At 38.4% G+C, this 576716-nt stretch overlaps 1 protein-coding gene and 1 pseudogene across 2 annotated transcripts; both read left to right on the top strand.

Moving 5' to 3' along the window:
- Positions 1-115799: 115799 nt before the first annotated feature.
- On the top strand, positions 115800-365423 carry Angpt1 (angiopoietin 1). Of its 2 annotated transcripts, none has more exons than XM_052747736.1 (9): positions 115800-116761; positions 262316-262471; positions 273386-273507; positions 289920-290149; positions 308259-308386; positions 317599-317700; positions 326034-326200; positions 351461-351591; positions 362880-365423. In XM_052747736.1, the coding sequence occupies exons 1-9, from the start codon at positions 116465-116467 to the stop codon at positions 363038-363040; spliced, it is 1494 nt and encodes a 497-aa protein (XP_052603696.1). In that variant the 5' UTR covers positions 115800-116464; the 3' UTR covers positions 363041-365423. The 2 variants fall into 2 exon arrangements, with proteins under 2 accessions (XP_052603696.1, XP_052603695.1); XM_052747735.1 differs by having other exon boundaries at positions 115802-116761; positions 289920-290152.
- Positions 365424-456787: 91364 nt separating this feature from the next.
- On the top strand, positions 456788-465803 carry LOC128117203 (60S ribosomal protein L5-like; annotated as a pseudogene).
- Positions 465804-576716: the final 110913 nt, after the last annotated feature.

The following is a 576716-nucleotide window of genomic DNA, read 5'->3' as shown; positions in this document are numbered from 1 at the left end:
CGCGTGCGCACACACACACACACACACACACACACACACACACACACACACACACGCTGTTCTTTGACTTCGCCACTTCTCCCCTCAGGATAATAAATAAGTATAATACAAAGTTAACATCTCCTTATTAAGCTTAGAATACTTATTCTTAACTTTTTAATGTATAGCTTCTTGCTTCTTTTTGGGAACCTCAAAATGTCCCCTTTCATCACCCATGAGTTAACATACTGTTCTGAGTAAAAAATGTTAAAAACAAAGCATGCATTTTTGTAAATATTTCAGTCAGTGTGTCTCTGTGTCTTTGTGTACATTTGTATGTGTATGTGTTTAAAAATTTAAACTTTATTCTCAATGAGACTTCTAGTAGTGGAAAAATGAACCTTTTTATGGTAATCTCAATACCTGCTATTTCAGGAAATACAGTGGACCTTTCTCTTGCAACTTTTCCCTATTGATCATGTGTTAATCAGGGCAAGGATGGTTCCCATCAGTCACAGACTACCCTGGGCTTGACTCTCAACTTGACTTTACCTTCCAGGCCGTTTTCTTATCTTTTAAGTCAAAGACTTAATCTCAACATGGCTGTTTACAAGATTGAATTTGTGATACACAAAGCACATACTAGACATTCAGCCATGTCATTTCTGTCTTTCTATGGTTCCCCTTGTCTAAAAAGGAAAAATAAGGATTTGATTGTCTTTCTCCTAGATCAATGTAAATATGATATAAAGGTAAACATGGTTTACTGGTTGTTGAAATACTTATACTATGTAACTTCAGAGGTCCAGGCAATTTGTTGATGTTGGAAATGGCTCTATTTTCCTTCCTAGTTTTACTTCTTTCCATGAAATCTGTTAGTCTTGGTCTTTTAAACTATCTTTCAAAATTCTGCCCAGAATAACACTATATGTTAATCTTGTTAATCCAAGCCTATTTTACAGTTGTTTACTCAAAGTGGGGTTTGTTTATGAACTCTCAAGATGTCAAAGAAACAAGGAAACTGATAATATTCTGGATTCATGTCAGTTCAACTCTCCTTCAAACTACGAGTCCGCCAGTTTCATTTGTCCTGGCTGCACCTGTAAATGAGAGCCTGTGATGATCGACTATTTATCATTTCAGTTTGGGTTGTGGATTGTTTGGGTAATTAAAAGCAGATGGCAGAAGCTGGGAAAAAATGTGTAGCAGCTGATTAGGGAAATAAATGGATTTGGAGATATTTGGCGTCCAGATAATAGATGGGTCAAATGTAGTTTACACTGCAGTGTGTGTACTTAGAGGATAACTCCAAACAATTTGAGAATCTGTGGAGAAGTAGGTGTTTGTTCTTCATCTTCATTGACTCTCTGTCCCCTGACAGGACACCGCCTTTCTGTGCACAGTTTGAGTCACTGATGTGGGTGACCAGTGCTTTTGACAAAGATTTGCATTGTCAGTGGGATATCTGGAGGCTAAGCATTATGCGTTGCTTGGGTTTTTCTTTATAGGGGCTTGCCACTGGTTCTCAAAATTAGCATCCAACCAAGCACGACCTTAAAGTTCATCTGTCAGCCTGGCTAGTTCGTTGTACTGCTGGAAAACTAACGTCTTCATCAGGAAACCCCGCTGTTTAGCCCATTAGACATGTTTTAAACATGTACGGGCCTATTTCTATTAGCTCTCTCATCCCCGGAATTGGGGTGCTAATCCCTACTCTCTTGAGATTTTAAAACCAGCCTGAAGGATAACGGTCTCTTTCTAATATCAGTAAATCTGCACGGAAGGTGAAAAAAAACCTGGAATGCAAACCCCCGAAAATATTGAAATTCATATCCAGAAATGAAAGTCACAATGCCAATAAATCTTTTGTGGAGTTTTTATTTATCTTCTGAGAAGTATATGCCAGGGTATAAAATCTGAGAGGAAACAACAAACAGACTTCCCTTCTTAGGGTAATCAGATTCTTATTCAGGAATTTTATTTACATTCTGGGAATAACTCTTTTATTTAAGAATAAGAACGTTAGTCTTGAGACCTAAGCACTAGAAAGTCTAGTGGGCATAGAGCAGAGAAGCATTAATGGGTGTTCAGACTCCCCATAGCACTGGGTCAAGTTTTTCTAGCTGAGAATAAGACTTATATGTGACATGCGAGTTGATAAGATAGAGGATGAGTTACAGAAAGACTAAGTTATCACAAAGACTGAGGGTTTAGAAAAGGGTCAGCTTTTACAATTTTCTAAACATGTCATTGAGAACCCGAGGTCCAAACATCAGTGCCTAAGAATCTGCCTTGAGTTCAGTGGCTTAGCAAAGCTGCAATTGGTTATTTTATTTTTTTTCTTAGATGCACAGCCTGGCTTTGTCTTGGTTGGAATGTTGGTCTCTGCTCCATGTGGAATCACACAGGGTCTTAAGGATTCATTTTGAAGATGGTTCTCTCACCTGGCTGTGAGGCTAGTACTGGCTTGTCCCTTTGAAGTTTAGTGAGATTTAAAGATTTGAGTTTTCATCATTCCATCTACAACCTTCCTGACCATAGGTTAGCTGGACTCCTGTACACTGCAGTGGCTTAGTTCCAGCATCACACACCCCAAAAGGTGACAAGAAGAATGAGTTGCATCTGTGTAACTTACCTTCAGAAATTCCATAGCAACTGTTTGTATGCAGACTGAGGTCACTCTTAGGCGAACTGCGGTTCAGAAGAAGGATCATTGTCCAGGTTTTAATAGAAGGAGTCGTGCTTTTCAGGAAAGCTGCAGGACAGGAGTTGTCATAGTGACCATCTGAAGAAATGTCAATATGGACAATGTTGATAACTTATGAAAAAGTAGGAAGAGAAAAAATAATTAAGCAAACTCAGTCTCAAATTGTATGTGTGTTAGAATTATGGCCCCAGATGAAAGCAATACCATGTAGGAATTAGCTAGGGCAGCATGGCAGCAGTTTATGTGTTCCTAACACCTCAGGCTGTAACGGCTCAGCACCCACCCTGGATCTAAGCATTGGGTAATGCTTTCAGAGAGTGGTGACAGTTTCCTAAAAGCATTTGGAGATCTTTGGTGTTTATTACACTTTTTTTTTTATATAAATTCATGTCTTTGGATTATTTGACTCACTGTAGACATCAACTCAAAACCTTGGTAAGATTAGTAAAGTCACACACACACACACAAAAACCAAAATAAATTTAAAACCAGTCATTAAAACTTAGATGTCATTGTCTTTAAAGGGAAAAGACCATGGTTTGCTTTTTAAAGGAATTAGGAAGCTATTCCTTTCACGTCACATTTATTATTTTAATGGCTTAAAACAGAATTTTCTGACTTAGTGTAATCCATGTTCAATCGTATGCCTCCATGTTTGATAATACAAACTAGCCCCAGTGGACACATATCTTTGTCTTAGGTAAATTCATTAAATGTTAAAAAGAGAAATGACTGCTGGAGTCATTTTGAAAAGTGACCCTCCTGTGGCATTCCTGGCCCAGATTCAGTGAGTATTATGTGATGATGGGGACTGATGGATAGATGCTAAGAGGATGGAGACAGAACAGAATTATAGTGTCCCTTTTTCTTGCTTCTCCCCCTTGGCAGACATTCCAAGGGTGTGTGTGTGGGGGTGTGGGGGGGGTGTCTAATACCTGCTCTGGTGTCTGCACGTGAGTTCTTCCTTCCTAGATTTTCAGGGAGCAGAAGGAAGGAAAGGGAAATTCTATCAGCCCTTTTTGGGGGTTTCTTACAACACACTCTGGCTGCATTTTTTTCTTCTTTAGAATGAATTATGCACATAGCTATCCAGATCCATTGTTTTTTGTCACAGAATAAACCATGGAAATCATGTGAAAAATAGAATTAAATGTATTTAAAATTGTAGTATTAGAAAATAGATGACCATTGTTTTCTTTTTAGAGAAAAACAGAGTTTTATTCCTTCTGATTCACTATTATTATTTACACAGACTTAAAAAAATGGACACTTTCATGTATTTAACAGAAATTGGTTTACTACTTACCATCTGTGAGTCACAGAACCATAGGAAGTGAGACGCTTGCCTAATTGAGGTCAAATTAAATGGCTGTGTTGATTTTTAAACATCCTTTTTGTAGTCTAGAGCTCACTTTCCGTTGGCCAAGCTGACAAAGCTGCACATTGCTTCATGTTTGACTCATCCATGGCAGACTTTTATTGCTGCTTTCTCTTTTCTTAGCCCTTTCATTGACTGTCTGGATGCACATCATAAAATCAGTGCTCTTGGCTTTGAAGACATTTATTAAAACAATGCCTTTGTGAGAAGACACTTTATGAGACCTCAGGCTTATAACACCCTTGATCTATTTACTCCAGATAATTAGATCCTAATTCCTGGAGGGAAGACACGTCCTAGTGCTCACAGGGTAGGGCCAGAGAAGGTACATGCCTAATAATTGATATGAAGATGAACTTTTTCCTCTCAGTGACTATGAGCCTCACATTGTGTTCTTTTCACATTGTGTTATTATTGTGTTCTTTTATCTATGTCCACCCAGCAAAAACATTCATATGCTAAGAAGCACTGTAGTTTGAAACATCTACAACCTCATTTGTATGTTTAGTATATAGCTATACTTGAGTGTGTGAGTATCTGATCAAGATCTGCATATGTGCGTGTTTGTGTGTGTGTGTGTGTGTGTGTGTTGTCAAAATCTACACATATGTGTTGTGTGTATGGGTGTGTATGAGTGAATATGTGCAAGTGTAAATGCTCCAGGTTGACATCCAGTGTTGTCGTCTGTCATTCTCTGCCTCAGATTTTTTTCCCACTGTACCTGAAGCCTATCATTTTGATTAGACTGTCCGGCTATAGAGTCCCTAAGGTCTACTTGTTTCTGTGTGCCTTGCGTTTGGTTTATAGACATGGGCAGCCACATTTGCCTTTTTATGTGGATGCTGGTTGTCTGAACTCAGGTCCTCATGCTTGTTCAGGGAAACAACAAGTACTTTACCCACTGAGCCAATGCCACAATGCCAAAATCTACCCATTTATTCAGAAAGACTTAAAAAGAAATCAGTAGTTATCCAAGACAGAGCTGAAGGAAGCATCTTCTAACTAGGATGGGAAGTCAGGAAGAATATTCTGAAGTGACTGGAGAGATGAGTCTGGTTAAGAGAATTACGGACCTTGCTGAGGACCTGTGTTTGGATCCCATCACCCACATCAGGTGACTCACAATGGTCTGTAAGTTCAGCTCTCGGACACCCTCTTCTGGACGTGGCAGACACCTGTTTTTATGTACACATTTCATTCCACACACAGGTATCCACAAATACATGTGATTTAAAGATAAAATAAATCTTTAAAAATGTATATTCGTAAGTAGTGAATTTATGATTCAAAGAAGTCTCAACCTTGTAAAACAGTTTTGTCAAGGATTAAATATATGCTGTGTAGTCATTGAAAAACCAAATCATTAACTTAACTTAGGGAGGAGCTGTGGGTTATGGGGGTACCACAAAACCTTGATGGAGAAATAAGAGGAAATAATGCCCTAGTATAGAAGCATGGCAGTTGGCTCCGGGAAAGGCCACTTGAAATGACCCTCAAGGATGACTATAGTTTTCCAGACAAGAATGACAGGACATTGTGTTCTGGTCAATGAACAAGAACAAGACACTTTGTAACCAAAGTGCCCAACCCCAGGAACCCACATTGAAAGCAACCCAGGCCCAGGTCAGACGACAGAGCGGAGAACGTGACTAGTGAGAAGCATCGGTTGGAGACTGGAAAGATTTGAGGCTTAAGAGCTCTTGAAACAGAAAGAGAGTGAAGGGGTGAGGGGCTATTCATCAACAGTGACACCATCATTTCCCAGTCAGCCTAGTGAGGGAACAGTACCTGAGGGCAAGTCATAAGCAGAGCATGTGGAACCACACGGCCAGGCTTGCATCACATCACAGATGAGCCACTTACTATGGGGCCTTGGAAACTACCTAACTCTTTGGTTTGCTAAAATAAAAAAAAGCCTTAGACAAATTAAAGTTAGTCAAGGTTTTATATAAAGATGAATTGATAGATTAGGCAGCATTCTAAGCCCAAGGAGGTTCAGAGTGCTCCATCCAGCAACCCAAGAAGGCAGTATTCACAGACAGAACAAGAAAGTCCTGTTCAAAAGAAACATCCTGATTGGTTATAGCATGCCATATGTCTGCTATGGAGGTTTTCCTGATTAGTTTGTAGTGTGAGGTTGGCTGAAGCTCAAATGCTGTGAATGACTGAGACTCGGGGGACTTGTTATGAGAATATACACTCAGCTAGCTGGCAGTTCATTTTCAATAATAAGTTACGCTATCATTTTCTATGCTTTTATTTAATGGTAGGATAAGGGAGGGAGAGAGACAGAGACAGAGAGACAGAGACACACACACACACACAGAGAGAGAGAGAGAGAGAGGAGAGAACAGGACTGGAACCAGGGGTTTGGCCATAACCTTCAGAGGACTGCTCCTAGTGACATTGCTCCATCAACTAAGTCTCACCTCTTAAATGTTCCACAAGTTTTCAAAATACCAGTCATAGTTGATGAGCACAGGGTTCAAAATATGAGCCTGTGGAAAACATTTCATATTCAAGCCAAGCAAAAAATAAAAGCAACAGCCACACAATGGGGAAAGAGAAGGACTTTCAGTGGAGAGAAAAAGAAAGGCCTCAACTTCCAGTCTTTTGTGCCTTCAAGTTTCATCCTCCTGATATAGATGACCTATAAGGTGATCTAAAATCCTGATCTGGAAAACAGTGCTTTCTCCTAGCCTGGCATGTAGAGGAGATGACAGAGGAGTCATCTTGCAGAAAGGGCAGCAGCCAGTGGTTCAGTGATGAGGCACAGCAAGGTATGTGAATTGTCCAAACCACAGAGAACAAACATACCTGCTATCCTTTTTCTGTCTCCCAAATCATCTGCAGATTCCCTCCATGGCTGACTGAAGCCTAGAACCATTGAGTGGAAGGAAATCTGGGATGGTGGTTCTGGTTTTGAGAAGCTGCCACTAACCAGCTTTTAGACCTACACAGTAACATGAAATTGGACCATGAAGGTCACCAGAGGAGCTCAGCTTTGACACAATCAATTTCAAAAGTCAAAGCGAGAACACATGCTTCCTCTCATCATGGAGAAACAACACCAGCCATTGCGGCAATGTATTGCGTATGCCCCTTGCTGGGTCCTAAGTGGTGTGAGTACTCAGTAAATGTTTTACACACTCCATTTGTAAAGGATGAAACAAAGGCTTAGGAAGCTGAATTGTAAACCAACTCTGAATGAAGACCCTGTGAGCAGTGCCAAGAGGAGAAGCAGGCGTCTTTTAAGGGGGTGAAAGGACAGAGGCCGGAACAGCTGGCACATCTGGCTTTGTCCTGCTGCCTTCAACACTCCTTTCTGTCATTGTTGTTGTTTGTTTTTGTTTTTCTGTCGTTATTGGTGACGGATTTTTTGTTTGACAGATTTTCCATTCCAGTAAATATCACCACCGTCTCTCCAGGTCTTTTGGGCCATAATCTAAGATTTCATCCTGAGGTCTCTTTCCCTCTTATCCTCTACATTTAACTTCTCAGCAAATCCTGTCAGCTCTTCCCCAAATGTATTCAGAAGTTGTCGCTCCCCCTCTGCTCTACCCCTGCCCTTTCTTTCTTCAATCACTGTCATAGCTCCATACAGGATCCGATCTGATCCTTTCTGCTTTAAGATCCCTGTTAGAATCAGTCCCCACAGAAGTCCTGTCCCCCAGGCATGGCAGAGTGTCATCATCTTGAAATCAGGGCAGCTGTGGTGATCCCCACCACAGGATTAGGCCAGTAACAGTCCCCTGTGGAAGGTAGAAGACTCACATGGCTCTCAAAGCAGTTTAAGAGGCAGCTTGGCTCACTAAACAGTGCATGAGGCATAGATGAGGGCTTCATAAGAGGCAAATCATCACAAGGTCCCTCTCCTCCCCAGGGATATCTAAGCAGTTAACGGTTTTGGCAGGTGGGGTACTCTTCTTTGGTGGTATCATGCCCAACAAGTTTTCTACGATCCTGTAGGTCACCATCACTCATGTTCCTACAAGTCGCTCTAGTTAAACTCACTGAGCTGGACTTGGATGGAGTTCAGTGTTTGGTCTGTCACTGATGCACACTCAAGGATGAATGGACATTTTCCCCTTGGTTTTTCCAGGAAAAGTAACAGTCAGATAATCTCTTAAAGTTGTGAAGGACATCCTGTCACACTGATGGTAGGTCTCCTGAATTCACAGAGTTTTCTCAGCAGCCTTTCCCTGACCTGAAAGTCCTTGCTCAATGCAGTCTTCATCTGTCATTGTGGCTTAATCTCCTGTCCTCTTCTCCATACTCACCAAGAATGACTTTTGCTTTTTCTATACAGTCAGGCTGATCACACGGGAAGAATTTGCTTCAGAGATTATCTTCCACGTTGTGGTGGTTTAAATGAGAAGTGTCCTCCATAGACTCATAATGGACTTGGTCTCTGATTGGTGCCTCTGTTTGGGAAGGCTACGTAACTTTTGGAGGTGGAGCTTTTCTGGAGAAAGCACATAAATGTTGGTGGGTTTTAAGGCTTTATAGCCTGTCTCCATTTCCTGTTCTCTCTCTGCTTCCTGTGTGTGGATGAAATGTGATCTATCTGCTTCCTGACTGCCAGGCTGGCCTCACACTTCTGCTTGCCTGTCTTTCACACCATTATGGGCTCTACCTCTCTGGAATTATAAGCCAAAAAGCAAAAACAAAACAAAAAACAAAGAAGGAAACCTTTTTATCATAAACTGCTTTTTGTGAAGATATTTTATCACAGTAACCCAAAAGGAACCAATTCAAATTCCTTCCCCATTTAGGAACATTTACAAATATTTAGAACTGTCTTCAGTCATGTTGAATTGTTATGATACAAGAGCTCTTCTGGATCCTTTACCCAGAGGTGCTAAAACAGTGTGTGATGCTCAGGACAATCCTCCACATCAAAGACATGTCTGTCTATGAGCATTAATGAAGTCAAAATTGGGAGGCTTCTAGAAACCCCTTAGCCTTCTTCTTCTCTGGTAGATCTAGTCACTGTCACCGTTTTATCATCATAAATTGTCACTCACCAGTAGCTCTTGATATTTACTTATTGTGTAGATCCTCCAGCAACGTATAAGTTCTATGGTGGCATGTATCCCTAGGCCCCAGAGCAGTGGTTAGCACACAGTGGGAAATAAATAAAAATTCATTAAACAAATGAGTAAGTGACTTGTAATCTCCATTTCAATCCCAACCAGTTCTCTGATTTTTTACAAGTTACTTGAATTTTCTAATCTATTTCTCTTACTCAAAAATGAGTTTTTGAAATACTAACTATCCAAGTTATACATGGTGCATCACACCCATAATTGTAAGATGAATTGCTTAACAGTCTTATTAATTAAAAAACTGGAGCCAGATATTCAGGTAAAAACTGAGAAATCAGAATAGCAGAAAGAAGCCAGCCATGTTCTTACCACTTGGAAATCCTCAGCCAAAGAGATCTACTTCCTGTATACCTATGCCTACATGCCTTTCTGTTCCACATCTCACTCCCTCTCTCCCTAACTACATCACTTCCTGTCTGTCTGTACAGACCTCCAGACCTCTATGGTTAGTGCTAGGATTAAAGGCGTGTGTCACTATGTCTGGCTCTGTTCCCAGTGTGGCCTTGAACTCACAGAGATCTGGAATGAATCTCTGCATTCTGAATGGTAGGATAAAAGGTGTGTGCTACCATTGCCTGACTTCTATGTTTAATAAAGTGGCTGGCTTTTTCTTTTGATCCTCAAATAAGCTTTATTAGGGTGCCCAATATACTGGGAGACACAATACATCACCACACATAATCCCAGGAGTTAGGACACAGAAGCTATGAGCTCAAGTTCAGACCCAGCTAAGTACAGGAACAGTGAGAACTGTCTCACAAAACAACAAAAGCGAAACAAAACTAAACCAAAATTATTAGTTATAAGATAACATAGTAAAGTACCAGGTACAGAATATAAACCCAAGGGAGATTCTCCGTAGTATTAAGATTGTACCAATTATATGACACATGATGATGTAGCAAATTGTGGTTAGTTATACAAAATATTGTTTTTATTTTAAGATTATTTATAACTTGAATTTCACTTCCTGTGAACAGAGAAAGGTAATATGATCACAATTATGAACTCTGGCATCACATTTTGTGAGTTCAAATCCCATCTATGTCACTTACTTGCTTGTGATACACTAGGCATATGACTTAGTTTCTTGTTTTAGTGTTTTTCATCTAAGTCTAGAACCCTAGGTAGTGCAAGTATGTCACAGTGATTTCATCTTTAATTCTCCAAACATGCTAAATCTGTCAAGAAGTCTCATGTGTGGGTGGTTAATCTTGGAAAGGAAGAATAACAGACATGACTGAGCCAGAACCTAGTGTGGTAAGTGAGTGTGTATGCTACCAGGCCCTCCCCTAGAAACTGCAGAGATCAACTTAGTCTCATTTGCCTGAGGAAGAGAGGGGATATTTATCTACCAGCCTCATTAATCATGTGTTACCCAAGCATGTATAACCTGCTTGTCCTGGAAGTTCACAAGTGTGATTGTGTGGGACATCCAGGAATCCCACTTGGCACACAGGCTGTATAAAAGTGGGAGAAAGAGTAGGTGGCGAAAGAGAGGTCAAAAGAGCTCTTCTATCACACTATGGCTAGAGGGAGCAGGAGGTGTGAGAACCAGGTGCAGAAAGAATATCCCCAACATTCAGAGGTTGTGAGCACTAAGGATAAGCACAACACTGAACAGTTTCTGAAACATTGGTTCTACTCTATAAATGATATACATTCTGTCTTACAATTATTGTTTTCTATTATATCTTATGATTACTTCATGTTCCATTTTTTGTATAGTAAAGATTGGTGATATTTTTACTTGGTAGAAAGAAGGCCAGGCTTGGATTCTGGGCAATTTCCATTTTTAGGTCTACTTGACAAAGTGTTCCATCATATTTTCAAATAGGCCTTGAGTTCAGGCAAAGCATACAGTGCTGAATAAAATGACTAGAACCAGTCTGTCCTTGACTTGAAACCTATTGTGGGAAATAAAACAAGTAGTTACATAGCTCAAATAAGCCAAAAAGTCATGCCACATTTTGTACATTATAAAATACAGAACCCAGTTACACCTTATCTTTGTCCCTGATTTTCATACTTTTGAAATGGGGACTGTTTTAATAAACAACACCTCGGTTTTGAGAGGATGATAATTTTACCATCAAGGCACAAACATAGTTCTATGGGAATCAAAAGGGAGAGTGATATTTCTAGCTAGTGATCTAAGAGTGAGGAAATATGTAGAAAGTGACAGAAATAGCAGACATATTAGTCAACATTAGAAAGTGTCCTTGGTTTTCTTTGTCTCTGGAATGGATGAATCATCTGAGATGATAAACCCTCTGTTTGTAGCTTGAAGTCTTTGGAGATCTTGAAGCTTGCTTCAGCGGCTCAGACCATGTCTATCTGCCCCTATGCAGAGGAAATCTCTGTTTGGACTGCCTTGCAGGAGAGTCATTCAGCTGTTGGAGTCTAATGGGACATCTAGGTGATGTCAAGCCTGACAAATACCCATTGCATATCCTAGGCTACCTCAGACTTCTTCTAATCTGTATCATCACAATGAAATTGTAGACACCACGGTTTAGAGACTGTGTCTATTGAATATGAAATTATGCCTAATTAATAAGGATAGTACTGGGACAGGCCTACACCTGCTCAGTATGCATAAGGCAGTGGGTTTGATCCCATTGCAGTATGGCCCCATAAAAACAAACAAAAATAGAAAAACAGTGATTGATGTATCAGTAGCACTGAATCAATGTTTAGACAATAGAGTATTTATCAGAATCTGCTAATATCTCCCTTGGATGTTCAGATAAATTTAAGCATTATGAAAAGGAGAGTTGTTAGATTAATAACATTGCATTAGAACACTTGACACAAGCAATCTAAAGGAGGAGAGGTTTATTTTGGCCATGGTTTAAAGGGGTGCATTTCATCATGGAGGTTTGGACTCATTCCGAGGGAGTTGAAACTTGTGGCAACTGCATGTTACAATTTGGTATATCTGGAGGCAGAGAATCCAGTCTAGAATGAAACCGAGCTTCATCCTAAAGCCAAAACTCACAATTCTTTGGCTTCCCATCTGCCAGGTAAGACCCACATCCAAAAGGCTCTACAACTTCCCCAAACAGTGCCAGGAGCTAAGGCATCAAGTGTTCAAACACATAGGCGTGTAGGGAGACATTTCACATTCAAGGAACTACTATTGGTTAAGTATTTTAACAGAAGTAGTTTTGTCCTCCAAAACTGAGTTATATAATGAAAGATGTTTTAAAATAAACTCTGATTTTTGTTGTTGGTTGTTTACTTGTGGCTAAAAATTCAACGAGACTTTTGTTGTTTTACTATAGCAAACAAGAACCCAGTTAAGCATTTAAGAGTAGCTTTTTAGGGCAATGCAGGCCATTCTTGAATGTTCAGTAAGGATGGAAATAGCATGAAGGTGATATAACTGCACAGGACCAGCCATCTTGCTGACATAGTCAAGAAAAATAACTCATGACTGATTTTGAAATAATTAGTTCCACAGCTTTTATTTTTGGAAAAAGTATTAGGGCTATCAGTGGTTCAGAAATGCAACGATGAGGCAGCATAAGAGGAGAAAGAAAATGTCACATTTAACTTGTGCAAAATGTTCAGAGATAAACCAGCAGGCTCTCGCACTGGTAAAACAAACAAGCCCAAAGTGGTGGACTAGACTCGGGGAACAGTGCCAAAGGCCGATCGCCCTGGACACTTGCAGCCTCTCGCCCTATTTCATTTGGTTTTTCCCTGCCTTTCCAATACCTCCATCATCTTTAATCAAGCATAAAGATACACTGAAAGGCAGCATTTTCTGGTTTCAATTCTATTTTTTCATCTTCACTAGAACCTAAAATTAAATGCTAAAAATTATATAATGTGAGGCAAGTTCTCATATGGAGATAAGAATGTTCTGAACTTTTCTAACCATGAATTAATGTTGTACTTTTTTTTTTTTTAGGGAAAACACTGAAAATAAACCAAACGTTATAATTACTCTTATAAAATATTATACATCGAATAAAACAAATAGTTTGAAAATCTTTGAAGCATTTAGGAAAGTTCCTGGGTAACTGCCATATAAAGGCGAAAAAAAATGAGTTGTCCATGATAGAAATCTCTCATGGAAGTATTTTGTTTATCCAGAAAGGATTGAAATATATTTTTGTCCAAAAATGTAAAATTTGTAGATCTTGCATAGAAGTTTAAAGTTATTATTTCTCTAAAAAAAAAAGTCGCAGCCTCAGATTTTGAACTCAGTGCTCTTCAAGGCCAGGCATCATGGAGAAGCAGTCACTGGGAACTGGGAGCAGCTGCAACACTTGTGAGGCCCAGGAGGACACAAAGTGTGCTCCTCAGAGGAGAAGGGTCCAGGCACCTTCACTGAGGCTGCTTTTGCTACTGTCATTCATCGCCCAGCTGAGTTTCTTAGAGTGGAGAAGACAGAAAAAAAAAATCTGGATGAACATGGAGCAGGGACAGGTAGCTTCTAATTATGACTCAGCTATTTCTTTCTTTGATTAGAATTATCATCAGAAAGTGACTTCCCAAGTAGGTACTACATACAGTTCTCATCCCCTTTCTTTCTTCAGTGTTGGTACAAATTCTCTTGCATGGAATGTAAATAGGAGCAATAGGTTTGTTCTTAGTGGGTTTTTGTTGTTGTTTGCTTGCCTTTTTAGAAAAGAGTCTATTTCTTTTTTTCTTTTGATGTTTGCTGTGGAACCCCTATGCTCCATTTTGTATTTACCCCTGGCCATCATCATCAGACTGTTGAAAGATACTTAACTTGTTCTCAGCCACATGCCTTAGATCTTTCCGGTAAGAACAGCCCAAAATTTGTTAGCAGTTGTTTCAACTTTATGTATCAGTTCTTCATCACCAGCTTGAATTATTCTTGAGCTTTGCTGTTGTTTCTCAGTCTTGAACAACTTACTGTTCATAGTTTTGACTCAATAGAAAATTCAGTTCATCTGGTGTTCATGGAAACCAAAGAGTTGATTTTTTAACAATATACTAGAATTTATTCTTAAGAGACTTATGACAATTTAAAGCTTGAGAAGTTTTTACTGTCATTTTAAAGCCGAGCATTATTTTCTTGTTTCCTTTTTATTTTTTGATTGCCTCTATATTTTTTTTCATTTTTAAGTGTGTGATTTTGTGTGTGTGTGTTCTGAAGCTTTTGCTATTATAGAGAGCACATTTATTTATATATTTCTATGTACTTGATAAAGTCTTTTATGGCAACAGAAATTTATAAAAGTCATTGAAGCACAGTGAATAGACAAGTTAAATTCTCATTTTGTGACTAACAACTTTCCAGAAAGAAAAAATGTCCTTATTATCTATAGCTTGGAAAATTTACTCTAGATCAGTTTCGACTGATACTGAAGTTTCTTTACATAAACAACATTGTTATAGATCAACTGAAAACTTTGTATACTAAGTTATTTTCCTCCAACTGTTTCTTGTTAGTTCGTGTTATTCTCCGTTCCTCAAATATTAGAAATTCTAAAAAGTACAGTCAAAGGAGAAGGAGGAGGTCTAGGTGTGATTGCTCACTTGTTAGTACTGAAAAGTAACCCAACTTGTCCTTCAAGGCTTTTATGTTCGCTTCCAGTGTTGGTGGTCTTGTGACTAGTTCCTGCTGCCTCATAGCAGCAGGGATTGCATTTTTGGTACAATAGTATCACGTGGGTGGATGTGTGCCATCTAGGACTCTATGAAGTTTCATGGTATGAGTGGTCCTTGAATTTCATCCAGGCAGCCGTCCACATATGCTGTGCCCTGAGGGCAGACAGATTAAATAAGTGCCCAGTTAATACTTCTATGGTGTCTTGTAAGCACACAGAAAAAGTTAGGATCATCTCGTACAGGATTTAATTTTAAAGGAGAATGTGGAGAGTGTGTGCTATTTTCAGCCTTTCATGTATGATCTACCCCAGATGTATCTACTGGTTTTGATGCAGCTCTAGTCAAGGACTACACATCCTCTAGATTCTGTACTATCTCTTAACCTCCTACAGACTGCATTTTGTGGTACCATCTCGTTCCCCTGTAGTCACCCAGGAAAATAGTGAAAACCGCTGTGCCAATCCTCTGAACTTTCTCTGTTCATCTCCTTTTACAGATGGAGAAAGATAGCAGTTTCGGGCTTGAGTATTTCCCCCACCTAATGAGCTGTCTTCACATCAAGCAGTCAAATCCTCATTTACTGGTGTTTCACGGTGGGGGCTGAAGGAAGCCTACAAAGATGTGATGATATACAGCAAGATGGAAGCTACAGCTGTGCTTCAACTACAGGCAGTCATCAGAGACAGGTCTGGCTTTGTGACTTTATTAGTCAGTATTTGAAGATTATTGAAACTGTGTGCAGAGTAAATGGAGACCCGCATTTGATGAATCACTTCTCTGACAAAAATGTAGGATTGAGGAACCAACTCACGTAATTGTGGACATTTTGAAGACAATTTTGGAAACTGTGTTCATTTTTTTCATCTTTTCCAAAGTTGCCCTTGAATTTGACAGTTTCATAACTCAGCTAAGTAGAAAATTAAGCCCATCTCTCAGCCCATCTGTCTATATTTAGTAAACCACTAACTAGGTGGGGCTATAAAAATAAGATCTGGTCCTTGCCTTGAGCCAAGACTTTTTTTTTTAATTTAAAAAAGAAAAAAAAATGTTACAGAGAGAGAGCCAGAGTGAGAAAGAGAAACCGTGACAAAGACTGTACATGTCTCACAAAGTCTGAAATGGTTACAATCATCTCCTTTTTCAACAGTTTGCTGCATTTGACTTAATAGAGCTCATTATCACCTCACCAATGGTGATAGCTTCATTCATATTTGTTATTTTGTCTTTGTATTCCTTACTTTGTAATTCTTAGTTATTTTTCTCATGGCATGTTTTAATCTTACTGTTTTGAGACAGTTTTATATAATTGTCAATATTTTTTCTGTCATTATTATAATTGTTCATTAACTTTTGACCTCTCTACCCTACTATGCAAATCTAGGCAGCTCATCATAATTTACATAATTCTGATTTGGCGAGGTGTCTTAGCTACTTTTCTATTACTTTGACAAGACACTATGATCAAGGAAACTTCTAGAAGAGTCTTTTGGGAGGGGGTTTACATTTTCAAAAGGTTAGAGTCCATGACTTTCATGGTGGACAACATGACTTCAGGCAGGCAAGGTGTTGGAGCAGTAGCTGAGAGCTTCCATATTGATCGAGTACATGGCAGCATAGAGTGCTAACTGGGAATGGTGTAGGCTTTTGAAACCTCAAAACTCTTACCCAGTGACGTGCCTCTGCCAACAAGACCCTATCTCCCAACCTTTCCAAAGCAACTCCACCAACGGGGAGCCAAGTGTTTCAATATATGAGTCTATGAGGGTTAATATCATTAAAACCACCACACAAAACAAAAATGTTTATAAAGAAGACAATGCTAACTTATCAAGCTAATTTCCCCATTTATTTGGTAAGTAATTGTGCAATATTTTAAATTTCTTTATACATGGTGCAACTGTAAGCCAGCCCCAATTAAATGTTTTCCTTTATTAAGAGTCACCATGGTCATGGTGTCCTTTCACAGCAATAGAAACCCTAACTAAGATACATGGATAGATAGATTATCATGCTCTTAAGCTTAGCTAATTTTTAATTTCAGTCAAACTTATTAATATTTATATAGTCATATATGTATGCATTTATATATAAAATAAATCTTCATTCTTCTATTAAAGATATAACATTTAAAAGTATTTATTATCCTCAGGTTTACTAACAGATACATTTAAATGCCATCTCTCTCTCTCTCTCTCTCTCTCTCTCTCACACACACACACACACACACACACACACACACACACACACACATACATATAAATATGATAAAAATAACATCTTTAATTTTTAAAAGCTCAGCACATATTCTTTCAGAAGATGAGTCCATGTGTCCAGTGGGAATAGAGAGGACTGATAGAAGGATGTTCTTGCACATAGTCATTGCCAGAGAAAGCTCCTCCAAATCACCAGGCCTATACTCACACTGTATGTATTATAGGTCAGGCAGCAGAGCCCTTCTGCAAGCCTAAGGAATAGGGAAATGGTGCAGTAATACTTATAAACATTGACATAGAATTTGACACAGAGTGTTTAAATCATATCTATAACAAATATCTGTTAGATATACCCAGAGTCTGAACATGAGCTGAAAATATACTACAATTAAGTGGTGCTTACAAACTTTACTGTGTAACCTAATAACTCATAAATAAATTATGAATTTTATCTTGGAATTGGTTCTCTAGATCACATACTGAATTGCTAATTCTCAACAAAAGGCAGTTTTTTTCATATAGCATTGAACATATGCTAATCTCTTGATCTTCATAGGCTTGGATAAGTCTCCTTATATCTTTTAAGCAATAACATTTTAACTCTTGGTGTTTTTATGCCGATTGTCAGGCATTCACTATTTAAAATGCCAATGTAGTTATCTGGAGGTGTCAGATATATCAACAATAGGAAAATGCAACCTTAACCAATCATCTGTGATCTGCACATTAACTTTCTTTATTGAATTATGTATCTATCTACAGGCTCTTCCAAAAAAAATGCTAATAATTAGACATGAGGAAACCAATATTCATTTTTCTGTTTCTCTACCATATTGTGGGGTTCTTCACAGAATACTTCATATAGCTATATCTTCCTATACTTTCATAATTAAAAAGTTAGAGTTGTTACCTGCCATTTCTTCAAAGGAGAATGATTTCTGATGTGAGGTAATAACAAAAAAAGAGCATTGAATTTGAGATGAAATATCTGGGTCTCAGTTCAGGATCAATTACTTATTACCAGAGCTTTCATTTAATTACCTGTGGAAGTGAGGCCAATGATAGTACTTAATGCATTTTTAAGAGGCCAAGTGTGATGGTGCACATGAAAATATATAAATATATAGCAAGATTCAGCCCATAAATTTGTATCTAATTATCTATTTCTTCTCAGTTGCCCATTAAGAAGGTTTATACTATGTGGTCTCAACATGGGGGATGCAACTTACAAGGAAGAAAAATAAGTTCAAAGGGGAGACAATGAACAGACTTTACTCTGCATTAATATAGATAACAAATATAACACATATATAATATATCTGTTATATAAAAAGCATAGGCAAACTCAACCAACCAGAGTCCACATTCCTGAAGAAAACTGACTCTCTCTTTCCCAGCAAGTATCAGTTGGCAATAACTCCTCAGCCAAGGGTAGGCCTTTGTGAGCTCCTCCCCATCTGCCTTAGTTAGGGTTTCTATTGCTGTGAAGAGACACTGTGACCCCAGTAACTCTTATAAAGGAAAATGCTGTGGATATCACTTTGTATAAATAAAATGCTGATTGGCCAGTAGCCAGGCAGGAAGTATACGTGGGACAAGCAGAGAAGAGAATTCTGGGAAGTGGAAGGCTGAGGCAGAGAGATGCTGCCAGCCGCCGCCATGAGAAGATGTTAAGATACCAGTAAGCCACGAGCCATGTGGCAACTTATAGATTAATAGAAATGGATTAATTTAAGATATAAGAACTAGATAACAAGAAGCCTGTTGCGGCCATAGAGTTTGTAAGTAATATAAGTCTCTGTGTGTTTTCTTGGTTGGGTCTAAGTGACTGCAGGACTGGTTGGTGAGAGAGATTTGTCCTGACCATGGGCCAGGCAGGACTGGAGAAAACTCCAGCTACAGGAAAATATTTAATTGTGGTGGCTTGCTTACAGTTTCAGAGGTTTAGTCCATTAACATCATGGTGGGACATGGCAGTGTGCAGGTAGACATGGAGCTAGAGAAGGAGCTGAGAGTTCTTACATCTTTATTCACAGGCAACAGGAAGTAGTCTAAGATACTGTGTGTGGCTTGTGTATATAGGAGACTCTAAATCCCACCTCCACAGAGACACACTTCCTTCAACAAGACCATATATACTCTAACAAGGCCATACCTCCTAATAATGCCACTCCCCTTGGGGGCCATTTTCTTTCAAATCCCCACACCATCTATGCTGGAGTTTTGATTGACTTGATCTTGTAAAGATCTTGTGCAGGAAATCACAGCCACTATGAATTTGTGTCTGTAGTAGCCCTGTTATATTTAGAAAACAATTTCTCAGCAGTATTCCTAAACTATGGCTCTTACAATCCTTTCTTTCTTATCTTTCAGAGTAATTTCTGAGCCTTGAAATGGTTGTGGATGTTATATAGTTGTTCCACTTAGGGCTATACATCTCACCATCACTTAGGTTCTGCATTTTGACTAGTTTTGAGTCTCTTTATTAACTGCCATCCACCTTAAATAGAAATTTCTTGAGGAGAGTAAGAGTTGCACTCATATTTGGGTATAAATATATTTAGGCAGTTTGATACTATGTCCATCTAGAAAATGATAGAAATGGGTTCTCACATAAGTCCTATGCTAATGTATGATATGTCTTGATCCATGAGCAAATTACTCTAATTAGACATAATGACTTACAAACAAAAGAAGGCATGAGACAGGGAGGGTAACATGATGAAGGCATCTGAGGGAGTCGCAGGGGGTGGAAGATAGAGATGATCACAATACATTGTACACAGTTATGACGTTCTCAAAGTATGTTTGTCACTTGAGAAGACAATAATAAAAATGTTTTTAAAAAGAAGAGGGAAGAAAGGCGGAAGGAAGAGAGGAAGGATGAGTAAGAAAAAAATGGCTGAGAAACATTATTTGCTATAGTGTGACTCTCCAAAGGTATACATGCTAAAGTCTCAGTCTCCATTCTACTTGCCTGTGGGTCTAGTTGAAAGATGGAAGGTCAATGGGGTGTTTTTCGAGACAGGGTTTCTCTGTGTAACTTTGTGCCTTTCCTGGAACTCACTCTATAGCCCAGGCTGGCCTCAAACTCACAGAGACCTACCTGCCTCTGCCTCCCGAGTGTTGGGATTAAAGGCGTGCACCACCACCGCCCGGCACTGGGGTACATTCTTGATGGAGATTTGGTGACTAGCTATTTCTTCCTCTCTCTCTGTTTCTATACTGTCATGATATGTCCAGCTTTCTCACACCACAGAGTCCTTGTCCCCTTGTGTCCAGCTTCACCACAGGCTCAAAAGCCACAGAGCTGAGTGACTCTGTACTGAAATTCTGAATTGGTGAGCCTAAATCATCCTTTCTTCCCTGTGATTTGATGGCCTCAGGTGGTTTTCCAAAGTCACGGTAAGCTAGTTAACACACTGCCTTAAGTATTGCGGGATGGGTATTTAATCTTATCTACTAATTAATTCACTGTGGATGAAAATCAACATGTTTTTCTATAATCAAATTTATTTTGTTTTTTTAGATTTTCGTTCTGCCAAGAAAAAACAATCCATGTATCTGAGCCAGCTGACACTCTTCCCCCCCTCACCTGCCTCTTTCCCAAACTGATGGATTAGAGAGACGCAGTAAGGCTTGGGGGAGCTGCCTGTGTCCATAATCACTATGGGGGTGAGCAGCACTGTGGGCACCGGCCTCATCATTTTCTGTACGCAGGTTGAAACTGGCAACTCCCCCACTGCTCTGGAGCTGAAGGGGTTGTGTGGTACAGTTTTCTGAAACCTGCTTAGAGTCTCCCTCTACACAGTTCTGTTCCGTTTACTTTTTAAAGCATGAATATACCCAAGTTTGAGCCTTTATCAAATATAGGGTCTAAGTGTTCTTATACCTTTAATTAAAAACAAACCCTATCACTTCCCTTTTCTGTATGTTACCTCTTACTCCCTCTCCTGACTCCATCTGTAGCAGGTAGACGAGTCTCATTTGGGAGAACATCCTCAAAGTCCCCACTACTGCTAGATGTGTTGCAAGTGTGTTTCAAAGTTTAAAGAACAGAAACACACTTCTGTAAGTACGCAAATCATGACAAAGACTTATTAATTATGAGGTCGGCCTTAGTTTAAGCTTGTCCCACTAGCTTTTATAACTTATCTTAACCTGTTTCTCTTCATCTATGTTTTGCCTCAGGGCCTTTTACCTGTCTGTCTGACTGGCCACTGCCCAGCTGGCTAGCCCCTCAAGTCTCCCTCTCATTCTCTCTTGAGCCTACATTCCTCCTCCTACTTATTCTCTCTGCCCACCAGCCCTGCCTATCCCTCTACTGCCGAGCTATTGGCCATTCAGCTTTTCATTAGACCAATCAGGTGCCTTAGGCAAGCAAGGTGAAACAGCAGCACATCTTTACATAGTTAAACAAATGCAGCATAAACAGATGCAACACATCTTTACATAGTTAACAATTATTCTGCAACACAAAAAAATGTAACACATCTTTATATAGTTAAACAAGTATTTTATTCCACAACATATTTCTGTGTCACAGTTCTTTGGTATTGTACTAACACTAACTTGTAAATAAGCCTTCCTGCAAGACTGTTTTGTGATATACTTCAACCAACAAGAGCCATAAGACAAAGAGGAAACACAGGTGTATGTGTGATGGGTCTCAACAGGTGGTCATGCTCCTTTTCATTAAAAAAAAAAATTAAGATCGTTTTTTGCTGTTGGTTCATCATCATTGTTGGTTTTTTCTTTTTCGTCCAGAAACTGTTGAGATATAAAATTCACTCCTTATAACACAATTAAATTAAGTTTAATTACAAATTACTTTGAGAAAATTTATAAAGCCATGCAACCATAGCCACAGTCAAGTTTTAGAACATTTACATCATTCTCCAGAAATTCTCAAATGCCTGTTTTTAGTCAATTCTGGCTCCTTTTCTAGCCTAAAGCAATGATTTCTGTCTCTATAAACAGGCCCTTTCCAGATATCTCATATGAATGAAATCACATAGAACATAGCGTTTTGTACTCAATGTCTTTTACTTAGGCTGACAGTTTTAAGGTTCATTAATGTTGCATATGTCCATGTTTTATTCCATTTTATTACTGAGTAGAATTTCATTCTCTAGATCTACAATTTCATTTATCCATTGGCCAGGTGACATATATTTAAATGAGTTACTTCTTTTGACTATAATGAATAAAATTTTATGAGCCTTCATGTTCAGATCTTCTTATGGATGTTATCTTTCTCTCCCTTTATTGGATTCTTAGGAGGGAATCTCTTTGTTCATGAAGAGGATTATTATTAATATTTTTAAAGGTACCCAAATATTTTGCAGAGAAGCCATCCTGTTAAACATTCCTACATGTGCATCATGGGCACAGCTCCTCTCCATGCTTGTCACCATTTGGCACTACATGTTCCTTAGTTATAGTGACTGTTATATGTCATGCAGGTTTTAATGTGCATTTTCCCAAATAACTAATGTTGTTGAGTTTCTTCAGTGTGATTGTGAACAACATGTACATCTTTTTTAGTGAAATATCTTGTCCATTTCTTTGCTCATTTTAAAACTTGACTTGTCTTTGGATTACTTAGTGGTATGATTTCTTTATATATCTTGAGTAAAATTTCATCAATACATAGTCCTCAAATACTTCCTTCTGGTGTATGGCTCGTCTTTTCAAAATTGTAATGCTGTTCTTGGAAGAACAGGGATTTAAGTCTATAAAGTTGTATTTACCAGGTTTGTTTTCAATATTAATATATTTTGTCACATTTATGAACCTTGACACTTTGCCTCATCTGAAGTTATTAATTTTTTTTCTTAATTTTTTCCTTTGAAACTTACATGTTTTAAAAGTCCTATATTTCAGTTTATGATCTTTTTTTCTTTATTGTGCATTATTCTCATAATGATCTGGCAATAAAAATTTAGTACATTCATACTGAAAATGAGTATTGGACTCAAGCTGCCTCTTGAATATTGGGCTCAATCAATTGGAATATGACCCAGATATCAGACACAGTGAATGGTGTCCTACTTGATCATGCTTTATCATGGTTCCTTCCTATTTCTTACTCAAACAGGTCCTTGGTAACAAAGCATTAGAAAGACCTCAACATTAGAAGTACCCCAAACTATCTCAGACAGGAAAAACTAGTACAGGACTGAGGGTATGCCAGAGGAGTTACTTAAACTAGATTGTGTGAAAGGTGTGGATGTAGGAAAGGAAATGGTTAAAATGGACCTCCATACCACTGGTCCGTGTCTGCTTTCAGATGATGTCAGTGTGGAATGTGTATAAGAAAGGTGGAAACAATAGATAGGTGGGAAAGGGAATTCCTGAGAGTGTTGGTGGGTCTCCTCACCTTTCATTTCTTTACTTTGCCCCTAGCAGACACAGTTCCATGACTTTACACATGGTTTTTTCATCCCCCCCCAAATGGCAATGGTGTGGCTTCTTCAAGTTTTTATTCAATATATAGACAATGGGAAGTATAAATTGCAGGTTCAGTTCCATGATAGTGTCCTAAGAGAGGCATCCAGGTGCTTGATGTCCCCAGATGATGTCACCATCAGTACAGACTTACTTGATCTGAGCAACTATTTATTTGCTCTAATTATTTAGTGCGTTAGCCTAAGTATCCTCCAGACTTTGTGTGTGAGATCTGAGTTCCTGTGATTCTTTCTGGTGCTGCGATAGAAGGGATGTTCATGATCCTTTCTCAGAGGGTTCATCATTGGAACATCTCTAGATTATAGGTGGACCTCATCGTGGTTGGAAGCAATCTTATTGGTGTCAATCAGTCCTCCCTAGTGTCACTAAGGTGCAGAGTCCTCACTACCAGCCCCTACTGTGGTGAGCAGCATCCAGCACCATGCAAAGGATGTGAATTACTTTTCCACACAGTAAGGCAAAGCTAGCATCACTCTCAGCCAGCTTCTTCTTGGAGCATCAACCTCTTTACCTGCCTTCTTTATTCCCACCCACAACCGTCTAGATCTATGGCCTTCTGGCTGCTAGAAACTGCTGTCTCTGAACCTTGCCGCCAGCACCAGCATATAGGAGCACAGTGCAGGTTACTGATGCGATGGCTGGGGCTTGCTGAGATTTCTGAGTCTCATCTCAGAATTCCTGCCCCACCCTACCTTTCCTGTGCTCTTCCCCCTCACTGGCACTAAGACCATTTCGATTTTGAGTTTGCATAATATAATATATATTATGCATATATATGTATATATGTATATGATCTGGTTTCAATTGGGTCACAAAACACTTATTCTTTGGCTGTTTGAAGGAAAAGGTACCTCAGTGGCAAATTAAATGATCATAAGTACAAGGGGCAATTCCTTGAGCTATCTGCGTATGATTACACTAGTTTTACATTGTCTTCATTACTAGACCTTCACAAGGAGGTCTATGATGATCATGTCAGCACTCCAACTTCATGACTTCTCAAAATTATCTTGACCATTTGTTACCCTTTACATTTTAAGGCTGTCTGTTTCCTTATCCCTCTCCCTCATCTTCTCTCTGACTAAATCCTAGGGCCTCATATGAGCTTGTAAAGTGCTCTATCACTGAGCTATGTCCCCATAGCAACTCAAACTTTCTATTTTCTCTCAATAATGTCTAATTGTTTTAAAATATTGATTTTTAAAAAATATTTGAGTTAATTTGTTTCTAGGTTTTTTTTTCTGATGATATGTGTGCAAGTGTTTTTTTTTAACTTTCATTTTCAGGTTGTTCATTGATGCCATTAATTTTGATTATTTGGGTCTTCTGACTAACTTTCTGGAACTTTCCAACAAATCTCTAGCTAATTTTCCAGTTTTCTACTTGCCTCAAATATGATATAATCTCAGACAAGCAAAAGAGCTGACCCCCTTTCTCTCTCTGAGCACTATCAAGACCATTTTAACTTCTTGTATTTCATATCAAGAAAGACATTTGGTGGCATCAGCAACATTAGTTGCTTGTTTTTTGACATTTTGGGGTCAGTAGTTGTTGGTTTCAATTTCAAACAGAAAACGGAAAATGATTTTTCTTATATTATACATGTGCATTATTTTATCCTTACATTACGTTTAATCTGTACTAAATTCGGTATCCAAAAGGCTGCCTATTTCCTACTTGCTTAGCAACTCTTTTTTTATTCTTCTTGGTTGCGTGTTGGGAGGTTTGCATTTGAGCTAGTTTGTCATACATTTTATTGTTTTATTAAATAAAACCACCACAAAATGTACTTATTTATTCATAAATATATTTGTAAAATTTGAAGGGCAGAAGTGGTGTATGACCAAAAGGACCATATGCTGAAAACATTGACTTTAAACTAGTGAGGTCATTATTAATATAGCGGGGGTAATGTTGGCCTTTTAAAATGGCTTATTTCACCTTCTAAAGTTTCAAACTTGCTCTCCCTCTTAAATGTTTAAAAAACTGTCATAAGTTCACTATTTATTCTGGAATGAGGATTTCCAGGCTCATAGTTGCATCATGGATGCATAAATGCACAGACATAGGCAGATATTAAACCAGAATATTTAAATAAATGTTATTTCACTTCATCTTCAGACTTATTCATCAAGATACATTAATATTGTGAAGTCATTGGATCAACATCTCAGTATTAAATATCATAATAAATAGCAGCATGTTTTATTCTTGACCTAATTGTAAGTCTCAAATGTAGAATTCACATTGTTGAATAGTAATACTCTACAGTATTACTACAGTAATACAAAACAGTACCATACAAAAAAGTATGATAATCATTTAGTCAATTAAATGTACATTTTCTCTCCTTCACTCAACCTCACCATGAAAAGTTCTTCATGCTCCGTTATGAAAACCTAGAGGCAAAAGATAAACACTTCCTTGATATTAAGACAAATATATAAAAATCAATACTTTCCTTGTCATCTATCCAGCACATATTTATTCAGTGTCTATATTATACCAGATGCTAAGATAGATGCTAGGAGAGGGTTTAATATTACCATGATGACTTCTGTGCTCAGGGATTGTTTCCTAGGGAGCTAATTAGGAAGTGATGAAAGAGTAATGAACAATTGGAAGCAGCTGAAAACAGTACCTATGTGAAGAGCATGGCCTGGAGGTAACATGGTTTATTTCCTCCTTACATTATTTAACATCTATTTTTTTATTATTGAAAAGATTTATTTGAAGTTTTCTATAATTTACCAAAAAACAGCAAAAATAATATTAGTAAAAGGACGCCTGCATGCACTTTCTCAGATTTACATGGTGCCAATGTTCTACGTAATTCCCTTTTCTGTTTTATAAATGTATTTATCTGTATCTATTGATCATCTATCTACATATCTTCTGTCATCTATTCATCTATCTCTATCTGTCTGTCTTGTGTACAATTCTTCTGTGTCTATTGAGAGAGCATTCACTGTGAGTTTTTAACCTTAGGTTAGCCTGTGTTTCTCAAGTGAAAAGGTTACTTTACGGAAGTCCAGCACTGTTGTCAATGAGTGAAATAAATATCGGTGAAACAGTATCACATAAATTACAATTCATCTTCCTTTTTGGACTATCTTAACTAAGAACCTCCTGGAAAGCAGTCTTCTCATTTTTTAGCACTCAGGATTTCAAGATTCATCGTACACTTGGGTGTGGCATGTAATCCTGTCACTTCCGTTTGCTTTAAAGTGGGATATTTCCATAGAATACAGTCCCATCTAGTCTTTTTTTCTTTTTATATAACATCCCCAATTTTGAGTTTGTTTGATGTTTAGGTTCAAGTTACAGATTCTCTTTCAGGAGCAACACAGGTGACATTACACTATCTATGTATGTTTTATCTTTCACAGACTTGTCTGTCTCTCACAACTGCCCCTCCCACATTGGTGATTGATGGGGGAATGTCTTTCTGTATGCTGTGAATATGTGTTGCTCTAATTGATTGATAAAAAAAGCCATTTGGCCTATGGCAAGGCAGCTTAGAGGCAGGCAGGAAATCCAAACAGAGAGCCAGGAAGAGAAAGGAGAGGCAGAGAGATGCCAACCTACTGCCCAAGGAACAACATGTCAGCAGACCAGTAAGCCATGGAGCATGTGGCAAAACATAGATTATTAGAAATGGGTTAATTTAAGATATAAGAGCTAGCTAGCAAAAGGCTTGAGCCATGGCCATGTAGTTAAAATTAATATAAACCTCTGAGCTTATATTACAATATAATATAATTATATTATAATATATAATAATTATATATAATATAATATAATATAATATAATATAATATAATATAATATAATATAAGCAGTCTGAGCGGCTGCAGACTGGGTGGGACACAGAAAAACTTCAGTTACAGGTGATGTTCATTTGAATCACTTGGTGGCAATAGTGAACATTTTTCTCTAATTGGTTATTAGTGGTTTTCCTATTATTTCTAATAAACAGCTCAGGGAAGTAGCCTGAGATCATGTTAGAGTGCCCAGCAGTGGAATGCCTCCATTGGAGTTAGTATCCAAGATATTTCTTTCCTGGTCCAGCCTTTACTACGATAGTCTCAAATTAACAATTTTTCCATCCATCTATCTCTAGTTAGTGTCATTACCTTGAATAATGTGGAAGCCATTTGTTCTTCCTGAAATTCCAGTAAGTAGACTTTTTATATATTCAAAACAACTGGTTACAAAGAAACACATGCAGTTGGACTTTAAGATTAGCATTGAAAATAGAAATTACATATAATAAGAATTACCTGCTGAGAATGTCTTAGGAAGACCAGTGTATCTTCCATTTGAAAACAAAATACAGAAAAATATTCTCACCTTACCAGTTATAGTTTATTTTTAAATAGAAACCATTCAAGTACTTGCAATGTTTCTATGGAAAGGTACTAGACTCTGTGAGCACAATACAATGAGAGAAAAAGTTATAACAACAAGAATTCTAAACAAATGATTAACAATTACATTAATTTATAAATTATTCTTGATTGGTGCCATATTGGACTCCTCTTCATTAAATAGAATTAATTATATAGATTTAAAAAATTAATAGAAGGTTAAATGTTTTAAAAGTTTACAGATGTATATTTAATAGGTCAATATTATCAGGGATTTTAAAGTATAATAAAAAGGAAATGCTTCACTAGTACTTACTTATTTCTGTCCATGTGACACATTTCTGCTAAAGTCATTTTCTGAAAGCATTTCAAAGTCCTTGGGATGAAGGAATATAGTTTGTGGCGGAAAGAATTCACACACACACAAAGATCTCCACGGAGTCAGTACTTTGGCCTGTTTTCATGCTTACTCCCTCTCCCTTAGCTTATCCCACACAGCTGCCTAGAAAAGTGCCAGGCTCTTGGTAAGTCCTGCATAAATGCTTTTTTGAGTGAATTAGTTACAAAAAAAAAAAACCTTAGGGAAATGGAATAAATGATTTGTGCGTGGCCTTCCAGCTACGGATTAAAACTGAGCAAGCCTCTCTGACTTCACACCAGCAGCTTTCCACTATCTCAAGCCTGATGTGAAGGCTGTTCACTCACATCCATGCCCTGGCACTGGCTGGACTGATCCTGTGTAAATTCATCCCATGCAGATGAGCCTTACTTTGCTTATGAAGTGTTCATGCTCATCCTCTAATGGATTGATGCTGGTGGCCAAGGGACCATTTTAATACATCAAAGAAACAATTTTTAAGTTCCTTCAGAATTCTGAGTATCATGTGTCCTCACATCCTTGGAGTGACTATAATTTGGAACAAGGAAAAAGGATTGGAAATAGCTTTGGATCCCTGGTAGCATCAATGCTATTAGCTTCTGTTCTTCAGCATCCATAAGTCACAATAGTAAAGAAAAGGCTTAGGTTTGTCAGCCTGGACCCAAGCACACACTGGAAAGTTCCACAGTGGTAATGGCTCCCAAGAGAAGTGAATTCCAAGAAACTTGACAAAGTAGTTATGATTGTAGCAGTGCTAAAAAAAAAAATCTCTTTTTGTGTTTAAAATAGGTGAATTATTATGGAGCTTGTATTATTAGCCATTATTTTCAGGGTAGATTAAATGTGAGAAATTTATTTATTTATTTTTCTTTTTTAAAGATGGGTCTTTCTCCATTGTCTCAGCTGTCCTCAAACCTGAGATTCTGCCTCAACATCTCAAATACAGTTTCCAGGCACGCAGTATCCTGCCTCACTTCATTATAATGTTTCATACTTTATTTGCTTTTCCCTATCACAAAATCTGAACTTTATTATTCATGTCCTTGGGGATGTGAAGTATTATGGAATATGTCCATATAGAATGTTCTCCATAATATAAGCTGACTGTCACAAACATCAGTTATTTTTCCATTGCTGTGATAGAATACCATGACTAAAGGCAGCTAAAGGAAGAAAAGGTTTATTTGGGCTTATGATTCAGAGGGAAAAGAGCCCATGATGGTGGAGCAAAGACATGGCCCGAAGCCCCAAGCAGGACAGCCGGAAAAGGAGGCAGGAAGCTCATATCTTTTCTTTCTTTCTTTTTTTTTTTTTTTTTTTTTAGGAATGTAGCATTTTAATTGACTACTTTAAGTAGAACAAACTAAATATGTATTTAACAGTTTTGGTTCATTTATACAGTACATTGAATAAGCCATGCACAGAGTTAAGTAACAAAAGTTCCCATCTTGAATCAAGAGCAAGATGCAGAGAGCAAGAAAACATCACCCCATCTGCAGTGAGACACTTTCTCCAGCATGGCCACACCTCGTAAACCTCTCCACACAGCACCATCAACGGGAGACCCAGTACTCAAATGCCTGAGACTAACGGGAACATTTCTCGTTTATACCACTACAATCTGAATTTCAAACTGTTATCGCCATGAGTATATATATTCTTTCATTCTCACAACAAAATTACCAGAAAGGCATTTTGCTCCTTTATAATATGAGCAACAACGCCACAAAATATTCAGCAACTTGTCCAAGATCATGTAACTTTAATGGTCAGATTTCACATTTGTGTCTGGTTTTGACTTCTCATGACCTAAAAATGTTCTATGTGGTTATGAATTTAGGTTCTGTCAGAATGTTATAGAAGTCCATATTCATACATATTGGCCATGTTCTACACACACACACACACACACACACACACACACACACACACACACACACGCGCACGCACACCACACATATACACACTAAACTGGAGAAAACAGAAGAAAGGAGATATATACTGCAATTTAAAATATTAGATGCCTAAACCGGGCGGTGGTGGCGCACGCCTTTAATCCCAGCACTCGGGAGGCAGAGCCAGGTGGATCTCTGTGAGTTTGAGGCCAGCCTGGGCTACCAAGTGAGTTCCAGGAAAAGGTGCAAAGCTACACAGAGAAACCCTGTCTCAAAAAAACAAACAAACAAAAATCAGATGCCTAAAAGATGTTTTATAAAGTATTTACATGATACTCCTAAAACTCAGAAACTTGTGGATTAGAAAGAGGTCTTGATTGTCAGATAATTACATGCTTGGATCTTACTGGTCCCTGCTAAAACCCTGCAATGACTTCTATGGTTACTGATCATCTACCCATACATCCACAGTCTAATCCCACAACCTTGTAAATTTATTATCTGTCCTGGCAGCAGGGGATAAACAGGTGTGGCTACATTAAACACTTTAAGATGGATTTTCTTCTGGATTGTCTCACAAACCCAGTATCTTCATGGTGGTCCTGATATGTGGAAGAGGGAGATAGAAGCGTCAAAGTAAGATGAAGTTGTATGACAACGGAGTGGTGGGTTTTTTCAAGAGACTATTTGCTAAGCAATGGTAACAACCAGAAGCTGAGGCAGGCAGGAGAATGGGCTCTTGGACTACCAGAAGAAATGGAGTCCTCATAACTCATGTTACACCTTGGTCCTTGAAAGCTGTAAAACTGCATTTATGATATTCTAAGCTACCATTTGTGGTAATGTGTTAAAGGAGCAGTGGGCGATGAATGCAGCTTCCCAGCATACTGAGAAATAAATCTAGCGTCCTCAGCCTTCTCCTCCAAGACACTACCTTCCCCAGTTCCTCTTCTCAAGTGTGAAAACCTAAGTCAAATTTTGGGTAAAATGTCCCACGCTTAGAAATACCAAAGTGCTGACAACTGTCCTGCTTGTCTTGCTTTAGGACGCTCTGATTTGGCCTTTCTCAGCCTCAGGCCCCTTTCATCTTCTCTATGCCACAGTAGCTCTTCCCTTCTCCTCTTCTTCCACACTTGCCACAGGCTGGGGATTTTCTTAGTTGTGTTTCATTCTTTCAGAAGCCTTCTCAGTAACATCCTGTTTCCAAACTCGGCACCTGCCTTCTTTCCTCGGCTTTAATTCATCATACAAAGTGATGGGTTTCATTATCTCATTTTTATACAAACTTTGTTTCCATCTATGCTCTTTCCTCCTCTTTTTCTCTCCTGCGAGGTTCCTCTGGTCATAGCCCCCCTTCAGCTTTCAAGTGGCACGCATTCCATTACTCCTAAGATCTCATCTTCCTTTCTGATGACCTTCTTCCTAGTTTCATGATACACACAAACACACACACATACACACACACACTTAAAATCGAGGTTCTGTATAGGAGAGAAAACATGGCATTGTTTGAGTCTGGTTTATTTTGTTTAACAACATTATTTCATTTTATTATTATGATTGAATAAAATTCCATCATGTTTATAAACCACATTTTCTGTTGATGGACATCTAAGTTGATTAAAGTTCTTAGTTATGATGAACAGTGTAGCAACAAACATGGCTGCCTATCTCTGTGGAAGGGTTTAGAGTCCCTTGGATATATACCTAGGAGTGTTATAGCAGGTTCATATGATAGCACAGTTTTTAGTTTTTTAAATAACCTCTATACTGACACCCACAGTGACTGCATCAACTTTTCGCTGTAACTCAGTAGTCAATAGAGTTTCTTTTCTCTTCATCTTGGCCAGCGTTTCTTTGATTTCATGAACTGGGGTGAAATGAAATCTCAAAATAGTTTTAATTTACATTGCTCTGACAGCTAAGAACACTGAACATTTTTTCAAATATTATTACCCATCTGTGTTTCTTCTTTCAAGGGCTGCCTATTTGGTTCCCTAGCTCACTGGTTGGAAGAATGAGGTATTTGAGAGTATTGAATTTTTGCAATGCTTTATATAGTCTAGATCTTGGTACTGGGTCTGATATACAGCTGGCTTAGATTGTCTCCTACTGCATGAGTTGTTTCTCGTGATTGTTTGCTTTGCTATGCAGAAGGTTTTTAATTTACATAATCCTATATGTTAATTTTTGTGATGATTTGCTATTGGAGTAATTTTCAGAAAGTTCTTGCATATTCTTATATCTTGTCCAGGTCTTTGATCTACTTTTAATTTATGTTTTTGTAGGGTGAGAAATAGTCTCCTTTATGTATTATGTAGCTATTAAATTTTGTCAGCCCCGTTTGTTGAAGAGGTTGTCTTTTCTCTAATGTATGTTGACATTTTTTAATTTTGTAAAAAATTAGGCAGGTGTCACTGTGCATTATTTCTGAGTCTTCTGCTCTACTCCATTGACCTTTGTGCTTGCTTTGTACCAGCAACATCAGCATTTTCGATGCCCATTTAATTCACCTTGACCTCAATTTATCTCCACGGTGGCATCTGCCGTGCGCCATGGAGCTATTTATACTTTCCTCATCTTGGCTGGAGAGTGAGCTCTCCAAGAGCAGGGGCTGTGGGAATCTTGTTTCATCCTAAGGCCTGCAAGGTTCTGCCCGGGAATAGTCAATGTTGACAAAATTTTGATAAATCCATGTGCTCAAGAATTTTGGATTTTAAAAGTAAGTATGATATTTATAAAAGAGTAAAAGTCTTTGTGAATCCACTTCTGAGGAAAATAACCAAAGGTAGACAAATGGTTTAATTGATGGTCTAGACAGATCAATCTTTCATGGCACAGCCTTTATGCTCTTGATAATTACAACTACAACACTGAGTTTTCCTAAAGAAGATGGAGCATGCTAATTTATAAAATGTTATAAAATGATCCACACCCTGTAGTTTCTTGTGTCTGAGATATATGTCCTTAACTGCTGTACCCATGTACTTATATTACATTCAAGAAACTACAGAGAGCTTCTCACAAGGGAGGCTCAGATTATTTCAGATTTCTTTTCATTTTAACAGTGTAGATAAAGCATTGGCCATGTGAGAGAGAGAGAGAGAGAGAGAGAGAGAGAGAGAGAGAGAGAGAGAGAGAGAGAGAGAGCTTTTGTCCCATTATAATCTGAGAAATGACTTCCTAAGATGTTAAGTAAGTCCTAAGCCAGCTAAAATCAATGAAAGAGGAGATTGGACTTGAGAGGGCTGGGATTCACTGGGTAAGATTCTTGAGCCTTATACTTGCTATTTGCTAAAAGCCAGGAGTCAAATCAGACAGAAACAAAATTTTAAAGTAGTTCTCCAATTACATGATTTCAATCAAATTATATTCTGCCTGTACGGCAGCTGGTAAGAACAATTATATTAAACCAATGTCCCCTGGAATCAGGGACAACTTACTTATCAGCTTTGCTTATCTTAGTCTAAGTTAGGTCCTCCAGCGTTTGAAAAGCTTTGATGCCTTAACATGATGTTTGCCAAAGTGGGGTTTATAAGGAGCAGCCAAATTCTCTGTATTTCAGGCACTTTCTTTAAACTGCCTTTGAAGGGGACTGTCAAGTGTCACATGCTGTTTGTCAGTTAACACTCGGGGAGTGAAATTCACAAAGGGCACTTTATGTACCTTCACAACAAGGATATCTTTGCCAACACTTCAGAGCTATTTTGAGTTTGGAAGTTGTAAGTATCTGTCTTTTTTGAGGTGATAGTAGCTGACCCAGGACGCCTGGGTTTTAAGTGAGTTTGTACTTTCAAGACCTTTTGACACTGGCTTTCAATTATACGCCCAATGACTTGTGCCTTTTATTTTTGTGGCTATCTTTATCTGATGAGCCATAATAATGTCTTTATTTCTAATTGTCAATGTCAATAATATAATTGTCATAATAATGATGATTAAAAACACCAAAAAACCCCACCACATGTTGATTGTTTTCTAATTATACAGCATTAGGAGCTCATTGAATATACACTGGAACCTGGAAGTAGGGACTGCTATTCATTGTGTGTATGATGAAAACATCAAGGCTCAGAAAGTTAAGTAAAATACCTAAGGAAACAGAACACAAGTGGATTTGCACTGGGAATTGCATGAGTTCCTGGCTCTCGGTTTGTTTTTCAAGACTTTTAGAAGACCAGAGGTGTCAGAGGAGGTGGGGGTGGGGAATACGTGTGGAGGGCCGGGTGGAAGTATAAGTGGAAGAGATCTTGCATAAAGCATTTAGGTGTGAAATACATTTTTTCTTATCATTATTTCCAGGACACATCTTGTGTGTGTGAATGAGTGTGCACATGTGTGCATTGTTGCACGGGCAACTGTACATGTCTGGGTGGTGTATGTATGCTTGTTTTTCCATTTTCCAGTTTTCTTGTATGTTCGAACAATGTTTCAGTAATTGCTGATCTTCTGTGCTTTATCCTGGGATCTTTGGAGGCTTGCATTTCTGCATGTCTCTTGTAACTCATGTAGCTGATAATATTTGGGACTCTCAGTATCTACAGTTCAGAGTCGGGGAATCAGAGACCATCCTTTTGCAGCACTCATTACAAGCTCACTGCAGACTCTCTTTGTACATTGGTGCTACGGAGAATAATGGAAAAAATAAAGGAAAACCCAGAATAAAGGCACTATTCTGGAGACAGGGAAATAAGCATCAAGCTCATTTTGGAGACAATAGTGGATTGGTTCACCTTGACAATGCCTACACATTTCACTCTGGTTCTCATTCATCATTGTAGTTAATTTCTCTCTTCATTGGCTAAAAAGATGAGTAGCAAGGAAGACAATAGAGTTAAACCCGAACAAAGAGATCTTTTTGATCCACATCCTCTCTGTTCCTTTCTGAATAGGGGCCTTTAGCCGTGGGAGGTCCATTCTGAGGAGCCCAGGCATTTCTACCTCAGTAGCTGTGTCTTTCAGAAAAACAGGGAAATGCCTGTAAAGGGGTAAAGACCCAGTGAACTGGCTGTTTGAAAGAGAATTAACCTTCCAAAGGAAAAGGTGGACACTGCAAACTCCATCTTTGCTCAGTAGCACCACAGTGTGAAATACTGGCCAGGAGCTTGCTTATTTGCTTTGGAAGGCAATTTGTGTGTGTGTGTGTATGTGTGTGTGCAGTTTTAGAGTTCAACTTCGCTTCTAGAGACCCACATTTCTAGCATCACAAGTTGGTCCTGGGAGAAGTGAGAAGTGAGGTGAGCTTGTGTTGACTGAATGAACTTCCCCTCTTTCGTGACTGTAACTTTGCTTATTAATTTCTTTTTTAATCCACACTCTATTAACAAACCAACAAACCCATTAAACAATATTAAGCAAATTGGAATAAATCTCTTCTGATTTCAACAATCTTTATATCCCAACAACTGTCAAATCACAACTTCTTCTGAACTTTTTTATACTTTTTTATTTAAACATATGTTTAAATTATTTTCCTCACCTTCCTATTCATTCATATTAATGTACTTTGCAGATAAAATACAAAAAGCATTTGACTAAGAATTTCCCATTATACTGTCACATGAAATCCTTGCAGAGTTATGCCTTAATGTGTTCTTTCTTTTACCTTTTGTCAACTACTAATTAATGGTGTTGACTAACTAGTAATTCAGGGATTATTAAGTATGTTGAAAATAGGCATTATTCAGATTTTTGGAAACAAAAATTTATTTATAAATAATCCTATAGATCACACAGCCCTGTGTGAACTCTAATGTGAACAATGACCTTGGATAATTTGTGTCAATGTAGGCTCCATGATTATAGGCAATGTTTCACTTTGATTGAGGAGCCCAATGAGGAGCTATGCATGTATCAGGGTAAGGGTGTGGGAAGTCTTGGTATCTGGAGCCCAATCTTGCCAAGAACCTAAAAGACTGTGAAAAATGTAGTATAAGCTGGGCACGATGGCACACACTTGCTGACCTAACATTTGGGAAGCAAAGGCAGGAGAATCGCTACAAATTTTAGTCTAGCTTCATCTCCACATCTGGTTTCAAGACAATGATTGCTACAGGGTGAGCTTATCTCAAACAACAAAAACAAAACATACAGTGTTTTTAAAGTAGAGACAGTATTTATATGCTTCTTATTTTCACACGCAAACACACAGAAAATTTTAATTATCACTATCGTGAATGCCTGTTAACATTGTTGTTGCTTAAGTCCATGTCTACCATTATCAGAACAATTTATGTGATGAATGGGCTCCATTTTAAATGTAAAGCTCTGAGAAGTTTGATAATTTTATCATGTGTGTATTCAGTTATCAGTGTATCTAGACCCAAGCTTTGGCAGTCTGAGAAGAATGTCAATACCATGCTGCTTTTAACTAGCCTTGTAAGAAACTGTCTGGGATCTTATACCTTCTCTGCAGTTGCTAGTAACAAAATGTGTCCTCTAAAATCAAGCCAAGAGGATTTAGGGGTGAGATAGTGATAAAAATTTGTCTTTCTTCTACTCTAAAGTTCCCGTCTTCACTGAAGCAATTCAACAACCCAACAGTAAAGTTTATAAGGCTAAGATTAATCTCCTATCCCTGTGTTTCCAAATGATTTATAAATTGATAAAGCAGTCTATCAATCTCCAGTGCAGTCATTTCCTTTTTTCTGTGTTGCTTCTTCTCTGTTTTGTGTTTTTCTGTCTTTTTACTGTTTATGGGTAGGATCTCTTCTCTCAGAGTGGAAAAATAAAGAGCAAAACCAAGAATAAATTAATTGAAGGTCAGTTTCCAGCATTGACTAAAAGAAGGCCCACTTATCTAATGAAACTGATACCTCTTGAGTTATAGCTCTAACTCCTGTCTTGGTAACTGGCCTCTGGAGACTGCTGTTTGGGATAAGAACACATTTTCTTCTCCTTTTGTTCCAGCCACACAAGGCAATGATCTATGCAGAAGAGTCTTAGCATTTGCCAAAGGTTCCTTTAAACATGTATTGATAGTAACCGATTGAGGTTTCTTTTTTTTTAAATAAAACCCACATGCAGCCTTTAGTGAACTGAAGTCTAGCTTTGTGATCTTGAGAGTAAAGTATCCTGAGAACTTCAGCACGATATTAGCAAAAGAAAACTCTAGGGAACGTGTATAGGATTCTATCCCTTTTTCAGTTTTCCTCATAACTGTTACATATAGGGGTACGGTTATGTTTATTCATAGCATTGGTATTGGTATCCAATTACTCCTGGATTTAAAACTAAAGTTCTCCCACATAATTCTCCCTTTTGCAATAGGAATCATATGGATGTCTATCAAGAAAAGAAAGACTCAGTATATCCCTGCAAGCTCAGACACACTTGTATTTTTACACCTATTTTTCCTGAGATGGTATTAGGATCATTGGTGAATAAGAAGCATGCTTCTTCCTAAAACACCAAAAGAGAGAGGGTGTGGGTGGGATTTTGCTTAGATTCTTTCTCAATATTTTAGAAATGAGACACGTTGGGGTTATTCTGGCTCCAGAGGTTAAAAAGGAATCTACAGAGCTGGGAAGTTGACTAAGTCATTACATTCCTGTTGTACAAGCATGAGGACCTAAGTCTAGTTCTCCAGAACTTATGTAAGAATCTGGTGGCAGTATGTGCCTGGAACCACAGAACTGGGGACTGGACATCCAGATTTAAAGAACCTTAGCCATCACTCTTCCTCTCTTCTAACTGAGTCTGTGAGACTCAGTTTCAGCAAAAGACCCCTTATCAACCTAAAGGTGATGTGAAGAAAGATAGTAACATCAATGCTGGGCCTCCACAGGCATGCTCACACACATGTACCTATACTAAAAAGTACATACAATACACTGCACACACAAACAGTACATCATACACACAACTAATATGTGTGTGTGTATGTATGTATATTTATCACCTTTCCCAAACTATGACTGGATATAATTCATCATACTATCCAAGCGTTATCTAGTTTTACAATCTAAATATAAGTGGTAAGGATGTTAAACCTATTTAAACAGAAGAGAGTCTGAACCTATTGTTTAATTTTAAAATTAATCTAAATTCTTCATCTTTTAAATATTTGGTACTGCTTGTAGTTTCCACACATTCCAGAAAGGAAAAAAAATAAAAAATATATAGAAAACAAAAACATAGCTGTGGTTCTATTTATAGTTCATTTCACTCATCCATGGCCAGGAAAGATTGAAAGCACCACTAAGTCTTATTTCTTTAAGATAATTTCTTGGAGAATTATAAATATTTAGCTAAATACAGAAATGTTCATTTGAATGTTTTAAATATGCTCACATAGAAACCAAGTCTGGATTTAGTTGATCATATTTTTAAAACCTTGCCACACTAATAATCCTTCATGTAAATTTTGTCATTCCTGCACTAAATTACTTATTCAGCAGTTCATTATATAAATATATAGTCAATGTTTGCTGCATGGCAGGCATTGAACTTGATGTTAAGGAAATAAGGAGTGGAGAGAACAGATCTGAATATTCCTGGAGTTTATAGCTCATTGAAGAAAACAAATATTAAACAAAGAAAAGTGAAATAGAGCCATGAAATATTAGGTAAATAATAGAGTAAGGGATTGGAGAGTTGTCTCATCAGTTAAGAATAGTGGCTGCTCTTCTACTAGACCCTGGTTCAATTCTTAGCACCCACATTGTACCTTAGAACCATCTTTAACTCTAATTCCGGGGTATCTGATGCCTTTTTATGGCCTCCATGTGTACCAGACACACATGTGGAATGTAGATATACATGCAGGCAAAACACCTAGACACACAAAATAACAAAATAGCAATCAAAAGAATTAAAAATAAAAGAGTAAGATGCACAAATACCTCTTATCACTTATAGTCACTACAGGCATTTTCTCCTCTAGTCCTTGTGTACCAAACCACAGAAATTCATTGCCTAGAGTGAACCCATTTTTATCCAGCCTCACATTAGTACAAATGAGAAACCATTTGTTCGGCAGCACTCAATTCTCTCATAGGCTTCAAAAAGTGTTTTGGGTATTGAGTTTTCCATTTATTTCCCACATAGTCAAGATAATTCTCACCCGAAAACAAGATGAAAAACATCAAATCAAAATATGCTTTTGACCAGGTAAGGCTAATGGCTGTTTTGGTAAGCTGTCCAATTTTCTTTTTGAATTTGAATGTTGTCTATATCTCAGTAATTTTGCGCCTTTATTCTCCTCTCTGTGGTCCACTTTGACACCTGCCACCATCTGTTTCCTTCCCGGTGATTTCACTCTCATTAGCTTCTCTGGCTGTTTAGACCCGCCTCCCTGTTTCTAAACATGTACCTCGATGTGTGGCATGATCTTCACTCTTCTCCCAGTTGCCCTCCCCAGCTAAACCCGTCTAGCTGGCAGACAAGCCCTTTGAAACTTCATATCTAGTTTCTCATGCTACTGACATATTCTTTTTTTGGCATACAAATGTCAACAGGTAGGCTCAAGTGGAAAGAAGCATGAAAGGTTAATTCCCCAATATCAGTATCAACTATAGGAAATGCACTTGTAGAGTATCAGCTAAGTGGAGCCCCTCGAATCAATTGTTGTCTGTGACATCTACTAAATTAGAAGGTTTCTATCACAAGGAATACAAAATTAGGCTGTTCCAATGGCATGGTTCACCGGGTAGAGAGCAGAGAACATCCATACATAAGAGCTTTTCAAACATAGGAAGCCAGTGTTAACATTGTAAAGGTTTAATCAAAGAATAAAAAGTTGGTGCCAAAATTTAATGGAACATTATCAAACAATTATTTATTCTACATGCCTTTTAAGACTTGGTCAGCTGAGGACACACCTCAGTTGTAGAGTACTCGACTAGCATGCACAGGGCCCTGCCTTTGATCTCTAGCCCTACAAATATATAATAAAGACATAGCCAAGATTTTTCTGTCAGCATTATAGTAAAATACATTTTAAATTATAACTGTGTCTAACAGGAAAAGGAATTTCTAATTGTTCTATCATCATCTATCTATCTTCTCTTTAACTATCTATCATCTATCTATCTATATCTATATATCATCTATCTATTTACCTATCTGTCTATCTATCATCTATCTAATTAGTCAGCAACTTTGCCTATGGAAGAGAAGCTAAGCTGTATGATAGATTTTGTAAAACATGTATCCTTTTAAGGAGATTGTAAAGTAATTTATGAGATGTGTATTTTTTTACTCATTGATATTTTATGGCTGATATTCCTATGATAACATAATTAGATTGAAAGACAGAAACATAGAAATATGTGCAGTTTTATTTGACATTGGAGCCTTGAGAAATCAAGGTCCAAAGAAAGAGATAAATGTGCATTTTATAGAGAGCCATGCAGAAGTGTGATTGGAGGAAAAGACAAAAGGATTAAGGGAGAGCTGTCTGTTGGCTTCTCCCCCATGTCCCTGTTCACTCCTTTGCTCTTGGAATGGGAAAGACCTTCTAATAAGAGAATCTGATGATGTGATGTAGAAGGCTCAAGTACACTTTTCTGGCTGACTTCAGGGGTAATGGCAGGTCAGAGCAACACCTTCCTGCTTCTGCTACTTTCTCATATGGCAAGTTACCATATTTTGGGGTAGTATTTCCTTACTCTTATCAAAATAGTAATGTGTTTATTATTGGAAATAAATGAAATAGTGAACTATTTTTCTTTCTTCCAAGTTTTTTCTTTCCAAAATTTTTCTCTGGGTGCTATAATTCCTAAAAGACTTTTTTGAATTGGGAAGGTACAAATAAACACAATGAAAGCTTTCCTTCCTTCCTTCCTTCCTTCCTTCCTTCCTTCCTTCCTTCCTTCCTTTCTTCCTTACTTTTGTCACATGATCTTATTGCATGTGATGGTTTAATGGGAAGGGCCCCCATAGGCTCATATATGTGAATTCTTGGTCCACAGTTGGTGGAACTTTTTGGAAAGGATTAGGAGGTATGACCATGTTGGAGAAGGTATGCCACTGGGGATGAGCTTTGTAGTTTCAAAAGCCCATGTCATTCCAGTTGGCACTCCCTCTGCCTAGTGCTTACAGGTGAGATGTAAGCTCTCAGCTCCTTCTCTTATCCATGCTTGCCTTCCTGCTGCCATGCTCACTGCCATAATGGTTGTGGATTTACCGTCTGAAAACTAAGCCCCAATAAAGTTTTTCTTCGATAGTTTGCTTTGATCATGAAGTGACTTCACATTAATAGAAAACTAAGGAACTGTATAATTAAGACTGGTCTTGAACTCTCAATTCCTGTTCTCCGAGAACTGGATGCCAGGTATGTGTCACCACATCTGGCTAAAAATACATTTCTTAGTAAAAGATTGATAAGAATTTGCATGTATGAACATTAATTGATTTAAACTCATATTTAGAAGAATGGCCATTTGAAGCCACCTGTAATAATCTGTATGTGTCCAGAAGACAGAGGTACATACAGGAATGTGATGATGAACCATGCATGGGTTCAGTGTTTGGAAATGAACTAATTAGACCTATGATTCCTAGTAGTGAAGACCTTGTCAGAAGGATTAATGAAGATCTCAATCCACAGATTTTAATAGCTTAGGTGAACACAGTTATCTATGAATAAGACACAAAGAATATTTATCATGTGCCTCTCTAAAAAGGAAACATGATATGATAAAACGGACAAACTACTGAACAGCATTATTTCAACTAAGAACATTTTTGTTTACAAAAGACAACCAAAAAACTACAGAACATCTTACATCTCTTACCTTGCTTTATTAATTTGTTGTTATAACGCCATTGCTATTGGCACAAGTTACCATACATATAGTTTAAAGCCACACACTTATTATCTGAAGATTCTAGAGATCAGAAGTTCACAGTGTGTCTTATGGTGCTAAAATCCAGGTGGCAATGGAGTTGCTGTCCTGGAGGCTCCAGAAACAACCTCTTTCCTATGTTCTCCAGCTTCTAGAGTCAGCCTGTAGTTCTTGGGTTCTGGCCCATCACTCTGACTTCTGCTCCTGTCATTAGTTCTCCTTTGAATCTCTTGTTAGGACCACTGTAATTCGATGCAGCCCAGTTACCATGGTAACATGATAACTTCTGCACTTGGAGAACTTTACATCTCTTATGTTACTACACATTTTAGGAATTATGAAATGGCCATATTTAGGGATAATAAAATGTCTATAGATATATCTCTCTGATTCCATTGTCTAGTCTAAAAGAGATTAACTGCATGGACTCAAGGCAACTTCTTAGATTAATATGACCTATCTCAATAGATATTTTGATTAATGTCGGCAAGCAAACAGTTTTAAGCTTTGCTTATTATTGGTAGCTGAAATATAGTCTATTCTGTTTCACTATAAGCAGATCTAATAATTGTGCCTTGCAAAGAAACAGATGGTACCTGTGGTGGAAATTGATGATTTTAAATATGCACTTGGAGAAGGTCACCATCCTTTGATCAGAGATGTCCAGTCAGAGCTACTAATTCAGTTCTGCTTTTTAGAACAAGAAAAGTCGGCAGTAAAGACCAGATTTTTCTTATCATACAATAAAACATGCAAAATTTTAATTTTTCTTGTTTTTTTCAAGACAGGTTTTCTCTGTATAGTTTTGGTGCCTGTCCTGGATCTGTAGAACAGGCTAGCCTCAAATTCACAGGGATCCACCTGGCTCTGCCTCCCGAGTACTGGGATTAAAGGTGTACACCACTGTCACCCAGCTGCAACATTTTAATTTATAGATTAAAAAATATACATAGTATACCTATATGCATTAAAATTCTCAGCAAATCAATTTAACTCATGCAAAAATTTAATTAAAGATCTTCCATGAAAAAAATGCTTGCAAAATATGCCCCTGTATGGAAATAAACTTATTCAAAGATTTAGGAATGGTTGCCCAAAATGATGATGAGGGTCATTTTGCCTGGGCACACAATATTCATATGAACAATGCCCAGGTTATGTGGAAACATCCAAGTAGCATTTGTACTGTTTATAAGAGTAAAATGGACTTTGCCATCAGCACATGGGAAAAACTTAACATCTCTTCTTTTACATTTTATGTAAAACATAAAATGATGAGGCCAAGTAAAATAATCTCAAATCTCCAGTACATAAAAAAAATCAGGGTGCATTCACATTTTATTACTAAAACAGAAAAGGCTGTTTTGATGACTCAGGTTACATAGCTTACAGGCTTACATAGCTTCCCTAAGACCTTTCTCTGCTTTTAGAGCCAAAGTCAAACAAACAAACAAACAAACAAACAAACATGAAGCATGCTGATAATATTCTATAACTAAGTCTGCATGGAGATAAAAGGTGCAGGAATGGTCAAAAGCAGCAACTCTGTGTGAACATCAGCAGCCTCTCCCTAAGAAGCTGATCAAGACAGAAAGGAGAGTCATATTTTTTTTAGTTTCACTGTATTCCTGGCTGTCTTTAAACTCACAGAGATCTATTTGCTTCTGCTTCCCAAGTGCTTTGGTTAAATAAATGCAACACCAAGCCTGAGTTGTCTTTAGATTTTATAAGGAGCCAGAGGACAGTTTTAGAGAAGATGCCTAATGATCTAAATGTTTACCTTTTCCCACCAGGTATAGTCCACTTTCCTTCTGTAGAACCAAACCTTAATATCCCCTATCTCCGAAAGTAATGGTATATAACCTTGATAAGCAAAGGTAACATTTGTGTAAGATGCAGAGTGGGAACAACCACTCTGCTGACCACTGATTTCCTGTCAAAGTTGTCTTTCTCCTTTCTAGAGGCTGGCTTAGAGCTCGAAGTGGAAAGGGCTAACTTTTAGCCAACTGGGTTCTCTCAGGAGGCTGTGCAGGGAGTGCATGGGTCCCAATGACCAGATTAATAGGCAGAAAATGTATGGTTCCCAGCATATTTAGTCTTATTTGGGTCCTTATACAAATTCTTGGACAACTGATAAATTTCCACTGACCATCTTTTATTATTTCAGACACTTTAGTTTTTGTATTTCATTAAAGGGATTATTAGTTTGATATGATGACCATAATATAACACCATCAACTATGCCTTAAACAGTAGAGATACTTTTCTCAGTAGTTCTTGAAAACTTGTGGGACTCTTGTTCCTTTTAAACGTCTATTATTTACTTTTTAGATTTTCTTTAATGGAGTACTTTCTCGATAATAGATTTTATACTTTTATAATATAGATTAGAGTAAAAGTATGTTCTCTTATATCAGGTTCAGCTTGGAAGATTCTGGAATCTTGATTAATCTATTCCTTAGATAAACAAGGTGACTATCATGTGGTTGCCAAAGATTAGTGGTAGGGTCACCATGCTGCTTTATGAGGAAAGCATAACTTCAGCTACCATCTCCTTCTCTCTCATGATCATCTATGGTCATTTACTTGACTTACTATAGTTATTAACTATTTATGTTCCTTCTCCCCACTTTGAAATATGGAATTCTAATCCCCAGTGGAGCTAAATGTAGCTTTGTTTGGACACAAGGTTGTTAAAGAAATAATTAGAATTTATTGAGGTTGCCGAGGAAGGAGTATCCAAATTTTCTAATTCAAAGATAATATTATCTTTGAAGAAGATAATATTAGGATTTAGACAGGCACAGAGAACTGTGTGAAGACTAATGGAGAGGATAGCCATGAGCCATGCTCAAATTGAGAAAAGGATTGGCAGTTGGCAGCAACCAGGCTGGCCCCTTGATCTTATGTGTCAGTTCTACACAAATCTGTAAACTTCTGTTGAATTTCTTAATGAAATCCTCTGTTTGTAAGCTTCTTATTTAACCTCACTTCTGCTATGCACAACCTAATCGTCCTGATCACTGTGACAACTGAGATGTGAACACATTCTTCCTTTCCCCTCACCTGAATACGCGTTTAACATTCAGATTTGTCTGAATGGGAATGTGCCCATGCACTGTAGTTTCTACTCCCCACTTACTATCTGGGCTGCAGGAGCACACCTGGTGTCTGTCAGGTGCCAGGCTCTGGTCTCTTGTTGTACTGGGATTAATGACATCCGGGCTTCCACCACCCTTAAATTCGAGGTTTATCTGGGATGTGACCATGCAGAATGAAAACCTCAGATGGTATGTCTCTGCTGCCACAAACTGTGACGCTGACAGTTTAAGTACAAACACAAATACATTTAAAGCAGCTCAGGTCCCAGAGTGTTTTTACAATTATTTCTTGAGCAGAAAAAAACAAAACAAAAACAAAATGTAATTTGCTTTTAACAAGGGCCATAACAATGATAATACCCCAGTTCTTTATAGTAAAAAGTCACCACTTTCCTTGCTCTCTCTGTCTCCTACTATTATTTAAATGCTTATCAATTCTAATAACATTTATGTAGCAAAATTATATATAGGGGGTCTCAGGCACAGATGCCAAAGTACCAGTATGATATATGTATTTACATTTGTGATTACTACCATTATTTATGCAGTTGGTCCTGGAGGTCGGGGATCAGCATGCTATTTCTGCCAAAGAATTCAGGCTTTCTAGCTGGGTGATTTCTGCAACAACTATTCTCTTCTACAAAACTTAATCATCGCAGCTGCACTGCTACATCCTGCTGCTGAGCACTCCTCCATTGCAACAGGAAAGCAACCGTGAGAGAGTTCCAAGGAAACTCCATCTCCAAGCCAGCAGCATTCAGGGGGATGCAGAGGCTCACACAGGCATCCTAGCATCCAAGAGGCTGGGGCTGAGATGGGAAGGTTGTGAGTTCTAGACCAGTCTGGATTATTTATCAAGATTCATTCCCCCTTTCTATTTAAAAAAAAAAGAAAAAGAAAAAAAAACTCTCACACAAATATTTTATGGAGGGGCTGGAGTGATAGTTCAGTTTGTAAAGCGCTTGTAAGCATGAGGATGTGAATTCAGTCCTCTAGAATCCACACACACAACGTTGACCGTGATAAGCACGCACTTTTAATCTCAGGCCTGGGGAGGCAGAAGCAGGCAGATTGCTTTTTCTCACTGATCAAATAAATCAGTCCACTTGCCACCAAGAGAATCTATCACAAAAAGCAAGGTGGACCGCACCTGAGGCATGACAGCCAAAGCTATTCTTTGACCTCCATATACATACATATATATGTACTTGTGCATAGGGGATTTTACTCGCTCATTAGTATATAAGTCATTATCCACCAGCCAGCATACACTAAATATTATAAAATGTGTTAGAGACCATGATGGAAAGTGCAAACTTGAGCATTATGAAGCTTATTAATTAGTAAGAAAAATGTGTAAGGGATGTTAGGATGGGAAATACAGAGGATGCGTGCTAATTTAGCAGAACACTCTCCTGTGGTTTAGAGTTGAGATGAATCTTCTTTTACATATAGTGTTTAAGCTGAATAGCAAAAGGTGAATAGGTGTTTAGATTTGGTCTGATTTAGTAGACAAACATAGGAAAATTTGTCTGAAACACCTGGGAACAAAGCAAAAAGCAGGGTGTAGGCAGCTAAAGAACCTGTTTATGTTACAGTGGGAGCATTGCAAGGGGAAAAAAAAAGGATCTGAGCAGATGTTAGAAGGTCTTACATTCCAAAAGGAATAATCATGGATTTGATCTCTTCTGATATATATATATATATGAATGATTATATGAAAAGAGGATTAGATGAATGTAGCATTAGGGACTGGCTGGTTCAATGATTCACACAAAAGAAGATATTTTGGATTAGAGTCATAGTGTATATGGAGATAAGTAGAAACAGATGGTGTAGCATTGCCAGCACTTTGTGAGGGACTAGGCTGAAAGGTGAGAGGAAGAAAGGAGGAGTTGGTAAACATACATCCATCAGGAATCAAATAGTACTTCTCCCTTTTTAGAAATTTTCCTGTGGGAGGTCTGACTGCACATCCTTACCCAAATTCAAATTCTGTTTCTTTAAAAGCAAACTCATATGTTTATCCAAGGTATCTTTTTCTACTGCTCAAGTTCTTTGGACTCCAAGAACATCTATTATCTGTTTTCTTTTGGCATTCCCATAAATACTGTATCATTTACTTTATATATATGCTAAATTTTAAGATGTCTCTCTTTGATTTCTATATAAGATGGATAAGCAGTGTATGAATCACATTTAACCTTAACAATAAACAGTTAACCTCAAAAGCAGATAATGTCCTTCTACAATTCAGTGTTATCATTTTGTCAACTTTATCAAGTCATAGCAATGGCCAAGTAACTAACATTCTGATCTCTGATTGCTTCATTAACATTTACTTTTCATTGTACTATCTACATTTTGTTCTTTCAATTTTTTTCCACTTATCATAGTTTCTCAGCCATGTCACTCATGTTTCATTGTAATAATTTCATATTCCTTTTATTTTTACACATTTTTCTTGATTATTTGAGAATTTCTCTCCATACATCCCAATCATGCTCAGTTCCCAGTCCTTCCAAGTCCATCCCCTGACCCTTATGACCTCTCCCCCAAAATGAAAAAGAACAGAAAAAAAAACCAAGTCCAATTTGTGATTCCCGTATACTCACTGGAGCATGATCAAACTCCCATTGTCTAGCCCCTTAAAGAAAACTGAGTTCTTCCCCACCCACAAGCCCCACCCCCAGCCGGAAGCCATCAATTATGGAGAGCTACACTTCAGCATCCTTATCACAGTTTTAAAGAATTCTGTTTGATGACTTTCTCTCTACGTTGTTACTTTTTTGAGGTGGGGTAGGTGTAGAGGCTGTCACAGAAGCCTTCTATATCCCTCTTTCTCAACTGTGAGTCTGCAGTCATTTATACCACTGCAAAAGTAACTTTCTTGCCTTAACAGTCAGCAGGAGCACAGACCACTTCCACATGGTCTCCAGCATCAGCACATGGCACAGACCTCGGTTTGGTAGCTGATAGCAGTAGAGACCGTGGACAATAACACAGCCCTCTGCCACAAGACAGGCCATGGACACCATCACAGCCATTAGTGACAGTACAGGCCAAGGACATGGCTATCTTAGGGTTTTTATTGCTGTGAAGAGACACCATGACCACAGAAACTCTTGTAAAGGAAACATTTAATTGTGGTGGCTTGCTTATAGTTCAGAGGTTCAGTCCATCATGGCGAGGAGCATGGTGGCATGCAGGCAGACATGGTGCTAGAGCTGAGAGTCCTACATCTTGACTCAGAGGAAACAGGAAGTCCACTGACTGTCACACTGAGTGAAGCTTGAGAAAGCTTTGAGACCTCAAAGACCGCACCCACAGTGACACACTTCAACAGAAGATGTGGCTCAGATTAAAGGTGTACTCTCCAGCCTCAAGTCTAGATTAAAGGCATGTGTCATCCAGCCTCCTCCACAAGACCACACTTCCTTCAACAAGGCCACATCTCCTAATAGTGCCACTCCCTATGAGTTTAGGGGAGCCAAATACATTCAAACTACCACAATGCCCTTCAAGGCAACACTGGCCACAGACACCCATATGGTCTCTGGCAGTAGCCCAGCCCATGATATCAACATAGCTCCAGGAAGCAGTACAGACTATGGACATCTGCATGGCCTTTGGTGGTAACTCTGGACATGGGACACCAAGACAACTCCTGGACCCAGACATAGGCCTAGGCATCAGCACGGACCACGGACATCAACATGGCCTTTAGTGGTAACACTGTCCATGGACATCAACATGTCCCTGAATGCTGTAGGACCATGGACATCCACATGAACACCAGGCTTTAACATGGCCTGGGGCAGCAGACTACAGATACCAGTGTGGCCTCCAGGGGTATCAGGGCCATAGAGATCTTTCAAGGAGGTCCAATACAGACAATGAACTATTCTTCATCTTCGACATTCTGTCATTGCTCAGAACCAGAATGATCATGAAGCTGGGCAGCATGTTCAGGACACTAAGGCTGCCGCACATCACCCTATCAGCCCTACTCAGCAAGGACATGTTCCCTTATCCCCCACAGCCTTCTCTCACACCTGTCACCACCTCTCTCCACCTCACACTCACTACTCTGTTCCTCCATCTTTCCCGCCTCTCCATTGCATATTCCTTCATTGTAGTGGCATTGGGAACTGCAGTGTGTCACATGGTGTAATTATTTTCCCCAAACAGTTTTCCATGAAAATATTCATTGCAAAGGGTCATTGGTCTGGTTCAAGGTTTCTGTTTTCTGAATCATCATTAACACTGGACCATTGTAGAAAATCATTGCCCATAACCAGAGTGATGTTGTGACTCAACAGGGCATCTACGGACAGGTTCCAGGCAAGCTGCTGGCTGTCACAAACCTCCCTGCCCTGGGTGACTGTCACCCTGAGGCTCCTTGGCTTGACCTTTGTGCTTGTAGCCTGATGGCAGCACCTCTACCCTGCACTCTCCATCTCCCAGCAGGTCAAGCAGCACTGGTTGCAGCCACAGCAGCTCCACGTTGGGGACCAGCAGACCTAGGACTGGCCCTATTCACTCATGACATGTTTCCAAGGGAGCTCCAGACTGCTGCATACCACCCTGTCCTTGGTGCCAGCTACCTGTCGATCTCTAGCAGCACAGGCGGCAGCCACAGGCTGGTAGGCCTAGGGCTGGCCCTACTCAATAGTGACATGTTTCTGTGGGAGCTCCAGGACTCTGCACACCACACTGTCCTCGGCTCTGGGCACAACTGTTATGCTTGTAGGCTGCAGGTAGCACTGCTACCCTGCACTCTCCAGTTCCTAGCAGGGCAAGCAGCATAGGCTGCAGCTGCATCAGCCCGCTGGCGGGCCTAGGGCCATATTCATTTTCAATCCCTATTACTTAGCATATGTGTTATCTCTTTGAGCTTCTATTTGACCAATTTTTTTAAAAAGCCTTGCTGAATATCTACTCTGAATTGATGACATTTCCCAATTAGATTTGAGGTCTGCAAATATATGTCTGTAGACAACATTTGGTTCTGAAACAGTCACTGGATCTGGGAAGGCCAGGTCTGTTCCCATCACCTCACTCAGCAATATCAGAGTTGAGAGTTGTGGGCAGGTGGTAATGAGGTAATGCTTCAGGGTGCAGGGAGCGCTTTGAATTAGAGCACCTGCCAGAGCAGAGATGACTTTTCTTTCCAGTTCTTTTTCAGATTTGTGGTGAGGAGCTTAAACTTTCCAGCCCATTTCCTAACATAATTGGAGGGTGACATGGACACATGTATGCATGCACATTTGTGTGTGTTCATATGTGTGAGAGTGTGCATGCATGTGTGTGCCCATGCGTGAGTGTGTGTGTGTGTGCTTTCCATATTTTTCTATTATCCTTGCTTCTTGACAGTCATTTAAGAAATTCCTAAGTAAACAATATGGCTGAAATTTAATTATCAGATTATAATCACTGTGCTATCACATTAGTGGTTTGACATACAGCCAAAATTTTATCAGCTAATACAACTCTGAAAATAAGGGTGTGAACAATTTATATATTTTACACATATAGTATTTATTGTACATAATATATTAAAATCAAATGACACTGATGTAGGTATTTTAAAAACATTTAGCATCTAGCTTAATATTGCCTATCATAATTTTTCTCAGATGTAATTAAACTGAAAAAAATGTAAATAAAATATCTTAATTTATAAGGTACAAAATTTATAGACTCATAGAAGAGAGGAATTCAACACTACCTTTACCGATCTGTTTCTATTACCGCAACCTGGATTTATTTACGGCTCCTTTTTCATCCTACATTGACTCTAAGTCTCGTCTTTTAATGAAGAGAGAGAAGAAATGATAGACAAAGGAGGGAAAGACACAACGATAATTTTTTTAAAACGTTTCTTTTTTTTTTTTTTTTTTACCCCCTTCTCCTTTTGAGATAGAGTTTTATTGAGTAACTCTGTCTGGCCTAGAATTTGCCAAGTAGACCAGGCTATCATGCACACTGTATCCAAGTATGTGTGTATGTGTGTGTGTATATGAGGAAGGAATTCCTTCAGAGTCTATCTGGGAGTAGATAAAAGGGTGTGAATTAAAAAAAAAAGTTCTCTTAATGAAGTACAGAGCCCAAGACACTACTGTTTTTCATGCCGCAATCATTGCAGTGATTCCTTATCACATGCAATTTATTTATTGATGCTTTTATGAAATGTTTTCTTAAATACTATGCATTCAGTATACTGTGAGCATCCATGCATCTTACAAGGACATTCAGATCAATGACATATGCATTAGTGGGTCCATGAAGCTGAATCTATTGACATGCTAGTTATCTTGGTCCCTGCAACTAGTGTGCTTTCAGAATTGAGAAGCCACAGAAAGACACATTCCTCAGAATAGATTTCTGTCAGTGAGTGATACATGCTTGTATTTTGAAGAGCACATAGGTAACCTCCGATTTTCCCCCAAGATACACATTTCTCTTTCTAGCAATTGTTGGCATTTTCATGCTATTTTCTTGTGAATAGTATAAATAGAATTTTTATAATCATGATTATTTTCTTTGACTCAGAGAAGGGTGTTTTGGCAACAGTTTGGGAATTTTTAACATCTTAAAACTATTTTAGTTTGCTCTACTTTTGATAAAATAAGTAGCCTGGGGGGATTTTCCTTTAACTTATAAGCTGTGTGCTTTTTGAAGGAAATTCAATCCATATATTGCTGATTGGCTTACACTTAAATCATTAGCATGTTGTAATGTAAGCCTACTTTGTCTTAAAAAAATCACTTTTCTCTTAAATCAGAAAGCTTTGTTTTTCTAAGAGTAAAAAAATTTGGAGACTCAAAATTGAAATCCTCTTTGAACGCTGAAATCTATGAAAGTGGGGTAGGTTCTTTATTCATATTGCTAAATTCAGAGATGTCTATCTATGATGTATTTTTTTAAATCTAATTTGTTTCATTTCTTTGATGAAGATTCTCATTTCAGTTTGTTCAGTATTATTGCATTATCATCTTGCTAGCATCCCTTTTTTCAGAAGTGGGTCTTAAAACCTATCAAAATACACATTTAGTTATATGTGTTTTCTAATTCCAGAATTTCTAGTCATTGCAGAAAGGGTATTTTAAATTTGTTTCAAATTCAAATTACACTTTAAAATATTAAATATATATTTAAAATATTAAATATCAAGTAAATTAATTATAATATGTCAATAATACTATATGAATTTCTAAACAAAGTTTATGTAGTTTTTATTGATACTATTTTTTTAGAAATTGTTTTCCATAGCATCATATTTCAATGAAAAATAAAAAGGATAAACTTTTATTCTTCCTGATGTTTTTTCATTCAAAAATCCTGAGCTCAAAATTATATTATTTTAATACACTGTTTTCTTTCTGTAACCCAGGCTGGCCTTGAACTTGCCCTGCAGCCCCACAGGAAACTGAATCTTTGATCCTCTTGACTCTAGATCTACAGTGATGGAATTACAGGAGTTTTATGCAGTGCTGAGTACAGAAGCCATTACCTCATGCCTACTAGGCAAGCAGTCTACCATCTAAGCCAAATCTCCAGCCCTAATGTACTATTTTCTCAAAGCATAAGAAACAAAATCTCCTAAATCCATAAAATTAAGACTAGAAGCACATCACCCTAAGTCAATGTGTCCTATATATATTAGTATTTATTCTTAATTTTTGACACACATCTATACATACTTGTATAACTTACATTTTCACATCTATATGTATACATATTTACATATATAAAACTGTACAATGTGTAGATGCACATTTTATTGTACAATTGCTATATAGACATGAACATATCTATACACATATATTCTTGTTTTCATATAATTTTACACCAATATTACATGCTTTATTATATATGTACATTTGTGTCATGGATTTATATTTGATTTCTAATAACTATATGTACATGCTACTCTCCAAAATTAATATACACTGTCAGCCCAATAATTGAAGAAATCAGAAAATAACAAAAAAATTCAATTTGCCTCTCATTGAAGTGACATTGGAATTTTAAGGAAACCTTTCTATATGCATATAAACATATTCCTGGATTCGGATCTGTTTTCATGTATTCCAAGTACCACCCTATTTAAAATGTGAAATATTCATAAATATCATCTCTCAGAATTTCTCCACCTCTGTTATCTTCAAAATTTCTCACCTAGACTTTGGTATTATTGAATTTTTTTCAGTATGAATCAGGAATAAATTTACTATGTTTGGACAAAGCTATAGTTGTCAATTTTATTGACATTAAATTGCTTGTAGAGATTTAGGGGAAAATGATTATGAGTTTGCATGTTGAGTCTCCTTCCAATATTTTTAAATTATTGAAATAAAGCAATTGAATATTTCAGTTGATTTTTTTTGTTTCCCACTGAAGATATATTTTTTCTTCTATTTTTCTAAGATTTTGGAAATATGAATAATATTTTTCAATGTACGATTGATAATGAGTATTTTATATGCATAGTCATTACCAAAGAAGTAAATGAAATAAAAAGCTGACTTGGTAATCTTCACATGTATCTCATTACCATACACTTAAATATATGTGTGTTGCAAGCTTTCTGAGGGCATAATGTCAAATGTATGAACTGCAAAAGGCAATCAACATACAAAATTCTGTTTACATTGTTCATTTGAGCCCTAATGTTGAAATTTTTGATGTACTAGTTTCAGTTGTACCAATCTGATTTTTTTAAACCTAGGAATATTTTCTTAATTCATGACTTTACATTTTTATTTCAAATATTACTTTTAATGTAAAAATACATAAATAAAAAAAGAAAAAGGATCAGTGAAATGGCTCAGCAGATAAAAGTCATGCAACTGTAGCTAGAGTTTTCCTGCCTGGCCCACAGTCAGGACAAATCTCTCTCACCCGACAGTCCCAAGCCGCTCAAACCCGATCAAGTAAACACAGACACTTATATTGCTTACAAACTGTATGGCCGTGGCAGGCTTCTTGCTAACTGTTCTTACAGCTTAAATTAATCCATTTCTATTAATCTATACCTTGCCACGTGGCTTGTGGCTTACCGGTACTTTACATCTTCCTTGTCCTGATGGTGGCTGGCAGTGTCTCCCTGCCTCAGCCTTCCACTTCCCAGCTCTATTCTCCTCCTTGTCCCGCCTATACTTCCTGCCTGGCCAAGGGCCAATCAGTGATTTATTTATTGGCCAATCAGCCACACATTTGACATACAGACCATCCCACAGCATGCAACTATGCCTGGCCTCCTGGGTTTAGTCTTCTGGACCAACATAGTGGAAGGAGAGAATCAATTCCTTTAGCTGTCCTCTAACTATCCCCACATACATATGAACCATGATCCATGCATGTATACACACATAAAGAGATAAATTACACACAAATAAAAGTTAAAAGTACATTTAACACATTCATAAAATTTATAATAGAACCAATATTTATTTGTAGTTAAGCACATCAATATTTATATTACCAAAAATAAGGTTGGAATTTCTTCAAAATAGGTGCCATTAGTTTAAACATCTTTTAAAAATATACTTAGTTACGCATCAAAATGAAAAAAAGAGCATACAAGCCCTCAAAACCAGAAATTAGATGTGAAAGCCGGTTAAAACTTGAAAATAGAAACACTGAAACATTGTAAGATAGACATAAAGTATTCATTCATAAAGTATTTCTCTGGAATTCCAGCTCCCAAATAACAACACTAAGGTTTATTATTAATTATGAAAGCTTGGTCCTAGCTTAGGCTTGTCCCACTAGCTCTCATAACTTAAATTAACCCATTTATGTTAATCTACATTTTGCCTTGTGGCTTTACTCCTTTCTTTCATTCTGTATGTGTGACTCCCTCCATATCTCATTGATGTCTGACACATGCCCTAGATTCATCTCCTACTTCTACTCTTTCTCTGCCAGGACGTCCCACCTACACCTTCTGCCTAACTATTGGCCATCCAGCTTTTTATTACATCAATCACAACAATACATTTTCCTACAATGTACAAATATCCCACAACATTCCTCTCTTTTTATCTAAATAAAAAGGAAAGTTTTTAATTCTAACATAATAAAACTATATACAATAAGAATAATTATCAGGTAAGAATTGCATTTATAATGTTCAGTCTATCTGTATTTGGTAAATTCAGAGAAAATATTCCATTATCTATCCTATCTTGGTGAGTCAAATGTTCTGTACCTTGCAAACAGAGGAGAGTTTCTGTCTTGCCAGCAACTCCCAAATACCCAGCAGAAGTTTCCCAAATTATCACTCAGAGGCTTGTATTATTATCAATATGTTTGGCTGATGACTAAGGCTTATAACTAACTAGCTCTTATATTTACATTAACCCCTTTCTATTACTTTATGCCTCACTACATGGTCTGTGGCCTACCAGTTTTTTAGCATCTTTTTCCTTGGGCAGCTGGGTTGCATCTCCCCTGACTCTGCCCTTCTTCTTCCTGTATCTCCATTTGACTTTCCCACCCAGGCTTATTCAGACTGGCTATAAACCAAATCAGCTTTTTTTTTTTTTAATCAACCAAATGAGAGCAACATACATTCACAGCATACAGAAGGGCCCTCCTATAATAGTACCTAATTTACTTTCTATCCTAACTTGTATTACCAAACCAAAATTATCTTTTTAGACCTCAGAACATTTTGTTAGATTAACAATTTAAGTTTTTATGTTTCTCAACCTGATAAACTCTACATTGTTTATGTAAGTTTCTTTTCTGAATTTGGTAACAAGAAAAACTGTAACTATAACTATCTCATCTTCAAATCCATCAGAGACTTGGGAAGGATATATTATCCCAGTAAACAGAAATTACAGAGCAAGTAACTTCTAAAACTATAGGAATGACAGAGGCAGCTGGCTTTCTGGACTGTCACCCAAGATTCCTCTGCAATGATATGGCATCTATCATTCAGCCTACAGGCCTAGAATATCTGAAAGACTTTTCTGTGAAGCAGGAAATTTGAAGGACTGTTGTATCTCGAATAGGCAAAGTTCAGCAATCTCCTTCTTTTATGTCCTGCTCATCCAATGTGGACAGCATACTGTCAGCAGTCGAGGCAAGGTTTACCTATTGTCTTACCTAACTTTTGCCACAAAGAAAGCAAACTCCATATGGAGGTTCTTCAATGCCCATCATCCTTTTTTGAAGTAAATTAATGCTGCCAGCTGCAGATGTGTCTCGTTGTCATGAAGAGTCTTAGGTTTCTGAAACATTTTAAATGCCATATTCTGTAGGTCTTTGAAGTGTTTGAAGACCATCTATCTATTTAAAATATGTCTCTGTTTGACTTTGAAAATATTCCTAACATGACTATATGTTTGACTGTTACAGATGACTAGCTACTAACTTATATTTCTTTATTATACATTACATTTTTAAATGAGCTGCATCAGTACAATACCTTAAAAAGGAGTAGAAACATATATACAGTATAACAAAAATAACCTTGAATTTGTATCGATATAAAAGATCCATATCAATGCAAAATATTTGAGACTAGTGGTTGTTTAAAAGTAGACTCAACAATCCACCCTTTCATCCCATCATTTCTATACTATGTGGGTATATGATAAAAGTTCCACTAATGCTGATTTTAAATTTTCAGTCTATTTTGAAGTGCTTTTAGAGTCAGTGGAAGGAAGCAAACTCAGTGCATTAAAGATAACGATGTTCAAATTTAGCAACAAAAAAAACCTCAGGTCATTTTGTCTGTTATATTTACATTTAAGTTCCATTTCACTAGTAAGACTTACTTTAAAAAAAACTTACTCATCCAATATCAAATTTTTTCTTTTCTTCCAAAACAATAATTATTAGGAATATAAAAGAAATAGACATTTATTTATGTAGCCATAGAAAAAAATGAGAAAACTACCAATAAATGAATTATTCAGATTATGCCTGAGAAATTAATGGGCATCTACAGCAACTATAATTTTTTATAAAAGCAAAATTAGATAAAGCTCTCTAACTCAAAGTACTTTGCAATAAGAAAATCAGTAGTAAAGTCTCAGTCACATTAAGCTTCAAGATTTACATGTTAAAAAAATAGCACAAAAGTAAGTACAAAGCCTAAATTAATCATAATTAAGAATTAAGGTCTAGAGGTATAGCTCCATTGGTAGAGTGCTTATGCAGCATGTAAAGTCCCTTGGTTTGATCCCCAGGACTTCAGAAATTGGGATGGTGGTGCCTCTCTGTAATCCTAGCACTAGAAAAAGTAGTGGAAGCAGGAGGATCAGCTTAAAGTTGAGGTAGGACTATGCTCTTTCCCCTGCATTAAGGCTGGGCAAGGCCACCTGATGTGCCATGCTTTGTTGAGGCCCATGGGAGGCCTGCCTCTTTCTGAATGGAGATGGAGGAGGAGTGGGCAGGGAAGGTGGGTAGAAAAGAAGTGGGGGAAGGGAACTGGAGGAGAGGAGGGAGGGGAAACTGTAGTCCATATGTCAAACAAATGAAAAATTTTAATTAATAAAAAAAATGTTGACATGAAGAGAAAAAAAAAAAAGAAGAAGAAAATGATTAAAGTCACCTTCTCCTAAGCTAGACAGGGACTTTGAGTGCCATCAAAGCTACAGACTTTGTTGGAAACAAAAATCAAAACATCTACCACAAATCAATACAACTTTATGTTTTAAAAAAATATCTTGTCAATTCAAAACTTACAAATTTAGCAATTAACATTTTAAGTACTAGTTGCTTTGCTTTTTTCTGGTTTTTTATTATTAACTTCACATTTGTTTCTTTTTAAGATTATTGGGTTTGCTGTTTAAGTTCTCTGCTCTAGAGGAAGCTGTGTAACTCAGTGGTAGGAGGCTTGCCTAGCTTGTACAGGCCCTGGGTTCGATTCAATAGTGTAGAAGATAAAAATGCAAAAAAATCAAGCTGCTCTCTTCTGTGCTGGCTTGGAGTTGTCTCTCAGAGTACAGTGGGTTAGCTGAGTCTCACATGCTACCTTTTTAAACTTCAGAAATTTTATACTATAATTGAAGGTGGGATCTGCTTTTTGTCTCATTTTCCCCGATCTAGCAGTTATAAATAGAGAATTTCCAAAACCCATTAAAAAAATTAAACACCAAAATTCTTTAAATATGAAATTGAGATAAGTTGTCTTCATAGTACAAATAATTAAGACTATCTTTAAAGACAATCTTAGCATTGGGTATATGCTTCCAAGAACTAGAAGGGGAGAGAGATGTGATAATAATTTGGGACCAGTGGCACACCTGGAATCCCAGAGCTAGGGAGGCTAAAGGGGGAAGACTGTGAACACCAGGTCATCCTGTAGACTGGTAGCAAGAGCATTCCTTAAAAAAGAAAGGAAGGAAGGAAAGAAGGAAGGAAGAAGAAAGGAAGGAAGGAAGGAAGGAAGGAAAGGTAGATGTAATTCTGAACAGTTTTATTAAATAAGAAACACAGAGCCAAATGCAGAGTTAAAAGCCCCAGAGGTTGGACAGCAGTAGCCAAAAGCTGAGACCACGTTATTACCACCTGCTGCCATCCTTCTCCTGAGAAAGAGACCTACTTCCTGTGTGTCTGTCTCTTTATTGACTTTGTGCTCTGCCTTCTCATTGGTTGTAAACCCAACCACATGACCTCCTCATCACTGCCTGTCTATACAGACCTCCAGGTCTTCTATGGTTGGTATTGAGATTAAAGGCATATGTCTCCATGCTGGTGGTGTCCTTGAACACACAGAGATCTGCCTATCATGTGATTGAGATTAAGGGTGTGTGTTATCACTGCCAGACTTCTGCTATGGCTTGCTATTGGCTCTGACCCCCAGGCACTTTTATTTATTAACATACAAGTAAAAATTACATTTCAGCACAAATAAAATATCATCATAAGGAAGGAAGGGAAAGAGGGAAAGAAAGAAAGAAAGAAAGAGAGAGAGAGAGAGAGAGAGAGAGAGAGAGAGAGAGAGAGAGAGAGAGAGAGAGAAAGGAAGGAAGGAAGGGAGAGAGAGAGAGAGAGAGAGAGAGAGAGAGAGAGAGAGAGAGAGAAATAAAAAAATACCACTAGGAAAAAAAAATGCCAATAATGTGAATTCCTAAAACATGGGTACAGACTACTACAGGAGAATGGAATCCTTCCATCAAACCTGGCTTGAATGTTTACCACTTATATCAAATCTGCTTCAATTCACAATGCATGCTAAATATAGTGGTATTTAATTCTATGCTGCAATGTCTTGCAATTGCAGCTTATGTGTTACAAAAAGCTTTCAAAATTGGTTTAGATGGAAGACAAAATGTGAAGACAGAAAGAATTAGACATAAATTTATGGACACAGCAAAATGATTTTATTTACAATTTTGCCACAATCAGACATAAACAAAATCTATGGTGCAAAAACCAACTACGAATCTGTCTTATGATTTCCATTTGTTCTTCATATGCTCTTATGATAAAGAAGATTAGGCTTGAAATAACACCATAAAACACAAATGAGATCAGAGAACTTTTAATAACGTGGTTTGTGAGATAGTGTGACAGTCAAGGTAATGAAAAGATGAGGAAAGAAAAATCATCAAGAATCTTGTAATATGCTCGGGAGAGTGGCCACTGCATCTTGCCTGGGCAACCCAGTAGAGCTGGCTTTGATGGTCCAGGTGTGGAAGAGATGACCCCGAGGGTGTGGAAGCAGGAGAACTGACCTCATCCCTTGCTCATTGCTTCAAGGAGGTGAACTAGCCAAGGCAATGCTGGAGAGCCCTGGTGGTGAAGACAGGGAGAGCTGGCAGAGTACTACACTGTACAAGTCTGAGAATGTTTGTAAACTTCCTACTTTATAAAGAAGCCTTGAGTGGGACCAGTCACACCATGAACAAGAACTGCAAAGATGTGTAGGAATCAATACTGGAATTCAAGTGTTAAAAGAGAATCAGGTAGTAATTGAAGTCCAGGACACTTGCTTCCTCCCTGCATCTAATCCTGAAGATACAAAGGGGTGAGGTAACAGAAGTCTGAGCAATGCAGGGAATGAAATAAAAATCTGGGTCCAAAGAGGAAAGTTATCACATTATAGGTAGAACTGATAATATCAAGTAGAGTAAGGTGTTAATTGTCCTCATTCTTAGATATTTCTGTTCACTTTCTCTTCCACAAAACTTTAAAATCAGTCCCCGTGTTGCTTCCCACACAGTTTTGGAAGCTAATGAAAATTGCCTTTGATACATAGATTCTTAGAGAACTGATCCATGCACTCTCTATATCTTATACTTAATTAAGCATTATTTCTTGAACTTTAATACAATTGGCTGTTTCTTTCATTTAATTTTTTTCTTTGATTGTTTGTTAATTTTATATAATAATGGTTTTCATTATATATTCGTCTATGTATATATATATTTTAATCATATCCTTTCCTCTCCTAATTCCTTCACTTACTATTTACATTTCTGATTCTACTTTTTGTTATTGCAAACAACATCTATATCATATTTGTCATTTATTATAGACATAAAGGAGTATCAATTATACTTACTTATTGATCTTGTATAATCAGTTATTGTTATTTATATGATCTTGTATAATTGCTTTTTAAACTTTTCAATTCTTGTGATATTATTGGATTTTAAAGACTTTCGCCGGGCGGTGGTGGCGCACGCCTTTAATCCCAGCACTCGGGAGGCAGAGCCAGGCGGATCTCTGTAAGTTCGAGGCCAGCCTGGGCTACCAAGTGAGTTCCAGGAGAGGCGCAAAGCTACACAGAGAAACCCTGTCTCGAAAAACCAAAAAAAAAAAAAAATAAAAAAAAAAATAAAGACTTTCAACGTGAATATCCATGTCTTGATGAATAAAGTTATTATATCCCTAATAATTAGTATCTGCATTTAGCTTACATATATCTGATATTTTAGTTTCTATTTTTCATATTTAAATTTATTTTCCACTCTTTTATGTTGTTATATTAAGTATGTTTTCCCTACTTTCTCTCTTTTGAAATTTATTGCTCTTAACATTGTAACTGAAAGTTTTCCTGTGCCCACCCAGCTCCCGTGTCCTCGTGGTCCCGCAGTCAAATCAGACCCAAATGAACACACAGAGGCTTTTATTAATTATGAACTGAATGGCTTATTGGCTCAGGCTTCTTGTTAGCTAGATCTTACATCTTAACCCATTTCTATAAATCTATACTTTGCTACATGGCTCATGGCTTACCGGTATCTTTACATCTTGCTTCTCCTGGTGGCAGCTAGCAGCATCTCCTCTGTTCTGCCTTTCTTCTTCCTCCTCTCTAGTTAGAATGTTCCGCCTAACCCTATTCTGACTCACCATTGGCCAAACAGCTTCATTTATCAACCAATCAAAGCAACATATTTTCACAGCATACAAAGAGACATTTATCACTCTTAACATTGTTTATGAGGCTTTGTTTCCTGATTTGCTTGGGTTATGAAGTCTATATGTACTACCAAAGAGAATGCATTCCATCCTACAATTTAAACTTCTGGTTGTTTCTACCTTGAGCATACAGCAAACCAAAATCTTCCTCCCATATTCATGGCATTTTTATGACATCATAGCATAACTTTCGCAAGAATACAAATTTTTAAAGATTTTTACTTAAAGGAAGATGAGCTAAATTCTGTTCTCATTTTATTTCCCCAGTATCTTCCTTTTGCGTGGGAATTCCCTTTTGTATTTGCAGTCAGTTGGTCATCAGTCCACAAGGACAAAGGGACAGAAGTGAAGACAGAGATCTTTGCATGGCCCATGAACATTATGGAGACAGCCCTCCAGGAGACAGACTTCGGTGAATCAGCTCAACTTTATCCCAGAGTATAGGGTATATATAGGATTGGGAAGCTTAAGGACAAACCCTAATTTGTATTAGGTGGCACATTCCTATCATAAGGCTCCTAATATAAGTCTTACTTGCCTTGTGTGTAGTAGGGGAGGCTTCTAGCAGGGATCTGTGCCAAGGGTCATGCTAAAGATAAATCAGGCATCTGGCTTAGAGACAACATTCAGATAAGGTCAGTTCTCTAGTCCAGGGACATTCTCCAGATAAGGGCAGGTAGAAAATCAGGAAATTTTGCTGAGGAGGGAGGGAGTCCCACGTCACTGAGCTTTGGTAAAAGCTTCCAGGATGTGATAGACTGCAACCTCTGACCAGCCAGCAAGGCCTCCCGACATCTTTATATTTACCCTTCTTATAGATGTAATAAATATCCTAAAAAAATGATTTCAAGTAGTGTCTATCGACTTCCCAGGCAGTGCTTTTATTTCACCTTGCATAGGAAACTATAGATTCCATGCTTGATCCTGATGAGTAGCAGGTGAGAAGTAACTATTTGCTGTCAATTGAGTGAATAAGCAAGTAACTATGTTTTCACATGAAACCACAGTCTTTAGGTCAACTTGAATCACAGACAGAATCAAGATACCTAATGTCTTTTCTTAATTACATTAAAATCTTTAAACAGAAAGACAGTATAATTTATTGTTCTTTATTTATTAGAAGTTTCAGAGTGATTGCAATGGTATATTTAGATAGTCATATTGTCAATAATTTTTAATATTTTTATTTTAATTTCAATAGCTGTGGTATTGTCAATGTACTTTTTAATCTTAAAATAGCTGGGTGGAAATAAATTGAAGGAGAAAGAAAATGTAACTGCTTTTCCCTAAGAACTAATTAGGAGCAGAGAACATTTTAGGATAATAAATTCCTTTTACAAAAAACCAGAAACAAACAATTTTATGCTACATTTTACTGCAACTAGATAACCTAGCATATAAGCAACCTTCCAAACTCCTCTATAAGCCTTTTCACATTACTTTATAATCACTTGTTTGTTTTTCTCTCTCATTAGATCACAAATCCTTTGTGGAGTACATCTTTCATTTCCTCATTGAACAAGTGTCTATTAAATTTTTTTCAAGTTCCAAACACTGTCTCATGAATGTTTGGAGACCCAAGTCACCTATGGCATAGATACTCAATGAAAACGTTAAATGAGCAGGTAAGCTGTGTCTGTATGTTGGAATATTTAACTCTTGCAGCATTGCACTGGCTGGTTTTGTGGTCAACTTGACACAAGCTACAGTCATCGGAGAGGAAGGAGTCTCAAGTTGAGGAAATGCCTCCATGAGTTCCAGCTGTAAGGCATTTTCTCAATTAGTGATCAGTGGGGGAGGGCCCAGTCCATTGTGGGTGGTGTCATCGCTGGACTGGTGGTCCTGGGTTCTATAAGAATGCAGGTTGAGCAAGCCAAGGGAAGCCAGTCAGTAAACAGTATCTCTCTACAGCCTCTGCTTCAGCTCCTGCCTCAAGGATCCTGCCATGTTTAAGTTCCTGTACTGGCCTCCTTCAATACTGAACAGCAATATGGAAGTGCAAGAAAAATAAACCCTTTTCTCTTCAACTTGCTTTTGTCATGGCGTTTCATCAGTTTCATCATAACAAAAGAAATCCTGACTAAGATAGTCATAGATCTTCAATATATTCACACACCTTTTCTAGACAAAATATTTGGAAAACTTACACCAAAAATTCAAATGCCTATTTGTTATATTTATTCAAATGACACAATAATAACTTCCATTAACATGCCATGCTTTATATAATTTAATGAACAGTTTTAATTATGTCACAGTGAAATGTCTGACTGAGATTTTTTTTAAAAAAAGAATTTAAAAATTTTATGGAATGCAAAAGATCCAGAATATTTGAAGTAATGTAAAACAAGAAGGAAAATAAGACAACAAATGAGCTATCATTTCACTTGACTTCAAGATTATAAAGTTATAGTAATTCTAATAGTATGATGATAAATAAATAGATTAATAATATAGAAATAGACATAGTCATACTTTCAACTTACATCTATTTGGTACAGAAATCACATAAAAATAAACACTTAACATAAGTCTGAAAAGATGATCTGGGAAAAGTACTAAATGGATTTAAGAAACCAAACAAAAATAACATTATTTGGGTTTTGCTCATTAAGACAAATATTTTGAAATGAAAATTATGAAATTCTTAGCTTGCTAAAATAAAAATACTCATGGAATACTGTGTTTCTCATAGGTTGATAATTCCCTTGATAGTAATTTGATTATATGGTGGTGATGTTTCAATTAACAGAACAGTCAAGAGGGGCTGAGTTGTGAAATCATGACCAGTGAAGTTCTGTTGCTGAGGCATTGGTTTCAACTACCCTTTATTAGTCACACAGTGTATAAATGATCTCTGGGATCAGAACCTCCTGCCTGGGCATTGGGGACATTGTTCTAAATTAGCTGGCTGATCATTGCAGAAAGAAAAAGTATGGTTACTTCACAAAACTTTGTGTGTGTGTGTGTGTGTGTGTGTGTGTGTGTGTGTGTGTGTGTATAAAAGTATAGTTTTTACACAAAATTATTTTTGTGAAGAAAAATACACCAGAAAATTAACACTTTTTCCATGAGGGTTAAAAAGTACATCTGTTGCAAAAGAAAAACAGGTGAATGACAAATATGGTTCCCCTTGACTACTGGAGAATAGTTCCTAATATTTGATTTCATCTTTCTTTCTCCTATGCCACATGGCACAAGTATTTATCCTTGTAAATATTCTGAAATCAATAGCAGTATTGACACTTCCTCCTAATTAAACAAGAAGACATACACGACTTCCAAACAAAAGTATGGCTATGATGAGAAAAATAATAAAAGGTGAATTCTAAAGTTTCTTCTTTGAAATCACCTGGGATATTATTTAAACTGTTTGGTTTAATGGTTCAGGCTTCTTGCTATCCAGTTCTTATATCTTAAATTAACCCATTTCTATTAATCTATAAGTTGTCACATGGCTTGTGGCTTTCCGGTACTTTACATCTTTCTTCTCATGGTGGCTGCGGCTAGCAGTATCTCCTGACTCAGCCTTCCACTTCCCAGCACTCTCCTCTCTGCTTATCCCACCTATACTATACTAGGATCTAAAGTTCATGGAACCTACTAAATGTCCATGATAGATGGATATAGCCATTCCTAAACTTCGTTCAGGTTTCAATTTAGAAGTACATAGTGAAGCTTGAAAACCACCTAAGTATATTTTAAAAAATGTTTAAAATAGTCTCATCCCATCTGTGATGGTTTGAAAGAAAATGGCCTCCAAAGGGAGTGGCACTATTCGGAGGTGTGGCCTCGTTGGAGGAAGTGTGGCACTGTGGGGGCTGGCTTTGAGGTCTCTTTTCTCAAGCTTACCTCAATATGACTGTCAGTTGACTTCCTGTTGCCTGCAAGCTGTAGGACATTCAGCTATTCTCCATCACCATGCCTGTGTGCATGCCACCATGCTTCCTGTCATGATGGACTGAACCTCTGAACTGTAAGCTGCCACCACAATTAAATGTTTTCCTTTATAAGAGTTGCCATGGTCATGTGTCTCTTCACAACAATAGTAACCCTAACTAAGACACCATCCTCAGCCAGATTCTTGCATCATTTCATAGTATTTTGAAAAGTAAGTATTTTATGGAAGTTAATAATATTTTTATGCTATATGAGGTGAAATTATTCCTTTGGTGACATTATAATTTATATTATAGAAAGTAATTAGCAAGAAGTCAGTCTTCATTCATATTTATTGTTTACATTTCCTGTTTCTCCATAAAAGCAATTAGCTGTTTTTTTTTTGTTTTTTTTTTTTTTTTTTTTTTTTGCTTTCTCTACTACAAAGCTAGTAAACCTATACACAAAACCTGATAGGAAACTGTTGGTTCCACAATAGAGATAGAGCGAATTCTGTAACTGTATCCTTTCTTCTTTCTTAGCAAGGTTTACATTTTCTCCAAGGACTAATATAAGTTGAAATGACAAAAGAACAATATAAGTACCAACAATAAAGTTTCCTTTGTTTATTCAACAAGCATCATATGAAGCAGTAGTGAAGACAGGTTCCTGCTCTTTGGGGGAGCCTGATGACACGGAGGTACATTAATAAGTCTATTTTACAGGTCAAGTTAGTAAAGTTAGTAATAAATGTCATGAGAAGAGAAAGCATAGTATGATCAGGTGGGAGGAAATGGCTGCCTTGTCTAGGATACCTAAGGATGGAATTTTTTGGACTGAAAAGTTAATTAACATGAATGATGTTATTAACCAGAGAAAAATGTCTAGGAGATAGAATGGAAATGGATTCCTAGAAAGAAATGAGTTTTAATTGTTAGAAAAAGAAGGGTAGAAGAAGGAAGGAAAGGGTTGAAGTTTGAGTGACATGGGAACATACTTTAAGAAAATCGAGAAAAAGCAAAATTCAAGCAAATTTAAATTCTTCCACTGTTTGACCTATTGATGATTTTATTAACTTTCACTGTCCCAGCTTATACTACACTCCTTTTTATCTTCATCCTGACAATCTACTTATTTTAAAGTGACCTGTAATAGTAAAAACCGATAAACTTATCTAAATAGTTTTCTGTATTAAGAGTGGCATGTGGATTATACATTAATCACCAAATAGGCTTCCATTTAAACAATTGCTTTTAAACTTTTCATTTGCTGGGCCAGTTCTCCTAGACAAAAATATATTCCCAAATGTAAAGAGTAAAATACCTTGCAATTGTGGGATATTTTAGCTTGATTATGACTTGTCTACACACAAGGCTCCAATGGGTAATTAAGATAATTATCTGAATCACTGCAGGCAAATAATAATTTTATCTTAAATATACAAATAATTATCCAGTTAGAGAATCTCAACATTAAATAGCTAAGTGGGATTCTTATAGGGGTATTTTGATGATTTAAATGTAGATGCTTCATAAATATTAGGATTAAATTTCCCCTGAAAGAACCTTATGTTTAAAATCTATGGAGAAATGTCCTTGGCAGAATTATATTAAAACCAAAGACTCATAAAAATGGTTTGAGATTTTTTTTTTTAACAAAAATGTTGCTGCCACAGAGAACAAGCTTGAAACTAAAGTGATTAGCTGGAAGTCACGAATGTATTTTTCAGAAATCCCATGATCCCCAGTTAACCACTTATTCTTGCTTTCAACAAAGTCATACTCCTGCTCTGTATTAGTTCTTGTGATGGTTTTTAGTTTCTAGAAAGAGAACAGATAGTTTTTCCCTGTACCTGTTAGGTTTTACAGACTCCTGTGGAAATCAATGAGCACTAATTGATGGCTCTCCTTCACCCTCCATAGAGAAGATTGGCTTCTGCTCCACTTCAAGTGTATAAAAGTAAAACATCACGAAACAAAGAGAGATGTGAAGGAAATCTGAATGAAACAAACTCAAGATTGTTATGTGCGAGGTCAGATGAATCACTGAATTGATATTATTCAAAGTAATTGTAAATGGATGATTTGAAGAGGTGTCAAAAGTTCTATTGAATCAGGGACACCACAAACGTAAAATAGGTAAAGGCTTCTAGAGCTAACTATCAAGAACTTCAAATCCAGGTTATTTCTGTCTTTATTTAAAGATCTGAGGAGGGACAGTTATAAGTTGAATGTGGTTTAAAAAGCCTGAAATACATGTGGTGTGGTGTAAAGAACACCTATACCTAAGATAACTAAAAAAATTAAGGAGAGAGATAGAATCTAGGTAAGCTAGTCTTAAAGAAATGGTCAGTACAGGGGCATTTGATAAAGAGGAATTTGTTGGCTGTGGTCATGGAAGCCTGTAGGGGGGGAAGGTGGGGAAAAGTAAAATCTTTGTGGTTTGGTTCTTAAAATGGGCCATGTTTTTAGCTTACTTTTGCTTAATTGTCAGGAGACTGAAGGCAACAGAACATATTAGCCTTAAATACTCAATAAATTGCCTTAATTTACTTCATTCCAAAGGTATAGATCTTGTGCACATGTCTTGTTCTCAGCATATCATCTGATTTTCAAATGTCTTGGGCTTAATAAAATATGAAGTACATTTTGCCAAGAAAATATCATCTGTGATTTTAGGCTTGTTTATTTTAGAAGAAATATAATCCTGATGTTTATGATTCATTTACACTTGAATCCAAATACCACTGAGAGGAACCCAAAGCTCATCCAAGATAGTTCTTGTCATTTATGCATTATTTTTATGGAAGTTTTCCTTATGTTATGTAACTATGAAGATTAAACCATATCTAATTTGGAAACTTAAGTGATATGGGTTCTCAGTTTAGAGAATAACATAACCACATGGAATAATGGATATACAGATTGGAAGGGTTTCCAAGACTCATCCGAGTCCTTCATTATAAAGGAAGAAACTGCAGAGAGGTCACCTGGCATATTTGCAATTATAGTCAACCAAGGAATTAACCAGAGTACATAAATCATGTGGTATTTAATTGGTTCTTCTCGTTACGCATATGAGCACTTAAGACAGAATCTTAAACATAATAGGTGCTGGATAATGTCTCTTTAATGAATAGATCAATGTCATGGGTACACCCTCATCAGATAAGTGTGCTGTAGTTGGCTATTCAGTATAGTCATTAGTCATCTACAAATAGAGAATGGGTTCTTGATGAGCTTTGTCTTATCAGACACAATGGTTGGTCTCAAGAGGTTTTAATGAAAAAAAAGCGAATAAAATATTCAGTTATTAAAGAGGTATATTAGATTAACATATGAGGTCATAACTGCCATTTTGCACAGCTATGTGCATGAGAGTACCTGTGAATATAAATGTGTATTTTGTGGGTCATGGTGGTGAACACCTTCTATTCCAGCACTCAGTGGTAGAGGCAGGTGCATTGCTGATTTCAAGGGCAGCCTGATCTGAATATCAGGCCAGCCAGAGCTACATAGCAAGACCTTGTCTCAAAACCAACAACAACAAAAGTAATTTTTTTATTTATTAAAGAAGTTTAATACATCCTTTTGTTTTGTGTGCATGGATTGTCTTTTTGGAGCCTAAGATTTAAGGAGTTCTCTAATTACACTGCCCTGTTAGAGGAAACTTCCTGTGGAATTCTAAGAGCAGGAGGTAGACCTTAGGTAAATGGGGTGGGGAGAAGGTTTATAGTCATGAAGAAGAGGGAGCTTGGAGGGATGAAAGTAAGAAAAGGAGCTGATGAAAAGAAAAATAGAAATTCCTTTGGAGCTGCAAACAGGAGTGTAATATATGGACATGATATAATGTTATGATTCACTGTAGAGGTTTAGCTGTACCACCTACTAAAGCATTTCTTAAGCCTTTGTTTTCAGAGGTAATCATACAAATGCTTATAATTATAGCACCTATCTAATATGTTCTCTATAAAGAGATTCCAGTCTATAGAGAGATCAAGCTGAGTCTGGAAATGAGATGTTTGGAGACACACTGGATCCTTCTGAGTTCAGTCCTTAGATAAGTAGTCCCACAGCACTTCCTTTGAAGTTAAAGATCTTTCTCACAGAATTCCGTAATGATCATTTTCATGTGCCTTCTATTTTCTTGGAGCAATTTTTCTATTTGAGCTTCATGTAGTCATCTCACCTAGAATGGTCTCATGAGAGAAGAGCAATATTTAACGGCCCTATTAGAGGGGGATGAATCTACCACTTCCATAACTGTCAGTGCTAGATTAGCAGAGGGCAGGTTAGAATGAAGCCACTTTTTATTACTTGCTCGTGCATGTGATGCCATGGGTAAACAGGTGACGTGGAGCTGAAGAGGGAGGGTGAAAAGAGGGAGGGTGAATGGAATCAGCTTCTGTTACTTGTAAGCTGCAAGAGTTCAACAAACGACCTAGTGTTTCTGAGGCTTGATTTCTCCCTCTATAAAATAGCAATAATAAGACAAATTCCACAAATCATAGAAGTAAGATGCTACTGTATTGCAAAATACCTAACAGTGATATTCAATAAAAGATTATATGAACTATGCCCCTCTTTATCCTATCATGTAAATCTCAATGTATATCGAAATAATCTTCAAGTTCTTTAGAAAAGCAAAACTAAGTTAAAAATGAGGAGCAGAAGATCTGGGAAGGGGAGATCTTTGCTCATAGAGACTTGGGACAGGAAAAGGAACCTCACATGACTCACAAAGGACTGCCAATTGTATGTACTTCATAGGCATGAGTGAAATTCACTGTATATCATGTTAATGTCAGCTGTCTGGAGCCATCAGGTGGAGGATGGAATATCACTTCAGATTAGTTTTTAAAAGTCACGTTATAATTGGGAATGCTGGCAGAATGAAGATAGAGGGTGGAAAATCAACTCTTTCAGCCCTGTCATTTGTGACATGATCAAGACTGAGAAATGGAGAGGAATTAAATTAAAATATAACATTTGGTAACACAACACTCTGAATAATCAAGTTTTGTAATGCCATAGACCACTGGAGAGCTAGTGCCGGGTATCAGTGTGGCTGATGTGGGCAGTGCCTCTTCCACAGGGCTGAAGGTGTCTGTGTTGTAGTCCTCATGGCATCCTTCAGATCTGCGGTTATTTGATACCCTCGTTTGCTTGCGCGGTCCCTTCAGTTGACTTTTGCATCATTACCTTCTTCAAAGATCTTGATTGCGTAGTGTTTCACCTCTGTGAATAAGCCTGCACATGTCATCCTGAGCTCCTCATTGATTAATTAAATATCGGCAGCAGGAGGAGCTTTTTCAATTAATACTATTTCTTAAACATATATATGACAAGATCCCAAGCCTCAGTTTCAACTTTTGGCAAGATGTTAAGTAGATAGAGTCTGGATAATTTAAGAGTAACTACTTATGAAAAATCAGATCTTGAGCTGGGCGGTGGTGGCACAGGTCTTTAATCCTAGCACTTGGGAGGCAGAAGCAGGAGGATCTCTGTGAGTTCAAGGCCAGCTTAGTCTACAGAGTGAGTTCCGGGACAGGCTCCAAAGCTGCACAGAGAAACCCTGTCTTGAAAAACCAAAAAAAAAAAAGAAAAATCAGATCTTTCGATCAGGCTTTGAGACTCAGGCCTGTGATCCCACATACTCAGATATTTGGGAAGCTGAGGCAAGTGGATCACAAGTTCAGGTCCTGTCTGAGAGGGGAGGGGTGTGTGTGTGTGTGTGTGTATGTGTGTGTGTGTGTGTGTGTGTGTGTGTGTGTGTGTGTGTGTGTGTGTGTTTGATGTTCACATAAAGAATACTTCTAAACAGAAACCATTACATTCTTAACAAAAAAAGAACCTCTGTAACATAATTCCAAAACACACCTGAAACTACCCAATCATTCAATTCGCATTCCTCATAGACTATAGTCTGCCAGATACTCTCTCATTCTTTGCACACATCATATAGAGTAAACTATTTACTATTATAGTCCAGAGAAACTCAGAGCTGTTTCTGGTTTCACTTTGTTCTTTCTCTTCTTCTTTTTCCTTCTTTCTTCCTTTTTCTTTCTTCCTTTTTCTTTCTTTCTTTCTCTTTCTTTCTTTCTTTCTTTCTTTCTTTCTTTCTTTCTTTCTTTCTTTCTTCTTCTTCTTCCTCTTCTTCTTCTTCTTCTTCTTCTTCTTCTTCTTCTTCTTCTTCTTCTTCCTCTTCCTCTTCTCTCTCTCTCTCTCTCTCTCTCTCTCTCTCTCTCTCTCTCTCTCTCTCTCTCCATTACCTCCCTCCCTCCCTTCCTTCCTTCTTTCACAGGGTCTTGTTACACAAGACAAGGCTGTGTCAAGATCTCCCACCTCAGCTTCATGACTTGCCAGGGTTACACACATGTGCCACCATGTCTGGTACAAACTGCTTTCAGTAATACTTGTAGTTGAATATTGAATGCAATTTTCCTCACTTAATCCCCTTGGATCTAACATCAAGCTGAAGGTAATATTTAGATGTGGTAGATAAAATTCTCTCTCATTACCACTTATAGTCTGGGCTTTTTCAGATTTGTAGGGGGTCAGCTTAGTTCTCTGAATTTGTTTCTTATGTGTGTGTATTTCTTGGACAAGTGTGTGCTCCTTTGTCTTATTCATGACTTTTTCTTTTTTAATTTTAACTGAAGATCTACTGTGGGTTTTTACTATTGGGAAGATACAAGAGAAAGAGGCAAAACATTGTTAGTTCCTAAATGTTTTAAAAATTATTTGCGGGGCTGGAGAGATGGCTCAGAGGTTAAGAGCACTGACTGCTCTTCCAGAGGTCCTGAGTTCAATTCCCAGCAACCACATGGTGGCTCACAACCATCTGTAATGAGATCTGGTGCCCTCTTCTGACCTGCAGTCATACATGCTGTGAACATAATAAATAAATAAATCTTTAAAAAAAATTATTTGCAAGGTGAAGACAGACACTGCGAACCAGACATGGTTACTCATGCACACATGGAATCCAAGAACTCCAGAGGCTGAGGCATGAGGAACACCTGAGCCTAGGAGTTTAAGATCCAGCCTAGGCAGCATAGTGAGACTCTGGGCTCTCTCAAGTCCCTAAAGAAATTGCAAAATACCACACAAACTGAATATAGATTCAACTAAGAGGCAGCTAAGAAACATGGCCTTCCATGATCTCTAGGGCATATGTGACAGGATTTCTGGGCTTAACTGAAAGTCCTTTGTTGTGGGTCTTTGAAACACCGAGAGGTTAGCACAAAGTTACTAGCAAAGAGGGTAATCAGTGTTTTCAAAGAATGTAGGTGTTCACTCTACACAGATACTGATGGGCTTTGATGAGTGCTCTGCCGAATTCCAACAGCAAAATGGTCACATGCTAGTTTGAAAGGCCCTTAGTTCATTTCCCACCACTCCCATGCAGAAATGATGACCTAGTTCAACTACCCTTGGTTACACACCACTTCCAGCTGACATGGCAGCTCATGCCTGCAAGACTTGCTCTTTGGGGTTGCTGAGGCAGGATGATTGCTGTGAGTTAGAGGCCAGTCTGGGCTATCAATGAGATTCTATTTTACAACACAAAATAAATACAATCTCTCTGGCTTTGGGGGGATAAGGAATCCTGACACCAGGAAGAGCAGTGGTAGTATCCAGGTCTTGTTCCTTAGAAAAAACTCAGAAAATAATGCTGTTCAAAGGCACAAGTTCAGGTCCTGCTGACCCTGGGCTTGTGTGGTTGTCTCTGGCCACTCAGTTTTAAAGATGTAGATTATGTTCGATTTTTTCTGCTGGAAATCAGCAGTTCCTTGGTGGCTTACATGTGATCTCTGGCCTTATTAAACTTGTAAGCCAAGGGCTATCAGAGAACATAGCAGACTCCAAGTTGTCCTGTAGAAGGAAAAGGACTAAGTGGGGCTTACTGAGTGCTTAGTAAACACTGGCCACTGTTTTAAGTCTTTAACAATTAACAGTTTTAACCTTAGCCATGACCTTAACTCGGTGCAATTATTAACCTCATTTTACCTAGAAAGAAACTGGGGCCCAGAGAAATTTCTACAGCCAGGGCTATCTTGTAGCTGCTAAGTGATGTCTGTGGGATCTGTATGTAGGCAGCCGGCCTGGCTCCAGAGGGTGTCGTTGTTACCAGCCTCAGCAAGAGCAAATGATTTCAGTCAGCTTATTTTTTCTTGTAGCCAAGGAAAAAGAGAAACAGTCAGATACATGGTTTTGTATATTTAACAAGAGAAATAATAAAGTAGGACATTTTTTTTCCCTTGGCGCTAATCTCAAGTATGAGTTAATAGCATGATGAGATTTGCATAAAAACATATCATAAAAGCAGTGGGCTCTTGCTTTAATTGGACAACTGCCTTTTACACCACAGTCAGTATAGAAATGCTGCTTAACCTAGCATTTCTTCATGTGAATGCTTGAGGCAAGCAGGGGTCATCCTGTCCTCATGCTCGAGCCTTCGTAAGAGATGCAGGGTACAGGGACTGTCTGGAAGATGAGATTGTAACTATGCCCATTAGACTGGCTTAAATAGTAGTTGTGTGAAGATTGCACAGGTGCCAGATTTTATGTAATTTTTAAGCAAATCCTCCCTTAAATACCTTAATTATAGTTATTCTATATTGCTGACTACTGTGAGAACTACTTAAGAGGAAACAGAGGAGGTTTTCCACAGAGAGTTGAAAAGCCAGACCATCACCTACAGCACAGACCATCAGCTGCAGCATCTTTTCTGATGCCAATAGGGTATCCAAGCTGAGACAAACAAAATGTCTCCAGGAATCACTGCAGCTGAGAACTACTACTACTTCACCTACAAACATTGTAGAGAAAGTACTAATATTTCGTTCAGAGTGAGGAAAACAATATCAAAGTTTCTCAGGATGGTTTGAGCCAAGACTCATATTTTGTGGGTTACCGGAAAGTTACAATCTGCCTGCCTAGAGAGCTCACACATACTATTTGCTATTTGGTGTGATTTCACATTGACCATTTGACATGTTAGTGAAGGTCCAAGTCAGTGGCCAGAGCCTTTCCTCCGAGTGATCTTTTTCTACTAGGAATTCCATTGCCTTTGCTTCTGCCTCTGCTACCAGGCCTGCCTCTAAAATCTCTGAATTGTAATTCTTAAATTCAGAACTCTTTTCTCAGAATCTCAATTCATTTATATCTAAAAATTGAACATTTCTAAACAGAGTCAATATCTGGTTGTGTTCTGTTGAAACAATCCATTAAATTCATTTTCTGTTTTTCATAGTTTTAAAACATGCACCAAAGGGCCTAGAAAGACATCACCCAGTAATTTATACCACACAGTGATCCCTTTTTGGGCAATTAAAATACGTTTTTATATAAAATGTATTGCTTTTTCCAAAATGAATTTTAAGTTTTCAAAATAAAACACACTAAGGGCTCAGTAGCTAAGTGTGCTTGCTTGGCTGTTGTGAAGGCCTAGGTTCAAGTTCCCAGAACCCACACACTGGCACCTGTAACCACAGCCCTGGCGAAGGCGGAGGCAGAAGCATTGCTAGGGCTTGCTGGCTGCCAGCCTAGCTCTAGGTTCAGTGAGAGAGAGACTCTGTTCAAATGAATGATGTGGAAACTGACAGAACAGGAAGCCAAATGTCTTCCGCTGCCCTCCACATGCAGGCACACAGGTACACACACATGAACATGCTCCATCCACACATACCCACTACACTAACACACACACATACTCACAAACAGAAAATTGAGAAAAAGGACACTATACGCTGGTAAAGAAAAAAAGAGTTATTTTAAAAGGAAGGTTATAAAAACGAACATGAGAGTAGAATTCAAGTTCATATTCTCTTGGTTGCCAAGATTAGGCAACAAAGGTAACTTTTGGCAGACGTGGCAACTGGGAAACCATAACCTGTGCCATGATTCACAGTCTCAAAAACAAGGTGTTCGAGAAAAATCCAGATATTTCTCATACCTAATCAAAGATTTCACTTGCAGATTCCCCTGAAAGAGACAAAAGTGGTATCATGAAACCCACTTTAACAGTGTTTTCTAGTCAGGAGTAGAGGAATGTGCTTTGGAATAAGATTATTGTTGATGTGAAGTGATGGTGTAGTGTTCAATCTGGTAAGAGATTACCAGCAGGGCGTTGAAACAAGCGGGACAATCTGCTGCCTGGGACAAACACAACGTAAATAAAAATTAGAGGAATGCGTGGCATCATCCTGGAGATTCAGCATTTCTCGTACTAGTCCCAAGTGATTTTCTTCAGGCATAAGTGGCTGTGAAGTGGTATTTATTTTTCTAAGAAGTTCTAGGAATGTGGCAACTTTGTCCCAATGACTTTCACAGATATGCTCCACGAAGGAAGGGCTAATAACCTTCAAGAGTTTAAAGGCCTACAACAGAAACATGCCTGAATGGGTGAAATCTCATGTAGTGTGGTCTTTGCCTAAAGTAAACCCTTTAGAAAGAAAATAAAGAAAGCCCTTTACAAGAATAAATACTACTTCTCCCAACACACACACACACACACACACACACACACACACACACACACACACACACACCTAATTGTTTATCTACAAGTCAAGTACATTTTAAAAGATGATAGTATCTACTAAAATTGATAATTTGGGTTTTGAATATAGATGCCCCTCCCTCGCATTGTTTAATTGGAGAGAATAGACTGATGTTCCTTTTGGATGGTTATTTTTAACTCACATTTAGACTTGGATAGACATTCTCCAAAGAATGTCTTCCCTCCATTCCCTCCCTCTTCTTCTTTTTCCCTCTTTCTTTTTCAAGGTTGGCCTTTTCTATTCAGTCTTGTTTGGAAAATGTGCATTACTGAATGCATGACTGGCACATCTTGTAACATTTTTAGCAAACACTATACAGATGTATGATGATCGCTTTTATACAAGTGTGAGGGTAGTTTGATTATAGACATTTTAAAAAATTAAAAATTACTTATTTTTTCATACTTTTTAAAATTTATAAGAAGGTTATTTTAATTTCACATGGCAAGCCGAGCATGTAGTTTGGTGATAAATTCTATTTCAAAGTGTTGGTAAGGATTAGGGACAGGATTCTTCATGTTATTCTTTCCTGCATCTTAGCTTGTTATGTTCAGTGTTCCAGCTTGTTTGGGAAAAAAAATTCTAAAAAATAATAGAATTTCAAAGTGTCTTCATGTAATCATCTTGAACAAGAATAGCTAAGCAAAGCTGGACAGCAGTGGTGGTGACTCATGCCTTTAACCCCAGCGCTTAGGAGGCAGAAGCAGGCGTACCTCTATGAGTTTGAGTCCAGGCTGGTCTACAGGTTCCAGGTCAATTAGGGCTACACAGAGAAACCCTGTCAAGAACAGCTAAGCAGGATTCTCCTGCTTTGTCTGTTAGGTTGATTGTATTTAAAATTAAATTTAGTTTTGATGGCTCTTACATCAGGCTATAGTTCTGCTGTTAATGTTTTCTTGAGTTTGCATGTGAAGATGGAATGCCAGTGTTGGCTGCCTTTTAAATAGTTCACATCTTTCAATTTCTCAGAAACATTTCGTATTTGGAAACTTAGACTCAGCATCTATTGCTCTTTTCTCAGTTAGCCAGAATTGTGAACCCTTAAGTACACATACACTTACATTGTACAAGGTAGCCAGTTCAAATTTATTATAAACCTATTATAGTTTTGATGTGTGTCACATTATAGCTTTATGACTGCCATTATGTTACCAGTCTATTGCAAAGACTTCAGAAATACAGCATTCTTGCCGGGCGGTGGTGGCGCACGCCTTTAATCCCAGCACTCGGGAGGCAGAGCCAGGCGGATCTCTGTGAGTTTGAGGCCAGCCTGGTCTACCAAGTGAGTCCCAGGAAAGGCGCAAAGCTACACAGAGAAACCCTGTCTCGAAAAACCAAAAAAAAAAAAAAAAAAAAAAAAAAAGAAATACAACATTCTTTATCTTAGCTCATAAAATTGAGTTGCATCTTATTTGGAATTAGTTGATGTGATTTTAGTAAATGACACTTTAAATACTTCTTTACATATCAAGAATTCCTTTTGAAAGGGGAAATTCAGGAAGGCTTGAAGATTACAATACTTAAAACAATAAATACAATTGATTTTTGAGGTGCAATATGGCAACTACCTTAGTTACTTATAAATACCCTGCATTTGTGCAAATGCATTTACATGGTTATTCCCAAATGTTGGCCTGATACAATCACACAGAGGTTTTCCTTAACTTCCCTTAGAATAATTCAATTGTCTTTAAAGAGCACGCTTTTCAAGAATGACCGTAAATGGTTTACTATGATTAAATAGAATCTGTTAAAAAAGAGAGAGAGGGAGAGAAAGGAAAGAAACCTCTCATTTCATCAGAGCTTTAAGAAAACAGCTGTTTCTGTTGCTGACTTTTTCCTAATGAAGAGCAGCTTCCCAAAGTCATGTGTGTTGACATTCACATTTCTAAACACTTCAAATTTTAAGTTTTCACTCTGATGAGACTGTGTTCTCCTTTTCAAATGTTTAAGCTTATAGAAAAATACGTTTAATTTTGGCACAGGCTAAGGACCACTGGCTGGTATGAGCATTCTGTTGCTCAGCATGTATTTAAAAATATTGTTAAGATGAATAAAAACAGAGCACAAAAACTTTCAAAGTTGTCTCATCTGAAATGACATGTCCATAGATAGGACCATGTGTGAATGGAATAGACTGTTTTTCTTAACTTAATTCACAGTATCAGGCTTATTTATTCATAATGTAAGTTGCAATGTTTATGAGTCTAAGATTCATTGTTTTGGAGTCTGATATCCAGTGTGCATCTAAGCGAGGTAAATGCTTTAGTAAATGCGTTCTTTCCACAAATATTTTGTGAGTGTCTGCGACAGTGTGTGAGGAACTTTACAAAGCATACAGGGAGAGTTGTAGCAATGACATCCAGGTTTTAAAAAATACCATTGTTGCTTCTGCCATGTCTGTGTCTTTGTCAGGTGTCACAGGCTACCATGGCATACACACGGGATAAAGGGACATTGATTCTGAGGCTATCTGTCATACGGAGCGTTTGCGCTAGTTTCTTACAGCAGCCAGACCTGTCCGATCACTAACGTGACAATGATCATATTAACCACCATTTACAGAAGTTTCTGGAATCTTACAGTTTTGATGATTATCCTGACCCAAACCAGATTTTCATCTCAGTAGCTGAGAAATTATTTTTTGACTTTTGACTCAGCCAAGGTGATACTTGGACCAAATCAATTTTTAAATTCCATTTTAATATTGGTTTTAGTAAAGGTCATATTTAATATCTAATGAGATAAGTTACAAACCACTTGCTGTCTTTGTCTCTGCCCAACCCCCTCCCATGACCTATTTGTGGTGAGTGCTTAAAGTAAGAAACTTTCCACTATCAATAGTTATGGAAACTATGTTGTTGAAATGTCACATTTTTATGAGGGGAGTTGCATTGCCAAGCAAGATACCTTAATCCAGCAGGATGTGAGAACATAGAAAATGAGCCAAAAGTTCAGAGAATCTTGGAGCCTTGAACTCAAAACCCATTTCACTCCTACAATCTGGTGATGTCAGTCTATAATTATATTTCATGAAAATGTCAAAACAAAACATATGTACATTTTAAAAAATTTTTATGTGACCTAATTAAAGTGCCATGTTGGGAAGCATCTTCTCCCCAGTTAAAAAGTTCTTAATTACAATGAGGACTAATTTTACAAGTAAGACAACTTTAAGCCTAACTTAGCTAAGACTTCTTTTGATAGGACTCCCACAATAAGTTTCTGTCGTTCCCAGTTTGAGGAACTGTGAGGATTAGTGTGTGTGGTTTTCAAATCCAGCATGTCTAACTAAGAATACAGTCGTTGCTTTCCTTGCTAGTCACTGGGTAAGACAGTAACCTTCCAGGGGTTTACCCTGTCGCCACTAAATCTTTTCCAGTAACCAGATACCATGATTTGGACTGAGAAGGAGACTTATTCTAACATGTGGGAATTTGTGTTCACATCTGTCATCAGTTCCTTTATTGGTGCTGTGTTTGCCTCTGTGTCCTCTTGTGAACTGAAGTTAACTCAGCTTTTCATGTGAAGGACCATCCAGGCATCTCTCCTAAACATGTTTGTTTTGTAAGAAAACAGATACAGGAGCAGAAAAGGATAAACAAGCCTCTACCCTGACCATGAAATCCCGCTTGCCCTCTCCCACAAGCTTGCTCTGTTTCCGTTGTCTTTCCCTATCTTCCCAACGAGCTTCTACTTTCCCAGCTGGGAACTTGTTGGACTGTAAAGGCTCTGTCCAGGACTGTGCCACGTTTGTCTGTCTGCCATGGTTTCCACCCTTCACCCATCTGATTGCCTTGTGCCTGTGGCATGTGCATCATATTCCTATCATAACTCTGATCACAGGTTCACTCTATGATCTTACTTTTCAGGAAATTTAGTGTTTTTGCTGTCACAACAAGGTCAATACGTTTATTAACATTATTGGAATATATATTTTCTTTTGTAAAGTACTGTTTAGATTTCTTTTATGTGTATGAGTGTTTTGCCTGCATGTATGTATGTGTACTATTCATGTACCTGGTGCCCTAGGAGTTCAGGAGAGTATGTCAGATTTCTTAGAAATGGAGTTGGAGTGGTTGTGAGCCATTGAGTCAGTATTGGGAACCGAACCCAACCCATCTGCTGGAGCAGCAAGTGCTCATAAACACTGAGCCATCTCTTCATTCCCAAGCACACATTTTCTGTTAAATGTTAAAATATCTATTATTTTTCTCTCTCAAAAGTGTTCTAAAATTCTGTCTCTTTTTCATACAAAGTGTGACTCATTTCTTTCTGTACACTTTTGCTCACTACCACTCTTGGCCCTTTAATAGTCTTGTAACCTTACAAACAACCTAATTTGCTCCCTCTACTCTGTTCTTTTGTCTCACAGAAATACATTCCCCTTGAAAATATGACATTGACATGTTTATTCTGTCACTCTCTGTCCCCAGTGTCTCGGTGACTTCCAATAGCCAAATCCATCTCCCTGGAGACATGGGGAAGGCAAGCTGTCATCATTCCTGGTGACTCTCCCAGCACAGATAAACGTCAGGACTAACTTGGGAACTGACCTTAGGCACAGTGGACTTCATTAAAAGTTGGCATCCTTTTATTTTAAAAAAGTCAACAAGGTTGTTGGGTTAAAGTCAGGACATTACAGGGAGGTGGAGAAAAAAGAGAGAAAAGGAAAGGTGTTTGGTGCAAATTCATTGCAGATCAGCTGCAATACAACACCAGTTGGACCAAATTTTAGGAAGAAATGAATTTTTAGAATGCAATGTAAAATTCTATCAGATACATCAAAAAATAACTTCCATGACTCACTTTGATTGGCTTCCTGAGCCAGCCTATGGTTTAATGAGGATAATTTATTAATCTTATGACTGGAATACTTTCTAGAATGAAAGTCCTACTGTGAAATATTAGGAAATATCATCTATATTATCATACTTTCTAGATGAAAAGAATGTCTGGGCTAGTGTGAAAGACTGGGTAATCATAATATGGTGGGGGCTGGGAAGATTACTCTGCTGAACAATGCTCTCAGGGAAAGGAGGATCTCATGTGAAATCAGACATGGAGGTACACTTGTAATCCCACCACTGGGAAAGCGGAGCCAGGACAGCCCCTGGGGCTTGATGATTAGCCAGTCTACCTAAATTGGAGAGTTCTAGGTTTAGTGACTCTGTCTCAAAAGGTAAGGTAGAGAGTGATTGAGGAAGATGTTGACCTCTGACCTTCACATTCATGCACACTCACCCCTTTCTCACTATGCACACTCATATACATAAAATACCATACATATACGTCAGAAGGTATTACACTTTCACCTGAGATATGGTACTCCATGATGTTCATAGGAATTTATTCATTTAATGAACTGTCCTTAGGGCTGAAGATATGGCTCAGTGGTTAAGACTGCTCTCTACTCTTGCAGGGAGCCAGAGATCAGTTTCCAGCAGCTACAGCAGGTGTCCCACAACTATCTGTCTGTGGTATGTCTGTAGAAGATTGCTTTAATGAAGTTATTGGTGTGGGAAGACCCACCCCACTGCAGGCAACCCTATTCCTTAGGCAAGGGATCCTGAACTGTAGGAAAGTGGAAAAACCTAGATAAGCACAAACAATAAAGCAAGTTTGCATGCATCTATCTCAATCGTCCTCTCCTCTTGACTGTGGGTGTGATGTGACTAGATGTCTCAAGCTTCTGCAACTGTGGTTTCCCCACAGTCAGGTTAGAACCTGAAATTATAAGCTAAAAGCAAACCCTTTCTCTCTAGGTAGCTTGTTGTCAAGATATTGTCACAGCAGTGGAAATGGAGGTAGGAGAGCACGTGAGGCAGCGAGCTGATTGTTAGCAATGGACAGTGAGTAAGTGATGCTGGACATGGATAACAGCTTAAAAACTTGAGCCCCCCCCCATTTTCTCCTAAATGTAGTCCACATGTCAGCTGACCCTTTTACTTGTTCATACATATCTTGGGGCCCAAAGGAGCGATTAGTTTTCTCATTGTCCTCTAATGCACCTTTAGACAATAAAGCACAATCTCCAATCAGTATTGCCTTGAAATCCAAGCTAGGTAGAATGATGGCGACTGTCCTGGATCCTCTCTTGAAAACATGTGGACAGCTTTTATTGCACTTGTCTCTTTAAATGTAAACTTGTCAAGATCCATTTCTCATATGACATAGGTGTACGACACTAAGAATGAATACACACGTGAATGAATAAATGTAATCTCTGTGTCTCGATGTCCAAGGTTGACCTCCTTTTCTTTAGGAGTTTAGTTCTGTATCAGTCAGTGTTCAACCAGAGAAGTCAAAGGGGCAGGAAATCTATAATACAGTATACATGTTAAAGTATATGTGTTCAAGGATTAAGTACAGAGAAAATGTTCACACAATGGTGGGTAATGGATTTAGAGTCCTGGTAAAGCTATTTCATGAATGATACAAGCTTGAAAAACACAGGACCACCAGTTGGTAAGAGTAGGCCATGGTAGGCAGGTACCACCATGGGAGAAAAATGCCTCCAACTTGGACCTGTTGATGACCAGGAGTATTCTGTAGAAGTCCAGCCCCAAACTCATAGAGACCAGAAGTCAGCAAGTCCGCTGCATTATAATAGATATCCACTCCTGCCACCATTCAGATCTCTAGTCTCCTAGCTTTGAATGTATTTATATTTTTTTGAAATCTAGTCTAAGCCTCATAGGGTAGTAAATCTGCCAGTCCAGCATGCACAGTATTTGAGGCAGGTGGATAACAAGTTAAGAGACCAGCCTGGGATTGTGATTTTCTTCTCTTCATCAGTTCAGGGTGACATTTCAATACATCACAGACTGTAATTTACCAACAGGGTCTTCCTTTCTCACTGTTTGGAAACTGGAAGTCTATGGTCAAGTCTCAAGGCCTCTTCTCAGAGTTAGAGGAGAGAGTGTAGAAGGGTGGAGGGAGGGAAGAGGAGGGCTTGATGTTTCTTTCTCTGAAGATAATCCTGCTCTATTATGGAATTTAGATTACTGCCTTAGGTCCTATCTCCAAATATAACTGCATTTGGAGGTTAAAACTTCTACATCTTAACTCTGGGAAGACTAAACATGACCAATACATAAGAATGTTCTACAATTTTATTTATAGTCACACAACAACCAAAAGTCTCCCTTGTCTCCATTTCCTTTGTGAGTGAATGTTCTTGGGTAAGTCTCAGAAAGCTTAGCTGCCCTAGAGGCAGCATCATGTCAGAGTACCTCAAATCCACTCCCTTCTTTACGTGTCATTTCCCAGACCTTTGTTGTTTCCCAAAGTGATGATGGCCTCTCCAGTGGCTCTCCCAAGCCCTTTTCGTATGCTTAAAGCTCCCACATTCAGCCGCCTGCTGGCAGCCCTCAGACTGTACTATCTCAGAGAATGCAGATCACACATCATGGAATCTTAGAGAATGATAGGTAGAATCATCGGTAATACAGTCTTGGGAGCTCTTTTCTTTCTTTCTTTTTTTTTTAATTTATTTTGCAATACAATTCAGTTCTACATATCAGCCACAGATTCCCTTGTTCTCCCCCCTCCCGTCCCCCTCACCTTCCCCCCAACCCCCCCCCCCATTCCCATCTCCTCCAGGGCAAAGCCTTCCCCACAGACTGAGGTCAACCTGGTAGACTCAGTCCAGGTAGGTCTAGTCCCCTCCTCCCAGGCCGAGCCAAACAATCCTGCATAGGCCCCAGGTTTCAAACAGCCAACTCATGCAATGAGCACAAGATCTGGTCCCACTGCCTGGATGCCTCCCAAACAGATCAAGCCAATCAACTGTCTCACCCATTCAGAGGGCCTGATCCAGTGGGGACCCCTCAGCCATTGGTTCATAGTTCATGTGTTTCCATTCATTTGGCTATTTGTCCCTGTGCTTTATCCAACCTTGGTCTCAACAATTCTCGCTCATATAAACCCTCCTCATTCTCGCTAATTGGACTCCCAGAGATCCACCCGGGGCCTAGTCAATGCAGATCACACATCATGGAATCTTAGAGAATGATAGGTAGAATCATAGGTAATACAGTCTTGGGAGCTCTTTTCTTTATTTGTAGTCACAGGTACAGGGCACCCCAAATCCTTCCTGAGTGAATTACTTTGGAAAACTCATGTTAGGGACCTTAATGATCTTTAGTCTTTGCCCCCCACTAGTTTCTTCCCCCAATCTTACTAACATTCACATTTTTTACTTTTTTGAAAGAATACTTTTGAGCCTTGTACCTAGGTGGTTTTCCAGCTGGCTCCCATTACAAGCACTCTGTCCCAAGTTAAATGACCAATAGCCTCCCATCCAACCACCCTTTGGTCCTTGGCTTTCTGCAACACGTGACTGACCAGATTCCTCTACATAAATAATTCCTCTCAGATAACTCCCTTATTTCTTTTCTGTGGCCCGTTTTTATGTACATACTAATTATGGATGCTACTCAACACTTTGAACAGCCTTCTAGCACTAATCTTTGTCTTCTATGATTCCTCTAAAAGAGCTCCTCTATGAGAACAATTAAAATCATCCTGCTAATTCTACAATACAATTGTGTACACACACACACACACACACACACACACACACACACACACACACACACAGGGGTGGACTACCATAGGATTTTACTCTTCTTGTTTTAAATTTTAATTCTCTAAACTAAAATCATGGCAAGATGCCTCTCTTATAGCTAAAACACCTTGGGAAAGTCGTATTTTCTTACACCTCCTGGCTTCTATATTTCATTCCTTCAATAATTATTTATTTTGGATCTAAAAAAAGGAATGATCTTGTCCAACACTGACACTACACAAACCACCTAAGTGGCTTTAAGGCTGTGAATTAAACAAACTAACAAACTGGTGACATTAATTTTAGCATACTATACTTAACTCAGTATAGCCTTAGTATTATCATTCTAACATGTAATTAATCTGAACACCATAAACCATTTTATATCTACTTTTGGTACTGTGTCTTTAAAATTCCATGTGTCTATACACTTACATCTTGTCTTGAGCTAGTTTCCTTTCCTAGTACTCAGTAGTCTCATGAGGCTCCTACCTCCTGTCTCGGATAACATAGCTCTGGTGTTTCTGTCACTGACATTAGTGCCTGGTTCCAGATCTGGAAACCAGCCCCCATACCTGCAACTATCAACCTCTTGCTTGTTCAATGTGTCCGTCAAAGTGGCACCAATTGTCATTGAGACTTTTCACTTGGAGGAATTCTTTCAGTTATCTTTGTGAAGATATTCTGAAAGATTCATTTTAGGTACATTGTTATATTGTGGTCATGTTTTGTACAAGGGCTCTATTGTTGTCTAGGAAGTAGAATTTACCTTTTTAAATGGGTTTGGAAACTTTGTGATAAAAGGTTAATAAATAAACTAGGATGGTGTCACATGCCTCTAGTTACAGCACTTGGAAGGCTGAAACAGGGATAACTAGTTCAAGCAGCCTGGGGGATATAGCCAGCCCCTGTCTCAACAATAAAAAATCAATAATAATAACAATAGCAACAAAGTATAATATTTGTGAAACCTTACCAATTAAATTGTGCTTTGCATGAATAGATTTTTAAAAAAGCATTAATTTCAGCCATCTCACTATAAGAAACTGCATTAGAAGGACCAAGTCAGATTCCAATCTACTGTAAAACATTATAATTATATTCTTCTTAAAGGCAAACCTAACTGATATTTTTCTGATCTTAAAGCAAGTGGTACACTAATTGCAGCCTTCCTTTGACAATTGTTAGGGTGCGACACCTGCATTCAGGATCACTGGGTGATATTTTTGAAGAGAAAACATCATTAAGCATTCTTTGTATGTTGGAAAGGTGACACTTTAACAGTGTTTTGGGTTAATAGCTAGGGACACTAGGAGGAGAAAAGTGCTAACTTTATGAATGAACATTTTGTTCTCCCATCTTTTTCCAAGCTCAGTAAATAAAGCAGCCTCCACTGCAAAGGAGTGAAGTGGCTGAGCACTCACCAGAGAGGACTTACTCAAGGAAAACAGTGACAATATTAACATTAAAGAAATTTATTATGCACACGAAGATGCCTCTGAGTTGACTGCTGATAATCACACCTTTCTGAAGAAATGCCAACATCATAATTTGCATTTTTTCTGTCCCCTTCCATCTGATAGTCTGATTGTCTCCAAAGAAGCAACTGGCCTTGACATGTACAGACGGAGGACATGGTAACCCTGGCAACCAGCACCATGGACCACATGTGACCCCTCTACAAAGAGCATCTATATCTTTTCAAAAGATAAACTAAAGCAGTTAAAACACTTGCAATCTGACCTAAAACAAAATAAAAGTCCCGTTTTTCAATGCTGATGGAAAATACAAGTTATTTTAACTTCATTATTTGACAAAATATTGAACCACAGATTTGCAATTACTTATGACCATTTTATATTGATTTCAACACCATGAGTAAAGTGTTTGGTTAGGTAACTTAACTGTATGGTACTAAACCTCTCTCCTGTATTCAGAGTTTGGAGATCCAGCAGAGGGAGCCCACACATTATTGATGATTATATGTCGGTCTAAAATGATTTAATTGTATTTAGAGATTTTAGGAATAAAATCTTTGTTAGCTTTATATCCTATAGATTACTCAGGGAAGCATACATTTTAAATGTTGATTTGTTCTTTTTATTCTTTTAATGCCTTACATATATTTAAAAACTTACATTTATGTATGACATAAACATTTTTTAAGTCTTTTTTTGTATAACTAGTTCAAGAATGCTCAATGGGGGTTAATATGGCTTCATTTCAGATTTCATAAAGCTTTTAACCACATCTTCTCTATCTCAATTCCCCCTTCCATTTGATTGCACACCCAAGAAAAGTCTCATGAAACAGTTTTATAACTGAGCACAAACAAAAAAACTCCCCAAAACATGCAATCCCTAGCTGCTTCCATCTAGAGAGCACAAGAGGTTTACAGGGCATTGTTTACTTGTCAAGAAAGACGTCTTTGAAAATGACATGCCTTCCATAGGAAGCTGTGGGATCCCAGGACCTACCTCACTCCCAGAAGATATTGAGACTCTGGGTGCAGTTCATCAACCAAGGAATTTTCTCATTCATTTCTCCAGAAATATTGATTGACATGTCTTTTTATTCCACGGGCCACTCCAAGCTTGAAGAATCTGAGTGCGATAAAATGGCTACCGGTTATTGGGTTCCCACGTACTCAATGGTGTACTTTCCTTTCTTACCTCACCACGACCAGTTAGTTGGAGAAAGACTTCATTTCTCAGAACCTAAATAAGCAGCACATGACAGACCTTGAATTTACATGCAAATGTGAGACCCTGAAGTGCAAGTTGATAATCACTGGGAGATACCTACTTCCAAGATGCATCCCTGTCTGCTGGCTTCACTCTTGCTTCTGATGAAGCCAGAATTTCTTATCCTCAGTGGAAACACTTGAGAGAGGATCAACGGAAGTTACTATTTGAAGGTGTTCAATAAATCAGTCCCCATGCTAGATGCTCTTTGAATCACTGATCTTTTCAGCAGTATAGCATATATATGCTATGCTTTGGCAAATAAAGACAGGCCTAGGAGATTTCATAATAATCTACTCCTGGCGATGCCATGAGCCTAGGATTTAAATACAGATTGTTCTGATTTTAAAATCTAATCTGCATCTATTTTCTACAATTATTCCTCCTAGGCAGTTTTCTTGAAATAAAAATCTCATGTGTGGCCGGGCGGTGGTGGCGCACGCCTTTAATCCCAGCTCTCGGGAGGCAGAGGCAGGCGGATCTCTGTGAGTTCGAGGCCAGCCTGGTCTCCAAAGCGAGTTCCAGGAAAGGCGCAAAGCTACACGGAGAAACCCTGTCTCGAAAAACCAAAAAAAAAAAAAAAAAAAAAAAAAAAAAATCTCATGTGTGTTTATTTGCACTTAGTTTAATAATGTGGCAGTTTGTAAACGATTCACAGTACACTTTTTGGTGTACATAGTCAGACTAAAAGGTAATTATTGGTTGATTTTTAAAAAGACACATATTGTCTATGAACTGGGAGGCATTGGTACCCATTTTGGTTTAACTACTATATTTTATGAATGAGAAAACTGAGCTTAGGACAGATTGTAACTTGCTTGTTCTCTTCTTGTTCATTAATGAGAACATAGAAGAACCACTCTAACCCTGGGAGACAGATTTCCCTGTTCTACTTCAAAACTGACTTAAATAAACAGTGTTAAAAACATATGTGACCCTCCAGTCTCTTTATTTAATTTGATGCTGAGTTTAGTAAGCTTAAGGCATTTTGGGAGGCTAGTGATGAGTTTTATCCATGGCATGAAAATGAAAGATGAGTTTATTCTAAGTCAAAAAAGAAAAAGGATTCACAACTCAATGCAATAAAATGTGTTTCAGAAATCCTTTGTGATCAAATTCATGATCCAAACACAAAGTTTGCAGAGGTTTTATTTTAGTTTGGTAAATCAGCAAGTTGAACCATATCATGGATGTTCAAGATGAGGTTCTGTTCATAGCATCAGGTACTACTGAAAATCCCAAAGTCCTTTCTGACAGAGGCAGACGAACTGCATCTAAATATAAGGTTCAAAATACATACCTCAAGGAGCCTCGCTGGCAAGGGAGGTAGCAGCTCCGTTTCAGAATTTGCATTTATTGGAGCTAGAGAGATGGCTAAGCCTTTAAGAGTACTGTTTGCTCATGCAGAAGATCCAGGTTTGGTTCCCAGCACCCACAGGAAGGTCATGACCATCAATAATACCAGTTCAAGGAATCCAGCATGCCCTTCTGACCTCTGCGGTTCGCCATGCATACATGTGGTACCAATACATCGATACAGGCAAAACACCCATACACATAAAATTTTATATATAATTAACTTTATAATTAATTTTATGTATTTAAAATTTTGTATGTTTAAAATTTTATTAACATTTAATACACATTTAAAGTTATGGATATGTATGTATGTATCCATGACGGAACACATTCTGTGTCCCATACATGCACATACAGAGTTGTTTTTTTTAAGTGACTCAGAAGCCTTTGCATGTGCTGTCCCCTGAAGTTCTAAGTGACAAGAGGCCAGCAGCAGAGTACCAAGGAGATCGATCATGTCCCTTGACTTCCACAGAAACTCTGGAAACTAAGGTGTGTGCTTGAGTGGAGGTTTCTCACTGCAGAGACTGATCAGTGTCTTGAGGCACTGCCCTCAGAACTGCCTCTAATCCTCTGTTCCTTTCAAATGTCCTTGATATGTTCTTTCTCAGTAGTGACAAGGCTCATAGGCAACAAAGTGTGACTCTGGTAGCCTTAATGTTACTACTGGTCCAGTATGTGCCTCATATATTTTCAGAACTGACTTGTGGCAGAAGAAAATAGTCCAGTACAAAGTAACTGTTATAGCTAGATGTTAGTTAAAGAAATTATCAATGGACTGCTCGTTTTGACAGGATGTACACAAGCTATCCAAGAAAGCAAGGTCTAAGGAAAAAAAAATCTAAACACAGAACTTAAAAACTTTTTTTCCCCCAAAAGAAACAAAGTCATTTCTCACCAGGTTATCATTTTCCTGGATTGTTGCTTTACGAAGTTCCATCCCAGACAATTGTAGACTTTCAATAATTGTTTGAATGAATAAAAGCTAGCAGCCGGTGCGGAGTGGTCCTGGTGTGCCAAGCAGGGGAACGAGAACTTCTAAGTCTAGTAGCACACTGAAACCACATTGTAGTTCTGTGAGGTAGACTTGTGGAAAAGGAGAGGGCTGTAACTTAGCCAAGGTCACTCGGTGAGTGACAGAGGTAGAATCTGCAGTGAGATTTGTGTTTCTCAAGGTCGGCGCTTTAATCACCAGGCAGATTTAAATTGGAATGCTTCCATCTGAAGCCTAAACAGTTGGTCGACTCTCTGGTTCTGTTCATACAAACTCTATTTTTCTTAAATGGCAGTAATTATAGCATGATCATATTGTTGCTGCAACTTTTCCTGGCTTATGTAAGCATTTTGTTTGGTTTGCTGTGAATACTTCTTTAAAAAGGCATAGGGACCCTGGATTTAAACATAATTTTAGATCACTGGTTGACCCAGCTCCAAAATTCCTGTGAAAATATTGTTTCCCACAGGGGGAAAAGATTCATTAAAGATATGAATTGGCACACAATATGTCAGTCCTTGCTGCGAAGCCCAGAATGAAATGGTTTTGTGCATAAATGGAGTTTGGATCATAGCATGTTATAGTAATTTTTTCACCTGGGTAGCAGGTTATTACCTTACTCCCATTCAGGTTGGGGGACAGCTAGATTGACTCCTTTCCAGTGATTAGCAGGCTATGTACTTTACCTCTGAGAGCATGAAAAATGAAAATAAGGTCTAAGACCAGGTCAGTATGGTCAAAGAGCTTGGAATACTGGCTGGTTTTGTTTTGTTGTTAATTACCAAAGAGATTGCCTGTAGGTTGGGAATATTGTATAACTCAAGAAACCATCCTAATAAATTAGCTAGGAAGAACACTATTCAAGCGTTCTTGATGGTGGTATGTGGGGGTGGGGGGTGATATACCTAAGTAAGTGAGGTGTGAGAGTGGAGGTCACAGGACATCAAGAAATTTACATGAAGACGTTTAAGAGTTGCCTTTTTAGTATATTCAAAATCAACCAAAATTACTGATTGCTGCACCAAACAAATTCCTACAAACTCATTAAACTGACCAGTCTTATGAAGCAACCTCTGATACATTGAGTCTATAAAAATATAGGCTAGCATTTTAGGAGCTCTTGTACAACTAGACAAATTACTACTTCTCCTTTTTGTGGTCCTTCCATCATGCCAAGTGACATATCAACTGTGTTTTCTATTGTTAGTTCCTTATTGACATGGGATCCAAGTAGCGACAAAGTATGGCCCTCCCGAGACACTCTATTTATATAAATACATACCTTGTTTAGTCCAGTTTATGACTATGAAAATAGCCTGAACAAAGTGTGATTTTTCAAGAGACAGTTTAGAGGTAGAATCTAGGACCAACTAGATTCAACCACTTCTTTAATCACAGAATCTCTTGTTTGTGAGGTACCTCAAAGGTCATGCAGTCCACAGTTTGTCATTAACTACCAACAGTTAATATTCATTGAATACTAACATCACCATATGCTCAAAACTTGTATAATTGAAAAAATTAACATTTTAATTTGATTTTGCCTTTGTCACATGAAAAACCTTGAAATAATTCCTGCTTAATGCTGTTCATTTTGCAGCAGGACAGGACTGGTTCAGGGGAAGAGCAGGACTGGGGAAAGTGCTGGTTCAGTGGCACTGATAACAGTGATGCTTGGCAACAGAGGCCAGGAGTGCTAGGCACTGTATGTAATCACACTGTGGTTGTGCTGTTTGCCAGCTCTGACCTTGCATGAGACATCAGTGTCTCTAAGCTTTGGCATCTTAATATAGAACAGCAGCATACCCACCTTACAAGTTTGTTATAAAGAGGAGATGATCTAAGACGCATATATGGCTTAGCATGGCACTTCAAACAGTGTGCACACAAGTAGCTATTGTTTATAGCATTGCTGTGTTTATTATTATACTATGGTAGCCTTTGTCCTCAGCATGCCTTTGTTGGGTGAATGAATGAATAAATCAATATTCAGCTTAAGCTTTTACTACACATTACATCTATATAGACATAACATATACCCATAAATAAGTTGATTATTTAGCACGTAGTTAATGATTGCTGCTGGCTTTTGGAAACCTGGATTCTGAATATAAGTGAGTTGACATTTAGCAGAAACATGTGGCCTAAGGTAATTTTACCCAGAATACAAGCTGTCATCCTTTATAAGCAGCTAAACAGTAGGCTTGGCTCAGATCCGCTTCATAGCCCAAACAGGTTTGATAGATTGAAAGCAAATAAAATGAAGAGCAGCTGTGGATTAAGTCAAATCTGGCAAAGATGGGTGCAGTGTCCTTATATTGATTAAAAGGGCTGTTCAGATTCCAAGACCTGACATGGTGTGCTAATTTTTATAGTAGAAAGTTGCTGTACTGAATATTTTGTTTCCTTATCTTCCTCATTCTTAAGAAAGAATAAATTTTTGAATATCTGATATGATATGATATTTGAAATATGCAATTGCAAATCAGAAAGGAAAAGTGCATGAAAACCCGCTAGTGACACTAACAAGCAAGCCAGCTTTATTTAGATATGATGGAAAATATATGCTGTTTCTTACAACAGAAAAGTTCCCAAATGTATTTCTGAAATATTGAGGAATTATGACGTTTTACACATTTAGAAAGACTTGGCTCTCATTTCATTTTACTGTTAGCCTGGACCCATTTACTTGAATTCAACCATTATTATCTTCTGAGCCCTTCCTCAGTACTTGTTATTTAGAGTTCGAGGAGTGTGCTTGCATGAGAAACCTAAGTTGGCTTTAGTCAAAAGGCAATACCTGCTATGAGGACATTGTGAGAAAAGACATAACCAGATTAGACAGGTCAGAGTTTCCTAGAGGAGATGAAACTTGAGCTGTATTTTGACAAATGAGTAGTTGAACAGAGACGGATGTAGGGGTGGGGTGAGAATAGGGCACTTCAGGTAAAAGGAGCAGCAGTGTGCTGATGATAAATGGGAGGGGCCACGCTGCCTGTGAGGAAATGCAAGTCAAACAGGATTCCCAGAATTCAAAAGGAGGGCAGGAGGAAGGAAAATACTGAAGGAGCAGTAGACTGGATCAGCCTGCACTTTACTTCCCTAATATGAGCGCATTGCCAGATACCCACATGTTCAAATTTTGTTCCGCTAGCTGTTAATGGCTGTCACTTGAGAAATAAGAATCATTAGTTAGATGCATATATGACATGCTAGATTATTCTAATGTCTCAGTCAGTTTGAGCTTCCTTAACTAAGTAATGAAGACAGGGGGGCTCATAAACAATAGGAATTTGCTTCTCATCATCATGGATGCTGGAAATTTGAAGTCAAGGGCTCAGCTTGATTGGGCTCTGTGGGGCTCTTTTCAGGGCTGTAGACTGGAGACTTCTTGATGTATACTCACATAGTAGAAGGAGCCTTTCTTTTGTTTTTTTTCTCTCTCTTCCTTTCTTTTTTGTTTCTTTCCCTCTCTCTTCTTCTGCAGATTAAATTTAAGCCATTAAATATACCAAGTAAACACTTCATTCCTGCAATATATTCCCAGCCCTAATTTTACTATTTGTGTTGAATTGCCCATATTGGTCTTAAATTTAATCTGTAGCCCAGGCAGGCATTGACATGTTGCCTTTTACCCATTCACCCTTCTAAATAGCTGCAATTACAATCCCAAACTTCCAGGCTGTTTAGTCAGCTCTCTTATAATGGCATTAATCTCATTTATGTGGATGCCATCCTTATAATCTAATGACTTCCCGAAGTCCCTATCTTCAATACCATACAACTGGAATTAAACTTTAAATATATGAAATTTACAATGGAAGAAGCATTCAGTCTAATGCAAAAACATTTAACAGCTTTCCTTCAAGTCCTTTGGAGACCTTTATTATGTGTCAGATCCTTATGATTCTGTATGTGGGGAACGCAGAATGCATACCTTTCTAAATGGATTTCCATTCCAATGATGACACAGACCATCTTGAGGATACATTTTATGGACTATACCTTGAGAACCACATATGTTGACATAGGAGGATCTTTCAGTAAGACTACGTTTGGAATAGTTCATCCCACATCTAGCATAGAGGAACAATGTGAGAAAGAAACCATTAGATGGACACAGATGGATTAATATCGCATTGTAATAGCCCTGAGGTGGACTGAAGGGAGATGGGGTAGATCTGACCTTCATCAGTAGATGGCAGTGATGAAGAGGAGGCAAGTGATTGAGAAATACTCCAGAACCATAAGAAACACAAATCCGATGGATTTCATTCTCCTGTTTAATTAGGGGGTGAAAAATCTGCAAGAGTGAATGATGGATTGGATGTGGAGGCTGAGGAGGTAAATGACTCTGATGACTTGGGTTTTTTTTGACTTGGGAAAGTGAGTCATAAGTGGTGCTCCTTGTTGAGATCCAGTGAACATTTGTAACAAAGATGCCATGAAGAGTTTGAGACTTTACAGTGTGTATGGGGCATAAAGTGGAATGCTTCAGTAACACAGGTGTGAGAGACATGAGTTTCCTGTAGTACAATCTCTCTGAGTGGGTAAGGTCACTCATCTGGGAACAATACACATTATTTACCAAAAGGCAGTTTGCTGGGGTGATGGTGGGGGACCTTTCTAAGAAATGGCTTTTAGAGAATTAGCCATTTACAAAATTGCCTTCTGGCTAATTGTTCATTGGGAAGTCCTTCTGTTCTCAGTCCTAGAACTTTCAGGAATACCACACAATGTGAGAAGATCTCAGGGTAAAGACAAACCTTTAAGAGATGACAGGAAAAAGAGAAACTCAAAAAAAGAAATGAAAGGTTTGGAGATGACACCATATTTTTATCCAGTACTATAATTTATGCAATCTAACAAATATTTTCTATATAAAAATGACTGGCTCAATAAAAAAATTAATATGAACACATTTGAGCTGCCAGATGGCTAGAAAAGTGGATTCATTCTGTTCTCAAATGGTTCAGGTTTAGGATTAACTGGACCTTTTGATTTCTATCAATAGTTTGCTGTGACCCTCATTACTTATTGCTATTACCGACTTTTAAGACAGGTCAAGCTAAACCTAGACCATTACTGTCTATAATACAGCTAGGTGTGCATAGCTAGACACATTGCACATGTAGAACTCATAGCAGCCAGAGTGTTTTAAGATGAAAATGATATGAGTCCTTTATTTGGGAGATTCTTTAAATAAGAAATGACTGTGATTCTTAGAGTCTAACTTTGGCTCTTTAATAACCATGTGGATTTCTTCAGCAATGATCAGCTATCTTCAGAATTAACTCTCATTGCTTCTGCTGTGTCCAAACGTCCATGCCTCAGATCTCTAGTTTCAAGCCAGAGTGAATATATAATCCCTTGAGTAGGCCAATAGAACAAGAGGAAGAGTGTCCAGCTCAGTTTCTTTCTCTGTCTCTGTCTCTCTGTCTCTCTGTTTCTCTGTCCCTCTCTCTGTCTCTCTGTCTCTCTCTCTGTGTCTCTGTATCTCTCTCTGTCTCTGTCTCTCTCTCTGTGTGTGTCTGTCTGTCTCTGTCTCTGTCTCTCTCTGTCTCTCTCTGTCTCTGTCTCTGTCTCTCTGTAATATGTGGTTTATATGTGATGCATTCATAGGAGTACACATCTGTGAGTGTCTGTGTCTATGTACACACACGCAGAAACCATAACAAGATGTCACGTGTCTTCATTTATTGTTCTTGGCCTTGCCCTCAAGACATTGTCTCTAACTAACTGAAAACTCATCATTCAGGCTAATCTGGAAGGTCAGCAAGATCTCAGGATCTTGTCCCATGGTGCTAGGGTTACAGGCATTGGCAGCCACACCTAGATTTTTACATAGGTATTGGGGATTCCAACTCAGGTCCTTATGATTGCAGAATCATCTAACCATCCCATGTCCATTTCTCTTTAATTGATAAATGTGAGATTGGTTTTTGTGGAAAGGAAGGAAAGTTATGGATATTGAGCATCATTGCTGCTCTTAAAGCAAACAGGACAAGAGAGGTAAGAGACAAATCTAGAAATCAGTGGCAAAGTGGGAAACTGAAGGATCCACTCTTCTCCTTAACTCCTGGAAGTCTAAGTTGCAATTATTCCTTGATTATGGAAGTTGGGTTCCATGATGACTCAGTCAGTAAAGTGTTTACCTCATAAGTATGAGATGCTGTGTTCCCATCTTGCATATGCATGTCAAAAGCTGAGCATGGTGGCACATATCTGAGGGTGAGACAGAGACAGGGCGGATCTTGAGAGCTCGCTGGCCAGCCAATCTAGCCAAAATAGTGAGCTAGCAGTTCAAGTGAGAGACCTTGCCTCAAGAAATAAGGGGGAGATAAACCAAAAAATCATCATTTGTTCTCACTCCCACATCTCCACAGGCACATATGCCCAGGTAAACAAGCATACAGCTACACATACACACACACACACACACACACACACACACACACACACACACACACACACACACGCACGCACACACGCACAAAAGCACATACACAGGGTTTGTTCCTTACATGAAGGTCCTTGTAAAAAAACATAGGAGAACTATTTGAAAGCCATGTTTGTTGACTTTAACATCTATGAATTGAGGAAATAACTGCCTAAAAAAGCACCTAGACACTGATATCCTTCTTATTTTTTCAGATACATTTGGAATATTCTGCCATGGTACCTTGCAGCAACTTACAACCATGTCAGGAAACCTTTATTCATCATTTCCATTCAAATTCTACCTATTCTTCATGATTTAACTAATGTTATCTTTATTTGACATGATTTTCCTGGCTTTTTTGTGTCTTGTGAATTGTCATGCTCTCATTATTTGATTGGAAAAAAATAATCCGCTGAGTATTAGCTATATGCCCAACTTGATTCTTGGATCAAGGAGACAGCAATGAATGAACCCAAACCCTCATTTCTCATTAAGTTCACATTCTTGAGGAAGAAAAATTACTAAGAAAATAAGCCATCCGTTTTTCCACAGATAGATAAAGATAGACATAAAAATCAGGTATAGAGATGTAGGGGTGCAGATGTATATAGAGATGCAAGGATAGGCGAGTTCTAGGTGGGCTGAGTGGATGAACGGAAGGAGAGAGCTAGTGATAGAGAAGTCAGAATGGATCAATAGAAAAATCATGGGAGCATGGTCAGCTTGCACATACTGGTAGGCTGATATTTCAGTTGGGGTAATTTTGTCAATCTCTTCATCCACATTGAAGAGAAAGACCTCCCTGTTCTTCTCTCATTAGCACCAGGTCATGGGGTGGACTTGGGTAATAAGCTTCACATATTTGTTTATTGACACGGCTTTTCACTTTTTATCCAGATATTTTGGCATCTCACAGAAGCACAGATTCAGTTTCCATTGCAAAGTCAAGCTGGCCTACACAGGCTGGCCTAGGAGTTTATTTGGTTTCGTAGTTATATGCAAAGCAAGATGCTCTAAATAATTCCAAAGGGTTTCAATAACAATGTTTTGGCAGGGGCTTCCCTTCTGTGCATCTTTTTTTTTTTCTTTTGGTTTTCCCCAGTGTTGATGTACTACTGGGAGACTTCTTACTGCAGTGGGCAAGGCTCCACCCAGAGACCTTTCACCCTTCCCCTGAACAGATGGGCAAATGGAGCCAGAAAGGAAAGTAGGGTCAAGACAAAGGTTAGTGGAGAGGCTATTTGGGTCAGAGAGGGTGAGAGTGTGTGTGGATTACGACTGCTCTTCCATGTAGGCTCCTCTTGCTCCAGTTCTCTCTATTCCTGTTACAGGAGGACATGCTTGGTGTTAAGCAGAAAAACTGGAGTTTTGCCCGGGAAATCATCAGGACACTGCCAAAAAGGAAAAAAAGAAAGAAAAAGAAAGAAAGAAAGAAAGAAAGAAAGAAAGAAAGAAAGAAAGAAAGAAAGAAAGAAAGAAAAAGAAAGAAAGAGTGGGAGAATGAAGAGGGGCAAGAAGAAAAATAGAAAACTTAAATCTCAAGAAGGTTAAAAGTGAACCAGACTGAAAATTGTTTTGCCAGGCTCTGGTATCAAGCATGGTGACCCCAGATACAGTTTCTTAAACCCAGTGAACTTTCAAATGACATTACAAGGAATTCCACTGTGTTTGCAGTTAGGAGAATTTATAGTATTCTTGGAAAGGGTTTTTAAACATTGCTGGGCTTCAGAGAAACAAAAAGGAAAAACTCATTTGCTCTATGCTGTTTGCATTTCCCTTCCTATTTATTATTGCAATCTTAATGTATGAAAACATGACTTACTGGGTTTCTTCAAACCAGGCATTCTCATTATGCTATTTCATTTAAACTTCACAAAAGACCCAGGAAGAAGGCGTAGTTACTCCCCTACAGAGAGAAGGTACAGAGGCAAATATGGAGCGATGGAGAATCTTCGCCCAAAGCTCATGGAAGCTAGGCATCAAAGCAGATCTTTATGGCTACACGCTGAGTTCAACAGCTCTTTACTGCCCTTACTAAGTCTCAGGTTATTCAGGTGAGAAAGTTCAGGCATAAAGCTGATGTCTGAAAATAGAGCCAGTATCTATGAGGTCAGTGTGTCCAAGGTAGCGTGCTGTACTGGGGATTGAATCCGTGTCCTCATTTTCCCACAAAGTTAGCAGACTATGCAGCGATGCCATGCATCCTCAGCACACACCACAAATATAGCAGGATATGAATAGAATAACAGGTCATACTGCCTTTCTCTGCCTAATACCATCCATATCTTCTAATATCTTTTTATTGGTCTGATTCCTCTTGGTCCCTGGACAAGCAGTCTGGATTTCACATCCATGTTTATTTATAGTTGTGGCTTATTTGGTTTGCCATGTAGGACTTTATCCCGAGGGCTTCCAACTTTCTACAGGTGTCAGATAACTTGATCATCATTTTAGAAAGGTATTTTTCCTAAGGTAAATACAGAAAGACTATAGAGAACGGAAATAGAAAAAATTCTAGTGAAAAGATTTTAGTGGTAAAAATTTAAAATGAAAAAATCAAATTTGCTGCTGGCAGTTGGATCTTAAAGTTCTAATTTAAATAATTTCTTTCAAGATACAAATTATGTGAGTCACTCAGCTTCTAGTTAAATGTCACCATAACCTGTAGAAAATCTTTAAGGCAGACTTCTTAATATATACACACTGAGAGGTTATTTATATCATATAACTGCAAGATTGTATGATCTTTTAAATTTTACACACACACACACACACACACACACACACACACACACACACACACATATATATATGTATGAGAAAGAGAGAGAGAACAACCTAACTAATCCAATCTATCAGTCATCTAATATATAACCTACATTTTGGTGTGGATTTAATTAACCTCACTGATTCTTGGCTCATTGTGGGTAATAGACACATGTGTAGGTTGTGCATATGAAGTGTAGCAGTCAGGGGAGTGATATTTGTTCTCTTGTGGTAGAGATGTCATTAGCATCATGCTGAGCTTCTCTCAGGACCTTTTACCTAATAAACTTGATAGAGCAACCTGTCAGGGGGCCAGCAGTCAGGAGCAGTAGTCGTACAGTAAGTGAGAGGAGCCAAAAACCTGCTCCTTTTGATGGTTAAACACAACGGCTTCAGCCAAAACCATGGGAACAGCTGTCATGGGGCAAAACAGAGCACAAGGTTACAGGATGTGACATCCAGGAGGTCGTAAAGCTAGGACTTCAGTCATAACTAAAGATCAGAAAGAGAAGAGATCTTTTTCGGTGGGTGGAAGACAGAAGCCTGAAGAAGTGTTTTTAATAAATACTTTGCAGTGTAATCTAGAAAGTCTATAAAGTTTCTTAAGCTTTGTAGTGAAATCAATGGCATTCTATAGCCTTAGTTCTTCCTGGAAGCTTTGGGTAAACCTGGTGGAGATGTAATATTGCTAGCAATTGAGTTGAAAGTGAACAAAAATATTTCAGTGAAGGGAAGGAGGCTTGTGCATTCTCTAAGACCACTGAACATGGAGCCCTTAATAGACTGACATCACACTCCAATGGGACTGGCATAAATACTTTCTCTTTCCAGCACAAGGACTGTATAGCAGAATATATGCCTATACTTTTCTTCTTTGTGATACCAGATCACCAAAGTACTGCACATACTTCTTTTATATGATCTTTAAAAATATTTACCTCCCGTCAGTGAGATGGCTCACTGGATAAAGGCATTTGCCACCAAGACAGAAACCTGAGTATGATCTCTGGAACCCACATGGTGGAAAGAAAAAAGCAAATACTATAAGTTCTCCTCAAACTTCTATATGAACACCATAGCATGCAAGCACACAACACACACACACACACACACACACACACACACACACACACACACACCACAAACTCAAAAAAAAAATTAAAGTCTTAATTGTATTATGGTTCTTCCTTTTGTAGACTACCCTGAATAATTTTGATGTTAAAAATGTGTGTGTGTTTGGGAGAGGGGAAGGTGGGGGGAGCCAGTCAGTGGTGGTCTAATGCCTTTAATCCCAGTGCTTGGAAGGCAGAGGCAGGCAGCTATCTGAGTTCTAAGCCAGCTTGTTCTAGAGAGTGAGTCCCAGAACAGCCAGAGCTACACGGAGAAATCATGTCTAGAAAAACCACCACCACCACCACCACCACCACCACCAATAGTAATAACGTGTATATTAAAGAGTGTAAGTTAGAGAGAAAGAAGGTAAGGCATTGGATGGGAGGGGAGGATTTGGGAGGAGAAACCATGATTAGTGTATATTGTATGAAAATTGTTATTATCAATAAAACAGTGGAAAAAATTAGTGTTAAAAAGTGTGAGTTTAGCTGTTTTGAAATAAACATTATTCTTGTATATATGTACTTAATGAGTATTGGTGTCTGTGTTTGTGTGTGATGGTGACAGGGTGGGTATATGTGCATGTGAGTACAAGTGCCCTCAGAGCCAAGGCTGAGATCCCCTAGAGAGGAGTTACGGGCAGTTGTGACCTGCCCAGCATGGGTGCTGGGAGCTGAACAAGAGCAGCAAGCAGTCTTACCCACTGGGCCATCTCCCCAGGCCTTCTTTTTAAGTTGCCATTTTGGTCTTTTCTAACTGATCCCCTAACTGAGTAAGTACTGGCGTTAGAGGGGCAATATCAGCCTATCCATCTCCCGATGATTAAATAATAGTCACACTTTAAAAGATTCATGCTGTCAGCAAGCCACCCTAAGAAACACGGAAACAAACTGTCCTCTTTTGCTGAAACTTCATTAGTCAAAACATGAGGCAAGAGAATCTCGCTTAGCAATTTTCAAGGCTGAGAAATCAAGCTCAGGGTAGCAGTGGTGCTATTGATACGGATTTTATCTTGTACAGCATGAAGCAGGTATCCTCTCTTCTTAGGCGTTCTAGCACAATCCAGCTGTTCTACGGCCATGTATTTTAAAGATCTTTTGAGCGCTGTTTGAGATATCATCTTGCTCATGGGCTACATTTCTCAAGTATCTGGGGATTTGTGTTTTGAAATCAGATGTCTGCAATACATGTGAAAAACTGTTATCCAGACATCATTTCTATAAAAACAAACAACAAACAAAAAACAAATGCAAAACAAGCAAGCAAGCAAACAAGCAGAAAACAGTGCTATTCTTCCAAGGGGTATTTCCAAGCCATTACAGCACAGGCAGCCTGCACTTTCCCACAACTTGTCAAATGGTAGGGACATGCGTTAATGAAGGGGTGGGGGTGGGGAGAACGACACTGAGAACATATAAACCTCCACAAGGATAAATGTCTTGCTGGTAATCACTGCTTCTTTTAATAGAAAACTACAAATCTTCCATCATGAAGGAGAAAAAAAAATTCACATTTCAAAAGACTTTATACCAAGTCAGGTAAAGGGTTCTCCTGCATTCACTTGTCTACAGTTAACACTGACTCTCTGGCAACCTGACAGCATGGAATAAAGGTTGCTTATGTGTGCAAGATAGTTTGGGACTATATATTAGCAAGTTCAAAGTTATTGTCTTAGTAACTCTAGTGGCATAACAAGGTATAAAAATAAGAACAAAGCCAACATCCCTGAGGTGGGCATACCCAGCTTAGCACCTTTCTCACCAGGAGTATTGCCCATATCCTGTGTCCACATGTTCCCAGAACATTAGCAGAACATGTGGAACTTTTCCGATGTTTCATTTGCTAGCATTTGTGTCCCTACTTAAAGCAAATCTCCTCAAGAAGGTGATGAATAATATATTTGCTGATGCCAATGAGTTATTTCCCTTCTGGTTGTGTTGTTTCTTTGTTTGTGGTGGTGGGAATTGACCATTAAGCCAGCACCCCAACTATGTTCAACCAAGTGCATTCCAGATCAACAGTCCCCACCCCACTGCCTTCAAACTGCTCTTCTCTGAGGCACGAACCCAGATCCTTGGTCAATTGTCAGCCTGACCTTCTCTTATCTGGGAGGTGAGTGTCTGTAAAACACATGCTTCCCTTGTTCCCCAGGACATACACCTTCCTGCTTTTTCTGTTTGTTTTTGCTCCCCTCCCCCACAACTTAGGTGACTCCTCCTCAGGCTCATTGGCGAATTTCTCTCCATTTTCTTCATCTTTTAACATTAGAGTCACTCAGAACCTGGAGGTCAATACACTCTCTTTCCACTTCCCACTTTGGTAACTGCCTCTGTCGTCTAGGATCATGTAGAGACTCCTAACAGTGACCCCGATTTAATCTCCAATGTAGAGAATGTTGTCCCCATCTCTCCAGCCATGCACTCCACTGCTTAGTATTACTCTTCAATGTGAATCTCAAACTCAACATGTCTGAAAATTAAATTCTGGTATCTCTATTCCATATCTGTTTGTCTCATAGTCTTCTCCTTCTCTATTAACAAAACTCAACTTCCTATTTACTTAGACTACATATATTCTGTAAGTATTCCTCACTCCTGTTAATTGCCCCATTATCTCCATGACCATTTCCCTTATTCTGTTGAACACTGTCTTTCCTGCAGGCATTTAAAGATCCTCTTCATTCACTTCTCTTGTCCTTTTTCCTCTACAAAGGAGGGGATGGTATCACTTTAGATGTAAGATAGACACTAGCATTCATCTTCTCAGAATCCAAAGCGACATTCTATCTCAGAGTGGAAACCAGTGTTGTTATTGTGGCTGAGAAGCCCTCCACTGTCCTTCTCCCATACTCTAACTCCATCTTCTCTATTCTTCTCCAGACTTCGTGACTGCCCCCGCTGCTCTTTGAACAAGTTAGAAGCTCTCTTTTGTGTTAGTTTTCAGTTGCTATTGTAACAAATTACCATGAACTTAGTGGTTAAGGAAACATAGATTTATTATCTTACAGTTTGGTAGGTCAGAAGTCAATATCTGATCTCACAGGGCTAAAGTCAAGGTGTTAGGAAGGCTGTGTTTTTTCTTTTTCTATTTTTTCTTTTTTATCCTGGAGGATCTAGGGAAGAATCTGTTTCCTTGTTTTTCCAACTTCTGAAGGCCACCCACATCCATTGGCCTGTGGGAACTTTCCCCTCCCTTCAAAGCACAAAACTGCGTCGGTCTGACCCCTCCTCTATATTTCTCCCTCTGGTCCTAGCTACACAAGATGTATTGATTCTAAGGAATCACAAGGTTACATGCTCTCAAACGAATAACCTCTACATTTTAACACTGGAAAATTTAAGCACATCCAAACTGTTAGTTTGCCATCTAAGGTAACATTCACAGCATTTTAAGAATTATGATGTGTACTTTTTGAAGGAGTTGGAGGCAAAATACTTTTCTGACTAACAAACCCAGTCCTTTACATACTTTCTTAGCACCTTGCCACGAAGGCCCTTCCTGACAACTTTAGTCCACCTCCACCATCAGCACAACGTACATTGTATTGCTTACCTGCTTCATTTTTTAATATCACTAATACTTTCTTATTTTCTCCTTTTGCATAAAAGCTGTATGCTGTCAATAACGTTTGGGCATTATTCTGCTAAAGCCCAGTATCTAGAGCAATGTGTGTTGTAGAAGCTAGCTTAGGAAACACAAGGAACCAGTGTTGTTTCTAAGAATTTTCAAATCAAAGGCTAAAATACGTTTTGATTGCAGATCCCCATGGATTCCGTGTAGAATTGGGGGGGAGATCTGCTTTATTTTGGTGAATCTTACTTTCCACAAATGGTACACATTTCTATGGAATTGATTGGATATCAGTGCATATCAGGTGACATTGTGGATGCGTAGAACACCTAACAGTGCCCAACTCATACATTTATCTAACTTAATTAAAACTCTATTCTACTACTCTCATTAATTTCTCCAACAATACATTATATTTTATCTATACTACAACCTGTAAATAAGCAGGATGTGGGAGTTTTACTTACTATGAATGTAGTATAAAAGAACTTACACTAATGTATATAAACCTAGAATGAGGTCCCTCAGAGTGGGAGTGGCTAAACTACAAGTGTGTTGTGGTTACATTAATCTATCTGCCATAAAGTTACATAAACAGTGCCCACTCCTTGCATTTATATTCTCAGTGCAGGGGATTGAACCCAGCGTACTGTGTGTTCTAGGCAGGTGCCCTTTCACTGAGCAATCTCCTTGGCCCTCAAAATAAATCATTTTAATGGGCATTTTATTTCAATGCATTCCATAATAATCCAAAGATAACACAGGTGTCAATGTGTTCTGTAGAAATACAGTGTCAATTATAGTCAGTTATAGAATATTTTTATGGAAGTGAAATATATAAAATTGATCATTTTAAAGCACAAAATTCATTAGCATTTAGTACATTCATAATGTTGTATAACCATCCCCTCTTTTTTACTCTTAAGACACTTTCATCAGAGGAAAAAGAGGCTCTGTAGTCAGTCTCCCTGTAAGTCTCCCTATGTAGAGGGAGGCCCCAGCAACCACCAATCTTTCTGTCTGTATAAATCTACCTTTCCTGGGTAGTTCATATACATGGAATCATACAATACATGAACTTGGCATCTGGCTTCTTTATCTCAGCATACTATTCAGAACAAGAGATAGAAACTGGTAAGGCAGTGTTGTGGCAGAGACCCTGAGGATAACAGTCCAGGAAACATCATTAATCTTGTCACCCATTCTGTCCTTGCTGGAAGCCAAGAATGCCAGAGGGAGTTCTGATTTCTGGTCCATTCTTGTTTATTCTCCTAAATGAGCATCCTTGCCTGGAACCTGTATGTGAGAATATGACCCAAACAGAGAATTACCTTGGGTGGTCCAATGGGATTCAGCATCTCCCTGTGCCTCACTGAAGTCTCTTCTTTAAGTTCTATAAAAACCCACAGACCAGTAGTTCAGTAGTACCCTGTTTCCTGGAAGTCACTCTTGTGATGCAGGACTTTCTTTCTCTTTCTTTCTTTCTTTCTTTCTTTCTTTCTTTCTTTCTTTCTTTCTTTCTTCCTTCCTTCCTTCCTTCCTTCCTTCCTTCCTTCCTTCCTTTCTTTCTTTCTTTTTAGCTCCCTCTAATAAAATTTCTATCTAAAACTCACTCTTATGTAGTCTGTGAATTTCATTCTTGGAATTTGCGTGACAAGAATATAGAGCTACTGTCTCAGTGGATGCTTGGTAGGATCATGGGCTCTCAACATCCTTACTCCCGAGTTAAAGCCCAACTGAGAGGAGAGACAAACACTCCATCACTCTTAAAGACACCCCACTTCTTCCCCTGTCAATATTTTCTAAGTTCCTCCATGGCATAGCTTGTATCAATATTTTATTCCTCTGTGTGACCAAATAATATTCCTCTGTACGGATCTACCACATTTTCCTTCTTCATTCATGTCATAGTAGACATTGGTGTTACTTCCATTTTGCAGACAGCATGAATGCTTTTGCTTTGAATTATGTGGTGCCACCTGGATATAAAGAAACACTTGCTCCAAATCTCCTGGTATCATAATAGAAAATAAGAGACCCGGATAGGTCTTATTACTGAAATGAAGATGATTAGCAATGCCAAACTATCTGTAATTTAACTAGAAGAAGAGCAACCTGTTAATTCTGGGTTTCCAATCACTTCATTCATTCCAAGTGTAAAATTGGGTATTGGAACAGTTGATAATGAAAACACAGACACTCGTTTCTTATTTGAGAGAAACTAAATTGCTTCATGAGAAAAAGAATATGTAATCATAACAGAAGTTGTTAATTATTAATTGAGATAAACACTGTGTCCTTGTGTGTAAAGGCTTGAAAATATAAATTTAAGAGATAAATTATTTCAACAAAATAATATGAGCTCTTGAAAGTTCTTTGTGCTAATCTTTGTGTCCTTAAATGCTCCAGAAAAAAACATTAATTTTTAAACAGAAAATAAATAGCAATTTTTACAGGCATTAAGGTCATTGTTTATTTTCCTAAAATTAAAAAGATACTCCAGAAATATAGCACACATACATATCCAAGGAAGATCATTCTTCCCTTTATAATAGACAGATTCAATTGTCTTTACAGCACTTATTTCTTAGCCATTTCCTTTATAACCACTAGTTCTCAACTATGGTTATACATTAAAAACTAATGCCTTTTTAATATATACAATATTAAGGCTAAATCCAGAACTACTGAGCCAAAATCAGAAGAGTAAACTCAGCCTTCTCTATTTATGTGAAAATCATAAAGGATACTAAGATGTCACTAGTTTTAAGGGGTGAAGAACCAATCCAGTGGTTAACATATAATTATCTGCAAGTCTTCTTCATAGAAGGAGTGCACCATGCTCAGTGTTCAGATTCAGGACTTCTGAGGTAGCCTGGGAGTTTGAATCACACATAGGTTTTCAGGTGGTCCTGATGCTGACCAGTCAGGATCACAATTTGTGAATAATTGAATTATCTTTTCCCTTGCATTCAGTAAAGACAAGGAGATAGCTGATTGTAGATATCCATACAAATAGCTTTAAGATAATTATTTCATGTGTTTGAGAAAATTTGCCTTAGCATATTAGTTTTGATGACTGGACCGTTAAGTCAGATGGTCAGGCAAAAATATTACTCCTGTGGAGCCTGTATCAAGTTCCTTATCTCTTGAGTCTCAGTTTCTTCATCTGACAACTGGAAGCAGGTAAATAATTTTATCAATGATTAAATGTGAGGGGCCAGAGAAATGGCTCAGCCGTTTTGAGTGCTGACTGTTGTTCCAGAGGATTAGAGTTCAGTTCATTGAACCCACGTGCGGGGTGTGGGGAGAGGGCTCACACCTACGTGCAACTCCAGCTCCAGGGGGATCTGACACCTTTCTTTTGATCTCCCCCAGTACCAAAGCTCTCTCTCTCTCTCTCTCTCTCTCTCTCTCTCTCTCTCTCTCTCTCTTTCTCTCTCTCTCTCTTTCACACACACACACACACATAAATTTTTTAAATTAAATTTGATAATACATATAAACCAATTGACATACAATAATTATAATTATTAACTTTTGGGGGTAGCAATCATGTTTTAATTTTCAACTCTTAGAACTTTGAATTTGTTGAATTCTCTGTCAAGCGTTCTGTTTCTGACTGGATTAACAAATAAGGGAATGTGTACTAAAAGCAGGAAGAATTAATTTGGGAATCTAAAAGAGCAGATGCTGTGATAGGATTGACTGAAGTTTTGTATACGTACGGTGATCAAAAGATTGTGGTCTGAAATCAGCAAAGAGTTTCTACAGTGCCTGCAATTCTTTAATGTTCTTTCTTCTGCAAAAAGACAGCAAAAACATTTCCTACATATTGGGTTGTTGTGATGATCAGAACAGATGAGGTTATGCTAGTACAGTGATTAGCACAGTCCTTAATGTACTTTAGGTACTCAGTAAATGATAGCTCTTGTTAAGCCAAGGCTAATTGGTTCACGACTGGTTCTTTAAATATTAACTTTCCTCCCCCTGTTTTGAACTGATGTGTTTTTATGGCTTTCTGAAGGGGTTGAGTTAGGAATGACAGTTCTCCCAAGGGAATAAACTCTTGAGAAGAAATTTAGTTACTATTCCCCTAACACTTCCAAAGGCAAGACCACTGACGAGTGAAGGCATATCATAGATGCTAAGAGAAGATTGACTAACTTCTGCTTGTCAGTAGTTTTCCTTCCAGACTTTTGGTTGGGCATCTCTGTTGGCACACAACCCTGAAGACAGAGCTGTTGCCAATCTCTGCAGTGGCTTCCCTGAATGAGGCCTAGAGGAGTTCCTCTTGTGCTCTCGGCCAGGATAAAAGGATAAACCTGTTTCCAAAGAATTGGTTGTTTTGCTGAAGTTACTACTGAATGAAAATGATCCTTAAACATTTTGGACCTAATGCAAATTCATCTTAAGAAACTGCTGGACAATATTATTTTCCATAGACACATTGACAGGAGACTTTGGCCATTTATTTTCTAAGACAAGAACTAAATGGTATTTCCCAGCTTGTAGCCCACATTCCAGTGGGAGTTCCAGTGTTGGATAGGTTATTTCTGCACAGATATTCGTTTTAATATTCTATGTTTATTTTAACATGTAATAGGGAAAATAAAAGTGTTTTGTTTTCCAACTGCTGTGGCTCAGGATAAATCTAAGAAAAGTAAAGGTTTAAAATTCTAGGTAGCTAGGAATGCAGTAAGGCAGTGAGAATGGCAATTTTGAAGGCAGTGGGAGTATAGTAAAAAGTTAGAAATATTTTACAAAATACATAGGCTTGGTATCCCTGAAGCTCAAAATGATTCCTCTGTGTATATCACAAGGTGATGGAAGATAATGTGGAGAAAAACAAGGCCACAATGATCTGCCTTAATCTTTCCCTCATTTCAGGTGACGTTTAGCCTATCCTTTTTCAACTGCTTAAATTCTTCTTTTTAAGACTTTTACTAATTAAAAAAAAATGTCAAGGGGAATGAACCACATCAGGCACTTGGTAGAAAAGGAAGCAGTAACTTTTCAGAATTAAAGGTATTATGACTAAGATTATTATGAAAAGGCCTAGTGTTTGCCAGGCAGTGTGTGAACTAAGAATCTGATGAAGGCAATCATAGTTTTAAATACCACTGGAATTTATTTCCTAATTTAATTGCCAAATTCCTAATCTGATTAGAGCCTGGGATAGTGGTGGGGCACAAAACTGACTTTTTTGGTGTGGGGAGTTGATAAAATAAGGTTTCCTTTGCTGTATATAAGTCAAGCCGCAGTGCATATTTTTTCTAAGATTAATATTAGAATGTTTCCTTTCATTTTCATTGTGTCAGAGGCAAACATTATCTCCCAGGAAACAGAACGAAATAATATATGCCCCCAAGTCCAGACATAAAAGACGTTCTTAAAAATAAAGTCATCTGGTTGAATTGGCTGGAAATGAGTTGGCTAGCAAGTCATGGTGGTGAAGCTCTGGATGACATCCTCGGTGCTCCCAAGGGCTCTCAGAGCATCCAGTTCTGACTTCCAAGTGTGACTGGTTCCTTGGGTTCCTCGTCTGTTTGCCTTACCAGTTGCTTTTCTGGCCTGACTACTTAGGGCAGAACATTCTTGCTAAATTGTTCCCAAGTTGTTTCATCCACTCAACAAATATTTATTCAGCACCTATTGTGTGCCAGGCCCTTACTGTTCCAGGTGAAGGGGATGCAGCAGCGAGGGAGAACATGAAAGCCCCTGCCCTCAAAGAAAGCAGAGTTGTTTATATGAGTTATTAGTGTGGACGTGACCACACTCTCATTTCAAAATGTGCTTCTTAAATTTGTGATTTTTACGGGGCGCAGAAATGATCTTAAATGTTTAAGAGGATGAAATGATAGGGAACAGAATTAGATAAACATTGTCATAAAATTCAATTAAACAAGGTCAAAAGTAGGACGAATTTTTGAAGACAAGAAAGAACACACATGGAGAAAAATAAGAATTATCATTTACCTTTTAGATCCTTTCAGCACTGAGTTCAATACTTTATACTCCTTGTATGACTGATTCTTCACATTGCCTTCACATAGTTTATACTATTCATTCCACAGATGAGGAGGCTAAGTTCAAAAGAACTGGTTTGTCTAATGTTATCCAACTTGTAATAGCTCAGACAGCAAATAAAAAGAAAACAAAACGAGAATGGATAATTTTATGTCCTACCTTGTCCACAAAGGAGGAGTCCATCCAGGCAGGCAAGAGGGAGACAATTGAAACAATGCTACATTGTAAGTAAGTCTAGGTTATTAAAACATAAAAATGAGGTTCAATGAGAGAGAGAGAGAGAGAGAGAGAGAGAGAGAGAGAGAGAGAGAGAGAGAGAGAGAGAGAGAGAAGAATATTAGCAAAAGCAAGGAATCAATTCCCATACTGTTTTAAAATCTGAGTTTGTGGGTGTTAGAGAGTACTGTCCTCTGGCTCTGGCTATTTGCAAGAGACCCTCTAGATGGGCATGTTGACATTCTCTCAAAGAAAAAGGGAGTGGGTTACTAGACTCTCTTCTGAGAGCCCAGAGATTCCTTATAACTCCTTCCCAACAGTATGGAATTCTGCGCAAGTTGTTCATGGTCTCATGGTCTTAGGAGGTGATGGAGTCTATAGAAAGTTAAATGACAGGGCACTATCTACACAGAAAGAGGAAGTTGTTAACCATGGTGGTGTGAGAATTTTTTTTGGGTAGTACAGATGCATTGGAGGCCACTCACCCTCCTAAGTAACCTCTAAGCCATACTCTGTCAGGAGATGCAACAAGTAAATTCATATGAGAAGATAGACTTGGTGGAATCATTATTTGTTCTGGTTTTGGTGCCTTATCAGGGTTGAGTAGACATTGCTCCTATTTCTCCACAGAAATTTCACACAACAACAAGAATATTATCTCCATAATAATTTTAAATTTGAGTGTGTAGTACTTGTGAATGATAAGACTTTCCACTGAAGTCTATCATTGTAGACGTCACTTGCATTTGAAGATCAAAAACTTTTCTGGACAGAGTCCAAACTCATTGAGTTTCAGATAAGTGGTAATGGTTGGGGGGCAATATTAGTTACTGGTTTGTTTCTGTGATAAAACATATGACCTGGGGAAATTTAATGAAGAATGAGTTTATTTTGGCGTGTGTTTCCAGAAAAAAGTTCGTATTAGCAGGGGAGGCTTCAGGAAGCGTTTGCATCCTCACCTGCAAGCACCAAACTGAGTGAAAACTAGTGTGAACCAGACTGTTAACTCTCCACATCTGACACCTGTGATCTTCAGCAAGGTCACCCTACCTCCCCCAAACAACACTACCAACTGGTGACCAGGGATTTAAATATCCAAGCCTATGGGGATGTTCTCAAACCACCACAGCCGGTATTTATCAGCTTTGTCTTGTAAAGACCAGCTACCACTGGTGCTCATGACCATGTAATGGAAATTTCAGACTTTCCTAAGAAACAGTTTTGTTTTGGAAAACATGTAAAATGTTCTTTTTAAGGATGGAAAAGTTTGAGAGAGAGAGAGAGAGAGAGAGAGAGAGAGAGAGAGAGAGAGAGAGAGAGAGAGATATTTTTATATATTTTTCTGTCATCTAGCAATGATACCTCCCACAGAGAAGAAGAGAAAGAGAAGGGCATTTTGTAAATGCAAAGTGAACTATATAATTTTTGCCCTAATAAAATATCTTCTTAATGGGTATTCCAAATGTAGTCTGTCTCTATTCTGGTGCATATGAAATGCTGGCATCTGAATTTCTGCTATATCCAAACCTCATCTCTGTTTTTCCCTGCTAGCTGTACGAAGAATACTTACCTCCACCGTATGAATGACAAGTCGTGACATGACAAAGGTAATTCTGAGATGTTTATTGAATGCTTTTTCAATCTTTGGCCATGTCTCTACAACATGGTTGGAACTTTTAGGTATTAATTTGCTATCATGCCTGGAATTCCTTTTGGACTCTGAATACCCAAGTGGTGCTTCTGTGCCTTCCACTGTGATCACTGAAATGAAGTGACTGTGTCATTAATCAGTGTGCTGTAGGGTGGTTACCCAAGGTCTACTCTATGTCAGGAAAATGAGGATCTAGTCATTAACAAGAAAGACATATTCCCTGCATCCAGAATCCCGATCCCATGTAAAAACCAACATGGAAAAGGGACGTTGTGTGCACAGTAATAGTTTATATAATCCACATGTTGTTTCCTATGTACAAAACAAGGACCAATGGCTCTTCTTATCCACAGGAAATACCATCTCACCACAATCCGCCTACTTAATACATCATCCCCTTCTCTTGTTCTCCTGTGGCCACATAGCCACAAGGCCCTCTCTCTTTGACCCTATTCCCACAGACCCTCCAAACTTCTCTTGCTCTAGACCTCAGTTTTCCAGATCTTTCCTTGAGTCTGTTAGTCCTTCCATCCTTAGAGCAAATTCTGCCTTAGCTCTAACTTGATTTGCTATGGTTAAAAATTAACTTTGCAAGCAAGTCATTCACTAATTGCTAGGAATTTCTTCCAGCAGAAGGCAAGTCTATATTTAAGTAATAGTTTCCTCATCTGCCTTTGTCACTAGCCCTCAGCTCATCTACTGCTGCATCTACAGATTTGTCGGTGTTTTCTCAATTAGCCTTAGCAAGGGACAGTTCTCATGTACCCATGATGCGCTGCTAGCTGCCAGCCAAGACCCTGCATCTTCTTCTGGATTAGCTTCCTGTAGTATCTCCATCTGCTGTGGATGCTGTTGCCACTTACAGATGATAGAAGGGTTGGGAGTGATCTGACATGGGATTAATCATTCGGAATGGACTGAAAGAATAGCCTGCTCAAGCAACCAGCTTCCCTGTTGATGAGCAGATGGGACAACAATGATCTGTTTAGTATTAGCCCTGTTTGGGGTGATCATAACCTGAATCTATGAGGTTGTGGTTGGGAATAGATGCCTGCTATTCCTGAATCCTAAATTTTAAGACATGACTTCTACTTGAGTTCTAACACTGAAGCATTCTTGCAGAAAACCTAGTTCAGGAAGATATGTGTGACTAAGAGATGGGTTAAAGATCAAGTTCTTGCTCTGCCATATAAATAATCATAGGTCTTGGGTAATTAGTTTTTATGTGACCTAATTTTCTCATCTGCAAGATGGGTGCAATAACATAATTGTGGGAATTCAATAAACATTAAATGAAAATAATTTGTTAAAGGGTAAAAATATGTATTCATGCCGGGTGGTGGTGGCGCACACCTTTAATCCCAGCACTCGGGAGGCAGAGCCAGGCGGATCTCTGTGAGTTCGAGGTCAGCTTGGGCTACCAAGTGAGTTCCAGGAAAAGGCGCAAAGCTACACAGAGAAACCCTGTCTCGAAAAAAAAAATATGTATTCATATTGCACTCTGTTTTTATGTCTGCCTCATTCTTTAGGGTAAGTTTGGATTTACCATATTCCATTATGTTTAGAGGTTTCGGAAAACTTACCCAACAAATACAGTGGATGTGAGCAGTCTTGTAACTACAAGACTACTCATGTAACTACCAAATAACAAAAAAATGCATCAGTTAAGTGATTAATTATTCCATTCACTCATTCACTTAATGCTTCATTCCTTCAAATAAAGTGCATAATACATGCTGGGGAGTCGATGAAAGAGGGGAGATCATTTTAACTGCTCAATGCTACAAAGAAAGGGAAACAAAAACAAATAAATAAAAGGAACAATTAGAAAGAAACATGAGACTGTGAGAAATATGAAGAGGAGGTTGTTAAAATTTAACAGATGTAGCCACTTATTGGGCTTTATTGAAATCAGGAAATCTTTATATAGAAAGAAGCAAAACCTGGTTTTTGGGGGGGGACATATTTAGGGCCATTAAGTACCCATTTTAATAGGGTCTCTGGTCTCAATGGAAATTGCAGCATTTACAGGACTGTGTAGATATGACTTATAGCCCACACACCATTATTCCAGGTTTCAAAACTAGTCTATTCCAGACTTTAACTTCATGTAATTGTTTATCACTTTAGAATTATAAAAAGGTTGGAGGTGAGGTAGAAAACGATTTTAATGGCTTGTGCTTCCTATCACTTCCTGAATTTGCAGAATGTTTCTGAAGAGCTGGCTAGTGACAATTAACTGTCACCCTTGGTCAGATCCATGGTCCCCAAAGCCTGCACTGTCCCTTAGCTGGAATTTCAGAACACAGGGTCTTACAGACATTTCTGTGTCTACTAACCGCTATGCCTGACCTGTGAATGTTTTCTTTAAATAGATACTAGCTCTTCCAGTATTGTGGACTTTTGATTTTCTGGCAAAAATCCTGAATCATCTTTTTCTCTCGGTCACCTTCAACCCTTTTAGACTTGCTTCAGTTTCCCTCTCCCTAGTTGTCTCTGCTTTCCTGTGGAAACTGTACATTTTCCTTCCATCCCTTCGGATTGGAAAGTTCACATGTACAGACACACCACGCAGAACAGTTTGTCACGGCCCTTTAGGAACACAGCAGCGCTGTAATAGAGACCTCATCACGCCTCCATTAACTCCCTTCCAGTTTTCAGCTGCATTTGGTTCTTAACAAAGCACTTATAGGTGTTGGTTTTGGACACTCTTCTTTCTGTGGATGATTTTCAATGTAAGCATTGCTGGCAAGTACTCTTAGGCAATCTGCTTTTCTAGTCTGCTTCATACTGTGGCTGTGTGGGGGATACCCAGCACTTTGTGGGGCTGCAGAGAAAGAATTAAATCATATTTGTACTGGGAAAGTAGCTCAGTTGGTAGAGCATATGCCTGGTTCACAGGAAGCCTTGGGTTCAATCCCCAGCACTGCATAAACTAGGTGTGTTGGTCAAGAAGTATCACGTAGAGGCAGGAATATCAGAAGTTCAAGGTCATCCTGGCTACATGAGACACCATTTTAAAACAGAGAGAGGTAAACTAGATAGTCCTGTTCTTTCTTTACTGGGTACCAGCAAGTTCTCTGCTTTGAGTGTGTAGAGCAATTTAGCTGGAGCCCTTTTGGGATTGCTTTAATTCCTCTTAGAGGTTTTCAAAGACAAGGCTGACCTAATGGTTAGAAAGTTAGTCTCAGAGCCCATTTGCATAATCCTCCACCAGCTCTGTGAGCTCTATCTGATCAGCCAGCCGCTCTGTGACTCAGTTTCCTGTTGATTAAAAAGAGAGAGAGAGTTAAACAAGATACCTATATCTTAGATTTGTTGCCGTGGTTAAGTGAGATAGTTTATAAGGAATGTTTAATGTGAGCTGACAAATAGCAAACTCTTAAGTGACAGTACAGCTGCCTAGGAATAATATTCCCCACAACTCTTGTGGTGGTCAGAGATTTTTACTCCTATGTCTGGCATAATATCTCTGTCTGATCAGAAGTGTGTTACTGGGTGTGGAAAGGACTGATGAACCTCATCACTGTTCTTTTCCCCAAACAAACCACAGCCTTTCTGGAGTCCATTTTTGACCTCTCCTCTTCTTCCTAAAGATGCATCTCTAACCACTTCTGACCTTCACCCACTGCCCTACTCCCTTTCCAGGACACAGGAGTCACATGGTGGCTTCTGTTTGTACACAGGACTGAAAGGAGAGGCTCCTTGGCTTCAAAGCCCACCCAGTCCCCGATGAAAACCCCGCATGTAACAGAACATGACTTATACACACATCCAGTAAATATCCTGGTGCCATACTAAATTCTGTATTCATCCCCTGGTCTTTGTATTTGACTGTCCCTTTGTTCAAATATTTATATTCTGTACTTGGGAAAACACCTTCTGACCATGTCCTTCTTTCTTAATAAAACCACAGAAGTTTCTCTCATATAAGCCATTGGCACACCTGATACATGCTTGTTCTCAGATAGCTGGCCTCTGTAGCCACAAAGGATTTGTGTGGAATTTCCATTCCAGTGTTAAAGACAGCCATCGCAATGCCAGAGGTTCTTGTGAAATATATGATTAGCATGTACCACAGGAATTAATAATTCTCAGGCCACTGTCTTAAACTGTAACCACATTGTTTTTGTAGGGAAGTTGCTCAATTTATACTCACAGAATGTAAACAGCTGCATTCTGACTGAGAAACTAGCTTCATTTAAAATCCATATCCCGAAAGGTACTCAGAAAATGCTACTTAGTATGCACATGCTATGTTGCTTTGAGTGACAAATTATGGTAATTTCCTTGATAAGTTGATCTTTTGATTCTTTTTTCCACCTCCCCAAAACCCAAGTAAACACAAAGGGAGAATGCCCTCTCTAAAAATAGCTTTTTAAATGTTTTTCCCAGAGTAAATAAAAATGAAATTTTAATTTAATAATTTTATAGAATTATAAAAAATAATCCGCTGGAGATTGTGCCAATTTGGAGTTTCTCAATTAAACAGTAACTTTGGAAACATATTTCCAGCGTGATAGATTTTAGTAGGTCAGCATGCACACCCAATTGTATTAAGGTGGACTGCGCTGTTTATTGATTTTTCCGTGCATCTGCTAAGGGCTCAAGGCAATTGTCTGCGGAAGGGGCGGGAGGCCCATACATGATCGAGGTCATGCGCATCCAGCCAATTTGTAAGCTGATCCGCCGCCCAAAGCCATCAGCAATCCTTAGCATAGGGGCACACTCATGCATTCCTGTCAAGCCGTCTTGTGAAAGGCTGCCTGCTTCCAGCTTGGCTTGGATGTGCAACCTTAATAAAACTCACTGAGGTCTGGGAGAAAATAGCAGATCTGCTGCAGATAGGGTAGAGGAAAGGGGCTAGAATATGTACTCGCAGCTGACTCAGGCAGCCTCCAAGCTGAACGGTTACACAGAGAGGAAACAATAAATCTCAGCTACTATGCAATAAATATCTCAAGTTTTAACGAAGGAAACTATCATTACAGTAAAATAAAAAAAAGTAACATTTTTAGAACAAAGCTAACAAATGGCTAGTTTTCTGTGGATCTTCTTCAAACGTTTTCTTTAAAGGGGAAAGAGTCAAACAAGCAGTTTTACCTGAAATAAAGAACTAGTTTAAAGGTCAGAAGAGAAGAGCCAGCTTTGCAGGAGGCACGGAAGGCGAGCGCTGGCAGTACAATGACAGTTTTTCTTTCCTTTGCATTCTTCGCTGCCATTCTGACTCACATAGGGTGCAGCAACCAGCGCCGAAATCCAGAAAACGGAGGGAGAAGATATAACCGGATTCAACATGGGCAATGTGCCTACACTTTCATTCTTCCAGAACAGGACGGGAACTGCCGTGAGAGTGCGACAGAGCAGTACAACACGAACGCTCTGCAGAGGGATGCTCCACACGTGGAGCCGGATTTCTCTTCCCAGAAACTTCAGCATCTGGAGCATGTGATGGAAAATTATACTCAGTGGCTGCAAAAAGTAAGTGATCGCTTTCAGTTTCTAATTGCACGGAGCCTTTTCCATTCCCTCTCTGCAGCGAGCTCAGTGTTCCATAGGGGGGCATTTGTGTTTACCTTTTGCTCCGGGGGGCAGTGTTTGCAAAAGAAAAGGGGATCTCTTCTCTGGGCTCGACTTCCCGGGTAAGCCAAGGGTCCCGGGCTTGTGCGAACCTCCCATCTTGTGAGGGCTCCCCATTTGTTCGTCTGACACTGACACACTGTATCAATGCTGGTTTTCTCTGTTCTAAAGTTTATTGTGAGCATTTTGACTGTCAAAGCCCAACTGTAGAAAAGAAAGCGCGCACTTCTTAGGCAAGTTGGTGTAAAAAGAAATCGAAATCGTAATGGTAATACTAACTGGGATTTAAATTGATTGTACAGCAAGGAGTTTTGTGAGCTACCATGGGAAATCGTCATAAAATGTTTAGTTCCCCACCCCCAACTTTTAATAAAACTGTCATTAAGTGAGAATAAGTATAAAGTACCCATATTACATTTGTTTAGAAAGATTGTATTTATAAGTAAAGAGAACTTAATTTCAAAGCAGAAGATGAGCTTGGGTGACATTTGTTATATATTTCATCTGTGCATGAAGGAAAAAAAAATTAGAAAACAGCTTCTGATGTGAAGCCATAAGAAAGGGGTTTTGCCCACGATGAGGGTAGAAACTGAGTCCATGGCTCTCCTGAGTGCACCTGCAGATTGGGCTGAACACAAGAAGATTGCTAATTCCTGACCAGCCTCCTTTCCCTGGGTTAGTTACAGAGAAAATGCCATCAGGGAACCCCAATCTCTTGAAAAACGCTAATATTGAATACATATTTGATCCAAATTTATAAAATGTTGATTGATGGGCACGTGGCTCTCTTTTCATAAGCCACAAAACATTTTGTAGTTGGTGTTATTAAAGATGCCTTCTCAATGGCGAGGAGTTTCTCCATCTCCCCTGTTGAGCTATGTAACAGGTAAGTGCATGTTTCTGTAGCCATGACGGCATTCCCATTTGTGAACTCTTCTCCCCCAGGACCTGTACTAAACACTTGCCTCGGTGTGGGTAGGAGGATCGGGAGTAGGCTAGCACAGCTCACCCTCTAAGAGGATATGAGATGGAGAAATGACAAACTTGTGCTGTGTGCTGTCCCAGTCACTTACTCTGGTTTGTGCCTGCTGAATCACTCCTCACACAGCTCTTCTCCTTTCGTCCACTAGGGACTGAGCTAAGATCAGTTATGTCTTTCGGCGTGTGAACTGGAACTTGGTAGATCTGGAGTTCCCAAACTTGGAGTTGCAGCTTCCTGCTACAGATCGCAGGTGAAAAGTTAAGACTGCTGCATGGCAAGTAGGAGGCAAGCAGTCTTTAAGGATCATAGGTACATTTTCTGGCACTATCCCTAGAATTAGTTTATAATAGAGCAACTGGTTTTTCTTTGGCACAATTTCATCCTACAGTGAATAAATCACTTTGGTTTAATAGTTTGTTATTATGGTCAATATCCCATCCACAGTGTTTTCAATGAGAATTGAATCATGATAAATTAGTCTGGGTTCTTTGAGGGGGCCACCAGTGGGAAATACAGTTCTAAATTGTGAATGAGCTATTCCACCAAAAATGTAATGTCTTGTTTGCTTTAAACATACAATCAAAATGGTGACTCACACAGCAAATGCATATTTTTTTGTTGCTATGCAATTATTCAGCAGTGACAGGGCAAATGCTCAGTTCTGCTGGGGTTACATCATGCAGACATTTCATATGTTAATTTGTTTTGTGAAATAAATTTGATTCTCATTTGCTTTGTTCTTGGTCAGAGATTATGGCATAGTTTTCAAATTATAGCCAAGCATAAGTATTAAACTGTTCCTTGGTTATATCAATCCTCACAAGAATGAATCAAGCTGAATAGATGTTGAAATGTCCCTGTTGGTATGAGTCAGAGCAGTTGGCTTGACTATTGTCTGCTTGGATTTGCATATCTTTTGTCATTGTTAATGTGATTGGTTGGAGGATCAAGTAACCAAATAAATGCATTCATCAAAGAACTTGCTAAAGACTCTCATAAATTTCCCTTAATTAGTGTTTTCTTCACCCCAGACTCTAAACTTCATGTAATATATTTGTTTTGAACACTCATGTGCACACTTTTTTACTATAATTATTTGAAATATAATATTTATAACTTATGCCATTTCTATTTTGATTGTAAGTAGTTGCTATAGGTTAAGAAGTAATGTACTACAGAAACTGATGAAAACTGTGTATACATCAAATCAGTTCAGCTGTTTATTCAACAAAATCATTAATCAAAGTATGATGAACATTTTGTACCTCATGGCATCACTGTCAGGGGTTCTGATGGGGAATAAATAGGTGTTATCAAGGCTAGATAAAGCCAGCTGATTGTGGTAATCTGTTCTTACCCTTAAACACTGGTAAAGTGGATCTTTCTAAATACCTATTGTAAGATATTGGCCATCACAAGAGTCACTTTATAAGACTCTCAACTTTTAATTACCCAACTTTTTCTGTCTTACAACTGACAAGTTATACAAGAGAGCAAATGATTCATTAGTCTCTGTAAATATCAGAACTTTATGGTATGGCTCTCTTGACATGATGGACTTAATTCAAGTAGTTCTATAACCATTCCTTGTTAATGTGATGTAGGATGATAGCTCTTGCAGAGAACTGAGTAATTATATGTTCAACATCACAGTATATGTTTGGGTTTGAGGCTCCTTTATTATCTGAATCTCCTATATTATAAAATTCTTTTGGGAACTATTCCCAATGGTACCAGATGAATGAGAAGGACCACATCTTGGGTACCATTAAATACAAATGGCCATTTTCTATTGTTGAGGAGTTTTAAAATCTTTCTTTTTTTCCCCCTTCCTTCCTTCCTTCCTTCCTCCTTCCCTCCCTCCCTCCCTCCTTCCCTCCCTGCTTCCCTTCCTTCCTTCCTTCCTTCCTTCCTTCCTTCCTTCCTTCCTTCCTTCCTTTCTTTCCTTCTTTCTTTTCTGTGGAGGTCAGAGGAATACTTGTAAGAGTCAATGTTCTACTGTGTTGGTTTCAGAAATCAAACTCGAGTCTTCAGACTTGATGACAAACACGTTCACCTCATGAGCCATCTCACTGGCCCCTCTTGATACTTGTTGTTGTTGTTGTTGCTGCTGCTGTTTTGTTGTTGTTGTTGCTGTGTATTTTTACATTTGGTTGGTTTTTAAGCCAAGGCCTCACTCTGTACCCTAAGCCAGCACTTGGAACTCACTACATAGTGTATGGCAGGGTGGCCTCAAACCTGTGGCTGATCAATCAGTTCTCTTGCCTCAGCCTCCTAAATGCTAGGGTTATAGATGGTTCGGTTGTTCCTATTGCTATTATGATTTTTAATGTGCATCTGTTGCATGCATGTAAGTATAGGTGTATATGCACGTGTGTGGAGTCCACACAGCAACCACAAGTACCATCCTCAGGATCTCTATTTAGAACTTTTAAGAAAGGTTCTCTAGCTGTCCTGGAGCTCACCAGTTAGGCTAGACTGGCTGGCCATCTGTCCCCAGATCCTTCATGTACCCCCTCCCCAGTGCCAGGAATACAAATGAACACTACCATGCTTAGCTTTTCATGTGGATGCTGGAGATTCCGATTCACATCCTCAGCTTGACAAGCCCTTCTTGGATCAAGCTATCTCCCCAGTGCCTCTTTGCTGCTGTTGGTTTTGCATATTTTTGTGTGCTCCTGTGACTTCTTGTGACAGAAAGCTGGGTGATTGACCTGTATGTTCTGTGCTTTCTGTGAGGATTCTTTTTCTTCTTTTTCAATAGTCCATAGGATTACTGCTGCTGTAACTCCGTGGTACAGTGCATGCCTAGCATGAACCCTTAGGTTCAATCCCCAGTACTGGAATACACAAACAAACAAACAAGAAACAAACAAGTTAGTTTGCAAAGATGCACATTTAAAACGTAGCACTGTAGAATTTGGGGCAAATACTTGGAGAGTCTGCCTTCCTTTTGCCAAATATTTTGCTGTTGATGGCCTCAATGCTAACAAGAGGTCCAGGGGGCCCTTGTGTTTTCAAATCATGAGGAACTCCCTAAGTATATGAAGTGAGTAGCAGATGATTAGTAAAATACAAACTATTTCTTTCTAATGTTGAAGGAAGCATAAATATATGATACATATAGAAACTGGGAAATAGAATTGCCAAGAAATGTTGATAACAATTTGCTTTGAGTCAGGTTGTGACAATGCCCCCGCCAATTTCATTTGAAGACTAGACACATGATTTTCAAGCAAAAACAAAGAAAGTCCTTCTTAATCTACATTAACTTTTCAACCAATATATACGTTTTATTATTTACTTGTTTCACTTTTGCAATATGAAGGAATAAAATCCTTTCTGGCCACAGAACCTGAGCAATTGTCGCTATCATAGAATCAATGCAAGCTTCTGCCCAACATTAATTCTTTTGGTAGGTATCAGAGTTCAGGACCAAGACAAGTCCTTTGCCAGGAGACTACAGCTCACCTTTCTCCTTTATTCTACCATTTCACATTGAACCTCCTTTTAATAGTGCTTACCCCATAGGTAATTATTGCATTGTGTAATTTAAAATAAATAAAAATACATTAATTTCTTCCTTAAAATCCTCCTATAAACTCTCTATTCTGAAAGAGCAAATTCCCAGTTCCTTACCACAAAGCCCTCTATCACCCTCCCTATCCCCCTCTCTGGCCTCATCATTATTACCTTCAAAGGACATTCCAGACACTCAAATGGCATGGCTTTTCTTGTGATTTCTCCAAGAGACAAGCTCATTCCCGCCTCAGGCACTTACAAGCTATTTATTCAGGGCAGAAAATTGGTCCTCAGCTATTAGCACGGATGCATCAGTCTCCCTTAGGTTTTCACTCCTTCAGACGTTGTCCCTGAACCACCTTCTCAGTTGGCTGAGTGACCTGCTAACATGTTACACTGCCTTATTTTTATGGGTCTTAAAAAATTAAAATATAATTCATCACCTCCCCCTTCCATTTTCCCTCTCCACCCCCTTCCGTATATCCCCTTGAATTCCCTCTTGAATCCATTACTTCCTTGTTTTTAATTCTTTAATTTGTAAATATATAATTACAACAAGCTGAGTCTGTTTATAATTTTACTTGTATGTATATGCTTTCTGGAGTGAGCACTTCGTATTGGAAAGTCAATTCTCAGGCTCTTCCCCGAGGAAGACTATTTCTTCCACTCTCAGCATCCCTTAGTTGCTTGTGACTGTCTCTCTAGTGTCAGGGCCTCATGAGGTTGCCCCCTTCCATGTTAGCATGTCTGTTGGTATCACCCTTGTTCATGTGTTCAGATCTTGTTAATTGGCAGCTGTAATGAGACTCTAATGTGTAGCCTCTCTGACATTTCTAGGAGGCACATTCTCATACCAAATTTCCTGCTTCACTGGTTCTCCTAATCTTTCTGCCCTCTTTTCACACAGGAACAGATGTTTCTTTGGGGGCCCGACATCACATGGTCACTTTTTCTCTGCACTTTGATCAGTTGTGGTTTCAAAGAGACATTTCTTTAATAAGGGGTAAGACATATACTTATCTGTGAATATAAGGGACCTATGTTTAGAATGTAGTTAGGTATTATGCTTGTTTAGTAGAGTGGAGGGTGTAGGTTCTCTCCCAAGATCTTATACTTCACTAGCCCTGGGTAACTGGCTAGCTTTCCAGTATCAGACATGGTTTCCCTCTTGTTGAGCTCGTCTTAAGCCCAATCAGAGAGCTGTTGGTTACTGCCAAGGTATGGGTACCACTGATACCACCTTTGGGTTACTGTGCTATGCTGGTTGTTGTGGTTCATTGATGTCATAGCTGGGTAGAGCTGTGGGTCGCTTCCCTCTCTTGGGAGCTTGCATGGTATTTCTGGTACCATGAAAGCTGGTCCTTAGGGAAGAGGATTTCAGGTCAGATCCAGCTCAGACCCACAGGGTCCTGTGTCTGAGGTGCATGATTCCTGCAGCAAAAAGGACTTAACGTTCAACTCTGGAGGCAACCAAAACTACCTCATGTTTTATGGCATTTACTGCTATGTTATATAATATTAAGTATTGTTTTTCAGAAAATTTATTCTGTCTTAGACATTCGTGGGCATATAAACTCCCCTAGAACAGAATTTTTCACTCTTATTGATACAATTTGCCTTATACCTAAAAGAGTGCATGACACATAGTAGGACCTCAATAAATATTTGCAGAAGGGATAACTTGATATTCTCACAGGTATGATGTACTATGAAGTAAACACTTTATCTGCATTGTTGATTATTTTTGTTGATTGCATTTATTCTTTTGGTTGCATAATGACCATTTGATAACAATTTCTGAAACAGTAGGCAGAGGATACACTTTCATACCCAGCAAATTCAACCAACCTCAGATCAAAAAGTATTTTTAAAACATGGGACTAAAACACACATATGAATTCTTTTAATTTTTTCCTGGTAATGGTAAAAGCAATCATTTACACAGCATTTAGGTTATATTAGTTTTGATAAGAATTCCAGAGTTGTTTTAAAGTGCATGATGTGCATATGTAATATGAAAATCGTATAATATTTTTGTATAAGAGATTTGATCTATTGATTTTGTCTTTCTCTGATGGGAGATCTTGGAACCAATCCCTCTCATGGATACTAATAGAGGAAAATAGTTTCTTCATTTAGTAATGAAATGAAAAATTCCATGGAGATATTCACAGTATAAATAACATTTATGATAATAATGCTGAACTATATTCCACATATTACCTTTTAAATACGCAACATGAGAATCTTTTAAATAACCCATATCAAGAGCCATCAAACCATTGCCCTTGGGCCAAATCCAGTCTGTCACCATGTTTATAAATAAAGTTTGATTGCAATAGAACCACAACCACACTCATTCCTGTATGCGTTGCTCAAGGCTGTTTTTGTCCTACAAAGGCAGAAGGGAGAAATTTTAGTTGAAATGACATGGCGCATAGAGCCATTTTAGTATTTTAGTATCTGTCCCTTTAAAAAAAGTTTCCTGATACCTGTTCCATATTATACTAAGAAACAGCATTGATATTGGGACTATTGCAAGATAAGCTGGTTGTGTGGGAAAAAACATTGACCTCCAGGAGGCACAGGGAGGTCTCTGGCAGCTGGCAGAAAGCCTGACTAAGCCAGTTCTTGGCGTGGTGTTTGGCATGCTGTGAGGTGACATTTCAGAGTGCAAACAAGGGAATTTTGTGTCTTTTCTTTCCCCCACTCTTCATCAAGTGAACAGAGAACTAGTCTTGAAGCTGATACATGCCGAAGAGAAAAAGCACCTGGAGAACAATACTGATTTGCCACCTCTGCATAAACAAGTCTGGGGGCTCCTGTTTCCTGTGCCTGTTCCATCCTGTCACCTGAGGCATTAGCATGGGATGTTGACAAGACACTGGAACCATTTTGTGGTCTTAGATAAGGACCTCAGTCAGCCTCTCCACTCACATTCAGTGCACTTTGAAAATGGTCTCCCTCCCATTTGTTTCAGATCGAACATTAGAAAGTGAGCTCACGTGTACAGATGTCAGAAGGGAGGAGCGAGGAGTGAGATGTTTGGTTGCCAAATGTAGGACATTGTCAGCCCCATCCCAGACCATGCTGCATTAGGAAGTTTGGATTTCCTTGTGCCTTGCCCTGGGATAGACTCATGAGTGGCCTTTTCCTGGACCCTGTTTTTTTTCTTCTCACTTTTCTTTCTTTCTTTTTTTAATTCCACAAGCTATGCTGTCCCGTTTGTGCAGATGCACAACACTAATTCCATTCTGAGTCATCCTCAAACTTTGTTCCTATACAAGATTATCCTCTGCAGTGAAGTTGGGAAATTCCAAACCCCCTTTGGTTTTGGCCCCATGGTCTGAGGGAAGAAGGGCCTCTTAGTGTTTAAATCTTTTTGCAATGTGTATAAAAGATGTGCCCTTCTGTTATCAAAGAGTTTCTAAAGAGTGAAGCCCCTCTGGATTATTTTCCCTGTATTTGGAGGTTATTTTCATGCAGGTTCTGAATACAGTTCTCTAATTCTTACATAGAAATATTAGGTGGGAGAGGTTGAGCTTGATTGGTACTAGCTGTCACTCTGTGATTAGACTCTCTTCCCCCAAACAAAGGAAAGAACAATTTCGAAGATATAAATGCTGCACAGAGCGAGCTAAAGCTTCCTATAGTTCATCATTCCATTGACAATACGTTCAGGTCTCTTTTCTTTTACCTTTATTAGAAAAATATGGTGTAAGATAAATCCTGTTCGATTTTACAGTTCACTTACTACAAGTCTCCAATGAAATGCATTTCTTGTTTGCTTTAAACTATTGAAGGAATAAAAAAACACCACAGATGCCAATGTGTATAAGGAGAATCAACAGGTGGAATGTGAATATGATGCTAATATAAGATGCTAATGTGAGTATCTTAGCTTTTCATAACATGTTTATATCATCAAATTCACACACATCAAATTTTATGGAATGGTTGAGGCTGCCTGCAGGATAAGAAATACTTTAAGTTTTAGTGATTGGGAAGCAGGTACGCTTTGTTGGTAGTCTCAGGTTTTATTTGTGAAAATCAAATGAGGTAAACTATAATCTTAGTCCTTAAAAATTACTGTAGCTAAAACCAACAAATATTTTTAAATACTAAGATATATTTTCCTCTAAACTGTTAAGAGTCCCAGGGTGTCATACACATGTCAACACTATTATCACTATTAACTTACAGATAGCTAGCTGGAAGCCCAGTGGGTACTTATTTTTGCTCAGTAATTGCTCTAGCCATCATCTCTTGTATCCTGTCTCATTGCAAAGATATAAGACATAGAAATTGTAAGTTATTACCAATATCTCCAGTCTTTTCATCTTTCTTGTCTTTCATTTGATTTTTAAATAATAAGAATGGAAATATTAGATGACAATCATTTTAATAGTTATTGAACAGTAGTTCAATAGTTATTTAATAAATTGAATATTTAATCATCAAAAATACCAATAATTCAAGTTTATAAATCATATATGTATGATCATGTATGTGAAGGTGCACATGTACAAGTATGCATTCGATGGTCAGAGGAGAACCTCAGATGTCATTCATCAGGCACTGTCCACCTTTATTCTATTTATTTGTTTGTTTTGAGATTGGTTATCTCAGTGACCTGTAGCATATCAAGTAGGCTATGCTGCTCAGTGAACCTCCTCCCCTAGGCAGTAATCACATCAGCATTCTTAGCTTTTCTCCATCCCTAGCCCCTGGCATACATTTTTTTTTCTATTTTTCTTTTATTGAAAATAGATTTTTTTCACAATGTATTCTGATTACAGTTTTCTTTCCCCCAACTCCTCTGAGATCCTCCCTACCTCTATATTTGAACAACTGATGCATTTGAATGGATTGCACTGATGCATTTAAAATAATTTGTAGTAACAGCACTTGATTTTCAAATAAAGAATTGGAGAAAAATTCCTGTGTCATCTAGAAGCAGGTGGACGGTCTAGAGGAGATGTGCAATGGAGCTTGACCAGAGAGGCTCCTCTCCCAGAGCGCCCTCAGGGGCACCATAGATCCCAAGAAGTTTATTTCAAAATACCTTCAGTAAAGCACCAGATAAGCAATTAAGAGGCAGGTAAAGCAACTCCAATCAATCTACTGTTGGACAAAAAGCCCAGGGCTTGTTAGACTGAATATCTATTGCTAAGCTAGTGTAAAATCTGTCAAATACAAAGCACTTTAAAGTTATTAAATGTTGAAGTTACCAAAAAGGAAAAACACAAACTCTCATTGCTCTAGACATTTAAAATGTCTCAGTCCACCCTTACTTAGGATGGCTCAAGTGTGTTAAAATAGTGGATACCTCAGGATTAGTCAGTGGCAAAGTGCATAATTTACTTAATTTAGATATTACCTGTTTGTACATCATTTGTGATTGTCTGCACTTTAGGAATATGTGATGTTTGTTGATTTCCTAACAGTAAAAGGTATGATATTTATTTCATACAGAATTTTGATGAGAGTAAAAAAAAGTCAATTTTATATAGGCATGCTGGTATTTTCCAATTTTTCATGCTTTTTTTTTAACCTTAGCTGACTTTTGTGTTTATCTCTACATTTATTTATTTATTTAAAGAAACTGTTCTGTGTCTATCTTGTAAAGATTCTCACCTAAGCCAAGACACAGCCTACTGTTCTGAATGAGGACAACTGAATGAACATAGTAATTAGTGGCATCTTCTTCTTCTTCAGTAAAAGAATGAAGGGTATCTGATGGGACTTGTCATTCAGGGTGAGATGACTGAGTCTGTAGTCACTGATACGCAGAGGTAGAAAAGTTCCTAATGTCAGTTCTAACACGACTAGACCAATAACTTTCTTTTCTTCTCTTCCTTTTTCTTCTTTTTCCGAGAAAGGGTGTAGCTTTCTTATTATTCTAAAAATAAATTCTCCCTTTCTCAATCTCTCTCTCCCTGCCTCCCTCCCTTCACACACACACACACATACACACACACACACACACACACACACACACACACACACACACACACACACACGTCTTTCTCATCTTTCCAAACTTTGAGTGCCTAACATTTTCCAAACCCAGGTTCCCTTACTCTGCAGCTCCAAGAATTCAGCTTAACTAAAGCCCTGAAAGCAGAGGAGGAGGGGCCATGGGCAGAGCTGGAGAGACAGACAGGACTGCTGAGTCCTCACAGGGTTGGTCTCTCTTTCCATCTCTCTTCTCTTTTACTGTTTTTGAAGTGCCGGAAGAACCTCCACCCACTAGCCATGGCGTGGGATGCTGGATAGATGACGTGCACAGGCGGGTGGGATAAACGGAGCCACCAGTGACTGTTCCTTCCTGGGGGCTGGGGGTGGGGGATGGGCCAGGTCAAGATTTTTCTGGCAGGGCAGCCCTGTGTTTGGGTGTAAAATTGAGGACGCAGCAGGAATTGCAGGATCTCAGCCTGAAGGAAAGGCAAGCAGCTCGTGAACAAGTTACCCAACTATTTGGAGGTGCCCCCAAGGCAGTCTTCAAGGTCCAGGGAAGCCAAAAGTTTAGAAGCATAACCCACTGACGTGGACAGACATGATAGCAAATACGTTGTCCTCTGCTCCTATGTCAAGTTTAAAGATGGTCCAACCCAGTGACAAAACTTGTGTGCCAGAGCCAGACCACCCAAATCTGAATCCTAACAGTGCTACTTACTTGCCTGAGCAAGTTCCTTCACGTCTCTGTTTCTCTATTTCACTACGGATAAAGTTGAGGTAATAATACTAACCATAGGGCTATTTTAGATGTAAGCGTAATTCACACAAATTCTTTTGCATAAGCTGTTTGCACAGTAATTATTAGTTAAATATTAGATATTACTAGAGATGATTCTGGATATAGTGTTGGGCATTTTTAGCCATTATCAGAAACTGTGGGAAAATTTTACACATGTCAGCTTACTGAATTCTTTTGAAAAGGAATGTAGGAGAGAATTTAATTGATTGACTTGTCTAGGACGTGAAGAAACTGAGATACAGGGAAAGGAAGCCATTTTCACAGGGTTACACAGTGGCACACTTCAGGACCAGCAGGCAATCTCAGGCAGCCCGACTCTGAACTCCACTCTTAAGCCACGACGGAATCAGCTGCACGATTTTCCCCACATCCCCTCCGGTTAATGGTAAATTACAAGTCTGTCTTTAAAAGTGTCCGCAGTTGTCTTTGCAGACAAAGCTTTTGTTCTTTCGTACCAAGTGAGCTGCCCCTTTCTCAAGTTCTGCCTTAGCCATTTGTCCTCACCGAGGCTCTAAAGGCCCGTGGTTAAATTGGCTGTGGCAACAGGTTACGTTGCTGAGTACAACACAATAACCATGCTCTGTCCCTCCGGCAGGTCTGGTGACAGACTACACAGACCCCTGTCTGGAGGCCCTCCTGTCTTGCTCCGTAGACACACCATCTTCTTCAAGTCACAGTGCTTAATTGAGTCTGACGGTTTATCTAAAAACTTCGAAACTCCAAAGAAAGGCTTACAATTGCTTTACAAAGGGGGGCAGGGGGTTGTCCATTTTAAATAGCTTCCATTCAATTTCATGACCTCCCTCTTGGATTTATCAGTAGGCAGTCTTGCTTGGCAAAGCAAAAGCATGTTCTGGAACTTAAAATATTATTTGCATGCACTTTTCTTTTGTAGGTCACACAGAGGGTTGTAAAAATGAGAAGAAAAAGCCTTGTTTTCTCAGGCAAGGACCTCTTATCTCATTTCCTATTTTATTTATCATTGTTGCTATTAATTAAAATATTTCTGGTATTTTTGTCCAAGGCCAAGAACATTGCTACTTACAGGCACTGGTGACAGATATCTCCCTGTCTTCTCTCCTCTTCTTGGAGGCCTGTCCATTCAGAGGTCTGTGCTGCAAGAGTTACCTTCCCATGGATGAGAAATATCAACTGTGTGAGATCAGAAGACTATAAGTCACCCTAACTCTTTACTATACATCTTCTTCCATGGAGTCCCACAGAGGAGAGAGGACAAACCAGATTGGCAACAAATTTGTATTTAGCTTTTTACCAATTTCTGTGGGACAGGATAGGCTAAACACCTCCTTAGAAACCAAACAACTCATGCAGTGAGTTCTTGCCTCACCTGGCCTCTCCCCTTACGGCTGAGTGCTCTTAGTGTGTGGCATAATCACATTGCAGTGGGTGCCCAGTGGGTGCTGCTAAATGTGCCCATGTATGAACGCATATTGTAGCATCTACGTTATTTGGGGGTAGCTCTATTCAGTGAAATGCTGCAGGATTCTAATGATAATGCTGGATACTAAGGACCTTTGCTCAGTCAGTAGAAAACTATTGAATCAGGGAGTACAATACAATGTTCTCAGTTTTATGGGTTCATTTCTACACACACACCCACACACCGCTCTGCCATTTCTTTCACCTACTACTCATCTGTCAATTTTTTCCTCTCCAGATATGGCTGACGATATAGTAAATGCACGTGAATAGAGACTGGGAAGCCCCCCCCCCTTCATGTTTAATTGTATCATTCATACTTTATTAGACACACAGTTATGATGTCACTTATCCTGATAAAAGAATTGCAGTTTTTAACGATGATTTTATTTTCTGTGTTTGGAGAATTGATTTGTCTGCAAAGAGGGGAAAAGACGGTTGAATGTTTTGTCACCAAGGGTAATGTGAAGCCAAATGTTCCAGGAAACTAACTTAGTCTTCCGGACCTGCCCTAGTGAGCAGTGTCATCATCTTCTAAATACAAAAATACATGCAGTTGTGTGCACAGGGAAACTAATGATTATTGAATATAGATAAATCTTAAAAGGTTGAACACTCACTTTGAGAAGATGTAGAATTTAAATTCAGACTCTGTGAGTGGTTAAATCTGGCACTCTTAACTATCCTTGCCCTTTTGACTATTTCCTTCACAAATTAAAATAAATTCTTAATGTTGAGATAGGAGGTGGGGGTGGGTGAAGGTCCTGAACATGAGTAATGTTTTCCTAGACACTTTGGTGGACTCCATCCTTGACAGACAGTCTTTATGGTGATTGGGATAATTTAGCTTACATGTGTATACACTTCCGTAGGAAGTTGTCACTCTACAAGAATCCTTCTCTATTACCCTTCCTGTCCCAGTATTTCATTTTAATTTCACAAATATGTCAAGGAAAAAATAATTCATTGCTACTTTTACTTTTTGTAAACAAGTTACTTAGATACAGTGCCACAAGTTGGGGTTATTTTGATAGGGATATACAAATAGAGATAATGTTTTAAGCTATTTTTTCTACATTTTTTTCGCTTAGAAAAATTACAGTGTAGTGCCAGTTTATATTTCTTTTATCTAAGTACCAAATAGGAATAAAATATAGCCAATAGACTAGGTCATTTAATTTTTCAACATTAATGAAATAGTATCCTGCTTAAAGTATTTTTCAGGGCAACCATTTATTACCTTTATTTTTTTTAAGAATTATTTTATTTGTAATTGTTTGTGTCTATGTGAGTGTATGTGTGTAATGTGTGAGTGAATGTACCCTTGAAGTCCTGAAGAGGGTGTTAGATTCCCTAGAGCTGAAGATACAGATGGTTGTGAGCTGAATGATGTAGGTTCTGGGACTCCAATTTTAGTCTTCTATAGGAGTGGTACCAGCTCTTAACTACTAGGCTGTCTGTTCAACCACCCCTGACTTATTACCTTTAAAAAAATTGCACTCTGTATGTGCTCAGAATATTTATGCTTTTAAGTATATAAAGCTAATATTTGCTCTCGATTTTATACTCAGTAAAAAAAGAACATTGTAAGACTTCTAAAAATGAAACAGTAAGTATCTCTTACTGACAATGAAGATTAATTAATTTAGGAGACCTTGGTTCAAATAAATGATTAGAGTTGACAGCAGAAGGAGAAACCTCACACTCAGTCTCCAATAAAGAAAGCTCTTAACTGAGATCTGGAAGAGCTAAAGGGTCTCCACTTGAGAATTTTTATTTCATCATTATTATGTTTCATCTGAAACAAAAGCTTATGTATTTTGAGCTCCAAGTCAAACCTGGGCAATTTGTAGAACAAAGGTCACTACATAAATGAACTATTTTGAACAGTAGTTTTCTTTATCAGTTTCATATTTTGGAATAAATTCCATTTTATCTAATTTTAAAAACTGTAACTGAAAAGACCTCATAGACAACTTAAAATATTCAAATAAACTCTAAAAGCCTATTTAAAGGATTTTATGTCTCAAATAATTAATCAAACACTCTCTCCTGTTACATACAAAATATCTGTCCCCTGTGAAAAATGAAGCAAGTGTGTGCTCAGTGTGTCTCAGACTGTGGACATTTGAGAGTCAATAGTAAGAAAGTGACCTCTGTCAAGGAGATCTACCGTCACATTTGTCCCTCATGTATTACAGTCTTGTGGGTAGATGTAGTTTAAAAGTTATATAAAGCTTTTATGTTTTGAGACCCCAAATTTTCTGCCACATTTGAATATGATAATTATAAGAAAATTCTCTTTCCTTTTAATTTTGTAAGGTATAAAAAGTGAAAGTAAAATATTCAGAAGATAGAGGATATTTGTGGTGTACACTTTCCAACGAACATTTGCTTAGCACCTCCATACTTGTATGCCACCCTCACTTGGAATGAAGCTGAATCATAAAATCCATTTCATTTCATCTTGTTCATGACAACATTCATCCTGAGGACCCTAAGCTACCAGGCTGGAAGTCTATCACCTATCCATCTAGAGTGCATCATGTAATAAAGAGGTCAAGCTTTAGAGTCAAACTCACCTGTAGGTGGTTGACGAGCAGGCTGTCTACTGTAGTCCATACAGAGCCAACTGGACACATGTAAATGAGCTTCCCAAGGATTCTAGTCTTTACCCACTGGGTTACTTTTAGCTTTAGCATTAAGTCTGGACATAGTAGAGTGGCAATAACCCATCCTTAATGTAGCTTGTCTGAGATTTACCCACAGAATGAGTGCGAGCCTTCTGAGCATTAGGAAGTAATTGTTACATGTCACTCAATTAGAGAGTTAATGTATTGGTTCAGTAGTAGTCAAGATTTACTTAGATTCACATGGGGCTTACCAAGGTTCTTGCCATAATGCTAGCTATTGAACAACAGTAGGCTAGATATTAACTGCGTTGTTCAGAAACTCACATTCCAATAAGGTTTAGACAAAGAATGTTTAAAGTGATAGTCCTAAGTGCTTTGAACTATCTTTAGAAGTTAACTATTTCAGTTTTATATAAACTTGGTAAGATTTAATAAATATAAAATTTGAGGACAGTAATTTTCATTTACTCATTTAAGTAAAATTGTTATTAATAAGAATAGTTTTAATGGTTCAAAAGAGTATTTGTCAAAATCCTCAGAGACTATCAAACTTCAAATACAGCAGATTGCCAGAACACTGCTGTACACAGCATATATAGGCTGTATAAATCCTCACATTTATATTACTTACTTTTTCTGATAAGTTAAAAGTAAGAGTCTCAGAAAAATTTAACTCTTGAGGGTATAGGCATGAAGGTGTTTTATAATTCTATACTACTTAACCCGTCCCGTTTATACTGTAAGTTTAAACCCAGATGTTTCTGAAAGCTGTGATAAAGCATGGATGGCCAGTGGTCCCCCTGGTGTAAAATCAGTTAGAGGCATCTGTTTAAATCCCACTGGTTTGGAATTTTTGCAGTAAAATTTATACCAGATTCTTCCCTTCTCAACTGATGAGCCTGGCATCTGGACTCAAATAAAGCAGGTATAGGAACATTCTTTGAATGTATGAGGTGCTTTGTCTAATACAATACATATTGATTGAATGTTACTAGGAAAGTAGCATAACAGTAAATATAAAAAACCTAAACATTTATATATTCTTTGACTCAGCAATCTAACTTTTAGGAATCATACGTAAGGAAAAGAATTCAACAGAGAAAAACAGAAATGCACATGAGCATTCCAGTGACCATAGCAGAAACACTATAAATGATAGGTCCTATTATTATCCACTCAGTACTTACCATGATTACTGGTACACATGATCTCTACCTTTTAAAATATTTTGATACATAAGCAACATTAACTATAAGCTCTAAATGAAGTTCCCACAAGTGACAGATGGCGAGACCAATGGGTTCTCCAACCCAAGCTCTTCCACAGAAAGGCCATGACATCAGTGACTCCATAACAATAAATGTTAAAAATGAAATGTCCTACCTAATAAAAGCAATATGCAGCAAGTCAATTGCCAACATCAAATTAAATGGAGAGAAACTCAAAGTGATTCCACTAAAATCAGGAACAAGACATGGTTGTCCACTGTCTCCTACCTATTCAATATAGTCTTGAAATTCTAGCTAAAGCAATAAGACAACTAAAAGAAATCAAGGGTATATAAATTGGGGAGGAAGAAGTCAAAGTATTATTATTCAGAGATGATATGATAGTATGCATAAGCAATCCCAAAAACTCTATCAGGGAACTCTTACATCTGATAAACACCTTTAGTCAAGTAGCTGGTTACAAGTTTTACTCAAAAAAATCAGTAACCCTCCCACCCAAAATGACAAATGTACTGAGAAAGAAATCAGAGAATCAACACCCTTTACAATAGCCTCAAGTAATATAACATATCTTGGTATAATTCTAGCCAAGCAAGTGCAAGACCTATATGATAAGAACTTCAAATCTTTAAAGAAAGAAATTGAAGAAGATTCATAAGACGAAGATCCCCTGCTCATGGATCAGTAGGCTTAACGTAGTAAAAATGGCTATCTTACCAAAAACAATCTACAGATTCAATGCAATCCCCATTAAAATCCCAACACAATTCTTTACAGATTTTGAACGCACAATACTCAACTTCATATGAAAAAAAAAAACAGGATAGTTAAAACAATCCTGTATAATCAAAGAACCTCCAGATTTATCACCATGCCCTACTTCAAGCTCTACTATAGAAATATAGTAATAAAAGCTGCATGGTATTGGAATAATCAAAGACCCAGATGTAATTCCACACACCCATAGAGACCTGATTTTTGACAAAGAAGCCAAATTACACAATGGAAAAAAAGAAAGCTTCTTCAACAAATAGTGCTGGTCCAACTAGATGTCATGACACATGTAGAAGAAAGTAAATAGATCCACATCTATCACCCTGCACAAAACTCAACAAAAGACCAAATACTTTAACATAAATGCAGTTACAATGGACCTGATAGAAGAGAAAGTGAGAAATAATCTGGAAATAACCCCAAACAGAACAGCAGTAGCACAGGTACCAAGACTGACAATTAATAAATGAGACCTCATGAAACTGAAAAGTTCCTGTAAGGCAAAGGACTCTGTCAAAAGGACAAAATGGCAGCCTACAGAATGGGAAAGAGCTTTACCAATCCCACTTCCAACAGATGACTGATTTCCAAAATATATAAAGGACCCAAGGAACTAGATGTCAGCTGCAAGGGATCCAGCATTCTGCAGGTCACAAAGGCTTGGAGTGAGATGCAGAGTCAGAGAGAAAAACACAGACTTCTTTTCTAAGGGATAAAAGCTTCACTTTCATTTTATTCTTTTTGTTGCTTGTTCTGCTCTTTTCTTTTTTTGTTCTGTTCTTCTATTCTGATGTTTCTCTTCTTTTTTCTCCTGATGACTTCCTTCTTTTATTTTCTTCTTACAGTTTATACATCCCAGCAAAATATTTTAAGCAATATAAAAATTACAATGTGGTTATATTCCATTTTTTTGAGTAAAGGATTGCAATGAATACAAGTAAAATACAGCATGCTTTCCACATCCCTTACATGAGTAAACATTTTATGTGTTACAGGTGAAAAACAAATTATCCCCAAGAACCCACATACATTCATGTACAAGCAACTTGTTAAAGGTTAATGAAGTGTAAGCAAGCAAGATATTTTTCTCAGCCAGTTGTTTTTTACTGGCAGGCTGCATTTTATGGTTACAAAGAAAGGATCTATCATTTTATTATTTATCTCAAAAGGTAATCTTATAAAACAATCTTAAAAGAATCACAAATCTAAACTTCCATATATGAAAAACAATCTCTACTTCAAATTCTCAGGGTACATATCCATGCATCAACAGTTATTTATTAAATCATATCAGGAAGCTGAGGGCAGAAATAGGTACAAGGAATTAATCATCACCTTTGATCGCCATCCTTTCCTAGCAAGACGGGTACCTCAGTCAGCAATAGCCAGGCTGCCATTGGTTTTTGTTCTCTCACCTCAATGAGTTCCTCACTCAACTATTAAAAACGTGCCTTTCTAAACTTCAAATTGTTCCTCAAGATTTTCTACCTCAAAGCTACAAACAAAAACATCTTAACCTAACTTGACTAAAAAATCTACATGTTGCTGGGTGGTCGTGGTGCATGCCTTTAGTCCCAGCACTTGGGAGGCAGAGTCAGGCAGATCTCTGTGAGTTCGAGGCCAACCTGGTCTACAGAGCGAGATCCAGGACAGGACCAAGGCTACAAAGAGAAACCCTGTCTCAAAAAAAAAAAAAAAGCCAAAACAACAACAAAAAAACTACATGCCTAAATCATGTGGTAGTTGAATCATTAATCTATTCCAGCAGCAATGACTAGAAAAAGTAAGCCACCATTATTGTAAGTACCAGCAACACTGCCCAGTGAGGGAACAGAAACCCCCTGAGAGTTTTCATACAACTCATAATCTACAAGCATAGCAATGCTGAATAACAGTGTGAGGTCCTCTGGACATACAGTTCTTGGGGTTCTGCCTCTCCAAGGCTTGCTCAGGTGTGGTTTGCTGACTACCCAGTCATGTTCCATGAGCTCCAAAGCTACTTGTTGTTCCCCTTGCAGGCCTCCAACAATCAACAAACCAAATAATCCAATTAAAAATGGGGTACAGTTCTATCCAGAATCTCAAATGACTGAGGGACACTTAAGGAGATGTTGAACATCCTTAGTCATCATGGAAATACAAATCAAAATGACTCTGAGTTTCTATCTTACACTTGTCAGAGTGACTAAGAACAAAAAAGTGACAGCTCATATTGGTGAGGATGGGGACCAAGAGGAACACTCCTCCATTGCTGGTAGGAGTGCAAACTGGTGCAGCCACGTTAGAAGTCAGTGTGGTGGTTTTTCAGAAAACGGAATCCATCTATCACAAGACCCAGCTATATTATTCTTGGGCATATATCCAAAGGATGCTCAATCATATCGTAAGGACACTTGCTCAACTATGTTCATAGCAGCTTTATTTGTAATAGCCAAAACCTGCAAACAACCCAGGTGTCCCTCAACTGAGGAATTGTTAAAGAGAATGTGGTACGTTTACACAATGGAGTATTACTCAGCTCATAAAAGTAAGAATGTCAGAAAATTTGAAGGCAAATGCAATTAGAAAAAAATCATCCTGAGTGAGGTAACTCAGACTGAGAAAGACAAACATGGTATATACTCACTCATAAGTGGCTATTAGCTGTAAAATAAAGGATAACTATGCTACAATCCATAGACCCAGAGAGACTAGGTAACAAGGATGGTTCATGGGGGGATGTATGGATCTCCTTGGGAAGGGGAAATAGAAGGGATGTCATAAGTGGACTGGGGCCTGGTGATGATGAGAACATGGGCAATCAGGTTGGGGGTGGCAAAGGAGGAGAGTATTGAAAGAGACTACTGGAAAGGTGGGGAGGGGCATTTCTGGGTCAGGTAAAAACCTGGTGCAAGGAAATCTCTCGGGAATCTACAAGGATGACCCCAGCCAAGACTCTCAGCAATGGAAGATACATAGCCTGAACTAGCTATCTCCTTTTACCAGATTGGTGCCTAGCCCAATTGTAATCAGAGAGGCTTCACCAGCAACTGAAACAGATGCAGAGACCCACAGCCAAATGTGAGGCTGAGCTCTGGCAATCCTGCAGAAGAGGGAAGAAGGATTGTAGGAGTCAGAGAGGTCAAGGACACCACAGGAAAACCCATAGAATCAACTGACCTGAGTTCATAGGGGTTCACAGAGACCGAACTAACAACCAGGGAGCCTACATGGGAATGACCTAGGTACTCTGCATATATATTAGAATTGTATAGCTTGATCCTCTCGTGAGACTCCTACCAGTGGAGACAGGGACTGTCTCTGACTCTTTACTAGCTTTTGGGACCCTACTCCTCATACTAGGATACCTTGTCCAACCTTAATACACGGAGAGGTGCTTAGTCTTATTGCAACGTTATATACCATGTTTTGTTGTTACTCATGGGAGACCTGCCCTTTCCTAAACAGAAATGGAGAAGTGGATTGGGAGTTGGGAGCAGAGCAAAGTTAGGGGAGGGACTGGGAGGAGAGGAAGGAGGGGAAACTGCGGTCAGGATATAAAAAAAATGAATTTATTTTAAAAAAGGAAATGTCCATGAGATGTTGAATGACCAAAGAGGTGATTTCATTCTGTAAATTATAGTAATAATAAAATTACCAATATTTTGAATTTTTAATATGTACCAAGTTCTCAGACAGATAATTTAAATATATTTCACTTGTTTCTCAAAACTTATGCATAGAAACAATTATTCTCATCCTTTCAAGGCCAGATGTTTTCATGGCCTTAACACTGTATGTGTTTTGATGGTAGAGTGTGAGTGTGACTTTGTAAGTATTTTAACACAAATATTGACACAGAATATACCACAATGCTGTCAGTGTCAGGCAGGGATCAGCATGCACAGTAATTAGTGTCAATGATGGCTTTGAAAAAATTTTCATTTTGTCTTGTATGCCCCATGAATATATTAGAAAATATGAATGTTATGACTTTAATAATCAAAGTTTTGATAGGTAATTTAAAAATAGGTCTACCTCTAGCTGTCATGGCAGAGTATGTCTTTATTGCCATCGTCTAAGAAAATGAAACAGGAAGATCAAAAGTTCTAGGCTAGCCTATACTGCATAGCAAGGCAATGTAAAGCAGGTCCATCTAAGCTGAGGTCAAATAAAAGTAAGTTGGAATAAAATGAAGCTAGGATCATAGAGACTTGACCATGTTACTTTCCCCCTTATTTTTCATTATGACTATACTTGTGGGACAAGAAAATATAAAGGAGCCTTTAGCTATAGTAGCAGGTTCTCTAGTAAAGAAAATGTAGGAGAACTATTTTAGAGTAGGAGACTTACCCCTACTTTCCTCTCGAGCCTCATACTTCATAAGTTTCTCCATCTTTGTGTGGTGATATTTTGTTAGTGCTCTAACAAATAAAGCTTCCTTGGAGATCAGAGTATGGAGCTAGCCATTAGAGGCCAGGCAGTGGTTAATTCCAGCACTTGGGATCTAATGCCTTTAAGCCCAACACTTGGGAGGAGGAAATAGGAAGTAATATGACTGGGCGGAGAGAGGAAGTGATAAGGCAGGGTGGAGACAGGAGCTCAGCCCCTTTCACTCTGAGGATTCCTAGAAGTAAGAAGTCTTTCTAGTGGGTGGCTGCTGCTTCTCTGACCTTTCAGCTTTCACTCCGATATCTGACTCCGGGTTTTTATTACTAAGACCAATTAGAATTTGAGCTCCATCTCTGTTTGATTTTGAGCCATATGTAAATCCTAGCAGTTCTGCTATGATATCACTGTGTATTCCCCTTCCTTAATTTTGTGAATCTGCTTGCCATCCCAAAGAACATTTCTTGCAACGCTCCTGCTCTGTCTTCTCTACAGTATCCAGGAAACAGATGAGTGAAGAGATGTTAGGGCTGTATTTGATTTTTTGATAAATGAAAGGACAGGCAAAGATGGAAGTTTCTCTGTCCTGCCGAGCCCTGCGGTCCAGATGAATCTCTCTCACCTGAGCTCTCATAGCCACTTATAAAACAATCACTCAGAGGCTTATATTAATTACAAACTCTATGGCCTATGGCTCAGGCTCATTATTAACTAGCTCTTATAGCTTAATTCAACCCATTTCTATTAATCTATGTTTTGCTACATGACTTCATGGCATTACCTGTTCTCTCACATCTTGATTCCCCTGGCGGTGGCTGGCAGCTTCTCCTGTGACTCTACTTACTCTTCTTCAGTTTACCTAGCCTTATTCTGCCCTGCCATTGGCCAAAGAGCTTTATTGATTAATCAATGAAAGCAGCACATATTCACAGAGTACAGAAAGATGTCCCATAGCAGACAGGTGTGATATAAATCCTAAACTTTCTCAGGCAATGGAACTTCATAGATAAGGGGACAAACAAGGTGATAGAATCTTACTGTTGACTTTCATTGGACACAGGTATAAACAGTAATAATAGTGAAGAACGAGCTTAGATTCTGCAGTTCCATTAAGAAGTGGCAAATGACCAGAAACTGGGCTAATCTGTATGCTGACCTACACACTTGGATCCTTTCAAAAGTAAGAAGATAGTAAGATAAAGAAATGAACACATAGGAAATAAATTAGGTCATGTAAAAAAATCCTAAATTCTGAATATAAAACCAGACAATGTAGATTAATAAAATAATTCACATCTTGATCCCTGACAACAGAGGCTTTTAAAAACCAGTGACATCACTAGAGTGGTTGGGTGTTACAAGGGGAATTCACTGTGGAAACTGCAAATAATTTTGTTTCATGTCTTAGTGAGCTATTAATATCAGGCAGCTTTAGGAAGTGAACTGTGGTTGATGCCATCCATCCTGCTAAGTGAGAGGAGGGAAGGATGACCCCACAGTACTGGAAGTTTTATCAACTCACATATAGAGATGCCTACTTTGTTTTCCATTGCTTTTAATGCTTTCATGTTTTCAGGTTGTGTAGACAAAATGTATTGAAGAACTGGATCAAATTACTTACTAAAACTCAGGTTAAGAAGCACAACATTCAATTTCCATTCATTGTACCATCAAGATATGTACTGTACTAGTCTATTTGTGTCATAAACATAAACAGAAATTTGTTGTGGTTATAAAACACAAATGAATGATTCTATACTTTTAAGTTTTTATATCCTTGAAATTCAAATGAATTCATTAGAAAAAAAAACAAAGCTTGTTTCTTCTTAGAACATAAAGTTGAGAAGCATTTTGGTGAATAATCACTTAATTTCCAAAAGTTTGGGGAGAAGACCATCAGGGCGCACAAGTGATGCTAACTCACCTATTGGAGCATCAGGGAGCACAAGTGATGCTAACTCACCTATAGGAGCATCAGGGCACACAAGTGATGCTAACTCACCTATAGGAGCATCAGGGCACACAAGTGATGCTAACTCACCTATTGGAGCATCAGGGCACACAAGTGATGCTAACTCACCTATAGGAGCATCAGGGCACACAAGTGATGCTAACTCACCTATAGGAGCATCAGGGCACACAAGTGATGCTAACTCACCTATAGGAGCATCAGGGCACACAAGTGATGCTAACTCACCTATAGGAGCATCAGGGCACACAAGTGATGCTAACTCACCTATAGGAGCATCAGGGCACACAAGTGATGCTAACTCACCTATAGGAGCATCGGGGCACACAAGTGATGCTAACTCACCTATAGGAGCATCGGGGCACACAAGTGATGCTAACTCACCTATAGGAGCATCAGGGCACACAAGTGATGCTAACTCACCTATAGGAGCATCGGGGCACACAAGTGATACTAACTCACCTATAGGAGCATCAGGGCACACAAGTGATGCTAACTCACCTATAGGAGCATCAGGGCACACAAGTGATGCTAACTCACCTATAGGAGCATCAGGGCACACAAGTGATGCTAACTCACCTATAGGAGCATCAGGGCACACAAGTGATGTTAACTCACCTATAGGAGCATCAGGGCACACAAGTGATGCTAACTCACCTTGGGTCTTCCTTCTTTTAAGCAGTTCAACTTGGTAACAACCAAATTACACATTTGTTAGTATGCACATTCTGTAAACAATGTGAAAGTGAAATACTCTCAACATTTACCAAGTGGATAATGCCACATAATGAATTTTGTGACTTGGTTTAGCACAAAGAGATTGCTGGTTATTATGAGGCATCAACATGCCCTGGCAATCCTGCAAGGTTCTGAAAAAAAAATGTGCAAGTAAAAATCTGGTTCTGTGAAAACATCAAAATTCCATGTTTGCTGGGCAAGAATAATGGGCCTATAATATGGACCATGTGGATATTTAAGCAAACACATATTTATCTGTAGAAATAAAATACACTCACTGGGAAACTCACAGTCCTCTAGCAGTCTCATCATTTTATGTCATGGAGTTTATTCATGTAAATGATGACAACCCTTGGAGAACTGCAGACCTTAAATGAGGTGAGGGCCAGTGTTTCATGGGGATGATGAAGCCATTGACCTTCATGATGGAAAGTGAATGGAGCAAAAATAGAAATCTTTAGTTAGTCATGCCTAATAACCAATTTAGCTAAAACACAAGTCAGAATATCTGTCCTGCTACCTGATTTGGTTATAAGGAAAGGTGTGATGCTCATGTTTATAGATGTCTTTTAGCATGTGATGGGTTATTGATGTTACCTAGACAGGACTGGATTTTAAATTTCTTCATCTATGAAATTTGAAACAGTTTTGTATTTGCTCTGCTCTCAAAGTTGTGGAACAAAACTCTCTACACATAAGTGTAGACTGCAAGTGTGAATTTTTTCTGGAGAGTACTGCCATAAAAGAACAACCAGCTTTCTGATAGAGATGGAGAAGTTCACCAAACATGACCTCGGGCCAGGCGACTGTTGTTCAAGTCAACAATGACTAAGTCCTGCTGGATAGGTTCATTTATCAATGTTATGAGAACAGCACAGAACGCCTCTTTCCTCCTGTGGTTATTTTCGTTGTGCCCACAACCACAGTATAGCTGTGACAAGAGCATCAGAAAACCTCAAGTTAATGACATCTTCCAAAATACTTGTCAAGGACTCCTCCAAAATGTCCAGGTAATCAGAAAAGGAAGTAGAGCTTGAGGAGACATTGTGAGTCATGTGTCATCCTTGGTGAGAACCTTGGCCAAAAGAGGACATTGGGTTAAATTGTGGAAATCTGAATAGTACAGTTTCTAGACAATAAAATACAGAAATGAGCAAACAAATCAAACAAGTCTCAGAAAAAGGGTTTTCTTCAACAAGTTTTATAGAGATACCTGTTCTTATTATCTGATAGATTTCTTTTTTTAATTTAATTTTATAATTTAATTTAATTTTACAGATCAGCCATGGATTCCCTTGTTCTCCCCCCCTCACCTTCGCCCAGCCCACTCCCCATTCCCATCTCCTCCAGGGTAAAGACTCCCCTGAGGATTAAGTTCAACCTGGTAGATTCAGTCCAAGCAGGTCCATTCCCCTCCTCCCAGGCTGAACCAAGTGTCCCTGTATAAGCCCATTATCTGATAGATTTCTTAGGAACATATGTTCATCTGCTAATTCTGAGCAACATGAATAATTTCTGTAATGAGACTTTCAGAACAGCCTCACTGAGCAGTGCTTGATCCTTATAGTGAGTCATTAGGAACATAAGGTAATTGCAAAAAAAAAGTAGATTCTTCTCTCTCATATCTGAAGCATCCATTGGAATCTCAGGTAAAAAGTTTTGCTCACCTGCTGTTAAATCTTGGGCACATCCTTGTTCATGTAGAGTCATGATTGTTACAATAAGGAAAGTTTGTACATTTGAAAAGCAAGGAGCATTGCTGCCATGTAAAAACGAGTTTGCAGGTCACTGAGGATGTTTTCGATGTAACCTGATATATTTTATTACCCCTCTGAAATGACACAAGTAAAAAAATTAGTAAATTTGCTAATAGCACATACTTAATCTACCATATACCCTTATAAAATGTTTTTTTTTTCCCAAGCACTTGAGGAGTCAGGCTAGTAAATTGAACAAGAAAGCTCAAGATAAGTGCTATTTCTTTTTAAAGCATATTAATTTTCCTTATATCCTTGAAATGAATGCATCTGCGTCAGAACAAAAAATAAAAACTACAGCAACATTTTATTGAAATATTTACTGTAAAACAAAACGTGCCCCAAACATTTTTTTTATTACATTACAATTACATTACATCAGATCTGTAAAGTATTTTGCTTGGTGACTGTGGATAAAGTTTCGATGCCTCTTTTCTCTAAGAACTGTAATGAACATTATACAGATCATGCACAGATCAATTGCGGAATAGTCTCCGCTCATTTTAGCCTATGGAGAGTGGTTAAAAGCAACATTCAAGCAAAATTTGCAACGTGTTATCCTTGTGTATGCCTCACTGAAAGGTATTTTTAGGAAGTGGTATGGCATTGTTTTCCACATTGCCTCATGTCAAATTGTATTGCTTTGGAACTCATGACAGACCTGTTGTGTGTTAGCTAGGAGCTCGTGAAGTAAAATCTGAAATGCCAGCAATCTGGCTTAGCTTTGACCAAAAAAGTAGATTGTAATGCTGAAATTGCATAAGTCAGAAATGGAAAACAATTCTAAACTTTGGCCAATTTGAGGCTGTGTTGTTGGCCCTGTTGACTGCCTTCCTTAGTCTTCAGAAATGACATAATTATTGGTATTATTCCCCAGCAGTTTCAGAATGGTTTTGCTTAAACTTATTTTTTGCAAAGATAGGTTGGATTTTGTTGTTGCTGTTGTTGTTCAGGAAAAGCTCTCTATATCACATATGGATGGCTACAAAGCCTTGATTAATAAAATTGTTCTGTAAGGTTCCAGGCATCATTTTTTTATTCACTGAATATAGACAAGCACCATGTGTGTCCTCAAGCATGTGTGAACAAGTTGGAGGTAAGAATGAGCAACACAAGCATTCTGCTGTCCTCGTAGGGTTTACAGTCGGGCAGAGAGCAGCCATTCATCACTTGCCCACCGGAGTTGATTTCAGGTCAGCACAACAAAGAGATCAATAAGATAGTGAATATATGAAATAAAGGATCTGACTCGGTCAATATTATAAATGCTCAGTTACAACAGTGAGCTCACATTCTTTCTAAAAGGTGAGTTCTGACAGTGGGCACTGTCACTTTGATGACTAACACCACAAAAAGTTATTGAAAAAAAGGAAGAAAAGAATGATATGAATGAGCTCAATTCATATTATTAGATGTTGTGACTGTCTCTGTGTTTCTATAAAGGAAACCCTGGGTTTTGTGGTTCCACGCCTTGAAGGAACAAGCACCCACTCGGAGTACTGTGGATTCTGTGACTGTCATTCTGCATATAGCAAGTGGTCATTATTTTCCTTTTCAACATTAGGATTTGACTCTCAAACAAATGACAAGAACTGAAGTGAATAGTTGCTTGTGCCCATTGCCAAAATTTACCAATTGGTAGAGAACATTGTGTTGTGAGTGCTGAAGGGCTCCTTTTGGTGCGTGCATGCATGCGTGCGTGCATGTGTGTGGGCTGTGTGTTTGGGGAAGCCTGTGGAAGGCCATTAGAGCATGTTGCATGCCCTGGAGCTGGAGTTAACAGGACGTTGTGAGGTACCTGACTTGGGTGCTGGGAACCAAATATGGGTCCTCTGAAAGAGTTGCAAGCACTTTTACCTACTGAGCCATCTCTCCAGTCCAACTCCTGTCACTTGAAGTGATCTGTCATCACAGAAAACACAGGAGTTTCCACCACAAGAAGCTAGAGGGTTTAAGGAGTGGTAATGGGTTCTTCCACTCCTTTGCTACAGTTGGCTCAAATTCTTGTTCATTTGCAGCATAAATATATTTCAGAGATAAAGGTTTAGAGGCTCACTACATTAATCAGCAGAACATTGTGAATGTATCTAGTATGAGCAATAAGATATTTGAGATGATGTTTCTATCTGTCCTTGTACTTAATTTAATCTGGTTTTACTAACCTAATGTTTTTACTTATCTTGAAACCATATGCTGGCACCATATCTATCACACTCTGCTTGCTTTTGTAATTTATGCTCTGTTCTTTTGGAAGAGGTAGTATTTACTGAGTATGTGTTATGCTCCAAGTTCTAGCTATGGGTTTTCCTTTACTCTCAGTAAATTCTCACAGTAAATTTATCAGATATTATTTCATTTGAAAGAAGAAATTGGGAGGTGTCCCAAGTCATAAAATCGTAAGATCCATATTCTGAGTCCATTGCTTAGGCTCATCCCCACTACCATAAATTGCTACTCTATGTCAGTTCTTACATGTATTTTGTAATTGAGAAAGCCATGACATAGAAGTAAGTCATAATCATATGACCACCATTATGATATAGCCTTTTTAACCTTCTATAGCATACCAGGACTAGTACCATATGCTACATATGGGTCATCTCATATAGTCCTCATCTGAGGTAGATATTGACCTCATCTCCACTTTAGAAGATGGGTAAATTGAAGACATGAGGAGAATATCAATACATCAGTTGCTGGTTGGCAGAAAAGGAAAGACCTGGTGTTAATAGCCTCAGAACTCACACTCTTACTACACAATTGTTTTTACATTCTGTCTTTACATAGTCTAAGTTTTATAGCGTGATTTGTCTATGTGTCTTATTTAACTTTAAGTTTAGAATTTCTTGACCTTTATAATGTTCGGATCTACAGAAGTTACTGGGAAAGAAATCCTTGTCCAGCCTTTAAAGCAATCCTCTAGTTTATCACTGAGATTTGTCATTATAAAAAGGTCATGTATAGTACCTTAAAATTGTCAGGAGTTAAGATAAACATATAATGTATGTGACATTATTATGTTCTTTAAGTTATTCAAAAATAAATATGGAAGATTTTCTCTGCACTCCTGAAGTTCTTTGAAAGATAAAAGACAATGTCATAGAGACTGTTGTTGCCTTCTGCTTGTTTTAGACAGTTGTGTGATGATTGCAAAGATACTTATAGGATTCTTATTGTTCTAGACAAACTGGAGTATGTTCTAACTCTCAAGAGGGTATCTTTTAAAAAATATATTTATTAAGAATTTTTTAATTTATTTTACATACCAACACAGATTCCCCCTCTCCAGCCTTCTCCCCCAAACCATCCCCCATTCCCTCTTACAAGAAGGTAAGGCTTCCCATGGGGAGTCAGCAGAGCCTGGTACATTGGTACATTCAGTAGAGGCAGGTCCAAGCCCCACCTCCTGCCTCTAGCTATACCCAAGGACACATACCACAAGGACACATACTCAACTATGTTCACAGCAGCATTATTTGTAATAGCCAGAACCTGGAAACAACCTAGATGCCCCTCAACCTAAGTATGGGTTAAGAAAATGTGGTACATATACACAATGGAGTACTACTCAGCAGTAAAAAACAATGACATCATGAAATTTGCAGGCAAATGGATGGAACTAGAAAATATCATCCTGAGTGAGGTAACCCAGACTTAGAAAAACAAACATGGTATGTACTCACTCAGAAGTGGATACTAGATGTAAAACAAAGGATAACCAGACTACAACTCACAGCTCCAGAGAAGCTAGCTAACAGGGAGGACCTTAAGAAGGATGCATGGATCACCCTGGGAAAGGGAAATAGATGAGATATCCATGAGTAAACTGGGGATGAGGTTGGGGGCAATGGAGGGTAGGGAATGGGGGATGAGAACATAAGGGAACGGGATAGTCGAGCTGGATCAGGAAGGTATCTTGTGACTGCATTAACTTCTGTTATATAATAAGTTACTGAGAATTTAGTGGCTTGTTGAAACACTCATTTTTTTTAACTGAAAGTTTCTATGGGTTCACAAATCTGGGCTATTTATGTCTCCTGCTTCATACTCCCTGAGAAGACCATGATCAAGATGTTGCTCTGTTTACACATGCTCCAGCAGATGGTACTAATCCTTTTGCACAGAAAGGCAGCACTAAATGGACTCCATGCATTTTTAAAAGAGGAGCAGATGAAGTTGAGAAAAAAAAAAACTATGGGAGAAAAGGGTAGGAATTGGAAATGGGAGTGGGGGGTAGATTTGATCAAAATGCATTTTATATAGGTATGAATTCTCAAACAATTAAGAAAAACAAAAGATGCTGGTCTGGCCCCAGTCCTCTGACTGTTCAACATAATAGATTAGCATCTAAGCTCACATAGATGCAGCTCCCGTATGCAGGTGGACTCATGACCACAATTTCATATCACCTGGACCTACCCAATACTTACCTTCATCAAAGTGCACATTCAGAAAGCCAGTGGGATCTATTAGAAAGTCAGCTGTCATGACCTTTTGTATTGTTGTCATGGAAGTGGCAATGTTGCTGTAGTTTATTGATCATAGAATGTTTCTCGATCCGGGCCACACACTAGAGGAGAAGATACATAAGAGTGCAAATTTTATGATTCAAGAAAGAGTGGGGGTGTGGTAGAAACCTGCCTACCACAAAGATGCAAATAGAAGCTTTCTGTTGTGGGTGCAAGTGGCTGAGACTGAACAAGAGCTTAACTTTCCAGCATTCAAATTATAAGTTCCTCTCACATCAGAAGTATTGTGTGAGTTTGGGTACGGGGGAGGATAAGGGACATTATTGGTTGATTTGTCATTTTATGCTTGTTATTACTTTATAGACTATAAAAATAAAAGCCCTTCCAAAGGTTTTTTACTGTCTGTTTGTGTGGAATGCCTAGCTGCACAGCATCAAGGCATCTGTGTGTGTGCTCTGGCTGTGATCATGAACATCTTATTAATAAACGAGTCTCCAACCCAGCAGTCACATTTGATTCTGCTTTCCATGGCACCCCAGCCATGGTCGCCTGGTGGTCACCTTGGAAGGAGCACGTGTGCCTGCAGCTTCACCTGGAATACCTAACACATCCTGCTTCTCGCTCTCTAGTGTCAGCTCATCTTTCCTGCTTTAGAACCTGTGTCTGAAAGCATGATTTTCACATCTACCCTAACATTCTAACAATGATCAGAACCAAGCTCTCAGCTCTGTGCTCTTTCTCTCCTTGGAGGCTTAGGTTATGGTCCTCCTACATGAGGCAGGACATGCTGCTTAAGAGACAGTTGCAAAAAGTCAAAACAGAACCAATGTCTGCTCAGAATTTCAGCTTTTGTCTGTGTTCTCTCTTTGTGGCCTCCCTGTCAGTGCCATGGTCATTGAGATTGCCATCTAAAACCACAAACTGTTTTTCAATTCAACAAAGTGCTAACGGTTTACTTAATCCCCGAGAAAATGAAAGTAGACAGCTTGTATCAACTGTCCTCCCTAAGGCTTATTATAGTCCAGTTTGAGGACCGTGTGTGGTCACTGTACACTTAGTGAAAAGCACTGATCACTATCAGTGTTCTCAGTGAGCAGTTTGCTTATTAAGCTAATACTTACTGCACTCATTTGTCCTATTTTCCAATAAAAATGCTAATAAATACTTCATTCCCTCCTTTGTTTTAAAAATCACAAAGCTACCTACCATGCTCTGTATGCTTTGGTGCATAGAAAAAGCCCTGTACGCTACCAACATAACCCCCCTCCCCCTTTTTTTTTTTTGAGACAGTGTTTCTCTGTGTAGCTGTGGTTGTCCCAGAACTCACTTTTGTAGACCAGGCTGGCCTCGAACTCAGAGATTCACCTGCCTCTGCCTCCTGAGTGCTGGGGTTAAAGGTGTGCGCCACCACCACCACCTGGCTTCAACATACACTTACTTGGATATGTATTGTTTTATGTGCAAAGAGAGCCTTTCACACTGAGACTATGGAACCTACATACTTTATAGTACACTTTGGCCACAGCGCATATATCCCATTTCAATACTGAAGTGGCTGGGTTTTAAATGACAGGCTGGGCACATCAAGATGGAACTGTGCAATTGCATTTTAAATGCACTTTGTTGACTGTGAGATGTCAATGGTGGTGGGAAGCTTCATTATTTGTTTTAGGTGAAAAAGGGAACACAGAGCCAAATATTGTCACATCATTTCTTATTGCTTGATTATAGGATGTGCCATGATTTAGAGACAGTAGATGCAATAGGATCGAGTGTCTAGCTGATTGATATTAGTAACCCAGGCACATGGAACTCATGGTGACTGTAGCCAAGGCCTGCCTAGGGGTTGAAAAGTGTGAATCCTTTTTATGAACATTTGATTTCTGTTGGCTCTAGACTAATTAGCAGAATTTCCCAATGAAATGTGCCAAGATGGAGAGAGAATGTGATGCCAAGTCTTCAGATACAGTCTGAAGTCATCTGGCTCACTTAAAATACATAAATATCAAAAGTATGAATACACGGGTAAGTGATTCCTAATTATAATGCTTTTAGATAGAAGATAAAATTGTGTTTGTAAATAAATGTAACTTTCCCTAAATAAGAGTCACTGTTTTCTCCTTTGGTTTTGTATATGCTGGTCACATTGCAACATTCCTTTGAGGTCCAAGTTCCCTTGTGACACTCAGGCGGTTAAAGACAATATATAGATTTAGCAAACGCAGTCATGATTGTTTATTTACTTTTTAAATCTGACCAAGGGCCAAAACTAAGTGGTTTTGTCTCATTACACAGCATTAACTCAAGTTTTCTACACTGTGGTCTATTTATTCGCTGCCTTCTTATGAAGAATATGCCAGTGAAGACTTACATAAAAATCATATCTTAAAGAAAGATAAGTACGTTTGCCTTGTTTGATGATAGCAACGGCCTCTAATGGAGTTGAATTGTGGTTTTTCTTCTCACACCCATGTGCATTAATCAGGCAGCAAACTGACTAGTACGTAGTGTTCTCTGCGTAACTGTGGGTGTATATTGTGGAAATATTTCTCTGGAATGTCTTTCACTTCTGTAGCAAATAAAGAAACTGACCAGAATTAAAAACAGTGGCAGAGCCACACTACGACCTGGAGATGTTCGCTGGCCAACTGCGGAGCAGTGCTCATCCGCGCATACACAAATGTGCTCGCTCACCTTGCTTCATGAGAGGTTAATCTCACTTCACTTTGAGTTTTATTCACACCAGCAGCCTTTAATCCCTTTATGGGCATCCCAAATATAGCTGCTGCTTAAAGATTCCCCTCCTTATCCCATCTCCCTGCTCATTAGTCTCCACTCTCCAATGAGAAATGTCTACGTGTTACAGAATACACTTCTAAATACAGAGTAAGAATAACCACTTCACACTCCACCCCATTTGGGAATTGTTCAACGGTTTTAGTTTGAGGAACCTTGGAGACTCTGACCAGATTCTGTCTGTGAAACTGCAACACAGCCTCACAACAGAAGCATAACATGACATGAATGCCTACAAACAAGTAGGGGCATTGGTGACATTTGTTTTATGGGGCAGGTCAATTCCGCTGAAAATCACTGGAGTCCATGAAGTTTATGACAGCAGTTCTTAGCACTCAGTCACCACACAACCCTTAGTTCTCTTATTATTCATTTCTTCGGCAAAGGGCAGAAAACTGTGTTTCAGAATAAATTTACGTTACCCTTGACTTTCATGGGCTGTTTATTTCATGCGTCTCTGGAGCCAGCAATCTTTTGTTTTCTCTATTAAAGTGTCATTCTAGGAGGTTAGTCAAGCATGTTTGAAAAGATTTAACACTATAAAGAAGAAGTGTTAGTTATTTAAAATCTTAAACTTGTGCTGGTTGGTATAAAGTGGAAATGGTCCTCTTCGAGAGCTGAGCACCTGAAACTGTGTGCACGCATTGGCAATGAGCCACAGAGGATGTTCATGTGCATGCCCAGTTCTCATTTGCTATGAGTCGAATTGTAATCTATGTCTTGTTCGATTGACTGACATCGCTGACTTCATTAAAGGAGTTTATGCCACACCTCCATGTAGTTACTGAGAACTTAGTAAAATGAGTTACTTCAGCATGAAACAAAACAAAATTCCAGTGGTGAAGGGGGAGACAATTGTAGGCACACATGTCTGGAGCTCATAGACCAGACATAGTTGACTGAAATTCTCTTAATACGGCATCACATGCACTGGCTTTGAAGTTTGACAATCAAAGGTTTGAGCTTGGGTTCAGACACAAGTTCTACAGTGTACTTAATCTTTTGAGGCCTTTGATATGAAATTTGAGAAAATAGAATTTATTTGATATTGTATAGGAAAATTAAATAAAGTAGTATATAAAATAAATTACTATGATAAGTTATGAGAATGGATTGGTTCAATACAAGATTATGTCCAGTGAGGTTAATATTTATTTAGGAGGAGGGCAAAGAAACTGATCTTCAAGTAAAGAATTTACCTTTCTCACATTTATAAGGAACATGTCCTGCTTCAAGCATAACATTCTTTGTGTATTTAAAAATTTTTAATATGTTTTTACTCTTTAGGGAAGTTGAACATTGGCTTTCATCAGAATAGATGATATACTAGATACAATTGCTAACCTGTGTTCAGAACACTTTACATTAGCTTTTTGCTTCAATTTTGGAAAAATTTTTTTTTCTTTTATAAATTTATCTCTGTGTATATTTATGTGATGCATGTGCATATGGACGTGAGGACATGATGCATGTGTGTGCACATATGCGTTTGTGTGAGTGCAGGCATGAATGTGCTTATGAGAAAGTAAAGGCCAATGCCAGGTGTCAGTCACTGCCTTCCACCTTGCTTAAAGCAGTCTCTATATTGTTCACTGCTGTGTACTAGGCTTGTTGGCAGCAGGGATTCTACCTCCTAACTCACTGTAGAAGCACTCAGTTACAGATAAGCATTTCCCTATACATGAGCTTGGGGATTCAAACTAAGGTCTACTGGTTGTGGAGCAAATTCTTTGCACACTGAGCCTTCTCCCCAGCACATAGTATATGTTTTGTACTGCGTGATACTTATACTTTTTGATAAGCTGTCATTCAAAGAATTTAGATTCTCCTTTAACATGGACATCCCTAAAACTTTTCCCTGCATTTAGTTATTAAATGTCACAAGCCAGATTCACAAATCAGATTTCCATTAGAATTTTTTTCTATAATGTATTGCAATAGAAAAACATTAGTTATGGGAATCAAAATTATACTCATTGCTCTGTTGATTCCTACATGCATCCTGCATATTGGAGAATCATGTAAAACCCAACTAAATTCCAAATGCTAGTGAGTAATTGTTATTTTTAATGTCAGTCAGGTCTTAAAAATTCACCTCTCTCTCTCTCTCTCTCTCTCTCTCTCTCTCTCTCTCTCTCTCTCTCTCTCTCTCTCTCTCTCTCTCTCAGTGTGTGTGTGTGTTTGTATCTGTGTGCCTGTGTGTATAGACATCTGTGTGCATTTGGACACAGAGATTGATATCAGAATATCTTTGTCAATCACCCTTCATCTTGTTTTCTGAGACAGTGTCTCTTCCCTGAACTTGAAGCTCATTGATTGGGCCTCTCTGGCAGGCCAATGAGATCTCAAGATCTGCCTGTCACCATTCCTCAGCCCTGGACTACACATGCCGCTATGCTGAATTTTTACATGGATGCTGGGGATCTGAACTCAGGTCCTTATGCTTGCACAACAAATATTTTTCCCACTGAGCCCTCACCAGCCTCATCAGTCACACCCCATCTGTGAGTACATTCTGGAGCATCCATCACACCTGGGCACAAACCATCAGCATGGAAACTTGCCTTTTGTGTGAGAAATTTGAAAGTTGTTATCAAAGCAAAAATCATGTGCTTCTCTGTTTTTTCCCAGCTTCACTCTCACAAGGAACATAATTTTCTAGAAAAAAAAGCAGCTCACAGAAAGAGCTGGAATGACTCAATTTACTAATTCACTTCTACCTATGGGTTCACTGTATAAAGAAAATTCCCTTGTGGCTATTTTTTCTTCGTTTTGTATATGCATATATGAGTATGTGTGGTGTGTGAGTGGTTCCTCAATCAGAAAATTCTATGGGATATGATGAGTAGTTTAAATTTCTGATGGTAAAGTAAATACTTCTTTCAGGTAAAGAAATGTATACCCATATCCATAATCTATACTTATAATTCCTATCAGCTGAGACTGTGACAGATATAAAACTCAGCCCCCCTGCTATAGGCTTAAGGGTAGAAGCACTGGGTTTAGTTTGTAGCTTGACTTTCAAAAAAAGAGGTGGGATTGGAAAAGCCCTATTGTTTTAATTTTCTGCTTAATGGCACTAAATCAAAGTAGTCAACATCAATTTTGACCTTAGCAACCACAAATAAGGCCATGTGGAAATTTGGGTTAGCCCCACATCTGATTAGAATGTATTCTAGTGATAATTAATTTTCTTTAAAAATGGCACCTTAGTTTTTTAGCTAACTATCTTGTCTTTCTGTGTAACTGTTGGCTATGGCTCTCAGAGCACATCATGTTGAAGATGATTATCATTTGTAAATAAAGGTAATATGTGGCCTATGCTAACTATTTTTCTCCAGTAAGTCTACCTAAGACTATTTGGATTTTCCTGTAGGTGTGCCTCCATGCAGCAGCAGTACATTGTTGTGGAAAGTACATTGTTGTGGGATATTTGTACACTATGTGAAGATATATTGCTGTGATTGGTGTAATAAAAGGCTGTATGGCCAATAGTTAGACAGGCGGGACTATACCTATACAGAGAGAAACTGGGGGAAGGAATCCAGGCCTGGGATTTCACCAGTACACTCGGAACAAGTTGGGTGTGCAGTACTAAGAAGAGGTAACCAAGCTACATGCAAGAACATAGATTAACAAAATATGGGTTAATTAAGTTATAAGAGCTAGTTGGGAAAAACTTAAACTAAGACCTAGTTAATAATAAGTCTCCAGGTCATTATTTGCAGGGTGGCAGTCCAATGATAGTCCAACCAAAAATCTTGCTACAGTATGTGTGATATATTTTGTTATGCAAAATTATTATTATTCCTCATATAAGTACAGTCATCATACCAGACACATTTGAATCTATAATGTATAAGGGGCATATGTGCAGCTCCACTGTATTGAGGAACAATTATGATTTGTGACCCATTCTCCACTGTCTTAAACAGAGTAATTTTCATTATAAAAGTATTGCTTTATTAAATTCCATCTTAAATAACTTATTGTTAGAGTATGTATAATCCAGAGTTTTGTATTTTTTAGATTTGTCTATCTATGTTTTCTATTTCTGTTGTTTAAACGAATGTACTATGCACTTTGAGACTTGAAGACAAAAATCAGGGAATATGAGGCCATGGTCAAGAGTTTTGTTTCTAGACCTTGAGAAAGATTCTTCAAGTGATGGAACATTCACTTCACCTTCTCTTTTACCTTTTAGAATGCAGAGAGATGTATCTCTTTTGTAGAAACCTCAAACATTTGAGTAGATACGGGAGATGAAATTGAGCTGGATATTTGCATGTATCGATTAAAAAATTTAAGTAAAATTATACTTTGCGTCAATATGACCTTAAGTCACTTACAGATGTTTTAATGGAGGAGTCAAACTTTTATATGCATGTCAATTTTTAGAACAGGGTTTGACCTGAGATGCTTTTTATGTAGGCATTGAATCCAGAATACCACTAAGTTGGAGTTTCTTTTTAAAGAGAAATATGTGTGTGGAATGTTGTTGCCACAGAAAAGATTATGCAAACATCCTAGCTTTGCTCAAGACATCCAAGTTCACAGAAAAATATTTGTGACTTCAACTGCTACCCAGCTTTTTGTTTTGTTTTTATGTTGATCAACTCACGTTTGGTTGATTTAAGTAGAATACCACAGAATAATTTTGAACCTATAACACATTTTTAAACATTTTTTAAGTGAAGCATAATGACCCCTGACTCTCAAGGATGCTTCCCTGTGATCAGCTGAGAGGCATGAGCCTGGTCTCCAGAGCATTCTATGTGGTAGACAGAATGCTAATGAGTATCAGCTTTGAATTTCTTTTCCTTGCACAAACACACTTTTTGTGGCTTCATTCCAATTTCAAAGTCATATATTTTGGATCTTTCTGAGGCTGTTCCCATGCTTGAAAAGGGTTGCAAAGGAAACCAAGGATGACCTGATTGTTTCTTAGAGATAAAAGTTGTGATTATTAGTTCAGTCAGCTCTCACTGCTTCTCACATGAGAAGTATTCTCATTTCCTGATTTATCACAGGTACAGAATCTTGAACAATCACAAGTCATAGAAATTGTTCAAAATGGGTCATGAGAGGCCAGGAATTGCCAAAAATATTTATTTTCTTTTTAATCAACTCTCCTTTTTCAAATTGCCCTATATACATGTATGAAATTCTCAGAGAATAAAAAATAAATAAACAAACCAACCTCTTCTTTCAAAACACTGAGTCCAACTTCACATGAGAAACCAAGTGAAGTTGTTTCAGAGAGACACACATTGCAGAGGCTCTTGTGTTCACTCGACTTCCAGTCCTAGAATGGAAGGCCAAGGTTAAACCACTTACCCACCATTTCCAGAAAATCCAATGATAGCTATTAATCATAGGATATGAGGAACAGAAGGAATTTGCTGGAAATGAAGCAGAGAAGTTAATTAAGACATTGATATGCACGTGTAAGATACTTATGGGATGAATATGTAAAGCAGCTCTCATCTAAAATTTGATAAACATTGACATCTGACTTTAAACCAAAGGGGTTGTTTCAATTATCAAGCATGATTCAGAAATAAAATTACTATAAGTAGTTCTCTATATTTCCTAACTATTCACATTAGAGACAAAAAAGGGAAAAGCTGTGAACTCATTTTGAACTCAAGCTTTTTTCTTTAAAGTCTTCTCGTTGTCTTGGCTAATGGTATGGTCTCTGTGAGGGGGGAATGGATTGCATAATAAAGTAGCAAGACATCTGGGGTCTATTTTTAGATTGAGACATCTGAAGGAATGTGTCCAGAAGGTGTCCGAGAAGAAGACACATAGGAGCCAAAGGTCAGTAGACAAGGGTAAGACCTATTTCCAAATGACTCCATTTTACAAGCACGGCCAAGGTCTTGGAGGAAGTCCACTCTGGACCACTGCACCTCTTGGACAGCTATCCTCCTGTCCTCTTTGCCTTCTCGATAAGAACATGCAGATGTACTAACAGATCAGTTTGACACGAGAGTAGCAGTATATATGTAAAAGACAAGAGACATACTAAGATGAATTAAAGAGCCAGAAATCAAGATGGGTAAGTAAAATTTGTCTGTAAGACCTGGCATTGTCATTTTAAGTTCTAGCCAATATTGAGATGATACTGAGAATTTGTATTATACCTCAGTCCATTAACATATTATAGTTTAGGCCGGCTGACAAAGTGATACTACTCTTGAAAAGAAAATGTAAAGCTCCCTACATGCATGACTATGTTTATTTAAACAAAAACATTTGGAGGTTTGTATGAGCTTATTTATAACATTACCAGACAGTTAAAAGTAAGGTAAACTGGCTGAAAACTTGTTGTAAGGGGTTTTCTTGGGAACTGATTTCTGTTGGAACAAGTGAACATAAAGGAGAGTCTAGTCCAATAGTAGCATGTCCTGAGAAACTGAAATGAGATAGAATCTAGACAGCTCCCTCCCTATAAAACTCCTTCTCAGCTGCTGAACATTTTTGCTTTTCAGGTCACCAAATGTGTCCGTGATTTTTATAAGAGAAGACTGTGGAGCACTGCAGACTACATTCAGTTCTTTTCTAAACCAGTTGTTTGGAGATGTACAAGTGGCTGGAAGTGGAGAGGAACTGGACTTTAGTTAGAAGTTCTTTGTTTTTTAGTTAATGATTCTTAGTTCGTAAGTGTCATGTGCTCATTAGCAAAAAATCAGAAAATGTTCATAGATGTATAAATTTATTTTTCTTGAATGGTAGGACCATTGCATATACTGTTCATCAAGGTCTACTTTTATTTATGTACATTTTATTTCATGTCAAAAAATGTGCTCTTCAATTCATTTAACAGCCATTTTTGGATTCAGTAATTCACATGTATTCTACCTAATTACCTATTGTTGAATATCTCAATTCATAACCATTTTTCAAAAGTAGTATTACAATGTACATTTTAGTTAGTGTTTTCTTTAAGCTTATAATTGATTATTTTTAACTACCTAAAGTCCAAATTCTTCTACATTTCCTTTCGCCAACGCATCACAAAGCAAATGGTTTAGAAAAGAACTGACTGTAACTTGCTGTGCTCTATAATCTTGTCTCATAAAAACAACAACAGAAACAGACATATTTAGTTGACCTTCAAAGCACAAATATTCAGTGGTTGAGAAAGATTTTTGTAATGGGGTTACTGCTTAGACTCCATCTCATTTTAATTTCTGGATCAAAAATAGCATTTAGAAATCTAAAGGCCACTTCAGATAGTTGGTGTCAAATTAATATATAATCCCATTAGTACTATGTAAGAAAGATCACCCTTTAACACATAGAAACACACATATAAATGTATATACACACATGCACAAACACATCTTTCCAAGCATTGGGCTTTATCATTATTTTTAAATTTTTAAAAATCATTATTTTTAAAACATATTAACATTTAACATCATAAAACACTCTTTTAGCATCATTGAAAATTTCACTTTACATCTACTTGAATATAAAATTAGAATGGATTTATTCATATGCAATAAAAGAAAATAAGCAAATGTATATTCTTCAAAAGAATTTATTTTTCAAGCAGGCTTGGTAGCACATACCTAATATCCAAGCACTCAGGTAGGGGAAGTACAAGGATCCTGAGTTCAAGTCCAGCCTGTGCTACATAAGACCCTATCTCAAAAGCCTGACTAAATACTTCCCATTATTAAACTTTACAGAATGTGTGTGCTGAATCTAAATCAAGAGAATAGAGACTTTTATAAGGAGCCTAAGGATAGAGCAAGTATTTATTTAGCTTGTGCAATGTGTCCAGTTAATTTAATTTCATTTAATCCTTATTGACATAAGATAAATAAGAATTATCTCAATTTGGAGATAAGGAAGCTTTTGGAGGTTGTATGATTAATGCAAGTTGACTCAGTATCCTAAGCAACTTTTTACCTCATAGTCCATGGCTGGCCCATACAATCTTAATTATAAAGGAAGATTTTATTGGTTATACTATTTTTTGTAGATGTAATTCTAAACCGTCTTATTAAATAAGAAACACAGAGCCAAATAAAGAGTTAAAAGCCCAGAGAACAGAGCAATAGCCAAGACCACCTTATCTTACCACTCGCTGCTGTCCTTCCCCTGAGAGAGAGACCTTCTTCCTGTGTCCTTTCTTTTTATTGCCTTTCTGTTCTGCCTTCTTATTGGTTCTAAACCCAACCACATGACTTCCTCGTCACTGCCTGTTTTAACAGACCTCCAGGTCTCTATGATTGATACTGGGATTAAAGGCGTGTGTCACCATGGTGGCTGTGTCCTTGAACACACAGAGACTTTGCCTGCCATGTGATCAGATTAAGGGCATGTGCTATCACTACCAGACTTCTGCTTAATGGCTTGCCCTTAGCTCTGATCCCCAGGCAACTTTATTTGTTAACATACAAATAAAATCACATTTCAGCACAAATGAAATATCACCATAATTTGTTTTCATGTGTCTGTGTGTGTTGTGCATGTGGGCTTGGGAAGGGTTACACACTTGTGTATGTGGGTGAGCATGTGTGCATGTGTGTGTATGTGGAGTCCTAAGATTGATGTCACAAGTTTTCTGGGATGGTTCTATTCCTTGTTTATTGACACATTGTCCCAATTGAACCCTCAGCTCTGCCTTCAGAGTGCTGTGTTTTACAAGAGGTTGATACAAAGATACATTGCTAGTTCAAAGAGTTAAACATAAGGAATTGTGAGTGCTCAGCCTTAGATGTCTATATCAACTCCTCCTCATCCAAGGCTCAGGGAACATTGAGCGAGTGGAGCCATAAAGACCATAAGAAGATAGGGATGGAGACTATGCAAAGATGTCCTCTGAACATGGAACAGTTGTTGCACACAGGAACTCAGCTGTGGTTACCTACCCAAGGTAAAGCCATTTAATGGTTTTGGAATACCATCAAGGGTTGGGGAGGGACTTCTAAGTCCCCAACCCTAGATGAAGAGCGATTCACAGCTGATGACCACTTGGGGAAGAAAAGTCACTTCTTGTTAGGGGTGTGAACACTTAGAGGTCCTCAATGCCTCTGTGCATGACCCCATACCCATGTATATATGGGCAGCACTAACTGGACTTAGGAAGCAGGAAGAAAGAAAGGAACAGAGAGAGAGAGAGAGAGAGAGAGAGAGAGAGAGAGAGAGAGAGAGAGAGAGAGAGAGAGGGAGGGAGGGAGGGAGGGAGGAAAGAAATCTATGAATATAGATAAATAAATAGATAAGTAAATAAATATTCTAAAAGGAGGACATGAAGTTGGAAGGAAGATGTGAAAGGAAGTCTCAGGTTCAGGAGAGATTGGGGAAGGAATTGAGTGATGGCTATGATAAAAATACATCTCACATATGTGTAAAATTTTCAAATGACAAAAACATAATATATGCTATGTAAAATATGGTGAATTATTTCTGGAATTGTTTCATAATACTTATTGATTTGTCTTTGTAAATGTTAATGCCTTGTCTTTTACATTTATTCTATGAGATAATATAACTAACACATATATACAATAACTATGTACACATAGTTTATACATAAATACATTATACAATCACATGCAAAGTATTGAAATTGGTAACTAGATAAATAAGAAAAATATTGGCATAGTGAGATACACATTAATACCCTTAAAATTTTCTAGCAGTCAGTCAATATTAGACTCCAAGTTTTCTTGTAATTTAGTGACAAGTAAATGCTCCATATCTGAGATCTCAGTAATTTAGAAGAAACATAGTTTCCCCATATTGAGGTCACAAAAACATCTTTCATTCCTTAATAAGGAATTTCTAGAGACCTGTGATGATGTGCTGACATCCACAGCATCATCCCTGTGGCTGTAACTTTCCTCTGTTTCTTCATCAAATGTCCTCTTACAAACCACTGCCCAGATGATTCATCAAAGAAATTCCACCTTCACAAGAATCACTCTTCAGTCATTTTGAGAAAGGAAGTCACCATTTCAAATGCTGCTCTGTGCCTCTCATAACACAGTGTTTATCCTGTTGTTAGCATGAGATAAAGTCTTCTGTCCACACAGTTCTCCACTCCTTAAAAACAGAAAGCAATGTCTGGAAAAAATACAACTCTCTTGGCACTGTAATATTTGAACCCATAGGGTTTTAAATCATGATTTAAACTATGATTGTTTATTCCATAGGTTAAAAGGTATGGTGTGTGTGTGTGTGTGTGTGTGTGTGTGTGTGTGTGTGTGTGTGTGTGTGTGATGTATTTGTGTACAAAAGTAAGATTGAGGCAAGCAGCCCTCCTTTAAACAGCCTTTCTTTCCTAAACTTGTACTGTATAAATAGTGCCAATTGATATCTACTTTTGAAATTACCACTCGAGAAACAGATGATAGGAAATAGTTAATGCCAATCTTAAAAGAAATAGTCTCATATGAAGCCACTTTCTCTAGCTCTGGCTATAAGTTCGGTCACTGTGTGTGTGTGTGTGTGTGTGTGTGTGTGTGTTGGGGGTTGTGGTTATTTATCATAAAACAACTACTTATGTGAGACTTGAAATAAAAATACTATGTTGTACTTACAGAATGCTCTAGTAAATACACAGAAGACAATCATAAATGTCCACATCTATAACTTGATACTATGTGGGATGAATGTAATGATTAAATAAGGTAAATAAGAGAGAACAAATAGAATGCCAAATGCAGAATAGATGTTCAATAAATATGCATTAGTTGACTACTGACTATATCACTATAATTTTAATACCTTCTTGTTCTTTCCTGCTTTAAGACTGGAAAGTATATATGCACATGATCGTGGTGTGTGTGTGTGTGTGTGTGTGTGTGTGTGTGTGTGTGTGTGTGTGTGCCTATTCTCATTTTCATATTCTTGGCGATACCCTTGGAAATATTTCATTTGGGTCAAACAATATTTCAGGATATTTTTCTTAAAATAATATTAGACTTTATTTTGTTTGTTTTGGTTGGGGTTGCTTTCTTTTTTAATGCTTTTGGCAATTTCATATGTAGATGTTATTCTGTTCCAAACCTGGGAAGAAAATATTCCATAAGACTGCACAATTTACAGGACCACACAGTGATTTATAAGGGTCCCCTCCCCCTCAGCTGAGCTTTTAATGGGGAAAACCCATCTATATTGCTGTGTCAAGAAATCACCACCTTTATCGCATACCACAGACAGAAATGAACCATACAAAAGCAAATAACCCTCAGCTCCACTGCAGGAAGCTAGAGCAGAATTTGAGCTTTAGCAGATGCTTCAAATGTGCAGCAAGCTGTAGAGATCATGAAATATGGATGCTAATGAGAAGTAACAGTGAGTTTGTTGAGGGCAATGGCTTTAAACTCACTTTTTCAAAAATATTAAACATTTTCCAACCATATGCTGAAATCCACATGGCTCCACTAGGAATCCAGGGCATCTTCAGTTCTGTGCCAACCTCACTTGGGTTCAGATGTAACAAACTGCCCTATCATCTTGTTGAATTTTGTATATTTAATTAAAATACTAACTGATCTAATGTGTTTTTACATTTTAAAGATTAAAACAATTATGAGTTCTTCTATTTACTCTTGAAGTCAGAATCTTAACCACAGATAGGTTGATACTACTAAACTTTTGAGGTATAGTCACATCCTATGAAAGTGAGAATAAACAAAAGACAACCAATGAAATCTATTTGACATATAGCTTGAATATAGTTTCTTGCCTCACTATGTACATTACATGATGCATGGTCTATCATTAACCTGCTGTGTATTAGTTAATACACGTAAAAATTGAGAAGGAAAAGTGCATTTCACAATCCACAAAGTCAATAAATGTTACAGCACTGCTTAAATGCAAAATGCTTCTTAAATACTTCATGGAAGTCACATGACTGGAAAACAATGAATCCAAGCTAAGATGAATTTGGCCCCAATGGTTTGATGCAAAAAGGAGAGAAATAGACCCCATTTCTATTATGTAACCATCAAAATGCGTATTTATATGAATGCGTTTTCTTTAGGTAGCAGTCTCCGAACACTGACACTTGCCTGCCCATTGTTTTTTGGGCCCAAGCATCGGAAGTGAAATCTTTGAACTATGCACATACTTCTCCAGGACACTTTTCCTTAAGAACATCAAAATTTGTTTGATTTCACTTGACTAGTTAGGAATTCATAAAGGCCCCAAGAAATTGTCTGTGCTCCAGACTGAAACATACAGCATATTACACAGGTCACTAAATTGCATCATATATAAATAATGGACTCAAACCAAAACTGAGGAGGGAATCCATGACTGATGTTTTGTTTCACTGTTCTCCTCTTAGGAGGTTAAGAATGATGTGGGATTTTACTAACTGATGAAGTGAGGAGAATTTGGAAGTAGTACTAAAGTAATGGAAGGTTCCTTGCTAGAAAATGTCCTTTCTAGACTGGGCAGTGGTGGCACATGCCTTTAATCCCAGCACTTGGGAGGCAGATGCAGACTGATCTCTGTGAGTTCAAGTCCAGCCTGTTTTACACAGGGAGTAAATGGACAGCAAGAGCTACACAAAAAAACCCTGTTTCCCCACTCCCACCCTCCGCAAAAAAGAAAATGCCCTTAGTAATAACTGTGCTTCTTTATTACTAAGAGAAATAACTTCCTTACTTTTCTCCTATGATTCTTATCATGTGCCTGTCTACCTCCAGAACCTTAGCCTGTCCTCCTCAGACCATGTGCATAGTATCTGTATGCATGCAAGCACACACACACACACACACACACACACACACACACACACCCCAGGACAGCATTAGGAAAATAAACTGTTGAGGGCAATGAAATTAAGCCATCCTCTGAAATTAAGCTGTTGTGCTGGATGTTAAGTGTGACCATGTCCTACCTTTCTGTACTCCAAGGTCGGGAAGACAGCAGAACAGACAGGGCAGGGAGGTCAAAGAGGGTAAAATCAAGGAATCTCCTCAAATTTTTTTCCTCCACTTAGGGAACAATGCTACAGAAAATTCCTTCTAGACAGAAAAATACATTCCTAGTTGTAAGGAATGTTAAGAAATCAATGCATATACACTTTAAGCAATTTGTCTATCCCCCGGGTATGATTATTGAAGTTTGACGTTGATGCCGGTCATGGACAACAAACCACAGTTTACTCATCTGGAACTCATGAGTGTTGCCGTTCGTAGAACTATCATGCAAGTGTCAGAGTTTGAGCATTCACACAAACACCAAGCTTTACCACTAACTTTGAACCAAGAATAAGTCATATAATTTAATAAGATAATTCCTATTACTGTCCAGGAGCCCAAAGAAGAAAGAAAAACTCAGACTTAAGACTTTCAGAATTTTTATAAACCTCAAACTCTGTTTTGAAACCTATGTAGACATTTGTAAAGCAGGTCATTATTGATCTGCTCGTGTGTGTGTGTGTGTGTGTGTGTGTGTGTGTGTGTGTGTGTGTGTCTAACTCCTTTGTAACCTGATGGCACACTCCTACCAAACAAAGAAAGTGCTGAAGAATCTTTACTTGCCGAACAGTTTGAAAGCCACTGAACTGATAAGTGAGTTCTTTTCAAATTAAAAATTTTCTTGATTATACATGTTTATGTATGTCATGAGCTGCCTATATATGCACATTTTCCATGAGCTTCTGAATCAGTTGGATATGTCATGGTATTTCAGTGTTCAGTTGCTAGTAATAAAGCCCTTTAAAAACACAATTGAGCCGGGCGGTGGTGGCGCACGCCTTTAATCCCAGCACTCGGGAGGCAGAGCCAGGCGGATCTCTGTGAGTTCGAGGCCAGCCTGGTCTCCAAAGCGAGTTCCAGGAAAGGCGCAAAGCTACACAGAGAAACCCTGTCTCGAAAAAACCAAAAAAAAAAAACACAATTGAATTTTAATTTTCAGTTAGGAGAGTTAAAGCTGATGTAATATTACTACTCAGTCAGAGCCCTATTCAAAATTCATTAAATTACCCAGTCATGTTCTTCATAAATTTTTTTCCTCCCCCCAGCACTCAAAGCAGGATTACAAAGCTGTTCTAGATCAGAGACAGGTAAAACTTGGCTTCATTTAGTTGCAAAGTTTTACCAGTCTCTGATCTAGAACATCTTTGGCCTTTTTGTGTGTTTCTTGGTCAAGGCATTTTGAAGCATTTACAATCACATTAGATTTTGAGTTAGTTTGTTTCTTCTCAAACTGAGTCAGACTATAAACCTTTTTATATAGGGAAAACATTAAAATGATATCCAATCTTCCATAGGCTTTATAATGTATCAAAATATGTTGCATATTCCAATGTTGATGGCATTGACTTTGATCTATTAGGTAAGGTGGTGTTTGTTGGGTTCTCATTGAGACGAGAATATTGATTTGTGTAAAAAAAAAAGTTATCTGAAGGAGTCACTCTTCTATCTAGGAAGAAGGAAGCCCTGAGTGAATGTGTATTGACTGACAATGGCACGGCCCAGTGGGAGGGGCAAAACTTTCTTTGGGTAAAGGTCAGAGGGGTGACTATCTTCCTTTGGTCTGAGTGTGAATGTTGACGGTGTTTCCTGCAAGGTGGTTGGGGTCTAAAGACTCCTCCCCTGCAGAAACTGCTCCTACTAACATTAGCTGAAACTGCCTCTTTGTTCAATAAATGAGAACCCTGCCTCCTCATTCAGCTGCATGTAATAACTCCACCTCCCTGTTCAACTGTTTATCATAAACATGCTGAGCTGCTAGGCTGCTGTGGCTTTTCCACTGATTCCAGGTTTCTGCGTGTCTGTGAGTTTGTCCTTTCATCATTTCATCACAGCCCCAGATAGTTCAACTCTTAGAACCATGCAGAGTGTGGCAAACAGCTAGAGAAATGGAGGGAGTATATGCAGATGGGGCAGCCTATGTTAAGGCCCTAAGGCAAGAATCATTGTTCTGATTCCATTGGCTGAAGAAAGATATTTGCTCAGTATTGAAGGAATGCATACTTGCTTACCTGATTGAAATAGTGGAAACTCACGTGGAAAGAAGCCTGAAAACATGAGTCCATCTTGTAAAGGACTAACGAACCAAGAATGCTCTAGTTAGCACACAGGCACATTGTCTATGGATTGAAGGGGGAACACTTAGAAGCTTTCGGGTGGTACTCCAACTTCAATTTCAAAAGTCCTGGTCTAGTTTCTGTGCTGCAATACACTGTCTAGGAAGGAAGGGGCATGAGCAAGTAGACCAAGTAAGAAGCTATTACAGTAAAGCAGTGACGGAGAGTGATGGATCAGATCAAGGTAGTAACAGTGGACGTGGTCATATTTTGACTGTGCACTGGAGGTATAATTAGTGGGATTTCATTAGAAGTTAGCTACTAGAGATGAAGAGAAGGTTTCCAGTCTCAGTACTTAGATAAGAAGGAAGACTGACCATAAAGAGACATGGAGGACACTATGTACAGAGCATGATTATTTCAATTAATCCATTTCATTAGTGCATGCTAATTATCAAAGCAAGCAGTTTCATGATGAATTTTCACATCATACATATGTATTTCTCATACATTTGTATATGTAGATATGTATAATGTATATTGATCATAAATATCTCTTGTGTTATTCTTTCTTTAAAATGAAAGGAATTTTAGTATGTTGCCTACAAAAATAAATAAATAGATCATATCTGGGTAGAAAGTTAGGAACTGGGTTCCTGTTGTCCTCTCTTAGAATTGCCAGTGGATTCCACTTTAATGGAAAGGTCCACCATGGAATTGGCATGTCTGGAATTCAGGAGCTGGGTTGAAGAGATAAATCTGGAAGTCTTGCAAATGTGACTGATATCCAGAGAGTAGGACTTTAGCTCAGTGGTAGAGCTGTTGTTCAGGAAGTGCAAGACCCTGGGTTTGGTCCTCAGTATAGAGGAGGAAAAAAGAGTTTAGATGGTGTTTATATTCATCTCCCACACTCTTTGTAATAGTCATGTGATTGGTCTATTTGGTTACACTTCTCCCTTTTCTCAACGCATCTTTCATCTTGACAATATTTGTTTTTTTATAAAGTAAAACACTTGCCCTGTCATTCTATCTTTAAAGCTTAGCCATAGCTTAAAAGACACATGCAAATTTAATATAGAGATTCATAATCAGGCCGAGATCTATTCTTATTTTACTAATAAAATCTTTAAATGCCAAACTCAAAGGTCAGATCTTCTGCTCAGTGTCCATGATGGTCCTGTGGGAAATCTGTTTCCTCTTCCACGACTCCTCAGAACTTCCTGTGTGTTTTGCCATGCTGCCCAGCATGGAAGCTGTCAGCTGCATTTTGACTGTTGTATATTTGACGTGTGGAAGGTCCCAGTTAAACTGTAATGCAAATGTCGAAATCTTATCGTTCAAAGGCTTCATGTAAGATATAATAAGTAAAACAAATCCATGTATATTTGTGAAATGATATGTAAATAAAATATAGTATTAATTCAACTGATGTATTTTTGAATTTGGCATACTATAAGCTTCACAGGGGTATATGTGGCTTTTGATCCATGCCTTGCCCTTATTTCTACAGAACAGTGCTAGTTTAGAGCTGCGACTTGTAATTAGATGCATGTTACTCATAGCTCATCTATTGATGATAGATTCTGAGTTTCTAAAAATGGAAATTTTATTTGAGTTCTCTTTCCAGAATGTATAAAATGACTAGCTAGTCAACAACAAGCAACTGAAAGTTTATTTACTTCTGTTGATATCACTATAGGTGATACAAAAAAAAAATCACCTATAATGTATCCAGATACAGGATTTGAACAATAATCAACTGTAGACCTACGATATGCAATTCAGAAACCACTGTACTTTCCCATAATCAGCCATAATTTTAGCTGACCATATGTAATTTTTGAACTAAAAGTTATAATTTTTGAAGGAATTTCAGGTTTCCTGAAAAACCTTCAAAGGTTAAAAATAAGGTTGAGCTTCATAGTTTATTCTCTCCATTCTCATACATCCAATATCCTCTACAAAGTTAGAAATAAATTTAAAATATTCACTGGGCAATGAGATGAGGTCAATGTCCATCAAAACAAGTAACCCAGTGCATCACAATGCAATGGGCAAACCAGCAAAATGGTCCCAGAATCTCTGTGCCTGTGAGAAGCAAGATGCTAATGTGATAGATACCACATAATTCACCACAGGGAGCACGTGCAGAGAGCCACCTCTGAAGTAAAGCAAAAAAGAGTGTGCAAAATTGGAATGTATTGTCAGTCTACTTCAACCAAGTGCACTGTTCTAACAACCAGATTGTGTGTCTAGACAGAAATCCCCCTGCAGGGAAGAAGAATGATACCCCAAGATATGTTAATTTGATGTAAATCTCCTCTTGACCTGCAGAAACCTGCCTTTATGGTTCTCTCAACAGGGTTCTTGCTTGTTATTTGATCTCTTGAGTGTTCTGCCCTTCAGAAAAAGAGTAGAATGGTACAACTTCTCTCCCATGATAAATGAACGGCCACCATCTGATCTATAAACCATTGTCATATATGAATAATAAGGCTAAGTATCTTTCATTCTCATATTTTAAAACATAAAATTGATTCCTGAATATGTGGTTAAGGAAATTCATACAAATAAATAATTAGAACATTCTACATTAGTATAGTCCATTGGCTTGCCTGTCTTTTTTATATTCCATATCAGCTTGTATCAACTAATTATGAAGATTTCTTTTTATATGACTAATGACAAGGTCAAAATTATTTAACTCTTTATGCAAAGCATTATGTATACTCACAGTGTATTTTAATTTCAATGAGAATAAGTGTAGGACCTCATGAACCAATAATACTGAACTCATTCATGTGCACAGCCATATTATTCACCTCCCATTTTGGCTGGCTAATGCGAACAGAAGGACAGGAGGATAAGGTTGTCCTATTACCTTGACATAAAAACATGTGCTTGAAGGGGAGTGCTTTGTGTTTTCCTCATTAAATACATCTGGCCTCTGTAGGAAGGATAATGATACTCAAAGTTCACTTTAATCCTAAAAACCTGTCCTTTCCCCTAGGTAGCTGAGCCAAAATGAAATGTACTTTCAGAACTTCCTGTGTTGCTAAATAGCTTGCTCAACAGTTAATAGCTTGGGGTTTAAGAGTTTTGTTTGGTATTAGGCACTGGTGCCAATGATTCAGACATGGAACATCCACATATAACCCATGGTTATTTGAGCCAGATTCTTCCCGCACAGAAGATATTCTGAGAGCAATTTAGACAATTTTGGAAGGACATTGACTCTTCTTGGACACTCTTAATGTCACTGCTATCAAGCGTAGTAAACCATTACCAAGTGGTCTGCCTCTGAACTTAAAGTCTGAAAGTAGATTTTAACCAGGACTCTTGTGTGTTCATCTGCTCACTAAGTTCAGGTTCAATGGCGTTGATGACCCAGACCCATTTATCCTTTTGATTTGAACAGTATATGTCTGAAAGTCTTTTATTGATCCAACGACATTGTCATGTATATTGTGAATGCCTGAATTGGAAACCAAACGTTTAGATTCAAGAAAATGCTGAAAGTGGCATAATGCCATCTATTACTTCAGATATATGCATAATACCATCTATTACTTCAGATATATGCATAATACCATCTATTACTTCAGATATATGCATAATACCGTATGATTACTTCGGATGTCCCCAGAAGTTAATTAGCGTTTCCAAATGCATTGTTTAATGACAAAGCTAGAACCAAACTGAGAACTAGAGTTCCTAAATTCCAGTCACAATCTTTCCACTGTATAATTCTGCCTTCATAATTAAATCAAAGAGCTTTTATGGAGGGAATGATCTGTTAAGCTAAATGCCTTCAGGAAATGAGTTTCCTTGTCCTCGAAAAGTCTATGTTAAGAGTAAAGGCAGCTAAGAAAGCAAAGCCCTTAAATACATAGTCTTAAAGTAGTTGGTTATAGTTCAGTGATAGTGTGCTTGCCCATCACGTGTAAGACCCAAGGTTTGAGTTCCAAAATTGCAGGAAGAAAAGAACACATTAACTATTAAATGAGAACACATACCAAAAAAATGACCAAAAACACTTGTAGGTAATTGAAACATGCTTAAATGTTCCAGTGAAATGAAGATGGATCTTGAGACTTTTAAAGAAAGACAGCTGGACACCCTATATTAGAGGAAACACATTTAATTCTGGTCTCTGATAGGAAGACATTGAGCAGATGTGAGCACAAATATAAATGCCGCTGGAAGGAGGGTTTCTATCTGCCCTATGCAGAGGGAACCTTGGCATCTTCTAGCCAGATGCATTACTGAGACTTAATGGGGCACAGTGATGTTTAGGGAGGAGTTGACCAGTACTTCTCTGCTACAGCACTTTGCTTTTGTATGTGCTTTTGAGATGCAAACACATGATAGAATGAATCTACTGTGTCTGCGAGATACAAAATTAGTAAACATAGAGGAGAGAGGGCAATTATGTGACAAATTTAAAGTTAACCCAAAGTTTCCCTTGTCTTAAAGAAAGAAATTCTTGTTGCAGAATGTATCTCACACTTTGGAACAATATTTTAAAGGGTTTGTTTTACTTTTAGCTTATTTTTTTCTGTCATTTATTTTTATTTTAGTCTCTCTCTTTCTCTCTCTCTTTCTCTCTCTCTCTCTCTCTCTCTCTCTGTATCACACACACACACACACACACACACACACACACACACACACAGAGGTATTTGGACATGCTCACACATGTGCACAAGAACTGACATTGGCTATATTTGTCTATCACTCTCCACCTTATTTTTTGAGACAGAGTTTCTCACTGAACCCAAAGCTCACATATTCATCTAGCTGGCTAGTCAGCAAGCCCCTGGCATCCCTGTGTTTCTACCTTCAACACTAGGGTTACAGATACTCACTGCCATACTCATCTTTAGATTGTACAGGAGACCTGAAGTCAGGTCTTCATGTTTACACAGAAAATACTTTAACCACTGAGTCATCTCTCTAGATCCTTTTTTCTCTGTTATTGTTTTTAAAAATAAACTTGTTATCTAATAATTACACATACAAGGGCTTATATGCATTTGTAAAACCTTTAAAATAAAAATAAACTCAAAAACAGAGTAAAATCCAATTTGAAGCTAGGCAAGATAATAATATAACAAAATAAGAGTGCAATATGACCTGTACACATTGGTATTTATTGACCTAAACTAACTTTGCCAAAACGAATTATTTTATTTTTGAGTTTTGTCTCATTTATATTGTTAGATGTTCAAAGGAAATGCATTTGGTGAACTCATGCTCATGACCTTTATTTTGAGAAGGTCTCTGTGAGCTCATGTAAAACATTAAAAAAAATTAAATAAACTTCAGTTTTTCTTGGTTTCCAGCTGGTACACAATATCTGAATCTAAGAGGTGGCAGGACAGTCTCTCTCTCTCTCTCTCTCTCTCTCTCTCTCTCTCTCTCTCTCTCTCTCTCTCTCTCTCTTTGTTTTTTTTTTAAATCTGAGGATCTGACTCCTACTAGGGGTGTGGTTTGGATGAGAGCTGGGCCAGAAGCTAGACTATGCATGATCTCATTGAGTCTACACAACAGACCACTGAGGTTATTATTCTTATTTCCAACTTGACAGATAAGAAAACCAAGGCCCAGGGAGGTTAAATAAATTGTGAGATCTAACCAGACTGTTAATGACAAAGCAGAGATTCAAATAAAGATTGTCCAACTCCTGAGCCGAGTTTCTCTCTACAGTTCCCTAACACATTAACAAGAATCCCAAGAGTGAGGAGAAAGCTATATGTTAAAGGACTTAGGACAATTCACAGGAGAAATACTCAGGGTACAAGAAGGCTCAGAAGATGCCTGGTTGCTTCTTCAAACACTGAAAAGTTTACCAGGCCAGAGGATCCATGGCGTTTGCTCTGCATGACCCCTAGGTGTACCCAGAAAAGCAGTATCTATGTGGAACTTTCAGGGGAATGCTGGTCCATGAAAGAACTTTCCAAAAGAGCAGTAATTCAAGATAGACAGAATTTACTTGGAAGGCGGTCAGTTTTCTGTCACTGGTCTTAGTTTTAGGCTGTGTAATCATTTGATAATCTGTTACTAGAGAACAATCACATGGAAAACTCACAGCTTAATAAATTTTTCCTTTCTTTATTCTGGCAACTGTCAGATGAATAAAGTGCAATTAGACTAAATATCAGGAGAGCGATTGATTGTCTAAATCAGAACTGAAAGCTAGCGACGGTTTTGCCACGGTTTGCTGCTACACTCATTTCTTTTACATTACTTTTATCTAAGTGTATAAAGGGGACTGGAATTGTGCGGGGGTTTTTTTGTTTCTGGTTTGGCATATCTACATTATACATCCAATTCAAGTATATGGAGCAGCTGGGATCAACCTTAAGACAGTACAAATCTCATTCTTCAAGTGTTTAAAAGAATCCTATATGACCTACAAAGTATTCCCACTTCCTCCAACTTTATTAGCTACTGCTCTTGTTGATGTGACACAACCCACGACAGAAAGAGCTTAATGAGGGGGAGCAGGGTTTTATTTTGGCTCACAGTTCGGAGGGAACTGGTCATCATGAGGAGAAGGCAGGACTGTGGTAGTGGGGCGGTCCACAGTGGGGACGGGTACAGTGTGGTTCTTACATAGCACCAACAAGGATCAACGAGTTTTGGCCAAGATAAGATCATGATATCCTTTGAGGCCAGTCCCTCCCAGCCTACATCCACCAAATAGATCCCAAGTCCAAAAGGTACCAGTGTCTTCCCAAACAGCACAACTAACTAGGAACCAAGTGTTTGGAAACAGGACTCTGTAGGTGATATTTCACATTCAAACCTCAACAATTACTAAAGGAAGGAAGTGTTTCTAAATGTGACCATGTTTGCACATCATCAGCCTGGTACTTCAAAAGGACATTTTGTTTGAGGGAACACTTTGGTTTTCCAATTATGGCATTATTTATGGGTTTGAATCAATCATTTACAGCACGAGTACTTTAAATTAGCATAAGACTGATTTTAAATAACCATTGTGACAAGGTTGATGGATTCTAACTGGAAATGCATACCTATGCAGAATTTAAGTCATCAGATGTTTGCATGCTTTTCTATCTGGCCATTTGTATTTATTGGATTCAAAAACAAGGAAACTTACTTACTCAGTCAGCTTACCCCTTTGACTTTTGTCTGTCTATAAACTGAAGGAATTGGCCAGAAATCGCTTGTTTCTTTGACTTCTAAACAGGTATGTAAAACGTGCTGCTATATTAACCCCACAGAGAGAATTCAGAAATATTTTCAAATAAATACATTTAAGACAGTGTTCTAACAATAATCTTCTGTGGTTTGTAAATCATGTCCCACAAGCAAGTCTGATGCTTGAGGCCCGGGTTCTATTTACCACTCAGCACTGTGCAGACACTTTCCAGATCTTTCTCTCTTGCCCTGACCTTTTATGCTCCCCCTTGTTACAGATTTCTTTGTGTTTATGGAACATCTTTACTTAGATGTTCTTCCATCACCTAAATCTAAACACGGTGGGGAAAGGAATTCATTAGCTCTTCTTGGCCCAAGTATCCTGTTGCACTTGCTCCCTGGGTTGCTAGATAGGAGCCTGGACTTCCCCTCCTGTTTCCAGTTACCACCTTCTCCAGGCCAGTAGTGCTTCTGCAGACTCCTATTCAGAGACACCCTCTTCTATGTCTGAGTTCTTGCCTTCTCAGCCTGGCAGAAGCAGCACCCTGCCTGTCTCTGCAGACCCCCTTCTGTCCTAGCCTGTGTTTGTATTAGTTCGTGGGCACGATAAAGACTCGTACACTATTTTTATTCAAGTGCAATTTGAGTAGCAAGACAAATTTATTTCTTAAGTCTACTTTAATAGTTTGTATGTGCCATTGGGATTGTTTTTATTATTATTAGATTCAATATTTAAGTATAAATACTTATAAATTTTTTCTCAAATTAGATTTGAAGTTAACATTGAAAGTAGGCTCTTTTAGTTATTTTTACTCCACATGTGTGTATGAGAGAGAGAGAAAGAGAGAGAGAGAGAGAGAGAGAGAGAGAGAGAGTTATTTTTAATAGACAGAAGCTACTTGGCTACACTATTCTGCCATGTTGTCTAAGCTATAAATACATGTTGATATGTTTCTTATCCTTCTGAAAATCATTTCTACTTCTAAAAGTAAAGGAAACTAAAAGAAGTTGAGTACATCAAAGTACCAAGCTCTGGGCGTGGCCTAGATCACCTCACGTAAACTTCTTCAATGCTGTACGATGAAATCATCATCCTCATTTAAAAGATGAGAATAAGGCTGTGAGAAATGAAGCCCAGCTCTGTGAGTTCTGGCTCTGAAACTTCAGTTTCCCCTTGCTTGCCCTGTAATCTGTATTAATGGTCTCTAAACAAATGGCATTTCCAGACAAGGGCAGCACTAACAACTTAGCAACATTTTAAATATTCTACGTAGAAAGTCAAAATCCAAACTCCTTTTTATTCCCCATAAATAACTAATGCTATGGTCACTAGCATACACTGCTTCTTTTTTACATCTCAAGCACTGCCATGTGCCATGTTCCATATCCCACAGCACACAAGGGTCCAGATGGAAGAACAATGTTAGAAAATAATGATGTTGTGTTTGGATCTCAAAAGCCAACTCCCTAGAAATGTGCGTATTTGCTTGTTAATTAATAGTATGTGTTACTTTAAAGAGCATGTGGCTGATAAGCATTCTCTCATATTTATTATTTTATTTATCAGACCTGTTCTATGAAGCCTTGTTAGAGATACTTAGAGTGTTTTTTTTTTCCCAACTAAATAAAGCTAATAGATTTTGCTCCAAGACCACACACCACATAAAACGGACTTGTGTCTAGGGTGTTTTTTGTCAACGAACTTCAAAAGAACATATCAGATAATTTGTGATACCACAGACTAAGATCTCTTTGGGGTTTAGATTTATGTAAATGGCAAAGAAAAACATATGTGTTAATTTTTAGTCATTTCTGTCTGCCAATTATCTGTCTTCTAGGATGGCTTTAATAAATAATTACAGTGCATGGAAAATATCTTCAACTGTTCATTTTAGAATAACACTGCTTTTTTGTTAGGAACTTACTTTGTGGGAAATTAAAAATGCAATTGTTCAAAATACTTTAATTCTAACATGAATTGATTTGTATGTGGCTATATATTTATATAACCTTTATAGGGATGTAAAAAAAACCTGTTTAAATTAAGAGTCCTCAAAAGATGAATATTTGGCATGAGGTGAAACTGATTGAGGAAGAAGAAGGAGAGGTTAGGGGAAAAAGAAAGGAAAGAAGAAGGTGGAGGAGGTAGAAAGGAGGAATAAAGGAAAGGGAGAGGATAGGAAGGGAGAAGGAGGAAAGGAAGAAGATGAAGAGAAGGAAGAAGGAGGAGGCAGGGAAGGAAAGGAGGAAAGGAAGGGAGGCAGAGGGGGAAGAGGGAAGGAGGAAGAGGGAGGAAAGGAAGGGGCATTGAGAGGAAGGGATGGAGGGAGGGAGGAAAGAAGGAAGGAAGGGAGGGAGGGGGAGGGAGGAAAGAAGGAAGGGGCATTGAGAGGAAGAAAGGAAGGAAGGGAGGAAGGAAGGAAAAAAGGAAGAAAGGAAAGAAGGAAGGAAGAAAAGAAGAAAAGAAGAAAGGAAGGGCCATTAAGAGGAAGGAAGGAGGAAAGGGAAGGAGAAAAAGGAAAAGAAATAAAAATGCCCAAAGTAACTTGGATCACACATGACAATCACTGATAGCAAGTCTTGTGTTTTTCAGTTCCTTATCCTGAAACACTGCTAAGGACTCTACTCCTTCCTGGACTTAGGCAGTTTTATCAAGAGTTAAGATGCTCGCCCTTATCAAGCCCTTGGAGTAAGTAATTAGTTAGTCGCGGCCTGGCAGCTGCATCTGAATGACAGGTCTAGGCATAGGACAGTCTTGACACCAGAGTGTGCTGTCATCTGGGGCCAACAGGTCAGAGGTGGTTAAGAGCAATGCCCACTGGCAGTTCTCTGCTCTGTGTCTGGTGTCTCTGGTCAATACACTCCTGTCTCCAAGGTTATCATGACTTTGGTTTTCAGAAACACAAATTCAACTGAAAATGTTTCTAGCTCGTGATAAAATGATACCTGCCTGCATCTCCTCTAGCCTATCTGCCATGGTCTATGATTCCAATGATGTATTCCTCTTTCAGCTTGTCAATGAAAGGCGCTCACGGAGACCAAGTCCACAATAATGTGTTTAGCATGTTTAATAGAGTCTGGTTAAGTAAACATCCTCCACAAAACCAGTGCAAGAGCCTAAAATAAACAGAGCTACTGTGCCAAGTTCATAATGACTTACACATTTAGCACTTTGCCCCTCTTCTAAGCATGGCCATTAAAACCAGATTTGTGTACTTAATGTAATTGTTCTAAAACCGTAGCTGTCCAGTTACTATAGGCCCCGTACATGCTTGAGCCTTCCCCTTTTTTCTTCTCTTTTCCTCTGATCTTTGTGAAAATTGGATTTTGCTCCAAACAGTTATCTCCAGGTAGCTAGTGATAATTCTGTGTCGACGAGGTAGAGCTGTAGATTTTCGTTAGAAATTACTGGTTCTTACCGAGTCAGCTATTGCTTGGAAAGACATGTTTGGCTAAATTTTCTAAGTCGAGTACTCTTTGGGAGAATATGAAGATTTTTATATTCCAAGTTAGAAGGGAAGCATGGCTAGTATCTGAAAAGGTCAGTAAAATGGCCAACAAAATATATTTATTAATGTAAAAAAGTAACACTAGAAAAATATGTGAGTTTTAGAGAGAGATAACTCGGGTTGGCCTTCCCTCACAATCTCTCCTTTCTCATCACAGTATCAGCATAGTTGTGGTGAGAAATGCAGCTCCATTGAGAGATTACTTTTAAAATTGGAGATGTTGATAATATAATTGACTGACGGTTATCTGTGCGGTAGTTCATTTCTTACTTTGTTTCAGTCTGCCAGCATATTTCCCTTTCCTATTTCCTATCGTTGTTCATATTCGTACAAATGCCTTGTTGACTTGAAATATTTCTCCCACATGTATCTAGAATTTTTAATCGTGAGTAAGCCCCAGCAGTCTGTCCTTGTCCCAGTAGAAGCATGTTAAGATACTCGTGGGTGATTGATGTGGAAAATGCACAAAGATTGGGGGACTGTCCTCCTGGGTCAGTGTTGAGTTTTATTTTGTTTAAAAGCATCACTAGCGAAGTGAAACAAAGGAGGAAGTAGCATGGGAAGTATCTCTTTAGATGAGAAATGAAGACCGAAGATTAGCTTTGCATCCCTAGGCGAGGACTTTAACATAGATCTGCAGAAGTCACTAAAACTGGTAGCAAAGAAGAAGAATGCTGTTCAAGATAACACCTTCTTGCTCTAGCACCAGAGGTGCCTTCACAGTGCAGGACCAGGAGGAGGATAGTACTCAGCCAACAAAAACACTATACAGCTAGCCAAGCCCATCGTGGTCCCGAAGAACACTGTGCACTCTGATAATAAATTCTATACAATGTTTTCATTTCTTACATCTGACAACGACCTTAAAGACAGTGCAGCCTCGCAGAGTGTGAAAATGAAATCCTAAGTTTGAAACCCAGCCCTGGCATTGTGTGGTCTTGGAGGAAGCATTTGATATTCCGATTCTTTTGCTCTGCTACAGAAAAGAAAGAGAACTGCATCTCATACTTCAGAGGATTGTCTTGACAGACAGTGAAATCATGTATTTGGTGGCACTGGAAATCATGACTTGCACATCATTTTATTCCTGGTACCAGTTGTGATGCATGGCACATGGTAGTAGATATTGAGTAAAGATGCTTTTAAACATTATTTAGTCAATTAGTTTACATGTATGTATGCTCATGTGCTCACACATGTGTGTACCTAACCAAGCAAATGGATGCCAGGGAACAATTTGAGGTAGACTTCTACATGGGTCCTGGGACTTGAACTCAGGTCACTCAAGCTCTTATTCTTGGTGGTAGGCACCTTTACCTGCTGACCTGTTCTACCAGGCCATTAAAGGGTTTCAAGGGAAAGTTGAGTTATAAGGTTGCTTCAAAGGCTATTTAGTATACATGAGAGCCCTTCCTTTCTAGGTTGTCCAATTTAAGGGATCAAGAAAATAACCCTGTTCTCTTGCTGTAATGTATCTCCAGTGGCCAAGAACACATCTATCTCCAGTAGTTTCTCTATAAAATATTGCCAGATGAATGACTGCAGGTTTCATTACAGCATTAAGCATATTTAAAGTAGCTAATAGGTGTACATTAATCATGTCCTTAACAGTTTTATGGGAGTTGATTCATAACTAAAAAGTTTACCCTTAGGAAAAAAAAAAAAAGAAAAGAAAGTTTACCCATTTTAGGTGCAAAAGCCAAGCACCTGTAAGCAAATTTGGTGCTGCAATACGGACAGCAATCTAATTTCAGCACCCGTCTTTCTCTCCAGAAAACATCTCTTGTGTTCCTTTGAAGTCATTTCTCACTGCCAAGCCCAACTTGAATCACTGTAATAATGTTATGGAAACATCCCTTGCTGCTAGACCCCAGTTCATAAATGGCAAACAAATCTGTTTTGTTTATATGTCACTAAATTAAAGTGACTGCTGAATGAGACTGATTGTATATAACTATTTCTAAACCAACTTGGTAAACAGCTGAACATTTGAATATGTTTTAAGTGGATATTCACCACTTTCGGGAAACACAATCCTTCCAAAGAGTTTGGTTTTTAAACGCACTGGGCATACATTTGCAAACAAAATGTATCATTATAACAGTAATGGGAACACTAGCAGTTTAGGATTTGGTTTTTTTTTTCTCTCCCCTTTAATCCACTAATCTTTGCTATCTAATGAGGCCCAGGTCTCAGCAAGCATACATCTTTTTAATTTGGTTAAGTTCTGTTTGAAGTTTTAAAAGCATTTCTTCTAATGTTTGTCTTAGCTGAGATCAACTTAGTTAGTTTGCTCTATGAATTTCATTCCTGAAGGTCTCTCCCTTGGATTTTCAGAGCAGGCCAATAAATAATTTCATTGATCCTGAGCACTATAGCCTCACTCTGGCACTCCCAGTTCCCAACCATACAACTGCTCTATTTAAAAATCTGTCATGACTTCTAGTAGCCCTACACAATGGAGTCCAAAATCCCCAGCATGTATTCAGCAGAACTATTTTTCTTGTCTTGTCACTTGCCATACCACATTCCTGCCCAGCCTGTTAGATATGCTACACTTCTCCCTTGTCTCGGAGCTTGCCAAGTACATTACGCAATCTTTATGTCTTTTCCTAGACTGTCTCTCCTGGTGGAATGGCATTCCCTTTCCTCCTCCCTTAGATATGAAACTGTTATTTGAACAATAGCTCAAATGCTTCTGTGGTTCCCTCTTTATCACAGTTACCTCTTTTCCAGTTTGCAATTACTTAATGTGCTATTTCCAAACTGAAAGAGTACATGGGAGGATGGATAAGAATATATAATTCTGTAGTCAATTATATATATAATATATAATTCTGTAGTTAATTACATACATATATAATACATATAATTCTGCAGTTAATTATATATAATATATGTATAATTCTGCAGTTAATTATGTATTCTTACTACTTTCCATAGCATCTGGAGCATTGTTGGAGATTAATAAAGACTATATAGGTTTGTGAATGGTTGAGGGAGTCTATGGAATTCTGCTTTTGAAGATCACTGAACCTGGAATGACTCAAACATCTGGATGAGACATAAGATTCCATCCCTCCAGCAGAAGTGAGTTTATCTTGTATCTTTGTGATCCATCGTTTTAAAAGGAGGGGCATATTGATGAAAACATTGAAACTTTCTATTAAGATTAAGAATCAGCTTGAATGGAGCAAGATATTTGCAGATCTTGTCCTGATGGCAATTAGCCATCCTTTTTCATCCTTTTATAGGCATTGACTCTACACAGCTTCAAAGAATTCAAAGATAAGCTTTTGCAATGCGTCAGTTTTTCAGAGGAAGAACATTTAAGACCAAACCTTCATTTGTAGATTTTTGCTTCTGTCTTGCACGGTAAGAGATCAGGGCAACCTTACTCAATACCCCCTCACTAACATTCTGAGGAAGGTCGTTCAGGAAATGTCCCTCCACTGCACAGATCTGGGAAGACACAGACTGTCCCTTAGGCAGATTGGTTTCCTGGGGAAGAACTGGCCCCTGGGACACACTTTCAGTAGGATGTTTCTGCTGAGCTATATTTTGCCGCTTCGTGTCTATGAATGTTGGTTTTAATGGAAAGCCTCATCTGTCACCAAGTGAAAGGTCTGGAATTCACATCTGCTGGTGCTCCGCTCCCCTCCCCCACACCAGCAGCATATGTATCAATTGTGTAATTTTGAAAGCTTTAATAAAAGGTGAGGGGACTTGACACGGCTTTACAGTATAGAGCAGGGTTTACCTCAGCCCGAGGACGTCACAGAAAAGGCTAAAATACATCCTCCCAAATCAGTTTCCCCCTGGAAATTAGTAATCTTAACTTCAGTCAAGAATTATGTTCATGACTACTTTGATGCTCCTAAAGCGTCAAATATTACACTAGGAATCAAAATGCTTTCAAAACTTTTTCTGTGCATTGAAATTAAGAATTTAATTCCAAGCAAAATCACAACAGCAATAAATACAACAAAACTTGGCCACAAATCACTTCAGGCCAATCCAGAGGTAAGATCCTTCCCATCAAGGGTTTATGCATCTGTCACTGCCCACTTTGTTACTTTAAGTAAAAATAGCCAACATGACAAATGAACTTCGTCTCTTAGACATGAAACATGACCAGCTGTGAGTATCTTAGTGAACTTTTATTGCTCTGACTTTCATGTTAATCATAACAAGTCACCCTGTTGTCAGTGTCCCCAAACAAAAGCCTCACGAAAGCCTCACTTAAAAATAATATTAGTCTATGGAAACCCCTCTACTTGTATGAAAAGAATGACAATCCTTTGACGGATCTATGAATTTCTTCCTCAAGACAAAGGCAATCCAGAAATCCACTAGCTGATGGATTCCTGCAGAGTTGAGTGTTTTTGGCCTCCTGGAATTCAGCAATTGGCTTTCATACTTCAAGCTCCCATTGGCTCTAAGGAGAAAATGCAAATAATTAACCCTGAAGTAAGAAGCATTTCACCTCAGACTCCTCCTGCTGGGTTAACAGACATCTCACAGAAAGAGAGCTCTTTGGGAGTGTCTCACTAGGTGTCAATATTGATTAGTGACACCTATTCTCTTAGGAAAGCTTTGGGAAATGTACAGCTTCAAGGGGGTTTGATAATTAGGGATGAAGTTTTCAGTTGCTTTTTGTCTAAATTTGTTAACTGAGCTGTTAAGCGATGAGATGCCCATTAGAAGGCTTCCCTGGGAAGCCTCCGTGTTACTCACCCTCAGTAGCCAGCCATTCTCCTTCCATGACTCACTATACCCTTCATGTTTTAAATGACTCCTCAATTTCCATCACAACACTGCCAGGGGCACAGTGATATCTCACGACTTGACTTGTAACAAGAATCAGCACCAGTTAATTAGAATGATGGATAGCTAGTTATCCTTAAGTAACCTGATTATCCAATTCCTCCATGTTGATTATACCTGCTTTGATTTTAAATAGCCCACTGGTTGTGTAGCATAGCATGACACAAATGATTCAGAATACCCCAAAATATCTTATATCAGATTAAAAAAACCTCGTGTCATATTTATAAATGAGGTAGCTGTAAGTTTTAGTCTTTTAAGATAAGATATGACATTCAGCAAAGTCTATTGTGTTAAAAATTGGGAAGTCAACCCTGTTTCCTCCAGGCAGGCTTCAGATGTCCTACATCTTTGTAATTGTTCAAGGTATATGACATATGCTAAGCACACACAAGAGATTCTGCACACACCAGTGAATTTTGTGGAAATCAGGTACTAGATGGCATAAAATGTGGGTGTCATAGATGAGAACCAAATAACATATTTTATTCTTTGTAGCTTGTAACAATAGATTCTTGGTCCCTAAATATCAAGTCCAGGCCATTCCTAGTAGCAATAAGACCATAGAAAAGGACAGATGGAAATGAAAATCTTATTATGGTCCCTGAAATTTTTCCCACAGAAGAAACTGGCTTTCAAATTATAGCTTCTTTAGACTTCAGTGTGGGGATCTTTTTGTCTTCTTCTACTCATTCTAGAAATCTAGCCTCCCTAATGTCTTCTAACACACACTGATTCTAATGACTGCCTTCCTACTTTCAATGGACATGTTCTAGGTTTTGTGTCTTCTCTATAAATGATACAAAAAGATAGAACTGCTGTTTCTCTTCCCCCTATGATTGAGAAAAACACTTACCACAGAAACATGGTCTTAGCACATGAGCACACCTGGGATTCATAGAGGAAGAGCATCTGAGACATGTAGCATTCACTTTCAAACCTACAGTAGCAAAGACCTCTCTTCCCCAGTGATTAAAATTATTCTGCAATATCACTCCTAAGCTACACAAAAATCAGAGACAAATGTTAAAAATGAAGAAGATCAAAATATGGAAAAGATACTCAACTTGACCTGAGGGTAGATGCAAACATGTCACATTTTCTCCTGAAGAAATAGCATCTTCAGGACAATGTCTGTAAATTGATTAGGCACCGCAATAGCCAGCCAACAGGAAGGAGAACAGAGGAGAGTCAATAAATGTTAAGTGATCTCTAGCCAGACCTCTTGCTTACCTGAAGCCGGCATCACAGCCTTACTGGGAAGGTGTCTGTTAGCAGCTTATAGCTCAATATGGGATACTGCAAGTCTCCAGCAGATCTGAAGTCCTCCTACTGAGGAATTCCCAAAACAAAGTTCATCCTTGGGTCCTAGAGAGTCCCCAAACATTCATTCATCTAGATGAATCGAAAAAAATTCACTTCACAGTTTTGGAAACAGGGACTCTTTGGTTGTAATTATATTACTAACAAAAGCAGGTCAGTCCTGCCTGAAGTGACCTGAGTTTCCCACACTCAGTCTGGCCTTTGTGAATGGATAGTTGTCGACCTGTGTCAAGAAGAACAAGAATAGGCAAACAGGGTTTGGTCTCTTGCTGTATTTCTGTGTTAGAATTCCTGTGTGGATTCTGAGAGAAGTTGAATTTATTTAAGTATTTGGTTCAAAATTTAAATCTTTATCTGTGCACACATGGAGTGCCATTTTCTTCCATCCTTCTCCACTTGGCTCACCGGGGAACTCTGGGTGACATGGATCCTACATTGGAAAGAATAGAGTTTGTTATTCCTGCTAAGCTCCTTGATGTCTTAAGGATCTTGGCATCCGGGGGAAATACCCTGTCATTTGTTATTGTTGTACTCCTTTATTCTTCTAGTTTTCTTGAGTGCTGTGTTTATTTTAAGGACAAGGACAAAATATTGGGATTTGGTAGAATATTCTGCCAATAGAAAGCACATGCAGAACATAAAAATCCTGGATGCAGGACCCTGTAGCCTCCTCCTCCTCCTCCTCCTCAAAACTCAAAGCCAGGGAATGATGAAGGAGGACAAAGAACAGCTGAGCCGTGGGGAGAGGAAGAAGAGAAGCATAATGTGTTCTAGAACATAGAACGCACTTCATAGCACCTTCGTATTTTGTCTTCATTTTAAGTTGGAGAAACTAAGCCAATTGTACAATCCCATCAGTGAGACTGAGAGTTCCAGGTCATTTGGAACTACATAGCAAGTAAGAAGAGACCCTCCCTGCCATAAAAAAAAATAATTCATATAAACTTTCTGAAGCATGGTGTTCTTCCATAGAAACAAAATAGTAAAAAAAAAAAAAAAATTAACCCAGTCTTGGATTCCCACCCACAGCCTCCGTTTAAGGACTTTAATCATCTCTGAATACTCACTCCTCTGAGAAGTTTACCTGGTAGAGAGCTGCTTTTTCTCCCTTTGTTAATTCACTTGCCTTAGGACATATGTGTTGATGGTGGCTCATTCAGCCTGACCTTCCAAGTTACCCCAGGAACAGGACTGTTTATGTCTTAGTTGGCCATACGTCCTCCTGGCCTGTTGTTGTAGAGAGTTCTGGGTGTGTGTGGGGGTGGGAGGTGGGGCTAGTTTTCAGGTGGACGGTGACTCTGTGTCTCTCTTGGCAAATTATCAAAGATGCCCCCTTCCTAAGTCTGATAACTTGCACTTTTCATTGCCTTCCAAAATCAATGGCACTTGTAATTTATTATGTGTACATAATTTGGTTTTCATTTTCTAAGAGAACTTTCAAATGGCATAAGGTTCAACACCATCATGGCTGACCATGTTTATATGATATAAATGTGAAGACCGTTGAGAAACAAATGTGGCCAAGGCAACCTGGTTCTGCTGCTCGTGCCTACAATGCTATTTACTTTCTGCTAAATCATAGTTGTTTCTGTTAAAACAACTCCAGTTTGTTGGGACAGTTCCCAGAAGCCTCTACATCCATCATGGGAGTAGCTCTTGGGGTTTATGCTTGGAAACACTTCTTATCTTTTCCCTTGGCTCTATTATTGCAGAAGTGGAAAAATACTACCTGTAACCTGTTGGCTCAAAGGCCAACAGTCTTGGTTGACATATGCCATGTTTAGCCCAGAAGATTCTCAACTTGAAACTAATGTATAAAGGATTTCTGTAACTCTTTGTCACCAACAGAGCCACGTGGATGGGTAATAAGGATAATCAATAATAAAAAGTGGTATGTTTTAGCTACAATTCATTGTTGGTATAGATTTTCAAATAGATTTTCAAAATGACAGCATCTAGAATCGCCTAGTAGGCAAATCTCTGAGGCTGACTCTGAGGGGCTGTCTAGGTTAGCCTCTAAGTGTGCCGATGAGAGATTTTCTAGGTTAGATTAACTGAGATGGAATGACCCACCCTAAATGTAAGCACACCATTACATGGGCTATAATCCTAGAATTGAATAAAGGGAGAAATCAAGTGTAGTACTAGCATTCATCGTTTTTGGCTTCCTGACTGTGGATGCAATGTGACCAGCCACTTCACTCTTCCGTTGCCACGATTTCCTTTCCACAATGGCTCGCATCCCCAAACTGTAAACTGAAAGAAATCCTTCTTTTCTAAGTTGGTTTTGCCAGGAATTTTATCATAGCAACAAGAAAACGACTGATATACATGCCAAACATGTTCCCAAGAAATCCATCAGATTGGTTCTATTTTGAATTGGCTGACGACTTTGCCTGTGTGTCTCATCTAGGAATCTACAGGTTCTGTCACAGGCACAACCTTTGCTTATTTCTCTCATCACCCTGGTGCCTTTGTCTTGCTCAGAGTTTTCTGAAACTTAATTAGTAAACCAAGAAATGGGAAAGTCAAGGTAGATTCTCTCTGCTGTAGCACATGACTAATACATTGCTAACACCCTAAATCCAACCTAAAAGTCAGAAACAAGAATAGATTCCTTTAATGTGATTTTCTAAAGCGTGGAAAGCAAATGGTTAAAAATCATCCACCTAATATATTTGAGATATTTTAATATGTGACCAAAATTTGAATTATTATGGCTTAATTTTGAAAAGGTCCTCACAGTGTTCTAAGAAATGTTATGATTCCAAATAAAATAATTAATCCCTTAGAAGTCATCATGACATTCATGCATAACCAAGAATGTGCCCAGAATATTGCATCACTGAATAACTGCAAATGCCTGCCCAGTGTTTTTCAGCTGTGATTTGTATTGGGTCCTCTCTAGGGATGCATTCTGTTTAAGTCCTGTGCAGTTTCAAGAGGAGATTAACATGGTCCTCATACTCGACTTTTTTTTTAGTTGACCAAGGAAGGTTTTTATTGAACTGATCAGTAAAGAAGCACTTTCATAGTCATCCTTAGAACTGTGGTGTGAAGGTTATTGTATTTATATTATCATTAAAGACTCATTAAAGACTACTGATTTCATGTATTGTTAGCAAGAAGTCAGCTATGTTTAAAAGTTTCCAACCTAAATTGAATGGACTACTTTTATTACCTAAATCAATTCTTTTATTACCTAAATTAATACAACTTGAATATTTGTGGTTGTCTGTTGGTTTCAAATTGAGCATTGTAAGAGATAACTATGATTATAGATGATAACAATTGCTCTTTCTTGTCCATACCAGAATCCTTTTTCAGGTTAAAAAGAGAAGTTACCTAAACCATTCCCTTCTATCTCAGACACTACAGAGGAAATGCCTACGGTTATCGGCAAATGACATTTATTGAGTACTCATTATGTTTTGGGTAGGAGTACAGCCCAGGGCTAACCCCCAAAGGAGCTGTGGCTCTGTCGTCACTGTTTGGAGATTCATATCTTCATGACCCCCCTGCTTCCAAGACGCTGTCCAACATCAGAGGGGCAAAATCCTAAGGAAAAACACTGCTCTTCCACTAAGGACAACTCACAGACTGAATAGCCCTGAGTGCTCAGCCGTCAACAATCCCTGTACCTGGAGTGATGAGCACTGACTGAATCAGCATCCATTACAGTCCATCATCTCATTTTGTCAGTATTGTGCTCGAATCTGCTTCCTCTTTGTCAGTCCATTTCCGGTGGTGTAAATGCTTCCAGCAGGCAATTACAGGTTACCAATTTGACGTAAGTGAACCTGAAGTGGAGAAGAAATTCAATCATGAAGTTTTCTCACTGAAGTAGGAGCAGGCTCTAGTCTAGCACTATTTTGGTCTTTGGAAAGCCTTCATTAAAAACAGTATTAAGCATTTGTGAAATTCTTGTTCAATTTTTCTATCTACACAACCTTAAGTCACAGGGTCACTACAAACTTGGCTGTGTGAAAATTAGCCAAGCTAAAACAAAACAAAATCAAAATTCACAGTGTCGTTAAGACCCACCTGTCTGCATTCCATCTTCACTTCTGGATGTAAATCTGGGTAAAACTATACTTTTAAATTTTTATTCCAGTACAGATTTTGGCAGCGGATAAAGTGATTGACGTTAATTGAAACATTTAGACTGAACGATAAGAAAATTTATGAATCAAATTAGCTCAGGCCTTTTGTGCTCTGGACCTGCCATTTAGGGGTTTCTGAATATTTGAGACTAAAGGAACTTTCACAAATGCAGGTGCTTATGCTAAAAATTTCTATAAAAATCTATTTAAAGATCCTCCCAAACTGCAAATACAGACTTGCCAGCAGGCCAAGAAAACAAAACCAGTATCAGCTGTGATTGGAATTTCACGTGCTATGGTTCATTGGTCCCAGGACCACTCTTAGGCTTTTGTAAACTGTCACTCTCCCATAAACACACATTTTCTGAATATTACTGTGCAACTAAAATGTGGCATAATGAGAACATCGAAGGTTTATGAAAAGATTCATCGGAATTGTGAGTGCATGTCCTTAGGCAAAGGTCCAACTCTCTGACCCCTGGGTTCTCTGTGAGAAGGCAAGGCCTCTTTTGCAGGTTGTTGACAAGTTCAAATGGGGTACCAGATGGCTTACTGAACAAGCCTATAGCCGATTCCAGTGCTTGTTGTTATAGGGGAAGCTAAGCATTTGGATCTACACGTAGTACTTCCAGTGGACCAAAGTAATCATCTCATATTTGTGGAAAGGAAATTTCTCAGTTTAGTTAAATTCATGACGGTTTAATCACTTAAGGAATTATTGACACGTTTGTTACCTCTCAGATCCAGGGACGTGTTTAAGGATTCTGGCCCCATGAGGTGGTCAGACAACACTGATGGCCAGAGAAGGGAAATGAGGTACAGAGGTGGTTAATTGGTTGCAGCGCTCTGTTTTGCCTTATTTAGTCAGTGGCCACAGGCGATTGCCTGACTCTTCATCTGCTGTAATTGACTGGGGCTCAGCTACCTTCTATGAGTGTAGGGTCCTGAATTAGGCTTTCAGTTCCTGCCCACACCAAATGGCAGTTTGGTGGGTTTGAAGGTATTCTCAGTCCACATCAGTTTTATTTAATGTATTCTCTAAAATTGTCCTCAAATGTGGGTGAACTATTTTCACTTATAGTAGCGGGACAAGTTGAATTTAGAAAGATGTAGGGGCTTGTTCTCTACAGGTTGACTGAAAAAATGAATTCTAATAGATGTCTAATATGGAACTCATTAAAATTCTATAGCAGCAAGCCACAAATGGAGCACAGACAATGAATAGCAGCCAATACAAAAGAGAAAATCCCAGAAAAATCAGATTGCTGGGGCAAACTATATGAATGACCATGATGGCACTTACGGACGATGTTTAGCAAGTCTACCTTGTTTTCAGAACAAACACTAGAACTATATTAAAATGACAAGCTGACCATATCCACTTGTTTTATTGGAACTAACCTCTTTCCTATGTAAAAGAACACAGTATTGTGTTCCCAGTAAACCCCAGGCCGCAGATACAGGCCATTCACCGGGAGATCTTATTAAGCAAACAATTCAAAGAGCGGCTTTGCTTTTGTCCCGGGCCTGATACTGACAGATGCTAACCTTGCCAGCAAGACTCCTCTTTTGTGTACTTGTGATGGGGAAGGCGGTTTTCTTTCTCTTTTGTAGGTAGCTTGGGAGAAGATTGACAGAGACACCAAAGTGGACTTTGCCACATTAGGGCGCTTGTAAGTGCCCCTAAAGCAGCAGGACTTTTCCATCCCTTCTTTTCTCCAGTTTTACTCTGTTTTGGCTAGTATGGGAATCATACTTTATATCCTTAGAAAAGGCCTCTGGACGTTTTTATGAGGCTTGAAGAGAAATGTTATTTAACTTTATTTTATTGGCAGATTTCCACGTGTACTGTGACTAATACTGCTTCCATTGTTAACTGATGAGAGAGAGAGAGAGAAAAAAAAAAGACTAATTTTTCACTCACCATGAGAAACACTAGCTGGTTGACAAATAATGCACAGACTCTTCACCTTTCCATACAGTATCAATATGTTTAATGTATGATAGAAGAAATTTCATGATATTTAGTCATGTTTATATTGTATTTTGTCTATCAAAATAAAGAGGAATATTGTCTTGCTATTTCTAAAATAACTACTACAACTGAATCACCAGAATTTACTAATCTCTAGAATAATTCCAAATAGAAGAATATTCTGCTAAAATTCAGCAGTCAAGAGTATTTTGGCCTGTTGATACTTTATTTAATGATGTGTTATCTTTATTAATGAATACATATAATTTGTATGTAAAATTTGTTTAACAATTCCTAGCATAAGGAATTGCTATACTATTTATATATTTTTAAGTAGATGGGCATATTTTTTTTAGAGTTCAAATTTACTAGGAAAGGCAAAACTCTAATTTTTAATTTTTTGAGCTATGTGTGTGTTCTCGTTTAATGAAAGCATACTTCAAAAATCTCATGATTCATTCTCCATAGACTATATATGAGCGATGATCTAAGTGACAGATTGAAAACAAAAGTTTTGGCAAAGTCCCAATTCCTCTCAGGTTGACAAGTGGAGTATTGTATGGAGAAGGGGATTGGAAACCTGAGACTGTTCTCCACCTGCTTGGGAATGGTGAGTTAGCAACTTACCCTTCCAAGTTACCACAGAGAAAAGTCAAGTAAATAGAGAAGGTCCCCATGACTGCCCATGAGTCCCCAATGCTTGCCATGGAGACACACAAGCACTGTATTAAAAACCTACTTGTTCCTTCATTAGTAAAACAACAATTTAGGGTTTAGATTTTATTTTATATTGTTTTTCTGTTTAAGAATCTATGGACTTTTATTTTGTTTGTTTATTTATTTATTTTTGGTGGAAAAGCGAGAGATTAAAAACATTATTTTACTTTTGGACTAGGAATGAGCAAAGCTAGACATTTCATTTTAGCTGCTTATAGGAGAAATTATTTCTGATGTTCACCATGAGTAGTAATGCTAGTGAGTCCTTTTTCTTTACACCTCTAAGGAATTCAATTAACTATCAACACAAATCATTTTGGATGTCAGTCAAATGAATAATTAATTTCTCATTAAATTAAACTGATAGGGCCCATGAGCACGTGTCAACGTATTAAACTGCTTACAGCACTTGCACTGTGAATGCTCCATAGTTAATGGCAATAGGACTGTAAACGCAAACCCAAACTGATACCCTGGCTCCTGCTCTAAAATCGCTCTTCATTTACAAACAGGCACAAGTGCACTGGTGAGGTTATTGAGGACATGAAATGAAATCAGGGATTTAAAAAACTTACCATAGTGGTTGGCACAGAATGGGAGTATGCTGTGAGACGTATGTACAGATCAAGCATGCAGAATTAGAAAATCTGAAGTCTCAGTGCTCTGGAAGTTGTTCCATTTGCTTGTTTGTCCGATAGCCAGAAATTCCAACCATGATCTTATGTGACAGGTTGAAGTTAAAACATGCCCATATCAAAAAGTTGTATAAAATTATATCATCAGGCTACATGCTTAAAGTACATGTAAAATAAATGAAGTTCCTGTTAGTCCTGTATTCCAACTCAAATATATTGTATTATGTGTATGCAAATATTCCAACATTGCAAAATACTGAAATTTGAAGTATTTCTGGTCCCAAGACTTTCTAGTAAGGTTTATTTATCCTGTAACGGAAAGTTGAAAGCATGATGCTGTGGAATCCTAGGAAATGAATCAAACCTAAATATCTGGTCATCTCAATTCATAAGAAAACCTTTAAAATAACCTACCACTTTGGCTGGTTAAAGACATCCTGCTGGATCAGCTTCCCTATTTTTCCCCTGGCTTTTTCTTTGTCTCTGTAAAAGTGGACAGTCTTCTGCAATCTGCTAGAACAGCGTAAGGGAAACAATCATGCAACTTTAATACACTGCTGTGAGAAACGGGCAGGCACAAGGATCCAAAGAAACAGGTAAATGCGTGCTTGCTAAGCTGGGTTGATGAAGAGTAGAAATCCTAGAGAACATGGTTGGAAGACTGAAGGGTCTGGAGTGGCGAAACAAACTCGGGGGAGTCCACTGGGGTCTGGTGCTTCAAATTCCTGACATCTCCGTGGCTTCCAAGATAAGGGTATTCCTTTCCTCTGGGTTTAGGAATGAAGGTTTTATGATCGACATCAGAAGAAGAACTGATAATGCCTTTACAGGCTTGCTTCAGAGCAGGAGGGCTAGGAAAGGGCAAAAGACATTCTTATTTCTGCTGTTCTCTCATGTAATACAATCCAAGCCATGTTTTGAATGTCATCATAACATGGAGTTCACTACATCCTGACGTCCTACATCCTCCTCTCTCTCTCTCTCTCTCTCTCTCTCTCTCTCTCTCTCTCTCTCTCTTTCTCTCTCTCTCTCTCATATGCGTACATGGCAGAATAGAGAAGGCCGTGGGTGATTTACATTTAGAATGCATATTATCAATGGCTTTGTGGATTAGTCCTTGACTTTAGGATACTAGTTTAAGTCTGTATAAGAGAAAAGTAAAGAGTATGTGTTTGCCTTTTCTGTAAAGAATTGGATGAATAAAGCGCAGGGTGGGAGGGTTGCCTTTCTTTCATTTTGAGAGAACTGTTATCAGGCAGTCTCCTGGTTTTGAATAGAATCAAATCTCCGTCAGGGCAGGAAGCTACAGGGCAGGCTGGTGACAGAGCCCACTGTTCTGTCTTTGCCTGGTCCCTGCTGAATTTTATTATGTGAGTGAAATGTAGACTCTGGGTAGGATCCAAATTTCCCATTTTTGTGAGGAAAAATGTTTTATTACCCCTTTTCTCCCCTGTAATTTTCATGTGAATTATTGCTTTATTTGAACACGCAAAGACATTAGCCTTTGAATTTTCACTCTTTTTGCCTATTGTCAAGTTTACTTCCTATGTCATATTTTGATGCTATTGTACATGACATTCTGTCAAATTATGTGCTGATGTTAGTATATACAAATAAAATTTTTCCTAGTTTTTTTAGTTAACATGCAAAATAAATGGTTTCACCAAGACACTTTGTTACATATATGTCACTGCATTATTTTTTCATATTTAGTTCCCTCTCCTATCCTCACCCATTCTTCCCCACCCCTTGTTTATCTCTTTCTTCTCTCTAAATTGTTTCTCTTCTGCTTTCCTGTGTGTGGGGGTGCGCATGTGTGCATGTGTGTGCGTGTACATGTTTAAATCTTGATTCTGCATATGAAATAAATCATGCAATATATGTTCTTTTGAATCTGGGTTATTTTGCTAAACATGAGGTTCAACATGGGTGTAAACAGAGAACCTTGTGTTTGGCAAAATAACCCAGATTCAAAAGAACAATTATTGTATGCTTTATTTCATATGTAGAATCTAGATTTAAGTCTGGTTACATCCATGTTCCTGTAAATGATGTAATTTTCTTTCAGGGTTTTACAAGTATTTTAGAATCTATCCGCAAATGATGTATTCCATCCTTTTGATTTCCCACACATGACTCTAGAAGCAGAGGAACTATCAATCTAGACTCACTAGAGGGCTTGCTAAATCTGTTGGATTTTCAAGGGTAGTGCCAAATTCAGTTGAATGTCAACCAATTTGATGTCATCCCAAACAGCGAGACAGAAATACATGTGCTCATTTTTGTTGTTGTTTTTCTAAAGTTCTCCTTCAGATTTTATCATGAAGCTATAATGATTTTGGCTTGAAAACCTCCCATTTGGTCCACTAAATGAAATTATCACAACAATAATAAAATTGCGGAAGGGGATTAATTGAGAAAGATAAAGTCAATCACTAGTTTCCATATCTCCCAATTCAATTATCTTTTCTGCATGTTTTGTCTTTTGTTCTCTGGCTTTAGCAGAGAAGTCTCAATCCTCTTACTCCAAGTATTCATATGTATCTCAGATTGAAAGAAAAAACACAGGATGACTCATCATTCTCTTGACAATGTTGCAAAGTTTTACTTTCTTTCTTTTTTTTTCATTTTTTTTTATGTGTATGTGTGTTTTGACTACACGCATGTCTAAGCACACATTCAAGCCCGGTGCCTGTGGATGTCAGAAAAAGGTGTTTGATCCATTGGAACTGGAGCTACAGATGATGTTGAGCCACCATTTGGGTGCTGAAAACTGAACCTGAGTCCTCTGCAAGAGCAATCAGTGCTCTTAACTGCTAAGTCATCTCTCCAGAACCACAGTGTTAATTTGTAATGAATGCTATGATATGATGTGGACCTGTAGACAGATATAGAAGGTGCAATTTTCAGAGAGAGAACAATTCTATCCACTTTGTGTGAGGTATTTGTCATTTTTTTGGTAATATTAAATGAAACCATGACTCAAAAAATACTCCTTTCACACTGTAAAATTGCATGATTTCTAAAAAGCTGGTGATATTTAAATAGTTGTGTTGAGGTGGATTGAGATTGAAGGGAGATGACCAAATCCACAGCTGCAGGGCATTTCTGTCCCATACTCTAACTTCTTACTTTATGTTGGAGCCTTCAGATTTTTATTTCAGATATTTTCTGGTCAGATTGTGTGTGTGTGTGTGTGTGTGTGTGTGTGTGTGTGTGTGTGTGTGTGTGTGTTATAAGACAATATGTGGGGGCATCAGGCCATGTACATGCATGCAGAGGCCAAAAGAGTATAGCTAATGTCTTCCTCTATTGCTCTCCATCTTTAACAGTATCTCTCAGTGAACATAAAGCTTTCCTTTTACCTGGAGATTGGCTTTCCAGTGAGCTCCCAGGCTCACTCATCTCTACCCCTAATGCTTGGGTTATAGCATACACATCCATATTTGGCTTTTTACATGGATGATTGTGATTCAAATTCAGGTCAAGCTTGTCAAGCAAATTTTTACCAAACAAGCCATCTCTCCGACCGCCCCCCGGTCAGATATCAGTCCACAAGATGAGTTTGTAGCTTTCTTTAATGACATAATGTGTAGTGTTTTGTTAACAGTCCCCTGTTGATGCTCTTTGGAGGACCACAATCTATTTGGAGAAAACATAATATGAAAGTGTAGACAGATGCAAAATTCTGTTCTAGGAAGTGAAAATAATGAGAGATAGCAAATACTGATCTGGAGAGATTTTTGACTGAAGATGAATCACAGTGTTGAAGCTTGGCAGTCTTCCTTCTCAAGAGGAGGGATTTGGCAAAGACAGATACAGATGTTCCTCACTTAGAATGAAGTTATGTCCTGGTAAATTCATTGAGAATATCTGAATATATTTCATGCTTGTAACTTACTGAGATCAGAGCTTAATCTGGCCTGCCTTAATCCTACTCAGAACACTTACGTAGTTAGCAAAATCACCTAGCTGATCAATCACAATCTGTTTTATAATAAAGAGTTGACTATCTCATGCAATTTGTTGACTGGCTGTACACACACTTCACTGGCAATACAGTGAGTGCATTGTAGAGTATCAGTCATTTACCCCAGCCAGTTCCTTGGAGCTGAAGCTCACTCATTGCCAGTGCTCAGCACGGGGGCAACGCAACAACATATGGACTTTGACCCCTGGGAAAGGTCAAAATTTGCAATGGCTTCCACAGAAAGGATATGGCTTCGGCAGTATTATAAAGTGAGTTGAACTGTCACAGGCAAGGAATCATCTGCCTTTTCTCACTTATTCTAGATCTCTAAGTAGTTAGGGTAGTCTTGGAATTGTAATTTGAGATAACAATGGCAGTAGTCTCTAGCTGGCCTTCACAATGATTTCACCTGATAGACTGTCTTAGTCACAATTCTATTGTCCACTATCATCATGGTAGGGAGGAGGGCAGCAAGCATGGCAGGCGTGCTGTTGGTAAAGTAGTTGAGAGCTACATCCTGATCCATTGGCGAGAGAGAGAGAGAGAGAGAGAGAGAGAGAGAGAGAGAGAGAGAGAGAGAGAGAGAGAGACTGGGCCTGGGCCTAACATGGGCTTTTGAAACCTTAAGGCCTATCCTTAGTGACCCACTTCTTCCAACAAGGCCACACCTCTTAATTCTTCTCAAATAAAGCCACTCTCTGATGACCAAACATTCAAATAAATGAGCCTACAAGGACCATTCTTATTAAAACCACCAAACCTACTGATATGAGACCTATCACAATCACGACTTCCTAGCAGGAATGTTGAATGGATACTGTTCCAGTTTCATTTCTGTGATAAAATACCCCCCAAAAACAGCTTAGAGAGGAAAGGCTTTTAGGTTAGCTCAGAATTCTAGGTTATCATCTATCATAGTAGAAAGTCAATTACAAAAGCTGAGAGTACTTTTCACAATATGTCTACAACCAAAAGAGCCTAATAGATACATGTAGCTCAAATCTACCTCAATTAACCCGATTAAGAAAATTCCTTATAGGCATGAACACAGGCCAATCTAATTTAGACAGTTCCTCATTGGACTTCATTCCCCACATGTCAATTGTCAAATTGATACTCAAAATTAATCATTACAGTTACCATGTTTATATATTTAGTCAAATTCCTTTCCCCCATGGCTGTCCTTTACAATGTGGCTACCCTGCTGTGGTCCGTCCTTCACTGTGATCCTACTCCTGCTTTCTGTACCAATCACACTGATAGCTAACTATATCTTAACTGTAATCCTGACTTTCTGTCTCATAGCTCTTCCCAATGCCCCCTTCTACCTTAAGAGTTCTCTTACTGCTTCAGAGCACAATGTCCTTTTCTTCACTAAGCTCTGCATTACTGTAGTAGTAAGACATGGGTTGTAAGAATATTGGGTGGGAGCTCCTGTGTGTTCTGGTCATATTCCTTCTCTGAGTTATTAGCTGGGTAAAAAGTCAGAATTATATGTTATGTATTTCTTTTTCTCTCCTAGCTGCTAATACAAGGTTGCAAAAAAAAAAAAAAAAACAATTATTCAATGGCTATAGCATGATTGTATTACTAAAGGGAGCCCACCATGGCCAGGAAGTGCTGTGTGTAAGAAGGGCTGGCTTCAATTATTGAAGGGATTTGATGGGTTAAAATAAACTGACTTTTTGGTGCCACAAAATGTGGGAGCAGATGAGTTTCATTCACTGTTGTCCAGAATGGGCCAAATAGTGACCTGGTGGATCACCTTCTCCTTATCAGTGACACACTCTATTGCCTCCATTGAGAAAGGTTTTAACTTCCTGGTTAAAGCAAAGCACAGACAATTTCAGACTTAGATTACATCACCTAACAGGACAGGAGACATTTGATATCCATTCGAGTGAGGTTTTAATGGGTAAAGTAAACCCTTTTTGCCAATGGGGAATACTTTAATAAATTTGCATTCAGTCTGACACACAAAGCTGGATGACGGGAAATTTGAGTACGGGTTTTGAAAGGTTTCAAGTTCATTTTATAAAATTATCAATGGTTTTCACTTAGGGTAGAATGTTACTAAAAGAAATTGTAGTTGACTCTAAATGCAAACCTAGATAATGTTAGACGTTACTGAGTTTTTTCATTCCATTCAAAATTATTTTTTGCCCAAATACTTTCCCTATAAGAAAACCCTTTTGCATAGACAGCCTTTTCCGTGTGACAAGTCCATGGGTAGTTTACCATATAATCATGGCAAACAGAAACCCTGCAAGCAGCTAATTTTAGCTCTAACCCCTTTATATAAAACATATTTAAATCAGTCTGGTTTTGAGTGATGCATCTACATTTTTAATCAGGGCAGAGAGAACTGGATCTGACCACCTCCAAGTTCAGCAGCCACTCAGAATTAAAGATCCCCCAAAATCTCCTTTAGCCTACATGCTATCATCATCTGCTTTCCTATGACCCAAACAGTTGATAATATGAGTATTTTAACCAGTTTACCAACATTCAGAAAGCGCGATCCCTGCCAAAGAAGGCATCATCATTTTCCACTTCTTGGGTCTCCTCTCAGATCAGCTGGCGGTTCATAGATCTCTCTCCTTCCAGCAGACAAGTGCACAGCCGACTGTTCAGAGACTTAGGTTCACGTTTACAGTGGAATTATACCCTTCATTTGGAAGGCAGTGCTTACGTGGGGCCTTGGAAGAGGCTCATGCTGTGCTCAAGACTGGTGCTAATGCAGATGACTTTCTCACACTGCCTGGTTTGAGGGAGGCTGCTAGCTTCCTGTTCCCACTCCTCTCCTGCCTGCTTTCTTCAGATTGCAATGCTTTTGTTTTCTGGGCCTCAAGTTACCTTTAAATAAAAATAGATGACAAAAGAAACAGCAACAGGTTCGAGAGACAGGATTCTAGTGGGTGAGATGTTCAGAACTGTGCTTGAGACACTGCAGATGCAGCTTTCTGCTTAGTCTCCCCCTCCCCCTCCCCCTCCCCCTCCTTCTCCTCCTCCTCCTCCTCCTCCTCCTTCTCCATTTTGTTGAATGACTGGATATAGATGTCCTATCTAAGAGTTCTAGTTGATAGCACAGAAAGGTTTTCTCCAGGGTAATCAGTCAGACACCTGGAAGGAAACTACTCATCGGAAGCTTCTTTGAGAAAGCTACAAAAGAAACATTCTTTGTTTTGTATACCCTTGTTATTGTTGGTGTCTGGTATTGTTCTTCATGTTGATGTCTTACGTAACAGTATCAGTTAGTAGAAAATAAACAACAAACCATACATAGAGCAATGGAGCATGTGAAGTGCCTGAGAAGACATGTATACTTGGTTTTCTCATTGTAGTCCCTGCATGTAGAATATTGCTCTGAGAAAGCATTACAAAGGCATGGAGTAAATGAATGAATGAATGAATGAATGAATGAATGAATGAATGAATGAATGAATGAATAGGTCAATCATCTATAAGGCATAACTTGTCTCTTCTTGTCAAATACTCCACTTCTTATTTCTGTTGCACTTTTTCACCGGCTGGCATGTCTAATGAAACATTTTACTTCTTGCTTTCAAGGTGTGGTTTCTTAAAATGTTCCCTTTGAGAGGAGCATAGGTGCTCTTCTTAAATATATGCACATTAGATTCCCCAGTATTAAGACTTCTTCTTAAGCATGTTCTCTTCTTAGTTAGATACTTTCCATTTTTAGCCCCTCTTTTTTCTTATCTTTCTAGAAGCAAATTGATTGTAAGTCATTAAGAATCAATGCTGATTAGTTATGTCTTGAAAACCTCTATAATTTAATCTAAATAGAGGACATGATAGAGACCTGTGGGTGAGCTTAATGAGAAAGTCCATGCTAGCTTCGCACAAGGTACTAGGTTTCAATCTTAACACTGAAAAAAAATTAAGAAAAGAAAAAGACAATCCAGACGTTATTACACAACAATAATATAAAAATTTGCTTAGAGGTTAATGATGCTCTGGAGGAACTGTGTTTAAGGAGGATGTAAGAAAATCAACTTCTTAACTGAGCCTTGGTTTTCTTTAGAAGTCCATCCTTCCCCATGGAATCCATAACATTTGAGGGAAGCTGACCCTTTTCTTATGGCCAGGGCTCTGTGTGTGTGTGTGTGTGTGTGTGTGTGTGTGTGTGTGTACACGCACACTCACACCTGTGCACGAATCACCACACTACATAAATGTTTTGAACATTCCTAGCAGGGATAACTTTGAGACTGTGTAAGGTACATGTCAGATGGGAAGTTATTTTCCTAGGGCTTCTGAAAATTTTTACAATATTTTTCTAGAAAGCTTTTCTTCTACAACTATGAGCTATTTTGCCCTCTAGAAAACATTTGACATTTATTGGAGCCATTGTTGTCATTGTTGTTTATTAACATCTATCTGTCTGTCTGTCTGTCTGTCTGTCTGTCTATATCATCTATCTATCTGTTACATTTTTATTGCTGTGATAAGACACAATGACCAAGTAGAAGAGTTTATTGGAAGCTTACAGGTTCAGAGAGTTAGTCTATGATCACCGTGACGGGGAGCATGGCAGCAGGCAGGCAGACATGGCAGTGGAGCAGTAAATGAGTGCTTATTTATGCTCTAACAAGCTTTAGGGAAACAAAAAGAGCTAACTGGGAATGGCATGGGATTTTGAAACTTCAAAGTCAGCCCCAAGTGATACCTCTCTTCCAACAAGGCCATAATCCTTCCCAAACAGTTCTACCAATTGTTCATCAAGCATTCAATACATGAGGCTATGGACACCATTCTCATTCAAATGACTGCAGTGTGTGAGGCTATGTGTATGGCAGGGATTGAGTGTGGATGTCAGAAAATGTGTGGGAAGTAGTCAGTCCTTTCTTCCCACCATGTGAGTCTGAGGAATTGAATTCAGACTTGGTGGCAAACACATTTACCTACTGAGCCACCTTGACTTCCTGGAGTCATTCTTGATTGTCACAGTTTGTGGGATGCTAAGTGGAAACTGTAGATGATGATAAGCTTTCTACAATACTGGCCCTTCCACATAAACAAATTCTCAGCTCAATTTCAAAGGTATCAAGGTTTAGAATCTCTGATTATGCTTATGAAATTGGGATGCATTTAGTATTCTGCTGTGGTCCCTCTATCAAACAGGTGCAGAAAAAAAATAGCTTTAGAATAGAACCCAACACTGTAGATCTCCAAAAGATGAAAGGCAGTGATTGTGTGCTCTTGATATGACTATTAGGTGAAGCAACTGATGCTGAAGCTGACCTTGGCTTTGGACTTTATGTCATCAAGTCAAAGCACATCTTAATTGCCAAGATTCTTCATGCTGAAATAGGTTCAATATCTGTAAAACATGTCCTAAGTTACCAACTGATGTGCATTTCTTTATGATATATGAGGAGTCTAGCTCCCAACTTGCTTGACTTTTGTTTTCAAATCCCAAACAAGTTTTTCACTCAATCTCAGTAACCACACATACATATCTGAATTCAAATTTCCTACAATAGTCCCATTTTAAGTAATATTTATGTATAGTTTCTTGAATTTGTTTATTACGTATTTTAAAAGCATCTTTGTTAATTTTGTTGGGCTCTACAGGAGAGATAAAGTGACATCTAGATATCAGAAAAGTGAAGGAATATTTTAAAATTAAGAATAAATGAATTCCAAATAATGCATTAGTAAGTAATAACATGATTAAGTTGATTCTTCAAAGATTATTTGTGAAAATTGTGTATTTTCTGAATCAGTATAGAGATCAGAATGCTGTTATGTTAAAAGAGTAGATCTTATGAATTTAACGCTTATTTCATGGTTTTCATGTCTAGAGATTCATTTTTTTGAGGAAAAAATGAGGAGAGGATAAGCTTTCTTATTTGTATTTTATATGACAAATCTTTTTTCTTGAATAGTTCGACCAAGATATAAGGATTTTGCATCCTTAGCCTATTGCTTATCAGTTTCATTAGTGCACTGTTATGTGAGTCCATGGAGAAAGCTTTATTTCATGGTATGGCTGTAGTAAGAATAGCTGTGAATGCTTTCAAAATCTTAAACTGATAATTAACTGGCACAAACTGCTGCCTAACTTTCTGGGCAGCAAGAAACTTAATAATAAAAAGACATCAGTAATAAACTGCAAAGTTTCCAAGAAAAAAAAATCACAAGCTACCGAAGTCCCATTTAAAAAAGTTCACTACTTTGCTTTCATCCGTATGTACTAATTGAACATTTTATGCTGACTGCATAATTGTCTATCCAGAGAAACTACCAGGCTTTCTGTTTATTCCCTATGTCAGCTCACACATTTTGGCACTTTAGCAATAATATAAAATCCACTCTCATATAAAATTACTAAGTAGCTAAGGCTTTCATTAATTCATTCACTGAAATAATCTCCTTTGTGTGAGGTTCAAATTAAGCACCTTGCTATTTAGACACACAATTTCAGCCATCAAAAAAAAAATTAGCTTCCATTTTAGAAAGCGGTAAAGGCAGGCTGAGAAACCAGCAGTGACTCTGACAGTCATGTGTCCTGTGTGGACTGTAAAGCTGAAAGGCAGGCTTCCACATGCTCTCTGAGTTGAAGAAAGCCGAAAGTCAGAAATGGAGTTTCAGCACTCGAGGATCCTGTCCGAAAGACTTTCTCCGCAGTTCCTAGAGGTTCAATCCTACTAGCTGCCAATCGCCATGAGCAGATCACAGAGTGAAGATATTACACGGTTAAACTGTTAAAAGCCTTAGTCGGGTGAGTATTAGGAGCCTTGAAGTTGAAGGTAACAGTTTGAAATGCTTTCAGAATTGCTGCAAGTGTAGGATCCAGCAAATTGTGAGCTCTGGTCTTGCTTCACCCTCTAACCTTTGTCTAGGGCTGATTATACAAGTGGAGCAGGCAGCCAACAATGGAATGAGATCTGAAGGGCAGCAAGGGCCTGCCTATCCCTGTTCATTTTCCCTTGAGTCTGTCATAACCTTCCTGCCACCTAGCACATCACCTGGCTCAACAAATCTGGATGGATGGATGGATGGATGGTTGGATGGATGGATGGATGGATGGATGGATGGATGGATGGATGGATTCAGCATTTATATAGGACTGATAGGCATTACATTCCAGGCACTATGCAAAATACAGAGGATCCAAAACATAGATATAATCAAATGTTCCTAATTTTCAGGAGGCCCGTGGTATAGAAAAAAGGAAGATAAACCATGCAATTTTAAGTGTTGTACTGAAAGTTTAGAAGTCATTAAGAAGAATCCTAAGGGTCCTGGTTTTAGAAAGGTCTTTAGAAGGAAGTATTTCTCACCCTCACTGAAGTGTAACACTATGAGCAAGAGGAACTACCATAATCTTATTGGTCTCCTTGGGTGTTTGGAAAGGATAAATGTAGCTTGCTGAGACCTGAGAGCTTCTGATGTAAGGGATGTATTTCAAGGAAGGAACAATGGAGAGGGTGTTTGGACTGCTGTCCATGTAGAGACGGAGGGGAGGACCTGAACCTACCAAAGCAACCAAAGAACATGGGCTGAGGGACCAGGAGTCTCTCCAGAACAATCAGGCTGGAGTTCCACTGAGGAACAGGAAGGGAAATCTCCCTCTGGGCCTCTGATCAGCAGACTGGGGGCTGCCCTTACAAAATCTCACTGTGAAGATGGTCAGGATCTTTGTGTGAAGAGGTTTTTGTTGTCCCCCTGCTTTTCCTTGTTCTCTTTAAGGATGGAGAAGGAAGAATATTGTATCAACTAGAGATGACAGAAATGGCTTTGGGGATACTGGTCTCGTGACAGTTACGATGGGAGGTAGTAAACGATTCCCTTGCTCCAGACTAAAATATCCCTTGCCAAATTCTGAAGCCCTTTCACGTTGTAATCATCAGCGCCCTTTGCATTAGCCAGAGAGAGAAGTCACATGAATAAGAATACAAACGAGCTTCCTATCTGATCATAGTTACTTTATCTTTTCAGATTTGAGGAACTACGACTGACTATAGGAAAATCTCTGACTGCATGAATGGGTCACTGGAATGAAGGAGTGGAGGATAAAGTGGGGGTCTCTTATGCCGATGTCCCTGACAAAAACATGTCATAGTGCCACACATTCCCTCATTCTCCTAACACTGCTTGTGGGAACATTATTTTTTAAATTTTTCTTCAAATTACTGATTTTTACATGAATGCTATAGCTTTATTTTCTATGTGATTTTGTCTGAACTCCAAAGGTCCGATATGGATTTTTGAAGCACACAAGCAGAGAATGACCTATAAAAGATAAAAGTTCAGCTTCGGGGGTAAGCCTTAAACAAAATAGGCCCTGCTTCCTCTTGTCTACTTTCAAATTCCCAAGATAAGAGTCCCTTATTTGCAATCCGTTATCACTATTTAAACATCATTCACTGGCATCAGTGTGCTTTCTAAGGAGGGGGATAGAGTGACTCTGAACAGTAGCAGTTCATAAAGACAGCAGAGGCCTCCCCTGCCAGCTTTATCTCTGTCTTTATTTTTCTACTTTCAGTATGAGCACTTTAGTAGTGGATGGAAGTACACTTTTCTTTTTTTTTCCCTGTGTGAAAAATATCAAGTCAGATAAAGGAAAACAAAACCTTCTCTAAAGCAATCTTTTCCAACTTGTAAAATTTCCCTCTAACAAATCACCATTTCTGCTTTCTAAGAGTAACCGAACCACCTCTGGAACACCAAACAGCTCTTGCAAGATAACATTTTATTTTGCTATTCAGTATACACAACAAGAAACATATGGGTAAGAAAGCAGACGTTTAGAAGTACTGAATTAAATGGAAAACACCACTGAAGGCACATTTTACATTATTATTGTAAAACCGCGAAGTCACTGACAACAGTGAGCTCTGGAAACAGCTGAGTTTGGCTTTTTTTCTGATGGTGTCTGACCTAACGGCTGTTTTTTAAAGAGAATGGCATTTCTGTACATTACTCTCACTTTGAAAGTTGAGTTCTGGGCTCTCTGGGGATGCTTTCTGAATTCACTTTCTACTATGGGTGTGAATAAGGAAGTGAGCTTACAGCCCACCGCTGGTTTTCATAATAAAAAAAGAACAATGGCTTTTGAAAGTCACAGATAATCCCCAGTCCTCATTGTGGTCATCCATTTCAACCCAACTTTCTCTTTAACAGCTAGCAAGCTGCAAAATTGACTGATGATCTTCTCCCTTCCTCTGCTTGACCCTGCATACACACCCTTTAATAGAGGTACCAAGAGCAGTGAGGTGACCCAAAGTAGGAGGGAGAAGAAAGAAAAACAAACCAAGCAAACAGCCTTAACTGCTCTTTGTGTTCCATTACCAGTTCTTTTAAGCTGCTGTCTTGGGTGATTATTATTGTTATTGTTTCTTTTGTTTGGGGGTTATAATACAATTATATCATTTTTCTCCTCCGCTCCTCCTCCAAACCCACTCATATGCACCTCCTTGCTCTCTTTCAAACTCATTGCCTCTTTTGGGATGTAATTTTTAGGGAAGACGTATGTGTTGACTTTTCCTCTTTAGAGCTGACCATCATTTTCCATGCAAGCTGCAGGGGATGCGAAGCACTTGAGTGATATCCGGGTAGGGAGGCTACATCTCAGAATAATAAACCCAATATTCTCATCTTCCTTCAGAAAGAAAAGCACAGCCTTCTAAGTTGGGCACGAAGACACGCAAGCTAAGAATAAAAATTAAAGTCACAAAGCAGAGAGCTAAGTTCAGAGGCTGTCCCTCAGTGTTGGATGCATACTGTCTATATATGTTGATATTTTTCACAGTGTGTCTTTTGATATTTGGTATATCCACTTCAAAAAGGGCAGCCTGCCGTTTACAGAAATATGATCTGCAATGAGTTATGTTTTGACCTTCCCTCTCTATCACAGTGCTTTTAAGTTCCTGCATCATGAATTAAACATAGAACAATCTTATTAATTTAAATAAAATCCACCTACTGGGGGCCATATGTATGGCCTGGGTCAGCTCTATGGAATCACCATTGTGGAACAGAACGCCCCCCGGCCCTGTCTTTTCTGTTTCAATTGTACGAGAGCTAAGAATGAGCACCAAAGAGGAAGGAACACATCAATCTGAGTCACCAGCACTTCAAAGATGTTGCACTTTCTCAAAAGGCCAATGCACTAGCAGGCTTTCAACAGACACAAATTCACTTAGAGGAGTTTCCTAAAAGAGTGAACTTTATGTAAAACGGCTTTTTGTTTGCTGAAGGATTTAATGGTAGAAAGAATTTCTTTGTAAAGTATAAAAATACTTCTAAAACAGTCATTCTTATGATGATTTATGGAGTAACAATTTTGTTCCAAGCATTATACCAAGTGCTTTACATAAATTACACGATTTAATTATTTTCAAAACCTTGTAAGATAGCTATTATCATTACTCCCCATCTGTCTTGGTATAAATAACAGAAGGGAAGCACAGGCGTATTGCTGAAGCCTAGAAAGCAAGAGAATTTGAGTTTCCTTTATGTTACTCCACAATATAAATAACTTGAAAGGAGATACATAAGAATATTTATTTATTTTTCTTCATGAGTTTCTTGATGGTGATACAATTTCATTCTTGAGTCCTCATAAAAGACAATTCTTATAATTTTAACTAATGGTCATTTGTACTAGAAAATGTCACTGAAAGACTCTCTTGCTCTTGTGCATGGCAGCATTTCTAACCTGATGACATTTTCTCCATGTTTGGTTTCATTCTATATTATCAAATATAAAATTTTCTTAAGTTAAATCTATATTTACAACATGTATATTTGTAATGTGATGTATTCAATATAAAAAAGAATCTAAAACAAATGCTAATGTCATTATACACAAAGAGTTTTCATGAATAAATATGAATATATAGGGAAATGGATAGAATATTGACTAAAGAATATGATATGAGATTCCACAGAAAATAAACATAATTTTCCAGACTTGAATAGATACAATAAAATGTTTAAAACAATGTTATTATAAACAATAAAAATTGTGGTTTCATCATCTAAACTCTTTAAGGATTTAATATATAGGCACTCTATTTTTATCATTTTAATTTTTATTCAAAATAGACATTTTCATACAATCTGTTTTAAACACAATTTCCCCTCCCTGGACTCCTTCTTAATCCTTCCCACTTCCTTACTCACCCAAATCCATACCCTGTCTTTCTCTCTCTTACCAGAAAACAAACAGGCACTTAAGACACACACACACACACACACACACACCCCACATGTAAACTCTTAAAATATACATAAGCATATACGTAGTCTGAAACAGTTTAAAAAATAAGAGGATATTTATAAACATTCAATATATTTATAATCTTGGGGCCAATAGTCTTACTTGTAGTAATTTATACAAAGAAAACATGAGAAGCTCATCAATTTTTGCCTGCATAAATAATTTCCATGATTACATTTTAAACAAAATATTAAATAGCATAAATTCAAAAAAAGGAAAGCCTAAACCATTCATAGTTATAACTATATGCTAGATGTAGTTTGAAACTATTTAAAATGATGATTTACTTATTTATAGTATACCACTAAGTAGAAAAATAGACAAGAAACAATGTATACGCATGTGATTTCAATTTTGAAAATAAATGCTTTCTAAATGTAATTAGAAGTATAACAAACTACACAATATAGTTAATATATGTTATATATATATATATATATATATATATATATATATATATATATATATATATAAAATGAAACTCTAGATAATAAGACAGGAAAAATAGCCCTAAACTAATGGTTGTAGAATTATAAGGGAATCTCTCCCTTTTAAAAATGTTTTTTTTACTTAAAATTACTACAATTAGTATTCATTTCTATGATAATTATAAATGTCATTTAAGCGCCTAATAGGATATTTCCTATTAAAATATGCATGGCTTATATAATATGGTATAGAACCATATTTTTCAAGCAATTAGAACCCAGTGAAAATCCAATATGCTTCTATAGCAGAAGCATTAGTTTGGAGCAGGTCAGCTTTACCCCTACTCTCAAAGTTGTGAGCTAAAGGACGTGCAGTGATTATTCCTACACTGTTCATGTTCAGTTCAACTTAAGTCAGAAGCAGGTCATTTCCAAACTTTGATTGGCACTGTTCATGGGGAGGGCAGTATGGCACTATGACATTTTAAATGTGTCATCTACACTTATTGGAGTATAATCTTCAAGAATACTGATTTCAGTGTCTTTTTATGAAAGCAAAATATGGGGCCCATCCAAAGAAGAATGTGCAAATCAAGTCAGCAACTGCCATGCAATGATGTGGACAGCTACGCAAGATATATTTTACTGGAATTCCAAAGGCACATGGCAGGCACAACAGTGTGTTATGATTCAAGTGAAGCTTAAAATATCTGAATTTAAGGGAAATAGGTGAAGAGGTAAATGCTAAGTTTCACAGTATTATATTTTTGGCAGAAAATGAATCAAGTTTTATTTGAGACAACGGATTATGGTTTTTTGGTTTTGTTTTATGTTTTGTAGACAGTGTCTCATGTAACCTAGAATGGCCTCCAACTCACTCTGAAGCCAAGGCTGGACTTGAACTCCTTATCCTTTGGGGTCCACCTCCCAAGTGCTGGGATTACAAAGATGCGCCTCCATGCCCAGCAGGAATGTTATTTTTAACTTTTATTCTTCAGTACTGTCTGAAGTTTATGCAGCAAGAAGTATTTAGTGTAATGCACACAATTAAAATGATTTAAAGTTATCAATGACCCAAGAAAAGTGTTATCCCTGTGCTTAAAACAAGCACTGACACATTGGCAGGTATCAACACGTAGTTAGAACTGTGAATTACTTTGAATCACAAAATAGGAGTCTTTCCCTTCTCCCTTCAAACTGTTTTAATTTCTGTGGCAAGCACAAAGCTGATTTTGGCAAGAGGGGAAGGTGTTCTCACAGGGGGAGGAATCCACGGAGGAAAGCATCTAATATATTAAGTTGCAACAGCCCTTTCTTTACGGCTGTGGGTCGGATCGTCATCTCTTAACAAAACATTTTTATTTTTCCTATTAAAAAACTCTCTAGTGACCATTCCTCCTTTGCCTTTCTCATTTCTTCATGACAGTAATGCAAAATAAATTTTGATAAAAATGTCTTGTTCATTTTTTGACCTCTCAATTATCAGCTTCCCAGCACACCCAAATAACACCAATATTTTGTTAGAAAAGAATTTTTCTTTGAATTAGATTGCTTTTCAAAAACTGAAAATATGCCTGTTTTATTACAGATGTAAAGTTAAGCTAATATAAAACTAGCAGACATTATATAAAATACAAAGTAAAAAACTTTAATCCATTTGCAAACACAAAGACACACACAGAGGCACTAACATTATGGTGTCTGTGCTTTGTGTTTATCACCTTTCCTATATCATTTGATTTTTCCCATGTCATGAATTCTTTGTCCTTGTCATTTGTAATAGTAGTGAAGGACTCTACTGGATGAATATTCCCTTTTCAGAGATTAAAGCTTTGCATGTAACATAGCCCCTCTTTACCCCTTGGCAAAATCTCCCTACTGTAGCAGAGGCTGTAGGAGAGCTCTGCATGCTGTTTTCTTAGCAGTCAAAGTGTGGGCCGAAAGCCCAAATCTCAGCAGTAGGTTAATAATACATTCTTAGAACAGGTTTCATGTTTGCTAAACACCAACCAAACAAGCAAACATGGTTGGAGAAAATACCTTTTACCCTCCCTGTTTTGGCTATAATTGCAAGGATCTGACGCATGGAACTGCAAAAATATTTTTGTGACCATGAGAAATGAGGCCTCAGACCCACATGATCTCAAAGATGGCAGAGTTTGATTGTGAAAAGATTTGGGGGACTCTCTGATAACATCCATGTACCACTGAACTAAAAGTAGGATTTCCTTGACAGGTGTTTGTGCGTGTTTGTGTGTGCATGCCCACATGTAGATGTGCACACACCTGTGTGGGTATCCATAGACCTGTGTGTGTGTATGTGTGTGTGTGTGTGTGTGTGTGTGTGTGTGTGTGTGTGTGCACGCGTGTACCTGCATGCATGTGCACCTGTGTGTGAACTGAGTCAGTATCAGGGGATACTTCTCAGGCACTGTCTACTTTGCTTCTTTAGGACAGAGTCTCTCATTGGCCTGGGACTTTCCCATTAGGACAGGCTGGTTGACCAGCAAGCCCCTTAACATCCACTTGTCTCCACTTCCCTCAGCACAGGGATTACAAATACGAGCCACCACGTTTCCCCTTCTGGGTTCAGAAAACTGAACTTGAGTCCCTGGGCTTGTGCTTTTCCAGTTGAATCATCTCCCTGGCTCAAGAATGTTATGGTCAAATAAACTAAAACTGTTTTAACTAACTTAATCACATTACTTTGTTCCCTGCATCCAAACATCATCTAAGTGAATTTTCAATCTCTCCAACAAAACTGAAATAGTCAGTGTTCAATATATAATTTATAAGCTTGTCTGGAAATTTTCTTGCAAAAACTTCTTAGAAATGGAATTCAGTTCCCAAAGCTTAGTTAGCCTTAAATATAATTTTAAAGTTCTTTGAAGTGTATTTTAGCCAGATTGTCTTTCTCTATTCCCCATTCTTATATTTCTCAATTGTGACAGTGGCTTGAATTAGGAATTAAGAGTGTGGCCTAAGAGCATACACGCTACTGCCTGGGTTCTTAACCACATTGCTTTCTGCTTGGTTGACTTTGAGAATGTCACTTAACCAGTCATTGCCCGAGTTTACTGTCTCCCTAAGAGACAGAGTGAAAAATGGAGCCCTCCCCTTGGCTTTCTGTGAGATTACAAAGTTAATATCTGCAGACCGACTAGACTCATCTAGTCCCAGTAATAGAACAAGTGTTTGTGCTCTTCGTTGCTCCCTCTCATCTTGTTTAGTAACAGACACATGTCAGTCTGAGGCTTAATTTTGGGCAATTGTTTTCCTCTGTATAAGTTCACTGAGGTCCCCTCTCCTTGCTCTTGGCTCTGTGATTTGTCTTTCTGCCAAGACCATAAGTTGGCCTGGAATATAATGTTACAGTTATGAGTCAGCATGGATTTTTGACACAGGATAAACTCAACTATGAAATATTAAGCCTTTTGTTTTACATTTTGAATAAACTCTATTATTTAAAAAAACATAGTAAATAAATAAGAATATCAAACATCCAAATTAACCAGACCTAAATTCTATGCAACTTAATGAACTGTTAGAGTTGGCATTGAAAACAGTGGCTGTGAAACTTCACATTAAATTTTACACATTCAGTATCAAATATATTATATGAAATATCCACCATTAAAATTTAAAAAATCCAGGGCAGAATTAGAAGTATAAAAACAATTAGCTTTTTATCTTCTTTCATAACTTGCGTCCATTGTCTGCATTCAATTCTTCCTCATATTTAGCTTTTCCTGTTCTGACAAACTAGGTAACATGAAGGAGTTATTTACACATGCTCTTTGAAAATCATGGAGTCATTATATTAGATCTCCAAGGAGAACCATTCCTATGACCCTTCAGCTACTTAGGGAATAACCACCCCACACTGAGGTTTTTTTTTTTTCTTTATTATTCTAAAATTCTTAGAGGTGGAAGAAATGGAGAAGAAGCAAAATCAAGATGTCATTGTTTTAATTAACTATAAAAACAAAATAATAGACTTGTATTTTCAAGGTAATGGAAGTTTTGACTACTGATGGTATAGTTTTCTTGGATGTTTTGTTTATTTTCCCTTAGTCTGTTTCAGTGAAGAAAAGTCATAAAACAAAAATGTATATGGTGACACCTTTTTAAATAAGGAGTTTAATGTTAGCCTTGCTTGGCTAGATAGTGATTGTAAAGCCAGCCTGGGCTACATAAGACCCCATCTCAAAAATATCTATAAAATGAACAACTAGTAATACAACAAAATATAATCCATTTTCTATATGTATAGTGTGTATATATACATAATATGTGTGTGTGTATTACAGTGAACACACAAATCTGAATTCTATAGTAAGTTTCACTATATTTTTAAGTTCAAATGTTATAAACCTACATCAAAGGGCTGCTGAACTTCATGGAAGTTTTACATAAAATCCATCTGTAATACCCTTTGGCTATGATCACCCATCAACCCACTCATTGCCCTCTCTGATGAATAACCCTTTGTGGATTTGAAAGCAGGTCACTTCAGATTGGTAGTTCATTTTCTCTTCTTTCTAGTCTTCTCAGCATCATAGAAGGCTGACAGAATAAAATAACTGTCCAAACCCAGAATCAGCCAAGAGTCCCGACGGGTCTCTGAATAATTCTGGTACTTTAGTGCTCCTTTGGGACTATTATCTATATGAATATTATCTTGTTATGTACTTGATTTGTTATTATTTGACTGTCAGTGGTATTTTAAAATTATAATTATTATATTTTTATAATTATGATATGATTACAAGATTACAGTATTATGTCCATAAATATTATTTTTTAGTATAATAAGCATGAAAGGAAGGGAAATGCATAATCTACATTTCATTTAGTGACATATGGTCAGTTGGTATTTATAGTTTACTGAAAATATGTTGTTAAAAGGGAACAAAATTGCATGTAAACCATGGGGCCTGAAAATTGAAGTAGATTTTGAACATTTTATCTAGGTCTTGGTCACAGAATGGCAGAAATCTATATACTCAAAAGACTGCCTAGTCAGCAAGCCACAAAGCAGACTACAAGGGCCCCAGAAACACACTTCAAAGGTAACACTTTTACAGCAGGATTAAGAGTTAGAAGGAGTGTTTTATGGTAAAGTCAGTCATGGGGGTGGGGAGAGAAGGATGTTCTTGCATTTTTGAAGAGTAGCCATTTCCTCGCTGTCACTGCTATAAATCTGTATGTGTCCAGTTATTTTTAAAGAACTTTGAACTACCAGAGCATCCAAGCGCTGTTCTCTGCTTAACAAACCTGATTACTTCCTGCCAGTATCTTCCTGTATTTTCTAGCTGATAATTGGAGTTTTTCCATGGGCTATGTTTGATGTTTATTAGTGTAAACGCTTTCATTCACAAATTCATTGACCCTTCACTGAGAATAATACTATACTGTTATGTGCTGGCTACTGTTCTAGGCAGTCAAAATAATACCACAAAGAATCGAATTGGCCAAGTACTCTGAGAGTGTCATCGTGTGTCAGGTTGGCCTATGATCTGCATATTTTATAGACAGGTGTGTGATGTTGGGGATGAGCAAATGCTTCTAGGTAAATGCTTTAAAATCAGCTAATTCCTCTCTTTCTTCACCTACTTTCTCACAAGTGAGAATGGGAAAATTGTATTCTTGCCTCAGTGAGTTGCTATGCATCCAGTAAATATATATTTCACGAAAAGTCCCATTCTTTTGGGGGATGCCCGGGGGCCTCCACTGTGTTCTAGCAAAGGTTGAGTCTACAAGGAGCGGGAACTCCCAATTTCACTTGTACTTTTTATGCTGAACATGGCTGTGATGAGGCCCAAGCTTAGTATGAAAATAAACTGGTTCCCCTGAAATTTCTTCTGCCTCTGTTACCTAAACAAACGTGTCATGTGGCTACCTATCTTTGAAACTGGCATCTCACAACAATGGTAGCACTTGAGGTATGACTGGTCAGTGTTGTGGACCATTTTGAATACACATCATCTTGTCACGTGGATTATCAGAGTGCATGTTCTCATGGTATGAGAAAACATTTGGAATCAGAACCCCTACATGTCCCTAGAAGATTTTGTAGCCATGAACTGTGGCAAGCTTGTGAACCAGCTATCTCTTTGTCCATGACAGATCTTGAACAACTGGTACTGTTTTATGTCTTTGAGTCCACGTATCTCCATTATTTAGCATGGTACATTTTGTAATTTAACAAAATGAAGGGCTGGACACAAACATTTGGGGAGAAACGGGCACATTTCTTCATACGGATTATTATCTAAAGGAGCAAAAAGTTCCACTCATACAGTAACTGGAAATTATTACCGGTTCTGTTGACGGCATCTTTTTGTAACATTCTGCAACATGTGAGTCCAGCTCCTGCTTTCGTGAAACAGGTCTTCAAATGCCAGCTAACATGCTCTCCTTCCTTTGGAAGACTATCGTTAGTGATTGAGAAGGTTAGAAAGAAGGTCTAGAAACATGAAGCAAAACTTTTGGGTTGGAGGTGGGATGGAGATCTTGCTCAGGAAGCTGTCCCCTCTTTGAATAAATGTTGAACATCCATTCTACTCACTGGATGTAACAGCATACTGTATATTTTCAAAGCCTTGAAATTGATTTGATTCAAGCCAGGAAGAACCTGAATATTATGAAATCCCAAATTCCCAATGGAAGTTTAGAACTTTGTTTGCTTGTTTTAAATACATATTCTAACTTCTGTTACATTTCAAGTGATCTTATGACTTCCAAATTTGGTTGTTCCAGCTACTGAAATAACTCTGGAAGAATATTTCTCATGATTTTCCCAGAACAGCGAGAACTACGAAACACAGAAAATGTCCCAGTATCGTCTCAGGTCCTGTTTGCTAGTGACATGAGGGCAGTTCTTGCCTCTCCAGCTCATCAATCTTCTCCTCTCTTCCCACCCTACCCCTGCAGGAAAAGATCTGAAAAACAAAATAAAAAATAATCAATCCAATAACAACAATAAATGAATGTATATTTAGATTTCCCTGGAGATTAAAACAAACGATGTTGGGTAGCTCTCTGTCCACAGAAGTTTTAACGTTAAGTCTGTGCCGAGAGCAGAAGTAGATTCTGTGACCTATCCAGAGACCTCTCATGTTTGTGAGTCCTGCAAAAACACAAGATCTCTGACGCTTTGACTCAAAAGGCATATTCACACTTGGCAGAAAGTTTGAAGTTTATAAGAAATTTTAAGCTTAAAAAAGAGGATCTGCCTTTACAACCAGGGAAATCCTTGATTAAAGCTTCTCATGCTTCCCTTGATCAAGGATACCTTAAAAGAAACTAAAGACAATTAATTGTGTTAATTCTGATATACTTGATGGAGATTTTTCAGCATAAAGTGAACATAAACTAGTTTACTTGGCATCATGCACCTGACATCAAATATGTGTGTGCTCACGTGTGTGCACATATGTGAGTATGCCATGTGGAGGTCAGAGATTGACATCAGGTGTCATTCGTTAATGGCCTTCCTATCTTATCATTTAATACATCATCTGTCGCTGGATTTGGAGTTTAATGATTTGACTAGGCCACAGATTAGCAAGCACTAGTCTGCCTCTGAAGTGCTGGGATTCCAGGCACACCATTTACAGGGGTGCTGAGATTGAACACAGGTGCTTATGCTTTCACAGGAAGCACTTCACTTTGGATGGAGCCATCCCCCTAGCCTACTGTGTTCAGAATTATCAATAAAAGTGATGCTTCATGGTATTGCAGCTAAGCCACCTAAAGTTTTTTTGCTTGTATAAACCAAGCCTTTTGTGATGGTATTTCAAGCAGAAGCAGTGTCTTAGTTACTGTTACCAAGGCAGCTGTTATAAAATATTTAACTGGAGGCTTGCTTACAGTTTCAGAAGGTTAGTCCATCATCATCGTGACAAGAAGCAGATAGGGATAACATCGGAGCAGTAGCTGAAACACTTTTACAACCTGATCTGCAGGTAGCAGATAGAGAGAGATAACAAGAGAGGCAGAGAGAGACAGAGACACATAGAGAGACAGAGAGAGAGACAGAGACAGAAAGACAGAGAGACGGACAGATACACAGACTAGACCTGGCACATGTTTTTGAAACCTCAAAACCCCATTGGCACATCTCCTCCAACAAGGCCACATTTCCTAATTCTTTCCAACAGTTCCATTAACTGGAGACCAAACATTCAATCATATGAGCCTATGGAGGGCCATTCTCTTTCAAACCACCACAACAGTTTAGACGGAAATGTGAAAATGTTCACAACTCGTTAGCTAGCTCAGCCCTCACTTGCTTTACAAGGAAGGCAGCATCAGACAAACCTAGATAATAAATAATTCAATTTACTTTTATTTCAACTTTGGAATTTAAATCATTGAATGCTGAACTCTTCTATGAACTGAGAGGTTGGTCTTCTGGATATTTGTTAAGTAGAATAAAATTTTTTTGTGTGAGGAAGTGTGACTTTGCTAGGTGACTTTCCTTTTGGCTATTAATGACTTTTAACATGATCTCAGCAAAACCCAAAGCAAGATTGTGGCCTTGCAACAGGCCAGGAAATATAGATGCAAATGAGAAAATATTGTTGATACCTTGTTTGCTGTTTCTAAGTTCTCTTTTTTCAATACTTTCCTTAGTTAACTTATTTTAAGAGAAAAGAGTTATATAGGGTCTCTGTAGCCCTGACTGACCTGAAACTCCCTATGTAACCCAGGCTGGCCTCAAAGGTATGACAATCTCTATGTCTTCTTCATAAGTTCTAGGTATACAGTCACCATATTTGGCTTACAGCCAGAAACTTAAACTTACTTAAAAGTCTGGTTATAAAGACTCTCTCCCGCCGGGCGGTGGTGGCGCACGCCTTTAATCCCAGCACTCGGGAGGCAGAGCCAGGCGGATCTCTGTGAGTTCGAGGCCAGCCTGGGCTACCAAGTGAGTTCCAGGACAGGCGCAAAGCTACACAGAGAAACCCTGTCTCGAAAAACCAAAAAAAAAAAAAAAAAAAGACTCTCTCCCATCCATTTTTAAGAAGAAGAGGAGGCGGATTTAGAGGAAGAGAAAGAAGGAAGATAAGTGGGAGGAGGAGGAAACAATGAGAAGGACAAAAAACTTTTATATCACTTAAGAAAGAGAGTGCCTGGCTTCATATCACTTAAGACTGAAGTTGTTCAGCTGACATCATTTCGATGCTGATAGCCATAGGCTGTTCAGGTATCCTTGGTCTGATGTCATTTCCAGAAGGGAGACCAGATGAAAAACAATAAACATGAATTTCATCCAAGGAAGAAGGCTTAAAATGTTATCACAATGAATTTATAAATAAAACAGTCACATGTTTATTCTGCTGGTAATAGATGTCATTATTGAAGAAGCTGAAAGCAAGTAATTTATTGAGTGGCTCTTTAAGGTACCAGGCACTCTGGAGTTGCAGGGGATGAGGCTACAGTCCTTCGACATCCCTTGATTCTTTCTGTTAACAGTATCTGACTACTCTCTTGTTGACAGTTTTCACTATGGAATGAAAAGGAGAGTTGCTGAACTGCCAGTCAGTCAGTTCTGCTCAGTTTTACTTGAGTCATGAAATGTTGAGTAGTATATGAAATGGCAAGCCGTGACTACTGTAGTCAGGGTTTGAAACAACTTAGCTGAGAAGTGTTGTTGTCAGTTATATTTGAATCAAATATCCTTACGTATCTCCATTAACTCTTATTTTTAAAGGCCATCGTGGTTACCTATGTAGCAATTACTTTTAAAAAATATTTAAAAAACCCATCTTTCATTGTAATAAATTCTATCACATGTGTACCATTTTAAGTTTTATTTGTGAGAAACTTTAAAAAATTTAATTATATGTGTGTGTGCATGCATGCCTGTGTGTGTGTGTGTGTGTGTGTGTGTGTGTGTGTGTGTGTGTGTGTGTGTGCATACATAGTTGTGAGGTTCAAATCCCTCTGGAACTGGAGTTATAGGCAGTTGTGAGCCAGCAGACCTCAGTGCTGAGAAGAGAACTTTGGTCCTCTGGAAGAGCAGTGCCTTCTCTTAACCTTCAACCATTTCTCTAGCCAGGAGACTTTTTTGGTTGTTTGTGATTGGCTCAGACCTTCCTCACTGTGCCTGAGCTTTTTGTTTTGACCTCACATTTTAAAAATTCCTTTGTAAAGCAATCTTACACCTTAGATAAAACTTACAAAGTTGTCTCATCTGTAAACATTTATTAACTTTTTAAAAATTTTATGCGTCTGGTCTGGGTGTTTCGCTTGCATGTATGTCTGTGCACCATGTGTATGCTTGGTGCTCACAGAGGCCAAAAGAGGGTGTTGGATCCTCTCCAACTGGAGTTACAGATAGTTATGAGCTGGCATGTGAGTGCTGGGAATTAAACCAGGGTCCTCTGGTCCTCTGCAAGAGCAGCAAGGGCTCTTAATCACTGAGCCATCTCTCCAGATGCTGTAACATTTCCAAATTCTCTATTCTTCATCATCTCTTAATAACGCACTTTAACACGTCCCCTCTCGTTATTCCCTCATATTCCTGCTCGCACTGGGTCCCCTCTTCCCACTCCAACTTTCATGTCTTCTTGTTGCATTTCATTAATGTACCTGAGTGAGCACTTGCGTAATGGCGACTTCTCAGTGGCACCATCACTGGGTATTATAATGTCCCCCTCTCCTAACAATCACTATCTACCTATAGTTCTTCAGGGAGGGGTGGGGCCTTATGGGCTCCCTCTCCATATCCAAGAAGGGTTGTTGATGGGCCCATTATTGTGCATGTTTTAAGCAGGAAGCTATTGCTGCTCTGAGTTCATGGATTTTTATTGCTATTTCTTGGTTGAGATTCTCTACTTAAATGCCTATTGCTGTTTACAACAATATCTAAAGGAGATAAAAAGCAGAGATGAATAAAAAATAATTTGTCCATGTGATAGGACAGTAATACTAAAGACAGACAAATGTCTCCCGAGTTCCCCAGCATGGTATTTAGTCTATCTCTGAACCTCTTACAATATCTCCAGAGTAGACAAGAGCTACTTTCTCCTGGCTCACTAGTTGATGAGTATACATTTACCACAGAGCTACCTTGGGTGTAAATAGATGACAGTCTGTCAGAAAGGAACATTAGCTTTGGAGTATGTAGTCTCCGAAGTGTATCATATCAGAACACATTTTCTGAAAGTGTAACTTATAATGCTGTTTCCTATACAAGTATTATAGAATGAGAGTGTTCCTTAAAGAATAAGGAAGAAAATTTCCTTGATGACACCCTGAGATCAATTCTTTAATCTTGCTCCCAGGTCTGGGCACTCAAAAGTGGGAAATACAGCCTGTTTTTTTTTAAACCTAACTATTATTGTTTTCTTCCCAACGAGAATTATCAGTTTTATATATGTTTTATAAAAGATTTGTCATTTTTGTGTATGGCTGTTTTCCCTGTATGAGTGTATGTGCACAAGAGGATGCTAGTTCCCTTGAGATTGAAGCTATTTATGGTTGAAAGCTACTAAATGGGTGCTAGCAACTGAACTCAGGCCCTCTACAAAGGCAGCAAATGATCATAACTGGTGTTTAATCTCTTCATATATTTTTAAAAGCTGTAACTGGAGAAGTAATTTAAATAAATATGGCATGTTTCAAAGAAATCTAAGTATTATTATCCATGTTTTTAGTTTTTTCCTCACTTACAGAAGTAGTGACATATTTTTGGTTGTAGATATCATGAAATGCCCCTATTGATATCTTGAATCAAAGTTAAACATTAACAAAAGAAATACTTGAATCTTCCATTTTTGTTATGACTTTCATATCAATTGATGTACAAATGCTTACTGTCATTTTCATTGGCAAAATGATATTACGAGAAATTACTCAGTAGAACTTAATATTATAAAGTATTGAATTATTATGAATGTTCTAGTACCCTCTATAAGAGATTCTCTTTCTCTTTTTCCCTCCCCCCACTGTGTGTGTGTGTGTGTGTGTGTGTGTGTGTGTGTGTGTGTGTGTGTGAATAGAGACCAGAGGAAGTCTTCCTGTATCACTTTCTGCCTTTTCCCTGAACCTGACACTGTTTCATTTGGCTAGACTAGTATCCAACGAGCCCTGCTGATCCTCCTGTCTCCTCCTTCCACAGTGCTGGGGTTACAGATGTACACAAGGCCATGACTGGCTTGTGACACATGTGCTGAGATCTGAATTCAGGACATAGCAAGCACTCTTTAATCACTGAGCTATCTCTCCAGCCCTTCCAACCTCCTGGAGATCTTAAATAAAAAATGTGGAAAGTGGAATTTAAAAAAACAACATAAAAACGGGAGAAATCTTCGAGGTCGCTGTCCAGTTCTCCAGCCCCACATGAGGTCCCTCCCTGCATCCCAGGTAGCAGTCTGCAGATTCTGAGAGGTCATGAGTACTTGGATGAACATCAGAAGGAAGCACGCAGGCTCAGCTTAAGACATTCTTCAGATGCCCTTCAGAAAAGAGCTCACTCTGCTCTCAACAGTTTCAGCTTTTAGAGTTGTCCTCTCTCTTTCCTTATGATATTTATTTCTTCAGTGTTTATCATTAATATCATCTAGATGGTCCCACTTGTAAGAAATAGCCAGACAAATTTGTCAAGTGTAATATTTCTTGGGCTTTTTGGGAGGATCCAACAGGGAGCTCTAAGAAGAGATATTACTTTGTTAATGGGTCATTAATATTCCATATTGCTATAAAATGATGTTATCCTTTCCACATGATGAATTTAAAAATTTGTACAAGTATTAAACACGGCAGAACCAGCTTAGCAAAACCATCCTGAAGACAGGAATAGTTTGGGGAATAAAAAAAATACATATGTATTCTGCACTTTGGATAAGAGGCTGAAGGCATTACTGTTAATCTGTTAGCTCAAGATGGGTCCTATCATTTTATCTACAAAATAGGCTACATTTTCACAAGTGAGATAAAACAGGCACTTCGTCACGATAGCCCTAAACTTCTCCTGTAGTACCCCTCCTTCCCCCCCGACTCTGAAAGCAAACTCCTCCTGGATAAACCCAGATAACACTAGATCTGGAGCCCAGAAGAGCTATTTGAATAGGTCACCATGCCAAACTTGCCTGCTGCCTATCAGGGACAGAGCCTGGGCCTCTCTTGAAGAAATATGCATTTATCTTCCCTTGCCTCTGGACTCTGGTCGATGAAAGACAACCCCAGTTCCTGCACAGATTCTCTAGAAAGAGTCAACTAAGAGAAGTGTTTCCTTACAATGAGCCAATCAAAGCAGAGAAAGAATAAGATTGCTTCTTCTGTGGCTCCGTCAGGCCCATCTTCACTCTGTTTTCTCAAGTGGGAAATTACTGCTGGTGATGCTCCTGAGTATCAGTGGTCTGCTCTGAGATCTAACTTCAGGGAAATAGTGATAACTTGCACAGGTCAAAGAGTGTTTGCTGGACACTGTAATAAACTCTGCAAACTTGTATAAGAGTGAGTGATTTTCCTCCTCAGATGAATGCTTTCCACAGCCATAGCAGACTTAAACCAGGTCAAATGTGAATCACTTAACAGTGGTAGGAGTCAAATGACCTTTTATTTAGGATTTTGCTCTCGATTTTCAAGAAACAGGTTGTGTTAAATCTGTTCCAAAGGCTCACATTTTAAACTTAAAAGACTTTAAAGAGTCAGATTTACTGAGCTAGCATTAGCATATACTGTATATTGTACAGTCCATATAGTCTTCCTTCTTAAACAACCTTGGTGATGACAAACAAATATGGCGGTTTAACCTGTAGTGTAGTTAAGCCACAGAATATCTCCAAGTACTGAAAAAGTTCCTCATGATGCCATGCTGTCAATCTCTAGCCTAAGATCTTGGTAACACTGATCTATATTAAGTCCCTATAGTTTTATTGTTTGTAGAAGGGTCACACTCAGATTTGATTAAGAATGTAATAATATTACAAGTTAAAATGTTAAGAGATCAACAAGTAATGGTGGGAAGAAAAAATGTGGCTGGTGTGAAAATATCATTTTGCATTTCCTGACTTGGAAAATAGCCTCTTCTCTACCTGGGTATAGCTTATTCAAATAGAGACTATCCCTACAAAGAGGCTCTACCTATCTCATGAAGAGTAGAGCTGAAAGTATCCCCTAAACAACTGTTTTGAGTTAAACAATGAAGTCTGGCTTAGTTTTAGATAGAATAATCAATGCAATTAGATCAAATGATCAGAAATATGTACATATAAGAAATTGTTATATGGCAGAAGCAACATTTAATTAAATGAAGAATATTATACAAGTAGACAGCCTAGGGGAATCAATTCCATTTCCATGGGCATTTACAACTATCTCCCACCAATCACATTAAGTGCAGAGAGTCTGAAATTTAAAATGTTCATAATTATATAAGTGTTTTGGAGAAAAATAAGAGTATAGAAATTGTTCCTGGAAAACTCACAAAGTACGCATGCTAAACATATATACCCTTTGCATAGAAAGACAATACAAAGTAAAGAAAGTGACTAGGTGGCGGTGGTGCACGCCTTTAGTCCCAGCACTTGGAAGGCAGAGCCAGGTAGATCTCTATGAGTTCGAGGCCAGCCTGGTCTACAGAGCAAGATCCAGGACAGATACCAAAACTACACAGAGAAACCCTGTCTTGAAACCGCCCCCTCCCCCCAAAAAAGAAAGTGTAACTGGAATATTCCTGTGTCCACCCGGCTCCTGTAGCTGCTTAGGCCCAATTAAACACACAGAGACATATATTACTTATAAACTGTATGGCCATGGCAGGCTTCTTGCTATCTGTTCTTATATCTTAAATTAACCCATTTCTATTAATCTATACCTTGCCATGTGGCTCGTGGCTTACCGGTACTTTACATCATGCTTCTCATTGCAGCGTCTGGCAGCGTCTCCCTGCCCTCAGCCTTCCACCTCCCAGAATTCTCCTCCTCATCCCACCTACATTATCCTTCCTGCCTGGCTACTGGCCAATCAGCATTTTATTTATCAATCAACCATAGCAACATATATTTACAGCATATAGGACATCCCACAGCACGAAAGAAAGAAAGAAAGAAAGAAAGAAAGAAAGAAAGAAAGAAAGAAAGAAAGAAAGAAAGAAAGAAAGAAAGACAAGGAAGATAAGCAAGTACAGAGTCATGATAATGGCTTATATCTTTCCTATACAAAAATGCACAAAAATATATGAGAAAAGTAATCATGGTAATAACGTGATAGTAATAGCATTATCTCAGTAAATTTGTTACCTTAATAGGTGATAAGCAGTTCATCCTCATTATTAGTCAAAATAGAAATTGAAATAAGAATAAAATATGTATTTTTTCTTTCATCAGATTGGCCACTTCTTAAAGAGAAGTAATAGCATGTGGTGTTTCAAATATGAGTGGAAAGATACATATTAACACATCATGATGGGTACAAATGGTTTCTATTAGTTTTAAAATAAAGTTGGCAAATTTGAACTTTTAAACACCATTTGAGGACTATCTCCTATGAGAATTAGACTACTAGTACTCACATGATTTTATGCAAGAATACTTTCAAGCATATTTACAGTGTTGGGATGGCTCATGTTAACTGTGGGATTACGGTGATCTGGAGTCATTTGGAAGAGAGGTCTCTGGGCATGTCTGTGGACATGTCCTGATTACATTGACTCATGCAAGAAGACCTATTTTAATTGCACATGGAAGCATTTCCCAGGAAAGAGATCCAGGACAGTCTAAGGTGAAAAGGAGAGCTGAGAAATAGTATGTGTATGTTGCTCTTGATTTTGAATGCCATGGGATCAGCTGCGTTCATGATCTTGCTGCTGTGGCTTCCATGCCGTGATGGACTGGTGGTACTTTGAACTATAAGCTAAAATAAACCTTTCTCTCTTAAGTTACACTTGTCAGAATATAATGACAGCAATGGGAACAGAAACTCAGACAGAAGAAAAGATTGTTTAAGGCAAGTGACAAGCCAAAGTTTTCTAGAGTAAAGCAGAGCAAATTGAGATACATCTACATTTTGAAACATCATCTAGCCATGAAAAGGAATAGATTGTTGTTTAATATTTTATTTGGATAATATTGCCTATGTTCTTTTAATTAAATTTTGCTGTATAGTAATTTTCATAGTGTAATTTCACCTTCATAAAATAGAAAGCAGATATAAAATAACATGTAAATGTTTGTGTTTTATGCAAACAGAGAAAGTTGTGGAGTTATGCACACCAGGATGTCAAGTAGGTAACTCAAGGGTGTTAAGTGAAGAAAATTATTATTGCTTAAAAGTATCTATGAGACAATGTAAATTTTATCCTGAGAAAATATACATTTTGAACTTAGTAAAGGATTAATGGGGAAATAAAAAACTTTGGCTAGGCTTCTAAGCTATTTGGGACAATTGACAATGAATTAACTGTCACAAATACTATCAAGCTTGTTCCACCATGCCCAGCAGAACTAGTCCACAGTATCATGGGAGAATTGAGTGTTGAATATGCATAACATTTTGGACCACAGCCACAGACCCAAATCTGGATTTTCACAACTACGTTTGCAAGTAAAACTATTCTTTAATAACATTTTACTCTTTAATTAAGGGAAATTCATTGCAATGATCCCAGGTGATAAGTCAATTCAAAATGTATTCTATTTTTTAAAGTAGTGGTGAATATTACACATTTGAACTCTGAGCAAGAGACCTTTTGTTCTTGTCATCTATTCTAATAGTGTGAGCAATAAAGAACAGATGTAGTAGAGAATAGATTCTGGAGTCAGACTTGCTGGGTTCAGATTCTACCTAATCTGGCTCCTAGATCTGTGAGTAAGTTTCTGAATCTCTCTATGACCTCATTTCTTCTATATGTTAATATAGAAGACTACCTACCTCATTTTATCTATATGTCAATATAGAAGAGTATCTATCTCATTTCTTCTATATGTTAATATAGAAGAGGAGTACCTACCTCATTTCCTCTATATGTTAATATAGAAGATCACCTACCTCATTTCATCTATATGTCAATATAGAAGAGTATCTATCTCATTTCTTCTGTATGTCAATATGAAAGATACCTACCTCAGGGGTTCATCCTGATAATCATATGAGTTGTTATTTATAAAATATTTGCAATATTAGTGAACAGAATTGCTTTTCCTGTTTGTAAAATGAACAATAGGATTCTCTCCTGGCCTTTCTACATATACTATGTCTGAGGAATCCTTTGATGCTTAATCTTCTATCACACATACATCAAATGCCACATTCAATCTTGATTGCCACCTAGGATAACAACAACATGATAAACCATCTTGTGCAATTCAGGACAGCAGCTGTACCACTCATCTGAATAGCTGCACTTACTACAAGAGAAGTTTCAGAGCATTTAGGCTACAAGTTTGAACTCCAGTGAACGGGGGGTGGGGTGGGGGTGGGGTCCAAGTTCTTTCTGATCATAGACAAATGCATATCCTATTATAAGTGAAAGTCCAGCATACTCTCTTCCAAACATCTCAGACCTATGTCTAATACATACTTTAAAAGTGGTTTCAAGTAAAAATACATTTTCTGAGCATAACATAAAAACATGGAGCTCTAAAAATTATTGAATAGTGTGACAATGTGTTCAAAATTATTTTGGGAAGTTTGCTTTATGGCACATTTGACTGGTTAGCCTTAAAGGGAATGTTGGTACCGAGTTATGATTTTAAAGGCTTTGAGATTTGTAAATGGTTACACATTTGGAAAGCTAGTTGGAAATATAAGATGTTATACTTCTCAAAATACTTGCTACATCCTTAAGTTTTGAAAAATATAAAACAAAGTACAAAGTCATATGCCAAGAGATATTATAATACCCTGGTAATATTGCCTGGTTAGAGTTATTTTTTAGATGAAAGAAATAGCCACAATCATTCTCTCTCTCTCTGTCTCTCTGTCTCTCTGTCTGTCTGTCTCTCTCTGTGTGTATGTGTGTGTGTGCGCATGTGTGCGTGTATGGCACACACGCACACATGCACACACACACACACACACGTTTTGAAGAGCTACAAATTCCTGTTCTTGCACAGGCATTTACTTTGGCACTATGTAAAAATTTTTTGTATGTTATCTTCTTCTGTTTGGCTTTGTTGTAAGCTAAACAGACAAAAGATGTTCTGGAAAATTAAGTGGGCTATCCAGTCTGGAGAGGATGTGAAAAGTCCCCAGTGAGGGATTTGCAAAGGATCTACTAGACACTAAGAATTCTCTTTAATTGCTGTCCTGTTGAGGTTCTGTTACATCCATTATTATGAAGTATAATTGCTTTGCATATCAAATTCATGCTCCTAGTCTCCTGCAGAAGGATTCTTTCCTTCATTGTCAGGGCCAACCTGACTTTGTATAACTGAGCTGAAACATGATTTTCATGTAGATCTCACTTTCTAAAAACTCAAGGACTGATTCTGAATAAAGAGAGCATGTAGACTTTGCTGTGATCAGAACCAGCTCATGAAATAGACAAAGAGGAAAGGAAAGCCCTCCTAGAAATGATGCTCAAAAGTAACAATGTGATTATGACTTAGTTTTTGTCACAGATAGATTTCTATTGCTGCAATAAAGACCAAAAGCTACAAAGGGAGGAAATGGTTTATTTGGCTTACATATCCTGGGTTACAGGCCATTGGGAGAATCCAAGGTATAAACTCAAGGCAGGAGTCTGGAGGCAAGGACTGAAGCAGAAGCCATGGAGGAGTGGTGCTTACTGACTTGTTTCTCATAATATGCTCAGCATGCTCTCCTCTATAACCCAGGACTAATCTGCCCAGGGTTGTACCTCTCACAGTGTGCTGGGCATTCCCACACCAATCATTACTCAGGAAAATACAGACTTGCTGCAGGAAATCTGGTGGAAGCAGTCTCTCAATTTAGCTTTTTCTTCTCAGATGTGTCTAGGCTTGTGTCAAGTTGACAACCAACAAACAAGCAACAGCGCAATTTTCCAGGAAGAAGTTCTCCATTTTTGAGAGCACATTGTTTTTCTAGACTAGAGTCATGTGAAGGCTGGGTTGTTATGACTGACAGGGAGTGGGTTCATTTAGCACATCTGAATTCCTAGAGTCTACTGTAACCTCTGAACTGATTCATTGCCATTGTGCAGGCATCTACTCTGACTCAAGTCAGCAAACCAAATGAAGAAATTATGCAGAACTTCTGTTGACCACAGTGCAGAATGATTTTAAATGCACTGCACAGGACAATTTCATTATTTCACGTAATAGTTAATCTTCACTCTTACGTTTTATATAGGTGTGTGATTTCTAATGTGTGTGCTTATATATGTGCATGCATGCATGTGCTCATTCATGTTTGTGTACATGCATGCCATGACAAATGTGGAGGCCAGGGGTCAGCCTGAAGTATTAGTCCCTACCTTCCACCTTGTTTGAGACAATGTCATTTTGTTGTTCTCCACTACCTACTCCAATGTTGGTGGTCCTTTAGCTTTCAGAGGAATATCCTGCCTCCCTCTACCTCTTATATGGATGTAGAAACATTGAAAATATAGATGCATGGTATTGGGCCTGACTGAAAGTGGGTTCTAAGAGTTCAGCCTCAGGTCTTCGTGGTTTTATGGTAAGGCTTGAGCCACTGAGCCCTCCCCCTCGTCCCGTTGTCATCTCGATGGATTCAGATTCACCTACAAAACACACCTTCAGGTGTGTCTCTGAGAGATTTCCAGAGAGGTCTCACTGGGGAGGGGAGACCCGCTCTAAATTCTGTGGCAGTCTCCCATGTGCTGGGGTCTCAAAGTAAATAAAGAAGAAAACAAGCAAAGCCCCAACATTCATCTCTCTCTGCTTCTAAAGGGTGAACTCAGCATGGGCAACTGCTTCGTTATCCTGTCAGAAAAGCCTTTCCTGCCATGCCAGACTGTGCCCCCAAAACATGAGCCAAAGTCAACCGTTCTCCCTTTAGTTGTTCTGTCCCTGAGATATGTTGTCACAACCACGATGAAAGGAACTAATATGTACATCAAAGAGACGACAGGAGCCTGCCTGTAGTCATTTGATCCATAAAATACAGAAAGCTTTCCGCAGTAGGAACTAGAAGGAATGGCCACAGTCCCTCAGCCCATCACTCCAGGTGCACCACCAATCCCTGCCCTACTACAGAGGGTTGCTGCCTCCAGCTCTGTACAGGTTCCAGGCTGTACACTGAGAAAAAGTCCTCAATGTTGTATCCTGTTCTGTCTGCTGTACAGAGTCCACGAGACCGCTGTGAAGGAAATGCAGACATGGAGTGTGTGTGTTCAAGTGACAATTGAATTAATATGATTTTTGGAGAGAGATACAGAAAATATTTCTGTTTCAAAATAGAACTCACCACTTCCTTAATGCGTTGGTCATTGGCCAGTGTATAGTGCTTTCTTTCCAGAATTTTACCAAAGTTGGTGTTTCTATTTTTCTGAACAATTATGATTTCCATGCAGTTTCTAGAAACCAGGCCATAAAATACAAAAAGATTTCTATTGAAAAAACTTTCACTTTGTAGCCAGATATGATGGTTATACCTACAATCTCAGCACTAGGAAGGCTGAAGCAGGGGCATCTCTGCAGTGAGTTTGGGGCCAGCCTGTCCACACAGTGAACTCATTGACAGCCTGAACTACAGTGGGAAACTATGTCCTCAAAAGTTAAAAGAGAATCTCCCACTTGTATAAGCTGAATAAAGCTTTAAAGAAATAAATCACTAACAATTATATCAATCCATCTTGTTACATAGAACAAAAATAACATTTGACATTCTATGGATACTCTTTAAGGCAGCAAAGTTTAAAAAGGAATTGAGATTATAGGTTTTTCTTACTGTTATGTGAAAGATAAAAATTTAGGTTTTGTTTTTCAATGAGGAAAAAGTAAAGGAGAATTTCAATTATAATTGTACTTGGAACCATCTTTGAAGAGTAGCTGTAGACAACCAATAACCTTGAGCTTTTTTCTACAGTTATTCTGTTCAGTGCTTTTATCCAAAATTTACCCTTCCTCGAGATTGTGGAAAAATGACTAATGGTAAAATGATAATACCTTCAAGGAATTAACAACTATCACATACCATGTTGGCTTAAGAATAATGTATTTGAGAGTTTTGGAAACTCAAGGCTTTGCAGTGTACACATGAAGGTAGATGGCAATGTCTGGTGAAGCTCATTGATAGAAGGATGAGCTCAACAGAAGAATTTATTCTAGTACTTTAGAAACTCCCTTGCCACATCACTGTACTGTGGTTGTTATATTGTGCACCCTAATAAACTTATCTGGGGTCAGAGAATAGAACAGCCACAATATTAAACATAGAGGTTAGGCAGTGGTAGCACACGCCTTTAATCCTAGCATTCCAGAGGCAGAGATCTATCTGGATCTCTGTGAGTTCAAGGCCACACTGGAAACAGCCAGGCTTGGTGACTCACACCTTTAATTCCAGGAAGTGATGGCAGGAAGCAGAAAAGTATTTAAGGTGTGAGGACCAGGAACTAGAGCCTGGATAAGCTTTTAGGCTTTGTGCAGCACAGTTCAGCTGAGAAGCATCCAGTCTGAGGAAACAGGATCAGCTGAGGAATTGGCGAGGTGAGGTAGCTGTGGCTTGTTCTGCTTCTCTGATCTTCCAGCTTTAACCCAATACCTGGCCTCAGGTTTGATTTTATTAATACGACCTTTTTAAGATTCCTGCTACACTGTACTAAGGGTCAGGGCAAAGGACAGCGAGCATGAGGGTATCTTCATGTCATTATATCAATGATGGATGCTCAGTACCTGCAATCAGTATCATGCCCCTTTCCCGTCCTCTAGTTACCTTATTCACGGTTTTCTTTAAAACTCACCCTTTCTCTGAACATTTTCCTAATCCCTCAGGTTCCCTTACTTCTGTTTCTGTAGTACTGTTCAGATATTGCAACTCTGGATTTTTCTCTTCTTTGTGTTAATTTATCCCAGTAAACTATGAATTCTTAAAAGAGACCTCATTCATTTTTAAAACCTCGCATCTAGCACAATATCTGGCACATATCTGGAGTCTGTTTTGTTGTTATTTTGCCATAGTTATAAATATCTGAGGGAAAGCATTTTAAGAAGGAAAGATTTATTTTGGATCAAGGTTTCAATTTGTGGCAGATCCGATGGCTCTACTGTTTCTGAGCATGTAGTGAAAGAGAACGTGGTATAAGGGTGTTGTAGAGTAAAACTGCTTAGTTTATGGGAGCTGGGAATCAGGACCACAGGAAGGGACTCAGAATGAGACACAAGCCTTAAATTACTTACTTCCTCCAACTGGACCCCACCTCCAAAAGTCCCCATCATTCTCAATGATGTCATCGAATTATGAATCCTCAACGGATTAATTCATTGGTTAAGTCAGATCCACCATGTTCTAAACACCTCTCAGTGATTAGATCCATGATTAGATCTACCATTTAGTGACCAATCTTTCAACACATGAGCTGTTTTGGGAGATACCTCATACAAATCATAACAACATCTGATAAATGGTTTTTAAGGTAAACAAATACCCATTGAAGAGTAACATAGTAAAGGCCAGTAAGATGGCCCAGTGAACAAAAGTACTTACCACCTAGCCTGATTAGTTTGATCCCTAGGACTAGCATGGTTGAAGGAGAGAACTGACTGCTTCAACTTGTCCTCTGGAGAATGTGGAGAATGACACCTAAAGCTGACCTCTAGCATCCACATGTTTGTATATGTGTCCTTGTACACAAGTGGGTACCTGAATACACACAAATATACAATATAGTACTTTAAAAGGCCAAATATAAAGCTGAACCCTGAATTCCAGACTTCTGACTCTCCTGCTGTGGTATGCCATGCACAGCTCATCAAACAGAAACCATTTTGGATGTCCTTTTCTAGAGATCACGGACACCCTTAATTATGAGACCACATGTGCGATGGGAATGCTCTTTGTTCATTCTTAACAGCAACTATGGGTGAACAGTATCAATTACTGATGGCTTAAATTACCCCCTTCTGAAAATGTCATTTAAATTATAGAAAGATGAGGTGCCATGTGAGGCCTGTGGCAAACACCCACTCCCACCCACATCCTCTTTAGCTCCTACAACACTTTCCAACTAAACACCCTAATATGAAACGCCATGCTTGATAGGCAAATGCCACTTCAAGAGAAAGCTTCAGCCTCCTTTCCCAAACACATCTTAGTCTTTCAACTCTTTACAAATAAATAAATCTCTGGGTTCCTCTGATAGTCCAATACTGTCTTTGGAAAGTTGATTGATTGGTTTGTCCTCCTTAGATGTCTCCTCAGGCTGAGAAGCTTTCAAAATGTCTGGGAGTCTTACTTAGAGGAGGTGTAAGTTTACAAGAACTCCCCGCTGAGGAGATTCAAATTATTCTGGCTGAGGTAGGAAGCTTAGTAGTGCCTCCTCACTTCCCCCACAGCACTTGCTGTGTGACTTGGTGCTGCCAGGGTTACTGCTCAGTAAATGTGGGATCAGGTCCAACAGTGCATGTGTGCTGGTTGTCCAAAAGCTCAGTTGAACTGTTTTTGTGATTCAGCTATGGCTACTTAACTTGCCAAGCTTGCCTTCTGCTCTGGTTATGGCAAGTATATGGTGCTCCTCAACTCTTACAGTCTCAACTCCCTACCTACTCAGTTCTCAGAATTCTTCTTTGAATCATGTTTCCTGGCTCAGACACTCATGAGTCTGCTCATTGGACACCTCCTCTGTCGGCTTCTTTACTCTCTGACTATGTCTCAGGCCATGATTAGTATATTAACCCAAATGGCATTCTTAAAACAAAACAGATTCTTTTTAACTTTTTTTTTCAAGTTCAGTTTTGTGGTGGTGGAGAATGCTAGGTGACACCAAGGGGTGACAATGCTTTGATTTGATGTAAGATAACAGTTTAACCCACTTCAGGTTTTGCACTATCAGAGCAGGTGTTAACACAAGAGAAAGGGCAAATAACATTTTAATTTAATAAGTAATTTTGAGTTTGTAGATGCACCTAAGGTGACTTGGAATGTCTTTGGATCCTACAAATTATACTTTACTACCATTGCTGTAGAGAAATTGGGAAGTTTGTGTTAGACTTTTACCTCTGAAAGTCATAAGACTATGAGATATTCTGTACTGACCCAGTCAGCAATATCAAAAATCCCTGATGGTACACTGTGGTTCAACATGGAGGAATATGGAATTTATTTCTCCTGGATAGTAACTAGTTTCTGGATAGTACTTATTTCAACTCAGAATTTTCATGACAAAGAAGATGTGAAGAGGTAAGGGAAATAATGTCTTTAGTTAATTTTTCTATTGCTGTGATAAGACACCACGACCAACATAACATATAGAAGAAAGTTATTTCGGGTTTGCAGTTTCAAGGGTGTGGTGGTTTAAATGTGAATGGCTCCCACAGCCACATATATTTGGATGCTTAGTAAAGAGAGAGTGACACTATTTAAAAGAATTAGGAAGTGTGCGTTGTTGGAGAAAATGTGTAAGCAGGGGTAGGCTTTGGGCTTTGAGGGTTCAAAAAAATCCAAGCCAGGTTCCAGTCTCTCTCTCTTCCTGCTGCCTGTGGATTTAGGTGTAGAACTCTCAGCTACTTCATTAGTACCATGTCTACCAATGTACCACCATGCTTCCTGCCATGACGATACAAACCTCTGAAACTGTAAGCCAGCTGCAATTAAATGCTTTCTTTTATAAGAGTTGCTGTGGTCATGGTATCTCTTCACAGCAATATAAAACTGACCAAACAGAGGGTTAGAGTCCATGACAGGGAACATGGCAGCAGGTAGGAAGGCATGGTGCTAGAGTAGCTGAGAGCTTACCTCTTGACTCACAAGCACAAGGCAGAGAGGGCCGTTTGAGAATGGTGTGGGATTTTGAAACCTCACAGCTGGCCTCCAGTGACATATCTCCTCCAACAAGGATACATATTCTAATCATTCTTAAACAGTTCCACCAACTGGGGGCCAAGTATTCAGACATATGATCCTATAGTGGCTATTCTAATTCAAATCACCTAAGTTAGGAAGAAATAAAAATAGTTTTCAGTATATACTGCTTTCTGTCTGAATATATTAGCTTGCATTTCTGTTCTTAAAATATAGCCAATGATAGTTTATTGTTGTCGTTAGGATTGAAATATACTCTTCTATATTAAAATCTATTGATTCATTTTATACTTTGTGGTTTTAACCAGTATAAGCAAATTCCCAGCTTGACCATCCTTACTTGGCTTTAAATAAATGCTCCCACCTCTAAGACTCATGTCATCCTTCCAAAAATGAGATGTTTAGGGTATATTATGTCTAAGATGCCTCTCAAGTCCAAGTATCCATACAATTGGGTGGCCTGGGACCACAGGAACCGACTATGTATATCTTTTCCTCACTCTATGTTAAGTGACATCAATTGGTATCTAGAAATCTGTCGCGGTGGGAGTGTTTTTACCACAGAGAATGGGGAATTCTGTAAATAGGGTCATATTTTCCAAATAACCAACATCTTAGCACAGAATTGTCAGATCTGTGTTAATGTTTGGCCGTGGAGCTCATCCATAACAACTGGGAACATGGCACCCGCTCCAACCCATGGACAATCACAACAGATCTGTCTCATGATACCTATCACAGTCAAATGTGCTTCACCTTGACTTGGATGCTCATAATTAACACATGGAGTTCACATATACTGTGTTATTTTATCTACTTTGTTGAAAGAAAGGGCTAAAATATAGGGAAGCAAAAGTTTAATAAACTCTGCCAAGTAAGTTCCTTTAGTTTTCATGTAATTTGAAAAATTAAGTTCTCTCTCTATTTTTCCTGTCTGAACTAACAAGTCAGTATCTCTCTTGTCTACTTGAAAATGTAGGGGGAAGTAAGTAAAGAAATCAAATAATGTACACTAAAACTTGCCATCATTATCAAGCCTCAAGGCTTTTTAAGATTGCTAAACACCTATCTTTGAGGTCACTATGCTGAGTCAGTCAGACATGATGTTCTGTGTTCTGTGGCTGTGCCACACTTGGTAGAAAGACATATATGTGAGACAAGTATAAGATAAAGATTTCTTCATAATATCATCATATTTATACATACAAATACACACCCGTGTAATATTTATAAGGAAGAATAGGCAAAGAGCAGGAAAAATGTTGGGATGTCTAATATAATATCATGAACTTTAGTTAAGTTTAAAAAGCTTATTGCACCTTACATGACACACTTTGCTTTGGAAAAGTACTGTCCCATCTCCCATTCTTGTCATGTGGCCACCTCAATACCCAGTTGTCATAACGTCCTAGTCTGACATGGAAAAATGTTGCAGTTGGCTTTTGGAAATGTGATTTAATCTTGCCAGCAGGGATTCCTTTGCAAGACCCTTGACCCATTCTCAGGATGTTCTCAGTTTGCCAGAAGCAAGGAACAAAGGAGATGGGGTTTCACAAAGAGAGAATTCAGAAGTCTTCGCCAGTGTAATTCCTCTTTGGGGCTGCCCTCATGCTTCTGCCAAGACCCAGCAAGGCGCTCCCACGAGGGCATCTACATCTCTTCAGAGATATCCAATTACTCAAGCTCTTGGCTATAACCAAGGGCTCAGTAAGCAGGAGTAGTTCCTGGGAACCTCTGGAGAAGCAAACATTGACAGGTAATGTCACAGCTGCCTATCAGAGACTCATAGAGCCAGTCTGGGAAAGTTCCCGGCACTCAGTGTTGCTTTTAGGTCCTGCTGATTTGAATTCAAGGTTTTTCTCTCTTAGCATTTTGCCTGAAATTTTTGTTTGACTTGGAACTCTCCAAATACCAAATTAAGTGAAGGGAGCATGATAAAAAAAAAGTTCATTGAAATAATCTGCAGCCATTTGAAGAAACTTCCAAGAAAAACCAGAAAAAGAGCCAATGGCCATCTGCCCAACGACATAAAACAAAAAGCTGCCCAATAGGAGATGAAATTAAAACACCAAGGAAACCAGGATCAGGAGGAGTCCAACTTTGCTGCACTGTTTCGGGACTTCCCAAGCATCAGGAAAATCTATCTTGACCAAGAAGTGTTCTCAGCAGAGAGATGTTTGCTTTGATTCTGCTAATGACAAAGCATTAAGTACACACAGACACAACTTCTATAAACAACGGGAATGAGTAAGTGTTGGGCACTTGAATGTACCTGGCCCACACAAGGTCACTTGTGTGCACAAAAGAACGTGTGTTTTGTGTTCTGTAACTCTCTCTCACTTACCTAGTAGAGATACATGTAGGTGAGAGAAGTATAACACGGGAAAGAAAGATTTTCATCTCAGAAGAGTGATATGTCCACTTCTAGAGACATATTTTCTGTTTGATAGAATAAGAAAGGATTGGCCTTCCACCAGATTATAGTTAAGTAGTCTTCGGTAAAGGGAGCTATTGATCATAGAAGGTGAATTCACATGCTGGCTGTGTCCATGTCTTAAAAACACCTGCCACTCACTATACATTATCAAAACTGAAATGTAATTTGAATAAATAAGTTTTCAGCACAAGTGAAAACAAGTATGTAGCTTCTAATATTTAGGCATGAATGTACTTCTCACATGATATATACGTATCTGTATGAGTGAATATAAACATATATGTGTTTCAATACATATGTGCGCACATGCACACACACATATATTTAAAGAGAAAGGAAGGTAGACAAAGAGAGAGAGAGACAGAAAGAGTGAGCAAGCTTGAACCTAACTAATACCCATCAGATACCTATTAACAAATAACTGCCTGACAAATAGAACATGTAACGTTTACTTAGTTTTATATTTGTATGCTTCTACAGGTGTGTGCAGGTGCACATGCATGTGTGTATACCAGAGGGCAGCATCAGGTGTTCTCTCTGGCATCTATGTCTATACGTCTCAGTTACTTTACCAGTCTCTGTGATAAAATACTGTAACAAAAGCAACTGAAGGGAGCAAAGACCCGTTTGGGGTCACAGTTCAAGGTTACAGACCATCATGGCCGGAGCTCGAGGCAACTGGTCACACCACACCTCACAGCCAAGGAGCAAAGAGTACTGAGTGCTTGTGTTCAACCCACTTTCTCCTTTTTATACAGTCGTGGATCCTTACCCAGGAGATGGTACCACCCACTGTGTGTGTGTGTGTGTATCTGCATGTGCATGTACATGTCCGTGTGTGTGCATGTGTGTGTGTATGTCTCGTGTGTGTGTGTGTGCATATACACATGTCTGTGTGTCTGCATGTGTGTGTATGTCTGTGTGTGTGTATGTGTGTGTGCATGTTTGTATGTCTGTGTGTGTGTGTGTGTGTGTGTGTGTGTGTGTGTAATACTTCCTCTTCCACTTCAAATAACATAAGATAATCCCTTCATGAATGTCCAGAGGCCTGTTTCCCTCCTGCTGGAGGATTCTAGTTCTCATCAAATTGACAGTTGATATTGACCATCACACCATTCTTGGTTTTTTTTCCCTGTTTGTCTTGGTTATTTGTTTGTTTATTTATTTGCTTATTTGTTTGTTTGTTTTGGAGAGTTTTTCTTTTTCTGTGACAGGGTCTCTCAGATCTGGAACTCTTGGATTTAGCAAGGTTCTTCCTTTCCTTCCCTCCCAGACCTGAAGTCATAAGCCTGGACTAACACATGTGGTTTTTTTATTTGAATGCTTGGGATTGAACTCTTGTCCTCATGATTGTACAATAAATAATTTACCAATGAAGCCATTTCCCAGCCCTCATGTTTCCTGTATGTATTCACTACTTTTTATTTTATTAAAAATGCATTTAGTGTATACACCATTAGGCTTCATTATGGAATTTACTGACAAAATTAGAATTTGTTAATTCTCCTCTCCCTTTGTCCCTCATCGTCTTGACCCCACGTCTTACTCCCCCACCCCTCCCCCACCCTCTATAGCTTCTTTCTGCTTTATTTATCAACCGATTAGTTTATTTTCTGGCATGATGTTTAACTTCGTGGTATAATTATTGCAGTAACATTTTCCTAGTAAGTTTTCTTTCTTTAACTATTTGTGATCTTCTCTCTCTCAAACCACAGTTTGAAAACAAGGGTATTCCAGGGCTCTGGTATCTGATGATAAAGCACATTTGCAATTTTTTTATAAAAAATATTCATATTTGTGACATGTGTACAGAGTTTCTTAGATTTTTGTGTGTAAGATATTTCATCATATTTTACCACTAACCCTTTGGGATATCTCAAGACCCCATCTGGCTAGTGGTTTCTTAGAAAGGCACACTTTTTCCTTATAAAATGTTCTTTTACTTAAAATAACAACAAGCTAATTCAATTTGAATGCTTTTGGGGGTTCAAAAGGTTGAATTAAACTGACTTTTTCTTAATATCAGCAGCTTCTTTGTCATATGTCAATGTACCTGCTATAAAGTAACATGAAGTTAAAAATACATATACAAATAAGCACATTGGAGAGTTGGTATGGCAAGAATAGGGATTGTTGGATTACTTGATAAAAGCTAAAGAAATAGTCTCGTCATAGGAACATAAAACACCTGCTATGTGTGTGAAAGGTTTAACCCGTCTTTGAGGTTCAATGAGTCTATTTAAAAATCCTTTCTTAGACTCAGTTTCTTTATCTATAAGATTGACAGCCTTCTATCTTGGGCTTATCATATATATCATGTGTCACAATGAACAGTGCTACACTGCTTACTCAATGCCTGACACTGAGTTTACTAAGTAATTTCTAAATAGTGATTTATTTATGTTCAAGGCATCCTATGAAGTAAGTGCATATAGTTCTACTTAAAAGATATGAGAACATGACATGTAAACCAGCTGACATTTTTGTCTGTGATATAACAACAGGGCCAGCCCTGGGATGTTCCACTCCAGGTGTGCATTGTACACATCATGCACATCTGTCTTCTTAGGAAATTACCAAACAATCTAAAACCTGGTCTTCATTTTATTCTCACCAGCCATTAATAATTCTAAAGAATTATAGTGATACTATATCCCTCCTGTGAAGGCATATATTCACAATCCTCATCTCCAAATACCATTGCCTTCAATATCTTAAGCATTATATTTTTCATAAGATACCCTAAAAAAGTCAGATGATTTTAAAACTGTTGAAAATATAGTAAATATATGAGTATATTTAGGATTACAGAGATCTTGAATGAATTTGTACATGTACAATACTATATGTATACAATATACATTGTACAAACAGGCATATATGGTGTCTATATATCATATATAATATTATCTATACATGTTTAGATACATAAATATGCATACTTTCCCTCTAGAATAGTTGAGATAGTGACTTTTGAATTTTACCTTTAATTCATATACAAGATGGTCACTGGAGATTGGAATTTGCATTTCTTCCCTTCGCAAGTATGTCTTTTAAAAACTGTGAGTAAACATGATTAGAGGGAGTTTATAGTTCTAAAATAATTGATATGTCAATAATCATAATAACAATAACAACAGACAGAAACAGACTTTTCATACTTTTTAAACTAAAAAAAAGCATATCTCAGTGTTCTAAAACCTGTTTTGAGTTGCAAATCAGTCTTCAGCATTCATATAGAAAAAAAACTCACATTGTAACATGAATTATCAAGATTGACTCATTACAGCAAGAAATTCAGTAGATATTTTTCACTTTGTCTCCTTGGCCAGGCTGCCAGCTCTCTTGGGACATCCTAAGACCATTGCACAGCAATGTAATGGCATCAATTTGGGCAACTGATGTGATTTCTTCAAAAGAAAGCATTAAAGCTCGTTCAACCTAACCAAAACATTATTGAAATTTACAAATATTAATAATTGGATCATCTTTTATTTTATCCTGTCCACTGGCCTTTTTTGATACTATCGCACCAAGGTTATATAAGTACACTTTGGACTCTGAGTTTTTAGGGCTAAACATGATTCTGCCACTGACTTGCAACATGACATTGGTTTCCTATAGTTGTAGGAACCATGGCTGAGGGAATGCTCTGAGGATTAGAAGAACTGAATATGAGGTCTAGTTTGTGTTTCTCTCTTTTCACTTCCCTAAAAGTCAAAATACTTTAACATGCTTCGCTGAGTAGTCATCTTTGATTTTCTCCTCCAATGCTTTCTTTAAGAAGTCCCCAGGGAATCTGTGGGGTTGGATGATCTATTCCTATATATAAGTAAGCTTTGCATCACTCACACAAGGGACTCATCCCAGGAAGATCATGACTGGAAGTCACTTGGCTCCCTGCTTTACTTATGCCAATGTCAGGGAAGGCTCAGCCTGTTCATCTTCAATAAGCACTCAAAAATACCCAATATGTCTCATGTATAGTTATTTTGGAATAAAAGACAAGTGAAGGCTATATTTCAACATTAAAAAAATGTTGATATAGACTTAGAATTTTTTTAGGGCTGCCAAAAGAAATAGAACATTCCCTTGCATAAGTGTGTATTGAAGTGAAATGAAACAAATGGTCTTTATTTATTTATGTAAGGGTAGACACAGGGCATATTGCATCATTTCAGCTTCATCCTTACACTTCATTACCTGCTAAAAATGGACTCCGCTTGTAAGTATTTGTACAATCAGTGATGAGCTGTACTTTGAAATACAGTTGGGCTGATGAGACAGTAGTAGAAGAAAAAGGAACATTGTGACTGACCTTTAGAAACACTGAGAGAATATGTGCTTTAAAATTAGAAATTTTCTTAATTCCATTTCAACAACTCTAGAAATGCTCTATTTCCCAGACCCATGGAACTACAAATATCATGTTGACAGCCTAGAGGCAATATTTCCAGGAGCTTTGTAACATTTTAAATATTTGGGGAGTTTAGTTAGAATCCAGAGTCCGAATCAAGGACCTATATCCTTGGATTTCATACTTTTCTTCCATTAAATAAAATCCAAATTCTGTTTCGCTAACACTAAACACCTGCCACAGTTTGGCCAGGCCTGACCATATTTCTTACTGGTGTCAGAAGGCTGTGGATAGAATGAGCAGAGGATGGGCAGTCCTTCCTCTCAGGCTTCTAAGATGTGTTCCTTCTATGAGCAAGTCTTTTCTGTTCTTCTGTAGACATTCATCAGGTTTGAGTTTAACTTCTCCCTTTCCCAAGAAAATCTCCCTCTGCCCTCGACCCCTTCATAATCTCTCATGTGTGAGAACTTTGAGGACTTACATATTTCCATATTGAAACTTTTTCTTGAAAATCTCTAGACTTTACCAGTCTTCAGTCTTTTTCTATTAGCTGCTTGGTATGTAGACTGCAGTGAGAGGGAATGTAGACCTCTTTCCCAATGTGCACAATGTGAAGTATATGCAGAAACTTAGGCACAGAATATTAGGCTTAGAAACAGAAGGAAATTATGACGTTTCTCAATTATTCCACCCCTCTTATTTTTCCTTTTTTTTTTGTGGTCCCAGGAAAAAAATCTAGGGTTTTGTACATGCAAGGCAAACAGTTTATCACTGAACTACACCTTCAGTGACATGTTCTGTATCTTAAAATGCAAAGACACAATAGCTTTGATAAGTGATATACTCATGGAGTATTTGCCTATAAAGAGTGTAGTCATTTATTTGTACAGAATCTGATGGGGTAGAAATATTAACCAGATATAATTCTCCTGTATTCTCTTGTCTCTCCTGACTTGGTCTCCAAAATAGCAAGACATACTAATACAGTTAGACTGCAGTCTGGGACAATAACTATAATATAACATATTATATAAATCGGTGCAGAACACCTTAAAGTGTCATGCACTGACAGCAGGGAGTGGTGGTCCATGTTGGTGATTCCAGAGTTCGACATGTAGAGGAAGGCAGATCTCCAGTGGAGAAGGCCAGCCTTGGCTTCCTAGTGAGACTCGGCATCGAAAAACAAACCAGACCCTTTATTTTCTCTTATCAGGCCTGTTCTCCACTTTTCCTGTTTCCCCTTTCGATTTATGTCTATTTATTTATTTTGTGTATGAGTGCTCTATCTGCACGTAGGCCTGTATGCCAGGACAAGGCATCAGATACCATTATAGATGCTTGTGAACCACCAGGAGAGTTTGGCTGGAGCGCAGGGTCTGCTCCCCACCCCTACAAATGTGTGATCAGTACATTGATCCTGTCACTGGGGACTGACAGAATGGGGGCAGGACACTAGCTACACTGATTTGTTAGTGTTAGTGCAGGAGGCTCTTGTACTTCAGGGCTAGGTTTTATCCAAAAGCTCTGTTTTGGAATTTGACATTAAAAAAGAATTCAACTAATAGAGCCATGGTGTGCACGCCTTTAATCACAGCACCAGAGACAGAGGCAGGTGGATCTCCCTGAGATCCAGTCATAGTTACATGGTAAGACCCTGTTTCAAACCAGCAAAACAAAACAAAACAAACAAAAACCCAAACAACCCCAAATCAGAACAGAACTAAGGACCATGTAGAACTCAGCTTTCTTTATACCTTTGTACAAAGAAATGGTACTGGCGTTGTAGTTCCTTAGGTTATCCCAAAGATCAGAGCTGAACAAAAGAAGGATTACGCTCTTACGCTTTTCTTTGCTGAGCACCATATGACACCCCAGCTTCCAGGAGTTTCTAATAGTGCCACAAAGCCCGTTTAGCTGCTTTGCAAGGTCCAGCCGGGAAATGTAAGTTCAAGCTGATTCTCCAATAGAGCAGTCTTATAACTCTGTGCCCACTTCTGTCTGTGAGGGTGTTCTTAGGGAAGTGCTTCTTGGCAGTGTGATGAAAGACAGTTTGGAGCCACAGGGCACTTCAAGAGTGTCTACTGTTAATCCATGTACTGCTTCTGAGAACACTCAAACCCCAGGCATCTCCAGCAAGCTAACAGTGGATTGGGTTTCCACTTTTATTCATACCTGTGTTTGGATGGTGCTGAGCAGGACAGAGCCTGCAGGAGTGCATGGTAACCTCCCGACAAAATTTACAGCACACATAAGCATGTTGATTTAATTTATATGCCCTTTTTAGAGGGATTTTTTTTCATGAAAACTTGCATTGTAGAAAGTACAATTAAATGTAAACACTACACTTTCTAATCTTATAATAACTTCCCTATAAATATACCCCATAAAGTAGTCTATTGCATTATATTACAGACCGTTGCACTTTGCTCTTTTGGTTTCTTATTTAGTAACCACAAATATATTTAATCACACTTTTAGGATGGAAATAACCTGGTCTTAATCCATTCAATAGCAAAAAAAAGAGACAGAAATAAAAAGAAAAAGAAAGAAAGAAAAGTTGCCAAGCCTTCTTTATGAGTAAATAGAAAGGGTTTTGAAAGGTAATGTGCATAAAACAGAAACATTAATCCTAACCCTTCACTCTCTTAAGTGGAAATTAAGGTCAACATTCTTAAGGCAGCCAGCTGAAATGGTGCTAAGTTCAGAAATTCTTTGGTAGAGAAACCAAACAGCCAGCTTTCACTGGAGAAAAAAAAAAGTAATTTAAACATTGGGTGCAGGTACTGGTGGTGTCTTTCCAAGTCATATCTTTTTTAACTAGGTCATTTAGTTTAAGAGAACAATGAGAGATATTTTTTAAAATTGTCAGTTTCATCAGCTTAATTCCTTATTTATTTGGTTTTTCAAGACAGGGTTTCTCTGTGTAGCTTTGGAGCCTATCCTGGATCTCGCTCTGTAGACCAGACTGGCCTCGAACTCACAGAGATCTGCCTGGCTCTGCCTCCTGAGTGCTGGAATTAAAGATGTGTACCACCTCTGCTCAGCTGGATTCTTTATTCTTGATTGTGTTCCTCTACTCCTGTACTTCACTATAGGGGGCCAGATTCCCACAAAAGCCCCACCTCTTCCATCAGGGAGGGCACATATTTAGAAACACATAAATCTTTTGCTCACCTGAAACTTCAAATGATCTGAAGAATATACTTGAGTACCAAGTTCAGAAGCCTTCTGTCGAGCTAGAGCTTACCAGGTTCGTTTCTGCGCTTGAGTGACAACTAATAAGTTTGTGGAGTAAAATGCTGCTTCGGTCATCTCCCCTGGATCCCGTCACTTCACTGCCTCAGCTCCGTCATTCATTTCGTCTTCCAACCTGACAGACCTAATCTTACCCAGACACACCATGATCCTGTTTGCTGTGCACATCTTGGAGTTGGCAGTTATAGAGTTTCATGTTGCAGCATACTTTTAAAATGCAACTTTAGAATCTTGTATGTTACTCGGTGACTTGTGGATGTATTGGCAAAGCAACAATTTTCCTTCAAAACCATCCATTTTCTTCAGATATCTCCTAATACATTCCCTGATTCACAAAGATAAATCTATTTGGAACTTGACTAAAAATAGTGTCTAAGTTAATTCCCACTTAAGAGAGTGGGGAATTGAGATACTGAAAAGAACAGTTCGGAAATGGAAAAGGATTTACACATTGTCAGAGGCCATTTTTAGCACCTTATCACAACATAAACTCTTTGTAAATGCAGTTTGCACCAAGCAAGACGATCACTTTTTTTTCTTCTCTGAAATAACCATAGCATGTCTTCTCATCTGTGTCTTAGTCGCAAATGTTTCTGCATGACAATAAACAAAACTACATTTTCACTGCACTTGAGGGTTTACAGAACATTTCATAATAAAATGGTGATGTTATCCTTCTAATAAAGATGAGGAAATTGAAGCAATGAAGCTTTGTAGTGGCCCCAAGGTCATTCAAATAACTAACAGAGTCCATACTCAAGATCCAGTCTTCCTGGTGCACCAAGGCTGGTATGCAGCACACAAACCCAGGGGAAATACACCACCAAGTGAGAAGAAAGTATCTTTTGTTGTTTAATCTTCATTGGAAAGCCAACAAGGTCAGAAAACTGGATTCTAGTCTTGACTATATTGTTGAAATTTGTGGAACCTCTCTCTGGGTCTTGAACCAGGGAAATCTCAAAAACTGGAAGGCACCGTCATGTTTAGCCTCAGCATTATATTACTCTCCAAGTCTGGTTTGTAAATATGGCCAAGTTTCAGTTATCTGTTAAGGTAAATAGTAGAGCTAAAAATTAGTAGTTACAATCTCTGCTTTTGTTTGACTGTGATTGATTGTTGTTTTAGGGGACCCTCGTTTTCTGAAATTATTCTGTGTCTCTTATTGAATGTACACACACAGAGAGACATTCTCAAAACTCATAACCACTATGCATCAGTGGTTCTCACTGGGGTGTGATGTTTCACCCTTATGGGCATATGAAAAATGGCTGGAGATATTTTTCGGTTGCCACAGCTAGGACATCTCCTGACACCTAAATGGGTAGAGACTCTGCTGAACATCTCATTACACACATAAGATTTCCACATAATCACAGGTGCACACAACAGAATGTTTTCCTGCCCTTAGAGTCAATAATTCTGAAGTTGAGCCGGGCGACAGTGGCGCACACCTTTAATCCCAGCACTCAGGATGCAGAGCCAGTTGGAACTCTGTGAGTTTGACGCCAGCCTGGTCTACAGAGCAAGATTCAGGACAGGCACCAAAACTACACAGAGAAACCATGTCTCAGAAAACCAAAATAATAATAATAATAATGATAATAATTCTGAAGCTGAGAAATCCTTTTATAAGTTTGTAAATGGCAGGATCCTAATGCCATGAAACAAATTTAATATTTTCTAATAAATTCAGTTTTGTATTACATAACAAGTAAAGTACGTATTTTTCAACATAGATATCTTCACTTTGGCTTGTCATGATTCTTGAGATACAAAGCTGCAGACTTTAATTAAATGCATAGCACACTGTAGAGCACTGAAATAGCAGAAGAGGAGCAGTTTGGAAATGATCAATTCATGCTCCTCTATGAATTGACACAGTGAAAGCCATTGTGGTAAAGGATGGATCCAGGGGAGGACCATGCAAAAAGGGGTGCAGCAGCTAGACAGCAGCATGAGAAATGGGAAGCCCCCGGAGAAAAAGAAATCAGGAAGGAAGAGGCTGCCCACCATTGCCTAGGTTCAAATATACTCCAACTATCCTGCATCCACTTCTGCCAAAAGTAACTAATCTCATATAGGTGAGGAACAACTCCTTTACTCTGGTTCACCTTCAAGTGAGATGTCATTTTTAAAATACTCAAGAGGGAGAACAAGAGGAAAGATGTACTGAAGGATTAATAGATTAGCTGACAAATTCTTGTAGTGGCCACTTGGGTTTAAGAACTCAATGATTCATAAATTGCCTCACTGTGCAGTTAATTCAACGCCAGAAGTAAACTGTCAGATTGTCTCCATAATTCATGATTCAATTTTCTTTGTTTTTTTTAATGACCTATATATCTTGTTACTTGGCACTCTGATTTTATGTTTTCATTGCTCCATTGAGACAAAACCATGAGACAAAACCATGTTGGGGTAGGATCCTTCAAAGTTTGATCTGTGTTTGAACTTATGATCTACAATATTCTAAAGAAAAAAAATCAGGCCAAGTACATTAGCTTGAAACAGCAAATTTTCATCATTTCACATAGTTTGTAAGTGTCAGGGATCTAGAGATGCCTTAACTGCATGGGTCAGTATCAGGGGCTGCAGTGTTTATGACCTTACTAGGCCTGGGGGATTCATTCCAAGCTCATTCACCAAGGGTGGGCCTAAGTCTTCAGTTGTTTTCCATAGGACTTTGTACAATTATCTCCCACCCCAAATAATTGATAGCGGGGAGAAACACAGAAAAGGAAACACATGCAACACACACACACACACACACACACACACACACACACACACACGGGGGGGGGGTGGAGTGAATGCAAAATAGAAAATATATACTACAAATGTGCCACCATTGTCAGCCAGTGATCACTGCTACCTCAATGACAGGCACTTCATTAATTCTTACAGGAACATGGATGGCTCATTTCCAAATCGCTGATTCATGAGCTCATTCTATTGCATTAAATACAAACTTGACTCTATCCAAATTAATTGTTTGCATAGATCAATACAAAATAAATTTTGCAATTGGCAAATTACAAATAAGGTCAGTCAACTTGGTTGGTAATGGGTGTGCACACATACTGAACCAAGCTGAGTTTATTGTACTCATGCACAATGATCTTCAACAGACTACCAGCATGAGAAGAAGACTGAGAAGTGAGCTGAGGCAGGCCAATGCTATCATCCTACAAGCATGAGGACCCGAGTTTGAGTCCTAGAACCTATGTAAAAATGCGAGATACAGTGACTCAAACTTGTAACTCCAGAACTGTAAAGTAGAGGCAAACAAATGACGGGGCTAGCTGGGCAGTGAGCCCCAGCAAATCCGTTGCCAGTGTGAGAAGCTGTATCCATATAAAATGGTAGACAGCATCTGAGGAATGACCAGTGTGGTTGAACTCCGGCCTTTGTGTACCCATGTACACACATATAGGAACATGGACACATACAAACCCATAACATTAAAAGTGAGGACTGGAGAGTTAGCTCAGAGGTCAAGAGCATTTGCTGCTCTTGCAGAAGACACACGTTCTGTTTCCAGAACACACATGGCAGCTCACAGCCATCTATATATAACTCTAGTTCCAGGGAATCCGATGCCCTGTTGTGGCTCCCACAGATACCAGGCACGCACGTGGCACTCTAGCATACATGCAGACAAACAAGCATTCATATTCAAGAATTAAAAATAATAAAATATTTTTGAAAACAGCAATTAAGTGTATCTTAGCTTCTGCCAGCTAAGTATGTATGTAGGTAGGCATGCATGTATTTGCTTATTTGTTTTACAGGGATAGCTTTGTGCTGCTCTAGTCAGGATTCTGTCTACCTTTGCCTGACATGCCAGCTTTGACTTTTTGGTTCTATAATTCTGAATTAAAACTAGAAAGGAGTGGGGCGGCGGTGGCACACGCCTTGAATTCCAGCCCTTGGAAGGCAGATCCAGGTAGATCCCTGTGAGTTCAAGGTCAGCCTGGTCCACAGAGCACGATTCAGGACAGACACCAAAGCTACATGGAGAAACCCTGTCTCAAAAAACCAAAACCAAACAAACAAACAAAAAACTAGAAAGGATTGACCTTTTGGTTCTATATGTATAATTCTGAATTAAAACTAGAAAGGACCGACTTATAGTCTATAACCTCCTGTTTCCTGGCTTTGTAACCAGAGATAATCTTCATCTCGAATGCCTCATCTATAAAATAGATTTATTAGCACTGGTCTCTGATGGTTGCCTGAGGACTCTGACGCAGTGAGCAAACTATTTAGCACATTGCTGAACACATAGCAAGAACATAATAGATAGTCAACAGAATGCTGGCTTCTAGTCTAGTGCTTTTGATCTGAACTAATTGAGTAAGATGAGAAAATTTTAAAATGCATTTAGTTGAGCTTTCTGGTATAAATGAAATAAAACCCAACAGTGTAGAAGATAACAGGAGAGCAGACTTGAGCTATAGACTTTCCTGTAGGATTGTAGTAAGTCTGTTTTCATGAAATCTGTTTCCTCTCTCTCTCTCTCTCTCTCTCTCTCTCTCTCTCTCTGTGTGTGTGTGTGTGTGTGTGTGTGTGTGTGTGTGTGTGTGTGTGAGAGAGAGAGAGAGAGAGAGAGAGAGAGAGAGAGAGAGAGAGAGAGAGAGAGAGAGAGAGATGTATTAGTTCCTTGTTGCATAAAACTATGTTCCTTACTGTGATTCATAGTAAAACACAAGAGAAGGCCACCATAATCCAGGACTTCTTAAACCTTTTCTCTTGAGGGTTTCTTTATATATGAGATGCTTTTATGAGACCCTGACCATACAGGGTGTAATATTAGTTTACAAATAAAATATGTACTGTTTGTAAACCCTAAAGAAATGAAATTTAAGGCAATTTTTTGATATACATACAATTTTACTGTTTATTAATGATTGAAAACAATTTTCATAGTAAGAGATGGGTGCTGTTTGTTTATTTATATACAAACAAATAACCTTGACTGAATATTTGGTACTGGAGTGTGTAGAACATCTTCAATGAATTTTGGAATTGATTGATATTTTGATTTTGAAATTGCCAATCCTGAGAATGCTGCTCCACAAAAATATTTAGATCAAAATGTCAGAAATATGTTCAGGACCATTTCAGAAATCATTGAAAATTCTGTCATAATTCCAAGCCAGAATTCATTTAGCATTTTTTCAAATAAAGCTTAAGTCAGAAACACAAGTATTTTAAAACCCAAACCTTCAAACATAATATAATTCAAAGGTATATTAGGATGCTGTGTTATAAAGGTAGGAAAACATTAAAAGTCTGTTTTCTGTGATTAAATAGTTAACTTTATGTGTACAATATAAAACAGTGCAGCTCCTATTATGTAGTACTCGAGGTTGTTTCAGGCAGCTTTCACTGGCATTGTGGTATTGTTAGAGCATGTGTGATATAAAATATACATGTGGTATGTTCAGAAGAAAGGCTGCAGTGAAGCCCGATGCTTCCCGGAAGAATACTTCCAGAAACAACCCTGAATCACTGCATTCCAGTTTAAACTGATTCTTAATTATCGCATTCTGACAAACCTTTCATGTAGCTAGAGTTTTCCTGCCTGGCCCATAGTCAGGACAAATCTTTCTCATCTGCCAGTCCCACAGACCCGCTCAGACCCGACCAAGTAAACACAGAGACTTATATTGGTTACAAACTGTATGGCCGTGGCAGGCTTCTTGCTAACTGTTCTTACAGCTTAAATTAATCCATTTCTATTAATCTATACCTTGCCACATGGCTCGTGGCTTACCGGCATCTTCACATGCTGTTTGACATCGCAGTGGCTGGCAGTGTCTCTGACTCAGCCTTCTACTTCCCAGCTTTATTCTCCTCCTTGTCCCGCCTATACTTCCTGCCTGGCCACTGGCCAATCAGTGATTTATTTATTGACCAATCAGCAACACACGTGACATACAGACCATCCCACAGCACTTCCCCTTTTCTTTTTTTTTCAAAAAGGAAGGTTTTAACCTTAACAAAGTAAAATTACATATAATTTGGGAATTTGGGCGTAGCTTCTCTTACTACTTCCTGCTGGAGGGGGGCGCTGTATCTTATGGGGACACAAAGAAAATTTTAGGATTATGGAATAGTCCATGAGGCTGTATTGTCTGAGCCAGTTGTCTTTAAACCTTTCTGGATGTTAGATCATCTGGGCCATGGTGTCATCGGAGACCTTTCAGGGGGTCTTGGCTGGTCAAACCTGATGTATCTTAATCTGGAACAAATCTATAGCCTTTGGCTTTTTGCAGGAACAAAAGCAGAGTCTCCTTTCCAAAGCAACATATCCTTACATCAAAATTTTGAAGTCAAGGTATCTTTAAAATATACATATTGGTTTAACTCAACATCTTTTATGATCAAATGTTTTTCTGCAGTTAAGAATCCCAAAGACAACACAATCCAGATTCTCTGTGTAATATTCATCTTTATGTGGCTTAATTTTTATATTAATTTTACTGTCTCTTTAAAGATTTTATTTTTTAAACTATGTATTTGTTTATATAACTGTATATATCACCTTTTTTGTCTCTTTCAAGCCTACGTATATTTTACACACATTGTAAACTATTACATCTGAATCTGTCTTATTGTGAATCTATTGCTTTAAACTGCAGCAGCTGTGGCTGCTGGCTCCACCCACCTCAGCTTCCCAACATGGCAGTGGTACGTTTTCCACCAGCTCTGGGAGCTATTGTGGGTCTCTATGCTCTTATCTAAGCAGCGTGCAGCTCATAAACCTCTTTTTTTTGTTTTGTACTAGCAAAGGCTAAATCCACCACGCAGCTTAATGTGCCACTTGCAGAGGCCTCATTCCCGCCATACGGCAGGTCACGCTAGGAACCCACCAGTAGCTCAAACCGGCAGCTGCCGCTCATTTGAGAAAGACAATTAGGAAGCTGTTTTTTAGCTCCGTTTTAGAATCTTTTCTCAGGTTTTAGGTGGAAACTCTTGCCAACACGTTGGGCGCCATTTGTAGCTAGAGTTTTCCTGCCTGGCCCACAGTCAGGACAAATCTCTTTCACTTTCACTATTGGCAAATGTTTCCAGATCCCCACATTCAGTGTCCACAAGTGTCACCGCCTACTGTTTGAGAAGCTGGCCTCTACCCGAGCCTTCATCATATGTGTGCTCTCTCATGAGGCAAACTTCACTTTTTTAGAAGTTAGAGCAACTTCATGTTTCTTTATTGAAGATGAATTTTCTCTTCAAAATTGGGTTTTAAGATGAAATGGAAACATTCACAGAATTAAGACATCCAGTGACATACACCACAAGCCACAGCCATGTACAGAAAGGGCTCAGGACTTCCTGCCTCACTCCCCAGGGGCAGCAGATACATTAATAGAGAGTCATAAGAGTGGCATCTCTATGTGCATCCTCTTTTGGGATGTTTTACAGATCAGGAAGCATGCACAAGGATGCCCCTGAGGGTTAAAAAACTGTAGACATTCCCCTGTCTACACAGAGGCCTTGCTTCTCACAGAGGACAGCACCGATCTGGGCCTCTCATCGTCATCCAGATTTCTGGTAGGAAGCCACAAAGGCCAGCACCCTTTTTGTAATTTTAATGTCACATTTGTACAGTCAAATCTTCCTGTTGATAGTCACCATCAATGACCTTAAATGCGGTAAATTCATTCACATATTAGTCTAAGAATTCATCAGAAAACCCAAATAATACTAAATAAATAAAGTAAAATAAAAACAAGATGTTGAAAACACTCCTGCACGGACCTTCCAGAGTTCAAACTGTTCTCTTTGTCACACACTGCCTATCATAGACTGCTTCTCACAGGAGGTAGATGTGTACCTGATTTAAACTAAAATGATGGTTAATATTAGCTGCCATTGCCTCTCTGGATGGCTCCCTATAGTTACACTTAGTGGCTCCCCCACTCCTATGCTAATAAGAGTTCACACCTCTATTAGATTCTCAAACCACTTCCCACTTGCTAATCGACAGTAGAAGCATTGGAGGGGAGTGCCTCACAACAGGATGAATATGTCCGAGCGCACATCTCATCAGCCTGATGATCTCCTGAGGAAAAATATTTATCTCAAAGAAGTGAAAGACTGTAAAGTTCACATGGAAGATAAGTGATAGCAAGCTCATCCCTTAGGTCCCCTGGTGACACATTCTGGGAACTCTCTCCAACACCAAGCTAAAGATAGCCGTGCTTGCTGTTAAGACTAGCCCGCTTGAAGAACTTCAGGAAGACCTTTCCCCCATTTCGGAAGGGATGAGGGAGACAGTAAAGATTCTTGCTTTTAATGTGAGAAACTTTTTAACCATTTTATTTTATATTTTATGTGTATGAATGTTTGCCTGCGTGTTAGTGTTCATGTGCCTGTTGCCCATGTAGGCCAGATGATGGTATTGAATTCCCTGGAACTGGAATTATAGATGGTTATGAGCTACCATGTGGATGCTGGGAATCAAACCCAGGTCCTCTATAAGACTAGTCAGTGCCCTGAATCCCTGAGGCGTCTCTCCACCTCCCTCACCCTAAAGGTGACAAATTTTCATAGCTAGGTATAGTGGGTTTTACACATATGTACTAATTCAAGATTTTATGAATATATGTAATTAGCTTTAAATAAAATGTATCCATTGACAATTAAGAAGATTTAGAATAAAGTTCCTTCATTTCAGCAGCTCAGTTCAGAAGCAGTCCAGTGTGTCTTAAATTAGTTTCCTAAAAGCAGCACCATTTTGAGGATTATTGATTGGATTTTGTTGACAAACTTTTAAAAACCAAATGACTGAAGTTTTTCTCTAGAAATAATTTTCCTGAGCATGTAAGTGCCTATATGAGTATTAGAAAAGTGTTTACTTGACATTCGTGTTTATTTGAAGGGTGATGGTGTAATGAACAGGGGCACAAGCATAATATTACTCCACGTGCGTACTACTGATGGTATCTCTGCTCTGGATGAGTGTGTGAGAGAAAGCACTGTGGTGCTTTTCAGCAAGGATAATTAATGTAGCTAAAATAGCATACAGCTACTCTAGTGAGGAAAGAAAAAGTCATCCATTTATGCTGCATTTCAAAGGCCCCAAATGTTCCACTATACCTTGACCTAATTATTCTTTCAGCAGGATAATAGTGAAGGGGGGTTTTCACTGTCATTGGGAAGAGAAATCAAGTTCAATGACTTCCTTATTTTTCTATAGGAAGCTGATCACCAACTATTGGGGTTCTTTATTGTTTGCCTTTAGGATTCTGGCAAGACTGTTACATGTATACATACATACATACATACGTACATACATACATACATACATACATACATACATACATACATACATATATACATACATACACACAAACATACATACATAAATCAAACTTCACCAAACAAGGAGCTGGAAGCTGAGATGGGTGCAAGCAGTATGGGTTCTAGAGAGCCTTGAGTTGAGACTCTGGAGAGCTCCTGATTATGACACTGGAGTTCGAGGACTGACTGGTCATGACACTGAATGTCTGTCTGCTCTTTGATCAGTCTGAGACAGGCACCATTCGCAATTTTCTTTTTCCAATGCATGCAAACGTGCTCTTAGATATGCTTGCCATAATTGGGAACATGCTAAATATATCACACTGTATACTGCTCATTATGTTGAGCAGAAATGGATTTTTCTTTGAGCCATGAAAAGCTAGTAGTTTTTAGTCACTTTGTACCTTAAAATCTAGGCTCATTCTCCATAGAAGCCTAAGATGTTGGGAAGCCTGTCTTTATAATTGTGGTTGTGGTTATTTTAAACCCTTAATGTAGTAATTTATGTTTGAGAAGAACTATAGAATCAATTTTTAGTTCTGGTAACTTGTTTCTTTTTCCTTCTCAACCCTTAATTGCTCTCTCTGGGAAATAGCTATTTGCCAAAAATAAAAATATTCATTCAGATTCTTGAGACGTAGTTCTTGAACGGGGGAAGATTCATCACACAACTTTCTTTAAGCTCCTTAGAGAAGAAATCCTGTGGGCTTTGGGAGAGTCTGAGAAATAATTTGTTCTTTCTTGAATCTGAGATAGAATTCAGGATACCATGAACCCAAAGGCTTTGTGATTCTTTCCAGAGGGGTCAGGGTACAACTATATATTATTAACAGTCAGAAGTTTTGAACCTAACTCAGTCATTTAATTCATAATAAAGTTATATAACTAATATTCTTACTGTATCTAAAAAGCACAGGGTTGATTAAAACTAAAACATTTGAAGAAGCCTTGCAATCAGTCATGCAAATAATAATACTTTTGTAAATGTTAAAAGTATACTAGACTCTATGGTGTATTATTTGGAATATGTGCTTGTATAGTAAAAAGCCGACTTGAACTTCAAAATAAAGATTATTTCTGGCTGAGAAGCAGAAGACATTCTGCTCATGCATGCAATGTTTTATTTCCTATTAGGAGATAAAATATGCAAAGTAGACATGTTAAAATGAAACATTTGCTAAATATGTTGTAGCTCTGTATTATGGGCATTATGTGATTTTAAAAAAATGTCTAGGGAAGGAAGCCAATACAGAGGATGAAGAAGGGCAGGGGAATACACAACACTAAGGATTTTTGAAAAACCCATAAGGAAACATATAATTTTATGCTTATTTAAAAACATATACATATATTTTGAGTGAAGTTAAGCTACATGGGGTGAAAAGACTCTCTCTAAGATCTGTAGGCTATCTAACAAAAGCTCCAGTACAAGGCATGAAAACCTCCCTCTGAGTTGTTGATTAGGGGACCCAAGAAGACTCCCAACATAATAAAAACTATTGCCATTGCCCTTGGTGCCTCCTAGAAGTTGAAGGTAAGACTCTGTTTCTGAAGTCACCACATACTTCAGACAGGACTCAAGCTAGATCTGATATGGAGGGCGTCTTCCTTAGGACAAATTCTCATAATACATATTAGGACATATGCAAATTGCCAAGGGATAAAAGCAATTAATAGTTCTACACAACTGTAATGGTTATAAACCAACTTGAAAAATATCCCCAAGGTCACAATAGTGGCATTTATATTTGGGGGTAACCAACAGCTTTCTCATTAGACTTAAGGCCCACTCAGTAGAAGGAAATTCATGCCTAATATTGTAAACCTAGCCAACATCCATGCCTGGTTAGGTCATGCTCCTATAGGCGAACCTACTACTGTCACTTTCCTGAACTAGTATAATTTCTAAATACTTATCCTTAGGCCCACAGATAAATGTAGTTCTCACCCCTCATCAAAGAAGCTCTTTTTTTTTTAAGCAGAAGAAGACCATTACAGCATCCCACAACTTGTCAAAATACAGACCACAAATGACCATAGGTTGCCAAGGCCAAAGTAGTACATCTATATCACAACCCCTATACCTAAGGCTCAGAGAACATCACAGAAGAAGGAGTCAGAAAGATTATAATAGCCAGAAGATCAGGATATCTGCTGTGAGATAGTGTCTTCTGTATGTGACAGGAGAAACTGGTCATATAAGTCCACCTATGAAATCTCAACAATAAGGATGCCCAAACTAGACCTGCAAAATCACAAGATCAGCTGACCATGCCAACGTGGGTGGTAGAATCTCACAAGGCTCTTCCTCTAATGGCTACTAAGAGAGGGATAATCAACCTTTAGGGAAGAGGGCTTGAAGGGTTATCTAATCCGAAATTGTCAGCCCTATACAGGTATACACACACACACACACACACACACACACACACACACACCACACACACTTCATTCATCACAATGTCAGCTTGAGCTCCTAGCCAATAGTACATTAGAAAACAAACAGCACCAGAGCAGCAAACTGTCTATGTGAAAGAATAAATGATGCCTAGGATCTGTCGTCCCTTGATCAAAGTGAGGAAAAATGGGGATTTTTAATTTATTTATAAGCTGTCAGCAATCATTGTCCTATTTTTATTCTTTAAATGACCATTTTCATCCTAGTCTCTCAGGGGTAATTTAAATAAGAGCTACCCAAAACTATGATTAAGGAAGAAATAGTTAGACCTCACACATCATGCCTTGGAATGTTTCTTATATAATGTCACTGATAGTTTTATGCCTGTGCAGGCTTATTGCAAGTCCATTTAAGTAATCCCATATTGTAGGAGAAAATACATGCAAACATAGGCACACACATGAATTTATGTCATTTGTTTTGGCTATGTAAGCTGAAGAAAGAACACTTTGAATTTTGAAGCCTCATAAATTTAAGATACATTTTGGATGATAAAGACAACAATGGGGAATTTTATTTTAAGAAAAGAAGTAGCATGAGTAGAAAAGAAATAACTCATAAGTCAGAAGGTTGAGCGTGGAGATTGTACTGGAATGAAATTTGACTTTAAGATCTAATACCATTGAAATTTCATATGAAATACCGGAGTTAAATGATGGCAGCTTTCTACTCACCAGCGATATTTCTGAAAAATCTACAAATCCCTAAATGAAGGCGTATGCAACTCTGTTACTATGTTATCATCTACTGACTGTTAAATTTCGTAGTAGATCCTGAAAAGTTATTTCCTTTAAAAATTGCCACCTTAAGCTATTATTTTCATTTCTGTTGCTTGAGATCTGTAGAAGATAATTTTTAGAAATAGAAGTCCTCCTGTACAGAGTCTGTTTTATCCTGTCTATCCCTATAACCTATTGTCTGTGTGGGTGGTCTGCTGTTCAAAGGCAGAAACTTTCTTTTCTTTAAGTAAGCCGGAATAGATTTTGTATAGTGTGTTTAATTGTTAGGAAAACAACACACACTAAGTTATTTTTGTGGTTTCTCCACTTTCTCTTTATCTAAATATAAACTCAGAATTTGAGAATAGGATTTCTAGGTTGTTAAGTAGCATACAGGGCCTGCCTTTAAAAATTAACAAACATCATCTATAGTAATTAAAATTTTTTTAGAAGTTTTGATATTTAAATTTTTAGTGGTTATATAAAAATATACATATTTATGAGTTACTATGTAATGTTTCAGTAATTCACATGTGTGTTTTCTAATGTTTTTATTTTTTGAGAATTTTATATAATATATTTAATCATATTAATTCCTCTTCCCCAACTTCTCCCATATTCTCCATCTCCCTACCTACCTGCCTTCATGCTCTTTCTCTCTCTTTAAAACGAAAACAAAACAAGACCAAAAAAAGGAAACACTCACACTATCAAATATGGAGTCAAATTTGTGTAATTTTATACCAAATATTTCAAAGAAAAGTGATGCATTTATTATTTTCATTAGATCTTTAACAACAACAAACTAAACAGAAATTAACATAACAAACATGAATATAGAACCAGAAGACATAGGTTGGGGCTATGAGAAAACATGCACAAAGGATAAATTGTGTGTGTGTGTGTGTGTGTGTGTGTGTGTGTGTGTATGCATTTATACTTAGCACATTTGGAAATATGGACAATACCTCTTTGAACCTTGTACATGAATAATGTTGAAAATCCAACATCAACTTCTTGTCATCCCTGTGTGGCCTCAGTGACATGCCCTGGTTTCTTACTGATTTATCACTTGATTTCTGGAGAAGCAAATTCCAGGAGTTGGTTAGGAAAGACAGGTTGGTTTAGGAAGCACAGTTCCCTATGTGTGGTCAGATCCTCTTGGTGACCTCTCTCATTTCCCACCCTCAGGTTTCCAGGCCCATTTAAAAAAAGCAGTATTCAGGGAGGTGTGAATGGTCGTGGGAGAGTGCAAGACGTTTGGAACACTCAGTCCTAAAGGGATGTCTTCATCAAGCCCCTTCTGTCAGGGCTCAGGGAGCTATGTGGAAGAGGAGGGGGAAAGGTTGTAAGAACCAATAGGATGGAAGGTGCCAAGGAAACAGGGTCATCCAGACACAACAGGACTGATGCACATATGAACTCACAGATGTTCAAGCCAGATGTGGTTCAGGGCTGAGAGGGGGAAGCAGACACAATCTTCATCCCTAACCAAGAAGTCAGCTCCAATTGACAACCACTTGCAAAGGAAAAAATCAGTTTTCTCCAACACAGTCTTACTGGGTATATAAACCACACTCAAGGAAAGGCCTCATGCCTACAAGTAGATGACCAACAACAAAATTAATTCAATGATATTCTTGGGGATTTTTCCCTCACATTGATTTGTTTGCACATTTTATAATTTGCGACTCTTTTGCTTGTATACTATAATATCCCTAAAGGACTTCTTAGAGGAGAAAGCTTGAATTGAGTTTTCAAAACAGGACCTAGCCTAAGAGAACAGAGAGACAGCTAACCAGAAATTTTAGTTTAAAAAAATGGTGAACAATATATAGCTTAGTGATTTGGTGTGTCATAGCATACAATCAAGGCAGGAAGAGAAAAGCAGTTTCCGGAATATCAAAAATATTCTATTATGGTGTCAGGGAGGTAATTTAGTAGGGTGGTAATTTAGTGGGTAAGAATGCATATGAAGACCTTGGTTTGAATTGTTAGAACCCATATAAAAGTCCAGGTATGGTTTCACATACATCTGTAACTCTAGTGCTGTGGGGAGCAGAAAAAGCAGGATGGTTGTAGATTGTTAGCTACTACTTAGTTCCAAATTCAATGAGAGACCCTGCCTCCCAGGTGCAAAGTAGAGAGCATACCCACCATCACTCTTTGGTCTCTACACACACTGATACAGGTCTGTGTGTGTACACTACACACACATACTACACATACAGATAATTAAAAAAACCAAATAAAATTTTCTATACAGATAAAGAGATGTAATTTGAATGGCAGATAGTAGACACCCATTGAAAGAGTTTAAACACGGGAAGAAAAGGACAAATTTGTACTTAGATGGACCCCTCTGGTTACACAGCAGATGATGGATTGGTAATAGCCAAGCTGGAGTCAAGAGACCAGTTATGTAGTCATTAACAGATCCAGAAGAAAATTGATGAGTCTGACCTTAGCTGGAGGCTGTGAGGATAAAGGGATAATGTCAGGAGTGAGCAAACGGGAACACAGATCCAGGCTCCCTTCAAGAGATTGATTGGAGAAAATGGAGAATTGACAAGAAGAGTCCCTGTGGCTCAGAAGGATGGCTAGGTATAGTAGTATTTTTCACCGAGAGAAAAAACATAGAAGGAAAGGCATTGTGTGTAGGAAAAAGACAATGGATGTCTTTTGGACAGAATGGTGCCTGGGGATTAAGAGATTCAGTTGTTCTTCCTCTTTATCTTAAAACAGATGTGCCTGTTCAGAAGAGTTAATGCAGGCCTCTTGTATTGTGTTTCTGTTGTCGTGGCTCCTTTACTGCCAATAAGGATAGGTAGGACATATTTTATAGATATAAGTGGATACATCCCTGCTTCTTTCTTCTATAATAAATTAAATTGAAATCTTGCAGACTCATACTTCACAACAAAAGTTTTAAATGAAGTTATATGAGAACTTTCAGGAACCATTTGAAATAACTGGTCAGTCTTTTGTTTAGTAGATGAAGATCTTAAGCCCAACTAATTTGAATAACTTGCTCAAGATTGTGGAGTAAATCGGTGATTGGCCTTGGATTAAACTCCAGATATCTGACTCCTTCCTGGCTTAAGATGCTTTTCACAAGTCATCTCTCTTTGAAAATGTATAAAGGGAAAAATTAAGCAGACACTAATGTCTTAAAGATTTCTTGACTATGGTATTTTCATGGTGTAAGAAGCAGGGTGTAAAAGAGAGGTTCTATGCCAGTAAAATGTGTTTGGGCACAGGTCATATCTCTTTTGTTTATACAAAGGGAGAATGATTTCCGAGGTATTAGTCCAATTCTTGGATAATGCATATGACTTTGGCAACTGCAAAAGTCACAAAAATATGCATTCAAATATCTATTACCAAAATGTTCTTTCGAGAGCATCTGTCCATCAGGATTTTGTGGCATTCCCTTGAAGTCCTCTCCTAATGCTTTAGCACAATACTGCTAATACTCCTTTGTGGGTGATATAACAAATATCCACTCACATTTTAGTATCAGTAACCAGGAATATATTCTCTTTAGGCAGATGTAAGTATGTTTAGCTGAGGAAGTGTAGATGCTCAGAAGTAGGCTCCCCCAGTGACCTTCTACACATTTATTTCCTACTGGGCTGGACCCTGTCTTTGTGCAGTCAGGCACAGGCTTAATTTACAGTACACACTTATCACACACATGCTTGAACTACTCTGAACTTACATGGGATCTACTAAGCTGGAAAAATTATAGAGCTCAGTTCCTAGTTTTACCACTTGTGGAGTGATGCATAAGAGAATCAATGGATGGGTTCTGGGGGCTCAATGACTGTGGAGTAGCTAGAAAGCCCTAATGCCAGGAAGAAAAGGTTGTGTAGAGAACATGAACACTAGCATTCTGAAATGTGGTGTCCGAACCAGGAACCAGCAGAAATAAAGCAAACCAAGGAGCCAGGGTTTAATAAGACATGTGAGGTAAGCCAACAATGTGGCTGCCGATATTGGCTCAACCTTCAAATGTAGGCCTGACTTTCCCACATAATCAATTGTCTGCAACCTGTTATCTGACATTAATTACCTATGCCACTTTGTTTCCTGTAACTTCTCTCACTGTGTCTATGAAGTGAAGTTCACAGAGCTCATCATAATGTCGAGGTTCTCTTATCCTAAGGGCCTCAGAGACTAAGATGATTGGTGTCCAAGTACAGGACAAGAAAGAAACTGAGAGCAGAGAACTTGTTTCGAATTTTAGCTAAACACTATCTATTGTCTAAGAAGATAATTATTCTTTACTTAGTAAAAAAAGTTGTGTATTCAGAGATCTAATAGTAGAAACTCTTGCAAATAATGTAGTTGCCCTTAGCCATTTCTTTTTATAAGGCCATAAACCTAGATACAGCTGAATTTTCAATATTCCCATTGCTTTATGAAATGATGGTATTAGATAAAACCATCAACATTTAAGACATTTTTTGAATTACTTTACCTTTTTATTGTTTTCCCATATTTACTCATCTATTTTGTTTCATGGTTACTTGGCCATAGCTGAGTAATACCATATGCACCCTGATTCAATGAGAGTCTACTTAATCTATAACATATTTTAAACCAACACGCCTTTGTCAGATTTTATAGAGTTTAAAACGTTGTTTTCTTAAGAATTACATGGAGGAGTTATATTCTTTGTTCATGTCACTTGAAGAGCCACTTCAGGGCTAGACATGCTAGAGAATGTAATCCATGTATAAGACATGTCATACTCTTACTGAGTACCTTCTCGTGAACATGAATCATCAAGGATTATGAGTCCAGTAAGGACTCAAATTCTTCAAGGCTGTCACAAAGGAAAACAACCAGCCTCTTTTTCTCTACTAGACACTGGGTACAAACAAACAATTTATGAAGAAGCTAAAAATTGCTGATAATCCTGGCTTTTTTTAAAAAAAAAGAATGATTTTTCTTTTAAAATACTCTTAACTTTCTAATAGCTGACTACATATGTGCTTTTTCACCAACTGTAGTATTTCTTAGAATGTAATAGTCTTCAATCTGTGCACTACTGAAATTACAAATGTGAAAATTGTCTTTGACAAGTTTCACCCCAGTGTTTCTATGTCTTCCACTTCACATATTCCTTGCATAAATACCACATGCTACATAATTTGTCAATGATGGTGGTGTCAGTGTGTTGGTGGTTAAGGGGTGATTTTCCTCATTTACAGGGTAAAATATGCTGATTACTCTGGCCCTCTTTCAAAACAATAGAATTGCTCAGCCATAAACATTTGTGTGATCCTAAGCAATTTTCTGTACCTCCCTCAGTCCCGTTAGTGAAATGAGAAAATAGCATAACTTGGGTAAAGAGTTATTTCATTCGTTATTCCAGATCTTACACCCCCTTCCTAGCCTGTTGGCCCATTCTTTAGAAAATTCTAGAGTCCAGACAGTGACGTGGTAATAAACCAAATAACTTTATCATTCAAGTGTCTCTACATAACTCATCAGCTCTTGTAGTCAGCAACTTTTCAGTTTAAAATCACACCTCAGGTGTCTTTTAAAATATTAAACCTTGCTGCAGCCATCATTTTCTGTGAATATATATTTTCAGGGCCCATAGAGAATAAATGAAGACAATCAAATTTGTTACAAATCGTTCCTGGACATAGCTGATCGGGAGCATCAAGACGGATTTAACAGTTCTGTGCCTAGAGGAATGTTCAGAGATAAGATGAAAACAGGCTTCATATTCATCACACGTTGTATATTTGACTCAGCCTTCCCCTCAGCCTTTAAATCAACGGCATCTGGTTCTGGCTACTTAAGAGTGCCCTTACTTCATGCACTAAAAGACAGTTAGTGCTAGACATAACAACCCTGTTTGATTAAAAAAAAACAATTAACTAGAGCTATATGCATCACAGCAGCTTAAATGAGGATTTCTGTATGGGTGGGAGACCTACTTTATTTCTACAGCAGAGACGGCTAAACTGGGAGGATCTCGGTGGCTGGAAGGGATGCTGACATGAAACAGCCATTCTGATTTGTTGATCTAAAGCTCTGACTTGAAGAGGAAACTCAACGGGGAAGAGTGGTCAATGTTTGACTTGTCAGTAGGGTCACAAAGCAGCTGACACTTGATGTAGCCCTAGTGTGTCCTCCTCCACGATGCCTGGAGTCCATCATTGTTTTCGTGTCCATAACAACACAAACACTGGGAACCATTTTCTATGAGATAGTTGTATAAAAAAAACTAATATTTTATAATTATCAAGCAGATAATGTAATGAAGCAAAATTTACTTAGGTAGTTAAATTATCATTTGAATTTCTTTTAGGTCTTTTTTTTTTTTTCAGAGCTGAGGACCGAACCCAGGGCCTTGCGCTTCCTATGCAAGCGTTCTACCACTCAGCTAAATCCCCAACCCCCTCACTTGAATTTCTTAAAACCATGAAATCTGACGTACTAGTATAAGTTTGGTTGCCAAAGTCAGGAATTCTTTTTCTCTTCCTATTTTGTGAACAATGTATGGTTGGAATAGCACGTAAATCCCAGCTTCACTTTTTTAAATTGAGAAAGTCTTTTTCCTATTTGTCAACCAGGTGAATTAAATGCCATGCTAGTGAGGCAAATAATCTGCATTCTGGCACTGGTTCCTCTTTTAATGACTAACCTTTCATGAACAGTCTTCATACAGGTGGTTCTTCTATTGTACCACAAATTCTCATTGGTCTTACTAATAAAAAACTGGAGCCAGATACATTCTACACACACTTTTCTAAAATTCATTTTGCATACTAATCACAGATTCCTCTCTTTTCTCTCTTCCCGCCCTGCCCACCCCCAACCCTCCCCCACTTCCTCCTCCAACAAAGTAAGGCCTCCCATGGGAAGTCAGCAGAGCCTGGTACATTCAGTTGATGCACAATGTTTTAAGAAGCACTTCTCCTTTAGCTGAATCAGAATTACATAGGAGAGCTTTTCAAGACATTTACTGTCTTCATAATTACCTTAGGAAGTTTAAAGAATTTTGTACTTCATCTGCATTTTGAAACCCTCCTCCCACAGTTTTAACAAACAATCAGAGATCTTGAGTTACAAGTAAAATACACATGGTTCCCAGATAGTCCTAGCTGGATAGATTAATGGTTAAGAATGTAAACCCAAAATCTAAAAAAGTACATCAGCATGTGGAGTTTGAATGGTCGAGTTATTGCTTGATCATAAGCAAGTTACTTTGGGGTTCTTAAGTCTCCACAGTCCCACCTTTAAAGCAGCACAGCACAGGAAATCTCTCTGAGTTTAACACTGTAAGATTTTATCCCGTAAAGAGAACCAGCTTAGTCCAATGTTTGCCGTGCAAGAGGTAGTTGATCAATGTTGGCTATACATGCTTGTTGTCTTCACAATGAAATCTCACATGCCATTTTATAGAATATCCATAAAAGCCTCAAATTTCCTGGACAACAAAGGATCATACTACTAATGTTTGTCTGTCAGAGGCTTCTCGTGCTGCACATCTATCATATGTAGTGGGCCAATAATCTTTTGATTATGCTAAAACATAAATCAATGTGATTGAAGAAAAAAAAATACCTTGGCTGCTCAGGGGAAATTATTGGATCATGCAACTTACAAGTGAATGTCCAAAGGTCAATCTGATTAAAACCATGCCTGGATCCAGAGGCTTGTGACATTTCATCTATCTGTATCACCTGACTCCTCCAGCTTTCTATCTGACTTTTTTTCCTAGATTGTTTTTCTTAGGCTGGCTTTGTTTTTGTGGTGGCAAAATTGAACAACTACAGTACCAGGCATCTATGTTGCCAGTATAAGAATCTCAGAGTTAAATGAAGTTCTCTTGTAAAGAATTCTGAAACAGAGGCTTAATGATGTGGCTTACTATACCTTTCCATTTGGGAACAACTCTCATGACAAACTAAAGGCAGATTTCCAGGTTCAAACATGAACATACTCTAGAAACTGTGGTGGACTAACTATCCAAAGCACTTATTCTTGAAAGAGGCAAAGTTAATTTCACAAAAGACAGGGAAGTGTTATCATTAGGAATATGCATACAAAAATGAGAGACTTTCACTGCTCTGGCCTGGCCCCTGGTCCTCTACCATATTTTGGCTGTGAAATGAGGTAATTTAATGAGAATAACTCTAGGATTTGGCTGAGGCCAGATACTTTGCTAAAGTAACTTTCAGATATTTTATGATGTATTTTGCATTTGTAGTGAAAGAGGGTTGTCATATATATTGATAAAATATAAGTTCAGAATTCATCAACCATAATATAAGCTTGGTTTTAGTTTTGCTCATCTGGACTAGAGTCAAGTTAGATAAGTAGAAATAAGCAATGGCTGGTGTGAGAAAGGCAACTGCCAACGTTTCGGAGGGGATTTTACACTTAGACTCTATTTATTGCATGATAATGATGCTATGGAACTTACAATATGGATGCATTAGAGTTCACTGAATCGATAAAAGCCATGTAGCTGTTAATGATTTCAAACTCAGCTTGCTAAGCATGACTTGGCAGAGCTACCAAGCGGTTAAAAGTGTTTGTATGAGAGTTAAGGACTTCAGTGCTCAAGTCCAAGTCTGACTGTTTGTGTGGTGTGTGGCCTTGGACCTGATGTCTCTGGGATGTAGTTTCCTCATATGAGAAATTGGGTAATAAAATACAGTCACCACACAGCAGTCGTGGAGAGTTAAGAGCACTGACAGGAAGGTGCTGGCTTCTCGTACATTCTTTAAGCAATGCCTATGCTGTTTGATTCTCCCAGGTGCCTAACAAGCTCCCCACCCCCACCCCATAGTCAGTCACTTAATAATTTTTGTTGGCCCCCATGGTACCATCTATTTTATGGTCATTGTGTTCTCTGAGATGGTATCATAAAGGAATAAATGTTACCCAGGTGAGAAGGGCAAATGGTGTTTTATGAACTGCAGTTTCATTACCTTCTCTTTGAGCTTGCAAAGGAGTGTGGAGAATGGTGAAGCTCTCAGGCTCTGCAGCTCATATCATACATCACTCCTGATGTTTCAGTATTTTCTGAATGTTTTCTTTCATGGGTATCAGCCCTCCTCTTACCCCTGTCTCATGCTCGCAATACAACCTGCTTTTTATCATTAGGAAATCGAAACAGAATGCTGAATTCTTCTGAGGTGAGTAGCCAGCATGGTATAATCAAAAGACCAAAGCAGTAAGATTTACCTTTAAATTATTTGCTAAATCACCTGCATTCTTGCTAGGTAACCATGGGCTTTATTACTGGCTCTTTCCGGTTCTGTTTCCTTGGCTATAAAATAAAAAAGAACTCAAGCAACTGTTCCCTTCATATCCTTGGTGTGAGGGTTAAATGAGATCATGACCATAACAAGAGAGTGGGATCCCAGTGAAAATTCTCCTCGTGATTTGTGATTCTCAGGCATATGTGTCTGTATAGCAAGAGTTTGTTAGCAGTTGGATTGGTGTGTGCTCGGCTTCCATTCCCAACTCTCCGACACGCAGAGGATCTCTGCCAGATGGCCGCTCTGCCAGCTGTGTCTTGTTTTGTCATTGTAAATACTGCATGCCCCAAACAGGGAGGCTTTGCTTATAATCTAGCATGCCTTCTCCTTTATCTCTTGCAGCTTGAGAATTACATTGTGGAAAATATGAAGTCGGAGATGGCCCAGATACAACAGAATGCGGTTCAAAACCACACGGCCACCATGCTTGAGATAGGAACCAGCCTCCTGTCTCAGACTGCAGAGCAGACCCGAAAACTGACAGATGTTGAGACTCAGGTATGTCCCCAGGGCCAGAGTCACATACTCAACCAGAAGATTATTTTGAAGTTATTCTTTTATTTACTCCATAAACACAGAGCATATTTCAGCGTGAGGCTTGGGGAAACATACATTTTTTTTGTTTATTGGTAATAACAACAATGAGTGCTTGACAAGATATGCATGCTTTTTTTTTGCATTAATGAGGGTGAGTATATTTAGCTTTGTATGTGTTTGCAAAAACAGAGCAGCTACGAAAACCTAATCAGCATTAAGTTTAAACAAACACTGCAGCTACCAACTGTGATATGACTTGTGTCAAACAAAATAGCCCTGTGGGTCTAACTGGTGTCTTTGAAGAGCGTTTTTGACCTGTCTTGCTTTATCTCGGGGGAGGGGGTTAATGCTCTCATGACGGTGACATCTGCAGTGGTCTTGTGCATTCAATGGATTGAAAGGAAAATCTCATGTACACTGAGCAGGAATAAACACGAGTCTGCATAGACCTGCATATTTGAGTAGAAACCAGTAAAGTGTAAGGATGCTTTGTAATTATCATTGTCATAAATGCACTAGTAAATGTCACATTGAAGCACTACTAGGTGATCTCTTAGTGCTGTGGGTGTAGCGACTGTTATTCCATTGTAATAGCATTCTAAACTTGGTGGGGGTGACCCTGTTCCAATGCAGCTGATTTCTTTCAAGGCTAGAAAAATCTGCATGTAAATATGCCAATGCAAAAAAATGGCAAACTATTTCTACTTTACTTAATCTGTGTCAGTGACTTCGCAGATTATATGTTTATATTTAAAGAAAAACAATGAAGATAATGTATATGGATAAAGTATATTATCTAAAATATAGGTTGCCTTAATACAAAACACATTTATGGAGCCACTTAAAGCCTGTAAGTAAGGAAGTTGCACTGATCTCTTTCACTAACATAATTATAGAATTCAGGACTCCAACTCTGAAGTCCTCATATCTATTCCATTGATTAATGATATTAATTATCAACTAATGGAATCGGAACTTAAATGTTTATCACATTGGATGAATAAATCATACAAATTTTGGAAAATGCTCCCCTGCCCTGGATCATTATCAGATCCACATGGAGTATAAAGAATGGGAACTATATCTCATAACTAAATAATACAAGACTTATTGACTCATTTATATCACATAAAGCAAGCAAGCTGATCTATACAATATCTGTTTCATGTATTACATATAATAAGATTGTATTTTTCTCTTTATTTAAGTCAGAAAGCTTACCATCTGTTACAAACATTTTTGTAAGTTCAAATCCTGAAACACTGGCAGGAGAAGGTGCTTTTTGCCAAGCCTAAGGACCTGAGTTCTATTCTCAGACTCATAAGGTAGAAGGAAAGGACTCTAGCACGCTCATGCCCACACACACACACACACACACACACACACACACACACACACACACACGCACACACACGTGGACACACACGACCTTTGGTTTATGTCCTCTAAACTTCCTCTAGGGTTGTTTTTGTTCTCCTCTCATTTAGGAAGTGCTGGAGGAAAATGATGCCTTCATTAATATTTTAATCTCCAAACTGTAAAGATTGATGCTATGCAAGTTTTTAAAAGTAAAATTTGTTCTGCAATCTAAAGGCTGGGAGATATGTACTTTTTGAAAGAAAAGTCAAGAATAAAGACAAAATAAAATGTCCTGTGTGGAATAGTAAAAACTCATCATAAAGACCAATTAAAGCTTATTAGATAAAGCAAGAACATTGTTCAGACAGACAAAGTAAAAAAAAATCTCAAACCCTTCAGAATTATCAACAAGAGGCAACTAGACAGGCAGTGTTCTACTTTACAAATTGAAACCTTTATAGGCTTGTTATCATCCTTTGAACATATTATGGTCATTGATGCTTATGCTCCAAGCCTTTTTTTTTTAAGCAAGTGTGTATCCACATGGTGTGTATTTGAACTATTGACACAGGACATGTCTGCTTCAACATAACCACTTAAGTGTCCCCAAGTCTTGATGCAGTGTCAAGTTTATACAATGAATACTGAAACCTCAGTGCATTTATATGTGCTTCAGTTCTAAAATCTTACAAGGTGGAGGAAACTTCTGCTCTGTCCAGGTTTGATTTTGTATTTTGCTCTGACATTCACCTAACTTGACTAAACACTTTTATATTTTGCTTTTCCTAAAACCGACTTCAGGCTGTTCAGTAGTTGAGGATCATGTAGCAATGGCTTAGCCCCATTTGTGTGCCCCAGCTCTCACATGATGGATGATGTTATAAAGATAAGCAACTTATTGCTTACTAGTCCTCTGTTGACCTTCTAGACTTGCACTTTCACAGGAGGAGGCAGGACTACGGTTTTGCTGCAGGGCATAGAGGACCCCCACTTTCAATGACCATTATAATCAGAACAAGTGTGGCATGGTGAGCACACCTAAAAACGCTGAGAAATCCAAACCTGAGGAAGCCTCTTCTTCCTCCACAGCTCAGCAGAACACCACTTGCTCTTATCAGTCTTGCCCAGCAGCTCCTCTCCTTCAAGTTCCTCTTTTGGATTAAGGAGTTAGGATCAGGAGTTATTCATGTCCTTCTCCTGTTGCATAATCTCCTTCTCACTTTTCCCTCAGGCAAATTTGGTGTATAGGGAATTATCGAATCAACAAACCGAATTAAATCTATTTTTAACCATCTCCTTGGATGGGTTTTAACAATCTTACACACATATTAACTAGTACCAGCAAATATATTCTATAGACATAGGTAGTATTTTCATTCCTTTTTTAAAGATGAAAAAACCAAAACAGTGATGCTGAAAGCTGGTTCAGATGAAAGAATTAGTGAGTATTAGGTTGAAAATTTAAAGTTAAAGAGTTTGACATCAAAATCTACAGGCTCATCTTTCTACCAATGTCAGTCTCTCTCCTCCGCTTCTGCTTTTTCTCTAAGACTTTGGACCTGTATCAATTGGTCCAAGCATGGAACAAGATTTACTTCAGAGTAAGCAAGCTAGTGCAGTAGGTCTCAGCGCTGCTAAGTCTCCTATAGGCAAGGAAGATGCCGCTGCTTCCCTGCTGGTGGGAATGGCAGGCCCACCCACTCGCACCATTCTCTTGTGTGCCAGTGAGTTCATCACTACGGCTTCAGTGCTGCCCATGCCAGCTGCCAGCTGTGTCAACCACAGGGAAGTTCTTCAGAGGGGCATCTCAAGTTTCCTTCAGTTGCCAATAACTGCCAGCACTATAGTATTAGAAAAGGAATTTAATCACATTTGAACCGACCTATTTTGCATATTTCCATGATGCAAGATGTTCCAATAAGTGATTTGTAGACTACATTAATACCTAAAGCAGTCCTTATGTCCAGTGACTTTGAGTTAACGTGGTAAAAAGCCTCTAGATGGATTTCCTTCCACTTTCTGTTGTATTGAAAGCATACCTTTTCAGTGTGCTGTTGTGGGAAGTATAATTGAGCAGTGACCCCAGCTGCTGTGCTCTCAAACCCTTCAGGTATTGGTACAGAGACCACAATTCTCAACAGCCATTTCTAAGCGATGACTCACTGTGGCAGGGTACTTAGTCTTGTTCCCAGGAGCTTGAGAACTTCGCTGACACATGACTTTGGCTAAGTTTTTTCCCATTGCCTGTTGAATATAATTACGGCTGTCTTGAGGACTGAGACTTCCATCTAACACTCCATTCCTTCCCTCTTTTCTTCACCAGAATAAAGCCTGCACCATCATCTGAAGTCTGTTTCTGACTCCTCCCACTTATTTCCAGTTTCCCTTCAAAGACATTTGCTTTAATAAATTCCCTGCACATTTAATCCCAGTTCTTCTGTGTCTCAGAGTTCACTGATGACTACAACTGTTGTTTGGCTCACAACAGCACAGTTAGAAATTTAAAGCAGTTCATAAGTAGGCTCTTAAATGAACATATTTCTCTAGGCAACAGTAAATTTCCTCTTCTGTCTACTACCAAAGGTCAGCCCTAAAAATTGACCTATATTTCTTTAACTTGAGGAAGGTATAGTTTAATAAACTTTTAACCTTGACCTAGCTGAAATGATAGTGAAATAAATTAGCTAGGGATCTTATATAGAAAATACATTTGTAATTAATTTGTATAAACCATTGGAAGAAGGCTCAGAAAACTCTGGCCTACAACTCAAATTTGACTGAACTTTCTTTTCTAAAACTGTACCAAATACAGCCACATTTATCCATGCACATGTTGTCTATGATTGCTTTACAGTTTTCACATCAGGTTACACCAGAGATATAGGAAAGACAATACAGCCTGTATATCAGGTGTTTTGTTTGTTTATTTATTTGTTTCTCATTATTCTCACGAAACATCTAACAAAAGCAACTTAAGGGAGTAAGAATTGAGTTTGGCTCACAGTTTGAGAGTACAAAATTCATAATGTGGGGAAGGCCACATCAGGAGTGTAGCTGGGAATGCTCACATTTCACTGGCTCAGAGAGCAGAGGGATCTGAGGTTACAGCCAGGACAAGCTACAAACCGTAAGGCCTACTCCCTAGGGATCCATTTCTTCCATTGAGACCCCAACCCATAAAGGTTCTTTAATTTCCCAAAACAACATCACCAGCTGCAGACCAAATGTTCAAACACATGGGCCTTTGGGGAGCATTTCACATCCAAATAATGACAGCTCACCAAGTAAGATGGTTACTATCTGGCCCTTTACTAAAGTCAGACCAATTCTTCATATGCGTGTTAAGTAGAAAGCAAGGATGCTCTTTCTCTTTTCTTCATAGCCTCTATCATTAGGATTTGTAACAGGACAGGATATATATCAAACCCTCAATAAGTACTAGTTAAGTAATTAATAAACCCTAATCATAATATATTTGGATTTTAACCCAAGGCTGTGTGTTGATAGTAATGTATATGCAAAAGTAGCTGATGGCCTAGAATATGACTTAGAAGAAAAGTAACCTACTGAAAAAGGTGTGACTGGAGAAGAAATCAAGCCAATATCAATATATTCTCTCTGTACTCTGAAGAGCATGGGAAATTTGGCCCCTTCCTGCATTATTGTGATAATTTAATGCGTATATGAAGGAGAAATCCGAAGTCACCATCAGCCACAACAAACTGAAGACCAAGTGATGACTGGAAAGAAGACATTCCATAGCAGTAGTTATGGATCAAGAGGTCATCTTTCTTAGGCAGAGGAATCTGTTTGTTCTTAGTTACTGGAGCTTCTAGGAAGAATAGAGACTCTAAATTCAGAAGAGCTATGTAGTTAGCTCTAATGAACAAGAAAATCCAACCTACAATGTCTGCCTCTGTTAAAAGGCACTATAAGTACCAAACTCCACAGTTATAATATTATAAATATGGCACAGAGTTACACTGTAGGGTGTAATTGGAATATATTAGTATTTAATATATGAATAATCAAATATGATGAGGTTACTATAAATATTATAAATGTTAATATATATGGTTAATATGCACATATTATATGACATAAATATAATAATTCACAATTTTCATATAGTATTAAATATATATTATCATAACATGATCTGTAATAACAATATTTGTTCAAGATTCCTTAATTTCCACAGTAATTTTGCAGGTAATTTATTTTCCAGGTTTGGTGGTCTCACTGAACTTAGGTCTATTTTTTACTTTCTTCCCCTCTCCCCACTAATGAATAATATTTTTAAGAAACTAGGACAATCCTTTGACAACCTCTCATCTTCTGGGATTGCCCGAGTATTTATTTGCCATTTCTTTTGATTTATTTTCCCATAACTCATAGTTTCTTTAAACCAGAAATTACTATGTATAAAGAATTTCCTGAGCTGAGTTGAGCAGTATGGTTCCTCTATGGAACTGTTGATCATTTCATGTGGCATCTCATCAGGAGGCAAAAAGACAGATCACCAGCATGCTCTCAGGGATGGAAGGTCTGGATGCAGTCAGGGTATTAGCTGCCGTATCTCTCCATCTCAAGTGCTTACTTTCTCTCTATGATGCAAACAAATAACCAAAAGGGTGATTCTTGATCACATTAAAACTTACTTCACTGATATTGCTAAGTAGTGAATTTATAGCTCCCATTCTTCATGTACTGATCAGCTTTCATACTACCATAACATCTAATTACATCATATGTTGTTACCTTTGCTTTATTTGAAAAAAAAAATAATGAAATCAATAGCATGCATGTGCCTCGGGGGAAGACTGTTTCAAGGCCAAGTGCTGTGCAAAGAGATTTCCTTTGTGACTGCTGTGCTCTCTTTAAGTTAGTGTGGATTTTAAGTGAAATACTCTTACAAGTATTAAAAAAGACTGTCTAAAATTCCATAGCTCACTTTCTCTATAAAATGAATAGTTACTATTTTTTATTTTTATAAGAAAGCGTTAAACCCTTTAAACTACATAAGTCCCCCATTTCAGAGTGTGCACTGTCCTTACTCCACAGCATACTCTGGGAAATTTAAGCTTTGACATCAGTCCTTGGGGACTTGCTGAATATTTTCTTCACTCTTTCCTTTCTTAATTTTTTTCTTTCCTCTTAAACTTTTTTTTTCTCAGAGATGTACTTTTGGGATGTGTTTAAGCTAAGAAGGAAATGTCTTTTGTCATTTTAATGGAATACTTCAGTTATTGCCAGCAGCAAGTTCCATAGACACATGCAAGGCGGTGGTCAATTTATCATAGTTTTCTACAGTTCCCTTGGATGCCCAGCTTTGAACTTCAAGCCTATTTGCAAACATCAGTGGGGTGACTTGAAATAAAGCAGCAATGGAATCAATACGATGAGAAAAGAGAAGGACGTGGTATTTGTGCTTAAAACTAGCCTGAGTTGACCAGCACTTATCCTGGATCTTGAAGATTGGTCGGCATCCTTCTTCCATGTCAGATAAATCTTTAGATTCGGGCTGTAAGAGTCTAACTACTAAGGTGGGGCTGTTGCCTTCCATGGTTGTTATCTAACTTGAAACAGCCTGTTGGGCAATGTCAGCACGTCACCCAACACGTAGTTGAATGCCCCGGTGTTCTTGACTTTATACTGGAGGACTTCGGACACAGCAATGTAGGCCCTGTGTAACAGGATTATCTTCAATAGTGGAGGTTCCAGAAGGAATGGAAGATGGAGTGAACTGCTGGAGAGGATGGGGATAGAAGTTTTCCTAGGCATGGCTGAACATACCCCTGAGCATGTCTTGAATATGAAAAGAAGCTAGTTCTGCATCTGAGAGGGGATGGGAATTCTAGCCAGACAGAAGTGCAGGTACAAATGTCCTGAAGTGAAAGAGAATTTGGCAAATTGAGCAGAAAAAAGACTGAATGAGATCATAATGAGCCAGGTGGGTGGCGGGAGTGACATAGAAGAAGTAAGCAGGCTTCAGATCTCACACAGCCTTGTGGACCACACAAGTTCTTTGAAATGTAAACTACCTGCAGAGAGGATCCATTAGCATATGCAACATAGAAAATGCCACAATCTGACTTGTTTTTTACAAAAGATCCATTGCTCTGTGATAGTGTAGACTAGAGGCAAAGGAGAGTAAGAGGACAGATTAATAGCAGCCACAGTTGTAAGAGTTAGATACAGGCAACTTCATGGCCAATTCCAGATGATGACTCCATTCTGTTTCCAGGGAACACAGAGAATGATGTGTAAGCAAAACATTTGGTCTAAGTGTATCAGGAAGTGTGTCTTAGTTAGCGTTTCCAATGCTGTGATAAAACCCCTTGACAAAAGTAACTCGGGGAAGAGACCATTTCATCCTACAAACTCTCAGGCCACACAGAGGGAAGTCAGAGCAGGAACTCCTGCAGGAACCCTGAGGCAGGAACAGATGGAGGAGTGCTGCTTACTGGCTTGCTCTCCATGGGTTGCTCAGCCTGCTCTCTTATACCATCTGAGACCACCTGCTGAGGAGTGATCCTGCTTTAGTCAAGATACTACTTCACTGAACTGAACTTCCCTCTAGGTCAATCTTTTTTTTTTTTTTTTTTACTGATTTAATTAATATTTTTTCATCTAGTTTACATACTGACCACAGTTTCCCCCTCTCTTCTTCTGTTCTCTCCTCACTGCCTCCCATGTCCCCCTTTTTCATTCACTCCTCCTCAGTCTTTTCTTTTTTTAAAAGTTTATTTATTTAAAAATAGGTTTTTTTTTTTTTTTGGTTTTTCGAGACAGGGTTTCTCTGTGTAGTGTTGCACCTTTCCTGGAACTCACTTGGTAGCCCAGGCTGGCCTCGAACTCACAGAGATCCACCTGGCTCTGCCTCCCGAGTGCTGGGATTAAAGGCGTGCGCCACCACAGCCCGGCTTAAAAAAAGGTTTTTTTTTTCATTTTACCAATCCCAGTTCCCCCTCCCCCCCCTTATCCCATGCCCCCCCACCTTCTCCAAACCCACCCCCCATCCACTCCTTAAGGAGGGTAAGGCCTCCCTTGGTGAATCAACAAAGTCTGGCATACTAAATTCAGGCAGGACCAAGCCCCTCCCCCCTGTGTCAAGCTGGTAGGAGCTCATGGACTCCCAGCTGGGGAACATGCATGGGACCTAACTAGGCTCTCTGAATGTGGGTGACAGTTATGCCATGGATAGGTCTGTTTGGGAAGCCCCTGGCAATGGAACCAGGACTTATCCCGGGTGCATGAAATGGCTTTTTGGAACACTTTCCCTAGGGAGGGATAACTTCCTCCCCAGTCTTTCTCAGTTAAGAGTCACCCTTCCTAAATATGTCTAGGTTTGTATCACGTTGACAAAAACCGACCAGCCCACGTGCTCTCAGGGAGTAAGTAAGGTAAAGGAAAGCAAATGTAGGTTTGAAGTATCTGTGAACAATGGGTTTAATTCCGTGAGATGGCGCGCCTGCTTTTGTTGTTTGTTCGTTTGTTTGTTTGTTTGTTTTGAGACAGGGTTTCTCTGTGTAGCTTTGCGCCTTTCCTGTAGCCCAGGCTGGCCTCGAACTCACAGAGATTCCCATGCCTCTGCCTCCTGAGTGCTGGGATTAAAGGCGTGCACCACCACCACCCGGCTCAAGCATGCCTGCTTTTTGTTCATAAACAAATGTTGAGTGTCTTCTCTATGCCTGGTACTGTTCAATCACAAAAAAAAATGCAGAGTGTTTCACTCCTCCTTTCAAATATTTGCACATGGTCATCCAGTAAACAAAAAAACCAAAAACTGGCCTGGGTAGAAAATTTGATGACTGTAGCCTCAGTCTTGACATTCTCTACCATTTGCTCTTGAAATTCTGTTTTTCCTTAAATAAAGTAATAAGGAATAGATTTTTAAAATAATATTTGTACTAATTTTCTGAGAATTTCATACAGCATATTCGGATCGTATTCACCCCTCCCGCAACTCTTCCCTTTCCACTTTTCCCTCAGGAGCCTCCAGCTCTCAGTTGTGTTTTCTTTTCCTCCATTGAGACCACTTATGTGGTGCAGAACTACTCTCGGGAGTAGAGCCTGCCCTTGAGTGTGTTCAACCCACCAGGCTCACACCATTAAAGAAAGCATACTCTCCCGACAGTCATCCAATGCCAATAACTAGTAAATGGTTGTGTGCCGACTTTTCTCCCTCCATGTTGGAACTTTGTCTTGAGCTTGTGCAGGTCCTGTGTGTCCTGTCACAATCGCAGAATTCATGTGTGTCTAGGAAAAATGCACTATTTAAAAAGTTTTAAAAACCCCATGGAACAGAAAAGCAACTTTAAAGTAAACATAGTCCTTGCAAGTGGATAGTCCAGTGCCATGTGGTTTGACTCACCTTACCCTGTTCCTGGCCTAGGGGAAATGAGGTGATGAGAGAAGAGTAGAAAATGGTAAGATGCGGCATTTATACTTTAAAATACTTAACTTGCTATGATTCATTTGTATATTGTTTTCATGGATATGGATTTGAAGCCACTCCAAGAATGAATAATAATAATCTCATCTAATGTTTGTGGAATATGTTAGAGTTAAAAAACAGTCTGCACAGAAATAATGGACAGATGTATAATGCATACTTTAGCTTGGTTGCCACGGCGAGAAGGAGCCCGTCTGTAGATTTTGCATCTGAGGCAGTTGCCTCTGCCCTCTGTTCTAGTTCCATCTCTGTCCTACTGCTACGGACACAGAGTCCCATTGCCTTGCAGTCCCTGCAGACATAGCCCAACTCAAGAACACTTTCAAAAGGTTCAGACAGATCCCAGCTTTAAACCCACATAGTGGGGCACAGCACTCCAGGGCTGCCATGTTTACAGCAGGACCCTGTATGTGATACCAGTATTGCAAAAAAAAAAAAAAAAAAATCTTTTCAGGTTCTTTCTAATATGCAGATTCAAATAAAGTCTCTGGTTAGAAACCCAGACCTTGACCTGGTCCTATGTGAATGTGGACTCCAGTGTTCTCATTCATGAAGTGACATGGCCAACGAATGATACTGTCAAGTAAGTGAGATAACATATGGACGTTCTCTTGGATGGACTCCCTGCCATAACAGTCATCCAATAAATGTGTGGTCAGAAGTCCCTCCAGACTATCTTCAGAGGTGTTTGTGTTTCAAATTGGATTTAGTAAGGTGATAGGTTTGAGTAGGTATATTTATACAACTCCTAATTTTTCTAACTAACCTGTAATATCAAGACCTTGGATTAATAACATATTTTGCACTTATAAATTTTGGAGATAAAATATATGAAATGTTATCCTATGATGTAAGGGTATAAAAATTGGAGTATGCCAATGGATTTAGTTCACCTCCAACTTTAATTTTAATTTACAATGCACTGCTTAGTAGGTTGGACACCATGTGCTTAAATCCCTTTGAAAAATATTAAGAACAAAAGTGATTTTTAAAATGCTCAATTTTTTTCCCTGCTACTTGCTTTGTGACTGAAATTGTTTTTTAAAAACTATTTCAAGGTACTAAACCAAACATCTCGACTTGAAATACAACTACTGGAGAATTCATTATCAACCTACAAGCTAGAGAAGCAACTTCTCCAACAGACAAACGAAATTCTGAAGATTCATGAAAAAAACAGGTAAGGATCATTGTACCCTAAAAGTATTTTTATGCACACGTCTTTATATCCTCCAGCTCACTGGGAACCAAACACTTAATGTTATGGTAATCTAAAGCACAAAGTCGCGAGAGGAGGAAGATACAAATGCAACCAGTGTGTCCACAAGGAGGCCTGTGTCCTGCTTCAATTCTTGAGGTGCTTGGTCCTCAGGTGCTGTAATGAGCAATTGTTCAAATAACACCATGTACACAAACATGTTTGATATTTTGGCATAATAGATTGACATTTCTTCAGCAGCATCAAATTTGTGACCCTAGAGAAGAGAATAGCAGAGCCTCTTGAACTGTTACTCAGTCGTCTCTTATAGGGCCTTTGTAACATACAAGATGGTTAAATTCAGACAGCATGTGCTACAGAGAAGCAGATTTATAATATTTCTAGAAAATACTTGCCCATAGAATAACTAGGAAGGGACTTTTGCACTGAAAGTCATTTAATTTGGACATAATAAATTTGATTTGTCGATATCATCATATGGTAGTGTTTTGTGAGGTTTGAGGTCTATCGGGTCAGTGAATGCAACTTTAAGATTTTGAAAGTCGGGACAATGAAACACTAGCTCATTTCAAAGTCATTAACATTAATTGTGGGTAGCTTGAGCAAAACACCAATTCCTGTAGAATATGTATCTTCTATTTCATTGTACTTTCTTCTGAATATTTGGTTGTCTTGAAGATGTTTCAGCTCTTATACCTTGTGTTCAGCTAAAGACTACTTTCCTAGTAGGAAGTAATCAGATACCATCATCTGCTGCAGCTAGACTCTGCTATCTAGACTCTCTTCCTGAGGCAGGGGAGCATCGTCAGGACTGTGGGCCTTCCTACTTTGCAGAAGGACCAGTGACTCAGACCAAGTGAGTCACATGTCTTGCTAATGGCAGAACTAGAAATGGAATCCAGGTTGTTTTTCTGGTCCTTCTCTTCTTTTCCCCTCACATAAGACTTCTCATGATCTACAACCTAAAGGCTTTCTGAACAAGCAAAAAGCAGCCATCAATGCCAACAATTACAATTCAACTCCTGCACGAATAAAATAAATCTGACTGTTGATTTAGCATCTGCAAGGGGTCACTCATGCACTGTGACTGATATTACAAAATGTTACATTTATTTATTCTTGTAGAGTGATATGGGATAAACTATTTAACTATAAATAAACTTGACAGAACTTGACCCTGAACTGGCTGTTTGATGAAATGTTCTAAAATTGAAAATCCTCTTGAAAATTACTATATATCCTACCAGTTCTACAATAACCAGAAATATGCATGTATGTAACAGGTATACTTCAGTCACAATCAATTTAGGGTTACCACCATATGACTTAACTTTCTTGCTGAAGTGAGCCCTACTTATAGTAATATCTTTCAAGATTTCTGTCCAGGAATTTTGAATATGTTGAGCAATTGAAATGTTACCTTGTTTTTCTGAGTTATTTGTTTTTGGGATTATAAAAATAGCTCAAAGTTTATTAGAAAAGAAAGAAAAATACACACAAGAAAAATTAAAACAGCAGTCCCAACCGACAGAGAGAACTGCATATATTGCTCAGTAGCATGTACAAATATATTTTTCACAAAGTTGAGTCATCTATTTTGGAGCATACATATATATACATATACATATATATAGATATATCAAGGCTATCACTATAAAGATAATAAAGGGGTGGTAAAAAAAAGTTCTCTCAGAAATGGGAAATGGAAATGAAAATTAATTACAGAAAAAAAGTAAAGTAAGAAAGAAATGAAGAAATATCACATTAGCTACTTGGCTAGTTAAAACTTTATGTTCCCTTGCCTTAAACAGAGTTCATTCCATTAACAAGCCAAGGATGCTTGTCATGGGCTTGTTACAAAGAGCAAAGAGGTAGAACTCTGGGGTGAACTGGCCAGGAAAAGCAGGCCTAGCCTGGGGGTTGGGGGTGATGATTAATTTTCATTCTCAACTTGATGGCATTAGAATCACCTAGAGAAAATACCTCTGGGCTGTCTGTGAGGGAGTTTCCAGAGAAATTTAAAGGGAGGAACACTGACCCTGAATGTGGGCAGCATCATCCCATCGCATGTCCTATGGTCCCAGACTGAACAAAAAGAGGAAGCCAGCTAACCCCAGCATCACCCTCTCTGACTCTTGACTGTGAACCCAGTGTGATCAGCTGTCTCGCACTGCTGCCACTGCTAGACCCTGTCATGATGGCCTGAACCATCAAACCAGGAGTCAAAGCCAACACTTCCTCAAATGGCTTTTGCCGGTAGGCTGTTGTAGCATTAAGACAGTTACTAATATTCCTGGAGGGAACAAATAGATGTTATCTGCAGGAAGCCTGCCACTTTCTGTCCCTTCTAAGTTCAACCAGAGGGCTGAGTATATTCCCTTCCCCAGTGTTCTCCCCCCAAGCACATTTGTCAGACTCCTGTTCACCTCGATAATGCATGCTACGGGCCAAACTTATTTATGTAGCTATTTTTAGTTGATTTTTTTCATTTTTTAAAAAATTAAATGTTAATAGGATTGCTTTTGAGCAAACAGTAAAAGTCCAATAGCAAGGCAGTTTCAATGCACCAGTACTCTGAAGACTTTGACTGATGTTAGCTTCTGCACAGTGAAGCTGACTCCAGACCCTTGGAACTGACAGTTTTGTTCCCAGAGTAATAGCTCCAGTAGTTTTAAAGAAAGATATTGAGTATATAAACTCAAACTTTTTCCACTCCCAAATTCAGATAAGTTTCTAACAGATGCTTTTCTATCAAAATAAGCTATGTGCAGAGTCCTTTTTTTCCATTGTAAAAGTAAGGAATGTGCCCTTCACTTTTAGGATACACTGATTGCCTAATAGGTTAGAGTCATCAGGATGCCAGAATGTTTTAGACGGCCACAGAGTTAACACTAATGCTTTAGTATGTGAATTTAATCACCCATCATTTCTCTACTTAAAAATTTAACTTGGTGAGGTGAGTTGCCAGAACACTTACTATATCTATTTTAAAATCAAGGGCTAAAGACATAGTCTGGTGGCATATAACCAGCCTAGTCAGCATGAGACCTGAGTTAGATCTGTAGCACCAATAAATAAATAGACAAACAAATAAATAAATACTTAAAATTAAATAGTATAGTACATGAAAGTTGGTTTGAAATTTATTGACAATAAGGACATAGGAATCTAAGGATATTGAAGTAGTAGTATTATTAGAAGTAGTATTATCAAGTTAGTTTATATTTGTACTATTTCACCGTAAAAAATGATAATGATCCAGGAATTGAAAAAGTGAAGACATCTATGTATGATGTATGAAGAGGAATTCAGTTACCTTATTTTTCCTGTGATGCTGTGAACATCACAGAGATATACTTTAATGTCAACAAAATGTCCCTGCAATATGAATCTTTATTACATTGCATGTTGTGTAAATTTACACTAGAATGGCTTTGATCCATCGCTCAGCAGACTTATTAGCACCTATGATTAATAGCTTATAGTGTTGCTAGCATACATTCTTCACTGTTTCTCCTTTTGGTGTGCACAATGTCTCCTGCTCTGTAGCTTTTCAGTTCACTCTTGGATGCCATAGGTTTCAATGGGAAACCTGAAAAGATGGATGTTTAGCTACAAAAACAATTGATTCTCTTAACTGTCCGTTGCTTTAAAAAGACAACTGAGGCCCTTAACTGTCAGTTGTATTCATATATCCCCTTCTTCCTTCTTTCCTCCCTCCATTTAATGTTATTTATCCCCTCCTTCCTTAAAAATTTGTTATATCTATATCTACACCTCCCTTGGATTTTGGGCCATTCCATCATCATTTTTTAAGGTTTTTTTTTTCATTTTTGTTAGAAATTCAAATTTAATCATTCTTCTTGCATTTTTCTTTTCTAAATCTTGCAAGCTAACCCCTTTGGACTGGGGTCTCAGTCCCACAATATGAAACTGGAAACATAGATGTGGCAACAGGAGTGTTTAAAGCTTACCCTAGGAAGAGTGTACCAACATGATTTTTAATATAGCACCTACTATCATTTCCTATTCGTGTATTCCTATTAGGTAATGTTGTTATATTTAATACATTTATGTAAGAAGAAGAGAATAATAGAAACTAAGCTTTGCTTGCCACCTTAAGGATGTTTTAGATTGTATCTGGCTATTAATATGATAGGGGCTTACGCTGACAAGTCTGGGAGCTGGCCCTCAGGAGTGTTGCCTGCCTTTGTCAGAACAAGGTGACATCTTTTGTGGTTGGGATGATACTCCTCAGGCAAACTAATGGAAAACTGCCTCTGTTTTATCAGTAAAACTGAGTCAGGCTGCTTTTTCACAGGAACTCTAAACTGGCACAAGTGTAAAGGACTTCTTGTGCACCAGCTTCTCAGAGAATTCTGATTCCTGACACATCTGATCGTTTCCCTCTAACCAAATTTTAATTTCTGTAGAAAAGTAATGTTTTCTTCCACATATAACTTATGTCATTTACTGTTAATGATAGATTTTCAGGGTCATAGCCATTCCCTTTTTCTAGTCATACAGGCCTTTTGAGAAGAGTGAAGCTTCTTGGATTTTAATTTGAAATGCATTTCTATATTCATGCAGATGAAAATTTCCATGTATCTCATACCCCAACTTGGCACATGTTTCTTTTTCATTCTGGAACATTCAATATTACCTCAGAAGTGGTCCTTGAGGGCACTTTGCTAGTAGACTCAGCTCCCAACATGGCTGTATCCTTACAACTATCTGTCTGTCTTCCTATTGAAGGGTCCAGTTCATGCAATGGTGTGTGGGCCAAATAGCTGCTCTCTTATGTTATGTGTATCCTTGTCTGCACCATTTTTAAAATTTTCTTCAAACAAACCAAAAATATCCTTTTCGTGATACATAGCGTATTTCCTGATTCTATTTATTGTTATTGTTTATTTTCATATGATCAAGGGAATGAGAGGCATTCTGCCAAGCACTATCTAAAACAGCAAAGGCAGTGTCCTCCCAAGTAAGCAGCGAGGAGGTCAAAGTCAAATGTTTACATTTTTATAAATAGTTCATTGATCTTACCTACCTATTCTTTATGTGAATCTTAATCCCCTAGATACAACAAGAAGCTCTTTCTACAAGGAGGCATCTCTGAAATGTAAGAACAACATGCCCCAGTCATCCAGGTCTGGTTTGAATCAGCCAATGTACTTTCCAGAGGGGATTATCTAAATTAAGCTCTGCTTCCTCCCCTCGGAATGTCAGGAGTTGTGTCTGGGTGTGGGACTTAGCAACTTTGAGAAAGTTCCCCGTCTTTGCCGCCAAGTCGGAGTATCTCCTACCTCTTTGGCAGAAAAAAAATCATGTTTTATAGTTAGGATTATACTGCATACACATGCTGAGAGGTCTTGCTGACTTACATCCTGAAAACTGAAGCACAGCACTTGCAGGGTTGAGTGTGGATGTTTGGCCTCATTGGATTCATGTTTTCATCCCCTAAATACCCAAACGCACAAAGCAGGAATAGGATAACTTTACTATTTGTTTTCCCAGAAGTCTCACAGAGGTGACTGTGAATCTCCTAGTCTGCTTTCTTTAGAAAATTTTATTTTTATTGGTTGAACATTGCCCTAATTTCAAAACACGGTATTTAAAAAAAAAAGTTACTTAGAAGAAAGAGACTTTGCATCCCATTTCTATGTATAAAATACACAATCAAAAACCCAAGCAAATGGAAATCCATTAGACTTGCTTGTGATGGGGTTGTTATGATCATGCAGCAGGAGATATTATGTGCCAAATTGTATCACATTTTTCTAATATTATCCCATTTCTTCTGATCAAAAATAATGGGAAAGAAGGTGGGTTCGGGACAAGCACCCCTAGTCTCAGCACTGGAGAGGCAGAGGGAGTGGATCTCTGTGACTTTGAGGTCAGTGTGGTCCACTTAATGAGTTCTAGGACAGCCAGGCAGCAACTTTATTTAGTGAGACCCTGTCTAAGGGGAAAAAAAACAGAGAAAAAAGAAAAGAAAAGATGGGACAGGGGTGGCACACACCTTTAATCCTGGCACTTAGAAGGCAGAAGCAGGCAGTGAGTTGAAGGCCAGCTTGGTCTATAAAATGAATTCCAGGACCACCAGGGCTGTTAACACAGAGAAACCCTGTTTTTTTAAAAAAAGAGATGTGTAGGAACATATACATCAATGAAATTTTATTCAGTTGACCAAGTGGGAATCACTCTACTAGGCATGTCCAGTCTTTTGAACTGCAACACCATACTGCCATCTACAAAGTTCAAATTCAAGGACAACAGAATTGAGTTATTAAAAAGAGTTGTAAAACTCCTGACATTTTGGGTAATTTTATGATTGCTGTTTTCAGCTGCATTCATAACTGCCTTGGAGTCTGCCTCCTAAGCACGGGTCTCCTAGCCAGGTTTCAAGGCCACATATCCCACTTAATTTTTAAGTTTTTTCCAAATTGAGAACACAGGTAGGCAGAAAAATATTATAGAAGAAACTTCTTTGTCACAACAAAGTATACCAGAAGGAAAAGTAGTAATCCATCTATACAAAGGTGGAGCATTCAGGCTTTCTTTTCTTTCTTTTTTTTTTTTAATATAAGAAAAAGTTTAATTCATTTTACATACCAACCACACATCCCTTTCTCATCCCTCCTCCCGCTCCCCCAGCCTTCTTCCTCCAAAAGTGTAAGGCCTCCCATGGCGAGTCAGCAAATCCTGGTTATATTCAGTTGAGGCAGGACTAAGCCATCCACCCTGCCTCCCTGCCCCCCCCCCCCCACCTCAGCCTGCATCAAGGCTGAGCAAGAAGCCCTACCAAGGGTAATGGACTCCTGAAAGCCAGCTCATGCATGAGGGATAGATCCTGATCCCACTGCTAGGGACCCCTTAAATAGACCCAGCCTCACAACTGTCTCCTATATGCAGAGGGCCTAGTCTGGTTCCATGCAGGTTCCACAGCTGTTGATCTAAAGTTCATGAGTTCCCACAAGCTTGATTCAGTTGTCTCTGTAGATTTCCCCATCATGATCTTGACCCCTCTTGCTCATATAATCCATCTTCCCTCTCTTCGACTGGACTCCCAGAGTTTGACCACATTCAGGCTTTACTGAGTGTACCAGGTGAAGACAAGGGAAACCTTCAGTAAGATAGCTTAGAATAACATGGGACTAGATATTTGATGACAATCCAAGACCTTTCTAGCTGATCTCACTGCCATCTAAAAATGTAAACATCTGTGTTAGATGCATGCCATTCACTGTTGCTACCCCTCCAAGCAGTCTTCTAAAGAATATATTATTTCCACATCATAATTAGAAGGCTGAAACTCACAGAGTTCAAATAATTGGCCCATGACTAAAGAGTTAGTACATAGCAGAACCCACATTTGATTCCATGATGATTTCCTGTGTTAATTACTATAAGAAATACTTTCCAGCATGATGCAGCCTAGGGTGTAACTGGAGTGGTCATCAAGTGATTCTCTTAAAACAAACAAATATAAAATTGAAGAAAAGGGTAGACTGGTTGGTTGATTTTGGCCTACCAAGGTAGACTATTATTTAGTCCTTCTAATGCTGGAATAGGACATATAAACTATTTATTTTAACTGGGAATTCACTGAACTTAGTTGACAAGTCTCATCTATTCCCAACTGGAGTTATAAAAAATCATTAAGCTAATTATGTTTACTTGGTTGAATCTTACACAATTGCAAGATACTAAATTACTAAGAAGTTACTAAGGAAATACTGATGTTTTAAAAGTATTTCTGAGGATATGAAAAGCTTTCCATTTGGAGCTATCCTGCATTTGATAAGGCCTTTGAAAAGTACTAACATGAAGACTCACTAAACTCTAGCATTAGATATTTGATTGGGTTTAATTAAATTAGCTGTGTATGATATTGACCAAGGACAAGGGTCTTAAAATATGACGTTCTCAGGGCTGAGCATGCTCAATAGTAGAGTGCTTGCATAGATTGCACAAATCCTTCATTTCTGTCTCCAACAGCAAAAAAAGAAGAAAAACCCAATGTCTACTATGGTATCCTATTTCTTATAACTAGAATTGGAGGGAGAGTTACCTTTATCCTCTGTTTCTTACATAATGAACTGAATGGCAGATGCTTATTTCTTCTCAGTTTCAATAGCCTTAGGAGCTAAGAGCAATAGAGAGTTCTGAGCTAATTGGGAGTCTAAGAGCCATCTTAATTCTTCCCTTTCCCTGGATCCTCTACATCTCACCAACTTTTGTTGATCTTGATGATTCCCACCACTGAAATCTTCTTCAAACATGTCTGGTCCTTTCTAGCTCCATCAATTGTTCGACTCACATCAATTCTCAACTGTCCCACTGAAGTGACCTTGTGCTTTGTGCCAGTGTGACCTACTCAGGTCATGGACAAAATCATTTTTGTTTAAATAACAATCTTTTTCCTTGTAAGGTTCTTCTACCCATTGAATATTACAGCGGATCAAAAGAAGTTCACATTCTTTAGTGTAGAACATAGTGCCTGGCCATTATTACAATCATTCTGCAGCCTTTTCCCCTTACTGGTTTTTAGTTTAGAAGGAATAGACTTACAGCTCCCAGCAGGGATTCTGAGACCAGACTGACTGGGTTTCACTTTCCTCTTTTCTTGCTGTAACTAGCTCTATCATATGTTATTTGTGTGACTCTAGGCTAGTTAATGAGACTCTCTGTGGCTTGTTGGCTAATGTTTAACATAGAGATGATGATGATAATACTGTTTGAAGTTGACATGAAGATTAATGATACATGAAGGTACATGAAACACAAAGTACAGTGCCTGGCAGGCATAGCTGTGTTTAATTATGTTAGATGTATCCCACTTTACCACATGATGTTATTCTATACTAATTTGATGTTTGATTTGTCTAGCATGGCTGACATTCCTTATTTGGTTGGCAAACTCCTGTTCATCCTTGAAACCTTACTGTACATACTACTTTGGCTCCAAGTAATGAAATGTAACTCCCTGAGGACAACCTACAGGATACCTGTCTTTCTACCGTTATTTGACCCATTCTATGACATGTGTGTTTATGTATGAGTACATGAGTGTATAGCATTAGGAAGTAATCTTCTGGAGCAGAGCCTGCATTTTATGTATTATCTTTGTACTATCAGGTCCAGTTCTCCTCACATAGTATATATAGTTCTAAATGTTTTTCAAATGTTGAATGAATAATGATCAGTATCATACCAGTGTTTCTAGCTCCCAAAATGCCATTTATACACACCTGCACGCACACACACACACACACACACACACACCCCTAACTTAATTAACATACACATAACAAAAATATTTTTAGTAGAAAACACAAATCATATATATCAGTAATTCAGTCCAACTTTTAAACTTCTTAACAGTGTTTACAAAGCCCATTATAGATTTCTAGGAAATTCATTCCTTGAAAAAATTTAAAAAGCAAAGCAGATTACAAGTTATATATGAGTATATACAATTAAAGACCAAAGTTTGGCTAATTTCTACATCATTACCTTCCCTTGCACATACTTTGCACCAACTGCTATACAAAATAGTGCTTATTCATCTATTCTTTCTACAAGTACACTATCAATGTAATCATGAATATGTAGTGTACAAATTTTTATACAGCTATATAAACCTTTAGGATGTTTACATAAATACATTCTAACATGCAGTTATATATATGTCCATATTTATATGCTATGTACATACATTTTAAATATTATTATTATTATTATTTTTTTTTTTTTTTGGTTTTTCGAGACAGGTTTTCTCTGTGTAGTTTTGTGCCTTTCCTGGAACTTGCTTTGTAGACCAGGCTGGCCTCGAACTCACAGAGATCCGCCTGGCTCTGCCTCCCGAGTGCTGGGATTAAAGGCGTGCGCCACCACCACCACCCGGCTTAAATATTATTTTAAATAGTCTTATTCCTATTATTTCATAAAATATGTCACAAATATCTTACATTAATATATGTGTAATTGTAAGCAATCAAACCTCTTATAATTTAGAGAATAAATACCAACTCAATTTTAATACACCATAATTTACACTTTGCTTTATTCAGTTTTTATTTATTTTTTTTTAGTTTGTTTTACATTTTTGAGACAGAATTTCATTAACTGGTCCAGGCTAGCTAGGAATTCACTATGTAGCAAAGACTAGACTTGAACTTGCCACAGTACTCCTGCTTCAGCTTCCCAAATGTGGGGACTATATTCAATTTTATACTAATAAAGTGTTATTTGTTAGATACATATTGATTATTTAAAATTTTGTAAAATGTAAACAATTATTTTGAATTTTCTATTCTCCCTGTGTGTGTGTTTGTGTGTGTGTGTGTGTGTGTGTGTGTGTTTTAATCTTCCAAAACCTTCCTGCTATGCTTACTAGGGTATCATCTTGTCATGCTTGTTAGCTATTTGCATTTCTTCTGTGACTGGATTGTCCATGTGTTTTGATTTTATTACATCACTTGTCTTTGCTTTACTAACTCATATGAATTCTTTGTGGTATATATATTCTGTTATTATATATATATAATATTTTATCTAGTCAAATATATGTGTTACATGTTTTTAAGTCACAAAATGTATCAGTCTTCTTTCTTCCTTATTTCTGGCTTCTACAATATATTTATTTAGCTTATTGTTATTTCCTCAGGCTTTGAAAAGCTGACTGTTTGATGTTGACTTTATAGTGTTTATAATTCTGCCCCAAATTTGAATGACCAAACAAATGCAACTGTATTACAAAAGAGAATTTAGTATTTAATTTAGTAATAAATCATAAATTTAATCTAGAAAAAGCTCACCCTTTGTGTGCCCATGTTTGCACCATATGGCAACACAGTGCATACTACAAGCAAGGAAATAATTAAAACATTTGTAAATAAGTTCAGACAGATAAAAATGAGAAGGTTTCTGTATTTTCAACATCTCTTCCTTGAGTCAAGAGCTATATTTACACACAGCCTAGGCAGTTCTCACCACTAGGCACTCACTGGCTGCTATGTTAAGAATTCTATTGTGGGAAACAATTTGAAAGGGAGAGCATTTATGTGAAAGCTTCAAGATGTATCCAATGGTTTTAAATATTTCCAAGAAGATATATTGTAAAAAGGATGGTGTGTGCAGGGAAAGCAAATCAGTCAGAATGTTCAAATTATATATACTCTTTCATGAGCTTTTACTGAAGTTCAAGACCTAGATTATTTTGTTTATTTTATTCTTCATTAAAGTGCACCTCTGCCTCAAACTAGAAGTTAAGTGCCAAAATCCTATGCATGTCTCTTCTCAAAGTGCTCCCAGAAAGATGGGAAACAGGAAGTACTGAAAATCCTGTGAGAAACTCTGTTTTGGAATTTGTAGCTCAATTTGTATAGACTGAATGCACAGTTGGTAAACTGTTGTTCCATGGAACACTAATCTCAAAAGAAGCATCCCGGGAAAAATGGTTTATTCAATCTGAATCTTCCAAAAACTTGACAGTGGAGCTCTCTTTCTGTTTAATAAACTCTGAAACCAAAATCCATGCACTGAAGTTTGGGGTCAGCATCCCATGTTTTGTTATGAGCTTAAACCTCAGCTAAACTTGTTAAATGTTATCATCAGGGAAATCAACAACTTGCCCGTCCATTTTTAGGATTTAATGCCCTAAGACTCAACTTTCCTATCTAGTGGTCTCCATGCCAAACGGAGAAAGGCTCTTCGGACTTTTCTAATTAGGAGTAATGGTAGAGTATCTATAGACAGATTCAGGGATCAGATAGAATATGATCAGTGTACTGGATAAAAAAATTAAATTTGATGGCAGACATTTTAAGGTAGAGCTATAATTAAGAAACCCTTGGCACTGGGAATGTGGCTCACTGATTAAAAACACACATTATTTTTCAAATGACTTGAGTTCAGTTCCTAGTATTTGTGTCTGGAAGCTGACATCTCCTTGTAACTGCAGCAGGGCTCTGATGCCTCTGGCCTTCCTCTGTGGGCACACACACACACACACACACACACACACACACACACACACACACTCACACACACACACACAAAATAATAATAAAATATATCTTTAAAAACAAAATCTATTTGGATTTTTAAAAGATTTTTCCTGTAGGTGGGGAAAATGGGTAAGTTCAAACACTGTGACTCACAAGCTCCCAAACCAAACAGAGGGTGAAGAACAAATGTTAAGGAGATGTTTCAGGTGATACCTTGATGATTGGTGTGATGTAAATAGTATAATCAGGTTATATCAGTTACTTTTCCATTTCTGTAATAAAATACCATGAGTGTATGGTTCCAGAGTAGCGTTAGAGGTTGTGATGACTCAGTGCAGGTATGGCAGCAGACATGGTACTCAGGGCTCACCTCTTGAACTGTAAGCATGAACTAGAGAGAGAGAAAACTGGGTACAGCTTGTGACTTTGAAACCTAAAAACTGCCCCCAGTGACATATTTTCTCCAGCAAGGTCACATCTCCCAGACCTACCCAAATAGTACCCCACACTGGGGATCAAGTATATGCCCAAGTCTGTGGGGGAGCATTTCCTCTTCAAGCCATCACATCAAGGAGATGGGAGTCATTTTCACAGCAGTGGAAATCTGTACAGATTTCTAACATAAAACAACTGAAACATGTTTTGTAAAACCTGGTTTCAACAGTTAAGGTTTTGGATAAGAAATTTATATTGCTACCTCTATTCTAGGGCTTGAAAATAATTTATTTGAAATCAACTATAATGCCTTAAGAATCAACGGAGAGACTGAGGAGATGATTAAGTTGTTGCTCTTCCACAACCTTTTGCACAGATTCAGTTCCCTGCACCCACACGGCAGCTAAAATTCATAACTCCAGCTTTAGAGAATCTGATTCTCTCTTCTGGTGTCCATGGACATTGCATGTATACAGTACACAGACATATATGCAGACAAAACACCCATACACATATAATAAAAATAAAAACACATCTTTAAGGAAAAGAATCAGAGGAGACAGGGATTTTCTTAAGTGGTATACAACTCTAATACTATATTATATTACAAATGTGTTAATAGCTATCAACTGTATATACCTTTTTGGAAAGTGAATTTTGAATTCAAACCATTTTGGAATTAATAGGGGAAAAAGGTTGGCTTCCAAAGTGCACAGACAGCCAATAAATAGGAAGAAACAAAGATAGAAGTCTTTTGGAAACCACACATTAAGAGTAGATATAAAAGAGGATGAGGAGACAGAAGGGTCAGGAAGAAATGGCCATTCTGAAGGAGGCTAAAGATTATAACACATAAAAGATTGATTATAACAGTACTAGAAAATAACTGGACTATGAGGGCTACTAAGAGAGACCTGAGTGAAGTGACAGTATCTAAGGAAACACTTTCTGGGAAACCTTATCTATTCCATATGGTAAGGTCTCAGAATTCTTGTAGCCAGAGAGGTGTTGCTTTGGTTTCCCAGTCCTTCGAGATGTCTTTGATCATTGTCTTCTTGCATCTCGATGATGGATGTTTCTTTGTCTTCATGAATATCTCTTCTAAGGTGACAGGCTGGGTTAATGCCACTTGATACCTGGAAGTCACGGTAGATTAACACCCATTTAATAAATTACAAAAATTAATGTTCTTTCCAATATACTAATGTATATTCCTTTTGCAAAGGAAAGAACAATATCCAGGATTGTTTTCTTTGGATCAAGGATTTCCTTAGTCAACTTTTCATTCTCATAGCTTTCCAAATTGTGATTAAAAAACAAAACAACCAATGTCTTTTACTGACGTCTCTAGTAGAGAAGCAGCCACCCCAGTATATGTGCTGTTCTTGCAGTACATTAGAAGCAGAAGTGGAAAAATATTGATGCAAAGTATGAAAAATGTATTATGTTGGAAACAGAAGTTTCTTGTTGCTTATGATTTTTCTCTGAGACTTGCTGTCTAAATATAAATCCTTAGTGTGGAAATACTGCCATCTTATATTCCACTTAACTATTGGTACTTAGCAACTAATAAATATGACTTATAACTAGAACCTGATATTGCCTGCTAATTAGGAAACCTGGAAGGCCAGTTCTGATTTTACTTCTGGGACAAAAATGTTATTTAGAACTTTTATCCAGCATCATATGTCTCTTTAGCTTCCAAGTCATGAGTTATATATACAGGATCATCATTTTAGCAGTTAATGCTAAAGATTTCCTGGTGGTATACTATAACTGAAGGGAGTCTGACACACAATTTTCTTATAAGTTAATGACTCTAAATTGTGGGAGTCGTGTATCTGATCACTACTCCCGAAATAGGAGCAAACATAACTAAAAAGTAAACTAAAAATGAGCTGGAGTATCAGTTGTGGTTAATTCTCAGATCAAAAGCCAAAAGTCTACAAGCAGAGAGAAAGGCTTCCCCAATACCCACAGCAGAGAACTCCCCAGTTAAGTGGTATGTGGATGACATTTTAACCAATATGAACAATAGAATAGTTGACTGCTTTTCTCTCCAACCCCTGTCTCTGTTTTTTCCCCCTCATGAGTTTCTCTAGCAGCAACAAGTTATTGGCACAGAAGAAACTACTAAAAGATACTGCATCATACTCATCCCCTAGAGATCCTTTCTTTCATCTTACTCTGGCTTCCTTTTCTAACTTTTTCAGTTCTGAACAGGGATTTAAACAAATATAAATGACCCTCATGATTTCTCCTAGTCACTTTCCAAATAGAGGTCTCTGTATGGTCAGTAGAAGTGAAGGATTCTTTCTTACTGGCATCTAGTAAAATGAAGGAAACTTGGGAGAGAAATGTGGCTTCCCTTATTGGGTATAAATGTGGAACTTGCCTATGTGAATCTTGGCTCACTCCCAAAAGTTCTGTGAATTAGACAGGTCTCACACATGGGCCCAGCTCTCCAGCAGTTGTTCTGCCATATACTAGGCTACATTCTCCTTTGGAGAGCACATTTGTTAGCAAAGATCTGGATGGTCCTTGAGCATTTCTTGCCACACTTCTTCATCTGTGTAAAGATGATCAGATGTTACATCTTACCCCTTAGCGCAAACAGTTGGAAAGTTTGACTCTTCAAACACACTAGATTGTATAATTTAAGTATTAAATTTAAAACACTCCCTAGTGTCTTCTTTTTGAAGACTTATAGGAATGATTCAGCTCTATATTTCTCCAAGGTAAATTAAGTGCCCATTCTGGGTGTGCTGCATTGGAATAGCACCTTGTAAACTAAGGATTGCTTGGAACCGTCTGAAAACAGAACTAAGAAAACTGAGTAAGCCTTTCCCCACAAGAATACTAGTATATTAGACACTCTATAAAGTGTAAAATGCGTTTTATTTCAAGTCAGTTGCTCAGATCCCCAAGTGCTTCTGCATTATCCGTCGCTTTTGATGCGCACTGCTCAAGGAGGGTGCCATTGGAAGAGCGTTGAGAGAAGTTCCCTAAGGTTGCATCACTCTGAGAAAAGTATCCCACGTTTCTCTGTAAGACTATGGTGCTCACCGAATGCATTCTTCCTTTCCCGAGCTGCCTGCATAGTGATTTCAGAACCTGTGGTTCCCTAGATCTCATCCGGAAGTCTGACTTCAAAGTAAGCTGGAAGTTTAATACAGGATTGTTTAATTTTACATTCTGGTCCTGCAGAATCTGCCTTGATAGAGTCTTACTTGTATAAAAGTTTCCCTGTCTGTATCTTTGTCAGCATTTGAAGTTGTCTTCTTTTTCATAATCAATTTTATGTGTTTATGTGTGCATGAGTGTGTATATGAGCCAGGTGCACGCATGGGCCCGTGGGGGTTAAAAGAGGCATTTCGATCTTCTGTAACTGGAATTGCAAGCGCAATTGTAAGTTGCTATGTGGGTGCTGAGAAAAGAGCCTGGGTTCTCCATAAGAGCAGTAAGTGCTCTTAGCCACTGGGCTCTTTGCTGCTATTCTCTTAATGATTGGCATCTGCCAATGGTGAAATAGAAGCTCACTGTGGTTTGGATTTGCATTTTTCACATGGCTGACATGATATACATTTTTTGGCCCTTAAAAAAACACTTTTATGAACAAGCAAGACTGCAGAGTGGGTAAGGGTCCTTAATGCCAAGCCTGACAATTTGAGTTCAATCCTCAGAACCCACATAGGGAAGGAAGTGACTGACACTTGTAAATTATTGTCTGAAATGTGCAAATGCACCATGGCATGTGTAAGCAAATATGTATGCCCGCACAAACACACACACACACACACACACACACATACACACATATATATAATTTAAACTTCTAATCTTACTCTTGGGAACAAGTAGGATTATAGTACTATTTCTCTAGCACTGTAAGAATTAAGTCTTATTTTCATTTCCTTGTAGTTTATTAGAACATAAAATTTTAGAAATGGAGGGAAAACACAAAGAAGAATTGGACACCTTGAAGGAAGAGAAGGAAAACCTTCAGGGTTTGGTTACCCGCCAAACCTTCATCATCCAGGAGTTAGAGAAGCAACTGAGCAGAGCCACCACCAACAACAGCGTTCTTCAGAAGCAACAACTGGAGCTCATGGACACGGTCCACAACCTCGTCAGCCTTTGCACTAAAGAAGGTGGTAAGAACTCTTCCCTTCTTCTGGCTTTGTAGATATTTTGTTTCATGCAAGCGAGTAAAGGTTTGCTGCTCCGTTCTCTGTTGCTCTATGACCAGGACAAATGCAGTTGGGAAAGCATTCATAAAGAGTTAGCTGACAGCTTTCACAGCTCTCGAAGTTCAGAACATGTATTTTTAAGTTTGCATTTGGGTATCTGCAATGTCTTTCTAAAAGGATTTTATAAAAATTATCTTTCATTCTTGGTTCTTCTTTTTTTCTGAGACAAGATTTCTCTGTGAAACAGTTCTAGCTGTCCTGCAACACACTTTGTAGACCAGGCTGGCCTTGAACTCACAGCGATCTTCCTGTCTCTGCCTCTCAAGTGCTGGGATTAAAGGTGTGACTGCCTGGCTCATTCTTGGTATTTTTTTTTTTTTTTTTGATTTTTCGAGACAGGGTTTCTCTGTGTAGCTTTGCGCCTTTCCTGGAACTCGCTTTGAAGACCAGGCTGGCCTCGAACTCACAGAGATTCGCTTGGCTCTGCCTCCCGAGTGCTGGGATTAAAGGCGTGCGCCACCACCGCCCGGCCATTCTTGGTATTTTTAACACTGATAAAATCTCTTATATAGTGATGGTTATATATTTGACATTATGGTGTTAGATACTTTTGTATAGGACAGAAATTAGTTCAGAGCTCTGGGGTGAGTTTTTTCAGGGGGGTTCTTGGTTTGTAATTAATTTTAATTGTTTCCATTTTCAGGAGAGAGGGAAGTGATACATGTAGAGAAAAGAGGAAAGAGATGGTCCTCAATAATTTTTATAGTAAGGAAAGATGGTTGTTGTAAAGTATTCTCTAATATCCCTTGTCATTGATCCTGTGCAGAGATATGACAGTGATATTTATGCACTTTGGGAATGTCTTTGTGATGATGAAACTTAAATTGTATATGACTGGAATATCTGGAGCCATATAACCTCACAACTGCAAGTCAATATGTCTTGAGAAGCTATCCATCCATTTACTCTTCTTTCTTTATTGTGTGTAGGACTGATGTATGTATGAATATGAGTATGCGTGTGCCATAGTGTACATGTGTGGGTCAAGGGACAACTTCATGGAGTTGCTTCTCTGCTTCCACATCTACATGGGTTCTGAAGACCAAATTCAGGTCACCAGGCTCATGCAGCAAACGCCTTTCCATTTGAACATCTCACCCCACTCTTATCCAACCATTGCTGAAGTAATGAATGCCCTTTTGCACATATTGAGTTTAAGCAGACTCCTGGCCTGCAGCTCAGTAGAGAGCTTTAAAGTTTGGAGCCTGAGTTCATCTTATGCAGTTCTCTGCAATCAGCCCTTTGGAGTAGAGATGGGACTATAAATGGAGATAAGCAAGAGCACCGCTTACATCTGAAACTGATTGTAGTCATTGAGCTGTGGCTTGTGTGACCATTCACGTCACGGTTCAGTGTGGGTATGCAATGTACACATGTGGCAGATCCTTGACTCGTGGTGCTACATTAAAAAAAAAAAACCCGTCTCATGCTTTCATGTCTAGATAGGCAGACACAAGATAACTTTACATGAAGTGATCTTGTTTTAGAGACATTTCACATTTCTGTTACACTCCATTTCCTTACATTGTATCTCCTTTAGATAGTCTAAACAAGCCTCAGAGATATTTTGTAAAGAACTTGTTTTAAACAGTGAGTCTGGAGAGCTCCATTTGGGTGTGCTCAGTAATGTGATTGGGAAGAAAAAAACCTGCTAACCAGACAGAGCCTGCCAAACTCTAAGCTAGAGTCCACTGGAAGAAAAGTATGGTAGGATTTTGCCAGAGAATTTTAATAGAGCTCATGAGTATTTATAAATTAAGTATTAATATGAGACGTATCTATTCTCATATTGAGATGAATACGTTGGGAGAAAGATTGAAAACATATTTTTCTTATCATCCCAAGACTTAAGTACATGGAGTTGGGTAGTATTTTTTTGCATGATTTCAGAAATGTCCAGCATGGAAGTTCTCACAGGGCTCATATGTCTGCCTACTTATCACAAGTTAATTTCATCCCCCAGTGTTTGTCTAATAAACATATCTGTAAGCTGTTAGAAGCAAAGAGGGTGACTTTAAAATTTCTGCCTTGGTTTGAAGTTCGACCCCAATATCAGTAACCAAATGTCTTCTCTGTTAATTTATTGAGAAATTATGATAGCAAATATGACAGGTGCCAGCCTCCCTGAGCATCCACGCAGGGTGTGGGAAAGGTGTCAGTGTCTGCTTTATGATGAAAACCGTGGAAATAATAACACAGACTGAATTGTCTGACACAGTAACACTTCAAATATAGTTCATCCTTTTAATGATGCAGCCATCAAACAAATCTTGTCCTAGCTGAAGATTTAAAACTTTGGAGAGGACTGTCTGATTCTCCACTGAGTTTTGGGCTCCGATAGCTGCAGACTTTGTTCTTGTTAGTTTGCATTCCCTTTAATCTCAGTTAAGAGTTCTGGCCATTTTAGCTCACTAAAGAGGCACACAACAGATGTACCTCTCACTATGGTTTCTATCTAGATGTTATTCTTCTTTGTCTTTATATTTTCAGTTGAACCAAACATAGTCTTTAGTTATTTGACATTTGTATACATACCATAGTGCTGAATTAAATGTAAGTTGCTGGATAAACTTTGATTTCATTTTAGTTATGAAACATATTTCCAATCTTTATTTTATGATGAAAATTTATTGATTATATAGGTTTATTGTTTATCAAATGACTTTATGAGATTATTTTACTTTTAAATTTATATGCATATAAATATTGCAAAATTAATATACTATAATGTGACATTAAATTTCCTAAAATAAATATTGAGAGTTCAAACAGTGTCATAATAACAAGTTTTGTGCAATTTACAAAACAATTTAACTTTGGGTTCAATGTACTTTAGTCATTTGGGGCATGATCTCAAATATAGTGCCATATAGCCCACAAGAATACATTCTTAGTGAGTTTTCTCTGTCCAATGGTTAGGTAGAAAACATCTGGCAGAATAATTTGGCCTACTTTGCCATGACAGGGAAGGAATGAAATGAGATGTTTGATATAAAGCAAGGCATACAGTCAGGCACTAAGCTTTAGTCTTTTCTATCTCTCCTACGGAACAAAATTTGATTAAACAAACATTAATAAGTGTTGTCTGCAAGCAGGATTTCTTCAGTGTACAACTGAACACACTGCTCTAGACTAACTCCCAAGAGCCTTCCAAGCTGCTTCTTTTAGTCTCAGTTTTCTGATGTCTAAAAATGGGATTACCACTTCTACACAAGGAGCTCATGGAACATCATAAATACATGCAGTCTACTGGATATTTCAAGTTTCTTTGGGAATCAGTTTTATATGTTTTATCACAAAGAAATGAAAATTATGTGATAATGCATTAACATTCCATGGCAAAGTATGTCTGGTACACAATGAGCAGATATGTAACTTCCTCCAAATTTCATTTGATCCAAATCTGCAAACCCATCTTTCCATAGAACAATCATTTCCATTTCATAGTGCTTTCATACTAGAACATACGATGCCACATGAACCACTTACTCTAAATTTCCTAAGAAACATACTTTCAGTAACAACCCACCATGCTTTCCTCTTGCATTGGTCAGGCAACAGTTATACCTTAGGCTAGCAGTCATATCAGACTGCATCAAAGCCACTTTTTGCAGTTTTCGGATACCACATTTATTTTTGTGTAATCTTTGCAAACATTGGGTCACATTTATTCTTAGGCATATTACCCACTAGAGAAATATTTCCTTCAGTGTGATCACAGTGTCAGAGCTTAGTGGCTTGCTTCGTGCTTTTGGGCAGATCATAATTATTGCTAGAATTAAAAAGTTCACACTGACAATGGCATGGAAACAATGTTTAAAATGCTTTAGAGAGGACAACTGAGCACTGTGACTACCACCTAGTCAACATCATTCCTGTACACTGGTGATTATTAAGATATCGCCACATACATTGGAAGCAGTAGAAACCACATCATAATACGAAATTGAGAATTTAATTAATGGCAAAGAAATGAAAAAGAACAATAAAAAACAGTAAAGAAAAGAAAAACTGAAAAAGGAACCACTCTCCAAGCTAATCATGAAGTGACACATTCGTTATCGGGTTGTTCAAGTCAGCTTAGAGCGCATTCCTGCTGTACTAAATGTGATTCATGAATTCAACTTTCATTCAAAAATAGTTTTGTAACAACTACTCTTTTATACAGTCTCTTCCAGGGAATAATGGTTCTTTTTGTTTTGATGTATCAAAAACTTAACTTCCTACATGTCCTCACATTGTTCATATGCCTGGGGAGAGACGATATACTTTAGTCTTAGTATTTTAGTAGCTTCAAGGAAACTGGAGATTGATAGAAAAACAATCAAATGAGTATTATGTTCCTGAATTCTTCATTAGTGGTGAACCCAGGTTGGCAGGCACTAGCCACACATGTGTATTAAAATCCTGGCAAGAAGACCTAGGAGCTAGCACAGTTAGTAAAGGGCCAGTTATGTGAGCATCAGGACATGAGTTGGATCCCCAGGAATGATGGGAAAAAAGCTGGGCATGGGGCAAGCCATATAATCCCAATGTTGAGAAGGTGGGGAGACGTGAATCTTCTGGGCTCTACTAGCCAAATAGCCTAGCCTGCTTGGCAAGATCTGGCTCAGTGAGAAACTCTATCTCAGTACACGTGGTGGATGACACCTGAGAAAGAAAACCTGAGGTGTACTTCTGGCACACACACACACACACACACACACACACACACACACACACACACACGTGCGCACACACAAGTGCATCTGCACACATAGCAAAACACACACACACACACACACACACACACACACACACACACACACACACACACACCACATAAAATGTCATTACCAGGATAGAGTAAGGGTACCACCCAGCATCTATTGACTTTTCTTAATGGTTTTATTGAATGTTTAGTGTGACTCTAGTACTATGTAAACTTTATCTGTATTAAGTCTGTTATCACTAAAACAGTATAAAGGAGTTACCAAGTCTAGCACATCTTGTAACTTCCATGGGGAACTTAAAAATATGAGTAATTTATCTTCATACCTAGAAAAAAATGGGCCCAGTATTAGAGCATAGGTAGGTTGGCTTTAATAGAGAGATGATGGCTAAGTCCTTGAAAGGAGTACAGTAGAGGACCAGCCCTTTGCAGAGAGCACAGGTAACATGTGTGTTGTCCAGAAGGCATAACAACGTGTATAGGATTAGTATATGTAGATCAATGAGCTAAATCTTAGACTCAAGGGCAGAGAGTGTGAAAGAGGATGTGAAAGAGGTTAATTGAGAGAGACACTTTCATCTTCTTTAAGCAAGATTGTTTTCACCTCTAAATAGGCAATCCATTGTCAGTCTAAAGAGATGGAATGGCCTTTGCATTTTACAAAAAAAATTTCTCTAAAAGCATACACGCAAGTAATATTATACCTACTGAACACATTATTTAGAAATATATTTAATAGTATATATGTATATATATACATATATACATATATATATATATATGCATATATATATACATACACACACACATGCAATAGCAGTTAGTGAACAAGGAGGCCATGAACTTGAAGAAGAGCAGGGAGTAGTATAGGGGAGCACAATTACACAGGCACACATTTGTTTACAGCTTTAGAGAATTTATTTGCTACAATTATGAGCTCATTTTATAAAATAGTAAATGTAAAAAATGTAGAATCAAACTAAGGGAATTCAAATTTAGAGTTCTCCATAGAGCAGATTAAAAAATATAACAGCAGCAAATTATTAGTGAGCAGTGTGATGATGGAGAGTAGTTAGGAGTGGTGTCCCCTCTCCAGTAGAAGGTGAATATAGACATGTGTGTGTGTGTGTGCGTATGTGTGTGTGTGTGTGTGTGTGTGTGTGTGTGCACAAAGATTTCGGAGCTGGGATACGACGGTGGCAGGCAAAGTCAACCACGTGGCTCGGTTGTATAGACTGAAGACTACCTACATTCAAGAAACTCTGTTGCTACAGGATAGGTAAAAGTCTCAGATTGGCCAAGACATAGGACACAAAAATAAATGCAGAGGACCCGGGCATAATGATATACTCAGTTCCCTACTAAGAAATTCACATAGTAAGTTTTAGGAACCTCCCATGGGAGTCTCTTTAAAAAATTCTTTCACATGATCTGAGAGCCATAATGACTGATAAGACAAATTTTTCAGTGGGCTAAAGTGCCTTTCCCAGAGGCTGATTACAATGGTATGAACATGTGATCATTATTTCCAGTCTTCTGGCCTTCTTTAAAAAGGTGAACTGAAGCATCTGCTTCCTTCCTAGTACTGCAGAGTCCTTTGGCTCGGTTCTCAGAATAATTCTACCATCTGAAAGGAATTTACCTCCTGTGCAGTGTCTATTGAGTTTTTGATGTAAATCATCCAGTCAAGAGATGGGAGAGTTTGAACTGCATGTCTCTTGAGTTCAGAATGACTCTAAAAACATGGCAAGTGGTGGGAGGAAATTAAAAGTTTTTGAAAGCCACTCAGATAAATATTGGGAAAATAGGAAATATCACTTTCATTGACTGAGGGAAATACTTGAGTTTTTTGCTGACCACTTGTAATGCACAATTGAACATTAGGTAGAAAGAGAAAGGAAGGAAAATAAACAGATATCGGCTGCATACTACAGTGAGCATTTGTTCCCATTGAGTGGAGGAAATGCTTTATCTTGACAGAAAATTATATGTCAAACATATACAATTTCCGTAAAACGAACCACACTATCTAGCACTTCCTTTCATAAAACAGAGTGGCTTAAGGGGAGAGTGTTTACTTCTGGACATAGTGTTTCTTCTTTCAGATGGAGCATGTTATCTGCCTTCTGAAAAGCTGTAAGTTTTATTTTGAAAAAGGGATGAATAGTGAGTGGATAGCTGAACTACTGATAACAAAATTAAAAACTACAGTTGCTGACCTCATCCATGACCAAATTCTAAACCACATCTTTTGAGGGAGATTCGAAAGGTTGTGGTTCTCATTTAAAATTAGTTTCTACTTCAGAAACTACATGAGCTATCTGCAAAGTGGTATCTCCTGGTTCCAGCTAGGCCTGGCATTCCCACAATGAAAGGCCCATTGGGAAAAAAAAAAGAGTTCCCTTCATGTTTCAACATAATAATGGAAAGACTCCATTCCTGGTTCTCTTGAGCTCCCATGGCCTGCACCATTCAGGCAATGAAGCACAAATAGTTTGAAGAGAGCCTTAACTAATAGTTTCTTGGACTCAACCACACGCAAGTCAAATTCTGCAGTTATTTTATGAGTCCAGGCTACACAGTGACAGTAGATGTTAGTTAGGTATAGGACTTGACACCTATAACTACCCTGAGAAAAAAAGAGTATTATTCAATAATTCACGGTGTATGCATCTTATGAATTGTAGAGTAAAAATGTCGTGGAAATTTTTACACTTTCAGAAGGGAGGATAAAGAGTAAAGTCTGAGACACATTACACTATACATTTAGCTTGAAATACATACACAAGTATTTTAGCATAAGAATTTTTTAAAAGTCAACTGCAAAATATCTTTAAAACTCTAGTAATCCATAAAAGCTTTAAACTATGACAGGATGGCTCAGTAAGTAAAGGCATTTAATGTATAATCCCTATTACCTGACTTCAATCTCCTGATCCCACAGTGACAGAGAGAACCAATGTCTGAGGGTTATCCTCTGAGCTGCTCACACATGCTGTGGCACTGTGTGCCTGCAACACACATACACACACAAAACACACACACAGAGTCTCTCTCTCTCTCTCTCTCTCTCTCTCTCTCTCTCTCTCTCTCTCTCTCTCCTCCTCCTCCTCCTCCTCCTCCTACTACTACTACTACTAATAATAATAATAATAACTTAAAAAAACAAAGCATTTTGGCTCCTTAAATAAATTCTCAATTTTCCCAGACTGAAGAATTATAACTCCTTTTGAGTACTGTCATATCTAATCCTAAAGATGGTGATGGTATTCACATTCTGAGCCAAACCATCCATGTTGAGTTGTGTTAATATGGGACCTGCCAAAGACCCCACTTTTATAATGGATTTATAAAATCAAAATTGTAAAGGTAATATCAATGTCTGGTTTCTTTTGATTTGTATATTTAATGTTTTACATGAATTTATACTTATATTTGAATATGAATATTATGATTGCACATTAGAATGAATTCTTTAGTAACCGTGAACATGAACTTAGGGTTCAGTTTTAAGTAGAAGTGCCAGTGTGAAGGGAGGTATGGTCAGGTATTTAAACTTGTAGACACACATACACACAGCTCATCTCAACCATCGTAAGTCCTCAAGCCCCATGAATCTGACTTGGATGTTCCCTTCAGAGTTTCCTGGTGTAACTGTGGGATATGCCATCTGGAGGGCAGTACGGGGTGACATAGATAGAAAAAGCAGAAGCAAAGATATCAGGTTTAGGTCCAGCTCTGCTGCTAGGTAGCTTAATATAAAACATCACACACCCAAGTGCTTGCCCAGTGTCCTAGACCATAACTGCCTTCTTCGTGGTTTCAATCAGTCGTTCCCTGTCTTCTCCTAACACCTTAGGAAGTTGTGAACAGAATGGAGCCACATGTGGAACCTGAATGAACAGTCAGGAATCCAAGTTTACTTATCACAAGTGTAAGAAGCGAAGTGACAGTCATATGGTGACAGTCAGCCCTTATTTTCTTTAAAACCTTGAAGGCTTCCTGGTGCTGCAGCCTTCAGAAGCATCTGGCACTGACTCTATGCGTCCGGCCTCGCCTGGAGACTTTCATTCCATTTTAATAGATTTTGCTGAAATCAGTTATTTGTCCACTCATAACAAGGCATAAAAAATATGCCTTTTAAGCTTTCCCACATGTGGGGAAAGCCTTTTGTGTAACATCAATACGGTTCTGCCAGGCTGAAAACATTACATGGGAAATTAACACACATGAAACCCGAAATATCTTTGTTAATGAAGTGACCTCATGAACAAGTGGCAGGGGTCACACAGCATTCATAACTGCCCGTAGGGTTCCCAAAGAGAAAAGACAGAAAAAGAACTTATGAAAAATGATTGATTACTTCGTTAAATGAAGTTATAACTCCATTTTAAATTTTTAGCCAAATATTTTTGTTCCTCTCTTATTTTTGTCCCGGGCAAATATACATTAAAATATTAAATATACATTAAACACATGAGATATTTCATATTATAGGGCCACTGGAGAAAGTACTCAGATATCCCAATCAAACTACACTAGAACTATGTGACATTATTCTTTCATGTTAAAAATATGTACCACAAAACTAGAGGTCCTTCTGTAGCGCTGGTTAAACACAGAGCCTCATGCACATAAGACCGCTTCTCCACCACTGAACTGTATCTCCCAGACCTAGACCCAGCTCCAGGGACCTCTTAATCCCTAATCCTATTAGCTTTTGAAGCTGTGGCCCATCGCAGATGCACATTTCTGATGAGGATTCCCATCTCATGGTCAGTTCTGCTGCCTGTGGCTCCCTTCTATTCTCATGTCATCATCTGTCACAGCTGCCTCTTATCACTTCCCTGTGCAGCCTGCTTCCGTGAGAAAAGCCTGTACTAAAGCAGAATTAAGGCCTGTGTCAAACCACCTAAGAAACTGTGTGTGACTTTGCAGTTGAGAACAGCAGTGATGGGACGTCTAAGTCAGATGGTCTACTGGAGTTTCGTTTCAGCGTGGTCTGACACCAGAAGCCAGCAAACCTCAGCCACGTCTGCCATCACTGTGGTCACTGAACATTGCCACTTAGAAGTTTTAACGAGATTAAACACATCATTGGTCCTTGGTTTACATAGTAATATACCCCAAAACTCCTTGTAAGATGTTTATAAGGATGGAATGAAACACTTAAAACAAACTGAACATAGAAAATTCAGAATGTAGCATTTGGTAGTACTCAATGAACACTGGCTGCTTTTATTATGATTATGTTTATTATAGTACCACTGTGAAAATATTCAAGAATTTATAGATTATATAATATGCATCTAGATATTTCAGATAAAGGTGAAATAGCTCAGTGTTTCAAAATATACAAATTCAAATGATAATGTAGTAAGTAAATTATATTCAGGTTTGGTTTACCTGTGCCAATGTCAGAGAGAATTTGTGCAGCACCATCAGCTTTGAAAAGAAGAGAAATATTAGCTAACTTAATTCAGACTTCAGAATAAGGGTATTCATGAATATAATGTATATATTATGTGGTGAATATATATAATATATATATATTATATATATAATATGTGTGTGTGTGTGTGTGTGTGTGTGTGTGTGTGTGTGTGTGTGTGTGTGTATAGATGCATATGTATATACAGCCAGTTTTCAGCAGGCTAAATTTTTCACACAAAGCAATCCAGAGATACTTAACTTTGAATGTGCATTTTAGACATGACAAAAATACCAAACAACTTTCAAGCATAACAGGAACCCACAGAAACAACTAACCTAGCTCATAAGACCTCATAGACTCTGGACCAACAGCTAGGGAGCCTGCATGGGACTGACCTAGGCCCTCTACATATGTGTGACAGTTGCGTAGCTTGGTCTGTTTGTGGGACTCCTGTCAGTGGGATCAGGGCCTGCCCCTAAATGCTTGAGCTGACTTTTGAGTACCTATTCCCAATACTGGGTTGCCTCGTCCAGCCTTAATACAAAGGGAAGAGCTCAGTCCTATCTCAACTTCGTATGCCATGCCTTTTTGACACCCATGGGAGGCCTGCCCTTTCAGAACAGAAACAGAGGAACACTGGATGGAGGAGTAGAGGTAAGGTGGGGGAGGGAACAGGAGGAGAGGAGGGATGGGAAAATGTGGTCGGGATGTAAAATAAATTTTAAAAAATTAGTTAATAAAAAACTTTAATGTATTCTTGTAGCTGTACATATTTGTGTATATACTATAAGATCATGGGGAAGTATCTTTCATTTATATATCTATGTCTACAAAATACAGAACTATGGACTACCTGTAAATAACTCATTTTTTTCCACACCCTTATAATGCAAAGAAGCATCTTCTTCTACTTCTGAAAGTCCCTGTAGATTATTTAGATTTCTGGGGAACGTCTTCAAAGTGAAGTTTCCTTAAAATGCCCACACACCTGGCTGGGAAGTACAGAATCACATCAATCAGGTTGTGAGCATGCTTGGCCCTTGTCAAGTTTGCCGTTTTTACTTATCCTTATGCTCACTGAACCTCAGTGACCTGTTGAAATCACAGATTGAGGTCAATTTCAAATGCTATGATCTCCCTAATGATGTTGGTTTAGAAAATTCCACTAGGTTCTTCCTTGAACAGATAATTTTATCCATGTGTATTCTAATGTTTGCAAACCTTGAAAAGCTTTGAATCATTCATCACATAGCAGTCTTAAGAAGAATGTCTGAGTCATAGACCTCTTGTAGCAAGTTATTTGGAGGTGACTAGGAGGAGAAGCCAGTGTTTTGCCTTGTCTCTGGAAGCAGGGCTAATGGCTCTCTGTGTTCTCTAGGGTGGCAGAGATTAAGAATTAATAAGTCCACATTCCAGGAAGTTTTCTCTTGAAGGTTCATCTGACTTGAAGTGACCCTCTGCCTCAGCTTTCATGGTCCTTGCCTGAAGTCAGTTGGATGGTTGGTATACCATCTGGGCTGATATCGGTTGACCAAATGAAGAGAAAAGCAAGAGACAGTCAACAGTTGCTAGTCTCAGCTTCCAGTTGCTTACTGACTGAATGCTGCCTGGTGACAGACAGACATGCACCTGCTCATGTTCCTATTCTTCCCTTTACCTGACAAAGACTTGGTTGTACAGATAAGGTTAAATGAAAAGAATGAATAATGACTCTTTCCCAAGACTTTCTAGATTTATTGCTGATATCTGCATGAGTGAAGTCTTTGAACTGACATACCAGGCCCTTAAACTTTACCTCTGTTAAGCTGTTCTGCAGGTTTTATTATTTTAAGTGTTATCTCTTTGAGGCAGTCTTCCTGAGTCTGCTTGGCAGATGGAGTCCATTCTCCTTGAAAGCTCCCAATGCACTTGACATATGTCTTTAAGATAAACAATTATCTGCATTCTCTCTTTTTGATACTCTGTTTACACTGGTAATACTATAGCCCTAGAGGCTGTTGCCAGCCATTTTGTGACCAGGTAGAGAACCAACAAAAGTGATTCATGAGAAAGATAAAGAAACACATTTCTGGTCACACTGTTGGAAACCTGATCGTGTCTTACGTAAAGTTATCTTTTTGCTTACGCCAGTGGGAGCTGAGTTTTCTGCTGTCATGAAAGAAACTGTTATAGATGTAACTATCATGAAAGATCTACTACTATAATAGATCTTTCTGTCCTCATGCTTTGATCTCGTTAAGAACATGTTTTATAGTCCTTAGTTCTGTATCTTTATTGCCTAGACAAAATTTTACACATAAGAAGTGTTCAATCAATATGTGTTGAATTTATTAATTAATAGGAAAAGACAAGAAGAGAATAATTATAAAACCTTGGGCTGTTTATTATTATTTAAAACTGCACTAATTTTTCACTGATGATAACCAGGAGAAGAAAAGGGATCAGTAAGAAAAAGAGCAAAAATGAAGTTTGGCAGATTGGCTAGCTTAAGGTAAATAAGAGCTGGGGTAGCAGCTGACAGATAAATAGGAATAAGAAGCATAAAATCAAGAGGCAAGAAAATATGAAGTTAAAAATGCTTTTATATCATAATCATCTCTGTAGTACTTTGAAGTTGTGATAGTGTGTAAAGGTAAATATACAAGAATGAAATCCTAGTACAAATCCAAATGTATGTGTGACATGAAAATGACCAATAAGGAAGAAGTAGGAAATGAATGTAGAGTAAGAGAAAGGGGGCTGGAAGTGTTCAGTGTGAAAAGTGACGGAAAGAGAAGCAATGATGAGTTCTGACATACAAGGGACTGGCAAGGAGACAGGTTATATTGCTTTGACCCTCATAGGAAACCAAGTGGCTATGTAGGTTGTATATAAAGACTAGCAGAAGAACTGAGTGAAGTGGTCTTGAAAAAAGTTTTGGAATTTGAGATACACTGTGCAGAAAATGAGATCTAAAACTCTAGAAATGACAGTATTTCTTATTAAGAAGTGGGCGTGAGTGACAGTGGACAGAGATCACCATAAATGCCAAATGCCACCTGAGATAAGCCCTTCTTCAATGCCTGATTCACAATCATGGATAGGTAGGAAGAGAAGGGATGCTGGGAAAGGGCAGGTTAGAACAGTGGGGTTCAAGATTCTCAGTTAGAGGAAAGATATATATACCCTTTGGAAACTAAAGAATAGGAGAGGAAAAGATAATAGCATGCAGTCAAAGAAGTAACCTCAGGTTTAAAGGTCAATGTTTAAAGTCATGCTGTTTTTACAATAAGTTTACAGTCTTTAAAAGATAGACAAAGACATTGAGCCAGTTTCTAAATCATTCTGCAACTCTGGATAACTGATGTGTATAGCCTCTTCTAATTAATTCTTCTTTGTCCTGTTGTTATTTACCACACACACCTCTAAGATCTATGGTCTGATTAAATCTCCTCTTTGAACAATTTATCACTGATTTTTGATGCTTGTGGAGTTCAGTAAATTCATCTTCTTTTATTGTCTCTCTGTGCTTTAAAATTTTCACCATTTATCCACTTTCACAACATCCAAGCAGGACACTAAATTTCAGAACACTTTAGTACTTAACAGTGAAATTATTCAAACATTAACAACCTACTTATTGTCTATGTATCACAATATTATCATTTAATATTCAATAATCTTAGAATCTTTACTACTAGATAAAGCTTATGGAATACCATGAGATTACTTCCTTCTTTTTGACTCAAAGCAATGATATATCCAACTGTGTCAATGAATGAAATAAGGCAGCTAAGTTTTGTAAGAAGAAGTCAAATCAATAAAATGTTACAAATGACTAGATGGTTTTAACTTCCCTGGATTTAGTAAGCTACAGGTTTTGAACTTGAGGAGGGAAAGCATAGCAGCTCCACCTCCTGTGTACTTCTATGTTCTGGTGGTGTTCATTTCAGAAAAGTGAGTGGAAATTTAACGTTGCTATTATCAGTGTTTTTACCATTATTATATTAGTGGTAGTAACTACTGTTTCTGTAGTGTTACCACACTCCACTCTGCTTTGTGTGTGATCTATGTGCCTACATCAGAAATATTAATGACTTCTTCAGATTAGAGACTAATTTTAACAAACACCCTGGAAGTCTAACTACCTCTATAGATGGACTCTTCTTTAAACCACAGTATAAAACAACAAAACCAGAGATAGGCTGTGAATGAATCTTTTAAATTAAATTCATTTTCAAAGTTTTAACACTCTAAAATGCAGCCTAAATCAATGTCTTAAAAATAAAATTTTGTATTTAGCAATTTAGAAGCAGCAGCCTAGTCTTTAGGGAAAAGTTGTATCTTATGTAGAGAGGATCTGTCATTTTCAAAAACGCTGACTCAAATGGAGATCAAACCAAAGTTCTATGTCACACATACCACCATCACAACAAAAATTTATAGTTTAACCACAGTATATTTTCCCAGGTAGAGAATTTATATTACTAATTTAGACAACACTGACACAAATTCCACAAAGGAAAATAATAGCCAACCTTTCCCCTCTTCCTGTTTCTGAAAATGTGTGTGGAAAAGCTTCTCTAACCACACAACGGCCCCTTCACCCACATCTTCCTGAAGTGGAAAGTGAAGGGCACAGGAGCTGAACAAGGGAGGGATGGGAATGTGTTCCTTACATAACCACACACATGAGGGCAGGAAGTGGTGTGTTCAATGAGAGAAACATTTTCTTATTAGATAAATGACTTTCTCCTCCTCTCACCCTAAAAAGAAAAATGAGTTTCCCCAACGGGTTTCTGCTCACCACATTTTCCTGTATTTTTTCATCCTCTTATGCCATCATAAACTTTAGCTAATATTTCTTTACATTCTTGTTTGGGGCACTTAATGGGGATATTTTTCACCTTTACACACAAGAAGGAATCAAGTATTGAGTATTTAGGAACAATTGATTTTGAAAATTAATGGCCCATTGAGTTATTCTAAGTAAAACCCAGCAAACTGTTTTGTTGTTTTTAGCCAAGCGCCAATCAAAATGTCTTTTTGGTAAGCATTTACCTATATGTTTTAAATGGTTCTTTGCATACATTTAGCAAAAATACTTCTTCACTGTCATATGAGCTTTCCAGTGTGTGTACTTATTCTGTGTTGACATTGCAGTTTGTGATAGCAGTGCTTAAATGTAACTTTGCAAAACCATTAACACAGGCAATAGCCTCATATAAAATGATGAATTATTAAACACTTTAATTTTTACATTACGGCAACATATCTGACACAAATACTTTGCTTTATTGAAACATAATCTAGCAGTTTTATAGTTTAAAATATTTGCATTAACATAACTCATTCCACAAATATTAGACTCCCTACCACTTATAAAAGGCTAACTATTATTCAATTACGTTTGATTCAAGCCAGTATTTTATATCCCTTTGACACTTTTCAGATTCATTTAATAGCAGTTACTCATGGTGGATATTTGATGTTTTTATTATGTAGGAACATTGTGAATTAAACTGACTGGAAACATATTCATTAAAAAAGGACTATTATTACAAATATTCTTAATTAAATGCAACCTATTATGAAAATATCATGTGTTTGTTAGAAAATGATAGATCATTAATGTTTAATATAGCACATACTTCTTTAGCCAAGAGCTATTAAATGGGTCAATTTGTATTCTGATTTCATTAATGAGAACTTAAAAATGGGTGAAGCTCTGTGAATAAAATAAGATTCTTCTCATTGAAGAACTCATTATTAGTTTGGGTTACAATGGAATAATGACTGGCACTGTCCAAGTACTTTTTGAAGAAAGAATTTAAACATCAAATGTAATGTAGATGTTTACAGCACTAAATATAGGCAGTAGTGTTCTGTGGGTTTAGATTGAAGAGTTCCTAGAAATTTTCTTAAAAGCCAAAGCCAAAGATTTCAAGACAGCTAGACTTTGAAAGTATGAAACAGTAATCAGGCAGTGGTGCCGAATGCCTTTAATCTCAGCACACAGGAAGCAGAGGCAGGCAGAGCTCTGAGTTCCTAGCCAGCCTGGTCTATAGAGTGAATTCCAGGATAGCCAGGGCTACACAGTGAAACCTTGTCTTAAAGAATTAAAAAAAAGAAAAAGAAAGAAAGAAAATTTAACTGCACTTTATGTCTTATTTAGTACCCTGAAGCTAAATCATGACACAAAATGAGTAAATTAATATTATTTAGAAATTAAGTTTAGAAATAAGCTTAGAAATCTATCACCTCAAATTCTAGAAATCGAATCAATCCTGTAAATTTAAGTAGAGCACTTCTCAACATGGTCCCAAGAGTGCAATAACAGCACAAGTGTTATGGGGGTAGCCAGTTAACTTCTGGTTGCATTTAAGGCCACTCTACAGGGGGAAAGGGTTGTTGAATCATGTAAATCTGTCCAACAGCCCATGGTTGTGGAGTTCACAACCCTCATGGGTGAACCTACTACTACTACGATGCAAAATGGACATGGTGTCAAACTTCCCTCTAAATGCACTTCTCTAACTCATAGATTTGTGTAGCTGTCAGACACTATCAGAGAAGTTTCTTTGTGTAGTGGCTGGTGATTAATGTAGAAACTCGTAACTGGTCACAGTATAGAAAACGTGTTTGTGGACTGTTCAGCTGTAAACAGGAAATCTATAATCAACCCCTTTCACCAAGGCTCAGGAACCATTGCAAAAGAGACAGTGGAACGTTTGTAAGTGGCAGAGGTCAGGGAAGGCTGGAGCAACACAGTATCATCAGGGCTTGACCGAACCACTGTACTCATGAGCTCATGGCAGCTTTGATTGCCTGCATAAGACCTTCATGAGATCAAGCCAGTCAAGATTCTAGCATGGGGGAAGCAGGGATTCACAAGCTTATACATGGAACGGAGGAGCTACTGATAGCTGATGACTTCTGAAGGAAGGAGAGTTAGTTTTCATTAAGGGTGTGGACCTGGGAGGTCATCTATGCTCACTGGGTGGCCCCACATGGAACAGTAGATAGGCATAAAGTATTAGTCTGTGTGAGTCATTTGAAAAAGGAGGACATAAAGTTGGGAGGGGTGGGGTTAGGGTAATCAACCAAAATGCACTATATGAATGTAGGAAGCTCTCAAAGAATTAATAAGAATGTTGTATTTTTAAATGTTTTCACATTATTTTGGAACTCACTCCAAAGACCAGACCAGGCTGGGCTTGAACTCACAGAGATCCTCTTGCCTCTGCCTCCTAAGAGCTGGGATTAAACGTGTGCACCATTACCTCTAGGCACAGAAGGTATTTTCATTTGACTTTTTTTTTTTCAGAGCTGAGGACCGAACCCAGGACCTTGCACTTGCTAGACAAGCACTCTACCACTGAGCTAAATCCCCAACCCCTTGACTTTTTTTATGTTGTTGTTGCTTTTTGTTATTTTTAGATTTTTAAACCCTGGGATTTGAAATACAACTCATTCGTAGAGCATGTACCTAACATGAAATTTCCAACAGTGCAATAAATAAATAAACTTTTCTCTGAAATGTAGATAGGAATGTTTTATAAATTTGACAGGAAACATTGCCATAAATTGCTAACAATAGGAAGCATCACATAATTATGTAATTCGTCCATCAAGATGAAGTTTTTGAGGCTATAAAAAACCAAAGTAAATAAATTGATGTAAGATTAATATGTAATTGAAAATTGATCCACAGCTTTTTCCTTTTCAACTTACCAGTTACTTAGTAGGTGGTATGTTTTATTTTTCAGTGTGTGCAATATAGATTGTGTGAAGACAGCAAAGACCTGCTGTTTGTAGTCCATATGGTGGTAATGATCCCAATATTTTTAGTTCTTATATTATAATATCTCTCTTTTATTTTGCAGTTTTGCTAAAGGGAGGAAAAAGGGAAGAAGAGAAACCATTTCGAGACTGTGCAGATGTATATCAAGCTGGTTTTAATAAGAGTGGAATCTACACTATTTATTTTAATAATATGCCAGAACCCAAAAAGGTAAAATCAGAAGTGCTTGTTTATGCAGTGTAAAACAGATTCTGATTGAATTGCTGTACAATCAAATAAATTTGTAAGTTTGGTAAACACAATACATGTTGGTGTACACCTATGCATGTATACACACATGCACACACACACATACACACACACCTCACCTGCTCTTTTCTGTTCTCTGAGAGAGGCTGTGTTTCTCTAGTCCACAGGGGATGAAAACCCTGTTTTGCAGATGTCCTCTAACCCTTGTTAATGATCTGATCTGTTAATTACATAAATGTTATTTTTTTCCATTTCTTGGATATCATAGTGCTAAATATGTTGGCTTCCACAAATTACATGTTTTTGCCATATTTACCTTTAGTGCATGCGGGGAGCATTAGAAATCATCTTCTAAAGTCCCAAGATGTCAGGGAGCATATGCCTTCCAGTGTAAGAGTTGGCCAAATCCAGCTATTTGCAGAATTATTGAGCCTGTTGAAGTGGGAGAACATACACTATCTGAACACAGCATAGTGAAAGGATGTGCCCCTCATACTTACTTGTAGCTTGAGTTTTCCTGCCTGGCCCACAATCAGGACAAATCTCTCTCACCTGCCAGTCCCACAGCCGCTCAGACCTGACCAAGTAAACACAGAGACTTATATTGCTTACAAACTGTATGGCCGTGGCAGGCTTCTTGCTAACTTTTCTTACAGCTTAAATGAAACCATTTCCATTAATCTATACCTTGCCACATGGCTCGTGGCTTACCAGCATCTTCACATGCTGTTTGTCATTGTGGTGGCTGGCAGTGTCTCTGACTCAGCCTTCCACTTCCCAGCTTTATTCTCCTCCTTGTCCCGCCTATACTTCCTGCCTGGCCACTGGCCAATCAGTGATTTATTTATTGACCAATCAGCAACACATTTGACATACAGACCATCCCACAGCACTTACCCTTTTCTTTTCTTTTTTTTTTTTTCAAAAAGGAAGGTTTTAACCTTAACAAAGTAAAATTACATATAATTTGGGAATTTGGGCGTAGCTTCTCTTACTACTTCCTGCTGGAGGGGGGTGCTGTATCTTATGGGGACACAAAGAAAATTTTAAGGTTATGGAATAGTCCATGAGGCTGTATTGTCTGAGCCAGTTGCCTTCAAACCATTCTGGATGTTGGATCATCTGGGCCATGGTGTCATCGGAGACCTTTCAGGGGGTCTTGGCTGGTTAAACCTGATGTATCTTAATCTGGAACAAATCCATAGCCTTTGGCTTTCTGTGGGAATAAAAGCAGAGACTCCTTTCCAAAGCAACATATCCTTACATCCAAATTTTGAAGTCAAGGTACCTTTAAAATATACATTTTGGCATAACTCAACAGCTTTTATAATCAAATGTTTTTCTGCAGGTAAAAATCCCAAAGACAACATAATCCAGATTCTCTGTGTAATATTCATCTTCACGTGGCTTATTTTTTATATTAATTTTACTGTCTCTTTAAAGAGTTTATTTTTTTAAAACTATGTATTTGTTTATATAACTGTATATATCACCTTTTTTGTCTCTTTCAAGCCTACGTATATTTTACACACATTTTAAACTATTACATCTGAATCTGTCTTATTGTGAATTTATTGCTTTAAACTGCAGCAGCTGTGGCTGCTGGCTCCGCCCACCTCAACTTCCCAACATGGCGGCGGTATGCTTACCGCCAGCTCTGGGAGCCATCGTGGGTCTATGCTTTTATCCAAGCAGCGTGTAGCCCAGAAACTTCTTTTTTTGTTTTGTACTAGCAAAGGCTAAATCCACCATGCAGCTTAATGTGCCACTTGCAGAGGCCTCATTCCCGCCATACTGCAGGTCGAGCATGCATGCCAGGAACCCACAAGTAGCTCAAACTGGCAGCTGCCGCTCATTTGAGAGAGACAATTAGGAAGCTGTTTTTAGCTCCGTTTTAGAATCTTTTTTTCTCAGTTTTTTGGTGGAAACTCTTGCCACCACGTTGGACGCCACTTACTCAAGTGTAAGTTGGAAGAACAGACTTATCTTTAAGTCTGATCGGTGTCCAAGGTAAATGTGGAAGCAATTAAGCAACATTTTGCTATCCTTTCTCTTTTAGAGACCTCTGCATATTTGTTCATTAAATCTTCCATTTATGCCTTCACTCAGTACAATTAATTAGATGCCATTCATTGCCAGTCACTGTCTAAGAACACAAATACAAAATAAGCAGTTCTGTGTGTAATAGAGAAGACAGGCGTTTACCAAAAGACAGAGTAATCAAGTACTACAGAAGTGTAGTGCTAGCGATGTCTCTAGGAAGGAGATTATGTCAGGACCTTTAGACGAGACAGCCAAAGACAGTGGGATCAGAGGCAAGAAAGCTACTTGCTCTTTAACATGGAAGGGCTTGTCTGGATTTACAAAATCCCAAGACAGAAGCCTGTTCTTCTGAGATAAAACACTTTCCATGGCCCTTTCCCACACCTGTGTATGTATCGTCATTTTCTTGAATCCTGTGGGAATGCTCATGAAAGGCCTTCCTGAATTGCCCCCAAGAGTGTTGCATGGCATTTCTATTACTAAAGTTCTACAAGGTAGAACTGTGGCTTTTTGTTTCTGACTTCCTGGGGCCAAGCATGTTTTCTGCACATAGTTAAGTCCTTAATAAATGAACACTAGAATTAAAAAAAAAAAAATGAAGAAAAGGACGCACTGATAACGAAAGCATCAGAACATCTACCAAGCCTAGTGGTTTTTTGTTTGTTTTTTTCTGACTTTGTGCATTTTGGTAAGCAAGGGAAGAGAATCTTGGAGACCAGTGTGCCAGATATCACGCCATTACCAAGGTCAGGTGTCTGGCCGAGAATCCAGGTCCAGTCAAAGGCTGGATTTCTTTCTGCCCCTGTCATTGGATCCTGATTTGAATAAGGGCTCCTGGGTGAAGTTGTCTCACTATTTCTCTCTTTTTCTTGAAACAACATTTTCTTCTTAAAAGAAGCCTTCAGTTTTGCTCCACAAACGGGAGTGGGGGAAGGCGGGAGAGGAAGCACAGGAGTGGGTGAAGGGGACATGCGCAGTCCTCCGTGCTTCCACCTCAGCCACTCACAAAGGCACTGTGACGTCATCGGCTTTTCCTGTGGGGTATGGGCATTAGTCTTTGGATCAAGAAATCTATGACTTAAAATAAAATAAAACAAAGAAACACACAAAACTATGAACATACAAGGATGAGGCGATCAGAACAGAACTCTATATGACACACTGACTTTTCCTTTTCAACAGCTCAAGGAGTTGTGTGCTTCTAGAATTTCAGAAAGGCAGCTTGCCCAAATTATGCATGTGATAACTATTGAACATTGGCTTTGAAAACAAACATCTGTTTCCAGACTTATCAGAGTTCGAAAAAGATAATTATTTACATGGGTCATAATTGGAGTTTCACCGACCAAAAGTTTTTAATATGAACTTATTGTCCCACGAAGAAGAGACATGTGTTACCTGAGTGAGCAAGTTATTAAAATTTACTTCCCTCTCCGTATCTTATGTAGCCTCACTTTCTTTCCTGTTGATCCAAATCATTGACATTCTCCTAACAATAATAAAAGGCATTGAGAAAATGTGTTTCTAGGCCCTGCCAATCAGACTAGGGTATCATCAACAAAACAGTTACTACTACCCTGAATATGCCTAATCAAAGCCCCTTTTTTTTCTTTTTGTAATGTTCTCACAAATTCATCAGAAGTTAAGGAAACTCAGGTCTATAAAAGCTAACAACATTAAAATTGAGTTAAGTGTGTATGATATGGAGTATGAAGCAATCAATAAAAGTGGGGTATTTAAGGCAACAGAGAAAAGCAATTGATAGCAAATGCTCATACTTTAGGAAGTGTGGGGACTGCAGTATACCAGAACTATTTATTTCCGTATTTTTCCTTTTTTTTTTTTTTTTTTTTTTTTGGTTTTTCGAGACAGGGTTTCTCTGTGCAGCTTTGCGCATGTCCTGGATCTCGCTCTGTAGACCAGGCTGGCCTTGAATTCACAGATATCTGCCTGCCTCTGCCTCCCGAGTGCTGGGATTAAAGGCGTGTGCCACCACCACCCGGCTCCATATTTTTACTTAACATACATATTTTTCATACACTATATTTTGATCATGGTTCCCTCCTTCACTTTGTCAGATCCTCCTCATGGCCCTACCTATGCAACTCAATGCCTTCTGCCCTTCTTTCTTTAGAAAACAAGAAAACAAGCCATAATAACAATTAAAAACAAAGAGAAAACACAAGATACACACTGTACTTGTGCAAACGCGCATACACACACACACACACACACACACACACACACACACACCCAACCAAAACATAAAAGCAAAAATCAGAAGCCATAATACACAAGCCAAGGACCAGTACTACAAAAAACACCCAGACTTAGTGATGTGGGACAAAACATCTATAAAAATGCCACAGAAGGTCTTTTGTGTTGGCATTCTACTTTTGGGAATAGGGCCTGTCCTTAAGCGTGGTTAATCTACCCTGTGAAGTTGCATTGGAGAATTTTTCCTTTGCTAGTAAATGCCAATTAGAGACAACATCTTTGTTAGGGATGGGAGCTTCTGTCCATGTCCCCCTTTCAGCGCTGGGATTTGAACCTTTGCAGGTCCTGTGCATGCTGCCAGTCTATTTTGACTGGCGTTGCTCTATGTCAAAAAAAGAAATGTTCGTTAAAGTTTGAAATATGTTGTTTTTCAAATTCCATGTGGAAGGCAAAAGTGTTAGCTTAGGATGTCAAGCAAATAGGAAATGAGAATTCTATCTTTGCTATCTTTCCTTGTTTCATAGTGTCCACGGTCTGCGGTGGTCTCCCTCTGCATTCCCTTCAAGGCACAGTAGAAGGAAACAGAGCTTCTCTTTGCATTTCACAAGTGTTTAAAGCCAAATGCCCTGCAGTCAGTTTGCTTCATCCAAAAACAAACCATTAAATCAGAAGTCTTATTCTAAAATATTAAAAATTGTTTCTGAACTCATCATTCCTATAATTCTTGAAAAGGGACTGTAACAAATGCGTTAAGCCATTTCCATTTAAGGTTATGGAAAAATAATTGACATCCAGAAGGTTAATCATTCCAATTTGTATAAAGCACAGAAGCATAAAAAGTATGTGAATCAAATTCCCCCTTTTTGTCTGGGTTTAAATCTCCGTATTAAGTTAAAAGGTGTTTAATGCTTGAAAGCTTTGACCTTGCCTGGGGAAGAAGCCAGTTCAGCCTTTTCTTGGACAGAACTAATCCACAGCCATCGAATCAATAGATGCAACAGACACAGTAAATGGAGCAGGGCCCCATACACAGGAAGGGCATGCCAGATAACACAGACCACACAACACCAGCAAGTGAACTCTTCCGGTCTCTCCTGTTCAAATCCTTCTGTAACTGATCATTTATTCCAGGGCTGTTCTTAATCTTTTAGGAATAGGCTTTTTCTTTTTCTTCTGACTGTAGATAAAAATTGAGTTTTCTTTAATTTTTTTTCAATGTTGAATCCAAATTCTTAAATAGATATAAAATACAAATTAACATGATCAATCTCCATGATGCCAGTATTAATAAACAGAAGCCAGGAATCATATTCATAAGGCAAACTTGTTGAACACTTGCATATTTTTGTTTTGAATATCCTGTACTATTTTATAATAAATTATAAATGTAAATCATGTTTAATGTCACATATAACAATATATAACAATACTTTAATGCGCAAATATTATGCTAAATACTTAGAATAAGTAATGCATAGTATAAACCTGCATGTATTATTATAAAGTACATCTGAGATCTAAGAGCAGTGGTTAGTTCTTATGCCAAACACTGCTGAAGTACTCTATGTGCACTTAATCTTACACACACACACACACACACACACACACACACACACACACACACACACACGGAAAGAATGAAGGAAAAAGAAAAAAAATGAGAGAAAGCAGAGTTGAAACCTGAATCTAGCCCTCAAGTCAGCTGAGCTCTGTTGTCCTCACATGCCTGCAGTGGCATCTGCTATCATTGTCACTCTTGTGTGTCCACAGGAATCAGACCCACTTAAGTCCCTTAACTTATTTCTCTGCCTCTCAACCTGGTGACGACTCCCTCTGTCTTTCTCTGGGTCTTCCCCTAAAACGCATTCTCAGCACTTAATATATCAAGTTGTGGGATGCCTCCTTTTAAAAGGAAAGCTGTGTTTGGGGAAAAAATTGTGAGTGATGTAAAACAAGTGCATACAATTACATTAACAAGTTAACTGTCCTTAAAAACTCATAGCACAGGTTTCTCCACACTTTGTAGATTTATCAGTGTGGTAAGGCTTTTTCTGAGTATGTAGGTAGGCTTTATAGCTTTGGATACCAACTTGTATTAGAGGCAAAAGTCCATTAGGAGAGAGAGAAAGAGAAAGAGAGAGAGAGAGAGAGAGAGAGAGAGAGAGAGAGAGAGAGAGAGAGAGAGAGAGAGAGAGAGAGAGAATGAGAGAGGGGGAAGGAAGAAAGAGAAGATTGGGGAGATATATAGATAGATGATAGATAGATAGATAGATAGATAGATAGATAGATAGATAGATAGATAGATAGATAGATTCATTCTTCTTTGGATTATTCAGTTAATGCACTGCAAAATTTAATTAAGAAACCAGTGTCATTAGTTTCTCCTAGCAGAATATTCCTTGATATTTTCACTAGCATTACTGGCAAACGTTAGCTGCTCCAGGTGCGTCTTTGAAATTTCCACCTGTGCTCTGTTTAAACTCTTTTATCTGATTTTAGTCTCATGAAGACTCTGAAATCTCTTTGGCCAAGGTCACTAATGTTCCCTTCATTTCAAGTTTGTACATATTTTAAAATATCGCTTAACTTCACCTCTCTCAAATAGTTGATTAATTTATTCTCCTTCCCAACCCCATATATTCTTGAGATTTCTTTAATCACATTTTCTTATCTTATGACTACAATGAATATTCATTTAATATCTACAATCAGTTACCCACTGTTTAAGCGACAACAACAAATAAAACCAAACATGGACCCACTTACAAGTCACTGATGTATATTATCTATACCAATTGTTTACTAAAACCTACTCCTGGACCGCCCCTCCCATCTATAAACACCTTTTCTTTATTTATTTAAATAATAGATTGATCTTTAATGATATCAGCTTTTGCTTTCAGTTACATTACTACCAATAATTTTGACTTAGGCGTACAGAGGGTTCAAACCCTCAATCTAATTAAAATTCAGCTCAAATCCTAGATTCATTATAGTTGCTAAGTATAATCATTGGTAGACTCCTTAAATATTTTAAACCCCAGAGTTGCATTTGTAGAGTGAATATGATAATTGTACTTTCACGAGCTGTTCTGGGATTAAGTTACAAAGTGCATATTAAGTTTTCAAATGACAGATCATTTTTAGTGACTCTTCCTTACCCTCCCATTTTCTTGTTCGTATACCCTTGGTCTGCCTCCAGTAGATTATCTCATCTCTAAGTACTATCTGATGCTCCTTCTATTGTGTGGTCATGTAACCTGCAACACAAAGTGTCCAACATAACAATCATTTCTTTTCTCACTTGTTAGCTCTTTGTATCAAGTCTCTATGTATGTTATTACTGCTATCATTCTAAAATCACTAAAGTTGGAAAATTATGGACTCTACTACCTTCTTACCCCTATGAGAAGAGTCAGTATTGAAATGTCAAGGTATTTTGAGGACACAATCCATGTTAAAGTCCTCATAATTTCCTCAATCATGATATAGACTCAATTCCCAAGAATGCTTATTGAGTGAAAAAATAAGTGGATGAATATATTAGAATTAAGGGGGATAACTGAATATTTTATAATTAAAGGCAGACTTGTTAGGAGTCATGTTAAGGACACAAAGCAGATGGAGAAATGCAGAAGATTAGCATAAGAGTAATCTTGGGAAGAGAAAGGGAATTTAAAATTCATGAATTTCAAGATGAGTCAATTACTAGGGATAATAAGGACATAAGGGTAAGTGTGAAACTGGAGGTAGAACCCTCAGGGGACCAGTTGTCCTAATTCATATGCACGCACAGGCATGTATGTCTTAGTTCCTTTCACTCAGAAGAAGTACATGAAACATTTCTGCTGTGAATGACAGTTCTGGTCATTGTGCTCATACCCTTCAGCCATTTGAGCTCTAACATGGTGCCTCAGGGAAAACAGCCTGCCTATAGTGCCTGCTCACTGCTGTTGCCTCATTTTCACACCTTTAGCCAACCTTCAATGTGCTTTATTATTCAATTGGTGGAGGAATGGTATTCCCCATGGTCCAGCTCTTGAAAAATCAAACTGCCATATTCACATGTCATGAGTCACAGGGACTGCTGTCCAAAGACAACACCATTACAGAAGTATGGAGAAAATGAATCAATTTTAAAATAAATGCTATTGTATGTAGAATAATTTGAAATAAGCATTGAATCTTCAAATAACCATTCTATATAGGAAAGAAAAGTTTGCCACTGTCAGAAGGCATACATAAGCTACATTGTTCATTACTAAAATTTAAACAACTTATTCTCTACTCACACAATTTTGTCTCTAGTATAAAATTCATCAAACAAGAGTAATTATTACAGTTATATAATGTAGTATGTAAGCTCATGAGAGTTTGGCAATAAAATATAAAAATGTGAATCTTTTGCTCTTAATACATTGACTTTACAATAATAGATTAGAGAATACTGAACCTTATATTTTGGCCACAAAATAGTATTTCACATTGGGAACTTTAGGATTTTTTTTTTTAATGTAAACTTCCACAAGTGCCTATTTCAATTTGAGATTTAAAAAAAAATGGGGGAATTCTAGGAGTTGGTCCCAAGGCCTTGCACATATAAGACAAGCATGCTACCACTGAGCTACATCTCAATGTCTAAAACTGTATTATGGTCTGAAACTAACCTACTAGTTTTCTGCTGGCCAGTACAGTTTTAGAAATAATTAAAGATTCCTGAGGGAGGTTATCAGGTGCAGCACAAGTGTAAATTGTGGGAGAAGTAAGCAATAATATGTCTAAAATGTAGTTTTTTCCTCTTCTTACAGGCTCGACCTGTCCACTCCATTTATATTTTGAAATGTGTCAGACATACATTTCCTTAAGATGTTTGTAGTTTCCACTTTCCATTCTTTTCCTGTGTTTTTTTTCAGGTATTTTGCAATATGGATGTGAATGGGGGAGGCTGGACTGTAATCCAACACCGTGAAGATGGAAGTCTGGATTTCCAAAGGGGCTGGAAAGAATATAAAATGGTAAGATGGAAGAATTTACAGTGCTTTTTGATGTTTTATCCTAAGGTTATCTTCACCCACGATATATGATAAACCCTGACCTTCTAGATGCCTTTGAGTTATTTAAAAATAACAATTCTTACATTAAAGACATTATTTTCATTAGACACAAAATGCTCATAAATCATGTTCAGTAAATTGTTTCCCTGTGTGTAATAGAAATGAAACTGCATCATTATATTACTTGCTGATCTGCTAAGCACTGTCTGCATTTGTTCCTAGTGGGAGAAACTAGAATTCCAACCCAGGCTGGGTACATGAGTAGGACAGGAAGCTGTGTAGTGTCCCAAGTCATGGAGAAAGATGGATAGACCTACCAGTGGCCTCTCTCCCATTGCTTCAAGTTGTTGTTGACCTCTGAATAGGAGTGGCTCCATAAACCACCATGTGACTAGCCTGGGCTTCTCTTGGTGCAAGGACTCAGGATTGCCAGGTTTCCCATGTCAAAGTCAGCATTTCCCAAGTTCAGAGTGAACTTTTAGAGCTATTCCTAGGGAAGATGTTTTCATGTATGAAGTGGTTCTTATTATTTTACATTACATTTTCTGTACAATTCTTGGTTTGACTTTCTAACAATTTTTCCCTCCAAAAGTGAAAACTAGAAGGTGATCAGAATGTCCTGTTAGCCAAAGTTCTGTCTTGACATCTTAGCAAACAATGCAAAAACTGTGGTTGGTTGATCGCAACCTACCCATTAAATACATGGTTAACAAGACTAAACCAAGCGTTAAAGGAAATAGATGGAGCTCTCCTGTGCTGTCACTGTACCTATGGCATTTGGATGAGAAATTCAATGAGTATTCTGAATGCAAGTGAGTAGTATAAAGATACACATATTTGAAATCTTGACTTTTTAAAAACTCATAATGTAAGATAGAAAAATAGGCCAAAGCCAACAAAATAGAATTCTACATTGATAACTGTGTGATTTTTATCAAGGCAAAAACCAACCAAACAAATAATCAGGGAGAATAGAAGGTAAAGGTGGCAACTTGAATGAACAGGGGAGATGTTTCACCATGAGCTCAATCTGTGTCGTCTGCTGTGAACAAGCAAGAATTAATGCACTCAGAGTACATCAGTCATAAGCTGTTAAGTCACAAACATGCACAATTCAGCAGGGCCTGCCACAGCCTGGTTACATCAGGAGTATGTGCACAGTGTGCTTTGTATCCTGGAGATTTTCAAAAGAATAGGCTAGCCCAGAGTTTGCAAGCAACATGTTAGAATTCAGGAAAAGAATGTCTAGAGCAAGTGACTACAATGGGGAATAAAACTAGAAACACAGATTCAAATCATTCTGACTTACATTATCACTTAAATTAATAACAGAAAATGAATGTGAAATGGTCTTTATGCAGTTTTCAAAAATGATGATTATTACCTGTGAATATCTGTTTCCTTCACACACTGTAATGTTATGATATACTGACTTGTTAGGTATGGAATTGATTAATGCTTTTTGAGTATTTACCAAATGAATCCATTCTTAGAGAATTGATTTTTCATTATTGGAACAAGACCGAAATTATTCATTAACCATTGACATTTATTCCTCCTCTTACTTTTAAATAAGAAAAGCTATCATGTTTTATTCAAACTCCAAAAAATGTACCACCTCAATGACAATTATTCATGGTCAGAAAGTAAAATTAGTTCCGAATTTTTTAAACATTTTGGCAAAAAATGAGTATGAAGATGTTCTAAGTTAAAAGAATCCATTGTATGTTAAAACTTGTTAATATTCACCAAAGCACAGAGCCAAAGTGTTATAGCTCTCATAAAGCCTTTCTTTCACCTAGAAACAAAATAGCATGACTCCGCGAAGGAAGGTGTGTCTATGTGGGTCTTTATGAGCCTCACCTACTGCTCCCTGCATGCATGAAACTTGCCTCAAGCTTCCTCAGCTGAGGGGGAACATGCCCTGGGAAAGTCAAACTTGTATACATGCAGCTCTTTCTGTCTGGTTTTACTAGTCTCCACTCTTGGGACATTCGATGTAGCCATGACCTTTGATCCCTCCCTGTGGATTGCTGTCCCTCTGTCCTTTGCGTCCTACTGATTGGTATCTGTGGGCTGCCTCCTTCCTAAGTTTTCCAGAGTTTTGTGTTAACGTCATCAACCCAAGAAATTACAGAATATCTTTTTATTTTTAAGCCCCTCCCAACATGGAGGTGTCACAGGACTTGATTCTCAGCATTGGCTTTGGCCCTGAGGAAGACTTTTGAACTCTTGTTGTCTCTTAAGCCTTCCTTAGGAGGAAATCCAGCAAATCTGGGTTACAGACTTGTAAAGACATTTACTGCTGAGAGGGAAGTCTGTGGTAGTTCTTCTAATGGGACACTTAGGTACTATGGGGACACCACACTCACCAAAAATCCTTCTGCATGTGGCCAATGAACCAGAGAGTCCCAACAACTTCTCTAAGTGGCAGCTTTATGACAGGCAGTCACTAATTCCCTGGGGACAAACTTGGTTTGTTTTGAAGACAATTATCCCTATAAACAGAGCTTCCTATTGAAACAAACATTTCCTCCAGAGCACCTAGGTACTTTCTTGGAGTTCTTGTTTCTTTAAAGAACTTAAAAGCCTATTTTAAACATGCCTATATTAAAAAAATACATAAGAAATTAAAATTCTTTAGATCAAAATTTCTTCCCATCTTTCTTGGGCTTAGTGTCTCAGCCATGAAAGGAGACACTTCTAACATGAGCTCTAACTGTGAAGTAAAAAAAGAAAAAAAGAAAAAAAGAAAGAAAGAAAAGAAAACCAGCCTTGTCTGCTTTTTTAATAATTTGTATGAAAGAAAGATGAAGCCCATAGGATACAGAGACTGTGTCTGGTTTCAATTTTGTTTCTTCTATAAAAAGTCAACACTTCCTGTGAGCATTATCAGACAAAAAAAATAAAGTATCATAGACAATTATTTTATTAACTTGGAAAAGGACAAGCTGAAATTGAGCATTTCTTCAGATTTTGGCAAAATTAATGAATATTGATCCTTTCCTCTCCCTGTATTTTCAAAGTGTAATGTGACTCTTGAGGCCAATTTGAAGTCAGCATTGTTTTCTTTCAAATTCCAGTGTCCCCCCTTTATTAAACTACTGGAAGACAAAATTAATCAGCAGCGAGCCTGGCTCATGGCAGCGAAGTTCTTTGTTCACTTGTGATTGACATAAGTGAATACACTCGTCTGTTTATGTCATAGAATCCCTGCATTTATTCACTATAGAAGAATCTCATCCTTTTACTAGTGTTTGTCTCTGCCGCCTTAACATCAGAACAGAACTCTGTGTATGATTTTCATATTTTTTTTTTTTTTTTGGTTTTTCGAGACAGGGTTTCTCTGTGTAGTTTTGAGCCTTTCCTGGGACTCACTTGGTAGCCCAGGCTGGCCTCGAACTCACAGAGATCTGCCTGGCTCTGCCTCCCGAGTGCTGGGATTAAAGGCGTGCGCCACCACCGCCCGGTGATTTTCATGTTTTGTATAGGGCATTTAAAATAAAACATTGACCTGTGATAAGCTAGTATACCCAAAAATATCTAAAAATGGTTTTGAGCTAGGCACTACTATATTTTATGGACAAATTTGATGTTTTTTCTGTTAGTCCCATAATCAAAAGTTGCCTTCTAGTATGGAGGACCATGGCAAACATGTGGCTTCATGTCTCCTTTATTCAGATAATTTTATCTGATTAATGTATTGTTCTTAATTTGTACATAGTTCTTTAATGCTGTATTTATATGAATTTCCACCTTCAGTGAGTGGAACTGTATGAATATCCTGATGTTTAGGCTCACCCCAGACATTTTGAACATATATGCATGGGAAGAGTATTTAATCTCTACTCATAAGTAACACCCCTGTTCTGTCTGATACTCAATTTCAAGTAAAGGAACCATCAGAATTATCAATTAGTTATTAATGTGGGCATATGAACTTAAATTTTTCTGTCCTAGATCCTAAAGCACGTGAAATATATAGACAGGAAAGATGGGGAGAAATTGGACCAAGTGGGAATAAAAGGAGAGAGGTACTCTCCTGTTAAGATGTGTTGACTCAAAAAGACAACTCGGAATTCAAAGGGGATAAGACATAGTTTATTTGACTTGAGATCCATGGCTTGGGAACACAGATTTAGACTACCCCAAATTCCATGTCCCACCATGGAAGCAATTTCATGAAGTTTTTATAATAACAGAAAAAAAATTCATAAATCAAGACATAGTACACACAGTGGAAACATCAGAGGAGGGAGAGTCTGCTGTGGCCTAAGATGTTGTCTTAGCCTTTCTTAGCCCTTGGATTGGTGGAAACTAGTGCTTTGTTAAGTTAATGTATTATAAGATGGTTTTACCTATTAGTCACAGGACATTAGGTGACACAGAAATGGGCAAGGAATGGCTCTTTGGAGGGCTAAAGATGGCTCAAGATAAAGTGTAATTAGGCTCTGGACCTCCAACATTGCAAACTTTCCACCATCACTCAAGGTCTAATCAGTTAATCAGCCTTGCTGAAGGTTCAGCCTCAGGATTTAGCTTCCTTCTGGGAATTTTTGTTCACAGGAGAGCAGGAAAGACTGAGGAGGGGGTGGCTATTGTCTTTCTGTGCCATTTGTGCCACACTGAAGTCCCATTTGTGCAAACACTTGGCTTCAAGTTTTCATTTCTTAATTTAGATCTTGGGTTAAAAATACCAACATTTGTTCCTCAAGGCGATACTCAGCATATAATAACACATTCATGTCTAAAAGCCTGTTCAATAATGCTATTGATATATACATTAATTTTCAGCCAAGACAAGATTCTGTGATATTTAGATGGTATCAGGAGGATACCTGTTCCTTTGAAAGAGCTTGCCATTTTATAGAAGAAAGCAAAAAGCAAAATGTGACTGTGTAATGTGACAGAACTTCTCAATAGGTTTTTCTTAAGTGCTTTTCATGTAGGAACACTCAGAAGCCTTGACTAATTTTCATTCTTATAACACTGTGCATGGAGATGTTTTTAACCGTCTCTTCTGCGATGAGGAAACTGAGTCATTTAAGGGAAGTTGAAAGTGCCACTGAAAATGTGTGGGAAAGGAAGGCTTCCACTGTAGCAGAGATAAGGGGAGAGGTTACTTAATCCACGTCAACCCTTTGTTCCCCACATCAGATACATGGATGTGCCTGACAAACTATCCAACCGTTTCCTTATGTGGGAACCCATTTCCATTTCCCCTTTTTGGCAGATCCGTCATCTTCATGATGATGAAACAGTTGTTTCTGCTCCACTGCACTTGGCCATTAGACAGCTCCCTCCCTCCACTATCTCTCCAACACCATATTGCTTCATTGTAGTAAAACAGTTTTACTCACATAGACAGTTTGGGGGGGGGGGTGAGATGCATGAACTTAAAATTTGGTTTCTAGTGGCAAATTTCAGTGTTTTTCTTTTCAGTTGCTTCCCTCTGAAAGAAAAAAAGGCAACTGTTCAGCAAGCAATTCTTTTTTTTTTTTTCTGGTACTCCTCCAGACCTGCATGCTGAGAGCGAGCGAGTACAGGCTTTTGTAGGAACGGCTCTCTTGTTTGTCCATTTTTGAGGCTCACCCGGGATCAATGCTCTTTCTCCCAGGGAAGCTGGAGAGTTTTATCCACACAACACTTTCAGCAGCATGGAAATATGTGACCTAAGACTTAACACTTCATCATTCCCAGCCTCTCTACTCACATTTAATATGATTGCTGAATCCTTGTTTCAATGCTGCATGGCATAGGGACTTGTGGAGTGGCTAGAGGGACAGCTCTGGCTGGTCTGAGCTTAAAAACTGCAAGGGAAATCCCAGTGGTCCTCCTTGTCTTTCAAGCAATTGCTGCAGTTGAAGAGTGCTAACTCAGAGTTTCAGCCCCCTGTAACTTTCTATTCTGTGCACGCATTCTAGCAGGAAAACTTTGGACTTCTTAGCATGTAGCACCTGCTCCTGTGAGATGCTGTAAAATCTTTAGCACATCCTAAAAACCGCTGATAATTTCTGCTACTGTGGCGCTTTCACCAAGTGTGGCCTGAGTGTCTTAGGAGGAGGGAAGTAAAATATGAGGGCTGGGATTAAAACCCCAGAACCCACATAAAAATCTATAGGTTGTGGCAAACACTTGTAGTCCTAGCACTGGGAGACTGAAACAGGAGGATACTGGGGTTTAGAGGCCAGCCTTTCCATCCAGTGATGTGAGCGTTGATGCAGTAAGAGATCCTGCCTCCAGAAGTAAGGTGGGAAGTGGGAAGGTAGACACAGTGAAAGAAGACATCGAAGGGCAAACTCTGGCTTCCATATGCACTTGTGTGTGTGTGTGTGTGTGAAGACTTACACACACACACACACACACACACACACACACACACACACACAGAGTCACTGGAGTACTAACTTTAATGAATCCTGTATTTCCCTCTGAATTATGCAAATAGTCTTTAGAGGACTACATATTCATTGTCATCCAGACGGATATTGTGCAATTAGTCAAAAAATTAGTTAATTCAGAGAATAACTTTGAAAATGTCCACACATCTATTAACTTTCAATATAAAGCTATGAGTGTGTGTTTGCGCGCAGCAAACTTTGGGCACTGTAGGCGTTTGCTCTAACCACTGCACTGAAGCACCACACACTGCAATCTGTTGGTATTGGGATAGCAGACCTGACAGAAAGGGATTTGATATCAAACACTGCTGGGTGTTGGGAAGTAGTTCTATGGCAGAGGCAATGGAACAAATTTAGAGAATTATTGGTAGACATTGAGCATCAGCATATTCTAACAAAGAAAGAGGGAACATTGACTCCTTTCTTAGGTTGATTAACGGAGGAAAAGTTAAGGAAATGTCTGTTTTACTTTAAAATTGATATAAAGTTGGAATAGAAATAAACATTTTCCATATTGTATTACCTGTGTTGAGACTATCAGTGCTGCTGTAATTATTATAATACTCCTTCACACTTCAAAGCATGGATTAACCCTTCATTAATAAATGACTCAATTAACTGTGGTCCATTTTTTTCATAAAACAACCAAGTACATATCCTGTGGTTACAGGGCCTGGTCTTTTAGTGTTAGTGTGTGTAAGCACAGTTAAGGAGTCTGTCCAGATGCAGATTGTGTGGAATGTTCTGAGATATGTAGTCTGAAAGCTGACACTGTTATCTTTACCAGCTCTCGGTTGTATGGCTCAGACTCAATAGAATGATCTTTGAATATTGGTGCAAAGTGCTCTAACATTTGTCCTTCTGCGTTCTTCCTTCCCTTCCTTCTTTCCCTTCAATGTCTGTGAAATTTATTGCATGCCACTTCTTCATTAGTGTTGGAAAATTCACAAATATAGCACAGCTGCTACATCAGGTATTGCCAAGGGACTGCTTTCTGAGCAACTGTGAAATGCCCCAAATCTTTATCAGCAATTCCTCAGGTTCTTTCTTTGTCAATATCTTCAATGATAGCCTTGGGAGAACACTTCTCTTCTCTCTCTCTCTCTCTCTCTCTCTCTCTCTCTCTCTCTCTCTCTCTCTCTCTCTCTCTCTCTCTCATCTTCCTCCCTTCTTCCCTCCCTTCCCCCCCTCCTTCCCTCTCCCTCTCCCCCCCCCTCTCTCTCACACACACATACACAAAAGAAAAAAAATGAAATTTTGACATTGCTGATTTAGGTGACTCCAAAGAAAACCATAAGGCCACAGTGAGACTTGGATACAATGAACTCAACTCAGTTACTCACTCGCCCCTATTACTCATCATTCTGCCTCCAAATCCAAATCTTTGCCAGTGAAGAATCTAAATGATAACACCCATTGGTTTCTAGACTTGACTATTAAAATTAACTGTGAGGTCACTAGAAGAATTGAATCATCTGTGAAATTATGGTATAATTGGGCTCCTGAATAATGATAACAACAAATATAATACTAGTAAATAAAGGGAAGTATCCTGATAATAGTCATTGGAAAATGTTCAAATTACGTTTAAAATGTCAACTCAGTTTTAAAAAACTTTGTCTAAAAGAAGTTTGAATAGAGAATTATTTTTTGGTTAAGCCTAACTAGATTGATTTAACCCAAGAATGTCATAATAAACAGGTTTCTATGATAAGAATTAGATGTCAACTCCAGCCGAAGAGTACTAGAATAAGTTGGTAATTGAAACAAAGTATGAAAAGGCCAACAAAGCTACCTTTAAAAGATAATTTGTATTGCTATTTAGAAAATAGATTTGAACAGGACAAAGTTCCCTCTGGAGTAACAAGTGAGTGTCTCTCTTCTTTCTCACAGGGCTTTGGGAATCCTTCTGGTGAGTATTGGCTGGGGAATGAGTTTATTTTTGCCATAACCAGTCAGAGGCAGTACATGCTGAGGATTGAGCTGATGGACTGGGAAGGGAACCGAGCCTACTCACAGTACGACAGATTCCACATAGGAAACGAAAAGCAGAACTACAGGTAAGCTACATTCAAGAACTGCAACCAGCCGTCTTTGACCTTACCACCAAGGAGCTTTAATTCAAAAGCAGGAAATAACGTAGATTGTGCCCGACAATGAAAATTCAACTTGTTTGTCTAGGCCTATGATGATGAGATACAGAAAACCCAGCAAGGGTTTCTCACAGGCTCCAATGTTAGCCTTAAAAAAAAATAATAATGAATTCATTTTATATACAGACCCCAGTTTACCCTTTCTACGGCCCCTCTGCTACTCCCCTCCCCCCTTCCCCCCTCTGCCCTCCAATCCACTCCTCTATTCTGAAAAGAGCAGTCCTCCCATGGATATCAAGGAAACATGGCATATCAAGTTGCAATAAGACTAAGCACTTTGCTTTGTATTAAGGCTGTGCAAGGCAACCCAATATGAGGAGTAGGGTCCAGAAAGCCAGCAGAAGAGTCAGACAGAACCCCTGCTCACACTGTTAGAAGTTCCACAAGAAGATCAAGCTGTACAACTGTAACATATATGCAGAGGGCCTAGGTCAGTGCAGGCTCCCTGGTTGTTGGTTCAGTCCCTGTGAGCTCCTATGAGCTCAGGTTAGTTGATTCTGTGGGTTTTCTTGTGATGTCCTTGACTCCCCTGGATCCTAAAAATCCTTACTCCCTCTTTTCATCAGGATTCCCTGAGTTGAGCCTAATGTTTGGCTGTGGGTCTCTGCATCTGTTTCCATCAGATGCTGGGTGAAGCCTCTCCAATGACAATTGGGCTAGGCAATCTATGAGTATAGCAGAATATTGTTATGTATCATTACACTGACTTTTTTTCCCCTCCAGCTGTGTTTGGTTCTATCTTAGGTCTCTGGGCCATCCAGCATCTGGGTCCTGGCACTCCAGGCAGTGTGTGTATGGGGTGGGGGACTCCCTCTCACGGCATGGGTCCCATAGATTGAGACTTTGGTGGTAGCTCGGTCCTAGGGGATACTGAATTAAGGGAGGCATATGTGGCTGTGCTGTAATTGCCATGAAGGTTTAGTGGCTTCATATATCTAAGAATGATACCAGAAACTATGTGACTTGAGGCCTTCTAATAATCTGCTCTTCCTAACAAAAGATCTTCAGGTTTTATTTCCTTTACTTTCGTTAAATTTTAATTTTTCAAATTACTTCCAATGTAACTAGAGGGAATTTTTGTATTTCTGAGTGATTTGCATCAAAGGAGACAAGGCATTGTCAGCAGGATTTTTTAAATAACAAACTGCAAAAAATTTAAATGATAAAGGCCATACATATAATAGAATGCAGAAATAGACTATACTAATGACGTTAATGGTTCTGATTATTTTCTCAATGAGCAGTTCATAGCTTAGGAAAAATGAAAACTATGGCGATTAAGCTATTGTAGATTTATTTCACAAACATTTACTGTGTTATTATCATGTTCTAAGATTATGATTAGGCACTGGCCATTCTCAGTCAGTTTCACAGACCTCACAGTCAAACTCTGTGACTAATAGCTTCTAAAAACCTGGTTAACATTCTTCAAGACCAGGAGACTATTGTAGTTGGTGTCATCCCTGACCTAGCCATACAATACTCATCACATAACAAATCCTTAATCGCATGTGCTTTGATTTCATAACAGGTAATGAAGAATTGCAATGACTTTTGATTCTCAATATTCCCCCATCTGTCTTGCAAACATAATAGTAAACATCAAACGGGTGACATATGGCTGCCTGTAACTTGTAGTGCTACCAAACAAAGCCTTGTGGTTTTTCCATCCAGTGTGGCTGGCTGTGTCCTCGGAGATCAAATCCTTCTGATTCTTGTTTGTCTTTTTAAGTCATAACAATCTTTGGGAACTAAAATCTGACTTTTCTTTTAATGGCAAGATATTACATGTACGATTACACGTAGAGCCTTGGAGATATAATAATCATTTTCTTAACAAATATGGATGAAGTCACATAATGGAGGATGAGGAATAGATCTAAGAAGTATAAGTCTCAGAGTGGGAACAAGGGTATACTTTATGGCAGCTCCAGAAACCGAAGAAGAGACATTTATAAAATGTAATGGAGTGTAAGAAGAAATGTTTCTAAGGAGGTCAATATTTTGAGAGTTTTGTAACAAGAAAAACCACTGTAAAACATCAGGGGTACTCTTATGTAAATGTTTTGACCTGAAACTTGAAACTATATGAAACTTGGCTAATGTCAGACAGCTTGACAATAGAGCTAGCAAGTAATTAGTCTAGTCTTTTTCTAGGCTTCTGAAGAATTTGCCCTGGTTCCTTTCCAAAATGCCGCTCAGTTTGCTATAGGCGGTTGTGGTAGAGGGGCTTGTGCATGTGTGTGTGTGTGTGTGTGTGTGTGTGTGTGTGTGTGTGTGTGTGTGTGTGTGTGTGTGCGTGTGTGTGTGTGTGCATGCACGTGCGGTTGGGTGGTCTTTGGTGGATAATGACAGGGCAAGCTTGGGGTAGCTGGCATCCTCAAGGCTCCTGGAGTCAAGTGTTCATTACTCTTGTCTGTGCATGCAGGAGCCCTGACTTTGTCTTGGAGCTCACCACCACTACCTTTATTAAACACCCTATGAACTTTTGGTATTTGTGATTCTCTTGTCCACATGTCTTTCACACATATGCTACAGAGCTATGGTAAAATATCAAGTCTTCCTAGCTTTGGAATGGTGTACACTACAGGATTTTCTTTCATGAAAGACGTTTGAAACTTGAGAATCAGAATTGCAAAACTAGGGCTGTGATTTAATTTAATACTTTTGGTTTTAAAGGAAAGAAAGCAGAGGCTAAAAGGCACACTATTTTTCTCGGGGAGAGAGAGGCGTTTTTCACTATTCTCTTTTTCATGGTGGTTTCTCTGATAGTATTGCCGTAACAAAGTGGGTGGTACTGACTTTATCTCTTGCCATAACATAACAAAAGGTACATCTGCCATAATTTCCTCTCACAAAATTGAGTGTAGGATTCTTGTTTTCATCAAATAGGAAATTATGATGCATTAAAATCAAAAGCCTGATTTGGAGGATGGTTAAAGTAAGTATGCCACAGAAAGTATTACTATTCCTTCTTTGCCAAAAAAAGACTATTAGTTTGAATGTAAAAATGTTTCCCATAGGCTCTTGTGTTGGAGTAATTGGTCCCAGGTTGGTGGCCACAGGTTAGAGGGTGTTGTAGCTTTAAGGAGGCCTTACTGGATGAAGTGGGTGCCTCAACAATGGGCCTTGAGGCTTTGTAGGTGGCTCCACTTACTGTCTGCTCTCTGCTTCTGGATTGTAGATACTATGTGACCAGCCACCTCAAATGTCTGCTGCCATGCCTTCTCCTTCATGATAGACCATAACACTTCATTTTATATATACAAATGTTTTGTCAACATGTATGTCTGTGTACCACGTGCATGCTTGGCGTCTGGGGAGGCCAAAAAGGGGAATCAGATCCACAGGAACTGGAGTTACAGTTGGTTCTTAGCACCATGTGCTTGCTGGGATTTGAACCCAGCTGGGATTTGAACTGAAAGAGCAGCCAGTGCCAGCCCCTGTACTACTTAAATGAGAGGCCAGAATAAACCCCCCTTTGCTTGAGTGGTTTTTATCAGGTGTCTTATCACATCAATGAGAAAAGTAACCTATATAATCGAAGATAAGCAAATTCCTTGAGGCTTCTCTCCCTATTCGTGTTTTGAATTAAATTCACAGGGTTTTTTTCTTTTATTTTTCCTTCTTTTATAGATGCTGTTAAGTGAAATAGTACTTTTACTTTCTCCTTCCCTTTTCTCCCTCCAGCCTCTCCCAGGTACTTTCATTCAAACCCCTCCACTCTCAAGTCGATAGCCTTTTACTTTTAATATGCTTGTTACACACACACATACACTCACTCACACCCACAAGTGTGTATTCACAAATATATATATAACTAGAACCTCTTGAGTCTGTTTTTGTTTTTGTGTGGATAAGATTTCAAAGTCGACTCTGCACTGAATAACCAATAAAGGAGCTCATCCCTAGGAAAGGCTAGTTCTCTTCCCAGCAGTGAATAGTTGTATGTAGTTCTTAGAAATTTTATTCTGAAGATGCTTTTAGCTATCGTCACAGACCTTATTTTAAAAAATGAAAACTCATGCTTATGTTCTTGACATATACTGATTAAAAGCAAGTGTTGCAAATGGATAGATTAGCTTAGAGATGTGCACATAATACACATATTTCCCTTTTATCCTCCAAGGAAACTTCAAATGATTTTCTCAGATGAAAATAAAATCCACAGAACCCAAGAGAACATGAATCAGAAAAAAATAATAATGTAGAAGTGTCATGATAAACATATCATGTGGAATAACACGCAATCAATATGAAATTATTAAACACCTCCCGGGGGGCGGGTATTATCCATATCCTCATCATCTAACGCCTGGGCTATTGTACAGCCTTCCTGACTCTAGCATTGCTACTCTCAAAATTTCTTTCCCACTATATCTGGAATGATTTTTCGATAGACAACCAGGTTTGGTATTTATCCTCTTTCATAGATTTGAACAATATTTTAATATCTGCAAGTGAAGTCTTAATGGTAGTCTTAATGCTTTTTGTCACTGCTAACAAAAATCCAGTTGATACCACCAGCCTTTTTCAACCCAGTGCCTTCCTCTTTGTGATGGCATTTGATAAATTTTCTAAAACTTTCGTGTCTTACTGGTGTTATATCCATATCATGCATACACAAATCTAACTTTATTACATGCATGTTTTCTACAACTCAGATTCTGTCTTAACCGAGGATATCTTTCCTGAAGCCTTCCCTAACAAATGCTGTGGTGTGCCAGGCCCATTGTTCCCTTGAGATCTGGGTCACACTTCCTACCTCCTGGGAATGGTGGTGGCAGACTGCTTCCAGCTGATGCTCCCTCTCGAAGTATTGCTGTCTCTAAGAGAAGTCGTGTCACCCAAAGTCAATCTTTCTTTCAGTAGGCAAATAAATTATGACTGGTCAACACAGGAGTGTAAAAATACTCCTGTCCCCATTCAAGGACAAGGTGTACAATCTCCTTGCTGTGCTTTACTTTTAGGATGACCTCTTTGGCCACAATGTCCTGATCCCTTCACTATGCCATAAAAAGTAGAAGCAGTGCCCTCTAACACATCCATACTGGTTTTCCAGAGAAACAAGGTACCCTCATTCTCAAGCCTATTTGGATTCTGTGCTTCTATTGCCTCGTGAATGGCTCTCTAGCATCTGTATCCTATCACATCATTAATAAATATTAACTAATTCTAGCTAGCATTCTTTTTCTCTATATGCTACTCTTATTTTTGCTCTCTATGTGTGTGGGAATAATTTTCATAAAATTCAAGTTATATCTGTTCGCAAAATTACCAAGAGTTGATAGATCATGTACGTGCATGTATACTCATTATGTATCACGCATTTTGTTTTCACAGAAGAAAACCAGGCCATAGCACTTTGTACAAAGTCACAGAAACTAATATGACTACAAGGAAGGATTTGAAGTTTGCTCTTATAACTGCCCACTATGTATATGGCCGTTTCACAATAAAGGACAATCCATTAGCTAGTCTTTTAAATTAAATAAAATAAAAACACCTAGTCTATGGCAGTATGTTTCTTCTAATCTTTTTTTTTTAAGCACACATTGCCTCTTCTCTTTTAATCCCAATTTTCTTTCCCCTTCTTTTTATCTTTCCTTCCTTCTTTTCTTCTCTTTTATTCTTTCTGTGCTTTGAGATAGTATCTCACTCTGCCAGATAGACTCGCCTTGGAATTTACTTTGTAGCCTTATTTACAGTGGCCTTAAACTTATGATAATGCTCCTGCCTTGGTCTCTTAAGGACTGGACTACAGGTGGGAACTCACACGCTGGTGTGGGTCTCAACTTTCCAGCCCCATAAATTAAAGTGCTTGTGAAGCTTCTTGAAGCTTACAAATTATTTTTCTAGATCGGTACTTTTAGGAAGATTTATTTGAACAGTTTGAAATTTTGTCTGAATGTGTGTATGTGCACTATGTGAGTGTCTGGTGCCTGCAGAGGTCATGAGAGTGTAACAGACACGCTGGAACTGGAATTACGGATGGTTGTGAACCACCATGTGGATGCTGGGAACCAAACTCAGCTTATCTGCAAGAGCAACAAATGTTTTTACCTGCTGAGCCATCACTCCAGCTGTGGCTCTACTTTTATGTGTACATTTCTATTTTATGGGTTTTGAATTACTTAATAAACAATTGGATTTTTATGTCCCTAATAAATATTTAAGAGTTTCTGTCAGTTTAGGGATTAAAGTGGCCTTTTACTTCTCATAAAAGTTTGCTATCTCAACACAAAGTTAAAAAACAAATATACAATCATCAACACAATAATAAATTCTAATTTCAAAATAACTGATTAATTGTGGAGTTGAAAAGATGCTGTGCTCAGTGGATTGAAAAGAAAACAATTCTGTAATGAGAATCAGAGCTGTGTAGGCTCTAAAGAAATCTGGGTTCATTGTCTGTAAAACCAACATGAATATACTAGTCATGGTTATTCAGGAAAACAGAGCTGTGATGCTTGCTATGGAAATTACATTGAAATAAATGCTTACCATGTGGCTTGGTGAACAAGCCAGAACAATATGTTTTGACCATGTTCAGCTCCTCTCCCCCAACTCTTCTTAGATCCACCCACCTTTCTTACCCAACCAACTTTGTGTCCTTTTTTTTTTTTTAATCCTTGGAGATCAATTTGTGCTGCCCAAATATTCTTGAGTGTATCACGTTCTGCTGAAGAATAGTGTACTCATCAGTGATGACAGTCTTAGAGAAAATTGTCTCTTCCCTGTCCATGATGGAATTGGGTTCACCTTTGGCTTGTACAAGTTTTGTACATGGTGTCCCAACCATTGTGAGTTCATGTGAACGACTGTCCTGCTGTGTCCAGAAGATGTTTCCATGTAGTCATCCACCATGTCTGGGTCTTAGCATTCTCTCCACTCCTCTTACGCATTGGTTCTTGACACTTGATGGGTGGTGGTGGTAGTGGTGGTGGTGGGGATATCTTGCCAGGCCAGTCTGGATATGATTAATTATTACTTTTCTCCTTTAGAGCTGAGAACTCTACAGTCTGTTTTTCTATGCACCTTGGTCAGTGTGGGTCACTGTGTCAATCACCATCTATTACAAATGATAGTTGAAAGATTCACTGATTTATGGATATAAAGATAAGCAATTAGGGGTCCATTTAGTATGGTGTCCATAATAGTAGGCTTTCTCCTAGTGTCTACGACCTGTATAGATATAGACTAAGCCTGATAATAGTGCCACGGATGGATTTCATCTTGTGAGAGGAGGGACTTGAATCCAATCAGATAGTGGTTGGTTACTTCCATTATGTTCACGTAACTGTTACAACAGTGGGGATATCTTGCCAGGCCAGTCTGGATATGATTAATTATTACTTTTCTCCTCCAGTAACTTGTGTAGTTACTTCCAGTACTATGAAAGCTAACTAGTAAGGATGAAGTTTCCAGATTTCTACCAGTGGCATTTTGACATGTTCTATGGCTCGAATATGTGGACAAACACTTTATTTGTACTTATAAAACAAAAAGAAGTGTGGGAAAGAGAGTCCCCAAATAAGCAATCCAACAGTAGTATAATTTAGCTATATCTTAGGCAAATTACTGATCATATTTATAACTAAATTATCTTATCTTTTTGTAAGAAAATACTCTCATCAGAAATATTATATGATTTTACATTGTATCTGGTAAACGTAAATTTAGTCACATAAATGTGAAAGGTATTTAGGTTTTTAAATTCAATTTATTTTGATGAGGGGATGGAAAGATGGCTCAGTGGTTAAGAGCACTAGATGCTCTTCTAAAGGACTCAGGTTTGATTCCTGGAATCCATACTGCAGGTCACAACCATCTAAAGCTCCATTTCCAGGTGATCTGATGAGCTCTTCTGGATTCTGTGGGCAAATGGCACATACTTGGTGCACAGAAATACATGCAGACAAACATGCATACACATAAAAGTAAATATAATATAATAGAATTTTTAAAAAATTATAATAATATAGTCTGTCTTGACATTTACCCGGTGGCTGTAAGTTTCTCCACTCCTGCCTGGCCCCGCGGTTCTGTAGCTGCTTATAAAATGATTCAGATGCTTATATTAATTACAAACTGTATAGCCTAATGGCTCAGCTTCTTGCTAGCTAGCCCTTTCATCTTAAATTAACCCATTCCTATTAATCTATATGTTGCCATGTGGCCATGGTGTTACCGGTCTGCTGGCATCTTGTTGCTCCTTGGGCAGTGGCTGGCGTCTCTCCTACTCTCCTTTCTTCTTCTCTTTCTTCAGTTTGAATGTACTGCCTAATCTTATTCTGCCTTGCCATTAGCCAAACAGCTTTCTTTATCAACCAAGCAGAGCAACACATATTCACAATGTACAGAAAGACATCCCACAGCATCACCCCAATATCTTAAAAGCCTCCTTTTCTGTTTACTTTTTTTTTATTATAATTCAGAATCTAAACCAGATCCACTTTTTGCCTTGGTCATAACTCTAAATATCTTATACCTAGGACATACTACCATGTACTAAAAGCTGGCCAAAATGAATTTAAATTAATAAAAATTAATAGTATTTATAGAAAACTGATATTATTAAAGAAATCAGGATTTTTTTTTCAGGACATTTCATTTCTTGATTGTTTTTTCTTGATTAGATTTCACTTTATCTTTTAGACCAATGATTTGTACATTTCACATTCTCTAACACTCAAACCCATTAAAGGTCCATTTGTTCCATGGTTGGTTGGGCTAGGTTAAAAGATTTGTGAAAAATCAGAGTTTATAAAATTTATTAAACTAATAATTTTTGAAATGGTTTTAGCTTTGATCCTTCTCTTGCTAATGTCTTGAATGATTGTAATACATCATTGAAAACTACTATTTTATGTTATTATAAGTAAAAAGTGTGATTTATTATTTTAAACAAATTTAACTGTGTTACTATTTTCAAGAAAGAAAGAAGAACTGAATAAAGACTTTCTAACTTTAATGTAAAAACACATAATTTTAAACCATATATTTTACCAATTATTTTACAGTTTTTCTTTCCACCATATCTTGGAGAATTTTAAAAAATCTGAACTTCATTTTTCCAAACCATATGGTTGTGGTTTGGACATAATTAGTAAATATTATAGTATTACAGATAGTAAAATAAGTCCCTCTGTACATAGTAGAAAACTAGAATTATTTAAATCTGAAGATAGTATGTATCACTTTATAATGCTCCTCTAATTATGATATGGTTGTGCCATTTATAATTCATATTGGTGGATATTAACTTTTGTTTTCTTCACGTTTGTGGGGTTTGAATGGTACTCAGGTCAGAACTGACTTACTGATGTCTAACATAAGCTTTGTCTGGAAAGATTCTACATAATAGATAAATAAAATATTGAGAAAATTGTGGAAAAAGACTTGAAATGTTCTGGCCACTAAACACATCTGTTTTGCACAAGTTTTATTTTTGATTGGGATCTTTTTTTGGGAAGTGGTTTGATGTAATGTATTAAATATTGCACTGGGAACTCAGACACATGAACTCTAGACTTGGATCTGCAGTTGCTTTTCTGAATGACCTCGGACATGTTGCTTCATGCTTCCAAATCTCAGATCCTCGGGAGTAAAATGAGGAGGTAAAGCTGAGGTTCATTCCAAATCTACAAAACAAATTTATATGAACTGCAAAGAAGTCTCTTGAGCTTCCCATGTAAATCTGAGCCCTGCATTTTTGGAGGTATTGGAAAACTTGCTTTCCTTTTTTTTTTTTAGTGAAATGTTTCTCATTTCTCTGATCCTTGGGGCTACATGGCCCTATAGTCCTGGCTGGAACCAGTAGCAGATGTTTTGAAATACTAAGAAAGTTATTTTTGCAGAACTCCACTGCTCTCTTAAATATCCAGCAGAGGTTTCCAAATTGAACTTTCAAGAAGTTTTATTTGAATTTCCAAAGCACCTCTGTCCCCCTTTGCCTCTCTTTTAAAACAGGGTCACTCACTATGTATACCAGATTGGCCTTGGACTCGTGAACCTCCTTAACTCAGCCTCTTAGGTATTGTGATTATAGGAATGTGGCACCCATACCTGACTACAAATAGATTTTCCAATTTAGTAGAAGTCATAATTCTACTCAACCTGTTGCTTTTACTGTGATTATGTCCCCAAGCCCAGAGATAGTTTTAATGACTGGAATTGGAATTTGTATTATATACTTCTTGTCTGAGATGAAACACTTCTGAGGTGCAACTACTTTGGAGGGCGGGAGAAAAGATGGGTAATAAAAAGCCACATAAGCAACATAATGACACAAACACCAACCAAAATAACAAGGCATGAGTAAGTGGCCATGGACTATTTGGGAAAGTTGGGAAGGCTCACCTGGAGTAGCCTAATTAACATAAAATGGGAAAATAGGAATTATCTGGAGAATAATGCAGAGTAGATAATAAAAGTAATAGCAGATATGAAAGTTTAGAAGTTAGGTGTGAGGTGGTGGAATGGGGTCTCGCTCGGTGCTGAACACACTGAGCAGCTACTTGTTCTCAGCATCTTGTGCAGCTATGCATTTCTGCATAAGCTGTTTGCTGAAAAGAGAAGGTTTGCTGCTCAAGACTGAAATCGGCACTAGTTTATAGATATAAACACAAATATTTAGTAGGGATTTTGGTAACACAGCAGTTTAGCAAAACACAAGCATTAAGCCCAACCCTGTGCCTTTGACTTGGTCCACAGCACTAGGCATGAATTACTTTCAACAGAGCAAGCCTTAGATCCAATCAGAAATCAGTTATTTTTTTTTTTTAAAAGTATAGCTGGGGTTATCTCCTGGTCCTGCCTGACCTATGGTCAGGACAAGTCTCTCTCACCCACCAATACCGCAGCTGCTTGGACCCAAATAAACACATAGATGCTTATATTACTTATAAGCATGGCCATGGCAGGCTTTTTGCTATCTAGTTCTTATATCTTAAATTAACCCACTTCTATAAATCTATACCTTGCCATGTGGCTCGTGGCTTACCGGTACTTTACATCATGCTCCTCATTGCTGCGGCTAGCAGCGACTCCTGATTCATCCTTCTACTTCCCAGAATTCTCCTCTCTCCTCATCTCGCCTACACTATACTTCCTGCCTGGCTACTGGCCAATCAGTGTTTTATTTATCAATCAATCAGAGCAACACATTCACAGCATCCCCAGCAAAAATGAATTGTAGACTTTCTTCCCCAGAATAAGGAAGAAACTAAAATTTCACTTGCATCTATTTGTGATTTAGCTCCATGCTCAAGTCCCTGGTTAAGAACCTGATTGAGATTATAGTTGGGTACTAAAGATAAGAGATCAGTTCTGCTGAGACTGATGATAGATGAGGCATGTTGGAAGAAGTTCAGGAATATTGGGGAAAGACTTCCTTGAGGAAATCCCAGGTGCTTTATGGAAATGTGAATGTGTGTGTGTGTGTGTGGGGGGGGCAAGCATGAAAGATGGTGGAAGAGGAGGAGGGATCTTGGGATTCCAGTAAGAATTCCAGTAAGTATGTGGACAAAAAACAGAGGTAGGAAAGGGCATGCCTCATTTTAAGAACCGCCACCATCTCCAAAGTGGGGGTTCACTGTACTACAGATAAGAAGACCGTAATCCATGCTGAAGAGTGGGGAATTATACTGATTGTGAAGAGAAGTAAACACAGGGATGGTTTTGGTCTACAGAAGAATCTGCTTATCCACACTGGCTTCTTAATTGCAGACCTTGTTGTAACATTCCATCCAGCACGAGAAGAGAAAGTATTTCCCCCTGCAGCAAACCTTACACAATGCCTCTCAATGATTTTTAGCATCATAACCACTCCACTCTGTCCTAGTCTGGAAGATGCTGGAAAGGAATTTTCTCACTGTTCTCTAAATAGAAATAACAATGAGAATATATCGGCTTCCCTCAGACTTTTTATACTACGAAACACCTATTGAGATTCTCAGATTTTACAATGTGCTGTTATATTCTGGTAAAAGAAAAAAATCTGTAAGTTTGTTGAGATGGCTACTGACCTGGGATTTTACTGAAAGAGGGCCCAGCTAGGGAGCCATTCATTTAGAGTTGACTTTGTTAGTCACGTAAAACCTCATGGGAATTGAAATACACTTTAGAGAACTGTTTATATGTTTTTTAAGGGTGTTATGCCATTTAATTCATCTTGACTCTCAAATTTTGTGATGTATTACTAGAATAGGCAAGGTGCACTAGAAGAAGTATTTTTGTTTGTTTGAGTTTGTTTTCTTTTGAACTAATAGCAGATAGTTATAACTGTATTTTTCTGAACTTTGGAAAATAGATTTCATTTCTTTAGAACTCACAAAGATCTCTCTCTCTCTCTCTCTCTCTCTCTCTCTCTCTCTCTCCCCTTTCCTCTCCTCCTCTCTCTCCTGTGTGTGTGTATAATCTCATCACTACACAAAGGAAAGCAAAGATAATAATATTTGATGTCAGTATTTTCTTTGAAGTAATGTATAATTATCAGTTTCGAAATCATACAAGCCTCATGGCTATCCCTGAGAAACACTGCGAATTGACTTTTGCTGGAATATTCAGATAGGAGTTGCTTGTGACAGTGTTTTTAGTGTCAAAACTTCAAAGAGAAGGCAGGAATAGTTGATTAATTAATTAATTAGGCTGGAGTCATAAGTGATACGAGAGTGACTCAAAGCGTATCATCCAAACTTAAATAGATGAAGGAGAAACAGTACATCATGTATACATGGATACTGAAAATTAATATCTGAAAGGATACCAGTGGAATCTGAGAGTAAATAACAGTCGAGTTTCAATGCTGGTCATCATTTGGACAAAGGATTTGGGGGATTCTGGAAGTCCTAATAGTGCAGAGCCTCCAGGAACTTCTGTGTGGGGTGATATTTTGTTTGTGCTGTAACAAATAAAGTTCTGCCCTCTGGGGAGTAGGAAACAGGAAGTGAAAAGGCAAGGCAGAGAGAGGAATACAAGGCAGGCAGAAACAGGAACTCAGCCCTTTACGGCTGAGGAGTTGGTGAGGTAACAGGTGGCTGTGGCTTGCTCCTTTGTCTCTCTGACCTCTCATCATTTACCCCTATATCTGACTGGATTTTTATTAAGACCAATTAGAATTTGTACTACATCAGATGCCCCACATTAGGTGCCAGATAGATCACAAATCCTAATTTGTCTTAATAAAAACCAAAGACCAGACATAGGGGTAAATGCTGAAAGATCAGAGAGACAAAGGGGCAAGCCACAGCTGCCTCTTAGCTCGCCAGTTCTGCAGCCTGAAAGGGGTGAGCTTCTGTTTCTTCTTGCCTTATATGCCTCTCTCCACCCAGCCATAACATTGATATCCAGAGCTTGTCTTCTCTCCTATTTACCCCCACAACAGCACACCTTCCACTACAGGTATGCAAAGATAAATAACATGCTTTACTCAAGGCATCTGAGTCTTGCAAAATCAAACACTTTCTTAGCATAAATCTGATAATTGCCCAGTGACTCAGTTCTCTCTAAAAATAGTTCCCAGTCAAGAAAGATGAATAGTGACTAACTTTTCAGGAAGTAGGCATGAGAATTAAAGGACAGGTTAGATAGGGGATCTTTCTTGGGTTTCCAGAGTCCTTTATGAGTAAGGAAAGAAAACAGGTAAAGGTGCTCTAGACTCAAGAAACAAAGCACTCAATTAAACAGCAAAAGAAAACTAAGGGTTCTTGGAGGACTGGAACTTTAACTGATTAAAGAATAGATGTTTGAATGAATATTCTTCAGCCTCTGTGTGTCAAAACATTGACCTTACACTAGGTAGTCTGTCCAAACATCTACCCTTCAGTTGCCTGTTCTTTAAACCTAGTATTTTATTGGCACTTTCAAATAATATAAAACAGTGTGGACCTGAGAGAAAACTGATCCTTTCCATCTGTGACTTCTCCACCTTACTTCCCTCCCAGGGATGTATTAATAGGTCATGTCTCCATCTCACTATATTTACAAATTTTACTCCAGACACTTGCTTATCAAAGCATATTTGTTTAATTTAGATTCAGTCATTAACTTTAATTCATGTTTCCTGAGGTACCATGAGACACAGTCTCACTCTTTGGAAGCTAATGGTTTATTTATTTACTTATTTTCTGGATGTGGGTAAGAAGAGAGAAATAATACCTTCAATCGATGATTTTGTTGGCAGTTTTTTTTCTTTCAGTTTTACTTATTTTGTACCGCACCACTTATATGTGCTTGATCCTTATTTTCCTATGGTATCTATAATTGTTCTCGTATACTTAACTCTTAACTAGTCAAAGTGCACACTATCAGTTGTTTTAATCTTCCTACTCACACACTCTTTTCCTCCCAATCTTCTTTTCAATTTGTGCTTCTACTTACAGATTTGTATCTGTGGATGTTGATCATCATCAGACCACTATCTCTCCTGAACATTGTTCACTGATTGCTTCATACCTTTTCTTATCATTTTCTCACAAATGCATTGATAGCCTTTTGGGAACAACTAAGAGCTCATGTCACTTTTGGAGCATTTGGTCAAACACTATTTCTCCAATGTGTAAGAAAGTATTGCAAGAGGCTTACAGAGCTTCTCCAGCAGAGATGACTATCCCAAGATTCAAGACCAACAAACAAAACTTCTGTTCTTTAACAGAGTATGAAGCTGTTGGAACAGGCTCAAAAATTTAATGCCTGGGTTCCAAAGGAAATTATCCAATTGCATGGGCATTTGGATATGGTATAGGTCTCTTCATAAAATTTGATGCTTTCATCTCTCATTTGGGCTGAAGTAGTCATTTTAGTGGGGTGTTTTATGAGTTATTTTTTTCAGTCTTTCTTTGTTGGCAGCCATAGCTCAAATCTATACTCATTAAAGCAGTGCCCAAATACAATGTGAACAGACCATTAGATCATTAATATTGGCTAAATGTCAAATCAGGAAAAATAATGCCCTTGGACCTTGAATTCTAAAAGATAATTATGTTATTCGAGTTAGGGTGTTACAGCATATAGACTATCTCTTGAGATGACTAAAATTTAACCTCCAAGCAATTTGAAATCTTAGTTCATACTGACTCAATAAACAGTTATTGAATGCTTATGTGTGTGGGATATGAGTTCATAAAGAGCTAAAAATTTTCAGTCTAGTCAAGAAGATGAGGCACATATATAACTAATAATATTACACTAGGAGTGGTAATCTGTGTAATGAGACTTTAATGAGAAGAGGATTTGTGGACTGTTTCAGTTGGAAATTCGCTTGCTGCTCAAGGATGAGGACCTGAGTTCAGATCCCTAGCACCCATGTAAAACCTGACTGTGGCCGTGCTCCAGTAGATCTCTGGTGGTGTACTAGCAGAGGCTGTATAATTGGATGACTTCTGAATAATTTTGGATGAATGAATAGAATGTCACATTAAAATGTCATTATAGAAATAATTAAAAATGTCATTTAACTAGAACTAATTTATTCTTAATTTATAAAAATGAAAATTATTTTTAGTTTCAAATGAAGAAAAGGGATGGAAAGGTACTAAGATTTTTGATATCGCTAAATAAATGGTGCAACAGACTCAATTAACTGAAGGAATTTATTCTTTCTTCTCTTTCCTTGATGTTAGACAACCTTCAAACACAGTTATGCTCGAATTTCACAAGGCTTGTTGGAAACCTCCCCCATCCCCCCCTCTTCCAAAACATTAATCTCTATCAAACTTTGGCAACAAATTCTTTCATTTATAAAACTTAGTCTTTTGATATTCATCATTTGTATAACTCCCCAAGACTTCTTCATAATGTCAAAAAAGAAATGCCTGTGGAAATAAGGATAAATATACAGAATATTATTAGGTATTTTGCTAGCTTAGTAAAGTAGTGGCTTTAGGTTTTCCTCCAAGATCCCTAACTTTCTTGGCCCTGGATAGCTGGTTAGGTTTCCAGTATCAGGCATGATTTCCCTCTTGTTCAGCATGTCTTAAGTCCAATTAGAGAACTGTTGGTTACCACAAGGTACTAACACCACTTTTGCACCCTTAGGGTTACCGTGCCCTGTTGGCCATTGCTGTAGTTCATAGGCATCATAGCCAGGCAGGACTCTTTGCTCCCCCCGCTTGGCGGCTTACAAGGCACCTTCCGGCACCATGAAAGCTAGTCCTCAGGAAGGAAGGCTTTTAGGTCAGTGCTAGATCAGGTGTGTCTGGGCCCTGTGTCTGAAGTACATAGTGTCTTCATCAACTGGACTTGTCTTGCATTTCCCGGAGGGGAGTGGCGCAACCAAGGGCACATTAATAGCCTATCGTGCTTTAGGAGTCTCTTGGACTCCCCTGATGAAAAACTTAAAATAGGGCTTCTCATACCTGGTGTTGGGAGGTTGTTAGACAGTCTTTGGGTCTTGGAGGGTGCATTGTGAACCCAGATGAGAAATTTTTATTTAAATTATATACGTATATTTATACACCAATCTTATGTGTATTGTAAGTACTTTAGGGAAATCATATGATTCCTTATGACTTTCTTTCAGACATTCTTACTATTATTTTACTATCCTCTCTCTTCTGTACTTATCTTCCTCTTCTCTCCCTAATTAGAGTCTCTCTCTCTCTCTCTCTCTCTCTCTCTCTCTCTCTCTCTCTCTCTCTCTCTCTCTGTGTGTGTGTGTGTGTGTGTGTGTGTGTGTGTGTGTGTGTGTGTGTGTGAGTTAACCACTGTCCCCTTAAGATCACGAGTGCCCTGATATTGTCTTCTATTGCTTTACCACCCTTTATACGTGATTCCTTTCTGCTTTGCTGGTTTCTGGAATCACTCCAGGTTATTAACTCACATCTGAAGATTTGGAGCTAGGAAGCTCAGATGAGAGACTGTGCAGTTTGTCTTTCTGGGTCTGGGTTACCTCACTCAAGATGATCCTTTTCTAATTCTATCTATTTACCTACAAAGTTCATCATTTCAGCTTCTGTTTTTTTTCTTTTACTTTTTTTCTTTTTTACTGTGGAATATTATTTTATAGCTCATAGCTGTATGCAATATTTTCATTATCTATTAGCCATTTGGAGGACATGTATGTTGCTTTTATTTCCGATCTGTTATGAATAGAACACCAATGAACACAGCTAAACCATTATCTGTGGAGGATGTCAGTTGCTTTGGGCGTATCTGGGAGTGATATACTTTGGTCATATGGTAGATTTTTTTTTTTTAATTTAAGTTTTATGAGGATTCTCCATACTGATTTCCAGAGTGGCTCCACCAATTTGAATTCCTATCATCAACCGTGAACGAAGTTTTTGATTTTGTTTTTTTGTTTGTTTGTTTGTTTTTGTGCCACTTCTCTTCTAGTATTTGTTTTCAGCTGTTTTGTTGATCTTTGCCATTCTGATTGGGGTAAATGAAATCTCAAAGTTGTTGTGAATTGCATTTCCTTAATTTGTTTTTGTGTTTGTTTTTTTTCGAGACAGGGTTTCTCCGTGTAGTTTGTGTGTGTGTCCTGGATCTCGCTCTGTAGACCAGGCTGGCCTCTAACTCACAGAGATCCACCTGCCTCTGCCTCCTGAGTGCTGGGATTAAAGGCATGTGTCACCACTGCCCGGCTACATTTCCTTAATTTTTCAGAATGATGAACATTTCTGAGATATTTCTAATCCATTTTTTTCTATTGAGAGCTCTCTGTTCAAGACACGGATCCATTTTTGAATAGATCATTTATGTTTTGACTCTTTTTAAAAATTCTTTATGTGTTTTAGATAGATATTAATCCTTTTTCAGATGTATGGCTGGCATGGGCCCATATACCTATGGTCTTTGGTCCTCATTAAGGAAATTTCTCTTTGCTATAGATAAAGACCATCACAGAAAGTTGTAATCAATCAAAATGCAGAGTTGTGTATCCCAGTCTCAACTAATACATCTACAACACAACTCTTGTCCTCAAGGCTCAAGGATCATTGAGGAAGAAGGCCAGGAAAATTGTAAGAGCCATAGGAAAAGAGAGTTTTCTGATAGATTGTGCCTCCTAGAAATGTCAGAGTATCTATACCCATGAAGTTTCACCAATACCACTGTCTAAATATTACCTGAACAAGGAGGGCACCAATAAATATGTTAACATGGATGGGGAAAGACCAGTAGCTTCAACACTACACAGAGAACTACAGGTATCTAAGAAATTTCATCTGGGAACAGGAGAAATAGTCTTTCCCAGGGGAGGGCACACCAATTGGCAATCCAATACCAAAGGGGAATCTTTGAACACACACACACACACACACACACACACACACACACACACACACGTAACATTATACACATTGAGCAGGTTATATTTATGTATTTAGGAATGTGCACACACACAAACACACATACATGTAATAACAATTAGGGCAAGGAGAGGTCATGAATTTGAAAGCAAGCAGGATGTATATGGGGAAATTTGTAGTGAGAAAAGAGAGGGGGAAATAATTTCATTATATTATAATTTAAAAAAATAAAAAAACAACTTTAAAAATGATGTGTTTTCTTTTCAGAAGTCTGAAATAAACACTGTTTTCTTTCTATGTAAATCATCAAGAGAAATGTTGTCTTTATTTTTAGCAAAAGATGTTACCTGTATCTCTCAATGATGATGCTGTGGCCTATTCTAACCACCTTCTTTGCTGATGATACCATGCCCTTTTATTAGGGGTAAAGATGTTAAACCAGAAACAGTCCTTGGCCACAGCTTTAGTGTCATGGCTCTACTGGGAAACTCTGATTGAGTCACGGCTACCAGGCTCTGAAAAAATAACAGTGTGTGTGGGTGGAGGTAGTGTTATCTGCGTTTTTTTCAAGTAACTGTAAGAAAGACAAATTACTTTCATTTGTTGACAGGGAGAGGGACCTTGAAGCAAAAATAAAAATGTGCTCATCTTGTGAGTACCTAGGGTCTTAAGGTTTGATATTTCAGACTCCATTTGTTGTTTAAGATTCAAGGTCAACCTTTGATTTGTCATACATATATATAACTCATTTGCCTTTGGATAATGAAAAAGACTCTTGGTATCCTGAAAATGAAGTGAAAAAATAGAAGAAATGGAAGTCTTTTTAGTAGATATAATTAGTGAGACACAAGGTTTATGGAACTGGGACACCTACTCTAAAGAAAAGAAAGTGAGGTTGTTGAGAAAGCTTAGTGGGTAACAGTGCTTGCTACCAAGACTGATGAGTTGTATCTTCGGGATCCACGTGATGGAGAGAAAAGACTCCAACAGGTTTCCTCTGATGCCCAAGTACGTGGAGTGGCACACACACACACACACACATTGTGAAAGATGGGGGGGGGATTCACTGAAGCTATTGTATGATGTGTAAAGACATTTGGAAGCCTGCTCTCCCATAACACAATGTACTATCATCATGCATTTACTGAGAAATGTAATAGCTTCATCTTTCCACTTGTTGAAATTTCTGAACCTGAAGGGAATAACTATACTTTCCATACAGATAACTGGAGAGCTGTGACTAATTTCAGTGTATACCCTTTGGACTCATTTTCCTATCGAATAGTAATTGGAAAAAAATTCAAATGCTGATAGACTTTATAGTTACTAGCATATTATACTCACAAACATTTTTTTTCCTTAGAGAAAAAAAAATAAAGATGCAAACCATAACAGTCTTTCATCTGGGTCTTTGATCACATCGGATTGTCTCCTTTGGAGCATCTTTCTTTGCTGTTGAGTATCCCACCCCCACTCTTTCCTGCTTCCTTATTTCTGCCCCTCTAAATATTTTGCTGTGGAAGAGCATTTTGTTTTAATTTACTAACCCATCGTCCTTCAGGCCAGCCACTTCTTCCCTAACTGGACAAATGATAAGTGCTTGGGATTCCCATAGAGTTGTTTTAGAAGAATCTTCATCCCCAATGGCTCACACTTCATGTTCCATTTCACCAGAACCAAGTTTGAAGAGAGTCTAGTCTTTTATTTTGTAAAGTGAAGAAGGTCCAATTGCAACAACTTAGCTGAACAGAGAAAGGCAGAAGTACCTCTTTACATGTAAGAATTAAAAATCTTGGCCACCCCACAATTCAAAAGAAAGGTAGATGATCTTTTGAGCCTCAATTCAAAGAAGTTTCCTTATATAATTACAAAAATACTTGGCAAAAAAAAAAAACTTGGCATTAATGAGTGGCCAGTCTTATTTACCTGTAGCAATTAGTCACCTGTGGATGTTGATTTTTGGTCAACAACTGTGACTCTAAAGCCTTTATAACACTGAAGACTGAATGAGTTCCCAGAAAAAGGCTGTTCCTTGACCTGGGTTTCTCTGGGATCTCTGTAGGACTCCACAGACTCACAGCTGTTCTTATTTGCAAAGTTCTTTTAAAAATGTTGGAAAAATGTTAATTTTATAAACTTTCACCTCTGTTTCCCAATGAAAGAGAATGGGTATCAGAGCAAGTATCTTTTCTCACATCATGAGCTGCCCCTCCGTAACATACTAAGGACATTGTCATGGAGAACCACATCAGGTACATTACCAATGCATCTCATTGTGATCAGTGACAAATCCATTATACTCAAAATAATGGTCTCCTCTATTTCTTAAAATGCCTTATACAAGTGTATACATGATGTGTTCCTGAGTGTTTATGTGTGTGAGTAAAGGCATGAATGTGCGGAGATCAGAAGACAACCTTGGGTGTCAGTTCCTGCCTTCCACCATGTTTGAGACACTGTCTTTTCATTCATTTCTGTCTACAACAGGCAGCTCTACCTACCTGAGAGCTTCTGGTACTTCTCTGTCTCTCATCTCACTAAAGCAGTTCTCAGATGATGGGCAACACTGCCATGCTCTGTCCTGTGTGGGTTCAGAACATCCTAATTCAGGTCCTACATTTTCATGGGAACTACCTTTGCCCAGTGGACCATCTTCCCAGCCCCCCTCTACTTTAAAATCACTCCAACCAATCAATACACTGGTATTTTTATTGTACCTTTATGGCTCATCTACCTTGTTTAAATAATTTGTATTTTGACTAGCACCTTGAGAAAATATTTACCTTATTATACTCTTTTCCTTTACAATAAAGAATGTTAGCTGAAGAATTTACTTTATGCATAATTTTACTTTGAGTTAGTTTCCTAATCTCCATGGCTGTGCACATAATACAAAAAAGTCATTTACTAAAAAACAGAAGAACTAACAGGAAATAGATATAACCTTTCTTCCTTGATTTGTGCACTTACTATGTTGAACACGGTTTTGTATTTTGGAAAACTGAAAAACAGAGGCAGAAAAAAAGTGGGAAGATTAAAAGGAAATGAGCCTGGCAAAGGACATAAATATTCCCTCAAAAGGATATATATTATATCAGGGATAGTAGATGTTACAGATATCATTCTCACTTCAACACATATTTATTCCTGGATGCATATTGAGAGACATAAAGGCACTCGCAAATGTATTGTAACTGTGATACATTCAGACCACAGCTTCCATGTGATGCCGGAGAAGAAGAATGTGATGGCTGGGAAGATGGTAATAAAATAGTACCCCAAGTTCATGTTGTAAAGACATGTGTAAAGTGCAATGTCCTTTCCATTTTCATTCATACATGAGGAGAAATGGCATTAAAGGGTACAAAATGGGCAATGATGTTTTGTTCTAAAGAAAGAGACAAAGAGCTGGAGAGGTGGCTCAATAGTTATTAGCATTTGCTGCCCTTGCAGAAGACCTGGGTTTGATTCCCAGCACCCAAACAGTGATTCAGAACTGTTAATAACTCCATTTACAGGGGATCTGATGCCCTCTTCTGGCCTCCTAAGGTACCAGACACAAATGTGGTGCCACAGACATGCATGCAAGCAAAACATTCATGCACATAAGAAAAAAAGAAATAAATCTTTAAAGGAGAGAGAAATAGAGAAAGGAAATATGGCTATGACTAATCACTGTTTAAAATTCTTATAGGGATGTATTTAGACATTACAAATATACTTAGCATAGACAATATCTCCTATTGGGAAGGCAAAACAAGGAAAAAGACTAAGCATTCATAATATGTGGGTAGGGGAGGGAGTATGGAGGAATGGGAGCTTGAGGGAGCAGGTAGGATGGACAGGCTGGGTGTGGGAGGCAGAAATTGAGGTGGGATGGAGGGTGAAGTAATGAAAGAGATGTTTTGATGGGGGGTGCATTTTGGAGTTATGGAGAAACCCGGTGTCAGGGAAACCCCCAGGAATCAAAAAGGATGACCCCAGCTAAGACTCTGAGCTATAGTAGAGAACTGGCTATCTACTATAATCAGATTGGTGACTACTCTAATTGTCATCAGAGAGCCTTTATTCTGTAACTGGTGGAAACAGATGCAGAGATCTACAGCCAAGCACTGGACCGAGCTCTGGGAGTCTTGCTGAAGAAAAAGAGGAGAGATTGTACTAGCCAGGATGGGTCATGATGAGGGAACCCAGAGAGACAGTTGACCTGAGCTTGTGGGATCTCATGGACTCTGGACCATGAGTTAGGGAGCCTCCAAGGGACCGACCTAGGCCCTCTGCATGTGTGTCACAGTTGTGTACCTTGTTCTCTTTGTAAGGATCCTAGCAGTGGGATCGAGAGTCCCTGGCGCTATGCTGGCTCATGGGAACCTGTTCAGCATGCTAGATTACCTTGCCTAGCCTTCATTCAAGGAAAAGAACTTGGTCCTGCCTCAACTTGACATGCCATGCTTTATTCAAGCCGCTGGGAATCTTGCCGCTTTCTGAATGGAGGCTCAGGAGGAGTGGAAGGGAAGGGGGTAGATTGGGAGTGGGGGTGGAGCAGGAACACTAGGAGAAGGGAGGAGAACCTGTGGTTGGTATGTAAAACAAATGAAAAAAAATGTTATTTAAATCAAATTTTAAAAAATGAAATATCGAGGGCAGTGCAGGTCGTTTGGGGACTGGCTTATTTTTACTCAGCAATACTCCGTTAATGCTGCTGTAGTGCTTGTGATCTCGCTCCCATTCTCCTTTTTATTGGAACACAAATCTCTTTGAGGTTAATAATTTTTCATCTACTCCTCTATTGGAAGATATCTTGTTTGCTTATAGTTTTCAATGATTGTGAATAAAACTGCTAGGAAAAATAGGGATTGGGTCTCTTTCCTGCATTAGCACTTGGGACATTTATCCTGTTTCTCAGGTCTGAAAACAGAAGCGTATATGTGACCATTCAGTATCAGAAAAGCAGGGTTAGAAGCTCTGTATGCTGCTCTGAACTGGAAATTCTATTAGCCACTGACACCAGCCAGATTGAATTAGAGTTAATCGTATATTTTACTCTGTCTTAAAATCTACAAAAAACTAGAGTAAATAAATAAGCAAACAAAAGAACCCCCTCAAAACATTAAACAGTACTATTATTCCCTAAAACAAAAATTAGTAAACATGGCTAAATAATGAGAAAATATTACATCATACGAATATCTAGCTGCAAACACAAGTCACATATATTTGTATTTCTCCAAATTTTATTTGACCTTTAATACTACCACTTAATATCTTGCCAGAGCTGGTCCAGATCCTAGGAGACTGTTACACATGTAGATATTAACTACCACTGACCATGTGTGGGTACTACTCACAGAAATGGAGACAGGAACAGTTTGAAAACTTTGCTAAATGATGTTGGTGAGAATCTACATTGATAGAGAGGAAGGAAGAATGTGGTGGGATGATGCTCTTGCACACTGTAAAGATATATCACTGGAATGAGTTTAATAAAACACTGGTTGGCCAGTCACCAGGCAGAAAGTATAGGCGGGGTGACCAGATTAGGATAATTCTGGGAAGAGAAAGGGCAGAGGCAGGAGTCGAGAGCCAGTTGTAGAGGAAGCAAGATGAGAATGCTGCACTGAGAAAAGGTACCAAGCCATGTGCTAAACATAGATAGGAATTATGGGTTAATTTAAGTATAAGAGCTAGTTAGTAATAAGCCTGAGTTATCAGCCAAGCATTTATAAGTAATATTAATCCTCTGAGGCAATTATTTGGGAAGCGGCTGCTGAGTATTTAGGAACAGGCAGGCAGGAGAGAAATTCTGTCTATAGAAGAAAACCACAAGTACCAAACTGCCGATGCTGATCACTGCATCCCAGATGCTCAGAGCCCCAGGAAGAAACTGAAGGACCTGGGCAAGCTCTTGTTGTCCAGGAAGTGAAAGGGGTGACAAGAAAGAGGATAACCACTAGATAGGAAACTGACCAGATACCTTCTGTGACTTCCCATGGTTTCCATGTGGCATCCATGGATAGGCCACAGATCTGTAGTAGTCATAGATGATCATTGAAAATTCAATTTTTGGAGACCTATTAACCAGGCCTTTACTCAAAGGATCTGATGATTTGCTGTATACACATCATTAGAAAGTCATTTATCTAAGTTATTGAAAATTATATGTAAGAAATGTTTCTAGAGAGTAAGTTGGGTTCTTTAAATGGTGTCAGTTTTAAGATTAAGCAACTGCTGGGGCTTTGAACATAGTTTTTTAGTAAACTACTAGAAAGAAATATCTCAGATACAGACTAGTTCATGTGACCTAAGTCAAAAGGCCTAAGGGGCCATAGAAAGTGAGACATGCAGTGTGTGCTTAGCAAACATTTGTTTTGAGGGTGCTACTTGCAGGTTGGGGTCACCTTCATCTTTTCTATGAGGCTTTGTCATTGAGACTCAGTAATAGTGGTTGCATTCATATTAAAAATGTTTAGTGTAATATCTGTATGAGGTATTAATGAAATAGTCTGCTGCATTGACATTCTAAGGGGGATTTTTATTTGGAAACTAATAACTATAAGAATAAATTCCATTTCTTTTTGTGAGTCCTGCATTATCAGAGAACAAATGGTCTCCTGTATGCACAGCATTAATAAACACCACGCTTGAGCCACAGGGAATTTTACCCACTCATAATTTGGAGCTCGTGCCCCACCCCCCATACACATATCTATAATCTTTGTCCCTCTCACCCTCCTCGCTCCCTCTCTAACTCCCTCTCTCCTTCTTTTATCTTTTGACTTTTGGTTCAGAAAGTGATTTGTTGGAAGGGCTGAGTTCAAAGAAAGGAGGAAAAAGAAGTTAAACATTTAACAGATCGTAGTCTAGGTTATGCTGTTCGGTCAAGTGGCTGATCTTTATTTCTGTTTAACTGCAGGTTATATTTAAAGGGTCACACGGGGACAGCAGGCAAACAGAGCAGCCTGATCCTTCACGGTGCTGATTTCAGCACGAAGGATGCGGACAACGACAACTGTATGTGCAAATGCGCCCTCATGCTAACAGGAGGTGAGTCCAGGCGGCCTTGCCCTGAGCTTGCATTTGTTGGTTTGAAGTTGGGGATTTCTTATCCCTGAGAAAAGGGCTTGATCTCCTGGTCAGGAAACTGAGGATCAGGTCCCTAGAGATCAGTTAGCTCTGCACAGGGTTTTACTCTGTTCTTGTGCAGAGCATTGCTGACATTCCTTAAGCTTGTCTCCCCCTTCATCTGTGATAGGAATGTCCTAAGCTCCATTCTAAGTGAATTCTCTGGATCCTTGAAGTACCAGGTACTCTACCTTTAAAAGAATCTCTAGGTTGCTCTTAGTGGTATATAGAACATTGCTTCTGTTCAAATGCTTTACAATTATGCAGTCAATCTTACTGATGAATTTTCATATAGAATCAGTACAAAATGGAGAGATGTATTTAAACCTAAAGTTATACACTCAGACCAGCTTTGCCAGGGTTTTGAAAAAGATTTTATCTGCTATAGCAAACACTATTAAATAGCATTGTATCACTATATAAGAAAGTCGGGGTTTTTTTTTTCCATTCCAATTCTTTTCCAGCATTTTGAGTGTTTCAAAGTGAAACTTCAATTTGCTACTAAAATAACTGTAAAATTTATCCAACACTTAATAATCACTTTTTTACCCCAGAAAGAGACGTTTTTCCTGAGTCTCAGGCTCTGGTAGGCAAAACGGCTCCTCTTAGATCCAGATATGTTCTTTTTCTTATATTTTCTGTTTCTCTTCCATTACAGCAATGTAGTGATCTCTTCTCTAAAGGAATTCTGAGTTTTGCATGTTAAAATGCCTTTGCACTTACCTAATTGTTGGTTTAAAGAAAAATGTAAACTATTAAAACACTGTACACATATACAAAAATCTTCCAGAAGTTGTTACAGTAATTGACTGAAGTAGGGAACACTAACCTAAAACCCAGCAATGCAGAACATGAGTAGTTCAGGTTTTCTCAGGAAAGGGGTGATTGTGAAGAAAACCTCTATATTAATGGCTCTTTTTTTCAAAATTGTAATTCTGTCTCTTAATAGAAGAATAGGTGTCCCTATCATCAACCATTCTGACATTCTTTTTGCGTTACCTAGGAAAATCTTTTCCATGTTAGTATGTAGAGAAACTCTCCTTCCTCTAGTGTGATGCATAGGGAACTTAGTGGAAAATGCAGTGTATGGTGGATGAATGTTCATTTTTTAATCCGTGAAATTGCTCTCAAGTTTTAAATCCAATAAAATGAACTTTTAAGTTGGCATTTTTGTCACACATTTCCAGAACACAGAAAAATACAAAAAGTTTTAGAGTAATCTTTCCTTGAGGAGGCCCTTATGGCCATCCTCCTGCCTTGCTATTACTATCAAATCACAGCCTTAAAACCCACTTCACCCACAGTGATAAAATTTCAATGTAAGATCAGCCTAGTACCCAGGACAGCATGACATGACTCTGCTTCTACCATATTCACCATCATGTTTCAGTTCTGAATATATCACTTGAGCATCACAATTTAAGATCACCAAACATATACAAGTTTCCTATGTGTAACTCTGAGATCTACATCTAAGAAGCCACATTACAAGTCTCAGAATTCATTTAAAGTGGTAGCCACAGGTGTATCTTGCATCAGTCAGTTCTCTGGTTCCATAACTAACATTATACAAAGTCATGAATGTTCCAGTTTGGCACCCGTTTTAGTGTCGAAATGGACTTCATATTCTCCATTTGTATTTTAACAGACACAATTTTCTAGTAAATAACTACAGTCCTTGAACAACCAACAGTGAGATCCTTCTAATGTGTCCTTAGAAGAGCGTCCTCTGTGTCCGTGTTCCTGTCAGGATAATGCAAACAAGGTACCAAGAGGGAATTCACTTCTTGGTTGTTGAGAAGCCACCACTGCTCAGAGTTAGGATCTTACTTCTGTCTCACATGACTGAACTCTGTGAGATAATTCATCCGTAATTACTCCTGGACTTGCTTCTCACTCACTAATAAACCCATACTTTGGGAAGAGAAAACCTCCACTTATTGCTTGGGCTAGAACAGTCTAAGTAGATGTGTTTTTGTAATAAACACCACTACCCTGTCAAATATCCTTTTGAAACAAGCCAGGTCTTGTAAAGCCATTCACACTGAAAAGCTAAGCTGTGTAATGTAGAGAGCTGAGAACTGGAAATCATAGGCATGAATGTCAATGGCCGTCCAAATCACTGGAGCATGGCCTGGAACGTATGTCCTACAGAGCTACTACCCACCACTGTCTGTTCCTCATCAAATTATCCCTTCCAAATGAGACCATTCCATTGTCTGATGACTTTTCCTTTCCTTTTCTTTTATAAATTGTGTCTGAGCTCACTCCCGCTTGACCGTGTCTCTTTTAAGCACTGAGGGCCTTCACAGTTTGAAAGTAAGAACTTGTGGTTTTTGTCATCTGCTGAAGAGTATCAAGGTTGAAGTAAGATTTAATTCTCTCTAACTGTCCTAGAGCATTTTATTTAAGGACATGGAGGGGTTAGAGTCGAAGGCTGTGGTGGCATTGTCACTTTCATCGGTTAAAGGCTGGAAGCCAGAAGGTGAACTCAGCTGAAAGCAGAGATGGAAAATCAAGGGGTTTGAGCCTTTCCCTTCTCTCTTAACATCATTACTGCTTCCTACCAATTTAACATACACTTAATGAGTATGGGTTAAGAAACTAACCTACTGCTAGATAAATGAACTGAGTAGATTAGAGCCCATCTCAATTAAAAAAAAAAAAAGAGGTTGTCAGAAAATGATGTACAAAGAACGAGGTAGTTTTGAACCGTGACAGTTTTATTGACAAAACATAAATTATGATAGAATTATAAGGAGCAAGGAAGAAACTTTAGATTGAACCTCCAGGAGTCAGTCACTAGAGTGAACTTCTGGAAGGACAGTGCCTTCCCCATTGTATACATTTGCAAGAACTGAAGAGAAGGCTTTTGTTTTAAAGAATTGAGTTATGATCTTTCCTGTAGGGTAGGTGGGGTAAAAACAGTATCAACCTCTCTTCTGGTTCTGTGTTTCTGTTCTTTCACGTAGTCATTGTAGAGCTAATAAGAAAAACAAAAGCAACACATAGGTGATAACCCATGTACTCAACATTGTTGAGTTGAAAGGGAGCACACCATGAGCCGAGGCAGCATAGTACATTGGCATGTGCCGGAGCAGACAGCACAATGTTTTGTAGCCCCTCACAAGCATGTAGACTTGTTCTCATGTTACTAGGAAACCAATAATTCTTCTGCCCAGTTTAAATACTGAATAATTTTATATTTCATACAAATATTTATTTCACCAGTGAATATATTTCAATATCAATATTGCGGCACAGAGTTTTCTACTGAAATGCCTTCTGAAGTTAGAACTAAATAGAATGACTTATCAGCAGGGACTGATAAGCAGCATATATCTGTGCTGTGTGATTGCCATTGGCTTTAGGAACTGTTCTCAGTTTTGCTATAGGTTCCTCCCTATATAAAGGACAGTACTGTGAAGCTCTGTCTGTAGTAGATGGAAGGCACTGATAAAGAGATAGCAAACACTTCCTTAGCCCATCAGGAGACTTCCCCGTGCACTCTTAAACTCAAAGAGAGTGATCAATTTCATTAAAACTGACCAATTTTAACTACTACTTAACATTAAGACAAAGCCAATGCAATGTCATTCTGTGCACGCTTTTGTTTGTCTGTATTTATTGTACTTAAAATAGTTGTGCAAAAAACTGAATCAAACACTAGGAAAATAAAGAACTACTGTTAGACTGTCACTTTCAAAGTAAATTTATCTTCATCTAGAGTATAGTCCTTGGTACTAAATCAAGAATCTTCAAAATAAATAGTTGTAAAAGTCAGCGTAAACCTCAATTACTAAGCTTTATTTATACAATCAATCTAAGTATCAAATAATTATATAAACAATTCTGTCTAAAAGTTCTTAATAAAATGCAATTATTAGAAGTTGCTAACAACAAAAAACCATCAGTGTGGTTTTATTTTACTTCCCTTTCCTTATTTAAGTTTTGCTTCAATATGATTTCCATATTTAGTATATAATATAAAAGCTATGTAAAAATGTGACCTAACCTTCGTCAGAAAGAATCTGTTGCGGTAGAAACTCTGCCCTCTTTTCCCACGCATAAACCATGTCAGCTGGCAGGCAAGGCTTTCTTAAACTAACAAGGGATATTTTTCAGTTCCATCCTAAAAGAGCGGCCAAAGCCATCCACATAAATATTTTAGTACGTCCTGGGTCTTACCAGATGCTAGCAGTAGAGTTGATAAATGCTTCCTCTGCTTGGGCTCTATCTAACCTTGACAAAGACAAACGAAAACACTAGCTGCTTCTTCACGTGTTGAGTGACATGAAAGTGACAGGATCCTTGGGAAAATGGAATCAAGTTGGCATTTTTAGTACTTCAGGAAGGGCTGGGCAAAGCTTTATCAGATGAGTGGCGATCCTCACTTTGTATGTTTAAAGGGTATGAGAAGATCCACGTGGATCATCTGAGGCTGAGTGAACAAAATCTACATTGAATTACTTTCATTTCAACTCACTTTTTAAATTTAGTACAAACTGTATCTGCCCAGTCCACACACACACACACATACACACACACACACACTCCACATATGCCCCCTGCATTCTAACTGTGTGCTGCCTACTGCTGTGTCTCCAGATCCTGTTAGAGTGTGGCACACAACACGAGCTCAGCCAGCACTGGTTTCAATGACTATGTTCTCAGAGACTGTGAGAGGATCCTCACACTCACCAATGTCCACAAATAATCCTGAGAAAAGTCCTAAAAATATTAAAGTGTGATTGATCCTTTTGCATAAAGTTATATGTAGAGCATGTGATAACATATAAATGTTTGAACAGACAATCATGGAACAAAAGGATGACTAACTAATCAAGAATTGGTACCAGCCTCTAAGATCACAAAGCCCAAAAAGAAGGACCTCCAGAATTGCAAAAGTTTTACTTTTAGGCTACTGACTTTCAAATAAATTTGATCGCCCCAAACTCAATGCTCAGCATTATATTTATATTTTTCCGGTACATAGTATATTTGTTTCAAAAATAACAAAGAGAATCATTCACAAGTTTGGAGGAGAGTGAAGTAGAACTATAATCTGTTAGCCTATTGCACATACCATAATTATACCAATGGCAAAACGCTGCAGCCTCAGGCTGGTAGCTGATTCCATGTGAAAAACAATGAAATAAACAGCTTGATTTATGTTGCAGTCCCTAAACCAGCAATGCTTACCTAGCTTTGATGTTTTGCAGACTTTTTTGCATTAGCCTAAATGATCTATATTTCATAATTCAAATGCAGCTTATCAAACCCTTTTGATTAGGAGAAATATTAATTCCTTTCACAAGATCCAAGATGGAGAAAAGTTAGATCATTTGCCATTTGCCTGTGTTCACAGAACTGGTGTCAGAAGTCTGAGCTGCACACATGTACTTAACCCCAAGGTCATCACCTTATTGCTTCTACTACCTCTGCTGGGAGTAAAGGCATTCAAAGAGAGTGAAGGGGTTGTATTTAAATGCTGAAAGACTACTTTCACAAGAATTTCCTCACTCACCATGCTTAAAGGTGAACCGGAGTCCATAGGAGGGAAAGACAATAAGAATACACATACAAGATTCAAATAAATTCACTGTTACTGGCCAGAGTAAACAACTTTTCATCTTTGGAAGAAAGAAAAGAAAGAAACCTACACACACACACACACACACACACACACACACACACACACACACACACACACACATACACACACACACACACACACTTGGCCTGAGGGGATATAGTAAGAGATCAGAGAAGGAAGACAGACCGACCTCTGAAAAGGCTCTTTGCCTCCCATCCACAGGAGTCATGCAGCTGTTCCTTGAAGCTGGCCATGCAGAGGGTCAAGTAAATGACACATAAAGTCAGCGATAGACTTCTGCATCATTATCATCTTGGTGGTCGCAATGGTACCCAGCACTTTAGCCCAGCCTCACCCCATCCTCACCGAGGAATAGGAAAGTCTTCCTTTCTGTGAAGTCTTTCCTGCATATTAATGATTAGATTGTGTGCATTAACGTGAGTGAAAGAAATCCACAGATATATCTTTCCACTTCACTGTATGTTTTACCTTAAAAAAAGAAGTGCTGAGAGACGTGTTGTTTAGTATCAGGGGACTGTGAGAGTTAGATTTCCTGACTTTCAAATAAATTTGAACTTCCTGAGTAGAAAGTTTAAAATCCAATTTCTATTTTCTGGGCAGAGTTTCATTTATTAGTGATAAAATGTGAATTTTCTGCTTCAAAGATAAAAGGCTCAAATAATTTTAAAGTCTTGGGAAGCCTGAGATAGTTATTGCAAAACTAACTTTTAATGAGTTAAGTGTAAATGAATTAGAAACATGCGTCTCAGATTTCTTATTAAAATATACACGAGGTTACAGGTTATAATGAAAAAATACTTGGCAAAGCCTATGTGAAGAGTTGCCAGTCTTCAAACATTTGAGACGTTCTGTCAGTTCTTGCAATGACAAATGGAAGCTGCTTTCTTCTGGCCTCTACTTGCCTCACTGAGTTCTTTTGAGCCTAAAGTGTCTTTCCCAGTATACCACTAAGTGTGTGGCAATGTGTGCTGCATATGCCTACTAGTGCATGTAGACATGAGTGTGTGTGTGTGTGTGTGTGTGTGTGTGTGTGTGTGTGTGTGTGTGTGTGTGTGTGTGTGAGATGGGGGAGAGCTGTGAGTGAGGGGGGGCGCAGAGGTCAATGTCAATGTCCTTTGTTGTTCACTTTTTACCTTTTGAGAGAGCCTCTCACTGAATCTGAGAGCCATGATTAGTCTAAGCTAGCTTGCCAATGAGCTTCAGGGATCTGGCTGTCTCCACTCCACTAGCACTGGGGTTAAGTCCTACTTTTCATGTGGGTTCAGGGCATCTGAAGTCAGGTCTTCATGTTTTCAGGCGGGCACTTCACTGACGGAGCCATATCCTCATCCTCCCAGTTCACTTTATAATGCATTCCCTATTTGTTACTCCAAAGACTGACTAGGACAAAGGACAGAGTTAGTGATTTCTAATTCCTAACTGCTGCATTTCAAGCAGCTCACATCGTACCAGATGCAAACCCAGCTCTGTCCCATCAGGTATTCCTGCAGAACCTCATATAGGGAAACAGTATGTTACACAGTAGTACTAATTTCAGTGACTTAACCTGTAGCTGTGAGACATTTGTGTACCTTACATTGACTACCCTTTATACCATCAGAATATATTCATTTAAAAGATCTAGCTATGATGAGCAATTTTTGTAAAAAGATAAAAAGTGAAAAAAGAAACTATTAGAAATGTTTGACAAAAAGAAATGCCTCTGTTGCTTACTTGGTCTTAGTGCACATACCAAAATCTTGCTCAAAAGAAATGACAACTTCCTCCACGTTGAAGTTCAGAATGTTTTATAAAGAAACAAAAATATTCATGAGAAATATTTACATTTTATTTTCTGTCATGTGAATTCATCAACTTAACTGTCATCAATTGCTCCCTCATAGATTCTCCTATCTGTGGCCCACTGATCTCCTAAAGATAACAATACTTCAAGCCTGTATCCCTTATCATATCAAGACTATCAATAAACAAACAATATTAGATGCATAGGTACAGTGTTTTATACTATTATCACAGTGAACTGTACTCATTTGAATGCCGTTTTCATGTTCATATTTTTCTAATAAACTTACTTGAAAAAATAAAACAAAACATTGACACCTATGACTTTATCTTTATTACTTGCACTGTAGGACCCAGTGGAGCATCTGGCTCATTTTGTTCCCACTCTAACCCTTACCCTTACAATTCTAGATGGAATTGTACAGGCTTCCATAAGCAGTGAATCATCTTATTTGGTTCTAATTGTGCTGCAATATAATTGCTCAGACATAGTCCATGTATTATGAATGCCACTTTCGAAGAGTTCTTTAAACTCTCTGAGCATTGAGGTGTCTATTACAGTTTTTGTCTTGCTGTGTGAAGAACAAAACAAGAGACCATATCAAATGTATCTATGTATAGTCAGTGGTACCATTAACTAAGCAGAAAATATCAAATACTATTGTTTTTGCTTAGGATTACTTTGTTTTTAACTGATGAGGTCCATCGAGGTTTTCTATCTACCAGTCAGCCACTCTCTTGGCTCTCTACTGTTCACAGAAAGTTTCCCAAACATAGTAACTAACTCTGTGTTCTCTCCACTTGTTTTCCCCAAATCTCCTCCCCATTGGCACTCAGCAATCCCAGCTGCTGGCAGACATTCTCCTGCTGATCTTCTAGGGCACACACTGTATTTAGAATAGCTTTCTGGCCACTAATTCATGTTCCTGGATCCAATGTAAAGGGTAAATGAATAATTTTTGGAGCTTCTTGGCCAATTAGGGTCTCTAGCCTCTTTATTTCCATTCTATACATTTCAATAGCTATCTCCTAATTTCTGACAATTTTTATCAATACAAATGCCCTGAAGTCAGAAATGCTGCTTTGGTTGACCCCTCATCCTCTGTGTCTGTCCATGGATGAGTATGTGTGAAATTGATTCTAGACTCGATTTTCTTGCTCATCATGCTGGTTAATATGCTCAGAATGGCTTTGGCAGACAATATAGAAGTACAGGCTCTTCACATTTTGACTAAACATTTAAGCTGGCAGATCTGTTTCCTTTGGTTATGTACAAGTTCCCATTGCTAGAGAATATTGTACTTGTTCACTTGATGATAGACAAGTAGTCTGGCTAAATTATAAATGTTTCCACAAAGACTGTTCAGCTTTCTGAGGCCATTCTTAACCTTCATTTCCTGGAAGTCTCTTTATTTCCTGTGTGCCAGCTACAGTTAGGTTCTGTCTGTCTGTAAACACTTGCGCTGGGCCCCTCCATCTTCCTACTGCCATCTGCAGCAGCTGTAGGGGTTCCTACTCATATTCACCTAGTTACCTGCTGCTCTCTCTTCAGACCTCATGAAACATCAGTTTCTTCCAAAAAAAGGAAAAGTTCTTTCCTTCTTAGCGCCTATTGTCTTTATGGTGCTCCTGATTGTGACCAGCAATGACCTGTTTCATTCTGTTCATGCTTCTCAGTGTGCATGTAGTTTCTGTGAAGTCAAGGATCATGGCTGTCTTGTTGAATATTGCATAACAACATTTGAATGAGGCAGGGAGCTAAATACAATAGGACCACGTATTTTATACAAGGGCATCCCTTACAACGTCTTTGTAGTGAACTAAAACACTTCATAAAGAAAACTAGTCTGCATAGCCGGTGAACGAGAAGCCTGTAGCCTCTCCATGCCATTTGCTTAGCAAGCCCAGCTGGGTGATGTATTAAGTATTTGCCCTTAGGGTAATGAACAAAAGCCTGGGTTATTTCATTCTGGAATCTTCTGAGTCTCCAGTGACTATTTCTCTCAGTGATGGTATTCTGGGACTGTTTCCAAAATGCCATCTTCATCACGATCACTTGTTTCACTAATTAGATAAAGTACACAGGAGAGATTTGCTTTATTTTATCACAGGATACCTGTATCCTATCTCTTCCCTGAGCTCAACCAAAGTACCCCATAACTGCAGCCTTTAGTGTCTCCCTTTACAGCTAGGCTGTGGTCTATTTCCATACTTTTTTCCCCCAGAACTGTTGTGACTTTCTATAAACCAGGTTGAGTTTACATTTTAGCATCGGTCCCTGGTTGCAGCTCATGGGATGATTCTGTGACTCTTCACTGCTTTCCTTAATGAGTAAGAGCCTTTGCTTACTTCAGAGACAGGGAGGGATGATGACAAGACTGAGTGACTGAGTAAGGTGACAGAAGAGTCCCAGGGATTACACAGGAAGGACGGAAGTTAAAACACAGAAGCAGTAAGGTGGAATTTAATTTCAGAGTTTCTGCTTTGTCCGTTAAAGAGAATCTTCTGGGTAGATCAACTCCTTAAAATTAGAATATCTTCTGCAATATAAATCATGTGTTTTTACTACAATACTGACCAAATGTTGGGGAATTGATTTTAAGGAAGGAAAGATAGAATCATACAGTTCTTCCTTTTGTGCCAAACAAGAGCTTCCTTGTCCCTCGTGTTTGGACCATGTTAACATTCATGCTGTGTGCAAACAACATGGGATAGAGGACCTCTCATAATCCATCAGACATACCTTACTGCTCCTCATATGGATGGGTGACTAATGCAGCTTGTTATGCCCCTGGTGTGACTTTATAAACATACCCCAGCTGCACTCACCTTCTAAAGTTGAAAGCAGGGGGAACCAATGTTACTTCATCTAACTTTTTCTGAAGTTTTTGCAAGACAATGCTCATGTTACTGTCAGAGAGCAGCTGGACAGCTTTCTCTTTCATTAGCAATTAGTCCCCTAGGTACAGCTCTGCAATCAAATAGAGGTCAAGTGTATCCAAATAAAAATATTCTAGAATGTCTCTGGCATAAATCTCTCCCTACAGACTTCAATAGTGTTACTTCAGGAGAAAAGAACTATGATTTATCAGAGACGTCTAAAACTTTAGTTCATCAAGAAAATAGAGCTAGCTTGTTCAGTTAGTCTAACATCCTGCGTAAGCACTGGGCCGCCACATCATTTTTCGGCTTGTTTTCCTTCCATTACATTTAAAAACAATTTGAACAATCATAGATGAAATATTGCTAAATATGAGCTATATGGCCACTATTGGAAAAATCTTCCATGTTGTTATAAATTATAGACAGGCTAGATACAATTTGAACTTCATAGGCACTAGAGTATCCAGCTAATTTTAGGATCAATTCTTAACAAAATCATTAAGTTACTAGAAAATATTTTTCTTACCTTTTAAGTGACATTTGTCTAAGCATCTGACATCACTAATACGCTGATAATTGTTCTGTTCCCAGTTACAGATGTAAGATGCAATTCTGAATTTGTATCCAGGCCTGACGTTATCTTAAAATCTAAGCTTAGAGGCTCTGCATAATTACAGTGGGAAGTGAGTCCCAACCCTTCACACTGAAAGGTGGTTTGCACGAGTTTCCTTCATTCCAATTACTCGCACATGTTCAAAAAGTGTCATTTGGGACACTTCTGCTGGGATGGTGCTGTTTCATTGCTTCCTGTTTGCAGAGAATCAGAACAAGTGTGAACAATACCTCATCAATCAAGCCAGTCTCTTTCCAGTGTTAAGCCTGACCTGCTTCTGTTTCTTATTTTCCCTCCCATTGGTTCATTTTTCAGGCTGGTGGTTTGACGCCTGCGGCCCCTCCAATCTAAATGGAATGTTCTACACTGCGGGACAAAATCACGGAAAACTGAATGGGATAAAGTGGCACTACTTCAAAGGGCCCAGTTACTCCTTACGTTCCACAACCATGATGATCCGGCCCTTGGATTTTTGAAAGCGCCATGCCAGGATTAAGACATCTGCAAAGAACCCTGGGGATGCTCCCTGAGGAGAAGTTTTTTTTTGGAAGCTTCAGGAACAAACAGCATTGTCTCCCTTCCAGCAGCAAGTGGTTATGTGATGTCACCAAGGTTCTTGACTATGGATGTGGAGTCTTCTGAGTTCAAGAAAGTCTCCACTTGGGTCACTGTGTTCTAGTGAATCGTTTCCCGAGAATGGCCACTCACTGTCATGCCTTAAAAAGGGAGGAAACTGCTCAGCTCGCCGCACTTCAAAGTGCTACTGGATCATATTTTGAACCTATAACACTGATGATAAACACAGCTTGTTTCATGTAAAAACCAATGAAAAATAAACAGCAAAGAACATACATGAAAAAAATAATAATAATGGGAGCAGGCCTGCCAGATCTGTTGACGACAGATTGCAGTGGTGAAGTGGTGTCATTCTAGGAAATCCTGCTAACACATAACACAGATGTCACTGCACAAATGTGACATAAAGAACAGCCTTGTCCTCTGAATTGGCTAAAAGTTAATTGGCTTCAGAAGCCCTTTTCAAGTATCATACTTACTAGTTGATTTCAGTGTTCCCGTGTTCAAGTGTAAATGCCATCCTTGAAAGTCACAGTACACACAGTACATGGAGGGTAACAGTGAGAGGTAGGAAGGTGTCCAAGGACTCTGAGTTTGGGGGATACCATTTTCAGAAGAGTTAAAATATACCAAGAGTGGATACAGCAGGTAAAAATTACTCTCATGCTACAGTATTCACTTACATTGAAAATTGATTTGCTGATACGCAAATATGTTTAGAGCCTGAGTATATATAAAAAAAGGAAACTTTGTTATCCAGTTTCTAAAGCAGCATGCATGCAGTCAATGGTCTCATTGATGGTATATAGCAAATCAGTATGTGGAGTACTTCAGTTGGAACAGCCCATTGTACAGATCTTCTGACATGTATTTGCATATCTATGGCATCATTATTTTTAAAATGTTTGTAGATCTTTAATTCTTCATCCAGAGATTTTGTGCTAATTTAATTTTTTTGTTAATTAACTGCAGTGTACTTACAAAAAGCATCCTGTTCCAGTTCTTTACAAAAGTTACACTTTGAAGTCTAAAAAGAATGGAAGAATTTTAAATATCATTGTACATAGCACATTAGACTCTTCCATGTTAAACTCAATACCTGTTTAATCTGGAATATATAATGTTGTCCTCAACTGATGAGTATAAATATGAGTGTTCAAAGACATTTACTATATTACTTGATTAAATATATAACTCTTCGCATTGTTTTTATCTCCTTCAGGCTCTGATTCTTCAAGTAATTTGTATCTTGTAAAATAATATTAGTGGAGAAAATTGGCATAACTCCTTATGTATGAGAGACATAAAAACATCACTGTCATTTGACTAGGAAACTTCTGACTGTTAGCTGCTATAAGTGCCTTAGTTAAGATGTCTTTATGGCATAATCTATTGTAGTTTTGGACACATGTTTTTGTGACAACTTGATGTTACTGCAGTATTCTATCAAGAAGTGCTCTTTGTCTACAAATGGTCAAGGTTACATTAGAAAAAAATTGTAACCCAACATGATTTACTATGAAATGAGAAAACTAAAATACACAGCAGTTCTGCTTTCTCAGAAAAGAAAGATTTTCTGTGAAATACAAATTTCAAAATACCAGCCTTGGTAATTGCATCCATAATGCCTTACTAGCTTTCCACCATCTGGGAGAATAAAGCTATTCATGGTTTTAAGAAAAGATTTTTCAATGTTTACCATCAAGTCTTTCTTATATTTATATGTCTGTATGAAATACTGTTTTTGCCTTACAAGTGGTATGTTCAGGAATTACAGAGTTTTTCTAACATTAGTGACTCCCTCAGAGCTCTCTTAAGCCTCTCACCCTAAAATCCTTGTTTTCATTTAGGTGAAGGAAAAGGAATATTTTTGTGGTTTGGTTGTTCTTGTTGTTCCCACAGATGTTTTAAAACCAGTCTTGGATTAGGTATACTGTTTTTCAATCCATATTACAAAAATAAAGTGAAATAATGAGAAAAAAGCATGGTATTTACTGTTTTTCTATTTGGATTTGAGAAATGAGATATTGTTTCCAATTATTTATAATAAAGCAGTATAAATGTTTAGTGACTCCATTGTGTACATTGTATAATGCCAACATGTCTGTAGCAATTTGACTTGCATAGCTTTTGCATTTAATTATTTCAGGATAAAATAATTAGATACTAGAATTTTGTCTTTCAATTTCTATTTCAATAAAAGTTGTGTGGTTTCTATGAAAATCTCTTCATAACAGTCACAACATTATTTGTTTTAAATAAAATTGAAAATAATGTGTGCAACTTCATCTTGTTTTAATTATAGATTTTATAAAACTTAACTTCACAATCTATATAAGTATGGAATCACTATAAAAATTACCAGATGAACTAAAGCCTCAATACTTGAAAAAATTTCATTATGGGAGGTGATAGGAAAGTCATCCATTAGAATGGAAGACTGAAGTGTTGGGTCTTCATCCCACATCTGTACTTTATGGTTTTATGTTTGCCCTGACAATTATCAGATTCTGTATTGTCATGCAGCAATTGATGATCTTTTTGTGTGTGTGGAAAAAGATAAGTCATCTTATGCGTTTGGCATAAAAGGGAACAGGAAAGCGAATATGAGAACCACAACTCACCCCTAGGCCTTCCATGCTCTGTGTGGACTTACTAGTTATATACGTATCTAAAACTGAGTAATTTGATACCTCATCCTGCTCCCCTCACCACCATAGTCATTCAACCCTTCACTAATTTCAATGTTGATTACTGAAAAGATAGATTTTCTTCTGCTTCCCCCTTCCCAGGACAGACTAATGAGAACTTAGAGACCACAGAGGACAAGGCCAACTTTACCAGCTGAGACCACCCTAGACCAGTTCATTCCCAGCTGACTTGTGGACAGTTACAAATCCTTGAGTCATGTCAGCTGAGGTCAACTGAGCTTGGCTCAGATCAACATAATTCCCTAGATAGCATGTATCACCTGTGAGGAAAGGATGAGGTGGGTGTCTTATGACACATTATTTTGGAGTGTTTTGTTAAATATCAATAGCTGACTGATACAGTGCACACCTGTCCTCACTCATGCACCCACTGTCATTCTGAAGTATTCTAAAATTTTAAAAGGATGATCTTTTTATTCAGTCCATATGTGCAAAATAACCCTCTAGGCTGCATCAAAATATTAGGGATTGTTGACCCCTTTTCTAAGGAAATTTTTTTTTAAAATCATTTTACCATTTATTTTTCTTCTATTGAAAATAGATTTTTCTTCTCATATAGTAGAATCTGATGATTTCCTCTCCCTCTATCTTTTAGCTCCTCCCCACCTTCCCGCCTTTTCAGATCCACTTCCTCAATTGTGACCATCCATTTCTATATATACCATTGGCCTCTCTTAACTTATCTGACTATTACAGTCCTTTATTTTATTTTAAGAGATTGTTTCCAGTTTTTATTGTTTGAGTGAAAGGGTTTGAACCCAGGGCCTTATATATAGTAGAAAAGCTTTCTGTACCTAAGCTACATTCCATTATTATTATTATTATTGTTGTTGTTATTATTATTATCATCATCGTCATCATCATCATCATTATTATTTTTAATTTGGGAACTTGTTGAGTAGAATTGAATTGTTTGAAGAAACTGACAAATCTATGAATGGTACAGACAAATGCTGAAAAAGACTTAGATTTCTGTTTTTCCAACCCCAACTTACTTGAGATAGGGTCTCTCGCTCACTGTTGCACATGCTAGCTTAGCTGGACAGCAAGCTTCCAGGAATTCTCCTGCCTCGGTTTCTCAGCTTAGCGTAGAAAGGCTGTCATTACCAGCTCCCACGCCTGTTTTTATGTGGACTCTAGGGAATCTACAATCAGATCCTCATGGTCACACATCAAGCATTGTACCCACCTAGCTGTTTTCCCAGCCCTGTGATCATTGTTCTTTATATGTTTGTTGTTATTACTATTTAAGACCAGCCTTAGGGTATAAAATTCCACTGGTACCTAGTTTACTGTTGGCTTGGCTCTTCTAATGTAGTCAAGGTCAATGTTTTCTTCCTTTTCCTCTCACCATTATTTTATCAATTCCTTGCTAAGCATCTGCCATCAGGTTTACTGAAAAGGGGATTTCTAGGAAAAACGGAAATTAAACAAGTTATTACGTTCCACTTGTTTTCAGAAGAGAATACAGAGTGGAAGAGAGCTTGGTGAAACACTCAGTGAAACATGAGGAGGTCTAAGGAGCAGGTGGGCAAAGGACTGAAAATCAAGGTGTGAAAGGACTAGACAGGGGCAAAGACAGGGAGCAACTGGACCCTAGATGTTGTTGAGTACATTGCATAAAGTATTAGGGAGGCTACCACACAGTGGGCAGTACTACAGTTGCACAGGGTCCATTGGTTTTATCATTCGAGAAGCCATTGGTCATTTTTGAGAGCAGTGTTAGAAAGGTAGAGCTTCAACTTCAGATCCATGGCAGGAATAGTATGGCCGTGAGGACAAGGGTGGTATCTATCTTGATTTCCAAAGTAGCGGAGTTGACTGGGAACCTGAGAGAAATGCAGAATCTTGGGTCTCAACCTACAGAAATGAATACATTTAATGAGATGTTCAAATGGCTTGAAGGCATTAATGTTTGAGAAGCTTCAGGTTAAATTGTGTGGTTGAAAAGTGGAAGGAAATGGGAAGTACAGTGATAGCTTTCAAAATGTCTTGTGCTTGGATGGATTTTCGTGACAAAAAAAATGAAATAAAGTAAAGTAAAATCCCTTTAGTGTTGGGAAGACAGATAAATGGGTGAAGTGTTTGCTCCACAAATGGAAGGAGCTGGGTTTGAATCTCTAAAACCCACGTAAAAACCAGGTGCACAGCACGAGTGTCTATAATCTCAGACCTACTACCAGAAGATGAGAGGCAGATTCAGGAGTCTCTCCAGAGGCATGGTAGCTGGGCAGCCTGGCATGTACAGTGGAAAACAGAGATCTAGTCCCACAGTATGAGGAAAAGGCAGCGTTTGACATCCAGATCCATGTCATGTCCTGAATGCACACATACACACACACACACACACACACACACACACACACACACACACATACACACACACACACATACACACACACACACACACACACACATACACACACACGCAAAGAGAATGAAGGTCAATATAATAATCATAACAACAACAACAATAATAATAATAAATGAATAATACCACCACTTAACTTTAAAGCTTCATTCTGTCATATAAGTAACTACGTGACATTATGACATCTGTGTGTAATTCAGCTTATAACAGTTGTGTCTGTAAATGTGAATACCCATAAAACCTTTTCTCCTCTTTGAAGTCCACCTTAATTATCTCAGACTCCTTACCGAGCATGCCCTGGAGTTATTGTGAGTCTGATGGTTTATTACCACAATAAAGAGAATGTCACAGTAAAATGAGCAACAGAGTTTTTTGTTGTTATTGTTGTTTCTGGGTACATATGTTTCATTTATACTCTACTATATAATTAAGTATATCTGAAATAACATTAGACAGCAATATTGTTGTAAACAACAGTGTATATAACTTCATTAATACTTCATTGGTAAAGAGTGTTCACAATCATCTGAGACCTCAGTGGGTCATAATCTTGTTGGTGGAGGCTCTCATGGTGAAGCTAATGGAAGCCAACTAATCAATATTGTGTTTGCTGGAGGGTGGAACATCTGTTGCTTAAAATAAGCCAGTGCTATATTTGAATCAATTTACTTTTCTTCTCCTAAAAGAGTTCTCTGTAGCATGTAATGCTGTTTGATTATAGCTTATCAAGATCAGAACTTCTTTCAGAACCTCTGAAATTAACTGGGGTGATACAATTGCAGATCCTTCCTTGTCACTTCTACACTGTCCACAGTCATCTTCAGGAAGAATAGATTCTATCTTAGGATCTCTCTTTCTTTGCTCATCTAGAAGTAACTCTCCATTCTCTCTTTTTTGTTTTGAGGTTGCAGCAGTTCAACCATGTGCTCAGTCTTGTCTCCCAGTTCTAGATTAGTTCGTGTTTCTACCACACCGGAATCCTGTGCAACAGTCTTGAACCCTCCAAACTTATATCCCAGAGGCTTGGAAATAACGTCTCCAGACTCCACTTTGTGTTGCCATATTGTCCTTTTCTGAACCAAAAATGTTTTTACTAAGCATGGCTGTTGGCTCCTTCCCAATCCTCAATTTATTTGGCCTAAATGTATTAGACAAATCACTGTAGGCTTGTGGGATGTAGTCCTTAAAGCATATGGATTGGAAGCCAAAAATTCCTTCTTGACCTACAGGCTACCAAACATATACTGTGTTAGCAGGCATGAAGACAGCAATAGTTTCATTGTACTCCTCCATAAGAACTATTAGGTGGGCAGATACATTGCCAATGGGCACTGATACTTTATAAGTGAGGTACTTCAACAGTGAGATGAAGATATTCAGTCACCATGTTGCAAACAGATGTGCTGTCATCTGGACTCTGATGTTCCATTTAGAACACACAAGCAGGGAAGATGTAGAATGCTTTTTTTTCTAAAAAAAAATAATCACAGACATTCAGAATGGCAAATGACTTAAAGTTGACCTAAAGTTGCCAGCCTCAGCCAAGAGTGCTAACCTGACCTTAGAAGCTTCAAAATCAGGCATTAACTGCTTCTTCATCTTTTTTTTCATTATAGAGTAGTAGCGTCCACATTGAAAACCTACTGTCTGGTCCAACCCCATTTACCTCAGCTAGAACTTTTGGAACAGCTTGCTGCTGCCACCCTACTGGCACTTGCTTTACCTTGAATTTGAATGTTAAAAGACATCTTACCTCCTTAAATCTCACGAAAGCCACCTCAGTTACTTTTACATTTTCCTTCCGATGTTTTCTTACCTTTATCTTGGCCTTTGTAGAAAGAAATAAAGAATTCAGATTCTCCTCCTGGTTAGATCCGTGGCTTAAGAGAATGCAGTGGGTGGTTGAACCTGCAGCAATGAGACTGCTCAGTTTTCTTGTCATCTGTGTGTTCAGTAGAGTAATGCTTCTTAATTTCCTTCAAGGACTTATCCTTTGCATTTACAACTTGGGATGGTTGACACAAGAGTGTCTTTGGCAGTCTCAGGTCTCTGCATCCTTCCTCTCTAAACTTGGTTATTTCTACCTTTGACTGAAAGTGAGAGCTATGAACTCTTCTTATATTTGATCACTTAAAGTCTACTCTGTAGTCATTGATGAGTCTGATTTCATTGATGAGTCTGAAGTCATTTATGAGTCTGGTTCTGCCTCCAGGAATAAGAATACTAAAGAAAGAGGACAAACCTGAGGATGAATTCATCAACAGAGCATGTAGAACACATAGAACACTATACACTAACATCACTGTCTTCTCTGGGGGTGGTTCATGGTGCCTCTTAACAGTTACAATATTAACATCAAAGATTACTGACCACATAACACTATGGAAAAATAAAAATTAAAAAGTTTGAAATACCAAGAAAGAAAGAGAGAACTGAGCTGCCAAAAACCTTCAATTTATTTATCTTTTTTAAAAAATCTGTGAAGCACTATAAACACACATAATAAAGCATGCCTGGACTCATCTTGTTTCTGTACTCCTACTACATTTTACTTTTGCTTATTGTGTTTTTTTTTTTTTTTAATGAGAATGGCCCCCATAGACTTCTTTGTACGTTAGAATGCTTGATGCCCAGTTAGTGGAACATTTCCAAAAGAATTAGGAAGCATGGCTGTAGATCAGGATGGAAAGCTCAGCTACTGCTCCAATGTCATGCATGCTGCATCCTGCCGTTGTGACCATGCACTAACCCCCTAAAACTGTCAGCAAGCCAGCAAGTTTTTTCTTTTATAAGCATTTCCTTGATCATGGTGTCTCGTCACAGCACCCGAACATTAACTAAGATGCTTATATTACAAAATTTCCAGTTTTGCTCTGCTCAATTGTTGATATCCTTGTTCTCTTAAAAGGTGAGTTGGTTGCTTCAGTGACAAATTTGCTTAGCTTCTGCATCAAATAAAACCCAGAATTGTATCTAAGATTTTTCTTCAACCCAGTTAAGTGTTGAAATACCCAGTTATTTGCTGTGCTGTTCATTTCTGTTGTAGATGGTAAAATACTTGAGTTCTTGTTCTTGGCCGTGTGTGTGTGTGTGTGTGTGTGTGTGTGTGTGTGTGTGTGTGTGTGTGTGTATGTGTTTAAAGATCCCTGCAAAATACTTGGTGATAAATAACAGTCAGTTAAATAATAATGAATGAACACGTGAAACATATATAAAACAACAAGATCTCAAAATGGTCTACCAAGCCCTCCCCCCTCCTGAGTTTATATTTAAAAAAAAATTCCTTCTAAGTTTTAAGGAGAAGATCATAAAGGCACATGTTTTCCCCTAAACATCAAAGAGTTCATGTAAAAAGGACATCAGAATATTTATGTGCTAATGAGAATCATATGGACTTCATTTCCTCAGAATTAAAATAGTTCTTTTTTTTTCACATGAAGGAAAGTAACTATAAGTGAGCCCTGGATGCTAGCATAGCATAACCATTGTACAGTGAGGATGTTTATGATGAACAAAGTGCTGATTATTCGGCAAGCAGAGACCTTGACTCGACTCAGTCTCTTTTTTTTTACCCCTTGACTCTAAAAATATCAAACCCACGACCATGATGATATTTCTTAGGGTGGTAGAGAGGGGGAGATACAGGAATTCCCCTTGTTATAAAAAGACAAAAGTTCCCATTGTGGTTTCAGCTAGACTGAAATTGCTTTTGCAAAGTCTCTAGGTAGGGGCAGAGGTGAGCTACTTGGAGAATTACCTGGTACATGTAGAGACACCAGGAAATCCCATTCACTTTCTCTGAGGAAATCTGGGTCAAGATTAGCCCAGGAGCAAAGCTTTGGTGACCCAGACATTTCCCTCTACATGGCAGGGGCATTTACCTAAAACTGCCCCTGCATCTCTTCCTTTCTTCCTTTCTTTATAGCATGCCTGGCACAGGTCAAGCTTGGAGTGCTAAACAGTATCTCAATAAAGGGACTTCAACCTATGAATGACATTTTGTGGATAAATACCCTGCCTCTTCCCCCGGTAAGGGAATTGTGGCTGTATTCTAACTGCTCTCTCAGGTTTGGTTTTGTTGTTTGGTTTTGTTTCTTGAGCCCCAATTACTAAATTATTTTTTTTAAATTTATTTTGCAATACAATTCAGTTCTACATATCAGCCACGGATTCCCTTGTTCTCCCCCCTCCCGTCCCCCTCACCTTCCCCCCAACCCCCCCCCATTCCCATCTCCTCCAGGGCAAAGCCTTCCCCACAGACTGAGGTCAACCTGGTAGACTCAGTCCAGGTAGGTCTAGTCCCCTCCTCCCAGGCCGAGCCAAACAATCCTGCATAGGCCCCAGGTTTCAAACAGCCAACTAATGCAATGAGCACAAGATCTGGTCCCACTGCCTGGATGCCTCCCAAACAGATCAAGCCAATCAACTGTCTCACCCATTCAGAGGGCCTGATCCAGTGGGGACCCCTCAGCCATTGGTTCATAGTTCATGTGTTTCCATTCATTTGGCTATTTGTCCCTGTGCTTTATCCAACCTTGTTCTCAACAATTCTCGCTCATATAAACCCTCCTCATTCTCGCTAATTGGACTCCCAGAGATCCACCCGGGGCCTAGTCATGGATCTCTGCATCCAGATCCCTCAGTAGTTGGATGAGGTTTCTAGCACAACAATTAGGGTGTTTGGCCATCCCATCGCCAGAGTAGGTCAGTTCGGGCTGTCTCTCGACCATTGCCAGCAGTCTGTTGTGTGGGTATCTTTGTGGATTTCTGTGGGCCTCTCTAGCACTTTGCTTCTTCCTATTCTCATGTGGTCTTCATTTACCATGGTCTCCTATTCCTTGTTCTCCCTCTCTGTTGTTGATCCAGCTGGGATCTCCCACTCCCCCAAGCTCTCTTTCCCTCGACCCTCGCCTTTCATTACCCCCACTCATGTCCAGGCTGTTCATGTAGATTTCATTCCATTTCTCTGTCATTGGGCGATCCCTGTGTCTTTCTTGGGGTCCTGTTTTCCAGGTAGCCTCCCTGGTGATGTGAGTAGCAGACAAGTCATCCTTGTTTCATGTCTAGTATCCTGCTATGAGTGAGTACATACCATGTTTGTCTTTCTGAGTCTGGGTTACCTCACTCAGGATGATTTTTTCTAGATCCATCCATTTGTCTGCAAACCTCATGATGCCATTGTTTTTCTCTGCTGAGTAGTATTCCATTGTGTATATGTACCACATTTTGTTTATCCATTCTTCAGTTGAAGGGCATCTGGGTTGTTTCCATGTTCTGGCTATTACAAACAATGCTGATATGAACATAGCTGAACAAGTGCTCTTATGGTGTGGTTGAGCATTTCTTGGGTATATGCCCAAGAGTGGTATAGCTGGATATTGGGGGAGATTGATTCCCAATTTTCTAAGAAAGCGCCATATTGATTTCCAAAGTGACCTCAACATAAATCCAGCTACTCTGAACCTGCTAGAAGAGAAAGTAGGAAGTAGTCTTGAACGCATTGGCATAGGAGACTACTTCCTAAATAGAACACCAGTAGCACAGACTCTGAGAGAAACAATCAATCAATGGGACCTCTTGAAACTGAGAAGCTTTTGTAGAGCAAAGGATACGGTCAACAAGGCAAAGCGACAGCCTACAGAATGGGAAAAGATCTTCACCAACCCCACATCTGACAGAGGACTGATATCCAGAATATATAAGGAATTCAAGAAATTAGACATCAAAATGCCCAACAGTCCAATTAAGAAATGGGCTATAGAACTAAACAGAGAATTCTCAACAGAGGAAACTCAAATGGCCGAAAGACATTTAAGGAACTGCTCAACATCCCTAATCATCAGGGAAATGCAAATCAAAACAACTCTGAGATACCACCTTACGCCTGTCAGAATGGCTAAGATCAAAAACACTGAAGACACCTTATGCTGGAGAGGATGTGGAGCTAGGGGAACTCTCCTCCACTGCTGGTGGGAATGCAAGCTTGTACAACCACTTTGGAAATCAATACTAAATTATTTTTGTATTTTAAAAATAATATGTTGTCTTATGTATAGAAATATAATAAATAATATTATATAATACTATATTAAATATATAATACAGTATAAATAATAAAGAATACATTAAATAATACTATAATAAAATGATTTGGTGTTTTGAAAAAATACTAATTATTACACCATTCGTTGTCTTATTTGAAATCCTTATTGGCATTTCCTCACCAAGAAAAGCGGCTTGCCCTTTGGTATATCATATTCTACTTCTGTCAGGGTGTATTCATGACAATTGTGGAGACTATTCCTGTCTGATAGAAGAAAGGCTCTCTATAAAAATGATCTCAGAGAACCAGACCCTTTGAAGATAGAGGGAACAGGTGCTGTGTTAAAGCAATCACCTCAAAATCAGTTGTGAATTCTATTATCTTTATTTCATTCACCATTATGCATCCCTTTATTAAGTTTTCTCTTATATATTCTTCTCTAGATTCACACTAGAGATAACTGAAACAAGGATTTGTGCCCACTCTGAATTACAGTATAAGGGAGGGGGAAATGACCCCTCCTGTGGCAGTTTTGAGCATGGCCTTGGGGAAATCAGAAACTCCCCAAGAAGGATGTGAGTTATAACAGCTTACCATACCACCCTTGCTTGTGACAAGTTTCTTCCTTACTTGTAGCCTGGGAATATTTAAGTATTAAAAGAGTCATGATATTTGTACAGAATGTTCCCTTAATTTAATTGTGCCCTCATTTAAAATGTAGCAGACACATCAGTCCAAGGCAAGGACAATGACTCCTTCACTTTGGTCCCTTCACTCTGCAGTTTGGCATGCTTGTCCCTGCTTCCTGGGCATTTCTGCTTCCCATAACTGTTCCCACCCACAACGTACTCAATCCTTTAAAGTATAGAACTCAGGCTTCAAACTAATGCAAATTCAAACTGTGTTTTAGCATTATTATTTCAGTGGTAAACATTTATTTGGCTCTTAGTATTTCCAGATATAATATTATTTCCCAACATAAAAACAATATCTTCAAAGAAACATTTTAACAAAATGTTTATTTCAAACTGTCACGTTGCTTTGTGTTAATGCATTGAGCTTTCTGCTCAGTGTCTCAAACAACTGAAATCAGTCTTATCAGACTGTCTTCTGTTTTGGAACTCAGGGTCCTCTTCCAAGCACTCTGCTGGCAGAATTCATTTCCTGGGGCTATAGAATTCAGGTCCTACTTTCTTGCTTGATATGAGCTCATGGCTACTCTTTGGACAGATTATCTTAATGAGTTTGGTTTAATTGTATAGGCCCTTTAAATCTGTGTCCAGAGGTCAGATGCAGGAACGGAATTTAGCACATTCACTTTGATGTTAGGTAAGGTAAGCTCAACAGGGGAGAGGAAGTATTGGGCAGCCTCATAGAAATCTGCCCACCATGCATGCAAACCAATTGTATCATAATTCGGACAGATAGGTAAAGGATTAAAGACAGTGTTGTATACTGAATAGTGATGCTAGGAGTTGAGCTAGCATTGTGACTTGCACCTTACCCTGTCCATTTCTCCTGTCACATGTAGTCATTTGGCATTTAAAATATGGTTGATGCAACTTGAGAAGGGATAGAAAATGTACTTTACATGTAGAAAGTTAAATAATTTTTTAAAGGATATGTTCATTCATTTTTATACTCATTAATTTTATACTTTGTTAGTTTCTTGAATATATAGGGTTAAGTACATATTATTTTAATCCATTTCATCTGTTCTCTTTTCTACTCTTTTTAATGTATAGACTAGAAAAATTGAACTTCTACATCACATGCAATATGTTTCTTTTTTTTATAGAAACAGGCATCCAGAAATATAGATCCTGATCCACACCCTAGCACAGTATCAGTGACAATGCTTAATGTTGTAGTTTATGTAGGGTCTCACAAAATCATACAGGATACATGCATTTTACCAGTAAAGAAATAAAAGTGTGGTCTGGCGGCCATAGGTTAGTAGTAGATGGATTTCCTAGTATGTGCAGCGTTCTGGGTTCAATCCTTGGCTAAAAGAGGAGAGGGCAAAGAAGCACATAGGGAAGGAAAGGAAAAACAGTGGAGAGAAGAAAAAAAGGAAGTGAGAGAAGAGATATAATGGTGCAGAGGACATGAGAGGGGTGTGCAGGGAATGAGAGGAGAAAGGAGTGAGGGGGGAATAAGGGGTATATAGGAGAATGAAGTGATTAGGAGGGAAGTGAGAGAGATAAAGAGGGGAGTGAGAGATGTAAGGAGAAAGGGAGACTGAAGAAGTGAGAGGGGAAGGTGTAGAGATGAGAGAAGAGGAGAGGAAGGGAGGAGAGAGGAGGGGAACAGAGAGGAGGGGAGGAGAGGAGAGGAGAGGGGAACAGAAGGGAGGAGAGGAGGGGAGGGGAGGGGAGAGGAGAAGAGAGGAAAGGAGAGGACAGTGGTGTTTTTTCTGTATTCATGAAGAAATTTTATCATCAATAACTATGCTGAAATGTCATTTTGGTGCCTTTAGTATTTCATGCCTTCTAGCTTACAAGCTAGCCTTGATAAAATGGTTTCAGTCTTCCAAATAAAGAACAAGCTCAATCGTAAAATGCCCTTATCAGTTTAACATGTCATATCAATTCATAACTGGATTATAAGTCCTATCACATCATTCTTTATGTGCAGAAACATCCTGTTCATTTCCTAAAACATGTATTCTATTGCACAAAATCTTTATAAGAAAATGCTACACCTAACCTAAATTAATTTTACATAAATCTCATTAAACATGAACAACAGCCTTCAGCTAAATAGAAATAAATATTCACTTAAGATTTAAATATATTGCATACAATCTCACCTAAACAGAAATTGGGGATGGACACCAACATGTTTGGATAAAAAGCCTCTATTTTATATAATGTAGAATCACTTTGTTTTTTGATTCTGAAATATTCTGCTTGCAAAACTGTAACTTCATGCCTCAGTTTTCAGCTGCTGAAATTACCTCAAATACTGCTGAAGTCACCATGTCCTCTACCCATAGGCATCTGCCGTTCTGGACACAGGTCTAAAAACTGAACTGGAAATAAATCCCAACTGCACTGTTGCAAGTGTATTCAAGTACAAGCACTTTTCCCATTATGGAAAATCCCACTGTGGATTTGGGTCCTGCTACCTTAAGTGAATTCTATTTTCTGCCCTATATCCATGGCTGTTAGGAATCGTGGTAAAATCCCTACAATTGAACTAATCTCCCTGAACCACAGTGGCCTCATCCCCATGTCTGTGAGCCCATAATCTCTGTTTCTGGGTAGTCGGGGTGTCTTTCTGTTGCTATTGGTCTCCTTAATAAAATAATTTAAAAATAGACTCAGGAAGATGCTTGGCCACAATTTTATTAGAGTTTGAAAGAAAAACAGGCCAGGCCAGGTGCAAATTTCAGCAGCTGCCAAGGGATATGGAGAGAAGGAAGGGAGAAAGGAAAACATCTCAAGTTAGAGTCCAGGAACACAGGTCTGTCTAGCAATGGAAGTCAGAAAGTAACAGTGTGGAGGAGAGGGTAAGAGCTTCAAAGAATGTGAGAAAGCCTGAGCATTGGAGAAAGCAAGTTCGGGCTTCAGAGCAGTATCCAAAGTTAAAAGCAGTAGAAAGAAGTGATGGGTGATGGTGCTTTGTATGCTGTGAATGTGTTGCTCTGATTGGTTGATAAATAAACTGCTGATTGGCCAGTAGTCAGGCAGGAAGTATAGGTGGGATAAGCAGACAAGGAGAATTCTGGAAAGTGGAAGACTGAGTGTGGAGACACCAACCTGCCGTCCAGGGAACAGCATGTAATGGCACACAGGTAAAGCCACAGAATATGTGGCAATATATAGATTAACAGAAATGGGCTGAGTTTAAGTGTAAGAGCTAATCAATGGAAAGCTTGAGCTAATGGCCAAATAGTTTTAATTAGTATAAGTGTCTGTGTGTTTATTTGGGTCTGACCAGCTATGGACCAGGCAGGACACAGGAAAACTCCAGCTACAAAGAAGGAAATGGAAATGTTATGTTTTTGAGTTAGAGAGAACTAAAAAAAAAAAAAAAAAAAAAAAGGGCCGGTTTAGCTGTGCCACACATCACTATCAGAGGCTGCACCAGGGGAGGTCTTTGAGAAAGCTAAGAACATTGTCTCCTTACGGCAGTGGTTCTCAGCCTTCCTTGTGCTGTGACACTTTAATACTGTTCTTTGTGTTGTGGTGACCCCAACCATAAAATTATTTCATTGCTACTTTATAACTGGTCTTAGGCAACCCCTTTGAAAAGGCCATTTGACTCGTTAAGGGGTCGGTACCCACAGATTGAGAGCTCCTGCCTTAAGGGGCTACTTATTCATTTCTTTGCCTTAACATGTCCTCAGGTGAATCAGCTTTCCTATTCTGTGATTTTTCTGGCCAGGTGATTGGCAGGTCAAATTAGAAAAAACCCATAAGAGAGAAAATTTTAAGGAATGTTTTACAATTTTTGAAGTAGATCAGAATGTCATGCCTCTATTGAAAGACAGAAGTATTCTCTGCTCTTTTGATCAGAAGGCCTACGGAGGGTCAGTTGTCATGTTTTACTTTGTATTATTACCATGGAACTTGGAGGGCCCATCTCCAATGGTCTCCAAGACTTCTAAGCTTTGTCCAGTTACTTAAACATCTCCTCACAGAGTTGAGACGCTGGGCTGGAGAGATGACTCTGAGGTAAAGAGTGCTTGTTGCTCCTGCTCAGGTTTGGCTCAGGCAGCACCGTAGGTGAGTCACAGCTGTTGATTACCTCGTCTCCAGAGAATCCAGTGCCCTCTTCTGTCCTCCATGGACATCTGCACTCACATACACATACCCACACACCCTGCTCACTCCCCTAATAAAAATTGAAAACCAAATCTTGAAAAACAGTTAAGAACTTAAAATTATTTTAAGAAATGGGCTGAATTTGGGGGGAAAGATACAACTCATCTCTGCCATGAAAATGCTGAGATCTAATTCCAAAACTTTACCCACGGGATTGGGGTCTGGATTGGGGTTTCGGTCACACCCTCACACATAGCTTCTAGGCAGGGGGTGCTCATTTAAAAGTGGGAGATTACAGGAAATCAGAGCTCACTATGGCCTTTTGGCCTCTGTCCAGGACAGAACCAAGGACATTTCTGGCTTGTGACCAAGGACAAGAATTAGAACTGCTCACTTCCAGGCTCCTTTTTCCAAAAACTGACTTAACCAGTTTCTGTCTCTGTTTCCAGTTTTTATCAATATTGTTAAATACCCATAGGAATTCCTAACACAGGGTATAAACTTACTTATTAGTAGCCATCATTCTTTCTCAGCAAATCATAGATATCATGAAAGGACAAACTTTTGTTAATTAATTGTCACATTCTTAACTCAATGAAAATTGAATTTGGTAGGCATGGTTCACCAAAAAAAATATATATTCATTGTAATAATTTTATCATTTCTTCTCTTTCCATTACAATCTATATCCTAACACTACAGTGCCTGTTATTTGCCTGATTCTTTGCTATCTTTGCATCTTTACATATTGTGTTTATGATTGTGTTTCTTACATATGCTACGTATGATGGTAATGTTACAGGGAGTAGCTTTGGAAGGCATTAAGGATGGATCCATCCCTCACAGTCCTTGTTGGGCCATCCCTCTAGTTTCTCTGGCAAATGTGCAAGGGAAGCCTCAAACTGCCCCCTTAAGGTTTCAATTACCGTATGAAAAACTGGCAGTCTGAGGGCTTTGGTTGGATACATGACATTCTAATCTCCAAATATTGCATTACATACTATGTCTCCTTATTTAAGCATGCATGATTCAGATGGGCCTGTCAATCATCTGGCCAGGAGACCTCACCATTGGAAAGCTGATTCACCCCAGGACATCATAAGAAGATAGGAGACATATTTAGTCCCTTAATGAGATGATGTGCTTACCCTTCCTGCAAGCCCCTCCTCAATGCTGGTGGAGTCTCTGCTGAAACACTGCCCATCCTCTGCTGTCCTCTGCTCTAAGTTCTAATTCAGAAAAGAATAAGTTTTGTTTTCCTTCTTCCTATCTCTTTTGCTTCAGAAACTGGCCTGAAGCCCAAGCTTGCTTTCCCTGACACGTTGGGCTTTCTCATTTTCTTTGAAGCTCCTCCCATTCTGACCTCCATGCTGCCACTTGCTGACATCCATTGATAAACAGACCTGATTTCTGAGACTCCAACTTAAAAGGAGTGACTTTCCCTTGTCCCTTTCTTCATGCCTCTTCCTCCAGCAGCTTCCAAGACTTGTAGCTTGCCTTCCCTGTTGTTTTCCTCTTAAGTGCTAATAAAATTGTCCTTGAGCTTCTTTCTGAGACCATTTTTATATTATTTTATTAATAAAACTAAGAACCCAAAAGAGAAAACCGATGGTCTCTTTTGGTCTCTATACCAATATGCTCTGCTATCATACAATATGATGTGATATTTGTATGATATGATGCAACACTGTAGGCAGGATTTCTGCTTATAGAGTTCCTTCCAGATCCTCTTCCTTGCTTCAGTCAATTGACTCCCCACTCCTTACTTGGAATGGTTTTCTTGACCCTTAAGCAATAGAACTCTTCACAGCTCCATATCCTTTACTACCATTGCAGTCTGCACAGCTTTCTGGAAACAACCTCAGGACAGAGGCCTTTTTTATTGCTTAAACCATGTTTCCATCTGTTTACCCATATACCCTATGCCTAAGGAACCAGTATAACCCTAATTCTATGCTTCTCAATTTCATCTTCCCATCACTACAAAAATTAGTAATAAGAAATGAGATACATACTTTCCTTCTTAAAGCAGTCCCTTGGGAGTCTCCAAGTCATGTCAAATCTTAAATTATCTGTCTCAGAATGGCAAGCATAGCCCTCAAAAGTTTGGTCCCATCTACCCCTTCAATTTCTTCTCCTTTTAATATTCTGATGATATACAACAAGACTTCACAATAAATTTCCTTAAAACTAGTGATATTTCATCAAGGTTCTTTAAAAACAATCTTTGCTATGTATTTGAAATCAGTTCCAGAATGTCACACATAACTGTGATGTTTAAAATGAGGCTCCAACCCTAAAAAAGTTATTATGCTCATCTCAAAGTCATTTCCCACATGTAAGGAGGCAGGAGTCGAACCACAAAGCCATTACCACGGCATGATATGTGTGTTTCTCTTGGACATTTAAAGTCTGTGACCAAAACAAATAATATTTCTTGACCTCCACTTAATTATATTAGTAGGCTGAGTCTCTAAAAACATGCCTGAAACTTAAGACTTCTCCATTATTAACCACTATTTATTGCTCTTAAATAATACTTGAAGCTATAAAAAAGGATAATTTCTATCTTAAGGATTTTCTCTGTAACATAGGCCTAAGTCTCCATGGAAATGCTTTGGGTAGAGATCCAATTTTAGTTGCATTTGTAGTTCACAAAGGCAAATACAAGAAGCCAATAGCGCCAGAGTTATGATACTTGAAATTCCAATTTTTAAGCAGTCAATATTTAGAGAGCACCCACTGAGTGGGAAATGTTGCAGTGGCACCATGCATAAAAACAAAGTAAGCATTTTATTACAAGGAACGAACAATTCAGTTGGGACACCACCGTGTCAAAGCCTCAGTTCACTGCTAGTCACTGGAACATAAAATTGAATGGCATGTTAATAAGAGAACTCACTTGAGGACGTTTTGTTTCTCCAATGCTAACGTCTTACCCATAATCCTGTCACATGGAGAATGCTGAGGAAGGTGCATTGCACTGTATTGAACATCAGACAGAGATGATTCATCACTTCTACCTTGTCAGTGGAATGCTAAGGCACATTTCCCAGTTTCTATTTGCTTAAGGACAATCAATCTCTTTCTTGAAAAACAGTAGAGTCTGATTCTCAGAGAAGACAGAAAGGCTCAAACAAGAAAGGGATAAGTAATGCTACTCTAACACAGTGGGGAGGGAACTTCAAAAGTAGAATTGATGCATTGTGTCATCTCCACGTATGGATTCACATGCATCTATTGTCAAGTCCAGAAGAAACTCGGGACAAATAGCTAACTGTGGAGCCTAGTTGCATTCCAGAGTGCATACTGCCTTCCGCTCCTTCAGCATCATAAATACCTATTACAAAGTCTATGAGAAGAGGCATCTTGCTTCTTCTTTTCCCATCCCCTACCCTAAACTTCTTCAGCTGCTGGAATTCCCTTCCTCAAGCTTCTCATTCCTGTATAATCCTGCTTTTCAGCTTTGACCCCTCTCTCTTATCTTGTTCTCTTGGTTTTCCTCTCTCACTCCCATCTTCTCTCTTCTCCCAAGGCCCCCTCCAACCTGCTGGTCAGATTTACTATACTACTTCGCTTGCTATGAACTCTTCCTGATGCCTCTGGCTGTACTCTCCCTCATATCTACAACAAAAACCTTGGAGTGGTCATGTCCTCACTTGCTGCATATGTGAGCAGCAGAGGTTATGAATAAGCATGACAGGATGGATAGAAGACCCCACACAGACACAAAATTGCCATGACATGTACATCCAAGGGCTGGGAAGATGGCTTAATGGATAAAGCATTTGCCACTTAAGCATGAGTACAAATCTTATATTCCAGAACCCATGTCAAGAAGCCCGCCCACCTGTAATTCCACTACTTGAGAGGCAGAGATAGGGGATGTTTGAGGGCAAGCTGGCTAGCTGGTCTAGCTGGAGCCACTCATTCATGGATTTAATAAATAAAAAGAAAAGCAAAAGAAAAAAGATACTCAATATCAACTTTGGGTCTCTACGTAGATGTACACAAATGTGCATGGTCATCTGCACACATGTGTGTGCCTGTATACATGCAAGCATACACATACATACACATAATGCACATACACACATATAACCCAAAACATACATCTCAAAAAGGTCAACAATTCCATTAGTGTCATAAGGAAGTCTTGAACTAGTGCATATGGAGGTATGTTTTGAACCAGCTTAGGGAATTTGATCCGTGTCCTAGGGGAGAGAGGTAATCACGCTCACATTTTATAGAGTTGAGACAAAAAAGCAGAGCACCCAAAATGGTTTTAAGCAATAGACCATAAAGTGGTCAGAAGAGTCAAGCCCGGTTCAGAAAAGGTAGGAGTGAGGATGGAGGAAGTAAGGTGGTGGTAAGACAGAAGAATAATTTTATGAAGATGTTATGGATAAATAATAATGTGTAGTTCAAGGTGGTACATTCACTTAAAGCACGACACCTGTTGGTGTGAACACCCTGGAGAGGGAGTAGTGACTTAGTGGTGTGAACACCCTGGAGAGGGAGTAGTGACTTAGTGGTGTGAACACCCTGGAGAGGGAGTAGTGACTCGGTGGTGTGAACACCCTGGAGAGGGAGTAGTGACTCGGTGGTGTGAACACCCTGGAGAGGGAGTAGTGACTTAGTGGTGTGGACACCCTGGAGAGGGAGTAGTGACTTAGTGGTGTGAACACCCTGGAGAGGGAGTAGTGACTTGGTTGTTTGGACACCCTGGAGAGGGAGTAGTGACTTAGTGGTGTGAACACCCTGGAGAGAAAGGAGTGACTTAGTGGTGTGGACACCCTGGAGAGGGAGTAGTGACTTAGTGGTGTGGACACCCTAGAGAGGGAGTAGTGACTTAGTGGTGTAGACACCCTGGAGAGGGAGTAGTGACTTAGTGGTGTGGACACCCTGGAGAGGAAGTAGTGACTTAGAAGACCAGCCTTTTAGAGAAAGCCATTGTTCTATACAAACCATTCAGGATTTTAATCTGGCCATACTCAAAGAACATTGCATAAGAGGGGGCCTGAGATGAAATAAATGAATGACGTCCTGTCCATTTCCAGGCTCCTACATAGTGACTCTGATGTCAGCCATCACTAGTCCTTTGACCCTTCTCATTCTGGTCTATATACCATTAAGCTTGTTAAGATTGTTACCATTAAGCTTGTTAGATTCCAACATATAGGTAGCCATCACAGAGTCAAGGCTTTAACTCAGGATACAACTCAAGGAGGGAATGTAAGAGCTAAAGTTAGTCTATAAACCCCACCTGCTCAAGGACAAGGTAACTTCTTAGAATGCTGGGAGATGTAGTTCTTGGGAAATAGCAAGCTACATGTTTTTATTCCCCTGAACAAGTTTGTTTACACCAGATTGCTTGATCGAATTTTAGGGGGAGGTACTTAAGCAGGAAATATGTCAGGATGTATGCTTGCCCCTGATTGAACCTGATGTGAAATGCAATGAATTCTGGGTTTTGCCTTGTTCAGTCCCTGCAAAATGTGACTCATTGCCATTCACTGTGAATCCAGGGATGGACCTGGCCAGAGTCCATCTACCTGACAAGTATTTAAGTAAAGCTTGCTTCAAATTTGGCACAAAAAAAAGACCAACTTTAAGCTAGTGTGCTAATCATTCCTTTCTCCCTTAGGCCTCAACTATAAGACTGAGACAGCAGAACAGGCTGCAGATGAGGGTGAGGTGAACTTATATGTCACCTGGAAAGGTTTATTTACTTTTTGTTTGTGTATTGAAGAACCAAATGAATAAATTTTAGATACCAGATACTACCCTAAGTTAGGAATAACCTAAGGTTTATATAGTCTCTCTTTCATAGAGTTTGAAGACTTTTATTTTAAGAGATTTAGTCATCAAATAAACAAGTTGGTTATCTATTTTCAGACAATAAAAAGAACAATTGTTAACAGAACAATTCAGTATTAAGACCTAAAGGAAAAGCGTAGGGGATGAGGATTCAATTTACAGAAAGTTGTTAGGTGATCAATTGCATGAAAATTTTTAAGAAATAAAGCCTGGAAAACTAGTAAGAAGAGGGGATTTTAGTTAAAGAAACATCATTTGTGAAGGTGGCACCAATGAGATGTACTTAGGAGAAAGACATTAATTTGGGCAGTCAAAGTCAAGCCTGCTAAAGATTTACACAGCCAGAATCCATGATCCTGCATAGCTCTCCTTAGGTGTTCAGGACTTGACCTTCATTCCAGGTGAGAAGTACTAGAGGAGTTCGACCGAGAAGCAATATCATCTTGTTAGTCTTCTGAACCATGATTTCAGTGTTTCTGCTTTGTGAGTAGACTACTCCAATCTGCGATCATCTTCATCCTTTCCTTTGCATGGGGACTATTATGGGCTAAACAACTTCCTAAACATTACTCTAGAAATGTCTATCAGGTAGAGGTTTACATTCTTTGGGAGATATCTATGTGTGGAAGAACATGTTGGGAAAAAATGAACATAAATAATTTTTAACTGAATGCCATGAAGACTAATGTTCAATGCATACATTGTTCCCTAAGATAGCAAAGTCTTTTTATTGGAGCAGGACACAGCAACAGTCAAGCATACTTGTCTTTAAATATTTTATTTTTTTCCTAAATCAGTGCTAGGAAAATTTTAAACCATGATCAGAATCACAGCAAACCCCCAGGAACGGAGCTGTTGTAAACAGATTCTTCTGGATTGAGCAAATGCACTGTAGTGTTCTTACAAAGGCCACCACTTCTTAGTGAATAATCCAGACATGTTCTTGCTCCAGCTGTGCCCACGTCTTACTGCCACCAGGACAGGCATAATTTTACTCCAAAGAGGAATGAATTCAAATGATCTGTTCTACACCCTACACCGTGGTGACTGCAACAATATGCGATGTACTTGAAGATGACTGAGAGTAGACTTTGAATGTTCCATCCACAAAAAAAGATGAACAAAAAAACAAAAATAAAAACAGCAGATATGTGAGGCAATAACATGTTACTTGGTAGAAGTAGCCATTCCACATTGTGTACATATATGAGATCAACATATTGCATGCATGATGGCATATTATAAGAATATCACAAATGCATATGGTTCTTATTTTGCAATTTAAAAATATTATGTAGCCATGAAAACAGTTTTAATGATGAACTCTGCTCTTCTTTCTTCATTCAGATCAATCACATGGCTATTTATACACATTGTCCAAAGTCCTTGTCAGTTCCTGTTATGAATAAATGTAATCTATTGATATTCTTGTACCTATATTAAAAGTTAGACTCAAAATAAATGGCAAAGTTTTCAAAGGCGTATTTAATTTCATTTTTGAAAAGTTAAAAAATGCTTAATTTTTTTATTCCTGGTACCACTACCACACTTTACAGGGCAATATAGTTGACATAATGAAAAGAAAAAGGAAAAGGCACAACAGGTAAAAGACTGTACATCTCATTGGCACTACGCTGCATTAATCAATAGGTGCACTTTTGACAAACTGTTGACTATGACAGTCCTGAGAAGAAGGATTTTCTATTTAAGCTGCAGTGACATTTCTGACTCTGGCTCACTGTTCCTTGTGTGGCTGATTTTTACAGTTCCTCTAACGCATCTAGGATGACTGTCTCTGAGTACCCTGCAGCTTTCCTGACAGGCCCTTGCCCTCTCCTGCTAAGAACTGTAGCCCCCTTTTCCTGGTTTTAAAATCTGCTGGTACCATACCCACCACTTCCACCACCAGATCCATAGCCACCACCATAGAGACTACCTGATCTTCCACCAAAACTGCCCCCTTTATAGGTCTATAAGTTGACTGCTGTTGCCCATTATAATTTCCAAAGTCATTATTGTTCCCATCACCACCGTAGTTACCTCTACCAAAATTTCCTCCTTCCTGTCACCATCAAATCCTCCTCCTCTATCATCATATCTACCACCTTGGTTTCTGTATCTTTGTCCACCACCATAGCCTCCTCTACTGCTGTAACCAGGACCACCACCACAGCCTCCTCTACTGCTGTAACCAGGAGCACCATACCTGCCACTGTCACCTCCAAACCATTCTATCCACCATCACCACCTCCATAACTACCTCTGCTGCCACTACCTCCACCATCATAACCTCTTCTTCTACCAAAGTTTCCCCCATGACCAAAATTACCTTCACTGCTTCTGAAGTTTCCTCCATGACCCGTGAAGTTGCCAGCTCTACCTCCACGACTGCTCTGTGATCCAGCAGACTGCATCTCTCATTTAGAGAGGACTTTTTCACTTTGCTTTTATGCACACTGACAGTTGGTTTTTCTGAACAACAATTTTATCAACTGAGTCATAATTATCTTAAGTTACAAAAGCAAATCCTCTCTTTTTTTCCGTCTCTGCCTGTCTTCCATAGCTTCTATGGTTTTATCTTGCCATAGTTTTTAAAAATTGATTTATTTTAGGGTGAGGGCACAGGCACTCCTTAACACATACGTGGAGGTCATAGGAATTTTACGGGAGTCTGTTCTCTCCTTCCACATCCTTAAAGCAGGATCTCTCTTGTTTCTGTCACTCATGGTGCTGTTTACTCCAGGCTAGCTAGTCTAAGAGATTCTGCATGATTCTCCTGTCTCTGTCTCCCATCCCTTTGCAGGTATGCTGGGATTTCAGAAACTGATGGACTTTCCTTCCTAGTGCTTGCCCAGCAAACCCTTTCTCAGAACCATCTCCTCAGTCCCGGAGATGGCCTTTTGACATGCAAAGAGGAGGTTAAACCCATCTCCATTAAAGCTGTGTGACCTTGTGTGAATTATGAAACCTGTCTGGACCTCAGTGTCCTTGTAAGATGATTTCTATCCTTAAGATTATTATCAGGGTACCTGAGAAAAAGATATGCAAAATTTATTTCACATGAATTGCTATAATAAATGGCTCCTATTATTAAAGTTGCTAAGATGACAACTAGTTTCTCAGCATTGTATTTAGTTCAGGAAAAGATACACAGTGAATTTGTAGACATTTCTGATCCATGATCTACCTATCTAACAAAATGCAGAAAGCTACCTGGGAGGAGTCAAAAAGCTATAAAACACTGGAGTATTTTAAATTAAAATTGATGTAAATGTCACTATAGAACTGTTCAGCTGCCAAAACTGCATGCCTTAAAAGTTTAAATGTTGGCTAATTTTAAAGATATTAGTAAACATTTACGAAAGGCAACAACCTCTTTCTAGGAGTGATTTCTCTGTGCCTGTCAGTCTCAAGTTCCCCTGTGGAATCTCTAGGAAACGTAGGAGGTTGTTTACCAAGGGTTGGCATCTACATAATCTTGAAACGACATTTTCAGAAGTAGAATCATTTTTGTTTTCTTTCCAGGAGAGCACTACAGCATCTGGGCCATGGCACTGAACCCTTACCTTGCTCAGTGTCTACAAAATCCTTCATATCCAATGATTTAATTAGCAAAGAAAAAATAGCAATTAACTTTATTTTAATTGACTCAATTGTGTGATGTCTGGAAAAGATGATGACTCACAAGAAGATCTGACAAGATGTTTTCAGATCAGAGGGAAATTGGGAAATTTCTGGCCATGCACCAAATGGCAAAGCTTTGGCAATATCCTGTAATAAACGCCAGGAGAAAATTGTTAGCTATGCAACAATTTATTCAGGACAATCTTTGAAAGGTTTCCATTGGGTAAAATGCCTTTTTTTCCTACTTAATCTTAAGCGTCTGTCTGTGTTTAGTGTTCTTCACAATGGGCTACTAATTAGAACCAGACCCAACACAAGCCTCTCTGCAACTCTCCTCAGTCAACCACTGACCTGTAACATCCTTATGATTCCTCCTCAATCCTATTATGAATACTTGCCTTGAGAGAAAATAAAATAAAAGTCTAAAAAACCTTTTATATCACATGCACTTGGGTTGAGTCGCAAATGACTTTTTTCTTCACGTGGAGTTATTAGAAGTGGATTTGCATCCACCGTACATGTAAAGGGTGGGGATACTGAGAAGCTATTTAGCACCATGATTCTATTAATCAACTCTCACAACACATTGGCCTCCATTTTGGTGATTAATTCTTCATCGAGTGTATAGATGACCTTGGGCTTATTAATGAACCTTTATAAAATCTCAGATCCTGTGACTGTAAAATTGAGCTAACAATAGTAATTCACATATTTTAGAATTATGTCAGGGGTAAATTAAGTAAGTCATATAAAGTATTCAAAAGGTGTTTTATAAGTTCTGGATACAATTATACAGTTTTATCGTCTTTTAAGTTTGGCAGAAAACTGTTGATTTTATTTGTATGTATGTTGGATCGCATATGCAACCAGGTTAACAGTTGTAATTCGTGGTTTTGCTTGTATTCAAATAATTGATTCCTTCTAGCAAATAATAGTTAATTTTAATTTCTAAAATGTATGGTTATATGTTATGAATCAGTTAAGATTGATGAACCATTACCAATTCTGTTTATAAGCATTATTTCAGGCTGAAGACTTGATTCTGAAATCATATAACTTTCTTTTTGCTTCAAAAGCTTAATTTATTAAAATGAAACATATGATCTATTAGAACAATTTTGTAACAATTTTATTTAGATCAAAAGGATGATGGTATATCTGAGGCTGGCATGAACTATACAATAATAACCTGTCTCAAAAAGAAATATCATTGCTCTTCATTTAGGCTAATATAAGCTCTAAGACTTTATGAATCCATTTTATTACTATGCCTTCAGAAGTAAAAAGTTAGAAATATAGATTAATATATCAAGAAATACAAAGAAAAACCACATTTCCATAGTGTGGACTCTTGTTTTAAGGAAAACAAGCTGCCTACAGTGATATTATTCTCAATTCTTTCCCAAATACGAACACAGTGGGAAAGTACAATGATTGTTCTTCCTGGAATGTGGAGTAGGAGCAGAAGTAACCCCAAAGGTATGGAGTCACAATAGGACAGGATATGTGGTTTCCAACTGACATCTTGCATAGTCCCTGTAAATGGATATAAACAATAAAAAACTGAAAGCAATTATCTCACTTCATTCCAGGAGTTTGAAAGAGAAACCTAGGCGACATGATGCTTCTGGATGCTCTTCCAGGGATAGTCAACATGGTCCCACAAGGCTAGGAAAAGATGTTACATGGCTGAAAATTTGTAGCCATTCAAAAAATCACTTTTAACTTTCTCTACTTTTTGGCATCTGACAGAAATATACTTTGAAGAAGACAGCTGAAAGGAAAAATCACATTTAACCACTGCAATAAACAGAAAGGGAATCACTAGTGTCCAGTGAGTAACTCTATTTCTCTCTGCAGATCTGACAAAAAGTCTGTTTAGATTTTGCTCTTAATTTGAACACTTAACATGGCAATATATTGAGGTAGAGTGACATGAAAGGATAGTCTTAGAGTCTCAGGGTCTCAGAGAAACAACTCTTCTCAACCCTCTTGTCTAGGCCACATCTCAAAGTATGTGGATGTCAAGAAGGAAGAAGAAAAGAATGCTTCCGCAGCTTCACAGAGCAAAAGGGATACGCTGAAAAACTAGGAAATGACTGAGATAGACTTTACAGCCCAACAGTCCTAAATAATTGTGACAGAGGAGCATGACTTTATAGTGCAGAGGAAATAGGCATGACAGCATCTTCATATTATAAAATTGTCTAGCAGGAACAGTATTGAGACGAGAAAGAAGGAAACAAGGAGAGAAGGGGAAGAAAATGCAGTAGAAAGGAGGTGGAGATGAGTGGAGAGAAATAGGAGAGCAATTAAAAATAAAGGAAGAGTCTCCCTGTCTCTCTGTCTGTCTCTGTCTCTCTGTCTCTCTCTTTCTGTCTCTCTCTCTCTCTATCTGTCTCTCTGTGTTGTGTGTTTGTGTTTGTGTGTGTGTGTGTGTGTGTGTGTGTGTGTGTGTGTGTGTGTGTATGTGTGTGTACCAGGGTTACAGATGATAAGACCTCCCTGAAGAGTTCTCAGAGGCATTAGCCAAATGCCAGTCTTTTACCAATGACTGATGCTGTTAAAGAATTCATGTTTGACCAGTTTTCAAATTACACCAAGTCCAGGAGGCTATTTAACATAGCGGCTTTCTGTCAGACATTCCTAACATGAGTCACACACACAAAGAAAAATGAAGGGATAAGCTAAGCTAATGGTGTGCTTTAAATTATACCTTAAACATAGAATTACAGGTTTGTGGCAAAAGAAATAATTTCAGAAAAAGATTACACAGATAAGAAAGCTGTACAGTATAACTTACAGTATTCTTCTCAGTCCTTCCTAGATTCATGAACTCTCCTCAGATACTGCCTCTCTTCAGTATTTCTTGCCTACCTTCCACAGACTTTTCTACGTAGTTAGTAGTAGAAATTCAAGTTATTTTATATATTTTTTTCCTAAAAACTATATGAACACCAAGTCTGTACAAGTCAGAGTGCCATTTTACAACAAGATTCCACCTTCTTAGGACATCTACTTATCATCTATTGATCTGACTACCTATCTCTATCCATCTATCTACCTATCAGTCTATCTATCTATCTATCTATCTATCTATCTATCTATCTATCTATCTATCTATCTATCTATAGTCTATCTGTTTATTTACCTATTTTTATTTATCCATCTATCTATCTGTCTATCACTTCTCTCTCTACACTTATTGGAATCCATTTGTCTATTTAATTATGAAATAAAAGTGTTCATGTACATTATATATTAAATCCTCATGCAGTTGTATGAGCTTTTAAATGTGACATCATTTATTCATACTGTAAAAGGTGTACATAAACCTTTCTTAACTACTATAGAAATCCCAACAAATGTTCAAATTCACATTAAGATAAAATAACAAAATGTAGTTATTGTTTTGTTTTGTTTTCCAATGTCATGATTGATCTTGATTAGCAACTGACTGTATTTAGTATCACCTAAAAGACACACCTCCAGTTGTGTCTGACAGTGTTCTAGGAATGTTTACCTGAAGTGGAAAGACACCCTAAATTAGAGTGGCAACATTCTACAGGCTGGGCCTCTAGACATAAAGATGAGGGAGAGGAGAGATGGAGAGGGAGAGAAAGAGAGAGAGAGAGAGAGAGAGAGAGAGGGAGAGAGAGAGAGAGAGAGAGACAGAGAGACAGAGAGACAGAGAGAGACAGAGTCAGAGACAGACAGACAGACACACACACACACACACACACATACACACACACACATGGGGGGGGGGATCTGAACACTAGCATTCATTTATACTTCCTGCAACCTAGGAGCTTACACTTATGTAGCCATGAGTTTCCCACCATAATGGACTATACCCACAAACCTTCCCTCATCAAATTGCTTCTTGTTGGACATTTGGTCACAATAAGAAAAGTACAAAATAAAATAAGTAATGCCACTGGGTTCAAATGGACATCCTCAAAGACCAAAATGTCAATGGAATAAGCATGCATATGAATAAAATTTCCAAAAAATAAGGTAACAAAAAGAGATATAAAATATTACAATAATTTAAAACTAAGCTTAGAATTGTAAAAGTACAAAACAGTGAAAATAAAATTTTAAGTCAAATAGAAAGAAAATAAAATATTAAAAGAAGAAAAATTAGCTAATCAATATCCAAACCACACAGAAAATCACACTGTGGATTGAAACACAGTGTAACAACGTATGTTAAAAATTCCTGAGCTTAAGCCACTATTAATAAATGACAAAAGGAACTCATGTGGACTTAGACTCATTGATAGAAATATAGTGACCACCCTGGATTAGAACAGGCAGAGAAGAGATATTTATAATTGATACATTATTTACTCATAAAATTATATTTTAAAATTATGTTAGAATGGTGTAGCTTAGTACTATGTTTCTTCCTTGTTTTAGGTAAAGAATATCAAAGGCCTGCATCCCAGGAGCTAATGAAAGAAGTGGGGATATCTCAAAGACAAATTATGACAGCCATTTATATATGGCTATCAAATGTGAATGACTACTACATGGGAAATAAATTAGGAATATCCCTAATGGGATGATTTTAATTATTGTCATACAGAGTAGGATTTAAATATGTTCTATATCTGAGAAGTATATGTTCATTGCAATAGTTTGAGGAAAGCTTATCTGATTATTAGAAATATTACAAAGTGAAGGGATGGCTGGGAGTATGCTCAGTGGCAGAGCACTTGCCTACATGAACAAGGTCCTTACTTCAGTGCTAAGAACTAGGAAAAATAATGGGCACGCGGTGTAATCCCAGAACTTGGAAGACAAAGGCATAAAGCTCAAGGTCAACCTGGACTAGATAAAGAGACACTACCTCAACCCTTTCCTTAAAAAGCATTCAAAACCTTTTTTCAACATGTTATGAGATGATCATTGTGGGAGGTATTCAAAAGGAAGCTAGAAAGATCTTGGCAAGTAGGTATAGAATGAATTCAGGAAGTACAAGTAAGGCTTGGAGTGTTATGTTAGATGTCCTTGATGAGCAAGAGGCTCCACTGAGTCGTAGGAGAGTCCAGCAATGAGTGGAAATGAGCTCTCAGAGCCCCATCTTAACTGTAAAAGTTCATCCTGCTCACGTTATCATAAAATCAAGCTGTAAAATTGTGATAAGTTATGGGTTCCTTTAAAATTTTCAGATTTAAAGAGCATTCCTATTTATATGGATATTTAGCTATCAGTCTTCCTAGTATATTTGCATTTGATCATTATCTTTACCCTTCAGTTGAAGATAAAATATATTAAAGTCCTAATGATCAACACCACCAAAAATAGCACAGCCTTCCAGGATGGCGTGCTGTACTGTTATTTTTTTTAAATTTAATTTTATTTTATTTTACAATACAATTCAGATCTACATATCAGCCATGGATTCCTTTGTTCTCCCCCCTCTTGCCCCCCTCCCCTTCCCCCCAGCCTACCCCCTATTCCCACCTCATCCAGGGCAAAGCATCCCCCGAGGACTGAGATCAACCTGGTAGACTCAGTCCAGGCAGGTCCAGTCCCCTCCTCCCAGGCCGATCTAAGCGACCCTGAATAAGCCCCAGGTTTCAAACCGCCAACTCATGCAATGAGCACAGGACCTGGTCCCATTGCCTGGATGCCTCCCAAATAGATCAAGCCAATCAACTATCTCACCCATCCAGAGGGCCTGATCCAGTTGGGGGCCCCTCAGCCATTTGTTCATAGTTCATGTATTTCCATTCGTTTGGCTATTTGTCCCTGTGCTTTATCCAACCTTGATCTCAACAATTCTTGCTCATATAAACCCTCCTCTTTCTCGCTAATTGGACTCCCGGAGCTCCACCCGGGGTCTAGCCATGGATCTCTGCATCCAGATCCCTCAGTCATTGGATGGGGTTTCTAGCACGACAATTAGGGTGTTTGGCCATTCCATTACCAGAGTAGGTCAGTTCAGGCTGTCTCTCGACCATTGCCAGCAGTCTGTTGTGGGGGTATCTTTGTGGATTTCTGTGGGCCTCTCTAGCACTTTGCTTCTTCCTATTCTCATGTGGTCTTCATTTACCATGGTCTCCTATTCCTTGTTCTCCCTCTCTGTTCTTGATCCAGCTGGGATCTCCCGCTCCCCCAAGCTCTCTTTCCCTTGAACCTCGCCTTTCATTACCCCCACTCATGTCCTGTTTTCCAGGTAGCCTCCCTGGTGATGTGAGCAGCAGTCTAGTCATGGTTGTTCCACATCTAGTATCCTCCTATGAGTGAGTACATACCATGTTTGTCTTTCTGAGTCTGGGTTACCTCACTCAGGATGATTTTTTCTAGATCCATCCATTTGCCTGCAAACCTCATGATGTCATTGTTTTTCTCTGCTGAGTAGTATTCCATTGTGTATATGTACCACATTTTATTTATCCATTCTTCAGTTGAAGGGCATCTAGGTTGTTTCAAGGTTCTGGCTATTACAAACAATGCTGATATGAACATAGCTGAGCAAGTGCTCTTGTGGTATGATGGGGCGTTCCTTGGGTATATGCCCAAGAGTGGTATAGCTGGATCTTGGGGGAAATTGATTCCCAATTTTCTAAGAAAGCGCCATATTGATTTCCAAAGTGATTGTACAAGCTTGCATTCCCACCAGCAGTGGAGAAGAGTTCCCCTAGCTCCACATCCTCTCCAGCATAAGGTGTCTTCAGTGTTTTTGATCTTAGCCATTCTGACAGGCATAAGGTGGTATCTCAGAGTTGTTTTGATTTGCATTTCCCTGATAATTAGGGATATTGAGCAATTCTTTAAATATCTTTCAGCCATTTGAGTTTCCTCTGTTGAGAATTCTCTGTTTAGTTCTATAGCCCATTTCTTAATTGGACTGTTGGGCATTTTGATGTCTAATTTCTTGAGTTCCTTATATATTTTGGATATCAGTCCTCTGTCAGATGTGGGGTTTTCCCATTCTGTAGGCTGTCGCTTTGCCTTGTTGACCATATCCTTTGCTCTACAAAAGCTTCTCAGTTTCAAGAGGTCCCATTGATTGATTGTTTCTCTCAGTGTCTGTGCTACTAGTGTTATATTTAGGACATGATCTCCTATGCCAATGCGTTCAAGAATACTTCCTACTTTCTCTTCTAGCAGGTTCAGAGTAGCTGGATTTATGTTGAGGTCCTTGAACCACTTGGACTTAAGTTTTGTGCACGGTGATAGATATGGATCTATTTGCAGCCTTCTACATGTTGATATCCAGTTATGCCAGCACCATTTGTTGAAGATGCTTTCTTTTTTCCATTGTACACTTTTGACTTCTTTGTCAAAAATTATGTGTTCATAGGTGTGCAGATTAATGTCAGGGTCTTCTATTTGATTCCATTGGTCCACATGTCGGTTTTTATGCCAGTACCAAGCTGTTTTTATGACTGTAGCTCTATAGTAGAGGTCAGGGATCGTGATGACTCCAGAGGTTGTTTTATTGTACAGGATTCTTTTGGCTATCCTGGGTTTTTTGTTTTTCCATATGAAGTTGAGTATTATTCTTTCCAGGTCTGTGAAGAATTGTGTTGGTATTTTGATGGGGATTGCATTGAATCTGTAGATTGCTTTTGGTAAAATTGCCATTTTTACTATGTTAGTCCTGCCTATCCATGAGCATGGGAGATCTTTCCATTTTCTGACATCTTCTTCAATTTCTTTTTTTCAGGGACTTAAAGTTCTTGTCATATAGGTCCTTCACTTGCTTGGTTAGTGTTACCCCAAGGTATTTTATGTCATTTGTGGCTATTGTATGATGTATCTCTGATTTCCTTCTCAGCCTCTTTGTCAATTGTATATAGGAGGGCTACTAATTTTTTTTAGTTGATCTTGTATCCTGCTATGTTGCTGAAGGTGTTTATAAGCTGTATCACTTCCTTGGTTGAATCTTTGGGGTGACTCAAGTATACTATCATGTCATCTGCAAATAGGGAAAGCTTGACTTCTTCCTTTCCAATTTGTATCCCCTTAATCTCCTTATGTTGTCTTATTGCTCTGACTAGAACTTCAAGTACTATATTGAATAAGTATGGGGAGAGCGGACAGCCTTGCCTCGTTCCTGATTTTAGTGGAATTGCTTTGAGTTTCTCTCCATTTAATTTGATGTTGGCTGTTGACTTGCTGTAAATTGCCTTTATTATGTTTAGGTTTGTTCCCTGTATTCCTGATCACTCCAAGACCTTTATCATGAAGGGGTGTTGGATTTTGTCAAATGCCTTTTCTGCATCTAGTGAGATGATTACGTGTTTTTTTTTTCTTTGAGTTTGTTTATATGGTGTATTACATTGACAGACTTTCGTATGTTGAAACACCCTTGCATCCCTTGGATGAAGCCTACTTGATCATGGTGAATAATTGTTTTGATGTGTTCTTGGAGTCTGTTTGCCAGTATTTTATTGAGTATGTTTGCATCAATGTTCATGAGGGAGATCGGTCTGTAGTTCTCTTTCTTTGTTGTATCCTTGTTTGGTTTAGGAATCAGGGTAATTGTAGCCTCGTAGAAGGAGTTTGGTAATGTTCCTTCTGTTTCTATTGTGTGGAACAATTTAGAGAGTCTTGGTATTCACTCTTCTTTGAAGATCTGGTAGAATTCTGCGCTGAAACCATCTGGTCCTGGGTGTTTTTTTTTTTTGTTTGTTTTTGTTTTTTGTTTTTTGTTTTTTGTTTTTTTTTTGTTTGTTTGTTTTTGTTTTTTTGTTTTTTTGTTTTTTTTTTTTTTTGCTTGGGGGACTTTTAATGACTGTTTCTATTTCCTTAGGGGTTATTGGAATATTTAAATAGTTTACCTGGTCTTGATTTAACTTAGGTATGTGGTACCTATCCAGAAAATTATCCATTTCATTTAGGTTTTCCAGTTTTGTGGAGTAGAGGTTTGTGAAGTATGACCTGATGATTCTCTGGATTTCCTCAATGTCTGTTGCTATGTCCCCCTTTTCATTTCTGATTTTGTTGACTTAGATGCTCTCTCTCTGTCTTTTGGTTAGTTTGGATAAGGGCTTGTCAATCTTGTTGATTTTCTCAAAGAACCAACTCTTTGTTTAATTAATTTTTTGTATTGTTCTCTTTGTTTCTATTTTATTGATTTCAGCTCTCACTTTGATAATTTCCTGGCGTCTATTTTTCCTGGGAGACTGTGCTTCTTCTTGTTCTAGAGCTTTCAGGTGTGCTGTTAAGTCACTAGTGTGAGATTCCTCCAACTTCTTTATGTGGGCATTTAGTGCTATGAATTTCCCTCTTAGCACTGCTTTCATAGTGTCCCATAATTTTGGGTATGTGGTGTCTTCATTTTCGTTGATCTCTAGGAAGTCTTTAATTTCTTTCTTTATTTCTTCCTTAAGCCATTGGTGATTCAGTTGAGCATTATTCAGTTTCCATGAGATTGTAGGTTTTCTGTAGTTTTTGTTGTTGTTGAAATCTAACTTTAAACCATGGTGGTCTGATAGAACACAGGACGTTATTCCAATTGTTCTGTATCTGTTGAGATTTGCTTTGTGGCCAAGTATGTGGTCAATTTTAGAGAAGGTTCCTTGGGGTGCTGAGAAGAAGGTATATTCTTTTTTGTTAGGATGGAATGTTCTATAGATATCAATTAAGTCCATTTGAGTCATGACATCAGTTAAGTCCTTTATTTCTCCGTTAAGTTTCGATTTGGGAGATCAGTCCAGTGGTGAAAGTGGGGTGTTGAAGTCTCCCATTATTAATGTGTGGGGTTTTATATGTGGTTTAAGCTTTAGTAATGTTTCTTTTACATATGTGGGTGCCCTTGTGTTTGGGGCATAAATGTTCAGAATTGAGACTTCATCTTGGTGGATCTTTCCTGTGATGAGTATGTAATGCCCTTCTTGATCTCTTTTGATTGATTTTAGTTTGAAGTCTATTTTGCTGGATATCAGGGTGGCTACACCTGCTTGTTTCTTAAGACCGTTTGATTGGAAAGTCTTTTCCCAGCCTTTTATTCTTAGGTAGTGTCTATCTTTGAATTTGAGATGTGTTTCTTGTATGCAGCAGAAAGATGGGTCCTGCTTTCGTATCCATTCTGTAAGCCTATGTCTTTTTATAGGTGAATTAAGTCCATTGATATTAAGGGATATTAATGACCAGTGATTGTTCATTCCTGTTACTTTTTGGTGGTAGTGTGTGTGTACTTCTCTTCTTTGGGGTTTACTGCTGTGGTTTTATCTATTGCCTGTGTTTTCGAGGGTGTATGTGACTTCCTTAGGTTGGAATTTTCCTTCTAGTGCTTTCTGTAGGGCTGGGTTTGTGGAGAAGTATTGTTTAAATTTGGCTTTGTCTTGGAATGTCTTGCTCACTCCGTCTATGGTGATTGAAAGTTTTGCTGGGTATATTAGTCTAGGCTGGCATCCATGGTCTCTTAGTGTCTGCATTACATCTGTGCAGGTCCTTCTGTTTTTCAGAGTCTCCATTGAGAAATCAGGTGTTATTCTGATGGGTTTGCCTTTATAAGTCACTTGGCCTTTTTCCTTAGCTGCTCTTAATATTCTTTCTTTATTCTGTACATTTAGTTGTTTAATTATTATGTGGCGAGGGGACTGTTTTGGGGGGTCTAGTCTGTTTGGTGTTCTATAGGCTTCTTGTATCTTCATAGGTGTATCCTTCTTTAAGTTGGGAAAGTTTTCTTCTATGATCTTGTTGAATATATTTTCTGTGCCTTTGAGTTGGTATTCTTCTCCTTCTTCTATCCCTATTATTCGTAGGTTTGGTCTTTTTATGGTGTCCCAAATTTCTTGGACGTTTTGGTTCATGACTTTGTCAGTTTTAGTGTTTTCTTTGACTGATAAATCTATTTCTTCTACCGTATCTTTAATGCCAGAGATCCTCTCTTCCATCTCTTGCATTCTGTTGGTTATACTTGCATCTGAAGTTCCCGTTCATTTACTCAGATTTTCTATTTCCAACATTCCCTCTGTTTGTGTGTTCTTCATTTTTTCTATTTCCCTTTTCAGGTCTTGGACTGTTTCCTTCATTTGTTTCATTGCTTTTTCATGATTTTCTTTCAGTGCTTTATTGTTTTCTTCTAGAACTTTATTGTTTTCTTCTACTTTATTTGTCCTTTCCTCTGGTTTTTTATAGCGTTCTTCCCATTTCTTTTGTCTTTTCCTCTATATAAGTCTCTACCTTCTTTATGATGTTATTCATAAGGCTGTTTTCTTCTGCTTCTTCCAATTTTTGATGTTCAGGTCTAGATGTTGGAGGAGGGCTAGGTTCTGGTGATGCTGTATTGCTCTTCATTTTGTTGTATGTACTTCTGCTTTGACATCTGCCCATCTCCTTGTGGTTTGTTCTTGGTCTTATCAGCGCACTTGTTTCAGACAGAGCTGACAGAATCAGGAAGTCTCTCTCTCTCTCTTGTCCAAATGGGAGCTCTCTTGTCCAAATGGGAACTTCGGGGCAGGATGGAAACTCTTCTCCAGACAGGAAGTCCAGGGCAGGATGGGAGCTCTTGTCCAGACAGGAAGTCTGGGGCAGGATGGGAGCTCTTGTCCAGAAGGGAAGTCCGGGGCAGGATGGGAGCTCTTGTCCAGAAGGGAAGTCCAGGGGCAGGATGGGAGCTGGGGGCCGGTCTCTAAGTCTCAGGAAGTAGCTGGGGTCTCGGACAGATAGGCGTGGGGCAGGGCCTGGAGATTGCAGGGTCTGCCGGGGGTCTTGGAGAAGGGGAGTCTTCCCGGTAGGGCTAGAAGGGAACCTGCCCAGTGGCCAGAACCTGGAGCCAAGTTGGGCAGGTCTTCCCCGGATTGGCTGGTGCCCAGGGATGGGGTCTAGGCTAAGCCGGACACTTACCTCTGGTCCAGAAGGGAAGTCCAGGGCAGGATCTTATTTTGTTAAGGTTAAATGTTGAATCAGGCAGAGGAAATGGCAGTTTAGACTATCATATAAAAAATTTAAAAAATTCTGTAAAGCAGAAATGACTCTAAAATCAGGAAAGTGTCAAACTATGGAACCAGACATATAGTCAAATGATCATTTACTAGTCTAAGTCTGTGACCTGAAGTAAGGAACTTGACTTCTCCAAAGACCTGTAATGTAGAATAATGCTAATTACCTCATGGTGCTTGAAAGATTAATCAGGTGTAGAAAATCCTAGCTCAGTCATTATGCAGAATGAACACTGATACATGCTAGCTGCCTCTTCAACCTACTGATTCAGATTCCTTATTTACTTGTTAGATTTTGAGCAACAAAAAGAACATTTTTTTAAGTAAAATTCAGGTACATAAAGATTAAGAAGCATATTTGGCTGCTTATCTTTATAGTCCTGAGAAGTGGCACTCAGGAGCAACTAGATTAACATTATAATCTACCACACTCTAACCATATAAATAACTTATTTAAAAACAGATAAGATTACAACTCCCCCTGCCCTTCTGTGAGCTGACTTATTATGCATACAGAATGTGATGTACAGTTTTGGGAAAATATAGTACTAGTACCTTCCTTTGTTCTTTGAGATACCGTGTATCCATTCTTCACCAGAACCTCTAATTTCTTTTGTTTAGAATATTGTTTATTTATTCTTTGAAAGGTCATACATGTACATACTGGATCATGAGCTCATCCATGCCAACTGTCCCTTCCCACTCCACTACAACATGTCCTTTCCCATCTTTGTATTCTTCCCCCTCTTCCCCACTGAGTACAATTAGTGCTCCATGTCAAAGTGCTGTCTTCTGATTTTGTTGACTTGATCTTGTGCAGGAAAACACAGCTGCAGTGAGCTCATGAGTGTGATGGTATTGTCGTGTCTAGAATTCCTTCCAGTCCTTCAGCTCTTAAATTCTTTCCACACTTTCTTCCAGTGTTCCCTGAGAAGGGTGACATAGATGTTCCACATAGGGCCAACCAGTCATCAATCACTTATTCTCAGCACTTTGAACAATTTTGAGTCACTTCATTAGCTACTTCCCACTTCAGAAAGAAGCTTGACTAGCCAAGACAGAGGATGGCACAAATCTGTGGGTACAAACACAAATATTTAAAGAGCAGGTTGACAACACCATTGGTGAAACACCAGTAGCAGGATTCCACCTACGGAGTATAATGTCCCTAGCCATAAGGGCTCTTGACCAGATTTACACTACCAGGCGTGAATTTCCTTTTGTGAACATGCCTTTAGTCTAATCAGAAAGTGGTTGGTCATCCCTACAACCTTCATGCCACTATTGCATCAGTGGGCACAGCTTTCACATTTTTGATGGGATTGGGGAGTCACTGTTGGGCGCTACTGTTGCCTTTTCTCCCCGGTGACCTGAGTAGTATATTCCAGCACTATGAAAGCACGGAGAACCCTTATTCTCATGTCCTCAAATAGAAGAGTCCAGATGCTCTGCAGGACAAATTCTTAAACAAGGAAAAACCCCAATGGCCCTAACATCTGACTATGTGACCAGCATAAGTCACCTTTTAAGTGTGTGTTCGTAGATTTCATTAACAAAATCTTCCAATTTATGCGTAAGAGTAAGGAACTACATTTCCAAAAGTATCTGTCTTACATTTTATTTCAGAATTCAAAACCAGTGTCTTTCATGTGTATTTAATTTTGGAGGGAAGGAGAAACTGTTCTATCTTATTGTTGTTGCTCTTATTGTTGTTGGAATGGATTGAATTAAAATTATCATTCTAATAGTAGGCTTGGTGTGTAAGACAGTAAGCCTGATTTTAGGAAGACACTGAGCTCATATACGGTCATAAATAAATATTGCATGCATTCAAAAGGAGCTTCAATGATTGAACCAAAAACCAAACTACAAGGAAGAAAAGAGGCAAAGTGGGATGAGGAAAAGGACAAGTGAAGGGGAAGAGAGAAAGAGTAAGGAAGAGGAAAGGAGGAGAGAAAGAGAGAGAGAAAGAGATTGCTTTTACTAGCATCTTTATCAAGCAATTAGTCATCCTTGAAAAATGTAGCTCATTTACTGTGATAGCATGAAACTTAAACAGACCAATAATTATTCCACTAGTTATGGAAACCAAGCTGTCTTTTGGGAAATTTTTTGATAAATGAAAGGCAACTTTATCTCCTTGAATATAGAGTACTAGAAAATTATTTCCACTGGGAGAACGAGTCCACTTGCAAATTAAAAAGTCCAAGCAATGAGTCTATGTATGGTGTTTATTTTCTTTATTGATCGAAGAGTCACAGATCATATCCAGTTTTCCTAGTAACGACCAGGTATATGATGTTTTCTTTGTCTTCTAAAGAATGTAAGTATCAGTAAATACTGGTCACCAAAGAGAAATTGAATATTTTTTGAATCACCAATACTGAGAAGGAAACTATTTTTTTTTCTTGAAAAAGTTAGTCATTTAGTTATTTGATACATACCATGAAGATTCAAAGAAGTGATTTCTTTACATGTAAACATCATGTCACACATGCAGGAGAGGGTCAACCAAGGGTTTTTCTTGACCATCCTAAAATAAGAGCTGACATAGTCATGATTGGGTATTTATCTACCTATATATTCATTAAAACAATATTAATCCTTTACTAGCTAATTAGAAAATTAATAAAGGGCATACAGTGAAAATATTTAAGGTATAATTCATTATTGAGCAGCAAGAGCTGAACCTAAAGTTTCTTTTCAGAATTTGCTTTGTGCCCTGTGTCTTGCCTTTCAGGGTGTACTTTCAGAAACACAAGCCTTAGCTGTCAATCAAAAGTTCTCTGTGGCATTTCTTAAGTGAAAAATAATATTTTAAAGAAGTTAGGCTTTTTATCACATACAGTATTAATGTCTTAACATCTGTCTAGCATTTTTATTACATGTATTATAAAGAAATAGTCCAAAACACAGAAAATTCTTTGATTAAAAGTATTTTTGTCATAAATGTTCAGCCATCTTCATGCATTGAGTCAATGACTGGTGGCTGCTGGGAAAATCATGCAAACCCTGGTGCCCTTTCTGGGCATATTCAGCAGTCTTGGTATGCGAATTTCTGGACTGTTGTGTGATATTTCCTTGTCACAGCTATGCATGCAATAACTTTTCAGGGAGCTCCAATGGTGGTCACATCTTTCCTGCCATGTCAACCCTCAATACTGACTTTATCTTTAAACTGCCATAATAAGTATTAAGTAAGGCAGTGACTTAAATGAATCTAGTTCATTTTCTGTTCCAGTGTAGGCATTAGTGTATTTTATTATCAACGTCATTTTTGCTGCTATAATTATTTTCAGCAACTAAGCCCTGGGGGAGGACAGTTACTTAATGGAGGCTTATCACAGTGCACAAGGTTGAGGATAAGGGTTACCCACTAATAAGCTCAGACATTTTCAGTCCTATTAGAATTATAGAATAAAGAAACATACTCCTACTAGCTAATTAAGATTAAGGATCACAGTTTTCTCAAAGAAAAGCAGAAATAAATTAGGGCTTTTCTGTCCATCCCAGTCTAAAGGCTATAAGCCTTATTAAAACACAGTAAATAATGGTTTTTCATTACTTTGATTTATTTAGAGGTAAAGAAGCTTGAGAGATGGACATCCTGAACCCATTATATATACCAAACTCCTAAAGTGCTTAGAACTGAAATAAGAATATACTTCATGCTCCAGGAGCAGAAGCCAGTGTTTTGAAGGTTGAAACTATTTAATTTAAACTCTGACACATGGAATGGATTTTCCCCCCACATACACTGCAAAGATCTGAAAATAAAGATTGATAATAGAAAGGCAGTATGACCCTAAGATGAACTTGGGGATATAATCCAAGATTCTGAAGGTCGGAGGGACTTCCTCCTGGCTTGATTCCTCACCCACCTAAGTCCTCGAGAGACCCGCAGGACTTGCATTAGTCACCTGGCATGACTGCTTTAGTTAATGATGAATATAACTTTTATTTTTATAAACACTTATTGAATATCCACTGTGTGGCCCACTGCCATGCTAGAGTGTAGCAATAAATTAAAAAAAAACTGAGATGCCCCTGCTGCTGTCACATAGTAGAGTCCAGGACCCTAGAGGCATGCAAGTGCACTGTTACTATACGCCATGGCAGCAAGGATGATCATTATGACAGCAGATGAGATCCCCGCTCTCACACATGGCATTAACTATCATGATCTCGGTTTTAAAATTAACATTCAATTACTTTTCCAGCTAGCAGATCCTTATTTACTACTGGTGGGCTTAGTAAGATAGTTTCAGATAAAAGTTGAGAAATATGAATTGAAATCTTTTGATTTTTATGTGTATCTGTTTTGCCTGCACAGAAGTCTGTGTCCCACTGCTGGGGATGCTGTGAATGTGTTGCTCTGACTGATCGATAAATAAAACGTTGATTGGCCAGTAGCCAGGCAGGAAGTATAGGTGGGAAAAAGAGAGAGGAGAATGCTGGAAAATGGAAGGCTGAGGAAGAGACGCTGCCAGCCACGCCATGAGTAGCAACATGTAAGATACTGGTAGGCCAGGAGCCATGTGACAAGGTATAGATTAATAGAAATGGGTTAATTTAAGATATAAAAACTAGAAAACAAGAAGCCTGCCATGGCCATACAGTTTATAAGTAATATAAGCATCTGATTGATTATTTTATAAGTGGGTTGTGGGACTGCGGGGGCTTGGCAGGACCCTGAAAGAAACTCTCCAGCTACATCCCACATGTAGATGATGTCCAAGGAGGTCAGAAGAGACCACCATACCCTCTGGAACTGGTGTTTGTGTGGAACCAGTTCATGTGTCAAGAGTTGACATTAGTTTCCACCTTTGAAACGCTGGCTTCTAATCTGGGAGTTTGAAGTATACCCTTATTCCAGGAGCTTGAAGTATAAGCAGTGTAAAAGTTTGGGATACATGTTAAGTTCAGCAACTGCATCTCTAGCTACTTACCTCTAAATAAATCAAGGCACAGAGGTCCTAGAAACTGGTCCTCTGTTAGAGAAACTCATGCTCCTAATCACTGAGCCACCTCTCCAGCTCCATCAATAATTTGTAAAAGAGATATTATTTTACTAATTATTATCTTTTCTAGTAACCTATCATAAGGAATAATGATTAAAGAAATACCAGAAAACCTTTAATAAATGTATTTAATTCACATTGTACATTAAGTATTATGTATAAAGGTAAACAGTCAAAACCACTTACATACTTCTCACTGGTGCACAAATTAGCAATGCACAGATGGTGCATTTTAATGTTATATGTAAAAATGACAAATAAAATGAACTCAGATTAGTCTTGACTGCATTTGGTGTTGTAGTGTATGAAATGACTAACTTCGATAATCCTCCCTCATATCTGTAAAAGAATGAATGACATACCCAGTGTATAAGCTTGTTGTAAGCATGAACTGGGGAAATGACAAAGTAAATTTGTTAGTATTTAATATGTTCTTATAACCAGGCAATCTTATATGCATACTATAAATATATGTATAGTGTATTTGTCAGGGAGTAGGGTGTGATGTGAACATGTAAGATGCTTACAGAGCCCAGAAGAGGGTGTCAGATCTGAAGCTAGAGTGACAAGTGTTGATGAGCCACCTAACAGGGCTTCTGGGAGAGGACACTTATAAATTACTAAGCCCATTCCAGCCCCTAGTGTATTAAATCTTCATAAAATCAGAAATCTGATGCAAAGGGGCATGGATAAGATGACAAAGCCAATGAATCTTCCAATCTGTTTTATCTACTGAGGGCCTGGCATTCAGGGAGACCCAATATATATGGCTGTTTTGTTTATTACAAAAGGATAAAGATGAAAACTATGACAGAATAAACAATGTGTGTTTCAGGAGATGGGCCTATGGATATTATTGTTGCTATTCTATTTTAGTACTATTTTTCAACGCTTCAGTTGTCAACTTTCAAGTCAGATTAAGATAAGAAAACACAAGAACATGTGGTCTACTCTAGCTTCTACTATGGTAAGATGGTTAGATACAACTTCACTAAATATTTTTCTTGACTAATTTCTTCATGATTCTTGAGTATAAAATGGGAATGATAAGTAACAGTGATTTTCAGTGTCTTTAGCAATAGAATTCATTGTGCAAATTGATATGAAAGGTTCCTATATGTTTGTGTACGTTGTACTTTGTCATTACCTCCCTACCCACTCTCTCACTTTGTCCCCAGGCCACTCACTGCCTGTCGCTTTCTGACCCTCAGATAATCTTTTTGTTGTTGAGTTTTTATTTACCACTAAAGTTTGAGATACCCCTTTTGATGTTTCCTGATAACATCTGTTAAAAGATTTTCTCTTGTAACTTCTCTAATTATAGCACTAGAGGTTGTGCAATTGAAAGAGGGATTACAAAGTACAAGTCCAGCTTATGGATTTCTTGGTTATAAAGACAGGGAAGCCGGGTGGTGGTGGCGCACGCCTTTAATTCCAGCACTGGGAGGCAGAGACAGGCGGATCTCTGTGAGTTCGAGGCCAGCCTGGACTACCAAGTGAGTTCCAGGAAAGGCGCAAAGCTACACAGAGAAACCCTGTCTCGAAAAACCAAAAAAAAAAAAAAGAAGACAGGGAAACAATGAGATTGATGAGATTGGCTAATTGCACATAGGGCCCCCCACTGCCACTTCTTGTTTTGAAACAGTCTCATTTTATAGCCTCAGCTGTCCTGGAACTCACCATGTAGTCTCAGACAGCTTCGAACTTGCCACAATCCTCCCACTTCTACCTCTGTAGTGTTAGAAGTTCAAGAATATACCACTCTCATCCAGAGAGTCTTTATTTGCCTTTAGCAAAAAAAAAAAAAACATGACCCATTTGGCTGCTCTTCACATTTTGCTGACTGGAAGCAGTCATATGACCCAATCAAATATGAAAATGAAAATCCTGAGGCATGTCATCTTACATATGCCTGCCATATATGGAAAGTAGTTAGTCGAAGCCTCCAATCTCCACTCAAATAGTGCTGAGCTATTTTGATACCTAAATATTCTCCTTTTTTATTCTTCATATTTAACAGGGACATGGATCTATGTTATTTTCCATGGTTGACTCCCCTATTACACTTTGGGGTACAAATAGATATTCATTGTCCTTTTTACATGGACTCTCTTCACTTTTCTTTTTTTTCTTTTTTTTTTTTTTTTTTTTTTGGTTTTTTTCGAGACAGAGTTTCTCTGTGTAGCTTTGCGCCTTTCCTGGAACTCACTTGGTAGACCAGGCTGGCCTTGAACTCACAGAGATCCGCCTGGCTCTGCCTCCCGAGTGCTGGGATTAAAGGCGTGCACCACCACCGCCCGGCTAGACTCTCTTCACTTTTCATTTAATACCATCTTCCAAATAAAATAGTGATTTTTGTGAGGAAGATTATATTCAGTAAATTAAAAAAATACCAGATAAAACAACATTGCTAGTTACACTGATTGCAAAATCATAGTTTTTACTATGTCAGGGTATTTCTAATTCCCACACAGTTTATAGTGCTCAGCATGTCCCAATATAAGCATTTTCATTATTGAACACTTGACCAAACTCTTAAAACTCCCCATAATACAGTTGTGGACAAACTATAAGCTGTAAAATATGATATCTACTACACTGGTCAAAGATGTACTGTGAATAATTTTTGGCTCGTTTTATTATTCTTAATGGTTTCAATAACCAGAAATGAAATAAGATAACCCAGGTCCCAAATCCCAAATCCCTTGTTGTGGCAGATATTGTGGGGACTACAGAGGACAACATCAAGATTAACACATAAAGGAAGCTAGTTAGAAGGGGACTAAACCCTTTTCTACCTGAGCTACATGCAATAAGTACAGCAAACACACACACACACACACACACACACACACACACACACACACACACACACACACACACACCCTGTAGTATACAAATAAGGGAGAGGTGAATGTTATATAAATGACCTATAGTCATGAGCCTGGTTCCATGCTTTTGAGCATGTGCCTTTCTCCAGCTTACTGACTCACTCCTTTTTTGAGCATGCTTTTCCTTGCCTAATAAACTGTCTCTATTTCTATTTATGTGTTCCTGGTGCAGTTCTTTGTCTTGGACCACTTTGGCAGTGCCTGCAGCAATCACAAAATCACATGAACTAGTTTAATAGCAGTGCCCCCAAATTTACTGTGATGCCTGCCGTTAAACAAAAGTGTGTGCATGATTCTATGCAACAGTTATTAGTACTTGGTACTGACTGATAGAGAAATGGTAACCACCAGTGTTGCCCATACAGCAAATTCAGCATGGAGAAGACAAGCAGACTAAAGCATACAGGCAGGTCAAAGGTATTCATAGGGTCAAGCAAATATATGGACAATTCCTAAAGCTCACTGGTACAGTCCAACAGTGTAGAAACCATTCAAGACAGAAATCTGAATGAAATGCATTAATTAAGGCTTCATTTTTTCCAAGTGTCTAAAGGAGGCTATGAAAAGTTCCAAATAACCCAGGCTATTGCCAAAGCTATTGGTTACTCACCACAAATTGATGGCAAGGTCCTGTTGCTGAAAATAACACCTACACAGATTGTTGAACGTGAAGAAGTTGAACTGGTGCCTACCTAGAGCCTTTACCCCTATTGACTAGTCTTCGTGTTACTGGAAAGAATTCTGCATGCTAAAGATAAAAGCCAACACAATTACAAGCCTCTTTATCTACAATTATGATCTGTCTGCAAGATGTACTAGTACAATAGTGGCACAAAGCTTGTGGGCATAACCAACCAATATCTGAATGGATTTGAGGCCCACTTCATGAGATGGAACCCATCACTGGCACTGCTCAGAGCCCAAGAACATGAAGCTAGATAGCCCAGGGACCTAGGGAAAAACCAAATACGACTAAAGAAACATAGCAATAAAATGACTCCTAATAATATTCTGCTATACTCATAGATCAGTGTCTTGTTCAGCCACCATGAGAGAAGATTCCTCCTGCAGTAAATGGGAACAAATAGAGAGACCCACAACTGGCAACGTGCAGAGAGTGAAAAACTGTGGACCATTCAGTCCAAGATAGGATCTCTCCATCAAATTCCTCCCTTCAGGGCTCAGGGGACCCTGTAGAGGAGGAGGCAGAAAGACTGTAAGAGCCAGAGGGATTGGAGGACACCAAGAAAACAAGGCCCTCTAAACTCAGCAGGACAGATGCATATTTGAACTCACAGAGACTCACACAGCATGCACAGGATCTGCATAGGTGTGAGCCAGATGGAGCCCCAGCATTGAGAAGGGAAGTGGACTTGAGCCCCCATCTCTAACCCAGAAACTACCTCTAATTGATAATCACTCACAAATGAAAAATTAGTTCTCTCTAATGGAGTCTTGTATATTAACAGCTCTTAAGGCCAGACCCCATGCCAAGCAGTAGATAGACAATAGAAAATGAACTCAGTGACATTTTTGGAGGGTCTCTGTGTCATAATGCTTTGTCGGGGGTTTGTTTTTACTTCTATTTTTTTTCCCTTTGTGTATACATTGTGATTTCAGGTTTTGTGTTTTTATGGGATTTCTGTGTATGCAAATGTGTGTGTTTTTCCATCTGTATGTGTTTCTTGTGCTTTTTCTTTGGCTCTTTTTCTGCTATTTGTTTGTTTGTCCTATTCTGGTTTGTTTGATTTTATCTAATTTTATATTCTTATTGTTGTTTTAGATACCTGTTTGAATTCTAATGAGGTAAGGGAAGAAAGGGTGTGGATTTGGGCGGGCGGGGAAGGGGGAGGATCTTGAAGGAGTTGCAGGAGGGGACACTATAATCAGAATACATTGTATGAAAAAATACATTTTCAGTTTAAAAAAAAGAAGAAAGAAAGGAATGGATCTCAAAGCACGTGAACTTACAATCCTACCATGTATGGTGATCTTTTTCTTATCTACACCGACCTTGGGATTTTATCGAATTATTTATAAGAAAGGGCAGTCATTTTCATAGAACCATCTCCAAGACAAAGAAATACCCAGATTGAAGAAAAATCTCATTTTTGGAACAATAAGTTCCAAGCAAGTTGCTTAGATTATGCTGTACATAGGAAATGAGTAAATCACATTTCTGGGTGTAAGGACAGGGTTTGCCAGGGATCATTTAGAATGAAATGTGATGGGTGGGAATGGGGATGGGATATGAGGCATGTCCTGAATCTGAATTATTTGTACTACAACATCCCGCTGGCTGGAGGACCTGATGGAATAGAAGAGATGGGCAGGACGTATGCTTACTAAACCCACCCTCTTTGGCTGTCCTTTTTTGTTGTTTTCTGCTCAGAGATTTTGTCACAGCCTTGATAGCCTGTCTCTAACCAGCACCTTAGCTAATGCCCAGGGAGGGTGCATGCTCATACATGGGCAAGAGCAGTCTTTTACTTGACAGAGTTCAGTTTCAAGTTCCTTTTTATTTTTCTGTGCTACAAACCAGGCCAGCTACTGTGAGATGTAAGATTCCTCTGAGCCTTCCACTTCAGGTTGACCTAAGCAGAAAAAATTTAAAAAATGCATTTTAATTAATTCATTAAGAATTTTAAATGATGTGTGTAGCTGGAGTTTTCTCCAGTCCCACTCGGGCCCCCACAGTTCTGCAGCCCACTTATAAAATAATCACTCAGAAGCTCATATTAATTAAAATTGCTCGGCCATTAGCTCAGGCTAACTATTGACTAGCTCTTATAATTAAATTAACCCATTTCTATTAATCTATAAGTTGCCACGTGGCTTGTGGCTTACCGGTACTTTACATCTTCTCATGGCGGCGGCTGGCAGCATCTCCTGACTCAGCCTTCCTGTTCCCAGAATTCTGTTCTCTACTTGTCCTGCTTATACTTCCTGCCTGGCTATTGGCCAGTCAGCATTTTACTTATCAATCAATCAGAGTAACACATTCATAGTATTCCCAACAGATGTGTTTTGATCATATTTATTCCCTTTCCCTCAACTTCTCCTTGATCCACCCCTCTTCCCACCCACCCAACTCTGTGTCCTCATTTGGTTATTAAGCCCATCAAGGCCAATTTGTTTTGTCCATATATTCTTGTTATATGCTACCTGCCTCAGCATGGTCGACCTACCAGGTATTACATGTTTACCTCAGGTCCAAGCTTAGACAGTGCAGGCTTATTACAAGGCAGGAAGGGGAACATGTAGAGGAACCCAAGTAAGCACAGTTATCTCCCAAAGCCTAGAGCAGAATTTTCCAAGTGGTTCCCTACATGCCTTTCCAAGGCCATGGGGACCCCAAGAGAAAGGAATGTGGGGCACTTCTCTTCATATGAGATCACTGTCACTCTGTAATACAGTACCCTGATTGAGACCACTGAGATTTTAGTGTGTTGATATCAAGCTTTATTTAGTATGGGTGGTCTCTCCTGCTCATGTGACTGAAGAGAATGAAGTGGTAGGGTACAGTCATACCACCTAGTCATGCTTCTCAATACTACCAGATCTCTTAGTCTGTCAATAAAAACAAAACAAAACAAAAAACAGATATGCTTCTATGTGCATTCAGAGACAAGCTAACATGATACCACATGAGCACAAAGAGTGGAATTCTGAATGGTGGACTTCAGATTTGGACAGATTTACTCCCATGTTATAGGCAATATTGGGTAACCTTGAGGCTTTCCTCCAGAGTGGCAGGATCCTGTCACATGAACACCACTTACTGTAGGTAATGGATGTGGACACATGTTCTCAACATCCAGCATGTTCCTCTAGAGGAAAAATAGTCAGAAGTGATGTTACCAGTTCCCCCACATGTTACAGAGTCATTAATGTCTAACAAAAGGAAGAGTGAGTCAGGGATCCACGTGAGATGTTGTACAGCAAAAGCCAAAAGCAGAGATCAAGGCGTCTCCTTCATCCAGTGAAATTAAAGGTTAAGCTTGAATGATGTCCTACACCCCTGAGAGGTAATGAAGTCCACAACCTCACTCCACTCTCCCAAGTCTGAATATATGTGATTCTCTCTCTGAGTTGGCTTTGCCATGTGCCTCTCCAAATGCTATGTGTATTCATAAATATTTCCATGGATTCAATGACTGTGACTGATTCAGGAAAGTGTATGGTCAGCCCCAGTACATGTTTCACCTGTGTATTCATTTGCAAATTAGAGAAATGTCTTGCAAAAGTATGTGTGCCATAATTTTCTTGTTGTGGGATCACACTTAAAAATAGTAATTATATACTAAATATTTTAAAAGCTACAATTTTTATTATTTCTTGCTATCCAATACATTTGCTCTAAATTCCCATGTTTTTTATCAAATGATCTTTAATATATTATTTATGATGCAATTAACTACAGGTAGAGAAAGAGAGCAAGAGATTAAATACAGATGTAATCTTACACAAGAGCATAATTTTCATTTTTCCAATGTGGGTACATACTTATTCTATTTGGCAAAAAAGAAAGATACAAAGAAAGAAACAAGGGAAACAAAACAAAACAAAACAAAAACCTGTTTTTGTCATGCTTGTCTAGAGCAAACCATTTAACAGGCACTCAGCAAATATTTGCGCATTGTTTAAACAATTGTTTTGGGTAGTAGAGACCTGAAAAAATGGTGTTTCTCATTAGCTTCCTACAAAAAGTGCTATCAAAGATAAGATGTGATTAAAAAAGGATGGAGTGAAGCCAAACTGCTTTGATTCAAAGTCCATCTCTATCATTTACAAAACTATGACTTTGTGGCTTAAATGCGCATTTTCTCTGTTTCAATATTCCCTTCCTCTAAAATGAGAAGTGCAGTCACACCAACTCATGGTTTGGATGAGGATTAGGAAGCTTCCCTTGTTTAAAGTATTTAGAGAGTAAACACTCAGTAAATATTTACTACTGCTGCTAATACTGTTTTCTTTGGATTGCCGTGTTCTCATTTATAAATTACGGTGGATGGCTCACAGCTACTTCCTATCAGTTTGGGGTGTTGATCGCTGTTCTGTCAAAGACTAGAACCTCTTTGTGTGTCATGTCTTGTCCCATGCTAGTAGCTGTGAAGATGCCAGTGGAGACTGACAGAGGCCTGACGTCAGTTTAGGCCAGCAACTGCTGAAGCTTCATCTAGGAAGAAAGCAAAGCATGAAGAGGGAGAAATGTAGCCGAACAGGAAATTTCAAGGACAACACAAACCTATGAGGTAATATTGGAATATGTGTCTGTATGTTTCTCACTATGGTGATGGAAGTGACCTACCAAAAATGCTATTACTCTTCAACATAGTAGGACAGACAGCAACTGAAAGACCGTGGAGACAAACAAGGCTGTCCAGCCCACTAATGCCATGAAGAATCTGCCAAATTCCAGAGCTGAAAGTTCTCTTGCCTACCACATTTAATTCAGTGCCCCAATAGTTAACACTAACATGGAGAAAGACAGAGAAGTGAATTCTGGGAAATGTAGTTCTACTAGTACTAAACTCCTACCATAATTAAACATTACACTTCATGACTGCAAACACATTTTTTTCAAAAACGTTCTCAAGTAGGACCTGTACCATCAGAAAATGGAAGCAAAGCTGTTTCATCAAAGACATGCAAAAGTGATGTAGCCTAAGCCCTTTGGCTGGTCCCTTACACATCTCCCACAGGCTGCCGCCTCCAGAGAACTCTACACAGTCTGGAAACTATTGCTAGATGAGCTCTCTTTCTCTGGAAAATACCAATCAGCATATAAAATACCAGATATGCCTTATCATACCACAGGGATAGGACATCAATTAGGCATCTGACAGTCAAATAACGTATAATTAGATTTCCAGTCGAGATAATACAAATTATTAAAATTAAATTAAATCTGGTATCCATCATTTTTCAATAGTGATCCAAATACCAAAATGAATATTAGTATCAGCCATGTATCTGATAAATATCCTAATCATAACTGCATTGATGTTGTGATGTAGTGGTGGAGAACTAGGAAGGCAAACAAAGATGCCCAATCAATTTACGATGAAAGGTTTTCTGAGTATTTTATGTACAATGTCTTGTGTTTTTATATGTACAAGCTTTGGATATCAGTACCTGAGAATTTCAGAAAAATGTTCAAAATTTTTATATGAAATGATATGATATGAAAATATCATATGAAATGATAGTGTATATATATATATATATATATATATATATATATATATATATATATATATATATAGCAAAGTGTTTAGAGAAAGCGCTTTCACAGGACATATCCTAATGATGTGTTGTATGTGAGCATGTGTATACAGTGTAGTAGTCAGCTGAGATTTATAGATAAAAATATTTCAGGCATTGGTAAACTTTTCCTGTAATAGATCAGAGAGCAAATATTTTCATTTTTGAGTGCCATATGGTCACTTTCTCAACTCACCAATATTTCCTGGAATTATATAGTATAATAGCAGCCATAGGTAATGACTGGTAAATGGAGTAGCATTATCTTCTAAGAAATAAACTTCGCTTTAAGTTTGACTATAAGTTAATTTTCAAGTATTGTGAAATATACTTAATGCTTTTTCTAATGATTTAAAAATGAATTATATTACTTCACAATGTGTACAAATTCATCATACTTGAATGTAGGTCATAGGTCATTCATAGCTAACCAACCCCTCATCTACTTGAATAAAAGTTACTAGCTACTTGAAAAAATTAAAGCGCATTAGCCAGAATATGGGCATATTTATGTAAATAAATATAAACATCAATTTTCTCACAGAAATTAAGAGATTCAAGATTGCTTTAAATTGTAATTAATTGTTTATCATCAAAACACACTAATTATAAAGTAAAATTGTTATAGGCATAAATTGCAATGCTTCTTTCTCATATTGCAGCTGAAGTAGCACAAATGTTTCATACACACGCTATTATGTCTAAAAATTAGTTTAATGAAATAAGGAAGGTGTTTTTTGCTTTTGGATTTGTCTTTAAATAAATGTAAGCTATTTGAAAAATGAAGTTTTTTCTTGGTTATGTAACCCTTTGTCAAAAATAATTAAACAATCTTTTGTCACATCATCACATCCAGTGTGGTTAAGTATCTTGCTTTCCCTATCATATGGAAAAAATGAAAACTGAAGCATTCTGCCAATGGATTTCTTTCCCCAGTGGTCTGAAACCAGTTGACAAAGCTATCAGTTGCCATAGAAGCAAAAGCATAGAAGTTGTAATACACAAAATATGTCAAAACATGGTATGGATTATCACATCAATCTAGCATGTAAGAAAGACCCTCACAGCCCTGCCAGTTGATTATGGGATTGTCTCCCACAAGGGGCAAGCCTGGTATTCCATCAGGAAATATCACATTACTGTGTTGATTCCATTATGTTTATCTTCAGCAAGTGTTCTGGGCAATGTTGTCAGAGGCAACAATCTCAAGAACGAGCGTTTCAATCTTTTAGGAAAAATCAGACTAAAAATCAAGACTTAAACATAATGAACAAAAAGACAATTTAATCTTTATTTCTGGGGAGAAATGCTCCATAATGATCATGTCAAGCTTTTCTCTGTATCTGGCTGTATGCATTATATATTTACGTTTTTTTTTATTCTATAATATATACAATGCAGACAATTTTTCCCCAAATAACTCAATTGGTAGTGTAGAAGACAACAGACTAAAAATATTCACCACAGATAATTTCCAAACTCAAGTTTGTGTAAGTTTCAAATTTGGGGCTGTTGAACTTACACCTTTTGATCTTTTAGCATTTTCTTGCCTTGTTCTGTTTCTGTGAAAGTGGTAACCAAGAACAAACATTTATTATTATGTTCCTCTATTTTCATTGGAAATATGCCGCTGTTCTGACCAAAGAACACATAGAGAAAATAATACAAGGCCTGAGACTATTTTAAGATTAGATTAAAAACTAACTGACCACTGCCCAGTATGGTGGTGAGTGCCTGTAATTTCATCACGTGGTTGATAGAGGCAGGAGGATCAGTTCAAAGCCACCTCAACTTCTTAGTAATTTTGGAGTCAACTTAAGCTACATGAGACCTGGTCTCAAAACAAACAAATAAAGCATCAGTAGGCTAGAGCATCTAGAGTGATTTGAATCAGAAAGAAAAGACAATCACTATATATTGACAAAATGTAGCTATCTGAACTCATTCCTTGGTCTTTTTGCCCTGTTCACTAAAAAATGAACTTAAAGTAAAAAAAAAAGTTATGGATAAAATGTAGGGTTTTTAAAATATTATTAAAAAATCCCTTACTTTTATAGTTTGTATAAGAGAATCTATACTAATAAATACAGCCTCACTACAAAATGTGGTATGCAATCACCAAAAATAGAGCAGAACAATATCCAAAGGAGAACAGGAACTACCTTGAAAGTCATACCTGATATCAAAGTTATAAATGTATCACATAGTTATTAACACAATCAGAAAATAGGTTCTGTTCTTCATCTTCAAAAGCAAATGTTTCTTTGCTACCTCATCCCTAACATCCAGTCACTATTGAAACATGACCTTCTTCAAAGTATTATAGAATTACCAAGTATTTATTCCTAGCAGAAAACTGACTGTCTGCATGAGTGTTTGCATCCTAAACATTCAGTGTAAGGCTGACTCATCTTCTCTGTCATTGTCTTCATTACAATATGAAAATTAAAAACATTTGCTTCGTGAGAACACTGAGAAATTGAAGTGAAATGATGTACATAGAAACCTGCAAGATGAAAGCACGTTGGGTAAATCACCTATTAGTTTATAAGTTCTCTCTCATAAATTCACAATTTTCACTGCGTCTTTCCTCACCCAAGAGCTCCCCGTCATCACTAAATGGTGTGACTGAAGTGAATAATGAAAAAATCCTACCCTCTTGATGCATTTCATCATATCAAACTCTCAACACTCTTTTGCTAGGGGTTTTATGTAATTTAATGAAAATTACCAGGGGGACTGTACACCATATGTTGAGTAGTTCAGGGAAAGAGAGGCATGAAAGAGGAACATATAAAATACTAATCATTTTGTTAGAAATTTTCCCAGTTTTAAAAGTATTCAGGACAACATATAATTTGCCTGTTTCATAGATGGCCAAAATGATAACCAGATTTCACTATCAAATGTTGTGTGCACACACTGTGTAGAGAATGCAGCATTGTATAATTTGTTTCTTTCTACGTCCTTGATAGAGAATTTTTTCTCCATCTTAACCAGCACCCACAAAAAGGTACCTTTTTTGATCATTCTCTGTCAATATGGAGGAAGAAGATGTAATGTAAAATGAGGCCATGAAACAAATCTATTGAGAATCAAACAGGACTTTTGGAAGAATGGGAAAGTAGCCTTTGGTGAATGACCAGCACAGGTGACTCAGTGACCAAAAGTAAAGAACTCAACAACGTCTCTAAAGTTACACCCACACATTAATTCCTTTCCAGAGCTTGTTTTGTCCCATTCTTCCAACTTTAGGCTTGCCGCCATATCCAACAAAAGCTTCCCTCTCTGTTCCACATGCAGGCAGTTGGTTATCTTTCATCTTTAGTAGAATGAGTTATTCCTCAAAACAACATAGTTACTGTAATGAGATGGCCATAGGGTTAGGCTTGCACAGAGAGGTTTTTGTGATGAATAGACTTACATTATTCCTATCTATTGTATAACCAATATTCATGACCAAAGCCTCAAGTTTACATTTTAGACTTCTAAGCAAAAGTTTCAGAAAGGGTTTCCTTTATCTATTTTCTTCTTATTTTAATTGCCATTACTCCATTTTAAGGGAACTACTAAAAGGCTACTGCTTTTCTGGCCTCATTTCAGTATTGAAAGAGCTGAGTTCTGAACTGAATGTGGACTTTGAACTCACTATCTGAAACAGGAATTTTTGTATCTGTATGATGGGGGTTAGGGATCTTAAATTCAAAAGCTCCAACTTCCCTATAGGAAGACAATAACAATCTTGACTAATGTTTTTACTAGTACAGTCATATGTCACACATATGTGATAAAATGCCCATCAAATGACAGAATTGTTGTATTCGGCACTCCTTTCCACACTGATTTATCTCAGCCAGTTGGTCATGAAGCAAGAAATATTTCTGGACAGCCTATTCTGTTGAGAACTTTTCTAAGCCCAGGGGAGAGTTAAGTCTATCAAATTAGCTTAAAATTAAAATAAGAGAAAGTCATTGGGAGAGTTACATTTTATCACATTTTGTAAGATGAAGACAGAAAGGTGAACTGAAAATGAGAACACAATCTACCAGGAGTCTTTGTCTAATCATGAAGGAGTGGAAGAACTGGATTTGAGCCGTGAGACGACATGAGAAGAGCGGTTTCACAGAAGGAACATGACAAGAACATGGCAATGATCTAGGAATTACAACTGAGATTTGATAAGCATGCTGGGAACAGCACACTTTATTCCAGTAGGAAATATAGTTGTTGAGTAAGTTGGAGTATACTAATGACAAGACACCCAGAGATGAGGGATGAGCTCAGGTGACTCACTCCCTAGTCATGTCACTAACCAGGTGGTGGAAATGACAGTGACAATCAGAAGCTCTTGAAGTCTCAAACAATGGTGAATGGAGAAATATTTGTTTAAGAGAATGAACTAATCCTCAATATGAAAAGAGAAAGTCTATGACCTCTTACTCACAACCTTTTCTCAACTCTTTTTTCTCAGCATAAGACACTCTACTTCAGGAGGGTGAGGTGCTGTCAAAATTTTAGACCTATCTGTGGAAGCTGGTGGCTGCATCTTATACCAGGAGTTCTGGAGACCACCATCATCCCATTCCACAATTCACTACGATGACTCTGAGGACTCGGCCTGGATTGAGACTTAGAATTTTTCTCTATGGCCAAAGAATACAAAACAGACCCACAAAAAGTAAAAGCAAATGAATTGAGGTCCAGAGAAAGCTGGGAATAAGCTTCTGAGGTTTTTTTCTCCAGCATAGTCATAAGGGATGCACTAAAGAGCACTGCCTCAATTCAAAAGTACACCTGTGACTTGCAGGAGAGGCCACACTCAATGAGCATAGCATAAATGCTTCCTCTAAGATTGGGAATTAAAATAAATATTCCATTGTTATTTCTATTAAAAATTGTACTTGAGTTTCTGGTTAAGGCAATGGGGCAAGAAAGGGAAATAAAAATGCCTGATTGAAAGGGGGGGAAATTATCATTATTTTCAAAGAACATGGTAAAACTAAGATTCACTGTAAGTATTTTTATTAATGGTTTTTCTGCTACTGTAAGAAAATACTTGAAGCCTGAGAAATCTCAAGGCAAAGAAATTTATTTTGGTAGCAGTTTTAGAGGCAGAAAGTCCATTGATTTGTCCACTGGAGAAGATCTATGGTGTAAGGCATCAAAATGGTGAGGGCACATGAAGGAGGAGCAGACATGACAGGCAGTCAGTATGTGTGTTGGGGGGATCAGATGCAACAGTTTGCTACCAGTCACTCTCATGATGCTAAGGATAATTAATGAAGCATCCCAGAATAACCATCTCAGTCTCTTCTAAGAATAAACTGACAGTCTTCTAAGGATCTCCCACAGGACAGACAAGGCCAGTTCTCAAGTCTTTGGGCCCCTCAGCCTCGACATTATTTGAACTAATTCTTCTCTCAGACCTCATCATGGGTAGTCAACATGAAATGGTTACAAGCACAGATTATAGTTGTGGTGCCTAAAATTGAATGCTAGCTCCATCATTCATTGTTTGTGAGATGTGGACAGTTCACTAAACCATCTCTACTGATCTTTTAAAATGGAACTAGCGGTAGTGCCAGGCTCCTACCCCTTTTTCTCCAAATTAAATGAATACATAGAAAGTAGCACATGAAACACAATTTTTTTCTAATAAGTCCTATGCATGGTTGTTAAATAAAACAAAACTTTCCAGTGACATGGTCAGTTAATGTAATACTGACTTAATTCTGACTTCACTTCCAAATTCACAAAGTAACGCTACTGTGTTTGCTAAGGTATTAATGTCAGTATCATATTGCTTTTCTTGAAACAAAACTTTCTAAGGATTAACACAGTTTTAGAAGTCTTTGTATGTACTGATATGATGCACTCATATTTATTGGAAAGGACAAAAATTACTATGTTAAAACATGTCTGCATCAAAGACTAGCACAAAGAACATGTGGAATATTCTATGTCTTCAATGTGATGGCTATTCTTGGTTGTCAACTTGACTATATCTGGGATTAAGTAAAATTCAAAGATAAGGCATACCTGTGAGAGATTATTTTGCTTAATTTGAAGCTGAAAGATCCACTTCTCTTCTAGATCTTTTAATGCAGATCTTTTGAAGTCGGAAGACCTGTCTCTAATCTGGGTCATGCCTTTTGCTGGAAGCCTATATAAGGATATGAAAGAAGGAAATACTCTCTTTGCCTTCAAAGCCTCACTAGCAAGTGCATTCCTTTACTGGCATTAGAATCTATTTCTTTGGGATCTCAGCATATATTGAAGACCAGCAGAGACATCCAGCTTTGTGGACTGAACAACTACTGGATTCTTAAGCCTTCCATTCATAAGCAGCCATTGTTGGTTTAGCTGGACTACAGCCTGTGGGTCACTCTAATACATCCCCTTGATATATATATATATATATATATATATATATATATATATATATATATATAGAGAGAGAGAGAGAGAGAGAGAGAGAGAGAGACAGAGAGAGAGAGACAGAGAGACAGAGAGAGACAGAGACAGAGACAGAGAGAGATTCATCCTGTAAGTTCTGCTACACTAGAGAACCTCACTAATACAGTCAGTAACTCAAAATACACTCCCAAAGTGAACAAGTTGATTCTCACCAGGAAGAATCTTTTACATATAATTAAACTGGTGTCCAAGATGTTCTTTTATATGTAAAACTTTACTCTAGAAGCAGGAGGCAGTTAGGTTGTTTAGGAAGCATTAACACTTATCCGTACCCTGAGAAGAACACAGAGCTGTATATAGAATGAGATGTAGAGCTTTCCAACACATCTTGACTAACAAGTAAAGAAAACCTTAAGACTTAGGAGGGATCAGGGGAATTTAGCATTACTGCCATTGTTTTCAAAAGGAAGTGAAAAGGGATACCAAATATTTCTTGCATGATGTCCCAGTGAGGAAATTCTTATACCTAGCTGGGGAAGGGCAGATGAAATCAACTGTGGGAACAATGCTCTTCTGACCTGTGACTTATCTAAGCAGAAAGTCTCTTCCCTTGGTGGTACTTGAGAGGCCTTGTTTGTGCTCACTTGATCCCGGCAGTTCTCTGCCCTACTCCCAACCCCCACCTGCCTGCAAATGGTTAAAAGGCAAAGCAGTAAATCAGGAAGTCTCCAAACACAGCAGGGTTCAGTTTACAGTACAGCAGGGTTAGGGTTGAAAACTGAAGTCTAATTCCATTTTCAAAGCTGAACATCTAATGGGGATTATCATTAATGACAGACAGCGTGGTGTCAAAGGGTTGTGTCAAGTTCCAGACCTTTTCATGCTTTAAATTCCTATGTTTAACCAAAGGTTAACCAAATCATTGCTGGTTGCAAACTGCTCCTTCAACATACTGTGGGTGGCCTATATTTGTGACTGAGTCAGCCATTGCTGATAAGGAGACAAACATACTTACAGTTCATACACTTTTGGACTGTGGTGCTGAGCCCGTTTGAAAACCAACCAGCTCATGGAACATTTACCATGAAAAGCTATGACATTTTATATTTATAAAATACACATATCACATGTAACTCTATATGTACTATAATATACAATTATTAAATAACACTCCATTTTGTTTGCTTAAACACTATTGAGTCTTAATTAATTCCTACGTGCTCAGAGTGAGATGTAAGAATCCTGCCATCAAGTTTAGTCAGACTCAGAACAGAACACCAAATTCAACATGGTGATTTTTGCATTGACAGGACAGATGAAGATCAAAAACCAATAGGATTCAGAGAGCTTGAGGCTGAACTGGGAAAGAGAAGCAGAGACTTGCTAAAGTCATGAGTATGCACTCTTTAGAAAATGATAGAAATAACATGAAGACAAGGATACATTAGTGTGCTTGGTGTGGTCATGTGTCTATAACATGCATTTGATCAGTGATGTGAGTACATGGGGCTGTGTGTCAGGTCCAGTGAAGAAGCTTGGACAATCATAAAGAGCCTTTTGTGATACACTAGAGAGTCATCGTCACTTCTTTTAACTCATTAGGTGTCTCTTTAAGCACTTGTGGGAGTTACCTATTTGGTTCTTTGTTTAAAAAAAGTGCTGAGAGTCATCTGCAGAGTTTTTTTTATCAAGCAAATCTGGAGTGGGGTCCAACAATACATATCTAACAAGGTCCCAAGTGACACTCACACTTCTGGTGAGAAGACGATACTTTATAAATCAGTAATTAGGAGGTAGAAGGTTTTGTTCTGTTTTTAACTTTAAGAAGGTGAAATGGAAAGAAGGAATGCTGAGTGGTGTTCTTCCTGGCATGGGCAGGAACCATTGCAGGAACTGGTTGTGGTTGGCTAGTGAAATGGAACATTCCAATTGGAATAAATGGACTTTCAGTACCGCCAGCATCCAGCTCTTCGATAGCTGCTGTGTGTAGGAAAAGAGAATCAGACTCATTCACCATAATCTCTTCTAGCTCCATTTGTCCTCTGAATCAGGTATGTTGTTGGTAGCTACAAATGGACCTTACTTTTCAAATAAAAGTCAGGTATGTAATCGAGACATAGAATGAACTTCACACCCCATCTTACAAGCTTTTCAATTCTCCTTCACCCCAGCACTTTAGACCTACCCCTTTTTTTCAGTCTTCTCTCATACATTGCATCCTGACCCAAGTTTCCCCTCCCTCCATTCCTCCCAGTCCTCTACCCCTAACTCTCTTCCAGATCCACTCCTCCTCTGTTTCTCTTTAAAGAAAAAAAATTACATCATGAAGTTTGCAGGCAAATGGATGGATCTAGAAAAAAATCATCCTGAGTGAGGTAACCCAGACTCAGAAAGACAAACATGGTATGTACTCACTCATAGGAGGATACTAGATGTGGAACAAAGATGACTGGACTGCTACTCACATCACCAGGGAGGCTACCTGGAAAACAGGACCCCAAGAAAGACACGGGGATCGCCCAATGATGGAGAAATGGATGAGATCTACATGAACAATCTGGACATGAGTGGGGGTAATGAAGGGCGAGGGTCAAGGGAAAGAGAGCTTGGGGGAGCGAGAGATCCCAGCTGGATCAACAACAGAGAGGGAGAACAAGGAATAGGAGACCATGGTAAATGAAGACCACACGAGAATAGGAAGAAGCAAAGTGCTAGAGAGGCCCACAGAAATCCACAAAGATACCCCCACAATAGACTGCTGGCAATGGTCAAGAGATAGCCCAAACTGACCTACTCTGGTGATAGGATGGCCAAACACCCTAACTGTCATGCTAGAAACCCCATCCAATGACTGAGGGAACTGGATGCAGAGGTGAAGCTCCGGGAGTCCAATTAGCGAGAAAGAGGAGGGTTTATATGAGCGAGAATTGTTGAGACCAAGGTTGGATAAAGCACAGGGACAAATAGCCAAACGAATGGAAACACATGAACTATGAACCAATGGCTGTGGGGTCTCCAACTGGATCAGGCCCTCTGAATGGGTGAGACAGTAGTTGATTGGCTTGATCTGTTTGGGAGGCATCCAGGCAGTGGGACTGGGTCCTGTGCTCATTACATGAGTTGGCTGTTTGAAACCTGGGGCCTATGCAGGATCGCTTGACTCAGCCTGGAGGAGGGGACTGGACCTGCCTGGACTGAGTCTACCAGGTTGATCTCAATCCTCGGGGGAGGCTTTGCCCTGGAGGAGGAGGGAATGAGGGGTGGGCTGGGGGGAAGGTGAGGGGGCAGGAGGGGGGAGAACAAGGGAATTCGTGGCTACTATGTAGAACGAAATTATATTTTAAAATAAAATAAAAAAAGAAAGGAGCAAGGTCTACCACTTTTGAGAGTTTGGTTGTCTATGAGTCCTCACATACACCATGCCAGTTCCACCTTTATGTCATCTCCTATTCCAGACACGCCACCATCCTCCCTCATCCACTCACATCCACCCCACCTTCCAAAGCCTGGCTCTCCCTCCTCTGCTTTAAACCTTTCCTTCATTTTTCCAGTGTGCAGAGATCGTGCCAGTTCTGAAACTCTATCACCATACTTGACTTCTAAGACACAATTTAGCACTTATCCATGCATACTTCTGTCCTTAGTCATGTTCTTTAGTAGGTAGCCAGACTGACTTCTGTAAGTCCTTCAGTGTTACTCGGGGATTTATCAAAGTGTTCTGCACAGAAGAGAACATTTAGAGTCTCAAAAGCTGACCCCCAAATATCAATCTATAAGGCCAACAAAAGAGAGTGTAAAATCCCGAAACAGCTCAGATGTCAAGTGTCACAGTAAGATGGAATGAGTTATCTTTAAAAAAAAAGTGCATACCTGATAAGCCTCCCATTTTCCCATCCTCATGGAGCTTAGAGACTATGGTAACACTTTCATTTTCAGATTTCTTGGTCCCATTCTTGTTGGCGTTTGCCTTTGCTGCTTTTTAAATGTCTGTCCCTTTTGCGAGCTTTTAGCTTCTGAACCACAGGCCATGGGGAGAGGGAGGAATTATTCAGCTACAGAATCTTAGATTTCCAGATTCCAGAAAAGTGCCCTCTGCACTCGAACCTCAGCCTTCCTGCCCCAGTCCTTGGGAAAGGCTCCAACTGGTTTCCTTTTGAACTGCATGGTACCCACACTTCCCTTCCCTAGCAGACACTTCCACACACCCAGTTTTAACAGTGTGGTTTTCAGATCATTCCCAGATGACCTTCCTAAGCCAGTACTGTTACTCCCTCTGTCTAGACCTAGATTTTAAGCTTGTAGATATGTTTAAACAAATGTTTTACAGTCTACAAACTTATCATGGTATAGACAAATGTAAAGCGTGCTATTTCCTTCCAAGGCCATGTTCCTTGCTCGTTATCATGATAAGGTGATCATTAAACCTGTAGTTCTCACAGGCAGAGAACATGGGGATCATTTTAACTAGGCGTTCTCATTCATCTTTGTCCTCTATTCTTTGCTCATAACATTTTTCTATGTTTATCTCAAAAGAAGAACTCAATGTCTCACTTATCCCAAGGGAGAGTTGTGGTAATGCAACCATTCTTTTCTTTATGTTCATTAATTTTAGACTGGTCTTCTTGTCTGCATTGAATGCAGTTGTCAAATATTCTAAAATAATTGGATCCATACACACCCACGCATGCCTACACACCCCATTTTTCTACAGAATTTGGGAACTCTTGAAAGATAATCGACATCCAAGTGGACTAAATGTATAACCTTTTTGTCTTCCATCTTCTTCCTCACTCTGTTGTAATTCCCTTCCTGGAGTCAAGATGGGCACTATATTACCATCAACCCTTTCATTAAGCCTCTTTACCTTCAAGACCTTCTCAAATATGATACAATCTCAAATATGAAGCAATTTTAGGAATCCTTATCATTCAAAGATCAATAACTTATTAAAGTATGTCCCCATCTTAAAAGGAGAGGGGCCATACTGATCATTGGCATTAAACATAACCTCCCTTTGGATTCAAATTGCTACTTAAGAATCTGAGGGGCCAAGAGAGAGTATGTGGAACCCTGAGTCAAACTAGATAAAAACATAGAAGAAATAACTGGAGATACTAGGAGAAAAATGGAGAATGGCAAATATTAACGATGTCTTTGTGTTTCCTAGCTGTATAACAAGTACTAACTGAGTATTTTTGGAATGAAGACATTGCCATCACAGTCGTGCGGAACACTGCCACATGGGGAAGTGCCTCTATTAGCTGTCAAGTCTGCCATCTTCTCCCATCAGTAAGCTATCATTTCATTTGTATGTTTTGAAAACATCACTGAGGGTACAGCCAAAACATACCATGGAATGTGTGCTTTGAACATCTTGTTAATTTATATTTCACATTAGAAGAATGGAATTTTTAATTTATTTCCGAGGGTCTTGTCAGGGTGGTACTGATTGCAATGTTTTACTTAGTTTTTGGAGTATAAGTTTTAATTAACTATATGATCATGGATCTATTCAGGAGTAACTCTAAGGTAGATCAGATAAAAAACCAAATGTCTTTAGTATTCACGGTAAATATAAAACTATCATGGAAGTCATTTTAGATAGACAGCTTACAATGGCTCCCCTGATTCCCCTTAATAACTTTACATTCTGAAATCTCAAAAGCCTTGATTGATACACTAATAAATGCTTTCTTCTGTTTTTGATAAAGAAAAAACCATTGACCAAAGCTAAAGCCAAGTTTTGCCTTTAAAATATCTCCCATGAATGTCAAACTATGTCACAGCCCAATTCTTACTGCAGTTTGTATCAGGAGCACCACAGCAATCATAAATCCCAACTTTAAATCCAGACCTTATAATGACAATTTTGCATTCAAATGGTTTTTTTGTTGGCAAGAGTCCTCCAAAAGCTGACTTTGGGGATTACAAGGTGATCCTCAGTTCCAATGAATCCCATAAACTTGCAAATACGAAGCCCTTCTTTTTCTATGGCCCTAAGTGTCACAATAAAGAATGGAATATGTCAGTAACCTTCTCTGCAGATTCCCTGTCTTAGATGTCTGGATTTGATCACCTCTCAGGTAATAAATTTTTCCTCATAATTATTTAAGGGACATCATTTGGGAAAATGGATGGCTAAAGTAACTACACTTTATATTTAAATTTTTATTTACTTTTGCAGTATGGGGGGCAGTAACTTAATAGTTAATGTTACTGAAGAGCTTCAAGCAAATCTACTAATTCTCATCTATCTCAATATAGCAACCCTTCATAATGAAAACTGAATATTTTCCCCAATGTGTGTAGTGTGTGAGCCTTAATATACCAAGCATCCAGTTTAATTCAGCTCTTAATAGGGCATGCACAAAAGGCATGCACTGTATGTCAGTTCTCTAATTATAGACTTGCTTTCTCTATTATAGAGAATTTCATTATTCGTAATCTGTCAACGCCTCTCTCCAGAGTCACGTAAATAACATCCTGCTTGTTACGTGGGACATGAACAACTAGCATAGCTGTATCACTTGGGTGCATATACTATCTTTTTTGTTTCTGTGTCTTCAAACGCTTTTTCCTTAAAAGTCAACCCCCCAAAATTCTCACCTCCCCAGCTCCTCAGCCCCCACCCCTGGCTTCTGCTCCAGCATGCCGTTCCTTTTACCTTGCATTTCCGGACCTTCTTAACTGCTTGCATTTTCTTCATCTCACATACCATTAGCCTATCCCTCATTTCTCAGAACAGTGGAAACAGTGTGGTTTTTCCCTCTGGGGCTCAAAGCCAAATGCCAAGGGAGCAGTCAGTGCTCCACACACACTGCATGAACCAAGGAGCAGCGTTGCCATCTGGGACCCCTCACCAGCTGTCTTTCTTTTTCACTGTCATGTAATAAACAGTAGTGAGGATTGGTGTCGTTAAGACATCCCTCACTTCTTTCCCTGAGCATTTTGTAAGAGTAACTACCTGGCAGAGCAGTGCCCAAGTACAAGCACTTGGAGAGAAAAGTAGGCAAATAGCTCACTCTCAAGAGAATGATTAAGAACTGATCTAATGCATCAATAATCATCACTTATAATATTATTCTGACGTAAAAAGAATAATAACTTCGATATAGATCTTGAAACAAATAGTTCTATACGCAAAATTTTTAGAAAAAAGATCAGGAAGTTGTGCCTGGTACAAATATTTGCAGTAAGCTTTCCTAGATATAGCATTCCTGAGATGATCTAAATATGCAGATCCATGCTTGGTTTTCTAATAGCTTAACACTGTCTCTGGGACTGTGAACAAAGCAGAAGCAGGCCCTTGATTTAGATTGAGCTGAATCCAAATGCTTCTTGCACCATACCTGCTAATCACTAAAATGAAAGGTCTGTTCCAAGATGTAACACTACACTGTTAAGCAGTCCAACACTGCTTGCATTTCCACACATTCACATATGACCCTCCTGGGAGTATTTCTGTTGTGGAGCCTACAGAGAAAACTGCACCAAAATTCTGTTGAGCAGAGAATGCAAACATTTCACTCATGTGGCACTTGTTTGTCAATTGAGCAAAGGCAGAGAAATTGATGAGGGTACTAATTGTTCTTGAAGGAGCCTCAGAAACAGAGAGCATTCATAGATCTTACAATGCAGTGAAGAGCGAGGGAATGCATTTCCCCAAACTTTAAAAGACTTAGACGCGCAGACAGCAGGGCTGGTGAACACAACTGAGTTTCTCAATTAAAAACAGCCCTGTGCTCTGTTGGGGCCAGACATGGCCCGTCGGGGTTAAAGCAGTAGGAGTGTCCATGTTTTAAAATTGTGAAATTTTCTATTTTCTTTCCAACAGTAAATATCTATGCATAATAGAGAAATATACACCATAGCTGTTTTGTCTAATATTTTGTCTTCTTGGTTTTTATGAAAATCAGTGTGTTTTTTTTCCTTTCAAAATACCAACAAAGAACACCACAGTAGTTCAAGGGTTTGGAGCGTTTCAAAATCAGGCTCAGTGGCTCACTATTTAAGCTAACTATGCAAAGAAACAATTCAGGGCCTAAATGAAATTGCTCTGGGCTTACAAAAGGACAAGTCCAATTTGGTTTTTAAGCCACAGATGTTTGCCTGCGTCAAAGTTGCTAGTCAAAATATTCACAGAAAGTTAGAATAAATTCTTGACATTGTATGTTAATGCAAAATGGCAATTACTTTAAGATTCTTGCAAGGGAAACCAAAAATATTTCTAATGTTTGCATCCATTCTCCAGAAAGTAAAAAAAAGCTATTAATAAGCAATCAACAAAAGAAAACACCGTGGGAGAGAAGGGATTCACTGCTGTAGAGACCTGGGACTAACTCTCCCTAAGACTATTTGTTTTGCATGAATGTGGCAAAAAAAAAAAAAAAGGGGGAGACATTTTTCAGACCCAAAGGAAGGAAAACTTACGCTACAAAATCAATAGATATGACTGGAGTATAAGATGGAAAACATTTGAATATGTCCCAAAATATGAGCAACTATGACATTCACAAAACATGTGTGAGAAAATGTTTATTTTCTTTCTTTTGTGTGTGTGTGTGTGTGTTTTTGTTGTTGTTGTTTTTGTTGTTGTTGTTTCAAGACAGGGTTTCTCCTTGCAGTTTTGGTGCCTGTCCTGGATCTCGCTCTGTAGACCAGGCTGGCCTTGAACTCACAGAGATCCACCTGGTTCTTCCTCCTGAGTGCTGGGATTAAAGGTGTGTGCCACCACCGCCCAGCAAGAAAATGTTTAAATCAATGAAATTGTACCATTTGCAGAACACCACAGTAGGTTCTATGCAGACATGTACTTATTCCTCCTCAAAAATGTCATGAGAATAATAGGACAGGATAGGAGAGGAGATATCATGGGGAAACATGAAGAGTAGGAAGTCAGTTCTCACGCTGAGATGGTCCAGAATATATATGGTCATTAAATTTGCATAGTTGCTTGGTGTGTTTTTTCTTTTTTTTCTAATAGTAGAAAAATTCTCACCGGCTGAACTCTTCTTTTCTGATTTTAAAATTACCCCAATGTTTTTCATTATTGATGTAATGAGAAGCAAAAGTAATCTTGAGAACTCTGCCCTTTTTTGTCTTTGGGTATTATGGCCACCTCAGAAAATGTGGCTATTGACATCACAAGATTCAAGTTACTATGGTGCCAATAATTTTTTTCTTTTATCTATTATAATATATTTGACCTCTCTTAAGAGTTCAACAAATCTGGCAATATCCAGAGAAAAGGTAGTATTTGGTTATTCAAAGCAACTATTATGAGACGTTATGGCTGGTAACCTCATATGAACTAAGGAAATTTCTTGGAAACATACTCCTGACTAGGACAGAAGAGACATAGTCTTCCGAGAAGTCTGTCAAAGTTGTTCCAGAGCCAGAACATTTGATCTCTATACTCTCACACAGCTAGAATTGTGATTCAGTCTGTGATTGTCTCTGATTCCTGAAAGTAAGTAGGAACTGTGGGTGCCATTTGGACATGTAGGTAAAACCAAGGATCCTATCTACACAATGCCCATAAAGCCAGGGCAGCAGACATTGTCTAAGGATCTTTTGTGAGGCAGGGAAATAATTCTTTGGATAAATTAGGTGTTCAAGAAACTTGTAAGGGTTCTAGTATTGTTTCAGAACCAGTAGGTCTGGAATACAGGCAATAATGTCAGGAGCAATCCAGATACATACTTCTGAACAAGAATAGTGACTTAACCCCCCCCCTCTCTCTCCCCTCCCTCTCCCATGTCTTTCCTTCAGAGAACTGATACATTAATCAAACTTGGGTCCATGAAAAGGAGGGTATGCCCAATATATGCTCACTTTCTCATTCTGATTTTCAGTGTTTCCTTTTCTTTTTTCATTAAAATAAAAACATTAATGTGTATGAGTGCTTTGTCTGGATGTGTATGTGCACCATGAGCCTGCCAGATATAGCGAAAGTCAGAAGAGTGAATCTCATCCCTTAGAGTTAGCGTTACTGACGGTTGGGAGCTGTTGCCTGGCTGTTTCCTTGCATGTCAAAAGAAAAATAGCAAGTAAATCATTGCCTTGAGAAATTTCTCCTCAGTCTTGTGGAACTATGGACAGTCCTTAGGAAGGAAAAGCTGGGCTAAGAATGGACAGCAGACATGAGAGTGCTAGCCTCAGAAAATTTCCTGCATCTATTGTAGATTATAAACTATCTTCTTTCTGCTCTTTAAATCCTGTCTTCTGTTTTCCCCCACTACTTTGGAAGTTGGACGATAATGGAGAATCTACATGACTCTGACTCTCAGGAGTTAATAGAAATTTTGGAGCAGTGGTGAATTTAGGCTGGCTACATATTAACTCTAGTTAACAGAATTAACCTGTTGTATCTTCAAGCCTTGTTTATACAAGGCAGTATGATTGGTCAGAGGAAGACTTTTCTCACCTGAATTCTGTAGAGTTAAAAATAACTTCTCTACCAGAACTGCTTGAAAAGGACTCAAATCATTCATAGTGTGTCTGACTAAAGGCCCCATCTCCTCTCAGTAGCCATTATCAACTTCAAATCTTTATATACAAGCCGAATTCCAGTAAAAGCAGTACCTACACCAACTCCTCTTCCCTTCTGAAAAGTGTTTAGCACTTTCAGTAAAGATGTCTGTGAAGAATTTTGATAAGCAAAGTACGTGTGCAATAACTTAGCTCCATCAAATCCAGTATAGCACCACTAGATTGCAACAAGTGTTGTACAGTTACTCTGACCATAACATTAGAATGTGTTTAATATTCTGGCAGTCCTTTTCCCTCTTTACATAATAGTGTCTTAGTCACTATTCTATTGCTATGAAGAGGCACCATGACCAGGACAACTCTTATAAAGGAAAGCATTTAATTGGGGCTTGCTTGCAGTTTCAGAGGTTTAGTTAATGGTCATCATGGCAGGGAGCATGGTGGCACATAGTAGTCGGACATAGTAGCTGAGAATTCTACATCCACGTCTACAGGCACAAGGAAGACAGTAGCACTGGGCCAGGCATAGGCTTTTAAAATCCTAAAGCCCACCCCCAGTGACACACTTCCTCCAACAAGGTCACACCTAACTCAAAAATGTCATACCTCCTAATCCTTTCAAAGAATGCCACTCCCTACGCATTCAACTATATGAGCCTATCGTGGCTATTCTTATTCAAAGCACCATAATAGATTTATCCAGTCATCACTCTCATCTTCAATTATCTTAAGCTAAACCATGTTGTGTAAATATCAACTGATGTTTCTACTCTTAACTTCCATAATGTTTGGCTTGGGTTATAAGAAATGATAACATTTGTGGACAGGGCTGCTGTTCTAATCTTGAGTTGAGCCAGCATCTAAGCCATGTTATAGGGCAGTATTTTGGACTTTCTTCTCATCTCCCAACATAGTAAGTATGATGACTGTTGTGAAAGTAGCAGCTGCTTGGTCCTCTCACAGCTTCTCCTTCCCAGGGCCCTTTAATGTGCTTGCATTTCCTGAAACAGTGCTAAGGAATGCTAGTGAGCATGGCCACCATCAAAGTTGAATGCTCAGAAGAGTAGGAGAAACTTGTAAGAGAGCTACACAATGTTAATTCTGTATCTTACTCTTTGTTTCATTAAATATAGGCTGTCCACTTAACTTCTCTGTTTTCCATTTTTTTCTCAATAATATAATGGGAGAATTAGAGCTGAATCGAAATTGAGAGCAAAAAAGAAAACTTCTAGAAAGGAAAATGGTGTGTGAAAAATCTCATTGACAGAAGGCTTCTCCACCACTGTTGTGTATTTTATGTAAGTGTGGCATAGAAGATCTGAAATGCAGCTGATAGAAAGGCCAGTTTTGAGGCAACAATATGAAAGAAGGAAAGGCAGATAAGAGTACTGTGGAAATAGCCTGACAGAGGATGGGGAGACATGGACTTTTATTGGGTGCCAGGGCTGATTGTCTGACCTAAGCTGAGTTTCTCAATTTAAGAGGAACAGTTCTGTTCTCTGTTAACTGAAGGTGTAAGACAGGGTTACTCATCCTTGACTTCACAGTGGAATCCCCAGGGACCTGTAAAAAAATATCAGTGTGTAGGTTCCCCCCCAAAGATCCTGATTTAATTGGTCTGTGGTGTGGCCTGAGCATCAGGATTATTTAAAGCTCCCAGGATTCTCACGTATAGCTGAACCTGAGAACTCTTTGTTAGGGCTTGCTTCAGAAGAGGGCAGGATGATTAAGGATCTGTGTGAGGTCTCCCTCCCACGTGTGTATGACCACTACAAACCCATCAAACTATATGACAGTTCATCTTTAGAGAGTCAGGCCACAGAAGCCTGAAGGTTCTTCATTACTTGTGAAAATTCATATACTCCTGGTGGATGTGACACCTTGACTTATAATGAGTATATCTTACCTACAATCAGGGGGAAAAAAACTAATTTGGAAAGAATCTCAAAGTTCAAAAGTTCAAACTGGCAAGCATTTTTACAATGATTTTTTTTTTCTAGATAAATGGACAAGCTATGGATGTCTTTCTCTAATGTCCTATTTTTAAAAGCATTTGTTATGGTGTGTATATGACAGAGATTTTAAATCGATGCCATCTTTTCTACATAATTTTTTAAAACAAACTTTTAGAGAATACTTGTGTGACCAGGCATTTTTTAATCCATTTTTCTTTTTAATCTCAACCTGTTTTAGCATTTAAAATTCTTTTGAGGAGTCCACTAGGAGCGACCTCTTAGCCTTTCATATGGCTCATTTATCTACATAAGCATTTCCTGCTCAGGTTTATCATCTGATGATTGTTTCCTCTGATCTACCTTTCACTTTCCACCTTTCATCTCAGTCCATGTTATCTCTGCTCTGAAGCCAAAGAGAGTACATCACTGCCAAATTCAAAGGTAAAACAAGCTTTCCCTTTTATATGAAAAAGGCACAGTCATGTCATGCAATATACATGTCTGTTCTCAAAGGCGTTTGCCTGTTTGGCAATCCTTCGAGGCTCCACTCACCATAGTGGAGCCAAGTTGACAAATTAGTAATGCATTAAATTCATCAGTCCTCAGAGGTAAAGTCTCTATTAAGCTTTGCACTGCTGCCTGCCCTCTTCTGATTGGATGACACCCTTTCTCTACTAATCAGCACACTATCAGAATCAGCCTGCCTGACTCAAACCCATTGTATCTTAATACCATATGCTAGAGAGGTGAGCCAGTAAAGGAATGATCACACGAGGGATTCCATTCCACAAGAAGGGGTTTGTTGGGGGCTCACATAAGCAGGAGGATCCAACATGAGCCAAATTCTTCTCTCCCTTTAACACTGCATAAGAAACATAAAAATGAGCACAGTTTCAAGGCATTATGTGCTATCTCACCTAAGACATTTTACTTGCACAAGGGACAAGAGTAACATGTTAACGTCTAAAAATATTTGTATTTGATATGTTATATAAGGATTTTCCATAAGTGACTAAAATCTCTCCACTGACCAGCCTAATGCAACTGATTTAAGAGAATTAAATGAAGAATCTAAAACTAGTTGCTATCCCCCACATTCTGCTAACTGCCCAGGAGCAAGAAAAGAGCAGGTTGCTGTCACTTAAGTGGCTAAGAATTAACATTTTAAAGCTGATACATCTTAACATTTATCAATAAATTGTTGAATTTGACCACTCACTAATTTCAATTCTCCCTTCTCCAATTTGACTCAAATGGTGTGAAAAAAAATGCTGGTATTATTTTGTTAGTGATTCAGACAGGGTTGAAATAACAGTGTTCAACATAGCATAAGTGTTTTTGAGTTTCAGTCTTTGCTCTACCTCATATGAGTGGGAAAACTGGCAAAGAATAGCCAAAACTAAAATATTCTCATTTGTAAAATATGTCAGAAAAGGACATGACAAAATGGCAGCCACTTAAGAGTAAAGAACTCTAAAAAAATAGTGTGCTCATTCACAGAGGAGTCAATACCTACCACTGACCACTGTCGATTAAAGGTCCTATGTTTTGTTTCCAATTTTTGATGGAGATTGTTTTGAACTCTAGATTGCTTTTCGTAGGATAGCTATATTTACTATGTTAATCCTGTTGATACATGAGCATGGGAGATCTTTCCATCTTCTGATACCTTCCTCAATTTGTTTCTTCAAAAACTTGAAGATTTTTTACCATCTAAGTCTTTTACTTGCTTGGTTAGAGTTATCCCCAAAATATTTTCTATTACTTGAGGCTATTGTGAAAGATGTTGTTTCCCTGATTTATTTTCAAACCATTTGTCATTTTGAATAAAGGAGGGCTGCTGTATTTTATAACTTCATTTTGGATCCAATTACATTGGTGAAAATGTTTATCAGCTATAGGAGGTCCCTGGTGGAACTTTTAGGGTCATATCATCTGCAAATGAAGATATTTTTATGTCTTCTTTCCAATTTGTACCTCATTAATCTCCTTCATTTGTCTTATTGCTCTAGCTAAGACTTCAAGTAATATATTGAAGAGGACAGCCTTGACCTATTCCTGATTTTAATGGAATTGCATTGTTTATCTCCATTGACGTTAATGTTGACTGTGGGCTTGCTGAAAGCTGCCTTTATCATGTTTAGATATATCCCTTAAATCCCTATTCTCTCCAGGACTTTTATCATGAACATATTTTCAAGTTTGTCACAGGCCTTTTCTGCATCTAATGAGATAATCAAGTGTCTTGTTTTGTTTCGTTTTTTCTTTCACTTTGTTTATATAGTTTATATAGTTATATAGTTATTGATTTTCTTATATTGAACCATTTCTGAATCTCTGGGATGAAGCCGACTTGATCATGGTGAGTGATCTTTTTGATGTATTCTTTGATTCGGTTTGAAAGTATTTTAGTGAATGTTTTTGCATTTATGTTAATGAGAGAAATATGTCTCTAATTCTCATTCTTTGTTGAATATTTATGTGGTTTGGGGATCAGGGTAACTGTGGCCTCATAAAATGAATTGCACAATATTCATTCTGTTTCTATTTTGTGGAACAATTTGAGAAGTATTAGTGTTAACTCTTCTTGGAAAGTCTAGTAGAATTCTGCACTAAAACCATCTTGCCCTAGGTTTTTTTGGTTGGGAGATTTTAACGACTGCTTCTATTAAACTGGGGTTATAGATCTGTTTTAATTGCTTAATTGGTTTTGTTTTAACTTTGGCAAGTGGTCCCTATTGAGAAGATTATTCATTTCTTTTAGATTTTCCAATGTGGTTGAGTACTGGTTTTAAAGTATGTCCTTTCTCTGTTTAGCTTCTGTATGGATCATAAGATTCTCTAGATTCTATGTATCCGTTGTTATGGCCCCCTTTTCATTTTTGATTTTGTTAAATTGAATATTCTCTCTCTGTCTCTCTCTCTCTCTCTCCCTCTGTCTCTCTCTCTCTCTCTTTGCTGTGTGTGTGTGTGTGTGTGTGTGTGTGTGTGTGTGTGTATTGAGACATGGCTTCTTTGTGTAAGAGCCCTGGCCGTCTCTGAACTCACTTTGCAGATCAGGCTGGCCTTGAACTCATAGAGATCTGTCTGCCTCTGCCTCCTGAGTGCTGGGATTAAAGGCATGTACCACCATGCCTGGCTTGGATATTCTCTTCCCATCTTTTAGTTAAATTGGATCAGTGTTTCTTAATCTTACTGGTTCTCTCAAAGAACCAATTCTTTTGTTTCATTGATTCTCTTTATTGTTCTCTTTTCTTCTATTTTACTGATTTTTAGCTCTCAGTTTGATTGTTTCTTGCCATCTACTCCTCTTGGGTGTGATTTATTTTTGTTCTAGAGCTTTCAGGTGTGCTATTAAGTTGCTAGTATAAGATCTCTTCAGGTTTTTACTGTAGCATTTAGTGCTATGAACTTGCCTCTTAGAGGGACTTTCATTATGTCCCATAAGTTTGGGTATGTTGTACATTCATTTTCATTCAATTCTAGAAAGTCTTTTTTTTTATTTCTGTTTTGACCCAAATTGGCAAAATGTAGCTAAATAAAAACAGATTAAGTTATAAGAGCTAGCAATAAATGAGCATAAGATAAGGCTGAGAATTCATAACTCATATTAAGTGTCTGTGTCATAATTTGGGAGCTGGTTGGTAGCCTAAAAGAAAAAGCTTGGTACATTTGGTGCCCAACGTGGAGCACAAATTTCCACATAGGGCCTGAGATAGCAGAAAAAAAAGCCTGCATGTTAAGTATAAAGAGCGAGGCTTTTTACCTTTCCTTCCTTATGTATGTCCTACACCATCTAGCTGCCTGGCAGCTGCCTGGCTACCTGACCCCAGATGTCTCCCTCTCTTTCTCCCTTGTTCTGTCCTCTTACTCTTCTCTCTCCTCTCTCCTCTTTATTCTTTCTGCCCACCAGCCCTATCTATCTCTCTTCTGCCTAGCTATCGGTCATTCAGCTTTTTATTAGAACAATCAGGTACCTTAGGTAGGCTAGGTGAAACAGCAACACATCTTTACATAATTTAACAAATGCAGCATAAACAAATTTAACACATCTTTACACTGTTAACAAAGGGAGCAGAAACAAGTGTAACAGACCTTTACATTTACATTGTAAATGTAAGAATTACATTTACAATATCCAGTCCATTTGTATTTGGCAAATTCAGAGAAAATGTTCCATCATTAATCCTATCTTGGTGAGTCCTAAGTTTATACCTAATTTACCTTCTATCATACTAAAGAAACCTGCAACTATAACTATATAGTCTTCCAACTCCATCCAAGACTCCAGAAGGCTATAATATTACCTGAGTAAACAGGAAGTGCAGTGCAAGCCAATTCCAAAACAATAGAAATAACAGTCGTCTGGCTACCTGGCCAGTCATCCAAGGTTCCTTTGTAACACTGGATCATACATCTTCAGCCTACAGGCCTAGAATATCTGACAGACTTTTCTATGAAGAGGAATTTTGAAGGACTGTCCTTCATAGTCTTGGCAAAGTTCAGCAGTTGCTTTCCTGTATGTCCCGTAGAATGTCTGGCAGACATTTTTATGAAGCAGGAATTTCGAAGGACTGTCTTGCCTTATCTTGGCAAAGTTCAGCAGTCTTTTTCCTTTGTGTCCTGCTTGTCCAGTTTGTACAGTATATTGTCAGCCATCAAAGCAAGGCCAATTTCTTGCCTGAATGACTAGCTTTGGCACAATGAAAGCAAATTCCATATGGAGGGGAGGTTCTTCAATGCCCATCATTCTTTTATGAAGCAGATTGGTGCTGTCAGGAGAAGACATGTCTTATAGTCACCAAAAACCTTAAGTTATTAAACATCTTGTCTGTGTGTGTGTGTGTGTGTGTGTGTGTGTGTGTGTGTGTACACATTGGTTTTATTGTAACAAAGCAACTTGCACACTTCAACATTTAAAATGAGCATTTTTCCTTCCAGTGAAAACCAAAAAATAAATAAATAAATAAAAATAAAAAACTAAAAATAAAGTTACAACAGAGAATGTCAACTCCAAATAAAACCTTACAGGTTCTGCTGATTCTCCCATTGAGTGGCAGGACTCAAGTCATCGTAAGGAGAGAATTTTATTTAAAAGTGTCATCTTAAACTGCAAGGATGTCCGTTAAACATCACAGTTAAACATGCCAAAGGAGAAGCCATGTTGTCACAATGCCCACTTACCACCCGCAGACACCTCAACCCACCCTTGCTGACCTTCTATACCCCCCTTTTTTTCTTCCTTTTTCCTTTTTATTAAACAAGAGAAAGTAGACAGGTACATATTGGTAAATGCTAACTGTCTGTATTCACATAGAGACACAGTATAATCTCTGAGCCCAATATACAGAGAAAGGAAAAAAGCTAGAATTCTATGCACTACTACTGGCCAAACCCCTTGCAGTACTGTCTGGTTCCTGATATGGATGATGAAGAAAGAGAGGCAGAAGATGATGATGATGGTGATGATGATGAAGAAGAAGAGGAAGTCTTGGAAGATATTGATGAGGAAGGGGATGAAGATGAAGGTGAAGAAGATGAAGATGATGATGAAGGGGAGGAAGGAGAGGAGGATGAAGGCGAGGATGACTAGCACAGAAGACTGATGGATTCCAACCCACTTTTTTATTTTCTTTTTATTTTTTAAGTTATTAAACATCTTAAATACCATATTCTATAGCTCTTTGAAGTATTTGAAGACCATCTATCTATATAAATGTATCTGTTTAACCTTGAAAACATACCTAATATGCCTACTATAAATTTGATAATTATAGATGCCTAACTACTAATCTACATTTCTTAATTATATATTGCATTTTTAAATGAGCTTCACAAGGACAATATCAAACAAGAGTAGAAACATACATACAATATAGCAAAAAATAGTTTTAAGTTTGAATCAACATACCATAATCCATACCAATGTAAAATATTTGAGGTTAATAGTTGTCTTTTTATCCTAGATTCCTATGTCCCCCCTAAATTATTGAAAACATCCATAACCCACTAAATGACCAAAAACCACCCATCCCACTTCTTGGGAATATGGACATTGTGCTCTCTAGACTGTTTCCTGTTGTCTGTGGGTAAAATCTGTTTTAGGGAACCTGAAAAAATTTGAGATAATGGTCAAGTCATAAAAAAAGCTAGCTATAACATTTGCTGTCCAGTCTCTTTGTAATTAGAAAGCACAAGGCTTATCTGAAGTCCTGGCTAGAATAGTCAGTTGAGGCTGGACCATTCAGTTAGCAGCCTTGAAGATGTTATGTATGCAGAACTCTGAGGAAGCTGCAACAGAGTCACTCTGAGAGGTTGAATCACCTGGGCTACCTGTTTTCACTGGTATCTGGTCCCCTTACTCTGAAAACACACGAAGTTTCAAACATAACAGACATATCGGCATTAACACACGTGTGGACCATGCATTGTACGCAAGCCAGCCAAAGATAATTTTTATTTTGTTTTGTTTTATGAGCAGATAAAATATACACCACTGTCTTGTAGTTTTTATAGGTTTATTTCTTTATATCTGTAGCCAAGATTTTCAGGAGATCTCCACCAGTCAAACATGATCTCTGTCAACCTTGTTTGAATTCACAGACTTTTGTTTCCGGAAACAAAAGTATAATCACTTCTCCAACGCTATACATTTTTTTTTTTACTTCTATTTTAAAGTTAAGGCATTCTTAAAGTATCTAGGCTACATTAATTCAGCAGTTCCTGTTACAATCTCATGTCTCTCAGCAGCTGTTGTTCACTTATCAACATTCAAAAATTCAAAATCAATACAACACCATACAGGATCCAAACTCCCTGTGTATTTTTCATCTTTAAGTGGCTTATTCTTTTTTATATTACTTTACTCTTTCTTTAAAGACTTTATTATTTTTAAACTATGTATCTTTTTCTATGACTGTCTATACACATTTTTGTTTTCTTTCTTAAGCCTATGCACATTTTTAAACACACTGTAACCTGTTTAAAGGTTTTTCCCATCTGAACCTGCTTTACTAAGTGCTTGTAGCTGCACACTTGCAGAGTTTTCTGGTGTGTGAGCCAAATTTTAAATTGCTAAACAGTGGAGGCTGCCTCTGCCTCCTTCTGTGGGTTGTGAAAGTCAAGCCTATTCAGCCAGTCTGGAGCTGCATTTTTTTTTTTTAACCAGGAACTGCATTCAACCACCCAAGCTTGCTGTTTCTACTTACCTTACCATTACAGTAGAACTTCTTAAAGGAGACATATCCTTTTTTTTCTTCTTAAGCTTTCTCAAGCCCTATGTGGAAATCTCAGACCCACCTTGGAATGCCAAATGTACCAGGCCTTCTTTTGGGACACCAACCAGCTCCCAAATCATGACACGGAGACTTATTATTAGTTATGAATGGTCAACCTTATCTTAGCTCTTATTTTAATCTGTTTCTCGTTCTGCTTTGCCTCAGAGCTTTTTACTTTTCTTTCCTTCTGTATGTCTTACCTTCACAGCTTCTCGTGTCTGACTGGCCGTGGCTGCCTGGCTTCTGGTGCTGTGCACGTCTGTCTTTTTCTCTCATTCTCTCCTCCTTCTCTTTTTGTTCTTCTCCTCTGTCTAGCCTAGATTCCTCCTCCTATTTATTCTCTCTGCCCACCAGTCTCACCTCTCTCTCTTCTGCCTAGCTGTTGGCCATTCCACTTTTTATTAGACCCATGGGGTGCCTTAGGCAGACAAGGTGAAACAGCAACACATCTTTACATAATTAAAAAAATACAGCATAAACAAATGAAATAGACCTTTACATCATTAACAAAGACCGCAAAAACAAATGTCCCACACCTTTACACAGTTAAAGTAATATTCCATAGCATAAACAAATAGAATGCATCTTTGCCTGGTTAACATGATATTTCGCAATAATCAATGATTGTTGAGTCCTGTTGTTTTATCATTATTGCTGGTGGTGGTGGTGGTGGTGGTGGTGGTGTGTGTGTGTGTGTGTGTGTGTGTGTATGTGTGTGTGTGTGTGTGTGTGTGTGTGTGTGTGTGTGTGTGCGCGTGTTTCCCTTCATCTGATTCTGCTGGTCTGAGATTGCTTATTCCCTATGCTTTCATGGTTGCAGTTAACTTCCCTAGGCTGGAGTTTTACTTTTAGCACCTTCTATAGAACTGGATTTGTAGATAAATATTGCTCAAATTTAGTATTATCATGGATTTGTCACACATCTTAAAAGGACAGTTTTCAGCTTCCTATGGAAACGCCATAAACCCAGGATAGATAATACAATCCTAAGCAGCTAAAGAAATGCTGGAAGTCTCACCATTCTGTATTTCAAGTTGCTGTACAAAGCCATATTAATATAAACAATATAGTATTAGCCTTAAAACAGTTATATCGATCAATGGAATGATATTGAAAACACCCAGACATAAATTGTATGCCAATATTCACCTGATTTTTATAAAGAAGCTATAAATGCACACTGGAAGAAAGAACATCTTCAACAAATGTTGCTGGGCAAATTGGATGTCTGCATGCAGAAGAAAGCAAATAGGCACATCTATGTCACCCTACACAGAGCTCAAGTCCAAAAGGATCAAAGACTTTGACATAAAAGCAGATACACTAAAGTTGGTAGAAGAGATAGTGGGGATAGCCTTTAACTCATTGGCACAGGAGAAGAGTTTCTGAACAGAACAGCAATTATAATTAATAAATGGGACCTCATGAAATGGAAAAGCTCTTGTCAGGCAAAAGACACTGTTTTTCTGCCAATGCAGCTGCCTACAGAATGGGAAAAGATTACCAACTCCAGATTTGGTAGAGGTCTAATATCCAAAATATATAAAGAACTCAAGAAATTATATATCAAAAAGCCAAATAATCCAATTAAAAATGGATTACAGATCTAAACAGAGAATTCTAAATAGGAAATCTCAAATGGCTGAGAAATATTCAGCTTCCTTATCCACCAGGGAAATGCAAATCAAAACTACAATTGAGATTCCATCTCATACCTGTCAGAATGGCTAGAGCAACAAAACAAGTGACCGCTTTTGCTGGGAAGACTTAGAGTAAGAGGAACATTTGTACATTGCTGGGGGGAGTACAAATTTGTCCAGCCACTATGAAATCAGTGTGGTGACTCATCAGCAAGATGGGAATCGATCTGCGTCAAGATCCAGCTGTACAACTCTTAAGCATATACCCAAAGGATGCTTCATCCTGCGACAAGGACCCTTTCTCAACCATGTTCATTGTCATTCTATTTATCTATTTATTTAGTTTAATAAAGTATTTTATTTCAAATATTATAACCCACTCCAGCAATGTACATACATACATGCAGTACATATTTATGCCTATCTAAATATCTCTTGCTATATAATTTTGTATTACTGAGCATATGTTTCTCATAAGATCATTTTTAATTAAATTTATTTATTTAACATCCTGACCGCAGTTTCCCCTTCCTCCTCTCATCCTATTCCCTCCTGCCACCTCCCTTCTGCTCCCCCCAATCCACACCTCCTCTGTTCCTGTTCAGAAAAGGGCAGACCTCCCATGGGGATCAACAAAGCATGGCATATCAAGTTGCAGCAAGACTAAACGCTTCCCTTGTATTAAAGCTGGGGAAAGCAAGTATGAGGAATAAGTTCCTCTAAACCAGCCAAAGTGTAAGAGACAGCCCCTGTTCTCACTGTTAGGAGTCACACAGGTAGACCAAGCTACACAGCTGTCACAAACAGGTAGAGGGCCTAGGTGGGTCCCATGCAGCCTCCCTGGTTGTCAGTTTAGACTCTGTGAACTCCTATGAGCCCAGATTAGTTATTTCTGTGGGTTTTCTTGTGGTGTCCTTGATTCCTCTGGCTCTTACAGTCCTTCCTCCCTCTCTTCAGCAGGATTCACCATGCTCAGCTTAATGTTTGGCTGTGGGTCTCTGTATCTGTTTCTATCATTTACAGGATGAAGACTCTCTGGTGGCAATTGGAATAGTAGCCAATGAGTATAGCAGACTATTATTAGGTATCATTATGTTGAATTTTTTTTCTCTAGTCATGTTTGTTTTTATCCTAAGTTTCTGGGCTATCTGACCTCTGGTTTCCAGCACGTTGGGCAGTGTCAGAGGTGGGCTCACTATTGTGGCATAGGTCTCAGGCTAGACCAGTCATTGACTGGCCACTCTCACAGTTTCTGTGCCACCCTTTTCCCAGCACATCCCATAGGTAGGTCAAAGGTTGTGCGGCTGCTTAGTTTCCCAGTCTCTTCACTGGAATCCTTGTCTGGTCACAGGAGAAGGCCAGTTCAGGCTCTGTATCCACTGTTGCTAGAAGTCTTAGCTGAGGTCATTCTTGTAGATCCCCAGGAGTTTCCCTTGCACTGGGCTTATATCTGACCCTGAAACACACTGCTCCTTTCCAGTCATCTCTTTTAGTACTATTCCCCTCCACCCACCCCTCCAACCAGGTCCCTCATGTTCTCATCCCCACCTGCCCTCAGTCCAACCACAAGATAACTTCTGTTTCTCCTTCCCAGGAAAATCTATGTATCTCCTCTTGGGCCCTCCATGCTATCTAGCCTCTTTGGATCTGTGGATTGTAGCATAGTTATCCTTTACTTTACAGCTAATATCCACTTATAAATGAGTACATACCAGGTTTGTCTTTCTGAGTCTGGGTTACTTCACTCAAGATGATTTTTTCTAGTTCCATCCATTTGCCTTCAAATTCTATGATGTCATTGTTTTTAATAGCTGAGTAATAATCCATCATGTAAATGTATCACATTTTCTTTATCCATTCTTCATTTGAGGGGCATCTATGTTGTTTCCAGGTTCTGGCTATGACAAATAAATGAACATAGTTCATATGCTACGAATATAGTTGAGCAAGTGTCCTTGTGGTATGATTGAACATCCTTTGGGTATATGCCCAATAGTGGTATAACTGGGTCTTGAGGAAGATCTATTACCAGTTTTCTGAGAAACCACCATATTGATTTCCAAAATGGCTGTACAAGTTTGTACTCCTACTAACAATGTTTCACATATTTTCCAGTATAAGCTATCATTTATGTTTTTGATCTTAACCACTCTGACAGGTATAAGATAGAATCTCAGGGTCATTTTGATTTGCATTTCCCTCATGGCTAATGATGATGAACACTTCTTTAAGCGTTTCTCAGCCATTTGAGATTCTTCTGTTGAGAATTCTCTGTTTAATTTCATTTAATTCTCTGGAAGAGAGGGCCCTGCACCTTGCCTGGGCAAAACAGTAGAGCTGGCCCTGGCTAAACGAGTAAGGGGGACCCTGATCTGAGGGCCCTGTGAGCAGGAGACCTGGTCCTGCTTCTTACCGTAGGCTACATTGGGTAAGCTAGCCAAGGCGGTGCTGGAATGCTCATCTGGGTGGTGACAATGCTGTTTTTATTACTATATCTCTATACTAGAGTTTGGATTCAGGAATGGTGATACTTCCCAAAGTTCTTTTATTGTATGGGACTATTTTAGCTATCCTGGAGTTTTTGTTTTTCCATATGAAGTTGAGTATTGTTCTTTCAAAGTCTATAAAGAGATGTGTTGAAATTTTGATGGGGATTGCATTGAATCTGTAGATTGCTTTTGGTAGGATGGCCATTTTTCCTATGCTAATCCTACCGATCCATGAGCATGAGAGACTTTTTCATCTTATAATATCTTCTTTAATTTCTTTCTTCAACGATTTGAAGTTCTTGTCATAGATGTCTTTCACTTGCTTTCTTAGAGTTACTCCAAAATATGTCTTGTTTCTCTGATTTCTTTCTCAGCCTGTTTATCAATTATATATAGGAGGGCTACAGACTTTTTTGAGTTAATCTTGCATCCATCTACTTTACTAAAGGCTTTGTATCAGCTGTGAGAATTCCCTGGTAGAATTTTTGGGGTCACTAATGTATACTATCATATTATCTGCAAATAATGATACTTTGACTTTTTCCTTTCTAATTTGTGTCCCCTTGATCTCCTTTTGTGGTCTTATTGCTCTAGCTAGAAATTCAAGTACTATATTCAATAGATATAGAGAGATTGGACAACTTTGTATTGTTCCTGATTTAAGTGGAATAGCTTTGAGTTTCTCTCCATTAAATTTGATGTTGGCTGTGAGCTTGCTGTGTATGGGTTTTATTATGTTTAGGTATGTTCCTTGTATCCTTCATCTCTCCAAGACTTCTTTCATGAAGAAATGTTAGATTTTGTCAAAGGTTTTTTTCAGCATCTAATGAGATGACCATGTATTTTATTTTTCTTTCAGTTTGTTTATATGGTGGATTACATTTACAGAATTTTGTATGTTAAACCATCCCTGTATCTCTGGGATGGAGCCTACTCAATCTGGTGGATGATCTTTTTGATGTATTCTTGGATTTGAATTTTTTATTGAATGTTTTTGCATCAATGTTCATGAGGGAAATTTGTAATTTTCTTACTTTGTTGTGTCTTTGTGGTGGTTTGAATTCCAGGGTGACTGTGGCCCCATAAAAAAAATTTGTTAGTATTCCTTTCTATTTCTATTTTGTAGAATAACTTGAGGAGTATTGTTATTAGTTCTTCTTTGAAGATCTGGCAGCATTCTGTGCTAAAACAACTGGCCCTGGATATTTTTGGTTGGGACACTTTTAATGACTGATTCTATTTCCTTAGGGGTTATAGGTCTATTTAAATAGTTTATCTGGTCTTGATTTATTTTTCATATGTTGTATCGATCAAGAAATTTGTCCATTTCTTTTAGATTTTTCCAATTTTGTGGAGTACAGGTTTTTGAAGTAAAAGACCTAATGATTCTCTGGATTTCCTCAGTGTCTGTTGTTATGGCCCCCTCTTTATTTATGATATTCTCTTTTTGCCTTTTAGTTAATTTGGATTGGGTTTTGGTTATTATGTGTGAAGGGGACTTTTTTTTTTTTGGTTTAGTCTGTTTTGGCATGTCCTTCTTTAGGTTGATAAATTTTTCTTCTATGATTTTGTTAAATATATTTTCTGGACCTTTGATCTGGGATTCTTTTCCTTCTTCAATTCCTATTAGACTTTAGAATTGGTGTATTCATAGTGTCCCAGATTTCCTGGATGCTTTGATTCTTTGTACTGTTTTCTTTGTTTCTATTGTATTGATTTCTGCCCTCAGTTTGGTTATTTCCTGCCATCTATTCCTCTTAGGTGTATTTGTTTCTTTTTGTTCTAGAACTTTAGGTGTGCTGTTAAATCGTTAGTGTGAGATTTCTAATGCTTCACTCTGAGATAATGTTGATCTTTGGTGTTGAGGTGTGTTTCTTGTATGCAGCAGAGAAGGCTGAATCTTGTTTTTGTATCCAATTTGTTAACCTGTGTCTTTTTAATTAGCAAATTGAGTCCATTGATATTGAGAGATACTAACTACCAGTGATTATTAATTTCTGGGTTTTTCTTTTTTGTTGTTGTTGTTGGTGTTGGTGGTGGTGTTGGTGTTGGTGTTGTTGTTGTTGTTGGTGGTGGTGGTGTGTGTGTGTGTGTGTGTGTATGTGTGTGTGTTTTCCTTCTTTGGTTTTTGCTGGTGTGAGATTATTGCCTGTTTTTTGGTTTGTTTGTTTGTTTGTGGATGTAGTTAGCTTCCTTTGGTTGGAGTTTTCCTTTTAGTACTTTCTGTAGGGCTGGATTTGTGGATAGATATTGTTAAAATTCAATTTTAATTTGACTTTGTCATGAAATATCTTGTTTTCTCCATCTATGGTGATTGAAAGTTTCACTGTGTATAGTAGTCTAAGCTGGCATCTGTGGTCTCTTAAAGTCTATAAGACATTGTGCATGCCTTTTTGGCCTTTAAGGTCTCCATTGAGAAGACAGGTGTGTAATTCCGATAGGTCTGCCTTTATATGTTACTTGAACTTTTTCCTTTGAAGTCTTTAATATTATTTCTTTATTCTGGTGTTTAGTGTTTCGATTATTATGTGGTAAGGGGACTTTCCTTTCTGGTTCAGTCTATTTAGTGTTCTGTAAGCTTCTTGTACCTTTATAGGCATGTCCTTCTTTAGATTGATAAATTTTTCTTCTATGATTTTGTTAAATGTATTTTCTGGACCCCTGAGCTAAGATTCTTATCCTTCCATTCCTACTAAACTACTAATAGTTCAGTCTATTCATAGTGTCCCAGATCTCTTGAATGTTTTATGTTAGGAATTTTTAGATTTTACATTTTCTTTGATGGATGAATCTATTTCCTCTATCGTATCTTCAATGCCTAAGATTCTTTCTTCCATCTCTTGAATTCTGTTGGTGATGTTTGCATAAGTAGTTCCTCTTCACTTATCCAGATTTTCCATTTCCAGAATTCCCTCAGTTTTGTTTTTTGTTTTGTTTGCTTGTATTTCAATTTTCAGGTCTTGAACAATTTTCTTCACATGTTTGTTTTTTCTTGGCTTTCTTTAAGGGATTTATTGATTTCATTCAATTTTTGTTTGTCTTTTTCTCAATTTCCTTAAGGGATATTTTTCATTTCCTCTTTAAGGACCACTATCATCTTCATAAAGTAATTTTTAGTTATTTTCTTGTGCTTCAACTGTGTTGGAATGTTAAAGTCTAGCTGTCCTAGGATAGCTGGGTTTTGGTGGTGCTATATTGTCCTTTCTGTTATTAACTATGTTCTTACATTGGTGTTTATGCATCTGGATTTTGGATTCTTATAGGTCTAGGTGTTGATTCCTGCATTTGTTTTTTCTGAATGAGTGATTTGTTCTTTGGTTTCTGTTTCCCCTTTGGTATTACCAGACCAAGGGTTCTGGTAACTGGTCAGTCTTCAGGTCCAGTAGGGTGTCTCCACAGGGGTTTTGGAGGCCTTGGATCCCTAGATCCGGCCTGTCCTCCAGTAAAGTCGAAGTCTTCTTCCAAAGTTGTAGACCAGAATATGGAGCCCAGGGTAGGGCATGCAGTCTGAGGTTGTTGAGCAGGTATTAAGGAATGTTAGCAAGCAGTGGGAAGTGTTTTACCTTGGGTCTCTAGGACAAGCCTGGCCTTCAGTAAAGTTGCTGGGGCTGTGGATGAGGGGAAGGGCTACTGGATGTGCCCTAGGGTCATATCTGGGGAGTGGGGCAGCTCACTGGGAGGCAGGTCACTCACCTGTTCTTCAGACTGGTGTGGACTATATCTGGGCTGATGGAGTCTGCACAAGATGTGGGGAAGGGCTGGCCACAGGGAAGATGATGAGGTGAGAGGAGTGAGGTGGTGGAGCAGATCATGGGGGAAGAGAATCCAGGGGGTGGCAGGCGGGTCACTGACCTGCTTACAACTTGATGCTCTGTTTAGAATAGCCAGAAACTGGAAATGAACTTGATGTTCCTCATCAGAAGAATGGATAAAGAAAATGTGATACATTTACACAATGGAATATTATTCAGCTGTTTAAAAAAATAACATCATGAAATTTGCAGACAAATGAGAGGAACTAGAAAATATCATCCTGGGTGAGGTGTTGGATATTTGCACACTGTGTGAAAATATATTGCTGTGGTTGATGTAATGAAAACCTGAATGGCCAGTAGCCAGGCAGGAGGTATAGGCAGGACTTCAGGGCAGAGAGACCTCTGCAAAGAAGAAAGTGCAGTCACCAGCCAGACACAGAGGAAGCAGTAGGGGCAGTATGAAGAGATGAGGTATGACCCATGCAACAGAATGTAGATTAAAATAAATGGGTCAATTTAATTTATAAGAGCTAATGGTACAAGTTTAAGCTAAGGCTGGGTTTTCACAGTTAATAATAAGCCTCCATGTCATTATTTATGAACTGGCAGTCCAAAGAAAAATCTAACTACAGTGAGGTATCCCAAACCCAGAAAGATAAATATGATATGCATTTGCTATGTGTGGATATTAGCTGATAAATAAATGGTAATCAAGCTAGTCTTAGAACCAGAGAGGTTAGACAGAGAAAGTGACTGGCAAAGAATACATAAAACTCCTGGGAGGGGGAAATAGCATAGATTTTATGGGTGGACAGTGGGGATGGTAATGGGAGGTTCAGGTGAGGAGGGGGATGGTTGGTAGGGTAGAGGGAGAGAATGCAGAGAGAAACAGCTAAAATTCAAGTCATTTGAGGAATGGTAGGGAAACCTAGTTCAGTAGAAACTTCCTAAAATACATGAAATCAATGTTATTGAAGTCTCCAAATAATGAGGTAGGTGGAGCTCCAACTGGTCACCTCTTATCACCAAAGAAGCTTCCAGTACCAGGACTGAACTACATCCAACTGAGTTGTTGGCCAAAGGGGTCCCATGGAACTCCCCAAACAACCCAGGCTATTAACAAGACAATAGGTTGTTCTTCAAAAACTGACACCAAATGCCCATTCATGAAGGCAACACCCATACAACTCATTAAATATGGAGAGGTAGAGATGGTGCCTACATAGAACCTTCACCCCCATGTTCTAATGTCTTCAGTATGGGACAGCATTGCACAGGCTACAAAAAGGGAAATGTGAACACCAACCCAGCTACAAAACCTTTGATCAACAATCTGTCCTGAATGTAAAATATGCTAAGCCAATGATGACACAAAGCTTGTGGAAGTAACCAACCAATGTCTGATTTGATTTAAGACTGATTCCATCAGATGGAAACCGTACCTAACACTGCTTGGGTGACCAAGAACCAGAGAATAGATAGCCAGAGTTCTAAAGTAAAACCAAATCCTACTGGTCTAAAAACAAGTAGCAATAAAATGATACCCTAATGATATTCTGTTATATTCATAGATCAGTACCTTTATTGGAGAAGCTTCACCCTGTAGAAGATCTAAAAAAAAATACAGAGACTCACAGCCAGACATAATGCAGATAGAGAGACCTTGAAACGCATAACTCTAAATGAGATGTCTCCATCAAATCCCTCTCCTTAGATCTCAGAAAAACCTGCAGAAGATAAGGCAGAAGGAGTGTGGGAGCCAGAGAAGCTGTAGGACACCAGTCGAATAAGGTTCTTTAATGAAATTTCCCAGGGACTTGCCCTGAGAAGATTCCTCCCAGAGTCCTAGGGAGAATGCTATGTCTGGCATGGTTCTCTGAAGGAAAAGAATCTATGTACACCCTGCTCTTACATCCATTTACTTTATTTCTCTATAATAAACTTCTATCTGCACAGCTTCAGTTCTGTCCCGACACTCAGTTCCTCTCTGTCCCTTTTATATCTGTCCTCATAGTTTTAGTAAGCTCCTATGCTTTGACCTCATCTTTGTCCTCTGTTCCTTTGTCCTCCATCTTTCCTTCCTTCCTCCTTGCCCTAGTTCTGAGAAACTCTGCCTTCTTCACTTCTCTCCAGCCATGCAGTTCTGCCTACCATCTACAGAAATTCTCCTTGTTCTCTTTTCTCTTGCCAGGCAGCTCTGCCTGCCTCTGGCATTCCACTCTAGTCCTTACTGTACCTGGTTATGCAAAAAAAAAAACCCTATTGTCCTGAGTCAATAGCTCTGCAATGATACTAGGCCTGAAGGTAAGGGATGGTCTGAGCTTCATTTGCACAAGAAAAAAAGCTATGCATCTACAGCTGACCTGTCTCCTAGGCCCTGTAGTGGTATTAGTTACCTAGTGGATCAACAGTAAGACTGAGAAGCTTAGCTGTTTGCCGTTATGGCCTAGTAGTATAGGGGCACACAAGAATTTCTTAGCAGAAGACAGCTGATATATATTAATAAGCTAAATAACACCAAATATTTCTTCATAAATGGCTACCTCTTGAAGGACACCTTGGTTGGTGAAGGTATAGCTTATTATATACAGCTAAATCTCTGTAATAGATTCTTGTGCTCACTGCAATTCCCTAAATCAAAGGAGCAAAACTCATATGAACTCAAAGAGACTGAAGCAGCAAGCACAGGTCCTCCACCTGTCAGCACCAGGTCCTCTGCATACATATAGCTTTCATTTTGGTACTTTTATGGGATTCCTGAATATGTGAGCTAATGGGCTCTGATTCTTGTGCCTCCTCTTGGGACTCTTTTCCTTTCGCTGGTTTGCCTTGTCCAGCTTCAGTGTGATGGTTTTGTTTTATCTTATTATATTTTATATTGTTATGTTTCATTTATTAAAAAGAAAAAAATGATTCTATGTTTCATTTTCTGCTAACCAACTGCATTGGCTATTTTTCTTTCTGTTGTAACAAAATATTGGACAAATGCAACTTTAAGGAAGAAGAATTTATTTTGGCTCACACTTTGAGGATACAGTGCATTTCAGCAGAGGAGGAATAGAAGAAAGAGCATGAGGACTTTGGTGGCCTTGTGTTCTCCATCAACATACAGGGAGGTACAAATGCCAGCACTCCACTGATTTTTGCTTTTTATTCAATCTGGGGTCTAAGCCTGCAGGATGGCACCATTCATATTTGAAGTCTATATTTCTGTTACAGTTAAGTCTTTCTGGAAATGTGCTTGGAGACCACTGTACAGGTGTATCTCTTAGGTGATTTCAAATCCCTTAAAGTTGACAATCAAGATTAGCCATCATGAAAATCTGTAACTGAAGACACTGCACATATTTGTCAGAGTACGTGAAAAAACTAGAGATTACTGACTAGGAGAGTTCCTTCCTGCTGTATAGTTCTCATTGTAGTAGAAGGTGCTATGTAGACTTCTGGAAGAAAAAGTTATCACAAGCCTTATTCTGTTGGGAGCCCTATGAACTACAATAATGACTGGTGTAGCAAGATATGTCCATGGTTGCAATAGTGGAATGAATGTTATTGGGGCAACCAGATACTTTCTAAATAGTTTTAAGGCCATGTAAGGGGATGCATATGCTTCATTGTATAAGTCTGGGCAAGAACTCATGGTTAGAGAGTTCACAGAACCCAGGGGTAAACCTACTACTGTTATTTTGCTAAGTGTACATAATGTAAAAATACCCTTTAAACGTATATGTCTATACTCATATAATGCCCTCTCAAACCTTACAAGAAAGTTTCTTTGTGCAAGGGATGTTAATTAATATAGAAACTCACATCTGGTTAAAACAGAGAGAATAATTATTTACAGAATACTCAGCCACAAATGGGACATCTATGTCACACATTTCCAACTAAGACTCAGGAACTGTTGCAAAAGAGAGAGTGGGAGATTATAAGATCAAGATCATCTCGGACTGCAATGAAATAGTATCTACTGAATATGACAAGACTATTATACTAATGAACTCACAGCAGGGGTAGTTGCCTACACATGACATGCTTGAGATAAGGCCAGTCAGCATTCTAACATAGATTGCATAGGGATTCATAAGCCCCTACCCCAAAACTGAAGAGCTATGAATAAACTGATGACTTCTGGGGAAGGAAAAGTCAGGGTTTTTTTTTTTAAAGTATTAGGGGTAGGTAGCTAATAATTTATACAATATCCATACTTAATGTTTTCTGAAACAGGGGACTTTTCTCTGATTAATAATCAACCCAAGGGACCCCATAACATTACAGGCTCTATGCCAAGGCTATTTGTTACCCTCCACAACCTGATGTTAAAGTCCTACTGCCTAAAACACAACCTACTCACAACATCAAACAGAGAAATCAAGCTAGTGTCCAACTAAAATATTCATGCATTCATGCTTACTGACTAGCATTCATAATGCTGAAAGGTACCCTGCACACTACTGGAAGAGAAAAAAATAGTGTCATATAGCTACAAATCCTATGGCCTACAATAGTGACCTGCTTGCAAGATATATTGATGAAACAGTGGCACAAATGTTATGGAAGTAATGAACCATTCTTTAAACATCAGATTCAAGGCCATGTGATATAATAAACACATACCTGTCACTGTAAAAGTAGACAAGAACCTGAGATTGGATGTCATTGGTCCTATTGGAAAACCTACCAACACTATTATATTAAGGGAATATAACTATAAAATGACTCCTAGTGACATATTGCTATACTCATACACAGATCAGTGTATTGTTTAACCCACATCAGAGAAGCTTCTTCTTGCAGTGTTGTTATTAACACAGAGACCCACAAATAGTCAATGAGCAGAGAGTAAGAAACTTTGGAGCACTCTGCCCTATATGCAGACCAAACTCATGCCCTAAAGGCTCAGAGACCTTTGTGAAAAAGGAAGTAGGAACACTGTAAGAGCCAGAGTTAATGGATAACTCCAAGGAAATAGTGTTATCCAGACACAACAGGACTGATACAAGTATGAACTCACATCGATTGTGAAAACACATATAGGACATGCACAGGTTCAAATCAGGCAAAATGCCAGCATAGAGAAGGGTAAGTGAAACAAATTTCCACCCCTTGCCAAGAAGCTATTTGCAGTTGATATCTGTTGGGAAGGTTAAAATCAGTATTTTCCAAAGGAGTATCAACCACACTCCAGGTCAGAGTCCATGCCAAAGAATAGTTGGACAACATGAAGTGGACTCCATAGCTTTTGGGGGCACTTTCGTTATTTTTTGTCTTGGATTTTTCCTTTTTAGAAAGAACATGAAGTTGAGGATATGAAGGTGTGGAGGGTCTGGGAGGAGTTGCAAGATGGAAAGAATATGATCAAAACACATTGTAAAAAAAAAACTGAATAAAAATAGAAAAGAAATTTTGCTTACAAAATTTTATTTAAGTGGACTCTGTAAGTTATACCCCACATGCTGTTTATCAGGCCATTAGTTGACAGACATTTGAGTTTTCCCATTTGTGGGCTATCATGAGTCATGCTGCTATGAAAATTCCTGAAATGTTTTGATAAAGATGCATAGTTTCATTTCCCTTGGGTCTATCCCTTGGAGCAGACTTTCTGGTTAATGTGGTAACTCTATGTTCAACTTTTAAAGGAACTGCCATCTTCTTTTCTATCATTTTCATTCCTCCCACAAAAATAAAGTCATGAAAATTTCAGGTAAATGGATGGAACTAGAAAATTTTATGCTGAGTGAGGTAATCCAGATCCAGAAAGGCAAACACCACATGTTACCTCTTATCTGTGGTTGCTGGCTCTGAATCTGCAGATATGAGTATACAGTCAAGAGTAACCCACAAATACCAGAAAAGTTCAATGGAACCATAAAGTGTGGGGGCAGAGAAGGACCTCTAGAGATGAAACCAGCAGGATACAGGTGTGACAAAGAGATAAATATGAAAGAAAGCAGTGGGGATCTTTAACTGATAGTACTGAAAGGTGCTATGCAATTTTTTAAGGGAGAAAAATTAATCAATATTTCTACACAGCTATGATGTCTATAAACCACAATAATCATCATGGCAAGAGAGCGTCAAAGGTGTAGTAGCAGCGTGTATACCTTGGGGTAAGCATCTAATTGGACATAATGCCCACTGAATGGGAGGAAGTCTGTAGTACTAGCCAACTACCCCTGGCTGTTGAAGCCATGGAACCTAGAGGAGGAGAGCCTACTGCCACTTTCTTAAATCAGTACAATTTCAAAATCAAATTCAATTTCAAGCATTCTCAATACTTCTACACAGAGGTAAGGATGGCTACCACCCCTCATCACAGGAACTTCTTTTTATCAGCAGGCAGATACCACTACAGACCACAAATGATCAAAATGCAGGTACAACTGATTATGGTTATCCATCTCCATACAGCTACATCTACATCAAAAACCATACACCGACGGCTCAAGGAATATCTCAGAAGAAGGACAGATTGACAGATCCTGAGGACCAGGGTATCAGTTGTGAGATAGAGTCCTCTATATATGACAGGGAAGTCACACTAAAAAAATATTAACAATATGATTATCTAAACAAGACCTGGCATGCCAGCATGGTTTGAAGAAGTATTAACAAGGCTCTAGCAACAGATGAAGACCTACATGAAATGAATGACTGCTGGAAAAGGGAGAATCAGTATTCCCTAAGGATAAGCCCCCTAATTGGTTATTCAGCACCAAGTGGTCAGCCCTAAAAACATATACAGATAAGTAGCACTGATTGGACTTTGCAAGGTGTGTGTGTGTGTGTGTGTGTGTGTGTGTGTGTGTGTGTGTGTGTGTGTGTTTATGTAACAATAGTAGCTAAAGAAAAGGAGGCCATAAATTTGAGATGAAGTGGAACAGGTACTAGATGAGTTGGGGGTAATAGAAGGAAAGAGAAGTGAGTAAATAAAGTACTTACATATGTAATTCTAAAAACACACAAACAAACTTCACTCAAAATGATTTTTTTTTAATTTATCCACTTATCTTGAATTTCATAAGTTTAATTTTCTTTACAGTTGAGTAATATTCCACATTTCGCTATCCATTACAAACCACATTTTCAATATCCATTCATCTGCTGATGAATATCTAGGCTGTTTAATTTCCTGGCTATTGTGAATAGAGTAGCAATGAACATGGATGCACAAGTATCTTGATAGTATCATTGCAATACCCATCAAAATTCCAACACAATTCTTCATAGAAATTGAAAAAGTAATCTCAAAACTCATTTTTAGAAAAGCCAAAATAATCCCAAATAATAAATACACTGCTGCATAGAAATCACCATACATGACTTCAAGTTATACTACAAATCCATAGTAACCAATACAGTATGGAACTGGAATCAAAACAAAGACATATTGATCAGTGGATTAGAACTGATGGCCCAGTATAATCCCACCCTTCTACAGTCATTTGATTTTTTAAAAAGAGGCCAGAAATTCATACTGGGAAAGTGATATCTTCAGCAAATGGCTGTTCAACTATATGGCTCCATGCAGAAGAATGAAACAGTATTCTTATCTCCCACTCTGTACAACACAACTCCAAATGGATCAAGGATCTCAGTATAAGATATTTCACCCTGAGTCTGATAAAAATAGAATGTAGGTAATATTCTTGAATTTTAGGCACAGGAAGTTTTTTTGTTTGTTTATTTTTAACAGAGCCCTAGTAGCATAGGTTTAAGACCTACAGTTAATGAATGGGACCACATGAAATAAACTCCTGTATAGCAATAGACACCATCACATCAAGAGGAAGCTTACAGAATAGAGAGAATATTGACCAGCTATACATTTGGCAGAGGGTCAGCATCCAGAATATACAAGGAACTCTAAAAACTAAACACCATGAAAACAAACAACCTAATTTTAAAAAGTGGGCATGGAGAATACCAAATGAAATACTTCATTAGAAAACTTCAAATTAAAAATACTTTGAGATTTCATCCTACCCTAGTCAGGCTAAGGCAAAGTAAGTAAGTAAGTAAGTAAGTAAGTAAGTAAGTAAGTGTCTTAGTTAGGGTTTTATTGATGTGAAGAGACACCATTGACCAAGGCAACTCTTATAAAGGAAAATATATAATTGGCGCTGGCTTACAGTTCAGATATTTAGTCCATTAACAGCATGGCAGGAAGCATAGCAATGTGCAAGCAGACATGGTGCTGGAGAAGGAGATGAGAGTTACACATCCAGATTGGCAGGTAGCAGGAAGTGAGCAGAGATTCACTTCCTCCAACCACAGCACACCTACTCTAACAAGACCACACCTCCTAATAGTGCCACCCCTATGAGCCTGTGGGGCATCTTCTTCCAAACCATCACAGTAAGTAAGTAAATAAATGATGACAGATGCTGGTGTGGATGTGGACAAAAGGAATTACTTATTCATTGTTTGGGGGAGTGCAAACTGGTGTTACCACTATGGAAATTAGAACAAAGTTCCCTCACAAACCTAGAAATAGGTTTACCATATGATCTAGACATGGTAAACCTTTCAATTCCATTTTTAATTTATTTATTATTTTAGGTTGTTGAAGTAAGTTCTCTACTTACATCATGTTGGTTCTGGGGATTGAATTCAGATCACTGGGTTTGGTAGAAATATTTATGTTTGTTAACAAATTCGTGTGCTTGTGATGGGACTTGTGAGGATAGAGATTTTATTATTTCTTTGAAATAACTGGCTGGTAATGGTTTTAACAGAAAATATTTGTCTGTTTGAGTGACTAACACTCAGATCATTTGAATGAAAAATCAACTATAAGATAATAATTTTACTTCTCTGCTATGAAATGATATATAATCATATTAAATCCAGAAATAAGTTGAAATTATGTGTTATTCCTCATTCTCCTTAAACACACACCACAAACTATAATAATGTGCAGTGTTTTTTTTCTGTCTTAAAAGAGAAACCTCTTAACTAAAAACTCTGGTTCATATAACCTATATTTTATTGAGGGGTTGGGGGAGAGTGTCTTAAAATGGAAATTCTAAACTGGTATTTTCTTCAGAATGCAGAGTAGGCTCTTTTCAGATGTAAGCTTTTTATGAACTTTTGTAAAATTTCTGAAACAGTATACATAACTGAATATAATTTTGTGTTACTATCAGTTCACATAAATTACAAATAAGTGTATATTGCAATATAATTTCACAATAGATCATATTGCAATATAATGCTATATTATACATATTTTATTAAAGTATACATAATATATAAAGTATTTGTGTACTTCTAATGTCTAGTATACACACAAATACACACATACACACACTATCTAGAATAATACTCCACAGTTTGAGAAACTTTGTGAAAGCAGACAGGATTAAAATGTTGCTATTGACTGAAAATATCCCACTTGCTATTATTAATTCCTGCACACAGCTCTTTCCATCATAACTAAGGTTCAGTTCTCTAGTGTATATTATTATCCCACATCCACTTTGGGTATGGAGAAGAAAATCAATTGCTAATTATTGTGGTCACAGTTACCCAGTGAATATAGGCATTCTTCACAAGCAAACTAGTAATATAAAGTATAATTTTATTTCAATGAATTCTACACAATGGATCCTTGACGAAGGTCCCACCCAGTAGTACTCCAGCATACCATGTTACACTAGCACATCAGAGTGCATTTTCAACGGCTCAGGGGAAAAAAAAAAAACACCCCAGGAATTCCTATGAGCAAGAATATGAACCAAAAGGTCCTAACTTAGCAGGGAAGATTGTTTAATAAATTTAAATGGTTTAATGATTTTATTAAAGTGATTTCTTTGTGAGCTTTAACATTCAATCACACATTTTGGTAGTGATATATTTAAGGAAATATCCCACAGATTTCATTTACAAACCAACTGTTGACAAGCCTGAGGGAAAAAGAATAAAGGCCTCCAAAGGGGGAAAGCTGTACATCTTTTGTTATGAATGTTTACATGCCTGAGAGCATTTTACACAGAACACTACTGAGCAAGCTCACTTGGCCCACACATCTGTGTTCTATTGTATTTTCCTGGATAAATCAAGTCATTCAGGGCCTATAAAAGAAGAATTCATATAAAAATGTTTGTAAGGAAGACACATTACTCTTTTTATAAGCTCGTTCATTCATGATGAAGCTATTAAAAGTAGGTTCAAGTTAACAATAAAAAAAACAAGACATAATTGCGTAAATATATGTGGTGGGCAGACACAGATAAACAGGGAGGGGTTAAAGTGATGGCGACCCAGAGACTAGACAGACCATGACGATGTCCCCGAGAGGCTGATTTGTGTAGAAATAGAGAGATGAAGATCTCCACAGATGTGTCTAAGACACATGGTAAACAGCTGGCAGGCACTCTAGTGAGGAAAGTGCTGAGGGTATCCCCAGAACTGGCTGAAAGGAGCACACAGTGAGCAACACGGAAGTTAGGTCAGATTCCAGGAACGGAAGTGCTAGCCTGTACTAGGGGAACTATTCCCCAGGGACCAGATTCTGAAGAAACGGAGACAATGCAAGGATTCAAGCATGAAGGGCCCTTCTTCTGCAAAGGGCCCTGAAGGACTCTCAAAAGTGGGGTGATGCCAGCTTTTCCTAAGGGATACAAACTGAAGTGGGTATGCTATTTTCAAACCACAGGACTTCTCTATTCACATGCAGCTGGCACTCTTAGCTCAATAACCCACAATTCCTGGAAGTGGGAGATTTTTGTTGCACAAGTGCACTAAAAAAAAGAAGGTGGGGTGCTGAAAATCATGAACCAGAGGCTTGCTTCTGAAGGGCCCTAAGTAAAGAACTCAGAATGCACAGTTACTGAGCTCAGTGTCTGAAATGGTACTGCATTCAGATAATCCAGATACTGAGCAGCAAGCACCAGGCATCTGGGTCAGTAAACTCACAAACCTGGAACCAGAGTACCCAGCACTCACATTCATGAATGGTATACCTTGAGCATGCTTACAAGTGGGCTGGACCTCACTTTTGTGCTAGTACTTTAGTTGTTTGTGACAAGAGTTTAAACGAAGTACCCAGCACATTTTCTGTGCACAGCTCTTCAGTGGTTTAGCACCTTCTTTGCTGACTTTACCAGAATCTGTCTCCTCCCAGCCAGTGGGAAGGTAGAAGGAAATGTCCCCTCCCCCTCATTCGCTGGGTGTGGCGGCCAAGCTTGGAGGCGGAGCAAAGAAATGGACAATCATCAGAATGGCATTGTGGGTATAAGTGCTTGTTGGGTAAGCCTGACCATTGGGTTCCATCCCCAGATCACAAAGCCGAAGGTGTGAATGTACTCTGACCTCTGTTCAACATTGTGGTACACACATATCCACATGAACAATCTGTGGTGGTTTCAATAAGAATGGCCCTGGCCTCCACAGGCTAATATATTTGAATGCTTAGTCACCAGGGAATGGCCTTGCTTGAGAAGGATTTGGAGGTGTGGCCTTGTTGGAGAAAGTATGTCAGTGGGGTTTGAGGTTTCCAAATCCCAAGCCAGGCCCAGTGTCTCACTCATCCTGCTGAGTGTGGGTCTTGATGTAGAACTCTCAGCTACCTCTCCAGCATATCTGCTTGCATGCTGCCATGTGCCCCACCACGATGATGATAATGGACTAAATCTCTGAAACTGTAAGCAAGCCCCAATTAAAGGCTTTTTTTTTTAGGAGTTGCTTTGGTCATGGTGTCTCTTTACAGCAATAGAACAGTGACAAAGACACACTTCTATATACACATTCTCTCTAATAAATACAGCATCCATGATTGTACAATTTAAAAAAGGAGGGAAAAAGAAAAGGGAGAGGGGGAGAGGGGGAGGGAGGGAGAGAGGGAGGGGGAAAGGTATGACGAATTCCTAAATAGTCTTATTAATAAAAAACCCGGAGCCAGATATTGGGGTAAAACTGAGAGATCAGGGAGGCAGGAAGAAGCCAGCCATATTCTTACTGCTAGAAATCCTCAGTCAAAGAGAGACCTACTTCCTGTATACCCACACTTATATGTTTTTCTGTCTCTGCCCTCTTACTTCCTCTCTCTGCCCAGCCACATCACTTCCTGTCTGTCTGTACAGACCTCCAGACCTCCATGGTTAGTGCTGGTAATAATAGTGCTGGTGTGTGCCAACATGCCTGGTTCTGTTCTCAGTGTGGCCTTGAACTCACAGAGATCCAGATGAATCTCTGCCTCTTGAATGCTAGGATAAAAGGCATGTGCTGCCATTGCCTGACTTCTATGTTTAATATAGTGGCTGGTTTTTTTCTCTGATCTTCAGATAAGTTTTATTGGGGTGCACAAATAAAATATCATCACAGAGAAAGGGGAAAAAGGATTGTGAGTTGAATGGAGAAGTAATGGGTGTGGCTATTGGCTCTTGTCAATTTAAAGAAGAAGGAAGACAACTTGGTGCTCAACGAAATAATTGCCCTGTCCATGGTTAAAGGTGTTTGGATTCAACACTCCCCTTTGTTCTAGCTAGACCCACTGTCACTGGAGACAGGGTCTCTTTGCCCCTTTTTTTTATTCTCTGGTGAATGAACTATGATATTTAACATTTAAAATAGTGCAACATAGATAACATTTTAAAATTGCACAAGTAAATACAGAACCTGAAATCATGATAAGTACTAAGCAGGAACAGTAAAGGATGGGATGATAAAGAGTCACAGAGTCTGCTCTCATTATAGGACTACTGCTACGCAGAGCTGGGCAGCAGACAGGGTAAAATACAGAAAGAGCAGGAGGAAAGGAGTTTCTAGGCAGAGGACACAGTATGTATTCTGTCTCAGCATCTTGTGTGGCAACAACTCTAGAGAATGGTTATTTTTACCTGTTTTGTTATAAAAATCAATCTGTTTCAGATCAAATTGTTCCATGTATGACTTGATGCTTGCAAATTCAAAACAAAACAAAAAAAAATCCTGAATCACTTAAACCATCAAAATTCTTAAGGAACAACACTGATCAGAAATGCAAAGTGAAAAAATAAAACAAATAGTGAGTTTATGGATTCATTCCCTTACACTCTCATCCTATGTGTCCTTCATCATATGTATACTCTCATCAGAAGGAAAGATGAAATAAAAGATTACAGATCTCAGTCATGTTCCAAACTGTCTCCCATTCTTCCGCGAGCATGGAGGAAATCCCTGAAGATTTCCCCACACATACTGCTTCCATTTTTCTTGTACAACTCTTGGCCTTTTCCATTTTTCTCTGCTTTGTCCATCTCCTCATTTAAGAGCCTATGGCAAGTATTCTTCTGTGTAAAAACAGTCACTCCTGTGAGAGTGAGGGGAATCGAGGTGGGGTGTGGGAGATGTTGCCTCCTGCACTATCAGCCTTCAGGGCTTCTTGTTCTTACATGGAAGACTCCTCTGCATACAAAAGTAGCTTCTACGCATACAAAAGTAGCTTCTACTAGGGAAACTGTAGTGGGTAGTCATTCCAGCTTTGGTCTGGAAGTTCTAACCCCCATTGAGGCTTCAGTAACTATCACACCTACAAGGCGGGGCCAAGAGAGGGCCCTGAAGACCCAAGATCCAGATGCGCCGCCTTCTCTTAGTTCCTGGACCCTGGTCACTAAAGGTAGACCGAGCAGAGTTCCCCAGAGAATACCGCCGCCAGACTGCGCTATATCTTCAGCCTACCTATCCCTTCATTTGTAAGTTACGCCACTAATAAACCTCCCTTTTAACTACGTGGAGTGGCCTTAATAATTTCACCAATAGGAAACACCTTGTGCTGCTTATTATGACTGCAAGAAGTGGTTGATAGTTTCTGGTCTCACTAGTTCACAGTGGTAACATTCACTTCTTTAGCGTTCCTGAAAAGAAAATTTGGGCAAGAGTATTTAATCTCTGGAAAAAAGGCAAGTGGAAATAACATGCATCTTTTAAAAAATAATTTATTTATTTGTATTGTATTGCATTTTATGTTACATTGGTGTTTGGCCTGCGTGTGTATCTGTTTGAGGGTGTCAGATCCCCTAGAACAGGAGTTACAGACAGTTGTGAGCTGCAATATGGGTGCTGGAAATTAAACCTGGGTCCTCTCAAAGAGAAGCCAGTGCTTCTAACCACTGAGCCATCTCTCCAGCCACCATGACCTACATCTTAAGTGCAAACTGGGTGATGCCTTCAGCATTAACCATGTGTGCTCCTTTCTGCCTTCCTAAATATGAAGTTTTACTCCCGTTTACCTGAAGAATTCATTAGCTTGGTGGGGGAACTTAGCTATCAGGAAGAGAAGAATGTGGCAAGATTTGGTCCCCAAGGTAGAAGACCATTTTTATAATCACAGAATGCTCCAATCCCACTGAGACTTCATTCCTCTTTTAGGTAATAAAAGTAAACTCAAGGGTTGGTTGTGGTGTGCAGGGCAATGGAATGCAAAGAAGTGTATATGATCTGGGCAAAATAAAATAATCCTCAAAACTGACCATGCTAGGAAATTTATGGAAAGGATATAAATTGAAGTCTGGAGGAATAGGCATCTCCTGAGGTCCTTTCTGAGTGAAGAAGTGAGAACATTCTAGAAAAGTAAAGAAGAACTATATCTGCTCCACATTAAGGGCTCCTGAAGGAGGCCACGTCTGGTACATCCCTGAGTCATCAGCTGGTATAGATGAACATAGTGACCAGCATCATTTAGGGGTCAGGCAGAGTGGCCTCCAAATTTAACCTGGGGTTCTTTAAGAAAAACTGTAACTTAAGCTGAGCTTTTCATACTAGTTTGATAAGATAGATTTACACCAAAGTTATGAAACAGGCTGACTTTGAGGGAACTGGATGAATGTAGGCACATGGCAGAAGCCAGTGCTAAGCCAGAGGTAGCTTAGATGCAACCACACGAAGGAAAACTTGAAACCCTGTCAGCTGGAGACCAGTTAGGAATCAAGACGACCAGAAGAATTAGCTGCAGGAGATACATTGCCCTAAAGTCTAGTCATAATAGACACCAACGTGCCTGGGGATGTTGACCCTTGCTTGTTTTGTCTGGGGACCCTGGCACATGCCATTAGTATAGTTGTGTGCACCCTATTCCTTTAGCCAAGTACTCAGGCTGACTTAGGACACTAACTTAAGACACAAACCTAGAGAAAAGCAAGAGTGCCAGGGATGGTATGAGAATGATGAAACATTATTTCAAGAAAGATGGAAATTTTAAATAGAGCACTTGGAATCAGGTAAGTATTTATGTCTTTTGATACTAATACATTTTGTGAGCCCCTGAAATTGAATGCTTGTATTTCTTCTTATTTTGCACCGTTCTTTATTAAAATACACTGTTTGATGAATAAACAAATATTGCTACTTTAAATTTCAATGGTTCACAAAATCTTAGAGAGCACAATATACTATCTTGAAGTTTTTCCTAAATTACACACCTCCCTTTCTCATTTCTCTGGAAATATAAATTACCTTCAGCAAGAAAAACCAAGTCCATATGATTGAATTTCAAAATATGAAGATTCATTTTCTGGTTTTTTTTGTAGTGTGTGTGTGTGTGTGTGTGTGTGTGTGTGTGTGTGTGTGTGTGTGTGTGTTGGATAGAAACAATCACATCTCACTTGCAAAATTCTAGCTAAAAGACATTTTTAGGTCATCACACAAAGGTTCACAGAGACTGTGCCTTCCAAGAATAATCTCCCAGGGCCCCGTTCTACAATAAATATTTCCCAACTTCCCTGTGCAGAAGTCAGAGCGAGCTGCAAACGCTAAGGAAATCGCCTCTGCATCCCGCCAGTTTGGCAGGCTGAGAACGCTTACACAAAGAAGGTCTGTCTCTGTTTGTTTTCCTCCTTTCTGAGCAATAAGCCATAGAACGTTCCAGAGAGGCCTGGGAAAAATATGTTAGAGACTCACTCCCCCCTGTAGAAGCACCAATTAAGAAAATACAAAGATTTGCTTTTGCGCCTTGGACCGTCTTGAGTCTGACCATGGGACATGCTGAAAACATGGACGTCTGTAGCCTTATTCTACGGAGTCTGGAGAAAAAGCACGGAGCCTGCTCTCAGTGCACGTCCGGCTTTGTCTCACAGCCGAACTAACATACGGGCAGCCACCACTTATAGCTCACGGTGCTGTTACCCAGTAGAGTCCCAAGGGACCTTATGGTTCCAGTGTCATAGAGCAAGCACCAAAAACCAAGTGGTTAGGTCTCTTTAAAACGGATACACGGACAAGAGAGGAAACCAGATGCGATACATTTGTGACTCCCGCATGAAAAGCCACTCATTTCCTGTGTGAAGCTGTCCGTGTCCTTTCACCTCTCTCATTTGAATTTTAGACATAATTAAGACCTAGGAAAAATGCTTGGAAAAAAGCTCTGCCCGACTTTCTGTGAATTGTTACGTGGTGGTGACCCCTGGGCACTTTGGTGTAAGTACTGCAGGTCTCTATTCTGCAAGATTGAGTCGTAAAAGTCAAGAATAAGGACTCTGGTAAGAGATATCAAGTGAAATTTAGGAGATGATGAGAGGGGAAAACTGACTATGCCAACAAACAATTGGTGATCTGGAACAAAAATAAGAACAATACATCCAAATACAGGACGATAGTTCATTTAACTAAGAGAGATCCCATCTGTTGGGTTTCTTATGTCAATACAGAAGGGGATAAGATGGTCTGTGCAGCATATTCACATGAACTACCAAAATATACTGTTAAAGTTGACCTGACAGATTATGCTGCAGTATATTGTAATGGTCTGCTGCTGGCCAGTATTTGGATGCAGATAATGCCCAAACCACAACTAGCAATAAAGTTTTTGGGCTGTGAAGGGATCTGTGGATGGAGCCTTGTCTATCCCTCACAGTACCAAATGATTCCCTGGTTATAACTCTGAAGCAAGGAGTTTAGTGCAGAAGTCGAGCAGAGGCACAGCCTGGCTCAGAATAGTGCAAACTACATGTGTTACCCAATGGACAGTGATGGAGATGATTGTAAGAAACAGTTCTCTCAGCACGTAATGAACGAGAGAACTCCAGACATGGAGATGTGCAAGAAGATCATGCTGCTATCCTTGAGAATCCACTTAAAGAGAAGAAGCCCAAGAGGGAAGTTAATACAAAGAGGTGGAGCTGTATCAAAATGTTACTTGCCAAGAGAAATCAGGTCACTGATTTCAAATGGAGACAACCTTCCTCAGAGCCCAGAAGGAGGCTGCAAAAAGGAAAAGGAATTTTTTATGAAGATTTTCTTTTCATAAGGATAATAAACTTATTGACAAAGCATAAAAAAGAATATTTTACCTTATTTTCCAAACACACTTATTGAATTTATTAGATTGAGTTATTAACAAGGAAAGACAAGCCATGTGGATATTTTAAGATCAAATTCATATGGGAAATACAGGATAGATATTTTTTTCTAATAATGCAGATTTTGTTATCAAAATTGAGGGAGCTGTGATGAAGAGATTGCTCAGTGGCCTAAGACACCTGGCTGCTCTTCCAGAGGATCCCAGTTCCATTTCTAGCACCCACATCATGGTTTACAATCACCTGTGACTCCAGTTCCAGGAGATCTGATCTTCACTTCTGGCCTCCTTAGGTACCAGGCATGCAGGTGACATACATGTATATATCTAGGAAAACTCCTATATACATAAAATAATAAAAATAAAAACAATTAAAAGAACTGGGAGCTGTGACTGTTGGTGCAGTTCTTAACTTGTGACCTTCTGTGTCAAGCATTGTATACCTATCTCTTTTATATAGCTATTGCTTTTAATGCTAAAGAAAATTAGATGTACTTAATTAGTATTTCAAGTTAAAATAACAAATTTATTCAAATCGGTCTCAGTCCATTAAGTAACATTTGGGTTTTCTGAAAAGCAAATAGGTTGTTAATCAAAGCCTCTCATGCTTTGTAATCTTTCTGCAAATGATCTTTGTGGTCTCAATAAAGTGAATAAAGCATTATTATTGAAGACAGATCATCAATGAGATATTCAGGTAGAAACTCAAAACTAGGAACTCAGGGTTAAGAAATGCCATGAAAAAGATCATATATATGCAAATACTGATATATATATATATATATATATATATAGAGAGAGAGAGAGAGAGAGAGATTAAAATTATCATTTTGTGCTGAGTGTATGAAATATATGTTAATTTATTTATATCATTTACATGTTAGAAAAGAATCATGATTTTTACATATTTTGACAACAGCATCTTTTTAGGTATCTTTTAATACCAGATTCTGTATACTCTGAACATCCTATTTATTCAAGAGCTACCTGGCAAGTTAAGTTTAGTTTTATTAACTTCTAAATACTATCCCACTTAGCAGCCTCTCACATCTAGACTCAGATCAAAAAAAAAAAAGTAGAAATATTTAGCAGAAACCAGAAAAGAGCAAGACATATAGAACTATTAGCTTTCCAATTACAGATGGTTATGTTTCAAAAAATAGTGCAGTAATCCCTTAATGTGAACTCTACATAAATGTCTATTGTCCACATTCATCTCTTGCCAGGAGCACACTAATTATTCCAGGCCTCTGCTATGTAATGGATGTCTGTGAATAGCTTACTTATTTGATGTGTTCTACACATGAACACACTGGACATGTGCTGTTCTATCACCTGGCTTTATTATAGGAGTCTCTTCCCAGTTCTGGGCCAGTTAGTCACATGCTCCAAAGCACAGTAATGCAGATAATAATAAGATATTCTTTTACCTTTGGCTCAACCTACTATTTACAAAGCCTAAGGAAACAAATTAATCTATTCTTTTGAAATAGGTTTAAAAGTGCTTTGTTGGAATTTTACAGAAATTGCACTAGTATTGGAAGTTTCTAAAGTATTAGAAGTTTATAGCTTAATGGTCAGCCTCACAGAAAAACCAAGTGGAGGGAAGATTTAGGAGTCAAATGATCACATTTTAACATGGAACAGAGGAGGGTGATGAAAGCATATTAAGAATGAAAAAAAAGTAAAATATTAGCAGATGTGGAATATTGTACAAAGTCCAAGTCTGATAGGCATCCATGTAGAGAAGAGCCATGGAAATCAAAAGCTAAAAGGAGTTTCTTGAGGCTGTTTTAGACTATTTCTTAGCAAGTCTGGCTCAGGCGAGTCTGACCAGAAATTTGCATTTGTTTGCCTGACCTAGATAAATAGGTCTTGTATGTAGTATTAAATGACTGATACAATGTTGTGGGATATGTGTTTACACCTCACTGTGTGAAGATGTGTCTCTGCCTAAGGTGACTTCTGGTTGATTTAATAAAGAGCTGAATGGCCAATAGCTAGGCCGGAGAGAATAGGCAGGATTTTCGTGAGTAGAGAGGAACTCTGGGAAAAGAAAGGCAGAGAGATGCCAGTGAGACGTAGAGTAAGTTGGACATATAGAATGAGAGAGAGGTAAAATCCATGTGGCAGAACATAGATTAATAAAAACAGCTTAATTTAGTTATAAGAGCTAGTTGGAAACAGGCCTAAGCTAAAGGCCAAGCTTTTGTAATTAATAACAAGTCTCCCTGTCATTATTTGGGGGCTGGCTATGCCAAGACAGTCCAGCAAGAAAGCTTGCTACAACACAATGTGTCAATATACCCACTGGAAATGTTCTCAGTGCTAGAATACACAACACTATCTAAATTTAACATGTGCTGTACTCTTGACAATGCAGAACCTGATTGTTCTAAATACTTTGCTATGGACAGTGACTGGGGTTGCTAAGTTTCTCTTTCAGCTCTCATATCAGTTTGAAGGTCAGTGTGTCTATTCACAAATCACCAATCAGGTGATTCCTTGTGTCATCACCTAGATTCATATACAAATGACCTTTCACATGGGGCCTCCCTCATACTGTTTGATGGTTTATTATGGCCTGCAAAGTCTCTTGGGACTCTTTCCCAGTCTGGCTCACTAAGCTTTGTCAGGACATGCTCTGATATCCTACAGCTACCCTGGACTTCTGTTAGTTTCCAAATATGTGTCCTTCCATGTCCTTTTCTTTTCTTTTTTCTCTGCCTGAAACATCTTTCTCCACGTGTTTGAATTAGTCCTGTTATTCAACTCTCAGCTTAAAACTAGTTCTCTGAATAGTTTCTGAAATATGAAAATCATGTCTATTTTACACAGAAAGAGCCATTCACCAGTGGAATCTGCCAGCGCCGTTACCTTTCTGGTTGTCACACTTCTCACTTGAGTGCAGCACAGGAGGAAACCGTGGCTTTGTTTATTATTGTGTCCCTGTGCCTAGTCCCAGTTGTAAAACACGGCGTGACTCAGAACAGTCCTGTAAGTGAATGAAAAGAAATATGCAAAATTTTTATAGAGAAACATGATGAAAGAAATATATTCAGATAAGAAATTCAAACTAAGGCCGGGCGGTGGTGGCGCATGCCTTTAATCCCAGCACTCGGGAGGCAGAGGCAGGCGGATCTCTGTGAGTTCGAGGCCAGCCTGGGCTACCAAGTGAGTTCCAGGAAAAGGCGCAAAGCTACACAGAGAAATCCTGTCTCAAAAAACCAAAAAAAAAAAAAAAAAAAAAAAAAAAAAAAAAGAAATTCAAACTAAGAGAAGAGAATTCAAACCAAGGCCTGAAGTTTTTTCATATGAATGTTTTTAAACCTTTCTATTCAACAAATAACCTCACATGGGCAAGAGGTCTTTCAGAGACGAAACTGTGGACTCAGGGCTGGCCCCAAAGCAGAGTGATAGACAACAAAGGGAGAAGACCAAGTTATTCCGTGCAAGAGTATGGCTTCAGTGGCTTTCCTCAGACCAGAGCTCTCCTCATAGTCTGTTTCCCTGTGAGCTTATAAGTGGATTAAATGATTGCTGAGGTGAGTATTGTCACAATCCAGCCACCTCTTCATATTACTGTTATGTGGCGGCCCAGACCTTCAACACGTGAGCCTTTGATGTTGTCTTCATATCCAAACCATGGCACTCATAGACTGGTTACCTTCTTGCTTCTTCTGTGACTTAAAAACTTCACCAATGCTTGTGTGTTCATTCAAATTATTAATATAAATTGGAAGGCCAAAGCTAAGCCAAGATTTGTAAGAACAATAAATGGCAGTAAGAATACTTTTGATAGCCATAGAATGAAACTGTTGAAAACAATATGAGATGAATATGTGCATGTGAGAAGGTAAGAATGAGAGGGAAATGTGACTTGAGAGTAATGGTATCATGCCGCTGAGTCAGGTCCTTCAGCGACAGAACATCTCAGCTCAGAAAACCAGGGGCCTCCTTTGAGCTGCACTGACAAAATGGGTATTTCCACTAACCCTGATGGCAGAGCAGCCTTTTCCTGACTTCTACTAAGTGAGACTTGGCCAGGAAAGCAGCAGCAAACCAAAGGGAACAGACAACCTAAGAGTTTTCCCATACGCACGGGGCTTTCATTCATCCTTGGCAAGGGCTCTGAGTCAGTCTTCATTGAATGCCATGCTGAAACCCTGCTGAGCTGACAGCTGCTGCTGGCCTAGAGCCCACAGTGGATCTGAAGAGAACAATTCTCCCCATTTCACCCAAGACTTAGAATAAAACTGAATTACCACTTTGGAGAAACTGAATATGTATGCCTATGGAGACCGAGGACATTGTCTCTGACCTTTTGCGATCAGACTAATCAAGGGGTGCAGGAGATAACTGCATGATGCCACAAACAGAGCCACTTCTGTTCCTCCATTGGAATTATCTTCCTGTTCACTATACACAAGATAGATGCATGGATCTTTTGAAATCCAATGTGATTCTCCAGTCATTTGGGAAAATTGAAGCATAATTGTAAATTAATGCTCTCTAAAGAGATCATAGAGACCTGTGGACCAGAGTACCAGTGGTTCAAACTGCCAAAGGACATAGAGGCTGTAGGACCATGGTCAGGCACCTGGAATTTTATCTCCCTATGCCCCAGAGTGATGGCAGAGCTTCAAGAAATAGTTTCAGTCCATATTATCATAAATTAATAGGTATGAAATTAATCAAGAGAAGAAAGATGAAGAAGTGGCATCTTAGAAGATCCAAATAATAAAATTACAAAGGTTTCCTGGGGTGCTCTCACACATTCATCTTTCTTTTTGACACAGAATTCTTAAGTAAATATAATATTTCACCATATACAAAGGCAGTGTGTCACCGGAAACAATTTATGAAGCCGAAGGAGGTTGTATGTGGCAGTGTATTAAACACTTTCAGATTCATGAGCAGCTGGGGTTTTTATATGTAAATAATTTAAGTTTTCTATTAATCATCTCATGGACTCCAGAGGAAAAATGTATAACATGGGAAGAGTATAGGCATACTGGAGGGATTCATACACTTTAAAGTACAACTAAGGGACAAGGCTGTGTTTTAAGACATGTGTTTTTGTAATAGCCTGATTACTTGAAAACTGATAAACCATCTGTTTTGAACAGAAGAAAGTAGATGAATCGAAATATTATATTCCCTTTCCGTTTTTAAAAATCACACTTTTCTGAAGTATCTTTCAGCACTTGCTTTGTGCCAGACACTGGGGTGGTCACAATATCTTTAAAAAATAAAGAGACAGAGAAGAGTCATGTCCTTGTATAGTAAAATATCAGGCAGACCAGGCTTATTTGCATATTTAATTATATAACTAGGTCTATGATGATACTCCCCAAAGGGAGCACTAAAACAGCTTATCTCATCATACCCCAATAATCTGAGAGGTCAAATGGGCTCTCTGAGGCAGTGGCCTTGGTATGAGGTCAGAAGAGAGATGTTAGATATAAAAAAAGAGTAGAAGCATTCCAGGCAAAAGAGCAGCTAGAGAGCAAGGCTTAAACAGGTGATCAAACTAGCAAGTTTCTCCTCAGAACAGCTGGGGCATCAAACGGGAAAGCAAAGGGAAAGCCAAGCATTAAGCAAAATCTTTGCAATTGTATTCATATATTTAGAAATATATATTCATATATAAATATGCAACAGCAATTAAGAAGGAGAGAGGCCACAAATTTAAAAGAATGAGCAAAGTGAGGGTATGTTGAAAGGAAGAAAAGGAAAAATGAAGTAAGTATATTTTAATTTCAATTTTTTTTAAATTTTGGATTTTACATTGAAAGTTAACAAGAGACATTTGCAGTATTTTATACATTAGAGGGGTGATTATATATGCAATCTATGTGTGTGTGTGAGAGAGAGAAAGAGAGAGAGAGAGAGAGACAGAGACAGAGACAGAGACAGAGACAGAGACAGAGAGAGAGGAGGTCTCCTGCAGCTCAGACTAATTTCAAACCTGCTATGTAGCCAATGCTGGCAGCAAACAGGGCACAAGCATTTGTGTGTGTGTGTGTGGGGGGTGCCTTCAGCAACAACTGCAAGAGTTGAGAAGACAAAGAACAGCATGAATGTGGGTGGTATTGCAGTGGAAATAAATAAAATTAAATGGTTCTACAATATATAGTGAAGAATTCATGCTTTTCCCAGTTGGTAGACAGTAGCACTGTGTACTTTTTCAATGACTGACCAGTTACTTGAAGAAGGACTATTAATTAACCTTGCTCACACTGATTTAATTGTGAATTCATTATGCATAAAGGTATACTCTAATCAGACCAGCCACATTACCACCACCTGACACTGATAAATGAATACTCTGACCATCTCCCCAAACTAACAGAGAATCTGTCTGCTGGCATCTCCAGATAATTTGCATGCACATTTAAGTTAATGGGATATGTTTTAAGACAGGCAGCATTGAAACACAGACACACTAATGTTAAGAGAACATGTCTAATGGTGCTCTGGTCACAATGGCTAAGAAATGTAGACAACATAAATGTCCTTTAGCTGATGAATGGGTAATAAAAAAGTGGTACCAATACACTAAGGAATAATATTCACTGTAGAGAAAAATGAGATGCAGGTAAATTGATGGAGCTAGAAAAGATCGTATAGAATAAGGTTGGCAGACACAGAAAGAAAAATACTGTATTCTCTCTCACCTGAGGCTCTTAGCACCACATCTTTAGCTGTAATACATAACCTGGAGTAATTGCAGAAACCAATAGAGTAAAATAGGACCATGGCAAAGGGGGTGTATGGTAAAGAGAGGGGTATCAAGGTACAAGTGATCTAAAGGGGGAAATAAGAAAAATGAAGGCTCTAACTAGGGAAGGGAGAAGGAGTTAAATACAGAAGAAGGAGGAAGGAGAGTAAAATAAGAGAAAAGATGTCTGAAAAAGTTCTAAGGAATTATACTATTAATAATCTACCTAAAAATAAGTCAGTGTATAAATATACATCCTTAGTATAAATGAAAAATTTGCTATCAGGGCTGACAATGTTTCCCCATAAAAGTCATAGACCATCTACCAAAAACCCCAATACCAGGCATGAGAAGTTCTCCTGTGAGTTGTTAGTCATGGTTATCCAAGAGACTACCAAAACATAACAGCCTATTGCTATTGTCCATGGTTGCCCCATGAGAGGTGGAAGGTAAGTTCCTGTTACTGAAGACAAAATGCATCTCAAACACAGGGCCCAGAGGCTACTGAGCTGGAACTGACCTAAAAACCTCCTCCCTGAGTAGTGGTTTTCATGGTATCAGAAGGCACCATGCAAGCTTCCAAAAGAGTGAAGTGTGACAGGGTCCTGTGCTGTTATTCCCTTTGGGGGAGGGGACCAAGTAGACACAGAGTCAAGGACACAGACTCTGGGAGAATGTTGAAATAAGCTCAGTTTATTCAGGAAGAGGCAAGCCTTATATAACCTCCACCCTGCCCTGGGGGAAGGTCTGATGAATATGCATCTGCTGGTGTGACATGGCTGCCTCTAATTGGTCCAGGTCATCCCCAGATCATGTCTCAGCTACTGTTGCTATGGCCCTTAGACAGACCCAGGTTGACTCTCAGAAAGTACCTTATTACTGGTTTGGGCCGGCTGGCCCTCAAGCCTGTTAGGGATGAGTCATCCCACAGGGAAGCAACCAAGAGTCCTACCCAACTACAGTGCCTATGAATCACAACAATGACCAGCATTGCATGATGACCAAAAGCATAAAGTATTGGCACACATACCTTGGTAATAACCAACAGCTCTCTAATTGAGCTTGATACCAAATAAATAAAAGAGAAATCGTGCCTGGTACTAGAAACCTAGTCAACTGCCTAGGGCTAAAGATGTCAAGGATCCTGGAGGATTCATGACTTTACTAAATGACTTTACCACCACTTCACTAAATCAACACAATCCCTAACTACATTCTAAATAATTGTAGGTATACCCACAGAGACTTGTAGTTCCCAAACCCTCATTAAGAAAGCTTTTCTTTGCAACAGTCTGAGACCAGTACAGAAAACTATGACCAATCAAAATGGAGAGTGGTGGAAGCCAGTCCCAACAAACAGACTTATAATACAAATCCCGCACCCAAGGCTCAGAGAACATTGCAGAAGCAGGAGCAGAAACATTGTAAGATCCAGAGAAATAGGGGATATGCTGTGAATTTGTGTCTCCCAGAAATGTTAGACGTTACACATACGAACTCTTCCTAAACATGTCTGCTTAAACACGACCCAAACAAGGATGACATTAATAGATGTGCTAACATGTAAGGGAGAGAGCTCAAGAGGTCTCAACCCTACAAAAAGAAATACAGGCAACTAAGGAATGCAATGCTGAGAACCAGAGAAATAGGTTTCCCCAGGGAAGAGCTCATCAATTGGTTACCCAATTCAAATGGTGAGGTCTGAAAACATATACATACACATAACATTATACAGACTAAGCAGGTTGTATTTATGTACTTAGGAATATATATATATATATATATATATGTAACTTTTAATTTAATATATGCATTTTACTTTAATATTTATTAAATTTTAAGTATATTAAATATATCTTATATTCAATATGTAATATATTATTAATTTATATTAATATATTATAATATATTATGTGTTAAATATTAAATATATAAATATATATTTAATATATAAGTACACTAAATATATAAAAGTGAAAGAAGGCATAAGTTTAAAAGAAAGTAATGGGAGGGCTTAGAGTGAGAAAAGGGAAGGAGAATGATCTGATTATATTATAACTTCAAAAATTAAAGTAATTCTTTAAAAAAAGAAAAATGAGAGCGCATGTTAAGAATCCAAAAAAACAAAAGGAAATGCAGGAGTAATATCTAAGAAGCTCATCAAGATGGGCTTGAGTACATAATTAGAGGAGACCTCTGATTAAACTCCTCCCCCAAATAACCACAATGGATTCCCCAAATTATAAAGTAACAAAACTGCTAGTAATGAAACTGTCTCTTTCTCTGTGATAATAATTAGAACAGTGTACTGGCTGATTTTATGTGTCAACTTGATACAACCTCAGTTGAGGAAATGCCTCAGTGAGATCCAGCTGCAAGACCTTTTCTCATTTAATGATCAATGTTGGAGGGCCCAGAACGTGGTGGCTGGGAGCACCCCTAGGCTGTGGTCCTGGGTTCTATAAGAAAACAGGCTGAGCAAGCCATGGGAAGCAAGCCAGTAAGCAGCACTTCTCCATGGCCTCTGTATGAGCTCCTCCCTCCAGGATCCTGCCCTGTTTGAGTTCCTGTCCTGACTTCCATCAGTGATGAACAGCAATTCAGAAGTATAAGCTAGATAAGTCCTCTCCCCACCTTGCTTTTGGTCGTGGTGTTTCGTAGCAGCAATAGAAACGTTAACTAAGACAACTAGTAATTACAGGGGACAACTAGGTTGCTCTGTGGCTTAGAGTTACTCAGTATTTAATTTATGTGCTCTTTCTGCTAGAGTAAGTCATGCTAAATAAAAAGCTGTTGGGGAAGGAAAAATATATGTATTTTATAGGATGGACAAGAAAAATCAAAATTTTTGATTAATTCCAAATACTTTACAGGCACTAACTGAAATAAATAGAAATCACTACTGAAGTTCTATAGATTCTCAGCAACTCCGCATGCCCCAAATGCAAGAAAAACCATGCTGTTCTAGTTCTCTGCAGTAAGCACAGGAATGTTGGACTATAGAAAAATATGTTTGGTATTGTTCTAGCAAGATGACTCTTGATTGGAGGAAAATACCAAAAATAGCTCTGAAGTGCATCCCAACCCAAAGTGTCATGCCCAGGGATTGCCAGGCTGCTTCCATCATGCACCAGATCAAATCCATGATCCCCTAAAACACGAAGCAATTGAGTAAAGCCAGAGTGTTGCATGTATCCTTAAATCATTGCCAAACATAGACAAGGTTCAACTCTGCTCAATGACTCCTGAGGTTCTAAGAACATCATTCTTTTCTAAAGTTCCAGCTGGCAGTGACATTCGCTCTCCCATCTGCTCCGTTGTGTTGATTTCATACCGTGTACATGACAAGAAAGTCCCTGCCTCTGCCTGTGCAGTTGTACAGTTGCAGTTTTCCAAAGGAAAGCCAAGTGTTAGGTCAGCACCTGAACAACTCAGGTGATTACTCATTATCATTTGCATCTAACCTGGAGGGGGCAAAGAAGAGGAACACAAATGTTGCAGTGTGTTTTTTAAAAAGTGACCAAAGTAGATAGAATGAAAAGGATGACTTGCTCAACCTTGGAAAAGGGAGGCTGAGGGAAAAAGTAAAGCCCAAGAATACGGAAGGCTAGTTTGTTTGTTGTTTGGTCAGCAAGGCAGCAGAGGCACATGATAGAAATGGGCCACATGTGAAGTTCAGAATATGCCATATAGGAATCAAAGGCTGTAACCTTACAGCTAACAACAGAGCTTTGGGTCTTAACATTTCTGGATGTGTATTCTGCCCTGCCAGATTAGGATAATACTGACCAGATAATTTTTGAGAGAAACTATGGATGGTATTCTTTTTTTTTTTTTTTTTTTTTTTTTTGGTTTTTCGAGACAGGGTTTCTCTGTGTAGCTTTGCGCCTCTCCTGGAACTCGCTTTGGAGACCAGGCTGGCCTCGAACTCACAGAGATCCGCCTGGCTCTGCCTCCCGAGTGCTGGGATTAAAGGCGTGCGCCACCACCGCCCGGCGGATGGTATTCTTATAATGGGTTAAAGAGGGTTAGAACACCCCAAGTGGGGTTTTTTGCAATGGTTAGAGAGAGTTAGAACACACCTAAGTGGGGTTTTGATTACTTGAATACTCTCATGATATGAGACTGAAACACACAATCCAACTCTACTTTGTGATCAACTCAACTGCTTGGTAACTTCATATTTTTCTTCTCTTTTTTCTAATTTAGTGCCTTTCTTCTAAGGACACCAGTTCCAAAGTCAAAATGCCTGGTCTTGAGTATTTACTAATTATTCACTTGTTTGAAGGCTTGGGTCATGAAAATATGACTTGTGAAATGAAAATAGTAGTGCTTACTTCCATTTCCAAGGACTAATGGACTCCTTTCAGACTGACTGGGACATAGCAAATCCTCGGCGACTGTAAGCTGTCTCTGGCATTGCTCCTTTCTCTGTATTACACTATTTGTGAAGAATTCAAAGATGTAGTTTGATGGTAGAGGACTTGTTAAGCACCCACAGGGCTCTTTTTCCATCATCAGCACCGGAAGAAAAACTCTGAGACAAACTACACAATGAAGAGCTTCTTTGTAGAAACTTTGAGAATCCACAGAGGCTTTAAGACATAAATTCAGTTGACCATAACAAAGGTAGGATACTTGCCAGAAGAGGAAAAATGGTTAAAACAATACTTGCATTCAAGACAGAGAATGACAACAGGCTTTATGGAGAGAGGAGGGTAGATGGGTGAAGAATTTGGGGAGGGAGTAGTATACGTAGGATACAGAGCTTGGCCATCTGTCGATGAGGGTGACATTCATGGAGGAGAGTCACATGCTATGTGTGGTACTAGGGCATGTGTTCAGCAGCAAAGTTGTGAGATTCTAATACATATATGACAATATGCCTCAACAAATTTTCCCCCTTTACATGCTTTAATACTTTACTACACTTTTCCACAGTCCATGGCCTCTCCAACACCAGCCTCAATGAAATATTGTTAGAGAAGCAACAGCCACTTTGATAAGACACCACAGCCCAGCATTGATACAACCCTCACGACTTCTCATTGTTGTCCTTTCTGAACTTCCTCTAAATATCCACAAGGTGAAGGACAAGTAGTTTATTCATGATTGCTAAAGGAAGGGAACTTTATTCAAAAAAAAATTTTTTTTTCAACCTCCTACAATTTGAGTATTAAGCCCAGAGCATATTTTTGGAACTGATGCTTCATTTTACACATCAGTTCAAATTAAAAATAAATGAAAAAATGAAGATTAATAAAGGAAAGAGATTAGAAAGGAATGGGTCCATTTCTGAGACTCAGAACATTTGTTGTAATTAAAATATTATGGGGAAATATTCTTGCCCTAATATACTTGATGTTTCTTTAAGCAGTTTGGAAAATTTTGCGTTACTATAAGACAATGACTCAGAGACAAAGCTTTGTCTTCTGCCTCTCTAGTCATCTCCATCCCCATAAACCTCTCCTAGCTTATAAATAAATAAATATATATATACTTATAAATATACAAACTTAATTTATATAAACACAACCTGTCTACATATGAATAATATAATAAAAACTTCAATGCTGTAGCATGGGTGCATAAATTCTTCTCTACCCTGAGGTGGTCTTACCTTTTTGAATTTGGTACAAGCCAGGAAGATGCCACCCCAAATTACTTGCTTAAGCTAAGCCACTCAGTGCAGCTGAGAGGAAAATAGAAGAAGCACTTATGGTTAAGCTAACCCACCCCGGGGAGTAGTCATATGGCAGCTGAGGTGTCCAAATGAATAAAACATGCTTCCCTGACAAGCAAATAATAGCAAAACTGAATACAGGTTCAAGAAGAGATGATGGCTAACACTGGCTTAAGCACTGGCATTGCCCTCTCCTTTAGCAAGAGATGAACTGGAGTTTCTTCAGAAGTTTCTAACAATCATATGTACTGCGGGACCTCATTACCTATGAGAAAAATTAAACTTACAGTGTTATCAGAACTGGTAAGTACTGAGACCAGTCCAGTGTGGAATCCTCCACAGGACTATATTTCTACAATATTCTAGAGCCACCCCCTCTTCCTTTCTACTTTTGAGATACAATTTTTGTATTTCTCTTTTATTTTTCCAATTAAAGAAAAAGTTTGGAGAATTCCTTAAGCAGGAAAATGCTGAGATTTATGAAGGACGTAATGTCTTGGGAAACTGACTTTGTTGTGAACATTTGAAAAAAACACTTCTATGAGGTGGACTGTGGGAAATGGAGGGTTCCTGTCATCTGTGTACCACATGACAGCTGGACAGCTGTGGCATACACAGACACCCTCGTGTTAAAAGTGATAACGACATCAGAAACCCACACTTTCTGGAAGAAAAAAAAACCCGCATTGAGAACCACCAGATTGGAGGGCAGACTGAAGCTGATTGACGGTGAAAGAGGGGAAAAAAATTCACTGGGGAATTCATTTTACGGGAAGATCAATGGATTCTAATTTTTAGGTCATGAGAAATGCTAAGCGTCGAGAAAGGAATGCTTGGCCTGCTGGGGTCAATCTGAAGACACGGAAGTGTCTTAAAAGAAACGATCATGAGAAGGCGGTATTGGAGAGCGGAGCAAACAAGAGTTTTAGACTCAGAAGTAGACGTCTGAGTTTGGACTCCAATTCTGCTGCTTGCAGCAAGACTGATCTTCAGGAAGTTCTTTCTCTGGCTTCCAGTAAGGTAGAAGTAGTAAAGGCTCTCTGCAAAGCTAATTGTGGGGCAGAGGGAAGATCACCCACAGAGCGACCTTGTTAGCGCAGGCAGCTCTGCTATGACAATAACAATAACGCAGACCTCGATGCCTCTTACCTAGTGCCTCATAGACAAGGACTCCTGACAGCTCACCCAAGTCTTCCCAAGGTCCTTTTTGATATTTGTAAAGAGTCCCCTCATGATATGTAACACTCAAAATCTTCCTCAGCATTGTTCTCTGAGCACAAAATGTTCTCTGTGTCCACGCAGCTGATGCAAGAAGAGGGGGAGATGTGCCGGGGACGTGGGATCCCACGGCTGCCAGTGAGAACACCCTGAGGGTGTTTGGGACGCTGTCTTCCTATGAATCCTCTCTGCACTGAAGCCAGAATGAGACCTCTCAGAAGTGAGAAGAGAGCCTCTTTGTCCTAGACTCTGGTTCACCACGCCACCTGAGCTCCAAACCTGTTGTTGCCACGCTGGTTTGTAGAATTGCTCACAAAACCTCTTGCTTCCTCTTTTACCTGTGGCTTTCTGTGAATGTGGCTGAAAATAACACGTTTGAGACACAAAGAACAGTTGAATGACCTGAAACAACTTCTCTGACCCCTGGGTAACAAAATATCGTCGTGTACAATATGCATGCTAGAATTATACATAAGATAGAATTACAACAATGAGGAAATATACGTAAAACGCATATTTTCAGTGCCATGTAAGTGCTAATGGTTATTAGCACTTACGTCCTTCTCAGACTTTTTCTAGAATGTGGGCCCTAGATGTAAGAGAACATAGTTGGAAAAGTTATTTGATGACTCAGACTATTTAACTGAAATATTAAAAGGATGGGTGATTAACATTACATCCCCATCTAATATAGTGAATCCCCAACTGTAAGATACAATTTCCAAAAAATAAATGGTTCAGGGAACATAGAGGAAAAAATAATATTTCTTAGGGATGCTGGAATCGAGCAAGGAAGGGTTCCTCTTGTGAATTGTTTCAAAAACCTGGAAACACTAGAGTGATTTTGAGGGAAGGGGAGGATGAAATTGGAAAAAAAATCAGATGGCTCAGAACTTGTAACTGTTGGGGGAAGCCTGAAAGCAGGCACGTTTGAAAACATGGACGGTCCACAGCAGAATAGAAGTAGAAGAATAGTATATGCCAGGATTTGAAGGATAAGCCAACATAGTTGACATCACTGAGCAGCGGTGCTGTGCTCAGTTTCCCACATTAACCCTGCGAATCTCATCCTGCCATTTATGGTCCAAATTCACATGCCAGTGTCCAGCTGACCAACTATCATTTAGTGACAAAGCTTCCCAGGTCACTTGAAGAAATCTTAACATCTTTGTTTGGACACTTTAAAATGTTTTTTTTTTTAACTGCATTTTACCTGTATTCATAACCAGAAGACTTTTTTTTTTAAAGTGGTGGCTTTGGTAATAAACAAAGTTCTCATGAACTAAGACGACTTGAGATGGAGATGGAAATCATTAGGTCAAACCGAAATCATTAAGCCTCAACTGGACACTCACTGACCCTAAGCATGTTGACTACATGACTGATTAGGAAGGAAATGAACAAAGTTAAAGAAATGGTAAAACACATTTAAGAGTGTGTTTAAAAGGTGAACTGTAAAAACTTTGGATTAAGTTTAAGTCATGCAAGAACAGAGTTTTTTCTGATAACACATACTTCCACAGCTAGCATACATACCTGTTAGGCACGTTTTTTAGCTGTTATATAATAAGGTCTTCTAAGCTGTTGCTTGAGAAAACTAGTTTGGATACCTGCATGGGGAAGAAAGAAACACTTTTGTTACAATTCAAAATAAGAGTTCTCAAGGCCTAAGGCAAAAGCAGACAGAACAGCAAGCGATACCATTGGAGCCGCCTGAGGAAGAGAAGGAAGGTCAGAAGGAAAATCATCTAGATGGGAGATTGTGGTCTACTCAGTGTGTTTCCTGAGGTTTACATGTGCTTGAGACCAACATAAGCCAGGGACAAACAAAAGAGAAAATTGTGCCTCAGTCTGTTTGTACATAGACATGATGTTCTAAGAAAAACATTGCTGAACCAAAGACAACCGCACATAAAACCCAGGGCTACATTGAATTTACTCCAGGAATGAGATGTTCACGTCAAAATCAATGTGCTTCATTTCATTAACAAATTGTATAAAACACACCATTTCAATTACTACAGGAAAAAAAATCTTTGAATTCAGTGCCCGTTCATACTTATCTTTGCAATAAAAAGTTTTAGTAAAATAAGTATGGAAAAAAGCTGACCTAAGCTGACATGACCAGTCCAGGTCCACACAGGAAAGGGAAGAGAAATACTAAAGAACATGGCACATATGAAAACTATCCCTACTCTTAGTGTTAGACATGGTGCTGTGTAAAGTTGAAGAAAAGATCTCCACGTCCCCATGTCCACTCCAGCTGAGAATCTACCTTCTAGAGATTGGTGACAGAAGCTGTGCTGTCCTGTCAGAAAAATGACTAAAATCTAACCCCAGGAAATCCTCATGACCCTGATGGGGGAAAATCATTTATGGGGAGATATCTTTAGAAAAAATACAGTAAAAAAAAATACAAGAGAGATTGCGGGGTTAGCTGGTGTGGTAACCATTCCTGACAACTGTATACCACAATAGCCTAGTGCTAATGAAATGTCTGGGGCTATAGAAATTGTACATGAGAAGTTGATATTGGAGAAGCCACTTACACTTTCAGACCCTGGCACTGGAAAGTCTGTAATGCATTGAGAGAGATGCTAAAGCAGCAGTCTTTAAGGCAACAACTAGGCATTGGATAATCCAGTGAGCAGAAGAATATACAGCCCACTACCCTAGGAAGAAAACTCTTTTCACAACTCTGTAAAACTCTGGCTAACTATAGCATCTTACCATCATGTTAAAAACAAAAAGACAAAAATAAAATGAAAAACTGTGTAAAGGGGTTACTCAATTTGCACAGCATAGGCAACGAAGGGTGAATTTAAAGCTGAGAAGCAACACTATGACAACCACACAGTGAGTCGTGGAAATCCAATAAGGATGCTCAGAATATGTAGCATCAAATGAAATTTTATCATTATTTAAAGTAATTTTGATGAGCATGCAAAATAATTTGATTCATTATGACATTTCCACATCTATCACAGTACTTAGCTGATAGTTGTACTGTCCATTACCCTCCCCTGTCTCCCCCTACCTCTGGTCCTTTTCTCCTACCAAGTTGGTCTCTCTTTCATCCATATACATACACACACATACACATGTGTTGTTCTGCTCTAATCCCTGTTGGTATGACAAATACCATGACCAAAAGCATCTTGAAGAGCAAACAGTAAATGGATTTCTTCAACTTATCCTTCTAGGTCACAATCTATCACTAAGGGAAGTCAGGACAAGACATCGAGGCAGCAACCTAGAAGCAGGAACTATGAAGGAACATTGATGGCTGCCTTATTCTCTATCTTATTTATAGGCTTATGCTTAGGTAGCTTTCTTACACAGCCTATGCCCACAGTGGGCTTGGCATTCCTATATCAAATTAAACAATCAAGATAACCCATAACAGACCTACATGCTAACTGACATTTTAGGATCTATCAAGTTGTTGATAAATGCTAATTAGGAAACACACACTATCCAATGTTTTGGATATGACATGCTATTTTTGTCTTTCTTGGCCTAGCTAATTTTCTTTATCATGATGATTTCCATTTCCATCTATTTTCCTGCACATGGTATGATCTCATTCTTCTTTGAGGCTAATTACAAAATTGTCCCTTTTATCACCATTCATTTCTGATGGACACAAATTCTGATTCTATAATTACTATGAATAGTTCAATAATAAACATGGTCTGTGGGTATCTCTGTTTGGTGTTGATTTATATTAACTTAGGTTTATAAGCAGAACTGGTACATCTAGGACATATAGCACTTCTGTTTTTAGAGTTTGAGGAATCTCCATATTGATTTCTTTGGTGGCTGCACTAACATACATTCACACTTGCAATGTGTAAGGATTCCTTTGCCTTGTCCACTATACCCTCGCCAGTATCTCTTCTCTTGATGATGATCATCCTAACACAGGGTCAGATGGAATGTTACTCAGTGTCAATATGCATTTCCTTTATGCTTAACAAAGTTGAGCTTTTTGTATATTTATGAGCCATTTGAACTTTCACTTTTGAGAAATATTTGTTCAATTCATTTATCCAGCCATTGATTAGATATTTTGTGATCTGTGTGTTAAGTTTTTGAGTTGTTTAACCTATGTATTAATATTACTGCTAGGTAAATATTCAAAAATATTTTCTTTCATTCTATAATCTATCTCATCTCCATGTTAACTGTTTTAGTGCATTATATTAAAATCATCAAGAATAGAATGAGATTTCAACTATTATTGTTTCTATTCAACATTTAGCTATGAGATCTAGTAGGTAAAAGAAGATAAAAAAAATGAGATAAAACATGTAAGCATTGAGATCAAGGAAAGAAAATTACTATATTTTATAGAAAACATGAGACTACAACTAAGCAATTATAATTTAAATGTCTCTCAAACTAAGCTATTATACCTGATGTCTAAATATTTCACCATCCTCTTACGATGTCCTCAAACAATTAGTCCTCTAAACATTTTTGTGTGACACATTTTTATGTTCCCTGTACCATATTCTATTATGGCTGATAACACATTTATATTTATACTATTATAATTTGTACTATGATGACACTCACCATTGAATGTTCTCTTATATACGTGACAATTTCTTTAAAACCACCAAAGTACACAATAATGTTTACAAGTGCTTGTGCGCGCACCCACACACACACACACACACACACACACACACACACACACACAATTGAAAGAATTGAGAAAATAGACTAAATTTCCCATGAGCACAGGGTCTATTTTCACTTTCTCTGAGTATCAGAGACAGTGCTCATTTTATGGCTGTGGTTTTATATGTGTGCTCATTGAACAATTGCTATGCTCGGTTTTTTAAATGCTGGGAAGACAGCAGTAAAAAGACAGGCAATATCTTTGTTCTCTTCAACAATGTTCAAATTGGAGTTCTGGTAGTAAAGTAAAACAAGCTGATCCACCATGTGTCTTGGTATGCTTAGCAAAAGTCTCCCTGCTTACAGAGCAGCTAAATATATATTTTAGAATACTAGCATCAGTCATGAGTTTTAGTACTGGTTACACAATATCTTTAACAAATCACACCCTAGACCATCACTTTCTGTACTGCTTAATGTTGGTGAACTTCTGCAACATTCATCTAAATTTGAAACCTCAATCTACCACTTACTGGCTATTTGCAGGACCTATACAATGAAGATGATGATATATGTGACAACATATATGCAATATATAGCATACACCCTCTCCTATGACTTTTAATCAGGATTAACTGGAGCACTGCCATTAACATACTGAGCACAATTAACATTCACAAATAGTAGTCGGTCGACACTGATAATGATAGTTTGATTTTTATATAAAGAAAGATCTTCATCTTAATTTAAGGCCATCTTTTTTCACAAGAAGATATCCATCTGGTCAAAACCAAACAACCACTCAGCCCCTTTGAAAGTTACTGGGTCTTCATCCAACTAAAATCTAAAGGGTTCTTCTGTGAACAAAGTTATTAAGACCAGGGAAATGGTATTTGACATGTTTCTCACCATTGAGTCTAGGCAGCTCAGATTTAGTGGAAACACATTTGTGGGCAAGCTTACATAGAAGTATACTTTAGATTGAAAAAAGATACACATATACTGTCAAGGCATGCTATGTTTATTTCCCACATTAGTATGACAAAAGGCCAAAGCTACAAGGTAGCAATGTATGGGAAAGGTTTGTAGACCAACTACAAAGAAAAAACAAAAAACAAAAAACAAAAGGTCTTATAGAAGTTTTAAAAGAAAACTCCCCAAACCTTTGTGTGTAGGTTTATGTTCTTACTGAATTGTTGAAATTGATCCATGGCAATCACATTTGGTAAAAACTGGTGATATTCACACGAAGGTCTGTTGCCAGTACCAGCTTACCTGGTTCAGGCATTGGCAACAACAGGAAAGGAAAGAAGAGAGGGGGAATGGAAGAAAGAAAGGCAAGGCAGAGAAAGAGCAAAGAGTTATAATGATTTATTCATGTCTCCCATAAAGCTGTTGCGGAGACGAGCTGTGAGTAGATTTCTCCCCGTTTCCTTACCATGACGCAGGCTGTCTACTTTTCATCTACTTTATCTAGATCTTTTGACTATTTCTAAAATAATTTTTTTATATTGGACCTCAGTTTATTTTTTTAAAAAGACACAGTGTTTTCTATCCTTACAGACATAAAACAACTATAACTTTATATAAAGAAAGGAATTAATAAGTTATATTAAAATTTCATCGTTATGGGAGGAATATAGGTGTTACATTTTCCGTGCTTTAAAACAATTTACAGAAAACACAGGAATATTACCAATGATGCATTGGTAATATACCCTGCCCTAGGCAAGATTGTATATGAACTACAGAATCATAAAATTATTACTACACAACTAAGTAAATTTCTACATACACAGGGAATTGTCCCCCTTTTTTTTAATCCTGTCTTGGTTTCTGTCTTAGGAGTTCCCCACCCTCCACACACATTGTACAAGGTCTTGCTACAAAGCAGTACATGCTTATTTTTACAGGCCCAGGGATCAAGGTGCCTCTCTCTGGCACTTACATATCCAGGATAGAACATGATGTAGGCCAGGCCAGATGTGAGTCATAGCCAGAGGTTGTTCTTTACTACTACACTGGTGACATAATGCCTAAATTCCCAGTGTACGCCATTCTTCTATGATACCTAAAATGATTTCAAATAAATAATTTTTGCTTAAAAGGAGCAGAATGGATGTCTGTTGCTTACCATAAAAAAACCCTTGATTTTATAATTGTTGATTGAAAGAGCTCTTGGAAGTTCCATCTTAGGAAAAGATGAGCATGAACTTCCATAAAATAGAGTTTGGAAAAATTAATCCTGATGTAAAGCACCCTTCTCTCCATAGATACCAACAAAGATTTTATCTGTATTCTGTACAAATTTTATCAAGACAAGGTTATATCAATGTCAACCAGCATGGACTGCAATCATATTGAGGAAAAGAAGTCACACAGAGAAAAGAACAGTCAATCCTTTAAAGAGAAAGAAATGATAGAAGGGCTGGAGACAACACAAAGATTACAAGTTGTCTGGCTTCTCTTCCCGAGAATCTGGGTTCTATTCCAAGCACCTAGACGGCAGCTCATAACTGTCTGTAACTCCAATCCCAGGAGACCTGACTCCCTCTTCTGGCCTCCTCCTCGTTGCAAACATGTAGTGCACACACATACATGTAAAAACAAATAGACTCTTAAAAGAGCAAGGTTAAAGACTAAACGAAAGGCATGGAAAATACCCCCAAAAAAGTGATTTTTTGAGTTATCGAAGCCAGCCTTTTAATGATAGAGATGAAAAGAACATTTTTATTTAAACAGCTGACATTTTCTATTGTTAACTATAAACAATACAGGGCTAAGGAGAGAGAAAGTCAGCCTAAGAAGAGAGTGGGAGGGACCGAGGCAGGAAATGTCTCCTGAGGAGGACTCCATGCCCCTCTCTTCATATTGTTCTTATGCCAAAAATGAACTATCAAGGAGCAGACAATGACATGAGCCAAGCTTCTAAGGGAGCCTAAGGACACAGAAGCCTCCCAGGGACCCTCAAACCTAAGCACGGATGTCAGCAAAATTACAAATGTGGCACCACAGTGCCCAGAGAGAAAAGCTGAACCTGCCTCACACCTCCAGCTTTTGGTCATACTGTGAACAATTGGAAATTCATTAAGTTCTTAGAAAAGGACAAAAGTCATGGGGAGGGAGGGGATGGCTTCTCTGTGGAGCCAATAAGAGGCAGTAGGTGTCTGTATAGGTACAGGATAGGCTTTTCACAGATGTTGATGGAGACAGACACCAAAGCATATAGAAAGACAGGAATAAAATACAATGTGTGGATACCATTGTGAACATGAGAAGAACTTGGACTAGGCTTCTGATTCCCCGAGCCCAATCATCTAAAACCTTGCTGTTACATAAACCCCCTGGAATGCGGATCATTTCAGCCGAGAGGATTGAAGTGAAGGGGAAAATTCCTAGCTTGTGTTTACTTGAAATTGACATGATTACATTTTCTACCATCAGAGAATGGAAGTATAAGAAAAAAAATCTGTTTAAAACTGCATAAAAGTAAGAAAACAATATTTAGGATGAAAAATACTGTGGACCAGAAATATTTCACCTATTACATGTAACCAAAATTACATCACTTAACATCTCAATTTCTTTGTCTGTTACTATGATAAAATATTCTAAACAAAAGCAGCTTAGGGGACAAAGGGTTTATTTAACAAAGTCCAATCCATCATAGCATGGTGAGGAAGTCAAGGCAGGGTGAGCTTGAAGTATAGTGTCTACAATGAGACAGTAATGAATGCATACTGTTTCTCAGCTTCCATTCTCTGTTTACACAGTTCAAGGCTCCAACCAGGGAATATTGGGTTAATCTTTTTACACACTGTGTGAAGATGTATCTCTGTCTTTTCTCATCTGTCTAAGGCACCTTCTGATTGGTTTAATAAAAAGCTGAATGGCCAATGGCTAGGAAGAAGAGAATAGGCGGGACTTCTGGGCAGAGATAGGAACTCTGAAAAAAAAATCTGGTGAAGGAGATTCACCAGCCGGAAGTGGAGGAAGTCAGTCAGACTATACTGAAGAGAGGTAATGAGCCACATGGCAGACTGTTGATTAATAAAAATGGGTTAATTTAAGTTTTAAGAGCTAGTTGGGACCAAGTCTAAGCTAAGACCAAGCTTTCATAATTAATAAAAAGTCTCTGTGTCATTATTTGGGAGCTGGCAGTCCAAAGAAAGACCTCTTACAAGGGAATGCTGCCATCCACAGTGGGTGGATCCACACTTGTAGGAGAAAAGGCAGGCATGACCTGGCAGCCAGGCTCCCTGTCACACTGTGCTTTAGATAAGAAGCACTGCACACCGTGCCCCTGAAGTCAGAACACTGAACTCTGAAGTAGCGTGAGTAGCCAGTAGCTGGCCGGTGGAGGAGTCTGCACTTCTGAGTCTCTTGTAATGTGCTTCTCTTGCACATTGTTCCGCTGGTGGTATGTGAGATTGCTGTCCAGTCCAAGGTAATTGCTAATCAATCACAGTTGATGGGTTTCCAATATATGAGTGGTTGCCCACATGCAATAAAGCAGATACTATTCCCTGAAACTTTTTCTTAGTTCATCTCCGAACCCTTCACTGACTTCATCGACACTGTACTCTTATCCAGACACCCTGGCAGCAAAACCTCATTTAACATAAATCAAGAAACCCCTCACACTGATGCCCAGAGGCCCATCATGAGATTCTGTCAAACTGATAATTAACATTACCCATCACATTCACTTTGCAAAAACGCCTTGAAATATTGGGTATAAATCTTTGGCAACCTCTTGTTCTATAAGGAACACTGTAAAGTTCCCTTTGGGGAAGGCTTTATTTAGGACTTTGAGCTCGAAGGTCACCCAGACACAGCAGATCAAAACAGAAGCTTCTACATGATGGTTTCTGATGGTTTAGATCAATAAGAGTTATCCTAAGAAATGTTTATTACATATAACACTGTGCCATTGGGTGTCTCAGTCAATACAATAAAGGATACAGTTAAGATAAAACGTTAAGACTGAAACTAAGATAGCCCTAGTAAAGAGATGGGGAAGCAATCTGAAATGGGTTTGTTATCGAAGGTCTCACTGTGGACTAGAATTTTCCCTTATTTCCTTTGCTGTTGGTACTAAGCTACAGAATTTTTAATCTTTACTCAATTACAATACTTTTACCTCTGATCTCATCTCATTTGCTTTTCTGATGCTGTGGCCAAAAAGCATTTTGGGGAGGACAGTATTTATTGCAGATTCCAGGTAGTTTACAGTCCCCCATCGAAAGAAGCCAGGCAGGAACTTAAGGCAGGGACATGGAGGCAGGAACCAAAGCAGACACCATGGAGGAGCCCTGTTTACTGGCTTGCTTAAAGTCTAGCAGTCAGGATTTCTTACCGCCCAGACCTACTGCCTGGGGATGACCCCTTCCATAGAAGGATGGGTTGTTATATCAATAAACAATATTTTTTTAAATGCCCCGCAGAGAAGTCCACAGGCCACTCTTCTGGAAGCAGTTCCTTAAATGAAATTGCATCAGCTCAGGTATGGGTCAGGCTGACAACCAAGATAAGCCATGACAAAACCTAAAAAGTCATAAAAGAAATACATCTTGTCAAAATTAAAAATTAAAATTACAAATGAAACCCTACATTTTACCTTGACATTCTAGGTCCTTATCATCAACTCCTTGCCTAACTATCTCCTTGAAAACCCTTCCTCCCTCTCACAGCCCTACAGAGTCACATCAGCCCCACACACCCCAGGGTTCCTATCTATAAACCGCTAGGTGGTTAAGCCACTCGGTTAAGCAGGAAAGCTGAGGTTCACATCTGGCAGCTGGCTTCTCTCATTCTTCATGCCTTGCTCCCTGAGTGACTAAATGAATGATTTAATAAACAAGTTGGCTACTGAGAAACAGACTCTCTCTAGGTGGGCTGAGTATGTTCAGTGTTGGGTGCAGAAAGCAAGGATACATATTGAAATTCATGCCTGCCTGGATTTGAGGCCCCTCTAGGGCCCGCCAGCGGCTGTGGAGTATTCCACTCAATGATTGCCACAGTATCTATAATACATAGTTGGGGGAGTTGTTGAACTGCAGTGGTGGATTGAGGGTACTTGACAGCTCTTCTGTGTTTCATACTGTTACATAATTTTAGTCATTCAAAGAGATACTGATTAGATCATTCATGGGAAAAGCCTGCAAGGACTGTCAATGAGAAGAGACCTCAAAGGCATGTTTCCTGTTCTTTGCAAAGCAGCCTTGACATTTCATAATGTTTGACCAAGCATCTTATTCTTGATGCTTTCAGTTTCTGCAATGTACTTCAAATCCTGCCTCCCATTTTCTTTACTAATTGTACGTTTACGATCTGACACTTCCCATCTTCTAGAAATCTGATAGCTTATAATAGAAAAAGATGTTCATTTAATTTTCAAACCATTTTCATATAAATGAGCTTTAAAAAGCTGTGGCTATATCAATTTCTTTCCATGGACAACATTACACTTTCCTTGTTAAAGGCAACTTTTTTTTCTCTCTCTCTCTCTTCTTTGGGTACAACTTAATCCTTACAGAAACGACTTACAGCTGTTGAACAAATCAATATTTTTTGCACTGATAGGAAGCAGCCAGACATTTCAACTATTCAGTTTTGTTTTAAAGTAAGTTCACAGTTTAGTTCATTCTTAAGACACCAATGAAGGAATGGTAGAGGAATGTGTTTGTGGCTGACTGAATGTTTGTGATTAAAATACTGTGAAGACAACACAGATAGACTTGAAAGGAGTTACGAGGTCCTGCAGACTGGGAGACTTTCACTGAGGAAGAATGCACTATCTCTAGAATTGGTAGCTTTTGACCTCTGGCACTGGTAAATACCAGCCAAACGATGAACAGATTTCACTTCTGAGCAAACTAGCCACTATATAATTTCCTTTCCATTGCAACTAACTCCTCAAAGGTTGCAGTACTCAGGAATATAGAATCATATACAGGAAGATTCGCTTTGATAGCAGACTCCTCTAAAACCCAACCATTCTTTCTTCCTAACATTATTCCTAAGCCACACTGATTTCCTTTGCTGAAAACTTGTGAATACTTGGAGAAACCAAAATTTTGTATACTTTTATGACTTCATATTTCCCACTTGGAACTCACACTGTGTTTAATCTTATAAGATAGTGGCAAGAGTATGGGCCTGGGGGCTAAGGGTTGAGGGGAGCTAACACAAAGCTATGAAAAGGCGTTTCACCACTAAACATCTGCTAGTCCAAAGTGATTTAGATCTAGTTTCTGAACTCTGTTTAATTTTCTGTACAGATGAAGTAAAATTATTCATTTCATAGAGTTTGGGAGGCATTAAAATAATCTGTAATTAATATTTGGTAAATAATAATTCATCAACAAACCAGATAATAGTTATAAATATTCAAACTTAACTTATAATCAAATACTAACTTTTGTTAGGGTCTACCAGTTTTTATGACTTTAGATAAATTTGGACTACTTTAAGGAAGAAAGAAGATTTGTAATAATTAACAATTACATTGAGTCTTCTTAGAGAATTCAAGTTTAGAAAGTACACTGGGCTCCAGAACAACTGGAAAAGAAACCAAAAAGGGAAGTTAATTTTGTGTCTCATCTCTTTATAGTTCTGAGCATCTTTGTCCTTCACTCCTCTCTGATTTCTTCCCCTTCTGTGGACCACATGGAGGAAGCTGTGATGACTAATATCCCCCAAGGGCTATAAGTAGAGTCATTCAAGAAGGAAAATTGTCCATTTACATGATGGATCCTGCTCCTTGATGAAAAGTTTCACATGTTCACTGGCTGAAGAGTCCAGGAAGACATTTGCCATGATTGTGTTGACAGAGGAGTTAGCTGTAACAAAAAAAAAAAAAAAAAATAGTTCCTTGAGAAGGATTTTTGCGGGTGGCCATGTGTTGCAAGAATTCCTTCCCTAGGGAAACATAAACAATTTCTACTCTCTTCTTTTTAGGCCCCAGTGACAAACCAAAGTACAATCCCATCAAATTCACTGAGGGTAACAAATTAGTTCATTGGACTTACTTACAGAGAATGGGTGAGCAATTCCTGAACGGTGTGTGGGTGACCCCAAAGCAGTCACATTAGAGTCTTCACCCACTATGGATTATGGCTTCTCAATAGCCTCATATATGGAGCCCCTTTCAACTAACTTCTCTAAGCCTATACATTTCTAGCACCCCAGGAGATCGGATGCCCATGTGCAATTAGAGTAGAATTGCAAGCAAATGTCTTAGGGGTTGAAAGAGTAAGTGAGAGTTCAATGACTGTAGCCACTCCCAGTGAGGGAATATCAACACCAATCAATAGTACCATTTCTGATAGTCCCTTGGAAGCAGACACACTAATTTGATGAAGGTGGTGGTTGGTTTGCTTAGAGGACTGTGTTCTACAATGCCATGAAAATTACCAGCCTTCTCTAATTCTTGTGTGAGAGTTCCTCTTACGTTGGAACATGTGTGCTCTGAGGGAGCACTTCCTTTTTCTTGAGTCTTTCTATGGAGATTCCAGCTGCTAGTATAGATGCCATCATCCTAATCAGGCATGAGACCCTTTGCAGCATTTGTTATATGAGCACAATTATTTTCATCCATGCAGCTGGCACAGTTGCTCATAGAGGCCACCTGACCAAAGTGTCCTTTTCTTTCCTCCTGATGTTTCATAGAACCTCAGTGCATCAATACACTTTTGGAAGACAAGAATCACCTACATACATCCCACTTCTGACAAACGTACACTCACACACATTTTAATGATGAGAATAAAATCCAGACAGGTTAAATCCTTAGCCAACATCACAGCCAACTAATAAGTCAAGATAGAACACAAGGCTCAGGAATTGTAGACTACACTCTTCTTCCTAAATTAAGCTGGCTATTTCTCCATCACCAGTTACCACTTATGACCCAATAATTTATGCCTAGCCTGCACATTACTCCTCACTCCTGGGTCTAAAGAGTTTCTCTTAAAAAAATATTACCTGTCCTTTTCAATATACCCTGTTGATAACTCTTTTGTAGCCAGAAGCTTCTCCAGTCCTGCCCGGCCCTGTGGTAGGGACGAATCTCTCCCACCCGGTGTCCTGCAGTTGCTTATAAAATAATCACTCAGAGGCTTATATTAATTATAAACTGTATGACCTATGACTTTAGCTTATATTAGCTAGCTCTTTCAACTTAACTCAACCCATTCCCACTAATCTATATGTTGCTATGTGGCTGTGACATTACTAGTCTGCTGGTAACTTGTTGCTCCTTCGATTGTAGGCTGAGTCTCCTCTGCCTCTGCTTTTCTTCTTCCTGTCTCTCTCTTGGATTTCCTGCCTGGCTATGATCTGACTCATCACAGGCCAGAGCAGCTTCTTTACTATCCAATGGGAGCTACACATATTCACAGCATACAGAAAGACATCCCACAGCACTCTGTGATTTCATCCAACTGGCAAAAGATCTGCTGTGCAGATGCTTTGAAGCCCACTTGCTTTCACCTTGCAAAGGACATCAGAAAGGGATTTAAGCTATAGACTGTAAAGGTTACCCATTTTTCATGGTACGTTCCCTGTTATTCATGCAAATACAAAACAGCAAAGTATTCTGTTGGTGACTCATTTCCGAGGTATTAAGGTCAGACAGCAAGGCATGGACGTGGCAGCTGGTGCACCAGACTTCAGCTGAAGGGATGAGGAGAGGAGGGAGAGGAGGGGAAAGCCTGAGGGGCTCTTTCCAGGTGACCTCAGTTACCTAGTGCCTAGTACTAGAGTCGTCCTCAGCCTTTGGCCAACATGGAAAGAAACCTAACTGAAAAAGAACAGAATGAAAAGTTGAGTTAGCATCAAACACCCTGGTAGAATTATGTTTGCTCTTTTCTTTAATTTTCAAACAGATTTGATTGTTTTTACATTTAGTTGTAGTTGAACAAGTCCTGAATAATCTGATGAGAAAACTTCCTTAGAAATCTGAATTTTGCAGAGATGATCCTTGACAATCTACTTTCAGAAAATGGGACTTGGTGGAAAGTGAAACTGGGAACAACATAGGAATTTGAAATAAAAGTTGTGTTTCCCAAAATAAAGAGAGAAGACTGATGATAATAATACATAGATATTAGAACTTGCTTTTTATTGAAAATACATTCTTCTCTCATACACTATATCCCAACCACAGTTTCCCCTCCCTCCACTCCTCTCAGCACTCCCCCACACTTCCCTTCTTCTGTCAATCTTCTCCCCTTCTGTTTCCCTTCAGAAAAGAGCAGGACTCCAAGAGACAGCAATCAAACAGTACAAAACAAGGTACAGTAAGACAAGGTGAAAGTACTCATTGAGGCTGGACAAGGCAAGCCAACAGGAAGAAGAGTCAAGATAGAAGATGGCCATATTAAATGACAGAGAAGAGGGCATGTGCGTGCTGGCGTTGGAGAGGAAATACATCGCCACTTAGTGATTTGACCGCATTCATCCTCAATTAGCTTTTGATTTTAGTACACATACCATTAGACAGGAAAAGCACTGGGAGATCATGAAAGGAAGATCCACTCTTTTCTTCTCTGAGGTTCTTTCATTTACCACCTGAAAGCAAGTGTGAAGACTCTGAGAATAGTTCATGCTGGAGATCAACTCCATTGGGTTTCAGGCCCCAAAGAGGAGGTGTGGAGTCAGTGGAGAAGGAGGAGACTGACAGGATCTGAGGGTGAATCGGGATGGCTGTCCATTTATTGACAAAAGGCTACACCCTTTATATAACTGCTCAATAGTTTAGCCACAGGTAAGATTGAAAGCAGACTCAATGCATTTTTTTTTTTCCTGAGACAAAAGCAATGAGTTCAGCAAGTATCTAAATGTCTATTGTTCTCAAAGGTTCAGTAACTCCACCAAGCACACTCTTACATCAGTGGAAGGGTCACAAGTTCCTCCTGCCAGAAAAGGAGAATGACAGTTTTTAGGAAGCAGGAAATTTCCTTAATCCCCAGGTTGGAATAGAGACCCTTATCCAAATGCCTGGCCTTGGGAAAAGGACTTCTTCTGAGGACCAGACATTCTACTACAATTTAAGAGCAATTTTCATTCCTCAAGGAACATGGTGCAGTATTTGCACTGAGCTGTTCCCTAATTGTGTTCCTCTGTGTCTTAGTCTTACTATATGGGCCTGTTCCTCTCATATGCTCCCAAAAGGGAAGTTCCTGATGTCTTATTCTTTCTCCCACTACACTGTACTATCATCTGATTCTTCTATACTTATTAACTGAACTCTTGCCCTTAATGTCTTCAGGTTCTGAATCTGGATTTTGCATATTCCATTCTTTTTTTTTTTAATTTTTTTTTTTTTTTTTTTTTTGGTTTTTCGAGACAGGGTTTCTCTGTGTAGCTTTGCGCCTTTCCTGGAACTCACTTGGTAGTCCAGGCTGGCCTCGAACTCACAGAGATCCACTGGCTCTGCCTCCCGAGTGTTGGGATTAAAGGCGTGCGCCACCACCGCCCGGCGCATATTTCATTCTTGTTGTCAGGTGTGTCCAGTTAGTAAATCTTTAACTTGCCTGTTCTTGGTGTAGTCAGGAGGGCACAATGGGATTTTGTGTGTCCAGCCATCAGAATATATAGTCCCGCAGTGGCAGGGGGATGTTTTTTCAAAAAATTATTTTGTTTATAGAGGCTGCCATTTTATACACTTTCATTCTTCAAAGCCCCCACAAAATTTCCCAAAAGAAGAAGCATAAGGGAACTCCCATAACACAGAGTTGGAATCATTAAAAAGGAAAGTAAAAAGGTGATGGAGACATGTGATCCAAAAAACCAAAATGCTGGAATGTTTTCAAGCAGCAATGGTCACCATGCAGTTCGTGGGAAGGTCAGTCCACTTGTTTGTATTGTCCTTAGTGAAGATGCTTTACTGTTAGCAGGGATTTGTTACACTAGACTAGAGAGAGCATCATATCTAGCCAGGAGCCTGGGCACCCACACAGAGACTCAGAAGAACATGCCAACCCTGGCATAGGGGATTTTAAAAGTCCAGCAATAAATGGAGAAGGGCAAACCTGTTTTCTCTGACCATTTCAAGAGGCCAAGAAAAAATAACTACAAGTAATGGGCTAGCTGGTAGTCTATGGAAAAGACCACACTGTGACATGGATGAAGAGATGTAAAGGCAGAGTACCTGAGTTCTATCTTGTAATGTCAATCATCAACCAATAATTGTTTTCAGCAATGCAGTGTCTTTATAAAAACATAAAGTATGAATTCAGTCAAAGGCAAATGTGAAACCAGGCTAAGAATCACAGCGCTCTCTTCTTTAAAAGGTACCTGGCTTCTAAGTGCCAAGATTGAAGATACTTAATGGGAATGCTATCTTCAACGTAATTTTTCCTGAATGTTAGTTATTATAAAGCTATTTGTTGCATAATATGTGACTAGATAAGAGGTAGATTATTGAATCTACTCTGAAAAAAAAGATACAGAAATAAAAGGATAAAAGTGTAGATTATTGATATTTTTTTTCAGAGTGAGGACTGAACCCAGGGCCTTGCACTTGCTAGGCAATCGCTCTACCACTGAGCTAAATGCCCAACCCCAAAAGTGTAAATTATTGAATCTACTCTGAAAAAAAAAAAGAGATATAGAAATATTGGGATAAAGGGTAGATTATTGAATCTACTCTGAAAAAAAAGATATAGAAATAGTGGGATAAAAGTGTAGATTATTGAATCTACTCTGAAAAGAAAAAAGGGAAAGATATAGATATGATAATGTTAAATGGTAGATTATTGAATCTACTTTTAAAAGGCAACTACTAGTTTTAAATATTTTACATTGGATTAAATTTTTGTATATTGCATACAAATTATGTATATTGATAGAAATTTGTGATCGATTTTGTTAGAAAATACTGTAGATATATTTCTAATCTTGTTCAAGTTATTACACCTATACAGTTCATTTAACAATGTAATGCAATTTTCTAGTCCTTGAAAGTTATTACCAACTATTTAGGATAATAAAGAAATGCAGGTTAGTAGTTAGTCTCTAAAATCAAACTTGTAGTCATACTAGATATGCTTTCGATGTCAAGCAGAGATATATTTTAGATATACGGGTCATCTTCAAACACTTCAAAGACCTACAGAATATGGCATTTAAAATGTTTTTTAAAAACTTAGACTTTCTAGACAGTGAGACATGTCTGCTTATGGCAGCACCAATTTACTTCAAAGATGACGGACATCAACAAAACTCCATATGGAGTTTGCTTTTCTTATCACAAAAGTTAGCCATTTGGGCAAGAAACTATTCTGGCCTGAACTGCTTGACAAAATATTGTATCGACTGGATATACAGGACCCATGGAAAAATAACCACTAAATTTTGCCAAAACAAGGTGAGATGGTCCTTCAGGTTCCTGCTTCACAGAGGAGACTGCCAGAGGACACAGGGAGAAGCAACTAAAAAACTCTAGTCCTATAGGCTGAAGATGGAGGCCCCAATACTACAGAGAAACTTTGGGTGACTGTACAGGCAGCCTGCTGTCTCTGTCATTCTAGATTTTTGGAAGTTGCTTACAATACACTTCCTGTTTACTTAGGTAGTCTTGTATCCTTCTGGGCTCTTTGATGTAGTTGAAGACTAACTAGTTATAATTATAGCTTTCCATAGTTATGATAAAAGATGGATATGAAACTTTAGACTCACAAATATAGGGTACATAGACTATTTAATTTTGCCAAATACAAATAGACTATATATTGTAACTGTAATTCTTGCTTGATAACTGTTCTATTATATGTAATTTTACTATGTTAAAGTTGAAACCTTCCTTTTTAATTAGACAGAAAAGGGGAAGTGTTGTGGGATACTTTTCTGTATGCTGTGAATATGTGTTGCTATGATTGGTTAATAAAGAAGCTGCTCTGGCCTATGGCAAGTCAGGTTATAGCATGCAGGAAATCCAAGAGAGAGACAGGAAGAAGAAAGGCAGAGGCAGAGGAGAGACATCAGCTGCCACCTAAGGAACAGCAAGATGCTAGCAGACCAGTAATGCCATGGCCACGTGGCAACTTATAGATTAATAGAAATGGGTTAAGTTACAAAAAAATGATTTTTTTTTTTTTTTTTTTTGGTTTTTCGAGACAGGGTTTCTCTGTGTAGCTTTGTGCCTTTCCTGGAACTCACTTGGTAGCCCAGGCTGGCCCCGCCTGGCTCTGCCTCCCGAGTGCTGGGATTAAAGGCGTGCGCCACCACTGCCCGGCTCTGAATGATTATTTTATAAGCAGCTGTGGGACCACGGAGCCAGGTAGGACCTGAGAAAACTTATGGCTACATGTGACACTGAAAACACCTTAGCTATACTGTTTCAATTACAATATTTTTATATCTAAGTACCATTTTAGCTAAATTTAAATAAAAGAATGTATATGACAGTTAGTATACTTGTTTTGATAGAAAAGTATAGGAATCTATTCTGTGGGGGCAAAAAACGGCATGAATTAACATATCTTGATTAGAGTGCCCTGTTTGTCATTAGGATAAGACATGCAGGATTACTTGTGCTTTAAGAAGTAATTTCAAAGTCTACATTAAGAATATAATAGAAATTCTATGTATACTTCCTTTTCTTCACAGAGGCATGTTAGTTAATTCTTTAATCACTCCTTTTATTATAAAACCAAAGAAATTGGTACCTAAGAATAAACACAAATTTAGATTTTCATAAGAGTACATCAAAATGTTATTGGAAAACTAATAGACATTTAGTCTTGTAATGCTTCCATGATAGTTAAGCTAAAAATTGCAAATATGTAAGCTTAAATTCACTTACATCCAAACTTTTACACCTATATATTTAGTTTTAAAGGATAAAAAGAAGAATTAAAAATGTGGGAGGGAAAGAAGAAGAGGGGAATAAAGAAGAAAAAAGTGAAGACAGGATATGTAGTTTTTCTTCACTTCTAAAGGTCAACATATTTATGCTTTTTTCTCTAGAAAAGGTGAAGAATTCAAAAGGACACAAGTACCCTAAGTTAAATCAGAAATATTACTGTGACTGGATTGTTCATAAGATCCTTCCTATTACTCTTTTGGAATTTCGGAGAAATAAAACCTGCTTTTGAGATAGAAACAATAAAATTCATTTGCAAAGCATTTTCCTGTGTATTTGACTCCTGTTGAGATGTTTCCACCTTGAACTTCTTGTATCACCACAGAAATAAGTTCCCCTTTCACCCATAAAACTCACCCTCACAGTTCCAGACCTACTGCAGACCAACTACTTTTAAACAACAGACATACAATGAGAAAATAAAACTGACCAGAGGTGTTAACCACTGTCTTTAAGACTAAAAATACTTTGCTAGTAAATGTTGTAAGGGTCAAAGCTTTTCATTGACCCATAGTTTTATTCAAGTTGCCGAGTTTAAGTCTATTTTTATCACTGAGACCATATTATCATTTCACAGACGGTATGTTCTCCTTTTATACTTCTAAAAGTTATTTTATGTGCTCATAAATTTGATTCATTATCTCATAAATTCAAATATTGTTATCTTAAATGTACCAGAGAATATTTTGATTGAAAAGACTAACTATAAAATCATCTTATATAATCTTCAATACTTTGTTTATGTAGGTATAGATACTATGAGGCATGTGTGTTTTATTTCTTTTTATAAGGATATATGTATATATAACTCTAGTTTCTTTAGAAATGTTTGAAGTCTAGGAAAATTTAGCAACATGCTTGATGTACCAAATGGTATATTATTTAGAAACACACAATTGGAGGACTAGAGCCAGTAATTTAAATGAAACACACAACTTACTTTGTGATTTATTAGTCAGGCAGAATAATTTCCATATAATAGTCATATGGAGTGAGTTACCAATCTCATTGCTTCAAAAGATTTCTGCTTTTAATACCCAGCCACCAGGAGGAAACACAAAGCAACCTTTCTGTTGTCCTCAGGTCCTGAGGTTGTTTTGTATTAGCTTTATTAAATTTCTCTTTTTCACTTAAAAAGGAAAATAAAAGCAGTGTCTCAAGTAGTGTAAGTTTGCCCCAAACTCCCTAGGTATCATAGGATGACCTTTAGCTTGTGATCCTCCTGCCTCCACCTTCCAACTGCTGGGATTATTGACATGTACCACCACACCCATTTAGTGAAGGCTGGGGGTGGAACCCGGAGCTTCATGCGTGTTAGACAAGCATTCTGCCAATGGGGTTATATCAATGAGGCTATACCTCACTTTAATACTTTAACAGAAACTAAAAATGATCCTGCTAATCAGAAACACTGAGCTTGAAGAAGGAATAAAAGACCATCCTCTTGGAAGCTTTACTGTTATCCCAACGTTTTTTCTTCTTATAATATTCATTTTATATTTATGTTTGAAAATAAAAATAGTCAAGACTGTAAATTACTTGGACCTAAATAGCTACTATATCCCATTGCCTTAGTCTGAGTCATTGAATCCCATAAGTATACCTCAATTAGAAACATCAAGACAGATAGAATTTGTGCAAGAATGTTACAAGACAGACTACCATCCAAACCCCTGTGAGGAGATGTCTTGGTTACCATGTCACAGTACTCAATAATCCTGGAACTCAGGGGTTATATTGTTGAGAGAGTATAAAACCAATGAAGGAATCTGAGGTTGACTGCATTTGAATCAAGTCGCAGAATTTGGTGGTCCCATTTCTGAATATTTCTGATGCCAGTAATGATGTTGCTGGAATTTACAATAAAGTCTCTTTTGCTATTTTCTGTTACAATCTGAGTATCTGAGGGGCTAAGTTACAAGAAAGATTCCCAAAAGTATTGCTGGAAGGATCTATTCTCATGGCTAACTCTATTTGGGCACACTAAATGTCATATTACACTTTCTTTAAGAAAATAAAATTTTAAATACCATGTTTCTCATAAAAGCTTTTGCCGTGTGAAAAGTCAAAACAAAACAAAAGCAAAAGTGAGGAATTTACCTTTGCTTATGTTTCCTGCTTCACCCTAGACTGTTGTTCATTGAAACATCACTGTGTAGATCCACCAAGTAGACCTCACCATATACATCAAACAGTATAGGTCTCACCATATAGATCAAACTGTATAGGTCTCACCATGTAGATCAAACCATGTAGACATTATAATCTTGACCTTATCATCTTGGCCTCAGAATCTTAACCTCACCAACTTGACATTTTCAGTCTTCCAACATTGGAAACTCTTCCTCCAAGCTTAGGATTTGCTTTTTACTCAGCTTGGATGCCACACTTAAAAAAAAAAAAAAAAAAAAAAAAAGAATACTTTGTTTTGATTTTTGAGACAAAATCTCCTGTAACCCTGGCTGGCTACTATGTAGCCAAGAGTGACCTTTGAGTTATACCTCACAAATTCTGGAATTGTTGGCATGTGCTACCAAACTTGTTCATATATTCCTCTTTACCTAGCTAATCTTGCTTCTTGCTTCTGTTTAGATATCAGCTCTCATGAGATGCTGCCACTAAATCCATCCCCTAATTAAATAGATACATCTTACTGTTCATTCTTATGGCATCTTGTTCTTTTTCTTCATAGTACACAACAATTTACTATCTAAAAATTTATATATTTATTTTTTTAATCTTCCAGTTACTTTAGAAACACTATGAAAACAGAACTCTTGCAGGCTTTGTTGATGTTCCTTTGAGCTAAGCATGGTACTGTTCCTGAAACACAGTAGCGACTAGATAAATATTTATTGCCAGAGAGCTATCTGCAGCTATGATGCATCCGAGCACATGAAGAAGGAATCCTGTTGAAATTTGCTAAAACCAAGATTTCTCTTTTTTAAAAAGAATAACTTTTATGAATGTTTCATACTTGGTACTATTACTACATGCTATAGACCTTCAATTTCCTAAAACACTGTCCTACTTTATTTAGGTTATTTGTAGTTTCCTGAAAGCTGGAGCTTGGAGCTTTATGAGCACTGGACAAGTCTAAGCATGGAATGAGGTTAAATGAGTTGAGGGAACAGTGATATTTGAGTCTATTAACTCCAATAATTTCAGAAGACATTGCATTGAATGCTTACTTGTTTCTTAGTTTGCTGTGAGGATGAGTTAAATAATATATCATTAAGATCATGAACATGGATATTTGTATGATAGTAAACTTAAAACCTGTATAAACTCCTTTAAATAAAGAAATTACTTAATCATTGTTCATTGACTAATACAGTTCTGGATTTTAACTCATATATATTCTTAAATTAGATAGTGAAAATCAAAAGCATTATTATAAGAATGAAATATTACCCCAGGGCCAGTTCTGAAGTTCACATAAAAATGTGCAAAAAGCTTGTTAAATGATGATTATTTTAGTTGTGTCTCCATTTATACTTGAAATGTATGTTTTAACAAATGCACCAAATTCCATGCAAAGGGATGTCACTTTGACAGAATCTCCGCAGGACTTAAAACTTGGCTTTTGCATTACTTTCCCGTCATTGCTTTCCCTTCAGAATTTTGGGCTTAACATTCTAAACAAGATCTGCCAGAAACCAGTGAGATGTGTCCAGGAATATTTCAAATGCCCACATACATCAGAGATCAAATCTTAAAACCATGATTTCCAGCTCGAAAGGAGAATAACATGCAGGACGTACTGGATGCAACTCTTAGACTGGGCAGGTGTAAGGAGAGCTATTATTTGCTCAACTGTCTGGAAGGTTGCTCCAAATGTAGAATTCTTTCAAAAGCCACAAGTCACTCAGTAACCACACACAGGGATAAGTTACCAACAAAGAGTGGGGGAAATATCAATGGCTTAACTTGACACTCTGGTTCCCCTCTGCCTATTTAGATCTATTTCCCAAATTCACTCAGAGCCAATGAATTTCAAATGGAAAATTCAGCAAGAGGTGTCATGGTTTTTTCATTGTGACTTGCCCAGTACCATCTAGGATGACTTCTTTGATGTGTCCAGATCTGTTTTCAACAGCTGTGAATGGTAGAGTTCCACCACACTGGAACACACATCACACTATTACCCTTCTAAAACTTGACCTTAGATGCTGAACAACAAAAGTCAGCCTGGACTGCAGCTGAGTGCAAGAAAAGAGACAGGGTCTCTGGGGTAAGACGGAGCTCAAGTGTCTCACAAGGCACATTCCTTCCTCCTTTGCAAAGTCTGTTTGGCTGGCAGAAGGTTGACAATGAGAGAAAATTAACAATAAGAGGTTTTTTAAAAGATACATTATTATTTTATGTGCATATATGTTTGTTTGTGTGTATGTATGTGCCCTGTGTGCTTGCATGGTGCCTTTGGAGGCCAGAGAGGGACATTCGACCCACTGAAACTGAAGTTACAGTTAGAGATGAGCCTCTTATCTGGGTGCTGGGAATCAAAACCAAGTCTTCTGCCAGAACAGTGAGTATTCTTAACTGCTGAGCCATCTCTCCAGCATCACAATACAAGATTTTTCTAATTACTTCCCTTAAAATATTCCAGTCACCCTTGGATTTGAGGGCTCTCCAGTTTTATCTGTAAGAAATAAAAAAAATAAAATAAAATCCCCAACAACAGAGCAAAGGTCAGGAGGGTTGGAAGAAGGCTTTCCTGGCGTGTGAAATAACAAGTATAGAAGACCAATATTGGGGTGGCAGAGAGAGAAAAGGGAATGCCCCAAGAGCCAGTCTTCCTGTGAAGGAGGAATAGAGGGCATTGGTGACAGAAAGGGCTGGCCAAGGTAAAAACTGCTGTGAGCAACCTGTCCAGAAGGAAAGATGGCTCTGCATGTTTGCATGAGTGACGTGTAACTCATCTTACCAGGGAGGGATTATCCTATTCAAGTCTTTCAAAGATCAAATTAGGTACATTTCTAACAAAGGTTCAAAACAGGACCTAACCTGTCAGCACATGAATGGATAAAGAAAATATGGCATGTTACTCAGAAGAATGAAATCATGTCACTTGAAGAAAATGGGGTGGAACTAAAGATTATTATTTGAAGTAAAGCAAGTCAGGCACAGACAGATGAGCATTGTGTATTTTCTCTCATATGTGGAGAACATAAACAGAAAAAAAAATGATCTGCAATCTGTAAGTCGAGGGTGGTGGTGGCTCATGCCTTTAATTCAAGTACTTGTGAGGCAGAGGGAGGGATCTCTGAGTTCGAAGCCAGATTGATCTACAGAGTCATTTCCAGGATACCCAGGGCTACACAGAGAAACTTTGTCTTGAAAAACAAAAGAGAGAGAGAGAGAGAGAGAGAGAGAGAGAGAGAGAGAGAGAGAGAGAGAGAGAGAGAAAAGGAGACTGGGGGTGGGTCAAGGGCAAGGAGCATGTTAAGGAGCATGGAAGCTAACAAGTCATGGTAAATGCATGTATGGATGTGTCACAGTGAAACCCATCAAGCCACACGATAATATGACAGTAATTATAATAGAAAAACACCTCAGGAAGCCTAGCAGAATAATCTATCCTGACATAGACAGAAGGAACAACTATTGGGAAAAAAATTCTAAATCACTTTATACAACACCAAACATACAGATATCAAATTATACAAAAAAAGAATTTCAGTCATATAGAAGTTCAATACATGATGAAAAATTAATTGAAAGTAACTTGACGAGATTGTTCATTTCATAAAGGCACTTACTGCCAAGACTGAAGACTGAAGAGTCCTCTGCCTGGAACCCACATTCTGGAAGTCGACAACTGACTCCTACAGATTACATCCACACACACTCTGTGGCATACAATTCCACACACAAACACCCCTTTTCTCAGATAAATAAATGTACATTTTTAAAAAATAAAAATTTAGCTTAAATCTTAAACACACACACACACACACACACACACACACACACACACACACACACACATACACACACACTTCAACAATTGCTTTAAATGCTGCCTCCACTAACAAAACTGACTAATGTCCATCTCTCTACTTTTTCAGATTCTACTTGATTTCCTCTAGTATACAGTAATTCAAAGCATGAAGTTTTACTGTTGAATTGTACAAAAGGAAGAATAAAGAACAGCATACATATTTATATTTCTTCAAGTTCAAGCCAAGTGTGGGATTGTAAAGGTTTTCTCTTCTTTTCTCTGGGGTCAGTGACAATCTTGCTGGGTGGAGGTCAGTATTGTTTAAACCACAAGTGGAATACCATTTACCAGGCTTTAGTTAGGACACAGTCACCATAGGTCCTCACTTTCAATTCAGGATGTAGAGAGGACCAACTAGGATTTATAAAGCTTTGCATTAGTCTTAACTAAAAGTTGAAACACTAATTCCAGAAATTAATTCTAATTTTTATTCAAATAATTTAAAAATATGTGAAAACTTTGGTAGGTAAACTTGCCAAAGGAGTTCTTAATGGCATTATGAAAAGCAAAAGGCATGTGAGGGAGTTCAGACATCTCTTAACTCAAGGAAAGGGGAGAAGAAGGAAAATGGAGATTGAGAAACTCAACCTTCAAACCCTGAAGTCACAAGCAATTAGAAATTACATAAATGCAAATCAGGAAATTAAGAAAATAAGACAATAAAAAGATTATAAGAGAAGAAAACTATGAGTGGAGGAAAAAGAAGGCTTTTTAAAAGTCATTAAAAGTCAGAGTGGAGGTTTGGGACACCTGAGTAAGTGGCATGTGCTTCAGGAGAGAAACCCCAGCTAACTAATACATGCCTCTGCTTAAATGTGAAGCGCACGAGGGTAGGAAATATGGCAGAGAATCAGATACCTTGCTGAGGATTTTTAAAGTTATAAAATGTCCAGTTTTTGCTCCTTAGGAGGTTCCACCTAAAATTAATAACCATAGCTCTATCTACTCAATAAAATCAGAGCTTTAGGATGGCCCAGAAGGAACCTGTTCACCTAGTGAGGGGGAAAAAAAAAAAAAGAGCTACCTGGCAATGATATTGTTTTAAAAGATCAAAGAATGGGTACTTGAGACTAGTTAGCATCAGAAGTCCCTGGAGGGGCAAGCCTCTTGAAAATAGTATAGTATTTTAAATCTGCCATATAGTTCCCACCCTGTAAATAGGCCGGCAGCTGAAACTTAGTTACTAGTCACCACCCTGCCTCTGCTCCTGCCCATCCTTGCCACATGCGCATCTCAGATCCATCGATCCTATCAACAACTATAAAACTGTGAGCAAAGGAGATAACAATTAAACAATTAAACCTGATGGGAGGTTGAATTCCCCCCATCCTTTTGAGATTTCTGTACTCCAGACACCACTATCACACAAAAGTAGATATTTCTCTCTTCAGATAATTCATCATGCAACCTGGAGAGCACAGCCTAGCCTGAGTTGTGGGAACAGTCCCTCAAGGGCCTGGAAACAGGCACTCCTGACTGAGTTGACACCATCTGCACCCTCAGGCATGGGCATGCCCATAGAGATGCAGCACATTGCTCTCCTTGGATTTATAGGTATTCGAGGCCCAGAGATGCAAGTATCTGGAAAAGAAAACACCTACCATGCAACAGCAGAAGTGAGCACAGAAGGGAAATCCCCAGAGGATTTCCAGAACAGAGACCCTGAAGGAGAGGCTGGATTTCTTGGTAGAAAGAAAAGCCAGGGGAAAAAATATGTCTACCCAACTCCCTTCGAGACCAGAAATCAGGGCTAGGAGTCTTCATAAACAGGAAGACGCTAAATGCTTACACAGTTTCATAACTGCACAGGCTCAATAGCTGAATAACAAACCTATCACCTACAAGTATGGGTTTGTACTGAGTTGAAAGCCTGAGTAAACTAGAAATCTGGATAAGGTTTGCTTTCTGAAATCAAGACCTATGATCCAAGAGATCCTTATAATAGCATAAAAAATAATTCTAATTCAAATTCCCAGAATCTTGATCACAGTTTCTTAATCTACTTGTCCTCAAAAGCCTTCTGAAGGTCAGTGGTGCACAGAGTAACTAAGCCCACTGGAACAGGAAGTATGGTGGCTAGTGAGTAAGATGTACTTCTCCAATACCAGCTTGTGCACACATCACACTCTAATTACCTAGTTTAAGTGCTTTAAACCTCAGTGTCTTCATTTGGTAAATACAATACTGAGCACATGGCTTAGGCCATTGAAATAGTATGTCTACCATATTGGCATTAGAGTGTTTTACTTAGCCAGATATAATCTAGATTAGTTATAATTCTTCAAATCAAATAGTTTCTTGATTAGGTACCCACATGAAAAGCCATTCATCTAAATATAATATATTATTAATTAATAAATCACTATACTGAAAACTGAGAAAGTTTATCAAAATTTCATGGCTATTATGTTACTATTAATTGTAACAACACATACTTGTGAGGTGACTAAGTTTTGTTGGATTTTATTTTAAAACTATAGAGTTAGTGATTTCAAAAAGAACAAATAAAATATTTGCCCTCTTGGCCCTTATGTTCTAGTATGGGATTCAGCCAATAAACAAAGACATAGACATAATATTGTGTTTTAAAAGGCAAGATAAGATACGAGGGAATGGAAGTTTGTTAATTTAAATAATTTGAGAGTCAGAGGGCATCTCTGAGGAAAGGATGTAAGAGCAACAGAGAATGAATGCATGGGGACACTGAGTACTGAGAGAATGCAAAGGAAAACTCCCAGGCAGAGATGATGGATTGCTCAAAGGTGCTGAGTCAGGAAGAAGTTGAGCATGCCCCAAAATAAGCGAGAAGTCAAAGGCTGATGAAAATGGACTGAGAAAGACTCACAAACCTTAAGATCAGAGGCACGTGCAGAAATCAGATCAGCCCATGGTGACAATACTTAATTTAGGGGCTGTTTTTTTTATGTTTTTATTTTTTCATGTGATAGAAACTCCAGAGAGAAATTTCAGTTATGCAACTGTGATGTTTTCATTGTTGTCTTGCCCCTGTCCAGAGTCACCTGAGAAGACAATTTGAAGAAGAAATTGTCTAGATCAGGTCAATACATGGGCATGCCTGAAGAAAATTTCCTGATTAAGTGAGCTAAGGTGGGAAGACCCCTTCATTATGAGCAACACTGACCACTGGTTTGCGTTCAGGAATACATAAGGGTGCAGAAAATGGGTGGAGCACAAACATATTCATTTACTCTCTCTGTTCTTGACTCTGGATGTGACCACCTGCTTCAGGCTCTGGCCATCTGGACTTCCCCACACTAAGAGACTGTAGCTAAGGGCTCTGTGAGCTAAAAATATACCCTTTGTATGCTAAATTTCTTAAGTGTGAGTGTTTTATCACAGCAACAGGGAAACAAAGCCAGAAAGGCAGCTAGTAGACTCTTGCCTCAGCTAAAAAGAGTAAGCCACAGGGGTTCTAGCAAAGTCCAGGTCAGGAGAAAAGTCAATTATTACATAACTAGACTATAAGTGCTGCACTTCTGCTGCGGCATAACAAAATGGCAGGACTTCCTGTGTTCAGGTGTGAGAAGGGAGAAGCCGAACTGAAGAAGGATCTCGCTGACATTTCCTCTGAGTAAAGCTACTAGGCTATTCACTCTCGCGAAGGAGACATCACAGGAGGTAAACTACTGAACTAGATTATAAGAGTAACTTGGAAGCACAAAGCTTTGAGGCTTAGTTTTCATACAAAAACCATTCCAAGCAGAGCAAGCCAGAAAGGCTGACATAAAGGAGGATGTTCCATCTTCAGCAAGTGAATGATTTCAAAAATAACAGGAAAAGACAGTAGAAAAGTAAGCTTGAGCCGAGTGGTGGTGGCCCACGCCTTTAATTCCAGCACACAGGAGGAGGCAGAGCCAGGCAGATCTCTGTGAGTTTGAGGCCAGCCTTGGCTACAGAGAGAGATCCAGGACAGGCACCACAACTACACAGAGAAACCTGTCTCGAAAAAAACAAAACAAAATTAAGCTTGATTTCACTTTAGTTCTAGGTATGCTGAAAGACAAATCAGTGTGAAACTAAGCATCCCTTGACAAACTCCAGCCACAGACCATACTCAGATCATTTTAGTGTGGGAATTCACACTTACCATGTGGGGAGGGGGCAACCAACAAGCCTCAAAAAGCCAACAGTGACACTATCTGAAGGAATGTGCCTAATGCCGGAGTTCCCAGAAATTCTACATATACAATTGTGCAGAACATTTTAATTTAAAATTAAAAAAAATCACAAAATATGCAAAAAGCCTCAAGTCGACACAGTCAGCAAGGCTTCCACTGTGGAGTCAGACTGACAAGGAACAATGAGATCATCCGGAAATATCAACAGTGCTGTTATCAAGCTTAAAAATATAAGAGAATAAATGACAGATCAAATGCGCTTTCAAAATAACCCGTCAAAACTTTCCTTATAAATAAAATAATGGAAATTAAAAAAAAATTCCACAAATAGCTTCACCAGATGTTTAGACAAAGTCATTTCAAGAGAGAGGTGAACATCAAATGGAAAATAAATCTGAAGAAATTAGCTAGATTTCAAGACAAGGACACATAATGAAGAACAAAACATTTAATGTAGAGTTAATGACATGAAAGACCATGGTTAGATACAGGGGAGGGGACGGCATGGAGAAAATGCAAAATTGGTATTTCCCCGGGAGAAGTTGAAGACCCAGTTCTCAGTTGTAGGGAGACCAATGTATTCACAGCAGCATTTCCTTCAAAAATACCACAGAAAATTAATATATAAAAGGAAAGTGATTAATTTGTTCAGTTCATGATTCTAGAATCTCCACTCCAAGACTGTCTGCCCCCATGCTGTGGATCTCTGGCAAGGGTGGTAAAAGATGTTGGTGAGAGCATGTAGCAGAGCAAGATGCCCACAACATGAGCTAGCAGAAAGATGCTGAGGCCCCAGAATTCACCGAAGTCCACATCTCCATTGACCTAAGGCTTCTCCTTAGGTTCTACTTTTCATGGGTCCACAACAGCTCCCAACACCCTGGGAAGCAAACATTTGACATACAAGTGTGTGTGTGTGTGTGGGGGGGGTGTTATCAAATTCAAACTATAGCAAACTATGAAGATCAAGAACAGTATTTTCACAAAAATATACACTGGGACTAAGGCGACGACTTAGCCAGTAAAGTGTTTTCTGTGCAGGCATAAAGACCTGAGTTTGATGCTCAGTACCATGTAAAGCTGGACATATGGCTTGCGTGTATAATTCCAGTGCTGGGAAGACAGAGAGAGGAGAATTTCTGAAGTTTCTGGGCAGTCTGCTTAGCCAAATTGAGAAGTTCATGTCCCAAACAGGCCAAAAAAAAAAAATCAATTAAATGATTACTAATGATGTTTTACTCTATTCCTAGGTCAGTACCTAGTCTGGTCAACAGCTGATGAGAGCAGATGAAGAGACCCACAGCCAAACACTAGACAGAGGGAAAGCCCAGGTGAGAGGTCTCCATTGGATCACTCCCCTTGGAACTCCAGGTTCCCTGTGGAAGAGGGGGAGGGGGGAATTACGGGAACCAGGCAGGTTGAAGATACTTGGTGATCATGGCCTGGGGAATTAACTAAGCAGGGCCTATGGGGACTCACAGAGACGAGGCAGCAGTCAAGGAGTCTGCATGGGTCTATGCTAGATCCTCTGCATATATGCTACGGTTGTGGGCTTGGAGTTTTGAGGGGAACTCCTGACAATGGGACTGGAGATATCTTTGACTCATTTGCCTGCTTTTAGGACCCTATCCTCCTACCGGGTTGCCTCACCCAGCCTTGATGTGAGGGTTTGTACCTAGGCTTATTCTAGCTTCTTGTGCTTAGGGGATGGGGGGTGTGGAACTGAGAGGAGGGGCAGACGGAGAGGAAGCTGCGGTTGGGATGTATTGTGTGAGAGAAAAATAAATGAAAATTTAGAGAAAGAGAGAGACAGAGAAAGACTCTCAAAATCAATGTGAACGGCTCCCAAGGAGTCCAAGGCCAGGTACTCATCAAGTGATACATAGAAAAAAATGGAGATTTCTAAATGCACAACACAATTGCAAATGGATTAAAATATCAAAAGATAAAACCTTTATATTTTAAGAAATATGTAGGATGATAGTTTTAGGAAGAATTAAGACTAACACACTAAACTGAAAATATTTCTGTAAGTTCAAAAGAAAAATAAGAAAAGATACTCTAGGCAGATTTTTCTAAAAAGGAAATGGAAGTGACCAATATAAATATAACAAAAAACCGAATTTGGAGGTTTGAGGAATGACTAAGAGGTAAGGGATTTGACTCTGCAAGCATGAGAAATTGAGTTAAAATAAGCAGCACCCACAAACAAAACCAGATACTGCTGTGTATATCTGTCACCCCAATGCTAGGGGGTGGACACAGCAGATTCTGGGAACCTCCTAGTCAGTTGGTCTTCCCGAATTGGTGAGTTTCCTCTTCAGTGACAGACAGAAAATGAGATCTGAGAAACAGAGGTGATAGCATCGTCCTCTGGCCCACACGTGTGCGCAGACAGGTGTGTGCAGCTTATATACTCTAACATGTGAAAAATGAAGAGAGCTAGAGATGATGTGGAAGTGGGGGGTATGGGAACAGGAGGGATCAGGTCAGGAGAGCTGGGAATTACTGTTTTATTTTTGTTCTGCAGTACACCACAGGCTACACTGGCCTACAGGAAAATCAGAAAAATGGGCAAATGTAATTAAAGTTAAGCATAAATTTTCTCACGTTGGATGCTAACTATCCCAAGTTGTGTGGAACTTTGGGTCTTTAGTCATTTAGATGTGAACTCCATGAGACGACTTGCATTTGAAAAAACAGATAAATTTGTGAAAGTGTTCTTTACAGAGTTAAAATTAGCAGTGAGCAAACTCTGAAATCATGAACGAATCCTCCAAGAAGCTAGCCCTCTTCCAGGAAGACTCTTAACCTCAGGGTGGTAAAGCCTTTCTGTTTATTCTACAACAGCTATAAAACGGCACTGGTGCTTCCTGCTTTCCTTAAGAGACGGTAGTCAATGATTGTTGAGATACTTAAAAAGAACTGGATGGTTCTAGAGAATGAAGGACAAGTAGGGCATTGTTGTATTTGGTCTTTTCTTTTTTTTCCCTAATGAACTCTAAATTTTTTTTGACTGGTATCATTCCAAAAATTTATAAATGAGGAAAAAATATGTGTTGTCTCCCAAAGGGCAGTTGAACTTTGCTCAGAATGCTTAAGAAAACATCCGGTGGGATGTTTGCTGATGGAGCTATGTCAACTCATCTTTAAAGTTTCCCTTCCAGAGAGTACAACAGCTCCGGAGTCCAAATGCCAGGAATACTTTTGTATCACTGAGATCTCCGCTCCTACTAGCCCCAGAGCAGTTCCAACCAGCGACTGCTGGAGGCCTGGATGTGTTGTTTATTCAAGTGCAAACTGAAGGTTAAAGGATCACACAACATTGTGAGAGTCAGGGTCAGGCCCAGGGACTGAACACGGGGTTTCAGAAACGAGAATGACATGTGCGTGTGTTTATTATTCCTCCACTTAGCAGTGCTTAACCACCACACCAAACAGCTAACAAAAGGAAAATGCATACAATTCTTACCACTAAGAGTTGAAGCATAGACGACTGGGTCCTGACCAGATGAGATGAGGTTATTATTTGGCCCAGAGACAGCTTCTCTCATTTCCTCCTGTCTTGTCCCCTCCAGGTTTGCAACAGCAGGCATCTTCTGGATGGAGAGAGTCTGAAGAAAGGACAAAGGTCACGAATGTGTGTGTCTACAAAGAGAGGAATTTAAAAGGAGATGACTCAAATAGTTTTTCTGTTCTTTTGATCTCTTAATTGAATTATATATAAAAGTTACATAGTTTCAGGCGTTCTAAAAACAGTCTTGATTTATTTTTCTCAGTTTAATTAATTTCTGCAAATGCTATTGCATGCTAATCATGAACAACTTGTCAAGGGAAGACTAATCCAAACTTAGACTATCATCACACTTAAATAATGTGAAATTCTAAAAGCAAATCAGAAGGTGAGAGTATTTGTTCTTTCATAATTATTCTTTTAGCACTGGGCCACACATTGGAGGTTACATTCATCACCTGCTCGGGATTTATAATCCAGTGAGATTAGTTATGATTATGCATCATCACACAAATGTATAACAGGAGTATCAGTAGGAGAACCACAGTAAAAATTGTGCAGTGGGTTGAACTAGTACTCTTTTGAATACCAGAGGTTTCCCAAGCTGCCAGTGCTTGATTTCCAATCTAAAGATAGAAGGAGGTTGGCTTCACAGCGACATCATTTCCTTAAATATCTCATTTCCTTAAAGAGAAAAGGATGTATGAAGATGGTTATAAAATTTTCAAGATTTTTCAAGATTTGAAAGCAAGAATGATTATGTTTCAGCAGATTGTGGAGTATAAAACGATTGCCTAGAGTCATTCACCCACATAGCATGCACCACATATACCTTCAGATAAAAACAACTGAGATTGGAATCTCTGAACAGGACCTCAGACTCTGGAGTAACCCCACCCTAGACAAGGTCCAACACCAGTGGCGTGGAAGGATGCAGGAAAAACTTTAAGGTCCAGATGTCTTCAAATATTGTGATACTTCCATATCTTCTTGTCCCAAATCCACAGCGGCACAAAGTTCCTATCATTAGTTTCATTCCTTTGGGTTACACAACCCTAAAAGTCATGAATCATGACATGGCCTGGCCCTTATCTCTCCCCATCCTCCGAGCTCTGTCTCTTGTTTTCTCTCACCCTCAGTACAGCCAAGGCATTCTATCAAGTCTCCTTGTTCACCTACTGTCCCAATTCCTCCCTCCTGAGACTTCTTATGGGGCCTCTCCTCTCTTCCTCATGTGTGACTTTCCTCATTTTCTTATTTTCTAGTTAGTTAAAAAAGAACTCAATGAATTTCTCAGTAATATTTTTCAAAAGGATGTCTGTCCTTATCTGCAGACCAGTCTATGTTCCTTCTAAAGCATGTTAAAATCCTATACTTTCCCTTTTAATGTTCATTGAAGTTGAAATAATCACTAGCCACGTGAGTCTACTTTCTTTTTTAGAATGAATACAATGAATACTAAATTTTACAGAAGAAATGCTGTATGGATTTTACTCCTCAAATTAGAATGAGAGAGAGAGAGAGAGAGAGAGAGGAATTTGTCAGCCATCCTTCCTTTAAAAGCTACCCGTGGCCACTTCAGGCAGCTTAAATATAGCTGATTCCAGCTCAGAACACATATATGACACAATCCTATCCTCATATACATATGTGGTCTCTATAATATTAGTTTCTTTAAAGGTAAAATAGAACACTGAGTCTAAGAATTTCTCAAGCAGGCCAGGTGGTGGTGGTGCACGCCTTTATTCCCAGCACTTGGGAGGCAAAGACACGTGCATCTCTGAGTTTGAGGCCAGCCTGGTCTACAGAATTGATTCCAGAACAGCCAAGGCTACACAAAGAAACCCTGTCTCAAAAAAAAAAAAAAAAAAAGGAATTTCTAGAGCTCAAGGAGTTCATCTAAGCATGTCATACTGCAAGGGTCTGATTATTAGCATGTAGGTAAGCTTGTTTAAATGGATCCACCAATAATTTGCCAAGAGTAAATTTTCATGGAGCATGAGACAATCTGTGGATCTTTTAAATTTTTCCTTATGCTTTTGGAATTGAGTGATGTATCACCATTAGCGTGTTTGAGAATGTATTTCTTCATTTACACAGGAGCAAAGAGAATAGGTACCTGAGGACTGGAGAGACCCAACAGGGAATAGCAGCTGACCTGATATGCATTCGTGTATACACATGTATGTTCCAAGACAAGATGCTACCGAATTCCCCCATCCTAACTCTTCACTTCAATTTCTAGTAATTCCTAGAAAAAAAAGATAAAATAGTTTGTTAATAAGTTTTTAATTTGGTGGCCTTAACATATTATTTCAGTTACTGATGGATAGAACTTAATGCTGCAAAATTCTGGTGCCTGTAGAATCTGGGGAAGTGAACTGCTTTTCTCACTCTGTTCTGATGTCCACACTTCAAAAAATAATGGTGTTCCCCTAATTGTTGTGCTAGAAACCCCATCCAACTACTGAGGGATCTGGATGCAGAGATCCATGACTAGGCCCCGGGTGGATCTCTGGGAGTCCAATTAGCGAGAATGAGGAGGGTTTATATGAGCGAGAGTTGTTGAGACCAAGGTTGGATAAAGCACAGGGACAAATGGCCAAATGAATGGAAACACATGAACTATGAACCAATGGCTGAGGGGTCCCCACTGGATCAGGCCCTCTGAATGGATGAGACAGTTGATTGGCTTGATCTGTTTGGGAGGCACCCAGGCAGTGGGACCAGATCTTGTGCTCATTGCATGAGTTGGCTGTTTGAAACCTGGGGCCTATGCAGGATTGTTTGGCTCGGCCTGGGAGGAGGGGACTAGACCTACCTGGACTGAGTCTACCAGGTTGACCTCAGTCTGTGGGGAAGGCTTTGCCCTGGAGGAGATGGGAATGGGGGGGGGTGTTGAGGGGAAGGTGAGGGGGACGGGAGGGGGGAGAACAAGGGAATCCGTGGCTGATATGTAGAACTGAATTGTATTGCAAAATAAATTAATAAAAAAAAAAAAAAGAAATGAAAGTTAGTAGTTAGACATTACAATAGAAGTTGTAGTCATATTAGATATGTTTTAAAAATTGAGCAGATATATTTTAGACAGGTCATCTTCAAACCCTTCAGAGATCTACAGAATATGGCATTTAAAATGTTTTAATAACTTAGAAAATTTTTCTTTTTTGTTATGATTATGAGACATGTCGGCTCCTGGCAGTACCAATCTACTTCAGAGAAAATATGGGCATTGAAGAAACTGCATATGGAGTTAACTTTCATTGTGGCAAAAGTTAGCCACTGGACAACAAAGTATCCTTGAATCAACTGCTGACAAAATGGACAGACAGGACATGAAACAAAGGACTACTGATTCTTGCCAAAACGAGTGTGGTTATGGCTTTATCAAAAGGCATCTTCTGAGGCCAGGACAATATGGCACCATCCCTGAAGTGGCCTTCGCAATTTGGAAAAGGTACAGTGCCCTTTTCTTCGAAGGCAGCTGAATAGGCAGTGGGCCGATGGCTTCTGATGTGCAATGGAACAGCAGCTGAAACAGTTATTCTTGAAGAGTAACTAAGCTCACGCCTCGCAATAGTAAACTGGCATTTGACAGAGGGATGTGGAGAAGAACGGGATGTTAAGATGAAGCCATATATACACAGCCAAGAATGGACAGCTGAATTAAAAAATCAACAACAATTTCCAGAATTTAAAATCCTGAATCATGACATGACACTAGTGGAATTCAGGTGTTTCTGGTACATGGACTGCTCTCACCCAATGTGAGGTTGAACTGTCGACCTTGTGTACATCCTACTTCACAAATGAGTCTGTCAGATATGCTAAGCCTATAGGCTGAAGATGATGCCCCAACACTGTGGAGAAACCTCAGGTGACTGTCCAGGCAGCTGGCTGTTTCTGTCAACTCACAAATTTTTTGGAAGTTGCTTGCATGCACTTTCTGTTTTTATTTTTGTTAGCTAATATTATTTCCTTCTTGGGTCTCTGAGGGAGTTGAAGATTAGTTAGTTATAGTTGAAGGTTAGTTAGTTATAGTTGAAGATTAATTAGGATAGAAAGTGAATTAGATACATTTTGGAAAAAAAAAAAAAAAAAATAATGGTGTTCGTCTCTGGGAAGTCCTGGGTTCCGTTTGCGTATGCTGATGCCCTTCAAGTGTGTACACTAGCTATTGCACGGAAACAACACAGAAAGGGAGATAACTTTCCATTATCTTGAAGTCCCAAGCCATCTCCTTTCCAGACGCCATCCACAAGACAGAATGGAATCATTCTGGACATGTTATTTGTATGAGTGGGAGGGAATATATGTGTGTGTTTGGTTTGCTGTTTTTAAAATGTTATATTTTACATAATTTTGGTCCAGCCTGTACTTGTCAATATGGTGTGTGTGTGTGTGTGTGTGTGTGTGTGTGTGTGTGTGTGTTCTTTAAAACTTCTCTAATTACCTCTTGTTGTCATTTTGTATAATTGAAGTTAGTTGGAGAAAATGGGTGAAAAAAAAAGGAGAATCTAAAGTATTTGTTTCGCCTATTTCTTTTAAGGCATTTTACAAACAAATATGGCGGGGATGAAGTACACAAAATCTTTATTGACAACTGTGCCTCAGAAATGGTGAATTTTTTTCCATAAGGAATCTGAGAAAACCTTCTCCTCTAAGTGAACCCAGTCATCTTAATGCATTTGACATCAGTCAGTGTGTGCATGAACTTAACGTGCTGAATGCATACGAATAAAATGACCTGTAGACTTCTGAGGAGGACTAGACTTGGCTACAAGCAATTCAGGATTGAAGCTTGGGTGCTAAATGTACCACTGACCTGCTTCACCTAAATCAGGTTGAAATGGGCATATCAATGTCAATATTGCTAAAATAGATTCTTGAGAGGCAAAAATTCTTAGATAAAATAGTTTGTGGTTTGGGATAAACAAACATATATGGTGTTAAAAATTTCATAGGGATGAAAAGTAATGAGGAAAAAAGGCTTAAAACATCATTTGTAGGAAGAATAATTGAATCAAATTGAGAACAAATAGGCTGGAATCTTGCCTAATTGATGAAATTATTGGAACTTCATTAACCCAACACCTCCACAAAGTTTCATTCTTCTGCAAATACACACCCAGTTTTCCCTGAACCATTTGCTGAGGAGGCTGACTTATCTCCGATGTGTATTTTTGTCATTTTATTGAAAAACTCAGGTGGCTGAATTTGAATGCACACATATATCTAGGTCCTCTATTCTATTTCACTGATTTGTGTGTGACTTTTTGAACCATGCTGATTTTATTACTATTTTCAATATTATAACAAAATCAGGTATGGTGATGCCTCAACAGTTTTTTATTATTATTATTGTCATTATTATTATTTATGATTATTATTTCTTTGATAATCTTTTGTGCTTCCATATAAATTTTAAAACTGTTTTCCTATTTCTTTGAGAATTGAGGTGGCATGTTGATTGGGGTTGCACCGAATTTGTAGACTGCTTTTGATACTACAGATAGTTTCACAATATTAGTTCTACAATCTATGAAAATAGGAGGTCTTCCATCTTCTAAGGTCTTCTTCCATTTTTTTCTTCGGTATTTCAAAGTTTAAAACTTTTTTTTTTGAAACAGGATCTTACTCTATAGTCCAGGCTGGCTTCTAACTCACCATCCTTCTGCCTCAGCTTCCTAGGGACAAAAGATGTTTTACCAGCATACCTTATATGAGACTGTGAGGTAATACTCTAAAAGACAACCTTGTAAATTGCACCTGCAAAGGTTCTCTAATAATCTGCAATCATACACTAGAGATATTTGAGAAAGTAACAGTAATTCTCATCAGCGATTTTGTCTCTCAGAAATGACCTTTAAAAAAATAAAAAGCTTCACATGAACTATGAACCAACGGCTGAGGGGCCCCCAAGTGGATCAGGCCCTCTGAATTGGTGAGACAGTTAATTGGCTTGATCTGTTTGGGAGGCATCCAGGCAGTGGGACTGGGTCCTGTGCTCAGTGCATGAGTTGGCTGTTTGAAACCTGGGCCTTATGCAGGGACGCTTGGCGCGGCCTGGGAGGAGGGGACTGGACCTGCCTGGACTGAGTCTACCAGGTTGATTTCAATCCTCGGGGGAGTCTTTGCCCTGGAGGAGATGGGAATGGGGGCTTGGCTGGGGGGACAGGGAGGAGGCAGGAGGGGGGAGAACAAGGGAATCCATGGCTGATATGTAGAATTAAATTATATTGTAAAATAAAATTTAAAATAAATAAATAAATAAAAAGCGTCATACTTGAAGAGCATTTGTTTCCCAGTACCCAGAGCGTTTCACACAGGTAACAAGAGTATCGTTTGTTAATACATAGCAATGTGCAGAGTCCAGTTAGTGCCACTTCTTAGCAGATCTTATCCTGACAAACAAAAATATGTTTTCTATTTCCTTTTCAGCTCTCATTGTTATCGATGAGAGAATATTCATGGACCAAAAAAAAAAAAAAAAAAAAAAAAAAAAGAGAGATCTGACTCATGGAAGAGTTAAAGTCACCATCAATTCATACTTCTTACCCCAGATATTATTTTCTGACAGAAAATGACATTATTGAGGGTCACTGAACTCTAAGCTATGGAACTCACTGGACCATCCATCCTGTGCAGCCCAATTTGCAGCAAAACCATTATAATTTCAGAGTTAGGAAAGAAACCTTCAAGGAGTTTCATCTTTTCCAAGTTCAATATTCAAAATTAAGCCAACAATTTAAGGAGGCAAAATATATTTAGTGGGAAAGCATCCTGGTGACCGTCTACACAGAATAGCCGTTCACAACACAAAAAGAAATTCACTCATGTATACTCCTGTTTGTATAACAATTTTCTACTTTGTACAGGAGACTGTATACTATGAGGTCGTCATGGCTTTTTAAAACATTCTGGAGCCACTGTGGTTTAGCTGATTGGTATTTACCTAATGTTAGTAATTACATCCCACATGCTGATATGAGGCAACATTAAGTTCTTTGTTTTCTTAGATCAAAATATGTGCACTTATTTCTCTTTACCCTATGGTGAGTCACCCACTGAAATCACTATTACAAACCCCAACCAAATGCTTATAGAATTGAGGTGGCATGTTGATTGTGATTGCACTGAATTTTTAGACTGCTTTTGATACTACAGACAGTTTCACAATATTGGAGGAATAAATTATTCAAAACAGTAATTATAAAAAATGACTAGTATCATAGCTGGACATGTAGTCAGTGGCAAATTGTATGCCTACCATTTGTGAGGCCCTGGATTTAAGTCACACACCCAAAGTTAAAAGTGGCTAGTTTCAAAGAAGGTCTATTGGCAACAGTGGTCTTGATCCGTGTGTGTTGAACTGAGACTACAGAAGTTATGGTTTTGTACTTGATTTGGTCACAGCTCTTTGCATTCCACAAATTAGAGCTACATCTTAGACAATATTTGAACAGTGTAAAGAGCTTGAAGCGTTTCTATATCTCAATATATCTACATTTTATCTTTCTAATTTTTAAATTAAAATACAATTACATAATTTTTTCATCCTTTTCTTTTCTCTAATCTTTCCCACATACCAGCCCTCTGCTCCCTTTCAAAATCATGGTCTCTTATTTTTTGATATTGCCACACACACACACACACACACACACACACACACACACACGTATATGTACAAGGCTAAATATATAAATATAACCTGCTTAGTCTATTGACATTACTTGTATACACATGATACATAAGATTTCAGAGATGATCACTTGGTATTGGATAACTGAGAGAACATTCCTGGGGAAGATTATTTCTCTGGCTCTCAGCGTTCCTTAATTTTCTATAGTTCTTTGTCCAGGGTTAGGCTCATGAGATTTTTCCTTCCATGTTAGCATGTTTATTGGTTATGTATTTCTTCAGTTCTTGTTTAGGCAGTCATATTGTTCAAGTATCATGAATGAAGCTTTTCCCTGATGTATCTAAGAGACACTCTCTGCAGCAGATTTCCTGGTCCTTTGGCCCTCACAGACTTTCTGTTCCCTCTCCCATGATGCTCCTGGAGCCTTGGGTATAGGAGTCCGGTTGTAGATGTATCAAGTGAAGCATGATTTCTCTTTCTACATGTTTGTAAAATAAATAAAATGTGTCTTTAACCTCTAAGATACTTAATAAATAAAGGATCCTTCCTATGATTGTCTAGCTAGTCTAAATTATTCTTTAATTCCATTTCACCCCATGAGAATTTGATGTGTTTTGAAAAAAATGCTGGAAGAATTATCCATACTTAAAATTAGCAATTGTATTTGCCTTTTGAAAACACAACACCTCATATGTCAAGTTTGAGAATATATATATATACATATATATGTATATATATATCACACTTATAAAATGTTCTAAAATGTTCTTTCAAATAATGACTGATTAAAAGGCACAGCATTTATACAGAAGTTTAGATTAACAATCTAAAGAATGATGAATTAGGGACAGGGGAGAGAGTAAAGGAATATAGTAAGCCATTTTTCTAAACTTAAGTGGCCCTTCAGTGAAGGAGATGGTATATTTTCTTAGAAAACAGTTCTATTTAATAGTTTCTTGAAATTTTAGTGGCAGATATGACTGTTCACAAACCAGATTAAAAAGTGATAAATGAGACAAAGCAAAGATAACAGCGAACAGAACATGGTACAAAAATTTATTATCAGTAATAACTACAGTTCATGAATCAAGACGTTAATGCACCGTCCAGAATAGAAAACAAATAGCATGACTTAACTATTAATTCTGACACAAAGCAAGCTCATGCTTTATCCTGAGATTATTTGTGATATGCTTTTCTTCCAACTAGCAAATCACATTATGAGTGTTTGAATTAATGGGATGTTTTGCCTGGAGCAAAGTAAGTATCCAAAGAAGAGAATTAGAATACCAAGAAAGGAAAGAAACTCTTAATTCAGAAGGGAAAGGAAAGATAGAAAGTGCAGAAAGACAGACTTCAGATCATCATAATCTAAGCAAGAAGATTTAACAACTACCAGTGAAATTGACTCCGTATGTCCTTCTGGAGCTGTGTGTTCCATCACAGATGTTCTGTACAGCTGTAGCAGAGATGGATAACTTATTTTAAGTGAATTTGTATGATAGCATCTTGTATTTCATTTTCTGCATATTTATTGACTGTCTGTCATATGCTAAGCATGCTGAATTATTAAAACCAGGTGCAACAAGGAAAGCAATTTTATTTTGCATCATGTCTATCACTGGTATATGCCACATCCTACCAATGCTAAAAAAAATGTTGCCAAGCCTGAACTCAGCTTTAACAGCAACACCCCAAATTTTCACCAGTCTTGTATCAGCTGCCAATACAATGAAGGGAAGATCCACTCCTGCTGTTAGGTTTGATGGATGTGAAGGATTGGAATTGTGATGTCCTACCAATCCAACTACAACAACCTCTCCAGACCAGTCTGTGTGTCTGGAACAAATGTGTGACCCCACTCATGTTGTCTATCACATTGACATCACTATTTAGCATTTCCTCTTCATCTAATCTGGTATAGAAAACACTGAATAAAAGTGACATGTTTTTACTGGTGAAAATTCTTATTTATTTGTGCTTCCCCAATGCTCCCATAAATAGAGCCACTATCATTGTCAAGACTGTCTTGAGTTTGAAAAATTATTCTGTCCTTGTAACCACAGCATATTCATGATAGAAGTGTCTCCTGGCCTTGTGTAGAAAATACAAAACAATGAAACTATTTTAGTAATACAAGTAGCATTTCATATAATGAAAAGTATGTAAAATTATAGTTTATATACAAAATAAAGCCTGCCTCTGTTTTCTATGCCTTATGACAGACGTTTTTTGAAGCAATTATAGCTAGTCATCTGTAATTGGATTTCCCTTCTATATCCCTACCCTGTGTGTTATATGTGTACAAGGAGATTTTTCCAATTTGGATGTGAACTATTGCTTATTATTTCAGTATTCTGATACTGTAACAAATACCTGAAGTATCCAACTTATAAAGATAATACATTTATATAAGTTTATATCGACTTGTGGTTTCAGAGACTCCAGTTCATGATTAATTGTTACTGGCTGTTGGGTCCTTTAAGTAAGTGGCATATCATGAGTGGGGATCATATGGTACATGAGAGATGTCCATTTCATGATTAAGAATCAATAAAGACCAGCATCACACTGTGGGTATGTTCCCAGTGACCTAATGCATCCTGGTAGGTCCTACAAAGGTTTAATTTACCTCTTAATAGCACCACCTTTGGCAACCAAACATGTAACACATGGACCTTTGAGGACATTCCATAACCAAAATATTGCATTGAACTTCACATCACAATTGTTAGTCAGCAACTGACCAAGTATCATAATCTGGAGACATCCCTCTGAGTAGACTTTGCTCAAACTCAGTGTTAATGTTGGTTTACCTATATTGAGTACTACATTGTCTACAAAAATCTCAGCTTCTGAGGTTTTGTCTAAACAGTTCATACATGTAGGTGCTGTAGGCTACAGATCAGTGGTTCTCAACCTTCTTAATACTGCAACACTTTAATACAGTTCCTGAGTTTGTGGTAACTCCAAACCATAAAATTATCTTCATTGTTATTTCATTACTGAAATTGTGCTACTGTTGTGAATCATAATGTAAACATCTGTGTTTTCTGATAGTCTTTTGGGGTCACGACGCACAGGTTGAGAAACACTACTATAGACAGTATTGTGTCTTATTCATTTGTGGATGGATTTTACTCCATTATTTAGTCCCATGGGAAATATAGGAGATGGACATAAGTCCATTCTTTATTGGCCAGCTAACCCTGGACATGGGGTCTACCCTGGAGTGTGGTTGATATACCCCATGACAGTCCAATAAAGAAAACTGTGTTTTCCTTTCTAAGCAGGTACCAATTGCTAATGGAAGCCCCTTCATTTACGACTCAAGGGCTAACTACTTTTTCAGGGTTGATCCCAAATAAGGTCCTACATGCTCTACAAGGATAATCAAATCCGCCTTCATAAGGCCACATCCACAGTTAGAGTATCTCAAGAACCAGATTTGGAGCAGATGTCACAAGCCTGGAAAGTCTTTCTCCTGTGGTGGGACATGCCAATCTTCCTGGACCAAGTACATCTGGGTCTGTTTACTTCAATCTGATTTGCCTAAAGCCTCTTCACATAGAAACAGTTTAAGAAAAAAAATTATCAAAACCTCAATCTAAAATTCAACACTTTTTTTTGAAGTTTCTACATTGTCTTAAATGTCTTATTCTTTTTTGTCATCTGCACAAATATTTCTTAAAAATTTTAAAATCAAGCCTATTTAAAATGATATTCACTTTAATCTTTTCCCATTAACATTTGCAATATCTACAACACCCTGATGTGAAAGTGTAAACTTGTAAAAAGATTTTTTTTCATCTTTGGAGCATATCCAAATTAAGAAAGAGGCCTTTTCAAGTTTTAATTAGTATATTTTAATTTCAGTTAACATATTTTATACTGTTTTACTAAATACTTAAATACAAAGGAGTTCAATTTTAAGCTAGCTGATTATTAGAAGATTTAATCAACAAATATATTAGAGGAGATGAGTTTTGGCTGATTTTGCTATCATTTCTTCCTGCCTCTACTCCCTTCCTCTTCCTTTTCCTCTCTTTTAAGAACCTAGAATCATTAGCCAAAATTACACCATGAAAGTCATAACACCAAATGGAGAGTGGAGCCTCCATTCTCAGAACTGCCCACTCCATATGACTTTGCCAACAATAGATTAGTGAGAGAGGGAATCATGTAGTAGAATCAATGCATAAACAAGACCAGAACAACGACAAAAGTGATGGATATGCTGACATGGAAGGATGCAATTTTCATGGAGTCCCACCTCCAGATAAAGAACTAGAGGCAGCTACTATTGCTGGGAGAAGGACAATTGGCCTCTCTCAGGAATGAGTCCCCTTATTGGTTGTCCTATGTACAATGGTCAACCTCTGGAGGCCAAAGGAGGGAACTGAGTCTCATGGAACCAGAGATACATATAGTACACACACAAACAACAAAAATGGACTCAGCAGGATCTATTCATATATATTTATCTGTGCCTATATATATATATTAAATTATATGCATACATACACACACATACACACACACACACACACACACACACACACACACACACACACACACACACACATATATATATATATATATATATATGAAAAGGAGGCTATCAACTTGATAGTGAGGGTATGCTAGGGTCTTAAGGGAGGTTAAGTAGAAGGAGAGGAGAAGCAAAAGGGAGAAAGGAAGTGATGTAATTCTAGTTCAATTTAAAATACTAAATGAATAGAAAGACTTTAAGACATTTAAAGATTGAAGTGTTTTGTATTGTGCTGATATTAATATGAAATCATGGGGATTAGCATGAAAAGAAAAGTTATAGTTGACTAGTGATATGTTTGTGGGTCAAGATGACAAGGAGTTAATTGTACTGGCCAGTTTTATGCTATTTTTACACAAATAGGAACCTCAACTGACAAAGCTCCCCATCAAATTGACCTGTAGGCAAGCCTGTGGGGCGTTTCCACGACTAATGGATGATTTGGGAAGGCCTGGCTCACTGTGTGTGATGCTATTCCCTGGGTTTGTGGTCCCAGGTGTCATAAGAAAGCAGAATGAGCAAGCCATGAGGAGCAAGCCAGTAAGTAGCACCTCTCCATGGCTTCTACCTTAGTTCCTTCCTCCAAGTTCTTGCTTCCTTCCCCGAGTTCCTTAAATGATGGACTGTGAAGTGAAAGTTGAAGTGAAATAAATCCTCTCTTTCAAAAAAATTTAAAAACCCACTCTGAAATTTGAAATTTATATGTAGTTAAATGACAGTTCAAGAATTAAATGAACAAAAAGGATAACCAAAAACCACTAGATTACTTTCAAAAGATGGAAACAATGTGTTGAAAGCTTCAGAAGGGGGCCTAATGAAAATTTGAAACTATCTAGAAGGAAGCAGAAGACAGGAACTGCAGCTCACATGTGTATGTAGAGTGATTCTTGGCATGTCTAAGGTCCAGGTTTGAGTGCTCAACACAGGAAAAACATGAGATGACACTACAGTTTTATCTGGAAATAAAGATGATTGGGGAGGTGACTGGAATTAAAGTTAACATGAAGAGTGAAGAGAACAAAAATTGTGATAAAATGCTAAGTAAAAACATGATATAAAAAGTAGTAAGAAGTCTTAGATGAGGTAGTGAATAACAGAAGTCAAATGTGGAAAGAACAGTGGCAAACTGAATTCTGAAGGCTGTTTCCTACTGGGTTTCATGGAGTTATTACTATTGGTGACTTGGAAATCACCACAGATTTATGAGTGAGAGAAATGATGTGATGGAACAGATTGCATTTATTCTGGAGTAAGTGTCAACAGTGAATGGAAGGGAGAAAAAGTTAGAAGCAAAGAGCAGATAGAACCCTGAGTGGTTTGGATTGAGCTGGTCTGCCTAGCATGGTGTTCACAGGCAAGAAAAGACATTTTGGGGGACACCTTGCTGTTGAGGCAGTTGCTCTCACTTCGATGGCAATATATGGTGCACTTTAAAAGGTGTGAAGTTGGCATTTTTATGAACTTGTGTTCATCTGAAGTTGACTGCCATGCACTATAGCTGAAATTTTCTCCAGTTCTGCCTGGCCAACGGTCAGGACAAATCTCTCTCATGCGCCAGTCCCGTGGCCACTCAGACCCAACTGAGTAAACACACAGAGACTTATATTGCTTACAAACTGTATGGCCATGGCAGGCTTCTTGTTATCTAGTTCTTCTATCTTAAATTAACCCATTTCTATTAATCTAGAAATGGCTCGTGGCTTACCGGTGCTTTACATCCCTGCTCCTCATCGAGGGGGCTGGCAGCATCTCCTCTCTCTGCCTTCCTGTTACCCCAATTCTCCTCTCTGCTAGTCCCACCTATACTTCTTGCCTGGCTACTGGCCAATCAGTGTTTCATTTATCAATCAATCATAGCAATACATTCACAGCATAGAGAACATCCCACAACAATGCACTAATTTTATAGTTTATTAACACACATGGCCATTTGAATACATTATGAACAATGAGATGATTCTGGAAAGAACCAACTTTTAAGATTTTATTATATTTTTTACTCTTAAAGAGTTTAAGTTGTACTTATAAGGGCAATTTTTAAGCTGACCTTTGGGGTCATATACCATTATTAATGTTTACCAAAAAATATACATATTCACAGAATTTAAGAGGAACATCTTAAAGCAAAAATTGTTCTTATTTTTTAACTGTCACAAACGTTGAATTTCTTTCTCTTTTTTTTTTTACGAGTACTATTTTAGGATTGCTATACTATCAACTAAACAATGTTTTATCAGGATTTTTTTGATAGGATAATAAATGGGTTATTTGACTTACAGTGCAAGTTGTAGGTTAAGGTTTCTTTTGCTATGTCAAGAAAAATATTAGTTTTGAATGGAGTGATGATTCTCATTATCAGAGAAATTCCCCCATACAGAACTGAATGTGAAGAGCTGTTGTTCCTGGAGTTTCTGTGTAAGTGCATAATCTTATTCTAATGTGTTTCGTGCTTATATTTATGGGCTTCTTATCATTGTGACATTCACATATTAAATAAAATTTGTAATTTAAACCTCCCTAATCTAAATGTGACTGCTTGAAATTGAGGCTATGTGATCAAAACCAGGCAAATGTCTGTTTCCTTGAAATTCCTGTTAAGAGTAATAAGATGTGTGTCAGTATGAAACTTAGCCAGATTCCTGGGTAATGTTAAGTCACAATTTATGAAAGCTACTTCATTAGATAAGTAGACTCCTTTCAAGCCAGACCTCCCAAACCAGCATCTGTAATTTAAAGAGGAGGCTGTTAATAATTCCCTCCTTCCTGTTAATAGACTGGCCTGTTTTTGTTTTGCTTCCTTTTTTCCTATTTGGGGAATTACTTTTTTAAAGATGAATAGGGCCAGAAGAATTTCTAGTACTAAAATGGAGAGAAAAGGACTCCAAATGGTGAGAAATGAAGAGAATTGTCTAGTTCTTCTTATAGAAAATAGGAATTATCTGTGCTGAGAGTACAGCTTGGCTGACAACGTGTGTATATAGCATGCCCGAAACCCTCAGTCCAATACGCAGCACCTCACACAATCAGTGAGATGATGAGCACCTGTGAGCCGAGCACTTCAGACACAGGAGCAGGAGCATCAGAAGTCTGAGTCATCCTCAGCTTCAAAGCAAATTTGATATCAGCATAGAATACAAGAGACCCTATCTCAAAATAAAAACAAAATTTCTATAATCTGAGAATATAAACCTGTAATTTGTAATGTAATAATAATAAAAAATCAAAAATGTAAAAGATCACATTTTTACTCACTATCATTCTGCATAAGAATGATTAGAAATAAAAGAATGATAATGATAATAGTCTATTAAGTGATGAGTATAGAGAGTTATTAGTAGATAGATGATAGACAGACAGACAGATAGATAGATAGTACATTAGATAGATGGTGAATAGAAGATAGATAGATAGATAGATAGATAGATAGATAGATAGATAGATAGATAGATAGATAGATAGATAGATGATAGACAGGAGAGAGAGAGAGAAAGAGAGAGAATGATAGGTAAAATTACTTGAGACAAAGGTTAGTATGAGTGGAGGGTGAGTAGACAGAGGAAGGTGACATAGCCCAACTACAACCATGCTGGGAGTGTTACATGTGGAATGGGGAGTAGGAGAGAGATTCAGCCTATGTACAAAGCCAAGAAAAAAAACCACTTACATTTTAAAAAAAGTGCTTGATTTTTATGTAAGTGGTTTCTTCTCCTCTTTTCCAAAAATGACGTTCAGAAGGCAGTTTCTTGTGATACCATGTTTTTTAATCGACTTTCTCAGATACTTATCTTTATGGTGCTCTGTCATAAAATATGGTCTTTTCTGATCCAGCTGTTATAGTAGATAAATGAAATTCATTACACCATATTATATTACACTTAATATATGTTATTAGACATAGAGGAGATATGTTCTCAAATTCTCTGGCAAAGACACTCCCATACACTCTCCCATTTTCTCTGCTAGGTTGATTCTACCAGATGCATACATTAAGGCAGAGATGGTCTTCCTGAGTCTTTGCCTTATTCTTCCTCTAAAAAAATAACATGCATATTTTGCAAGTTTTAGTGCTTCTGAGTGAGCCTACAGATACTTGGTACCTGGATAATTTGTAACTTGAATGCCCCTAAGAGTTAGAATTCCTAACATCATCTTCAAGAATACAAATATCCAAGAGGTTTTGTGTTTGCATATTGAAGCAAGATATTCCTGAATCTAGACACTGCAGAAGCATCTATATATTAATAGAAATCCATCCTACATGTACTAATGGATAACATTAGCACAAGAAAATACCCAAATGTGCACAGGTCTAAAAAATGAATAAGTAACAATACTATTAATTATTTACCTAAAATACTTACAATACACATAAGTTGGGGATATATACATGCATAGTTTCAATGACATTTTTCTTTCTGGGATGACAACACTCTCCCCAAGAGCAACAGACCATCTAACAAAAACTTCAACACTAGGCATGAGAAACCCGCTTTTGAGTTGTTGGTCAGGTCTGTCCAAGAGACTCCCAAAACATACAGACTATCACAGCAAATGCCCTTGGTTGCCCCCGAGAAGTGGAAAGTAATTTCTTAATGTTGAAGACACCATGCACTTTATACACATGGTCCAGGGAACTCCTAAACTCATTCAGACCTGAAATTCTCCTCTTTAAAGACTGCCTTTCATACCAGATGGTGCCATGCAAATTGCCAAATGAGGGAAACAAACAAGAGTACTACCCAGCTATGATGCTTATGAGCCATAACAATGACCAGCATGGAATGATAATCCTAAGGGTACAGTTTTGGCAAAGATACCTTGGAGGTAACCAACAGCCCTCTGATTGGACTTAAGACATCCTCAACAAGAGGAAAACATGTCTGGTACTGGAAACCTAGCCAACAACTCGGGCCTAGAGAAGTCATGGATCTTGGAGGAGAACCTACAATTACTTTGCTAAATCAGCATCATCCCTAACTACATTCTAAATATTTGTCCTCGTACCTACAGATAAGTATAGTCCTCATCCCTTATCAAGGAAATGTCTCCTTGTAGTAGATGGAGACCATTATAGAAAACTACAATTGATGAAAATGCAGAGTTGTGGAGCCCAGTCCTGACTGATGCATCTACAACACAACACCTGCCCTAAGCCTCAGAGTTCATCACAGAAGTTAGAGCAGAATGATTGTAAGTGCCAGAGGAGCAGAAAGTTTACTATGAGATTGTGTTTCCTAGAAATTTCAGAAGCTACACCCATGAAGTAGCACCAACATGGCTGCCTCAACATGACCTGAACAAGGACGCTACCAGTAGACATGTTAAGGTGAATAAGGAAAAACTCTCTAGGCCTCAACCCTGGACAAAGAAATGTAGGCAGATAAGGAATGCTGAGTGCAGAAAAACAGTACCCTAGGCAAGAGCACACCAATTTGTGATCCAATACCTAAGGGTCAACCCTGAAAATGCATACATAAAAGTAATACTATAAAGACTGAGCAAATTTAATTATGTACTTAGGAATGCACACACACGTTTACATGTATATAATATATGTTATATATATATTACATATATATATAACATATATATATATATATATATATATATATATATATATATATATATATATATATTACATATAACAACATTTAAAGGAAAAGAGGCCTGCTGTGAATTTGAACGAGAGCTAGCAGGGGCAGGATACATGGAATGATTTGGAGTGAGAAAAGAGCAAGTGTTGTAGTTACAATCTCAAAAACAAATATATATATATATATATATAAAAGATGTCCCTTACTGAATAACAGTGCATAGTTTAAATACCTCTTTGTCTTGAGCCAGACTCTGACCTTCTGCAGGTGACTGTCCATCACTGGCAGGAGAGTGCTTCACAATGGGGAGTAATTGCCCCCAGAAGGAACTCTTGATTTCTTTCTGTTTTGCTCTGGAGAGTTTCCTGTCTTACTTTACTTTGCTACTGTAAATAGTATGTTGAGGTTGTTGGCTTTATTGTTTCTCTTTGTCTCCAATTTATTTCCCAGAGATTCTAGCAATCCAGGCATGGGAGTCATCTGCTCAAACAAAACAAAAAATACATCTTCGTTCATGTAAGAGAGATGTATCCTTCATTTCTTCCCATGACAAAGTGAAGGATACAGATAAAGCTCAACATGTAATTGTTAACCAGGCTTGTTTATAGGACATTTTACTAGACTCAGACAGAAGTTGTGAGGAATGAAGTAACCGATGAGTGTGTGGTATCTCACTAAAGGAAATGCATGGTTATTACTAATGTATAAACAAATTCAGCAACATGACTGCTGCCTGTATTCTCTGCTACGGCTATCACTTGTGCTCAGTAGAACGCTATTGACGGTTTCCAATACACATGCCAGTAATTCTCAATGTGAGAACAACGCCTTTCCTCCAGCTTTCTTTCCCAAGCTTGCAAATCACAGACCTTCATGTGAGTTGCCTAGAAGGAAATCTCCCTGTCAGAGAGAGCAAAAATTTTTGCAGCAGCCAATGACAAGGTTGTATTTTTAACCAGCAACAGCAGAGTATCTGGCAAAGCATGAAGTGGTCACAGTTGGAGCAATTTGAAATTAAAATGCATAATACTAAGATTGTACCAGAACCCAAAGAATAACATATACATAATATTATCATACCAGTACAAATATCTGTTTAGACAAACAAACAAACAAACAGAAAACTGGAAAGGAGAGCAGCTTTTCCTTGCAGAATTAAAGTTAATAAATTATAGTTAATAAACGTTGAATGAATGAGAAAAATAGAAAAAAATTACTATTCAACTCCACAGCAGTAACTTGTAATACTCACTTGAGGAGGTCATATTAAAGAGACACGGAAGATATGCATGCACTCAGAAAAGGCTTGTATTAAATATTGCTTTTAGAATCTCAACATAGTTTGTAACAAATTACTTCTTCCTCTTCCCTCTATGAAGTGAAGTTCAATGCTCTTCCCCTTGAGTGCAATTTGTGCGTGATTCAATTTTGAGGATTGGAGTGTAATAAAAAAAGGGAGGAATAGTGACTTCAGAGGCAGAAGCTGGCACTTTGATCCTAAGCATGTGATCAAGGTCAGTGCCACTCCTTATAAAATGTTGATATCATGATCCTTTTAATAAGGTGCTAAGAAGAAAATGTTTTCTATGCACTATTCTTCAAATCCTTAATTTAGGTCTTATAAGAAAATACCAAACAATTTTAAGTTGAAAGACATTCTACAAGATATTACCAATAGTCTTCAAAATTGTCAAAATTATGACTGAAAAGAAAACAAAAACTGAGAAACTGTCACAGACTGAGGAAATACAAGGAGATACGACAACTTCCTACAATGTGATATACAAACTAGGGCAATGCAACAGCAAATAGATACTAGGGGACATATACAGTGTCCATAGACCCGTGAATAATGTTATATCAATCTTAGATGTCTAGATGATCATTTGACTATGCAAGAGGCAAGATGTCAGCTTAGGAGGACCAGAAAACATTCTGTACCATCTTTGTGGCCCTTCTTGAAACTAGATGTATTTCAAAATTTAAAAAAAAAAATCTTTTTAAAAAAGTGGGAAGGCATCTCATGGAATAAACAAAACTCCTCAACATCACAGCTTCCAGGGTATAATTCATCCAATCATTCGTTCTAAGAATGCAAGCTCCATGAAAGGAATGAACTTCCTGTTCACCATGGGAACCCCAACACATAGGCATAATGTACAATGAGAAGAATTTTCAATTTGTTTTAAGTAAAATAACATAGCACTTAGGATATTGGATTTACTCTTTGTACCAAAAGTAAAAGCCAGCACTTCTAACAACTCATTTTGCAGACACTAGATCTATTAAGGATGATTACATGGTATTCTTATTTTATTGAAGTTATCAAAATCTGCTAAGTTGTGTGCCATATTTCTATATTACAGGTACACAATAATACTGGACCTTGCTAGGGAAAGCTTTAAACTTGAAGTTAGATGCTCTTCTGTGGATAGAATGACTAACTATGGAGGCTGTGGCAGAAGACAGCCAGATAGTGTGGAAAGTGATCTGGAACTCATTCCTGGTCACCAGGAACTTGTTAAATGGTGTCCTCTGTGACTGATGGGGGTTTTTGAGTTAACACTCTGCAGGAAGCTGACAGGGCACAGGTTACACTCTGCTTTATCTTCAAACAGGTTTTCTGAAGAAGGGAAAATAGAGAGAGATTACAAACACCTCTGGTGAGAATTCTTTAAATGTGAGAGTTTCACCCTGCTGTCAGAAGGCTTCATTCCTGACACTTCACTCTATCTAAACAGAATCATCTTTGGAGTGTAAAAATGACATGATATGGATTTTCCGGCACAGAAAGGCTAGCCATTGTGAAGTGTCTCAACCTTTGTCATCTGACACAACAAGGAAAAAAAAATCTGTTCTATATTCAAAATGAGCAATTTGGAGCCAGGATACAAATAATATGTCTGCCTAGCAACAGAATTAGCCAAAATAAATAATCTTTCCCGTTCTGTTTCTTACCTTTCCATGCTATATATAATTCTTACTGAAAACCAAAGAGAACATTCCATATGGAATATTTTTTCTAATCTCATAAAATTACAAATAAAACTTTCACAGAATCGTAACATCTGCTTCAGTGTTACCCTGGAGAAAAGTCATCCTTGCAAAATTGCATGAGGACATATAGTTTAATGTCCAACTTGCCTTCTCCATTTGGTATTCATATTGTCTTTGAGGGGCTTGGAGGACATTGGGAATAAATACCAGATGAGGCTAGCACAGCCTCTGGACAAAAAAGTGGCATTCGCTTTATGATGCTGATAGCATTATCAAAATTGAAGTATGTGTTCTTCACTTGTTCACAGAGTCTACGGTAAGATTTATAACATCCATTTTCTTGAGAAGCAAGTGAATGTGCAATGGGATGTTTGAAGAGTTTGGCATTTGATTTCAAGCTAGAGCTACTTGAAGGCTGTCAAGGGAACAGATGGGCCGCATAAGAGCCTGGTGCACCCTTTGCTTTCTGACCAGCTCCATGTCTACTTCACAAGGAGAAATCTTCCCTAAATATTTTCAAATATAAATGCCCACTTCATTCCCCAGTATGGTCAGTCCAACATGTTTCTGCTTATCCCTGCATTGTTTACATCTGTTCTAGGGGTGGGATGATAAAATGTCTTTCCAACAACAACATCAGAACTCAAATAACAAAACATTCATTGGGATGTTTGCCAATTTCCAATGTGCAAATACTCACATTGAGTCCAATTTTGAGCCTCCAATAATTTCGCTACAAGTTCTCCATGTTCTCAAGTGTGTAAGAGTTGTTGTCTATGCCAGCAAGAGCTGGCCCAAACAGCATTTCTTCCACACACACAGTGCAATTCACACTGCTCTCTGTCATCAACTTACACACACTTTCAACATTTCCCATTTTATTTGCACTAAGTATCAAATTGCTTATGAGATGTTATGAGGTAGGCCCTCTATCAGCAGAACCATGACCCCCTCTCCAGTCTCATATGCTGCCCCTCTTTGAATCACACTGGGTTTGTTTTGCTGTTCTTATTGTCTTCTATCTCCACTAACTTACCATGGTATTTCTGCTCATAGGACCATCAAACACACTGTTTTCTGTTCTTTGAACCATGGCAATTTCTACTTCTTCGGACCTCAGCTATTTATAATCCACGTTGATCCTGGTCACTCTAAATTAATTATGTGTTTCTAATGCACATATCTATGCCTTAGCATTTCAATATCTATAGGATTGCTTGTTTAACTACCTTTCTATTCCAAATCATAATAAGCTTTCTGAAAATGCCATGTGTGTTTGAGATCATAAAATGCCTAAAAAAATAGTAACTGGTCCTTAGCTCTTATATTCTTGATAGACAGCAAGTCAGTAAGGATTTTCATATGACACACTTTCTCCTGAGGTAACGTTTACATTTATAAACAAAATAAATTCATGATTAAATTCACAGTTATGACATTTGCCATTTTGAAAACAGATAAATTACAAAAGGCAAAGTTCTCCAAACTCTCAAAAGAAAAGATCATTTAAAACGTAATATATTCTGAAACCTGGGGTCTTCTGAAATCAAAAGTCACGTAGCTCATTGTGATTAGTGAAGATTGCCACCCTGCGGGTGCTTTATGGGTATAATGCAGGAGCACATTTGCCCCATTGCATGGCACGCACTTTTGAATCTAGGCTCAGAGCCTGGAAACTGAGTTAAAATTTTAATGAATTGGTCAGAGCTAGTATGCAAGAGATCTGTGCATTAAGAAAGATATCCTACTAGATATCCTTATGTTGGCTTGAAACCCAAGGATTCCATATTTGATAAATGAAACGTGCTGGGTGCTTGTACAGTTATATAATTTACTCATCTAACTCTGCTTTCTACTTTGTTCTGGTTCTTTGGCAGTGCCCATGAGTGTTGGGAGAAATTAGACTTGCTAAAAGAGGAACATGTTGATGAAGCAGTGCCCAGAAGGAAGAAATAAGGTAGTGTTGTGAGAACAGTCTGCTGTGCATCCCCTTAGCTAATGTTAGTATTGGAAAAAAATATATTCAGAGATTTTAAGGACTAAAAGTAACTGTAAAAACAAAACATAAAATGCCTAAAACACTGCATAAGTATTCTTAAACTTTATAAACCTCTAGAGGTGGTTTTTCACATAAGTCAACCCAAAAGTAAAGCATTGTATAAACAATGCCTTGTAAATATTAAAGTATACTTTTGAAAGCTCAACTAAAATTATAGCCCCAGAAATAAGAAACAGCCCTTTATTCTTTTAGGATACAAGTACTCAGTGCTTTCTATTACGGACCTAACATTAGCTTTTCACATATTGCTCTTGGTTTATATCTGAATAGGACAGAATCTGTGCCTTTGAGGTATTCACAGTATAATAAAAAAGACATAAATGGTATAAATACTTGTAATTCTGAATGATGAGCTGGATCATAAGGGTATGAAAGTGCTAGCATGTGGGATCAGGGACTGAGTGCCGTGCATTTTCTTTTAATTACTTACTTCATTAAGTGCCCTGAAACATTACTAAATTAAATGTACACACTGATTTTTAAGTCATATCACATATTAAAAATGGTTAAACATGTTTATATAAAAGTTTGGAGAAAATAAGGTGGAAAAAGGTAACTTATAAATATCTATTTCTGCTTAGGGAGGAATTCTGTTAGTAGAGAACTGTGATTCTGCAGGTATAGCCAAAAGCGGCTTGATCCTGAAGGCACATTTTTCTGGGGTGGTGGAGGCCTGGCTGGTGATTTGTGGTAAGGTATCAAAACAGAATAGAACTATATGATTTATAGAGTTTTAAAAGATTTGGGTTCTCCAGGACAAACTCACAGGTGAGGAAAACAGAAAGTGAAAGGCGAAAAAAATGAAAGAGGAAGGGACAGAATGAAGAAATGTGAATTTTGTGATCTCCTCACTACATTCAAGCTAATCAGCACATCCTCACACAATTTTACATGTGTGTGTCTGTGTGTCTGTGCATATTTAGAACACTAGAGGCTACCATTTCAGCAAGCTTCAAGTACGCAATACAATACTACTGTTAAAATCATATTGTTCTACATTAGAACTCCTTAAAAAGTTCAAATTTTTATTGTTAAAAATATTGCAATAAAATTGGAGGCTGAGCTTGTAACTGGAACTATTGTGAGCTTCATCCTTGGCCCCACTCAGTCCCATGAAAATCCAAACTATAGCCAACAGGTATCCTGAATTTTAATAGAGAAGACGAGATTGCATGATGAAGTGAAAGATAAAGGCGTGGATGTGTTTACCCGCATGCCACCTGCATGGCCTGCATTCTCTCGAATGTTCAACTCTTCATCCTGAAACTCTTCATCTGTGAAGGTGTGCTCTAGCTGCATTCCGGTGGGACAATGGACCTAGCAGGAGTGGAAGCGATGCACATAATGTCCATCCACCCCCCATGCTGCCTCATTTGTAGATAGTGGTTTCAGTACCAAGCTGTATGGCAGGGCCATTTGTGTATTTTGTAGAGTGTGTGTGTGTGTGTGTGTGTGTGTGTGTGTGTGTGTGTGTGAGAGAGAGAGAGAGAGAGAGAGAGAGAAAGAGAGAGAGAGAGAGAGAGAGAGAGAGAGAGAGTATACACACATAAACACATATATATTCCATCAAGGCTCCAAGCATGAATTAGGCAAGTATATTATATTATTGAGTAAATGAGGAGCTGTCAGACTTCCTTCAAAGGCTTCCCTGCTGCTCAGAATAAAAACCTATTCTACTTTTTTTACCATTTCTTTTTTTAAGATTATGCATTATTTTGAGATAATTGTATCATTTCTCTCTTCCTTCCCTTTCCTCCCCCCAAACTCTCCCATATACTGACCACTCCTTACTCCCTTTCAAGTTCATGGCCTTTTTTCATTAATTGCTATTATATGCGTGCATGTATCTACATGTGTATTCTTTGATGAATCTGCTCATTCTGTTTAATGTCGCTCGTGTGTATGCTTTCAGGGCTGATCATCTGTTAGTGGATAACTGTTGCTGTGTTCTACGCTAGGGAAGCCCGTTTCTCCTGCTCTCAGAATGCCTTAGTTGCCTGTAGTCCTTTGTGTAACACTGAGGCCTCATCATCTCTCCCCCATCCACTTTGGCATGTCTGCTCCAAGATTCACGCTCTGGGCCCAGCCATTTTCCCGACGTCACTTCCTGTTACCTTTCCTGTCTTCACTCTTTGCCAACCATGCTGACCTGACGTTCCTGCTGCTTGTCTGTCACACCAGTCATTCACATGCTCCCCATGCCCCCTTCAAACTTCCCTGAGATATCCAGTGTTTTGCCCCTTCAATTCTTTGGGAGACCTTCCCCAAACTCTACTCTCACTAGACTATTCCTGCTTCTATGCAGTGCAATTGTCCCATAGCACAATGACCATCGAGCATCTTATACATTCACTTCAACCCAATTTCAGTTGCCTCCTCCAGAATGCGGATTCCATAGGGAAAGGTTTGCTTTCTGTTTCTATGTCCCTCTGTTCAGATGTAGCTAACACTGAACGAAAACTCAGTAAACACCTGAGGGAGAGATGAAACTCATGATTCCCAGCATGCTCGTAGGTGAGGCCCCATCTCTTAGAAGGTTCTATTGAAACAGAGATCCTGGGTTTCACGCATTTGTGGAGATAAGTGTTTAATCTCATGCATTATTATAACTGATCCCTTCCCTTGCCTCTTTAAAAAAAATTACTTCTTTTGGTATCGTCACCATAATTGTCCTAAATCCCTTGTCACCAGGAGGTGGTGAGGTGTAGAGAGCCACACTGCAGATACTTGAGGGACTGTAGAGGGGCTGCCAGGCTTGTAATCCAGCAGCTTAGTCAGGCACTTGCCTTGATTAACACCTTGGAATATTCTCAGTATGTCTGTGTTATGACTTTCGCAGTGGTGTTGACTTCTGGGTGATTCTCAAGCCAAGTGGCCTCTTCTGGTCCAGAGGTGACCTGAACATAAAAATTAGCCACTCATTCCAATATTAATGTTACTCCTAACACAAGAAATCCACATCCCACTTTGTAAACTCCAGTCTAGCTATTAATAGTAAGGACCTCAAAAACTAAAAACATAACATTATTTTAATAAACTCTTTCCAATGTACTGTTGATTTTAGAAATTATGAATCTATAAAAGAACAAATTCATAATTATTTTTAAAATTCAAAGTACCTTTATAAAAGATTAAACTTTATTAACCAAAGTAACTTCTCTTAAGAAGTAAATTATGCATTTGCAGAATGCCTTTCTTTACAAATAAATCATACCATCTCAAAGTAGATGAATAAGAAGTCTAGGGGCAAAAGTGCTATTATTGGAATATTTGCATTATGGGATTCAATTGATCCTATTTGATTCTCTGTCTATCTCTGTCACTCTGTCTCTCTATCTCTGTCTCTGTCTCATTCCTTTCTCTCTTTCTGTGTCTCTGTGTCTGTGTCTCTGTCTCTGTCTCTCTCTCTGTATCTCTCTTTCTCTATCTCCCTTGTCCTCCTTCTCTCTCGTCTCCCCTCCTTCTTCTGTCTCGTACTCTGCATTCCCATAGTTCTTTGCTACATGGTAGGCAAGATATATTCTGCCATGTCATCAATCCCAATAGAAAGAGATTGTAGCTAGAGTTTTCCTGCCTTGCCCACAGTCAGGACAAATCTTTGTCACCCGCCAGTCCCACAGCCGCTCAGACCCAACCAAGTAAACACAGAGACTTATATTGGTTACAAACTGTATGGCCGTGGCAGGCTTCTTGCTAACTGTTCTTATAGCTTAAATTAATCCATTTCCATAAATCTATACCTTGCCACGTGGCTTGTGGCTTACCGGCATCTTCACATGCTGTTTGTCATGGAGGCGGCTGGCAGTGACTCCTTCTGCCTTCCTGTTCTCTCTGTTAGTCCCGCCTATACTTCCTGCCTGGCCACTGGCCAATCAGTGTTTTATTTATTGACCAATCAGAGCAATTTGACATACAGACCATCCCACAGCAAGAGATATTATCACTAGCTTGCCTAACATTTATGATGGAAGCTAGGCAATAATTTGGGGGTGCAAGAGTAAGCCACATGTCTACCTTTTAGCCAATCTCTTCAGCTGAAGCATGGAACACTGTATCGACTGTGTCTGGGTCAGGGATAAAGACCACCCTTTTATATTTGATGGAATCAGTAGGGTTAACTCAACTACAGAGCCACAGAAAATAGAGCTTCTCCTAACAAAGCTCTGGCATGATATTCAATATAAGCAACCATATATTATCCAGTGGGTTGTTTGAGATAACCTCATTTAGACAAGTTTGGAGATTCATATCTCAGACAGGGGGAATCCTCTGGAAATCAGAAGGCATGATATCATACTGGTGTGGGCATACAGGTATACTGATTGCCTGATAGGTATACCAGAAGGTGCTACCAACCTGTTTATTGTTCCATCTTTGAAGTAACCCTAAGAAGTAGATACCAGGAATTCTAATGTCATGGTTGAGAAATTAAAGTTGTACATTTAAATGAGACTTGGAGACCAATATTGAACCCATATCTAATTCTAAAATCCATATGCTGTTAAACATATAGTCATATTCTTACTTGGAAATTGTGCCCTGGCAGAAATAAAATCTATGTTTGCTTTCCTTTTTTTTTCTCCACAAAAAAGGACATGGTATCTGCTACAGATCAGTTCTTAGAAAATGATTATCCCTGGGATTGGGAAGCCTGAGTTCCAGATAGCTGGGGTAATCATCAACCTTGAAAGCAGGGTGAGGAAGCTTTTCAATGATAAGCTTGATGTGATAATTTCACCATTGCACCCAGTTTCCATATGAACATGCTCAAAGCATGGACATTTGGCAGAGTTCCTATTTCTATGTGTAATTAAAAAGAATTTTTATTTTCATTAATTTTATATTAATTAGTTCATGTGGAAAATAACACAGTTAAAAACTAATATATGTATCCTTGAATTTTCACTGTGGGTGAAGCATTAAAAAGGAGAAACATATGGCCTCAAACATTTGTTACAGCTATACAAATATAAATGAGTGATAAAGGTAAGTATGAAAAGGGAAGACAGAAATGTGAAAATTGCACACAGGCCTTCTATGTACTTTGACCATTCTTGTTCTCCCTGGTTGAAGGGCAGAATACATATGGCCATGTTCAGTTATAGTTCTTCTGGTACAAAATCAAAGCAAATTGAGATCAGTGTGGGTTCCACACAAGTGAAAACTTCCCACGATCAAGTTCTTGACATCTCGCTACATGAAAATAAGACTCTACAGGATTTCAAAATTCAACCTGGAAAAGTGAGTGGTCCAACCTACACACAATCTATTGGTTACTTGAAACAACCTTCAAGAGCATTTAATTAAAGCCCCTAAAGAGCAAGACCCTTACGTTTTAGACTTTCATTTTAAAAAAGTATCTATTTGTAAAGATTCAAAAACTCCAAAGGCAGCTAGACAGAATTGTTTAAGCCAGAACAGACACCTCATGTTCACAAATATCTATTCACAGAAATCTGCAGTTATTGCATCCCCACCAGACTCCAACTGATGTCAGGACTGCCACAGGCCTGGGTTTCCATTTTCAGCCTTTTCTTTCCCCCATGTCCTGTTGAGTAACACAACTTGCTGTTTCCAAACATTGTCCTGCTCTCTGCCTCTGTGCTTTCATATACTTATCCCTGTGAAGAGGCATGTCTTTTTCACACATTATGTGTCTTTTAGCATTAGTCTGCTCTAGTTATACATACTTTAACTGCAACAAAATCCTGGGTACTTTCACCAAAGGGAAAAAAATTCTACCCAAGTTTCTGTTCTCCAAAAGTGTTTAGATTTTACATGTCTCCATTATCATATTAATTTACATCAAGTTGTACTGAATTGAATGACTGTATTTTACTTGATTTGCCTGCTTTAAGATAATCAGGCTGAGCCGGGCAATGGTGGCACACGCCTTTAATCCCAGCACTTGGGAGGCAGAGGCAGGCGGATCTCTATGAGTTCAAGGCCAGCCTGGTCTACAGAGTGAGATCTAGGACAGGCACAAAGCTACACAGAGAAACCCTGTCTCGAAAAACCAAAAAAAAAAAAAAAAAAAGATAATCAGGCTGAAGATTTTTAAGGGCATCATTTTGTTCATTTGGATATCCTCAACTCCTATGGTTGCCTAAGTCAGGGTAAGAGCTCACTTCATTCTCGGTCCATTGTTTTCCTGAGTGTCAGCTATATGCAAATATTCTAAACATTTAAGATAAAAAGAAACATAAACACAGCCTTGGCCCTGGGCATGGCCGTGCAGCTCTGTTGCCTCAGCTACTCAGGAGACTAAAACAGTGGGATCATTTCCTTTTAGGATTTTCTTTAGACCAGCCTGGACAACACAGTGAGATCCTATCTCCAACAAAAGATGAGAAAATGATAATGACTCTGACTCCATAAGTTTGTAATTTTGCTTTTACAGTGGAAGGCATAAAAAAATAATACCTTATGACAAAATAAAAATACATTTAAATAGCACATATCATATGCCAGGGACTCTAGGTGGACTTCCACTTGATTTAATCTTCCTAATAGTACCTGTTCATTTAGACAGATGTAATTTTACTAGTGAGACAACTGAGGGATGGGAAGAATAGGGATTTTTTTTTTCAAGATAGGAATGAAACTGGAACAAAACCACAAAGTTGAGATTTAAATGACTCTTAACTGGCAGATTATGCTACAAATGACCTAAAGTTAATTTAAATGACTGAATCCTGAAATGCACATATCAACACATGCAAAACAGTTTTAGAAAAAAAAATTCAACAAGGGCTGGAGAGATGGCTCAGTAGTTTAGAGCACTTGTTGCTGTTGCAGAGGACCTGAGTGTGATTCTCAGCACCCACATGGCAGGTTGCTAATACCTTAACTCCAGTTCTGGGTGATCCTCTTCCATTCTCTCTGGGCACTAGGCACACACATGGTGCACATAGATACACGCAGGCAAACAGTCATGTACATAAAATAAATTTATTAATTCAACAATTTTAATTTCACTTAAACCAAGTGTTGCCCTTTGACCCCATTGTAGCTAGAAGTTTCTCCAGTCCTGCCTGGGCCCTGCAGTCCCATGGCCTGCTTATAAAATAATCACAGAGAGGCTTAATATTACTTATAACTGCTCTGCCAGTAGCTCAGGCCCACCACTGACTACCTCTTACACTTAAATTCAGCCCATTTTTGTTAATCTATATGTTGCCACGTGTTCCATGGTTTTACCTGTGTGCCATTACATGCTGCTCCCTGGACGGCAGGCTGGTGTCTCCTGACTCAGTCTTCCTCTTCCCAGAATTCTTTTAGTCTGCTTGCCCTGCCTATACTTCCTGCCTGGCTACTGGCCAGTCAGCTTTTTATTAAATCGGTTTATAGGAGCATTATCCCACAGCACCCCATGCTTCTTCTTACCTATTAAACTTAAAGACTTTACTAACAGCTTCTTGTCAAGATTTTCCCCAGGAGGAAGAGTAGGCAATGATACCACAAGACATTGTCACTCCACGAGGGCAGCTCTACTACTCTTATTCCTCTTATGTTCTGGAGCCGCTTGAACAGTTTTGCCCACTGGTATTGTGAAATGTACTTTCAAATTCACTTGTGCATCTGATGTGTGTAAGAGTATGTAAGAATCGTGAGTAGTTCCAGATATAAGCAAAATACTAAGTAGAAATGCCTACTGAGATCCGAGACATCTGCTTCTTTCTATCACTCCACATCACGCCAAATATATTAATCCTCCACAGCAACCATTCAACAAATATATACTTAGACCAACTCCTCATTGAGCAGTTGAGTAACTACTTGAGTAACCAGGCCTAGACGTCTCAAATCTCTCTACTGCCTCTGTCCTGGGTAATATTGCTTTCAAATCTCTATGATTGTTATTTTTCTATTCCATAAACCAGCATTTATTGTATGTAATTGCAAGTGCATGCTCCCTCCAAGCCTCACTGGTCATCCCTCATTTTTTGTATCATCCCAGGCGAAACCCTAGTCCATATATCCTTGGGTGTAACTGCAAGTACATGTTCCTTCCAAGCCTGAATGTTCATCCCTGATTTCCTAAATTGTCACAGGCAAAAGCCCAGCCCTGGCCCAGAACACCATTTGCTGTCATTCCAGATGGCCAATGTTCAGGCTTAAACTGGGTGACACATACTCTGAATGGAGCTGTGGCCTTAGTTAACTGCATATGCCCCGACATCTAGGATTATATATTTTATGGAAGTTCCAGTAAAATTAAAAGAAGGGATTTTGTCAGGAATTTGAAGCAATGCTGGCAGCATGGACTTCAGACGATGATCTTCTTATGTCATCAGAACTGACTGGGGGGGGGGGAGGGTGGAGGGAAGGAGTGGGGGAGAAAAGAAGAGGGAGAACTATGGAAGAAAAGAGGAAGGAGGAGAAAGGAGAAGGGGAAGGGAGGAGGGAAATATTGTGTTCGTGGTTTGAAGGGATAAAGACCATCATCATGGGAAAGCATGGTGATGGGAGCATGATAAAACTATGAGGCTGACTCCAGTCAGGAAGCAAAGACAGATGAATGCTGGTACTCAGCTCACTTTCGCCTCTTATCTTTTTTAACCAGTCCAGGATGTGGTTTGGTTCTCAACCCTAGAAACCATAAATGATGGGCTTTGGAAGAGGGTCACATAGTTAAAACCCATCTAGGACTAGAAAATCTAATAAAACTGTCAAATCTTCATTTGAGACTGTAGTACAAAACCCTATCTGTACTTTAAAATATCCACAAGTTAACAATGATACCCTAAGTCGCGGCATATGTTGTTTAGAAATAACCTTTAAAACATGGTGTTTTAAAGACAGATGAGATCAGCAAGAGGACAAGTCTTCTATACTACTGAAGTTTGGAGTGTGGCTGTGGAAATGCATGACCATTGGGCTTCACAACTGAGCAAGAGACACAAGTGCTGCAAAGGTTGAATACAAAATGCACAGACAGAGAAAAGGCTGGAACAAGGATATAAAATCAGAAGATGAAATGTGTGGCCATCAAATTCTGAGAACACAAATCCAGTAGCCAGGCAGTGCAAGCGGATGATTCTTACCAAGGGTGGTGAGAATTTCTGTGAGGCAAGAATCAGACTGTCTTCCACATAAAGTAGGTCCATAAAGGTCCACGCAGTTCAGGGACCTTTGTAAACAGCCTTGCTGTGACAGGACAACTGATGAATACTGGCAGAGGATCCATCACGTGTACATCTTTAGGGAGTGGAGGGAAATCATCTCAGAAGTGGCATCTTCCAATTCAGAAATCACAACATGTTTAATACTCATTCAAGTGTTTGTGGGAGAGGGGCATTGGAGCATGTTAACAGGGCATGGGACTCGATTATTTGACCATATTTATCCTCTTGATGACCTTTTTCTTCATTTTTTTTCTAATCTCTTCATTACACTTTTCTTCTCCCTATATTCACCATCTTCAACAACAACAACAAAAAAATTAAGTGCTCACTCTATGCCAAAAACTTTGCTAGAGAGTTCACATGTTTTTCACTATTTTCCCAGTAGACTGTAAGAGCTAAAGTTAACCTATAAGCCCCACCTGCCCAGGGACAAGGTAACTGCCTGGAATTGTAGGAGTTGTAGTTTTTGGGAAATAACAAGCCACATGCTTTTACTTCCCTAAACAAGTTTGTTTGAACCAACTACTCTGATCATACGCAGGCGGGAGGTAGGTAGGCAGAAAGTAAGGATAGATGCTTGCCACTGATTGGACCTAAAGGGAAATGCAATGAATTATGGGTTCTGCCATTTTACCTGCAAAATGTGACTCATGGTCATCTCCTTGGAACCCAGCGGTGGACCTGGCCAGAGTCCTTTTTACCTGGTCAGTATTTAATAAAAGCTTGCTTCAATTTTGGCTCAAAAGTGTGGAACTGGTTTTTCTCTCATAAATCTCAGGATTACCACAATATCCCAGTCCACACTCCTGCAAAGCAGGTTATATACCCAATGTGTCCTGAAGTTATACAGCATAGGATGAATCCAACTATGAAAACTTACTTAATTACTTACTAACTTAAGCAAGTTACATAATACTTCAGCCTCTGTATCCTCATATACAACCTGAGAATGATAGTTACGTATCTGTCTCCTAAACTTGTGACAAATATCAAATATGATAATCCATGGAGAGAATTTGAAAATACACCTGATGCAGAGTAATGGTTTAGTAAACATCATCATTATCATCATCATCATCATCATCATCATCATCATCATCATCATTATTTTTGGGTTTTTTCAAGACAAAGTTTCTCTGTGTAGCCCTGGCTATCCTGGAACTCAGGAGACTGGCTTGCCTCTGCCTCCCAAGTGCTGGGATTAAAGGCATGTGACACCACAGTCTGACTCAATATTATTATTAATGTTGGTAAGGCTTATTAGCAACTCACAATCCATGGTCATATCCCAAAGGCTGAGCTATAACTTTCTTCTCGGGTCCCCACCACATTGCATGTGTGGTTTTCACAGAGATGCATCACGCAGATCTCCATACAGGGAAAGAGCATCTTGCAGCTTCCAAAGAGTGTCCACATGCAAACTTAAGCTATCTGCCTCTCCAGGCTACAGCAAGCATGTTCACCTTCCCCATCCAGCCACAGGCTAAGAAGTGATTTAAAACACAAAGCTGATGTGGGGCAGGCCTCCTACAGAATGTTTATTCCAGACACCTCACAGTACTGGCTGAATATAACACAAATTGGCTCTTCCCCTTTGCCCATCTCTGTTCACTCTGCCATCTTCTCACAAGTGCCCACCTATATTTCACCTCAGTATCTCCTTCCAGAAATTCCCAACCTCAGATATCACCAGAGTTGTATATTGTTACTTAGCTTGTTTCTTTATCCACGTCACTGAGAGGGAAAATATTATTTAGCCCTGTATACACAGAAACTATCAAGTTGTGACTGAATGGAAAACATTCAGGCATGAACTAAAATTAAAATCAGCTTGAGGTGATTAAACATTTAAAACTGTGAACAGAAAAAAATAGAACCATCGCAAAAGCAATCATTATGTTCCACTGTCATTAAAATGATTCCTATGAATGAAACAGTTTTCATGAACCACACAGGCACTTTTAGAGGAAGTAAATTTTATCAGTAAACTCAGCACTACTCAGGGTAGAATCCTCTTAGTCACTTAGCAGCTGCAGCAACAGTTTCCTCTCTTTCCAGTATTTGCTCTGTACTTGGAGAAAGCAAATAATGAACAATGTATGGACGACATCTGCTGGCTCACAGATTATTTTACAGCCACCTTGCAGTAAAGCTGGGCCCCAGAGGCTGGGCATCCTGGGAAGTCGAACCTTTCCTTGTGCTGAACCCTACATATGATTAACAGGACTTGATTTGTCTGTACTGAGAGAGTGGGGGCTGTTAATTTGCCGAAGATGCCACTTGTGATGAACAGAGCAGCCTGCTGCCTTGAATCCTTTGATTTATATTGTCTCCAGATTAATCATCATTCATCCAATTAAATGCTCTGGGTCTGGGCCTCTGGCCAATTCCATGTCACAGATGGTGATAAGACCTATTAGCTGTAGGGCTTAAGTTAACCAGGATAGGACCCAAGAGAGTTATATTGCCCACATGAGCCACCTCCTTCCCACTTCTGCTCCATCCTGCTTAATGCTCGCAAATATCTTTATTTTACATTGCAGCTCTCATGGTTTGTACATGAAAACCATTTAGCTTTTCATTATCTAATTATAAGTTTCCATAATAAATTTGTGACTACTTGTGAATCAAGTTTAGACACTTATAAATCTATGCAAACATTTCTTAGCTCTTGCACCAAGTTGTGCCAGCACAAACATTTACAGGTAGGAAACCCCAAGTAAAGCAGTAAAAGAATGCTACCCATGCTCTGGGGATGAACACTACCACCCAGCTCAAAAACACTTCCAAAAAAGGAAAATCAAACTGTTCTGTTACTAACAGGTGGCAGGATGAAAAGTAAACTTTATTTGTATTATTTGGACAGTTAACTTTTTCCTAATCTTGGTTCAACGTGTATTTTTATAGCTTAAAAAAATAAGATTGAGAATTTTTTGTACCAGGGAAACTAAAAGGGCGGGGGGAGTCAAAAGGAAATTTAGGAAATATTTTCTGAGTATTTTCAGCTTCTTCGGGATGCACAAGAAATCCAGCAAAGCTCAATGAACATCTGAGGCACACACAGGTCTGAGTCTCTGCTCCTTTGTAATGGGCTAAACTGTGGGGCCTTCCTTTGAACTCCAAATCCCGAAAAATAGGAACTGATGAAAAGGGTCAGTGGAGTTAATCACCATGGCAATCCTGGCAGTTCTACACGCCTCCCTTTGGAAGCTGACAAGTGTCAGTAGGTTGAGGTCACCACTGGTATTCCAGTAAGCATGTATCAACATTCCTTGTCACCAGAGCCTCATAATCATTTTTGGTATATGTTATTAGTGGGAATGTCAACGAACCCTCAAGCATTTTGAATTTCCTTAATAAATGTGAGGAAATTTTCTTGAATCATGATGCAGGGAAAGATATCTTTATTAGTTTTCAGATAAGTCCATGAATTCTCTAAACTAGAATCCCAGACTTAATTGAATGTGGTTCGGAAAGGGGTGGGAGACATTTCTGCATCAAGTTACCTCTCTGCTCTTTGTACACCACTTGATTTACAGTGATTTGGGATTAACCTCATGACTACAGAGCTTCCTATAAATGCTTGATTAGTTAAGATATGAGACAATATTTGATATTATCCACTATGAAACATATCATAAATTCATAGAATAGTAAACTGATCCAAATACGGATATGCATACATACTAGTCTTTAATTCTCTTTTTATGTTTACACTAACTGTACTAAGAAGCTTCCTGACTTACCATGCTGATTGAGCTTTAAATTTAAAATCCTTCTTAAAAATGACTCCATTGCTTCCCATCTTACATAATCTTCTGTAGAAGGGATATTTTACTTAACTGTCTATTGGCTACCTATCATCTATCTATCCATTGAAAGATTGCTAAAATTATTAAAGTTATCCTAACTATAGACTTTCATTATTTATTCAGTGTGTGTGTGTGTGTGTGTGTGTGTGTGTGTGTGTGTGTGTGTATACATAAAATAGAATGTCTTCATAGTTTTCATGATGTAGTATGATATTAACTGTGGTGCTCGTGATGTACATGACATATATAGCTACCCATCCAATGTATCTTCCAGTTTTTACTCATTGGCGTAAATTTCTTCACTTTGTCTTCTCTCACCTGTTAACCACCCTTGTGCTTTCTGTTGCTATGGATTCAACTTTTTTGTTTTAATTACACGTATAAGTGAGGTCCTGCCTGGTTTTCCTTCTTTCTGTATTTGGTTTATTTCGCTTAGCTCAGTATTTTCTGAGCTTACATCTGTCATTCCAAGTGGCAGTTTTCTTCCTTTTAATGGCTGACTTATATTTTTGGTGTGTATAGTCTACATTTTTTTTGTCCATTCATTGGTATATGGTATTAAATTGTCCCCTTACCTTGGTCATTGTGGATAATGAAACAACAAAGCAATAAAGATGCATGTATAAGTTGATAATTAGCCTCCTTTAGACATCTACTCAAAGATGAATATATGCTGGATTTGATGTCTGTTCTAGTTTTAGCTTGATGAGCAATATGGGGAATTTCCGTATTATGTTCTGAATGGCTGTACCAATTACACTCTGTCTTTATTCTCACCCTCTCACTAGCCTTATTATCTTTAATAATAGCTTTTCTAACAAGTGTATATTAATTGAGGTTTTGACTTACACTTTCTTGATGATTAATAATAATGAGGGCTATTTCTCTTATCTACTTTTTTAAGTCTTGAAATAGTTTTCTATTCAAATCTTCTGCCATTTTTCATTTTTATATTGAGTTACCTTTTTGCCTTCATTGACTTGTGTCAATTCTTTATGTACATTTTAAGTATTAATTCCATGTCGAATGCATGGTTTACAGATGTTTTTCTCCCGATCTAGAGTCTGCCTTTTCGTTCTGTTCTTTGTTTCCTTAGATACAGAAGCTTTTAATGTTACATATTCCAAGTATTGCTAGGTGCTGTGGCAATTCTTTATTTACTCTTTTGAAGAATTGTTTTCCAAGGTGGTTACACCATTTAAAGTTTTCTAAAGGGTAAAAGTTTGTGGTAAATTTTGACTTGCTCAAGAATGAAGTTTGACTTCACTCTGAGGGAGGCTCTTTCATTTTTCCCTTGGTTTTTTGAGAAAGGTCTAACTGTATAACCCTGATTAGTCTGGAACTCACTAGTAGACCAGCCTTTACTTTAACTTGTAGATATCCAGCTGCTCTCCTTCCCAGGTGCTGGGATTAAAGTCCTGGGTCAAAACTTAATTGATTGATAGGGTAACCTGGAGTTTCAGGTAAGAAACAAGTAAACACAGAAAAACCACAAATGAAAATAATCTTTCCTGGAAACAAGAATGTCTACTCAACCAGCAGACAATTCATAGCACTGATCTTTTCTTTGTAACATCAGTGACCATTTCCATCAGCTTCACGAGTCTGCTGAATTCCCAGGAAGTATCTTGTTTATTAGAATATTAGTTTCTTCTTATTTCAAAAATAGTTATCTGTGATCCACATAGATTGTTTTTCGTTCAGGTTTCAGTCAGACTTTTCTAAAAAACAAATCTAATTTTCAAAATGCTTCAAACTTGAAAACAAGAAGTGGGAAAGACATATGGAGGTTTAAGCTTATAATTACTATGAGAAATGAAGGAATAAACTACTGAAATTACGATTTTTCTATTAATGATGAGTCAGCAATAATCTATAGGCCATTTTTGTTTGTCTGTTTAGTGGTGTTGGAGATTGAATTCTGAGCCTTACCTACTAAGATATACCCTATGAAATTCTGAAGAACTTTTACAACCCCAAACAAAATGAGTATATCCCTTTGCAGAGCACAGGCTTCCAAGGAAGCTTTATTTGCAGCTTTGGCTCTGCAGTCTCCAAGCCAGGTGACTTGAGATAGCAAAACATCTTCAATCTAATTCTTTCATTGGTAAGATTGAGACATCAATACGACTAATAGATTCATACAGAAGGTTTCCAATAATTAGGCGAGAGTGTAGTCAAGGCTCATGCTTATTATCTAGAAGACATAATATTCAATAAGTGCCAATTATTACCACTACTGGCTCTACTGGGTGATGGAGTTTCTCTGAAAGAAATGGTTTCTTCTGAATTGGTGGTTTCAAACTCTGGAACTGTACAAGAAAAAAAAAAAACAGAAATAGCTAGTTAATAAGAAAACCATTTTTGCTAGAGTGGGTATTTATGTAGTATCTGTTCAACATGTCATTTACTTTACACCTCCTTGAGCCTTTTCCTAGGCTGCTTTTCTGTTGATAAAACTTAGCTAAATCTGATCATAACTGTGTGAGTAGGAAAGATGTCACTCATCTATTTTCATAAAATATTATTTGCCTAGAAAATAACTCAAGGTGGTAGCTCTGTATTAAAAATAGTAATTTAAATGATCCTATAATATTCAAACATTGAAATGCCCATTAACACTAAATACATTAATTTTGGGCTAATATGCATAATTGGGCTAAGGATAGTATATAAATTCTTGCATATCCATATGTTCCACACCAAGAATTTAATTAATTGTGAATTAAACATTATAGAAAGAAAAGTGAATCTGTAGTAAATAAGCTCAGATTTTTCTTCTTGTAATTACTCCCTTGACTCTATGTTATGACAGCTCTTTACTTAAAATGTACACATACTAAGTATCATACATAATTGGGACATGATTCAAAGCATACAGGAGGATGTATATAAATCAGAGACAAGTAATTCACCACATGGTGTGAACTTTCATAGGATTTGGTATACACAGGCTCTTATTGATCTAATATTTCCCAAATATTGAGAGAAAAGTAGAATCATTTTCAGGAGTGATGGCCAGGATTTTAAAGCAATTATTATCTTCTCAGTTAAAAACACAGAGAAAGGTATAGCTGGGTCTTGAGGGAGATTGATTCCCAATTTTCTGATAAAGCACCATACTGATTTCCAAAGTGGCTATACAAGTTTTTATTCCCACCCACAGTGTAGGAGTGTTCCCCTTGCTCCACATCCTCTCCAACATAAGCTGTCTTCACTGTTTTTTACCTTAGCCATTCTAAGATACACAGGTGTAAGATGGTATCTCAGAGTCATTTTAATTTTGCATTTCCCTGATGACTAAGGATTTTGAGCAATTCCTTAAATGTCTTTCAGCCATTTGAGTTTCTTCTGTTGAGAATTCTCTGTTTAGCTCTATAGCCCATTTTTTTAATTGGATTGTTAGGTATTTTGATGTCTAGTTTCTTGAGTTATTTATATATTCTGGATATCAGCTCTCTGTCAAATGTGGGGTTGGTGAAGATCTTTTCCCATTCTGTAGGCTGTCTTATTGACTGTGTCCTTTGCCCTGCTAAAGCTACTCAGTTTCAAGAGGTCCCATTTATTAATTGTTGCTCTCAGTGTCTATGCTGCTGGTGTTATATTTAGGAAGTGGTCTCCGGTGCCAATGCGTTCAAGACTACTTTCTACTTTCTCTTCTATCAGTTTCAGAGTAACTGGATTTATGTTGGCATCTTTGATCCACATGGACTTAAGTTTTGTGCACGGTGACAGATATGGATCTATTTGCAGTCTTCTACATGTTGACATCCAGTTATGGCAGCACCATTTGTTGAAGATGCTTTCTTTTCTCCATTGTGCAGTTTTGGCTTCTTGGTCAAAAATTAGGTGTTCATACAAATGCAGATTAATGTCAGGGTCTTCAGTTCAGTTCCATTGGTCTACATGTTGGTTTTTATGCCAGTACCAAGCTGTTTTTATTACTGTAGCTCTATAATAGAGCTTGAAGTCAGGGATCATAATGCCTCTAGAGGTTGTTTTATTGTACAGGATTCTTTTGGCTATCCTAGGTTTTTTGTTTTTCCATATGAAGTTGAGTATTGCTCTTTCCAGGTCTGTGAAGAATTGTGTTGGGATTTTGATGAGGATTGCATTGAATCTGTAGATTTCTTTTGGTAAGATTGCCATTTTTAGTATGTTAATCCTACCTATCCATGATCATGGGAGATCTTTCCATTTTCTGGTATCTTCTTCAATTTCTTTCTTCAGGGACTTAAAGTTCTTGTCATACAGGTCCTTCACTTCCAAGGAATGCTCTATCATACCACAAGGATACACGTTCAACTATGTTCATAGCAGCATTATTTGTAATAGCCAGAACCTGGAAACAATCTAGATGCCCTACAACTGAAGAATGGATAAAGAAAATATGGTACATATACAGAATGGAGTACTACTCAGCAGAGAAAAACAATGACATCATGAGGTTTGCAGGCAAATGGATGGAACTAGAAAAAATCATCCTGAGTGAGGTAACCCAGACTCAGAAAGACAAACATGGTATGTATTCACTCATAAGTGGATACTAGATGTAAAGCAAAGGATAACCAGACTGCAACTCATAGCTCCAGAGAGGCTAACAAGTAAAGAGGACCCTAAGAAAGATACAGGGATCTCACAGTGATGGAAAAAATGGATGAGATCTACATGAGCAAACTGGGAGTGGGGGGAAGGTAATGGAGGGCAAGGGTCAGGGGAAAGAGAGCTTATGGGAGCAGGAGGTCATAGCTGGATCAGGAACAGAGTGGGAGAACAAGGAAAGAGATACCATAATAAATGAAGATACTATGGGAATAGGAAGAATCAGAGTGCTAGAGAGGTCCCCAGAAATCTACAAAGATGACTCCATTATAGACTACTGGCAATGGTCGAGAGAGTGCCTGAGCTGACCTACTCTGGTGATCAGATGGCTGAACACCCTAACTGTCATCATTCAGTGACTGATGGAAGCAGATGCAGAGTTCCATGTCCAAGCCCCAGGTGGAGCTCCAGGAGTCCAATCAACGAGAGAGAGAAGGGATCATATGAGCAAGCGATATCGAGACCATGAATGGAAAAAGTACAGAGACAACTAGCCAAACTAGTGGAAACACATGAACTGTGAACCCATAGCTGAGGAACCCCCATGGAACTGGACTAGGCCCTCTGGATAAGTGAGACAGTTGTTTAGCTTGAACTGTTTAGGGGGCCCCCAGGCAGTGAGACCAGGACCTGTCCTTAGTGCATGAGCCAGCTTTTTGCTCAGCCTTGGTGCAAAGAGGAAGGGATTGGACCTGCCCCAACTGGAGGTACCAGGCTCTGCTGACTCCCCAGGGGAGACCTTGCCTTGGAGGAGGTGGGAATAGGGGGTGGGTAGAGGGAATGCTGGGGGTGGGAGGAGGGGACAGGGGAATCCATGGTTGATATGTAAAACGAATAGAAAATCTCTTAATAAAAAGAAAAAAAGCACAGAGAAAGGTAGTTTTCTAAAGTCGTGCTACTGTATAATTTAATCACTCTCGTTCACTAGGCTTCCAGCCTCAGGAAGATGTGTTCAAATAGTGCATTTTAAACATGCCATCACTGATGTTTATAAAGTTAGTCATGTGACTGATTATTGTTTAAGATTCCTGAATAAAAAGTTACTGAGAAAATAGTGGTTCAAGCTCTGTATGTTTCCAGACATCCACAATGGAAAAGATATTATAACAGAAGTTTAAAGCCAGAGGACACAACATAATTTTGGAGAAGTCCAACATGCTATCCCTAGCACCATTGAACCACCTGAAACACATTTAAGATGTGGCAAACACTTTATATATTAGTAAAACTTCACCTTATTTTTATCCTTGGTAGATTTTTAGCCCATGATTAGGCTGGCATAACATTATAATCCTTTTGAAATGTTAATAGTTTAACAATGAAGACTTAAGTGACTGAAGCACAGATGTTCTAAAAATATAACTAAAATTTGTGCAGACGAGGATTATTTGAGAATGTAAATCATAGTATAAATTTATAACATTCAACCTGTAAACTATGAAATAAATAATGGCCTTGCTTCTTATACTATTGGGGGTTGCAGGAGGAAAGGGGCATCTTTAACTCTCTGATTTATACCCCCAAAAATTTATACCCCAAAATAAGCTTCCAAAGACAGATTACCCAGAGAGAAGCTTACATTTGTTTTGTGTAGGTTTTATCTCACACGGAAGGACTCATAAACGCAGTTCACAAAGAAAAAGCTCTATGTACCTAGATGATAAATTAAGGAAAGAACCTTTGTGCAGAAGTATGACTGCCAGCAGATGGCATCCAATAGCAACCAGCTGGGAGATTCAGCAAGACCTAGTTATACACATTCTTCTGTCCCTTGACTTTCAGATGTAAGAGTCTTTCTTTCCTCTGGGCGTAAGACTATCGCCTGCCTCATAAAGGTGTTGTGAGCTCTTTCAGGAGAAGTTAATAAAAGATAAGTTTTATGGCCTGCTCCAGGAAGAATTGATGATTCAGTTTTCTCAATTTCCTTCAACTTAAAAAGCTTGTTGTAGCCGGGCAGTGGTGGCGCACGCCTTTAATCCCAGCACTCGGGAGGCAGAGGCAGGCGGATCTCTGTGAGTTCGAGGCCAGCCTGGGCTACCAAGTGAGTCCCAGGAAAGGCGCAAAGCTACACAGAGAAACCCTGTCTCGAAAAACCAAAAAAAAAAAAAAAAAAAGCTTGTTGTAACCAAGTAACCTATTTGGAGACAGTGTGTTTGGGACAACAGAGAAAAATTATGCAAACATAAAATGAAAGGACATTCAAATTAATATTTGCTGTTTTGATCCCTTTAATTTGTAACATGTATAAGTCCTATATAGCATGAGCAAGTAGAATTGAGGTCTTGGGGAAGGGAAGGGTCACATCTCAACTAATATTGTTACTGTAATGTTTTTCTGCTGCATTTTAAGGGGAAGAAATAAGCCTCAAGATGGACTTCTCATTTTTTGTGCATTGTAGATAAAGAGGCTCAAATTATAGAGATGTGTGAACATGGGCATTTTGTCTACTGACTGAGTCTGCCATTGCAACAAAGGAAAGGAACTCTCTGTGGTTACTTCATATGAAATACCCAAATATGTTTTAACTATGTCAACCCATATCTGTCAGAATCGAAGAGGCAATAGAAAGATGATATGGACTATAGCAACATGTACACATACCAGCAAAGCTAATTATTCTTTTAGATTGTGTTTTGGAATAGCATCTGTGAAATTATGAACATTTCCAATTTTAAAGTCATTTACTTATTGAGTTAAAATTTGAAAACAAATGTTAGAAACTTCTTATAATGAAATCATGTTGGTGCTTATGACAGTATATTCTTCAAACTCTTTACATTGATAACATCACTTTCAAAGATATAATTGCTATTAACAGAGAGTATAAATATGTAAAGATATGGACCAGAAAATACCTTTTTGCTCAATATTGACAAAACTTTAGAACCACCATACTAGTAAAATTGCACTCCCTAATACTTTGCAAAAATGATTTGTATGTTAATTTCCATGAAAGCAATGATTATTTAGACATGCTGCTTTATTTCAAATAACACATTATGAGACTTAATTGTTTCAATTCTATAAAATGGAAAATAATTTTAAAAATTTTAAACAAGAACACAAACCTATTGAAGGTTTGCTACTTCAGGTAAATTTATTATTTATCATGTGAATTTCTAGGAAGATAGGAAAGCATGAGTTACATATATGAGACATATGAAATATAGGAATGGGAAGACCACATATTCAACTGCCATTATTAATAGGAAAATTTATAATCGATGTTCAAGCTGAAACGCTGTACTGAGTGAAACTGGAATTATCCTGGAACCATGTATATCAAACTTGGTGTTTTCCAGGCAAACTGTGTCCTATGTACAACATAATCAGAATCTGTCAAATGCTAAGCATACATAGGGATTTCTCAAAAACAATACTAATAATTGTTGATCATAAACATCATGGCAAGCCTTAGCAAATGAAATGAGTAAACCAGTTCTCTAAAACAGACAATAGGAAGACATAGCATCTCAACCTGTTGCCCTCTCGATCACTCAGTTGGCCTGCTTTCCTTAGGTCTCTCCTTTGTGTCTTGTTTCCACGGTGTAGGTTCAGGGCTCTCACACACAAGACTGTTGAAACAGGCATCCCAGGAAACACCTGAACCGACTTTGAATATTTTCTTATGGTGTCAGTCGATTTTCCTCACTGTAACAAGTATCCAATACAGCAAGAGAAGAAAGATTTAGTTAGCTGTTATTTGTTTCACTTTTCATTCCTTATGACAGAGAGAGTATGACAGAGGAACGAGAGGAACAGCTCACAGTATGTCAGTCTGGAGGTAGAGAAAGGTTGGTGGGGGGTAGTGCTACAGTAACTGCCTTCTGTCTGCTCCTCCTTTCTTTCCTCACAGGCCTTACCCTATGGGATTATACCACTGACAATCAGATCAGGCCTTCTAACCTGAGTTGATCCTCTCCGGAAACATCTTCACAAGATGCAAGTTTTTAGACTTATTTTAATATTTCTTCATGTATATGTCTGTGTTTTGGTTTAAATGTGTGCCATATGTCTAAGGATACTCATGGAGGCCAGAAGGATCTAATCCCTTGGAACTATAGTTCCAGGCAGTAGTGAACTACATGAAATGGCTGCTGGGAACTAAACTTAGGTCTTCTGGAACTTAGCTAAACACTAAACTTTCTCTCCAGCTGTGGAATACCATTTTAAACATGTACTTTACTAATATTTATCTTTATGCATCCCTCAGTACAATTAAGACAGCCAAGATTAACCACTACACTTGTGCACAAAAGATTTTTGGCATAAATAACACTGATCGTGAATCTCTATGTTGGAAATTCCAAATAACTTGTTCCATTATTTACAATACGGTGTAAACTGTCATCTTTACTTATTTTAACTTAGTTAATCTTCAAGGCACCTTTATGACTTTTATCTTATCATTACACCTTACTTATTGAATTTCAGAGGGGTTGCTGAACTTGTGCTAAGACCTACCTAATCAGCATGGAAACCAGGATTCAAATCCAGAAGTATGTCTTTAGACCCCATGAGCATAGCCAATACTCTATATTAGATTTGGAAGAATAACCAGTTTGAACTTGTAATTGACAGCTATGTATTAATAATCCTTATCATCAATCCAACTGAAATGTAAGTAGAATGTTATTAATCTCTTATACAGCTAAGTATGTTTTCTTTGTAGTTGATTACCTCCCCAAAGAGAATGTATGCCTAAAAATGAAGGAATCTAAAATTGCTTGAAGGGTACATTATCCTTCCACAAGATAAATATGTACTGATGTTCTTGGAGAAAGGCAGAGATCCATATTTTAAGGGTCAGAGAAAAAAATACCGCTTTAAACTCCAAAACCCACAGGAAATCCATAATTCTTTATCCAATGGAGCAATCAGTTGAGTGGTCCAAGTATCTATCACTCTAAATATACCTCCCTAAGCACCAAATGAAGATGATTAGTTAATCAAAATCTTCAGTCAGAAAAGATCTCTAATGTTGTTGTTCACAGAGGTGTGTCTGTCCAACTCCAAATATATGCCATTACTAGAGTAATGGTAGATATTGCAAGAGCACAAAGAAGGCTCATGTTTCTTTCTTCTACATGAAGCCAAATTGCATCCTACCAGAATATTCTAAGCACACCTTACAACTAGACAGCTTTCATGTGTTTGCTAAAAATTAGCCAGAGTATCTTTTTTTTTCTTTCATTGAAAACAGAGTTTTTTTTCACACAATATATCCTAGTTCTGACTTCCATTTCCTCCGTTTCTCCCAGTTACTCCCCATCTCCCTTCCCATTTTGATTCACCTCCTTTCTTCTCTGATTAGAAAACAAACAGGCATCTAAGGGATAATAGTGAATTATAATTATAATATAATATGAAAGATAAAACAAAAATAAACACATTATAATCACACAAAACAAACAAGGAAATGAGGCCAAAAAAGGGCACAAGAAACAAATACTGATGCAGAGACACACTCAGAAATCCTACAAAAACACAAAACTGGAGGCCGTAATATATATGAAAAGGACATGGGGGATAAAATAAAATAAAACTTTTAAAAAGATAAAAATTTAAAATGAAAAAATAAATAAACGTTGATACATTTTTTGAGACAAGGAAGTTCGAAATCTGCCATTGAGTTCATTTTCTATTGGTTATCAACTGCTAGGTATAGGCCTACCCTTAAGTGTAGTTTGTTTCCCCAGTGAGACCCCCATGGTGAAAAGTGCCCCAGCCAGCAGGGTGTCAACAGGGCGACCCACCTGCGGGAGAGAATGAAAGGGATGGGGGAGACACAAAAGAAGACAGCAAGACAGTGTTCTGATCAAGCTGCAAGTTTTGTTCTCCTCAGCAAGGCTTATATATGGAGGGGGAGGGGGCAGGAAGGAGGGAAGGAGTGCACGACGTACTGTACCTGCAGGTGAAGGACTATGTGCAAGTCCTGAGGCTGCTAGGTGGTAAAGTCAGTGGTCAGGGCCCATTGTTCTGTTGCTATGCTACCTGACCTGCCTGACCTGTTCTTTATCTTTGGGGGCATCTGGTTTAGGCAGGGGCTTGTTCTCTGGCCTAGCTAGTACTTTTCCATGGTCCATGTTTGGTCCCTGACAGAAAAGTAGTTCTTCCTTTGCACATAGTTATCAGTTGCAGAAGCTACTGGGTTAGGGATTGGGGTATGTGTCTACATCTCCTTTCAGCTCTAAGAGCTCACCTAATACAGACCCATACAGGCCCTGTGCATACTGCCTTATTCTTTGTGAGTTCGTATGTGCATCAGTCCTGTTTTGTTTAGAAGGCCTTATTTCCTTGGTGTCTTCCGTTCTCTCAAGTTCTTACATTTTTTTTTTCTGCCTCCTATTCTTCAGGGTTCTCTGAGACATGAGGGGAGGGATTTGATGGAGACATCCCATTTAGGGCTGAGTGCCCTGAAGTCTCTCAGTGCAAATTTTATGGCTGTGGGTCTCTGTATTTGTTACCATCTCCTTCAGGAGTAGTATTCTTTCTTTTGACCTGAATTGTTGAAAATCATTCCTAATTGCATTTGTTCCCTTTCTGTATTTTTTCATGTGGACACATGTCTTTATTTGCTTCTGTGAATTTCTGAGGGAGGCATAAAAGACAGGAAACATAGAATGAAAACTAGAATCACTTGGTGTATCCTCTAACTTAATGGAGACTGTTGAGGAAAACAACTGACTTTCGTGTCCTGGTTTCATGAACAGAATAGAATCATGAGGTTGGAAGTAAGTAATTGTAAATGTTGGTTCAAAACTTAAGCAGTTCAATGTATATACACACACTTTATGAATTATGAGGCTTTATGCAAGTGTATTCCCTTATTAAGATGAAACATGGCTAACTGAGTAGTAATCACATCCTCAGGTATATCCTGGAAGTGGCTGACAGGTTTCTGTCTCTGCTTCAAGCTTTTCTTTTTCTTACTGCATTTGACTGAGGAGTGAATGCTTTGGCTTGCTTCACTGGATTGTACATTGCTGTTTGCTGTCTACATGTACATATTCTGTTAAATAATAAAAACAATGAACTCCCAATAATTAGTGCCATGGACACGTAGTCTTTGGTTACTGAAGTCCTTAATTATTAATAGTTATACCAGGAATTTGGTTGTGTCCCAACTTGATGCATCTTAATTCACACCACATCAAAATTCTTAGAATCTAAGTAAATATGTAGGCATTTCCGTGAGACTGTGTAGAAAATGTTTGTCATGAACAGATGACCAATGAAGAAAAGTCAAAACATATTAAAGCTCATACGAATAAAAAGCAGTTCAGAGATTAGAGATTCCCTATACAATATAGCTGAAGACATAAAAACAAAGAATGTCAGCCATTTATTGCATAAAATGTTTCTTTTTTAATAACTTTATTTTGAGATAACCTCAAAATTAAAGAAAAGTTGGAACAATCATACAGAAAACTACTATAATCATTTTGGTCTTATTTTTTAAATTTTATAATCTTGCCACAATGTAATTTTGTCACTACTTCTGTAACTAGACTACACAGACACAGTCACCTACATTGTAAGTTTGAAGAAGTCGTTTCCAAATAAGCTGTGAATATTATGCCATTTAAGCCTGTGGATTTTCTAAGAACAAGTACATTCTCTTATGTCACAATAATAATCAGCCTTAGAGAATTATCTAATATATTGTTTGCATCCAAATCTTAGCAAGGGTCTTATATCATCATTTACATTTCTTTTCTTTCAGTCTTTTTTCCTCTCTGTAGTAGGTTCCAGTGTAGAGACACATATTGACTTCACTGTTAATGTCGTATGTTTCCTTCCAGCTGAAAAGTTCATCTGTTATCACTCACATTTTCAATTACTGAAAATATAATTTGCAGCAAAATTTAGTAAGTCTTAGGTAGAAAGGTAGAAAAATTAAGGCAAATAATCACCTTAGAATTTTTTTTTCATAAAAATAATCAACCCATTGTTCTTTGTATTTTACTTGTTTTTCATAGTTATTTTGGCAGGGTTTTTTGAACAAGGTACAAATCCTTTTGTGTGTATATGTATATTTGTGTGGTGTGTGTGTGTGTGTGTGTGTGTGTGTTTGTATGGGTATACACATGTGCATGTGGAAGTCAATGTTAGGTGTCTCTCTCACACACACACTTCATCATATTTTTTTAAACAGGGTTTCTTGATAAACCCGGGGTACTGTGGAATAATCCTTCTGTATACTGTGAAAATGTGTTGCTCTCATTGTTAATAAAAAGCTGATTGGTTGATAGCTAGGTAGGATTTGTGGGGCAGAGAGAATGCTGGGAGGAAGAAGGGAGTATGGAGTCAGACCTAAGAAAGCGTTAAAAAGGTTCTAAACAAGGTAAAACAGAGTCAAACATGGCTTCCTGAAAACCGCCTTTTCTCAAGTAAGCTCGATACTAGCAACAGAGGCACAACTCTTTAAGTGGTAGCTTCCTTGGCTCTGTGCTAGTGGCAAACCCAGGCAAGGCTCTTTTAAGAGACCCTGCTAGCGACCACTTAAAGGGGTTTATGAGCAGTGGGCCGGTGATGTGCTCCTCGCTACTCACTACTCGTTACTCGCTAATGGGTGACAATGTGGACCCAATAACTTCCCAGAGCTGGGCAGGTAAACATGGCTACCACCAGTACCTCCACCATGAGGCTAAGTGATCAGGGAACCAAGGGAAGAGAAGCTAGCTGCCAACCACCAGCCATCAACTGCCATGAGCCACCACCATACACTAAGCTGAGCAGTATCAGGAGCTGACATAGCAGTTTAAGATTCATCTCATGTGATCAAAGAACAGATTCAGATGGGAAAAAACCTCTAAACGGGTTACACTGTGTGTAAAAATATACACAGGCTTGGGAGAGAGAAGAGAAAAGGTATATACAGCCATAGATTTAAAATATTTTAAAAATAGGCAGGTGGTGGTGGCGCACGCCTTTAATCCCAGCACTCGGGAGGCAGAGGCAGGCGGATCTCTGCGAGTTCGAGGCCAGCCTGGGCTACAGAGTGAGTTCCAGGAAAGGCGCAAAGCTACACAGAGAAACCCTGTCTCAAAAAACCTAAAAAAAAAAAAAAAAAATTTAAAAATAATAAAATGAAGTCCTTAAAAAAGGACTAAAGTAAAATAAAAATAATAAAAAAGTATAATAAGCCACATAAAGATGGACAATACACAGAGAGTCTGTATTCCATATGTTATTGTGTTGCCTTTAGATCGTATGATTGCTCATGAAGTAACAGCAGCTGCTAAGACACATTGGATTATGAAAACTGCTGGATTAAACTGGCATATAAATTTTAAAAACGTCTTGGCTTCAAAAAAGGAGTCAAAAGACATGTTACTTTGGAGAAGAGGTTATGTTTTATTTCCACAGACGATGAAAAGAAAAAGGGGGTATATAGCAGTGACAGAATAAAAGGGTAAATTATTGAATCTACTTTTAAACCAAAAGAGAAACTACTAGTCTTAAATATTTTACATTGGTATGGATTTTTGTACATTGATATAAATTTGAGGTTATTTTGTATATACTGTTATACTGTTATATTTCTACTCTTGTTTAAGATATTTTTTGTAACATGAATCTTAAAAGGTCTTATTAATAAAACAAACCCAGAGCCAGGTATTGGGGTGAACACTGAAAGATCAGAGAAACAGAACAAGCCATATCCAATGTCACCATGCAAATTTCCCAGCTGATCTTATTTCCTCAAACTGGAAGCCTCTGAGTCCTCATCTGATTGGATTTCAGCTGAACTGCTGCTCAAAATCCTAAAAGCTTAAAAACCCTTTAGTTCCTGGTCCTTGTGCCTTATATACCTTTCTGCTTCCTGCCATCACTTCCAGGGATTAAAGGCATGTGTCTTTTCAAGCAAGACATGAGATCTCAAGTCCTAGGATAAAAGGAGAGTGCTACCATGCGTGGCTTCTATGTCTATCTAGTGGCTGTTCTGTTCTCTAACCTCAAATAAGTTTATTAGGGTGCACAATATATTGGGGGACACACTATCACCACAATTTTTGTATACTGATACAAATTTAAGGTTATTTTTGTTAGAGCATACTGTGAATATGTTTATACTCTTGTTTAAGGTATTATATCTATGTAGCTCATTTAACAATGTAATGTAAATTTCTAGTCCTTGAAAGTTATTATTACGAACTATTTAAGATAATAAAGAAATAAAGGTTAGTAGTTAGTCACCTATTATAATCAAACTTGTAGTCACATTAGGTATGTTTTCAAGATCAGAGATGTATTTTAGATAGACAGATGGTCTTCAAACACTTCAGAGATCTACAGAATATGGCATTTAAGATGTTTTGATAATATAAGGCTTTTTATGACAATGAGACATGTCTGCCCCTAACAGCACCAATCTACTTCAGAGAAGATGATGTGCATCAAAGAAACTCCTTACAGAGTTTATTTTCTTTGTGGCAAAAGTTAGCCACAGGGCAAGAAACTGCCTGTGCCTTGACTATTGACAGTATGCTGTCCATATTAGACAAGCAGGACACAAATGAAAGTGACTGTCAAACTTAGACAAGACAAAGTGGAAGAGTCCTTCAAAACTCCTGCCTCACAGAAAAGTCTGTCAGATATTCTCAGTCTGTAGGCTGAATATGGATATCCCAGCATTACAGAGGAACCTTGGGTGACTGTCCAGGAAGCCAGCTGTTTCTGTCATTTCTCTTAGATTTGGAAGTCACCTGCTATGCATTTTCTGCTTACTCAGGCAATATTATATCATTCTCAGGTCTTTAATGGGGCAGAAGACTAGATAATTACAGTTACAGTTCTTCCAAATCATGGTAGAAAAGAAGTTTTAGGTACAAAACTTTAGAATCTTCAGGAAAGCCTAGCTAATGGAGTAATTTCTCCAAATTTTCCAATTACATATTGACTGGACATTGAGAATGTATTTCATACTTGATAATTGTTCTTCTTGTATGTAGTTTCATTTTTGTTGAGGTTATTACCTTTCCTTTCTATTTAGACATTACCTGATAATCATTCTTATGATATATAATTTTATTTTGTTAACATTAAAACCTTCCTTTTTATTTAAACAAAATGGGGGAAATGCTGTGGAATATGCTTCTGCACACTGTGAAAATGTTTTGTTCTCATTGTCAATAAAAAGATGATTGACCAATAGCTAGGCAGGATTTTTGGGGCAGAGAAAATGCTGGGAGGAAGAAGGGCAAGAAGTTCATTGATGAGGTAAACAAGCCTCTGTGCAACACATAGATTAATAGAAATGGGTTAATTTAATTTAAGTTGTAAGAGTTGGATGGAGATGAGCCTAAGCTATTGGCCAATCATTTATAATTAATAATAAGTCTCTGAATGTTTATTTTGGAGCAGCTGTTTATTTGGGACACAGAGAAACTTCATCTACACTAGGGTTCAATGACTGGCTAAGATGTTTGGCTAATTGTAACGAGAAGCTTTTCTCTATCCTGCCTCATCCAGCAGCCACTTTTAAATAATCATTCAGAGGCTTATATTAATTATATATGCTTGGCTGATGGCTCAGGCTTATTACTAGCTAGCTCTTATATTTAAATTAACCCATTTATATTAATCTATGTATTGCCACATGGCCTGTGGCTTACTAGTTCTTTCACATCTTGCTTCTTGGGTGGCTCTCAGCATTTGCCCCAACCCCACCCTTCTCCCTGTATCTCCATTTGGCTTTCTCACCCAGCCTTATTCTATCTGGCTATAGGCCAAAACAACTTTATTATCAACCAATGAGAGAAACACATATTCACAGCATACAGAAGGACATCCCACAGCAGTTAATGAGCTCAAGAGAGCTCTGTGTCTGCACCCTCTGCACTAGGGTTGTAGGTGTGTGTCAGTGAAGCCAGCTTTTATGTGGTTTAAGAGTATATAATGATGGGTAATGTCATTCTGTACGCTGTGAATATGTGTTGCTCTGATTGGTTGATAAATAAAGCTGTTTGGCCAATAGTGAGGCAGAATAAGGTTAGGCAGGACATTCCAACTAGAGAGAGAAAGGCAGAGCAGGGAGATGCTGCTAGCTGCCGCCAGAAGAAACAAGATGTAAAGATATGGGTAAGCCATGAGTCACGTGGCAAAGTATATGTTTATAGAAATGGGTTAACTTAAGATGTAAGAGCTAGCTAGCAAGAAGCCTGAACCATTAGGCCATATAGTTTAAAAATAATATAAGCCTCTGTGTGTTTATTTGGGTTTGAGTGGCTATGGGCCTGGGTGGGACCAGAGAAAACTCCAGCAACAATATAACTTACCTCCTTATGCTTTCAAGGCAAGTATTTTAATTGACTGGGTTGACTCTGCAAACATGGCATAAATACTTTAAATTCCTTAATATAAGCTCATAAGTTTAGCCACTGAAAACAACTGCAGGTTGGCTCTTCTATTCTCTCACAGTTTTTTAAGTTTCAGAAATTGAATAATTACCACTAAGCAAATCACATAGTTCTGATTCAAAAGAGCTCTGTTTTAATCTAAAATATTAAGAAATAGTCTTGGTTTTATATCAATTTCCATGGGTAACTTCATTATCTTAGGAAATTTTTTACCACTGAGTATTGTATATGCATGTGGAGGCCAGTACTTGAAGGAAATTATACTAATTTGATTTATTATAATTATATAATTACAATAATAATTTAATTATTATAAACAAAACATATTTCCTTATATTGTCATGCAAAGCACACCTGTGGAACCAACCTTAACACGAGCTATCATTCATTTGTCTTGTATCATGACACCTAAGCAGCCTCTGTCATTGAGAGCTGCTGCCACCATGTCCTGAAGTTCTTTTGCAGTTAAGACTAAGATTTCATGGTTATATGTTCTTGCCTATTTTACCTCTTTCCTAAGTGACTTATTTTCTCATTGTTGAAGATATTTTATCTCTAGGAGACTGTTAGGTATTAGTGTATGCTGAAATGCTGACCTTGACAATACCTTTTCTACATGCACTATCTCCCCACAAAACCTCCCCTGCCCCATGGCTTAAATATCACTGACGCACCAATATCCCTCAGGTTGCATACTCCAACAGAGATACAGAAACATAATATATAAGCTTAGGTATAAAATTCCCATCTCTTCTTGAATATCTAAGAATACTCATTGATTTTGTATATTGTGTATTGCATATCCCTAGAGGCATAGCACTACAAGAGAACATGATATGAATGTCTTGTCTTATAAAAATCATTTACATTGTCTCATTCACATAATCATCCAGAAAAAAAGGCATCTTACTAAAAATATTCTAAGGTTTCTCCCTATAGTAAAAATCTGTAGCTATCTAGTCTACTTTTACTATATTGTTTCTGTTTTAAACAAAACTGAAAGTACAGATGTTTTACTCTCATCCTCAAAAGTCAATATTAGTGGTATGTTTTAGAACTTACATAAACTATTTGTGATAATTAGATTTCATTGTTGATTTGACTACATTTAGCATCACCATGAAAAGTGAATGTACCCCTGTACAAATGGGCATTCATGGTATGGTCACAGTCATGTCCAAGACACCAGTGTCTCAGACTCATGGGAATAGCAGGGCCTTTCCCAGGTCAGGATCAGAGAAATGAAAAGGTCCAACTTCCCCTGGTCCAACTACTAATGCTGATGAATGGTTGACCTTGAGCTAAACACAGTAAATAGAGAACTTATCAACCACAGTTCCTTTTCCCAGATTACAGTGGCCTGAGACTTCACCCCTACAAAGAACCTTACTGATATTAACCCACCTTGTTCAGCTCTATTTAATAAATCTGCCTCCTCAGAGCCATATATAATAAAAGTATTGAGTTTCCTTGCTGCTTGAGCATCCACCAGAGCCCACAGCCATCCTGATCCCAGTCTGTAATTTTTTCATACCAGGATCATCCCAGTTAGGTCCATCCCAAATCTATGCAGGTCACAGAACATCACCACACTTCTAGGTGTGTCTATGAAGTTATTCTTAGAAAGAAATTGTCCGTGAGTATTGGCAGCACACTACTTTGGCTGGATCTTGGACTTAATAAGAAAGAGGAAAGTGAGCCAAGTACCAGTGTTCATCTTTCTCTGTTCCTGATTCCAGACTGCAGATGAAATATGATGAGGTGCCTCATGTTCCTGCTGCCATGCCTCTCCTGACATGATTTTATTCTTTCATAAACCCTGAGACAAAATAAACTGCCTCTTCCTTCCTCTTTATCAGGTACTTTCTCACAGCAATATGAAGAGTAACTAGTGTAAAACAATGATACATAGAAGCAGGGCTATTGCTGTAACTAACCTTACCATGTGGTTCATAGACCTTCAGAACTGGTTTACAGGGTGAATGTGGGAAAGCATAGGACTTCAGGGTTGAAAAAGCCTATAATTCTATGAGCATTACTCAGTGGGCCACCCTATGGGATTTAGTAGAACCCAGTTCATGAAATTTCAGAGGACAAGGACTGTGGTCATTTGAATAAAATTGGCCCCCATATGCTCATAGGGAATGACACTGTTAGGAGGTGTGGCTTTGTTGGAGTAGGTATGACCATGTTGGAGGAAGTTTATCATTGTGGGGGTGGGCTTTGGTGTATCCTATGCTTAAGCTGTGCTCAGTGTAGACACAGTTCAGTTCCTATTGCCTCCAGATCAAAATGTAGAACTCTCAGTTCTTTCTCCAGCACCATGTCTGCCTGCACACTGCCTGCCATGATAATAGTGAACTAAACCAATGAAACCATAAACCACCCCAATCAAATGTTTTCCTTCATAAGAATAGTGCTGTGGGATGGTCTGTATGTCAAATCTATTGCTCTGATTGGTCAATAAATAAAACACTGATTGGCCAGTGGCCAGGCAGGAAGTATAGGTGGGACTAACAGAGAGGAGAATTGAGAGAACAGGAAGGCGGAAGGAGTCACTGCCAGCTGCCGCCATGACAAGCAGCATGTGAAGATGCTGGTAAGCCACGAGCCACGTGGCAAGGTATAGATTAATAGAAATGGATTAATTTAAGCTGTAAGAACAGTTAGCAAGAAGCCTGCCACAGCCATACAGTTTGTAACCAATATAAGTCTCTGTGTTTACTTGGTTGGGTCTGAGCTGCTGTGAGACTGGCGGGTGACAGAGATTTGTCCTGACTGTGGGCAAGGCAGGAAAACTCTAGCTACAATAAGAGTTATCATAGTCACGTTGTCTCTTCACAGCAATTGAAATCCTAAGAAAAGGACTTTCTTAGAACTGAGCTAAAGGGTATTGTTACTAAATTCTGGAAAAGAATCTAGCTGCATTCTTCCTGTGCCCTAGGAACCTGAGGCTGAATTCAAAAGTAATGGGCCAATTCACTTGTCAGAAGTAGTTTCAAGGAAGGATATCATTCAGTCTGAGTAATGGTTGTAATTTGTTTCTCTTATCCAGTTCTCCAGTGAGGGAAATAAGTGAGACAGAAATATTGAAAGTATGTAGCTCTCCAGAAAAGGAATGTATATAAATTTAAAGATGCAGACAAGCAGTATGGGTCCAACAAGCAGATATCTTAACAATGGCATAATCTCACTGTCAAGAAACCTCGTGCTTTATACTTGAAAAGATGTCTTGAGAGAAAGACCTCATGGAAGGCTCCATGCTGTGAAATTATAAATTTCATTTGAAAGGACATAGTATAAGTTGAAAAGTCACTGAAGGGATTCTCTGCTCAAAGTCAACCACCCAGGAAGTGTTTTGCCAGATTCATCACACAAAGGTAGAAAGTACAACTGTGGCCAAAATGAGCCAGGTAGCATCTTAAGCTTGCAATGGAACTCAGTAGTATCATCCATCTAGTACTCTTTTGCAGGCATGTAAGAATCAAGAGTGAGGGGATCATGAAGGCTTGCCAAAGTTCCAGCTTTCCACAGGCAATGTGAGACATAGTGAAAGCTCTTTGAAAAGGCTTTGAAAGACCACAGCATGAAGTGGTTAAAGTAAAGCCTAAATTGTGATAATGATACCAGGATGTTAAGGATGCCTGGACTATGGGACAAAGGAAAGATGCGTGCTCAAAGTGGAGCTTGGCCAAGAATGAGGCTATATGTGTTAAAGGTGGCAGAGCTGGAAGGGTGGGGCTAACCAAGTCCTCTGGAGGCTAGATGATTCCATCACATGACCCAGATGCCCAACATGTAGCTACAGGATTTGGTATTTTCCCTGCCAAATTTTGATCTTGTTTGGTCCAGTCTTTCTTTCTTATACCACTCATTAGTCGACCTTATTTGACTGGGAATTTTTATTACCTACAATTCTTTATTAAAAATACACGATGTTTCTTTGTTTTTGGTTTCATTTTTCATTTTAGAGGCATGCAATTAGCAGACCATCTTTATTTTCAGATAAGACTTTGGACTTCTGAAAAACATTGGACTTTACAGATGGACTAAGTATGTTTTACATTGAGAGGTGAAAATGAGAACTCAGGAGCCAGAGGCAGAAACTTAGCAATTAACGTGATATGCTTGTTGTGTCAAGTTGACAAGGAGTGAAGCTTTGATGGTTACTCTTCAATGTTAGCGTGATTAGATTTAGAATTGTGAGGAAATACACCTCTGGATGTTTCTATGAGGCTAATTTCAGAAAAGTTTAGATGAGAAAGGAAGAACCACCCTGAACACACATTCATCAGATAAGTGGAGTCAAATAATAAAGAAAAAGCAGAATAAAAGGAAGAAAGTAAGCTGAACCTCAGGATGCATGCCTCTCTGCTTCCTGATTATGTGTGATATAACCAACTGTCTTGCTTTCTAGTTGCTATGCTTTCTCAAACATGATAGACTTCACTCTCAAACTGTTAGGAAAAATAAATCATTTCTTCCTGAAATTCCATTTGTCAGGTATTTTTGTCATAGAAAAAAAATGAGTAACTGAAATAGCATTTAAAAGTTTCTAAAGTGCTTATTAAATTATATACTGGCCAAAGGCTAGAGAGATGGCCCAGTGGCATCGTAGCTACTTTTATATTGCTGTGACAAAACACCATGGCCTGGACAACTTATAAAAGAAAGAATTTATTTGGGGCTTACAGTTCCAGAGGGTTAGAATCCATGACCATCAAGGTGGGGAGCACATCAATATCAGGCACTAGAGCAGTACCTGAGAGCTTCCATTCTGTTTGACAAGTGAGAGGCAGAGAGAGACCTGTTGGGAAACAGTATGTGCTTTTGAAACCTCAAAGCCCATCCTCAGTGACACATGTCCAACAAGGTCACACCTTCTAATACTTCCCAAGCAGTTCCACCAACTGGGGACCAACATACAAATAAACACATGAGCCTATTTGGTCCATTCTTATTCAAACCACCAAAGTGGGTAAAAGTATTTTCTACTTAGCCTGTTGACCTGAGTAAGTAAAATTTCAGAAAACATTCCTCAGTTACTTCTAAAAAACAAATGCAAGGATCACTTTAATATATCTACAGATGAACAAAGATTCAGTAATATATTTGAGCACATACAGTAAGGACAAAAATGGTCATCCCACAAAAGAATAATAGCAATGAAACTAGAATGTTTCCAGGCTATCTTGATAAAGAGTGAATGAGGGACAGTGTTTTCCAATTCATTAGTCTTATTATTAAATAACCATTATCAAAGTTACTCTGTTGTTTACCTACTGGTGTTTGTGAGAGATTCCAGAATCTTCAAGATCCATCATCATTTTTTGTTCTTGGTCTACTCCACAATCCCAAACACATAATCTTGCTTAGATCCTCAAATTCAATAAAATTAAATAAATTCAACACCAGTCTTATCTAAACTAAAGAGATTATGATTAAAATTAATTTTTGAGTAAATTGATTCTTGGGATTTTAAAAGAAAGTGATACCAAACTACATAATGAAAGAAAATTCAATAAAAGATGTTTATTTTCCAAAAAGACCACACTTAAAAAACTTGACCAAATAACACTTCAGTGTAGATTCCAGCCAGGTTAATCAGATTACAGATTTTGTATCAGACAAACAAATGAAATGTCATTGGAGAGCTTCTCTCTCTCTCTCTCTCTCTCTCTCGCTCTCGCTCTCGCTCTCTCGCTCTCTCTCTCTATATATATATATGTATATATATATATATACATATATATATATATCTGAACACATACTGTTCTTAAATATTTAAATATCTTGGTCACTCTTTTAACAACGGACTCCTTTCCTAAATGGAATTGCAGAGAATTCAAATTTCTAATCACTTTGGGAACAAGCCTTTAAAATTGAGTAAGACTTGGTAAGAATCTACTTCAAAGACTTGGGAAATGAACTTTTGTTTATAAGAATATTTTCCCCAACAGGCCAACAATATTATTTTAGTAATATTTAGAAAATCGAAAAGCAAGGGCATCTGTAAAAGCCACTCATGACTGAACTCACATAACTAAGTTTTCAATGTCAAGGTTCGCTGCCCTCACACAGAGATTTGTATTCCCTTCCTGACCAAATCTAGCGCTTACACATAATGACCTTGATAGCCTCTGTTGAGAGCCTGTCGAGCAGTCTTGTTTTGAATGTTTTCCACTCTTTCTGCATCTTCAATTTCATTCTTTCCACTGAATCCTTCCACTCAACCACTAACAGATTAAAATCAGACCCTATTCAAGAGTAAAGAAGTGCAAATCAGAACCTCCTGACCTTGTGAGTCCTAAATCACATTCTTTCACTTCAATGCCAGAGCCTTGAAAGTCTTGAAAGACAAATTTCCATGTCTCCTTTAATTCCATCACTACTTATTCCCTGGTAAACAACAGAGAATTTGGCCTCCAATATCATTTTCACCAAACTGCCTACCTTATATACTGTCTCTCATCCCAAATGCACTTGCGTGTGTGTCAATTTCTACATACTTTTCTTTCCTTGTTTACTGTGTCTACCCCACACAATTTGGGGTAGACATGCTCCAAAAACTGCCTTGAACTTTTATGTTCTTTTTCTCTCCACATCTGTCTCTCTGCACAAATTTACCTTTGGAAATCTTGATCAGTCAATATAATTATGACTGTCATTTCTAAATAGATAGGTCTCACACTATATATCCAACCTGAGTTCCTTATTTAACTCCAGTATTTAACATCCATCTAACTGAATTTCTTCACCTGTGTGGCATTGAAACATAAAATTCATCATATCTGAAACTGAAACTCTCTCAGCCTCTATCTCTCATACTCACCTTTAAATCACTAATTCCTTAACATTTCAAAAGCCCCAGAACTCTATCATATTTTCACCCTAACCTATCATAAGACATGAAGATTTGAGAGCTGAAAATCTCTAATTGTCTCCTTCTTAGGTTCCTTTCCCCTTCGCCATCTTCAATGACTTCCTCTTTCATGTAGTTTATGTATGATAGCTAGCATAGACCCAACTGAAAGAACTGCCCAGATCACTTACTGTGGCATGTCTATGGGGGCAGGGTCTTGATTGCAAGTTGACGTAGGGGGACTCAGCCCACTGTGGAGAGTACCCTCCCCTGAGCAGTAGTCTTGGACTGTATAAGAAAGCTAGATGAGTATGGATTGGTGAACTAGCCAGCAAGCAGCATTCCTCCGTTTCTGCTTTAAGTTCTTGATTGCATTTATGCCCTGACTTTCCTCCACGATGGACTGAAACCTGCAAAGTAAAATGAATCTTTTCCTCCCATAAGTTGCTTTGGTAATGTTTTTTGTCACAGCAACTGAATGAAACTAGAATAGCATCTCAGTTTTCATGGGGCTTAGCTCTAAGCGTTCACTTTCTTGTCTAAAAACTAACATGATTCTAGGCAGAGAATAATATTCTGACTCTAACCCTGCTATTCTTTGATGGTCTGCCTCCAAACACACTTGTTTTGCTGTTTCCCACAACTTCCATGTTCTGCATGTATGGAACTTTGAAATTCCCATACTCATTGGTATTTTCTGTCTTTGCGTTGGAATGCAGTATTTCCTCAGCCTAGAATCCTCTGTGCCCGCCAGCTCTTCCATCTAAGCATGACCAGATACTACCTATTCTTCAGGGGTTTGGCTCAGATTCCACTTTTGTTGTGAAATACTTACCCTTTCAGCTGGAAGTAATCATTTTCTTTGAAAAATCCTAGATCACTTTTCCTTATATCATCTATGACACTGATCACTTTTGGCTTTATACTATTATAATTATTTTTGCTCAGATTCAACAAAGAGTCAAGCATCTACATATACCAGGTACACTGGTAGATATTATAGGTGGAAATTGTAATAGTTGATGTTCAGATCCTCCAGTAGTCTCCAATGGTGAGTACAGATTTACTCAACTTTACAGCAAAGTAAAGCAAAGCAGTTGAATAGACGGATATAGTTGTAAAGGATGTCAAGAAGTTGTGAAAACTTAGTTCATAGAAAAGATGATATTAATGAGAATATTTTCAGAGAAACAAGGAAAGTAAACATTAGTGTCAATTTATTGCTATATGGAGAACTTCTCAAAAATGTACCTGCCTGTGTAATAGTCTGTAGTATGATTGTCTAGTTTAGCATGCTTCTATTTTGTTTTCTTCTCTCTTCCTTGAGGACTAAAACAACTAGGTGTTTACAAATTAAATGAAAAAGAAAATTCTGTTATTGGGAATGATTTAGAATATCCTCTCATGAGAGTCAATTAAAAAGTACTCCTAAATTCATGTTTGGTAAAAAGAAGTGTTTAAGTGTTTGTGGTTGTTTGATTGAAAATGGCTCATAAGGAATGGCAATATTAGAAGGTGTGGCCTTCTTGAAGTAGGTATGGCAATGTTGGAGGAAGTGTCACTCAGGGGTGGGCTTTGAGGTTTCACAGTCTCAAGCTGGGCTCAGTGTAACTCTTCCTGCTGCCTGCCAATTCAAATGTAGAACTCTCAGCTACCTCTCCAGCAAACACATCTGCCTGCAGATTGCCATGCTTCCCACCATGAGGATAATGAACTAAACCTCCAAACTGTGAGCCAACTTCAATTAAATGCTTTCCTTTAGAGGAGTTACCTTGGTCATGGCATTTCTTCACAGCAATAGAAATCCTAACTAAGGTAGTGTTGAAAATGACTGTTACAAGGAAGCATATGGGGTGTCTGCTTTGATTTGATTATGCACCTTCCAAAATTTAGGTGTTATGAATAAGGCAGTGTGAAAATGTCAGGACTTGGAAAAGTTGTCAGGCAATGAGTGTTTGTCTCCTGTGAATGAGATTAAGACATTAAAGGGGGTTTCATCCAACATTCAGTCTACCTTTTCTTTTTTTCTAATCTTTTATCTTTTATTGAAAATTAATTTTTTTCTCACATAGTATATCCTGATTACAGTTTCCTCTCCCTTCTAGTCCTTCAAGTTCCTCCCACCTTTCCTCTCATCTAGATCCATCCCTTTGTTTCTATAGTTAGAAAACAAACAGGCATTTAAGAGATAATAATAAAATAAAATATAGTAGATAAAACAAACAAAAATCCAACGTTGGAATTGGACAAAACAAACAAACAGAAGGAAAAGAACCAAAGAAAAGGAACAAGAAATGTCCTGTATGCTGTGAATATATGTTGCTATGATTGATTGATAAATAAAATGCTGATTGGCCAGTACATTGGTCCCCCTATGTGTAGAAAGTCTTGTTTCCTTGGTGTCCTCCACCCCCTCTGGCTTTTACACTCCTTGCCATCTCTTCTGCAGGGTTCTCTGAGCTCCGAGGGGAGGAATTTGATGGAGACATTCCATTTAGAGCTGAGTATTCCAAGGTTTTTCCCATTCTGCAAATTATCTGGCTGTGGGTCTTTTTGTTCCAATCTACTGAAAGAGGACACTTCTCTGGTGATGGCTGAGCAAGGCACTAATCTATGCACATATCAGAATGTCGTTAGGAGTCAGTTTATTACTGACTTTATTAAACAGTAGTATTTGGTTTTCTTGTAGGTTTCTGGGCTATCTAGTCTCAGGTTCTTGGCCATCCAAACAGTATCATATGTAGGTTCCATCTCATGGAGTGGGTCTTATATCAGATCAGATATTGATTCTTTGGTTACTCCAACAAGCTCTCTGCACAGTTGAATTATCATATCATGCATACAGGATACCAGTGTAGAACAAAGGGTTTGTAGCTGTGTTGGCATTTCCTTATCTCTTTTGGTAACATGCAGAGCACCTTCCAGTCCCAAGAACACCAGCCAGTAGGAGTCAAGGCTCTAGGTAGGCACTAGATCAACTTCTCTGTGTTCAATGAGTTCTATAGGCATTATTTTCAGCAATAGGGCCTTGCAGTAAGTTTGTGGAGAGCCAGGGTTGTTTGGAGGGTTTCCATGGAACCACTTTGGCCAACAGCTCAGTTAGATGTAACCCATTCCTGGTACTGAAGCCCTTCTAATTCTGTGAATAGCAGCATCTAATCTTTGATTCTGGGGTGCTTCAGAGGCATCCATTCTTGCATTCTGCTACTAAGGCAATAAAGAAATACATACTACATAAGTGAGAATCAAACAAGAGCACAGTGGCTATAATTATACACTGTGGAACAAAAGGAGGAGCCATGTGAAGAAATACATACGTAATTAATATCAATTTGTGTAAATATACAAAGGAATGTATATAAACCTAAAAGAAAACATTGATAGAAATAAAAGGATAGCATTTAGTAAAACAGCAGGGCTTTACCACCCTGTTTTCAACAGTGAGTCAGAGAATCATAAGGAAAAAATTAACTTGAACAACATTTTAGAAGAAATGTGTGTGACTATAAGACATTCCATACAGTGGCAACAGTATACATATTTTGGTAAAGTATACAATGAACATTCTCTAGGACAAGTTTTGTGAAGCCTCAAAACAAGCTTTACAATTTAACATAAATGTAATGGTGCATACCTGTTGTTCCAGCATTTAGGAGAAGGAGACAAAACAATTCTAAGTTCAAAGTCATCCTTAGCTATGCAGTGGATTCCAGGCCAGCCTAAGCTATAAGAGACTCTGCCTCATTTTTATAAAAAAAGGAAATAGGAATATATCAAGTAACTTTCCTGATCACTGTATTATGAAATAAGAAATTTTAAAATGGAGGAACTTCGGGGCTCCATTGTTGGAATACTGATATACCCTGCATTTCCTCCTTGCCCAAGCCATCTTCTGACACGTTGGGTATGTTTTTTTCTTACCAACAGTCTTTTGTGTGTGAATCTTCTCCTCCTGGGTACCTTTAAAGATTTTTTTATTGGACTTTTGAGTCTTCTGTGAGTTATTCAGATCTAAGAGTTTTGTAAGCTTGTTGTCTTTGAAGGAGAGGAAAGCTGGTACTCACATTGCTGCCATCATTGTGATGCAACTTTCTTTGTCAGTTTTATATTCTTAGGAGTGAGCACATTGGCATATGGCAAGTGTCCAAGTGTCATAGACTGAGTTGTTTCACGTTTTCTCACTTAAGTATGAAATATTATAAATCACCAATGAAAGGGGCAAATCCCTTTATAAATAAGAAAGTATTTTTCCAGAAAAGACTGAAAAACTTATAGATCATTATGTTTTTAATCATACTCTCAAATAATACAATATAAATTGTAAACATATAAAAGTATCATAAAAGGATCATATTCCTCTTTCAACTGTGATTTTTTTTTTGTAACCAGACTGAGGAAAACGTATTTGTAAGCATAAGATAAAGGGGAAATATTTTTTGAAAGGTGATT

Source organism: Peromyscus californicus, unplaced genomic scaffold, assembly GCF_007827085.1.
Source record: "Peromyscus californicus insignis strain IS unplaced genomic scaffold, ASM782708v3 Scaffold_20__1_contigs__length_68692818, whole genome shotgun sequence".
Classification (NCBI taxonomy): domain Eukaryota; kingdom Metazoa; phylum Chordata; class Mammalia; order Rodentia; family Cricetidae; genus Peromyscus; species Peromyscus californicus.
Note: the sequence above shows the minus strand (reverse complement) of the source record. Positions and strands in the feature narration are given on the sequence as shown.

Bases quoted from the DNA above. Each gene is read 5' to 3' on its own strand.
- Angpt1 (XM_052747735.1), top strand. From the start codon at position 116,465: ATGACAGTTTTTCTTTCCTTTGCATTCTTCGCTGCCATTCTGACTCAC. The intron at 262,472-273,385 runs GTATGTCCCCAG...AACTATTTCAAG, and splicing joins TGACAGATGTTGAGACTCAG to GTACTAAACCAAACATCTCG. The intron at 351,592-362,879 runs GTGAGTCCAGGC...TTCATTTTTCAG, and splicing joins CGCCCTCATGCTAACAGGAG to GCTGGTGGTTTGACGCCTGC.